Consider the following 544,247-nt stretch of genomic DNA (forward strand, 5'->3'; position numbering starts at 1 on the left):
AGCCACATAGCACAGGAGACCAGCTCGGTGCTTTGTGACCACCTAGAGGGGTGAGATAGGGAGGATTGGAGGGAGACACAAGAGGGAGGGGATATGGGGATACATGTATATGTATAGCCCATTCACTTTGCTATACAGCAGCAACTAACACAACAATGTAAAGCAATTATATGCTAGTAAAGATGTTAAAAAAAAAACTCTCATCAAAGTGGGTATAAAGGGAACATATTTCAACATAATAAAGGCTGTATATGACAAGCCCACAGCCAACATACTCAGTAGTGAAAATAGTGAAAGCTTTCCCTCTAAGATAAGGAACAAGACAAGGATGCCCATTCTCATCACTTTTATTCAATGTAATATTTGAAGTCCCCTCCAGCCCCAGCAATCAGGCAAGTAAAGGGAATAAAAAGCATCCAAATCAGAAAGGAAAAGGTAAAACTATCATTATTTGCAGATGACATGACCCTATATAGAAAAAACCCAAAGACTCCACCAGAAAACAATTAGAACTAATAAATAAATTCAATAAAGTTGCAGAATAAAAAATCAATATATAAAAATCAGTGGCATCTATACACTAATAACAAATTATCAGAAAGAGACATTAAGAAAATAATCCCACTTACCTTCGCATCAAATAGAATAAAATACCTAGCAATAAATATAATCAAAGAAGTGAAAAACCTGTACACTGAAAACTCTAAGATATTGTTGAAAGAAATATAAGAAGACAGAAAGAAATGCAAAGATATACCATGCTCATGGGATGTAAGAATAATATTGCTTAAATGTCCATATTACCCAAAGCAATCTACAGATTCAATGCAATCCCTATCAACATGCCAATGGCATATTTCACAGAACTAGAATAAATAATTCTAAAATTTACATGGAACCACAAAAGAATAATAACCAAAACAATCTTGAGAAAGAAGAACAAAGCTCAAGGTATCACACTCCCTGATCAAACTATACCACAAAGCTGTAGTAATAAAAACAGTATGGTACTGGCACAAAAACAGACACATAGATCAATGGAAAAGAACTGAGAGCCCAGATATATACCTACACATATATGGACAATTAATTTACAACAAAGGAGCAAAGAACATATTATGGAGAAAAGACAGTCTATTCAATAAATGGTGCTGGGAAAACTGGACAGCCACATGCAAAAGAATAAAATTAGACCACTAGCATACATCATATAGAAAAGTTAAAAAGGGATGAAAGGCTTGAATGTAGTACATGAAATGATAAAATTTCTAGGCAAAAAGCATAGGCAGTAACCTCACTGACATGGGTCTTAGTGATGTTTTTGTGGCTCTAATTTCAAATCAAGGACAACAAAAACAAAAATAAACAAATGGGACTATATCAAACTAAACAGCTTCTGCATAGTGAAGGAATCCATTATCAAAATGAAAAGGCAACCTACCAAATGGGAGAAGATATTTGTAAATCATATATCTGACAAGTACTAATATCCAAAATATATAAATAACTCATATAACTCAACAACAAAAAGACAAACATCTAGGTTAAAAATGGGTAGAGAATCTGAATAGACATTTGTCCAAAGAAGACATGGAGATGGCCAACAACCACATGAAAAGATGTTTAACATCACTGATTATCAGGTAAATTCAAATCAAAACCACAATAAGATATCTCTTCACACCTATTAGAATGGCTATTATCAAAAAGACAAGGAATAACAAACGTTGGAGAGGATGTGGAGAAAAGGGAACACTCATACACTGTTGGTGGGAATGTAGATTGGTTCAGCCCTGTGGGAAAAAGTATGGAGATTTTTCAAAAAATTAAGAATAGAACTACCATATGACCCAGGTATTCCACTTCTGGGTATTTATCTGAAGAATATAAAAACACTAATTTGAAAAGATATATGCACCCCTATGTTCATTGCAGCATTGTTTACAATAGACATGATATGGAAACAACCTAAGTGCCATTCACAGATAAATGGATAAAGAAGATAACAGATAATAGATAAACATATATATAAAATAAATATATATAAATATATATCTATATATGTGTGTGTGTGTTTTAATGGAATACTACTCAGCCATAAAAAGGAATGAAATCCTGCGATTTGTGACAACATGGATTGACCTTGAGGGTATTATGCTAAGTAAAATAAGGCAGACAGAGAAAGACAAATACCATATGATTTCACTCATATGTGGAATATAAAACAAACAAACAAATAAAATAAATGAAAACAAACTCATAGATGCAGAGAACCAAACAGTGGTTACCAGAGGGTAAGGGGGTTTAGGGTGGGTGAAACGCAAAAGGAGTCAACTGTGTGCTGATGGATGGTAACTAGTCTTATGGTAGTGATCACTCTGTAGTGTACACAGATGTTGAACTATAATGCTGTACACCTGAAAATTATATAATTAAAAAAATATCAGAGCCCCAGAGACCTGTGGGACTATCACCAAAAAAAAAAAAATGTAACATTTGTATCATCAGAATCCCGGAAGTTGAGAAAGCTAGGGCAGGGCTGAAAAATTACTCTAAGAAAGAACTGTTAAAAAGTTCTAAACTTTGGCAAGAAAAATAACCTATAGAATTTAGCAATATATAAAAATAATTATACACCAGGACCAAGTGGGATTTATTCCAAGGAAGCAAGGCTGTTCAATATTTGAAAATCAATCAATGTAATCTACCTTATTGACAGGCTAAAGAAGAAAAATCACATGATGGTATTAATTGGTGCAGAAAAGGCATTTGCCAAAATTTAAGACTTATTCATGATAAAAACTCTCTGGGAAATAGGAATGGTGTAGGAGAACTTCCTACACTTGATCAAGTTTTTTGTAGATGCTCTTTATCAAATTGAACATGAAAGACTGAATGTTTTCCCACTAATATCAGGAACAAGGCAGGGATGTCTGCTCTCAACACGCTTAATCAACATAGTGCTGGAAATTCTAGGCAGTCTAGTAAGGCAAGAAAAGGAAGTAAAAGGCATATAGATCTGAAAGGAAGAAGTAAGCCTGTCCCTATTTGCAGATGATATAATTATCTACATGGACAATCCCAAGGAATCAACAACAAAAAAACTCCTAGAACTAAAAAGGGACCAATAAATTCCTCATTTTGTTTAAGTGAATTTGACTTGGGTTTTTCTCATGTGTAACTCAGTCATTTATTTATTTATTTACCCATCAAATATTTATTGAATGCCTAAAATTTGCCAACAACTGTTCTAGGCAATAGTGATACGTCCGCAAACAAAACAAATGCTTACTCATAAGGGTGGTAGTAAGAGATGTAAAAAGTGAAAACAGGTTAAAGAGACAAAAATGAGGGATGCTATTTTAGAAAATGTGGTAAGGGAAGACCTCTTTGATAGGACATCTCATACAATGAGGAATTTGGTAAAGGGGATATCCCAGGGAAGAGTGTTCTAGGCAGAGGGAACTGTAAGTTCAAAGATCCCAAGGCTGGGACATGCGTATGTTGGAGGAAAAGAAAGGGGGCTGAGGTGGCTGCAGCAGAGTGAGGGAGAAGAGGAGAGGGCAGTGGGTCAGAGATGACATTGTGCCAGATCATGCAGTTTCTTGTAGTCCATGTAAGGACTTGAGTTTTCACCCGGAGTAAACTAGGAAGTGCTGAAGGATGTGAGCAGAAGAGCAACCTGATAGCATTTATGCTGAGTCCTGACCAGTTCAACAGGCCAAAAGATAAACACAGCAACTGGTTCACTGAGACCTAGAGCAACCTATACCTTAATTTCTTTCCTTTCCATTCAAAACAGCTTTATGTCTTCTTCCACCCCTTTTTCTTTCCTTCTTCTGAGAGAAAACTTCCTCAATCCCTTTACCAGACTAACCTCTGCAGCAACTTCACGGACACTTTTCCTCCAATAAATACATTACTTTCCCAGCCCCCCCCAGAAGCTTGTGGTGTATGTAAATCATTAACTATAAAAGGGATAACCTTGGGGGACTGTGTAAACTTCCAGCGTAAATTTAGCCCAGAACTTCTGCTCCTCCCTCCAGAATGTCTCCACCAATCCAGGCAAGGCACTCTGGGCATATCTTACTTCTTCCAACTGTCAGACTACTTTTCCCTCTTCTTTTGGTTACTACCAGGACCAAAGCAGATGTGAGAGTTCAAGTTTCAGGGATGCTCTCATAGGAAGCAGATCTGCCATCATCTCCAGCTGTGTCAGAATCTGTCACTTTAGCGAATATCACCTTATTTGTCTCCTATTTAAGGTTTTCTGGCTGGCACATGAACTTTTGAGCAAAGATAACAAACAAGCAAACAAAACCAACAAATCGAATGCGCTCACTGAAATCCTGGGCGGCTGGGGTGTTTCTATCAGAATTTCTCAGTTGTTGTATAATACTATCTAGTAAGTAACCAGGAGTATGTACACACAAAAGGCTATAAACATAGCAGCTGAGTTTTTTCATTTTAAGCTTTTTGTGCTATTTAATTGTTTAAAAACTATGTCCATATGTTAACTTGTTAAAATGTTTTAGAAAAAAATTCAATTGAGTCCAAGTAGCAGCTGAGTTTTTCACTGTAGTGTCTACTTAACTCCCTACCCTGCTCAGTGGCAAATAGGAATCCATCTTCTGCATCATCCAGAAAGTATACAAACTACCTCTAGGAAACTTTGAGAAACATATGCATGCAAACTCAGGGAAATAACCTGGGGGCAGCCACTTTTCTCGATTAGGTGGTCAAGCGTAGATCTAAAAACTCTGTATAGAAGTTTACGGCAGGGTCTCGTTAGGTTGGGGAGAATAGTAGGGGCTTTGTCTTGCTTTGAGGCCATATATGCCAAGCCACTGTTATTACTTGGATTACTTGATGGGGAAAGTATTTATGGAGATGTGGGGAGGCGAAAACCCCCTTGGCACTGCTGTTTAGATGGATGTAGAGGTTGCATTTCAGATGAGACCTTAAATACATTCAAAAGCCCTCTGACCAGTAGTGGTACTGTTTCTATTAGAAGAGTTTTCCATGACTCAGTATAAAAATCTGGACTCACACTGGGAAACTTGTCTCAGCTCTTTCACCTACAAAGAATATTAGAAGCCTGGAAAATGTATGTTATGAAGTGCTAAAATCACTGAAAAGACAGGAAAAGAACTTTGTTGGGGAAAAGGCAGTCTTAACAGTTTTGATGACAAGGATGTTGAGATTTTCTTTTCGGTGGAACAGAATGGTTAGGCTCGTTTTAAGCTCCAAATGACTGGTCAGTTTTCTTTTCAACGTACGTTTGAAGGATTCTGAATGCAGTGGAGAAAATAGTTTGAAATTTTCACTTTAATTGCAAAATAATGGAAATAATTCAAATGATGATTGATAGGGGACTGGCTTAAGATATTATGGTACAGCTGTTCAATGGAATGCCATGCAGCTGTTTAAAAAACAAAACAAAAAAGCAAAATGAGGACGATCTCTGTGTACTGATATGGAAAGCCCTCCAAAGTTTTATTCTTAAAAAAAAAAAATTTAATGGACGGAACAGTGTATATTTTAGGCTACATGTTATATAAAAGTGGTGGGGAAAAAAGAAACTAACAGTCATTTACTTGAATACACATAAAGAAACCCTGAAACGATACATAGAAATAATAATAGTAGTTTTCTGAGGAAGTGAGGGTGGGATGAAACTGACCAGCTGTGAGACTGGGGGTGGGAGGCAGATTTTTCACTGTGTACCTTTTATGATTTTTGAAGCATTTGAAGATATTATGCCCCAAAATTAAAAACAAAGTTACAACACTAAAATCTTAGTGGTGACTACTTAACTTCTTCTTTCCCACTGAAGTAAGTTGTTAATTCTATTAAGAAGGGAGAGAGCTGCCAAATGTGCAGGATGTAACTTGTCATCAAAGAGCAGAGAAGGGTGGTTCCTCCTACTCAACCCCCACTGCCAAACAGAATGATGCTTGAAGATTCAGGGGCTTATTTCTCTTCTAAAGAGCAGCCTCTTCTAGAGCCTAAGAGAACTGCCAAGGGATCTCTGGTTAACACTTTTCCTCCCACGGCCCTCAGATAAGAGAACAGTGACGCGTAATACTTCACTAAACCTGAACTTTTAGAAAAATCTTATCTTGGGAATGCTTCCTCTCAATTTTCCTGTATTTTAATGTTTCATATCACTCCAGTTCTGAGCTGTTATCAATATAGATTAGCACTATCCACAAGAATTTTCTGCAATGATAGAAATGTTTTGTGACTGCACTGACCTGTATATGGTAGCCACTGGCCACATGTGGCTGTTAAGCCCTTGAAATGTAGCTGGTGTGGCTGAAGAACTGATTTTTAAATAGTATTTAAATTAATCTAAATTAGCCACATATGAACAGTGCAAGTAGTCATACATTTCTGGTTAAAGCAGGAGAGGCACTTCTCAGGTCTGCTATAATTCTGAGTTATTGGGAAAAAAACAAAAACTGTGTGCAAAAGTTCTGCCTTCTGACAAAGTCATTTACTGATTCAGCAATTATTTATTAAGCACTTACTATGGGCCAAATGCTATTATAATTCCCATGAACATAACAAACAACGCCCATACCCTCAAAGACTTTACATTCTAGTGCAAAGATTAGCAAACTGTGGCCTGTGGGCTAAATCCAGTCCTCCACTTGCTTTTGTACAACCTGCGAAACAAGAATGATTTTTGCATTTTTAAATATTTGGAAAAAATCAAAAGAGGAATAACAATCCATGACACATGAAAATTACCTGAAATTCAAGTTTCAGTAGCCATAGTTAGTTTTTTTAGTAGCACAGTTAACGCCTATTTATTTATGTGTTGTCAGTGGCTGCTATCTCAACCAGAATGGAGCTGAGCTGCTGCAACAGAGGTCAAAGGGCCCACAAAGCCTAAAATATTTATTATCTGGCCCTGTACAGAGAAAGTTTGCTGACTCCTGTTCTAAGGGATAGTAATATGCTAGGCACCATGATAAGCACTTTGCATGCATTATCTCAATTAATCTTTGGGATGACTCTCTGAGGGAGGTTCTATTAGTCTCTATGTTGGTAAAATGTAAAATTGGGGCCTGAAAATGGGTATTTCTAACAAGTTTCCAGGTGAGGCTGATGCTGCTTGTTCACGGATCATAATCTATAGATCAGTGATTCTCTGCCTTGGTTGCACATTAGAATCCTCTGAGGAAATTTTTAAAAATGTGATTCCCAGGCCTTAACCCCAGAGATTCTGATTTAACTGCTTCATGTCCCAAGCATCAGTACATTTATAAAGCTTTCCTCATGACTCAAATATATAATCAGGGTTGAGAATCACTACTCTAATGAAATCCTATTGAACTGTAGTAAAGAGAAAATTCAAAGACCAACATTCTAGTTCTCTCATATCACATTAAAGCAAGTTGCTTCCCCTCTCTGGGGCCGTGTTTTCTTTGCAGGTGAAAAATGAGGAGGCTCAAATCAGATGATCTCAGAGGGCTCAATCTCACTGCCTTGTCAGGTCCTCACACAAATAGGTTGGAGAGTCAGAAGAAGTACCCAGGTCTCCCCATGCATTGGGTGCAACAAAATGATGCCCAAATGCCAGGTCCATTTAGGGTAAAATTTATGGCTGGTGTCATTATTAATTATTGTTTGGCAATTTATCAATACAGAAATGCTTCCACATAGATACTCTGCCTTACATACCATACAGTTAGAATTGCAGTTAAAAATCATGATTTAATGATTGTGAGAGTAGTGTTTCATTGTAGGAAATTTGGAAGATTACAGAAAGTATAAAAGAGAAAACCCTATAATCCCTAGAACAGTGTTTTTAAACAGCCTCATTTATGAGACCTCAGCCAAGTAAAATGCCATTGTGATCAAATGATTTCCCACAGAAGCCGGGAAGGCTGGGTGGCCCAGAGAGGCCTCCCCGACAAAAGTCCTAAAGGCTAAAGCCCTATTATTATATCTCTGGTAAAGAAACTCCAAGCCTGGACTCAAAGATAGCGTGGGCTCCTATTTGGAGTATGGGAACTGTAACCTATAAACCAGAGGATCTTTGGCAGTGCTTTCATGCATAGTTGGTACTGAGCTACCTCAGTTTCTTCATCTATGGATTATGCACTGTGAAACATTCTCCTAAACATTTCTGCACTCCTTTTGAAATCGGTAGGTGAAAGATATTAGATTAAAAGCTTAGCCCTTTGCTTTCACTGAGAGTAACTGGGTGACCCAGATCCTTACTTCTTTAGAAATGTATATGGGAGGTAATAGCCCTTAGTAGTCAGAAGAATGGGCTGGGACCAGACAGTTCTGGGTTCAAAGCCAACCAATGCCTCTATTACAGACCGAATGCTTGTACCCCCCTCCAAACCAGTTCTTATGTTGAAGCCTTAACCTCCAATGTGATGGTATTTGGGGATAGGGCCTTTGGAAGGTATTAGGTTTAGATGAGGTCATGACGGTGAGGCCCCTGATGGGATTAGTATCTCTCAAGAAGAAGAAGAGAGACCAGAGCTCTCTCTCTCTCTACCATGTGAGGACACAGAGAGAAGGCAACAATCTGCAAGCCAGGAACAGAGCTCCCACCAGATAACTGAATCAGCCAGCAGCTTGATCTAGGGCTTCCCAGCCTCCAGAACTGTGAGAAATAAATGTCTGTTGTTTAAACCACACAATCTATGTCATTTTGTTATGGCAGCCAGAGGTGACTGAGACAACCTCTTACTCATCATTTTCTCTATCTGCAAACAGACAATAATCGTATCCACTTCACAGGGTTACGCTGAAGATTTCATGATAAATTGTATGTAAGTAAAACACTGAGCACAGTGTTTGGAACATAGTGAGTTCTCAGAAAATGGTATTTTATGATGATTAACAGTAATAAAACTTAGCTGTTTGGAGACATGGCTACCTTCAAGCCAGAAACAAATGCATGTCTTTCTGCTTGTCTTTTAGATGAGTTGGTCTCTGTAGAAATCCTGAGTGCTAAAACATTCAGCAGGACTGATGCTAGCTCTTGTCACCATGCAGATATTACTTCGTGCCAAGTATTTTCAGTGCCTAGCAATTCCTTGTTCTTTGAGAGCATTGCATAAAGATTATAGAACAGTAGTCCCTCAGGATTTCTCCAACTATGAATCCATGAAGCAGGACTTTAAACTAGAGATTCCAGAGTATTTCAACTTTGCTAAAGATGTCCTAGACCAATGGACCAATATGGAAAAGGTATGGAGCAAGGGCCAGTCAGACTGCAGTTTCTTAACTGTGAGTGATTTTTCCCCCAAGGGACAGTTGACAATGTCTGGAGACAATTTTGTTGCCATGACTTGGGGGAGGGTGTGTGCTAATGGGTAGAGGCCAGGGGTGCTGCTAAATATCCTGAAATGCACAGGACATCTGGTTCAACATGTTAAGAGTTCCATGGTTGAAAAAGCCTCGGTTACAAAAATGTATGATTATAGGTTAATTTTTTAAAAAACAAAAAGGAGTAGAGTGAAAAGTGAATCCAAGAGTAAGAAATGGTAGGAAATGAGGCATAGAAAGTGCATTGAGAGAAATACAGAGGGATGCAAGAATTCTAACTTTATGGAAAGAAAAAGGCTAAATGAGAAATGATGTAAGCTGGAAGAAGTGACATGGCTCCCAACATCTAGAAACAAGGACTCCAGAGTTATTCCCAAATACTACAAGTATGTCCTAACTAATGACCTGTGAATTTTCTTCAGAGAAAATATACCACTAAGTCAGCTGAAACAGAATTTAGCTGCATAACCACCTTTAAATCTATGACTGATTTGTCTTTCCACAGGCTGGAAAGAGACCTTCCAATCCAGCCTTCTGGTGGATAAATGGAAATGGAGAAGAAGTGAGATGGGGTTTGAAGAACTGGGATCTTTTTCAAGGAAATTTGCAAATATACTTACAGAAGCCTGTGCCCTGCAAAGGGGAGATTGAGTAATTGTGATTCTGCCCAGGATCCCCGAATGGTAGTTTGCATATGTAGCCTGTCTGTAAACAGGCTAGTAGTGTTTGCGATCTGATCATATTTAAACTAAGGTGGATGAGAGATTTTCCAAAACGTATAAGTAATCATGTGACATTTATTTTGGCAAATTATTTGAGGAACTATACAAAGTATAGTATTATTCTCACGAACCTTGGAAATGTGTTGGAAACATGCCATATCTTTTGACCTAAACTATGAGTTGGGTTTTTCATAATGAAATTCCATTCACTTACCAAAAGTTTAAGTGAATGGCAATCAACAATTGAACACCTTTATACCTACTGCTTTTCTCCTCCTATAGGACCCATGGTCATCTGTAACTCAATCAGTCCCAAACTCAAGGAACCCACCCTAGTTTTTGTTTCAAACCTTTATTCGTCTCCTGGTTAATTACCATTAACCTGGTGCCCTAAGCCAGGCATCTGCTACTTCTTCCTAATCAGTTCCTACATCTTGTAAATTTGACTTCCTACATGCCTCCTCTTCTCCAATTTCATTGTCATTGCCTTACTTCATATCTTTACCATCTCCTGAGTGGATTTTCCCAAAAGAATCTCTAATTCTGGTCTTGTGTGTGTCCACACCCGACCTCAATCCAATTCATCCTCCATAGCCAGTGTTCTTTCTAGAGCACATATTTTATCCTTTTATTTTGCTGCTTGATATTATGTAATAACTCCCTGTTGCCTACCAGATAAAATCTGAACTTCCTTAGGTGTGTCATGGAAGGCTCTAGCTATCTTCCCTTTATTTTTCTCATTTCCCCACCCTCATACTCTGCTCCAACCATGTCAAATGGTTTCCTATAAAGTTTGTGATCTTTCTCATCTCCTTGATTTTGTGCACACTATTTCCTATGCTTAGAAAGCCTTTCATTCACACCTAACCACCTGGACAACTTCTATTAGACTTTAAAGTCTCAGCTCTAATGTCACCTTCTCAGCAGCCCCACCCTGATGTCCCAGTCTAGATGCTTTCTTTTTTGGGATCCCCCAAAGAAATACACATGTGTTTCTATTTTAACCTATACAGTATTGTCTGGCGATACTATTTGTTTATAAATCTGTCATTCTCATAGGACTATGAAAGCTCCTAAAACGCAATGCCTGATATATTCATCTCTATGCATCCAAAGATTGGCATACAGTAAGTCTCAGTGAAATATTTGTTGAATTAACATCATTATTATCATAATAAGTCATTATGTTAAGTAACCATTCTTAATTTATTATAATCATTGGCATTTGAGGAGAGCTATATGCTCTAATCTCATATATGTGTACATATAAATTATACACTGGAGTTGCACAGTCCACTTTTGCACAGTTTTTTTTAACAAAATGACTGCTTTCATGAATGCTGCTTAAGCTCACTGTCTTAGTAACAGACTATTTGATGGCCAGGACCAGAAATCCATTCATATTAATTCAATAATGAAGGAGAAGTATTGAACATCTACTGGAGAATCTTACCGGGGAAAAAAGTGCAGAAAGAAAAACTGGCCTCTGCAAGAGAATAGGCTATTCATCAGGCAGCTTCTGTCTCTGTCTCTTTTGCTCTGAAGCCACAGGGCCTCTTGCCTTGCCTGTGCCTTTCTCAAGCACCTGCTCCAAAAAAAAAAAAATCACCTGCTCCTTTTACCTCTTCTTTCTTGCTAACACATTGCTTCTCTTCATCTTGGTTGGTGCATGGCTTTGATTTGCCAGGCAAATGTCTCAGGCCTTAACACTGTAGGTCGCGTCCACTAATCCACTCAGTCTCTTAAAATTTAGGGCAGAATCTGATTGGCACAGCTTGGGTTAGGCCAATCAGAAGTTATCAGAGGCAGCTTCAACTGATAAAGCTTGGTTACTGGGGCTGTGGGCAGAAGGAAGGCAGATTCTCTTAGAAGAGAGAATGAGAGGGAGGCAATAAATGGTAAATCTAATATACTACTAGTGCTAGTCTTCAGGGCAGAATAAGAAATGAGCTCATAGTTGGAGTTTCCTAATAATTTTTCCCTTTTAATAAACCTTAGCTAATTTAAATATTTGCAAGTTGTTTATGTATTACATAGGGCTATATACATATGTGATAAAATGATAAAGAAAGGCAAAGGAATGGTTAACACAATATTCTGGATCATGGCTACCTGATAATTTGGGGTAGAGCACACAGAGGGCATCAAACATATTGTTAAATTCTCTTTTTTAAGCTAGATGGTAGATAATTCTTATTTTCATATTTTTTAAAGGAAATTGTAGATATACACTACATGAATTCTGTTGCACAGTTGGTATTTTTTGCAATAAAAAAAGAAAAATGTATAATTGAACAGTGTCTTAGGAGGAGTCTTAAAATGTTTGGAAATGCATTACTAAAGGGGAGAGTAGTGAGATAACTGTTACTGTGCTTTCAAAAAAGGAAAAGTACATAGTACTGAAAAGGGATAATATTAAAATATAGCATTTGAAATCAGAATTACTGGGAACTTGGAGAAATGTAAGTTCTTCAGCTCTGCCCAAGATTTACTGGATCTAAAACTAGGGTAGAGATATACAAAACCCAGAAATCTCTGTTTTAATAAGCCCTCCAGGTGATTCTGATACATGTTCAAGTTTGAGAACCACCGAGCTAGAGGAAGTGAGCCTCTATCTTACTGGGGGCCCGGAGAATGATGAGACCTTGGTAAACTGAGGCGATCTGGCCACTGGTCACTAATCGGCTTATGTTAGTGTGTGGGGAGTGGAGCTCTGCATCTTGAGGGAGGCCTCTCATTACCATGTTTATGATACAGGGTATATAAAATGATATTACCAAATTATTAATTTGCCTGAAAGGGCCAAAAGACTGGCATGAGTAGCCCCCTCTCTCCCTGTTAACAGACCTACATGAGAAGAAAAAATTTAGCCAGAAGTTTGTTTAGTGGACAAAACAAGTAACTTTCATAATTCAATTTATTGGCACTGGGGTTTGAAAGCCCAGTTCATCCACCCATCTCTTTATACCCACAATCCTTTCAAGCAATAAGTGTTTACTGGGCACCTGCTAAGTTTTAGGAGCTGCAGGGTTTAGGGTCCAGTGGGAGAGAGAGTCATGAGTCATGTAAACACATAGTGTGACAAGTGCTATAAAGGAAATAACACAGGAGCCATCAGAATGTATAAGAGCAGTATCACTATAGACTGAGAGAAGGTCGGGGGATATTTAAGCTGAAACCTGAGGGATGAGTCAGCCAGTGGGAGAAGGCATGGGTAATGGGAGCATTCTAGGCAAATGGAAAAGTTTCTACAAAGGTCCTAATGCAAGAGATAATTTGTAGATTTGAGAAAATCAAAACCGTCCAGTGTGAATGTAGGTACTGGCTAGGGGCGACCTCATCCCAGGGACGATAATAAGTGAAATCCCCTAACAGAGACTTCTCCTCTAGATAGGCTTGGATGAGTACTGTCAGGATTTGCCCTAGTAAGTCTCCTTTTTCTATGTTCTGTGGCTGCAATATCCCTTTCTGAGACCAATTCTATATTAATATATCATATATCAGGGTATGGTTTAATCTTGCTTCTCTGTGAATCATTATGTCTGTTTACACTGACTATAAATATCTCTGTTCTAATCTATTTTATGTTAAGTTTAAAGTTTAGCTCCTGGAAGGCAATCTATTTCTGTTATTTCCAAGTTCTCAGAGAGATATGCTCTATAGTCCCCAGTGCCAACAACAAACTCATATCACATTTTAGTTTTCAAACTCTTTTGTATGTATTGTAGGCCAAATCCCTTTACAACAGAACCCTCAGTATATAATTATTAAAAAATATTAATTGCCAAGAATTTGTTCCTTTAAGTAGTATTTACCACAAAAAGCTAGTATAACACCCAATCTCAGCCTACAGGTCTTGAAGAAGTTTCTATAATGTACGTGGTCCCTCTGAAATTATAATAAACGTTCACTCATTTGCTCATTTTATCTTCACAAGAGGCTTATGATTAGGAAGGGAAAGTCTCATTTTATAAACAGGGAAGGCAAAGCTTTCATAGATGGGGGAAAAGGAACATTGTCATTTGCCCAAAGGCATTCAGAAAGTCAGTGTAGAGCCCAGTGCACTCTCTAGAACTTTCTAGAAGTTTTACAAAATTTTGAAATAGGAACAGTTCTTAAAAATCAACTATACTCCAATAAAAATTTTTTAAAAGTCATCTAGGTGGGGGAAGTCAGCATCATGGCAATGTGAGATGTTTCCTTTGTTTCTCCCCTTCAATTTACAACTAGTAAAACATATATAACTCTAGAAAGGTTCCTCTGCTCAGTACACCGGGACACCAGAGAGATCCACATATCTGTACATCTGAAGGTGGGTGGAATGGCACATAGGAGGTGGAATCGAGGGAACAGTGGAGGGGGTGCCGTAATCCTGGCCCTCCAGCCCATCAGTGGATGAACACACAGCCCCAGAAGAACCCAGTGGTAGCAGGGGAGGTGGTGCACACAACTCCAGCTTCCCAGCTGAGGCAGCACATGCAGCCAAAGGGAACCAGGCAGCAGCAGCAGAAGGGCCTGCGACCCTGGCCCCACCAGCCACAGTGGTGCCCAAGACTCCAGCTGCCTTGCCCAAGGCCATAGTGCCCGCAAACCTGACAAGCCCAACAACCCCAGATGTGGCAGAGGTGCCTGCCATCCTGGTGCCCCAGGGGTGACCTGAGCGACAGCAGCAACACTGGTAGCAGCAAGGCACCAAGGACCCCAAAGGCACAAGCAGAGACAATGAGGGCTCCAGTGACACCTCTGGCAGGGGTGGTGAAGGGTGGAAAATACTGATTCGACAATACAGTCATGGGCAGGTCAGGTTAGGGAAACCAAAGACTTGTGCTATAGTGCCACCTACTGGAAAACAAAAGAAAGTCCTCTAATTACCAACCTGTTGAATCGTTAGAATGAAAGTAAACAAATCTTACCTAATAAGAAATGTGTTCACGCCTTCAAATGGGTGGGCAGAGGAACAAGTCATCAGGCACTGTGAAAAAGCACAGTGGCAAGGTATCAGGAAAGAAAGTGACAGTTCTCTAGAAACCAAACTTAAACTCACGGAAGATTGCAATCTGATAGAGAATTAAAAATAGCTGTCATACAGAGTGAAGTAAGCCAGAAAGAGAAAAAAAAAAAATACCGTATGCTAATACATATATATGGAATCTAAAAAAAAAAAAAAAATTGTCATGAAGAACCTAGGGGCAAGATGGGAAATAAAGACGCAGACCTACTAGAGAATGGACTTGAGGATACGGGGAGGGGGAAGGGTAAGCTGGGACAAAGTGAGAGAGTGGCATGGACATATATACACTACCAAACGTAAAATAGATAGCTAGCGGGAAGCAGCCGCATAGCACAGGGAGATCAGCTCGGTGCTTTGTGACCACTTAGAGGGGTGGGATAGGGAGGGTGGGAGGGAGGGAGATGCAAGAGGGAAGAGACGTGGGGACATAAGTATATGTATAACTGATTCACTTTGTTATAAAGCAGAAACTAACACACCATTGTAAAGCAATTATACTCCAATAAAGATGTTAAAAAAAAAAAGAAAAGAAAAAGAAAACTCAGAAAGTCATTTCAATGAGCTCAGGAATAAAATTAATGAGCAGAAGGAATATTTTACGAAAAGACTGAACCTCTAAAAAGGAAACAAATAGAAATTCTGGAGCCAAAGAACTCAATAAATGATATAAAGAATACAATAGAAAGCATTGGAAATAGAGCAGACCATATGGAAGAAAGAATCAGCAAGCATGAGTACAGAAATCTAGAAATGATCCAGGATGGAGAGGAGAGAAAACTAAGTTTTGTTGTTTTTTTTTTAATGAATACTTTCTAAGAGAACCATCTCATTCCATTAGGAAAGGCAACATAAGGAGATGAGAGCGAGAAGCGAACAGAGAGTTTATTTAAAGAAATAATAGTTAGAACTTCCCAAACCTGGGGAAGCAACTGTATTACAAGTCCAGGAAGCTAATTACCTCAATTACGTACAAGTCCAGGAAGTTAATTACCAGGAAGCTAATTACCTCAATGCCAAAAAACCTTAACCAAAACACATTATAGAAAACTGTCAAAAGTCAATGAAAAAGAAAGAATTTTAAAGGCAGCCAGGGAAAAAAGACAGTAACCTAAAAGGAACCCCCACTAGACTATTAGCAGATTTCTCAGCAGAAACTCTACAGGCCAGAGGAGAGTGAAATGACATACTCAAAATATTTAAAGATACAAACTGTCAGCCAAGAATACTCTATCCAGCAAAGTTATCCTTCAGATATAAAGGAGAAATAAAGGCTTTCCCAGGCAAACTAAAGCTGAGGGGATTCACCACTACACCTGCCTTACAAGAAATGTTGAGAACTTCTTGAAGATGGTGGAGTAAGTGTACATGGCACTAATCTCCCACCTGAACACATCGAAAATACATCTACATGTGGAACAATTCTCACTGAAAACTAATTGGAAACTGACAGAAGGACTCCTGTACAACCAAGGCTGTAAGAAAGACACACACACAATTGGGGAGGATGGGAAAAAAAGGGATTGGGTTGGGACCTGTACCCCTGGGAGGGAACTTAGAGGAAAAGGGAGATTGCTTGGGTAGACACCTGCCCTAGGGAGTGAGTAGGTCAAGCCACAGACTGGTCACCTCAGCCCTGGGGACCTATGTGGAGGAGACAAGACCCACTGGCTGCTCGGAGAGCCACTGGGACAGAGAGAAAGTCTGGAGAAGCTTGGATTTTCCTTGTGAGGAGCGCACAGGTGCTGGTTTGCCCGCAGGCAGGACAGAGAGAGGTCTACCCTAGTGGCTATCAGGTTTTGTGAGACCACCTCACTGCACACCCCAGCCCAAGCTGACCGGCTCCCCCTCACTCCACACCACAGCGTGGCACTACATCTAGGGCAACCATAACAGGGAAAAGACACAGTGATGGGCTGCATCTGGATGAAGCCGCAGACACCTACATATATTAATGCATATATGTGGATCTAGAAAAAAATGGTATAGATGACCTTATTTGCAAAGCAGAAATAGAGACACAGACATAGAGACCAAATGTATGGATACCAAGGGGGAAATGGGTGGGGTGGGAGGAATGGGGAGATTGGGACTGACACACATACACTATTGATAACTATGTATAAAATAGTCAACTGAGGGGAACATACTGTATAGCACAGGGAACTCCACTTAATGCACTGCGGTGTCCTAAATGGGAGGGAAATCCAAAAGGCAGAGGATATATGTATATGTATGGCAGATTCATTTTGCTGTGCAGTAGAAGCTAACACAACATTGTTAAGCAGTTATACTCCAATAAAATCTAATTTAAAAAATCAAAACAACAGTAAGACATCACTGTACACCTATTAGAATGACTATTATCAAAAAGACAAGGAATAACAAATGTTGGAGAGGATGTGGAGAAAAAGGAACCCTCATACACTGTTGGTGGTACTGTAAATTGGTGCAGTTACTATGGAAAACAGTATGGAGATTCTTCAAAAAATTTAGAACTACCATATGACCCAACTATTCCACTTCTGGGTATTTACCTGAAGAACATAAAAACACTAATTTGAAAAGATATATGATGTCTATACATTTATACAAAATAACAACTGTGAAACAGAAATGGGCATTTCATTTCTGTAAGTTTTGAACATTTTTTTTTTTTACATGAAACTTAAATATTAGTAGGTATCCTCCTCAGAGAGGCCATCCCCAGCCAACCTATCTAGAACAGCTCCTGCCCCTACCTTCACCCAAAGTGCTCATTCTTTATTTTTTTAAACAAATTTATTATCATCTGATATTGTATGTTTCCAGTCTGTCTAGAATGAGGGCAGGCACCTCTGTCCATTTGTTTTCTACAGTATCCTTAGCACTTAGAAAAGTGTCCACCACATAGTAGGCTTCAATATATTTTTTTAATGAATACAGGTATCCACTGTATTTATAATTGTTACTGAGTCCAAGCTTGCTCTGCTCACTGCAGGACAGGCCAATAAATCAGGAGATGAGGTGTTGAGGCAACTAATAGAGACTTTTTTCGGAAAGCTGGCAGATGGAGAATATGGCGGACTATGGTCCCCAAAAAACCATCTTATTGGGGTCTGGATGCCAGTTTCTTTTAAAGAACAGGGAGGGGGGTGAGGTGAGGAAGTAAAGTAAAAAGGCCATTTATCTTGCAAAACATCTCCTCCAATGGCCTGCAGTGGGGAGGGGATGTGTTAATTTCTTCCTTTCTGCAGCCATTCACAGGTGGGCAGGGTCAGAGTGTCTCTCTGTGAGCCAAACAAAGGCACTTTAGTTTAACAGTCAGGCAGGGGGGCAGGGTTCCCTGTGGCAGGCCATTATGTGTGCTTACAGCTATAGACAGTGATTATAATAACAAAAGCAACGAAAAGCAAAAGTTAAAGAAACAGATCCAACATGGAGTCAGAATTGGTTCTTCCCTGTTACATAATCATCTAGGACATCACTCCAGAGCAATACCAAAAGATTGTTTTATATTTAAAGTAAACAGTGTAATGCTTCCCAAATGATAATTTGGATAGGAAGGGGTTTAATAGGTAAGACTGATCACTGTTAATAGATTCCTTTAAAGATATTTTAGGAATTATGTATTGGCAGAACTTAATTATCTAAGGGTAATGTGCTTAAATAAAGTACTTCTTCTTGGTCATGAAATGTCAACAGTGGGTTTGTTGTAAGTGCCTTTAAATTATGGAAAGGTGTTGGCCATGGCAGGCTTACTACTTATCTCTAGGTGCAACATCTCTAAGGAATAACCTTGGAGTTAAAGCCTCATAAAAATTGCTGCATTGCTTTGTTTAGAAAGGGAAGATATTCTAAAGAACCTTGTGTTTTGGTCCTGGTTGTCTGTTTCTTGAAGGACTCCATGGGAGGGACTTGTCCTTTCCAAAATGGAAAGATGAGCCAGTGTCAAGAGTCCAGGAATGGGGCTTCCCTGGTGGTGCAGTGGTTAAGAATCCTCCTGCCAGTGCAGGGGACACGAGTTTGATCCCTGGTCCGGGAAGATCCCACATGACGTGGAGTAACTAAGCCCGTGCACCACAACTACTGAGCCTGCGCTCGAGAGCCCACAAGCCACAACTACTGAGTCTGTGTACCACAACTACTGAAGCCCAAGGCGCCTAGAGCCCGTGCTCCGCAACAAGAGGAGCCACCGCAATGAGAAGCCCACGCACTGCAACGAAGAGTAGACCCCACTCACCGCAACTACAGAAAGCCCACACGCAGCAACGGAGACCCAACACAGCCAAAAATTTAAAAATAAATAAAAAGTTTTAAATAAATAAAGAGTCCAGGAATGACCAGACATATGTTCTTCAAACTTCCTTGCCTGCTGTGTCACCAGGAAGAGGAAAAACCATTATAAACTAAATGCCTTCCACCCCTACTTGAAGGTCTGGAATTTGAGTGGTGGAATCTGGAACACAGATACAGACAGAGATAGAAATATGATTCAGATATAGATATATTCTTGAAAGTCCATTAATCCTTAGAGAAAATAATAGCTAAATTTTATTCAGTACTGTTCTAAGCTCTATATGCATTTTAACTCATTTAATCCTTAATAATCCTATAAAGAAGATAGTGTTATTATAATCCCCATTCTACAGATGCAGAACCTGAGAATCCCAGAGGTGAAGTAGTCTTGCTCAAGGCCAAGCACTAAGAGTGTCTGGCTCCAGGACACACTTTTAACCATTACACTACGCCTTACAGTGTAATTTACAGCAGGTGGGAGTAGAAGCACAGAAGAGATAAATGCCTCAACCCTTCTCTTTGGAAAGAAACCATAAAATATCCATGTATGTTTTAAGAGGCACTGAACTGAAGTGGTTAAATGTACAGCTCTGAAGTCAGGCTGCAGGGCTCAGTCCATGCACTGCCACTTGCTACTTCAGTGATCTTGGGCATATTATTTATAGGGTGGAGTAAGAATGCCACCTGCTATATCAGCAAACAAAGGATGTTGCGGCCATCAATCCATCAGCCACTGTAGCTGCCCCTGATGGTAAAGCCCTGAGGGAACTCAGGATGGGAAAGAAGAGGATCTTGGCCCTGGACAGTGGAGGTGCCTATCAAAGGAGTGATTTCAGTAAGCCCAGACTCTTGCATCTTCCCATACATAGAAAAGCGCTAAATTCATTAACTTGAGATGTCAGGTTTTCTTTAATTAACAGTAATCTTTTGATCTTCCAACTATCTGGTTTTTGTTGTAAAAACCACCCCTATATATCCTGGCTTCTCCCTTCACCCTCCGGAGCAGTCCCTCAGAGCTATCTGAGAGGCTACTCCCGGGCTTACATCCTGAGAAAGTCCTCCCAATAAAACATAATGCTCAACTTTTATGTTGTGTATTTTCTTTTTAGTTGACAATAGCTTCTGAGTTTTGTGTTTTTTGGTAGGGATTAAATGTTAAAACATGCAAAACACTTAAATAGCACCTGGCACTCAAAAGTACTAAATAAATGTTGGGTAATATTACTTTTCAATCGAAACCCTCTTCAAGCTGAATGTTATGAATGGTCTCCAGATAGAAGATAATTATCCAGGATTTAATACCCTTTCATGTTAGGTCAAAAGGGTCATAGACTTTGAGATCCCTTGAAAGGCAAAAGCATAATAATGAAAGGAAGACAGATACCTTGCCTAGAAAACCAACTAACTCACTCTGAGAAATACAGAATGTACATGAGTTATGTACACTACCCTAACATGGTGAAGGAAATCCTTTCTAAACATTTTCTTTTCTTCTCCTTTAGGGACAGCTTTAAACCAGGAACCACTCAGATGACCCAGAAAGACATCCTCTACCGACTACAATCTTCAAAAGCAAAGTGCATTAGTACTAATGATGTTTTAGCTCCAGCAGTAGATGGTGTTGCATCTAAATGTGAAAATCTGCACTCCAAGCTAATTGTGTCTCAGAGCCCCAGAGAGGGGTGGGAGAAGTGAGTAGCCATAATTGTTGTAGAACAGCTTCCCAAGAAGAAACGCAACATTGATAAGACAGTCAATCCATGACTGACCAGAAAAATGAAAATTAAAACAATAGACAAAGGGAACAACTGGTGATCATTCCTGCACTTATAGTGCAAAGCTCTGAGGCAATAAGGAGCTGGCAGTGTTTTTCATAGGTTGGGATCTCAAGGAAGCACACCCTAAGACAGAGATTAGTTGTGTAAGAAGTTTGTTGAGGAGTTATCTTGCATTAAACACCTGTGAAAGAAAGGGAAAGATGTGGGATTGTACTTCCAAAAAAGCCCTCAGCCAGCCTACTGAGATCTCTGGAGTTTGGATAGCCCTTCAAAGCTCTGCCCAGCTAAAGCAAGAGGTCCTATGCTGATCAGTAACTGGGTATGCGCTGTCCTTAGGAGGCATGACCTTGAGCAAGGCAGCTGTCTTCAGTCAAGATAGTATCTAAAGAAGGATCCCAGCACCTGGAGGGAGTATGTTTGAAATCCTGCAGCAGGATCTAGGAGGTGCATCACAGCATCAACCACAGAGCTGTTATCTCCCAGGGGAACTGATCACAGTCAATCCTTCTTTGTAGGCTGCATCATTCCCTTGCTGACAGTAACATTTCTATCAGGTTATAGTATGAAGAATATTTAATGGATGCAATTATAAAACTGAATTATACTGACGTTCAAGCCCTGCTCTGGGGTGCTTCCAGGGGTCACTTGGAAATCTCGCCAAGTATTGGTTATATTTTAGCTTTAGGGTGACAGCAAATTCCCTTTCTGGAATGAGCTTCCTACCTTTACTCAATGATTTTGGAGCATGCTGGCAACTATGGACTTGTTCCTACCTCTTCTAAAATAGTTAACATTTATTGAGTTATCAAAGGCCAAATTCTGTTCTAATAAAAATAATGCTATAATTGCACAATAGCTAACATTTATATGGCACTGATTATGTGCCAAAAACTAATCCAAGCACTTCAGATATATTAACTCATTTAAATATCACAACAACCTAGGGAGTAGGAACTGTAATTATACAGATGAATAAGGTCAAATGCTAGGATCTGGCAGAACTGGGTTTCAAACTTAGGCAGTCTGGTTTCTGAGCCCACATTCCTAACTGCTAGGTATAATGCTTCTGAGAGACTGGTACACTAAACCTGCCTTAGGTTTCAAGAGCAACCATATCTATGATAGAAGTGACAGGTACACAGCTATAGTACTAACTTTTTTTAAAGAAAAAAATTATGGAATTATAGCCTAAACATTTGGTTTATCTTTGTTAGGATTTAAAAATAGCTTTTCTGGGCTTCCCTGGTGGCGCAGTGGTTGAGAATCTGCCTGCCAATGCAGGGGACACGGGTTCGAGCCCTGGTCTGGGAAGATCCCACATGCCGCGGAGCAGCTGGCCCCATGAGCCACAATTGCTGAGCCTGCGCGTCTGGAGCCTGTGCTCCGCAACAAGAGAGGCCATGATAGTGAGAGGCCCGCGCACCGCGATGAAGAGTGACCCCCGCTTGCCACAACTAGAGAAAGCCCTCACACAGAAACGAAGACCCAACACAGCCATAAATAAATAAATAAATAAATAAAAATAGCTTTTCTGTATTTCTCATGGCTGGATGTTTCTGATTCATTCATTCTCAGCTCAATATTCCCAAATAAAATTCTGTATGCTTCTTAGACACTCAAATGTGCAGAGTTTACTTCCCCTCAGCTACCCTGATGTATGACATGTATCAAAGCCCAATTATCCTTTGGAACCAAAATTTTTTCTCTTTAACTGAGGCCCTTCCTTCCCTAGGTGGATACTTAGATCCTCTTCAGTCTTATTGTTTACTATATACAGAACTATGTAGACTCTTTTTTGGGAAACAGAAAAACCATCCTTTTGAGGGGTCAGCAAATGTTTTTTATAAAAGGGATGGATAGTAAATATATAGGCTTTGCAGGCCATGCAGTCTCTTATCATACCTACTCATCCTTGCTGTCATAGTGTAGAAAGCAGTCACAGACAATATGTAAAAGAATGGACATGGTTGTGTTCCAATAAAACTTTATCTGCAAAAACAGAAGGCAGGCCATATTTGGCCTGTGGGCTATAGTTTGATGATCCTTGCCTTATACCATTAGCCATGACTTCTATTAACATACCCATTTTTTTAAAAATCACAGTTTTCTTCACATATCCATGATTATAAGATCATAGAATCCTCTTTCTGTTGGAGGTATGATAAAATTCTTGAGTTTTTAAACTGCTTCAACTCTTCCTTATACAGTAAAAAGCTATGAAGTCAACTTGTTATAAATGGGCTATTGACAACAAAGTTTAGTTTGCTTCTGGAAAGCACCTTAAAAGATGCAGAGAGAGATGGCTTTTTTTTTTTTTAATATTTATTTATTTGGTTGCGCCGGGTCTTAGTTGCAGTGTGCTCCTTAGTTGTGGCATGTGAACTCTTAGTTGCAGCATGCATGTGGCATCTAGTTCCCTGACCAGGGACAAACCCGGGCCTCCTGCACTGGGAGCACAGGGTCTTAACCACTGTGCCACCAGGGAGGTCCTGAGAGAGATGGCTTTTACCTTGGAATTCACCCTAAGTCACTGGGGCCTGATCAATGAGATGAAGAGGTCTGAGTAAATCCTTCTCTGTGGTAACAGTCTGTGACGCTGTGTTTGGGACTCCCCTGGTGGTCCAGTGGTTAAGACTCTGCGCTTCCACTGCAGGGGGCATGGGTTCGATCCCTGGTCGGGGAACCAAGATCCCTCATGCTGTGTGGTGCAGCCAAGAAAAAATCAAAACTAAAACAAAAAATATGATGCTGTGTTTAATGTGCAGAATCATTGTAATTCTTCCTTCATAGACATGCCAGTGACAACAACACCTGTGTGAAGATAAAACACAATGAGATGATGGCCATTTTCTTCACCAGCGGAACAAGTGGATCTCCTAAAGTGACCGGACACATCCACAGCAGTTTCGGTTTAGGATTATCTATAAATGGAAGGTACTCTCACAGAACTGTAGCTTGAAGTGTCAGTGCTACAAAGGTGATGATTCCTTTATTGTTATTTTAAATTTGTTTTCATATATATATATATATAAAGTCTATTCTTTGTTTACCCAGGTTCTGGCTGGATTTGACCCCTTCGGATGTCATGTGGAATACCTCAGACACAGTCTGGGCAAAATCTGCATGGAGTAGTGTTTATTCTCCATGGATCCAGGGAGCATGTGTATTTGCACATTATTTGCCACGGTTTGAGCCAACTTCCGTCTTGCAAGTAAGGCAGAGCAGAAGAGGTCAACATTTAGAAATGCATTAGCACTGCCACTGACAGGACTGGTGAATAAAGTAACTTGCGGAAATCAGAGTAGACAACATGATTTAAAGTATTTCACGTCTGTAAAATCAATAAGCCTGAAAAGATATACAGAGCAAAGGTGTGAGTGTGTTTACGTTAGAATAAACAATGTTTTAAGTTGTGCTGTATCTACCATAGACATTTAGGCACTTACTAAAAATTGTGGTAAGACCACTTCTTCTAAATTGCAGATACTTTGCAAGTTTCCCGTCACAGTCTTCTGTTCAGCACCAACTGCAGACAGAATACTTGTGCAGAATGATAAGACCAGGTAAGAAAGGTTGGTGAATGGGCACTTAGTGGGAGGAGGAGAGAGGAAGAAGAAGAAATATTATAAAATATTTTTTAAAATATTATAAGAAATATTATAAAATATTTTTATTTTATAAAATAAAAGATCTCTCTGCCTAAAAACATAGCTCCAGGCCAGTAGGTATGGGGTTTAGCAATCTCTTCTCCCCTTCCTTCTTGCTTACATTCTGTAAATGATAATTACTATATCCAGGGCGGTTTCCCTCAAGCAAGGAGAGGAAAGGGAGGGTTCAGCCAAGTGTATAGCTCTGAGCCCAGTGGTTATGGATAAGAAGGTGTTTATCCTTTGTATGATGACTGTTACCTGAGCTGAGAAAATATATGTCACCCCTATTTAAAACCCTATCACAGCAAACAGGAAAGAAGATGAATGTCCTTTATTACTGATTCCATTTGAAAGTGTGGATTGATCACTACTTTTAAATTGACTTTATTTGATTTTTGAACAGGAAACAATTCACATGACATAAAATTCAATAGGTATATAAGAATATATTAGTGAAAGTCTTCCTCCATACCTTGTCCTCGGTCTCCGTTCTCCCTCTCCCGGAGATCTATGCATGCATAAGCCAATATGCATATGTTCTCCCCCTCTCTTTTATAATGGGAACATGATATGCACACAGTTCTGACCTTCCTTTCTTCACCTACAATATATCCTGGAACTGTGCTGTCCAATTTGGTAACCACTAGCCACATGTAGGTATTTAAATTTAAATTTTAATTAAATTAAAAATTCAGTTCCAGACTATAGCTAATAATACTGTACAGTAAATCCCCCACATACACGAATGAATTCCATTCCGAGAGCACGTTCGTAAGTCCAATTTGTTTGTAAGTCCAATGAAGTTAGCCTAGGTACCCAACTAACACAATTGGCTATATAGTACTGTACTGTAATATGTTTATAATACTTTTCACACAAATAATATATAAAAAACAAACACAAAAAATAAAGAAAACATTTTTAATCTTACAGTACAGTACCTTGAAAAGTACAGTAGTACCAGCTACATCACCACTGCTTTTACGCTTGCTTCCAGACATCCTGGGCTTGAAATAAAGATACTGTACTACTGTCCTCTATACAGTACTGCACAGTAAAGTACACAAAAGCACAACCACTTGTAGATGATGCACGCACGTGACAATGTATGCCAGACACATGAACTAACTTACTTACTTATGTGACTGGACATGCAAACACACGTTCACATCTTTGAAAGTTTCCAGTTTGAAGGTTCGTATGTAGGGGACTTACTGTGTTGCATATTTGAAGTTGCTAAGGGAGTAGATCTTAAAAGTTCTCATCACAAGAAAAAATAGTCTTGTAACCACGTAGGGTAAGAGATGTTAACTAGACTTGTGCTGATCAGTTCACCATATACAAACATCAAATCATTAACATTGTAAACCTAAAACTAATACAACATTATAAGTCAATTATACCTCAGTGAAAAACACTCAGGGCCTCAGTTGCACTAGTCATGCTTCAAGTGCTCAACAGCCACACAGGGCTAGAGGATACAATAGTGGACAGCTCAGCATAGAAATTTCTATCATAACAAAAAGTGCTATTGGACAGTACAGTCCAGGAGCTTGTTTTTTCTTAACAACTGTAGAATGTTCTATTGTATAAATACTCCACAATTTAACCAGACAATTGGTAAACCTTTCATCACTGATTTAACATATTATGTGGTACCTTCCCTAGGGATGGCATGGCTTTTCTCTGCAACAAATCACCCCCCCGCCCCCACTCCCCCACCCCAGATAAAAGGGAGAAAAAGAAAAAAAAAACAAACTGGTGTTTCGGGAGTCATTTTATGGTAGAATGGTTTGTTTATTTTGTATTGGAGAAGGGAGTTGGGGGAAAAACTAAAACACTTTGTATGAAATTTCACTAGAAATAACCCGAATTTCCATTTTTTCTCCATTTTCCTCCTAAATTTAACTCGTTATCTGTCTTCTGAGAAACTATAAGTTCAAAAGCTTAAAGCACTGTGTAAGTGCTGGGGAATCAATCAACTCTGAAGTGACTGAACAATGGAGAAACAGGACAGGTCTGGATATCCACGAAGGATATGGACAGACTGAAACGGTATACAGACTTCACTGAAAAGACAGGGCTGGACTCAATTCAGTCAGATGAATAAAAACCAGAGTGTTTATTATATCTTTGTGGTTGAGGGATAGGGAGGGAGTGGCGGGATTAGAAGAAGAGTTAAAAAAAAAAAAACTTGAGGGAAGATAGTTGCAAAAAAGCTCTGTAACAGATACAGTTTAAATAGCCATTCATTGAGGAAAGCCACTATATAATTGATCAGGGCCAGGGCATTAAAAATTTTTTTTAATTAAAAAATACTAGATCTACAAAAAGATCTCCCCTTATGTAGTGAGGAAATTTCTTAGGGCTACCTCAAAAATAGAAAATGCTGAGCTCCTTGTTACTTGAAATATTAAGTTTGCTGGACAACTCCTTGACAAGCACACTCTAAAAAGGTTTCTCTAAAGAGCTTGTAGAAATAAGAAGAAATTCTAGAGGAAATGAATGACATAATAACAAAAGTGGTTATTATGTAGGAAAGGGAGGGGTAAAATGGAGCAGATAAGGGAAAGCCTGAAAGAAATTTTTCAGTGTGTCTTTTTATAATGCTTCAATTTATGAACCATGAGAAAGTAGTACCTGGTCAAAAATTAGAATACCAAAAATAAAATAAAAACAAAAATTGACGAATTTATTAAATAGAAACAGCATAACAAGTATCATGCAAATATGAGTACAAATGTTTTCATAAATATGGATATTTTAGCAATTATAAATTTACTTAGTGTTATAACTTTATTATATTTATATTTGTTTAGTGTCTATCTCTATACTTCATGAGAGCATAGAATTTGTTTTATTTTGAGCCTGATTCGCAGTAAGTTCTGAATAAATATTTGTTGAATGAATGCATGGTGGATGAATGAATAAATTTAAGTTATTTGCAATGTTACTTTACTCTTTCTTCTTCTTAACTAGGCACTAATCTGTGGAAATTTTAAGGGAATGAAAATTAAGCCTGGCTCAATGGGAAGCCTTCTCCTGCTTTTGATGTTAAGGTTTGTACATCCCTTCCCAGGAAAATATTTAACAACCCAATCTGTTTACCACCTACCCCACTTCTACTCCCTTACATTTCTAGTTTTGGTGATGATTATGTTACTTCTATGATATCTTAACTTCCATATAAAGATGGAAATGGGTTGGAAATGTTAGTTTATTTGTCTCTTTTTTTCTCTCAAAAGCAGTTCTTCTGCCAAATAGTTCTAAGCATTTTATAAATATTAATTTCCAGAAGGAACCTATGAGAGACATCGCAATATTAGAACCGTTTTACAGAAGACGCCCAGAGATGTTAAAGACTCACCCAAGGTCACATAGCTAGTAGCTGCTAGTGCTGAGATTCAATCCCAAGGAATCTGGTTCCAGTATCCATACTCTTAACTGTGACACTACACTGCCCCTTCTGGTTAGGGAGCTCCAGACCTCCTAAAAGGGTCAAGTAGGCCAAAAGAGGCTACAGTTTACAATGGTTGCAGCGTTCTCTCTCTCTTCCTAAGCCTGCCTGGCCAGTTCCTGGCTGTCATGTAACCACTGCCATTTTCATCACTTGATCCCTAGGGGGCATACTATTATCCCATCAGCACACTTTGTACAGGGTTAGACTTGTTCTCGGATCAACCCAGCCAAAGCTAAGTATAGCCAAAGGAACTTACACTAATACATAAAAGAAAACAATAGCAACAAAAACACAAAATGGATGAGTTTACAGAGACCTTAGAATCAATCTTAACTGAGGGTTAGTTGTAGATTAGACCAATGTTTCCCAAGCTTATCTGATCATAAAGAATCACATGGGTACTTGTCAAAAATACAAATTCTCAGGCTCCTTCTCTAGAGAGCCTGATTCAATAAATTTAGGGTGGGATGCTGAAATCTGTGTTTTAAATAACACCTCAGGTAATTCTTATAATCAGGTAAGTTTGAGAAAGTTTAGATGAGATTGATTGCTGATGTCACTATTTATGGAATAAACCAGATGCTGGTTCCCTTCCCTCACTTTCACTTTGCTACGGAAACTTGTCTAAAGGTAGGATTGCCTGATGGTTTTGGTCTGGCTCTGCTATTCACTAGCTGAGTATCTTTGGTTAAGCTGTTAAAGTCTGTTTCCTTATTTGTAAAACAGGGACCAGGGTGAACTTGTCCCAGTTTGCCTGAGACTTATTTAGTTTTAGCCCTGAAAGTAGTACATCCTGAGGATACACCCCCTGCCTTAGTCACGAGCAAATCAAGATGGTTGGTAACCCTAATAATAACAGAACTGATTTCATAGGTTTCTAGTGAGGATTAATGAGGTAATATTTCTAAAGAGCATAGCAAAGTGCTTGGCACATAATAAAGTCCAAAAGATAGGCGCTGTTATTATTCACCTCTCCCTGGAATTCCTTTCCTTTGAAAAACTTTTCTAAGAGATGGTAGAGCAGCATTGGTTACATTCTGTAAAAAGACTTAAGAATAGCTCATTGGTTAATAGGCTGCCTTAGGTCAGAGAAAGAAATACTGATAATTAAGCATTATCATATCTGCATTACAAGTAATCAAAAGTTGGCATTTCACACAGATGTTTTCTCTTGATGACAATTCCCAACATGCTATCAGAGTCTCACAGGCATAGCTGTACTCACAGCCATCCCAACTGCAATGTACCACCAGTTCCCCACTCATTTAAGCCCAGTGATTTATTGGAGCAGCTATCTTTGAATGCAAAAATTGTGTGGCCAAGAGGAACAGTACATCCCCAATGAGCATCTCCACTTTCACTTATTTATCCAAATTTCTTTTTATTGTGGTAAAAGACAGATAACTTAAAATTTACCATTTTTACCATTTATAAGTACACAATTCAGTGGTATTAAATAATACCACATTAAATAATGTTGTGCAGGTGTCACCACTATCCATCTCCATAATTCTTTTCATACGGTAAAACTGAAACTCTATATCCATTGAACAATGACTCAATTCCTCTTCCCACCTGTCCCTCACAATCACCATTCTACTTTCTGCCTCTATGATTTTGACTACTCTAATTACTATGTATAAGTGGAATCATACAGTATTTGTCTTTTTGTAACTGGCTTATTACATTTAGCATAATGTCCTCAAAGTTCATCAATGTTGTAGCATGTGTCAGAATTTCCTTTAAGGTTGAATAATATTCCATTGTGTATATATATATACCACATTTTGCTTGTTCATTCGTCTATTGATGAGTGCTTGGGTTGCTTCCATATTTTAGCTATTGTGAATAATGCTGTGATGAACATGGGTATACAAATATCTCTTTGAGACCCTGCTTTTGATTCTTTTGAGTATATACCCAGAAGTGGAGTTGCTGGATTATATGGTGATTTTATTTTATTTTTAATTTTTATTGGAGTACAGTTGATTTACAACGTTGTGTTAGTTTCAGGTGTACAGCAAAGTGAATCATTTATACATATGGTAATTTTATTTTTAAGTTTTTGAGAAACTGCCATACTGTTTTTCCACATTTTACATTCCCACCAATAGTGCACAAGGGTTCTAATTCCTCCACATCTTTGCCAACACTTGTTATTTTGGTTTTTTGATAGTAGCCATACTAATAGGTGTGAGATGGCATCTCATTGTAGTTTTGCTTTGCATTTCCCTCATGCAGCCACCTTCATTTTTAACTCTTTCCCATGGGCTTTTATTATTGGGCCCCTCCCTACCTAGCTAAGAGCATCTTTAGTGACATTCTGACATCCGGGGATGTACTCTAACCAGCTGGAGATCAGATTTTTGCAACTTCAAAGATCAAAGCTCATAATTTTCATGTTTAAACATTCTAGGACCCCCTTGAACAATGAGGAATTAGATTCTCCCCAGAGAAAGAATATTTTATCTATTTTCCCATCTATTAAATAGTAGTCTGTGTTAAGTAATTAGAACTCTTAACATATCTCTTCTTGATACCTGAAACCAAATAATTCTTTAGATGACTGGGTGGGAATTTATACTTTTTTATTTGCAAGAATTTAAAAATAAGTTAACATTTAGAATGCCTTTCAAGTTTCTCGTTAGGGACATAAGCGCTTTTCCTTCTGGAAAGGGCCAGATAAATATCATACCCTTATTTTCCAACAAGCTACATCTCAGGTTTGAAGGGTGTATATAAAAGCAGAGTAGAGTTTTCATATTTAGAAACAGCTAAAAGTAAGAGCAAAATCTGGTATATGAGATGAGCAATCAATCTGAGAAATGCTTATTTGGATTTTTAGAAAATGGATTGAACTCCCTGGAGAGATTCCACAGAGAAGTATAATGATGAAAAGTATAGGATCTAGAGTGTGATTGCTGAGATTTGAATTCCAGCTCAATCATGCCCTGTGGCGCTACGTAAACTCTCTGCGCCGCAGTTTCCTCGTATACAAAATGAGCATAATAATACTCCTAACCAGATATGGCTGTTATAAGGACTAAAGAAGATAGTACATATAAAGTAGTTAGAGCATTAGCATTTATTATTTAGGATGCTAGCTACTATTAGGTACTTCAGAGAACACGAGAGGATAAGAGAGCAAGGCTTCGGATTACCCACCACTGTCTCAGCCAGAGAACATTCCCCTTTTCCTGCTTACTCATATTGGGCTTCTGAAGTAAGATTTTGTTTGTTTCACAAAGTTTGAAAACCAGTAATGAAATATTTATTTGAAAGGAAAAGACAATTAAGATATGTTGCTAAATGATAAAAGCAGGTTGCAAAACACTAATATTATAAAGTGATCCTATTTTTTTCTATGTCTATATCATCTCAAAGGATATTACCAAAATGTGATTATTGTTGGATGATAGAATTAAAGAAAAATTTTATTCTTCTTTCACATTTTGCTAACCTGCATTTTACAATATATTTTGCAGTAAGAATTTAAATAAATACATTTCTCTTAGGAATTTAAAGTATACTTAAAATTTTTCTGAAGTCTGCATTCTTAAATGGCAAAAAACAAAACAAAACATGCAAAGCAAAGATTTCAGATGTGGCATTAAATAAATACTCCCTTAAATAAATTATTCTGTTTCACTCTAAATTTTAGATGTAGATGGCAATGTTCTACCACCTGGACAAGAAGGAGATATTGGCATTCGAGTTCTACCTAACCAACCATTTCACCTTTTTACACATTATGTGGTAAGAGACTTATTAAATAACATCTCATTTTCTATTTATTTCTCAAAAGTGCTTGGTAACTATCTCTATTTGCCACAAAATACACCTAGGATAGGTATTCGGCCTTTTCTTGAGAGATTTATTGTCCTGAACAGTAATCCCTCAGACAGGGAACTGAAGAAATACCCAAATGCTTATTAGAGAAGGGCACGCTGGTCTCCCCAGGCTAGATCACTGCTCCAACCCCGTGAAGGTGAGAGGAAGGGGGCCCTAGAAAGAAGATAGCCCTCTTAATATCATTAATCCTCTCTGCTGTAAATCAGTACCCAATAATTTTCCTGAAATCTGATTAGTGGTTTCCCTTCATGTAAGGAGTGAGAGAGACAGAGAATGGTGCAGTGAGCTTAAGTAATTTTCTTTCTCCCAAGCTCCTTACTGTTTGCAAACATACTTTCATCTCTAATTACAGTATACAAATTAGAGAAAAGTTTACCTCAGTATAATCAAAGGCCCAGGTTCTAATTGTCAGTGGATTTTACATAATGTAAAAATACTTCCTTTTTCTTCCTGCTAAACTTACAGAATCAATTCTCTACTTTTGTGTAAAACGAAACCAAATACAAAACAAACACAAAAAAACCCCTCTGTTGACTCATTAGGTACTTTCTTTTAACTCTGAGTATTGACTTCTCTTTTTTCCCGCAAGTGTTTAGATATTAACCAATTAGCAAAAGACTTATTTAGCCTTCTCCTCTGAGCGCCTGCAATATTTATTTTGTGACCAATCTAAGAAAATTCTCAGGATGGCAGCATGCCTAGTCTTTGTAATTACAGTTTACCTTTCTGATTATTGGGCTGGCTCAATGCTAGACTTTCATCCCTATTTCCCATGCTTGCTCCTCTTCATTCTAAGGATTCTCAAAAACACCAAACTTTTCTTTCTCCTTAAATACTTAAAAATCCAACTGAAGAATCACATTCAAAATAATATTAATTATTAGTTTTATAGGATAATCCTACAGAAACAGCTTCAACTCTACGAGGCAATTTCTGTATCACTGGGGACGGGGCTATATGGATGATGGACATTTCTAGTTTGTTGCAAGAGTGGATGATATCATATTATCCTCTGGGTAATTTTCGTCTGTGGATATGTTTGTGTTAACAGATTGTAAGTATTCTGGAGTTAACCTTTTGCTCACCTTTACAAATTCCTGCCATATGTTTTGTTTCCCAGTTACTGAATTGGACCGTTTGAGATAAAGTGCCCTGATTGAGCATTCTGCACTTGCAGAGTTAGCTGTCATCAGCAGCTCAGACCCCATCAGAGGAGAGGTAAGAGAACTGATTCGTCTCTACCTTATAGTTTGTTGGCAGTCTAACATACTTCTAAACACTAGTTCATTGAAACAGAATTATCCAAATGATTCATTCACTATGTAAGTTAGAGACTCATTACTAAACATGCAAGTCAGATAGAAATATGCTAATCAGAGAGAACTGCTACAGAATGAGACTGAAAATACATACTATAAAGAATTTGAATCCTTTCCATGGAGTGCTGGGGCAAAGACGGTGTGAATGCCAGCAACCCAGGTTCACACCAGGATAGGGTGCCAGAAGTCAGGTAGAAGGCTCAAGTTTTTACCCAGAAGGTCTGGAAACCAACGTGGACCCTGGTGTAGCTGAGGAGGATAGGCTGGCATCAGATATCAGGAATGGGAGCAAGGTCTGAGACAGGACCTAAGTAACCAGAAGTAGGCTGGCTCAGTCAGTAAGTAGAGGGTTCAGGAAATAAACTATGAATAAGACAGGAGTCCTGAAAACTCACTTTTGTTGGGGCTGATCACGTGGTAGTTTGGGTTTAAAGGTTCCATGCCACTCTTCAGTCCCCCTTTGCCAGGCAGGACCTCCAATATTCCAGGTAATGAGAGTATGGAACAGATTCAATGATTACTGAAGTTTGTCCCTTTCCTCTGAACTCCACCAGTAGGGTTTCATGAGTCTATATATATATCTGAATCACTTTGCTGTACACCGGAAACTAACACAACATTGTAAGTCAACTACACTTCAACAAAAAAATTTTAAGAGAGAAGGATTCAAAGCTGTAACGTATAGCATGGTTCAATTTTTAAGTATAAATGTATTGGGAAAAAACAGGAATAATTTATACCACTTCGCTGGTTTTCTCTGGAGAATAGAATTGAAAATGATTTTTAATTTCTTAAAAAGTTTGTGAGGATTAAATAAGTTAACAAAGGTATAGGCCTTATAGCAACATCTGGAACATATTAAGTCATTAAAAATATTAGGTATTAGTTGCAGTTGTAGAAGCACAAGATTTTTTTTAACCTAAAATCCATAAGTGGGCTTCAAAGTTTCTCTGAAATTCTGTGCAAAAGAAATTACTACAACTAATACCTAATATTTTTAATGACTTAGTATGTTCCAGGTATTGTTATAAGCCCTATACATATGTTAATTTATTTAATCCTCACAAACTCCTTTTGCAGAGAAGGAAATTGAGGCAGAGAGAGGTGTCCTAACTTGCCTGAGATTACATGCAAAGTGTGACTTGAACCCAGGTTGTCTGACTTCAGAGTTCATGCTCTTAACCATGTTAGATTGTTCCTAAATAATTTATCATTTTCTGTAATGGTTTATAAAGACTTTTATAAAGATAAATTAGACTTTACCCAAAGTGTACAAGTCATCAATATGCAAACCAGTATTTAGACACTAGTTCTTAAAATAATTTGCCTTTGAACAATTCACTTATAGCAAGGATAATTTTTTTTATTCATAAAAATGTTGATAAGAAATAGACCAGGCATAAATACGATTAAATTCTATGAAATGTCAAAAAATGGATAGGATAAAATTATATACATGCATACACACACAACTGCTCCATGGCACATGTAATTTAGAAATTTTCAAGGTGTTTTGGTAAAGACAGAAATAAATAATTGCTCATAAAATGTTATAAAACTGCACACTGGTAAGCAATGACCAAAATTTGAAAATTTTATAACTGCAAGTCCTCACTTCTCACTAACTAGTTGTCCTGAGTGACTTAGTCTTTCAAATAATCCATTTTTGATCAACTATTTACTCCCAGACCAAGGTAGATAGGTAATGTTGCCAACTTATCTTCAAGCTAGATACATGAATCTGTGAATTCAAAAAGATTTAAGCCTCTTAAGTGCAGAATATTTAATCATAAAATTTACAGGTGACTCTCCTGGAACTATGCCCACAAGGCAGCATCATTCCATGGCAAACCCTAGGCTGGTATTCTGGATTTGGTGGTGCATACTAATTGACTCACCTAGAGTTCTGCCTCTAGGGAAGGCAGTAAATGGCAGTGCTGGCAGTGCCCCAGGAGAGAACATTTAGAATTCCAATACACTCTTGAAGGGGACTACACATGAGGAATGGCCTCTGTCTTCTCCAGTGAAGGTCCAAAATTTCTGGGCAGGATTTTCTAAAACATTTCAAGGAAGGGTGAACTTTGGGGAACAGGATTTGTGAGCATGAAGTGATGAAGTCTTCCCTGTCTTCTGCCAATTATAGAGCAAGGACCATTACCACTTTTACTCTTGTTACTGAAGGCCAGGTAAATGGTTCAGAGCAATAGCAAAGTGACTGCTGGAATCTTCATAGCCTTGCATCAACAGAAATGTCTGTGGAATAAAGAGTGAACAGTCTCACTCAGTGAACTGTTCCCTTCAATAAGGATATGGCAAACCCATGAGAATACTGTTTATTAGGGCCACACTGAGGGTGGTGACCTATGAGCTAGACTAGATCAGGCTGGGTTGTTATATAAAAGACTGTGCTTAGTGCATTACCAAGTTTCCAAAAGAAAACTTTTTCGAAGGAGATAAAAGATGAGGCAAGAAGTCAAGAACAGAGATGATCAGAAACAGGTCAGAAAGTAGAGTTTAAGATGTAGTTAGATGACAAGGTTCAAGTATAGATCATAATCAAAGCAGGGGTTCCAGAAGCTCTCGTATTAGATACAAAATCTAGGTGTGGGAGTCAACTGGCTGGCTTAAGAGCATAGAGCTGGGATCAGGCCCTAATAAACCTTTTGGCCCACCCCATCAGGTATTTAGATTAGATTCCCAAGTTAAGAGAAAGAAAAGACACACTAAAACATAAGAATATACAACTCATCTTCCTGGTGTTCAAATATTTATTTTAGGTAGTAAAGGCTTTTATTGTTCTGAACCCTGATTAGAAGTCAAACGATCAAGAACAACTGAAGAAGGAGATTCACGAGCGTGTAAAAAGAACTACAGCACCTTACAAATATCCCAGGAAGGCAGGTATTCTGATTATGAACAATATTTGCTTAGTATTCTGGAAATTTTCAGCTGTTTATCTTTTCCATTTTAATGAACATTCTCCTCAAACATGCTATACCAAATATTCCAAACTAAACTAATGACACGGATAAGAATCAGAATCTTTGAGATTAAAATGAAACCCTTAAACTAATTTGTTGGGTCATTTGGCTTACCTGACTTATAGTAAATACAGTAAGTCCCCTATATTCGAACAAGTTCTGTTTGGAGAGCATGTTCATTAAATCCAGTTTGTTCGTTAAGTCTAACAAAGTTAGCCTAGGTACCCAACTAACACGATCGGCTATATAGTACTGTACTGTAATAGGTTTATAATACATTTCACACAAATAATACATAAAACAAATACAAAAAATAAAGAAAACATTTTTAATCTTACAGTACAGTACCTTGAAAAGTACAGTAGTACAGTACAACAGCTGGCATACAGGGGCTGGCCTCGAGTGAACAGGCAAAAAGAGTTACTGACTGGAGGAGGGAGAAGAGGTAGAGTTGAAGGATTGTCAGCAATAGGAGGCAGAGGGCAAGCTGCAATTTCACTCAGGCCTGATGCTGATGGCACAGGTTCGGGTTCCTTGCTGGAACCAGATGCACGTTCGCATCTTTGAAAGTTCACAAATTGAAGGTTCGTGTGTAGGGGACTTACTGTACTAAATATCAAGAAAAATATCCTCAACAATACCCCTCTCCCTTTTTTGGTTGTTACCAAAAACCCACCCCAATGGGTGTCCTGATTCTTTCACCTAGAGTTCATAATAGAACTTTTATATAATTGACTTTGTCTAAAGATGAAAACTTCTGGGCTAATTTTCTTCCCTTGATATCTACAGGTAGAATTTATTCAAGAGCTGCCAAAGACTATTAGTGGGAAGACAAAAAGAAATGAACTGAGGAAGAAAGAATGGGAAACAATTTAAATTCATTACTTATCATGGTATCTATAAAATAAGGCTCTGTAAAACCACAAGATTATGAAAAGGTGATTTTAAAATGTGACAGTATGCTTATAAACTAATCAATTTAAAATATCTTGTGGGGCTTCCCTGGTGGCACAGTGGTTGAGAATCTGCCTGCTAATGCAGGGGACACGGGTTCGAGCCCTGGTCTGGGAAGATCCCACATGCTGCGGAGCAACTAAGCCCGTAAGCCACAATTACTGAGCCTGCGCGTCTGGAGCCTGTGCTCCGCAACGAGAGGCCGCGATAGTGAGAGGCCCGCGCACCGCGATGAAGAGTGGCCCCCGCTTGCCCCAACTAGAGAAAGCCCTCGCACATAAACGAAGACCCAACACAGCCATAAATAAATAAATAAATAAAATATCTTGTGGTTATAACATCATAGGCTGAATTCTGAAATAAAATATTGAGTAAATTCCTCTGCATTAGTGTCAATGTTCTTATAATTTGGTAACATAAATAGAATACCATCAGCTGCTGAGGAATTTTTAAACATATAGTATAGAAGCGTTTCTGAACCAAATCTCTGACCTGTTGGATTTCAAATCTTAGTTGAATAATTCTTCTGATATGTTGACATACAAATCAGAACCAATTTTCAAGGGTTGAAATAAAACTAAAGTTATAAAAGTTTTTAGAAAAACTTAAAATATTAGATTATCATAATTGAAAACAGTCTAGTGATCTTTATTGGTCACATTTTTATTCAAACAATTAAAAATAGTTTAAAATTTGTTTCAAGGTCTAACTGTAAAAGAAGGATATCATATGTTGTACACCTGAAACCAATATAATATTGCATGGCAATTATAATTCAATAAAAAGAAACAAGGATATCATATACTAGTATTGCTGCTTATTATATTTAATCTAATAAATACAGTTTACCAAGTATTTCATTTGTGGTTCTTCAAAAAAGTATGATAAATTTGGCATGGGTTAATATATGAAATATAAATAAAATAGTATAAGACATTATCAGAATACTCATAATGTGTGGGAATTCAAGGGGCAATCAGGATTCATACATGAACAGAAGACAAATTAGATAACTGGTCAATGAAATTAGAAGCCTGTGAAATTCTTTTTTCTATTTTCAGTGTGTGTGTGTGTGAGAATGTGTTGAATAGCCTCAGTGTAGCTTACAGAGCTCAGATACACTATGTCCTCACAACTTGTAGCCCTATACAAATTTTTTTTCTCTTTACTGCAGTAAAAGTCACATTGAGCTAAAAACATAGTTTACATGTAAAAAAAAGTCAATTCCTCATTGAAGGTCTGAGTCTCAATGAATTTTTAGTAGAAAAATCTACATTTCTGTCACAAATATGGCTTGTTTCTGGAGAGTTAAAAGTGAGTCCCCCTGGGGAATGAGACAGAACTATGCTGTTGGCTCTCTCCTTTTGAAGTGTTTGTTCCCATTTGAAATAACCACAACATTTTCTCTCTTCTTGGTACTTCCCAATAGGACAACAATAGAAGACTTTTCCATGGTTCGGTCCATTATTAGAAGCAACAAGTCTCTTAGATCTTCGGCCACACTTGCATAAAGGAGGTGTTATTTTCCCACCCTTCCAAGGATCTTGTACATTAACTGTAGAAGTTAAGATAGAAGGGAGAACCTTCCTGGAAGAACTTCCCCCTGGGGAGCCATTAGATGACGTAGGCTTTTCTTCATGAATAGTGAAGGTCTGTTTTTTTGCTGGTGGGAAAGGTAGGGGACTGGATGGATTCCTCTTAGCACCACCTAAATGAAGAGGATGTTTCCCCAAAACTAAAGGATGAGACATATTGGCATTAACACTGTTGAAGCTACTTGATTTACATTCAGGTAACTTAAAGTCAAAAGCATCTGAACCTGGATCTTTGGCTTCTTTTATATTATAAATAGTAGTATGTGGACTCTTATATACAATAGACTTAGAGGTATCAGATTTTTGAGGAGTTTCTTCTGTGCCTCCAAAGTTTTCTTGACTTAACATCTCAGATTTTTCTAAAACCATTAATCTTTCTCCAGAATTAAATGAAGTGTCTAAGTTTGAGTCACTAATGGGAGGCATACAATATATATTCTGCTCAGGTTGAGATGATGGCAGTAAAGCTACATCCTCCCAATCAGCCAACATAGGTAAACAATCAAGAGCAGAACTCATTTCCATATCAGAAACATTATTAACAGATGAAATGGTAGTTGAAACAAGTATCAATTCTGAACCAACTGTTGAAGACTCAGAATTGGTATTAAATGCAAGATGTTGGTTTATTTGCTTCTGCATAGGTGTATTCAAACTGGAAGACTGTAACTGCCCCAGAGAGGTCCAGGACTTAGTATTAAAAAGAGATAAACAGCTTTTGACATTCTGAAGACCTGCTTTTCCATTGCCCTTTAGTTGTAACTGATCTTGCTGTACCTTTATAGGAAAATTCACACCAACTGACTTCATTTGAACTTCCTCATAGGATTTTATTGTATTTTTAGGCTCCCCACCATATATGCTGGGATCATGAATGCTACTGTTGCAGGCTGATATTTCTTCAACTTGATCCATATTCAAATTTCTGGTGAAAATGTTAGAATTCCTCTTAGTGGGAACCTATGATTTCATAGACAAATCCAACAGCTTTAGACATTCTGCATTCATAATTTCTTTAGTACACATTGTATGACAAAAAAGAAAAATGTCATCATTGATTTATAAATGATCGCATACATGACATCTACATTTCAACTTGCCTATGATTACTTCTGGAGTTTGAAATAACAGAATAAAGAGGTAAGACACCACTAACCTTGTTCAAGGACCTTGTAATTTTCATTAAGCAACCATCCCTAATCATTTTCCAAGCAAGAAGGGCAGTATTCCTAGAATCATCCAACCCTGAGGAAACAGATATCAAACACTGAACTTAGTGGTACCAGTGTAAAGAAATATAGCAAAAAATACCACCACTTAAGCAGACATTGGAACATACTGTTGGTTTTCTGATCATCTACTAATTTTAATCATGAAAAACGGTCTTGTAGAAAGCTGTGGCAGCCTTACCAATGAAAGATTTCTCACATTTACAGAGGAGGAGGTGAAATTTTGTTAGACAGTTCGAAAATATATGACTGAGTCCTGCCCACACTGTCCTGGGAGTGCACGGAGAGCGGCTGCCCATAGGAGACCTACAAGCAGATGCCAGGCCCAGCCCCTGCGGTCCCAGGAGTGCGTGGATAACCCTCACCCCTAGGAAGGCCACAAGAAGCCACCAAACCTGCCCCTGCTGTCCTGGGAATGCGTGGAGACCACCTGCCCATACAAGACCCGAGAGCAGGCGCCAAGCCCTGCCCCCACTGTCTCGGGAGTGTGTGAATAGCAGTCACCCATAGGAGACCCATGAGCAGGTATTCATCACTGGTACTGGCCTGTAATTTTCTTTTTTTGTGGTATCTTTGTCTGGTTTTGGTATCAGGATGACGGTGGCCTCATAGAATGAGTTTGGGAGTTTTCCTTCCCCTGCAATTCTTTGGAACAGTTTCAGAAGGATAGGTGTTAGCTCTTCTCTAAATGTTTGATAGAATTTACCTATGAAACCATCTAGTCCTGGACTTTTGTTTGTTGGGAGTTTTTTAATCACAGTTTCAATTTCATTACTTGTGATTGGTCTGTTCATATTTTCTATTTCTTCCTGGTTCAGTCTTAGGAAGGTACAACTTAGAAAGTTGTACCTTCCTAAGAATTTGGCCATTTCTTACAGGTTGTCCGTTTTATCTGCATACAGTTGCTAGTCTCTTATGATCCTTTGTATTTCTGTGGTGTCAGTTGTAAGTTCTCCTTTTTCATTTCTAATTTTATTGATTTGAGTCCTCTCCCTTTTTTTCTTGATGAATCTGGCTAAACGTTTATCAATTTTGTCTATCTTCTCAGAGAACTAGCTTTTAGTTTCACTGATCTTTGCTATTGTTTTCTTCTTCTCTATTTCACTTATTTCTGCTCTGATCTTTATGATTTCTTTCCTTCTACTAAGTTCAGGTTTTGTTTGTTCTTCTTTCTCTAGTTGCTTTAGGTTCCTGAGGTAAGACTGTATTGCTATAAACTTCCCTCTTAGAACTGCTTTTGCTGCATTCCGTAGGTTTTGGATTGTTGTGCTTTTGTTTTCATTTGTCTCTAGTATCATTCTTTAACACCATACACAAAAATAAACTCAAAATAGATTAAAGACCTAAATGTGAGACTGGACACTATCAAACTGTTAGAGGAAAACATAGGCAGAATGCTCTGACATAAATCGCAGCAATATCTTTTTTGATCTGTCTCCCAGAATGATGGAAATAAAAACAAAAATAAAGAAATGGGACCTAATTAAACTCAAAAGCTTTTTCACAGCAAAGGAGACCATAAACGAAACGAAAAGGCAACCCACAGATTAGGAGAAAATGTTTGCCAACAATGTGACTGAGAAGGGATTAGTCTCCAAAATTTACAAACAGCTCATGTGGCTTAATATCAGCAAAACAAACAACCCAATCAAAAAAGGGGCAGAAGGCCTAAATAGACATTTCTCAAAAAAATATACAGATGGCTAAGAGGCACATGAAAAGATGTTCAACATCCCTAATTATTAGAGAAATGCAAATCAAAACTATGATGAGATATCACCTCACACCAGTTAGAATGGCTATCATCAAAAAATCCACAAACAATAAATGCTGGAGAGGGTGTGGAGAGAAGGGAACCCTCCTACACTGTTGGTGGGAATGTAAATTGGTGCAGCCACTGTGGAAAACAGTATGGAGGTTCCTTAAAAACCTAAAAATAGAGCTACCATATGATCGTGAAATCCCACTCCTGGCAGGTATCTGGAGAAAAACATGGTCTGAAAGGATACATGCACCCCAATGTTCAGCGTTGTTTCCAAAACATGGAAGCAACCTAAATGTCCATCGACAGAAGAATGTATAAAGAAGATGTGGTACATGTATACAATGGAATATTACTCAGCCATTAAAAAGAATGAAATAATGCCATTTGCAGCAACATAGACGGACCTAGAGATTTTCATACTGAGTGAAGTAAGTCAGACAGAGAAAGATGAATATCAAATATCACTTATATGCGGAATCTAAAAAAAAATGATACAAATGAACTTATTTACAAAACAGAAACAGACTCACAGACTTAGAGAACAAACTTATGATTGGCAGGGGTGAGTGGGGAGAGGGATAGTTAGGGAGTTTGGAATTGACATGTACACACTGCTACATTTAAAAAGGATAACCAACAAGGACCTCCTGCATAGCACAGGGAACCCTGCTCAATATTATGTAACAACCTAAATGGGAAAAGGATATGAAAGAGAATAGACACATGTATATGTATTACTGAATCACTTTGCTGTACACCTGAAACTAGCACAACATTGTTAATCAACTATACTCCAGTATAAAATAAAAAGTTAAAAAAAAAAAAACCCTATAGGGTCATCTCAATAGATGCAGAAAAAGCTTTTGACAAAATTCAACATCCATTTATAATAAAAGCTCTCCAGAAAGTGGGAATAGAGGGAAATTACCTCAACATAATAAAGGCCATATATGACAAACTCACAGCTAACATCATTCTCAATGGTGAAAAGCTGAAAGCATTCCCTCTAAGATCAGGAACAAGGCAAGGCTGTCCACTCTTGCCACTTCTATTCAACATAGTTTTGGAAGTCCTAGCCACGGCAATCAGAGAAGAAAAAGAAATAAAAGGAATCCAAATTGGAAAAGAAGAAGTAAAACTGATACTGTTTGCAGATGATGTGATACTATGCATAGAAAATTCTAAAGATGCTACCAGAAAACTACTAGAGCTCATTGATGAATTTGGTAAAGATGCAGGATACAAAATTAATGCACAGAAATCTCTTGCACTCCTATACACTAACAACAAAAGATCAGAAAGAGAAATTCAGGAAACAATCCCATTTACCATTGCATCAAAAAGAATAAAATACCTAGGAATAAACCTACCCAAGGAGACAAAAGACCTGTACTCAGAAAACTATAAGAAACTGATGAAAGAAATCAAAGACGACACAAACAAATGGAAAGATATACTGTGTTCTTGGATTGGAAGAATCAATATTGTCAAAATGACTATATTACCCAAAGCAAGCTACAGTTTCAATGCAATCCCTACCAAATTATCAATGGCATTTTTCACAGAATTAGAACAAAAATTTTAATTTGTATGGAAACACAAAGACCCTGAAGAGCCAAAGCAATCTTGAGAAAGAAAAAGGGAGCTGGAGGAATCAAGCTCCCTGACTTCAGACTATACTACAAAGCTACAGTAAGCAAAACAGTATTACACTGGCACAAAAGCAGATATATAGATCAATGGAACAGGATAGAAAGCCCAGAAATAAATTCACGCATCTATGGTCAATTAATCTATGACAAAGGAGGCAAGAATATACAATGGAGAAAAGACAGTCTCTTCAATAAGTGGTGCTGGAAAAACTGGACAGTTACATGTAAAAGAATGAAATTAGAACATTCTCTAACACCGTATACAAAAATAAACTCAAAATGGATCAAAGATCTAAATGTAAGGCTGGATACTATAAAACAGAGGAAAACCTACGCAGAACACTCTTTGACATAAATTGCAGCAATATTTTTTTTGATCTGCCTCCTAAAGTAATGAAAATAAAAACAAAAATAAACAATTGGGACCTAATTAAACTCAAAAGCTTTTGCACAGCAAAGGAAACCATAAACAAAACAAAAAGACAACCCACAGAATTGGAGAAAATATTTGCAAACAAAGCGACCTACAAGGGATTAATCTCCAAAATACACGAACAGCTCAAGCAGCTCTATGTCAAAAAAAACCCAAACAACCCAAATGAAAAATAGGCAGAAGACCAAAATAGACATTTCTCCAAAGAAGACATACAGATGGCCAAAAAGCACATGAAAAGATGTTCAACATCATTAATTATCAGAGAAATGCAAGTCAAAACTACAGTGAGGTATCATCTCACACCGGTAAGAATGGCCATCATCAAACAGTCTACAAACAATAAATGCTGGAGAAGGTGTGGAGAAGAGGGAACCCTCCTACACTGTTGGTGGGAATGTAAATTGGTACAACCACTATGGAGAACAGTATGGAGGTTTCTTAAAAAACTAAAAATAGAACTACCATATGATCCAGCAATCCCACTCCTGGGCATATATCCAGAGATAACCATAATCTGAAAAGATACATGCACCCCAATGTTCAGTGCAGCACTGTTTACAATAGCCAAGACATGGAAGCAACCTAAATGTCCATCAACAGAGGAATACATAAAGAAGACGTGGTACATATATACAGTGGAACATTACTCAGTCATAAAAAAGAATGAAATAATGCCATTTGAAACAACATGGATGGACCTAGAGATTATCATACTAAGTGAAGTATGTCAGACAGAAAAATACAAAATATCGTATGATACTGGTCATATGTGGAATCTAATTTAAAAAAAAAGATACAAATGAACTTATTTACAAAATAGAAACAGACTTACAGATATCGAAAAAACCTTATGGTTACCAAAGGGGAAACATTGGGGGGAGGTATAAATCAGGAGCTTGGGATGAACATACACACACTACTATATATAAGATAGATAACCAACAAGGACCCACTGTATAGCACAGGGAACTCTACTCAATATTCTGTGATAACCTATATGAGAAAAGTATCTAAAAAATAATGAATATATGTATATGTATATATGAATCACTTTGCTGTACACCTGAAACTAGCACAACATTGTAAATCAACTATACTCCAAAATTAAAAATAAAAAAATATATATGACCAACATTCTGTAGGGACCATGTTTTATGAGTAATCTAATAGCCTTGTTCAGTTTTTTCCCTAGTCCACTGTATTATTTGGGCATTTGTTTATAATCTCCATTTGATTTGGCTAATTCTTTTCATTCTTTTTAGCAAGTAGAAAGCCACTACATGACAGTCTTTATCTTACAATATTTTATGAAAGTGGTAATTTGAAAATCTTGGAAACAATTTGAATTGTATAGATTAGGGCTTTTTTCAGGCTGAAGGATATTCTTTGTTAATGATATCATCAAAAAATGAAGTTCAAATGAAAGATTGTATAAAGATAGAATGACTTACATAATAAAATTTTAAATTATACTAACCGAAATGTTCTCGTCCCAAGAATTCTATTCCCACCTCCTGCAGGGCACCACTTAGTCCTTTTGGTTTTCTCCTATAGAAAATCTAGTCAAATAAAAGACAATATGTCTTAAAAAATGATTACTATTTGAAAGGCTATGTATTTTTTTTTAAGTTTTTTTTTTTAAAAAATATTTATTTATTTGGCTGCGCAGGGTCTTAGTCACGGGATCTTTGTTGCAGTACGTGGGATTTTTAACTGTGGCATGTGGGATCTAGCTCCCTGACCAGGGATTGAACCTGGGCCCCCTGCATTGGGAGCGTGGAGTCTTAACCACTGGACCACCAGGGAAGTCCCTTAGGGGCTAGGTATTAACCATTTACTTCTCATAATTTTTATTCTATTAGATTTGGAATGTGCTTATTTTTGTGTTGTTCTATATATTTTAAGAAAAGTATTTATGTGAATGTTTCAAAGCAAAATATTTTGTTTGCAGAAACTCATACCCATGCGTGGGATAAAGTTTAATCATCTTTCAACAGAAAGAAAGTGAACATGCCCCCATCTTTGACCCTTACCTTGTAAGTTACTCTGAGATCAATCCAAGAATTAAGGAACACAGGTTTCAGCAACTGTTTTCTTTTACACTCATACTCCAGGCAAACCCCCAAGTCCCAGTCTGCATTAAGTATATTAAAATAGAACAAAGTCAATGATGCCAGCAGTTTTTACTTATGCTATCATTTACAAATAAAATGGTGAAAGATGATATAAAACAGAATAGCAGGACTTAGAATAATATATGAAAGCATATATTATACTATAATAGTATACTATATTTTAAATATAATATATACTACATATGGTATATATAACATACTATATAATATATAAAAGAAGAGTAAAATTTAATTGCCCTGGTAATATCTAACAATTATTCATAACTTACTATTAAGAAATTAGGTTGGTAACTAAGTTTCAAAATGATTTCTTAAAAACCCACTAAAACACACTGATACTTCAGAAAGAAGAGTAAGGTGTCACATTACAAGGTCTAGATGGAAAAGATTATTGGCTTTCAACATTCTAGAAAATATTAATGTAATTGAGAAACCAAACATCTTACAGGAACCCTTTTGGGCTATACCCCACAGACCTGCAAGCCCTGTACTTGCCCAACCTCACGACAGAATAAAGAGCCCGAATCAGTGACACAGACATCAAGGATTTAATGAACAGGGGGAACATACATGTCTGAAGCAAGGTCTTAGAGCGACACTCCACCACGTGAAGCAGATGGCAGCAGTCTTCTGCTAAGTGTTACCAGTCACAGGGGGAACTGACATCAGGTTGGCTCATGAGTTCCCAGGGAAACCAGCTGAGGAGCAAGCCCTTATGCCCCTTTGATAAGCTATCATGGTGGAGATATTCTGATCTAAAGATTAGAACAATCACTAGCTGCGGCCAGGGGCAAGTATGTATTAAGAGGGGAGGTCAGTCATGTGAGTAGGGTGTAAGTAAAGCAGGGACTGGTCAATCAGGGGATGTACACAGAACAAGAGAACAGCCATCTTGAGTGGCCTGATCATACAGACCCAAGACTATCAGTGCTATGCTATCAATGGCACAGCATTGCTATCAATGACTATTAACGGGAATGCTCTAACATGGGCATAGAAAAGGTCTACTTTAAATGGCCCATTTTTCCCTTGATGTCTACATTAGAAGTGTGAAAGTATAAAAGCAAAGGTTGTGAGTTGAATAAGGACTCTTTTTTTTCAAAGTTGTAGAAAATAGCATGCTAAGAGTTTTCACCAGTCTTTGCCTGGATTCAGGAGAACAGAGAGGAGCAGTCTAGAAAGATTCTTTAAAGTTAGGGCTTAAATTTTTAAGGCATTTAAAAAATTTAAAATATGAATAAATTTACTTTTCTTGGTTAACATCTGCTAGACACTTAGATTTCTTTTCGTGGACCAGGAAGCTAACAAGTATAATTCCTACCAGAGATAAAGAATTACACGGTGGCAACACTACTCATTTATGATTGATAGATACAACATTTTTTTTTTTTACCTGACCAAGTAACAAATGCACATAATTTTACTTCAGAGGTAGAAATATCTGAAACCCTAGTAGCAAAAATAATTTTCTTCTGTTGCTGAATCTTCTGAATCCATTTACAGAACTGAGATAAGCAAATCTTCAGAGGGACTCCTTCATCAACTTGAGCCTGAATAGAGTCATAAAATCTGAATTCAACAACAGAATTCCATAATTATTGAGCACATAAGTAGGCAGTGTGGGGGGGATATACAACAAAAAAGAAGAAATTCTAACTGGCAAAGAGTTCATCTAATGAAAAGATGTTAAAACACATGGGAGAGAAATAATATAATGGTTAGAATTCTGCAAGGTAAGAAAAATTCGGTTGATCAATCTAAATCACACAGAAATACAATAAATATATCTCGATCAACAGAAATTTGATGTCACTTAATTTCCATAATATATGGAAATTGATATACATCTTTATAACACTATTCTTTCTTTTTTTTTTTTTTTTTGGCCACACCACGTGGGATCTTAGTTCCCTGACCAGGGATCGAACCTGTGCCCTCGAGGTACAGCGTCTTAACCACTGGACTGCCAGTACAGCGTCTTAACCACTGGGAAGTCCAATTCTTTCTAATTTTCAAAGATTCCAATGGGCTTCTGGAGGGGACATTATTTCTCCTAACAGTGAATAAATCTAATTCCAAATGGCATATAGCTTTTATTTTCTTTTTGAAACTGATTTCTGAATTTTAATAGCTGCATCTCGCCTGCTTGTTTTTTGTTGGGGTGGGAGGATGAGAAGAGAAGTGAGGAAAAGAGAAGGGCATACCTGCTTTATGCCTGTTAGTTCCATGCAAAATTCAGAAAGAATTGGATGTTCCTGAGGCTGAACATAAGCATGGAACTCAGATTCAATCTCTCCAGTTGATGTGTTTAGCAATATAGCTGGAAATTCAACTACATGAAAGAAACATCAATTGACACTTGAATATACAATTGTTAAATTAATGCTGCAATCACTCTAAATTAAATATATATTACCATCATATAGCATTCATTATTAAACAATCATTGTTTTAGTAAAAGCATATTAAAATGAACAAAGCAGTGTAATGTAATGGTTAAAGTTATGCCAAAGAATAAGTCAAACTATTAAAGTTACAGGTATATCTACTTAAAACTCTTGAATATATTTCCATAATTAAATATGAAGACAATATGAAAATTGAAACATACTTCTTTTTGCAAAGGCATTATGTTTTTTTCAGTTTCTATGCAATTGAGATTTTGTATACAATCCCAAAACAATTATTTTATATGATGACACATTTAGGTATTAGGTTTTTGGGTTTTTTTGTCAAGTCAGATTTTATAGTAAATTACCAATTCATAGATCATTTTGTTTTCTTTAACTGTTAACTGTTTTATATCTATAAACTTTAAAGTAACTTATCTAGTGTTACCTTTGGCCATTCGCAGTCAAGTTCAGACTTACTTATTTCCTGGCTACGGTGGCGTTTCCCATCATTCCAACAAGTCGACTCAAAATCAATGACAATTAAGTAGTCAAACAACTGCTCTGCAAAAGATCAGAGTGTCCTTATGTTTTACCAGTGTTAAAAATGCAAGGCTACAGAAAATAAAGAAATGAAGCACACTACTTACTAGATTTGCTTCTTCCTAGATTTCCATTTGCCGGTGCAATTGACTTTCTCCTAATTAATCCAAGCTGCCTAAAAATGTAAAACAATCCAGGTATGCTCAACAAACTCATTCATACTCCTGCTTATATAAGCTAACAAACTGATGGTATAACCCTCATTATTAAAGGATTAATGTATTGTGATTGAGAGGAAATTGAACTAGACTGGTTCTTTGCACTCTTTTGACTTTAGCAGTCATTCTACCTGCATGGGCCTCAAAGTGCATATTTGTAAACTTAGACCAATTATTTGTGCTCCCCTTATTTTACAGTAATACTGAGGAACTCAAGTGATTTTAAAGATGCATTGAAAAGCTAAGTTATTTTTGCTTTTGCATTTTTCAAGCCCTTGCTATATGTACAGCACAGCTGAGAGGAGACAGGGCAGGTCCAGTCTTCTAGGAGCTTAAAATATCTGGGTAAAGAAACTAGATATCCATAGCAAACTACTGAAAGGTAATATATGATAAAGGATCCTTAAGGGCAATATGCTAAGTCCACAGAAAGGGAAGAGCTTGTTACCTGAAAACTGTGCTCCCCTCTTGGTGGCTGTCAAGCCAAAAGACACAACCAAGGCAAAGAGTGCAAGAAGGGGTTCTTCCCTGGTGGCTCAGTGGCTAAGAATCCGCCTGCCAGTGCAGGGAACACGGGTTCGAGCCCTGGTCCGGGAAGATCGCACATGCCGCGGAGCAACTAAGTCCGTGCGCCACAACTACTGAACCTGTGCTCTAGAGCCGGTGAGCCGCAACTACTGAGCCCGCGTGCCACAACTACTGAAGCCCACACGCCTAGAGCCTGTGCTCCGCAACAAAGGCAAGCCACAGCAATGAGAAGCTAGCGCACCGCAATGAAGAGTAGCCCCCGCTCGCCACAACTAGAGAAAGCCCGCGTGCAGCAACCAAGACCCAACGCAGCCAAAAATAAATGATAAAATAAATTAATTTAAAAAAAAAGAGCAGGAGAGGGAAGGATTTATTACGTGCAGCAAGGAAGTAGAACAGCGGGGATCCTTTCCAAAGCAGTGTTTCTCTCAACTGCAAAATTGGGGAAGTTTTCAGCTAAGGGTACCTGCATATTCATGAAAGATTCCAAGCTTTAGCTGATAGAAGTCAAGAGGGTCAAAAAAGGTCAACATCAACATCCCTCGGGTTCCAGCTGATCTGGTGGTTGAGCGTCTCAGGCTAATCTTTACCACTGAAACAGAACTAGGAGTCTTTTTTTTTTTTTTTTTTTGGCCACACCACGTGGCTTGCAGGATCTTAGTTACTCAACCAGGGATCGAACCCGTGCCCGCTGCAGTGGAAGCGTGAAGCCCTAACCGCTGGACCACCAGGGAATTCCCAGAACCAGTGGTCTTTACAACTAATATATTATCTTTGCCACTGTTGCTTCTCTTGCCTAACAGTCGTTTGTTTCTGCATTCTTTTGTTCCTTTAAGATCATTACTTACTGAGACCTCTTCAAGGACAAGCATTGTGTCCAGGCTTAGATTACAAAATGGCTTCGGCCAAAAATGGCTTCTGTTATGTTAAGAAAGCCACGCCTGGTTCTCTTTCTCCAGGGAACCCCTACTCTAACTGCTTACATGCTTACTGAGGTCCTAAGTGCCCTGAGACAAAACTACTGTGCTAAGTAGAGTTTAACTAGGTAGACACCTCCTGTTCTAGTTTTTTGTTTGACCTGTGATGGGGAGTTGAGAATAATGCCTAACACCTACTGACTGCTTACTACATAGTAGGCACTGAACTAAGATGGTGACCTCCTTCCATCCTCAACAACTGTACAAAGTAGTCACTTTTGCTACCTATATTTAATGGATAAGGAAACGAACTCAGCAATTTGCCAGAAAACACATATTACGTCTGTGAACCCAGGATCATCCAACTGTGAAACCCATGCTATTCACTAATGCATTATACTGCTTCTATTAATCACAAACGTGAACAGCGTGTCCAAGAATGAGGAAAAAGGCCACAATGATTCTCCCTGTGAATTAAACGGATCACGAGTAAGTGGTGGGGTGAACGGCTTGATGAGTGCGGTCCGGGCTCCCTGAGACCTCCGAACGGCCCTCCAGGGTCGTTCTTAATAGTTTCCCGATGCCTGGTATAGGCAGACTGTGGCTCAAGGGCACAGAGTCGAGAGCCTTGGTCCTTCCACGCTCGCGCAGAGGGCTGCCTGAGGCTCGAGACTGAGGTCCAGGCAGAGACCTTTCAGCCCGGGCCGGCCAGAACAGGTTGGGACGCCCGAGCTGCAGAGAACGGAGGCTGACACTGCACACTCTGACGCGAACGCCAGCGCCGGACCGGGACCGACCCCCGCGCCGCCCGGAGCCCCCTAGCGTACCGTGCAAGCCTCTTGGTCGCCATTCCCGACGCTCCTTTCTCTTCACAGCCCAACTGCCGGAAGTCGCTGTACTCCCACTTCCGGCCCATTCAAACGCCGCGCGCCGCTGAGGAGGCAGCGAAGCGGTCGGCTCCGCCCAAGGCTGAGGCAGCTGCTGGGGTTGTCGGTGCTCTCCGCCCTGCTTCTCTTCCGCGTCTTCGGGGAATCTGTGGGGTGGGGAGTGGTTTTAGCAGGGAAGCAGCTAGACAGCGCTCCCCTTCCCTCTTTTCCAACGGGCGGAGACGAGTTTGCGGTTGGGGAAGCGTATCGAATCCGGCCTCTGGCGTCGACTGTAAAGCCGTTTGGCTTGGTGCGGCGTGGTTTTCTGCGCCGTGTTAACGGGGAAGACCGTTGGCACCCTCTCTTTCCGCGGCGGGCGGGGAGCGCTTCGTAAACTGAATTAAGGAGAAGATCTGAGGAGGGTTGTAGGCTGTCGAAGCCCTTGTGCTCCCCACTCAGGAGACGGCCCGGGCCATCTGGGCGTCGTGGTTTTCTCATCTCTAACCGATCTTTCTCCACAGGCTCATGGAGCCAGAGAAGGAAAGGACCGGGAGGACCCCCAAGAAGGGCAGGAAGAGGAGGCGGGCCCCGAATAAGCCGGTCGGGGCGTCTGAGGTGATGAGAGACCGTTGGGATCTTGAGGAGAGGCAGCAGCCCGAGGCCAAGGTGAGCAACGGGGGATCCCGAATGGGCGGCCCGAGGCAGTTTGCAGCTCCCAAATGATAATACAATACCACATACCTTAGGGCTGATATTGGCGGTTTAAAACAGGTGTTGTGCCTGGCACACGGGAAGCATGTTCGTTCAACAGATATTTATTGAAGTCTTCTGTGTGCCAGGAATTGCTCTAGCTTCTGGAAGTATCCCAGTGCATAAAAGCACAAAATCCCCTGCCCTCGTGCAGTTTACATTCCCAGAGGGGAATAAGATTGATGATCATCTCTATCATTTATTGAGAGCTAAATAATGCCTTTCATCCCTTTAGTCATCAGATTTCTATTGTCTTCCTTGGCACTTGGGGTACATCAGTGAATAAACAGAGATCGCTACTACCTTTCTAGTGGAGAGAGAAAGAAGATAAACAATAGATAATGATAAATCAGTTATACAGAAGGGAATTAGTGCTATGAAAACGTTTTTTAAATGGGATTCCTTTTTCTTTTTTTTTGCCCTATCCGATTGGCAAAGCAATTTTTTAAAGGTTAACGTGGTGGAAAGTCGAAGGAAGTTGACAATCTCATCACTTTATTTTGAAACAAACTTAAAGAAAATTTGCAAGGACAGTATCAAAAACTACCCCCCAGCCAACATTTGAAAGTACTGTAGTTGCTAACAGAATGCCTCCCCCCACCCATATTTTAGTGTTTACATATTTCCTACAAACAATCTACATAACTAAAATGCAGCCATCAAAATCAGGAAATAACATGGCTATATTGCTACCATCTAATACTCAGACCCCATTCAAGTTTCTCCAGTTGTTCTAATAATGTCCTTTTTAGCAATAAGATCAAGTCTAGAATCATGTGTTACAGTTAGTTGTCATGTCTCCTTCAATCCAAACAACTGTTCAGTCTTTTCTTTGACATTTGTGACATTACTACCTTTGAAGAATCCTGGACCAGCTATTTTGTAGAAGTTAGGTTTGTTTGTTTCCTCATTAATTAGATTCAGATTATACATCTTTGGCAGGAATATCACAGAAGTGATATTCTGTTCTCTTGTATTTTATCAGGTTGTACACAAGTTTGATTTGTCCCATTACTGGTGGTGTTAACCCTGATAACTTGATTAAGAACGTGTGTGCTAAACTTCTCTAAAGTTACTCTTTTTCTCTGTTATTTTGTGGGGAGATGCTTCCTCATTAAACTTGCAGTTTATTCATTTTTTTATTAGTATGAATTTGTGGATACCTATTTTATTCATTGAGTTATAATCCATTTCTGTATTTATTTTGCTGCTCAAAATATCCCAGATTTGGCCATTAAGCTAGCTTCTGTGTCCCTTTAACATGACCCCATCATGCTTGAGCATTTCCTTATTTTTCTGGCACAAAAAGATGTTCCAGACTCTTCTGTGCTTTCCCTGCCCCAGCCCTGGAATCAGCCACTTCTTCCAGGAGACTTAGTTCTTTTTAGTGGAGAGTGACATTTAGAAATCAAGATCTGGGTGCTAGATGTGTTTATTGCTATTGGTATGTCACTAATCCCAAAAAGAGAGCTAGGAAATATCTGTGTATATGTTTATACACACATACGTATGTTTACATTTAAATATTTTTCTGTATACATATTGAAAAACTGAATTCATATCAATATCTCTACTTCCAATCCAATTCCACAGGGTTCATTCTAGTTTTCTCCCTTTTCATATTTATAACTTCCTTATATAACAGTGAGAAACCTGACTCCCATTATCTTAGTATATTTGATCAGTCCCCCATTGCTGCCATTGCCCTACACCCTCACACCTTCCTTACCCTGCTTGGGCCCTTGTCATTCTGCATCTTATACCAGGTCACTCTCCTATGTGAATGCCTTCATTGCTGCTCTGACAAGCTACTACCCTCATCCTTCTCACATGGACACCCGCACCCTTTTCAGGCTTTGAATTCGGTGACAGCCCTATTTGTCCCTGAGCATTGATGCCCTCCTTACTGTAAACAATTTCTGACATCTGATGCCAGCCTCACTGCTCTCCAGTTGCCACTGCATGGATGCCCTCCTCATACCGCTTAGGCTTTGACACTTCACATTGGGCCACTGTCCTGCATATATATCCTGGGTTCCTACCCCTAGTCCTGGGCTTTCTCCCCTATAGGATGCCCTCCTCACCCTGCTCAGGCTCTGACATCGCATGTTCGGCAACCATGATTACTCACTGCCACATAGATTCCTTATTCATACATTATCAATATCATATAGTTTTGTTTGGTAAGTATAAATTGGTATATTCTTTCAGGAGTTAGCAATATTGTCAGAATATAAGATATACATGCTTATTTTGACCAGGAATTTATCCTGAGAAAATAGGTGTACAAGGATGTCTGTACAAGGATGCTTATCATAATATTGTTCATAATTTTTTAAAACAACAACAGTGTCATCAATAGGGAATTTTTTTCAAATAAATTATAAGTTTTAAGTAAATTGAAAGAGTGGACTATTATTAAAATTGACTTTTGTTATGTTTAACAGATATGGAAAGATATTTACAGATTATTATTTTTTTTGGCCACGCTACGCAGCTTGCGGGATCTCTGTTCCCTGACCAGGGATTGAACCTGGGCCGTGGCAGTGAAAGCGCCTAGTCCTAACCACTGGACTGCTAGGGAACGCCCCAATTTTTTTCTCTCTGTCTTTTTTTTTTTCTTGGTGGCGGGAGTTGGTTACAAAACAATGTAAAGTATAATCCCTCGGGAAACATATAAAGTAGAGATGAAAAGAGTTTGGGCTTTGCAGCCTGCATTCTAGTCTTCGTTCTGCCACTTATCTGTTCCTCCATTTCTTTATCTGTAGCTTGCATTCTAGTCTTGGTTCTGCCACTTATCTGTTCATCCATTTCTTTTTTTTTATTTTATTTTTGGCTGCATTGGGTCTTCATTGCTGCGAACAGGTTTTCTTTAGTTGCGTCGAGCGGGGGCTACTCTTCGTTGTGGTGCGTGGGCTTCTCATTGCGGTGGCTTCTCTTGTTGTGGAGCATGGGCTCAGTAGTTGTGGCTCGCAGGCTCAGTAGTTGTGGTGCACGGGCTTAGTTGCTCCGTGGCACATGGGATCTTCCCGGACCAGGGCTCGAACCCATGTCCCCTGCATTGGCAGGCGGATTCTTAACCACTGTGCCACCAGGGAAGCCCCTGTTCCTCCATTTCTTTATCTGTAGCTTGCATTCTAGTCTTGGTTCTGCCACTTATCTGTTCCTCCATTTCTTTATCTGTAAAATGGGGATAACAGTAGTGCCCACTTGAGAAGACTTAAGAATTAAATGATTTAATAGATATAAAGTGCTCAGAACTATAAATGACTAATAATAAGTGTTCAACATTAGCTTTAAACAGTCACAGGGGAAAATAGCAATAATAATAATAATAATACCTGGTTTAAGTACTTATCTTAGGGTATGTCAGGCACTGGCCTCAGTACATTGCACTTACAATGTACCTCATTGGTCTTCCCAGTAATCTCATGAGGTAGGATTGTAGTTATTCTGTAAATGAAAAAACCTTAGTCTTAGAGAGCTCAAGGCACTTGTCCCTAAGCTCTTAACATCTTAAGGCACTTAAGATGGTAGAGCTTTGGGGGACTTCCCTGGTGGTCCAGTGGTTAAGAATCTGCCTTCAAGTGCAGGGACGTGGGTTTGATCCCTGGTCTGGGAACTAAGATCCCACATGCTGCGGGGCAACTAAGCCCACGCACTGCAGCTACTGAGCCTGCGCACTCTAGAGCCCGCCTGCCGCAACTAGAGAGCCTGCGTGCTGCAACTGCTGAGCCTGTGCGCCACAATGAAAGATCCCACATGCTGCAACGAAGATCCTGCATATCGCAACTAAGACCCGACACAGCCAAATAATTAAATAAAATTTAAAAAAAAAATGGTAGAGCTTGGTATTTGAACTCAGGTAGCGTGACTCCAGGGCTTGAGCTCCTAACCACTATTACTCTGCTGCCTCCCAGACCAAAATGAAAGTGGTATTACTTGTACTTGAATTGTACAAATACAGGTGACTTATTTTCACTTATTTGTTGTGTTTTATCTGTTTTACCCTTCTCTATTATCTGACTCTTTTTTAACAAGCATGAATTACTTTAATAACTATATGTAAGTACGAAGCTATTTTAAGGAGAGTCTTAAAGTCTGACTCCTTAGGTTAGACCACATTGATCATCTATGAACTGGCTCCCACTTCTCTCTTCTCTCATATCTCTATCGCTCTGCAACATGCAGTCTTGACTCCAGCCAAACCAAACTAAGTGTTTAGACACAATGTTTCCTCCTACCTGGCTGACTCATTATTTTCAAGGTTCAACTCCATTATTTTCATCTCAGTGATGCTATCTCCAAAACTCTCCAATCCCCAAGGCAGTTAGTTAGCCTCCTTTGCTCCCTTACCTTTATAGTAGCACCCACATTATATTGGAATTACCTGTTTCTGCATTTTTCCCCCTAGTAGAGTGGACTTCTTGAGAGCATGAGTCATGTTTTATTCATCTTGCTATCCCTAGCACATAACCAAGTGTCTATAATTAAGGTTCTGTATCAGTGTTTATTAAATATCCTATTAATAATGTCATATCACAGTTTGTTTTAGACCTTCATTTCTAATTAGTAAGAACCCTCCTTATGTTTAGAGTATGCGAAAATAATAGAAACTAGAATATTTAAAAATTTGCCGTGTTTTGTTGATGTTCTTTATAATCATAATTTGTTATACTCTGATTTATCTTTGCAGAAAGCCCGCTTATCTGCCGTTTTATTTGCTGGAAACCGTGAAATAACTCATGGTCAGCTATGTGAATTGCTGAAGCGTGCAGTTCTGGGCAAATTCAGTGTTCCTAAACCTAGGTATGAGAAGAACGTAAATGGTGGGTATAGACCTGAGGTTTCATATTGGTATCTAGAGGACCATGTCTGCCTGACGTTTTTTATTTGCCACACAGAATGTCCTAAATTTTTTTTTTTTACAAAGTTGCCAACAATTTAAATTGGGAATCCCTTTATATCCATATTTTTTACTTCTTCGAAAAACTCTGGCAACTGTCCCTATGGCAACAATTTGTTGAAGCTGAATAGTGGCCTCCTGTTATAGATGTACACTTCAGTGTCCCACCTGGCCTGCTTCCCTTATTTACAGTATCTGTCTGGCTGCTATAGGTATTTTGGTTTATAACCTCCAGTGGAGACCTGATTGAAATAACATGATCATATATTAAGAATCCCAATCTTTTTTCTTCTTTTACAAATCAAGGGCAAAGAGAATTTTACTATTCTGATATCCTCAATGCCATTATTAAATGTCTAATGAAAATTGCATTTCTGTATGTACCAATACACAGTGGAGAGATTTTCATATGTACACTTCCATCTGGGGGTGGAGTGGCTACGTACCTCAAAAGCCCGCTTCTGCCTTAACAGATACTGTCATTGCTCTGTCACTTTATCTGAACTGGCTTTCTGGAAGCTGGTCATGTTACTGGCTTAGGAAGGACTGTAGAGCAGATTGGGATCTTGAAGATATGCCTTTGTAAACTGAGCTTAATTAGTTCCAATTTAAAACAAATCTTAATAGGATTTTGGATTTGAATGCATTGTGTTTCACTTGGTATTATACTTGATTTGAATGGAATAAATAATTATCTCAAGAGATCTTTATTTGAATTCTGTGCAGTAATAGCTGTTCTCCATTTCCAGGCAGTCAGTGAGTGATGATAAACTCCAACATCTGTTGCTCAGTGCTTTTTTCACACTTCCCTTCTGTATGTCTGTAACTGACTTGACGGTATCAGTCTTAGCTTTGTTGGTTTGATTTTTCAACAGCGGGTGCCAGCTTTTTCACCAAAACCACCTGAACAACGTGGTGGTTTTTATACTGCAGGGAATGAGTCAGCTACACTTTTACAGGTTCTATTTGGAGTTTGGGTTTCTCCGAAAGGCATTCAGACACGTAAGTTAAGAAAACTTTGTATTCGGACCTGAGTCAGGTCCTCACACTCAGAGATTAGTGCACGTGTCTCAAATTGTGCTCCTTGGCAACCTGATTGAACAAGCAATAGAAGTTGTAGAAAGCTAAAAAGATTACGCTTGATACCTGAGATTAGATTGTTGAAATTAGATTTATCTCTGATTTTTTTCTTTGGTAATCTAGGCAAAACCCTTAATCCCAGATTGCAATCTAGTTCCCAGATTGTAGTTGATATTGTCACATTTTATTTGGGCTTTGGCATTTTCAAAAATTGTAAAATTTACATAAAATCTATATTTTTTGGCCTCTCTTGACAACATCACAAGATTAGGTTCCCTTAAAATAGTATCTGGAGCTGAATAGCAGCTGTCTTTAGAAAGGGCATGTGCTCTCCATTTTACCATAGCCTCCTCCATTCTTTTTCAGACTGTTTCATCCATTTACCCCTGAGAGCATTTGAATTGGTGAGCCCTAACCTAACCCCCTTGGGTCTCCATTTTCTTTCTTTTATTTATTTATTTATTTATTTATTTATTTATGACTGTGTTGAGTCTTCGTTTCTGTGCAAGGGCTTTCTCTAGTTGTGGCAAGTGGGGACCACTCTTCATCGCGGTGCGCGGGCCTCTCACCATCGCGGCCTCTCTTGTTGCGGAGCACAGGCTCCAGACGCGCAGGCTCAGTAATTGTGGCTCATGGGCCCCGTTGCTCCGTGGCATGTGGGATCTTCCCAGACCAGGGCTCGAACCCGTGTCCCCTGCATTAGCAGGCAGATTCTCAACCACTGCGCCACCAGGGAAGCCCCTCCATTTTCTTTTTTGCTTTCATCTATTGAACACTACCTATGTGCTAGGCCCTGTATTAATCATACTATATGCATCATCTTTAATTCTTACAATAGTCCTATAAGAGATACTTTTTTATTCCCATTTTATACATAAGGAAACTGAGTAAAGCACCCAAGTTACAGCTAGTAAGTGGAATTTACAGCTGGAATTGAAGCCCAGGTGAGCCTGAGACTTGAACTCTCAATCTCTTTGCTTTTCTGTGTCATCCACCTGGCATGTTATCCACTAAAGTAATAGATATGAAAGTGCTTTGAAAAATATAAGGAACTTTGCTTTTCTAAGTTATACATTTTTGTAATGTTTGTTTCTTTTGTATAGTGTGTAATTAGAGAAGCAAAGAAAACTTCTGGGGTAGGATAAATGTGGCTTCACTTATTTAGTCACTTTTACAATTTAAGGAAACAGTCCTCATTTTACAATGCAAACAATTAAGGTCCAGATCTTTCATAGCACTGAGCTGACAATAAAAGTCTAGGTCTGAAAGTATTTTAACTGTTTTCAAGCATTTTTGTAAAAACCTATTATGTATCTTCAGAAATTCTGCTTGCCTCCCCCATCATCTGATTTCCTAGCTGATATCATTGGGCTGCAAAAGAAACAAATAATTGGGGATCTGCCTAAAGAAATGGAAGGTATGACTATAAGTAACTTAAGCAGAAAAGCAATTTTGTGTGTGTGTGTGTGTGTGTGTGTGTTTTAAGGAAAAAATGGGTAAGTACCAAGGGGGATTAGATAGCAGGAAACATAACCAGGGTTCATGCCTCAGAAATCATTTGGTTAGGTTAGATAGCTAAGTCTGCTCCCTGGGTATCACTGACACTGGACTCAAACTGTCACTGGGTCTTTGTACCCACAAGTGTACACATGGGAAGGAAGATCTTGCCTTTGACTAATGTAGGGGATGCTCACTAATACTACTCACAGTGGGGAATAGGCAGATTTGGATGCTGGCCAGCTAAACTATAAATATCCATGATAGCAGTGTTTTTCAAACTGGGTTGTGTCCTGTTAGCAAGTTATAGCTGACCTTCTCTTTTGGGGGGAGAGGAGGTGAGTGATGGAATAGACCTTAACAGTTCATTGCACATAGTAAGGTAAGTATTGTTCAATGCTTTTTGTATGTTTGTTTAGAAATAATTAAATTATTGAATAGTTGCACTGAGGGGACATGAAAAAGTGGTGAGGAATAACTAGTGATTCCTTTCCATATCCTCCATGACTGTGTTTGCTGTTATCTTCTGTCTCAAAAGCATCTAACTTCCTACCTTTCCATTGTTCCCCTTTCCTTCTAATAGATGTCCATATCGGACCTGCAGCTTTGTTTAATTTGACCTCCCACTGTATTTTAAACATCTTTGAGTGAATCACAGAGTAGTCATTATGAGATTCAAAACTCAGGTAAAGACATTGAGTTGTAAAAGAAAAGGGTGTAATCAGAAAAAAGAAATTGATGTGATTGAAGAATATAGGTTGTTGAGGATGATTAGGGGGTGGAGATGGAATAAGAGGGCGGGTAGTGGTGAGAGATGAGGCTTAGAGGTAGGTTAAAGCTTTGTCTTACAGGCTGTAAATGCCATGCTAAGGACTTTGGATTTTATCCTGTAAGCATTGAGGAGCTAGAGGGTTACAGCTACTTCTCTGTCCTCCTAAGGATTTTGCTTCATTTTCCCAACCTAAATAAATATCGAGGTCCCCAAGATATAGTCCATACACTTTAATCTTTCTTCAGTTCTCTTTTGAAATATTCATCTGTTCTTCCCCGGTTTATCCATCACTCTTCTGTGGATAACTCCTCTGTCTTTAGGTTTGATATCCCAAACTCCAGGCCTGCATTTTCAACTGCTACCTGGATGCAGGATGCAGTATGGATGGATGTAGGATGTAGGATGTTGCTACCTGGATACTCCACTGTACCCTCAATCATAGCATATATAAAAGCATTTTTCTCATCCCTAAATAACAGACTCCCAACTTCAAATCCCCTTTTCTGTTGGTACTGTTTTTCTCTAAGCCACCAGTATTGAATTTTAGAATTACTTTTCTTTTGGCTCTCCATACCCAATCTTCACGGCTCATTCCCTTTGCTGTTAAGAATCTATTCAAATGTTACTTTATCAGAGAGACCTTCCCTGATTATAAAATATATTACATTAACCCTTTTCCTGCCCCAGCACTCCCTTTCCTCCTTTTTCTCCTTTACTTTTCTCCATAGTCCTTATCCTCACCTGCTATATTATGTATTTGTTTGTTTATTGTCCATCTTCCCAACTAGAATTTAAGTTCACCTAGAATTTAAGAGAATTTTGTTGATTTTGTTCATTGGGGAATCTACTGGCTAGAGCAATGCCAGGCATATAATAAGTACTCAGTAAATATTTTGTTGACTGAACTGAATTACTCTGTCACTATGCTCTACCAGTTTTTCCTTTTTTAAAAAAATATTTATTTATTTGTTTGCTCCGGGTCTTAGTTGCGGTTTGTGGGTTCCTTAGTTGCGGCAGGCGGGCTCCTTTAGTTGCAGCTTGGGAGCTCCTTAGTTGTGGCATGCGAACTCTTAGTTGAGGCATGCATGTGGGATCTAGTTCCCTGACCAGGGATCGAACCCAGGCCCCCTACATTGGGAGTGCAGTCTTAACCCATGCCCCCTGCATTGGGAGCCAACAGGGAAGTCCCTCTACCAGTTTTTCTTGTGTAATGTTCCTTTCTTATAACCTTTTTCCTCCCTCCACCATCTTAATCCAGACTTTTTTTGTTTTTGCCAGAATTATTGCAAAGTCATTTCTCATTTCTCTCTCTACTTCATTTTCCACATATCTTTGAGGTTGATCTTTGTTAAAGTACTGTTTGGTTATGCCATTTCCCTTCTCAGGAACTTTCTGTTGCTCCACCTTATATATGGAATGATGGACTAAAGTTCAAACTCTTGAGCCTGGCATTCACAGTGGTCTACAATTCACTTTTATCCTCCTCTTTCAACCTTGTTTCTTTCTATTTTTTAAAAAATTTATTTATTTATTTATTTTATGGCTGTGTTGGCTCTTCGTTTCTGTGCGAGGGCTTTCTCTAGTTGCGGCAGGTGGGGGCCACTCTTCATCGCGGTGCGTGGGCCTCTCACTATCGTGGCCTCTCTTGTTGCGGAGCACAGGCTCCAGACGCGCAGGCTCAAGTTGTGGCTCACAGGCCTAGTTGCTCCGCGGCATGTGGGATCTTCCCAGACCAGGGCTCAAACCTGTGTCCCCTGCATTAGCAGGCAGATTCTCAACCACTGCGCCACCAGGGAAGCCCTCAACCTTATTTCTTATACTGCTCTTCTACAAAGACCTTTTTTTCTCCCCGACTGGTCTAGTCACTACCATACCAAGTTTGCTTTGTACATTGCTATCTTACCTGGGATGCCCTCTTTCCTTACTTCTGATTCTTTGGCTCTTTTGGTTGCAAGGACCAGACACTCATTGAGGCCACCTTAAGTGAGAGAGTATTATTTGAAGGATGCATGTGGACTAGAAAGTCATCAAGAATCTAAGTGCCTCTGGTGAAGAGCTGTTCTCCATCCCTTTCATGGCATCTTAGCTTCTTTGTTTTCTGTTCTAACTGGTGTGTTCTCTTTATTTCCTAGTTCAGTTCTGGAAGCAAGCAATCTGATCAGCTTAGCTAATTACCCTTGTCCCTTTTGAGCATGTCTTGACAAGGAATATCAAGTCACTGGTCAGTTTATAGATGGCTCCCTCTTTAGCCAAGTCCCCACTCTTAATCCAATCAGTAACCAGCCCTGCCTAAAGAACCAGCACCCCTGCTGGTGCTTGAGCAAGTGGTTAGGGGTGCAGTAGATTTAGCTAGAATGGGCTATTAGGAGTGGCAGACACTGTAACGGACTGGTCTAATACACCAAATATCTGAATTCTGCCTTTTCTTTAAGACTCAGCTAATCTTTTCTTCTCTTGAACCATCTCTAACCATCTCAGCCAGTATATTCTCCCTTTCCCTTTTATAGCTTTTATTATTATAACCCATTTGAGACTTATTTTCTCTTTGTGTTCTTTATAAGTGTATGAGAGTGCAAGCTCCTTTAAAGTTGGGGCTGGGTCTTAAAAATCTTTTGATCTTCATCATGCTTACCCTATACAACATTAAAAGGACATGTCCTCTGAGGCCTCTTAAACACAGATTCTAACATATGTACGATTGTCCTTGTTTCAGGGTCTTTACCTTCTTCCAGCTCAGAAGTCAGCATCAACCTGCAGAATGACCCCATCGTTCAAAAGTATGGCTCTAAGAAAGTAAGCTTGACCAGATGCCTTCTCACAAAGGAGGAAATGAAAACATATCACTTTCCATTACAAGGTTGGTTTAGATTTAACCTGATGTTGGTAACAGTGGAAGAATATCTATCAGTTTATTTAAAAATACTACTGTTGAAAGTTCATTTTTATGGGCTGCTTTCCAAGTGATTTATTCCATCTTCTACTAAAGAGGAAATACTTTCAGTGCAATGTTTCCTAAAGTGTAGGCTGTGTACCATTATTGATTTTAGGTAGTACGTGAACATGACCTTAAATATTGTGGGAAAATTATTCCTTTTTCATTTTTCTTTCATTCCTTAGTATATTGAAAAGAAGTCAATATGTCTTTAAAACTTTAACACTTCTCTGGTACTTCTAATCCTCCTCCCAGCCACCCCACCCCCATTTTCTTTAATAAATAGGACAAGTCTAGGCTCAGAGCCTTGGTCCATTATGTAGCAAGAATTTAATAAAAATTCTTTTATTTATTACCTCTTAATCAGAGCAGTCATGTTAAAATTTATTAAAAAAAACAAAAAAACAAAAGCCCTACTGAGATATGATTAACCTACCATACAGTTCACCCATTTAAAGTATACAATTTCAATAGTTTCTAGTATGTTTAGAGTTTTTCAACCATCACCACAATCAATTTAGAACATGTTCATCACCCCAAAAGAAACCCTGTACTATCATTTACCCCCAGTGCCCTTTAGCCCTAGGCAACTACTAATTACTTTCTGTTAATAGATTTACCTATTGTGAATATAAATGGAATCATACAATATGTGGTCTTTTGTAACTGGCTTCTTTCACTTAGCATCAAATTTTCAAGGGTCATCCATGTTGTAGCATGTATCATTACTTCATTTATTTTCATTCTAATGATATTCCATGTATGGTTATACATTTTATTTATCCAGTCATCAGTTGATGACATTTGGGTTGTTTCCACTTTGGGGCTGTTATGAATAATGCTACTTTGAATATTCAGATACAAGTTTTTGTGTGGACATATGTTTTCATTTTTCTTGAGTATACACCTAGGAGTAGAACTGCTAGATCCTATGGTAACTCTATGTTTAACCTTTAAGGAACTATCAGACTGTCTTACAAAGCAGCTGCACCATTTTACATTCCCTCCAGCAATGTATAAGGGTTCCAATTTCTGCACATCCTTACCAACACTTGCTATGCTCTGCCTTTTTGATTATACCCATCCTAGTGTGTGTGAAGTAGTATCTCATTGTGGTTTTGGTTTTCATTTCTCTGATGGCTGATGATATTGAGCATCTTTTTATATGCTTATTGGCCATTTGTATATTTTTTCAGATCCTTTGTCCATTTCTTAATTGGGCTGTCTTTGGGGAGTTAATAGTTCATATATCATAGTATTACCATGAGGATTAATTGAGTTAATGTACGAAACGAGCTTAGCATGGGGCACATAGTGCTTTAAAAAGTTATTCTTTGTTATTATTGGTACTAATAATATAGATAAGGAGGGCAGCAAGTATAATGTCTCCAGGATTTGGGGGTACTCCTTTCTGGTCTAGACTGTATTTTGATTCTTTTAATTGTAATCAGTTGGAAATTTCAGGGTACTGTGACATAGAAACTGGTCAAAGCTTTTCATACTCCCCTTAGTTTCTTGTCAAATAAGATCTAGGTATTACCTTTACTGTTTCAGCCTCTGTCTGAAGGTAGGAATCTTCAATGATTCAGACACTTTTGGGCCTCTGAGCTGAATGTGCCTGGTTATTGACTTAGGGTACACAATGGAAGGGGTACCCTAAGCCTATATCTGAGCCTCTGTAGGGAATTTTCAGGCTATGATTCCAGAAAATGAGGCACGTTTCTAAAGAGAGATCTTGGAGAAATTTTAAGGGTAGAGTTGAGTACAAGAGCGCATATGGTGAATGTTAAACGTTCTGCCTACCATGAAATCCTTTTATATCTCTGCTCTGGTGGAATCTCATTCCTACTTTTTCTTGTTTTATTTAGGAAACAAAGATGCCACATGCAGTCATTTGCATACTTTATTCATCCTTCCTTAGTGCCTACATGGGAAAGGTCCAGTGACTTTGGATTTAGCCACAATTTAATTACAATTTCTAATAAGGAGGAAAAAATTGTTACTTGGTAACTGCAAGGAAGTCCAGGCCCTAGTATCTCCAATAACAGCAGCCTACATTATTCTCCCAAAATGTAAAAATGAGTAGATGGAGAAAAAATTAAGGACAGAAATTGTCTCTTATTTAATTATATATTTCAAGTGTCTAACATAGAGAAGGTGCCCCACAAATGTGGTATCTCAGTTTCCCCTGGATAAATATAGGAGTAATGTTTACCATTTCTAGTTCTAAAGGCAAATATTTTATTCCTTTTCCTCCTAGGTTTTCCTGACTGTGAAAACTTTGTGCCTACAAAATGTTGTGGTTCTGTAACCGACAACAGTCCTCTCTTTGGGCTTGACTGTGAAATGGTAAGTACTACTTTTGATTTTTCAACTGGAGTGTTGCAAACTAGGGTCTAGTTTTCTTGAGTGCGTTCAGTTCTAGTATTCAGTTTAAATAACTGAAAGTAGACCCATTTAATCACATTTTAGAAAAACTGGATCTTTGCTCCAGGATGAGAAATAAATATCACGTAAGTTTTCTAACTAGTTGATACATTTAATCTAATTTTTGAATATTACTAGAAGTTGATTGCTTCTGTCTTTTGAACAAGTGTTTTGTTGTTATTGCCTTGAAGACTTTGCCTGAATTACCATTGGTTTGGCTTAGTTTTACACATTTAAGATCAGAAGTAGGATTTTCCTGCTTAAGCTCCCCTTGTGTTTTACTTTGTCTAATTAGTAAGTCTCCTTTCAGAGGCAGTGTATCCCCTCTCACTTAGTACTCAAGTAACAGTTTCTCAACACTGAACAGAGTGGCTAAGAGCTAAGGATTTGGAGTCTGTCGTACCAGGGTGTGTATACTGGCCTTGCCTGTCACCTTGGACAAATTCCCTAATTCTCCCTCTGTGAAGCAGGGATAATATTAGAGGCTACTTCATGGGGTTATTATGAGGTGGTATATAAAATGCTTAGTATTGCATTAGATAATAGAGTGTGCTAATAAAAATTATTTTTTGTGGTACTTAGCATAATACTGGGTTGTAGTACACAGTAAATAGTACAATTATAATTGATGTTATTATTTCTGTGCCTCTGGGGCACATCCTTCCCAGAGAAATTGTACTGTGTTGGTTACTTTAAATGTAATGTTCAACAGCCTGCTTAGCTTTAATTTCATTCATATTGGATTCTCTAGTCAGCAAAAGGCTGTGCCATTGTCGCAGAGTAGATTAGATGGCAATTGATGTAGTCTTGAATAATGAGAGGAAGCAAGAGCTTCCACAGTTTAGCAGCCTATCTACATCCTGGTCTTTCAGTGCCTGACATCCAAGGGGCGAGAACTAACACGCATCTCATTGGTTGCTGAAGGAGGCTGCTGTGTTATGGATGAACTTGTTAAACCTGACAACAAGATTGTGGACTACCTCACCAGGTATTTTTCACCCTGCCTCCAGCTCTCTTATAGCTGTCAGACTAGAGTGGAATGAGACTTAACAGGAATAGCCTGTAGCTTCTGTTTGGTTAGGTATTATCTACTTATTTATTATTAAGTAAAAGGCTGGGGTGCCACAACTAGAAATTTTAATACTGAAATTGCACAATGTCGGTGTATAATGCTCTTACTTTTCTTCCTCTCTAATCTTCCTGTGACCTAAGTCACCAGAATATTATCTTCCTTGTCATAGAATCTGACAGTTGTAATTGTTATCTAGCAACTGCCAAACAGCTTTGCTCTCTGATGAGACCCCATCTGAAAAATCTGCAAATCATCTTCTGGCAGTCAAATGATTTTAGAGCTTAATCTGCCTTGACCCCAGAAACCAAAACAAAACTAAGTGTTTCCACAACAGGAATTTTTTTTTTTTTAATTTTATTTATTTATTTATTTATTTATTTATTTTGGCTGTGTTGGGTCTTTGTTTCTGTGTGAGGGCTTTCTCTAGTTGGGGCAAGCGGGAGCCACTCTTCATCGCGGTGTGCGGGCCTCTCACTGTCGCGGCCTCTCTTGTTGCGGAGCACAAGCTCCAGATGCACAGGCTCAGCAGTTGTGGCTCACGGGCCTAGTTGCTCTGCGGCATGTGGGATCTTCCCAGACCAGGGCTCGAACCCATGTCCCCTGCACTGGCAGGCAGATTCTCAACCACTGCGCCACCAGGGAAGCCCCCACAACAGAAATCTGAAGCTCAAAAATTTTTCTCTCTCTTTCCAAAGATTAGCAAGTAATTTCAGAATGTACACACTACAGTGATTAGGCAAAGAAAAGCCAGTGAAACGTTACCGTTGCTGCCCATTGTAGTTGCACCTATCAATTCATGCTTACTTAGGCACAGAGAGGCCGTGATGGTGATAAAGACTCCGCTGTTGGCAGACATGACAATTAGACAGTATTTTTAGGGAACAATCATATGTGACAAAGATGTATGTATAAGGGTATTTGTCATAGTATTGCAGAAATATGGGAATATGAATGAAAGTAGGGGGTTGGTTAGAATGTTATATTTATCTAATGGAGTACTGTAACCATTTAAAAGGATGTGCTGAAATAGATTTATTGATGTGAAAACTTGTTCATGATATATAGCACATGTTATGATCATATTATAAAGTAGCATAGGCATTATGATTGCTTTTTTTGGGGCCGTACCATGTGACTTGCGGGATCTTAGTTTCCTGGCCAGGGATTGAACCCAGGCCCATGGCAGTGAAAGCATGGAGTCCTAACCACTGGACCGCCAGGGAATTCCCATGATTACATTTTTATAAAAATGAAACATATACATGAATATATATGTATCAAAAAATAATGATAGAATATTTACTAAAGTGTAAAAAATGATCTCTGGGTGGTGGGATTATGGGCAGTTTTTAATTTCTTCTTTGTTATTTGATTTTCAACCTTGTTACACTGAGCATTTATTAATTTTTTATTAATTTTTTAAAATATTCTTTTTGAAATGACTTTCCAGGGAGGAAAGCTTATTAATATCATGGTCTGTCCATTTCTCTTTTTTTATTGAAAGTTTCTCAGGAATCACAAAGAAGATTCTTAACCCAGTGACAACCACACTCAAAGATGTACAGAGACAGTTAAAAGCACTGCTTCCTCCCGACGCTGTGTTAGTGGGCCACTCCTTAGACTTAGATCTCAGAGCACTGAAAGTGAGTATCTGATTTAGGACTTAGTTTTTCTAGCATATGTCCCTGTTTCATTAATCTCAGCTCTAAAGCCTTCTATCCCCCAACCCACCTGTTTTTTCCTTTAGCATAGGATGCTACTCATTGTATTCTCTTTCCTTCTCAGATGATACATCCATATGTTATTGATACATCATTGCTTTATGTCAGAGAGCAGGGCAGAAGATTTAAGCTCAAGTTCTTAGCCAAAGTTATTTTGGGGTAGGTTTGTTTGCATATTATAATATTGTCCTGATAGACTCTACATAAGTTAGCATATTGTATCTTATTTAATGCATATTGCAGTGTTCAGCCTCTCTCCTTTCCCTCTTAGTTTGTAAACATTATTATGAATTCTGAGATCCTAATTTCAGAGAGAAGTATGACTCAGAAATGAAAAAACTGTGGGAATACAAAAAGGAGTTGCATTCATAGCTGAAGGTTGATGGATAGAACTGGACAGAGAGGCAGAAAAGTTACCCAGAATTTCGAAACATAACGTTCCTATATTGAATGTATCCTATTATGTACAAACACATATTGTACAAAGATATTCATTATAGTATGATTTAAAATAGCCCAAAAGAATTCAGATATTCTACAGGACTAGTTAAATAAATTATGGTTATCTGCGTGACTAATACTTTGTTACTGAATATGATAGATCTTTATGTGTTAATAAGGGGACCTCTAAGATGCTACTGAGAATAAAATGGAGATGCAGAACAAGATGCGTAGATACTGAGATATTGATTGATGTAGATTAGATTTAGATATATCTATAGACATAAACATATGTATTTTTTAAGATTTTAAAAAACAAAGGATTTTTAAGTATATAATAGAAAATTTCTGGAAGGTAACTTTAAAACAACAGCTACGTCTAAAAAATGAGACAAGGGGTTGGCTGGGGAGTGGACCAGAGACTTTTTATTGAGTAGCCTTTGATGATATGCTTGCTGTAAACAAAGCCATTCCTGATCATTCTGTACCCTCAGTACCTCTCAGGTCCTGGCACTAAGTAATAAAGGAATCTTGATTGTTGTGACTCAAACCTAATTACTAGAATGCTGAAATTCTACATGTAGCCAGAATATTTGGGATGAAAGAATCTATCATTAAAAATGCTCCCAGGTATGTCAATTTTACCTTGACTTTCCAGGAAGGATATACAGTGTCCAGATAGGTTTGGTCATGATGCCACAGAAGATGCTAGAACAGCCCTTGAATTGGCTCAGTATTTCCTCAAATATGGCCCAAAGAAGGTTAGTACCTTTGCTTTCCTTAAAATTATGAGACTAGAACAGAGTCACAGACCACCATATCCTGCTGTTACCTTTCTTAACAAAAATGGCAGTGTAATTCAAGGTGAACATGTATTTGAAATTAAGACCTGTATCATGTAGTGGTTAAATATGTAGTCTCTGAAGTTGGACTTCCTTGTTTTTAAATAGGTCTGGCTATATGATATCTAGCGCAATTTCTCTGAGCAACTTTAGTTTCTAGATCTGTAAAATGGGAGCACACTTCTCTGGGATATTGGTGAGGGTAAATGAGATATTATATAGTATAAAGCTCTTAGCACAGTGCCATGAATATATTAAGCACCATAATGTGGTGTTAATCATTGTAGCTGAGGGACTTCCCTGGTGGTCCAATGGTGAAGACTCTGCACTTCCACTGCAGGGCGCACGGGTTTGATCCCTGGTTGGGGAACTAAAGATCCTGCATGCCACTTTTAATTCATTGTAGCTGATGCTAATAATTGTGATAATTATAAAAATCTAGATAGATTTTTGCTCTCTTGGGGTGTGAGTAGCATATCATTGTTTCAAAAGCAGTTCAGTGGGCCTGGATTAGAACAGCACATAAAGGAGGCATTGAAGAGGATGTAGTTTCTGACAGACTGTGTTATAACACATTCTAACCTATTAGATTGTCCCATTGTGTGATATTTTCTAACATGACCCCATTATGAAATAAATGGTAGTCCATATAGAATAATAAAAAGCCAGAATAGTTTTTTGTGTCATGGTGATAGAAAGACATTGTAAAATATCTTATGCGGCATGTGAATAATGGCCAACATTCACTGAGATCTTACGAAGTATACTATTCTAAAATGCTTTATATACATTATCTTATCCTTATAGCAACCCTGTAAGTTAACTATTGATATCATTATATATATGATCGTTCAGAGGTTTTGAAAGGTTAATAACTTATTGAGGGTCCTACAGTTAGAGGCAGAACCAGGATTCAAACCAGGGTCTGTCAGATTCTAAAGCCTGTCTTTGCTCTACATGAGGAATTAGCAAACCTTTTCTGTAAAGGCCAAATAGTAAATATTTTAGGCTCTACAGACCATACTGTCTCTATCACAGCTACTCAACTTGCTGTTGGTAGTGCAAAAGCAGCTATAACAGTATGTCAGTAAAAGGACACAGCTGTGTGCCAGTAAAACTTTATTTACAAAAAACTGACATTAGGCTGGACTTGATCCAATGACTGTAATATGCCAACCCCTGCTCTAAACCACTGCACTGAGGTTCTAAAAACTTGGTCTCAGGACCCATTTATCCTCAAAGAGCTTTTGTTTTTGTGGGTCATATCTATCAACATTTACCATATTAGAAATTACATATGAGAAAAATTATATTTACTAATTTGTTGAAAATATTTTTAAAAATCATTACATGTTAACATAAAAAATGTATTTTTATGGAAAAAAGCATTTTCAAAAAAATTAATGGGAAGACCGTCATTGTTTTACATATTTTGCAAATCTCTTTAATGTCTAGCTATTAAGCTCCTATTAAGGAGACTAGTGACTTTCTCATATCTGCTTTTACGTCTAATCTGTTGTGTTATATAGTTGGAGAAGACAGGACCTTGTAAACTTCCCCCTGACAGGGTCTCTGGAACCCCTAGGAGTTCTCAATCCACACTTTGAGAACAGTTGCATTCTATTATGCTGCCACTTGATTTCCAGGAAAAATTGCATCTCACTTGAGTAAAATCTCAGGAAATCTGAATTAAGGATGGACTTTAGTTAATAATAAGATACCAGAAAAGAATCTAAAAAAGAGTGGATATATGTATATGTATAACTGATTTGCTTTGCTGTACAGCAGAAACTAACACAACATTGTAAATCAATAATACTCCAATAAAAAATTTTAAAAAGAAAAAAAATAACATATCAATAGTGGTTCATTAATTGTGTCAAATACACCACACTAATCTAAGATAGTAATAATAGTTGAAAATGGCAGTTGGATATATGTGGGAACTCTGTACTGTCTTTGTAGTTTTTCTGCAAATCTAAAATGATTCTAAGTAAAAAAAATATCTGTATCTCTATACATCAGAACTCCCAAGTGGGCTCCCACTTTATGGAAAGAGAATAAACTAGAATACTTTTCATGATTTTGTGTTAATCCAATAAAGTCTTTTTTTCATATTGCCATGAAAGCCATTCTTTTATAATTTCCAAAAGTTGCATGTTTGCAGAGAAGTAAGTTTTAAGTGACTTTGGAATGAATGATGAGCCAAAATTGCCATTGCTTTTCACTTAGCCCTACTTGGCCCTTTCCCATATTCATGTCACAACATCAGCAGCTGGTAACAGATTGCCATTCTTGGCTAAGCAGCCAGAAACCATCTGGTAACTATTGAACCCAGCCTGGGACTGTGGCAACAGCATGGTCACTGTCTACAGAAACAGAGAACACCACTTGAGTGGGTTTTTCTTGGATTTTTGGGGGGTTTGGGTGTTTTGTTTGTTTGTTTGGTTTCTTTTTTTTTTTTTAGCCTCAAATACTTTGCAAGATATTAAATGATTTTACCACTTTATTTTCCTTCAGATTGCAGAACTAAACCTGGAGGCACTAGCTAGTCACCAAGAACTAGAAGCAGCAGGCCTAGAGCCGAAAAATACAGCAGAAGTAGTTCAGCAGCTAAACACAAGGTAATATTTTTTAGTTCTAAATAGTCGCAAAGACAAATGGAGTATCTGGTTTCTTATTTAACAACAAAACCTGGAATATTTTTTTCCTCTTTTGAGTCTATTGAGAAATGTTTACCAATTATATGAGTAACATTCTTCCATTAGAAAAACCATGGATGGAAAAATACCACCTACTGCCCTAAATAGCATCTGTTTTTCTAATTTTCTGAATCTATTGATTGGTCTTAAAATAACTCACTTTACAAAAAAAGTAAGACATTGAAATACATTGAACTAAGTGGCATTAGGGGAGATGATAGACTAGTGAGTATTTTGATTAGAAGAGTCAGCTATAGCCTTGATGTATTGCCCAGATTGGGAAAAAAACAAACAAAAAACAGACTCAGAAGAGGTTTGTCTTCATACCATAGTAAATGTATCAGATCCTTAGAATCTAGCCTAAATTTTGATAAAGAGTTTTGAGTATATTTTTTGTTTATCCGTCCTCTCCCTAAATGTAGAGCAACAATGTTCAATATGATTTCTGTAATGGTGGAAATGTTCTATATCTGTGCTGTCCAATAAGGTCCATACATGTGGACCTTATAGTACATGTGACTAGTGCAATTAAGGAACTGAATTTTTATTTTATTTAATTTTAATTTAAATAACCACACGTTGCTAATGGCTACCAGGTTAGACAGTGCAAGTATAGAGAAGTAATTCTTGGGTTAGGGAAAACTGTTGTTCCTACCTTGATCTCTTCTCCTTCTTTACAGTGTTTTAGAATGCTTGGACTCAATGGGCCAGAAGCTCCTTTTCTTGACTCGGGAGGCAGATGCTACTGAACTTTCTTCTTCCAAAAACTGTCAAACTATTAAGTGCCTTTCAAATAAAGAGGTGAGTGACCCAGTATCTCTTTGACGGTTGCATTCAGAGTAGAGGGTAATGTAACCCTTTGCAACCCATGCAAGTATCAAGCTTTTTTTCATTAGCAACCTTGGCTACCATTAGCCAGTCTGGCTTCTATCTCAAATTTTGTGTGGAGCACTTTTAGTCTCAATTACCCCATAGGAGCAGAACTGTCAGCTGCCAGTGTCTGTTTCCAGATTCCAGCAGGCCTGTGGCTTTGGCCTTGCACACCACTTTGAATTTCTGTTCTTTTTTCTGGTTCATGGAGATGTTTATCTTGGCTCTTGGCCTGACTATATCTTTTTGGTTTTCCTATATATATATATTTTTTAATATTTTACCTATCATTTTTTTAATATATTTTACCTATCATTGCTGTATGTGTATAGCAGAAGGGATGCATCAAAGCGTGAACTTATGTCATCTTGTTCAGAGGCTCTGTAATTTTTTTTAAGCATTTTATTTGGAAATAATTTCAAACTTACAGGAAACTTGCATGAATGGTGGAATATCTGTATACCTTCTATCTAGATTCATCTTCTGTTAATACTCTGCCTCATTTGCTTTATTATTTGTGTGTGTGCTGGGTTGCTCCTTCACTTTTTACACTTTCTTGCTCTCTCTTCCTATGTCTATATGACATTTCATTTTTTAGTTTCCTTTAGTCTGGAACCATTCCTCAATCTTTCTTTGTCTCTCATGACATTGGTAATTTCATTTTGGGTTTCCTCATGATTAGATTCAGGTTATGCCACAACAAGAGGCATATGTTGTCCGTCTGTCCCTCTCTTGTGTTTATTTTGATGACCTTAACAAGATGTTGTCTAGTTTCTCCGCTGTAGAGTTACTATTTTTTCCCCTTGCTTTGAATAAATAATATGTGAGGATATACTTTAAGAACAGCAAATATCCTGCTTTTCATCAAAATCCCCACCTCCTCTTATATTTAGCAAAAACTGATGATTCTTAACTGAACCAGTTTTTACTGTGAACTAGTTTTTATTGTACAATGATGGTTTTCCAACTCTATATATTTCCTCCATATTAACTAGTTGTTACTCAGTATTCTATGAGCAAGAGTCCTCCCTTTACCTTATTTGTTCATTCATTCATTCATTCTGTGTGGACTCATGGATTCCTGTTTATTTCAGTGGTTTATAATTTATGATTGTACTAAATTGTTTTGGTTTACACATTTCTCAGATTTGGTAAGCAGTAGCCCCTTCAAGCTGGCCCCTCTGTCCTTGTGACATGCACCCATAATTTTTTTTGAGCATTTTCTTCCTGCTGGCACAATAAGAAAGTCAGGTTCATCTTGGTATTAGAAACCAAGATCTGGGTGCTGGGTGTGCATATTTTTACTGGGATGTCTTTGCTTCTAGACCCTCAAAGCAGACAGAGTTAGGAAATATATGCATGTAGGTAGGATATGCGCACACACACACACAAATATGTATGTACAAACAAATACGTATTTAAGAAATCAAGTGTCTATACCAGTACCTCTAATTTCAGCCCTTGCACAGGATTCTTCGTTGCTTTTCCTCATTTCATCTTTGTATCTCCCTTTATAAGTTACTTGGATTCCTTTTTTCCTCCCCTTCAGATTAGCTCTTATGCATTTAGAATACAGTTGGGTTCATTTGTTTCAATTTGCTTTTAGTTTTATTTTTTTTTTCTCTCTTCCATCCTTGTTGATTTATTTTTTGGATCTGTAGAACATTAACATGCTTCCAAAGGCGAAACTACACAAACAAGTATACTAAAAGTAGTGTCATTCCTTCTCATATCTATTTCACCCAGTCCGCCCTCCACCTATCTCATGTAAGTAAATAACATTGTTGTTTTCTGATTTATCCTTCCTTTGTTCCATTTTTTGTAAAGAAAAGTAGATATATATACGCTTTCTTATTTCTTTTTCTTTCTTACACAGAAGACAACATACTATATAAATAAACTCTTTTGCTTTTTTCCCTTAACAAGATGTCCTGGAAATCATACCAGGACATAAGGTTCCAACTTCCCATTTTTGCATATGGATATCCAGTCTTCCCAGTCTCATTTTTTTGAAGAAACTATCCATTTCACATTGAATGTTCTTGGCACCCTTGTCAAAGATCACTTGACCATATACACAGAGCTTTATTTCTGAACTCTCTTTTGTTCCATTAGTCTATTTGTCTGTCTTTATGCCAGTACCACACTGTTTTGATTACTGTAGTTTTTAATATGTTTTGAAATCAAGAAGTTTGTGTCATCTGACTTCATTCTTTTTCAGGATTATTTTGGCTATTCAGAGTCCTTTGAGATTCCTTATGAATTTTAGGATGATTTTCTTCTTTTTCTGCAAAAAATGACATTAGGATTTTAATAGGGATTGAATTGAATCCATAGATTGCTTTGTATACTGTTGACAACAATAGTGTGTTCCAGTCCCTGAACATGGAATGTTTCCTTTTATTTGTGTCTTTTAAAATTTCTTTCAGCATTGTTTTGTAGTTTTTAGCATAGAAGTGTTTCACCTCCTTGGTTCAGTTTATTCCTAAGTATCTTATTCTTTTTTGATGCTATTGTACATGAGATTTTTTTCTTAATTTCCTTTTTTGATTGTTCATTGTTAGTATGTAGAAACACAACTGATTTTTTGTGTGTTGATTTTGAATCTTTCAAATTTGCTGAACTCATTGATTAGTCCTGACATTGCTTTTGTAGAATTGTTAGGGTTTTCTAAATGTCCTATGTGAACAGAGAGAGCTTTTCCAATTTGGATGGCTTTTGTTTCCTTTTCTTACCTAATTACTCTGGTTAGAACTCTCAATACTGTGTTGAATAGAGTGGCAGGTGCAGGCATCCTTGTTCCTGATCTTAGAGAAAGTTTTCAGTCTTTCACCTTTGAGTGTGATGTTAGCTGTGGGCTTTTCATATATGGCCTTTATTATGTTGGGGTAGTTTCCTTCTATTTCTAGTTTGTTGAGTGTTTTTATCTCGAAAGAGTGAATCTTGTCAAATGCTTTTTCTGCATCAGTTGAATGATCATGTGGTTTTGTCTTTTCATTCTGTTAATGTGGTGTATTACATGGAATTGTTTTCATACATTGAACCGTCCTTGCATTCCAGGAATAAATCTCACTTGGTCATGGTATAATACTTTTAATGTGCTGTTGAATTCAGTTTGCTGACATTTTGCTATTTAATGTAATCACTAGATTGGAAGGACTATTTCCATTTTGTTGTTTTCTGTATGTCTTACAGCTTTTTGTCCCTCCTCTCCTTTCTACTGTCTTCCTTTGAGTTTTGATTTTTTTTTTTTGGTAGAGACATGCTTTGATACCCTTCTCATTTCCTTTTGTGTATGTTCTATAGATATTTTCTTTGCAGTTATCATTGCAGTTACATAAAACATCTTAAAATTATAACATTCCATTTTAAACTGATAGCAGTTTAATTGCATACAAAAACTGTACTCCTATAAGCTCCACCCCCTCAACTTTGTTACTGATATCATAAATTGCATCTTTATATGTTATATGCCCATTAACATAGGCATATAGTTATTTTTTTCATGTTTTTGTCATTTAAGTTCTGAATAAGAATTAAAAGTGAATTTATGCACCAAAGTTACATTAATACAGGTTATTATATGTGTCCATGTATTACCTTAACTGGAAAAATTTTTCATGTTGTTGTCTAGTATCCTTTCATCTTGAAGGACTCCCTTTAGCATTTCTTATAAGAGCAGGCCTAGTGATAATAAACTTTCTCAACTTTTCTTTTCCCTGCATTTTTGAAGCATAGTTTTGCTGGATACAGTTTTCTTGGTTGATGGTTGTTTTTTGTTTTTTGTTTTCTTTTTTTGGTTGATGGTTTTTTTATCACTTTGAATATATCCTGCCACTCTCTTCTGGCCTGCAAGGTTTCTGTTAAGAAATCCACTGATAATCTTATGAAAGCTTCCTTGTATGTGATGATTTGCTTTTCTCTTGCTACTTCCAAGATTCTCTAATTTTTACTTTTAACAATTTGATTGTAATGTGTCTTTGTGTGGGTCTCTTTGGATTTATCTTTCTTGGAGTTCTTTCAGCTTATTGAATTTGTATGTTCATTTCTTTCCTCAGATATGGAGAGTTTTCAGCCATTATTTCTTCAAATAAGCTCTCTGCTCCTTTCTCTCTTCTTCTGGGACTCCTATAATTTGTAAATTGGTCCTAAAGATGGTGTCCCAACGGCTCTTAGACTCTGTTTCCTTTTCTTCATTCTGTTTTTTTTTTTTTTCTTTAACTTAATGATCTCAAAGATCTGTTTTCAAGTTTGCCTGATCAAGTCTGATGTTGAACCCCTTTAGTGAATTTTCCAACTCACTTAATGTATTTTTCAGCTGCAGAATTTGTTTGGTTCTGTTTTCTTTTTTTTTTTTAATTTAATTTTATTTATTTTTTTATACAGCAGGTTCTTATATAAGTTACCTATTTTATACATATTACTGTATATATGTCAATCCCCATCTCTCCCAATTCATCCCACCACCACATCCCCACCACCTGCTTTTCCCCCTTGGTGTCCATACGTTTGTTCTCTACACCTGTGTCTCTATTTCTGCCTTGCAAACTGCTTCATCTGTACCATTTTTCTAGATTCCACATATATGCGTTAATATATGATACTTGTTTTTCTCTTTCAGACTTACTTCACTCTGTATGACAGTCTCTAGGTCCATCCGTGTCTCTACAAATGACCCAATTTCGTTCCTTCTTATGGCTGACTAATATTCCATTGTATATATGTACCACATCTTCTTTATCCATTCGTCTGTTGATGGGCATTTAGGTTGCTTCCATGACCTGGCTATTGTAAAGAGTGCTGCAATGAACACTGGGTTGCATGTGTCTTTTTGAACTACCGTTTTCTCTGGGTATATGCCCAGTAGTGGGATTGCTGGGTCATATGGTAATTCTATTCTTAGTTCTTTAAGGAACCTCCATACTGTTCTCCATAGTGGCTGTATCAATTTACATTCCCACCGACAGTGCAGGAGGGTTCCCTTTTCTCCACACCCTTTCCAGCATTTGCTGTTTGTAGATTTTCTGATGATGCCCATTCTAACTGGTGTGAGGTGATAACCTCATTGTAGTTTTGATTTGCATTTCTCTAATAATTAGTGATGTTGAGCAGCTTTTCATGTGCCTCTTGGCCATCTGTATGTCTTCTTTGGAGAAGTGTCTATTTAGTTCTTCTGCCCATTTTTTGATTGAGTTATTTGTTTTTTTAATACTGAGCTGCATGAGCTATTTATATATTTTGGAGATTAGTCCTTTGTCCATTGATTCGTTTGCAAATATTTTCTCCTATTCTGAGGGTTGTCTTTTCATCTTGTTTCTAGTTTCCTTTGCTGTGCTAAAGCTTTTAAGTCTCATTAGGTCCCATTTGTTTATTTTTGTTTTTATTTCCATTACTCTAGGAAGTGGATCAAAAAAGATCTTGCTGTGATTTATGTCAAAGAGTGTTCTACCTATGTTTTCCTCTAAGAGTTTTATAGTGTCTGGTCTTACATTTAGGTCTTTAATCATTTTGAGTTTATTTTTGTGTATGGTATTAGGAAGTGTTCTAATTTCATTCTTTTACATGTAGCTGTCCAGTTTTCCCAGCACCACTTATTGAAGAGACTGTCTTATCTCCATTGTATATCCTTGCCTCCTTTGCCATAGGTTAGTTCACCATAGGTGCATGGGTTTATCTCTGGGCTTTCTATCCTGTTCCATTGACCTGTATTTCTGTTTTTGTGCCACTACCATATTGTCTTGATGACTGTAGCTTTGTAGTATAGTCTGAAGTCACAGAGTCTGATTCCTCCAGCTCCGTTTTTTTCCCTCAAGACTGCTTTGGCTATTCGGGATCTTTTGTGTCTCCATACAAATTTTTAGATTTTTTGTTCTAGTTCCGTAAAAAATGCCATTGGTAATTTGATAGGGATTGCATTGAATCTGTAGATTGCTTTGGGTACTATAGTCATTTTCACAATATTGATTCTTCCAATGCAAGAACATGGTATATCTCTCCATCTGTTGGTATCATCTTTAATTTCTTTCATCAGTGTCTTATAGTTTTCTGCATACAGGTCTTTTGTCTCCCTAGGTAGGTTTATTCCTAGATATTTTATCTTTTTGTTGCAGTGGTGAATGGGATTGTTTCCTTAATTTCTCTTTCTGATTTTTCGTTGTTAGTGTATAGGAATGCAGGAGATTTCTGTGCATTAATTTTGTATCCTGCAACTTTACTAAATTCATTGATTAGCTCTAGCAGTTTTCTGGTGGCATCTTTAGGATTATCTATGTAGAGTGTCATGTCCTCTGTAAACAGTGACAGTTTTACTTCTTCTTTTCCAATTTGTATTCCTTTTATTTCTTTTTCTTCTCTGATTGCTGTGGCTAGGACTTCCAAAACTATGTTGAATAATAGTGGCGAGAGTGGACATCCTTGTCTTGTTTCTGATCATAGAGGAAATGCTTTCAGTTTTTCACCATTGAGAATGATATTTGCTGTGGGTTTGTTGTATATGACCTTTATTATGTTGAGGTAGGTTCCCTCTGTGCCCACTTTCTGAAGAGTTTTTATCATAAATGGTGTTGAATTTTGTCAAAAGCTTTTTCTGCATCTATTGAGATGATCATATGGTTTTTTTTCTTCAATATGTTAATATGTTGTATCACATTGATTGAGTTGCGTATATTGAAGAATCCTTGCATCCCTGGGATAAATCCCACTTGATCATGGTGTATGATCCTTTTAATGTGTTGTTGCATTCTGTTTGCTAGTATTTTGTTGAGGATTTTTGCATCTATATTCATCAGTGATATTGGTCTGTAATTTTCTTTTTTTGTAGTATCTTTGTCTGGTTTTGGTATCAGGGTGATGGTTGGCCTCGTAGAATGAGTTTGGGAGTGTTCCTTCCTCTGCAATTCTTTGGAAAAGTTTGAGAAGGATAGGTCTTCTCTAAATATTTGATAGAATTCACCTGTGAAGTCATCTGGTCCTGGACTTTTGTTTGTTGGAAGATTTTTTTTTTAGTTTATTTATTTATTTTTGGCTGTGTTGGGTCTTTGTTTCTGTGCGAGGGCTTTCTCTAGTTGTGGCAAGCGGGGGCCACTCTTCATCGCAGTGCGCGGGCCTCTCACTGTCGCGGCCTCTCTTGTTGCAGAGCACAGGTTCCAGACGCGCAGGCTCAGTAATCGTGGCTCACAGGCCCAGTTGCTCCGTGGCATGTGGGATCTTCCCAGACCAGGGCTCGAACCTGTGTCCCCTGCATTGGCAGGCAGATTCTCAACCACTGCGCCACCAGGGAAGCCCTGTTGGAAGATTTTTAATCACAGTTTCAATTTCATTACTTGTGATTGGTCTGTTCATTTTTTCTATTTCTTCCTGGTTCAGTCTTGGAAGGTTACACATTTCTAAGAATTTGTCCATTTCTTCCAGGTTGTCCACTTTATTGGCATAGAGTTGCTTGTAGTAATCTCTTATGATGCTTTGTATTTCTGCGGTGTCCATTGTAACTTCTCCTTTTTCACTTCTAATGTTATTGATTTGAGTCATCTCCCTCTTTTTCTTGATGAGTCTGGCTAAATGTTTATCAATTTTATCTTCTCAAAGAACCAGCTTTTAGTTTTATTGATCCTTGCTATTGTTTTCTTTGTTTCTCTTTCATTTATTTCTGCTCTGATCTTTACGATTTCTTTCCCTCTACTAACTTTGGGTTTTGTTTGTTCTTCTTTCTCTAGTTCCTTTAGGTGTAAGGTTAGATTGTTTATTTGAGATTTTTCTTGTTTCTTGAGGTGGGCTTGTATTGCTATAAACTTCCCTCTTAGAACTGCTTTTGCTGCATCCCATAGGTTTTGGATCGTTGTATTTTCGTTGTCGTTTGTTTCTAGGTATTTTTTGATTTCCCCTTTGAGTTCTTCAGTGATCTCTTAGTTATTTAGTAACCTATTGTTTAGCCTCCACATGTTTGTGTTTTTTACGTTTTTTTCCCTGTAATTTATTTCTAATCTCATAGCGTTGTGGTCGGAAAAGATGCTTGATATGATTTCAATTTTCTTAAATTTACCAAGGCTTGATTTTTGACCCAAAATGTGATCTACCCTGGAGAATGTTCCATGTGTGCTTGAGAAGAAAGTGTAATCTCCTGTTTTCAGATGGAATGTCCCATAAATATCAATTAAATCTATCTGGTCTATTGTGTCATTTAAAGCTTGTGTTTCCTTATTAATCTTGTGTCTGGATGATCTGTCCATTGGTTTAAGTGAGGTGTTAAAGTCCCCCACTGTTGTTGTGTTACTGTTGATTTCCTCTTTTATAGCTGTTAGCATTTGCCTTATGTATTGAGTTGCTCCTATGTTGGGTGCATATATGTTTATAATTGTTATATCTTCTTGGATTGATCCCTTGATTATTATGTAGTGTCTTTTCTTGTCTCTTGTAACATTCTTTATTGTAAAGTCTATTTTGTCTGATACGAATATTGCTACTCCAGCTTTCTTTTGATTTCCATTTGCATGGAATATCTTTTTCCATCCCTTCACTTTCAGTCTGTATGTGTCCCTAGGTCTGACGTGGGTCTCTTGTAGACAGCATATATATGGGTCTTGTTTTTGTATCCATTCTGCAAGCCTGTGTCTTTTGGTTGGAGCATTTAATCCATTCACATGTAAGGTAATTATCGATATGTTCCTGTTACCATTTTCTTAATTATTTTGGGTTTGTTTTTGTAGGTCCTTTTCTTCTGTGTTTCCCACTTAGAGAAGTTCCTTTAGCATTTGTTGTAGAGCTGGTTTGGTTGTGCTGAATTCTTTTAGCTTTTGCTTCTCCGTCAATCTGAATGAGATCCTTGCTGGGTAGAGTAATCTTGGTTGTAGGTTCTTCCCTTTCATCACTTTAAATATATCGTGCCACTCCCTTCTGGCTTGTAGGGTTTCTGCTAAGGAATCAGCTGTTAACCTTATGGGGATTCCTTTGTATGTTATTTGTCGGTTTTCCCTTGTTGCTTTTAAGAATTTTTCTTTGTCTTTAATTTTTGTCAATTTGATTACTATGTGTCTCGGCATGTTTCTCCTTGGGTTTATCCTACCTGGGACTCTCTGCGCTTCCTGGACTTGGCTGGCTATTTCCTTTCCCATGTTAGGGAAGTTTTCAACTATAATCTCTTCAAATATTTTCTCGGTCCCTTCCCTCTCTCTTTTCCTTCTGGGACCCCTAGAATGCTAATGTTGGTGCGTTCAGTGTTGTCACAGAGGTCTCTTAGGCTGTCTTCATTTCTTTTCATTCTTTTTTCCTTTATTCTGTTCTGCGGTAGTGAATTCCACCCTTCTGTCTTCCAGGTCACTTATCCATTCTTCTGCCTCAGTTGTTCTGCTATTGATTCTAGTGTATTTTTCATTTCAATTATTGTATTGTTCATCTCTGGTTGTTTGTTCTTTAATTCTTCTAGGTGTTCGTTCTTTAATTCTTCTAGGTCTTTGTTAAACAGGTCTTGCATCTACTCGATCTTTGCCTCCATTCTTTTTCCAAGGTCCTGGATCATCTTCACTGTCATTATTCTGAATTCTTTCTGGAAGGTTGCCTATCTCCACTTCATTTAGTTGTTTTTCTGGGGTTTTATCTTGTTCCTTCATCTGGTAAAAAGTCCTCTGCCGTTTCATTTTGTCTATCTTTCTGTGAGTGTGGTTTACATTCCACAGGCTGCAGGATTGTAGTTCTTCTTGCTTCTACTCTCTGCCCTCTGGTGGATGAGGCTATCTAAGAGGCTTGTGCAGGCTTCCTGATGGGAGGGACTGGTGGTGGGTAGAGTTGGGTGTTGCTCTGGTGGGCAGAGCTCAGTAAAACTTTAATCCGCTTGTCTGCTGATGGGTAGGGCTGAGTTCCCTCCCTGTTGGTTGTTTGGCCTGAGGCAACCTAGCACTGGAACCTACAGACTCTTTGGTGGGGCTAATGGCCGACTCTTGGGAGGGCTAATGCCAAGGAGTACTTCCCAGAACTGCTGCCAGTGTCCTTGTCCCTGGGGTGAGCCACAGTCGCCCCCCTAGCCTCTGCAGGAGACCCTCTAACACTAGCATGTAGGTCTGGTTCAGTCTCCTATGGGGTCACTACTGCTCCTTTCCCCGGGTCCTGATGCACACACTACTTTGTGTGTGCCCTCCAAGAGTGGAGTCTCTGTTTCCCCCAGTCCTGTCGAAGTCCTGCAGTCAAATCCTGCCAGCCTTCAAAGTCTAATTCTGTGGGAATTCCTCCTGTTTCCAGACCCCCAGGTTGGGAAGCATGACGTGGGGCTAAGAACCTTCAGTCCCGTGGGTGGGCTTCTGTGGTATAATTGTTCTCCATTTTGTGAGTCACCCACCCAGGGGTTATCGGATTTGATTTTATTGTGATTGGGCCACTCCTACCATCTCATTGTGGCTTCTCCTTTGTCTTTGGACGAGGGTTATCTTTTTTGGTGAGTTCCAGTGTCTTCCTATCAATGATTGTTCAGCAGTTAGTTGTGATTCCGGTGCTCTTGCAAGAGGGATGAGCGTACGTCCTTCTACTCTGCCATCTTCTCAGGAAATTTTTAGAAGACATCCATTTTACAACATATGCTTGATATGTAGCTGTTTCTCACCTCCCCACTGCCACTCCAAGAGGAGAGGGCAGGCGGGCGGATTGGTGGCGCTGCACACTGGCAGCCCGTGGCCCTGCTGGCCCAGGCTCGGCCGGCCGCTCCACCCCACCGCCATTGCCTCCGCTGCCACAGTGTGTGTCTGGTTCTTTTTTATAGTTGCTGTCTCTTTAATGAAATACTCATTTTGTTCATGCATAATTCTCCTGATTTCATTAGTTGTCTGTCTATCTTTGTTCTCTTTTAGTTCTTTTTTTTTGTCAACTACCTCTCCAATTGTTAGTGCCTGGCATGGTGGAAGGGAAGACTTTCACTAATCAGCTCAGCCTGAGGTTTCAGGACCTCTCAAACATACTTTGAGGATGTGTCTTCTCTGAGCTTGTGCAGGTGCTTTTAGTTGTCTCATATTCTCTGAGCAGCTTGTCCCTGTTTCTCCTCAGAGCTTGCAATCTGTTGCTCCTCCTGACATCTGCCTTTGTAACTGCAGCTCTAATGTGCTGTGGTGATTGCATATGTTTTCAGTGGGTTCCAAACAAGGCTGCCAGTCCTATCAGTGCTCTGAGTCAGGTGGGACAGAAACTAGTCCCTCAGGCAGTGCCCAGCCTAGCCATGACATTGGCTGCATGGTCCACTCTTGTTTCTGTCCAGAGGGAAGATCCCCAGTGTGGGAAATTTCCTCTGTGTTGAGCCCTGCTGGGTCAGATAGGGCAGGTACAGATGGGTACACAAAACTACATATTTTCCTTTCCCTTTTGCTGGAATCCCTTCTGGTTGTTGTTGTGTTGTTGTTGTTTCTGGGTGCTGTAACTTCTCAACTGGTCTCTAGAATTGTTGCAAAGGTATTCTGGTCTATATAGTGTTAACTCGGTGTCTGTGGAAAACTGAGGGCCTAAAGCTTCCTTGTACTCTGTCTTGCTGATGTCATGCTCTCTCTTTTCTTTTTTTAAAGTGTTGGGGTTTTTTTTGAGAAAGATGTACTGGGAAAAATAAGAAGTTTATAATGCTCTTGGGAGGGATTGGTATTTGTTTTATTTTTTTTTCCCCCACAGGATCCTTAATTTCCCTCCTGATTTCTTTATTTCCTTCTTTTCCTTCACTGCAGTGTCTCCAGCAGGGTATTGCCTCTTCTCTATATATCTGATTCTTCCCCAGAAGCACTGCTTCTCTGAGGCTGTCAAGTCTCTTCCTTGTAGTTAAGTGCTTGAACTATCAAAGTTGTGACCTGTGTTCATTATTTTGGCATTTTGTTGTACTTTCTTTCTGGGGCTGATTTTGTTTGTTTCATCCAAGTCTTCCATGCCCCTTGATTTTTTTTTTTTTTTTCCCCCAGAGTCTCTTGCGTCTCTTCTCCCTCTCTTTATTCACAGGCTTGCAGAATTTAACTTGTTTGTTTACTTAGAGGTAATTTGAAGATTGTAGTAGCCTGCTTCTTAGTAATGCTAAAGATCTGGGTCATATGTGATTCTATTTATTCTCTTTCCTGATTATATGGTTTTTCTACAAGGCTGTGTGGTGTCACCATTTTCTTCTGGACCTTGAAGTCAGCCTCATATTGCTTTTTAATATGGGTAAAAAGACAACCATTGTTTATATTACTGTGGCTCACCTCCATGAGCCACAGTAGACTATTAGGTTCCTGCTTCATCCAGGCTGTGCTGTTTTCTGCAGGTTCTTGAGCAGGCTAGAGTGGAAATCCCCCAGTTTACCTTCAGCATCGTGCAGTTCTCTTTTGAACCCTTTCCACCCAACCTCACTGAGGAGATGAGCAAAAGAGTAAGTGAATGGGTTCTGCTAGATGATTTATTTGACCTATTATAATCTCCCCCCATTAAGGATGGTAATACATACTTCATTAAGTTTACTGTATACTTCTCTAAATTTTTTCTATATGTATTAATATATTACCATTTTCATTTTTATAAAAATGGGAATCAGACTTATATACTGTTTTGCAACTTTGTTTTTTCCTTTAACAGTGTAACTTACACATCTGTTCATAACACTGTATAATCTTATTTCCCTTGTGTTGCATAGTTTTCCATTGTATGATATACCTGTTTTCAGCATTTGCACTTTATAAATTTTTGCTATTCCAAATAATGATGCAGTGAAATCCCTGTATACAAATCCTTGTACATTTGGCAAGTGTTTGTGTTAAGAAATTCCTTGAAAGGAATTATCCCATGTTTTGACTCATGATTTCTTTAGATTTGACTTAATTCTCTTTCCACATCCACCTCCTTACTATATTCTGTTGTTTTTCTTATAGATGAGGATCAAGTGGATGGAGATGTCAACTGTCTATGCTGGGCCATTTAGCAAAACTTGTAACCTTAGAGCTCTGAAGAGGCTGTTTAAGAGTTTTGGTCCAGTCCGGTCAGTGACTCTTATTCTTGAAACCCATCAGGTAATGAGACAAGAAAACTTTTTTTTTGACCTTCTAATCTAGTGTGGGAAATTCAGATGCCTTCTAGGGGTCCTTCAAGTATTAGTGATTTGAGCTTGATTGTCACCAACTGGAATGTGAGACATGCTCTGTCTCTTGGGAACAGTGTTGCCCCATAAGAATGTGTGCCCCATATTGCCAGATCTTCTGATTTTTTTGTTTTGAGAATTGAGAAATCTGCCAATTTTCATATTGTTGGCTCCAATTTTCTTAAATATTATGTAAGCCAGACAAAAAATATGTCTAGTGGTTTAATGTAGTTTATGGGCTTCATGCTTGTGACTTCAGCTTTAAACGATAAAATGCCCTTTCAAAAACAGCAGTAGCTTCCATGTGCTGGGAAGTCTGTAGGGCTTAAATCCAAAGTAGGCTCATAGCTGGGTTAAGATACTAGAGGAGCAGGGCTTTTTTTTGTTGTTGCTGTTAGCTCTCCAATCTCTTGGAGTAAGTTTTGTTTATTAGTTTGTTATTTACATAAAAACCCTATAAAGAGTTTAATTATTTTTACTTTTTAAGAAATAATACTTGTATATGGTTTTAAAAATTCATACTTTTTAAAAGGATGTAATGAGTAAGCCTCTATCTTCATGGTCATAGCAGGAAGTCAGATAAAGACTAAAGTTACTATATGAAGCAATAACAACATTATAAGCACTATGAGACAGGAAGCCATGAAAAGAATTGAAAATAAAAACTTTTAACAGAATATCTGTAGAATGATATATAATAACTGGTAACAATGAAGGCCTCCAGGGAGAGAGGAACTAGGTGACTGGGAACAGGGGTTAGGGGAAGACTTTTCACTGTAAATTTTTTTGTACCTTTAGAATTTCGATATAGGCAACTATTAATCTGGTGCGTTAAACTATTATGTGTAATAGCTAATAATATAACTAATAACTATTAGGTTTAGTAACTATTAAAGTGAAGCAAAAATTAAAGTCTCCAAAGCGATCTAACTGCAGAATCCTAGATGTTTAAAATGTGCTTTCCCCAAATCTTTTATTGTCTTTCCTACACCTAAAAACAGAAATAAAAAGATCATCCCTGGGAACATAGACTGAGGGATGGGAAAGGGTATTCAAGGGCCTGTAACTCCTTCCTGTAAGTCGTCTTGTCTTTTTTTTTTTTTCTTTCTTTTTGTAAAGTATACATAAAATTTGCCTTTTAAACCATTTTTACGTATAGTTCAGTGTTATTAAGTACATTCTCTCTAGAACTTTTTCATCATCCCATACTGAAACTCTGTACCCTTTAAACAGTAACTCTCCAGTCCCCTTTCTCCCAGGCCTGTTAACTACTATTGTATTTCCTGTCTTATAAATTTGGCTACTCTATGTATATCATATAAGTGGAATCCTACAGTATTTGTCCTTTTGTGTCTGGCTTATTTCACTTAGCATAATGTCTTCAGGGTTCACCCATGATGTAGTATGTATCAGAATTTCATTTCTTTTCAAGGCTGAATTATATTCCATTGTATGATTATACCACATTTTGTTTATCCATTCATCCATCGATGAACATTTGGATTGTTTCCACGTTTTAGCCATTCTGAATAATGCTACTGTGAAATGAACATGGATGTACAAGTATTTGTTTGAGTCCCTGTTTTCAGTTCTTTTGGGTGATATACACAGATGTGGAATTTCTGGGTTAAATGATAATTCATTTCATTTTTTGAGGAACTGCCATACTGTTTTCTATAGCAGCTGCACCATTTTACATTCCCACCCGCAATGCCAAGGGTTCCAACTTCTCCATATTCCAGCTGACACTTGGGGGTTTTTTTTGTTTTTTGTTTTTTTTTGGTCTTTTTTTGTTGTTTGTTTGTTTTTGTTTTTGGCTGCATCCCATGTAGGATCTTAGTTCCCCGACCAGGGAACGAACCCGTGCCCCCTGCATTGGAAGCTAGGGGGTCCTAACCACTGGACTGCCAGGAATTCCTCTGACACTTGGTTTTTTTGTTGTTGTTTTTGGTTTGGGGGGCATTTTTTGTTTTGATAGTAGCCATCCTAATGGATGTGAAGTATTAATAGTATCTCGTGGTTTTGACTTGCAAGCTCCCTAATGATTAGTGATGTTGAGCATTTCTTTGTATGCTTATTGGCCATTGGTGTATCTTCTTTGGAGAAATGTCTATGCAAGTCCTTTGCCTATATTTTAATTGGGTTGATTTTTTTGTGTTGAGTTTTAGGAGTTCTCTATATATTTTAGATATGAATCCTTCAGTAGATATGTGATTTGCAAATATTTTCTCCCATTCTTTCTGCTGCCTTTTGACATTGTTGGTGGTTGTTCTTTGATACACTTTTTAATTTTGATAAAGTTTAACTTCTCATATTTTTTTTGTTGCCTGTGCCTTTGGTGTCATATTCAGGAAATCATTGCCAAATCCAATAAAATGAAGCTTTTCTATGGGAGCACTTTAATCTCCATGATGATGCTGTGGCTCAGACCATCACATAGATTTAGATACTCTGGTGTTAATCAAGTGCAATTTGAAGATGCAAATCCAGTGGAAGAACTTAACCTCCCCAAGCCTGTAGGAAAGCTGCTTGTCTAAAATTAAGCTAATAAGGCAAATAGGAATCTCTACTTGTGACTTGCAGCGGTAACTTTAGTGATTAATAATAAATGGTATGAACAGCAAGTTGGGTAGTAAAGAATTTGTTAGTGCTTTCCCCATACCACCCAGGGAGAGAAGGCTTCAATTTTAAGTGACAAGATTATTTTCTGAGAGAAACCAAGCCCTGAACCATGATGATTCCACTTAAAATTGATGGTCTGTGATCACTATCTAGCCCAGCACAGCAAGAACATCCATTCAGGTGGCTCTGGCCACTGTAGTTTAGGTGGGCCCCGTTCCTAGCCCCGTCTCTGGCAGTTTGAGCCTGGAAAGCAAAAGTAAGGAAATCTTGATTTTTCTGCAGCCACATCTCTGTATACAATACGAAATCCTGGAAGGTGCCCAGCTGGCCATAGAGTCTTTGGATGGCATCCTGGTAGAAGGTACCTGCATCAAGGTAGGGTTGCCAGAGAAAGCATAAAGTAGTATACTTCACTCAATCCTGTATTTTCAGTACTTGTATTTACTCAAGCCTGTATTTACAGCACCCTAAGACATAACAGCTTAGACAAGCACCCTCGAGAGGCTTAAGACACAAGATTTTCTGTTATGGAAAGCCTTTAGCCAAGGCCGGCATTCTTATAGTGGTGACCTAAGACATGATAGCTTTTCATTTTTGTCAAAATCAGCCTGGGCTACATCTTCCATGTACTCTTTATCACTACTTAGACCCCAAATGGTTTGTTCAGGGTGGTTTTTTTTGTGGTTGCCCTTTAGCTTTCAGGGGAATCAAATGGTATTTTGATGTTTCTTACGCAATTAAACAATTTCATTGGTGTAGAAGGCAGAGAACTGATTGCAGTTGGTGGGGGAGAGAAGGAAAGGGAAGAGAGTATTATTTACACAAAAATATTTACATTTTGTATTTATTTATCTATTACTTAAGTTTCTACCGTAGCCCTTTGGGGCAGTTATCATTAGCTTCCTTGTATAGATAAGGAAGCTGCAGAATTAAGCTACTTGCTAGTATGTAACAGGCCTGGGGTTTGAAGTGGTGACTTTTCTACCATTAATGCCATCTTTCCTTGGTTAGGTGCAGAGGCCTGTGACAGAGCTCACCCTTGATTGTGACATCCTTGTGAATGAGCTGGAACAAGATTCTGAGAACCAAGGTACTATATACCTGTCTGGAGTGAGTGAAACCTTCAAGGAACACCTGTTGCAACAGTCCAGCCTCTTCCTGGGCCTGGAAGCTGTGATCTTGCCTAAAGATCTTAAAAATGGAAAGCAGAAAAAATACTGTTTCTTGAGTAAGTCTATGCCATCGAATATAGCCTTGGGGAAGGAGATTAGAGATGGTGGTAACATGAGGTCAGAGAAAGGAAATGGTCAACAAGTAGTCCCTCCTGGGCTGGACCAGGTCAACATCTCCTGATTTTGTCCTTCTCCCTGGCTCTGGATGGGCTCCAGCTAGGATGGTGATCAGGTTTTTTGTTTTGGTTTTGGTTTTGGTTTTGGTCCTTAATAACAGGAGGGGGTATTCCTGTTTTCAGGATTCAAAACTTTTGGCAGTGCCCAGAGGGCCCTTGGCATTCTCACAGGCAAGAACTGGAAGCTGAAAGGCAGGCATGCCCTAACGCCCAGGCACCTCCATTCATGGCTCAGGGGCTTACCTCCTGAATCAAGGCCCCCAGGGCTTCGTGTCATACCTCCCCCCTCGGAGCAGGAGACCTTGCAGGTGAGTGATTAAAAGTATCCTGGGGTTAGGGGGGAAAGGTAGCTAGCTACCTTGGTTTGCTGGCTCTGGTGGTTGGCCTTCTGATGTTTATGGAAATTAGGCAGGATGGTCCTGCTCAAGTGACACTTAAGCCTTCAATCTTTTTTTTCCTGCCCTGCCACTAGTCTTACTTCACTCTCCAGTGTCTTCCAGCCCTGGACACACCTTTCTTTCTCCAAGATCTCTCATACTTTTGCCCCCTCCAAACTTGCTAAAATCAGGTTTTCCAGGTGTCTCTCCGAGGGACTTTGAGGGGTTAATACAGGAAGTTGGAGAGCTGGACAAGTCTTTAGTGATCTAGGGTTTCCTGAAGTGTAGTACATACATACACAATATGATTTTTGGTGGTCATAGATGGACCTCTTTTTTTCACTTTTATTGTTATGAACTTGTTTTTCTAACATTCATTAAAGTATGCAACCACCACATTGAACGTGTGATTTCATGGATAGTATTACTTAGACGAAGCTATGGAAGAAATTGACTCACTTTAAAGAAAACCATTAGGGAATATGCAACAGAAGGGTGAAGATAGAAGGTGAATGGTTTAAGTTTGGGAAGCCCTGCCATAGTCTAATGTCCCACACTTAGCAGATGAGAAATAGACACCAGAGCTAGTGAGTGACTTTGCCCAGGTCACAGAGATACTTAATGTCAGAGGCCAGACTAGAGCTCTCCTTAGTGATTTGGTTTCCCTAACTCAGGACCCTAAACTGACTTGGAGGTCTGGGGATGCTGGAGTGGACAGGGAGCCCTGCAGTATAGACTCTGGCTTCAGACTGAGGATTTGTACAGAGCCTTTCCTGGGAGCCTGAGGAGGAATGTTGCAGTCCCTCCAAAGGTCAGCGGTGGGTACTCTGACTGAGTGTCAACACCTGGCTTTGATTCTAGATGGTGAAGGTGGACCACCCAAAGATAGCAGCCTGGCGCTGGGGCAGGAAGATAGGAAAGCTCTACCACAGCCTGTGCCCAGGCACCCTCTGCCTCATCCTGCTGCCAGGAACTGAGAGGTAAGGACTGAAGGGTTGCCCCTTCATGATTCTGACCTCTGGACTCTCTGGACTTAAGCTTTTCCTGGAGAAAAGCCTTTTGTTGACGTCCAGGCACATAAACGAAAACTGAAATGAATCATCTCTTAACTCTCACAGTTCTAAGAGAGAGGTACTGTATCCCCATTTTACTCATATTTGCTCTTATAACTACACTTAGTGGTCCCTCAGGGAGACAGCTCATCCCAGTTTAAAGGCAGAGGTCTTAGGTCCTGCAGCCTCTCTGGAACAAGAGCCACTTGAGTAAAAATGGTCAGGAAGTTCTAGGGCAAGGCCCAGGCTTAGATGTGACTAGAACCTACCTTTCCCACATATCAGGAGTGTGTTCCTGCCTTCCCTGCCCTTGCCCCCTTTACCATTTCTGTTAACTTTTAAGAGATAGGGCCTGTTTTGCTGTTTCTAAGCCTGAGGAATACTGGAGCAGGACTCTGGGTCCAGTCCCAGCTGTATCACCCATCTCTGCTGACAAGTAGTGGCCAAGCCACTTTCCCACTGTGGATCTCAATTTCCCTTTGGTAAAATGAGGGATTTGGAGTAAATCAGTAATTTTCAAACGCTTGAAACTATAAAACCCTTTCTTTAAAAGAAAAATTGATGTTAAATCTTTACTAAGGCATAAAGATGAGCAATTCTGAAATGGATGAGTAGGTATATTCATGAATGTGTATGCTGGGAGAGGAGAGAAAGAGGGCTTTTTTTGAAAAAAGCACAGTTTGAAAATCACTGGATTGTATTATTGCTAAAGTCCCTTAAAATTCTGACATTCTAGGATTCTGTCACAGGCCCAAGGTCCCAGGTGGCAAAACATGAATGCCTCAGGCCTTGAAGCCTGGATCAGAAGTTAACTTCCTATCATAAAATTCTTCTGACATGTATTAGGGCCACTAGTGAAACAGGCTACCTGCTGGGCAGCTTGAGAGAATTACTGTCTCTGAGAAACAGAAATAAGTACTAAGTTTTACAGCAAAAAAAAAAAAAAAAATCTTAGACTGATACACTTCAAACAGGCTTATGGGTAGACTTAACAGCAAGAGGTTTAAAAGTGACCAAAAATTGCCAAAGAAAGAAAAAAGAAAGCTCTTTGTTTAAGAGCTTGGACCCTGAGAGGCAAACTTGCCTGCATAAAACTTCTCAGAGCCAGTGCATGGAGGTAGGGGTAAAATAGGGGTTTTCGTGTACCAAGTGGAATACTTAGCTTGTAGTTCCCCATTGTGTAGGTAAACTAAGCCAAGAGAGGGCCAAAGCTTTCTTCTTCCAGAAGTAGCTGGGATGTTCTCAGGGGATGAGGGCTTAGAGGAGGGAGCATTGGGTCAAGGAGCAAAAAAGGCTTAGGTTCGGACTGAGGCAGAGGTCCTAAGGCATGTTTGACAAGTCAGGAGAAAACTCTGGAAATAGCAAATCATGTAGTAACAAAACCTGCTGTTACTCCTTTGTTTTAAAAGTTGCACTCTGATTTCCATAGCCATAATGATCAAACCCAGCAGCAGGAGCGTGTATTTCCCCAGACTATAAGCTTGCTGTGTGACTGACTTCTCTGGGCCTCATCTGTGCAGCTGTCTCCATGATGCCAGCAGATAACACTTGGGAAAGGGTAAAAGTGGCTCAGGAAGAAGGAGTAGCAAGGAGAGTAGAAGGTTTCCTTGTGCTGGGAGCCTGACTCAGCTCTTAATCCTTATACTTCTGGTGACTGCTAAAATTAATACTGAAAACATTAATAATTGCTATAATCCATCAAACCCTTAATGTGTCAAGTGCTGCTAAGTGCTTTTATATGCAGTTTTGGTTAAGGTTGTTGAATCTCCATTTAACAAGATGAGAAAAAAGCTCAGATTAAGCAACTTGCCTAAGGTCACCCAGCTAGTAAGTTGAAGAAACTGAGTCTTAGTTTGAGATCATTCACCCTTAGTTGAGATGTGCCTCACATCTGTTAAGTGGCAGAGCTATGATTTGATTCTAGGCATCTGGGACTAGTCAATATTCTTTCCATTGGACCATTTTCAGCAGGCAGCTTTCCATAAGCTGTCTACCTGCCTGCCCCCTGCCCCATGGCACATACGCATATCAAAAAAAAAACCTTTTTCCTCTACCTTAGTTTATAACCATTCATTCAACCCTGTCGACAAAAACTATCTTTACTCCTCATCTGTTGCAGCACTCATGGATCGCTCTCTGGCCTAGGACTGATGGGAATAAAAGATGAAGAGGAAAGCAACAGCCCAAACAAGTGTTTGTGAGTCTGCCCACCATTTTCCATGTGCCATTTCTTAATCCCTCGTGGGCAACAGCAGAGAATTTGGTCAGGCTGCAGGCACTCCAGAGGCTGCCAGACCTCTATATAGTAGACAGTCTGGGGAAACATTGTACCAGCTTAAGGAGTCTAGTCCATTTATATGAAATGTACAAATTTTCAATAAATGCCTAAAATTCAGACATTCCTCATCTTAAGACAAGGTGAGGGGAGGAAACCAGTTTGTACTTTCTTTGTGTCAGTGGGTTTATACACAGGTATTACAGCAGGTGCTTATTTCATGTAGCGCTCCTATTAAATGGTATACCGTATATAGGTAAGGAAACCAGGAGGAGTGACTTCTCTGTGGAGAAAACCCAGGTATTACGTAGTTTGTCAAAGTGGTAACATCTGTGAAGCAAATTTCTGTAAGGCAAACTGTTTTCTATTAATGGCTTTTATAACACTGAAGGAAAAAGATAGGCTGACTGCGAATCTGGCAGGTCCACCAGAGCAAAGTTGAAGACTGACTCTTGTAGCTTTTAACCAATCCAGGAAGCCCCCTTTCAATTCAATTTTCAGGAATGCTTCCTTCCTTTTGGAGTGAGACTGCAGTGTTACCCTTTACCAACAGGTGCCTCCATCACACCAGAGCTCCCCCTTAGAAGCTTTAATTTCAGTAAAAGCCTTTGCTTTTTTTTTTTTATCAACTCTCAAATTGTCAACATTCTGTGTTGGAAAGGACATGGGCACAGGCACACACAGTTCCAAAACAGAGGTATTAGCTGCCCTCCAGAAAAGATGAATTAATCTGGCATGTAGTATGTATCATTACAAAAAATCTTGTAAATTTCTCTCTACACTGGGACCCTGCAATTCCACTTCTAGAGTAATATCCTCAAAAACATGTATGGAGGAGATGTCATGGGGTTATTCAGTGGAATTCTAGGTAGCTATTTTTAAAAATTATGTGTGTGTGCACGCACATGTGTGTGTAAATAAAATCTCTAGTGAAAGAGATCTGCAAGAAGCAGCAGTAGACCTCTGGATCCAAACTGCTAGACTCTGAATTCCAGCTTTCCTACTTTTTAGTTAGGTGAGCTTGAATTACTGTAAATTATTTATCATCTCTGTGCTTGGTACATAATAATGGTATACATCTTATAGGATTGTTGTGAAGATGAGATTGTGCATTTATAGTATATTATAGGTTGTATAAAGCATGGAGAGTTACAGGATAATCTGTATAGTTTGAGTAGAAAAAAACTATACAAAGATATGCACAGCCTTGGAACAAAACCTGGAAGGCTATATACCAAAATATGAACAGTATTTGTCTCTGGCTGGTGGGATTGGCAGATTTGATTTTACCAAATGCTCTTCTGTATATAGGCCGGTTTTTTTTTTTTTTTAAATCAGCATATATTGCTTTCATAGTTAGAAAAAAATAATTAAAATAACTCTCAAGGTTGGGCATTTGAGGCAGTGTTTAATCCTTTAAATGCAACTTCTATAAGATCTGGAAGTTGGGAACCAGGAGCCAGAACTGAAGCTCTTGATTTTGGATGAAGTTCCCCTGTAAAGAGCGAAGTTCCCCAGGTATACTGCTGACATCAGCTGCAAGGCCTTGAGAACATCTTGAAACAATGTTGGCTGGATTCTTTCCCCCTGCAGCTGAGCTCCAAAGCTGTGGGAGTTTAGCTGCTGTTTACCTCTTGAGACTCCAGTCCTGAGACACAAAGTAAGTGTCTGTCTAGGTTGGCACTTCAGCTGTGCTCCTGGGCCAGTCACTTAACCTTGTTTGAGTCCATTTCTGCAGCTGTATAAAATGAGGATGTATCTACTTTTAAGGATTATTATGAATATTTAAAGATTCAGTTTGTGGAAAATGACCAAATAGTGGGATATGTATGAATTATTTGCCCTCTCTGAGCCTGTTTCCTCATTTTGTTTTTTATTTTTTTAATTTTGGCCATGCCACTCAGCTTGCCAGTTCCCTGACCAGGGCTTGAACCCCGGCTACAGCAGTGAAAGCATGGAATCCTAACCACTAGACCACCAGGGAGCTCCCTTCAGTTTCCTCATTTTAAAGATGGCAACATTAGTACCTACTTCATAAGGTTGTTGTGAGAATTAAATTTGGGAAACCTACATTTTATTGAGGATCATCTTCCAACTGCACATTCACAGAGCAGATGAAGGTTCCCTGTGCCAAGAGCACTCCCTCTGCTCCTAGGAACAGCCAAGGCCATTCCTTTTCCTGGGTGGGTGGGGGTGGAAGTTTCCCCACAGGCCCCCAACTCTAGAACTCTACAGAGATAGGCCTGGACCATAAGGTCTCTGAGGCCCCGGTCTGCACACACTGTTCTTTCAGCTGATGCTCCCACCTTTTGGAAGGCAAAGCTGCCAACTTGGCCTCTTGCAAAACACACATTCCATTCATAAGTGCGTTTGTGCATTTTTCCTCCCACACCCTTCTAGGCAGCCAATGCAGAGCTGCCAAGACAGCTGCAGGAGCAGCTTCTCATTTGGGGGGGAAAGGCAACTTGAAGGGTTTTCACAGAACACTTGGCTTAGGCTTTGATCGTATTACTCCCCAACTTTCTGGCCTCCTCACCCATAGTGGGGTTGTTTAGTAGGACACTCAGCCGTGTCATTTTCATTGCCTTTTGCCCCCCTTTTTGTAAATTCTCTTCCCTATTATAAAGGAAATCCATTAATGGAAACTTGAAAAATCTAGAAAAGTTAAAACCATATCTAATCCCACCACTCAGTCAATGACTGCCCCTGTTTTACAATCTTCTATCATACTTTTTCCATTATTCAAAAGCAGTTTTTAATAGCTGCATAATATTCCAACATGTTGATGCGTGCCATAATTTCTAAAACAGTCCCCTATGGTTGGCACTAAGTTGTTCCCAAATGATGCTGCCAATCATATCCTTGCACATACATCTTTGGCAGATAATTATTTCTTGAGGAAAAATTCCTAGAAGTGAAATTACTGGGCTTTTTCAAAAAGTATGAATACTGAAGGATTTTTTAATTCCAGGAAAGTTTTTACCTTGTGTTTGCTAGCATCGATTTGTTTCAAATCTTTGTTAATTTGACAGATTAAAAAAGTTTTTCATTATAGGTTTAATTTCTGTTTATTTGAATACCCTTTAGATTGTCATCTGCTATTTTTTCCAGAAGGTTTTGGCCAATTGTTTTTCTTTAGAGAGTTGTCCGTATCCTTTGCTCATGTTTCTGTTGTCTTTTCCATAATGGATTTTCCATTCTGAATTTTTAAGGTCTCTTTACACATTAAGTATAGGGTCCATTTGTCAATTATTGCAAAAATGTTTCTAGTTTTTTAAGGTAGTAAGTATTAGAAGTTTGTTCTTGTCTTTCATTTTTTTCTATTTGCTTTTATGCTTAAAACATTTTGACTGATCCAGAGATCAACTTAATACTCATTGATAATATATATTACATACATATATTGTTTTTTTAATGATTTTTTACACATATACCTTATTCCTCCTGGAACTTATTTTGGCATATGTAACTTTCCCCCAAATATTTAGATTTTATCCAATTATCTATCTTTACTCAGTAAAGGAGGCTGCATTATTTATTATGTAAGTCTGTGTATACAAGAGCCTTGTGTCTATGTGTTCTTCTGTCTTGTCTTAACACTAGTACCATTTTATTTTGTAGCTCTGTATTGTAATAAACTAGCAATTTCAGCAGCACCACCCCAGATAAACATGGGCCCATAGAGTCCTCATCAGCATGGATTAAAGAACACTATGCAGAGTTAGGTGCTCTGCTGCTTCCTGCATTGCTGCCATATTCCACTACGACTTTCTTAGCACCCCTAAGGTAAGAAGAGAATCAAGGTTGGAACATTACATAGGAAGAATGTTAAACCCACATAAGAGCCTTATGGCTTTCATAAGACAGGGCATCCTTGGAAGTCATAGCAAAGGAAAGGAAGTGGGAGAGGTTAGGCTGGCTCTCTTGCCTTAACTTCCCAGGCAGACTAACTCTTTAGGACCTAGGTCAAAATCCAGAGCTAAAGAATGACTTCCAGAGCTAACCCAGCCATGTGCTTTGGCAGCTGGATTTGGGAGGAAGGAAGAGGCCAGTGCTGAGTTGACTACTGTTCTCCTCTGAACCCTCAGCGCTACCTTCAGTATACCATTCCACATACTGTTATGCTTATCTGGTGATAGTGTGAATTAATTGCTTATCCCTCATCTAGTCAAAAATTGGATTTTAGCCATACAGCACCATGACAACACTTTGAATAGCTCCATGTTCTATATAAGCACCCAAATCAGTAAACTTCACTTTATTATTCCCCACACCTCTATTTGTAAGGCCTTGGCTGGGCTCAGTAACTCAGAAGAGCCAAAAAAGACACAAGCCCAAGAGCCAACTGGGAAAATAAGTACATGTTTTGAAGGTTTACTTTTTTAAGTGAGGAAAAAGTCACCCCCTAGATTTCCTTCCAGCCTCCATCTGGTGCTGACCTTGGTAATATGAGAAGAAAAGAAAAATTCCAGTTCATTGAGGAAACCTTATAACCCTCTCCTAGCTAGAAAGAGGAGGTAGTCATGACTCCTAAGCCCTTTCCAACTGAAAAGAAAAATAAAAGCACATCTCATGCCACCACTGTACTTATTTTTAGGAGATACCTATATGAGGCTGGCTGGGAATCTTTGGGAAGGCCACTAGGGCCTGCATCAAAGGCCCTACTTGGCCTTTAAGATGGCTAGCCAATAGCTTTCCTGAGCATAAACAATAACTAGACAGACAATACAATTAAAGGAAGCTAAGATGTACCACAATTAGACTTCCGGAATGTAAGAGCCAGATGGAGCCATCAGGGATCATGGTAGTCTAAGCCCCCCATCCTCCCAATTTGGCACAGCGGGAAGTTGAGCCCCCAAGAGGGGCAGTGACTTGTGAAGGGTTGTGTGTGACCATGCCAACCTTCTTCTCTGGATTCCCTGCATTACTCACCTAACAGCCTTTTGGAAACCTTAAACTTATGTGTCTTAGGTGCTTTATAAATCACAGAAGTTCTTCTAAATCCTATCATCACTGATAGAAGTAAGTCTCTTGATTTTGCAGATAACTAAAAGGAAACGCAGAATTTAACTTGCCAAAGGTCACAGAGCAGTAGCACTTGACAGTTTTCATCTTGCCTCCTTTGCCTTAATCACTGCCAACCTAATAGATGTAGGAGCCAACCATTTAGAACAGTGTTCACTTTTTATTCTTCAAGGGAATTGACGTCAGCTGCTAAGGTAAGACTGTTTAGGTAGTGGCCCTGTGAGGACTCATTTGCTTCTTGCCTACAAGTCCTGGGACTCCAAAAGCCATTAAGCTTGGTGAGTGGGAGGTCAACAATCCATGTTTGTAGCTGGGGATCCTGTACCATCTGGATTATTTTACAGAGCACAGGATTCGCCATCCAGTATGTTGGTGGAAGAGGCTCCTGGTGGGTAAAGCTCACCCCAGAATGAAGTCACTGTATTTTTGTTTTTGTTTTTTGCAGAATTGTCAATAGTCAAGTAAACAAATTTATTAAGTCCAACAGCAGGTTACCTTCCAAGTAAAAAAGTGACAATAATGTGTGTAACAAGTTAATAAAAATATTCAAGGAGCCATTTGGAGAGTGCAACAGTGCAGAGAATAAAAATCAAAGTATTGACTTTTGTCAACAAATTTGTACAACTTCAAGAAACAAACACACTGGTCACAAACCAAGAGGAATCCACAAAGGTGGAGGGTCACCTGAGTAGTGGACTCATCACCTCAGCGGGTTAAGGCAGGGTATCTTATTTGTAGGACCAATTTATCCAAGCCCCATTTGGCCTATTGCTTCAAATTCCCCCTTTGAAACCTAGAATCATATTCATTAGTGCAACAGGTAAGAGCAATTAATAACAGACTCGGGGGCTGGGACCAGGGTCAGAGGGTAGACACTTCTGCCAGGATAAATGTGTGTTGGGAATAAAACCACAGCAGCTGCTGAATGGCTTCCTTTGGCAATATCCAAGATTTGTGTTGAAAGTTTCTACTAGGGAAGGTGGGTGGTGGAAGAGCAGGCTCAGTTTCCAAGAAGAGAAATAGGAGGATGTGATGCCCTAGCACCTGAATCAGAAGCAGAATCTGATGGTTACTCAATTTTGTCTTTCAATGAGGAAAAACACCTGCAGATCCTCACTGTAAGGCAGTGCCAGTCAAGGTGAACCTGGATATATGCTATAATTACAGCTTAGCAAAGGAGTAAACTCTGAAGGGGAAGTGGGTGGGAACCCCTCTATATGAATCAGAAAACAGACTGTGGATTAAGAGGAAGATCAATGTCATGTGTTCTCAAATGAGTCCCAATTAACACTTTAATGACTTAATAGTCCATTTAGTCCATCTTCTTTAAACAAGATACTGCTGGAGTCCCCCAAGGAAGACCCTGTCAATTACCAAGATGTTCAGGTCATCACTAACCAAACATAAGACAGATATGGCAAAGCGGGCTACTACGGCAAAACAGCAGCTTTCTTCCAGCCCTTATAATTGTGTAATTGGGTCTACCTTTGGGCTTCACTGCACTGAAGACTTTAAATGCGGCAAACCAAACACAGTCCTAAATACAGATCTTCTGTTTTGTTTTTTAAACTTATACCAGGTCCTTATCCCAGTAATTTCCTACCGTTGTTTAAATTTGGCATGGTATAGTATATGAGGCCATCGTGTGAACTGTGGAGTCCCACACCCTGCAGGCTCCAGCACTGAGGACTGAATTTTGCCACCAGTCCCTGGGAGATCCGTACTGTTTAAAAGACCAAAAATAATGTGTGGCTTAATCTTTCTTCCTTTCCAAGAAGGCTAGTTTGTGCCTTCCTTAGGGAAGTTTAATTTTGAAAACACTGCCTTGTACGTTTTCTATTGGATTTCCTTGGGCCTGAGGGCTTGGTTGAAATTTGGATCTTTACCCAGCTCTAGATTTTTTTTCTTATCAGAAGGGTAGAAATGGGATCTTGGACCCAACTCACACATGTGAGCACATCTGGCAGGGAGAACTGCTGAGACAACTAGCTGAAGCATAGCAAAGTGTCATTACAGGAGGCAGGGCTAAGAATGATACATTCAAATTTGGCAGGGATAGGGGAAGAGCAGTTCAGTGAAGCACACTTCATCTCATACAGCTTTCTAATCAATTGCTAAAGAAATACCACAGAAGCTCACACACAAAACCACTGCCAAAAATCAAGCAATTTCCCAACATATTCAGTTTGTTGTGGCCACTCTGATATTTGCCTATTTTCAAAATGGCATCCACATCCTGCCCCTCTCCACACCACCACACCACTCTGGTGTCATATTGTTAAAGTGAAGGGTGCACTGGCTTACTTGAGGGGCATGCATTGACCTGTGCAACACAATTACTGCTCACTCATTAAGCAGCAAACCTATCTCTAGGTGAAGAAGAACAGGGACCTTTTATTTCCCACAAGTGCAACTGCAAACCCTACACACACACACTACCTTGGATCCCTTTGCAGAAAACTGCTTTTCATGAGAAAGTTAAGCATTGGCCCAGGCTACTGCAGAAGCTTGAATTCCTTGCATTAAGAACTCAAACCTGGAAGGAAACTCCCTCCCTGACCATTCCCTTTTCAGGCTTCTAATTTGCATTTTTGCAACAAATAGACCATTAAATATATAACCCAAAATAATTTTTTTAATGGTTCTTTTGTTGAGGAAGCTGAAGAGCTGAATTAAAACAAAAAAACAAAAAACCACCCATCATAGCACACCTAATGCATGGAATCATGCCTTCTTACAGGCTGGGGAAAGAATCCAGTTCCTCCAGAGTCCTCAGGATATTCAGCATCTACCTCTTTTGTGCCCTTCTCTCCATACACCCTTCTGATCTGAGACAGAAAAAGCCTTACCTGGCTAGGAGCAGCCTGCCTTTACCCTTATTCAACCTCTACCCGATCCAGAATTGGGAAAAACTGGGGGTTGCACACTGACTGGATGAAAAGGCAGTCTTGTTAACACCTCAGTCTAGGTGCCCTGACTACAGTTGAGCCACAGAACCTGCTAGGACCTCTGGAAACTCTTTATACAGGGATCTTGTGTCTTAGGCTAGAACAAAGCCAGACATCTGGACTGGGACCCTCGTCAGCTTTCCAGCAGTATTGCCAACCTACTGTGGCTGACTTTAAAGTTTCCCATCCATCCCTCTAAGAAGGGGCAACTGTCAGGGTTAGGATTCAAAAAAGAAAATCTAACTTCAAATATGTTCCCTATTGTCAATACCAATTTTAGAAAAACATCGACTGCAGAAACTCCTTAAATCATTTTTGTAAATATGGGAGCCCAGAGCCATAGGCTACTAATAAAGGAACTCAAAATAAGTGATTCCTGCCCAGGCTGAGAAACATATACCTGGGAGGGAGATGGGGGTAAGTTGGGGGAGAAAACTCCAAATGTTTAATAGACAAACTCTTCATTACCTCAAGAGTGTAAATATTTTTTTATTTAAAAGATTCCCTTTTCAATCTGTTCCAAAGTGTTGGAAGCTGAACAGTACAAGTTCCTGCCACCCACCCTTCCAGTACAGTTTTATGAGGACACTTTTTTTTTTTAATGGAAAAATAACAAGAGGACCCTCTACTGAAACCAGGTAGGACCAGAGTCAGCTCCTGTGTGGCAGTTTGGCCAAAGCTGGCCTTATGGAGCGAGCACGCAGAGGAGTCTGGGGAACTGGGACTCCCTCTTGTGAGGAAAAGGCTGAGAAAATTAATCTCTTTAATGAAAATGGTCCAAATTCTGATTCAAAAGCCTCCATTATGATGTTCCCTGGCACTCTTCTTATACTATATATATTGAAGGCTCCCTTTTATAGCCAGTTTTAGCAGGCAAAGAAACAAAGAAATATAGATACATATATGTGTATATATATATATTTTATATAGGTAAAATATATACATATCTTATATATGTATATATACATATTTGGGGGTAGGAAAAGGAGAGGTGGGTCATGTAAACCTAAACAGTCATCACATTACCCCAAATGAGCCTGACATTAACAAAGAAGAAAATAAATAACCTCTGGGGGTTAAGTGACAACATGGGTGCAGCAAGAAGGGAAAGGGCACACGTTTTAACTATTAAATACATTTTTATATTTGTTTGGCAGAGTTCAAGCCAGCCCAGGCTTCTGCACTTGCCAGACAAGTAAGCTGATGATACTCAATTAAAAAAAAAAAAAAAAAAAAAAAAAATTCAAGCAGAGCTCCATACCACAGTTTTCCTTCAAGTCAGTTGGCCGGCAGGCACAGTTTTCTGACCACCAGGAACAGAAACTTTGGCTCCAAGGCAAATGAAAAAAAAAAAGTATTTCCACTTACAACGTGAAAATACAGAAAGTTCATCAAAGAAAGAAAACTATCAAAGTCTACTTCCAGCAAAACTGAGGTAGCACTGCTTTCTCTGCATTCAATGCTTAAGTGGTTCTCAGTACAATGTGTTCTAAAAAAACCGCTCACTTGACTGACAGGTGCAGCATGTTGATGGATAAACTCAACATGAAATGCAATAGGTCAAAGAAGGAATGAGCAAGAAGTGAGGAAAATAAGGGTTTCAGATAAATTAGCTTAAAAGGGGGTTGTCACCAGACTACAAATGCTCTTGGCTGGCCTTGGCTCTCCAAGAGCTTTAAATCGCCTGGGAATTAATGCAATGTGGTTAACAGTTAACACTGCTATTCAACTCTGTGTAAATCTTTTAAAATAATTATTACAACCTAAATTCAACGATGTAAACAGCACTACACACAGTACAGACCTGCCCTGAAAAACAAGAATATGCAAAACTGAGATCTGGCACTGTATCGTTTTGTAATGATAATTCAACCTAACTGTCCCATTCCCCCGCTCCCTGCTCTACACCCTCCCCTACCCCCCCCAAAAAATCTAATTTGTGCAAGAAGTGGCAGGCTTATTCTATCTGAAGGCTTCAAAAAAAAAAAAAAAAAGATACACAACATGTAGCCAGGTTCAAATATTTTGGGGGACCCTCCCCCCAAAAAAGAAATAACCAAAATAACCAAAAAGTGAAGAAAGTGCCTAAAACATGATACAGCATTTTAGAGCCCTTTCAGATACAAGGCAGAGAAAGGTGTAAAGTAGAAAATATCCGGATCTTCAGTAATTTCCAGAAAGGTCCAATTCCTTGGTTGGCTGCAGGGCAGCGGGCAGATCCTTGCTGCTGCTCCTGAGACAGAGCCACTAAGTCTGCTCCTCGGGACATAAGCCCTCGGGCCCTGAGCTGAGTGCACCTCTCCCTTCCCCTTCTCTTTTCCTTCGCTCCATTTCCCACTCCACAAAGGTATCAAAGAGACTTGGCCAGGCCTCATCTTCACTGTAGTTGCTGAGGTCAGGGCCAATCACCTGAGTGAAGTTAAGGAACATGTTCCAAGTGTCCCTGGAGATGCCCTTGATCCCCGAGGGGTTCTCTGTTAGGAAGTTTAGCCACTGGTCCAATACTGGAGGATTGTTCTGGGTAAAGACTAGTTTCCACAGGGCAATGGCTATTTCCCGATGCAGTGACCGCTGCCCTTCTTCAGAGTCCAGGCCGAACTGAAATGTAAACCGGTAGAGATCCTTGAATTTATCCTCTTGTTTGGCTTCTGTTAAGAGGCTAGGGAACCGTGCACAGATCCCATCAATGCTGTCTGCACTTATTGCTTTGCAGCCATCAAAAAACTCCTTCCTGCAACAGGAAGGAGGGGGCACAATTAATAATTGTAAACGGTATCATTTACTGAGAGGCAATATAGTATCATAATTAAGAGGGTAGCTGTGAGGCTGTCTGGATTTGAATGCCAACTCCTCCGCTAACTGTAGTCCTATTTCTTCATCTGCCAAATGGTGAGAATACTACCTTACTTCATAGGGTTCTGGTGAGGACTAAACAAGTTAATGTGTCAGCTGCTTCTAATAGTGCCTGGCACATGGTAGACAGCTGATGATGGTTCATTCATTCATCTATTCATCTTTCCAAAGCTAAACTCAAAGTCTCCTGCTCCATGCTCTGTTTCCCATTCTGCAACAGTGATTAAGCTGTAGACTCTCCTCCAAGATGGGGAGTCTCTTCCTGTTTTCCTTTTGATTCTCTAGGGGTTGTTTGTTTTTGGAATATTTTTGGTGACTGCCAAGGGAAATTTTTGGAGCCAAAGATTCTGGATGAACCTGGGTAACTCTGCCACCAGAGATCAAAGTTCTGTTATTAAAAAACAAAAATTGAGTATGTATTTTTAACATCTATATAACACTTTTAGTTTACAACATGGTCTCACATTGATCATCTTCTCGGAGATTTCTGCAACTGCTGAAGATAGAACGTCTGAGGTCTGTCGAGTAACCTACCCAGGGACTAAAAATTTTATCAAGGGATTCTCAAAGTCAATTCTTCTTACTTACTTATAACCCAGTGCTCTGGAAACCACACCTTGCAGTGACCCTGCCATGTTGTCTCCCACAAACAACCTCTACAGGGATGCATGACCATGACAATGTACACAACTACTGGTTGATAACTAGGGTCAGCTGTCCTTGTTGGCGCATAGGCTGGCTAAGGGTAATGTGCGGAGAGCTAGAAGGGGCAACTGGCTTCATGCAGTTACTGAAGCACATCCCCAGTGGCACTCACTATACTGGCACTCAATGCCTAACACATGATAGGTGTACAATAAATATCGAGTGAGGAAGTGAGTGAATTGACAAGTACAGGAGTGAAAGAAAAGATAAAAGTCAAACAGCAGTGGGGTGGGGCAGCAGCTTGGCAACATGGATTATTCCTCATTTAACTTCAGGCAAGGAGGGTTGCTGCCCAGTTGTTCAGAGGCTGAATAGCTTTAGAGAAATTGGTCAGAAAAAGAAAATAAGATTTACCCAAAACCCTATGAAGCCAACCCAGTTCTATCCTAGCTGGGCACCACTGCTCAATGGTGCTCTCTTTCCTCCTCTGATCACCTGGTGACATGAAGTATTTGTGACTAACCTGGTGAATTTGCACATGGTAGCAGCCTGGAACTTCCAAGCCAAGAGCAGCACTCGAAATTCCGTGGGGTCCACACATAGGTCATTGCAAAAGCGCTCCATGCCTTCCTCCAAAATTGCATCCTCCCGCTCATCCTTATAGCGCCTGAACAGTTCTTCCAACCTCTGCAAGGAAGACTCCTCGGCATTTGACCTGGGCTCCCTCCCAGCATCTCCTGAGGATGTTGGCAGCTGGCAGGTCTCAGTAGCAGCCTCTGCCTTCTTGGTCCCATTGACAAGGATATCCCCACCTGGCTTGCCACAGGCTGGCAGCTGTTCCTCACGGTGGCCTGCACCCCGCCTCCCGTGTGACTTGCTGCTGGGGTCACGGTCTCCATTCTTGCTACCCAGAGTTGATGAGGGATTCTTGCACTTGGTGACACACTGGCCCATGATGCTGGTGGCCTGGCCTCTAGAGTGGCCCCCTCTGGATTGGATGCCCTTGTTGCCACTGGCCCACGTGCCTCAACATGCCATCAGCCAGAGGAGCCAGCCAACCTGGAATGAAATTAGAAAGCAATCACTGCTGGACAGGGAGACAGAGTATGCAAGCTTCCCTCCAGGGACTGCACACTGGAACACCACTCTGTTTCAATGAGCTAACCATGAACCAGGGGAAATCCCCCAAGTTCATCATCACCTCCCTCGCAAGCCCATACCTTCACCTTGGAAATGCAGTGGTTAGAGCACATATGGAGAACCAATAAGGAAAATTCCTAAAATTCTTAAGGTAACATAGATCACAAAGAAGTTGATTCATGTGCAGAATGCATCAAGGAAGACTATGGTTCTGCCAGAAATATTCCAAAGGAAATTTGTCTTGCCAACTTGCCGTCACATAAGAAAGTTATTTGGACCTGTATTAACCCAGAAGGTACAAATAAAAGGTTCATCTTCTAGTCTCTAATGTCAAAATTCTCAGATGTTCTTTTTAAGTAGGATGAGTAGGAAGAAGGGGTAGCCACATCCAAAACAACTATATAGTTTCATAATGGCCTAAAGATGAGATAAAGAATTTGCAGAGTCAAGACTAACGGCAGAGTCCTAGCCAAATAACAAAGTAAAATTTGTCTTGATTTCTTCAAATTCCTTTCTGGGACCCACCCGCACAGTAGGTGAAATGCCCTTTCTCCACCCTTCCTCTATCCACCTATGGGAGCCATCCACCAAGACTGTTTGTTCTCCACGCCAAGGGTCCCAATCGCTGAGCTTCTTTTCTAACCCCCATCCCTGCCCCCAGCAAGGTGGTATGTAGAGGAAAGTCAAGTTCACACTAAATGTGAATGTCCTGTAGGGCCTGCAGGCTTAGTCTTCCAAGATAGCGTCTCCATTTGAAAAGAAGGGCTGATTTACCCAAATACAGTCTCTAAATGATAGAATAACTGCTAGATGAAAAAGAAAAGTCTGCACTGATACATAACAAACATCACAGTGGTTTATTTATTAAGTAACGAAAAAGTGGTTTTTAAAGAATTGCTAGAAATTTCTGGGCCAGGGATGAGGTGATTTCTCTGAAGACTCTATCTACTCAGACTCTTATTCTTACCTTCAACTAGTCCACTAGAAGATCCATCTAAAATTTAGTACTTATAAAAGTTTGCTACCTGCTATAATAACTGCAGCCTCTGAAATTATAATGTTGATAGAAATTTAGACCAGGAGCCAGAAGTATAGTCGGGAAAGCAGACCAAATCAATGTCAGTCCCATGCCTCTCCAGCTCTAGGGTCAGGGACCTCCACAATCCAAATTCAAAGCTCTAAGGAGACTGGCAGTGGGGCAGAAGGGTGCTTTTAATGGAAGGCTGGAGCTTTAAACTTTACCTAAAGAACTTTAGCTTCCTCCAAATAGTGCTTGGATAAATTCAGAGTTATCTTCAAAAGGAATTCTAAGGGTATGTTCTGAGCGTACAAGTTTAAAATGAAGACCAGAATCATTCCTGTAGTTACTGGAATCACACTGTATTGGGGTGTGTCCCATTGTCCACCTTCAAAGAGAATACATGACAGACGTGATTATACACGCCCTTAAAAAAAGACTCGCAGTTTCACTTAGGTTTCAAAAACACGCTGAAACCCTTAGAAGGGTTTTGGTGTGGAAAATGACAGACCCAAGTAAGTTTTTTAAAGCCTTTTTATGCTTTTAGAATATAGCTAGTAAGCCATAAGCACAACTTGTTACAATTTTAAAAGGTAAGGGGTTAATTCTTAGAAGACCAGCATACAAGGGAAGCAACTGTTGTTCAAGCTGAATTATCTCAAAACAAGCAGGACTATACCATGTGGAGGGTCTGGTTTCCAGATTTGTGTTTCTAAAGACTAAAATGCTGAAAGAAACAAAAGGCCCAAACTTACACAAATCCCACATGCTCACAGACTGGCAACTCTAATTCCCAGGCACGCTGACTCACCAGGGTTTGCTGCTCAGCTCGTGCTGCTGAGGGAAGCCCAGGTACCTGGGAGGATAAGAGGATTTCCTGGTTTCCTACTGACCCACCTATCCCAGGCTACTCACCCCTGCCCCATTGGACAGATGCTGCATTATATCAGCTTCCTCCAAATCCTGGCGCCAAGGCCTTCACATAGGGACAGAACAGATGGGCCTCCCAAGAGGCCCTAATCCATTTACCCAACCAGCCCTCCACGTGAGAGCATCTTTGATGACCTGGCACAGCAGTACCAGCTGAAACCTGAAGGCATTTTACATGCCCAGCAGATGAAAAAAAGGAGGGGGAAATCAATTTAGACAGATGATCAATCAGCAAGTGCTAGAAGGCTGGATCCCTTTCTTCCATTCTGGTCCTTTTCTTTGAAGCAAGTTGTGGTCTCAAGCCAGAAAAAAGTATTTTCAGATATGATGGTAAGTGTGGCCCCCTGATTACTCAATGAGCTCCCTTCTTTTGTGTCTCCTCTTTCTTTGGGAAAATAGTTCTGTACCCAGAGATTTCTCAGGCTCAATCATGGTGCTCAGCCGTGTGTCCCAGGGTGGCAGCACTTCAAGTGTTTTTTTTTTTTTAATAACTACATTTATTTATTTATTTATTTATTTATTTATTTATGGCTGTGTTGGGTCTTCGTTTCGTGCGAGGGCTTTCTCCAGTTGCGGCAAGCGGGGGCTTCATCGCTGTGCGGGAGGTCACTCTTCATCGCGCTGTGCGGGCCTTTCACTATCGCGGCCCCTCCCGTTGCGGGGCACAGGCTCCAGGCGCGCAGGCTCAGTAGCCGTGGCTCACGGGCCCAGTTGTCCCGCGGCATGTGGGATCCTCCCAGACCAGGGCTCGAACCCGTGTCCCCTGCATTAGCAGGCAGATTCTCAACCACTGCGCCACCAGGGAAGCCCCTCAAGTGTTTTAAAGTTGAAAGTTTCCCTGGACCCACTAGCTGTTGGCTAATAGCTAATAATAGTAGTTATCAATTACTGAGCGCTTGATACCATGCCAGGCACTATGTTAAGCACTTCATGGACAATAACACTCATATATCCTCACCACAACCCCATTTAAAGACAGGGAAGCTGAGGCACAAAGAAAATTACCGAAGATCACAAGCAGAACCTGGTATGTCTGGCTTGAGAAACCATGACCTTTCACCACTAGGCTGGACTGCTGAGCCCACCTACATCAGATCACCTCGGGAAAGCCCACCAATGGATGGGTCCCAAGCTCAGGAGTGTCACCACACCAATCACAGAGCAGCGAGTTTTACAATTAGCCACTGGAAAAAAAAAAACCATGGTCTGTGCCCTGTGCTAAGAAGGGTGTCCTAGCCACTGCCCTCTCCCAGGCAAGCATTACGACCGTGATGCAGGCAGGCAAGATGCCGTTAGGTTCAGTCTCACTAGAGGCGGGGACTAGAATTAGTCCAAAGTTCTTAAACCTGTGATGTTTCAGCCCACCAGCATGGTTAAAAGCTTCAGCTCTTAAAGTCCAACTCTGCCACCAGATGTTTGACCCTGATCAAAACCTGTATTTCTTCAACCTGCAAAATGGTATCTACTTCAAAGAGCAGTTGTAAGGATTCAGTCAGGAAACGCAGATAAAGGGTATCTGGCACACACTGTCCTCCACACAGAAAACACTTGATATGACAGCCATTATTAACAGCCGAGTAGTATCTGATTAGCCTGATGGAAGCCCCAGCTTGTCCCATCTGAACAATGGGCTCCAGGCTTTGGCTTCCCCAGGCCCAGACAGGACGCCTACCCTTGCCTTGAGTCATGCAGTTGGGTCTTGCTCAAAAACAGTCTCTTGAACTACAGCACTGACCCTGCTCAAATGCACCACTGGTCAGAAATACCTGGGGGAATCAGATCCTCCATAGGCTAAGACTTGTGAATGATGCTGAATAAAATCAAGCTGGGTATTTGCTGTGCGCTATGGATACTCTGAATTGCTGGTCACTCCCTGTCCCTAACCTGGGACAACCTTCCAGCCAGTTCCAGACTCCATTCCCTTTCCACTAGGTTCCAGCTCTGTAGATCTGCAAAAGACAGGATTTCTAACTTGCTACTTATTTATACTCATTTATACTTCCCAGTGGTCCTCCTGCCACCTCTCTGAAGTGGATAGCCTCAGCACAAGCTGGGCACCCCAGAGCCAAATTTCACTAACCGAGCATCATTATTAATGAATACCACTTTGTATTTGTTAGTACATTATAACAGCTACATATAAATGTAGCTCTATGAAATAATTACCCCCATTTCATAGGAAGAGAAATGGAGGTACACGGAGGTCAACGAGCTATCTAGGAAGGGAGAAACTGGAGCAGAGTAATTAAGAGGAAGAGCTCTGGGAGCAGACAAACCTGGATCTGAATCATGGTGATGGACCAACTTGTGACCATCAGCATGTAACTTTAATGGGACAGTTGTACCTCATCGTCTGGTGGATAGAGTAAATGAGATAACCCATGTAAAATCCTCTGCCCAATACCTGGCTCATAAAAAGTATTCAGTAAGTGTTAGCTTTTATTGCAGTTGTTATTATCACAAAGTTGGTGACAGAATCAAGCCTCCCTTCTAGAACAGTGCTCTTGTCAGCAGCCAGGCCAGGTCTCCTGGGGCAGTTCAGGTATGCTGACGCCCCAAATGCCCACAGCAGCTTTCCTGTTCTTGCAGTAAGTGATTCTGCTCTCCTGTTTCAGCTAAAGTGGCATAAATGAGTGAAATGGAGTGAGAGACAAGGAGGGGTGGGAAGAAAGGAAAGGTAGGAAGAAGAATAAAGGGGGTAAAGAAGCCACAAACCAAGAAACCTACTTCTATGCACAGCTTTGGGGGTTTACTTGAAAGACAGTAACTGCTCAGTTTATGCTGAACTAAGATCAGCCTCCAGCTTTTCTCCTTCAATCTCAGCTCTGACTTTGCCTCTCTCCCTCACTCCTTCTCTGCATCAGCTTCCAGCCTCCCTCCTCCCTGTGCCAGCCCCAGCTGCTGTTCCTGGGGATGGGCTTGGCTGCCTGCCTGGCCCCAGGCCTGGCGCTGGCACTGGCACTGCTGGGCCGAGGGCAATCCCAGAGGTCGTGGTCCCAGTGGATGCTCTGGCTCCAGAGAGCCAGAGAAGAAGAGATCAGGAAACTGTTTCTCTTAGGCAGTTCAATGAAGTGACAATCAGGCAAGTCCCTGTCTTCTAGGACTTACTATCTACCTCTGAAACAGAATCACCTCTTATGGAACAGAAGGACCATGAAGGGCTAAACCACACGAAGACAAATGGAGACAGGAAAGGAGAGCAGAGTGTGGACCAGTGTTATGGAAAGAAAGGTGGAGGGACTGATGAAGAGAAACTGGTATTTGTGGGACATGGGGCTATATGCTTCATATACATCACCTTCAAACCTCACAACAACCTAGGTTGTCAGAGCCCTTACAGATTAGGAAACTGAGGTTTCTTAACCACTTAGCAGTGGGACTAGGAAATAAAACCAGTCTGTCAAGACTCCAAAATCAACTCAATGGGAAAGTTTCACAGAGAATATGAGTCTTGTTCTGGTCCTTCAATGACTGGAAGCATAAAGTGGAAAGGAAGGAGGCAAAGGACCAATCTGCTTGGTCCAAGTTGAGACAGGATTTTAAAATGTTTATTAATAGCAATACCTTTTAAGTTACATGTGTGTATTGAGGAGACTGACATGAATTATCACATTTAACCCACTACAATTCTATGAGGAAGATAATATAACCTTCACTTTACAGAGGGGGAAACTGAACAGAGTTTAAGGGATTTGGCCTGAGGTCATACAGGAAAAGGGATTCAAATCCAGGCAGTGTGACTCTAAACTCACCATTCTACATCACTGGCCTCACTACTTACTGTTCTTTGCTATGATATATGCCAGGATATATCCTTCCCCTAAGGAGATGCTGATGGCCCAAGAAGAAAAGATACATTATCAACACCTGATTGTACTCCAGAGGTACTGAGTCAACAGGAACAGAGTAAACTCCCAGGAAGCCTTCAGTTCTGGTCTGGGATCTCCCTAAGCAATGTGTGCCCTTGAACAAGTCTCTTAACCTCTCTGAGTTTGTGTTCCCATGATTAAAATCCTTCCAAGTCTAATATTCTGGGACTACCTTCACATTTTGGTATCCAGAGAGGCTGAAGTTCTAGATTTGCAAGCCTTCTCAGGACAGGCATTTTGCCTCCACAGTGAGCAGCTCTCATACTTCTTGCCCAAGCCTGTTAGAGCCAAGGGAAAATGAGAAGTCCAAAAAGACAGAGAAACCAGAGCTACTCCAATCTGAACAAGACGTGAAAGATTACACTGTCTTTGCAGGCTTCCCTGTCCTAATCATCTTAGTTTGAACTCTGCAGGGTCAGGAATAGGCCCTGACATATGGAAAATAGAGCAAGCTGGCTCACTGTTATAGCTGGCTGGGAGCTAAAAAACAGGGGGCAAAGGCTGGCACCAAAATCCAGTGTCAGCAAGGCACTTGAGATCTACTCTGATGACTTCCTTGAGAGAAGGAACTGATCCAATCCACTCCTCCCATTCTGTTCCCATCTAGAGTCTGTTCAGAAGCAAGAAGCCACTGACGAATGTTGGTGCAATAAGCACCAAGCAATAAGAAACCCATCTTTCCAACTTCCATCCAAACAGTTTGTATAGCTCGTTGGGCGCATGATTTTACTTCTTACTATATATGCCAGACACCCAGCTGACAGGGGCTGAAGCAGCTGTACTGGCAGAAACCATCCCCCTAGGGAGTCTCAAAGCAAGACCACAAGAGCCTCTTGATCCCAACTGGCAGCTGCAGATGCTGAATGACCTGAGAAAAAGTTGGGAAATGGGTGGTGTCCATTTATAAACTACTTCCTAGAAAGTAAACTTGCAAAAATAACAAGGAGGAAAGACTGAGGGAGTACTTTAAAATGCAAAGTCTTCTGCTTACTGTCATTTGGAACTTGGGATTTACAAGAGCACCTTTGGAGATTAGGTCTTACCTAGAGCTACTTGGGAGGAAAAGCTGTTTCCTCTGCCAAAGCAAATGAGACGCGTCTACTATTTTCATGCTTTTAAAAGACTTTCTGTCCTAAAATGTACTGCAAGCAGCAAGCTAAAACAGCAGTTCCAGTTAGGGATGGGTAGGAACACAAGACTTTCTACATCAACCAATCTCAAAAGTGCGGAAAGAGGGATGGAGGAAAAGAGGGAGGGAGGAAAGGTAAAATTTTTAAAAAAGAAAATAAACCAATTGGTTATATTTCTGTAAAATAATCTTAGGTCACAGGACTAAGACCAGTCAGCTTTGTACAAAAGAATTTTTCTTTTCTTTTTAAAGGGTTCTTACATTCCTTACCTTGCATACTTCAGATATACTAAGGATATATATACAACTGAGGTCTGAGGACTGAAGTCAGTGTGGGCTGGCCAGAACAAATACTACTTGCCAAATACAACCAAGCCAACACACACGTATACTATAAAGTTTCCAAATACCAAAGAATCAAGCATTTTTGGTCTCTGGGTTCCAGAGCTGCTACATGTTTAATCCCACATGACTCAAAACAACCAAAAAAGAGCTGAATTATTCTACTGACCCACACTTGGAATATTTTTGCTGTCACTACTGATCTGGACAAGTCAGACTGTCCACTTATTTGCAAAGTACGCATCATTAACGGGCACCAGATTTCTAGGTTGGCCACTCTTTTTGTTTCTGCACCAGCTTTTTCATTAACTAACTTTCCCTGTTTAAAACCAGAGGGCTGTCTTGGATTTGTGCTCTGTGGTACCATAATAAAAATGGCATGCCTGCTATATGCTATACTCTTTATCTCTGGTTTTAGCTTGGACCTTATCTTCAGGATACAGCCTCATTAGGCCATACTGAAGGTAAAATCACTGGTTAGGCACCACTTCTCTGCTTCCAATTAGCATATGGATACCAGCCACCCTGGAGGTCTACCAGATTGTAGATAATTAGTCCTCAAACACCCAATTACCACATCAACTGTTCACTTTTCAGTCACCTGAGGAATTCAGTAGTCAATAACTGACTGAAAAATAGTTAACTGGAGTTGAGATTTGGTCTTTGCATCTAAGTAAAAGAAAGGCAAGAAAGGAAACTATGAAATGAGTCAAAAGATGAGAAAGGAACCCAATATAAAGATGATAAATGAGTGCATGCAGACGTCTTAGAGGGGCACCTGAATGACCACAAATGTACAGATGTGGTTTCTAGAGCCACATTTCTTCTAAATAGATCTCAGGTTCATCACATGGTAACTAATGTGATGTTTGCTAATTCTTTAAAAAAAAAAAAAATCCAAATTCATTAAGGCCACATTTATCAGTTTTTTCCTAGAGGCCCATGATGGAAGCTGACTGCTAATGCACAGTAGATGGGAAGAGGAAGAGGGACAGAAAAAAGATCTGTATAATAAAAGAATATCTGTTTTCAACCACATCAGTAAGCTGGTCAGAGAACTAAGGCCACTAAGACTTTCTTACCCACTGCCAAATTCAAAAGCATTACATAGTTATTCTGTAAAGTTTAGAAAATACGAAGAAGCATAAAGAGAAAAAAGTCCCCTAGTATCCCACCACCTACAATTAATATTTTGGAGTATATCCTTTCAGTGTTTTATATAAGCACATATGGATGGCACACCTAAGTAATACATGCATGTTCATACTACACACATTGAACTTTTAACAAAACTGGGTTGTATTGTACATTCTATTTTGCAAATTTTTCCATTGAATACTTTTTCATATAAATCTTCTCTCATCAAATGCTTTTAAAAGAGCAGCATTCAATGGCAGTACTGGTGTCACCACTGACACACCAGCTACTTCACATAACCCATAAACTATTTATAGCCTACTACTCAATCTGTCAAAAATTTGGTGCTGCACTGCAGAGGGGTTACAGAAAGGTTGAGACTCTCTGTTAAAACGGATTTAATAGCCAGATAGGTCTTTCATTGATAATTTGTCAATTTAAAATAAACTCTCATTGTTGGACATTTAGTTTGCTTCCAATAGCTCACTATTATAAACAATATTGGGATAATAAGCAGAATAGCAGCTAAAATTCAGCACATTTATAATTATTTCCTGAGAATAAATTCCTAGAAGTGGAACAACAGATCAAAGACTGTGCAAAAAAATATTATATATATAATATTCAATGTGAATTCAAAAAAAGTAGTGTCAACTTATATAATGGGAGTGTACTGGGAGTATCTACATCATCTTGTAATATGTGTCAACTAATTCAATTTCTTTAAAAAAAGCCAAAAAAAACACCTTACCAAAAGCACTTTAAGACATATTTAAGGAAAAATATCAAACCGCCAAAGGAGGATGGAAAACAAGAGAGAGACCATTTGCTTCATTGTAAATCACATCAAAAGACTGACAAATCCAACAATTTTGGCTCCAAGGATTTCAAGACAGTGTTGTTAAATGATGGGGGTGGGGTATGGTGTGGGGGACAGGAAGAGATTAATCATAAGGGTATGTTTCAATTATATGTACATTTCCCCAATTTATTCTTTCAAAAGAAACTGAACCTTCCCCTATGTCCCATACACACACAAAAAAGATAATGCCCATCCTAAGGTCTAATGAGGTCCCCTTATCATAGGTTTAGCGTTGGGGTAGAAGGGTCTGACCCATGGACTTGAAACTGAGTGAATCACATGCCCAGGGAGCAAGAGCCTCGTTCAAAATGGAACTGTGGCACCCTTGAGACGGTTAATAGGCTGGATTTAGACCACAGACTTATTATTTGGCTTTCTAGCTTCAGACTGGACCAAAGGATATTATCGCTTACAGCAGAGACTTGTCTGCTCCCCCAGCCTCCAGGCTCTTCATCAGGTGGCCACCAATTTTCACTAGAAGATTCCTCTCCCTCACTCTTGGTCATGTAAGTTGGGTGGGGCTCATAATGGACCATGTGACTCAAGCCCACCAAAGCATCCTATGCCCTTGGCTTCAATGATTGGGCCAGGAATATGCAGGTAACCTAAGTCAGACAAAGTGAATCTTAGCACCGAAAGCAAAGGAGGTTGGAGCTGCTTTGGTCATCTTACCAGAAAGAGCACCAGGGAAAATAATAATGCCCATCCAAGGGTCACTGTGAGAGTTAAACTGTCCCTTCTTATCAGATGGGTCTCAACTCAAATGCATGTAAGACACCAGAATAAAATCACTACCAAGAGACGAAGAGTAAATCAGTTTTGAAGGCATTATTTGCACCCAGAATCCAACTGTACCTAAGTCAGATCAAAGCCTGAACTTCACAGTTGTATGAGCCAATTAATTCTCCTTTTTCGTAAGCCAGAAGTCAGGTTTTCTGTCACAACAGAAAGAGTCCCTACCAAGATACAGCTGTCACTCAGATCTCTTCTACTCACAGAGCAAAGAAACAGAAGATCTGATACCATGGTCGAAGACCAACTTACTAGGCCACAATTTCAACCCAATATATCAAGAGACCCCTGAGCTGAACCCTAAGACCAACGATCCCAAACTCAAGCAAACTGTAAAATTCCGTTACAACTGGGTGGACCATGATGATGCTACTTAAAAGAATTTAAAAGATGGTATGACTAATGAGAAAAAGAACCTTTCCAATTGCAATTCTTACAACCTTAAGCCTCCTTCAAGCAAATATGCCACAGAGCACTTACTTACAGCTGCTTTTTTCTATTGTGTATACTTCTGTCATCTTCATGTTCCCAAGGAGGAACCTCCTTCCAGCACTCAGACACCACGTGAAAGGCTGTAAAGCAAAAGCTCTTGGAAGTCTTTTCCTATGCAATAACATGATCAATCTTCCGACTAAAATAGGTTATTTGATCTAAACCACATCCTATGAAACTGAAAGACCAGACCTGACCAGAACTTTGCTACCCTCTTGGTTTCAACGACTATTATTGAAACAATTTCTCTTTGGTTTCAAGTACTGAAGAGCCTATTTAGAAAGCATTCAGGTTTTGAAAAAGGATGACATGAAATGCCCATGTTAGTGTGTCTTTATTGGAAATACATTCCCTGCAGGTTGAAACTTGAGGCCCCAAGGTTTGAGCCTTTTTCTTCAAGTTACTTATTTCACAAATGTGACCTCATATGGCATGAGGCCAAAGGGTACATTAACATGGGTAAAGATAAGCAGATAATCAAATAAAAAATAGAGCTTTATACCTGGTGGCTGGCATCATGGTATTACAGGCTTGGCAAAGTAAGACATCTTATGATTCCAGCCCAGTTCCCACCCACTTCCCACCCATACTGATCTGACAAAATTGCCACCACCTAATGGCCAACTGCAATGCTGTCTATTAAAACTCTGCCCTGGGACTTCCCTGGTGGCGCAGTGGTTAAGAATCCGCTTGCCAATGCAGGGGACATGGGTTCGAGCCCTGGTCCAGGAAGATCCCACATGCTGCTGAGCAACTAAGCCCATGCACCATAACTACTGAGCCTGCGCTCTAGAGCCCGCGAGCCACAACTACTGAGCCCGCGCTCTGCAACAAGAGAAGCCACTGCAATGAGAAGCCCGTGTACCGCAACAAAGAGTAGCCCCCCCACTCGCCGCAGCTACAGAAAGCCCACGCTCAGCAACGAAGACACAATGCAGCCAAACATAAATAAATAAATAAATAAATAATACAAAAAAAAAAATAAATAAACTCTGCCTTAGCAGGTAGGCCCTATTTTCCAAAAAAACAATATGAGAAAATCCTAAAATAAAGCAGCAACGCCACAAGCTCTTTTTGTCACCACCTCTGAAAATCGGAAGACAGCTTTGGATCCCAAAATAAACTGTACATACGTACACACACTCATACTCTAATTTTGCGCCCCATGATTAAGGGTCCATGCATTGCAACTTTTTTGAACTGCATGAGGGTTTTACCTGCACTGCAACCACATTCATTTCCTTCACTCAAAACCAACTGCAGATACTGCAGCTCCTACAGCTGCCTTTCTGGGAAGGATAGGACATGCTTTGGATGCAGAATGACTGGGTCTGTACAGCCCAGCTCTATTCACTTCCCAGCACATACTTAGTCACCCTGCGCCTCTGTTTCTCACCTGAAAATTGGGACAAAGGGTCACTGTGAAGAATAAATGGCTCCTTCATATCAGATGCACCTCCTTTAAATGCTGAGATGCATTCCCTGTCCAACCAATCTAAAGTGCCCTCTCCCTCTGATCCAGCACACTATTTTATTTCTTCAGCACATACCACTCTCTGAAATTCTTGTTAACTTATTTATTGTCCACTCCCCCTACTAGAAGGTAACTGCCACAAGAGCAGGGATTTTATTTTATTCACCACTTTGGCTGTGCACGTAAGCTTTGTCATGTAAGCAAATGTTTTGCTAATTATCTCCTGAATAAATAATAATCACTGATATTTGTCGAGCACTTCTATACAAGGCACTAGTCTCTGCACATTTTAAATGTATTAACTCATGCTTGAATAAATGAGTATGGCATATTCAGCATTGTCCCTAGCACATAGTTCTTAACAGATGATAGCTATTCATACCAATTCTAATTATATGATGATGTTATCAAATACTCAACAGTAAAGAAGTAGAGCCCTAAGAATGTAGAGTAGAACTTAATTTTGCCACTCAAGAGCTGGTTCCTAAGGTCCAATTCCTCCTGAATGCCTTGCCTCTCAACACCCCACTACCTTCAAAGAGAAAGTAGAAAATTGTCTCATTGTTCCAATTACTCCCTATCTCATCAGTTACCATATAATGTGATACAAACACAGCTTCTCAGCAGTATAGGCTCCATCTCTCCTCACTCCACAAGCTAATTTTCACCTCAAACACAGCAAAAGCCAAAATCTGAAGCTGAAATTGGGAGATGTTCATCCTATAGTGCCTCTTTTTGACCTGTACCTTAGTCCCTGGGAAAAAATTCACATAATAATGGAAATCACTCCTGCCTCTCCTTTGAGCAAGGGTGAAAGTCCAGACAGTTTATTCAAGCCATAGCCATGCAGCACTCTAGGAAGTTCCAAGGGTTCGCCAAGCAGGTGAAGTCAGTGAAAAACCTTCTGCTGCTGGTCGGAACTGCTTCTTCTCTACCGCAATGAACAAAGAAATCACATTGAAGGTGTCTAGAGATGCAAGGGCAAAAGCCAGCAGCTTTTTTGCATACTACATAGTGAACACGAAGAACTCACAGCCAGTTTTACACTTCTTAAGCTATCTTGTTCCACTGTAGTATTTTTTAAAATTCGCTTGATGACAGATTGGCTTTTAAGTCTGAGGGATGAGGTACGTACCTTGTCAAAGAGGATAAGGGATGTGGACCATCAAGGTCCTCCATCTCTTTAGAACCACTGGAAACAACAGACTACGTTTCATGTAACGGCAAGAAAAGGACAAGACCTAAAATCCTAATCAGGGCCTTCAAAGCCAGACACACTTGCCAAGAAAGCAAAGGGCAGATCCCACTTCTGCTGGCTAGCAGGCCAGCCCACACTTTCTGCCTAGCCATGTGAAGCAGTCAGCTCTTTCTCTCCCCACCCCCAGGGCCAGTATGTGGGGTAGCGACACGAGCAACTTTTCTAGGAGAGTATTTTATAAAAATAGAGCTTCCAACCTTAGGTTTAAAACTGAAAGGAAAAATAGCCAGAATTAGAAGTTTGTTTTAACACAATACATTGAAAATTATAAGTTTAAGTGCTGGTAGTTGGGGACAGGGATCACACCACCACATGACTTCTCAGTGAGTCATTAAAAAATAGTACAGGCTTGTTTAACTAACAGTGGACGTCCACCAGTAATAGAGTTAAGAAGTCCATGTATCAGACGATGGAAAACTAAACTGACACTCCTTCTGCATTTGTTTCAGCAGTGGCAGGACTGACACAAATGAATTGCAGCAGCAATTTACAAGACAGAAACGCTAATAAACGTTTTTTGAGGCTAGTCGAAGAGGAAACGTTTGAAACCCTGAATTGACTCATTTTTCAGAAGTTAAATCAGTTTAACTGGGAAAAAAAGCCTCTAAGCTACAATAAATCACTAACTGAAACATTTCAGGATTCCTAACACCCATTCTTGATTAACATACCTTTGTGTCAAAAGCAAAAGCCAAGTGCCAGCATTTAACAGCAAGTTGCTACCCTTTCAGTTATGAGAATCAGTCTGGTAGAACTAGATGAGAACAACAAAAATTAATCTTCACGGGCTTCCCTGGTGGCGCAGTGGTTGAGAATCTGCCTGCCAATGCAGGGGACACGGGTTCAAGCCCTGGTCTGGGAAGATGCCACATGCCACGGAGCAACTAGGCCCATGAGCTACAACTACTGAGCCTGTGCGTCTGGAGCCTGTGCCCCGCAACAAGAGAGGTCGCGACAGTGAAAGGCCCGCGCACCGCGATGAGGAGTGGCCCCTGCTTGCCGCAACTAGAGAAAGCCCTCGCACAGAAACGAAGACCCAACACAGCCAAAAATAAATAAATAAATTTTTAAAAAAAAATTAATCTTCAGGCCTAGATGGATACTGTCAGGATAATAATAAAGACCTCCCCAAAGGGCTTCTGGGTACCATAAATTATATAACAAATCCACTTCTGCCAGGCAGCCAGTATTAACTCCTATGTACTCCTAAGTACTCCAGGGTACTACTCAGTGTCACCAATGGGCTTATCAAAATGAAAGCATAACTATCCACCACTGCTCCAAAAAAGACACAGCATGTTGCTCATTGTACCTCAGTTTGCTGACATCACTACTCATTATGAGAAGTCACTTAACAATCTTAAATACAACTTTGATACTTGTTTCTTCCAGGCCGGAAAAAAAAAAAAAAAAAAAAAAGAAAGGAAAATATTTCATTAACTCCTTCCCCAGTAAGCTCTTCTGACTGAATTTTTTTTATTGTCTATGATGACATTCTATTATAATAGACAATTATTTCTACTATGCATTCAAGACTTGAATGCATTGTACATTATTTATTCCTATGGAACATAAACATTCATGGCTCTCAAGCAGATAGTCAGAAATGACAAGCACAGAAAAGATGCTACTGTTTTAGTGACTGCACCTTGGATTAAAGTTCCAAGAAGGCAGGAAGTGTATATGGTAGCGTGAAAAGGGCTAACTGGCATCTAATAAACACTTTCTAAATTCAAACCATGTTCTACTCTTTCTCAAAATTAGGGATAATGCTTCTCAAGCCCACTTTTGAAAAATACGGAGTTTAAACTGCCTCTTTCAAAAAAGCATACTACAGTAGAGTCATTTTTTTGTTTAGTATGCATAAGTCTTTCAGTCACTGCAAAATGAGAGCAAGTCTTTCAGTCACTGGAAAATAAGAGCTTGAACTAGACCACTGTCTTTCCAACTTGAACTGCGACCTTCAGTAAAAAACACGTTACATCCTGACCAAATGCACATGTATATACACACACATACCACTCATTAAGCAGTATTTACTCTCACTTCAATGATGAACTCTAATTTATGCTATTTCTTTTTTTTTATTCGGTTTTTAATTGTTGGTTATAATCCACTAATTAGATATGACCCATAGTAAGAAAAGCTCAAGATCAAACTTAAAGGTTCCCTCCAATATATTTATTGTGCCAGACACAATGATAGGCATTTTATAGTCATGACAGCAGTTAATCCCTACAGCTACCCTATGAGGTTTGTACTTTTTTTAACTGAGAAATTTTAAAATATTGTATTACTTCATTTAAAATATCAATAATATACACACTGCTATATTTAAAATAGATAACCAACAAGGACCTACTGTATAGCACAGGGAACTCTGTAATAACCTAAATGGGAAAAGAATTAGAAAAAGGATACATGTATATGTATAATCACTTCGCTGTACACCTGAAATTAACACAACATTGTTAATCAACTATACTCCAATATAAAATAAAAACTGGGACTTCCCTGGCGGTCCAGTGGTTAAGACTTCACCTTCCAGTGCAGGGGGTATGGGTTTGATCCCTGGTCAGGGAGCTAAGATCCCACATGCCTCGTGGCCAAAAAACCAAAACATAAAACAGAAGCAATACTGTAACAAATTCAATAAAGACTTTAAAAATGGTCCACATGAAAAAAAAAAAAAACCTTAAAAAAATTAAATTAAATTAAAATATTAAAAAATCAAAATACACACCATGTGTTATCATATGACATATGTATGCATTTTAAGCAAGGTTATCAAAGTATGTATAGTACAAAGAATAAAATATTGAAGACTTAGGGAAAGGGGAAGTCTGTATAGGAAAAAAAATAATAGCCTCTAAAATAAATAAATAAATAAAATATCAATAATAAACCATGACATGTTAACATAAACAACATTTTTATGAAAAATAACTGTATTTCCAAAAACTTAATGAGAAGAGTGACACTGTTTTACACTTTTGCAAATGTCCCTAAGGTCTGGCTTAAAAGAAGACGGCTAATTTCCCATATATGCTTCTCCATTCAATATTCTGTGATATAACATGTCATGCAGCCTCTATAAAACTCATGGGAGAATGAAAGTATAAAGGACAAATGATGTTAGTATTATTAAGAAGAGAATTTGATCTTCCAGATCCTGTGAAAGTGTCTTGGGGATCCTCCTAAAAGAGTCTCTGGGACTGAGGCTGGTACTCTTGATATTCCTATCTTACGAAGAGGAAATAAGCTCAGAAATAAAGTACCTTACTCAAGTCCCTACACTGTAGCACAGACAGAGAAGCTCAGCCAACATTCCATCAGCTCCCCCAGTTTCCCAGCCTCTTCAGTTAGATGGGGAAATGTATCTATTTCTGGCCAAACAGCTGTAGGCAGAAATGACACAGTCAGCTGTAGACAGATGTGATACTTATTTCCAAGCCCAAGCACAGAGCTGGCATATGACATCCCAGCCATCTCTTCCCTTGCCATGGTGACCAACAGTTCAGATGGTACAGCACACGATAGTGGAACCCCTATCAGCTTGGGTCCCTGAGAGACTGTATGGAGCAGAGCACCCTTCAGCCTAAAACCCATGTGGGACATGCAAGCAATAAACTTTCATCAGATTATGCCAAACTTTGTAAATTCTAACTCCCTAATTTTACAGTTCAGCCCCCTGCCACCTTTACTGCAGTATTCTCACAGTTTACCTACTTCTGGGATTGCTCCCTCCAGTGTCTTCCACACTGCCACTGGATTGATCTTTTTAACACACATATAGCCCATGTGAATATGCCATGTCCCTAGTCAAAATTATTTAATAGCTCCCCTTCATCTACAAAATAAAATCCAAATTTAATAAGGCATACAAGGCTCTTCTGAATTTGGCCTCAATTACTGTCATTCTCCTGCTCTCATTCCACATCCCTCAGGCATACTGAAACATGTGCCATTCCCCAAGATGTCATGGCCTCTCATGCCTCTGTAGTTTTACACATACTGTTACCTGTGCTTGGAATGCTTCCTCTCTCTAGTCTTGGTCTTTTGAGCCCTGGTCAGATTTTACTTCTCACAGGACTCCTCTCCTGACTCTTCAAGTTGACCTAGACCCTCTTTGTCCCTTCACACCTTCATTTATAGCACTAACATTTTGGGCACAGGTTTCACAACATTTTCTATTTGTTGTTCTATCTGTTTTCATACCATAAGGTCCTTAAGAACAAGGTCCACAAAAGGCACTCAAGTTTACTGGAATGAAAAACTGGCAACATATAAACATATTTATTTTTCCTGAAGCACCATGCATCCAATCCTAGAGTTGGCACCTTAAGAAAAATGCAGATTACACATACTTCACTTTGAAGACAGTGATGAGAGAATCAAGTTTGGAGGCCAAGACCTAGAAGACAAGTTTTGAGTTTCAGAAGTTCTCTGTGAATGATCCACATTCCATCTGGGAAAGCTGGTTCCTTGCTCATATATGTCTAACTTGAAAACTACATAGTCTGGTTCTTCTTAGAAAATAGTTTGTATCTGTTTGGAAACCTTGAGTACCATTAAAGTGTGTTTTTAAAGGTTCTGTCCTGTTAAGCCTCTATTGTAATCTTTTGCTTAAGCAGCCTGAGTCAAAAGTACTAAATACTGGAGATGTTCAGAACTTGGTGTTGAGTGAGTCAATTTAAGCATTGTATGCAAATAGTAAAGCTTCAAATCAGAAAAAGGAGGAGCTTAGGCCAAACTGCTCAGAGGGAAGGAAAAACTGCTTCCAAATGGGGAAAAGGCTACAGGAAAAGATTTTTACCTGTTGCTTAACTTTTTATTATCTCTTTCTGCTATGCCACAGAATGGTTGTGAGCTGGAAACTTAGAAAAGCAAATGCTCTGATAAATTAAGCAATTCTGGTTCTTTGACAGGGAGGTTTAAAGTCAAGAGTTAAAGGAAGTCTTCGAGTACACCTTTTTTTTTGACTTGAAGGTTACCATGAAAGTTCAAGTTTCCAGCATCCTAAAAGGGCTTTACTTTAGAAGTGAAAAGACTCCAGATGAATTAAAAGGTTAGTCTACTATGAGAAAACCAAAGTGGTGCTGGAAACATGTAAGAATGGTCTGAAAAGGTCTTGAACTCTACCACTATGTTTGCACATCTTTCATTCTGACTCAAAATTATATTTATCTTTTTAAATGTATGGTCTTGGGCTTCCCTGGTGGCGCAGTGGTTGAGAATCTGCCTGCCAATGCAGGGGACACGGGTTCGAGCCCTGGTCTGGGAAAATCCCACATGCCGCGGAGCAACTAAGCCCATGTGCCACAACTACTGAGCCTGCGCGTCTGGAGCCTGGGCTCCACCTCAAGAGAGGCCACGATAGTGAGAGGCCCACGCACCGCGATGAAGAGTGGCTCCCGCTTGCCACAACTAGAGAAAGCCCTCGCACAGAAACGAAGACCCAACACAGCCAAAAATAAATAAATTAATTAATTAATAAAAATAAATAAATAAATAAATGTATGGTCTTGAATGCTTATACTTCTATGGAGATTATACTACCACGGAGATAATTATTTGTATGATTGGGAAAGAATAGTTTTTTACATGGCTTTCATCTTTAAAAGCCCAACTATTCAGCTGCCCTCAAGAAATCTTAACCAAGACTCATTGATCCAATGGCAATTTCCCAAGAAGAGAAGGTATTAAACAACCTCACTCTAGGTTTGCAAATCCTAGTCTATAGACCAAAGGTAAATGCCACAACCCCTGCATATCCCCTTTCAGAATATCTCCACACTCATCAGCAATTATCTATAAATAATGACTAGCCTCTGCACCAAGGGAAATGGACTCTGTCAGAAACCTGACATCTACCTTGAGTAAGGTGGGTCTTGTGAATTTGTGCAAAGGATGAATGTCATGCATGTCACGAAACAGATTTTAGTAAGAAAAGAGATTTTTAATCCTGCAAAATATAGCCCTGAGTACAGGCTTTTTCCCTTTTCCAATGTGCCAAATAACACAGGTCACTATTTCTTCTCGGGAGAGAAGATAGTATGAATGACAAAACCAAAATTTACAAAGTTTGAGAGTTTCTGGCTTGGAACATTAGATTCCACCTCAATCGGGAAACATCTGAGAGTTTCTCATCATGAAAGCATGTCGAAACTTTGTATTAAATAAATGAAGAAGGAAAAAAAATGGAGAAAAAAAATCTTGGGTTACATCACTGTCACCATTTTGTTCTTTTTTAACCTAATCTTGACTAGATAACACAGAAGGATAACAGACTTGGAACCATCTTTATAGCAATTTTTAAAAACTACAATTTGAAACATTCAACAGTTTATGACAAGGAGCTATATACCAGATGCATGGCCCTTTATGTTGAGGTAACTATAGAACAAAATCACTTGCAGAACAGAGGCTAACAACCAAATGTAGATAATGAAAGATGACAGTGTTAATATACACAGAAAATGTCAAGGGAACACAGGTAATTAAGGCTTAAAAAAAAAAAAAAGAAAGAAAAACTCAAGGAACCATGGACTACATCTGAAAGCAGCTTTCTTGGCTCCTATTATGCAATCAAGATTTCATTTTTATTCTGGGTTTTTGCTTAAAAAGAAAGTACCTCCCACAAGTTTATTTCATTTCTACCACTGCTCATTTTACTTCTCAAGACCCCCAGTACACTGAGTTATGACCAAGACGACAAAAAGTGAAATGAAATTTTAAATAAACCTTGCCTCAGAGTTTATCTTCATTTTAGGGCACACGTCACACTGCACCTTTAAAGTAGCTAACAGCAAGAAGTAACGTATAGATCGTTAGGATGCGACAGAGTCTCGGCCTTCCAGAACCTAGAACACATGCACAGGCATGCGTTCAAGAGACAGGGATGGCCTTTTCTCCCTCCCCAACAGAACAAATCGAACCCCTAACTCCTACAATGGGGAGTTCCAACAGCAAAGAGTGAAAGGAACTAAAGATCAATCCAGGTTTCGAGGAAACTCCTAAAAGTGAAAGAGGAAGCAACATTATTCATTTTTTATTATTTAAGAAAAGCCACCACCACTAATGTCTACGATAATTTAAACTCTATACAACCAACTTATGGGCATTTTCACCATGAATGCACAAATATAAATCTGTCAATTTGCTTGAGTTAGGCAAGTTTTTAAAGCCACTCAAATTTGGACCTGTCCTATTGTGTCCATCACCACAAAGTCTTCATGAAGGTGCCACATCACTGCACTAGAATTACTGAGTCTCAGAACTTATAAGCTTCAGCCATTCCTACACAACCTTTATGATCTTACATATCCATTTACCATCCCAACTACTGTTCCCCTAAGATTTTTCTTAAATCTTAAAAAAAAAATCACATCCACTTTAAATATCACCCTAAGCGACATCATCCATGAAGTCATAGGTCTAATATGCTAGTTATATTTTCATTAATACACATTAAAATATAGAATAAGCAAAAAGTATTCATCCAGCAAAAATCATCTCATGTACCATCAATAGTATAAAAAACACACCCTTGCATGCTCATTTCAGCAGCACATATACTAAGAACGTAACCAAAGCCACACTTTGGGAAACAGTGATTTAGTCCCAAATCCTTTGTCGCAGCTAAGGAAACACTCAAAGAGGGGCTATAACTTGCCCAAGTTCACACAGAACTGGTGGCAGAGTCTAGACTAGAATCTAGTACTTAGTCCAGTGGTGGTCCACTAGAATAGAATCTCCAGATGGGTAAGCTACAAGGAGAATTAGACCTGGCCTTCGGGGACTTCCCCAAGAAGTGAACCTCAAGCAGTTGGTAAGCCCTTTGCCAGTGGATCCGGGTTTTTCATTTTCTCTGAGAAGCAACACATATAACATGATACTTGCCAGCTGACTCTCAAAGATTGTCTGGACCGACTGAAATAAATCTGTTGTTTCCTTCCCAAAGTCTCATGCGGTTTTGCCCAACTCATTGAACCTCAAGGCATACTGCCAATGATAAAAATGTCTCCTGGATCAGTTTCCCATTTTTTGATCCAACAATATTCTAGCCACTGAGCCCCTGTCCCCGTTGCTAGATTCATGTATGCTCTATATGGTTTCAGGAGGAAGATTTTCCATCTCTGGGTTTTAGGCCAGCTTTGGAAACAGGCTGGAAGTTTCCATTACAGAGTTACTCCTGTATTTCCCAGATACCTAGAGCAGGTTTTATTTTCGAGTGATAGATAACTTGTGTCTACTGTGTGCCTAGCAATGTTTTATACACTGTCCCATACTCCCCATATAAGAGAAGGTAAAATGATATAGTTCCTGGCCCTTTGGGAGCTGCCAATCCCTGTCAGCTTAGCTATATATGCATGTAGCTAATAATAACTAATGTTATTAAATGTTTATCTATATGCCAGGCAATGTGCCATGTCCTGCAAATGTACTGTCTTACTGACTCCTCACAGCTACTTACTGTTATTATCCTCACTTAATACATGAAGGAAACAAGGCTTAGAGATGTTAAGTGGCTCATCCAAGGTCAAGTGGCAAGCCGATGGTAAAGTTCAAATGCAAACCCAGACTCCAGGCCGAAGCTCTTAACCAGTGCACTATGAACACCTGAATCTTTAAAGTCACACTGAAAGGAAACATGATTTCTGTGTATCTGATTTCCTATAAGTGAGCTCCTTTCTTGCATTAGGGAGCTCTAGAGGTAGTGCACCTGTTAAATTCAAGAATATATAACACATTCTAGGAGTGCCATTTCATACTGATTGAGGGAAGAGTTTGCTCCTTGTAATCTGAAGCTATGCAATTTGCACTCTCTTGACACCCGCCCCCCCAAAAACACCACCATCAAATTAACAGTAAATGCATATTGTTACTTATCATCTAAATCAACTTTAGGTAACCTTATTCCTACTTATGGGATGCAAAACTGGAGTATTAATGTGATGTAATAAAAAATATATTTGGTCTTTGTCCCCAGTTCCTACCAGAGCTCTTAAAACCCTTGGAATTTCCTTACTGATAGGCTCCTTTGTTTTTCATAAGGATCAGGGTTTGGACCACATCTGAGTTTATGCTAAGAGGTGACTCAGGGTGGGCCCTTTTGATAGTTTTAAGAGAGATGCTGGCCACACTAGAAAGACCAGGCACATGATTGGAACTTTCAGTCCCACCTCCAGCCCATAAGGAAGGGAAGGGTGGTTGAAGTTTCATCACCAAAGGCCAATGCTTTAATCAATTTTGCCTACACAAAGGAACCTCAACAGAAATTGAAACAAGGCTAGGGGAGCTTCAGGGTTGGTGAACACATTGATGTGCTGGCAGGCTGGCATGCTCAGAGGGGACACGGAAGCCCTGTGCCCCCAATTCAAATCTTGCCCTATACATCTCTTCCATTTGGCTGTTCCTGAGTTATAGCCTTTATAATGAAACTGTATTCATAAATATCATGTTTTATCAGCTCTATGAGTCATATGTTCTAGCAAATTATCAAACCTGGGGGAGGGTGGTCGTGGGAAATTTGTACTCTGCCAGGCAGAAGTGCAGGTAGGTAACTTGAGACAACCTGATACTTGGGGCTGGCACCTGAAGTGGGGCAATCTTGTGAGACTGAGTCATTAGCCTATGGGGTCTGCACAAACTCCAGGCAGTTTGCATCAGAAGTGAATTGTTGGACACTCGGTGATGTCAGAGAATTGTTGCAGGAATGACATAATTAACCTCAGAAAAAAGAGGTCCACATTACAAGCAACTTAACCGACGCTTAGAAGCCACCTCCCTACTTGATCTAATCATTAAATCTATAGCTGTCACCAATTCAGAGTAGTGTTTGCTGTTTTCAGCACTAGAAGGAAATTTGGCCTTCTGTCAGATCCACGAGTACCTGGTAGAATAAAATTTCTTTTAAATGACTAAACAATTAATTTGATCTGCTAAAGAGACCAGGGAATGTTGTAGAAATATGGAGTCAAAATGTATTTTCTTTAATTAATCATTTTAGTTGTGATTTATTTCCCATTTATTATAGTCCTCATAAGAGAATCATGAATTACCTCAATAGTTTACATGTAACTGTTCCCTTTGGATAACAGACATTGTTAAATGACAATCACCACCACCTAGTATTATGTACTTTAACTCAAACTCTAACAGACCCAGGGACCTTACATTCCCTCTTGTTTACCAACTTCTTATTTGTCAAAAGCAAAAGTCAAAAGAGAGATCTCAAAAAAGTTAGGTCAGTACTCCATAAGCAGTCAATCATGACCAACTAGTCAATCTTGAAGACCAATCTGGTCAAACTGGATACTGCATCCCTGCACTCAACCCTCCCCATCAGGAATACACTTTCCAGTCAGGGGAGAGAGTACGGTGGTCAGGGTCCTGGTCAGGGCCAATGGATTACTCAACTCCATAGGTCCCCATCCCCCTCCTTGTGAATGGTGTTCCCTGGCACTGGGCAATCTTGTGGGCCTGCTCCTTCCTGACCCACTCTTCCCCCATCAAGTGCCATTGTTAGCAATTTCCACCCTTCCCCAGCTGGACCATCAATGGGCATTTCTCTTCACCCTGTACACACAGCCCACAATATCACCACCACCACCCTGCCCCCCAAAGGCCGGCTCCCTTACACGTTCTCCTCCCCACAACGGAACCCACCTATCTAAATGTCTCTAGAAAGGTCTTTAGACTTTTCTCTTTCATAAAATGTTAGTAAACCCCCAAGCAAAATTCTCCTACCATAGACATCAGCTATAACCAACTGTTTTGAGTAAATGACTAGACAAGTGACTAGTTATTTCAAAGAAAAATTTACTAGGAGAAAAAGAACCACAGAAACATTCTTTAAAATGAACACAGAACATTCACTACACATCACTCCTCACTTTTGAATTACACTCACTTAGAATAAAGAAAATATCACCACAACTGGGGAAAATGCCTCTTTTGAGGACCTGGAACTTCTAGCATGTCCACAATCCTGCCACCTAGAACCCATGCTGCTAGGGTCCCAGCACCCTCACTGCCGTGGTATTCCTCACCTTCCCTTTCTACTTAAAGAGGAGCCACTAGGTAGTCATCAAGTAGATATAAAGTAAATGTTTAATTGAAAACAAATTTGCTTCACAGATTTTTTAGAAAAAAGAATATGGTGATTGTAGTTATTTCCACAGAGCCACTCTAAAGCTGTTCTGTCAGTGGGTATACCTGGATTTTCCTTTTCAGATTCCAGGGCAGGTCACTGGAAATGGGAATATTCAGGTCAGCGTTTTGCACAGGCATTCTGGACAGCATGCCACTAGCTTATCTTAAGAACTTAGAGTGATAAAGCCTCCACTTCTGTCTGAAAGTACTATCATCACTTTCAGAAATATTCTGAGGAGGAAAGGCCAGCTACTTACTAGTACCATTACCATCAATAACTTCACATATGTTTCAAAACTGGTTATAAGGATTTTTCTCTGAAAGAACAGTAGTGTGTGACAAAACGTTTGAGTAAAGAGCCAGTAATATAAAAGACCAAACACCAAGGATTCAATTAAACTCAAACTCTACTGAGTGCCTACAGTGACATATTTGCGGCAATGTAAATAAGAAAACAAAATTAGTGCAGACAAAGTCCTATTCTAGTCCTGTAGCTGCCAGCACCTTGCTCTGTAACTTTAAGCAAGTTTACTAACCTTTCTAGATTTCCATTTACCTACTGCTTTTTGATCTGTTTTCAGCCTCAAAACATTCTGATTGACTGAAATCTTACGGGGAAACCCAATAGAACAGAATATCAAGGTACCTTCTGCAGAGTGAAGCATGGTTGAGGGGGGGGGCAGTGAAGTGGAAGGAAGACAGCGAGATGAGGGGGCATACTCCAGAAATGACCCCTGAGAGGGCTCCGCATAGCCCACTTTGAAAAACTATCATGCCAGATATTCTAAGGTTCTTTGAGGGTCTTCTTCCTGCTTCTTCCTTAACTGGAGAAAGAATTAAATGCATTCAATATAGTAAATGCTATGACTTGAGTCTTGTTCAGAATCAAAATTACAGGTCACACACCAACCCACTTTAGGCAAACACTGCAGAATCCAAACGCTTCATCAACCAACAAGAGCTAAAAGCTATAACCAAACCCTGCGGTCTTGATATGGTGGAAGCAATCTACTACTAAAATAAGGAAAGCAAGTTTTTCCAACACACTGTCTCCTAGACTGACCAGCAGAGATTAGGGCAAAAATGAGAAGTCCTACACTATGCAGTGATCCTTGATCAGTCATCATATATCTGGTCTGGATCTCCAGGCCTCAGTGACAGAATTATTTCCAGTCCCCAGGTCCTGAGGCTGAGCCCTCCAGCAGAGCAGGGAGAACAGGAACATGGATTATGCTTCCCAGCACTATGCAACCTAAGCTTCCACGATGCAATTCAGCCTGAAACCCACCAACACAGCACGGGTCAAAGGACACTCCTGAGCAAGGACAAGCCATCGGGAAGTCAGGAGTCGTCAGCACGATGCCTACTTTTTCGTGTAATCAGGTTGGTATCAGGGCGCTGGCCATAGATGGCTTACTTTGCTACAAGGGCTAATTACCGCCTCAAGATTCCTTTACTGAGCTTCCCTATTCTGATGTATGGTATTTAAATAGTTTCATTTGCACACATCTTAAAGAAGAGGATTTGGCATTTCCCCCCTCCCATTTTCTCCTTTCTACATATCACAACTTCAAAGAATTAGAGTTTGAGCCACTTCCACTAAATTAATATGTTAAGTTCTTATTTGTAATCATTCACTAATCATTCACCTAGAAAAACAGATACAAGAACTAGTAAAACTAGATTTTAATTGAAAGACACTAACTCAATAAAACACCCTGGTCCATTGTGCAGAGAGCTTCAGAACACTGTTCCAACATTTAGGGAGAATTGATCCTGGTTCACTGGTATCAACATCTGTAAATAGACACAAAGAGGTAACTGTAAGTTATCAAGAGCTGGGGAAATAGGAGTCACCACATAATTACCATTGTTTCAATCTCAGTTATCACATCTTCATCTTAAAACAACTGGCGGCCAGTGTACAATTAACTGTCCTTACTGCAAAGATATCAAAACCGTAGCAAAATCAGACTAATTTTAAGTCATCTAATGCAATGCATAACACTCACAACTCCAAAAGTAAGTGGCATCAACTCTTCTTTCAGAAGAGTTTGTCCAAAAGCCCTGGGAGTTTAAGAAACAAATCCACTAGTACCCTAGATTAAAAGGCCAGTTCAGGGGACTTCCCTGGCGGCGCAGTGGTTAAGATGCTGCGCTCCCAATGCAGGGGGCCCGGGTTCAATTCCCTGATCAGGGAACTAGATCTCACACGCGTGCGACAACTAAGAGCTCACATGCTGCAACGAAGGAGCCCGCGTGCCACAACAAAGGAGCCCACCTGGTGCAACCAAATAAATAGATGAATATTTTTTAAATTAAATAAATAAATAAAAGGCCAGTTCAGCTCTGAGAATCTAAATTCATTTAGATTTGCGGATTCTTTCCCCAAACACAATTAGTGGCCAACGTAGGAGTCGATGGCGTCTCCCTGTATTCAAGTCCCCTCCTGCCCATCCGCCCCCTTTCACAAATTAGAAAAGAGCCACCAGTCTCCAAACTGGCTGATGAAATTTCAGCCTACAGGATACTTTCATACTCGAGTTATAATAACTATTAAAATGAAGATGAACAGTGGATAGCTTAATAACAGCATTTGAAATCCAGCATTAGGATACAGAGGCCAAAATTCTTCAACCTAGGCCAAAACCATATATATGTTATATATATATTTTTTCAATTCTCAGTTTCTTAGAGTTACTCTGCATTATAAAGGGTGGAGTCTATTGTTTGCCTGGTCCTAGCTGTTCACTTGCTTGCTAACTAAAAGACTTCCTATTTGCATTCAAGTTGGGATTCAGTAAGTCAGTACAGGCTCAACTCCATCCCCTTCATTACCCCAGGACTGCCCAGGAAACTACTCAAGTTATTTTTGATAATCCATCTACCCATGCTAGTAAATTACTAGAACCTAAAATAGGTGACAAGTCCAAAATTTCTGATTCATTTTTCCCAAACACTAAAAGGTTTTACTTAGCATTTCTGATACTAACTTTACTACAAATAGCCTCAGCAATATTTAAGTCTCTCAACTGCCTGGCTCAAAGGGCCAATTCACTCAAAGAACACACTAGTCACTGTTGTGGTGTTCAAAAGAAGAAAACAGCATATTCTTTCTGTTGGCCCACTGTGTCATGGCTCAAGAGGGCCAAGTCAAAAAGGAGTCCCGATTGGGCCTCTCAAGTGGACAATCTGGTCAAGGTGAGGCTGAAAAGCAGCTGACTACTGGAGATGAATGGCCCCAACAGAAGGCAAAAGTAGGCTACATCACTTGGTTACATGCCAGCCCAAAGATGTCAACAGAGTGGGATTATGCCCACAATGGTCATTTATCTAATGTAATCCACTGAGTGTGGATTACATTGGATAAATGTAAACTTTTAGCACCAACCTACACCTCAGCTGAGTGTTGTTAGTCATCAGGTGGATCAGACAAGAGTGGAAATATTGCAACATAAAACCCACCTCCCTACAAAAAATAACTTCAAACTTAGATCCTAATGGTCATCTTTGTAGACCAACAGGGGCATATTATTATCACTTGCCCAACCTTCAGCCCTAAATTCACAGCTGGAAGCAAAGGAGGATTCATATACTAGAACACATTTGGGGTACTCATTATGCAATTTTTAAAAGTGTATAAGGCAAAATCCTGTAAGGAAAAAGGCAATCTCTCAGTTGAACATCCCACTGAATTCTTAACACATGGCTTGAGATTCATCTGCCAGAAAAGACCCAGATGACCATTGCCTCCTCCTCTCCCACTCTCAGCAGGGTGACTTTTTTTTCCTGTAACAGTCCAAGAGTACCCTCAAAGTAGCGTGTGGTGAGACTCTAGGAAAGGCAACAGAATTAAAAAGGAACATGATTTTCTATTTCCTTCTCCTTCTTCCTCTTATTTTGCCTACCTATTCTGAGCCTGGCCTCCACCTCTCTGACCTAGACTCTTCTCACTCTCCTCTTTGCTCACTAGACTCTGCTATTACTGCCTCCCTTACTCCCCAACCTCCTCCACCTCCCCTTTCTCCCTACTCCCTGGAACTTGCCAAACTCACTCTAGCCCAGTTTCTGCACTAGCTAGTCCCTAAACCTGGAAGGCTCCTCCCATATCTTTGCATGGCTGGCTCCTTTTTATTTAAAGCTCAGCTTACGTGTCACCTCCTCAGAAAGGTCTAGACTGTATCCCAGTCAGACACTTTCTATCACAACACTCTTATTTTCTTCAGCACTTACCGAAGTCCGATTTGCTTATTTATCTGTCCCCACCCCACACTCCGAGGTAAGCTCCATGAGAGCGTGGACCTTACTGCTATGTTCACCTTTGTATGCCCACTGACCGAAATACTGGCTAGCAATTAGTAGCCGGTCAATAAATGTTTGTTAAATGAATGAATGAATTTTGGACTTTTTATTCAATGATTCCAAATCAGTTAAGGTGAGAACAGTAGTCATTTTTTTCTTTTGTTGCATTTCTGTGAAACATCTAAACATGCTGTTACTTGTACAATCAAAGCATTAAATATTCTGTTTTATCAGGCTTGAAAGCCCTGATGAGTAGGATGGAACCCGTTGTGATAATTCTTCTAGCAATATGCACATAAACTCAGTTACAGAGGAACAGGATTTACGGACACTTTCTATTCAAAGGATCCCTAAAATTTGGGCACCGTCTCTTAAAGTTCTTTAGAAAACACAGTGCCAGACTCAACAGAGGATTTCCAAAGAAAATATCAACACCAAACTAGGAATCATTACACTTCACTCTGAAATCCCTACAACAGGCTAAAGTAGCACTACTTTTTTTTATTTCCTTAAACCAACAGAACATCAACAAAGAGACCTTCTTTTCCAATCATTCTTTGCTTTCTTCAAATAATTTTTTTTTCTCAAATAATTTTTTCACAGCCGTTACTGGTTTGTATTCTTCCTTAAAACAAAACTAAGCAAATCACATTGTCTCATTTAAGACCACCTATACACAAAGAATAAGCTTAATAAATAAGATGGGAATCAGCACAAGCCAAATGTGTCACTGAAGACTTGTGTGCCAGACACGCAAATGGAGAAAAAGATAAAAGAGCTATTGTCCAGTTGGAGAAACAAAAAAGTAATATGGGGTTTTCTGTTCTCCAAAGTGCATCATGAAGTGTGGGTGGAGAGAAACACAGAAATCCAGAATTAGCCTAACATCAGATCACTTTGGAAAGAGTTGACAACATTTAAATTCCTCACACACAAAGTATTTAGAGCAAGAGACCTTGATTCCTAGGCTATGATGCCATTTAGGAATCCTTGCAAGGGCTTTGGAATTCCAGTATTCATAGGAGAAAACGCTCATCTTAATCGGGAACGACCAGGCATTGAGAGGTACTTCCAAAGACACACAGCTTGTAACTGAAGTATTACAAAGCTTGCAGTTAAGATCTGGGATGGAGGTGGAACACCAAATTCAAAAGAGGTAACCAAGATACCAAGTGCAATAAAGAAAAAACAAACAAACAACAACAACAACGAAACCCACCACGATTACCACCTAGCCACGGAGAACTAAAGTGGAAAGGACGGGTATGCAAGGGAGAGGATGGGGGGTGAGGGGGTAACGGAAAAACACAATACATTTGTCACCCTGTCCCACTTCCTATACAGGATACAGGCAAAGCTTCCAGCCCCATTACCTCAGGCACAGATGGTTATCGTTTATAGCAAAGGTGCATAGGAAGGCCTCCAGGTCTGAGCCCCTTAATTCCAGGGCTGTTAATGATTAAAGAGAAAGATGGGGGTGGGGAGGGAAATGAGGGCGGAGGGAGCTGGAGATTCACCCACCACCTCTCGCTTGGGCTCCTACCTCACGGCGCTTACAAGGGGCAGAGGACCAGAGTCTGCACTCCCTTCAGGGCAGCTCCGGCCCCCAGAACCCCAGGCCCTGGGTTGAGGGGTGCTGGCGGTAGGGAGGCAGGGACAGTAGGTAAGTTTTCTGAGCCCTGCGGCTGACACGCCACAGGCTCCCCTCACAGCCTCCTCTTCCAGCGGGACCAGTCCAGACAAGGCGCCGATTTCCACTCCTCCCCTTCCACCCCCCCTTTCTCGAAGGTACCCAACCCCCGCCCCTTCATCTCCCAATGCCTCCCCTTTTCCTCAAACCCCCCCCTCAAACTCACAGCTGCTCCAGAGGTTTCTCCAGTCAAACCCTTTCTGGAAACGACGGCGGCCCGGCGGGTCCAAAACACCTACCATCCCCGCTCGCGTTTCCAGGCTCCCTGCCGCCGCCGCCGCCGCCGCCGCCGCCGCTGCCACCGCCCCCGCCGCCGCCGCCGCCGCCGCCTCTTCTTCCACCACTGCCGCCGCCTCCTCTTCATCTGCGGCCCACCGGCGGGGGCCGCCCCGAAGCCCCGCCCTCTCCATCGCCTCCTGCATCATCACTTCCGGTAACCCCGCAAGCCGCCCGCTCCAGGACGCGGAATAGGAGAGGGGCGGGTAGGGAAAGAGGGGCAGTTTGCGTCACGACGTACGCAAAGACGTACGAAGCCGTCGCCAAGTAAGGGCAAAGACCTAGCGACGCGGAGGGAGAGCTAGGAGGAGATGGACTGGACCATATTTTTGGCTGTGATGGGGGGAGAGAGGAGAACTAAAGGGAGAAAAGGGAAATAAGGAAAGGATGAACTTAGATATATTGTTGGCTGTACGGCGGAGCGTGGTCTAGCGTTTGAAGTTTAAGGAAGGCTCGAGCCTACCCTCGACCTGGGACTGATACTCCCACAGAGGTCCGTCCGGTGGTTTGGTACGGCCTGGCCCACCGGACCTGCCAGAGCTCAGTCGGCCGCAGCTCAGCTGGGCTCCCGGCGCCGCCTCCTCCCAGCCTGCGGTAGGCTGCCGGGCTTCTGTGGGTGGGGGAAGGCTGGACTGATGCAGCGTGAGTGTAGAGAATGGAGACGCTGACTCCTGGCGCGGGAGACTGGGGGAAGGGGTTGGCTCCCCAGGGGCAGGGATGGGGGGGCGGGGTGCGACGTTGCTAGGAGACGAGCCTGTGTGACCCCTCCGCCCCCCCAGCTTCGCGAGGGCGGCTCGGTGTCACCGCCGCTGGCCTCGGCAACTTGCTAAGGGAAGCGGCTTGAGGACCAGAAAGGGGAGCCCTGGTTTGGGAACGCTGAAATGCTGGTTTGGGGCCCATCTGAGACTTCTCAATCCTTTGGATTCCCGAATGTAAATGGGAGATTAGTAGGGGCAAATCCGGGGCGAGAGGCGTCTAGCTGAGGAAGGTTGACACAGACGAGTCCCCTACACGATACTGAGATTTTCTAAGATAATGAGAACCAGCTTCTTAAATCCCTCGGTCCGCCAAAGGCGTTGCTCCATGACTTTTTTATTCGAGTCCGGGAGAAAGTTAAAAAGTAAATCAGTAAAATATCAGCAAGTGAGAAATGCCCCAAAGGTAGCAGTATCAGATGAAGTGGTAGAAGATGGGGGGAGGGCCACTCTAAATCGGATAAGTCTGTTCAGAGGAGGCCGGGTTTACAGAAGTCCGAGAAAAGAGGGAAGCTAGGGAGTGAGCTTTCTAGGTGGAGAAAAGAACCAACGGGAAGGGATCTGAGGAAGGAAATGGCGAGAAGGCCATGTGCTTGGAGTAGAAAGGAAAGAACCAGAGCCAGAGTGGTCTGTGATGGAGAAGTGGCAGGGCCTGATCAAGCATAGCCTTTTAGCTCAAGGTGAGGGTTTGGCTGTTTTTTAAATGGAGGGTTTTAAGAAGGAGTGACCAGATCTGATTTACATTTTTAGAAAATCATTCTTGGCTACTGGATAGAGAAGGGTAGACATAGTCAGACCTGCTAGGAGGCTGTTGCAGTAGGGCCAAGGGGGAGGTGACAGTAGTGTTGTATTCACGTTGGAAATGGAGAGAATTAAATTTGGAATGTACTCTGAAAGTCGAGCTTGCAGGACTTGCTGCCAAATTGGATGTGAAGTCTATGGGAAAGGAAGGAACCAAGGATGACTCCGCAGAGAAAATAGTTTGGAAGGCACTACTATTCTTTTGAACATACTAGTTTTGATAAGTCTATTAATGGTCCAAGTAAAGATGTTGAGAAGTTAAATATACAAGTCAAGGGAAAACTCAGAGAGATAATAAATGTAGCAGTTTATTCCTGGATCACCTAAGAAGAGGGTGCAGATAAAGAGGAAGGCCTCTAAACTCCTTGGGGCTCTTTACATGTAGAGATGATCCAGAGAAGGAAAAGCCAGCAGAGGAGACTCTTCACACACACAAAGCCTCCAAGATAGAAGGAGGCCCCGTAATATCCTTGAATAATGGGACCCACCCTCATAATCATTGATACTCATTCTCAAAGGCCTGGCTCAGATCTCTTTCCTCCTTTCCTCTCCCAGCTGTCAGTGCTTTTGGACTCCTGTTTAGGTGATTTGTGTTCATTATAGCAAACCTTACTTTGCTTATTAATTGTTTATATGTCTGTCTACCCTGTGAACTATTTCTTCTTTGTGCCCTGCTGGCTCCTATTTCAGAGCCTTGCCCATGGACCCAACATATAGGAACACTGTGTCCATAATGTATCAACCATGGACTTCAACAGCTTCTGACAAAGGTGCATTTGTCCCCGCTGTTGCTGCCACCTCCACCACTAGATATGGTTGATTTCATAAACTCTAGAAAGGGTATCAGAAGAATAATCAGAAGGCCTGGGTTTCAGTCTTGCATCTTTACTGACCAGCAGAATGGCCTTGAATAAGACCCTTTTCTTTGAGTTTAGGGGTTGGCCTAGATTACAGATTACAAACTGGTGAGACAGATATTGCCTGCAAACGTGGTTTGGCCCACAGATTGATTTAAATTATTTTTTAAAATTTACTTGCCAAATTTAAAAATCTGATTTTCAGCTTCATTTGAAAAATGAGACAATCTGGCAACACCAGCTTGAGGTTCCTACAGAGCAACAGTCAGCTGGAGCCAATGAGATTCTTCTCCCTTCCTCTACCAGCCTAACACCTGTGGGCATCTGATTTGCAGTTTTTTGGTCTAGAGCTCTGCTGTCCATATGTAGCCACAAGCTACATGTAGCTATTTAAATTTAAATGAAATAAAATTTAAAATGCAGTTCCTCAGATGTACTAACCATATTTCAGATGCCCAGTGCCAGTGGTTACCCTGTTGGACAGCGAAGATATAGAATATTTCCATCATTGAAGAACATTCTGTTGGTCATTGTTGGCCTGGAGAAACTCGAAGGTACTCTGGGTGCTAATCATTCTGCGCACTAAAGATGGACAGTCATTGCTCCTACTCTAAAGGAACTTTGTCTAGTAAAGAGCTCCCGTGCTTCTGCAGGTGGGGAAAGTCGCTTACTCAATAGGTGGAGGGTACTTGGAAACTCTCGTGAAGGCGGAGACCTCCTGTGCAGGGTGAGGGTTATATATCAGGTGGTTGGATCAAGGGTTAGGTGTATCTAGTGTTATATAACCAGAGCCCTTTTGTCTGTTTCTTAATCCAGTTTCTTAGGAAATTATCACAAAGAAGGGGTTTGAATGTTTTAATTTAAATGTTTTGTGTTCTCTTGACTTCCCTAGTTCCTATGAAGGGTTCAAATCCTGGGTAGTTACGAACAAATGACTGGGGTTGATCTTCAGCACTGACCAAGTTTTCACCCATTGCCAGCACATACACACAACACCCCAGACACACACCTCCTACTTCTGGTAACTTGTTCTCACTACCTCTGATTGACCCTTACCTTGTCTTTGTCTCTTAAAATATGATGATAAGGAAACAGTTGCTTCCATTTCTTTTGAATTGAGAGACTGAAACTTGGTTTCCATTTGGAGTTTCTATCCCTGAGGGGGCAAATTGCTGTACATCTCTTGGATACAAGAGCCTGATTGGAGTTCCCCTTACAAGTATAAGCTTGTGTGTGCTCCTGTGCTGATATATTTAGGATGAATATATGTGCCTTACATGATCTTGTTTGGGATAGTTTAGAAATCTTTCAGACATAAATATTTTTGGTTTTTCCCTGTCTTCTGAAGATTTCCCATGTTACGGGGCCTAACCTAATTTCTTTTCCTTTAGATAAAAATATGATATACCCTTTCCTCCCTGACCCGTATCTCTGACATACCATATTGTCAATTTCTGTGTAAAAAGATGCTGTTTCAGAGAATAGCCGTGGTATGATTAAGTACACCACACAAGCATATCCTGAGATATACGAAACAGTGTGTGGCATTACACTTCCCCTTTTGGATTCTAGTAACCAAAAACTGAATCCAGGTCAGGAAACAAGTCCATGGGGCACTTGTGTGTGGGGCAGGGAGACGGGGGCACTTGGTTTAGCTTGAAGGTTATTCAATTTAGGTAAGATGATACTGTATAGGATATGGGAATACATCAGAAAGTCGGGAGGGATAACGGATCTAGGAGAAAAGTGCACCCGAAGGATAAGCAAGGAGTAAGAGATAAAGGAAGAAAAATAGGAAGGGAAGCTTGCTCATGCCCTTGGTGTTGGCACCTGCATTGTATTTCCAGTAAGAAGTCTGCTCTGTGGTCTGAAGATAAGCGATGCCTCGGGCAGGGTTATTTACTCATACTGAAGAACAATAGCTCTTTACTGTGCAGGGATTATTAATGATCAGAGGGAAACAGCTTTAGGAAAATCCATTACTGCCACAAAGCGATAATTTCACCAGCAGGCAGCAAAGTTTAGCAGAGATAAAAGAGGCCTCACTGTTCCTCCTTTATTTCCTCCTTTTCAGGTAACATTTGCCTTTGTTAACTCCCAATGCTAAGTGATTTACATGGATTATTATGAACAATCCTTAAAACAACTCTTTGAAGAAGGTTCTGTTGTTTCCCCATTTTAAGAAACTGAGGCTCAGGAAGATTAATATCTTGCCTGATGTGGTGAAGTCAGGATTCAAACCCAGATCATTCCAGAGCCCATTAGTTCATTGTTTGTATTATATCTCCTGTCCTTTACATCTGTGGAAAAATTTTGAATGCCTAAAATCAAGGTAGTCATTCTCTATTCTGCTATCTGGGGCAAGAAAATCTGTTTGCTTTGACATTATAAGAATGCTTCAGTTCCCTGGAGGTTTTCCAAATGACAAAAGCTTTAAATTATAATTTTTTAGGTTGGTTTTGAACCCTCATCATTTGGGTGCAATGGACCTTATTCCCCCAAAGGATTGTTTTTAAGAAAAAAAATATCAGAAACTCATTTTTCTATATGTTTGATTCTAAGCTTCCTGGAAATACAGTATATCATTTCAGTCCTGTGGACAAACCCTAAGTGGCCTTAAGAGAACTTAAGAGCGAGGGTTATGTAACAGCTGTGTATACTGCCCTAGATGGAAGTGAGAAGACTGCCTCGCCAAATAACACTTAATCTTCAATTCTCACCCTGACACCCACAGTGCCACTCTTGAAGACATCACTGTGAGGGTTAATTAGTATTTTTAAATGCTCTAGGGTCTTCTGTTGTGAAACCTGATCCAAATACCACTGCATATGTCTCAGGATGAGAATGGTAATTACTGGTGATTATTCTGTGTGGGTAAATTTTTTCTTCTAACAAATGTATTTCAAGCTCCAACTCTGGGCCAGGCCTAGGAGTGTAATGGATGAGACAGGGTCCCAACCTGCTTCTCTCTTCCCCTCCCAAAACACACACAGTGGAGGAAGAAACATAAGTCAAACAGAAAATTACAATAGAGTAGAATGAACATTATGATAGGGGTATACACCAGAGCAGGGACGCTGACCCAGTGTGAAGAAGGCACCCCATGAAAAGTGATGAAAGCCAAAGGATGAGAATCAGCAGTTAAGCAAAAAAAGAATATTTCAGTTGTATGGGGTGGGGCCTTCCATTTGGCAAAAAGAAGGAGTCCCAGATCTAAGAAGATAGGGCAGCAGGACACGGGATAGGTCACCACTGGTACATGGTGAACACAAACGATGGATTTCACTGGGTGAGTTTCATTATCACCCTCCCCCAAAATCATAAAGTAGTTGGGAGAGAAATTTGACTACATTATATTCATTGGTTATGATTTTTTAAATTTACACCGAAGGACAGATCTTGAAAGAATGGAGTCTCCTTCCACCTGGGGTTTGAAAGTCAGTTAATTTCCCTTGCCTTTTCTGTCCCTTGTTTGTACTGCAACACTTTTTCTTCAGTAGAAGGCAAAGCCTCATGGGAGTGCAACATTTGGAATTTTGACATTCCTGAGACCAGAGTCATACTTCTATAAATTTCATCTGAGGAAAGGGAATTTTCATCTCTGCTCTTAAACTTCTAAGTGTTCATGCAGTGATGCTTTTTCCAAAGGTGAAAGAAACTGTTCCAAAGGTGGGGAAAAGGGTGAAGTGGATAAAGCCCCTAGTCCTGGCAAATCTTCCTATAGGCCTCCTGCAAAACTAGATCTAGACATGCCAAGTATATAGACCCTTTCACTGTATTTTCATTCTCCAGAGCAAGTGGAAGAGTGAGTGGGTGGTGCTTTTTTTTTTTTTTTCCCTAGGAAATTGATCACTGCCTGTTTGGAGTCCCCATTACTGACTCCAAAATAAAAACAGGGAAAAGCTTTCAGTCAGGGAAATAATCATTCAGCTTTTTTGGCTCTTAATCCCAGTTCTCCTGTCAGTTAGGTAGCATTAGGCAAGACTCTTCACCATCTGCAAGACTGGTAGAGTCACAGGTACTTATGATACAGTTTGAAATCCAGCATGTTTTTAAAAATGTAAATCAGACCATGATACTCTTACTTGCTTAAAACCTACCACTGTCTTCCTTTTGCTCTTAGACTGCAAATCAAACTCCTTTCCAAGGCCTACTCTCCCAGCCTGTGCTGGATTCTGTCCACCTGTGGTCCCACTTCCCCCATAGGCTCTCAACTGTATTAACACTGAGGTTGGTTCCCACCTCATAGCCTTTGTTCCTGCTGTTCTTTCTTCCTGCATCACCTTCCCCTGAACTCTTCCCATTAATAGGTTCCTGAACACCATTCAAGACTCAGCTCAAACGTCACTGACCACCCAAAATAACATAACCCCCACCTCTGCTCATTCGTATCATATTACTGTTTCATTCCTTGAGAGCACGTATAACCAAAATTATACAAAAATTTTTCTTGTATATCATCTGCCTCTGCCACTAGGATATAAGCTCTAGGAGGACAGGGGACCGTGGCTGCTTGTTTATCACTGTATGCCTAGCCTGGCACATGGGCACTGAATAAATGTTGGATGGATGGATAGATGCTTGGGAGGAAAGAGTAAGACCTGCAGGGTAGTAGCACTGTCATGAGTGCTGGTATCTCTTATGTGATGTCAGCTCCTTTGGAGCGTCAGGGACAGGGTTGCCGCAGGGAACAGAAGAGCACAGCAGTCCAGTTAAGTGCACAGCCTCCTCTGAAGGTGCTGGTGTGTAACATCATTACTGAGGAAGGACAGTTGCAGGGGAGGGGCAGATGTTATATGGAAAACCTTATAAAAGGGTAACTGCAATTCAATCAGGGTGCAAAAAGAAGGGTCTTTTGCTCTTTGTAGGAAGGGAGTAGAATTTAGTTCCCATTGTCACAACTGGCTAAGTTCTTTAAAGCAATCAGCAGACATTCAACCACATTTACTGAGATTGAGCAGCCTATTTAGTGATTAGAAGCTGGGGCTCTGACTCCACACTATCTGGTTTTGAATCCTGGCTCCACCTCTTCCTCGCCATGTGACCTTGCTCAGGTTACTTAACCTCTTTTGGCATCAGGTTCCTCCTTTGTAAAACAGGATAATGTAGTATTTACCTGATAGAACTGTGACGATTATGGGAGTTAATGTATGTGTGTAAAGTACGTAGGAAGCCTAGCACAGAGGAAGTGCAAAGTAAATGTAGCTATTACTGTTATTATTATCATTCTTATCCTTATTATTATTCCTTTAATGAGCAAAATGCAGTCCCTGCCCTCCAGGAATTCAGAGACTCTGGGAAGAAAAAGACAGTGAAACTGCAAAAGAACAATAGCTGGATGTGATAGAAGCAGAGAAAAAGGTGCTCCAGAAAAGCCTGAGAATAAACTGGTGTCTACAAGTTGAGGTGGCCAGCAGAAAACAGGCATTCTAAGTGAAATGTTCAGCAGAACAAACACCACAGCAGGGTGCCTTATAGCTACAGTTCCCAGACTCAGGTTTTTTGGGACTCCACGTCACAATTTCTGCTATTATTTACCTATGTTTTTTTGTTTTGTTTTGTTTTGTTTTTTTGGCCACACTGCGCAGCATGCCGGATCTTACCCCGACCAGGGATTGAACCCCATGCCCCCTGCAGTGGGAGCGCAGTCTTAAGCACTGGACACCAGGGAAGTCCTACCTGTGTTTTAAACCAGCTTAAAAGTTTCTGTTATGTGTTTAAAGGTAGCTCTATATCACTACAAAATAGAAATCACTTTAAATCATGTGTTTGTTGGGCTATTAAAACACATTAAGGGATCACACTAAGAAAATAAATATTTTCTTGTACATCAAAAATTACCTCCCCAACCAGTCTTTGGGACACTTGCTTTAAGGGAAACTTCTGACTATGACCTGAAGCCAAAATGTACTAGCAGCAATATTTGTCAGCCCTTTTTTAATGGTACAGGCTGCACATGGTAGGTGCTTGGTAATGAGTTTTATCCTGGCACTGTGTTTATGCATGAAATACGATTTGAAGAAAAGAGCCCAGTTTCCAGTCACAATTCCTCCCAGGCGCACTTCCTATCTCTTATCTTTCCTCATTCTGGGATTTGAGGGTTAAGGAAGTACAAAGCAGAATTTGAAGAAATATCAGTCTCAGAATAAAAGTTATAAAACTTTAACTGTAAAAATTCTTTAAGAACTGACTTCACAGGCAGTTGAGACTGAAGTTCAGTTGTGGTCCTCTAAACAATTTCATATTCCTGATGTCGACCATGGGAGAATCCCAGCAGACCCCACTGCATCAGGTCAACCCCTGATACTAGGGAAGAAGAAGGTCTGACTCGGCCTTTCATCAATAGTGAGAGATCATTGATAGTTTTAGAGGAATAAATGTTGGTTTCAAGCCATCATACCATAGGGAGGAAGACTCTCAGGGAAAAGTCACTTTTCCTAAACAAGTTGCTTCCTGGGAATAAAAATGTAAACCAAAAAGAAGAGAGCTTTTTAACATTTTTTAAATTTATATGGCTGATTTTGTTTCTAGAATCACAAGCTTTGTAACAACGACTTGCAAATAGTACATAATGGAGAACACAGCTTTAGACTGTGGAAATCTTTTGGACTGTGTTTTCCGGATCACCTGATGTTGGCGAGGAAGACATCACTTATTTCCCTTTCAGGATTAGTTTTCAAAACACTTAAACGTTAAAGGGTTTTGAAAATGGTCTTATTAAATACCAATTGTTAGTTCTGCTTGTTACCTTAAATACCATACTTGCAGGGTGTGTGTATCAGCTTATGGTATGTGATCAGTTATAGTTTGAAGCTGTGGTTCAGACAGTAGTAAAAACAAAGAAATGAAAGTCAGACTTTGGAGAAGGTTGCTGCTGTTTTAATATGCCATACTGCCTTCACTTTCCTCCTTAAGTGTCATGCAGTCAAGGAAGTTTCTTCTGTTAATGACAGGGAAGTGAAGCAGTCATTAATAGAGGTTAGTTGCAGACTCTGTTCCTCACAGGAACTGACTCATGTATTTTCATACGAAACCATGGAGTTTTAGGGAGAGCCAGAAACTCAGAAACCTGTTTCCTTACCAGGAAAAACATCATCAGTTCATCTGAGTTTTCATTACAATTAGCCACAATGCATGATGATCTCTCTTGGTTTATATGAATTCCTTTTAAGCATTTTTTCCTGTGAGGTATAATGGATATCAGAATGGATATCAGGTATGCCCTTTTAACTTCTGAATTGGGTTAAGTAGTGATTTCAAGCTTTTCATCAAATGGTTAAGCCTTGGTTCATTCCTCATTGCTTAAGAAAGGTCATCAGGGTCAGGGTAAGTAAGAGGTGCAATCATACTCAAAGGAGACATTCTCTCTAAGGTGAAGTCCTTGCAATTACTTAGAATTTCTAGATAAACACAGCTCCTTCCAGCTCCCATCTGCTTTCTTTAGCTGCCTAAATTCTCATAAGCTCAGGACCACCCTAAAGCATGCAGTCTCCATGTATTACCCCTCCCCCTTGGGTTGGAAATGGGTCTGTTCTCAAAGGGCAATGAGCAGCCTACTTCTCAACAGATGACCTGTTTGAGGAAAGCCCAGGACTCATAATGAGGTCCCAGTGCCTGGTCCTGCTACTCACTTGCTAAATCTGTCTTCCTTGTCTTCCCAGCCTGGTAATTTGTTAAAGGCAGTACAGTGTTCATTCTCCTAAATTTGACTAATCGCAATCCTCTAGTAGTGGGATTTTTTTTCATATCTTCTCTGAATTTCCTTTTTTTTAAATCGAGGTATAGTTGATTTACAATATTATATTAGTTTCAGGTGTACAACATAGTATATATATATCACATCTTCTTTATCCATTCATCTGTTGATGGACACTTAGGTTGCTTCCCTATCGTGTCTGTTGTAAATAATGCTGCTGTGAACACTGGGTGCAGTTATCTTTTTGAATTAGTGTTTTTTTCAGATATGTACCCCAGGGGTGGAATTGCTGGATCATATGGTAATTCTATTTTTAGTTTTTTGAGGAACCTCCATACTGTTTTCCATAGTAGCTGCACCAAGTTGCATTCCCACCAACAGTTCCCTTTTCTCCATCCACACCCTCGCCAACATTTGTTATTTATGTTCTTTTTGATGATAGCCATCTGACAGGTGTGAGGTGATATCTCATCATGGTTTTGATTTGCATCTCTCTGATGATTAGCAATGTTGAGCATCTTTTCATGTGACTGTTGGCCATCTCTGTGCCTTCTTTGGAAAAATGTCTATTCAGGTCTTCTGCCCATTTTTTAATCAGGTTGTTTTTTTGATGTTTAGTTGTATGAGCTGTTTATATATTTTGCATGTTAACCCCTTATTGGTCATATCATTTGCAAACATTTTCTCCGATTCAGTAGGTTGTCTTTTCATTTTGTCGATGGTTTCCTTTTCTGTGAAAAAGCTTATAAGTTTACTTAGGTCCCATTTTTTAGTTTTGCTTTTGTTTCCTTTGTCTTAGAAGACAAGTCAAAAAAAACTTGCTACGATTTATGTCAAAGAGTGTTCTGCCTATGATTTCTCCTAGGAGTGTTATGGTTTTCAGTCCTATATTTAGGTCTTTAATCCATTTTGTGTTTATTTTTATAAATGATGTGTGATGCTATTTTGATAACTGTAGCTTGCTAGTATAGTCTGAAGTCAAGGAGCATGATACCTCCAGCTCTGTTCTTTCTGAAGATGCTTTGGTTAATCAGAGTCTTTTGTGTTTCCATACGAATTTTAAAATTATTTGTTCTAGTTCTGTGAAAAATGCCACTGGTATTTTGACAGGGATTGCATTGAATCTGTAGATTGCCTTGGGTAGTATGGTCATTTTAACAATGTTAATTCTTCCAATCCAAGAACATGGTATATCTTTTCATCTGTTTGCATCCTCTTCAGTTTCTTTCATCAGTGCCTTATAGTTTTCTGAGTACAGGTCTTTTACCTCCTTGGTAGGTTTATTCTGAGATAGTTTATTCTTTTTGATATGATGCTAAATAGGATTGTTTCCTTGATTTCTCTTTCTGATAGTTTGTTGTTAGTATAGACAAGTGCAACAGATTTCTATATATTAATTTTGTATCCTGCAACGCTACTGAACTTATTGATGAGCTCTAGTAGTTTTCTGGTGGCATCTTTAGAATTTTTTATGTATGGTATCATGCCATCTGCAAACAGTGACAGTTTTACTTCTTCCTTTCCAATTTGCATTCCTTTTATTTATTTTTCTTCTCTGATTGCTATGGCTAGGACTTCCAAAACTATGTTGAATTAAAAAATTGGTGAGAGTGGGCTGCTTTCAGCTTTTCATCATTGAGTATGTTACCTGTGGGTTTGTCATATATGACCTTTATTATTTTGTGAGATGTCACCTCTATGCCCACTTTCTGGGGAGTTTTTATCATAAATGGATGTTGATTTTTTTTTTTTTTTCACTTTTTTTTTTTATTTTGACCACACCATGCAGCATGCAGGATATTAGTTCCCTGACCAGGGATCGAACCCATGCCCCCTGCAGTGGAAGCATGGAGTCTTAACCACTGGACCACCAGGGAAGTCCCAAATGGATGTTGAATTTTGTCAAAAGCTTTTTCTGCATCTATTGAGATGATCCTATGATTTTTAATTTTTAATTTGTTGACATGGTGTATCACATTGATTGATTTGCAGATATTGAAATCCCACTTAATCATGGTGTATGATCCTTTTGGTGTCTTGTTGGATTCGTTTGCTAATAATTTCTTGAGGATTCTTGCATCTACGTTCATCAGTGATATTGGCCTGTAATTATCTTCTTTTGTGATATCTTTGTCTGTTTTTGATATCAGGGTGATGCTGGCCTCATAGAATAAGTTCAAAAGTGTTCCTTCCTGTGGAATTTTTTGGAATAGTTTGAGAAGGATAGGTGTTAACTCTTCTCTAAATGTTTGGTAGATTTCACCTGTGAAGCCCTCTGGTCCTGGATTTTTGTTTGTTGGGAATATTTAAATTACTGATTCAATGTCATTACTGGTAATTGGCCTGTTCATATTTTCTTTTTCTTTTTTTTGAATTTTATTTTATTTATCTTTTTATACAGCAGGTTCTTATTAGTTATCTATTTTATACATATTAGTGTATAGATGTCAATCCCAATCTCCCAATTCATCCCAGCACCACCCCCACCCCCCTCTGCCGCTTTCCCCCCTTGGTGTTCACATTTGTTCTCTACATATGTGTCTCTATTTCTGCCTTGCAAACTGGTTCATCTGTACCATTTTTCTGGATTCCACATATATGCGTTAATATACGATATTTGTTTTTCTCTTTCTGACTTACCTCACTCAATATCACAGTCTCTAGGTCCATCCACATCTCTACAAATGACCCAATTTTGTTCCTTTTTATGGCTGAGTAATATTCCATTGTATATATGTACGACATCTTCTTTATCCATTCGTCTGTCGATGGACATTTAGGTTGCTTCCATGACCTGGCTATTGTAAATAGGGCTGCAGTGAACATTGGAGTGCATGTGTCTTTTTGAATTATGGTTTTCTCTGGGTATATGCCCAGTAGTGGGATTGTTGTGTCATATGGTAATTCTATTTTTAGTGGGGTTTTTTTGAAGAAACTACAATTATTTTTACTTAAAAATTTGAAAGTGAAATATTATATTTATTGCCTTATTTTTAAAACATCTTTATTGGAGTATAATTGCTTTACAATGTTGTGTTAGTTTCTGCTGTACAACACAGTGAATCAGCTATACGTACACATATATCCCCATATCCCCTCCCTCTTGTGTCTCCCTCCCACCCTCCCTATCCCACCCCTCTAGGTGGTCACAAAGCACCGAGCTGATCTCCCTGTGCTATGCGGCTGCTTTCCACTAGCTATTTTACATTTGGTAGTGTATATATGTCAATGCCACCCTCTCACTTCGTCCCAGCTTACCCTTCCCCCTCCCCATGTCCTCAAGTCCATTCTCTACATCTGCGTCTTTATTCCTGTCCTGCCCCTAGGTTCTTCAGAACCTTTTTTTTTTAAAATTTTTTAGATTCCATATATATGTGTTAGCATACGGTATTTGTTTTTCTCTTTCTGACTTACTTCACTCTGTATGACAGACTCTAGGTCCATCCACCTCACTACAGATAGTTCAATTTTGTTTCTTTTTATGGCTGAGTAATATTCCATTGTGTATATGTGCCATATCATCTTTATCCATTCATCTGTCAATGGACACTTAGGTTCTTCCATGTCCTGACTATTGTAAATAGTGCTGCAGTGAACATTGTGGTGCATGACTCTTTTTGAATTATGGTTTTCTCAGGGTATATGCCCAGTAGTGGGATTTCTGGGTCATATGGTAATTCTATTTTTAGTTTTCTAAGGAACCTCCATACTGTTCTCCATAGTGACTGTATCAATTTACATTCCCACCAACAGTTCAGGAGGGTTCCCTTTTCTCCACATCCTCTCCAGCATTTGTTGTTTGTAGATTTTCTGATGATGCCCATTCTAACCAGTGTGAGGTGATACCTCATTATAGTTTTGATTTGCATTTCTCTAATAATTAGTGATGTTGAGCAGCTTTTCATTTGCCTCTTGACTATCTGTATGTCTTCTTTGGAGAAATGTCTATTTAGGTCTTCTGCCCATTTTTTGATTGGGTTGTTTGTAATTTTAATATTGAGCTGCAAGAGCTGTTTATATATTTTGGAGATTAATCCTTTGCAAATATTTTCTCCCATCCTGAGGGTTGTCTTTTTGTATTGTTTATAGTTTCCTTTGCTGTGCAAAAGCTTTTAAGTTTCATTAGGTCCCATTTGTTTATTTTTGGTTTTGTTTTCATTACTCTAGGAGGTGGGTCAAAAAAGATCTTGCTGTGATTTACGTCAGAGTGTTCTGACTACGTTTTCCTCTAAGAGTTTTATAGCGTCTGGTCTTACATTTAGCTCTTTAACCCATTTTGAGTTTATTTTTGTGTGTGGTGTTAGGGACTGTTCTAATTTCATTCTTTTACATGTAGCCGTCCAGTTTTCCCAACACCACTTATTGAAGAGACTGTCTTCTCTCCATTGTATATCCTTGCCTCCTTCATCATAGATTAGTTTACCATAGGTGCGTGGGTTTATCTCTGGGCTTTCTGTCCTGTTCCTGTTCTATATTTCTGTTTTTGTGCCAGTACCATACTGTCTCGATGACTGTAGTTTTGTAGTATAGTCTGTAGTCAGGGAGTCTGATTCCTACAACTCTGTTTTTTACCCTCAAGATTCCTTTGTCTATTCAGGGTCTTTTGTGTCTCCACACAAATTTTAAGATTTTTTGTTCTAGTTCTGTAAAAAATGCCACTGGTAATTTCATACGGATTGCATTGAAATCCTAGATTGCTTTGGGTAGCATATTCATTTTCTCAATATTGATTCTTCCAATCCAAGAACCTGGTATATCTCTTCATCTGTTTGTGTCATCTTTGATTTCTTTCATCAGTGTCTTATAGTTTTCTGAGTACAGGTCTTTTGCCTCCTTAGGTAGGTTTATTCCTATGTATTTTATTCTTTTTGTTGCAATGGTGAATGGGATTGTTTTCTTAATTTCTCTTTCTGATTTTTCGTTGTTAGTGTATAGGAATGCAAGAGATTTCTGTGCATTAAGTTTGTATCCTGCAACTTTACCAAATTCATTGATTAGCTCTAGAAGTTTTCTGGTGGCATCTTTAGGATTATATATGTATAGTATCATGTCATCTGCAAACAGTGACAGTTTTACTTCTTCTTTTCCAATTTGTATTCCTTTTATTTCTTTTTCTTCTCTGATTGCCATGACTAGGACTTCCAAAACTATGTTGAATAATAGTGGCGATAGTGGACATCCTTGACTTGTTTCTGATCTTAGAGGAAATGCTTTCAGTTTTTCACCATTGAGAATGACGTTTGCTGTGGGTTTGTCGTATATGGCCTTTATTATGTTGAGATAGGTTCCCTCTGTGCCCACTTTCTGGAGACTTTTATCATGAATCGGTGTTGAATTTTGTCAAATGCTTTTTCTGCATCTATTGAGATGATCATATGGTTTTTATTCTTCAGTTTGTTAATATGGTGTATCACATTGATTGATTTGCATACATTGAAGAATCCTTGCATCCCTGGGATAAATCCCACTTGATCATGGTGTATGATCCTTTTAATGTGTTGTTGCATTCGGTTTGCTAGCATTTTGTTGAGAATTTTGCATCTATATTCATCAGTGCTATTGGTCTGTAATTTTCTTTTTTTGTAGTATCTTTGACTGGTTTTGGTCTCAGGGTGATGGTGGCCTCGTAGAGTGAATTTGGGAGTGTTCCTTCCTCTGCAATTTTTTGGAAGAGTTTGAGAAGGATGGGTGTGAGCTCTTCTCTAAATGTTTGATAAAATTCACCTGTGAAGCCATCTGGTCCTGGACTTTTGTTTGTTGGGAGATTTTTAATCACAGTTTCAATTTCATTACTTGTGATTGTTCTGTTCATATTTTCTATTTCTTCCTGGTTCAGTCTTGGAAGGTATACCTTTCTAAGAATTTGTCCATTTCTTCCAGGTTGTCCACGTTATTGGCATAGAGTTGCTTGTAGTAGTCTCTTATGATGCTTTGTATTTCTGCGGTGTCCATTGTAACTTCTCCTTTTTCATTTCTAATGTTATTGATTTGAGTCCTCTCCGTCATTTTCTTGATGAGTCTGGCTAAAGGTTTATCAATTTTGTTTTTTTTCTCAGAGAACCAGCTTTTAGTTTTATTGATCTTTGCTGTTGTTTTCTTTGTTTCTATTTCATTTATTTCTGATCTGATCTTTATGATTTCTTTCCTTCTGCTAACTTTGGGTTTTGTTTGTTTTACTTTCTCTGGTTCCTTTAGGTGTAAGGTTAGATTCTTTATTTGAGATTCTTCTTGTTTCTTGAGGTAGGATTGTATTGCTATAAACTTCCCTCCTAGAACTGCTTTTGTTGCATCCCATAAGTTTTGGATCGTTGTGTTTCATTGTCATTTGTCTCTAGGCATTGTTTTGATTTCCTCTATGATTTCTTCAGTGATCTCTTGGTTATGTAATAATGTATTGTTTAGCCTCCACGTGTTTGTGTTTTTTACGTTTTATTTCCCTGTAATTTATTTCTAATCTCATAGCGTTGTGGTCGGAAAAGATGCTTGATATGATTTCAATTTTCTTAAATTTACTGAGGCTTGATTTGTGACCCAAAATGTGATCTATCCTGGAGAATGTTCCGTGTGCACTTGAGAAGAAAGTGTAATCTCCTGTTTTTGGATGGAATGTCCTATAAATATCAATTAAATCTATCTGGTCTATTGTGTCATTTAAAGCTTGTGTTTCCATATTAATTTTCTGTCTGGATGATCTGTCCATTGGAAGTGAGGTGTTAAAGTCCCCCACTATTGTGTTACTGTCGATTTCCTCTTTTATGGCTGTTAGCATTCGCCTTATGTATTGAGGTGCTCCTATGTTGGGTGCATATATATCTGTAATTGTTATATCTTCATCTTGGATTGACCCCTTGATCATTATGTAGTGTCCTTCCTTGTCTCTTGTAAGATTCTTTATTTTAAAGTCTATTTTATCTGATATGAGTATAGCTATTCCAGCTTTCTTTTGAGTTCCATTTGCATGGAATATCTTTTTCCATCCCCTCACTTTCAGTCTGTGTGTGTCCCTAGGTCTGAAGTGGTTCACTTGTAGACAGCATACATATGGGTCTTCTTTTTGTAACCATTCAGTAAGCCTGTGTCTTTTTGTTGGAGCATTTAATCCATTCACATGTAAGGTAATTATCGATGTGTATGTTCCTATTACCACTTTCTTAATTGTTTTAGGTTTCTTTTTGTAGGTCCTTTTCTTCCCTTGTGTTTCCCACTTAGAGAAGTTCCTTTAGCATTTGTTGTAGAGCAGGTTTGGTGGTGCTGAATTCTCTTAGCTTTTGCTTGTCTGCAAAGCTTTTGATTTCTCTATTGAATCTGAATGAGATCTTTGCTGGGTAAAGTAATCTTGGTTGTATGTTCTTCCCTTTCATCACTTTAAATATATCGTGCCACTCCCTTCTGGCTTGTAGAGTTTCTGCTGGGTAATCAGCTGTTAACCTTATGGGAGTTCCCTTGTATGTTATTTGGCATTTTCCCTTGTTACTTTTAATAATTTTTCTTTGTCTTTAATTTTTGTCAATTTGATTACTATGTGTCTCGGCATGTTTCTCCTTGGGTTTATCCTGCCTGGGACTCTCTGCACTTCCTGGACTTGGGTGGCTATTTCCTTTCCCATGTTAGGGAAGTTTTCAACTATAATCTCTTCAAATATTTCCTCGGGTCCTTTCCCTCTCTCTTTTCCTTCTGGGACCTCTATAATGCTAATGTTAGTGCGTTTAATGTTGTCCCAGAGGTCTCTTAGGCTGTCTTCATTTCTTTTCATTCTTTTTTCTTTATTCTGTTCTGTGGCAGTGAATTCCACCATTCTGTCTTCCAGGTCACTTATCCATTCTTCTGCCTCAGTTGTTCTGCTGTTGATTCCTTCTAGTGTATTTTTCATTTCAGTTATTGTAATGTTCATCTCTGTTTGTTTGTTCTTTAATTCTTCTAGGTCTTTGTTAAACATTTCCTGCATCTTCTCGATCTTTGCCTCCATTCTGTTTCCGAGGTTCTGGATCATCTTCACTATCATTATTCTGAATTCTTTTTCTGGAAGGTTGCCTATCTCCACTTCATTTAGTTGTTTCTCTGGGTTTTTATCTTGTTCCTTCATCTGGTACATAGTCCTCTGCCTTTTCATTTTGTCTGTCTTTCTGTGAATGTGATTTACATCCCACAGGCTGCAGGATTGCAGATCTTCTTGCTTCTGCTGTCTGCCCTCTGGTGGATGAGGCTATCTAAGAGGCTTGTGCAAGCTTCCTGATGGGAGGGACTAGTGGTGGGTATAGCTGGGTGTTGCTCTGGTGGGCAGAGCTCAGTAAAACTTTAATCCGCTTGTCTGCTGATGGGTGGGGCTGAGTTCCCTCCCTGTTGGTTGTTTGGCCTGAGGAGACCCAGCACTGGAGCCTACAGGCTCTTTGGTGGGGCTAATGGTGGACTCTGGGAGGGTAACACCAAGGAGTACTTCCCAGAACTTCTGCTGCTAGTGTTCTTGTCCTTGGGGTGAGCCACAGCTGCCCCCCACCTCTGCAGGAGACCCTCCAACACAAGCAGGTAGGTCTGGTTCAGTCTCCTACTGGGCCACTGCTCCTTTCCCCAGGTCCTGATGCTGACACTACATTGTGTGTGCCCTCCAAGAGTGGAGTCTCTGTTTCCCCCAGTCCTGTTGAAGTCCTGCAGTCAAATCCCGGAGGGGCCACAAGATCTTCAGTCATCAGAGAGATTTTCTGTTGTACTTATTATACAGTTCTTAGGTGGACAAGGAAGTAGACCAACAATTTTGAGAAATATTTTCAACAAGGTTATGATGAACTAAAAAACAGTTTGCAACCTGACAAACTCTGGGTGGAATTGAGCCTGCAGATTCATTTTATGTTTGGTACTCGCATTTTCAAAAATAAGGAATTACTGTCTTTTTTGAAGTTTCATATTTTAAAAATCTCGACTGCCACCTATTGTTAAGCTATCAGGAAATCTGGCACCCTTAGGCCCTCAATTCTACATGACAGCAGCTGGCTGGGGCAGAGTAGCAACTGTCCCCTTTCAAGGGGGGACATCTTCTCTAGTTGGCCACTGTCCCCACCCAGCCGGTTTCCCTCATTTTGTTACCTGCCAGGCTCCAGAGGCACTTGAGTTTGCAATCCCTGCATTAAACTCAAGTTCACACTTAACTAGAAAATTCAGTTATTCAAAATGTGGCTTCTCCTGTGCACTCAGGTTAGTGATGTAATTTTACCAGAATACACACTAAAAGCATCATTCCTAAGATATTCTGGCAAAGAATATACTGGTTTAAAGAACACTAAATGTGCATTTTGGTTTTGTCATGTTCATAAAAATGGCCATCATGGCAAACAGCAAGGTTGAGCAACCTTCAACCATGGGATGATGTACAAGGCCATCTAAGAGACTGCTGGTATTCATATAACACCGTTCTGGCAATGCTAGCAAACAGATCTGTTCAGAAAGAGCAGTTATTTCTAGACTAATTAAAGAGCTTGATTTTTAAAAATGTACAGCTGCCTCCCTGCCTACTGTCAAATTGAATTTTTATGTAAATTTTTCCTCTTCTATTTTGGTGGGTCGGAAGATGACAACGGCAGCACGACAAGAAGTTCTTGGCCTCTACCGCAGAATTTTCAGGCTTGCGAGGAAATGGCAGGCTGCATCAGGGCAGATGGAAGACACCATTAAAGAAAAACAGTACATATTAAATGAAGCCAGAACACTGTTTCAGAAAAACAGAAATGTAAGTAGGTTCTAGCTGGAGATTGCAAGGAGGAGAGCAATTTCTTGTGGTGCTTGTTCATTTCTTTTCTGTTCTAAAGTTGAGAGGACTGAGCAGCACAAGTCAGAGTGACAGAGTGTGGAGCAGGAAGGGGCCAGAGGCACAGCCTAGCTGGCTTGCCCAACCACCGAAAAGCAGAGCCCAGCCCGGGCTTCTCTCTCCACTCTTTTCAGGTCTCAGTCCAGCGGGTAAGTGGCTCAGCATCTTCAGAAGACCCCATGAGCCAGGTGACCTGAGTCAGGCCAATGAGAATTTTCAGGGTAGGATAGGTTCCTCACACACTGTGCCTGTTGTCAGCCACTCCCACAGGAGGTGTGCAGTTAAATTTGTTTTTTTTTTCAATTCATAAGCTATTCAGAGCCTCCAAGTATAAACCCATTCAGAGGGAAGAGAATAGGATTAAGACAGGGTTCCCTTCATAACTTAGCTTTGAACTCAAGCCTCTTTGGCTAGCAGAGAGACTTTGCCCTTTGGGACCTCAGAATTGGGTAAAATAGTGCCTCCATTTGCTAGTTGAACCCAGACACCAGGGAGCCAAAAACCATTCCAAGAGGCTTGATTTGACAAACCATAAAGCATCTAGCTGTCAGCTCCTTAGGAAGACTGCCTGGCCCTAAGCATGGAAGGAAGCTTTCAGCTCCTGACTTTTCTTGCCTTTTTCTCATTGATCTCATGGATTCAGCACTGTCACTGTTCACTTCGTGAAACTTCCTGACAATTTACTCTCTTTACTTTTCCCTCTCTGGCCCCATCTCAGTCTCCTTTTCTACCCTGTCTTCTTCACACACATGCCTACCAGCTGGAAGTGTCCTCTGAGGTCAGCCCTCTGCACTGAGGCCCAGAGACCATGGTTCCAGATCCCATATCTTGACCTGTCATCAGCCACCTGCAGGAACTCACCACAAGCATAATAGCCTAAAGCAGAACTCATCTTTCCACAAGAACACCTCCCCTTCCCGGCTTTCCCATTTCTGTCATAGCTTCTGCCACTATTTTGTGACCCATTGCTCTCATTCTTTCATTCAACAAGTAGCTGAGTGTCTACCATGTTCCAAACACCAGACTAGACATCAGGGATATAACTGAGCAAAACCGAGACAGGGTCCCTGAAAGATGTTTCAGAGTTAGATAGAAAGAAATGTAAAATTACAATTGGGGTAGTGCTACACAAGAAACCGTCTCAATCTACAGTATCCTTCCCTTCTCATAATCCCTGAAGTCTCCCTGCTTTTTTTTTCCCCCCCAAGTGACAGGCAGCAATGGCTGCTATTTTTTTTTTAATTAATTAATTTATTTATATTTTTGGCTGTGTTGGGTCTTCGTTTCTGTGCAAGGGTTTTCTCTAGTTGCGGCAAGCGGGGGCCACTCTTCATCGCGGTGCGCGGGCCTCTCACTATCGCGGCCTCTGTTGTCGCGGAGCACAGGCTCCAGACGCGCAGGCTCAGTAATTGTGGCTCACGGGCCCAGTTGCTCCGTGGCATGTGGGACCTTCCCACACAGGGCTCGAACCCGTGTCCCCTGCATTGGCAGGCAGATTCTCAACCACTGCGCCACCAGGGAAGCCCAGTCTCCCTGCTTTTAATACCAACCTGCTTGTGAACTTTTTCTGCTCTTACCATAGACCATGCATACCACATCAGAGTGTATGTACCCCCCAAGGTCCTGAAATAGTCCTTTGAGGAATAGAAGTAAAATATTGTAAGTGCTGTTTCTATTTATTTTTATTGCTCTTTTAAAAATGTCTATTTTATATATATTTATAATGGAATTATTAATATCTTTAATAAACTTATAAATACACATATGGGGCTCAGAAATTTTTTTTTTTTTTTTTTGGCCACACTGTGTGGCACGTGGGATCTTAGTTCCCTGACCAGGGATTGAACCCAGCCACGGCAGTGAAAGTGCCAAGTCCTAACCACTGGACCACCAGGGAATTCTCAGGGCTCAGAAATTTTTTATTGAAAGAAGTAGATGATCAAAAATTTGCAGACCACTGAGCTATACCTACCCCTAATTAGTTGGTGATATTCTCTTTTTTTTTTTCTTGTTTGTTTCATTTATGTTGGTATGGTCTCCTTAACTAGATTGTCAGTTCCTTGAGCACATAGACAGTTTCTTATCCTTTTCTAGTATATCTCGTGGGCCCTGCCTTGTGGTTGTCACTAAATTAATGAGCATTTACAAATACTTTGATTCAGCTGATCTTCTCCAGGAAGTCTTCCTCCAGTTCTCTGCCCTCACCCAACCCCATGATGGCCACCTACTCTACTATATAGGAATCTATATAGCAGTCTGTAGCAGTCATTGCCCTTGTTGATTATATACCATTGTGTCAGAGTTGTTCTGCCAAGGTAATATCCTTGATAGTTGAAGGCAGGGACCACGGCCTCACAGTGTCTAGTCTGGTGCTGGGGATATCATAGTAGTATGTGCCCAGTAAACCTTTGCAGGTTCACTCACCTAACTACTGCCCAAGACCCTTTGGGTTTTCAGTTAAGGCAATAATAATCCTTCATTTGCCTCTGCTTGAATTGGCCCAATGTGGTGTGAGCCAGAGGGAGGTGTATTTGCCAGCGGTGAAGCCCGCGTGCCTAGAGCCTGTGCGCCGCAACAAGAGAAGCCCCCGCAATGAGAAGCCTGCATGCCTCAACGAAGAGTAGCCCCTGCTCGCCGCAACTAGAGAAAGCCCGCGTGCAGCAACGGAGACCCAACACAGCCAAAAATAAATAAAATAAATAAATTTATAAAAAATAAAATAAAATACATACTTGTTTTACCATGTATTAGAAAGAAAACAGTATCAGATAATTTTGCAAGTACTGTGCTTAGAGAGTCCATTTAAAGAAAAAGTTTAATATTAGTATAGGTAGTTGTGGATATGGCAGAATCGTGCAGGCAGCCTCTGAATGACTGATTTGGAGAACTCTAACCCAACTTGTTCAAATGGACAGCTGGAGCCCCAGGAGCCCTCAGCCCCCTTAACCACATCTTTATTAGGGGCTTCTTTCTTCCTAATCCCTCATGTAGACATAAGTAGTCTCCTGTAACCTCACTTGCTATAAGTGCTTAATAATAACCCAAAGGTATCTCATTAATTGGTCTAAATCCTAATGAGCAAATGAGAACATGGAAATCTACTCCCAAGGTGGACATCAGAGCAATAGCTTCTGAGAAATACAGAGGTCAGAAAGCTGAGCCTCTGTCCCAAGGGACTCAGCTGTGGTTCTTTCTGTGTGTTGCAGTTTCTGGAACTTTACTCCAAGAGGTATCATAGGACAGAATGCCCTTGGAATTTCCAAGCCACAATGGCCCCAACTTCACTGTGGGTGTCATCTGGGGCTGATGCAATCCCAGCTCTGCTTTGAGGCCCACTTACAAACTCTTAGCAGAGGCATGTGTTGACTCATTTTCCATCCTCGGAGTGAAACGGTTTCTCCCCTTCTCCTCCCTGGCTTTCTGCTTTTCAGAATGAGCTTTTCATTCCTTTACTTGAAGTTGGACTACCACAATTTAACTGTTTTGAAATTTCAAATGTCATTTCTTTTCCTCGCTAATGAGCAAGACAGTTTACAGTTCAAAATAGAAGGTGGATCATTCTCCAGTATCTTACTCGGGGTTTCTAGACAGCACTTGCTGATAATTGGGTTACTTGAAAGTAACTTGATCAACAAGGGGAGGGTATGAAGAAGCACTGTTGTTCATTGTCGGTGGGAATATAATTTATAGATTGTTCTTAGGAATGTAAATTGGTACAGCCTCTTAGACGGTAATTTGAATCTACAGGGAATATCTGTGAGAATTAAAAAAGCATGAACCCTTTAACCTAGCAGTTCTCTCTCTAGGAAATGATCTTTCAAATATATTTGCATGTGAGCCAAAAAAATTTTTAGAGGGATCCACTGTTTATAATGGCAAAAGATTGGAAATAACCTAAATGTCCATCAGTAGAAGATTGGTTAAATTATAATACAGCCTTATGTTGGAATTTTGTGCAGCTGTTAAAAAGAATGGGGCAGCTCTGTATGTGTAAATATAGAAGTAGCTTCAAGTTGTTAGTGAAAAGGCAAGGTTCAGAACTTTCATTTTTATAAGAAAAAATGCTAAGTTTACAGAGGTATACTTATATATGCATAGAATATCCCTGGAAGAACAAACAAGAAACTTCTGATAATTGTTGTCTCTGAGAAGGGGAACTGGGAGACAGGAAGAAGAGGGAGACTTTGTTTTACATTATATCCATTTGTATTATTTGAATTATTTTTACCATGTGCTTGTATTATCTACCTCAATAATTTTTAAAAGTTAAATCCACAGGAAATTTTATACTAAATTGCTTTTGATTTTTCAAATTACCAATATTTAATTTAGTGGCTAATGAACTGAAAAAAGTTTAAGAAAATGTGTACCTATACTTTATGTAGCATTGGAAAGATGCTAACAATCTCACCTATTTTTCCCTTTTAATAGCTTACAGACACAGACCTGATTAAACAGTGTATAGATGAGTGCACAGCCAGGATTGAAATTGGACTGCATTACCAGATTCCTTATCCAAGGCCAGTAAGTGTGACTCCAGTTAACATGTGGTGTGTACTTATCCTTGTCAACCCAGTTATTTCCAAGAATGTGTACCAAGAGGGCTAGTGTTTGCTGAGAAGTCTAGAGCTACTGTAGCAGGCATGTTGGAAATAAGCTACCCTTGCGTGGCCACCAGCCCATCACAACAGACTAAAATGTCAATTGAACGCCTGATTTCTCCTACTTGAACAACTTTCCCTTATATGGAAGGGAAAGCCAGCTCACATTTACATAGCTTTCTCTTCTGACTTTCACCTTTTTTATGGAAATATTTTTATTTTCCTTATTGTAAAACACAGGTTTATTGTTAATGAAAGAATAAAATTCAAATATTAAAGGAATTAATAAGGTAGAAAGTGAAAATTGTCAAAAATTCTCACCCTGTGGAAGTGACCACTATAACTGTTGAGCGGGACCACATGAAATTGCCAATATTCTACTCTTGACCTACAAAAACAGCAATTTTATATTGTATTGGCTCAGCCTAACAGTTTGGTAATATATTCTTTTAGTCTTTTTTTCTATACTCATGTACGTACATTTTCTTTACTTAAAGTACATGGGACCCTAGGCATACTGTTTATCGCCTATTTATTTTACTTCCTCTCTTTTGGATATCTTTTAAAATGGATGCATTGTATCCTATTGTAATAATATGCCATAATTTAACCAGCACCCTTTCACTAGACATTTATGTTGGTCCCAGTTTTCCACTATGCAAAGAACATCTTTGTGTATACACTTTTTTCCTCACCTTCTTTGGACTCTCATCTCACTGTGTGATCTGTGGTTTTTTCCTCCATGCAGGAAATATGGCAAAGAAGAGCACAAGCTTTGGAATCATACAGATCTGGGTTCAAATCCTGGTTCTACCACTTAATGTATACTCTTGAGCAAGTTATTTAACCTGAACCTCCATTTTCTCATCTGTGAATATTAGAATAATAATTCTCTATGAGATTATATTGAGGATTAATGTGTATAAGGACTATAAGGAATAATGAGTCAGTATAGAGTTAGCACGTAGCAGAGAGCATGGTACTTAGTAAATCTTCAGTGAATATAAGCTGCTGCAATGATTATAATTCTTAATATTTTATTATTATTATTATTATTATTCAGATTCATCTACCTCCTATGGGCCTTACCCCACTACAAGGCCGGGGACTTCGAAGCCAGGAGAAATTGAGGAAATTTTCCAAACCAGTATATCTCAAGTCTCACGATGAAGTTTCCTAACCCAGAAAAAAAAGTTTTTTTCTGAGAATGATGAGCGAACTAGGCCTTAAATGTAAACCAGACAGCAAAGCTCTTCTTGATTAGGAGCAAAAATCCAAATATCTTCTTAAAACCTTCGAAATACTGGTACTCACCCCATGATGTGTGCTCACACATCACTACAGTTTGTCAGGATCTTGCTGCCTGAGTGGACAACACTAACCCTAGAGGTCATGGACCTTAAATCCTCACTGAAGCATCATTTGGAAACAAGACTAAGGCCTGTGGGCAGAAGACTGAAGGGTGACAAAGCTCTTCAAGGGAATGCCGATCACCAGACTTGCCAGCTGATATGAAGAAATTAGCCAGTTGCTGGAAGTTCTCATGGCTACTATAAAACTATATACCACCCCTCAGAATATTTTTAGGCTTTTTTTTTCAAGTTATAGATTTGCTTAAAAGTGGGCTTTTTGTGTGTGCTTTGTTGTCTTTTGACGCTTCCAATTTCCACATAAACTCCCCTTAAAAAGCGCATCATTGGATCAATCATGGTTTTTCATTGAAATTTTATGAGACCCATCTCTGCCCCAGACATACACATACACAAAAGTTCATGTCTTAGGTAAATGCATATGTTTAGTTTACCTTAAAGCCTATAATTACTTTGGATACACTTAGGATCTGAAAGGCTCACTAGAAACTCATACTGCATTCATTATGAGAATTTTACATTAACATAATTAGGAAGTACATGAGCTAAGCTGGCTTTCAAATTATATCCAGACTGAAATGGGACAAGTAGAGATCAAAACACAAAGGACTTATACCCCTGCATGTGTGGATACAGGTGAGATTCCCCTGCATGTGTGGATACAGGTGAGTTTCCCATGGCAGTTCATTTGTACGTCAGCGTCATTCCCTCTTACCTCCAAAGGGGCTGGGTAATCACCAATAAAGAAAAATCTCTAGTGATTTTGGTCTCTCTGTACTGTTTTCCAGAATGGCCTTGTGATCCTCAAAAGCAGCAGTTGATAACTTCCTGCCCATACCTAGATTTAGGATTCACTTGTCACACAGATTCTCTAATTCAAAATATGTATATTTCAATTTCAAAACCCGTTCCTGTGAGCAGGAACATACTTTTTCATGCTCAGGATAAGTAAGTATTACAGGGTTTGGCAGTGACATGGAGAGCAAATATCATACTGTGTCAGTAGAGAGATAGCATGTACATATTTAACACAAATGCAGCTATAGGCCTTTGATGGAGAGAGAGAAATGTAAATGTGCTGGCAGGCATGTCGGCCCCTCCATGGCCATTCCGTGAGCACATACCCCAGCCTCGCTTCAATCAGGAGACATCAGTCTGCTATTCCGTCAGTCACTCTCCTATCTGATCTCATTGTGGAAGCATTTCCCTACCAAGAGGTGGTTCTGATGTTTAAAGTTAAGCATTTCTAAAGCAATATAAGGCCTGTGAACTCAAGCCAACTGCTTCATCTGGTGGTCAGTCAATGAAACACTGACCTGTTCTTGCATTGGAGGAAAAACTGGCTGTGCTGAACTGAGTGAAACATGACTTGCTGTCTCCATCATTGTCCCTTTCTAAGTAATTCAAGGTGATTTTGAATATGCAATTTTTGTTTTACGCTGTAGGGGTTAGAAACCATCCTTCCTACCCAGACTCTTCCAAAATGGAAGTCCATCTAATGCTAGCTAACCTCTAAGTACCTTCTGTGTGCCAGGAATCTTCCCTAAACGTGAATTTTATATGCCTAGCCTCCTTTGCAAAGATGCATATTCTATTACACAGAAACATAATTTCCTGCCAAACTTTCCATGAAACCTATTTGTTTATAATTTTTTCTTTTCATTTTTCTCTCCAACCCTATAAAATTTCCTTCTTTGGTCTTTTAAAGGTATCCCCTACATCCCCTCTTTCAATGAAATTTTCTTCCAATGCTGACAAGGACTGAAAACTATTTACTCAACAGCCAGATTTTTAAAGAGCAAGGACTAGCTTGGTGACAAGGTTTGTCTGATGTCATATGCTGAGGTATTTATAGGCAGGGCCTACAGCTTCTCACGGAGCTGATCTCTGGCCATCTCGGCCCCAGGGCCCAGCCTCTAATTCACCAGGACTTCTGAAGAACCTACTGCTCTCTCCTGGGGGCGGGGCGGGAGGGGGACATTAATTACCACATGGACACCAACAGAAAATGACCTTAAATTTAGGGGAATCTTTTGAACTGAGGGAAATTTTTTAAGTTACAAAAATTTAATCCGTCGTACAGGAACATTCTGTCCCTTGACCCCTGAGGAACGAAACAGTCCCTGCCTCCCTCAGCTTTTGCCGCTGAAGGTGGAGTTAGATAACTGTAAGAGAAATTCAGTTCTCTTAGCAAACTTCTCACTGCCTTACAGCTTACAATCGGACTTACCTAGCCAGTCGAAGATTCAGGGATTTGGGATCCTGACCGTCTTTCCATCTCACATGGCTTAGCAATCTATTTGGAATAATAGACAATAAGGCAGGTCCAGCTATCTATTAATTCTGATTGTCTTTCCTCTATTGGAAAAAGTTATGTTTCTTAAAGAAACAGCTTTTAAGCTACCTACTTGGAGCTGAAAGAGAGTGGCTCCACCTCACTGTCTCTTTATCAGCCCCTGGCAAGATTTGGAGAACTCCCCTTTTGCACTTAGGATTAGATGATTTGCTGATCTCAGAATTCAAAGTCCTCAATCAGAATTTGATTGGCTCCACATTCCCATGAAGAAACAAATTTTCTGGAATATGTTTATATGTGGTTCTCAGAAGCTTCATTTAAGAAAAATCAAAGACCCCAAGTCAGGACATTTCTTCTAGTGAAGAGGCAGGGAAGCCAGGCCAGACACATTAAGATTCCCAAAAAGCCTTATGTCTTTGCTCACCTATAGACTGACCAAGGGAATGCCCTAGAAGTAGCCATTTAGAGCCAAAGAGCTATAAGAGAGAGTTGGTTGAGAATATATCAAGAATTTGATTTTTATCTCCCTCAGGATTCTCTTCCAGCTGGCCCTGGGGAGAAACAGTGATAAACAAGAAATTTCTTGGACATGGTGGTTGGAACTACACATCTCTTCTAAGATTCTACATCACAATATAGCGAAGTCCTCAGCAAGGAGGCAGCGTGAAGCAGTGAAAAATGCATAGGTTCTAGAGCCAGACAGACCTTGGCTCAAAACCTGGCTTTTCAATGTGAAAGAGCTGGCTAACTGTAGGCAAGTTAGTCTCCTTGAACCTCTAGAGGGGGAGACAATCATATCCAACATAGGTACAAGCAAGATATCTAAAGGCCCAGGGACAAACCATGGCAAGCAACAAATAATGGTTCTCTCATGTCTCCTTTCTTCCTGAAATTTCTGCCCATCTGTGTAGGCTAATGGAGAAGAATTGGGGTCCCAGTTCTACCACTGGCTAGCTGTAAAATTGAGCTAGTTACTTTTCTAAGCCTCCATCTGCATCACTGAAATGGAGATAATGATAATACTGCATAAGATTGTTGTGAGAAGTAAATTTTAAATATATCAAGAGCCTTTAAAAAATAAAAGTGGCCCAAGCATCTTTCAACCTATGAGAAGCCCTAATGTTAGCCCATGTGAATAGACTAGGAGAGAAGCAATTAAAGATCAGTGACAGTTACAGCAAAATAATAGGGAAAAAAACAAAAACAAAAACAAAAACCCACCAGGGAGCTTAGCCACATGACTAAAGGTCTAGGTTGAAGAGTCCCACTGCCTGTGTTCAAATCTAGGCTCCACTATTTTAGTAGCTATCTGATTTGGAAAATATTGCTTTCTCTATATCACGATTTCTGCAGCCATAAAATAAGGATAATAACCCACTTTATAGAAATGCTCTAAAATACCTGGCTCATAGCAAGTGCTCCATTAATATAATGGTCATCATCATCATCATCATCATCCCATGTGACTATCAAGAAAGGAAAGCTAGATTTTAGTCAAGAATGAAATTCCTTTTATTTTCTGTGTTGAGACAGATGCCATCAGTTATCTAGCTGGCACAGTGAGGCTACTCCTCGGTTTATCCAGTGCTTCTGGGGCCTGTCGGTTGGGAGTTCAATGGATAGGACATAGTTGGTGGAGTGGCCTGTGGTGGAGAGGATACCTCTTCGGGCACTTGTTTTGTAGACTGGACACACATAAGTGTTCTGATGCAGAAACATTGCATTTTCCCCAGGTTTCAGCCAAATAATGGGCAATGGGTCATAGAGGATTTTGGGGAGAGACTCCCCGATCTGCATCGTTTCCCTATCCCAACGGGCACCTTCTAAGAAGAGTCCTTTTATGTAGGCCCCATCTTCTGGGTTATTCTCCATGACTGTTTCTTGTGTGGTTACCTGGAAGACAGGAAGCTGTGCGTTCCATTATCTGCCATTTTCCTAAATGAGGCAGCATTAAGAGATTGAAAAAGTACAAACTGGCTTTACTGTCTGCCTTTCCCAGGATGCATTTCCCAGGACACTGGGGCTTCTCTGATAATATTCCTGCCTGCTACATGGGCCAGGTCTGATTTCTAGTTAGCATGCTGCCCTTATATATGGCAGGCACAGAGAATGCACTAAAGTAAGAGCCAGGAGGCCACATTAACTGTTACCTAGTTTAGTGGCCTTGCACAATCTTTCCCCTTTCTGAACCTGGATCTGTAGTGAGGGGTTAGGTTCAGATGCATGCTGGTAAAACAGTTCTCTAGCAGGAGAAGAGAAACCTTGATTTGTAGTTTCTGTCAATTTCTGTGGTGTAAAGACTCCCACCATGGTCAATTTCAGCCTATCAATTGTTTAACAACCAGCTTTAACTGGTTCTGGTGAGTTAGTATGAGCCAGCTCCAGCATACAACTGTTTAGATTCAGAGGTGATAAATTTCTTCTGGTAAATGCAGAAAATGGTCTAGGTGTAGAAGAATAGGTGGGCGGAGGGGATTATGGTGAAGCAGAGAGCACGAGCTCCATTTAAAATCATTCAAATTCTAATCTTTTTGTTATTGTTAATGGAATGTTTTTCCCATTTCTATTTCGAAGTATTTATTGCTAGAATAGGAAAAGGATTTTTGTATATTTAACCAGTATCCAGTCATCTTACACATTCTATTAATTCTGATAGGTGTGTTTTTAGGATTTCTAGGTATACAATCATTTCAACATCAAAAAAAGATAGTTTTATCTCTTTTCCAGTGTTTATTCCCGTTATTTTGCTTTCTTATTGCATTAATTTTGGCTTAGCATTGTCTTCAAAGGCCAATCAAGGTAAGTTCATTTATAAACTAAATAAAGACCTAGGGCAATCAGTTTGTGACCTCCGGACTAGATGATTTCAAAGGATCTTTCTATAGAATTTAAAATTCTACAATGCTCTATAACAGTCCATCTTACTACTTTCTCTCCAAATATGGACTGGGTGATACTTGACTATTGGCCATTCCTTTGACTTTAAGCAAAGCACTACACAAGACCATTAACATCCTTCCAAACGAAGAGTCCACCATGTTGAATAAACAATGTGGAAGGTGCTTTCATTTTTCTCAGTACAACTGTGGCAGAATTTTCCTCTGGAAAGATTTCTTTTTATACACACAGAGACAAAGCCTTAGGAATCCTCTGATTCTGTTGGGAATAACTTTTGGAGCTACTTTAAGTCATGCTAAATACTTCATTTGTACCATCTCTGAAGTATTTGAGCCTTAACAGATCCAAATGTTTGGACTCAAGGAAAGGGACAGCACTGCTTTCTCTGGTTGGCCCTTTGAGTTGGTCTAACCCAAGACGCCCCTTACCTCAAACTCAAATCCGATGTGGTCAATGGGGATGGCGTATTTCCGAGCATAATTCTGAGAGACACCTGTCAAAAAAGACTGTGTAAAGTAGAATCCAGAGATCCAAAAGACCACAGGAGGCCCGTTGTCAATCCATTCCTGGAGAGCCACAGAAATAAAAATGCAAAGTCAACAACACAACAAAGATTGTTCAAAGGCAGGTAATACAACGAGTCCCATAAAGAAATAGGCTTTTTCTCATTTTTCTTGAAACAGGCAGCCCTCTCAGTTTAGCTTATATTTTCCTCCTTTGAAACGAAAGTGCAATGAAATATATCTCTACTTTAAGAAAAGCGCAGGTGCAGGCTGGTGTCAGGGATACGGGAGAGCGTGGTAGGGACTGTAGCAGTGGAGAGTGTGTGCCTTGTCTAAACTGAGCCACAGCCACTCATCTCCAGCAATAGTTGCCATGCAGGAATGCAGGTCCATCGTTTCAGGTCTTCCTGTTTTTGCAGGACAAACATCTGTATTTTGATATGTAACAATCCAGTGTTCGTATGCTAGCTCAAATTTTTAAATAACCAAGCAGCCAGACCAAATCTATCTACTACCCCATGAGCTGTGGCCCATGAGACACCAGTTTGTGACATTTATTCTGGTTCCCACTCCTGCCTCTAGAGGCTATAATCTTTTCAAGGACTTTGAAAAGTCTCCCTCCTGCCCTCAACCCTGGTAAGACTGTTTCCAGTAGGTGCTCAGTCCCGGATGCTGTGAGGCTGCCCTACTCCCTCTGCCTCTAATCCGTCATTTCAGAACATCCTCTCCACCTGAATGAGAATGCCAGGTGCACAGTTACCCTGACTCCAAGGTACCTGGAAGAAGGCCAAGCGGGCTAGCAGGTCAGCCACGTAGCCTCCCAGGGGCTTCAGTGATGGGTAGGACTTGGCCATCCACATGGCCGGCACCTTACCCACAAGCATGCTACTGAAGACATCCTCCAGCTCTGAGGACATCAAAACCTGCCCTTTAATTGCTCGGCCAAGGTCGATGAGGCTTATGCGAACCACTTTGGTCAATCTGCAAGAACAAAGGAGCAGACTCAGCCTGGCTCTCCAGTGACCTCATTCTACCCCAAGTACACTGACTCCAAGTCTCCTTTTACTTTTCCTCCCTTTAAAAAGTCAGATAATATACATTCATGATAGAAGAATTGTAAAGATGAGAAAAAATTAAATCACCCATTATCTCACCACCTAAAGATAACTTTGATGTATATCTTTCTAGCTTTTTCTATATGTAAACACAAATTATTTTTTAATGGGATCATACTATATATGTGTTTTTTGTAATTTGTTTTTCTCTCTTAGCATATAAGGAACATCTTTCCAATTCAATAGAGACCAAACTAAAATCGTCCTTTTTAATGACTGCAAGGTGTTCCATTTAATTTAACTGTTCCTCTATCGCTGAAACATATTATTTCTAGATTGTTGTCACTGTAAACAACATTACTAGGAAGATCCACCTATATTAATCACTGCGGAAATTTATAATGATATTCTTACTAAAAGTAGAATTTCTGGGTCAAAGGGTAATGCAGTTTTAAGGCTTCTGATCTATATTGCCAAAGTTGTTCTTTTTATAGACTATGAGGTGCATGCATACCTGAGAAAAGGCAGCTGAAGGGCAGCCTGAAAGATGCCAAGATCACCTGTCTCTCTCTCTGTTCTCTGTTATGAGGCCTCATCAAGTCCAGAGGGAATTCAGCTGAGAGTGCCAAAGAATCTGCTACCAGAGAGAGCTTGTCATGTCCAAAGACTTATGGAATCCCAGCCAAATGGACATGAGAATGCTCAAACGCAAGAAACGGATTCCTGGATGTGTAACCACTAAACATTTATATTAAGAGGAATTTAAGGTTCAAACGTGTTATTGGTGTATGTGCTTGGCTGAGGAGTCAAGAGCAAAACTACCCTCTGCGGGATTATGCCACAGACCTCTATTATACCTGAAACCTACTGGAAAAAGTTTTCTTTCTATTCTTGAAACTATGAGCTCTGCTAGTTTCAAGATTTTTAGTACTCAAGGAAGGAATATTTGCCCTAGAAGACACAATAATGGTTCCCCTGAATTGGAAGCTGAACTGTCATTTTGGGCTTCTCATACCACTGGGTGAATAGGCAAAAAAAAGGTAGTAGGGAAGTATGTTACAATATTGCCCAAAGTAGTTAATCCTGAGCATCACTGGAATATAAGATTGCTGTTACCCTCTTCTCTTATATTACAATGGCCAGTGGTAAAGGCTAGTGAAGGCCCCTGTAACCACCAAGAGCTCCAGTGACCTTAGCGGAGAATGAGTGGCAGAGGAGGAAAGTCATTGGCCTGGTGTCTGGATAAATGAGGACTACATCCCATCATACCAAGGTATCTGACTCAAGTAGTCAGCATCTTTGACTCACCCCCCATACTTAGCTTGGTCATCCACATGGCCAACAGCCTACTGACTCTAGGGAGTAACCCTAAGACTAAGGGAGTCAAGAAATTCTTAGTTGACATTCTTCAAGTTCACTAGTCTTTCGGCATCAGGGCTGTCCCTAAAACTGAGCAATGACCAATGAAGCAAAATGGAGACAGCAGCACTTAAGAGCATTTGGAGCAGCAAGAACCTTGACTTGGAGGCAGAAGTGATGAATTTCCTCATTTGGCCTAGATGGTGTTTGGGAACGCTTTCAGTTTTGACTATCTAGAAATCAAATCAAGGTGATCCCACTGGGCTCTATGCTCTAGTACCTGGAGGAGAAGTGAGGAGGGACTAGAATAGAAGGCTGGAGACCCTTAGCCCCATGGCCATCTTATAATAGCCCTTCCTTACCCCTGTGGTAGCGAAAATGGGATGAACTGTTCCTCACCCCTTTCTAAGTTTACCCTGATTTCACATACTGGCTAAGTGCATGGGCTCTGGAATCAGAGGGCCTGGATTCAAACTCAGTTCTGCCATTGAATGACTGTGTGACCTTGAGCAAGTTACTTAGCCCTTCTGTCTGTTTTCTTATTTGTAAAATAGTGGTAGAGGGATTACTAACTGTGCATATTTTTAAAGACTATTGTGTGGTTTGAATGCAAAGGCATGAGTGGTGCTTGGAGCCATAACTAGCACTAAAGGCTCAATAAAAGTGGCTTTAATGATTACTTTTACTATTAGCCTGTGCTTGGTATTGGTTTTAACCCCAGTTTACAGATGTCATACGAATGAACGAGAGAGAATGAATAGAAGGAAGTGATTTAACCCTGGGCCAACACATGCTGGGATGGCCCTATTTACAGCCCTTCCTACAAGGTAGGGCAAACCAACTCTTCACAGCAACCCTTATCAAGTGTCCATTCTAGTTACTGCCCATTAGATTCTACCCCTCACACTCTAACTCCCAGGATCCAAGTAAGACCGTACAGCCCACCTGTTGAATCTGATGAGTTCTTGCCTTAGGACAGTGTTCATAGATTCATCATAGACCACAGGGTACAACTTCACGACCAACTCCAAGTCAAAGTCATTGGGAAGCTTGGAGAGTAGGTCCTGGGCCAGCTCCTCAACCACTTCCTTAAAGTGTAAGCATTAGAGAGGTGAATGAGACACAAGGCCAGCGGGCTGTGGCTTTGTCCAGTTAAACCTGAAGCAGTGAGCCTTTGTCTTTTTAAACACAGTCTACAGGACCTTTCTGGGAACTCTCCTACAGAAGCCAATTCTGCCCTGAGGGGAAGGAGGATACCCATCCCACCCACCCCCACCCCCCACCCCTGCCCCCAGCCTTAGGGAGGACACCACCTCTAAGCTGAACAATGAAAGTTCTGAGCAAGGGCCTGAGGGCCAGGTGGGGAATTCCTGCTCAGCCAGCCAGGTAGATTCAGGGCAGTGCTGAACCCTGCAGAACTCCTCCAATCTTCAAGGTCACCCCTGGGAGACAATCTCCCCAGGCTCTCATAGCCAGCCCCTTAGGACCAGCTCCTGGTGCAGGTGGGACTTTGCTCTGTGCCAGTGACATGGACACCTGGGAAGGCAGTAGGCCATTCCTCAGCATTAAGAATAGCCCATAGGGGCTTCCCTGGTGGCGCAGTGGTTGAGAATCCGCCTGCCAATGCAGGGGACACGGGTTCGAGCCCTGGTCTGGGAAGATCCCACATGCCGCGGAGCAACTAGGCCCGTGAGCCACAATTGCTGAGCCTGCGCGTCTGGAGCCTGTGCTCCGCATCAACAGAGGCCGCGATAGTGAGAGGCCTGCGCACCGCGATGAAGAGTGGCCCCCACTTGCCGCAACTAGAGAAAGCCCTCGCACAGAAACGAAGACCCAACACAGCCATAAATAAATAAAATAAAATAAAAAAAAAAAAAAAAAAAAAAAGAATAGCCCATGGCAGTGAGTTTAGCCAAGTAGGGAGGGGACAGGCCTAGAGGAAGAGTAGGAAGAGGAGGAGTGGGACGTGGGTGTGGGAGAGAAACACAGCTCTGCCATCCTTTGGCTCTAGGAGGCTGGAATGTACACTTTCTTCCCTCTTCCCACTGTGAGGGGAATTTCCATCCCTAAGCTGAGACACACAAACCAGGCTGCTTTATCTTCACACATATTACCACTTATGGTACTATGAACCAAATTGAGAAACCAAATACAATCATCCCTTGGTATCCACTAGGGACTGGCTGCAAGACCAAACTCCACAGATGGTCAAGTCCCTAATAGAAAATGGTGTAGTATTTGCATATAACCTACACACATCACCCCTCCCCCCCATACTTTAAATCATTTCTAGATTACTTATAATACCTAATACAATGTAAATGCTATGTAAATAACTGTAAATACAATGTAAATGCTTTTTAATAATTGCTGAAGTGGGGTGAATGCAAGTTTTGCTTTTTGGAAATTTCTGGAATTTTTTTTTCTGAATATTTCAATCTTTGGTCGAATTCAAGGATGCAGAACCTGTGGATATGCAAGGCCAACTGTATGCAAAGTCCACAGCTGAGCAGGGTTGAACATGGAGTAGCTCAGAAGCTGGAGAAGGGAAGAGAAGGAAAGGAGAGATCAGGGTGGAGTCAGGAGATGTGGTTCTGGGCGTGGCACTGCCTCTGTGTTTCTGAATGCCTTGAAGTGGGTCACTTCTTGTAGGGTTTGTTTTGCCCTCATCTGTAGACCAAGGAGGGTGGACAGGATCAGTCCTTCACAATGTGTGGAATGATCACAAGAGACACCCAAAATGATTCCAGGTGTTTCCAGGACATGGAGCAAATAACGTTGAATCACGTGATGAGAAAGTCACTCTCTTGTCAAGTTTTGGCCACCTTTTTCTTTTCATTCCCTTCAAGGAGAAAGTCTCCGGTCAGGGCTGAGACTGCTCTGTAACCCTTGCTGATCCTCCCCTTTTCCCAAGGAGCCAGAAAGACATCAGCAGCATCTGGAAGAACCTAATGATGTTTAGCCTTTGTTTTCTTTTTGTGGCTGTCACGACATTATGGAAATGGTACTGGGTTTCCACTTATGGTCCTGATGTGCAGTTTTTTAAATAAATGTTTTTAAGCAAAAGAGATTTAGTTTTAAGTATTATGTAAATGGAATACAGATGATATGTGGATATAGCAATGAATCATGAAGGTTATACAGGAATAGCTGACATTTTAGAAACACTGGTGCTCTTCCAGCTCAGTATTTAAAGACTCTTAGCAGTAAGACCAGAGCACCCATATCCTCCCTCAGGGGTCTGCCAGGCCTCCACTTTTCTGCCTTCTTGGTCATCAGCCACAATACTGCATGCCCACTAGATGAAAAATTGCCTGGGAAGTTGAATTCAAGCCTGGTTACCTGAGGGGACTTGCCACTCCCTCCTGACTGCCTAGGGAGGGTCAGCAGCACCCCTTGAAACAGCTGGTTGGTTTCCTGGTTGTCTTTGGTGATGTCGGCATTCTCGTGCAGGCCAAACACTTCTGGGTGGGCTGTGATAGGGAGGTTCCTGAGATATTCAATATAGGACTGGAAAGGAAATCTTCAGTTGACATAAGTTCAGGTTCCTTGGGGTCCCACAGATCACCCAAGGTTTTGCCAGAGCAGACCCATGCAGGAATCACACTGTTTCGGTAGCACAGGCCATAGACACACACACGCACACACCATCAGGGCCAAGACATCCCAAGCTTTCCCTCATAGAGGTTTTGGAGGAGTGAGTATGAGTATGAAGGTAGATGGACTGAGTATCTCCCCTCCCACCTCTGCTGGCTTCCTCCCTGCTCCCCCAGCAGTCTTAGCTTTGGAGACAAAAATTGGGTTTGGATTCAGGCAGAACAGGATTTGGATCCTAGCTCCATCTTAACCCAACTGTGTAACCTTGAGCTAGTCACCTGAAAGCCCAGTTTCCTTATCTGTAAGTGGGAAAATAAATGAGGTTATGAAGGAATAAGGCTTTGGCATATTAACAGGTACTCGATGAAAGTAAGCCCTTTTCATTCTTCCTTCAGATTTCTTGTTTTCTTCTTCCTTTTATCATTCTCCCATCCAGTTTTTCTGTCCCTCTCTTTGCCACCTTCTGAACCTTTGATTTCAAGTAGCAATTTCCATCCTGTTCACTACCAAGTCTTCATCTTAAACATCCCTCCCCCTTCTCCCCAGATGGACCCCATATTTTGAAAGATCTTGTCTACCAAATGCCCAGCATTCATTAAACAGTAATAATGTCTATCTTGTAGGCTTTTGGGAAGATTTGAAATAGCTTATGGACCCGAGTCAGGAAGCCCAAGCTATCCCTGGGCCCTCCTTGGATACACTGCAACCCTAGCCACATGGAGACTGCCAAGCCCCTCTGGGGGGACAGAGGGACCTCTCCCTCCCCTGCCCCTCACCTGGTAGGAGCCATGAGGAGGGATGTAGTAAGTGTCTCCAGGAGCAAGGCAGTAATGGTCCTGCTCAATTTCCTTACAGTAGAATGTGGACAGAAGGGATAGCAGGAGCCTTCTGTCTTTGTCATCTGTCACTCGGCCTCCATAATTACATTCCCCTGGGGACAACCGACAGAAGAAGAAGTTGAGCCCATAATGAACTTGGTCATAACCTAAAATAGAGAATTCTTCCAGCCAAGGAGCTCTGCTGAGACGCAGGGTTGCTAAAACCATGCTCAGCTTGGGATGAGACCAGGCCTTTTTGGTATTATGATTGCTACAAAAATAATACATGTTCACCATATTAGAAATTAGAAAATAGTGATAAACTGAAAGAAAAGCAATACAATCACCAATAATTCCAACAAAGGTAACTGTTAACATTTAGGCATCTTCCAGACATTTGTCTGGACATTTGCGTGTATGTGTACATAAATGTGAAAGGCATTATAGAAATGTGGTTCAGGGCAAGAACTCTGGCATGAGACAGTACTGAGCTCCAATTATAGCCAGTTTCTGGGCTCCAACTTTTGCCACTTATTAGCAGTTTCTCATCTGTCTAGAAGTAGAGATAACTGCATACCTATCTTACGTCATTGTGGCTAACAATGCTTATAAAGCATTTAGTACAATGCTTAGCATATAGAAAGCATTCAATTACAGCTTTTACAAATACATATAGTTTAGAAAATTAAGATTATCCTATATATACTTCTTTGGGATATGACTCTCCTACCCCCATCCCCATCATCAACATCATTCTCTGAGACTCAGTTTTCTACACTCAGATTTCTACAAAAAGAATTAGGTAATTTTTTGAGGGGCCATCAAATCCATCTCACCAACCCAGGATGTATTTTCTAGCTGGATCAGATTCCACAGTATGTGGGTACCACCTGGTATTTGGAAGCTGGGGACAACACACTAGTCTGCAAGGAAAAGACATCTGTGTGTGTGTGTGTGTGTGTGTGTGTGTGTGTGTGTGTGTGTGTGTGTGTGTGTTGGCATGCAAGGGCTCCCCTGAAGGGTGGGCTCATTTCCAATTCCAATCATTCTAGGAAGGGGCAGGTCTACGGACATGAAACAGGAAGTATGACTCAAGTTGAGGAGGCCTCAGCCTCTCTTGGTATTGGAGGGGTCTAAATGTCTAGGAGGAGCATCCTGGTGGCTCATTAAGGAAGAAGTAAGAGACTAAGGGGAAGCTCATACCTACTGAGTAACTTGAGCCCTACAAAAACTGTTTGACCTTAAGCCAGACCATCTAGATCTCTCTCTGTTGACCTTTCAGGCCTTTAGCAAAGTTTAGTTTGAACATTATAGTTTGTCCCAGCTGTAAAGAGGTTTATGACAACACTAGAACTACAATATTAAAGGGAGAGTAGTTCCCCCCTGAAGTCAGCATGGCAGTGCTAGAGAGTAGCAAAGAGGGACTACAAGTGAAGGTAAACCTTAGGTACAGAGTCATGATTCAGGGTCCCACCTCCACTCTCTCATCAGCAAATTTTACTTCAGGGGATACCCTTATAGGCTCTGGGTTTTATGTTTATGAAGGAAGGTGCATTTCTTTACTTATATGTCTCCTCTTTGTAGCAAGAGCACAAGTTCCTAAAGGGGCCAGGATGTGCCTTATATCTCTTCTAGATTCTCCATTGGCTCTGCCACAGGGTTGGGAGTACCAGATTAAGAATGTATTTGACTTTGGCCCATCTAATTCGATAACCACTCTCCAAATAAGACCTGTCTCTTTGGTTAGTCTGTCTCTTGCGGTCAGTACAGAGCTCTAATAATCATCTCTATCTGATCTTCTTTCCTTCCAGGCACATAGGAAGGTTATAACTCCCGGGGCCTCTGGCAGTGAGGTGGGGCCAGGTGACAAGTTCTTGCACATTTAACTCCTGGCATGAGCTCTTCAGTGCTACCCTGTGGCAGTGACCACACAAGTATATGTTGAGATGGTGGCATCAAAAGTTGGTGGAGCCTTTGCCAACTGTGCCCCTGATAGATAATTACAATGAGCAGAGACCCTTGCCAATTCACACTGGACATGTAGAATGGGCAAGAAATGTCTCACACCCTTGAGATTTGGGGATTGCTTGTTATCTCAGACTAACTAGTCTATCCTGACTGGTGCAGTTGGAAAGCGACTATCCTCAAGCCAGCTGGCACAGTTGGAGCAGGTTGGTTTATGAGTTGCAGGCAGTCCAATACTAAGACATCATCCCAGGGCAATTATGCACTCATTCTGTGATCTGAAGGGGAGCCCTGGGATGTGCTTCTGTGTGGTCTGGGATAATAGGAATATGGCTCACTTCTTTTGAAAAGTTCTTTCACCTAATTAAAACCCACTGAACTTATGCTGTGTGTCATTTGGGGTTTTGTTTTAGGAGACACTGTGCTGAGTTAAGGTCTTTGTCACCTTTTACAAATGAATTTAATCACTCTAAAGCAGGATTTCTCAATCTTGGCACGATTAACATGTTGGACTGGGTAGTTCTGTGTTGTCGGGGGCTGTCCTGTGCATGGTAGGATGTTTAGCAGCGTCCTTGGCCTCTACCCCGTAGCACATCCATTTAGTTGTGACAACAAAAAATGTCTCCTCAGTTTGTCAGATGTCCCCTAGGAGACAAAATCACCCTTGGTTGAGAACCACTGCTCTAAGGCCTCGGTCTTGTCAGTTGTAAAACAGGGTCACTAAAGTGAAGCTCATAAGATTGCTGTGAAGACTGAATGATGTAGATAAAGTGCCTGCCATATGATTGGGGAAAGGATCCAGAGTGGAGGGAGGAACTTGTGTGTGACCTGGAAGATGCCCAGGTTTTTCTATTGAGCTGCATTTTGACTTTTGGCCATGGTAATCCATTCATTTAGCCCATCTATAGTTTATCTCCTACCTCTGGGATTACATGGTGTGCTTCTTGAGGGCAGTGACCAAGTCTTACATATTTACATTCTTCCATATTATGTACTAGTATATATTGGATGACTGATAAAAGATTGCTGATGAATTGCTTTAATACAAAACAGCAAGTGTCATTTTCACCTCAGGGTACCTCTGCTGGGAGTGCTCTCCTTCCTTTTTCCCACCGCCTGCCCCCGCTTTCTTCTTCCACTTGTAAAACTCCTACTTATCCCTCAAAACCATCTTGCACGCTTTCAGGAAGTTTTCCCTAATCATCCCCACCCCATGTCTGAAATTTAATCATTGTGCTATCTTATAAACGTTTCTCTTACTGAACTTATCACTGTACTGTTATTTATTTTGTTACATTGCCCTCCCTTTGTAGACTGGGCACCCCTTAAAGGGAGGGATTGATCTTGATTTTTCTGTGTGTGTTTTTTGTTTTTGTTGGTTTGTTTGTCTTACAATATCCAGCATGGTGACCAGCATCATTAAGAGCTCCATGTCTGTTGAAAGCATAAGTGAGTAAGTGAACAAATGGAGATGGAAGCAGAGGAGCAGGAAGGTGGAGCATAATCGTGGAGGTTTATGGTTGCCAAAGACTCCTTCCATAAATACCTGTCAGGTAGGTCAGAGCATCCAACGGCACCTCCTTGTAGTCATTCAGAAACATCTGGATCTGCCGCATACTAATCCTCAGGTCGGATTCGTTGAATTCATAAGGAATATTCCAACCTGCATGAGGCAGAGGTAAATTAGATGCTTCAGGGATGAGAGCTCTTAATTTCCACTCAGAGATTGAGCTGGTGGATTAAACATCATTATGGATCAAGAGCCTCTTTCAGCCCTGTGAATATCAAGCACCATGCCAACAATTAGCTTTGACATTTACTGCCAACGTGGGAGACATTCTGCCTGAGAAAACATCCATTCTAAAGTCAGTTTCCTTATGGATCTCCCCCATTTGATAAGGAAGATGTTAACATCCTGGGATTTGTGGAATGAGAGTTATTCACCCTGGCTGGAATACTGTGGTAATGCACAGAACGCCAAAAATAACACCAAAGCATTGCTAGAGAGCACTCTCTGTGATTGGGCAATAGAACTAAGTTAGCTTTGAGAATTCCCCTCCTCACACTCATGGGAGAACTAGACGGCTGGCCTTGAAGAAACTATTGCTTGTATTTTCAAGTGTTATAATGATAAATGCCCAGTGGGGCTGCACAAGTGACATAAATGCATGAAACAGGCCGGATGTAAGACAGTAGGGTATGGTAGGACCTGTGCTCAATGGAGATGTTTAATTTCCTCCTAAACATTCACATTCAAATTAAAAATATAATAAAATAACAAAAACTTGGGTTCTGGCAAAGAGAACACAACTGGGCAGTTGACTATAAGCCAAACTGTTGTATGGATGTTTGGAGGTCTGGCACGGGTGGGAGAATGGTGGTGGGAGAATGTGGTGTGTGAGATGCAGATGTAGAGGGAGTGTCCCCTTTGGCTGTCTCGGCTCTGAAACCCTCAGCTGAAGGGTCAGGTGGTCTGTGGAGCTAACTGGGGCAGGTAGAAGGAAAGAGGATGTTGTGAGAGAACCACCAACAGGACGATTTGCCTCCTTTTGTAACCCAAAAGAACGGCTAAGAATACCTTAAGGTGGGTCATTTCAAGAAAAGAATCAGACGCAGCCCACGAGTGAGAGAAAAATCATCCAACCTTAAAACCATGGTGATATGGGATCTGTATTTAGCAGATGATCTGCTCTAACAAGAATATTGAGTCACTTAAGTTAGGCCATGGATAAGTTACATTAATAAAGAAAGTTATGTTTATTTTTTCAAGGAGAAGCACAAACAGATGTCCCAGCTGTATTTCTTTCATTGTTACGCACAGGTAAAGAGAGCAACCTAAAATGTTATAAATTACCTGGTGACTGATTCCCTGGAGAGTGGCCATGATACCCAAACTAGGCAAATACACCAAAGGGAAGGGCCTCCAATCTTCTCATTATCATATTACTTCAGTAATTAGGGGACCTCTGATTCTGGAGCATCACCTCTCTTTCCCTGACATTGATATTGACCTGGTTATAGGACTGCCAGACTTGTTAAATAAAATTACAGAGACACTCAGTGAAATTTAATTTCAGATAAACAACAAACCATATTTAGTATAAATATGTCCCAAATATTGCATGGAACATACTTATACCCTATTTTACTGGCAACCCTGAGTACAAACTTGAACGCACCCCTGTATCTGTCTGTGATCTTTCCCCCAGGCAATCCAGGTATGCTGTCATCTCTCACCTAGGGGTCCAAAATTTCTCCTCTCTTGAACGACGGCATGGAAGAAGCAAAGGCCAAACAACAGCTTTTGCCACATCACTGCTTTTGTACAGCTTTGGAAGAACACGGGGTCTGAGATGGGGTCATTGAGGTAAGAGCGCAAAAGGTTGGCCCGGAGCCCTTTGGGGGGTTCATTGGTCATTTTAATCCCATTCTGGAGGATGCTGACTGGAAACTTCTCCGATGGATAGCTTGTTAACCAGAGTCTGGAAGAACAACAGACCCAATTATTTACAGCAATGCAATACATTATACTGAAAAACAGTAACAAAAAATAATAACTACCATTTATTAAGCATCACTAGATGCTGAACCACATGCTAAGAATTTAATTTATGTCCCTTCATTTACTTTAATCCTCACAGCCACCCTATGATTTATTATCCCCTTTACCAGTGAGGAAACAGAGGCATGGAGAAGTCAAGTGGGGTTTTCAAGGACACACCACTTAGAAGCAGCAGAACCGAGATGAACTCAGGGTTCCCTGACTCCAAAGGCCCTGTCCTAATCACTACACCATGTTCCTGCCCTGCTGGACTTTCTGAGCATCTATTATGGTCAAATACTACACCCGGCACTCCAGGAGTGGCCGAAATGAGCAAAGCATTGTTTCTTGCTTCTAGATACTCACAGCCTTGCTGCTAGGAGGGGAAATGGGAGCTGGGGAGGGGAGAAAAGACAAGCAAACAGAATGCCAAGGAGTTATAAAATCAAGACCGCAGGGAGGGAGGGAAATACTGGGCCGTGGGGGTCCATGGGAAGAAGAGATTTCCACGGGGTGGAGAGAGCAGAAGTCTGCAAACTACTGCCAGGGAGCCAAATCTAGCCTAAGCCTGTTTTTGTAAATAAAATATTATTGGAACATGGCCACACCTCTTCATTTACAAATTATTTATGGATGCTTTCATGCCACAACAGCAGAGCTGAATAGTTGCAACTGACAACATGTCCTGCAAAACCTAAAATATTTACTATCTGGGCCCTTACAGGAAAAGTTTGCTGACCCCTGTCATAGAGGCCAATGGCATTACAAATGGGTCTTGAGAATATGGAAGATTTCTTTTCTTAAATAATAAAAGTATATCTATGCCCATAAGAAATGGGAACATAGGTAAAAGTATTTAGAAAGGAAAAAAATACATGATTTTACTATCTACAGGTTAACATTTTGGCATATTGTCTTCCAGGATTTTATTCATTTGTTTTTCTTACTCAAGCTCAGGTTACATACACACTGTGGCATCCTGTTTTGTTTCATTTTTGTGGGTTTGTTTTTCTTTTTTGCTAGACATTAGAGAGGTTTCCAACAGGAGGATTTGGGGATGGAAGGTCATTAAAGACACAGGACACAGGCTGAGCAACTGCAAGGAGGAGAAAAGTTGGGGGTGTGGTTAAGGCCTATAGTGGGCAGCCTGCTGTGGTCCAGGCACAGGGCTCAGAGGGGAGGGAAGAGGCCATAACCTGGGGGCCTGTGGCCTGACTTCAGTCTGCAGATGGGTGATGTTTAACTCTCACCATGCAAACCAACACAATGCTGTAACATATTTTTGAAGTAGTTGCCAACTTTTAAAAATCTAGGGCTTTCTGTTAAAGTTCTAGATTCCCGTCTTTCCTTTAAAATCGTCATAAAATCTGGATACAAGAGGCCTGTATTCCTGCTTGGCAACAGCTGGTAGTAGGCAGTAACTGCTCTTCTCTACAGGGCATGTGCCTCTAGTTCACCACAGTCCCCGCCACTCTCTAGCGGTATTCAACACTGAGGCTGACTGTCCACGATGATAGCTACTGTACTGTGGAAAGTGGAAAATTTCTTGTGCCCAGTCCTCTTCACTCATTTACGTTACATTCCTCGTTGTATAGGCACTTGAGTTTGTGACTTGGGTTAAGATCATATTACAGAAGACCTTAAATGTCAACATGAATAATTTTTTCTTCATTGAGTATGTCATTGATGGTCAATGAGTCAACTCAGCATCCAAAATCAAATAGAATTCTTGAAATTAATGGATTTCCTCTCAAACTCTTACATGAATCTTATATGAGCCTTACATGAATACAATCAACTACGGCCTAATCTGGCTTTGTAAATAAACACCAAACACTTTTCTATTTTCAGGCAGACATGACTAAAATAAAAATAACCGGCAAACTTTGTTGCCTAGAGCAGGAGTTGGCAAACTTTTCCTATGAAGGATCAAAGAGTAAATGTTTTAGACTTTGCATGCCATATGGTCTCTGTCACAACTACTTGAAGCATAAAAGCAGTCGTAGACAGTATATGAGTGAGCATGGCCGTATTTCAATAAAACTTTATTTATAGACACTGAAATTTGAATTTCATGTAATTTTCACATGTCACGAAATATTATACTTCTTTCAATTTTTTTCAACCATAAAAAATGTAAAAGTTATTCTCAGATTGCAAGCTGTACATACACAGGCAGCAGACTGGATTTGGCCATAGTTTGCTGACCCCTGGCCCAGAATGAAAGAATCACTGAACATTTGAGTTAAAAGGGGCTTTGAAGTCTGTCTCATCTCATCATTCTCTAAATGCAAAAACTTAGGCCCAGTCTTGCTGGGCTTTAAAGTTCACAGAAAATAAATAGCTGTTTCCAATATTGATTAAAATTCCATGGATCTAAACAAGTATGGGATAGATCAAGTGCCTAGACTACAGGTGGATTTTTTTTGTTTTTAGGCAAATAATTTTTAAAACTCCGATTTGCTGGCATTTAATCTACCTTCCCAGGCACATCTCCTATCACCTCCCAAAAACAAATTTCTCACAGTGTATACCCAGGAATCATAGGATAACTTCTTGGTCTTTCCTTTGCTTTTACAAACGCTGCCCTTTCTGCCTGGAACGTCCTTCCTGGAAAACTCCTATTCATCTTTCGGTACTCCAGGTCTTCCCCAAATTTTCCTTCCCTTTTCCATTCTTATTCAAACAAGTACAGCAGGTATTGCATGGTATCAGCATTATTCATCTATGGTCTGCCTTCTACTAGACTGAGAGCTTCTTTAAGGGTAGAACTGTGTCTTGTTCATCTTTGCATTCCCAGCCATTAGCATGACGTCTGGAACTCGAGGTTGGGGCCCAGAGATGCAGTGGTGGGGCAGCATCTCACCTGAATCCCATATTGGTGCTCTCAGGAACAATCACCTCCTCACAAATCTTCTCCAGCGCAGGCATCCAGCTCGTGGCCAGATGACAGTTCTGTAAGACCACCCAGGTCCCATCTTTGATGGCAGTGTTAATCATTTTGGCAGCAATAGGGCCTTGGCCTTGGCCAAGGGAGATGGTCTGTGTTTTGGCACCTCCCATGCCAAGATCATCAGCAAATTTCAGCAGGCCTGAGATCAGGAAGAAAAAAGGCTTTTGAAAGAGAACAGGCTATTTAAGACCGTATTAATAATAACAACACAGAAGAAGGGGTCACATTAAAATTCTGGACTCAGAAAGAAAGCCACTGGCTTTTGTTAATTATGAAATTAGCATCTTTCTGAGGAAGCTTTAGACTTCTGGTAAGATGGTGAACGAAGATACTACTGATTCTTCTTTTGCTCTAAATAGATAGACATTCTTCATGAAAAAAAAAAAAAATAAGAGTTTGAAAGGAAGAGAAATACCCAGGTGCCAAAAATGAAGAGGGAACTCCAAACTAGAAAGGTTAGCACATAACCAAAGAACTAGGAACTGGGTTTTTCTTTTTTTTTTAATTTTTATTGGAGTATAGTTGATTTACAATGTTGTGTTAGTTTCAGGTGTACAGCAAACTGAATCAGTTATACGTATACATATACCCACTCTTTTTTAGATTATTTCCCATATAGGCCATTACAGAGTATTGAGTAAGAGTTCCCTGTGCTATACAGTAGGTCCTTATTAGTTATCTATTTTATATATAGTAGTGTGTATATGTCAATCCCAGTCTCTCAATTTATCCCTCCCCCCCTTACCCTCTGGTAACCATAAGTTTGTTTTCTACATCTGTGACTCTATTTCTGTTTTGCAAATAAGTTCATTTAGGAACTGGGTTTTTGTAAATTTATTTTACTAGGAAAACAGGTATTTGGACAGTGAAATTTCAAATAGATCTCTTTCACATCTCTTTTCCTCAGAGGCAGCCGATGTTACACCTTTTTGTGAGTCCTTCCAGAGATATTTCACGCATTTAAGTAAATGTGTATACACTATTATACTTACATGAATTGTAGAACACTATATTTGCTTTTTTCACTTAGATCTTTTCCACATCAGTACATATATAAAGGCCATATTCTTTTTCATGGTTACATAGTATTTCACCTTTGGAAAATACCATACTTTATTTAACCAGTCTAGTGGTTGGAGTTTGTCCACAGGGAATATAGCTTTGCACTTACAAGGGGTGGGACGCTAGAACTGAGACTTTTTTATAAAGTTAGGATCCTCAAACGGCTGCACTCTCATGTAAGAAGGCCAGAAATCTGCTTTGTGTTCTTTCTTTAATGATTTTTAGATGCGTTTCTTTTATGATCTTTTTTAGAGACAATATTAGTCTGCTAGGGCTGCCATAACAAACAACCAAAGATTGGGTGGCTTAAACAACAGAAATTTATTTTCTCTCAGTTCTGGAGGCTAGAAATCCAAAATCAATGTGCTGGCAGGGTTGGTTTCCTCTGCGGCTTCTCTCCCTGGCTTGTTTGTGGCCATTTTCTCATGTCATATTTTCACTGTGTCCTCACATGGTCTTCTTCCTGTCAGCGTGTCTGTGTTCTAATCTTCTCTTATAAGGACACCAGTCATATTGGATTAGCACCTACCCTAATGACCTCCCAACTAACTCTTTAAGGACCTTATCTCCAAATACAGTCACATTCTGAGGTACTGGGAATTAGGTTTTAACATACAGATTTGGGAGGGACACAATTCAGCCCATAATACCCCCATAATACTGGGGGTTAATTCTTTTGATTGTTCTATGTGCTGATTATGCCTTATAGTGATGTATTTCCTCATGTAGTTTATAATTTTTTTATTGTTGAGTTCACAATCAGCAAGTTTGTGTTATTTTGTGGGAGTCTGATATATCTTGGGTTTTAGGAGTGCCCTAACAGAACAATTTTGCATATGCAGACACTGGTGTCCCCAGCGTCTTGCCATTCTGGATCAATTTTATGGGAAATTTCTCAGCTTGAGAATCCCATACCATAGGGTACTGTAAATCTACACCCCCTCATCTGCATGTAGCATAGGCCTGGAGTTTTAATTTCACAATTTAATTTTAATTTTAAAATTAAAATTTAATTTTAATTTTAATTCTCACTGAAGAATTGTTTACTTTTTCCACCCACGCTCCAGGACATTGATAAGCTTCCACATTGCTTCTTGAGTCAGTAGCCTAAAATTCAGAGTTCTATGGAAAAAAAAAATACATGGATTTGGAACAAAACAAAACTTCTAGAAATGGAAAGCACTGTCATTGAAGATAAAAACTCAAAGCACTGTGTGACCACCTAGAGGGGTGGGATGGGGAGGGTGGGAGGGAGGGAGATGCAAGAGGGAAGAGATATGGGAACATATTGTATATGTATAACTGATTAACTTTGTTATAAAGCAGAAGCTAACACACCAAAAAAAAAAAAAACTCAAAGCACTGATTAAAAAAGCAGGTTAGATACAGCCAAAAAGAGAATTAGTGGAAAGTAAGGTCTGCAATCAATGATGCATTCAGTAGTGATGGGAACCCCAGGTCTCCAAATACCATCACCTGCTAAAGGAATTGGAGCTCCTTGGAGAAACGTTTGTTCAAGGTAAGCCTGAAATATATATGGTAGTTCTACACAGCAAGGAAGTTATCAAAAACCACTGGGGTATGTGAAAAGGATACTGACACAGAGGTGCTCCCACAGGCCAAAGACTGAATAATCTGAGCATCAAAAAGAATAATGACAGCAGTGGAGTAAAATACCACTATATTTGAAATATCCAATATGTTAAAACCAATACATTAATAATCGTACCAAAAAACCCCATCTTACTGTCTAAGTAACTTTGGAGGTTACTAGGGCACCAATTCATTATTCTGAAAGCTGGTAAATAAAGAGTATAAACCAAGCATCTTTTCTGCCTGTCCTTTTTGAAGTATATTTAGAGCAAACCAAAGAGTTGATAAAGAAAAATTCTTCTTTATAGAAGAGTTCCAGCTAATAAATGTGAAAGGAATAATAGGATTAAAATATCATCATTTTGCAGCCCCTAATTAAATAATGGATCTGGGTAATGATTTTCTAAGGCCGATAAAACCATTAGGTCAGTGGTTCCCATTGGCTGCACACTGAAATTACCTGAAAAGCTTTATAAAACACAGTGCCTGGGGGGTTCCCTGGTGGCGCAGTGGTTGAGAATCTGCCTGCCAATGCAGGGGACACGGGTTCGAGCCCTGGTCTGGGAAGATCCCACATGCCGCGGAGCAACTAGGCCCGTGAGCCACAATTACTGAGCCTGCGCGTCTGGAGCCTGTGCTCCGCAACAAGAGAGGCCGCGATAGTGAGAGGCCCGCACGCCGCGATGAAGAGTGGCCCCCACTTGCCGCAACTGGAGAAAGCCCTCGCACAGAAACGAAGACCCAACACAGCCACAAATAAATAAATAAATAAATAAACAAAACAAAAACCAAAAAAACCACAGTGCCTGGGTCTCACCTACAAAGATTTTAATTTAATTGGTTGAGGGTGAGGCCTGCACATGGAGATTTTCTTTTTTTTTTTTCTTTCTTTCAATTTTTATTTGAGACGTTCTCTTTATTTCACTCTCATTCTTGAAAGATAGATTTTATGTTTGCATATTTTGTTTTAGCACAATGATGGTATTATTCCACAAATTGCACTGTTGCTATTGAGACATTTGTTGTCAGTCTAACTGCTGTTCTTTAGAGATAATCTTATTTTTCTCACTGACTGCTTTTAATTAATTTTTTTACTGAAGTATATAGTTAATTTACAATGTTGTGCTAATTTCTGCTGTACAGCAAAGTGACTCAGTTATACACATATATACATTCTTTTTTATATTCTTTTCCATTATGGCCTATCCCAGGATATTGAATATAGTCCCCTGCACTATACAATAGGACCTTATTGTTTATCCATTCTACATAAAATAGTTTGCATCTACTAACCCCGAACTCCCAACTCATCCCTCTCCCACCCCCCACCCCCTAGGCAGCCACCAGTCTGTTCCCTATGTCTGTGAGTCTGTCTCTGTTTCATAGATAGGTTCATTTGTGCCATATTTTAGATTCCACATGTAAGTGATACCATATGGTATTTGTCTTTCCATGGAGATTTTCTTAAAGCTCCCTAGGTGATTTCAATGTGCAGCCAAGATTGAGAACCACCATATTAGGTGAAAGGCTGATGGGAAACTTTATAAAGGAGGCGGTGGAGGAGTAGCGAGCTGAATCACACTGACAATGCCTGAACCCACTGATCAATCTTAATGAAAAAAGATGACCAGACAGTATGTGCCTCCTAATATGGCACACTCTGAGGGACACAGTACCTGCAGTTTCCTGGGAAGTTATCCCAGCTGAATCTAATCAAGCCTCTAGCACAGGGGGACAGGAACAAGCTACATAACACCATTGGATTTTACAGGCCTGTCCTCTCCCAAACACAGCATCATCATTTTACAGACCATATTCTGACCTTGCCCCCATTTCTCTTCTCTACTTTTCCTGGTTTCCCCTCATTTCTCTTGTATAAGCCTGCCACAGAAAGGACATAGGGGAAGGAGAAAAGATGCTATAAAGGGGTCATGAATTGAGCTTTGACAATAACAATAATTTGGGTGTAGGAACCTGGAAAGGGTACCAGTTCATTTCAGCGCCTTCCTCTGATTGCCTTTGAGGAGAAGTGCTGGCTTTCTAACCGGGTCAGGATACATGTCAAATTCCTCAGCTTTCACAGAACTGCCAACTATGTCATTTGCATTTCTGGTATTCTTTCTTCATTCAGCAACAGAGAAAACTAAAGCTTTAAGATTCCCCAACAGAAAAGAAAATGAATCTATTTCTGTCAACAACTCACACCCTTTTATATGCACAAACACTTTCTGGAAAGATACACAAACTGTTAGTAGTGGTTACCTCTAAGAGGGTTAGGAGGAAGATGTACCTTTCACTTTACACCAGGGTTTCTCAACCCCAGTACTATTTACATTTTGGGCTGGATAATCTTTCGTTTTGGGGGACTGTCCTGGGCATTGCAGGATAGTTAGCAGTATCCTTTGCTTCTATCTCCTAGATGCCAGTAGCACCCCCTAGTTTTGATAAAAATGTTTCCCCAAATGTCCCTTGAGGGGACAAAATGGAGCCACAGTCCTATACTTTTTGCATTGTTTGATTTGATTTTATTTTTTTACTACATGCAGCATTAATTACTCAAAATATTTAAAAATTGAAAGAAAAGAAAGAAGCGTAGCTGAGAGAAGCAACAGTCTGAGAAAATGGTCTAAGACAAAGGTGATAAACTAGCAGTCACTTGGCTAAATCTAGCCCTGGCTTAACCCTCATAAAGTTTTTAAGAAAAAATCTGAATGAGATATCAAGATTTAAAAATGGATGATTTCTACCTTTCTGGTTCCTCTTGAAAAAGCAGATGATCTGGTCATCCTGAGATCACATAATCAGATGGCACAATGCACAAGAGCTGAGTAGCAGCTGCCCGCTTTAGGCAGGAAAAGAAGTCTTATGCTGCCCCAGCCCTGCCTTAGTCTGTTAACTGCTTGACCCTCAAAGCCATTTGAATTTGAGATTCCTGCTGTAAGGGACATGCTATTGTCATCCATCCATGCATTCTGGGCTTTTAATATTCCTCACACAACATTCTGCCCTTACCTGCCATTGGGTCTGCACCCGGAGACAACACGAATATCAATGGTGTGCAGCAGCTGGAATCATTGTAGGACCCCTGGAGATCAAACGTAGGGGCTTCAGTGTATACGTTTCCCATGTGTTCAGCAATGAACTTCCGAATGGCTGGAATCATTTTGTCAGGCCGCAGACATCGGAGGATCACCATCCTCTCCAAATCTTGAAGAAATTTCCAAGATCCAGGGAACATCTCCTCATGGGGCCAGGCTGAGTCATAGATGAGCTTCCATTCATTAGCATTTTGTTCCAAATGTTCCATGAGGCCTTTCAGTTTTGGCAACGCGGATGCACGAACCACTTCTGCCCACGCCTTCTCAGACAGCCATTCGGAAACTGGGTTGGGGAAGGGGTTGTCCAGGGCAACGCCTCCAGTTAGAAGAAAGTACCAAATTTCCTCGTTAATTTGCTTTTTCTCTTTCATGATGCCTATCGTCAAGAGGAGGGAGAAAAGCAGCTTGTCCTTTTCAAACAGAGAGCGGCAGACATTGTTGTAGATGCTTAGAGTGAAATGTTCAGTGATGTACTCAATTCGTAGCTCTAGTTCCTCGCTCCTCCTGCTATGGGCCAGGGAGTGCACGTAGAGGTTTATGAACCATGTCAGGGAGTACTGGTACATGGGTTCGATGTGGACCAGGTCAGAGATACAAAAGAAGATGGTGGCAGAGTGGACAGCCACTGGCTTGTAGCCCATCCGAGTCTCATCAATCTGCATTTCTGTCATTGAAGCAATTTCCTGTTTCTCAGAGATTTCTTCGGAAAGCAGTTTGGAGGAGGACAAAATTTTGATGGCAGTCTCGTCCTCAAGGATGTTGCCCTCAGAAAGGGAAAGGACCTCCAAGATCTTATCTTCAATTTCCTTTAGCTGCTTCTTGTTCTTGGCACTTTCCACAATCAACTTGTTCTTTTTCTCTTCCAGTTCTGGCTTCTCCTTGGCGGCCACGATGCCAAGGAGTTGATCTTGGAGGCCCAAGGGGGTGATCATAAAGTTGAGGAGACAGACTTTCACGGCAACTTCAGGGAGATAATGTGGGTTCCTCAAACGGGTTGTGATGTATAACTTAAAATCCCTGGAATATTCGATGATGTTTTCACCAAGCCTCATGTACTCAACCCCTTGCTGTCTGAATGTGGACTTGAGCAAGATGGGTTCAATAAAGGCATCCAGCTCTTCCCCAACATTTTCTAGTAAGACCGGGGTACCAAACTGCAGAGCGCGTTCCAGCGTCCTCACATAGTTGGTATCCGAGAACTTGATGACTGACAGCCTATTTGCTTTCTCCATATTCTTGATCCACTTATTGGCCTGCCCCTGAGGGTCAATCATTAAGGCCCAGCGCCTGGAATTGGATACAATGATGCCATTGTCAATGGAGAAGGAGTCAGTGGGCAGCCCAGCAATCTGCCAGGCACGAATTTTTACAGGGTCTCCTAATGTGTTGCTAAGACTAAAGTCACTGGAGCCAGGGATGACCTTGTCCTTACATTGGGCCAACCACCACTTTTGGCACTCAGCCCGATAATCCACGGTAAAGGCCCCCAGGTAAGCCACGGTCCCAGAGGACAACAACACATCCCCTGTCAGATTAGTATAGCGGACACCCAGCTGCCGGGCAGCTTCTGTCCATCTGTCCTTCTCTCCCCCAAGACCACTGATCAGTTTTTCTGCTCTGATCAACTTTTGGGAACAGATTTCAATGTTTTCCTCCAACATCTTTTTCTTGGTATTCATCTTTTCAAAGTCATCGTTCAGGGCCTGGAGGCGGCCTTCCACCAGCTTCAGCTCTGCTCGCTTCTGGTTCAGTTTTTGCATCTGTGTATCCAGCTTCCCCTCAGCCTCCTTTAGCCGCTCCCGTTTAGGAGCTACCACTTTGGCCACACGATCATACACCTCCATGGCCCTCACCCACTTGCACAGACCCTCACACGCAGATGACACATTTTTAATGATAGCCGGCTGGAAATCTGGGTGATCAATAAACCTTTCCCGGATCCGCTTCATGATCATTGGTGGGATGTTGTCTTTGTCATATGTCTTAAGACTCTCCAAGAATTTCAGATCTCCGAGAATCTTTCTTGATACCCCCCAGTAATCTTCTATCATTTTACCTGTTTGGGACAAAAAACAGAGATAAGACTATTATTAAGACATTCTGCCTGACACTTAGAGCCCTGCAGTGGCTACTTCTCATATTTGGCAAAGAAAAAAAAAATCCAAGGTCTTACAGAGGATTTTTAGGCAGAAGATATGTTGTATGATACCATAATGATGGATACATGTCATTGCATATTTGTCCAAACTTGTAGAATGTGTAACACCAAGAATGAATACTAATGTAAACTATGGACTTTGGATATAATGATGTGTCCATGTAGGTTCATCAGTTGTAACAAATATACCACTCTGGTGGGGGATGTTGATAATGAGGGAGGCTAGGCATGTATGGGAATAGGGGGTATATGGGAAATCTCTATATCTTCAACTCAATTTTGCTATGAACTTACAACTGTTCTGAAAAAATAAAACCTTAATTAAAAAAAAAAGCCCAAGCTTCTTATCATGGTCTGGGTGGCCCACCAACCTTATCCACCTCATCTTTGCCTTGCTCCCTGGTCTTCAGTCACAAGAACCTTCCTTCAATTCCTTGATGATCCCAAGTGCTTCGCTACCATGAGCTCTTCACCTAGGCTGTAAATGGCATCTAGATGGCTCCTGACCAGACTTCAGGCTCATTTTAAAAGCCACCTAGGGCTTCCCTGGTGGCGCAGTGGTTGAGAATCTGCCTGCCAATGCAGGGGACACAGGTTCGAGCCCTGGTCTGGGAGGATCCCGCATGCCGCGGAGCAGCTGGGCCCGTGAGCCACAATTGCTGAGCCTGCGCGTCTGGAGCCTGTGCTCCGCAGCGGGAGAGGCCGCGATAGTGAGAGGCACGCGCACCGCGATGAAGAGTGGCCCCCACTTGCCACAACTAGACAAAGCCCTCGCACAGAAACGAAGACCCAACACAGTCAAAAATAAATAAAGTAATTAATTTAAAAAAAAGCCACCTCTCGGGCTTCCCTGGTGGCGCAGTGGTTAGGAATCCGCCTGCCAATGCAGGGAACACGGGTTCGTGCCCCGGTCCGGGAAGATCCCACATGCCGCGCAGCGGCTAGGCCTGTGAGCCACAACTACTGAGCCTGCGTGTCTGGAGCCTGTGCTCCGCAACGGGAGAGGCCGCGACAGTGAGAGGCCCGCGCACCGCGATGAAGAGTGGCCCCCGCTTGCCACAACTGGAGAAAGCCCTCACACAGAAACGAAGACCCAACACAGCCAAAAATAAATAAATAAATTTATTAAAAATATATATATATTTAAAAAAAAAAAAAGCCACCTCTCTGTGGAGCATTTTCTTTCATCTCAGAGGCTAGAACATCCATTCTCTTTATAGCATTGACGGCAATCTGTGATTTTTTTTTTGGTCTAGTTTTAATTGTCTGTCTCTCCCTCAAAGCTGTAAGCTTCTGGGGAGAACAAGATAGTGGAGTAGTATGACACTGAGCTCACTTCCCTCCATGAACATATCAAAAATACATCTACACGTGGAGTAAATCTCACTGAAAACCAACTGTAGACTGGCAGAAAGACTCTTCTACAACCAAGGCTATAAACAGAGATCGGCATGGAGTTGGGTAGGAAGGGAGGAGAAGCAATCAGGTTGGGACCTGTGCCCCTAGGAGGAGACACAGAAGGGGAGGGGATATCACAGGCTTGGAGATCCTCCCTGGGAGTGAGGAGTTCAAACACATATTGGGCACCCTTGGGATCTGGCACCAGGAAGATAAATTCCTTTAGCTGATTTGAAAACCAGTGGGATTTTTAGGACAAACTGAGACTCCACTCATAAAGAGTGCACACAAGCTTGTCTACTCCCGGGAACAAGAGGAAGGAAGCAGATTGAAATTGCCTGGGGCACTGACCAGCTTCCCACCACTGCCCCAGTATGTGCCTGGCCTGCGCCAAGTGCCTGCTCCAGCTCCTCTAGCTCTGGTGTAGCTCCCCACTAGGGTGAAGGCTTCCATTGTTGAGGAGAGTGTGCACTTGTGGGGGTGGGGGTGGGGGTGGACAGAGCTGGTCCAGCCCTGGCACTGCATCTTAATGGGATGAGGGTATCCATTGCTGTAGTTCATGGAGGCAGTGGATCAGGAGCTGTCTGGAGTCTCCCAGCACACACCTAGCCCATACAGGGTGCCTGCTCTGGCTTCCCTTGCTCCAGAACTGCTCCCCTCTGGGATAAAGGTGCCATTGATGGGAGGGGGAGAACACACATTTACAGAGAATGGAACTAGCTTGGACCCAACCCGCAGGGCTTCTGCTCCAGCACCATGGGACCTGCCCTGCCCCTGACGGGGTGGTGATGACCACTGAGCATAGGAGAAGGCTCATCTCACACCTGGCTCTGGCTCTAGCCCCTCCATCTCCAGCCTCCTTCCCACCAAGGTGATAGCTGCCAGCAGACTCTGGGGAAAGATGTGACCCATGCTCACTTCAAGATTCAGCTCTTCCACCAAAGCCACTGGGCACACATAGACTGCATAGGGACACTCCCACACAAGAACACTCCTTCGAGACTGGGATAGGTAACTGTTTCATGTAATTTCATAGACACAGAGACAGTTAAACAAAATGAGAAGACAGAGGAATATGTTTGAAACAAAAGAACAAGGAAAAAACCCTAAAAAACAACTAATGAAACAGGAATAAATAATTTACCAGATAAAGAGTTCAAAGCATTAGTAATAAGAATGCTAACTGAACTTGGGAAAAGAATAAATAAGCACAGTGAAAATTTTGACAAGGAGCTAGAAAATATAAAAAAGAACCAGTCAGAGCTAAGAATACAATAACTGAAATGAAAAACACAATGGAAGGAATTAACACCAGACTAGATGATACAGAGGAACACATTAGTGATTTGGAAGATAGAATAATGAATATCACCGAATCAGAAGAGCAGAAAGAAAGACAAATAAGAAGAAAAATAGAAAGCAATGTATGAGATCTCTGGAATAACATTAAATGTGCCAACATTTGAATTATAGGGGTTCCAGAAGGAGAAGAGAGAGAGAGAAAAGGGGCAAAATGTATTGGATGAAATCATGGCTGAAAACTTCTTGAACCTCAAGAAAGAAACAGATATCCAGGTCCAGGAATCACAGAGAGTCCCAAACAAGGTGAACCCAAAGAGACCCGTGCCAAGACATATAATTAAAATGGCAAAAATTAAAAAGAGGATTCTAAAGGCAGCAAGAGAAAAACAGAGTCACATACAAGGGAACTCCCATAAAGCTATCAGCTGATTTTTCTGCTGAAACTTTGCAAGCCAGAAGGCAGTGAAATTATATATTTAAAGTGCTTAAAGGAAAAACCCTACAACCTAGGATGCTCTACCAGCAAGATTATCATTCAGAATTGAAGGAGAGATAAAGAACTTCTCAGACAAGCAAAACCTAAGAGTTCATCAATACTAGCCAAACCTAAAAGAAGTGTTAAAATGTCTTCTTTAAGTGGAAAAGAAAAGGCTATAACAAGAAGTAAGAATTTATAGGAAAGGGAAAATCCCACTAGTGAAGGCAAATATATAGAAAAGGCTGTGGATCAACCACTTAAATAAGCTAGTATGAAGATTAAAAGACAAAAATTGTTTAATCAATTATAACTACAATAAACAGTTAAGGGATAAACATGAAGATGTAAAGTATGACATCAAAAACACAAAACCTGGGGGAGGGGAGTAGAAAAATATAGCTCATTTACAATCTGTTCAAGCTTAAATGACTATCAGTTTAAGATAAGTAGATACAATTATAGGTCAACATATATGATCCCCATGGTAACCACAAATCAAAAATCTACAATAGATACACAAGAAATAGAAAGGAACATAGCATAAGACTAAAGAAAATGATCAAACCACAAGAGACTAAAAGAAGAAAAGAACTGAGAACTACAAAACAACCAGAAAAGAAGTAACAAAATGGCAATTAAGTACATACTTATCAATAATCACTTTAAATGTCAATGGACTAAATGCTCCAATCAAAAGACATAGAATGGCTGACTGGATAAAAAAACAAGACTGCTGCTTATAAGAGACTCACTTTAGAGCTAAAGACACACAGACTGAAAGTGAGGGGATGAAAAAGATATTTCACACAAATGAAAATGAAAAGAAAGTGGGGGTAGCAATACTCATATCAGACAAAATAGACTTTAAAACAAAGTCTATAACAAAAGACAAAGAAGAGCATTATATAATGATAAAGGGAGCCACATAAGAAGATATAACATTTGTTAACATATATACACCTAATATAGGAGCACACAAATATATAAAGCAAATATTAACAGACATAGGGGAGAAATTGACAATAATACAATATTAGTAAGGGACTTTAATAACACCCTACTTACATCATTAGACAGATCACCCAGACAGAAAATCAATAAAGAAACAGTGGTCTTAAATGACACATTAGGCCAATTGAACTTAACAGATATCTACAGGAAATTCCATCTAAAAACAACAGAATACACATTGTTTTCAAGTGCACATGGAATGTTCTCCAGAATAGATCACATGGTAGGCCACAAAACAGGTCTCAACAAATTTAAGGGGCTAGAAATTATATCAAGCATTCTTTCTGATCACAACAGTATGAAACTAGAAAGCAACTACAGGAAGAAAAATGGTAAAAACACAAACACGTGGAGACTAAGCAACATATTATTAAAAACCAATGGGTCAATGAAGAAATTAAAGAAGAAATCAGAAAACACCTTGAGACAAATGAAAATAAAAACACAGCTTTCCAAAACCTATGGGACAAAGCAAAAGCAGCTCTAAGAGGGAAGTTTATAGTGATACAGGCCTACCTCAAGAAACAAGAAAAATCTCAAATAAACAACCTAATCTGCCAACTAAAGGAGTTAGAAAAAGAAGAACAGTCAAAGCCTAAAGTCAGCAGAAGGAAGGAAATAATAGGGATTAGAGAAAAATAAATAAAATAGAGATAAGAAAATAGAAAAGACCAATGAAATGAAGAGCTGTTTTTTTTTTTTGAAAAGATAAACAAAAATGATAAGCCTTTAGTCAGGCTCATCACAAAAGAAGAGGACAAAAATAAATGAAATAAGAAATAAAAGAGGAGAAATAACAACAGATATCACAGAAATACAAACCATCATAAAATAATATTATGAATAATTATATGCCAACAAACAGGGCAACCTAGAAGAAATGGATAAATTCCTAGAAACATACAATCATTCAAGACTGAATCAGGAATAAACAGACAATCTGAACAGACTAATGACTAGTAGTGAAATCAAACTGGTAATCAATTAAAAAACTCCCAGCAAACAAAAGTCCAGGACTGGATGGCTTCACAGGGGAATTCTACCAAACATATAAAGAATGGTTAATACCTATCCTTCTCAAACTATTCCAAAAAACTGAAGAGGATGGAACACTCCCAAATTCACTCCATGAGGCCACCATTACCCTGATACCAAAACCAGACAAAGACACTGCAAAAAAAGAAATTTACAGGCCAATAATTCTGATGAATATAGATGCAAAAATCCTCAACAAAATATTAACAAACTGAATTCAACAATATGTAAAAAGGATCATACACCATGATCAAGTGGGATTTATTCTAAGGATGCAAGGATGGTTCAATATCCACAAATCAATCAATGTGATACATCACATTAACCAAAGGAAAGATGAAAATCACACGATCATCTCAATAGATGCAGAAAAAGCATTTGTCAAAATTCAATATTTATTCATGATTAAAAACGCTCATCCAAATTGGTGTAGAGGGAACATATCTCAAGCATAACTAAGGTCATTTATGACAAACCCACAGCTAACATCATACTCAACGGTGAAAAGCTGAAAGCTTTTCCTCTAAAATCAGGAACAAGATAAGGATGCTCACTCTGGCCACTTCTATTTAACATAGTATTGGAAGTCCTAGCCACAGCAATCGGACAAGGAAAAGAAATAAAAGGCACCCAGATTGGAAGGGAAGAAGGAAAACTGTCACTATTTCCAGATGACATGATACTATATATAGAAAACCCTAAAGTCTCCAAGAAAAATAATAATTTTAACTGATAAATTAAATTTAACCAATAAATAACTGATAAATGAATTCAATAATGTTGCAGGATACAAGATTAATATATAGAAAGCTGTTGTTTTTCTATACATTAATAATGAAAGAGAAAGCAAGAAAGTAATCTCATTAAAATCATGTCAAAAAGAATAAAATACCTAGGAATAAACTTAACCAAGGAGGTGAAAGACCTGTACTCTGAAAACTATAAAACACTGATGAAGGAAACTGAAGATGACACAAATAAATGGAAAGATATCCCACGTTCTTGGATTGGAAGAATTAACATTGTTAAAATGTCCATATTACCCAAAGGGATCTATAGATTTAATGCAAAAACCTATCAAAATACCAAAAACAGAACTAGAACAAATAATCCTAAAACATACATAGAACCACAAAAGACCCTGAATAGCCAAAGCAATCTTGAGAAAAAAGAACAAAGCTGAAGGTATCACAGTCCTTGACTTCAGACTATATTACAAGGCTACAGTAATCAAGGCTACATTATGGTGTTGATACAAAAAAAAGATACAAAGATCAATGGAACAGAATAGAGAGTCCAGAAATAAACACACTCAAGGTCATTAATCTACAACATAGGCGACAAGAATATACAACGGGGAAAAGACAACCTCTTCAATAAGTGCTGCTGGGAAAACTGGACAGCTACATGTAAAGAATGACATTAGAACATTTTCTCACACCATATACAAAAATAAGCCCAAAATGGATTAAAAACTAAATATAAGACTGGAAACCATAAAAGTCCTAGAAGGAAACATAGGCAGAACACTCTTTGACATAAATCATAGCAATATTTTTTTGGATTCATCTCCTAATGCAAAGGAAACAAAAGCAAACCTAAACAAATGGGATCTTATGAAACTCAAAAGCTTTTGCATAGCAAAGGAAACTATGGACAAAACAAAAAGACAACCTACTGAATGGGTGAAAATATTTGCAAATGATATGACTGATAAGGGGTTAATATCCAATATATATAAACAGTTCATACAACTCTATTAAAAAAAACAAACAATCCAACCAAAAAAATGGGCAGAAGACTTGAAAAGACGTTTTTCCCAAGTAGACATACAGATTGCTAACAGGCACTGAAAAGATGCTCAACATCGCTAATTATTAGAGAAATGTAAATCTAAACCACAGTGAGGTATCACGTCACACCTGTCAGAACGGTTATCATAAAACAGACCACAAATAACAAATGTTGGAGAGGATGTGGAGAAAAGGGAACCCTCAAATACACTGGTGGGAATGTAAATTGGTACAGCCACTATGGAAAACAGTATGGAGGTTCCTTAAAAGACTAAAAATTGATCCAGCAATTACACTCCTGGATATATATCTGGAAAAAACAAAAACAGTAATTCAAAAAGATACATGCACCCCCAATGTTCATGGCAGCATTACTTACAATCGCCAAGATATGGAAACAACCCAAGTGCCCATCAAGAGACGATGGGATTAAGAAGATATGGTATACATATATACAATGGAATATTACTTAGTCATAAAAATGAATGAAATACTGCCACACAGCAACGTGGATGAATCTGGAGGCTATTATGCTTAGGGAAATAAGTCCAACAGAGAAAGACAAGTACTGGTATGTTATCACTGATATGTGGAATCTAAAAAACAAAACAAACTAATGAATATAACAAAACAAACAGACTCACAGATATAGAGAACAAAGTAGTGGTTACCAGTGGGGAGAGGGGAGGGAGAGGAGCAATATAGGGGCAGGGGATTATGAGGTACAAATGACTATGAATAAAGTAAATAAGCTACAAGGATATATTGTATAACATAGGGAATATAGTCACTATTTTATTATAACTTTATTTTTTTAGATTGGCATCATTTTATTTTTTTTAACATCTTTATTGGAGTATATTTGCTTTACAATGTTGTGTTAGTTTCTGCTGTACAACACAGTGAATCAGCTATACATATACATATATCCCCATATCCCCTCCCTCTTGTGTCTCCCTCCCACACTCCCTATCCCACCCCTCTAGGTGGTCACAAAGCACCCAGCTGATCTCCCTGTGCTATGCGGCTGCTTCTCACTAGCTATCTATTTTACATTTGCTAGTGTATATATGTCAATGCCACCCTCTCACTTCGTCCCAGCTTACCCTTCCCCCTCCCCATGTCCTCAAGTCCATTCTCTACGTCTGCATCTTTATTCCTGTCCTGCCCCTAGGTTCTTCAGAATCTTTTTTTTTTTTTTTTTTAGATTCCATATATATGTGTTAGCATATGGTGTGTGTTTTTCTCTTTCTGACTTACTGCACTCTGTATGACAGACTCTAGGTCCATCCACTTCACTACAAATAACTCAATTTCATTTCCTTTTCTTGCCGAGTAATATTCCATTGTATATATTTGCCATATCTTCTTTATCCATTCATCTGTCAATGGACACTTAGGTTGCTTCCATGTCCTGGTTATTGTAAATAGTGCTGCAATGAACATTGTGGTGCATGACTCTTTTTGAATTATGGTTTTCTCAGGGTATGTGCCCAGTAGTGGGATTGCTGGGTCATATGGTAGTTCTATTTTTAGTTTTTTAAGGAACCTCCATACTGTTTTCCATAGTGGCTGTATCAATTTACATTCCCACCAACAGTGCAAGAGGGTTCCCTTTTCTCCACATCCTCTCCAGCATTTACTGTTTGTAGATTTTTTGATGGTGGCCATTCTGACTGGTGTGAGGTGATACCTCACTGTAGTTTTGATTTGCATTTCTCTAATGATTAGTGATGAGCATCCTTTCATGTGTTTGTTGGCAATCTGTATGTCTTCTTTGGAGAAATGTCTATTTAGGTCTTCTGCCCATTTTGGGATTGGGTTATTTGTTTTTTTGATATTGAGCTGCATGAGTTGCCTGTATATTTTGGAGATTAATCCTTTGTCAGCTGCTTCATTTGCAAATATTCTCTCCCATTCTGAGGGTTGTCTTTTCCTCTTGTTTATGGTTTCCTTTGCTGTGCAAAAGATTTTAAGTTTCATTAGGTCCCATTTGTTTATTTTTGTTTTTATTTCCATTTCTCTAGGAGGTGGGTCAAAAAGGATCTTGCTGTGATTTATGTCATAGAGTGTTCTGCCTAGGTTTTCCTCTAAGAGTTTTACAGTGTCTGGCCTTACATTTAGGTCTTTAATCCGTTTTGAGTTTATTTTTGTGTATGGTGTTAGAAGGTGTTCTAATTTCATTCTTTAACATGTAGCTGTCCAGTTTTCCCAGCACCACTTATTGAAGAGGCTGTCTTTTCTCCATTGTATACTCTTGCCTCCTTTATCAAACATAAAGTGACCATATGTGCATGGGTTTACCTCTGGGCTTTCTCTCCTGTTCCATTGATCTATATTTCTGTTTTTGTGCCAGTACCATACTGTCTTGATTACTGTAGCTTTGTAGTATAGTCTGAAGTCAGGGAGCCTGATTCCTCCAGCTCCGTTTTTCTTTCTCAAGATTGCTTTGGCTATTCGGGGTCTTTTGTGTTTCCATACAAATTGTGAAATTTTTTATTCTAGTTCTGTGAAAAATGCCGTTGGTAGTTTGATAGGGATTGCATTGAACCTGTAGATTGTTTTGGGTAGTATAGTCATTTTCACAATGTTGATTCTTCCAATCCAAGAACATGGTATATCTCTCCATCTGTTTGTATCAGCTTTAATTTCTTTCGTCAGTGTCTTATAGTTTTCTGCATACAGGTCTTTTGTCTCCTTAGGTAGGTTTATTCCTATAATAACTTTTTTTTTTAATTAAAAAAAAAAATTTTAGGGGCTTCCCTGGTGGCGCAGTGGTTGAGAATCTGCCTGCCAATGCAGGGGACAGGGGTTCGAGCTCTGGTCTGGGAAGATCCCACATGCCGCGGAGCAACTGGGCCCGTGAGCCACAATTACTGAGCCTGCGCGTCTGGAGCCTGTGCTCCGCAGCAAAAGAGGCCGCGATAGTGAGAGGCCTGCGCACCGTGATGAAGAGTGGCCCCCGCTTGCCACAACTGGAGAGAGCCCTCGCGGAGAAACGAAGACCCAACACAGCCAAAAATAAATACATAAATAAATAAATAAATAAATTTTTATATTTTATTTATTTATTTTTGGCTGCACTGAGTTGTTGTTGCTGCACGCAGGTTTTCTCTAGTTGTGGCGAGCGGGTGCTACTCTTCGTTGTGGTGCGTGGGCTTCTCATTGCGGTGGCCTCTTGTTGCAGAGCATGGGCTCCAGGCATGCGGGCTTCAGTAATTGTGGCACACGGGCTCAGTAGTTGTGGCTCGCAGGCTCTAGAGCGCAGGCTCAGTAGTTGTGGCGCACAGGCTTAGTTGCTCCACGGCATGTGGGATCTTCCCGGACCAGGGCTCGAACCTGTCTCCCCTGCATTGGCAGGCGGATTCTTAACCACTGTGCCACCAGGGAAGTCCCCTTATAATAACTTTAAATGGCATATAATCCAAAATAATTTTGAGTCACTATGCTGTACACTCGAAACTAACATAATAAATCAAGTATACATTTAAAAATATTTGTATGCTCCTTCTGTGTTTACTACAATCTGGCACAGTGCCTAATTATCAGTTTTCAGTATGTATTGAATGAATGTTGCCCCTTATCCCAGTCACAGGTGAAGAGGGCAACTGGATCCATGGGTATGTGTTTCGAATATTCTTTTTCAAATATGGGAGGTGGGTCGGATGGAGCGCATTAGGCCGTCCTTGTGATGAATCAGTCCTTCTAGTGAGTGAGTAAGTGAGTGAGGCTGTCTCCAGACAAAGAGTGAGGGTGGGGGAAGCAGCTTATAGACTTGCAACAAAACAGAAGGCTGTCCTTGGCCTGCCCAGAAACAAAGCAGGGCCCTTATTCACCTTAGCAGCCTTCATGCTGACTAATAAATGAGTGAGCCCCGATCCCATCCCAGGGCAGTGCTCCTTTTGTTAACGTGTTAGAAAAAAGTCAAACTCTTTGACTCAGGTAATTATAAACCCTTGCCAAGCTCAGGCTCATCAAAAAAAATTGTACTTGAGATATCATATTAGGTACAACAGGTCAAATATGTCTTATTCCTAAAGCAAGCTTAGACACCAAACAAATATTTCCCATAAAAGTTTTTGTTTGCATTCTAGGAAATGATCTGCTTTGTTTAAATTCAAGGTACCCAAAACTAATTTAATTGCTCTTTTGCTCCGTCCCAATGTACTGGCTAAATTCTGTGGGTTACATGAATAGTACACAAAATTCACTTCAATTTTAAAATAAGAAAGGTGAATGATGCATCCTGTGCCCACCATCAATGATCCAAGAAGAGAACTGATTTTTTTGTGACCTGGCCGTGCTTTGCGTATCTCAGCAGTTCTCAATCCTGGCTGCACCTTAGAATCACCTGGGAGCTTTAAGAAAAATACTAATGCTCAGGCCACACCCTAGACCAAAGGAATAAGAATGTCTAGGAGTGGGGGCAGGGGCTTTAGCATTCTTTAAGCTGCCAGGTGATCCCAGGGTGCAGCCAGATTATACCTCAGCTGCTTCCCTAGAGGAGTCTCCTGTAATGTCTGCTCCCTGCTTGTCCATCCTGATCACCTTTGCATTTCTTCATGTGGTTTTTGGCCTGAAACCAGCCAAGGAAGAGGGAATGCTAAACAATGGGAAGCAGAAGCCAGAGTCTCCCAAATGAGGGATCAGAAATTTCTAACATATCGGAAGGAATGGAGGAACAGCAGGACTGTTTGAAGGATACAAGGATTCAAAAGATAGGAGATATCCCTGGAGATGGTTTATAAAGTCCTTGTTCAATTCTAAGACACTGGTTTTACTGCAAGATCCTACATCTAATTTGGATTTTAAGAATGAATTTTCACCTATTCATGCTTCTCAGGCTTGATTATATAAGCTTTCCTCTTTCCCTCCCCTATTCCTTTCTCCCCTCTTCTAAGTTTCTGTTTCCTTGTCTTCCTCAGGCCCATCAGTTTCAGTCTTTCCCTCCCTTGCCCCTGTCTCTCTCCCTCTAATCCTTCACCAGCAGCTCATGTTCCTCCTCACCCCGTCCCCAACCCAGACCTCTCCTGTTCTCTCTGTGTGTGTCTTTGTCTCCCTGTCTCTGTCTCTCTTCTTTCTGGTCTCTTTTCTTCCCACTCACTCTCTATTTTCGTATGTCTCTGTATCTCTAGGGGTCTCTGTCTCCATTTCTCACTTTCAGCTTTTCTGTCTCTCTGCCTGTTTTTGTTTGTTTCTCTCTCCCGCCCATATCTTTCTCTCTCTGTCTCTCTGTATCTGACATTGTAAGAGTCTCTCCCTCCCTCATTCACCTCCCCACCTTTTGTCTTTCTCCCTCCTGATTTCTTTCCCTCCCAACCTCCCTCTCCCTGTTCACAGTCTCTTCGTGTCTATGTGCATGCATATGAAGGCATCTAGGTGTCCGGGTCTCTCCCCATTTATTTCTCAGTCTCTGTCTCTTTCTCTCCATCTCTCTCTCTCTGTCTGTGTCTCATTCTCTTATCGTTTTTTCCTCTGGTTATCTCTTTCCGTGTCTGTCTCTTTTTCTGTTTCTCCTTTATCTTTCTCTCTCTAGCTCTTTCTGTTTCTTTCTCTTCCTCTCACCCACACACTACTCTGTGTGCTTGCTCTCTATCAGTCCTCTTGTCTCCATGACCTTCATTTTTGTAATGATTTGTAGGCAGGGGCCTTGACTGAGCTTGGCTTCACCCAAAGATGCCTGCATTTTCCTTACTGACTGAGAGGAGAGAGGATGATGAAGAAACACAAGTGAGCGCACACGCATCCTGGTGCCTTTCTTATTTCTCCCAAGACACCACGATACTGCCTGCAGGCCTGGGGCCAGATGAGCGGGGGTGCGGGCAGCCTTCCTGCCAGGGGAGCACAGCCCATGCAGGCCACTGGGTCGGGAGGGGTGCTGGGGGGTGGTTACCGCTGCCACTGGAGTCTGGCTTCCTCTCTGGTCTCAGCCCCTTCATCACACAGATGCTCTCCATGACCAGCTTGACAGGACCTGGTGGGTTCTGCATCGACTTCACCAGTGAGATGTCTGCTGGGTTCAGGGTGTCCAGTGCAGCAAGTGCAGCCTCCAGGGCCGGCATCGCCTCTGCCAGATCCCCTTCACATTCGTTCTGCAGGCGGCACAGAGACAGAAGGGGTGAGTGCCTGGTGCCCGGCACACTGGGGGTGAAGCAAGCTCTGCTCCTGGGGGAAGCAGCAGAAGTGAGAAGAGGTGCCTCCCGCCCCAGTGTCCTTCCAGGACACTGCTCCCTCCCGGAGGTTCGCATGGCGAGGGTGGCTCTCACAGGCAGCAGGGAAGCATGCATGCATTTGGGAGCTGTGGTTTGGATGCCTTGGACATTTGAGAATTTACCGGTTTTGCGATCTTAAAAAAATCAAGCTTTTGGTTTTTAACGAATTCCCAAGAGGTATATGCAGTGAGTGACCTCATACCCATTGATCAAGGATGGGTTGAGAAGATGAAGTAAAGAATGAAGCCTAGGGGTGAGTGACAGATGGGCAGGGGATTAGGGCAAGTTTGGGGAAGAATAAGGCATGAGGGGTGGGAGAATGTCAGAGATGGGGTGAGGGTCTGGGATGCACTGTAGCTCAGAGATGGGGTAGGGGTGGAGCTGGGGATAGGGTGGAGTTTAAGGCAAGACTTTAAGGAGGAGGAATGGGGATAGAGATTAGAGCTGGGTAGTGAGTTCTGGGAAAAGGAGACCATATATGTTTTGTCCATTATTTCTTTGTTTGAAAACAAAGCTAATATAATGGAATATTATTCAGCCATAAAAAGAAATGAAGTAACAATTCATGCAACAACACAGATAAACCTTGAGAACATTATGCTAAGTGAAAGCAGCCAGATAGATACAAAATGCCACCTGCTCTATGATTCCATTCACATGAAATGTGCGTAAAAGGAAAATCCACAGAGGCAGAAGGTAGGTTAGTGGTTGCCAGGGGCTGAGGAGAGGGAGGAATGGCTAGTGACTGCCAATGGGTACAGGTTTCTTTCTGGGTAATGAAAATGTTCTAGAAGTAGATAGTGGTGATTGTTGTACAACTTTGTGAATATACTAAAACCTCTGAATTGCATGATTTAAAAAGGTGAATATTAATGGTATGTGAATTATATCTCAATTTTTTTTAAAAAAGGGAAGATTAACATTATAAGATTTCAGAATTTTATAGATTACAGTTGGCCCTCTGTACCTGTAGATTTGGAACCACGGATCCAGAGGGCAGACTGCAGGGGCTTGAGCATCTGCGGATTTTGGTATCTGTGGGGTCGGGGGCCGGGGGGGTGGGGAGGGCTGGACCCAATCCCCTGCAAATACAACTGCATTTAGCAGTTCAATTACCAAATCCTCCTCCAACAACAACAATGAAACGAGGACTCGAGAGGTAAAATGAGTTAGCCAATGTCACAAAGCTGGTTAGTCAATGAGCCAAGCTCCAACCCTGGGCCCCTGGCTCCCCACTCAGTGAATTTTCTGTTAGTCTCCCAGCGCAGGGACTGATCACACAGCCATGACTGAAGTGAAACTTCACAAGAGAATGTTAAAAGCAGCATGTGTCAAAGCCTATGTCCTGCACATTTATTGTGATAAGCAAACAAAATAAAGGAGGTTCCACCTTCTTACATACAGGTGTGTGCACATGTGTATATATACACGCGTGTGTATATCACGGATTCTTTAGGTTTTCTGCTTTTCCTATAAACTTATAGCAAGGTTTTATTTGGCTTCCTTATATTAACCCCCACCCCCAGATGAGCCACGTTAGATATCCCCAGTATCAAAATGGAACATCCTGCTTTGGATGGTAAGAATGGCTCAGTTCCAGGGGCAACTCAGTTTGCCCCTTCTTCAGCCCTAGGATATGTGCCAGAGTGCAAGACAAGGGGAAGGACCAGAGCTGACCCCTGCTGCTTCTCATGTCCAGCTTCAGAAAGGGTTTGGTGGCAGAGGAGACTACGGGTATTGGCTCAGCTACATCTTCGGATTCTCAGTAGATTTCAACCCTCCCAGGTGCCCCTGGTGTCCTATTATTGATAGTTCTGTGTCCCTTTCTTATAATGTGCCAGACAACTAGTGGTCCGCATTCACATTATGCCTCCCAGTGGCCCGGTAGCTCTGCTTCTTTCCTAAGGGTAAGGCCTGGATTCTAGCAAGTTTGTTTGTTAAGTGACTCAAAAGGCCTCTAATTGTAACATTATCTCTAGCAGTGATTCTCAACCCTGACTCTGCATCAGAGTCACTGAGGAGCATTTAGGGCATCCTCATGGTCAGGCTCCACACCCAGGGATTCTGATTCATTCAGTCTGGGTGGGGTCTGGGCATTTGCATTTTTAAAACTCCAAAGCTCTGTTGAGAGATTCCAGCTGATACTCTGGAAACACTGAAAACAAGGCAGGAAGGAACAGACTTCAATGCCCAATAGCGGAATGGCTACTTGATAGGTGAAGCACCTACTTAAAATGGTCATTAAAATGATTATATGACATTTTGGAAAAACATTTGTGATAAGCTGTTAAGGAAATTAAAAAGCATAAAGCAAATCACAATTATGCTATGATTGCAATAACAAAACTATCCACGTGTATAGACAGGAACTAGAGGAAAACTTGGAAAATTGGAAAGGTGTTAAAGTTGAGCTCTTAAAAATTCTTTTGTATGTGTTATGACACCATTTGTTTCTATGATAAAAAAAATTATAATTAAAAATGACCTCTGTGGGGACTTCTCTGGTGATCCAGTCGTTGAGAATCCGCCTTACAATGCAGGGGGTGCAGGTTCGATCCCTGGTCGGGAAGCTAAGATCTCACATGCCGCAGGGTGGGGCAACTAAGCCTGCACGCCGCAACTACTGAGCTCGCCAGCCACAACTAGAGAGAAGTGCGTGAGTCCGCACACTCTGGAGCCCACATGCCGCACAATGAAGATCCTGCGTGTGGGCCGCAACTAGGACCTGACACAGGCCCCCCCCCAAAAAAACACCCCAAAAAGTAAAATAAAAATGACCTCTGTGGCTTAGCAGTGCACAGAGCAGCAGGGCTGTTTGAGGCATGTGAAGCACAGTGCTTGCGGATGAAATGTAATCAACTCTGCAGTACTCCTGACATCATTTATTATCCTTGTTACAGGGGAAAGAAATGATCCATTAGCTTAAAAAGAATCGACCAATGTAAGCAAACCATTTTATTTGGAAGCAAGCTCTTGTTTGAAGAATGGTCAGAAGAATTTTCTAACTGCTAAGTGGAGACACAGGGACAAGCATCTTCAGCTAAGTGCCAAGAGCCTTGGAGTCTGATCCTACCAACTAGCTCTGCGGCTCTGCAAAGTCAATTTACCACTGAACCTCAGTGTTGTTGACGTCTAGACATTGACGGCTATCATTAGTAAGTCCAAAGTCATTGTGATAATGGAACCGTATACTTGAAAGTGCTTCGGTAAGTATATAACATGAACATTAATCAGATTTTCTTCTAATATCTGAATATAGGTGAAGCCCTTCCCAGGACTGTTCTTCTTTGGTATAAGAATTACCTTCAAATGGGGTCCTCTAGATTCAACAATCTGTCATTTGACAAATATGTACTCCACAGCTATGACATGCCAGCCACATTTGAGCAAAACCGTGATTGAGGTGAAGGAGATAGCCAGAGGGAACAGCCAGTGCAAGGGCCCTGGGATGGGAACATGCCTTGTGTTTGTTTGGGGAATAGCTAGGAGGCTGGTGTGGCCAGAAGAGTCAGTGAGGGGAAGGTAATAAGAGATAAGGTTAGATCTTGTTGGGGCTTATAGGACTTGACTCTGAGTGAGATGGAGAGTATTTGTAAAACAATAATGCTTCCTGGAGAGAGCCAGGTGTCATTTACTAGCTATGTGATGCTGGGAAAGCATCCTTTCAAGCCTCACTTTTTTCCTCTGCAAGATGGGCATGACCATGCACATTCTGCAAGCCTTTGTTAGGCTCTAGTGAGATAATAGATGAACCCTGAAAATGCTGGTTCCCTTTCTTCTCTCTCAGCAGTTTATACCTTGATTCCTTGAGCAGTGGCGGCAGCAGCATTGGCTTCTTCTTCATCGGCTTGCACCAGAAGTTTCTTGGCATCGGCTTCTCGCGTCTCCCCTTCAATTTTCACCATCATCTTAGCGGTCTCCTCAGAGGTCTGAATGAGTTGGGGTTGGAGGGCAGTCAGTTCTACTTGCATGACGGCCACCTAGCAAGGAGAGGAAGGTGGGAGGGGTGCAGGGTCACCTATGTCAATGCCGAAAATGGCATGGCTGGCAAAAGTTGAAACGATGCTCTAACCTATGACACACGCAGAAAATACTAATGATTTTAATGGTACTGGGTACATATTTGTTGGCTGGAGTTTCTCTCTTTGATCTTTCAATATTTCGTTACTGAGTTCATGCTATGTGTTGTCGTTACCAAGCTCTGTGGCAGGCACTATACATATAACAGTAAACAAAAAATTTTTTTAAAGATACAACACAAAAAAAGATATTCCTCCTGCATTGAGCCTACACTCTAGTGTTGGGGGCAGCGAAAGACAGAACAAAAGTAAGTTAGGGGGAAAAAAAACCCCTACATTTTTTAAGGCTGTGAAGGAATCATACATGGCTGAGAGAGCTGGGATAGAAGGAACTTTCAAGGCCATTTTTCCCCAACAGTCTGATGCTCTCTAGAAAATTCCTGCCAAGTAGTTTTCTGGCCACTGTTTGAACACTCCTAATGGTGGGGAGCTCGCCACCTCTCAGGGGAGCTGGGCCATTTTTCAGGCAGCTGAACACATTAGATTTCGTGATAAGGAGCTGGAATTTACCCCCAGGCAGTTTTTCCCCACTGGTCCTGATTCTGCCTTCTAAGGCAGCTCAGATGCTTATCTGAAGAGAGTTTCATGACCTTGAACCCACTGTCCACAGAAAGCCCACATGAGAGAAGAAGCATAGCATGCTGGCCTGGTTAGGAACACAGACTCTGCAGTCATGCAGATCTAAGTTTCAGTTTTGGCCTCACAACTTGCATCAGCTACTCACGAAGCTGTGTGATCATGGGCAAGTTGCCTGGCATCTCTGGGTCCTTGGTCTCTTTGTGTGTAATGTGGTGATAACAGTACTTTCCTCATATACAGCACCAGGCACGTGGTAGGGCTTCAGTAATGTTAACTGGCACCACAGTCTCTTTACTGGTCTAGACTGTCTCAGGTCATTTTGCTGCTCAACACAGTTTGCTCACCCTTGTCTGGATAGACTCCAATTTTCAACATCTCTCTAAAAGCTAAGGACCCTGAATTGGACCCAGCAACTGCAGGAGCAGAGCAACAGAGGCACCTCTGATGTTCTTTCCCATCCCTGTGCTGCATGTTGGTGGGTCTGCTGTACTCAGTGACAGGTCAACCTACTGCAAACCATTCAGTTGCCTGAGTTCTTTTTTTGTTTTTTTTTTAACGTTTTTATTGGAGTATAAATGCTTTACGATGGTGTGTTAGTTTCTGCTTTATAACGAAGTGAATCAGTTATACATATACATATTATCCCTTCCTTAGTTCTTTACTGGTGCTGAAAATCCACATCTTAATATGGTTTTGTCAAGTGGCTCAAGCACAAGTCAATTACTAATTTATATGCCAGGCATTTTGCTAAGGGTTACACTTGTGTCAGCTCATTTAATCTTCATAATAGCCCTATGAAGTGAAGACTGTTATTATCACTTCTTTTTATAGAAGAGGAAACTAAGGCCCTAAGAGGTGAAATAACATCTTCACGGTTCTATAGCTGATAAGTTATAAAGCTGGAATTTGAGTCCAGGCCCTGCTCTTAACCACTGCCTTACTCTGCCCAGTTCCCCACGAGAGTATCCAGGGCTGGGGCAAGGGTGAGGTGAGTAAGGCACTTGCCTTGGGCACAAAATTTAAGGGGGCTCCAAAAAACTCAGTATTCAAGATAAATAGTATTTTACTGTAATGTTGTAAAAAGTTAAAATTAGTTCAAAAAGATCCATGATGAACAAAACATCAAAATCTTAAAGACAGACAGGGCTGGGTTTAGGCCAAGCAAGTGAGGTGAGTTCTGCGAGCACAGGGTCAGAGGCTGTCTTTATTTTATTTGGTGTTCTCTTGACTTCTGCACCTGAACAAGTGCTTTACTGCATCCAATTAGTCTTGGACCTCTTTGTCCCTGTACTATTTTGGCAGCGCTCACCTGTGAAGCGGCAAATTCAAGTTTCTGCAGGCCTGTCAGGTAGCGGTTCCTCATCATATCCACCTCTTGCCTCTTCCTATTCAGGAGCGTCTTGAAGGTTAGGATCAATTCGAGGTAGGAGGTGGGGGTAACGTAGTTGTGCCTGTGAAGTGTGTTGTAATAATCAAGCGACAGCTTTTTCACACTCTCCTGGAAGTACTTGCACATGGAGATGACCCTGCCGAGGACACAAAGGTGGTTAGGCAGGCCCAACTTGCTCCAGAGAGATCCAGTACAGCCTTGGTTCACAGATGTGAGGATGTGAGAAAGCCACTCACTATGGCCCACTAGAATCCCAAGTTCTCTGAAGCATGTCAACAGAGCCTCGAGAATGACTGGGGAAGTATATATTCTTACTAGAATGATCTTTGATTAGGTAATTTCTATCTTTAATCACTTTTGTGACTCACCAGGGCTTAAGCAGGAGTTCTTAACCTTTGTCAGTCTGGTGAAGCCTCTGGACTTTGCAGAATAATGTTTTAAAATGCATAAAATAATATATAGAGGGTTGCAAAGGAAACCAATTATGTTGAAAGCGTTTTCAAAATATTTTAAAAACCAAATTTATGATATAGTAATACGTGTGCTTTTATTTATGCATGAAATCAGGGATCAGCAGACTTTTCCTGGTAAGGACCAGATAGTAAATATTTCAGGCTTTGTGGAACGACTTCCCTGGTGGTCCAGTCGTAAAGAATCCACCTTCCAATGCAGGGGACGTGGGTTTGATCCCTGGTCAGGGAACTAAGATCCCACATGCCGTGGGGCAACTAAGCCCGCACCACAACTACTGAGCTCACGCGCCTCAACTAGAGAGCCCGTGTGCCGCAAACTACAGAGCCCATGTGCTCTGGAACCGCTTGCCAAAACTACAGAGCCCACGCACCCTGGAGCCTGCGCACCACAACTAGAGAGAGAAAACCCGCACGCCACAACTAGAGAGAAGCCTGTGCGCCATGACAAAGAGCCCGTGCGCTGCAACGAAAGATCCTGCATGCCTCAACCAAGATCCCATGTGCCGCAACTAAGACCCGACGCAGCCAAAAATTAAAAAAAAAAAAAAATTTAGCCCTTGTGAGCCACATGGTCTCAAGAGCAACTATTCAACTCTGCCACTGTAGTGTGCATGGCTGTTTCCCAATAAAACATTATTTACGAAAATAGGCTGTGAACTAGACTTGGCCCATGGATCATCATTTGCCGACTGTGGCATTAAATAGTAAGATTGGACAGCAGGTCTAACAACTACCATCATTTTGAAGGAAATGATATATTTGGGGCATCTGTAATGACTGAATTATTAGATAGATATTAGAATTATTAGATAGAAAATAACTGTGATTCCTACTGGTAACAAAGTCACACAATCCTACTGGGGTTTACTGCCTACATTCATCATCGAAAGAAATGCAAAGTATCAGGTAGATGTCAGTGAAAATGAAGATGTACTTTTTCCCCACTCACATTCACCGTCCCTCTGAATTCTGTTCATGAGCCTATGGACCCAGGTTAAGGGTCTTCTGGCCTAGAGAACAAAGTTCAAAGTTCTTAAAAGCCATGAATATTCTGACCGCTACCTATTTCTTCACTTTCTATTCATTCATTTAATAAGCAGTAATTGAACCTACTATGTACCAGGCACTTGCTAGGCACTAAGCCTACAGAAGTATACAAGAAGGTGATATGACCCCTGCCTTCATGGGACACCTAGAGTGGTCAACAGTCTTAACCCTTCTCTTACTGTAGCCAAAATTCAGTGCTTTTGTTTGTTTGTTTGTATATCTGTGCTTTATACAAAAAAAGAGTAAGTTATTTTCATAACAAAAAACCCTCACAAGAGGGCTTCCCTGGTGGTGCAGTGGTTGAGAATCTGCCTGCTAATGCGGGGGACACGGGTTCGAGCCCTGGTCTGGGAGGATCCCGCATGCCGCGGAGCGACTGGGCCCGTGAGCCACAGCTGCTGGGCCTGCGCGTCTGGAGCCTGTGCTCCGCAGCAAGAGAGGCCGCGATGGTGAGAGGCCCGCGCACCGCGATGAAGGGTGGCCCCCGCTTGCCGCAGCTGGAGGGGGCCCTCGCGCGGAAATGAAGACCCAACACAGCCAAAAATAAATAATAAATAAATAAATTAAAAAAAAAAAAAAAAAAAAAAAAAAAAAAAAAAAAAAAACCCTCACAAGAACCAGTTTTCGGGCTTCCCTGGTGGCGCAGTGGTTGAGAATCTGCCTGCCAATGCAGGGGACACGGGTTCGAGCCCTGGTCTGGGAAGATCCCACATGCCGCGGAGCGACTGGACCCGTGAGCCACAATTACTGAGCCTGCGCGTCTGGAGCCTGTGCCCCGCAACAAGAGAGGCCGCGATAGTGAGAGGCCCGCGCACCGCGATGAAGAGTGGCCCCCGCTTGCCACAACTAGAGAAAGCCCTCGCACAGAAACGAAGACCCAACACAGCCATAAATAAATAAACAAATAAATAAATAAAATTAAAAGCAGAAATAATAACATATTAGTATCATTAATTAAAAAAAAAAAAAAAAAGAACCAGTTTTCATCCCCTTGGCAGCAATATCACCCCTCTTGAGAATGCATGCTCTAAGACTATTGAAATAGCTATAGTATTATATCCAGGTTCTCATAGCTATGACAACAGTGCATCTCTAGGACAATTCTGAACAATGAAATGTTATTCTTTTTCAGCAAAGGTGTTTTATTAAATATCTAAATGTGATTTAAAAGTATAAGACATTTTCTATACATAAAATGATAAGTTTTGAAACAGCAACAAGAATAGAGCCAATATCTAGATTTTCATTTGAAATATTTGGCTGCTGTACTAAAATGCAGCTAACACTTACTCTATCCGAATATTGTCATCGAGCTCCACATCTTCTAGAAATGTGTTGGCTACCAATTCCAGGGCATCTGTGGGCCAAGACTGGAACCAGTCAATTGTGCAGCAATTGATCAGGGAAGGGAACATCCGCAGGCGGTTCCGGAAGGTGTCCCCAATCGGACTCATGGCTAATGAAAAGTAGACTTTGTTAGTTCTCTTTCTCCAAGTCAACGAGGCTGAAAGGGACAGGCAGGTCTTTCCAAGGATTCTGGTGGGGTAAGGGAGCAGTCATGTTTCCTATTGGCACTCCAGGGTGTGATTGGGAACAGTCAGGATGAGTGCCTGGGAAGCACAGGGGAATCATGGGATATTTTCAGGAAACTTTGTGATGGGAATTCAGTTTATTACAATACCTTCTGGCTCGTCTCCAGTATCCACACTGTCCCTTCCAGATCCTTAAGGTCACATAGCCAGAGTGGTTTGAGCCCTTTGACCCACGTGCTCTGTTTGTTCTGACTCACAGACATAAGGGAGCTGTGGGGCCATCAGCTTGTTTCTGACCTCATCCCCATCCAACCACAAAGGTCGGATTCTATGCCCCAAATTCCGTTCACTGTTTATTTAGACCCAGTGTGGTGGGAGGAAGCATAATGCACAGGTTAAAGTGTGAGGAGGTCAGCGTGGTTGAAAAAGAGAGAAGGGGAAACTTGGTTGGAGATGAGAGTGGAGAGGATGCAGGGGACAGTCTGGCAGGTGGCCTTATAAGACTATAGGTTAGGAATTTTGGTCTTTATCTGAATAGAAAGCAATTTAGGTGTTTTAATTTGTGTATGTGTGTAAATATATAATGATCACATTTGCAATACATGAAAAAAAAATCCCCATCCTGACTCAGTGGAACATAAAGGTCTGGAATGGAGAGAGTGGACATAGAACAGTTAGAAGGCTGTAGAGGTGAGGTCTGAGTGAGACGATAGAGGCTTAGCTAATATGAAGGTGGCAGAGACAGAGATAAATGGGTAGATATACGAGAGAGAAGGCAAAAATTGACAGGACATGGTAACAAGAGAGAAGTATTAAACACGATCCCTAAGTTTCTGGATAGATTGGAGATATCGTTCATAGAGAGAAGAACTCCAGGTGCTGTTCTGTGAGGTTGCCGGGTAATGTACTAAAAGGAAGGAGAGGGTTCAGAGGAGAATTCAGAGAACTGAGGAGAGTGGAACAGGTTTAAAACAGTTGTTCAGGAGAATCGAAGTTTCCACAGGAATTCTAGGCACTGACCCGTGGGCGAGTGAGTGCCTTGGCTGGATCATTCCTGACACCACTGTAAGAGGAACGGGCTTACGGCACAGGAGATCCTGAAATACCCAGAGGAAAAGGGCAAACTGAATTTGCTTCTTCTTACCAAGGACAATGTGAAGGTTGTTTTTCACTCTGTCAATAAAGAAGTTATACATAGAAAGAGGAGTGGCTTCGATCTTCTCGCTTTCTGTCCTTGCTGCCATTTGCATCTTCTCCACAAGGTCAGCCTTCTCGTCAGCGGGGAAGATGTTGGGCACGTCTCCCGTGTTCAGAAGCATGTTGATGTCCTCAATGAATGACTCGTCCTTGATCTGGTTATCGGTGAGGAGGAACACAGTACTCTTGGAGGCCACACCGACCTGTAGCATGACCTTCTTCAGGTCCTCTCGCCAGTCATTGCCTGAGTAGCTCTTAGTGATCTCGATCTGGTACAGCTCATATGAGTTCATGAATGTGGACAGTTTGCTGGCACTTTGCCGCCCACTGCCCCCAATGCCCACCAGGAGCAAGTGGCCTTTGTCCTGCTTCAGGACCCTGCATATCCTGGAGATGTGCTCAATGGTGAACCTGAACATGACCAAGGACATGGGGGCCTTGCTGATGTTGTTGAACTCTTCCAGGTAATACTCCATGACCACTGTGAGCTGTTTTAAGTCAGTGATCTCATCATAGATTTTTTGGTCACTTTCTGGCTTGAAGAAATCTCCAAAGAAGAGGCTACGGATATTATCATCAACTATCTTTCCAGTGGGTGACAGGTGGATGAGGACCTGTGGGAAAGGTAAGTCTCAGTTAGGCATTCAGCCAGTAGCCCCAGCCACCATGGTACTGGGAGGTGTAGAGGGAGGGAGTAGGGGATGTATTTGTTTCCTCTGAGCATTCTCCAAAGTCATGGTTCATCAACAGTTTTTTTTTTTTTTCTTTAAACAAAATATGTGGATCTCGTGGTTGTAAAGACTATGATGAAAGGACATTTGAGAAAAGAGTGTGAAAGCAAGGGTCAATCTGTTTGCTAAGTGATTAAAACATTGGTGGTCAGATTGTAAGACCCTAAGAGGAGGTAGTCGAAAGATGGCATCATTTTTAATGTACTTGCTCCTTCACCAAATAGAAGTGCAGGCATTTCCCTGGTCCCCACTCTGTACCTAGAGTAGAAATGTTTTAGATGCCTCTTCTTCCTGATATTAGAAACTGGCAGTGCTTCTGCACTTGGCCTCTGGATGCAACATGAAACACTTGCAATTTTTTCTATGGAGAAATCGTAGCTTCTTAAGAATAGAGGTAGAACTAGATGATGCAAATACACAGGCTTAAAACTTTTCTTATATCAAAATAGAAAAGAGAAAATATTTACAAATGGGAAACCATGACAATCTTTCACTCGGGCTTTACCAGGGCATCAATCAAACCATGAAAATTCATGGTGTATTTATTTCTCAACTCACAAATTAACTGACCTTGAAAATGCATTTTACATTAGTCATAAACAATAACATCATATCATAAACCATAAGTTTGAATGTATCCAAACTTATATGTTACCAGGGAAGTGAAGTGAAATTGGGCCAACTATTATATCACCAAATCGAGTGACTAGTTGGCTCAATACACTGTTTCTTGAGATTCAGAAAGTGGAGCTGTAAGTCTCTAGTAGGAAGACAATCTGAAATCTGAGACTAGCATGATCAAATATTTGGGGCAATTTCTGAGGCCAAATGATCACAGGGTCTGGCTTACCTTTTCCACAGACTGCTTGAAGCAATTGGAGGTGGTTTCCCTCACCGTGTTGAAAAAGACCTGTCTGTCCTCATGATCAATCAGACGGTCATAGAAGACCCGGTAAACCTCATGGATCCAAAGCCGGATAAATTTTTCTACATCCTGAAAATCCAGTTAATTATTTGAATAAATGGCAGGTGGTGACTGAGGTGGTAGTTCTCAAATAGTTTCTAAATCCTGGGGTCGATATGGGGCTTTAATGAGATAATGCTTACAAAATACTTAGCACAATGCTTAGCATAGATTAAATGCTTGATAGAAGCTAGATATTACTCTTATCATTGTATATTCCATGCAGCCAAGGATATCACTGAATGAACTTGATAACAGAAATGATAGCAGCTGACCTGCAGGTGGGTGTGAGGGCAGAGCAATACCCCTTGGATCACCCGTGAGAAGTCCCGCAGGTTAAAGACATAGTGTGACTTGGAGGGAGTTGGCAAGAAATTCTCCACTGCAGCTTTATAAATTGTCATCGTAGCTTGTACCAGCATCTTTCCATACCTTGGGAGGAAGGAGAAGGCAGACCAGTTAAAGAGGGGCCAGAACTGAGGACCCCAGGCCAATAACACAGGAACCTCTTACCTTAAGAACATCACATCAAACCCTTTTCCAAAGTGCCAGTCAGCGATTGAACTGAAAATCTTGGTTAAAATGTCATCCTCAAAGGCACTGATGGAAATGATATTCAGATGGCGAGTGAATCGTCCTGGAAAACATGCACAGGTGTGAGTGTGCATATATTCTCACACTTACCTCCTGGGCCTAGAGATCCTGAGATATAGAAGAGTTTTCCCTCTGCCTTAATGTTCTAGAGCTGTGCTGTCCAATATGGCAGCCTTATGAAAATTAAATAACATTAAAATTTATTTCCTCAGTCCCACTAGCCACATTTCAACTTCTCAAGAATAACATGTGACTAGTGGCTGTTGTATTGCACAGCACAGATACAGAGTGTCTCCATGACTGCAGAAGTTCTGGTAATAGAGCTAGTCCAGTGCTCAAGGTTGTTAAAAGGTGAAGGCAATATATGATCATTGTAAAATAATCAAACAATTCAGAAATACTTTTATAGAAAGTATCCGTTACCTCCCACACACGAAATCCATTCTCTCTCCCCTCCCCACTGTTAGTCTGACATTCTTACATCTCTATATCTGTATCTATGTACTCAATGTTAGATATCCATATATTTATAGTTATACTATGTATCAGCTTTATTGAGATGTAATTCACATACTATACAATTCATCCATTTAAAGTACACAATTCAATGATTTTTTAGTATTTTAGTTGTGCAACCATTACCACAGTCAATAGCAGAACATTTACATCACCCCAAAAAGAAATCCTTTACCCACTAGCAGTCACTCCCCATTTCCCTGCAGCCCTTGGCAACTAACAATCTATTTTTTGTCTCTATAGATTTGCCTGCATATCTTTTTTTAAAAGTATTTTTCTATATAAAGTAAAGCACAGATATAGAAAACCACACAAATGTATAGTTTAGTGAATCACTATAAAGTTAACATCCTTATATCTACCATCCATGTCAGGAAATACAACTTTGCCAGCCCTCCGTAGAAGCCCCTCCATATATCCCATCCCAATCACAGACCTCTCCATTTCTCCCTCCAAAGGTTGCCACTATCCTGACTTTTAAAGTAATTGCTATCTTGCATCTTTATTAACCACGTGTTCATTTCTAGATACCAGAGTTTAATCCCACTAATTTAAAAAAATTGATATGTCTTTTAAGTCTCTTTTAATCTATAGGTTCCCCCCTCCAACCCTTTCTTTTATCTTCTGTCTACTGAATAGCTGGACTGTTTGATCTGTAGAAGTTTCCACAGTCAGGATTTTGTTGATTGCATATTCATGGTGTAGTTTATTTGGTTCCTCTGCCCTTCGTATTTCCTACCAATTTGCAGCTGTATCCAGAGACTTAATCAGATTCAGGTTCCATCTCTTTGGCCAGACCATAGGTGGTGGTGTAGTCCTTCATCAGAGGGCACATGATGTTGTCTCTCCCTCTGCAATGTTGGTAGCTACTGATTCTCAATGGCTAGATCCATTAATTCACTGAAGTTTGCAAAATGGTGATATTCTGATTCTATCATTTCTCTTTCATTTACTATATAGTTTATTAAAATATTAGGAATATTTTTAGAAAGGGACACTTCCCTTCATCTACTATTTGCTTATACAGTGGTATACTTCATATAAGAAAGTCAAAATAAATGCTTGCTTCTTTCCATTTATTTATCAGTTTTCAAGATAATGAACTGGTTTTTTATCATCCTCTGAAGATGACCAGCTATGATTGTTATTACTGATTCATAGATTTAAATATCTTTTGATAAATTTCAATCCATTTAAATTACTATCATTGTTGAAGCTCAAATTTCCCCATATTTGCCAGTTAGAGCCTCCTTATGTTGTTAACTGAATGCTTTTGACATGACTCTGTAGTCTTTGAAAGCTTTCTCATGATTGGATATATGAAAACGTTACAGGCATATATGAAGACGTTACAGGCATATCTTGTATATTTCCTGCCCCAGACATGTAATAAGCCATTTCTCCAAGAAGCCTAGTTTATTTTAGTAGGAAACTGGATTTCAAGACCACAGTCTGGGTGCTACAAATTCTTATTGTTAATGAGTTGGTTATTACTTTTTAGACCTGGAACATGAGTCAGTACTGATATTTCAAATTTAGGACTCCAGAGCTTTTTCTTAACTTCTTCTATATTACATCTTGACTTCCTTTTCTCCACACTGAGTCCTGGTTCTCAAGGACACAAGGGACAGTAGAAATAGAAAATGCTATAGTTACTCATTCATATAATCCCACTTTATACATACAACACACTCAGAATAAGAATATACGACCGCCACCAATTACAATAACTGAAGAGTTTAAAACTTCTTGTATGTGCTATCCTCATCCCACTCCATTTTCAACTGTTCAATATCTACATCATCAAATCATATAGGCTTTATATGTTATAATCTCTCCCATGTAGTCTTAGTTCAACAAATAACCACATTAAGTAATGCTCACTACCAGTTGTTATATTGATCTCTTTATAGCTATTTTGATCATGTGAAACTCATTTTCTAATAGATTTCTGAGAAAGGGCTTAGGGAAATAAGTCTCTGAGTTCTTGCATGTTGATAATAGTTTTTACTTTATACTTGAAGGTCAGCTTTGCTGGCAATAAAAGCCTTGACTCTCATTGTATTCCCTCAAGTATCATAAATATGTTATTCCGTTTTCTCTGGCATAAAGATTGCAGTTGAGGGCTTCCCTGGTGGCACAGTGGTTGAGAGTCTGCCTGCCAATGCAGGGGATACGGGTTCGAGCCCTGGTCTGGGAAGATCCCACATGCCGCGGAGCAACTAGGCCCGTGAGCCACAACTACTGAGCCTGTGCCCCTGGAGCCTGTGCCCCGCAACAAGAGAGGCCATGACAGTGAGAGGCCCGTGCACCGCGATGAAGAGTGGCCCCCACTTGCCGCAACTGGAGAAAGCCCTCGCATAGAAATGAAGACCCAACACAGCCAAAAATAAATAAATAATAAAAATAAATTAAAAAAAAAAAAAAGATTGCAGTTGAAAATTCTTAAGATGATCTAATTTTCTTTTTCTTTAAAGTCCAGTGATTTTACTAGTTTTGGTAATGATCATTTTTGAGTCTGTATTCTTAGGTACACAATGTACTTTTTCAACATGTAATTTTCAAAAATACTTTTTTGGGGGGAGCATTTTATTGGATTATAGCTTTTATTATTAGTTCTGTTTTCTTCTTTGAAGAAACTTCCGTTTTCTTCTTTAGACACTCCTGTTAGTTGTGTGTTGGATTTTCTCTACCTAACTTTAGTATTTGTTACTTTCTCTCAAATCTTTTAGTTCCTTTCTTCATTTCTTGAAAAAAATTTTATTGTGATAAAATATACATAACATAAAATTTACCATTTTAGCCATTTTTTAAGTGTACGGTTTAGTGGCATCAAGCACATTCACATTGTTGTGTGAACATCACCACCACCTATCTCCAGAATCTTTTCATCTTCTGCAACTGAAACTCATTAAGCACTAACTTCCCATTTCCCTCTCCCTAGCCTCTGGTAACAACCATTCTACTTTTTGTCTCTGTGAACCTGAGTACCTCATATAAGTGGAATCATACAATATTTGTCCTTTTGTAACTGGCTTATTTCACTAAAATAATGTCTTTAAGGTTCATCCATGTTGTAGTATGTCTTTATATTTTTCCTGATTGAAAAATTCCTTCTAATTTTTTATTTCTTAAGGCATTACTGATTGTATTTATTCTATTTTTGCTCCTTTTAGTTTTGGCTTCATTTCTAAGGTAACTTTTTTTCCCTAATTCTTGAGTTCCATCATTCATTTCTAAGTTTTTCTAATTCTGATTTATGTCATTCTTTCCTGTCTTGTATTATCTCATCAATGTCTTTCAGATTATTTTGAAGTAATAGATTAAAGTTTTTAAAGTATGTCTTTCTGTTGTGCTTTTGAAGTAGGGTTGTTTTTCTCTATTCTCTTCCTTCCTACATTAATTTTTATGAAACATGACCTCAATACTTTTCTTTGCTCATTTTTATATATGCAATTAGAGAAGGCTTCACTCAGATGGCTTTTCTAACTCCACAAAGTTTCCTTTTCTGTTGATTTCTTAAGTGTTCAAAAATATAGTGACTTGCTTTCTGAACTTTCCTGCCTCTGTTCCTCTCTCTCACTCTCATTTTGACCTTCTCTTTCTTTTGTTTCTAGTAATCTTAACTTGCTCAATTCTGATTCAACTCCAGTTTCTCTTCAGTGTAGGGTCTCGCCTTGTATGGGAGACCTGGGTGGTTAGTTTCAAGAAATCACAACTGGCTATAATGCTCTAGTCCCTCAGAGCTCACTGCAGGTTCATTGTGCTTACTTGTTATTTGAGAAGGTAAAAGTCCTGCCAACTCCAGCTCCTGTTCTCAAATTGGCTGCCATGCTTATCAGTGAATACCTGTTTGCTACTTTTGGGTTCAACCATTCTCAGGTCTGTTAGATGTCTCAATACTTCCCTCTGCTTTCTCCTGCACAGATGCAGATAACATGTGGGTCTTGTAGCTGCCAGTGGTTTGTTCCCACCAATTATACTTTAGAATATGTGGGGAATACTCTACCAACTAGTTTTGTTGTAAATGTTGTTTATAGGTTTTTGGTTTTGCTACCTAGTTGCTCTGTTTATGGGAATTTGGGAAGAGCCAAAAATGATGATTCTGGCACAGTTGCTGCCATTTTTCCCAAAACTCTTTTCAATATATATATATGGCATTTTTTTTAAAAAAAGAAAAACCTACATATGTCAATACATAAGTATAGTGGAATATATATATATATATATAATACTTACGTACTGACATATGTATTTTCCTTTTTTAAAAAAAATGCCAGAAATAATATTTTACACATTGATCTGGAACCATCTACAGTTGTGTGAACTTGAGAAATTCACTTACTATTTTGATGATAAGGATACTAATAGTACTTATGTTTGTTAATGTTACCTAAACCCAGATCAGTCTTCTGCCAAGCCATACTCTCAACCACCATACTATATTGCCTTGAGCTTCAGGTTTCCCATCTCAGCCCTGAAAGCTGGCAGCTGGTCTGGCAAGTATCAGCTAGGCTGTTAGTTCTCCACTGAACACAATTTCATTAAATATCAACATCAGATGAGGTCACTCCCTAGCTATGATGGAACAAGATAGAAACAAGTTTGCTCTGAAACCATGAAAACTACCCCCCTAGCTAGTATGAGTGACTCTACTTCTTTACCAAGCAGAGAAAAAATTAAGATACCCACTCATCAAATTGTCCCCACTTCCTGAGATTACCCAATCCCAAACAGAGTCCCTGGTTCCTTAAGCCTTTCCTCACATCACCCAGCACAAGCCCATTTAACTCTCTTTCACCAGGCACTCCTACTCTCATGGTTCTCCATGCTGTGCAGACACCCTTTCTGCAGCAAATTAATAAACCCAATTTCACTTGACTACAGATGTGTTCCTGGCAGACTTTGGGCACTGGTCTTTATTATAGGATCTTTTCAAATATCATATTATGTGACATAGCCTGAAAACTGTCAATTGCTGCACAAATGTTAGTAATTACTCTTTCCATGATATGTACTGGAAAAACAGATATTCCCTTTTGAATAGATTTCCACCCCCTGCCAGTTTTATTGAGATATAATTGACATATAACATATATAAGCTGAAGGTTTACAACATGATGATTTGATGCATATAGATATTGCAAAATGATTGCCACAATAAGGTTAAGTAACAATTCCATTGTTGCTGTTGTTGTTAACTAGAGTCACCATGCTATACATTAGATTCCCAAAACTTATTCAACTTATAACTAGAAATTTGTACCCTTTGACCAACATCTCCCCATTTCCCCCATCCCCTAACTCCTGGCAACCACCATTCTACTCCTGTTTCTATGAGTTTGGCTTTTTTAGATTCCACATGTAAGTGATATTATATAGCATTTGTTTTTCTCTGTCTGACTTATTTCACTTAGCATAATGTTCTCAAGGTCCATCCATGTTGTCACAAAGGGTAGGATTTCATTCTTTTTTATGGCTGAATAATATCCCATTGTGTGTGTGTGTGTATACATCTTCTTTACCCATTCATCCATCGATGGACCCTTTGGTTGTCTCCATGACTTGACTATTGCGAATAATGTTGCAATGAACATGGGAGTGCAGATATTTCTTCAAGATAGTGATTTCATTTCCTTCAGATATACCCAGAAGTGGCATTGCTGGATCATATGGTAGTGCTATTTTTAATTTTTTGAGGAACCTCCTACTGTTTTTCATAGTGGCTGCACCAATTTACATTCCCACCAACAGTGTACAAGGGCACTTCTTATCTCTTGACTTTTTGTTAATAGCCATTCTATCAGGTGTGAGGTGATATCTCACTGTGATTCTGATTTTCATTTCTCTAATAATTAGCAATATTGAACATCTTTTCATGTGCCTGTTAGCCATTTGTATGTCTTCTTTAGAAAAATGTCTATTCGAATTCTCTATCCATTTTCAAATCAGACTGTTTGTTGTTTTGCTATTGAGTTGTATGAATTCCTTACATAGTTTGTATATTAACTCCTTATCAGAGAGATGGTTTGCAAATATTTTCTCCTATTGAATGACTAGGTCTTAGAGAAAAGTAATATACCAAGTTCCTCTCCCTCTCACTAGTGAGAGAAGTGTTGAATTTATAGACGCTAAGTGCCTGAGATCCTGTTATATTCAAACCCAAGGCAAAGGTACCCCTGGATTCTATACTTGAAGTGGAAGGTGATGGGTTTGTGTACCCAAGTAAAATCACCCTGCTTATCTTCCTTATTTTACAAATGAGAAAGACAAATGCCACAGGGGAGAGCAAGGTCACAGAATCTTAAGTCTGGAAATGGCATTAAGATTCTTAACCAAGGATGTATCTCAGAATAAAAGTATGAAAATCTGTAGACCTAGATGGATCAAGTTGCACCTGAAGCAAAATATATTCCTGAAGTGTTAGATGACAGGGGAAAAAATCTTATTTACTTGTTTGTTTATTATCATTATGATTTTGCTTAGGCCACTTGGATTAGGTGTTCTATCTCTGGCAATCCAAAGAATTATAAGAAACACAACAGGTGAATCTGTCACGCACCCTTAGTTGAGAACCTCTGATCTAGCCTCCCTCCTGGAACACATTCTGTCCACACTGAACTCCCCTCTTCATGGGACTCTCTGTTCCTCTAAGCCCTAGCCAAACACTCCTCAAATCCTCTTTTCATCTTCCCATCCTATTTCATACAACTACCAACATGAAATATTCAAATGTCACTCCTTGAAGCTAACTCAAGTGTCTCTGGCTACAGCCTAAACACACCTTTCTCCACCTTCCATCAGGACGAGTGCCCTGCACCAACCCTCCATTCATGAAGGTGGTCTGGCTCTGCAGGGGGTGGGTGAAGAGTAATGAACTCTCTCCTTCACATACCAGTAATGTCATTTCTTCCTCCACCAGGGGGGCCCATGGCTGTCACAAGCAGCACATCAACGATGTCCAGCTTGTTTGTGTCTTTCTTGTCAAACCAGTAACCGTGGTCAATCCATTGCCTCAGGAGCTCAATGGGGGGCTGGGCCCCATACACCTCTTTGGCTGGCATGTTGAGGTCATCTGGGGAAAGAAGCCATGGCCACAGATTGTAAGTCTATGGGATCCTTTGCTCTCACAGGAGGTAGCAGATGATTATCCCTCCATGGGAGAGTCCGTGCCCAGTTGTTACATCCTCACTCTAGGCAGGGCTCAGCCAGTGGACATTCTCACCATAATGGAAGAGTTTTTCCTGGGTTCTGGGCTCTCCTGCTTTATTGACAGATTGGCATTAACAAACAGACATTTAACTTTTTCCCATATTTCCTCCAGGGTAGGGATTGATTTTCTAAAATAGCATATTGCTCAGTCCTGGCACATAGAAGGCACTAAATAAACTCCAATGAACATTGATTAAATGCCCAGTTTTGTGTCATGTAAGATTTTAGGAGTTTTATACATATTATCTCATCTAATCAAAATAATGACTTTATAAGGAAGAGAGCATTACCTTTATGTTAGAGGTGAGGAACTGAAGGTCATGGAATAATATGCTTAGGGTCACAACATGCTTAGGGTTAAAAAGTGAGATTTGGACCTAGGTCTGTTTGGCTGCAAAGCTTAATCTGTTTTTGGATATACCATAAAAATGGGAAGGGATAAAAGACTGGATGAAAGGAGAAAGGGGGAAAAGAAAGGGAAACGAAATAGGATCCCTGCCTTTAAGGAGCTGTTGCTAATTGGCAAGGATATAAATACATGCAACATTTACTATCAATACATGAATTTTAAAGACAGGACATGAGATAACCCAGAAGGGCAGGGCATTACTATTACTAAATGAGAATTTTATGAGTCAGCAGTAAGAGAGTGGAAAAGATAATGTATTTGGCACCAAGAAACCTGGTTTTGGCTCGTGGTTCCAGAATTTTCTAGATGTTTGACCCTGAACAGGGAATTTAACCTCTGGAGCCTCAATTAACTGACTAGTAAAGTGATAATGGTGGCTAATAAACTGATGGGGCTGTGAGGCTCAAACAAAATAAATGAGGAAGTGCTTTGTAAACATAAAATCCTGGGAAAATTCAATGTGCTTACTTCACAAATATTTATTTAGCAACTATTAGATTTCTTCATATACTGATAACATATTTATCTGGCACATAATGGAATAGGAGCTCATGACAAAGTGTGAGTTGCTTCTGGAGATGCAAGAGGGCAAACACCACAATCCCCTTCTGGACCTAACTGCTTCTCACTACAAAGTAACTTTGCCTGATCCACGGGCTCAACTTCATTCCAGGAGAAACTGGGATCCTCCCTCAGGCAAAAAGGCCTGGACCTTGCCTCTCTTACTGAAAATTTGGCTTATAGTACATGGTTAACAAATACTTGGTAATGAATGAAGGAAAGGACAGGAAACAAAAAATGAAAGAAGGAAGAGAGGGAGGGAAGGAAGAGAAGAAGGGATGGAAAGATGGAAGGAAGGAAGGAAGGAAAATAGGAGGGGAGGGAAGGAATGCTTAATTATATTAACCAGAAATATTTTATCTCCCAGAGAGAGTAAAAGGACTATACAGTGGCCCTACAAGGGGAGATTCTGTTTGGCTGCAGCTTAGAGTAAAAGAATTTGGTGTGTCCAGATCCAGGCCAATGCCTTACCCACAAATACCACTGCTTTCTTCCCTATGGGAGGCCCAAAAAGGCCCTTCCGCCGTCGATCCAGCTTGGACATGATGATATCCTGGGTCTGACTGGCTGAAGTTCTGGCAGAGAAATTGATGCAGTTGGGCAGATAAGTATTTTTGGGAAGGCGGAAAAGGAAGTTGTTGGTGATGACTGATTTGCCAGTGCCCGTGGGTCCTACGAACAGCATTGGAATCTCATGGTCCAGGTAGGTTTTCAAGAAGAAGGACTGCCGGGCTGTTTCCATTGTGGGGATGATGAGTTCTGAGACCTGTGCCACAAAGACATGGTGAGTCTTGGTACTGAGCCCAGGAGATTGGGTCTTGGAATTCAGGAGACTTGGGTTCTATCCTTACTATCCATTCAGCTCCATCTCTTATTTATCTTTATGATTTTGAGTATTTTACCTCTCCAGGGGCCTTAGTTTCTTGATCTGTAAAACGGGGATAATAATGGCACCTAGTTCACTGAGCTGCTTTGAGGATTAAATTAAATCTTGCACGTAAATATGGGCATTTTAGAGGTGAGGAAAGTCTGTTTTAGAGATGAGGAAACTGAGATCCAGAGCTCACTTACACACCAAGTAAGTGGAAATGCAAGGATTTTAATTCCAGCTTGTCTGATTCCAAGGTTTATATTCTTAACCACTGAAATGTCATATTATAAACACCAATTACAGTAAGGATGGGTCTATAGCTACTGCCGTCTGAGACCATTGCTCTGAACCAACCTGTCTGCCTTGCCCCAGGAAAGATCCGCCTCCCATACGCCACCTATACTGCTTGTTCAAGAAGGGTTAGGTGTGACCCTTGACCCCCATTCCCTGTGCTTGTTCCTCATTTGCTTTTCCTAATGCTCAGATTCTTGGTTGTTCCTATTAACTCCTTTTCCAATATGGAAATTGCAATACTATTCCTGGTATTCAGGCTCCAATTGGGCTCTAAGGGCTTGGTCTTGAGCTCCTGGAATCCCTATTACTTATATGTCTACTACTTATATGTCTAGACTAGATGGGGCTAGTGAACATGGAGCCACTGTGTTGGGTAACTCTAGGGAGCACCATCCACACTATGGTTTATGTAAATGGTGTCCCTAAAGCAAAACTAGACCATAATGCAAGTGGCACCAACAGGGACTGTGCAACATGGTGGCCTGGGGAAATTGGTAGACAAAGTCTTGGCTTCTTTTGATAAATAATTTGATCAAAGTAAAAGGAGCAGATAGAACAAAGGAATTGAAGTGGTGAGGAAGAGAATTAACAGGTGTTGAGCTATGGATGTTTTGCCTCTGTTATTCCCTGCAGCTTTCCCAATAACCCTCTGAGGCAGGTATATTATTAGCTCACTTTTTCAGATGAAAAAATTGAGACTGGAGGATGGCTGGCTAACTTGTCCAAAGCCACATAGCCAGTAAGTGATACTGAATGCAGAACCAGGTACCAAGACTAGGAATTTAAAGCAGGTTTTGTTTCATAGATTTTTATTTTCAGGGGCTAGAACAATTTTTTGACAAAGGAAAAATTCCCAGCAGAACTAAAATATTTTCTGCATTGGACTTTTATTTGTATGAATCCAGCAAGATTTCAAACTCCTGGAGCTCAGGTGATGAAGCTCTTTAAGGAGAATGAAAGTTTAGGGCCTCAGTGCTGTGGGGTTCTTTACAAGACTCAGCCTCCAGAGTGTGTCCTGAACTCAACACACATTCATTCCTGCTTATTGCACCCTTTTCACAAGCAGCTGTGCTCCTATCTGGTGTCTGACTTTGTCATCAATATTTCCACTTTCCCATCCACCTCCTACTACTCTATCTGGGGCCTGAACAATCTACAATCACCCCCAGAAAGATAAATTATGTCCACTAGATAATTGCAAATAGAGGCATGAAATTCCACATCTGGAAAAAATTTTCCACAAAGAAATGAGCAGGAGTTGTAGGTGAATTGTCTGCTAACCAGAAAATCTATTAATCGGCACCTATTTTTCTGAGAATTCTGATTAAAGAAATCTTTCTCTGGGGATTTTAAAGAAAAGGCAAGGATCTTTTTGGCTGAGATATCTGAGAGGTGGACTGATGACCATCTGGCATTATAGACAGTGATAATAATCAGAGTAGCAACAGCATAATCTAGCACACAGTGTGTGCCACAAATTCATGTATAATGTCTTCAATCTTTGCAGCCATCCTTTAGGTATTTTTTTCTGCTATTGTGTAGTTGAGTAAATTGAGGCAGAGAGAGTGAAGGCTGAGTAAGGAATCTGGGACTCTCTGATTCTAAAGTCCATGTTTTGAAGGCTCAATCCAGCTCATGTTTGAACCTTTTTCTAAAGTAAGTTCTTAAAAATGCTAACAGAGGGCTTCCCTGGTGGCGCAGTGGTTGAGAATCTGCCTGCCAATGCAGGGGACATGGGTTCAAGTCCTGGTCTGGGAAGATCCCACATGCCGCGGAGCGGCTGGGCCCGTGAGCCACAATTACTGAGCCTGCGCGTCTGGAGCCTGTGCTCTGCAACAACAGAGGCCGCGATAATGAGAGGCCCGCGCACCGCGCTGAAGAGTGGCCCCCACTTGCCGAAACTGGGGAAAGCCCTCGCACAGAAACGAAGACCCAACACAGCCATAAATAAATAAATAAATAAAATTAAAAAAAAAAAAAAAAAAAAAAATGCTAACAGAGACCTGCTGTTAACCTCTCCACTTTGCTGAATATCAGGTCATTACCAAAGTTCCATGGCCAATAACTCTCTTTTACCTTTGCATCTGCTGGGATATTTTCCTCCTCTTTGGTGATATACTCTGTCCATGTGTACCAGTGTCCACCACCTTGCTTGAGGAAATAAAAATCATAGACGCTTCCTGGAGCCAAAGAAATAGAATAGGTTATTAGTACATCAGGGGTTTACATTTCATATTTGAGGTATTTAACTACCTCAGCCATAGGCATCTGAAATGTATAACTACCAGTACTGGCATAGTTGTGTAACGGTATAACCTGGAACAACACCTTTTAAAGAGCAATAACTTTATTATATGTATAAAAATAATAGGTGCTAATTATACAAATAATTATTCTTAATAATATAAAGAGGAAGTATTGAAAAGAACAAAAAAGGAAGAAAACAAATCGCTCCAAATCTCACATCTAGAGATAACTTTTGATGGCAATCTTTCCAGTCCTCTCTCGAGGCACACAAACATATTAAAGATGGAAGTATAGGTAGATGAAAGAAAGGATTTTATTAGAATAGGATCATTTGATATTATATATCATACACTATGTATATATATATGATTTATATTAATACAACATAAAATATAATAATATATATTTTTATATATTATACTATTAAAAATAAAAACATTAAATCTAATTTTACTTAAATTAGAAGAAAAGGAGACTAAAATGAAACTGAAGGACCTGCTGAACTTCAGATAATCATTATTCACTACAAGAGATATTGGTTCCTAAAAGTGGTTTCTTTTTTTTTAAATTTAATTGAGGTATAATTGACAAATAACATTATATTAGTTTCAGGTATAAAATATAATGATTCAATATTTATATATACAGTGAACTGATCACATTATAAAATTATATTAATAAAGATTGTATATATAATATATAATGCATATAATGTCAAACGATTCTATTCTTATAAAATCCGTCACCATACATAGAATTTTTTTCTTGTGAGGAAAACTTTTTTTTAATTGAAGTACAGTTGATTTACAAAGTTGTGTTAGTTTCAGATGTACAGCAAAGTGATTCAGTTACACATATATACGTATATATGTATTATTTTTCAGATTCTTTTCCATTATAGGTTATTATAAGATATTGAATATAGTTCCCTGTGCTATACAGAAGGCCCTTGTTGATTATCTATTTTATATATAGCAGTATGTATATATTTTTTTTTTTTTTTTTTTTTTATATTTTTTAATAAATTTATTTATTTATTTTTGGCTGCATTGGGTCTTCGTTGCCATGTGCAGGCTTTCTCTAGTTGTGGTGAGCGGGGCCTACTCTTCATTGTGGTGAGCAGCCTTCTCATTACGGTGGCTTCTCTTGTTGCAGACCATGGGCTTGAGGCACACAGGCTTCAGCAGCTGTGGCACATGGGCTCAGTAGTTGTGAATCGCGGGCTCTAGAGCACAGGCTCAGTAGTTGTGGCGCAAGGGCTTAGTCGTTGCGTGGCTTGTGGGATCTTCTGGGACCAGGGCTGGAACCTGTGTCCCCTGCATTGGCAAGTGGATTCTTAACCACTGCGCCACCAGGGAAGTCCAGTAGTGTGTATATGTTAATCCCAAACTCCCAATTTATCACTCCCCCTCCTTTCCCCTTTGGTAACCATAAGTTTGTTTTCTATGTCTGTGAGTCTATTTCTGTTTTACAAATAAGTTCATTTGTATCATTTTTTTAAGAGTCCACAAACTAGTGATATCATATGATATTTCACTTTCTCTGTCTGACTTCACTTCATATGATAGTGTCTAGGTCCATCCATGCTGCCATAAATGGTGTTATTTCACTCTTTTTTCTGGCTGAGTAATATTCCGTTGTATATATATGCACCACATTTTCTTTATCCATTCCTCTGTTAATGGACATTTAGGTTGCTTCCATGTCTTAGCTATTGTAAATAGTGCTGCTATGAATACTGGGGTGCATGTATCTTTTCAAATTATATTTTCTCCAGGTGTATGCCCAGGAGTGGGATTGTTGGATCATATGGTAACTCTATTTTTAGTGTTTTGAGGACCCTCCATACTGTTCCCCATAGTGCCTGCACCAATTTACATCCCCACCAACAGTGTAGGAGAGTTACTTTTTCTCCACACTCTCTCCAGCACTTATTATTTGTACACTTTTTGGTGATGGCCATTCTGACTGGTGTGAAGCGATAACTCATTGTAGTTTTGGTTTCCATTTCTCTAATAATTAGCGATACTGAGCATCTTTTCATATGCCTCTTGGCTATCTGTATGTCTTCTTTGGAAAAATGTCTATTTAGGCCTTCTGTCCAGTTTTTTGACTGGGTTGTTTGTTTTTTTGATATTAAGCTGTATGAGCTGTTTGTATAGTTTGGAAATTAATCCCTTGTCAGTTGCATTGTTTGCAAATATCTTCTCCCATTCTGTAGGTTGTCTTTTTGTTTTGTTTATGGTTTCCTTTGCTGTGCAAAAGCTCTTAAATTCAATTAGGTCCCATTTGTTTAGCTTTGCTTTTATTTCCATTACTCTAGGAGATGAATCCAAAAAAATATTGCTGCGATTCATGTCAAAGAGTGTTCTGCTTATGTTTTCTTCTAGGAGTTATATAGTATCTAGTCTTACATTTAGGTCTTTAATGCATTTTGAGTTTATTTTTGTGTATGGTGTTAGGGAGTGTTCTAATTTCATTCTTTTACATGTAGTTGTCCAGTTTTCCCAGCACCATTTATTGAAGAGATTGTGTTTTCTCCATTACATAGTCTTGCTTCTTTTGTCATAGATTAATTGACCATAAGTGTATGGGTTTATTTCTGGGCCTTCTGTCCTCTTCCATTGATCTATGTGTCTGCTATTCTGCCAGTACCATACCTTTTTGATTACTGTAGCTTTGTAGTATAGTCTGAAGTCAGGGAGCATGATACCTCCAGCTCCATTCTTCTTTGTCAGGATTGCTTTGGCAATTCTGGGTCTTCTATGGTTCCATATAAAATTTAGGATTATTTGTTCTAGTTCTGTGAAAAATGCCATTGATAATTTGATAAGGATTGCATTGAATCTGTAGATTGCCTTGGGTAGCATGGTCATTTTAACAATATTGATTCTTCCAATCCAAGAACATTATATATCTTTCCATCTGTTTGTCCATCTGTCTTCAATTTCTTTCATCAGTGTCTTACAGTTTTCAGAGTATGGGTATTTTGCCTCCTTAGGTAGGTTTATTCCTAGGTATTCTATTCTTTTTGATGCAATGGTAAATGGGATTGTTTCCTTAATTTCTCTTTCTGATATTTCATTGTTAGTGTATAGAAATGCAACAGAGTTCTCTATATTAATTTTGTATCCTTCAACTTTACCAAATTTTTTGATGATCTCTAGTCATTTTCTGGTAGCGTCTTTAGGATTTTCTATGTATAGTGTCATGTCATCTTTTAACTGTGACAGTTTTACTTCCTTTTCAATTTGGATTCCTTTTACTTATTTATTTTTCTTCTCTGATTGCTGTGGCTAGGACTTCCAAAACTATGTTGAATAAAAGTGGAAAGAGTGGGCATCTTTGTCTTGTTCCTGATCTTAGAGGAAATGATTTCAGCTTTTCACCATTGAGTATGATGTTAGCTGTGGGTATGTCATATATGGCCTTTATTATGTTGAGGCTTGTCCCCTCTACATCCACTTTCTGGAGAGTTTTTAATCATAAATGGATATTGATTTTATCAGAAGCTTTTTCTGCATCTATTGAGATGATCATATGTTTTTTATTCTTCAGTTTAATGTGGTGTTCCACATTGATTGATTTGTGGAAATAGATAAATCCCACTTGATCATGGTGTATAATCCTTTTAATATATTGTTGGATTCGGTTTGCTAGTATTTTGTTGTGGTGTTTTTGCATCTATGTTCCAAAACAGATCTATTTGAGTCCAAAGTCTATGGTCTTTCTGCTTCCCCAAACTGAGGTTGGAGACCATGAAAGTAATGCCAAGTCCTCTGCTTATGTGATTTTCTCCTGTACTGTTCAGCAGCTCTGTAGTATGAGTGGAAAGAAAAAAAGGGGTGGGGTATTGATCCAAGATAGAGGTTTTGCCAGGTGTGTTTGGCAGGAGGACAAGGGAAGAAGGGAGCAGAGGTGCTGATGAGAGAGAAAGGTGGAGGAGGTGGGCCTTGGGGGCCAAGCTGGAGGGGAGGCCTGGAGGGGCTGGTAGGTAGGGAGACAGCAGAAAGGTTGGGGGGGAGGCAGAAGCCAGTTGTAGCAGAGCTGGAGAGTTGCAGGGCTACAAGGTTGTTTGTGAGAAGTCAGGATGCTTGAACTTGGATTCTGAGTTGCCTTCCCACTCCACCAATTCTTCCAAACTACAATCATAGTACCCATCTGGAACCACTCCCTACCTTCCCCACAAAAGTGACACAAAGTTCCTATGATCCTTTTTCCCAGTGAAGTCCCTGCCTCTGTAATTGGTGGGTGTCTTTTTCTTTTTTTCACTTTAAGATGAGGAGTGGGAATAAGAAGGGTGTCAGGGAAGGACCTGGCCTCCCATCCAACTGTTCCTTACTGACTCACTGTGGGGCCCTGGGTGAATGACTCCCTTCTCAATTTCCTCATCTAGAGAATGCCATGAGAAGTTTATGAGATACTGTTTGCAAAGCCTGCAGAATGAAATAAGATTTAAAAAAAAATAAGAGAAAAACCTTCTGAAGTGGACATGGAGAATTACCCAGGCCCCGGCAAGACAAATGCTAGGCCATGTGATTCACAGCAGCAGCGGGCATGACAGGGCCTGCCCCATTGCCCAGCCAGCCAAGCTGTAAGCACAAGTGACTTGCTTCTCTCTCCACAGGACTCACCTATAACTGGCTCAAAGAGGGCAGGCTTGGTGGTTGTAGGGTGTATGTGTGTGTGAGTGAGAGAGAGTCTTGAGCTTCAGTTAAAGGGATGAAACATTTCAGTCCATCAGTTCAAACATTTCAGTTCATCAAACATTTCAGTTCATCAGTTTTTTCTGTGATGAAAACTTTTAATATTTACCCTTTTAGCAAGATGCTTCTTAATTTAAAAATATTTTTTAAGCCATTAGGGCTTAAAGTCATTATAATTTTAAAAATAATTTAATCCAACTTTGTTATTATATTTTAACTTTTTACTGTGAAAAAATTTAAAAATACACAAAAATAAGGAGAATAGTATAATAAACTGCCATGTACCCATTATCTAGCTTCAATAATCTTCAACATTTTGCAACTCTTGTCTCATTCATTTCCCCAGCACCAACCACCACCATATTCATTTTCCTTCCCTCCTCATGTCCTCCCTCCCTTTTGTTTTCTTTCTTTGTCTGGAGTATTTTGAAGTAAATCCTGATATCACATTTCATTTGTAAATACATGTTACTCGATGTTAGACCAGTTTCATTGATTCCTTTATGAACTATGATGTGATTAACTCTCACTCTTCCTTCTCCTCTCCTTTGGTTCCTTGTATTGTTCTTGATGATATAACTTTTACTTTTTCAGGGATTATAACACTGACGTTTTGTTCTGCAACTATAATTCTCCCATTCCTTAGTCTTAGGTCTCTATTTAAATAGGTTCAACACTCAAACTCAGGGCTTTTAACACAGACTATTTAAGAGTTTTTTTTTTTTTAATTTGACATGTACACTCTGCTATGTTTATTTATTTATTTTTATATTTTATTTTGGCTGCGCCAGGACTTAGTTGCAGCACGTGGTATCTTCGTTGCGGCATGCAGGATCTTTAGTTGCAGCACGTAGGCTTCTTATTTTCGGCATGCAGGCTTCTCAGTTGCAGCATGCATGTGGGATCTGGTTCCCCGACCAGGGATCAAACCCGGGCCCCCTGCATTGGGATTGTGGGGTCTTACCCACAGGACCAGCAGGGCAGTCCCCAAGAGTTCTTTATCTTGATTGATTTGTTAGTTGGCTGATTTCATTTTGTATTTCCAAGAAGGGACTTATCAGGGCTCTGTTCTCTCAGATCTTGCATGTTTGACAATGTCTGCCTTTTGTATTTGAACCGTGACTTGGCTGAGAGTAGTATTCTTATGTCACATTTTCTTTCCCTCAGAATGTTGCAGATCATTGTTCCAGTGTGTTTTCTTGCATTCTAGGTTGCTGTGTAGAAGTCTGAGGCCCATCAGATATTTCCACTTTAATTGATTTTTCTTTCCTATACAGATGCATGATGGAATCTCTTTTATCCTGGAAGTCCAATAATTTAATCATATTATTTCTTTTGGTCAATTATTCTGTATCAGTTTTTCTTGGAATATAGCATACTCTTAAAATTTACAGAAGCAGTTCTTCATTTTAGGAAAAAGTTCTGCATTTATATCTTAGTATATACTGTCTACACTATTTATTGGGTTACCTACTAAAGGAATTAGCACTGTTTGGTCTCCATATCAATCATATTCTTCATAATTGCTCTTAGACTTTGTCTTCTGTAGCAAGTGTAGTTATCTGAAACCTTTCCTTTTAGCCATTTGTTAGCTGTCTAGACTTGTATGCTTTATTCCTTGCTGGTTCTAATTTATTAGATCATTAATAGCATTGTTTAGCTCTCAATTTGTTTCTTTGGTTTCTCAACCCCTCTTTTTCTCTGATTCTGTGGTTTTATCACCTCATCTACAAACTTTTAAATGACAGATTTATTAAGATATAATTCACACATGATATAATTCACCCATTTCAATTGTACAATTCAATCGTTTACTAAAAATACATGTATGTATGAATATACTAATATTCACAGAGTTGTACAGTCATTACCATAATCAATTTTAGAACATTTCATTGCACCAAAAAGAAACCTCATACCTCTTAGCTGTCACCTCCCAAATCCTCTTCTCATCCCTCATCTCCCCGCTTGCCCACAACACTAGGCAACCACTAATGTACTTTCTGTCTCTATAGATTTGCTATTCTGGACATTTCATATAATTGAAGTCATCCAATAGATGTTCTTTTGTGACTGGCTTCTTTTACTCATCATAATGTTTTTAAGGTTTATCCACGTTGTATCATGTATTATTACTTCATTTCTTTTTATTGTTGAACAATGTTTAATTGTATGGATATACTATATTTTATTTATTCATTCATCAGTTGATGGACATTTGGATTGTTTCCACTTTTTGGTCATTATGAATTATGCTGTTATGAACATTTGTGTACAAGTCTTTGTGTGGACATCTGTTTTTATTTCTCTTGGGCATATATCTAGGAGTGGAATTGCTTGGTCATATGGTAACTCTATGTTTAACTTTCTTTTGTTTGTTTAACTTTTGAGGAACTGCGAAATGCTGTTTTCCAAAGCTGCTGTACTATTTTACATTTCCATTATAACATGTGAGGGTTCCAATTTTCCCACATTCTCACCAACACTTGTTGTTTTCCATCTTTTTTATTATTCTCATTGTAGTTGTGAGTTGGTATCTCGTGTTTTTGATGTGCATTTTCCTGATGGCTAATAATGCTAGTAATGTTGAGTTCTTGTCGTGTGCTTATTGGTCCTTTATATATCTTCTTTGGAGAAATGTCTATTCAGTTACTTGGCCCATATAAAAATTGTGTTATTTATCTTTTTATTATTGAATTATAATACTTCTTTATACATTCTATATACAAGTCCCTTATCAGATATATGATTTGTAAAAAAATTTCACCCATTCTGTGAGTTGTCTTTTTACTTTCTTGATGTTGTCCTATGAAGCACAAAAGTTTTTAATTTTGATGAAGTTCAGTTTAACTATTTTTTGTTTTGTTGCTTGTGCTTTTGGTGTCCTAAGACATTGTTGCCTAGTCCAAGGTCATGAACATTTGCACCTATGTTTTCTTCTAAGCTTTCATAATTTTAACTCTTGAATTTAGATCTTTGATCCATTTTGAGTTAATTTTTGACTATGGTGTAAAGTAGAGGCCCAAATTCATTATTTTACATGTATATATTCATTTATTCCAGCACCATGTGTTGAAAGGATTATTCTTTTTCCATAAAATTATCTTGGTACCCTTGTCAAAAATCAAGTCACTATAAATATGAGGGGCTTATTTCTGGACTCTCAATTCTATTCCATTGATCTATATATCTATCCCTTTGCCAGTAGCACATTGTTCATCTATAAATTTTAAAAATTAAATTTATATTATTACTAAGTTCTTGCAACACAAATATTTTATGTTTCTTAGGTCATGTTTTTCTTTTAGATTCTCATTCTCTGTCTCTGTCTCTTTCTTTCTGATGTTCTTATTCTGATATAATCAGGTAATTTCTTGACATTTTCCCCACCATTATCTAGGGTGAGTTTATTTCCCTCACTTTCTTGGCCACAGTTCAAGGACTGGTGTGTGGATTTGTCTGGATTTCTTTTCTGTAGCCTGAGGGTACAGGGGTTGGGAAAAGGAAATACTCAGTTGCCCTTGCCAGGAAACCTGGGTTTTGCACTCTCTTTCTAAAATTTGGCCAATTTTCCAGAACCATGGGTCCATCCCCCTCCCACCCCAGTTAGAGACATGATTCACTCCTGAAAAATTCAGCTCACATCCCCCACCCAGCATGGAGCTCTGGAAGATGCAAACCCTGGTAGTTTCTCCCACTCCTAATAAGGTCCTACCAAATTATGGAGGGGTTTCATGTTCAAAGGTTTCTCTTAGACATTTTTTTTGCAGCTGTCCTGTCACCACTGCCGTCTGCTTTTTCCACACTGGTGATTACCAGTGAGAACTCTCAGAATTTTGTCAACTCATCCCCTTTCCTCTCAGCATCACTTTTAGAAGGACAATGGGGTTGTGGGTTCTGGGTTGAGAGATACAACATGCAGGATCTTTTGTTTCTCTCCTTATCCTCTACCTCTCAATGTTTAAAGAATCAGGCTGTAACTGGGAAATTTTTAGGCTTAAACTGTTGTTATTGTTCATATCATTATGTATTATAGGAGAGAGTTTCTATTATCCTACGTCACTGTGCAGCTCTACCTAGAAGTCAATCTGGTATAACACTTTTAGAAAGCAATCTGGCACTATGCTTACAGAGCTACAAAAATGTCTCTACTCCAAGTCAGAAATCACATTCTGGGAATTTATCATAAGGAAATAATTCATAATGAAAATAATCTCTATACATGAGTATACAGCACCATCTGTGATAACAAAAATTTGAAAATAATTTACATGTCCCACATTAGAAGACCAGTCAAAATTATGTCTTATAAAATGAATGGAATATTTTGCAGTCATTAAAATGATAATTACATTATTTACAAAACAGAAATAGATGCACAGACATAGAAAACAAACTTGTGGTTACCAAAGGGGAAAGGAGGGGGGAGGGATAAATTAAGAATTTGGGATTAACAGATACCACTATATCTAAAATAGGTAAACAACAAGGACCTACTGTATAGCACAGGGAACTATATTCAATATCTTGTAAAAACCTGTAATGGAAAAGAATCTGAAAAAGAACAGCCATATGCATATATATGTGTGTTTATATAAATATATTTATATATATATAAAACTGAATCACTTTGCTGTACACCTGAAGCATTGTAAATCAACTATACTTCAATAAAAAAAAAAGAACTAGGGGCAATGATGTAGATGCACATTCTAGAGAGATGAAGTGACCTTAAGAAGAGAATTCACATTATCTAGAACTAAGAGGAAGATACTGAGATATATACCCAATTAATACTTAAGTAAAATAGAAAACTAAAAAATGAAGTTTTAAAATAAATTATCTATTAAATACTTTAAAATGATAGCTACAAAATCTAAGTATTAATATAGAAAAATGCATTCAAGAAACAATGACAGGGCTTCCCTGGTGGCGCAGTGGTTGAGAATCTGCCTGCCAATGCAGGGGATACAGGTTCGAGCCCTGGTCTGGGAGGATCCCATATGCCGCGGAGCGGCTGGGCCCGTGAGCCACAATTGCTGAGCCTGCGCGTCTGGAGCCTGTGCTCCGCAACGGGAGAGGCCGCGATGGTGAGAGGCCCACGCACCGCGATGAAGAGTGGCCCCCGCTTGCCGCAACTAGAGAAAGCCCTCACACAGAAACGAAGACCCAACACAGCCATAAAAATAAATAAATAAATAAACCCAAAAGTTAAAAAAAAAAAAAAGAAACAATGACAGATAAAATAGAAGAATAAAAAATGGAATATATGCCATTATGGCAACTATATAAAGAGATGAAAGCAGATGGACAAGATAGAGAAAGATATTTTGAAAAGTGAAATACTTGTGATAGTGTGGTATGAACAAAAATATTTTTGATCATTTTTATTTAATAGAATTAAATTGTTTTTATAATACAAAAAGAGATAGAAAAAGCATGATTCAGAAAAGCATTTATCCCCTTCTCTTGCTGATGTTATTAGCTAGAGTTAATCTGTGGCTTGATACAGGAACATTTCGGCCAAAGAGAAAAGGTCCAACTGAGTAAAAGTGGATTTACTGCTCAGTGATCTTGGCCAAGGTTACCATCTGCATATCTGTAAAATGCGCCTGATTTTATATAAAGCTTAGAGAATCCCTCTGGAAGGTGAATGAGGTATATGTGTCAGACATTTAGCATAGCTGTGGGCACACAGAAAGGCACTTGAGAACATTTAGCTCTAGGTCTGTTTGGTCCTCATCAGAGTAGTGCTCCTGTTCGCTCTGCACTGTGATTTTAACTCAAACTCTGATGCAAGTGCAGGGGTGGAATGGGGAGAATAGTAGTAGAAATCCAGGAAGACAAATTAGTTCTATCACCTCTGACCATCCCTTGCCCCAGCTGTTTTCCTCGCCTTCACTTGGGAGAACAAGATAAACTTCAACAGAGAGGTGAGTGGGTTTTCAAAAGACACACAATGGGGGACTTCCCTGGCAGTTCAGTGGTTAAGACTTCACCTTCAAATGCAGGGGGTATGGGTTCGATCCCTGGTCAGGGAGCTAAGATCCCACATGCCTCATGGCCAAAAAACCAAAACATAAAACAGAAGCAATATTGTAACAAATTCAATACAGACTTTAAAAAAATTGAAAAACAAACAAACAAAAAAAACCCAAAAGAATAAAGGGAAATTTAGCACTTCTGGACAAATAAAGATCAATGTTAGATGATGTTAACCCAACTTTGAGGGAATTCCCCAAAGGACTGCTGGCTTTCCTTAGTGTGCATTCCCCAATACAGTTCCTTCAGCACTTATTTGAGAGATCCATGTGTCCCAAGGCTCCTAGATCATGAAAAGCCCAGAAAACAACATCCCATGAGGTCAGAGAAGGCCTCCCTGGAGCTCTCACCATGAGAGTTTTAAACCCCGTGGAAAGGCTAGAAAGACATTTTAAGCTTTTTAAGATGGTAATAAGAAAGTAAAATCAAAGCCAGATCAAGAGGCCACATACTACATGATTCCATGCATTTGAAATGTCCAGAAAAGGCAAATCTATAGAGAGCAGATGAATGGTTGCCTGGGGCTGAGGATGGGAACAGGGATTCATTGAAAATGGGCATGAAGGATCTTACTGGGGTGATCAATGTTCTAAATTTGTTCTAATGTTCCTATATTCTAAAATTGGATTAGACAGTTGCACAACTAGGCAAATTTGCTAAAAACCACTGATTTGCTCACTTAAATGAGTGAATTTTATGATATGTAAATTATACCTCAATAAAGCTGTTATATTAGAAAGAATTCACCCTTGGCAATTAAAACAAATCTTTGGATTCAAATGGGTTCTGTCTAGGAGCTTTGTAATTTCCTATTGTACAATACTTAGGAAGGCACAAGAGAAAGGAGTGGAATAATGTCACTGAAAACAAAGACTAAAAGAAGCTAGGCAGAATCTCCTCTAACTAAATAGTAGATGAGCTGGACTGAGAAATTTTACCTCAAGAGACTGCATGAGAGAGAGCAACAGGCCCACTGGGTATACTCCTAGTCCCCCCTCCCCCCACCCCCGGATACAGAGATGCAGAGATGCAGGTGACATCCCAGATAGAAAATTAGCCAGCTGTTGCTTTGCCCTGCCAGGTACTACTCTGGGAGAACTGGAAGAACTGTCTCATTTTTTTCTCATCCTTGCCTTGCCAGGCCATCTTTCTACAGCTGATAGGGGTGGCAGGGTCCCAGACCACGATGAGGAAGGAGATAGTCGTGGCACTTTAAATTCAGTGAGGTATGGTCTTCCAAAGTAAAGAACCACAGTCGCTCCTCAGTTCAAAAATGTCCTTTTTTAGAATGTTCACAGATGAAACAAATAAAAAGGCTGCTTCCAACAGATGGCATTAGTTGATCACATGTGGTCTTTGGATCTTGGCCATCCCATTGTTCCTGACTCTAGAGTTTACAGCATTTGGTGTTTTTTTAAGGGGGTTTATGAATACCATTTACCCTGATCATGTCCAAAAGTAGTGGAGAGTTTTGAAAACCAGTAAAAAGAGAGATGTATGATTACCATGGAGACAAAAGTAAAGCTTAACTTTCAATGGATATGTTCACATCGGTCACTTGTAAGGTGTCGTTTTGCTCTTACAAACAGCTTTTTCAGAACCAAACCTACTTTTAAGTAGAGTAGTTGTTGCAAAAGAAGGTATATGAAGAAACTAGTCTGCAGTACACGCTGGAAATTATGGGGTCTTTTTAATACTGCATCAGTTGCATAGGACATGGAGGAAGGAGACGAGCCCATTACAGTAGGCAGGAGATGCTGTAGGGAACTTGGAAGCTGTGCACATAATAATTAGCTGCTCAGCTACAGAAGGAAAGGAAAGATGTTGTCACAAAGTGAACCAAGAATGGGGTCAAGGGTACTTCATGTACCAATTTGCTGACACAGAGCATGAAGAGATTGATCTTGAAGCATGGGGAAGCAGACAACAACACATGGAACCTGTGAAAAAATGTTGCAATGTAAAGGAATATAATATGGAGATTAAACTTGAAGAGTATACCTCTGAACCTTGTTTACTGCAGGACTCACAACCAAATTTCAGAAAACTGTTTGATATCCTAAATAGGGTGCAAAAAGACATAATTTTTCCACGAAATGGAACAGAAAACCATAAGGAGAAAACAGGCTTAGATGAAAAGGCAAAATGAGATTAAAAAAGGGAGATGAATGAGCTAACAGAGATGATGAGGAGGAGGAGGACAGCAGTAAAAGTTGCTAATATTTATTTAACACTTTCTGCGTACCACGCTTTATTCTAAATGCTTTTACATGTGTTAACCTGTTTAATTCTTACAAGAACACCATGAATGCATAATATTATCATTGCCCTCATTTCATAATTGAGGAAACTGAGCGGCGTTAAGGAACTTGCTCAAAGTCACCCAACCAGTAAATACTGGAGCCAGGATTCAAGCTCTGACAATTTGACTTCATGGCCTGTGCTTTTAATCATACACTAAGAAAGGATAGTGAGGAAACAAAAGACACATAGCAGAATTAAAATCACTTAAGGCAGTAAAAGCATAATTGAAGTTGTGGGTGAATCATATTAAAATGAAAAATCGGTATTAAAAAAGGCAAAAATACAAAAATAAGGAAAGAGGAGATGATAGATATGGAAGCCAGAGACTAAAACTTTCCCTTGATGACTGAAAGGACTCATCATGTTCTAGGAAAAATAAACAAAAGAATACCTACATCTAGACATAGTCTGTTAAAAATAAAACTATGATAGAACATTACAAAAAAGAACATCAACAGGCCAATAAGAACCTGTGAAAAGGGCTTCCCTGGTGGCACAGTGGTTAAAATCCACCTGCCAATGCAGGGGACACGGGTTCAAGCCCTGGTCTGGGAAGATCCCACATGCTGTGGAACAACTAAGCCCATGCACCACAACTACTGAGCCTGCGCTCTAGAGCCTGCAAGCCAAAACTACTGGAGCCCACGTGCCACAACTACTGGAGCCCACGTGCCTAGAGCCCGTGCTCCGCAACAAGAGAAGCCATCGCAATGAGAAGCCTGCGCACCTCAATGAAGAGTAGTCCCCGCTCGCCACAACTAGAGAAAGCCCATGCGCAGCAACGAAGACCCAACACAGCCAAAAATAAATAAATTAGTTAATTAAATCTATTAAAAAAAAAGAACCTGTGAAAAACAACCACTATAGATATATAAAAGTCAATCTCACTCTAATTAAAAAGAGAAGAAATTTAAATTAGATACTATTTTCAAACTTCAAACATGAACAGAACATCAATATACCTGAGGCAAAACTGACGGAACTACAAGGAGAAACAGAAAAATCCACTATTACAGTTGGAGACTTCAATACCCCCCTATCAGTAATTGACAGGTAGCTGGCAGAAAATGATTAAGGATATAGTTAAACTAAGCAGTATCATCATCAGTCAACTGGAACTGATTGACATCTATAGATTACTTCATCTAACAAGAGCAGAATATACTCTTTTCAAGCTCACATGGACCATTAACCAAGATAGACCATATTCTGGGCCATAAAACACATCTTAAAAATTTTTAATGAATAGAAATCACACAGTGTATACTCTCAGACTAAAATGCAGTTAAACTAGAAAGAACTCTGTACTATCTGCTCAATTTTTCTGTAAACCAAAACTGCTCTAAAACTAAAGTCTATTAAACATTTTTTAACAAGAGAAGAAATGTGGGGATTGGCAAGATGGCAGAATAGAAAGAGTTCACCTCTCACGAGCACACCCAAATCACAACTATCTGCAGAACAACTATCTTTGAAAAAGACTGAAACCTACAAGAAAAGATCTTCTACAACTAAAGACATAAGGAAGGGACCACAGTAAGACAGGTAGGAGGGATGGACTGGCAATATAATCAAGTCCCATACCTGTGGGGTGAGGGTGACCCAGAAACTGGAGAATAATTATAGTGCAGAGGTTCTCCCACAGGAGCGAGAGTTCAGAGCCCCAAATCGGGCTCCCCAGCCTGGGACGACCCCCCACCCCCAGAGTATTTGGCTTTGAAGGTCAGTGGGGCTTAATTTTGGGAGTCCCAAAGGACTGGGGGAAATAGAGGCTTCACTCTTTTTCTTTTTTTTTTTGGCTGTGTTGGGTCTTCGTTTCTGTGCGAGGGCTTTCTCTAGTTGCGGCAAGTGGGGGCCACTCTTCATCGCGGTGCGCGGGCCTCTCACTATCGCGGCCTCTCTTGTTGCAGAGCACAGGCTCCAGACGCACAGGCTCAGTAGTTGTGGCTCACGGGCCTAGTTGCTCCGCGGCATGTGGGATCTTCCCAGACCAGGGCTCAAACCCGTGTTCCCTGCATTGGCAGGCAGATTCTCAACCACTGCACCACCCCGGAAGCCCGAGGCTTCACTCTTAAAGGGCACACACACAATATCCCATGCACTGGGACTCAGGGAAAAAGCAGTAATTTGATAGGAGCCTGGGCCAGACCTACCTGCTGGTCTTGGAGAGTCTTGCAGAGAGGCCAGCGGGTGGGGGGACAGTGCAGCAGTGGCTTACCTTGGGGACGTAGACACTGGCAGCAGCCATATTTGGGAGCTTTGTACCATGTAGACAATGCTGCTGTCAGCAACCATAGTGGGATTCTACCTCTAGCTCATTAGCACAAGACCTGGCCCCACCCAATAGACTGTAGGCACCAGTGCTGGGATGCCTCAGGCCACAACTAACTGGGTGGAGACACAGCTCCACCCATCAGCAGACAGGCTTCCTAAAGACTTCCTGAGCTCATGGCCCCTCTAGACATGCCTCTAGACACAGCCCTGCCCACCAGAGGGTCAAGACCCAGCTCTACCCACCAGTGGACAGGCACTGGCCTGGCCCTCCAGGAAACCTGCACTAGCCTCAAGACCAGCCTCACCCATCAGGAGGCAAACACCAGATGCAAGAAAACCACAATCTCACAGACCCTGTCTTCCCACAGCAGGCCAGATCCTACCCTGGGACCAGCTGGGCCCTGGTCCTGCCCAGTGGCAGGCCAACACAAGCTTCGGGACAGCATGGACCTCACAGCTAACTGTCAGGAACTGCCCTGCCCCAGCAGGGATCTGACACCAGCTCTGGGATCCCTGGGCTCTACAGCCAGACTCCAAGACCTGGCTCTGCCTGACAGTAGTCCAGAACTAACCCTAGAACCTGGCTTCACCCACCAGTGGGGGGGATCAACAGCCCCAGAGTCTTCTGGACCTTGACTCCATGCACCAGTGAGCCAGCACTAGCCCCAGGGACCCTGCAATCAGTGCCTTGTGACCAGGCCCTGCTAACCAGCAGCCAGCAGCATCTGCACAAGGCAGGGCCTGGCAACCTACTGGGCTAGGGACCAACCAAGTGTACCAGACTGCCCACACAGCCCACCATAACTGAAGTACCCAAGCAACACTCTTAGAGGGAATCCCTAGAGCACACAGTTTGGATGACAACAGGGGAGTGCACTGCTGGGACACATAGGATATCTCCTAAGGAAGGCTACTTCTCCAAGTCGAGAAATGTGACTAACCTACCACATACATAAAAATACAAATAGCAACTCAGACAAAATGAGGCAGGAGAGGAACATGTTCCAGATGAAGGAACAAGATAAAACCCCAGAAGAAAACTAAGTGACGTGGAGATAGGCAATCTACCTAAGAAAGAGTTCAGATAATGATTGTAAAGATGATGAAAGAACTTGGGAGAAGAATGGATGCACAGAGTGAGAAGTTAGAAGTTTTTAACAAAGAGTTAGAATATATAAAGAACAACCAAAGAGAGATGAAGAATATAATAAATGAAATGAAAAAATACGTGAGAAGGAATCAAGAGTAGACTAAATGATACAGAGGAACGGATCAGTGAGCTGGAAGACAAAGTAGTGGAAATCACTATTGCTGAACAGAAAAAAGAAAAAAGAATGAAAAGAAATGAGAACAGTTTAAGAGACCTCTGGGACACTATTTAGAACACTAATATTCACATTATAGGGGTCCCAGAAAGAGAAGAGAAAGAGTGAAAGGGGCTGAGAACATACTTGAAAACATAATAGCTGAAAAACTTCCCTAACATGGGAAAGGACACAGTCACCAAGTCCAGGAGGTGCAGAGAGTCCCATACAGGATGAACCCAATGAGGAACACACCAAGACACACTGTAATAAAAATGACAAAAATTAAAGGTAAAGAGAGAATATTAAAAGCAGTGAGGGAAAAGCAACAAATAACATACAAGGGAACTCCCATAAGTCTATCAGCTGATTTTTCAGCAGAAACTCTGCAGGCCAGAAGGGAGTGGCACAATATATTTAAAGTGATGAAAGGTAAACACCTACAACCAAAAATACTCTACCTGGCAAGGCTCTCATTCAGATTTGATGGAGCGATCAAAAGCTTTACAGACAAGCAAAAGCTAAAAAAGTTCAGCACCACCAAATGAGCTTTATACCAAATGTTAAAGGAACTTCTCTAGGCAAAAAGGAAAGGCCACAACTAGAAACAAGAAAATTACAAAATGAAAAAGGTCACTAGTAAAGGCAAACCTACAGTAAAGGTAGGAAATCATCCACACACAAAGCTAGTAGGGAGGTTAAAAGTCAAAAGTAGTAAAATTATCTATACCCACAATAAGCAGTTATGAGATACAGAAAACAATTAGATGTAAAAATATGATATCAAAAATAGTAATTGGGAGGGGAGGAGAGTACAAATGCAGGGTTTTAAAAATGCATTTGAAATGAAGAGATCAGCAACTTATACACACACACACCAATACACACACATATACAGACTGCCATATAAAATCCTCATGGTAACCACCACAAACCAAAAATCTAAAATAGACATACACACAAAAAAGAAAAAGGAATCCGAACATAACACTAAAGATAGTCATCAAATCTTAAGAGAAGAGAAAAAAAGAAGAAAAAGAATAAAATGGCAATATGAACATAAATATCAATAATTACCTTAAATGTAAATGGATTAAATGCTCCAACCAAAAGACATAGAGTGGCTGAATGGATACAAAAACAAGACCTGTATATATGCTGCCTACCAGAGACTCACTTCAGATATAGAGACACACACAGACTGATAGTGAAGGGATGCAAAGAGGTATTCTGTGCAAATGGAAATCAAAAGTAGCAATACTTATATCAGACAAAATAGACTTTATTTTATTTTATTTTATTTTTTTTAAACATCTTTATTGAAGTATAATTGCTTCACAATGGTGTGTTAGTTTCTGCTTTATAACAAAGTGAATCAGCTACACATATACACACGTTCCCATATCTCCTCCCTCCCGTATCTCCCTCCCTCCCACCCTCCCCATCCCACCCCCCCAGGCAGTCACATAGCACCGAGCTGATCTCCCTGTGCTCAAAATGGACTTTAAAATAAAGTCTGTTACAAGAGACAAAGAAGGATACTATATAATCATCAAGGGATCAATCCAAGAAGCAGATATAACAATTGCAAACATATACGCACCCAACACAGGAGCACCTCAATATAGGAGGCAGATATTAACAGACATAAAAGGAGAAATTGACAGTAACACAATAATAGTGGGGGGGGGCCTTTAACACCCCACTTACATCAACAGACAGATCATCCAGACAGAAAATTAATAAGGAAACACTGGTCTTAAATGACACCTTAGATCACACGGACTTAATTGATATACATAGAGCATTCCATCTGAAAGCAGCAGAATATACATAATTTCAAGTGCACATGGAACATTCTCCAGGACAGATCACATGCTAGGCCACAAAAAAGCCTCAGTAAATTTAAGAAAATTTAAATCATATCAAGTATCTTTTCCGACCACAGAACTATGAGACTAGAAATCAACTATAAGAAAAAAACTGCAAAAATCACAAATATGTGGAGGCTAAACAACCAATGGATTACTGAAGAAATCAAAGAGGAAATAAAAAAATACCTAGACACAAATGAAAATGAAAACACAATGATCCGAAACCTATGGGATACAGCAAGAGCAGTTCTAAGAGGGAAATTTATAGCAATACAATCTTACTTCAGGAAACAAGAAAAATCTCAAATGAGCAACCTAACCTTACAACTAAAGGAACTAGAAAAAGAAGAATAAATGAACCCAAAGTTAGTAGAAGGAGAGAAATCATAAAGATCAGAGGAGAAATAAATGAAATAGAGACTAAAAAACAATAGAAAAATTCAATGAAATGAAAAGCTGGTTCTTTGAAAAGATAAACAAAATTGATAAACCTGTAGCCAGACTCATCAAGAAAAAAAGGGAGAGGGCCCAAATCAATAAAATCAGAAATGAAAAAGGGGAAATAACAACCGACACTACAGAAATACAAATGATCATAAGAAACTACTATGAACAGCTATATGCCAATAAAATGAACAACCCAGAAGAAATGGACAAATTCTTGGGAAGGGACAATCTCCCAAGACTGGACCTTGAGGAAATAGAAAATATGAACAGACTAATTGCCAGTAATAAAGTTGAATCAGTAATTTAAAAACTCCCAACAAACAAAAGTCCAGGACCAGAGGGCTTCACAGGTGAATTCTACCAAACATTTAGAGGAGAGTTAACACCTACCTTCTCAAACTATTCCAAAAAATTGCAGAGGCAGGAACACTTCTGAACACATTCTATGAGGCCTGCATCACCCTGATACCAAAACCAAAGTTATCACAAAAAAAGAAAATTACAGGCCAATATCACTGATGAACATAGATGCAAAAATCCTCAACAAAATATTAGCAAACCAAATCGAACAATACATTAAAAGCATCATACACTATGATCAAGTGGGATTTATCCCAGGGATGCAAGGATTTTTTCAATATCCACAAATCAATGTGAAACACCACATTAACAAATTGAAGAATAAAAACCACATGATCATCTCAGTAGATGAAAAAAAGCTTTTGACAAAATACAACATCCATTTATGATTAATAATCTCCACAAAGTGGGTATAGAGGAAACATACCTCAACATAATAAAGGCCATATATGATAAGTCCACAGCTAACATCATACTCAATGATGAAAAGCTGAAAAAAACTACTACTACTTCATCACCAAAAACTATGACAGTTCATCAATGAATTCGGTAAAGCTGCAGGATACAAAATTAATATACAGAAATTGGTTACACTTCTATACACTGTAAACAAACTATCAGAAAGAGAATTTAAGGAAAGAATTCCATTTACCATCGCATCAGAAAGAATAAAATATCTAGGAATAAATCTAAATAAGGAGGTAAGAGACCTATAATTGGAAAACTATGAGACACTGATGAAAAACTGAAGACAACACAAACAGATGGAAAGATATACTGTGTTCATGGATTGGAAGAATTAATATTGTTAAAATGACCATACTACCCAAGGTAATCTACAGATTTAATGCAAACCCTATCAAAATATCAAAGGCATTTTTCACAGAACTAGAACAAATAATTGTAAAAGTTGTATGTAAACACAAAAGACCCCCTAATAACCAAAACAATATTTTTTGGGTTTGTCTCCTAAGGCAAAGGAAACAAAAGCAAAACTAAACAAATGGGACCTAATGAAACTTAAAAGCTTTTGCATATCAAAGGAAACCATGGACAAAATGATAAAGACAACCTACTGAATGGGAGAAAATATTTGCAAATGATATGACCGATAAGGGGTTATAAACAGGTAATACAACTCAACATCAATAAAACAAACAACCAGATTAAAAAATGGGCAGAGGAACTGAATAGACTTTTTTTTAAAAGAGGAAATACAGATGGCCAACAGGCACATGAAAAGATGCTTAACATCGTTAATCATCAGAGAAATGCAAATCCAAACCACAGTGAGGTATCGCCTCACACCTGTCAGAATGACCATCATCAAAAAGAACACAAATATCTAATGTTGGCGAGGATGTGGAGAAAAGGGAACCCTTGTACACTGTTGGTGGGTGTCTAATGGTGCAGCCACTGTGTAAAACAGTATGGAGGTTGCTCAAAAAACTAAAAATAGAACTATCATATGACCCAGCAATTCCACTCCTGGTTATATATCTGAAAAAAACAAAATCACTAATTCAAAAAGATACATGTACCCCAATGTTCATTGCAGCACTATTTACAATAGCCAGGACATGGAAGCAACCTAAATGTCCATCGACAGATGAATGGATAAAAAAGATGCGGTATATACAATGGAATATTACTCAGCCATAAGGAGAACGAAATTGAGTCATTTGTAGTGATGTGGATGGACCTAGAGTCTGTTATACAGAGAGAAGTAAGTCAGAAAGAGAAAAACAAATACTGTATATTAATGCACATATATGGAATCTAGAAAAATGGTACTGATGAACCTAGTGGCAGGGCAGGAATAGAGACGCAGACATAGAGAACAGCCTTGTGGACACAGCGGGGGAAGGGGAGGCTGGGATGAATTGAGAGAGTAGCATTGACATATATACACTGCCATTGTAAAACAGATAGCTAGTGGGAAGCTGCTGTATAGCACAGGGAGATCAGCTCAGTGCTTTGTGACAACCTAGAGGGATAGGATGGAGAGGGTGGGAGGGAGGCTCAAGAGGGAGGGGATATATGTATACACATAGCTGATTCACTCTGTTGTACAGCAGAAACTAACACAACATTGTAAAGCAATTATAATCCAATAAAGATGTTAAAAAAAAGATACACGCACCCAATATTCATAGCAGCATTATTTGCAATAGCCAAGATATGGAAGCAACCTAAGTGTCCATCCACAGATGAATGGATAAAAATGTGCTATACATACACAATGGAATACTACTCAGCCACAAAAAGAATGAAATTTTGCCATTTGCAGCAACATGGATGGACTTGGAGGGCATTATGCTAAGTGAAATAAGCCAGACAGAGAAAGACAGTACTATATGATGTCACTTACATGTGGAATCTAAAAAATACAACCTAGTGAATAAAAAAAGAAGCAGACTCACAGATATAGAGAATTAGTGCTTACAAGAGGGGTGAGGGAATAGGGGAGGGGCAACATTGGGGTAGGGGGCTCAGAGGTACAAACTTCTAGGTATAAAATAAGCTACAAGGATATACTGTACAACATGGGGACTATAGCAAATATTTTATAATAACTATATATGGAGTGGAACCTTTAAAAATTGTGAATCACTATATTGTATACCTGTAACATATAATATTATACATCAACTATACTTAAATAAAAAATATAATAAAAAATTTAAAAAGAGAAAAAAGCTAAAATGAGATACCACTTTCACATTCTTAATTGCTCAAGATTTAAAAAAAAAAATGGAAATAGTGTTGGTGAGGACACAAGGGAAATTTAGCAATCAAAAGCTTTAAAATTTTATTGACTGTTGACTCAGTAATTCTATTTCTAGGGAATTATCCTAAGGAAGTTATCATGAATTAAGCAAATGGGTAGCCACCAGAATGTTGTTCACCAAAACACTGTTAACGATAGCAAAAACTAGAACATAAGTACAGAATGATCCCATATGTGTAAAAATAAATCTGTAGGCACATACGTGAATAGGGAAATGTCTAAAAGGATGGTCATTAACATGTTAATATTTGTTTTCTTTTTTAAAAAATTATAACTTTTTTATTATATGATACATTCATATTTTTTCTTAAAAAATTAATAATGAACTTTACACCCATCATGATGGCTATTATAAAAAACAAAAGAAAACATAATATGAGGCTGTGGAGAAATTGAAATGCTTGTGCATTGTTGGCAGGAAGGTACAATGGTGCAATCAGTATGGAAAACATTACGGCAGTTCCTCAAAAAATTAAACATAGAATTACCGTATGATCCCAAAATTCCATTTTTGGGCATATACCCAAAAGAACGGAAAGTAAGAAACTCAAACAAATATTTGTACACTTGTGTTCATAGCACCATTATCACAGTAGCCAAAAGGTGGAAGCAACCTAAGTTTCCATGACAAATGAATGGATAAACACAATGTGGTATATCCATATACAGAAATACTATTCAGCCTTTAAAAGGAAGGAAATTCTGACACATGCCACAGCATGGATGAACTTTGAAGACATTATGTTAAGCGAAATAAACTAGTCAAAAAAGGACAAATAGTATATGATTTTACCTGTATGATTTTACTTATATTCTAGAGTAGTCAAATTTATAGAGACAAAGTTGAATAGTTGTTGCTAGGGGCTAAGGGAAGGAGGAAATGGGGAGTTATTGTTTAATAAGTATGGAGTTTCAGGCTTCCCTGGTGGCGCAGTGGTTGAGAATCTGCCTGCCGATGCAGGGGACGCGGGCTCGAACCCTGGTCTGGGAAGATCCCACATGGCGCGGAGCAACTAGGCCCGGGAGCCACAACTACTGAGCCTGAGCGTCTGGAGCCTGTGCTCTGCAACAAGAGAGGCCGCGATAGTGAGAGGCCCGCGCACCACGATGAAGAGTGGCCCCCACTCGCTGCAACTGGAGAAAGCCCTCACAGAGAAATGAAGACCCAACACAGCCAAAAATTAAAAAAAAAAATAAATAAATAATAAATAAATAAATTAAAAAAATAATAATAAGTATGGAGTTTCCATTTGAAAAGATGAAAAATTCTGGGGATGGATGGTGGTGATAGTTGCACAACAATGTGAATGTATTTAACACCACTGAACTGTACACCTGAAAATAGTTAAAATGGTAAATTTTATGATATGTATATTTTACCACAATAAAAGATAAACAAAGAAAATCTTCTGAATTAAAAAAACAGAGGAAAAAAAAAAAAGAATGGATGTACTACCATCTAACAAGGGGATTTGTACAGGGCCTCCATGCAGTTCATCTGACAGATAACCATGTATCACATATTTGAAGTGTGCCAGGTGTGCTGGGGAAAGTGTGTGTTTAGGGGGACAACGGCAACTACTTGCTCATTCATTTTTTTTATTATTATGTAAAGTTTCAAACATAAAGAAACACTGAAAACCCTGTACAGTGAACATCTGTATACCCATCTCCTAGATTTTACCATTAGTTTTTCACTTGTTTTATCACATACCTGTTCATCCCTCTATCCATCAAGGCATCTTATTTTTTGACACATTTCAAAGAAAATATATACACTTCCTCATAAATACTTTGGCATGTATATCACTAACTGTTCAATATTTATGTTTTTTCATTTGCTAAAAAATTTGCATACAATGAAATGCACAAGTCTTGTTTTCATTCACTGAGTTTTGAGAATTGCATGTATTTGTATAACCCAAATCTCTCTCAACATATACAACATTACCATCACCCCAGGGAGTTCCCTCATGGGTCCATCATATACTTTTTTATAATTAAGAAAATGTAAAACTATTTGGAATGTATATATAGTATGATCCCATTTTTGCTATAGAAATACAGAAAAAAACTGGAAGAAAAAATATATAAAGTGATTATTTCTGGATAGTGGGATTACCATTGATATTTATTTTCTTCTATTCCTTTCTCTGTATTTTCTAAATGTGATGTAATGTATTACTTGGGTGGTAAGAAAAAAAGCAGTAAAAGCTACTTAAAAGAAAACAAACATCTTTCAATCTTTTTATGAATGATGTCACACATAGAAGAATATTAATACATCATTAATCATTCTGAAGATAATGTATGTAGCAAAATTATAAATATTTTAATATAATATTAGATTACAATGAAAAAATTAAAGGAAATGTTAATACCATAATCACCATGATATGGCGTGTATACACATAGAACAGGACTAGAAGGGTGTAAGAAAAAAAAGTGGCTATATTTCTCATGCTGTTCCCTGGGGCCTGTTAGAGTGATGAGATTATGGGTAATTAAAAAAAAAGTTATATCGACTTTTTCTAAATTAAAAATTAGTAGTTAAAATAACCCATAAGACCCTGACTTCAGGGTCACCCATCTCTACATACACGGGCCAGCTCTGAAGAAGTGAACCCTCTCAGGCAAGCTACAAAATCTTTGCTGGCTTTTGTAAAGGCCTCACATGGGCCACACATTTTGGTTGGGTTTGGAACATATGTTCCAAACCACTATAGTAAGACAAAACAAACAGGTACTAAGTTACCTCTTTCTGGAAAGATGTTGTTTTTGGTGAGTTTGACGCTTTTGGGTCTTGGGTTGTTATCATCCATACCCATGATGAGGTTGCGGAAAAACAGATCAAATTTCTTTCTGCTGTCTGCGTTGATGGTGCCGGCCACGGTCCACACCAAGGCAAAAAGGAATAGACCTTGCAGCCAGAGGAAGATCTGTTGGCTTGTCAGGCTTTCAAATAATTCACTTTCCTTCTCTTCTATTTCCCTGATTTCATCTAAAAGCAAGAAAAGGAATCTCAGGAAAAGCTGCAGAGTGCAAGAGATATGAATTGGGCAGTTTTGTCTGTGAGGGGCCTGGGAAGAGGATCGATACTGGTTGAGTGGCATCACCTGCCAGATCCTTTATCCACATACATTAAAAAAAAATTTTTTTTTTTATTGTGGTAAGATATGCATAACATATAAATTACCATCCTGGGGCTTCCCTGGTGGCGCAGTGGTTGAGAATCTGCCTGCCAATGCAGGGGACACGGGTTCGAGCCCTGGTCTGGGAAGATCCCACATGCCGCAGAGCAACTGGGCCCGTGAGCCACAATTACTGAGCCTGTGCGTCTGGAGCCTGTGCTCCGCAACAAGAAAGGCCACGATAGTGAGAGGCCCGTGCACCGCGATGAAGAGTGGCCCCCACTTGCCGCAACTGGAGAGAGCCCTCGCACAGAAACGAAGACCCAACACAGTCATAAATAAATAAATAAATAAAATTAAAACAAAACAAAACAAAACTTTGAAAAAAAAAATTACCATCTTAACCATTTTAAAGTTCAGTGGTATTAAATACATTCATGTTGTTGTGCAACCATCACCACTATTCATATCCAGAGCTATTTTCATCTTAAAAAGCTGAAACTCTGTATCCATGAAACATTAATTCATTACCCTCTCTCCAACGGCCTGGCAAACAGCATTCTACTTTCTGTCTTTATAAATTTGACTAACCTAGATATGTCTTCGAGGTGAAATCATATAGTCTTTTTCTGACTGGCTTATTTCTCTTAGCATAATGTCCTCAAGGTTCATCCATGTTGCAGCATGTATCAGAATTTCTTTCTTTTTTTAATTTTGGCCGCACCATGCGGCTTGTGGGATCTCTGTTCCTCAACCAGGGATTGAACCCAGGCCACGGCAGTGAAAGCGCCAAATACTAACCACTAGACCACTAGGGAACTCCCCAGAATTTCCTTCCTTTTTTAAGGCTGAATAATATTTCACCCACCAAATGTATATACTAGATTTATTTATCCATTCATTAGTTGATGGACACTTGGGTTGCTTCCACCTTTGGCTACTGTGAATAATGCTGCTATGAACATGCGTGTACAAATATCTGTTTATGTCCCTGCTTTCAATTCCTTTGTATATATACCAGAAGTAGAAGTGCTAAGTCATCTGGTAATTCTATTTTTAATTCTGAGGATCTGACAAACTATTTTCCATAGCAACTGTACCATTTTACATTTCCATCAACAGTGCACAAGGGTTCCAATTTCTCTACATCCTCATCAACACTTGTTCTTTTGGTTGTTGATGCTGTTGATCTTGTTGTTTGGATAGTATCCATCCTAATAGGTATGAGGTGGTATCTCATTGTGGTTTTGATTTGCATTTTCCTAATAATTAGAGATGTTGAGCATCTTTTCATGTGGTTATTAAACCATTTGTGTATCTTCTTTGGAGAAATGTCTATTTAAGTCCTTTGCCTATTATTTATCATATTATTTGTTTTTGTGTTGTTAAATTTTAGAAGTTCTCTATATATTCTGGGTATTCATCCTTTACATATATATGATTTGTAAATATTTTCTCCCACTTGTGGGTTGCCTTTTTATTCTGTTGCTAGAGTCTTTTGATGTACAAAAGTTTTCAATTTTCATGCAATGTATTTGTCTTTTTTTCCTTTTGTTGCCTGTGACTTTGGTGTCATATCCAAGAAATCATTGCCAAATAGCTTTCCACCTTATGTCTTCTAGAAAGTTTATAGGTTTAGTTCTTATGTTTAGGTCTTTCATCTGTTTTGAGTTAATCTTTTTAGATGGTATTAAGGGTCCAACTTCATTCTTTTGTAGTGGATATCCAGGTTTCCTGACACCATTTGTTGAAAAGACTGTCCTTGCCCCATTGAAATGTCTTGGCATCCTTGTGGAAAATCATTTGACAATACATGTAAGGGTTTATATCTAGACTTTCTGTTCCACTCCATTGGTTCATACATCTGTCTTTATGAGTACTGCACTGTTTTGATTATTTTAGCTTTGCATTAACTTTTGAAATCAGAAAGTGTTCTTTGTTCTCCAACTTTCTGTTTCTTTTTCAAGATTGTTTTGGCTATTCAGGGTCTTTGAAATTCCATATGAATTTTAGGATGGATTTTTATATTTCTGCAAAAAATGTAATCGGGATTTTAATAGAAATTGCACTGAATAATTTGATTATTTTGGGTACTATTGACATCTTAATAATACTTAGTCTTCCAATACATGAACTTGGAATGCCTTTCTATTAAAGTGTTCTATAATTTCTTTCAGCAATGTTTTGTAGTTTTCATTGTAGAAGTCTATCACCTTCTTGGTTAAGTTAATTCCTATGTATTTTATTCTTTGTTAGGCTACTGTAAGTGGCATTGTTTTCTTAATTTAGATTTCGAATTGCTCATTGTCAGTGTACAGAAATGCAACAGAAATACACTGATTTTGTGTGTTGATTTTGTATCCTGTCACTTTGCTGAATTTGTTTATAACAGTTTTTGTGTGTGTGTGTGAAATCTTTAGGATTTACTATGTATTAGATCATATAATCTGCAAACAGAGATAATTTTACTTCTTCCTTTCTAATGTGGATATATATTTTTATTTCTTTTTCTTGCCTAATTACTCTGGCTAGTACTTCCAATACTATGTTGAACAGAAGTGGTGAAAGCAAGCATCCTTTCCCTGTTCTTGATCTTAGCTGAAAAGCTTTAAGTCTTTCACCATTGAGTATAATGTTCACTGTGGGTTTTTCATATATGGCTTTTATTATGTTGAGGTAGTATCCTTCTATTCTTACTTTGTTCAGTGTTTATCATGATTTCATGAATTTTGTCAAATGATTCTCTGCATTAATTGAGATAATGTGTTTTTTTTCCCTTCGTTCTGTTAATTACATTGTATTACATGTATCACACATTGATCAATTTTCATACATTGAACCATCCTTGCACTACAGAAATAAATCTTAGTTGGTCACAGTGTATAATCCTTTTAATATGCTGCTTAATTTGGTTTTCTGGTATTTTGGGGGGAATTTTTGCATTAATCTTCATAAGGGATATTGGTCTGTAATTTTCTTGTAGTGTCTTTGTCTGGCTTTGGTGTCAGGGTAATGCTGGCCTCATAGAATGAGTGAGGAAGTGTTCTCTTTTAAACATTTTGTTAAAGTTTGAGAAGGATTGATATTAGTTCTCTAAATGCTGGTTGAATTCACCAGTGAAGCCATCAGATCCAGGACTTTTCTTTGTTGGGAGCTTTTTGATAACTGACCAAAACTAGTCACTGGTCTATTCAGATTTCTTCATGATGCAGTCTTGGTAGGTTTTGTGTCTTGGTAGGTATTTGTCCATTTCATTTAAGTAATCCAATTTTTTGGCATAAAATTGTTCACAGTATTCTCTTATAATCCTTTTTATTTCTGTACAATGAGTAGTAATGTCCCCATTTTCATATCTGATTTTAGTAATCTGAGGATAAAGACATGCTGAAGGGACACAGGAACCAACCTGAAGGTGCTCCCAATGGCAAAAACCATTTGAACAGCAAAATAAGTAATTATAGCATTGGATTATAATCCATAGAATAAAATAAATATCCATGAGTCCATACTTTGATCAATAAATAATTAAATAAGTAAATAAATATGGAAGAACAGTTTTTCTTTACAGAAGAATTCTAATTTGTAAAAGGAATATAAATATAAATAGAAAATTTACATTACGAAATGCCACCATAATTATTGTTATAGGCAAGATCTACCAATGAATGTTAAAATCAGTGCATGAAAGTTTGAGGAGAAATAGGATATCTGCATAGTTTCAAATTATCTTCCCCAATGTACTTATTGATAACAAAGGAAAAAATAGTAACATTAACAGTGGAGAAATATAACTATGAACAAAGTTAATTTTGACCAGAGCCTTCACCAGTAATAAGATAGATCAATATCATGTACCCACTGATGATGCACTGAGGATACAGCATCACTTCTGTGGTATTCTCACTAAAAATGCAAACCTTGATTTTTGTTTATCTTTTTAAAGAACCAGCTCTTAGTTTCACTGATCTTTTCTATTGGTTTTTTGTTTGTTTGTTTGTCTCTATTTCATTTCTTTCTACTCTGAACTTTAAGATTTCTTTCCTTCTGCTAACTTTGTGTTTTGTTATTCTTTTCCTAGTTTCTTTGGGTATAAGGTTAGGTCGTTTATTTGAGATTCTTCTTGTTGGCTCAGGTTTGTATCACTGTACACTTCCCTCTTATAACTGCTTTTGCTGTGTCCCACAGATTTTGGATTGTTGTTTGTTTTCATTTGTCTCCAGGTATTTTGTGATTTCCTCTTTGATTTATTCAGTTATCCATTGGTTGTTTAATAGCATATTGTTTAGCCTCTTTGTACTTTTTGCAGTTTTTTCTTGTACCTGATTTCTAGTCTCATAGCATTGTGGTTGGAAGAGATGTTTGATATGATTTCAATTTTCTTAAATTTACCAAGGCTTGTTTGTGGCCTAGCATGTTATCTATCCTGGAGAATGTTTTGTATGCACTTGAAAATAATGTGTATTCTGCTGCTTTTGGATGGAATGTTCTATACATGTCTATTGGGTCCATCTAGCCTAATGTCATTTAAGGCCAGTCATCTAAATCTTTAGCCAGATTCATCAAGAAAGAAAGAGAGAAAGCCCAAATCAATAAAGTCAAAAATGAAAAAGGAGAACTTATAATCAACACCACAGAAATACAAAGTAATTGCAGAGATTACTATGAACAACTAAACACCAATAAAATGGACAACCTAGAAAAAAATGGACAAATTCTTAGACAGGTACAAGACTGAACCACGAAGAAAAAGAAAATATGAACAGACCAATTACCAGTAATAAAATTGCATAAGTAATTTAAAAACTCCCAACAAATGAAAGTCCAGGACCAGAGGGCTTCACAGGTGAATTCTACCAAACATTTAGGGAAGAGTTAAAACCTACCTTCTCAAACTATTCTGAAAAAATGCAGAGGCAGGAACACTTTCCAACTCATTCTATGAGGCCAGCATTACCCTGATACCAAAACCAGACAAAGATATCACAAAAAAAGAAAATTACAGGCCAATATCACTGATGAATACAGATGCAAAAACCCTCAACAAAATATTAGCAAACTGAATTGAACAATACATTAAAAAGATCATACACCATGATTAAGTGGGATTTATCCCAGGGGTGCAAAGATTTTTCGATATCACAAATCAATCAGTGTGATACATCACATTAACAAATTGAAGAATAAAAACCATATGATCATCTCAATAGATGCAAAAAAGCTTTTGATAAAATATATACAATATCCATTTATGATTAAAAAAAATCTCCAAAAAGTGGGTATAGAGGAAACATACCTCAACATAATAAAGGCCATATATGATAAGCCCACAGCAAATATCATACTCAATGGTGAAAAGCTGAAAGCATTTCCTATAAGATCAGGAACAAGACAAAGGTGCCCATTCTCAGCACTTTTATTCACCATAGTATTGAAAGTCCTAGCCACAGCAATCAGACATGAAAAAGAAATAAAAGGAATCCAAATTGGAAAGGAGATGTAAAACTGTCAGTGCTTGCAGATGACATGATACTATATATAGAAAATCCTAAAGACATCACCAAAAAACTACTACAGTTCACCAGTAAATTCAGTAAAATTGCAGGATTCAGTAAAATTAATATGCAGAAATTGGTTGCACTTCTATACACTGAAAACAAACTATTATAAAGAGAAATTAAGGAAAGAATCCCATTTAACGTTGCATCAAGAAGAATAAAATATCTAGGAATAAATCTAAATAAGGAAGTAAGAGACCTATATTCGGAAACTACGAGACACTGATGAAAAACTGAAAACGACACAAACAGATGGAAAGATATACTGTGTTCATGGATTGGAAGAATTAATATTATTAAAATGACCATGCTACCCAAGGTAATCTACAGATTCAATGCAATCCTTATCAAAATATCAAAGGCATTTTTCACAGAACTAGAACAAATAATTCTAAAAGTTGTATGTAAACACATAAGACCCCCTAATAGCCAAAGCAATCTTAAGAAAGAAGAACAGAGCTGGAGGCATCATGCTCCCAGACTTCAGACTATACTACAAAGCTACAGTAATCAAGACAGTATGGTGCTGGTACAAAAACAGAAATATAGATCAATGGAACAGAATAGGGAGCCCAGAAATAAACCCATACACTTATGGTCAATTAATCTATGACAAAGGAGGCAAGAATATACAATGGAGAAAGGACAGTCTCTTCAGTAAGTGGTGCTGGGACAATAGGATGGCTATATGTAAAAGAATAAAATCAGAAGATTTTCTCACACCATACATAAAAAATAAACTCAAAATGGATTAAAGACCTAAATGTAAGACCATAAACCATAAAACTCCTAGAAGCAAACATAGGCAGAACACTCTTTGACATAAATCGTAGCAATATTTTTTTGATTTGTCTCCTAAGGCAAAGGAAACAAAATCAAAACTAAACAAGTGGGACCTAATGAAACTTAAAAGTTATTGCATATCAAAGGAAACCATGGACAAAATGATAAGACAACCTACTGAATCAGAGAAAGTATTTGCAAATGATATGACTGATAAGGGGTTAATATCTAAAATACATAAGCAGGTCATATAAATCAACAACAAAAAAACAAAAAACCTGATTAAAAATGGGCAGAAGATCTGAATAGACATTTTTCCAAAGAAGAGATACAGATGGCCAACAGGCACATGAAAAGATGTTCAACATCTTTAATCATCAGAGAAATGCAAATGAAAACCATAATGAGGTATCACCTCACACCTGTCAGAATAGTTATCATCAAAAAGACCACAAATATCTAATGTTGCTGAGGATGTGGAGAAAAAGGAACCCTCGTACACTGTTGGCAGGTATGTATATTGGTGCAGCCACTGTGGAAAACAGTATGGAGGTTCCTCAGAAAACTAAAAATAGAGTTGTCATATGATCCAGCAATCCCACTCCTGGGCACATATCTGAAAAAACAAAAACACTAATTCAAAAAGATACATGCACCCAACATTCATAGCAGCATTATTTACAATAGGCAAGATATGGAAGCAACTTAAGTGTCCATCCACAGATGAATCATTAAAGAAGATGGATGACTCAGCCATAAAAATGAATGAAATTTTGCCATTTGCAAGAACATGGATGGGCTTGGAGGTTATTATGCTTAGTAAAATAAGTCAGACAGAAAAAGACAAATATTGCATGTTATCACTTATACGTGGAATCGAAAAAGTACAACACACTAGTGAATATAACAAAAAAGAAATGGACTTACAGATATAGAAAACAAACTAGTAGTTACCAGCGGGAAGAGGGACAGGGGAGGGGCAAGACAATGTTTGGTGATTAAGAAGTACCAACTACTATGCATGTAACAAATAAGTTACAAGGATATATTGTACAACACAGGGAATATAGCCAGTATTTTATAATAACTTTAATGGAATATAATCTTTAAAAATTGTGAATCACTGCATTTTACACCTGAAACATAAAATATTGTAAATCAACTATACCTCAATTTTTTTAAAAAGCACAATCTCAATCTAATTATGAGAAAATATGAGGCAAACTTAAATTGAGAAGCATTCTATAACATAACTGGCCAGTCTTCATCAAGTGAAAAGGTTATGAAATATAAGGAAAGACTGAAGAACTGTCATAGCTTGTAGGCGACCAAAGAGATAACAACAATTAAATACAATGTGGCATCTTGAATTGGATCCTGGATCAGAAGAAGAACATTTGTGGAAAAATGTGAAATTCAAATAAAGTGTAGTTAACAGTATAGTATCAATGTTAATTTCCTTATTATGATAATTGTACCTTCATTATATAAGATGTTAACATTAAAGAAATCTCAGTAAAGGGTATATGTGACTCTACATTCTTTTAGCAATTTTTCTTTAAGTCTAAAATTATTTCAAAATAAAAGGCTAAAAATGTATTCAGTGTTCCTTATCTCAAGTCTTTGTTAATCACAGCTACCATGTTCTTGCATTTTAACATTGACAGAGTAAAAAGTTAGAGCCCCAAAATCAAATATGTGTGCATTCAAATCCAGTCCCCCATTTTTAGTAGTTGTGTGTATTTGAGCACTCCTGAGGGATTCATAGCTATAGATTCAGGAAGGCAAGAGATGAGGTTACTCAGGACTGTGGACAATAAGTTCACTTCTCATGATGGTGCTTTCTTTCCTGGAGGAGATACTACACAAGGATAGTAAAAGGAGCTTGGGGAAGTATGCAAAATTTACAAATAAAAATACAAACATATGATATTGTATGAATTAGTGTGCTTTTAAAAATATTGCCTGTAATTTTAATTTTAGAAAATCAAATAATATTTAGCTAGAGAAAGTCTCCACTCAACAGTTTCCCGTGTTACTTTTTTTTTTAATCTACATCTATAATGCCTTTAGAAGAAATGGGTTGAGAAAATATGTTCATGTAGCAGAAGCTGTAAGAAGATTCACCTTCAGTTTGAATTATGTATTATCTTGAGAAAGAAATGGCATCCAATAAAAGTTCTCCAAATTAACACATCTTTTGTTATTTCCAATAGAATCTTGTAAAATTTGATTTATGTGAAATGGTTATAGAGAACTTCTCCAGGACATTTAAACCAATGGTTCTCCATGTCCCGGAGAAGTTCCCTAGTTCTGGAGACTAATGTGATCAGTTTTTTTTATAGTGTATCTATGTGTTTTATGAATTCAGATTTTTGTAATCTAAGTTTTCTTAACATGGAAAAACTTCCTATCTTATTCTTTTCAGAATCTTTTTTTTCTGATATACATTTACATATGTCATCTAAATTCATTTTCCTCTGGGATATCCCTGTTAGGTAAAGAAGAACAGGAATTATTATTCCCACTGTGTGGATGAGGAATCTAATACTGAAGAAGAATGGGCTAATTTGCACAAGAATACCCAGGATCAAGCCAAAATATATGGACTCTTTCCACCAAATTCTACTATCTACACTCAAAAGACTTGCTGGTTCTAGAGCAAAATGCTGGTTTCATTGTAACTCATGGAGGGAATAATAGGGGTGGGAGCAGAAGAAATGGCCAAGGCACACCATACGCTCATCTGGCTTAGGAACTGTAGGGCAGTACTTACCTAGCAGAGAGGAGTACAGTCTCATCATTGAGAAGGCAAGGTGGATGGGAGATGTTTGGACCACAAATTTACACTGAAGGTGAATAAATTCCAGGCAGGGCTGGACAAGCCACATGAACATGTCATTGATCTAAGAGTAGAAAGTGAGATTTGACATTATTAAAAAGTGTGTTTAAGACCAAGAGCTTGGTACACCTCGAGGAGGCTGGAAATGTTGGTAAGACTGCTGATTACTTTTGAGTCTAGGTGTACTGAGGAAAGTCCACAGGCACCAAGACAGATGCCCCCAGCTTCCTATTTAATGGACTGTGCAGCCCACTGGCCATTCCCCACCCCTCCCATTCCACTAAGCTGAATACTCAAGAGAAGCTTGGAGCCACTATGGGTCAGCTACAGGATGCATGAAATAGTTTTAGGTCCCAGCCACTGTATCTGCCTTTGTTTCTATAAAAAAAAATGTTAGGAATTCCAAACAACTGATTTGCAAATGACTGACTGGCATTTATAAGGCAGGTCTCCTGTAGAAAGTGGCCACAGGGAATTTTAGGCTCATTTTCAGTAATTCACTGTATGTATGTATGTATGTACATACTTATTGGTGGGTATGTTAATTGTTGTCTCTTGGCTCTGCTCCCCACCCAATTTAAAACAGATAACTAATGAGAACCTACTGTATAGCACAGGGAGCTCTACTCAGTGCTCTGTGGTGACATAAATGGGAAGGAAATCCAAAAAAGATGGCATATATGTATATGTATGGATGATTCACTTTGCTATACAGCAGAATAGCAAACACAGCAGACACTGACACAGCAGTGTAGAGCAACTATACTCTAATAAAAAATATATTAAAAAATTACTTGACTCACTTTCTCCTCTTAGTGTTTTTTTCATCTTTGTTATACTTTGTGACTTTCACTGTAAGTTACCTTATTTTTTTGTAAGTAGGCTGGTCATCACTAAATAAATATACTCATACTGATTATATATGGATATGTGTGCATATATGAATGTACAGATGTCTTTATATGTATATATGACTATACATGAGTACATAGATATGTGGTTTTCAGTCAGCAAAATTTATTGTGCATCTACTAAATGCAGTGTGGTAGGTGCTAAGGATAAATGATGAACAAGATAGACAAGGTCCCTGTCCTCGTGGTTTACAGTCTGAGGGGAAGGGAAGACAAACAAAAAATAAATAAACAAGCAAGGAAATGGACTAAGTATTTACAAATCATGAATGTACTAGCAGGAAACAAATAAAGGTATTACAATGGGAAATAACAGGTAGGGTTTAATAGGGTGGTCAGGGAAGACTTCTTGGAGAAGGAGGCCTTTATGCTGAGACCTGGATGACAAAAGTTAATCATCCCTTACGAGAATAAATGGGGCAAGATTTCCAGAAAGAGGAATAAAAAGTGCAAAAGCTTTGAGGTAGTAAAACCTGGGGTTTTCTAGGAATGGAAACAAGACCCAAGGGCTGGAAGATAATGAGCTGAGGCTGAGAAGAGGGTAGGTGAGGTTGAAGAGGCAGGCTGGGTGGGATCACAGTCTCAGAGGCTCTGATAAGAAGTTAGACTGTACTAAGGACACTGGGAAGTTTCTGAAGGCTTCTGTGCACGTGTAGATTGGTTTCTGACTGTGCATGTGGATATGTGTCTATGTAAATAAACATGCTATATATATATTGTACATGTATGTAAATGTGACAGGAGAGGGGCTGTCCTACACAGTTCCCCAGACTGTTTCCACAGTGGGAAGAGAATCCACCTCAGATCCTTCTTGGCTTCTTCAGTGGGAAACTTTCCTAGGGAATCCTGTTAATGCAGGGAAAGACAAGAAACACCATAAGAACTGGTTCTCCCTTCCTACTTCCCTTGTCTGAGTGTGTGCTAATGTAACCTGAACATTCACATCTCTTTTAGGAAGGGAAGAAGAAAATGGACACTCTTAGTAGCTGCACTAAGAGAATTTCTAACTGGTTCTGGCTCCCTAAATATAGAAGGTATGGAGTCTAGGTTACAGGGATGGGAAGTGGCAGTGAAGAGAGGAACACAGGTCTTCCTAACCTGGTCCATCTTTAGAGCAACTTCCAGAGGCATTTCCGCTAGTAGGCAATGGGGAAAGGGGTGACATTCCAGTCATCAAATAGAACGTTTCTCAAGCACCAGAATTCTCCACTGGGGAGTCAAGAAGTAATGCAGAAGGTGGAAGAGAAAGGAGAAATTGACTGCATCACCCCATGCCCACCACATGGAGAAGAAAGTCAGAAAAATGGCAGGTAGCCAGGAAGCAAGATAATTAGGGACAGTCAGGGAGTCTCCTGCTCCTTCTTGCCTTCTGTAATTATGAACGTGAAAATGATCCTAGAAGACCTTTGAGATGAGGAGTAGGGAGACAGGGAGGGACAGGAAGGAAAGGGACCAGAGGATCTCACCAATTCCTTGTGTTCCTCGGTGAGACTGGAAGGCAGGGTGTCCATGTATGAATCCTTCAGGGGCTTCCAGCCTAGCTGATGGGGCTCCATGTAGATCATCCCACACCTGGCAAGCACAAACAGAGGACCAGCCTGGTCCACATCTGGCTCCCAAGCACGTAGGGGTGAAGTAAATGTAGGAGGTCATGGTGAGGTAAGAGGCTGGAGCTTGGGTCGGGGCATAGACCCTCACCAGCTCCAAGCCAAAGGAAAGATGCACAGATTTTGCCAGGAAAGGGTGGAGACCAGTGCTAAGAGTTGGGTCTTGAGAATCAGAGACCTGGATTCAAATCCCAGCCCCAGACTTTACTAATTGAGTGACCTTGGGCAAATTTCTTTACTGTCTCTGAACTTCCGTGTCCTTGTCTGTAAATTGAGGAATATAAAAAATATGTAGTTCATAAGGCTGATGTAATGGTTAAATGAAAGGCCTAGCACACAGAAAACTCTTAATCAATGAAAGCTACTATTATCATTACCATAATGTTAGTACATTACCATGCACTGACATGTAACATTTTATTTAGCACTTTTTTTCCCCATTCTGTTATATCTAGGCACTCTCTCCTTTGTTACTAACACTGGCTACCATTTATTGAACACCTACTGCGTGTCAGCCACTATGCTAAGTCTTAATGGCCTTCATCTCTAAATATTCTGCTTTATGGTATACATTTTAGACATGAGGAGACTGTAGCTCAGAGAGGTTAAGTGACTCGGAAGAGGTCACACAGCTAGCAAGTGGTGTGGCCAGGGTGGAAGCCCGAGTTGGTCTAACTTGCCATATGCTCTTTCCATTCCCTTACATTGCCTTTGGGAATGTGGGCTGATTTTATTTTATTTTATTTTTTAGGGACTGAAGTTACATTATTGGATTAATTCTTATCCTTGGCACACTCATCATTAGCCCATGCATGGCCTTTCTTAGTTAATTGTTTTCAATAATGTACTAAGTGCCCATGAACCCAATACCCAGGCAGAAGCTAGGGTCTTGACAATAACCTTCATCTAACCATATAGTCTCCCTTATCCTATGCCCCTGGCTTTCCCCACCTGAGGTTATACAGTATCTTGAATCTCATGCTCACCTGTGCTTTGATTTCTTTCCTTCTTATAGAGTTTTATAGCATATATATATATATATATATACATATATATATATATATATTTACATGTTTTTAATAATTTAAAAAGGGACACTATGCTGTATGTAATATTACAGGCTTTCATACATAACATTGTTAAGATCTTATCTTTAATTTTACTAAGATTTATCTTATATAGTTGCTTGTCAGTACAGTTCATTTATTTTGAATGACATACAAATACTACGACTTCTGATCTTATTATACTTTTTAATTCACTCCTGTTAATGGGCATTTGGGTCGTTTCTAAGTGTTTGTTATTGTAAATTATGCTACTCTGAAAATTCTGGTACATGTCTCCTATTGTACATGGGCAAAAGTTTCTTTTGGGTATATATCAATACTTACAAGCAGAATTGCTGGGTCTTGAGGCATAAGAAAGATCAACTTTAGGAGATGATATCGATCTCTTTTCCAAAGTGACTGCCTGATTTTAGATCCCTACCAGCACTGTGGATTGAGGACTAACTTTATGACAAATCTGACAACAAGTAATGTAGGTGATCTGCTAGAGTTTAATCACATTTATGGATTTTTAGAGCTTTCCCTCCTGCTTAGGGTTAGTGAGGCCTCACATTCCCTCAGGGGGTCCATGCAAGCTGACTGACCTGCTCACAGTGGCGGGGGAGGCCTGCTCCAGGTCAGCTGGCTCGAAGATCAGACTCATCTTGGAGCTCATCTGGATAATCTCTCCACTCATTAAACAAAGCTGAAAGTACAAAGCAGAGGGGTGGAGGGCAGCAAACGAATTAAATTGCATCTGCAAGTGAAAGGCATCAGTGGGGACAGAGATGGTTTGAATTCATTCAACAAATACTTCTTGAGCACCTATTCTGTGCCAGGCACTATGCTAGTTGTGTAGAATAAAACAGACAAAAATTCCTGTCCTCTTGAGGTTTGCATTCTGCTCGGAGGAGACAGATGATAAGCAAAATATATAGAATATACAGTGATGCAAGTGCTTTGGAGAAAAATAAAGTCGAAGAGGGGCTGGAGAATGCTGTGTGTGGTGAGCTGTAATATTAAATAGGGAGGTCAGAGAACCACTGACTTGCAGCCTTAGATGAAGAATCCAGAAATTATCGGACTACAGCAAGTTTCATGGTTCCTTCCTCAGTGGAAGGAATTTAATAGCACACCCCCATGCAGTTTTATTTGCTCAAGTTTCCCACAAAGACTCCTTTTGGAATCCCTCATGGACTGGCCCAGGGTTAGAATGACAAGAATATCTCCACATCCTTTTTTGGAATGGAAGGAAAGACGATCACCAGTCCTAGTGTTTAGCAGGCATATCCCTGCAGAAAGTAGTACAAATACACAGGACAGCCTCTGAGTATATATACCAAGTCCGTGGTGCTGCTTCTCATTTGCCAACATGGGTTAAAGTGAGATGTTTAAGTCATAAGATGGCCTGAGGCCTTGGTCTCTCAGGGGAAAAGAGGAAACTCCATTGTTCCTGCTTCTCATCCTAAACTGTGGTTTAAAAAGTTTCTGATATATTATCTGACCCACATCAAACACATCTGGAACAGGTCATTACGTGTAACCCTAGGAAGGTCACAGCTGTTATGGGACTGATACCATTAACAGTGTCATCTCTGAAAATCAAGAAAAGTGAAATAGACCCATACCTGTGACAGTAGTTTGATTTCATTCAGAGCTGTGAAGAGCCATCAGGAAATTCACTGATTATGACTCTTTATACTTCTGATCTCAAGACCAACCAATACATGTGTACAATTAGTTTATATAACATAGCCCATATCATGTAATAAAACTTACTTCTTTTTTTATATGCTATATAATCAAAATTATGAACATGATATTATTAGTGTATGTATATAATTTGGATAATTAGGCCTTCCATTGTTGAGCATGACTCACTCTTAGTCTTGTGAAATTTAAATGCAGAAGGAAAATATATTTTGATTTGATAATGATGTATAGTCAGTGTAAGAACTCTTCCTTGAAATGGTGATAAACATTATTTTATTTTATTTCAACAGTTATATAGCACTTGCTACATGCCAGGCAATATTATAATCAGTTTGCAAATATTAATTTATCTAATCTTCCTAACAACATTATGACATAGATACTGTTATTCTCATTTTACAGATGATGTAATTGAGGCATAGAGAGACTAAATAGCTTGCCTGAGGTTACATGACTGCTAAGTGGTTCAGGACAGCATCTGAACCCAGGCTGTCTGGCTCCAGAGTCTAAGCTCTTTAGCCACTACATTTACTGTGGCAGAATGTATTTTCCAAAGACTGCTGCAACAATATCTCCTATTCCACGTACACTTTTGCAATGTGACCTCGCCCACCTGCATCAAGAGGTAGAGTCTATTTCTCCACCCCCTTGAATCTGGGCAGGCTCTGTGACTTCTTTGATTAATAGAATTCAGAGAAAGTGATGCTGTGCCAGTTCCAAGCATAGCTCTTAATTTCCTGAAAACTCACTTCCTGCCTCTTGGAAATTAACCGTCATCTAAGAAGTGCCACTACTCCAAGACCACCAAATGATAAGCCCAAGCCATGTGGAGAGGCCTGGAGGATAAGATGCTTTTTGAGAGAAAGGCAGAGAGACAGAGAGACAGAGACACAGAGGGAGTTACACAGAGATAGACAAGACGAGGAAGAATGAGCCCGCAGACATTGAGTGAAGAAGCTACCATGGATGTGGCTCCTCTAGCCCTAGCTGCCCCAGCTGACATCATGAGGATTAGCTGAACCCACCTGAGCCCTTCTTAAATTTATAATCCACAGTATCAAGAGCAAAATTAAGCCACGAAGTATTACGGTAGTTTGCTATACAGCAATGGATAACCAAAACACATCTCATATATCAGGCACTATATATGGACTATCTTATTTAATTATCAACACCCTTATTTATTACTACCTTTTTACACAAGAAGAAACTGGTTCAGAGAAGTTATGTGACTTGCCCAATATAACAGCTCAATTGTAGAGCTAGTAGGCCAATTTGATGCCAGCACCAAGGCTTTTAACCACTATACAGCAGTGTCTCTAAACACACATAACTTACCCACTACAAGTACAAACAAAAGCATAATTCATGAATTGATAACTGTTACTTTCTTGTGGGGCATTTATTCTTAGTGTAATAAATGTATATATTATATAGTTTTTTTTAACATTTTTATTGGAGTATAATTGCTTTACAATGGTGTGTTAGTTTCTGCTTTATAACAAAGTGAATCAGTTATACATATACATATATCCCCATATCTCTTCCCTCTTGCATCTCCCTCCCTCGCCCCCTCCCTATCCCACCCTTCTAGGTGGTCACAAAGCATGGAGCTGATCTCCCTGTGCTATGCGACTGCTTCCCACTAGCTATCTATTTTACATTTGGTAGTGTATATATGTCCATATATACACTACCACTCTCCCACTTTGTCCCAGCTTACCCTTCCCCCTCCCCATGTCCTCAAGTCCATTCTCTAATAGGTCTGCATCTTTATTCCCATCTTGCCCCTAGGTTCCTCATGACCATTTTTTTTTTTTTTTTTATATTCCATATATATGTGTTAGCATACGGCATTTGTTTTTCTCTTTCAGAGTTACTTCACTCTGTATGACAGACTCTAGGTCCATCCACCTCACTACAAATAACTCAATTTCGTTTCTTTTTATGGTTGAGTAATATTCCATTGTTATATAGTTTTGATCAATCACTAACTTCAGTAAAAGAGTTTATTCCACATCCATGTAAAAGTGATATCAGACAGGTACCTTTTTATTGTCATCCAGAACAGTATTCATATTTTCAATCCAAACAGCATCCACTGGCCCATCAAATATAATCCACTTGCGGTCATCAGACGAAGTAGATGCTTGCTCCCGGAAAGCATTGGCAAGAACACCATCTGTCCACTCATGGCTCACTTGGTCAAAGCACCCATACAGCTGCCCCATGGTGATAGCCTTGGGGTTAATGATCTTATACTCCACAGCAAATTCCTCCATCTGGTTGGCTGGGCAAGAAGGTCCAACACAAGTTACAAAAGTTCTGGTGACACCAGAACATTAGGACAAGAAATAACGCCATCTAAAAGACCAAACAACTTTTATCAATATGCCATCCAAGGATAGTCCTTAAAATTTGTACTCAGTCCGTATAAAAATTGGGATAACTGGATAGGCAAAGCCTTAAGTTGTTAGGTTATTACAGCTATTAGTTTCTCACCATATTGTTTTCTGAGGCTCATTTCAAACAAGTCAAATGTGCCAGTCAGATCTAAAGAAGTCTGCCTGGGCCTAAAAGAACTCAGGCAGTAAAGGAGAGAGATGCCATATAATCAGGTCTCTTTATGTACCTGACTCTTTATGTACCTGGCTACCCTAGAACCTCGGCTTTGACTTGAGATGAGGAAACAGCTGACAGGTAAAAGATTCTGGAAAATGATGGTTATTTTCCTTTTGTCTATCTGAAGGGCTAGCTTAGCCCTGAAACCTCTTCTTTAGCTGCCCAATAAGTGTCCCCTGAGAAATGGAGCACCAGGACCCAACCAGAATACACAGGCTGATGGATGGCACATTGTATGTATTTAATAACAGAAAATAACCACACTTTTACATGATCCTTCAAAGTAAGGAAAAACTGGAGTGCCTGAGCCATGAACTAAATAAAGAATCATTTCTGCAGAATTCTGAGGCAAAGACAATGGCGTAACCTCCTTTCTCTTCATTTAGTTTCCTAAATTATATTCAATGCCAAAATTATTACTTAAGTTTGAAATGCCCAAGTTATTAAGGCCAAGTTAGTGCCCAAAACAAAAAACTCAAAAATTCTACAGTAACTCAATCAGCAGTAATTCAATGTTATTAGAAAAAAATATTAAAATGAAGCATACTGGAAGGGATCGTGTAAACACAGGCACAGCAAGGCACCGCTTTTCAAAACCACAGCCTTGTGTTTTATAAAAGAAAAAAACCTCAAAACTCTTTCTCTGGCAATAAACATGGCTTTTATTTGTTGAGCTAGGTTATTTACCTGCATAATCTCATTTAATTATCACAACAATCCCATTTTACAGCTGGGAAAACAGAGGCAAAGAGAGGTTTAGTTATTTGCCCAAGGTCTGGGTTTCATTCAAAAGTCTGAGGTCTTATCTTTTACATTAAATTGAAGGAAGGAAAGAAGGAAAGGAGGGAGGGAAGGAGGGAGGCAGGGTGGATGGGAGGGGGGGAGAATGGGAAGGAGAAAAAAGGAAAGGGGAAGGAAAGAAAGAGAGGGAAAGAAGGGATGGAAAGAAAAATAAGGAAAAGAAAAAAAACCATGCAATGATCTGCTTTTAGAACACTTTTGTTTAGGCAAGTGGCATGAGTTTTCCTCTCATTGGGAAACCTTTGGAGAAGCCACTGTTCAGCATTTGAGAAAATTCCTCCAGCTTTAATGATGCACATAAAATCACCCGTTAGAAGCTCTCCCCCTCTCTATTCTCTGCCTGCAGACCTCTGTGTGCCTTGTTCTATTCCTGGCTCTAATGTCACAAATCAGGGATGGTAAAGTTAACAGCCTGGCATCATCCCTGTGGAGCCAGTCAACTGAGTGGGGACTCCTGTCCTCCCTGGAAGCCAGGGATATGAGTTTTACCTTCGTGTAAGTCACCCAGAGCTGCAGCCAACACTTTATAAGCACAGGTCTTGCCACCCATGGGGTCTCCGACAATCATATAGCCATGTCTTACCAGCATCATCTCGTAGATCTGGGAGGAGACATCATATAAGAAGTTAATCATTGCAAACCTCCCAGAACTGCAATTAGTCAGAAGTCTACAAGGAACAAGGACTGCAGTCCTTTATCTGTCATCTATTGTTTAAATATCTTTTGGATGAATAACTATATGTGTGCATCTCAGATTATTTAAGGGATGGGAAATACTATTTGCTCTGCACCTATCTATGTGCTAAGCAGCAAGTGACTTACCTAAGTTATTTCATTTAATCCACTCAGGTATCATTAACTACTTTTAAATGGTGGGAACACTGAGCCCAAGTGAGGCTAACTAACTTGCCCAAGCTCATCAGTGGTGGAACCAGGATTTGATCACAGGGCTCTCTGACTTCAGTGTCACTAATCTTTTCATTGCACCATTTCTACTTGCTTTTAAAGAGGAAAAGGAAACAATGGTCATTTTAGCCAACTGCATTTCTATTGGAAATTTCCTTTCTCAAGGCTTAAATGCTATTCTGACTTGATTGGAACTCTCAATAGATTAAAATGTATTTTCTGAGCCAGGGGTGATGCTGTAAAATATAAATGAACCTCCATGTAATTTTAGCCCCTACCCTTGAGAATCAACAGCTAAGTGGAAGCTCATTTTTTGAATTTTCTCATTGTTTTGTCTGTGACAAGTAGTCCATGACAGTTGAAATGCAAATGCTTTGGTCATTTATATTAATGTGAAATGTTTTCTCTCTCCTTTTAAACTGTGAGTCTCTCAGCAAAAGGGAATATATGAAGCTTTTTATTTTAAGGATTGTTTGCATTATTTTTCACATTGGAAGTGAGTTATACAGAGGGTGTAAATTAGGACAATGGGGGTGGTACAGGTACTGACAAAAGTGAGTTAGCAAATATTTGTTAAACACCTATTATGTGCCAGATACTGTTCTAAGTTCTACAGACAGAGATGACAAAACAACAAAATCCCCAACCACCAAGTAAGGTCTACATTCAAGAAGATTGCAAAGACATTTCAGATTGAATAAAGATAAATGGAGTTGACTGTGCATTAGAAAAAAGAGAGAAAGGCACTTATGATTCAATAGCCTCTCACCTTCCCCCTCACATAACTTTAAATGGATTATCAAGGTATCAATATACAAAAGGGAAGGTAGCTCCATATATTTTGCTTTTGAAAATTGGTACTAAACTATATAAAAGTTCATCTGTAGGTCTGCAAATTACTTTGAAATACATAAAAAAGTAAGATAAGTTGATGGATGGACGGATGGATAGATAAGTGGTAAAGCAAGTATTATAAAATGTTAATTATAAAATCTGGGTGGTGGGTACATGGGTATTCTCAGTAAAATTCTTTCAATTTTTCTGCATGTTTAAATTTTTTATTATAAAATATTGGAAATAAAAGCTCATGCCTAGTTTAAAAAATTCCATCTATAAAATCCCAACAAATAGATTGGGATTCAATATCGAGTTAAATGAATTGTGTCAAGACTAGCACATTTGATGAATAGTAGGGAAAAATCTTTTATTCTTAATGACATAGTAGGAAAAAATTCTTATTCCTAAAAATTTTTATTCTGATCTCAGAATCTGGAGACCTGGGTCCTACCTTGACCTTTAATTCTAAATAACAATATGATTTTGGGAAATGATGATATTTCTGATGTTTGTGGAGATGGTGAGGTTGATTTTGATATAGTCATCAGGCACTATATCTAGCACTTTATGTACTTCTTGTCTCAAAATTACTCTGTGGGGAAGGTTTTACTCCCTCCATTTTACAGATGAAGAAACTAGGGCTCAGAATGGTGAACTAACTTGCCTAAAATCTCACAGCAAAAAACTGATGGGGGTGAGATTTGAAACTCAGTTTATATGAATCCAAATCTGTTCCCTCTCTGGATGCCAGTGTTCTTAAGGAGCCAGGAGCAGATGGCATTTAAGGTCCCTTGTAGTTCTGTCCTGTGATTCTGTAGAAAAAGTGCATTTGGGGCTTATTTTATTCAACTTATGACTTTAAGTCAGTTTTACATAGAAAGTGATCCTAGGGAAGGATCCCTGAAATTAGTGTGAAGTTTCACTAAGGTTCTCCAGGGTCAAGACTGTAGAAACACTTCTTTCACCTATTGATAACAGCACCCTGATTTTCCCTGAGGAACCACCACTTCATGGTTCAGTCCACATGACTTGGTGGCTCTGACTCCACCTCCACTTCTGGCAGAGGTGGGGTGGTTATGGTCTACTTCTTGTCTCTGTAATTGGTTCAGGGATGGTCACATGACTTTATGAGCACCATTCAAAGCTAATCCTGAGACTTTTGCTGAGGACACTCCAGGAATGATGCTCTTTTTCCTTCTGGGCTTGAACATGGGACAATCTAAGTGTGAGGCTACTGGGGGCCCAACTGAAAATGAATTTTTCATGCAGAGAGAGGCAGAATCCAGAAATGAGGACAGGCAGATTCCTGATGACATTATCTAAAAACCTGTATCCCACTATGCCTGAAACCAACATATTTCTGGACTTTCCAAGTTAGGTAAGTGAGTAAATTCCCTTTTGTTGACTAAGACAGTTTGAATTGGATTTCTGTCACTGGGAACCAAAAAAGTTGGTTTTTGACTAATTCAAAGCCCAATGCCCTGAAAGGTTCTGTTTCATCCCCAAATGATGAAAAAGAAACCTCAGGGAAGATGGTCATAGGAAAAATATTGGATTTTAAAAGTCAACTCCTGGAAATGAAAACTGAAGGCACAACAGATTGTTGAGTGTCTTCATCTGTAATCAGGCATCTCCAATTGCTGTCAGCTCAGTTCCAATCTACCATAGTTCTTTCTAATTCCTGACCTCAGCAAACAGTAAACAGGTACATTCCCACATGGGTACAAGGACTCAACCTGGATAATTTTTCCAATAAACCAAGGTACTGGCTGGAGTTTCATCTTTTTGATGTTCTCATTCAGCACTTCCATAAAAACTTCATAGTCTGGCTTTGGAAGAACAACTCCAGGAAACAAATCTGATATAATTCCCTGTTAACAAAAATTCAAGCTGTGAAAAAGATGAATTATCAGATACATAACCTCAACATTTTTCTAAAATGAGATCTACAGGTAGCAGGAATCCTTGGAAAATTCCAAACGTCATTTTTCCTGTACCAAAACTTATCTACAATTACAAATTCCAACAATATCTGTTAAACATGATTTTCCTTCCCCAAAATTTTAAAAGTCAGCAAATATTTAATAAGTCTGTGCTGTCTTTCAGTCATTATACTAGCAATGAACAAGACAGTCATGATTTCTGTCTTAAAGAGCTTACAGCCTAGTAAGGAAGATAGGCATTAAAATAATTCCAAAAGAAAACTAATTACATTTGATATAAACAATTACTCACACTCAACAGCAAATATCCTAACAGTGAAACTATTTTTATTAAAATCAGGAATTAGGGATATTGCTATTACCATTATTATTTAACATTTGGGGGAGGGTATCTGGCAAGAGGTATGCTGGCTAGAGAATGGAGGGGGTGTCAGGAGATGGAAGAGGTGCCGAAAAAATTTTTCATCTTTGGATGTCGCGTCTCAGTGCTTAGCCAAGGTCCCAAACCACTACATACCTGAAATAGAGGGACATCTTGAGCCAAGAACTTGGCCAGGTTGACATCAAGCAAGGCCCGGAGCAGCAGGACACTCTCATTCTCCTCTGGATACTTCAGCTTCAGGTTGCCAGCGGCAGTGAGCACAGACTTGACAGCACGCATGCCATAGTCATAGTGATGCTGGGAGGAAAGTTGCTCTGAACACAGGCGGTAGGTTGCAACAATCTTCTGGGCAAGACTGGGAGGGCAAAGACATGTCTGCAGACCCTCTAGAGAGGACCATGTCCTGCTCAGCAGACATTCCCAACATGCTTGTGTCCTGTCCCTTCAGAAGCCAGGCCTGCCCACGAACTTGATGGAGAAACCCTATCATTTGAAGGCCTCTTCACAGCGTTACCACAATGAGCTAAGGAAGCACTGTAACTCTCTTTCAAAGGCAGGATGAAAAACAGCAAGCACATACATATGTATAACATATACTGTACAAGAAGTTATATGTGTTTATACTTTTATCTGTATATATGAATGTATGTGTACACCACACACCCACACACACACAAACACACACTTGGGAAGATTACATCAAACGATTAACAATGTTAATGCCTAAAGAGTAGGACTAAGGGTCACAAAGGGGACACTCATTTTTGCATTTCTGTAACATTACAATTTTTTTCAATATCCATGTTTTACTTTTTTAATGTAAGAAAACCAATTCAAAATTTAATATACTCAGCACACAACACATGTATGCACATGTGCACTGCCATATCTTATTTTTCCTGGGCACACGGCGGGGACCACACTTCCTAGCCTCCCACACAGTTACGGGTGGCCACATCACTGAGGCCTAGCCAGTGGCATATGAATGAAAGGGAAGTACGCCACTTTGAGGGCTGGCCCATAAAAACCTCCTCCATAAGATCCTCTATGCTCATGTGTTGTAGCTGTGAGATGTAAGTAACCTGGGTCCCTGGGGAAGAACTCCTCTGATCACAAACACCCATTTTAGATGTCTAGGGAGTGAAAAATAAATTTTTGCTATGCTAAGCCATTGGAATTTGGAGGTCAGGTTTACCCTAACTAATGTACTTATGCACATTCCCCTTGCAGGGCTCCTCTCTAACAAGACTGATTTACTTTAAAAGCAAAGACTGTGTTGCTCATCAGCACCTAGCACAGGGCTGGGCATAAGGTAGGTGGTTTGCCAATTGAATAAATAAATGAATTGAACAGGCAAATCAATGTAACCCAAGTCTCCTATAGAAAAAATAAACCTCTTATGACTGAGGCAGCCACTTAGCCTAGGAAGGATGGCACATTCTGTTGAGAACATCTGCAGCCCCTCGCATTAACAGCAAGGACCTCCAGGCCACAAAGACACTGTGGGCCTTGTGGAGATAACTGCAGTAACAAAAAATCAATTGATTATGGGCAAGACAATGTAAAAAGACAAATGTAAAATTTGGAATAGATCAATAAAAGCCATTTTACAATAAATATTCACAACTCTGGGTGCATGTGATAAAGACACTGATGCTTGTGTATGTCTACGTCTTAGAAAACTGGGTAATACTTGAATGAGAGATAACCAAGTTGATTTGAGTAAATAAATATTATATTGATAACAATGTTAATTCTAAATTATATTAATTTTTCCTCTTCAATCTTGGAATAACTTCATGTTTTTCAGTCTCGCCTTAAGTCATTTAGGAGTGTGTGTGTGTGTGTGTTAGAGTGAAGGGTAGAGAAGAGATGAGCAATTCTTCCTTAGAAGAAGTCCAGGTGTATACAAATAGAGTGGAGGCCCTTTCTTGGTAATCTGAGCCATTTCCTAGTCAGGGATGGGGTCAGGACCAAGACCAGGGCTATGTGCTTTCAGATCAACTTGTGAGTAAAAGCAGTTTCTCAAGTTTCTCTCTTTTTTTTCCAATGGAAAATTTACCTTGAATCCACCCCACAAAAAGCCACTCTGTCACTCTTTCTTTAGAACCCACTAGAAAGCCAATATAACATACCTTCTGGAGTCTAGAAACCCCATAGAGTAGAGGGAGATTTCTCCAATGAGGGCATAATCTGGCACCATCATGGCCACTGTCCGAAACAAGGCCTGGAAAAGAAACAGCACATTCAGAACCTAAATACATAAGGTGAAAATGGGGGAAGGTACATCTACAGAGGCAAAGAGAAGTAACATGATCATTCAGACCACCCAGTGACAATCAAGGAAAGGAGGGCCGGAGGACAAATCAGTGTAGAAGGATTGTCTTTACTGGACAGATCCACTGCTCCATGAACCTCCCCACTAGCCTTGTCCAGGTACATGTGTCACATTGGGTCCCTCAGTGGTTGCGTGGAAGGCCTTAGGTGCTGGTATCCTAGCAACACCTCATCCTCCTATGCCAAATGAGCATCATTCAACTATTGGAGCTTTCCGGTGTTCAATGTAGACAGTAGAAGTCATTCAGGGATGCAGGATAATTATGTATCAGAAGAATCCTGAAGTCAGACAAATCTTGATTTGAGTCCTCGTTCTGCTACCTACTAACTGTGGGTAAGTTATGTAACCCCTCTAGACCTCAGGTCTTTCAACTCAAAATGTACTAACAACTGTGCCCTCTTCATAGCTATCATGAGAACAAATGATATTATGTAAGTGAAGTGCTTAAAAAGGTGTGTGGCACATAGTGAGGGCTCAATAAACATCAGCTATTGTTTCTAATATCTTAGGTCTTAGAGGAGAAGTGAATTGCCCAAGTCATGCAGTTAGAGGTAGAGCCAGGACTAGAATCCAGGCTTCCTGACACCAACTCTGGGTACCTTCTACTATGCCACACTGTCTCATGAAAGTTGTTTGTGCAGATCTAACATGGTTGTTGGCTGGGAGCGGTACAGGGGGGAGTTACATCAACTAGGCACTCTAAAATGAGAAATGTGGGTCCAAATTCTACTTTGCTGTCCCCTGGCCTATGCTGACCTAGAGAGGAAGAGTCACCCTTAGGGATCTCTTTGACTTCTTTTCCATTCCCAGGGAGGAGGAGGAGTGGCTTGTCTGAATTAGATTCCAGAGAACTAATCAGAATGCGCTTCTAGCAGATGGAGCATCATGTACTAAAGTCAGTGAATGTGGGTTTTGTCCAGGTCTCTCTTACGTCTTTCAGGCAAGGGAATGGAGCAATAACTTGAAAGGAAATCCATAAAGAAGCAGGCCTAGAATTTTCCCTCTGGTTGCTCTTTTCATGCAGTTGGGGTGCTAGGTGCTCTTCCCACAGGTGAAGACCCATTCATCTTGCACTTTGTGTTTTTTCCTTCCATGAGAGCAGCATGCTAAGGTCATCTAGTGCCTGTTCCCTTAAGATGGCCTGGTTGGAATTCTGTCTCTCCCCCTTCAGAGGCACTTTCCTTCTCCCACTAGCAGCAGGGCCAATGCTTATTGCCACAGCTGTAGCCCAGGCCAGCTCAGCAGTAGGTACCAGGGACATATAAGCTCTCTTGTTATCTCTCTAGCTGGTTGGAACAGCCTGATTTGGTGTGGACACCGCTTAGGCCTAACCAGATTAGCTCCATGTGCTCTAGTCTTGGTCTACCAGCGTTCTCTGTGTTGAACTTTGATGCTCTCTTATAAGCAGATCTGTTTTATTTGGCCTACAGTGATTTTTTTTTTTTTTTTTTGCATTGAGCCAGGATCTAAAAATAAGATTTCATGTAAAAATCCAAATTTCTGGCTTTTCCTGAAAAATGAGAAGACCTGACAAGTCCTGCTGGGCAACAGCAGGCTGGGGCTAAGTAGGGGCTGCTGCCTCTAGATGGGGCATTTGTCAGAGTCCCTACCAGGCCCAGCTGGCTTTTCTCATTTATATTAACTGTCTGACCCCTGCAGACAACAGAAATAGTGACACTTATTCCAGTGTTCATTGTTTCCTCTTTGCCATTGGTTATTATGTATATATTTCCTCCCATCTCATGAGACCTAGTTGGGGAGACGGTTGAGTTCTGAAGCCAAGTAACGTCTTTACTTCTCACAGCTGAAAAATGTCAACTGGTCCTATTATTTGGCTTCTCTGTGAGACCCTCGGATACTTCCAAAGGTTTCTATACCATAAAGTACACCCAGTAGTTACACACTCAGTATTTACCTTGAGGTTATCTGGCAGCTCAGCCCTGCCAGCATACCCAGGGTTCATGGTGATGAAGACAGCACAGGTTGGGTTCAGAGAGAGCTCAGTGCCTTCAAAGATGAACATCTTTAGCTTCCGGATAATGGCTTGTTGAATGCTGAGAATCTGCTGAGCTACCACAGACAGCACTTCTACCTGGAGTGAGAATGGCTCGTTGATTTGGGCTCCTGCTTCTGACAGCCACCAACCCCACTATGCCAAAGTACCCTTCACTTAGCAAAGAAAGAACCCCATCACCTGAGAATAAGACCTTCACATTCAAAATCAGGAGCATGATTTAGGGTTTGGGTAAAGGAAAGGAAAATTGGTGTGTATATGCATGCATACATGTGCATACGTGTGTGCGTGTAAGTAGTTTCCATAGTATCTTATCTTTGTTTTACCTTTGTTCCAGCACCTAGCATAATGCTTCACCCATAGTATATGTTTATTGGTTCAAGTTGCATGTTTACATTTCCTAATCTCAATTCCCTACCCAAATAGAATTAACCACCCCCTCTTTTGTGATGACTCCTTTGTACCACTGCTATAGACTTCTCTCATATTCTATTTGTATCGTTTAATTTGTATTTCCCTTTGCTAGACTATAACAGTCTAGAGGGCAAAACCATTTTTTGCTCATCTTTGTATCATGAACACGTGCAGAGTATCCGACATAGAGTAGCTGCTCAATAAATTTTTTTTTTTTAAAGAGGTTCAGCATGTTTTTTTTAAAAAATTAATTAATTAATTAATTACTTTTGGCTGTGTTGGGTCTTCATTTCTGTGCGAGGGCTTTCTCAAGTTGCGGCAAGTGGGGGCCACTCTTCATCGTGGTGCGCGGGCCTCTCACTATCGCAGCCTCTCTTGTTGCGGAGCACAGGCTCCAGACGCGCAGGCTCAGTAGTTGTGGCTCACGGGCCTAGTTGCTCCGTGGCATGTGGGATCTTCCCAGACCAGGGCTCGAACCCGTGTCCCCTGCATTGGCAGGCAGATTCTCAACCACTGCGCCAGCAGGGAAGCCCTCAATAAATTTTTGAATGAGCGAGTGAGGGAATCAATTTGGTGAGAATGTTTATGTGTATAAAATATGCATTTTGTCTCCTTGGGGCTGTTTTTGTTTGGTTCACTGAGTACTTACTCTGTGCAACGGGCCTTAGAGGAGACATAAGTGACATAAGTCCCTGTCACTGAGGAACTGAGAGCCCAGAAAAAAGTCCCTGCCTGTCCAAACCCTCCATTCAGTAGCCCAGTAGCAGAGTTACCTCAATCCTGTTGAATTCATCAAAGCAGGCCCATGCTCCAGCCTGGGCCAGCCCTTTGAAGAACTTCCCCATGGCTTTGTAATCTAGACCATCTGAGCAGTTGAAGACCACACACTAGAAAGAGGGAGGATGTGGGCACCATTCAGGATGGGTTTCCTCCCATCTGAATCACCCTGCACCATGAAACAGAGGTGGGGCTCCCCTCTTCCTGCTCCACTGGAGGAGGTGGAGCCCCACTCTGCCTGTTACTCTGAACCATCTTGAACTTCATGCCAATTCCCCTGGACAGGGGTCCAGAGAGGGATGGGAAAAAGAGTGTGCGGATGGACAGCATTTCCCTACCTGCTTGGCCAAAGCTCTGGCTAGATCTTTGGTGGTTTCTGTCTTGCCTGTCCCAGCTGGACCCTCTGGGGCTCCCCCAAGGTTCAGCTTCAATGCCCCCATCAGTGTCCTAAGGAGAAGAGAATAAGAACTCAGTGCCAAGTCCTAAGGCACAGGAAAGAAACTTGCTTTTGGTTTATTTTGTTTTGACTCAGACAAGTAATTAAATATTTTTCCCTGATTATATGAGCAATACATCATCATTGCAAAAAGTTCTATTTCACTCAGTGTTGTAACCTCGGCGCCTGGTACATGGGTGACACCTATAAGCATTTGTTTGAATGAATGATTGAATGGATAAATGAATATATACTTACTAAATGAATCAAATAAAAGTAAAAAATCCTCATAAACTCCACATTCCAAAGATCACCAGTGCCAATGGAATGATGAAAAATAAATATATTTCTCCCACTAGGTTATGAACTCTTGAGTTCAGGACCCATATTTGATTCAGTTCCATATGGTAGGCACAAGATAAATGCTAGAAATGAATGATGTGTTAACTGTGGTTCCACAGCCCCTTGTATGAGCCTCTATAATTTCAGTTAACACACTTTCTTGTTATCACCTGAGGGTGTGTCTCTCCCCCACCCCATTAGGTTGAGGGTTCCTGGAGGTCATACATCATGCACAGGAAAGTTCAAGAAATGGTTGTTGAATAATGAGTGGAATAGATAAATGAATGAAGAACAGAAATCATAGAACATAGAAAACAAGTGACTGAGGACTCTGAAATAAAAAAAATACTCAAGTACTATTTTTATAATTAAAAAAATTCCACTCTAAGGAATGTAAAAAATCAAAGAAAACTCTAAACATCACAAAATTGACAAGTTCACAAAGTCCAGATTTCTAAAGTTATAAATTCCAAGCAAAGTAGCAAAGCACTTTGCTGAGCACAGAATGGCCATACCTCTTCATCAGACTGGGTGGCAGAGCTCAGAGACTCCTTGCCTGGGTCCTTTGCCTGGCCCCTTTTCTATCTCTGGCCATAGGATCTCCAGGCACCATCTTGATTCCTGCCACTGGAGACCTTTCTACTTAAGCACTGTGCCATTTTCAAGGAGAGGCATCAATGTGCTAATTGTTGGTTTGAACACAATAATTTGCATTAGGACTCCTACTGGGTTCTCATTTCTGGCCTAAGGCCCAGTGTCAGTGCCCATCTGTGGGACCATGGTGACGAAGGGAAAAATTGTAAAATCTGAGAAACTAAAATATAGACGGTAATGGTAACAAACTCAAGATGCTCTAACCTTCTTCCCCAGGTTTTCCTTTTGGAATTCTCTATTCACCCTTCAGGTCTGGGGGAGCCCCAGAGTTTACCTGTAGCAGCGGTCAGTGAGGGGCGTAATCACCAGCCGGGGGGAGTTTCCCAGGTACTCATAGCCGTATAAGGCTTCTGTAGTGATCATCTGCACCTGTACATCCTTGGTATCCCAGTAGTAGCGCAGTTGGGAGATCCACTGGAAATCATTCAGATCACAGACACTGTCTTCAGATAGCTTGGCGACCACATCACGAGCTGTGGGGACACAGACGTGGAAACACACACTCGCGGAGCCATCAGCATCCTCCCGTCTTCGTGGATTCCTCAGAAAGGTTTGACTGAGGATGTCATCAAGGCCACCCCTCACTATCGCGACAATTTTAGGCTCAACTATCCTCCTCGCCCATCCCCAAACTTCAAGCAACATCTGTATTTATGCACTATATAAATTTATAGTATTAGCTACTGTTATCATTCCCAAACTCTTGGGAGGCTGAACCAGAGGGGTTTGCAATATGTAGTTACCCCAAATGCTATCTTATCCCCAGTGTGACCCTTTTGGCCCTGTTCCAGGCCTCTAGATATCCCAGGAGAACACGATCTGCCTTGCCTGATATAGTTAGCAAGGGTAGGGGTCCCAAGAATCCTTGTTAGATGTATTCTTTCCATGAAGGGGGTTGTCTGAGAAACTAACTAGGAGATACATTTCTAGGTTTTCTCCTTTCTGTCATGGGATTGTGAGGCTAATTTAATTTTCTCACAGTGATGGGAGCCCTGAAGTTGATGAGTGGACATAAGTTTATGAGAATCATTCGTTATTTTTTAGGTAACTCACAGGGCAAGTGCTATTGTGATCTCAGAACTAGTAGAACAGCTTGAAATCAGGATCTCAGAAATATAACTTTGCAAAGGGACACTTCTGTAAGTCTACTGCCTCTCTGTGAGAGAAATCTTTATTACAGTAAAATCCAAAACCCTACAGAGAAGAGTCCTTGCAGAAGATTACACCAGCAGCTCTTCCATTCACCCCAAGGAATTTAATTCCACGCCAGATTCCTGGGAGAACCCAGAGAGTGGTGGCAGGAGCAGGGTATGTGTGAGAGATCCAAGGGGAAGGTGAATCTCAAGGCACTGGGTTGGGGATACCTTCCCTATGCAGTGTATGTTCGTGTGTTTGTGCATGAATGTGTGTGTGTGTGCGTGTGTGTAAACCCAACCACTCTGAGGTATCCTGGGCAGTAACCATGCTTGCACTTATTACTCCTACCAGTTAAATATGTAGCCAGATGAAGATCACATTCTCCCTTCTCGCCTCCGGATTTTATGCTAGTCTATCCAAATGAAATCAGATTGAAATGAGCATCAGGGATTGAAATGAGCATCAGGGAGTTCCCTGATGGCCTAGTGGTTAGGATTCCAGGCTTTCACTGCCGTGGCCCAGGTTCAATCCCTGGTCAGGGAACTGAGGTCCCACAAGCCGTGCGGCCGAAAAAGAAATGAGCATCAGCCGCACAGAGAGTAAGATGCATGAACTACCAGTAGGAAGCTGGGTGTGTAAGCAAAAGAGACACTGTTCCCAGGCAACCAGTTTGGTCCAGCCCTAGTTTCCTTGGTGATGATGGCGTGAGGGTGTGGGGGTGGTTTGCTCTATATAAAGACCCTGGTTCTTCTTCCTCCTTTCCTCCTTCTCTCCTTCTCTCTCTCTCTCTCTCTTTTTTAGGAAGAGCTGGAAGGCATCCTCTCTTACCCCTTCCCTCCCTGCATCACTGCCCATTTCCAGTCTCTGGGTTTGGAATCAGACATAAGTTCAAATTACAAAAGCGTCTCTGCTACTTACTAGCTGTGTGCCTCTCAGCAAGTTATTTGCCTCTACAAACCTCAGGCTCTTAATCTGTGAAATGTGTATAAAAATAAGACAATGTATGTCAAGCACTTAGCACAAAGCTTGGCACCAAGTAAGTATTCAAAAATGTTCATTAAGATCAGTACAAGGAAATCGATTCGAGTTGGTAAATCTCAGAAAGGTTGGGGATGGGAGGGGAAAACATAAGATGGAGATACACAGAAGCATTGACTCCTCTCCTTACCCCCTCACTTACTTTCAGTTGGAGAAGTCTCTTCCTAATGAGAAAAGGGACCTGAGTCATTCCATCCAGAAGGGAGAGAGGCAAGCCTGGCAGCCCTTACTGGACAGTCAGTAATGCGAGGGAAACCTCCTTGCTTACCGTGGACATCAATGACTGTGAGGGCCCCAAGGGTGAGTCGAGCCCCACTGCTCAGCTTTCCTCGCACCAGCTGGACAATCTGTGCCATCTGATCATTGCTCTTTTTCAGAAAATCCTAGCAGGGGAGTAAGATGGAACAATGGGTTAAACTGGATTCTCTTCTGGTAATCCCTTTTCTGGAATGACACCATCCACCACCCCATGGTCCAAACCAGACTCCTGGATGTCATCCCTCAAGCTCCCTTTCCCTCACCCCCAGTCATTAACATTGAGACAAATTTCAAATGCATTACGCTAACTGAAAGAATTCAGATTTGAAAGCCTAGATACTATATGATTTCATTTTTATAATATTGTGGAAAAGACAAAACTATAGGGACAGAAAACAGAATGGTAGTTGCCAGAGGCTGAGAATAGGGGAAAGGGTTGACTACAAAGGGTATGAGGAAAATTTTAGGGTGTTTGGAACTGTTTTATGTCTTGACTGTGATGGTGATTACACAAATGTATGTGCTTGTCAAAATTCAGAAATGCACACTAAAAAGGGTGAATTTTACTATATATAAATTAGGTAGTAGGGCTTCCCTGGTGGTGCAGTGGTTGAGAATCCGCCTGCCAATGCAGGGGACACGGGTTTGAGCTCTGGTCTGGGAAGATCCCACATGCCGCGGAGCAACTGGGCCCGTGAGCCACAACTACTGAGCCTGCGCGTCTGGAGCCTGTGCTCTGCAACAAGAGAGGCTGCGATAGTGAGAGGCCCGTGCACCGCGATGAAGAGTGGCCCCCGCTTGCAGCAACTAGAGAAAGCCCTCGCACAGAAACGAAGACCCAACACAACCAAAAATAAATAAATAAATAAATAAATTTAAAAAAGAAAAGATGACTACTATCTTAAAAAAAAAAAAAATTAGGTAGTAAACCAGAATTAACAAAAATACCTGAAACTCAGATTAAAGTAGACAAAGGAGATATGAAAACTAAATGCATGTAAACATGTAATCCTGGATTGGATCCTGAACCAGGATGAGTATAAAAGGTTTCTAGAATAGATAATAATATTGTATCAGTGTTGATTTCCTGATTCGGATCATTGTACTGTGGTTATGTAAGATGTTAATATGTGGGGAATCTGGATGAAGAGTGTATGGGAATTCTTTGTATTATTTTTGCAACGTTATCTGCAGGTCTGACATTATTTCAAAATAAAGAGTTAAACAATAAAAATGAATTAAAAATGGGACTTCCCTGGTGGTGCAGTGGTTAAGAATCCGCCTGCCAATGCAGGGTACACAGGTTCGAGCCCTGGTCTGGGAAGATCCCACATGCCATGGAGCAACTAAGCTTGTGCGCCACAACTACTGAGCCTGCGCTCTAGAGCCCACGAGCCACAACTACTGAGCCCACAGGCCTAGAGCCCGTGCTCCGCAATAAGAGAAGCCACCACAATAAGTCCCTGCACTGCAATGAAGAGTAGCCCCCGCTCACCGCAACTAGAGAACGCCCGCACGCAGCAACGAAGACCCAACGCAGCCAAAAATAAATAAATAAATAAATAAAAACTGAAAAAAAAAAAAGAATTAAAAATAAGTGAGACCACCCTAGGCTCATCTCATTTTCCCCACTTTCTTGTTATGGTCTTCTTTGGCAAATGATTTTAACGCTCTGAGTCTCAGTCTCCTGATCTGTCAAATCCCGATAATTATAGCTATTCTTCAAGTGGTTTTGAGGATTAAATAAAATAGTGTATGTAAAGCACTTGGCACAATGTCTGGTGTGAATAAAGCACCCAGTAAATAGTGGTGGTTGTTATTGTTATTAATTATAATATCCATAGCACATAGCAAAAAAAAAAAAAAAAAAAAAAAGCCTTTTTGATGTGTCCCCATCACCCTTGGTGTGTCTATAAAGCCGTTGGTGATGGAACTGCCCCCTGCATCTCTCTTAACCACATGCATTCCACAGCAATTCTGGACCAAACTGCCTTCAGTTGCTGGAATGCACAGTACTTTTCATCGTCGGACTTTTGCACATTCTGGTCTCTCTCTCCTCTCTCTCTCGGGAGTGCTCTTTCTCCTGTTCTTTGTGTGGCTACTCCCTATTCATATTTTATGTCTCCTCTTAGACACTGTTTTTCTGGGAAATCTTCCCCTCTCTTACTTTTCTCCTTCCTTCCCATGCTTTCTGGATCCCTGTACTTTCAGTATCATAGTTCTATAAAAGAGCCTTTTTATCTCCCCCCACTAGACTGTAAATCCATGAGGACAGGGACCATGACTGTCTCATTCACCTCTAATTCCCTTTGCCTAGCAGCAAAGTCCCAGTTGCAAAGTCAAACAAATATTTGTTAAATGAACAATGGGTAGATGGATGGATGGATAGCAATTCTGTACCAACACCTTTAGGATGCCAAGGCACATCATTCAGCATTCATTGTACTCCAGGGCTTGAGTGTGTAATGGGAAGCACTCTCCTCTTTTACAGGTAGGAAAACTGGGGCACAGAGATACAGTCACAAAAGTCAGAATTTTTTAGTGTTTCTGAGGTTTGAAATGATGTACGTGAAAGCAGTTTGCACGTGTAAAGTGCAACACATCTTTTAGGAATTATCAACAAGAAATCTGTAAAAAGTGAAACTTGGTCAAATACTAATGTTCTAATTTTAATGTATAAAGCAAAATATAGTAAATTAAAATATATTCTAGCCACAGACAATCATATTGTATATAGGGGAATAACAGGAATTCTGATGAGATAATCATGGGAAATTATACCATGGTAAAAACGCTGGGAATGGAGTTACCATGTATTCAGTCAAAAAATATTTATTGAGCAACTACTATGTGCTTGACACTGCAATAACCCCCTGAGATATAATAGTGAGCGAAGAAGACATGCCCCCTGGTCTGTGGGGTTTATAGCCTAGGATCTAAGTACTGAATAATTTACTAGCATCTCATTTAACCCTTCACAGTAGTAAGGTGTGGTGCTACAATTCCTTCCATTTTATAGACAAGGAGACTGAGGTTCAGGTTACGTAACTTGACCATGGTCACATATCTAACAGGTGGAGGTGTCAGAATTTGAACTCAAATCCATCCAGGTCTTGAACTCTCAAGTACAGGCATCAGTGGCAGAGTTAGCTGGAAATATGTGTGTCTGGATCTGAAGATAAGCAGGACCTGAGCATTCTTGGTCTCAAGAGAAAGCTGAAGGAAAAGCTGGAGGTGGGTTAGTGTTGGACTGGAGGTGGTAAGAAGGGATATGGTGGAGGAAGAGGAGAGGAAAACAGGACCAGGTGGCTTCTTGGCCCAGGAAGAAGATGAGCAGTCTCTGTTGGTAGAAATTCTGCCAGGTTGACACTTGGAAGCAAAGGCTGATGAAACTTAGGATACTGCGGCCTAGAATTTCCATCTGGGAAGAAATGTGAGAGTTCTTATACAGAACTCCAGGACAGCCCTAATTCCCAAATCTCTGTCCTGAAGAGAACCCTGCCTTCTGTGACACCATGGGGCTGTTTATTTTTTTGTTTAGAAAAATGGCTACTCCAATTATATGTCATTCAAATCATAATCAAGCTCAAATCTCCTCTACGAGCTTCATGACAGGCTCACTTACCGGTAGGGTCTTTTCAACCAGGGCTTGGGAAACCTCCTGGGTCCAAAAGATGGAGGAGACACAGATAACCACCTGGCCAGGCCACTGCAAGACCCAGTGATTACGAGGGACCTGGGAAAGTGCAGTGGGGCACATTGTAGGGTCAGTTCATCTTGTGTGATTTAAACTGACTTCCTAAAAACATCCACCACCATCTTACCCCCTCAACAAAAAGAAAATTCATCCCCAACCTCAGGGGCTACAAGGCTTGACATTTCTGGGATTACTGATTTATGTCTTCCTCCCTGAATTTTATGAAAAAGAAAAGGATCATCACCAACAATTTCATTAACTCTGTCGCCTATAAGTTGTCACTTGCCATCTACCTCTACAAGGATTAAGTTATGACCTGCTGCAGCTGCTGACCTTCAACACCCCCTGCAAGGAGTTCAGGGTGGAGATCAGGAATGAGGCACTCTGTGCTCTGGGAAAAACTGGCATAACAGGTCTTCAGATAATTAGATATTTTCAGGAAACCATTTTATGGGCCTAATTCTTGTATCTCCTCATATCTAGAAAAGCATTAAAACCCTTCATGGTGACATCTGCTCCTCGTGGCTAGCAGCAACCTTCACGAGACTAGAAGAAAACTTCTGCAAAAAATATGTGACGATTGCATGTACTCCCCCTTCACCAAAATCATATATATACTGACCTTCCTCCCTACTTCTTTGGAGCATTTTCTGAGAGATATCTGAAATGCTGTCTCCCAGTCTATAGTCCTCATTTTGCCCCAAATAAAACTTAACTCACAACTCTCATGTTGTGCATTTTTTTTTCAGTCAACAACTCCTTTCTTTCTTTTTTCTCTTTAATGCTCCCATCCAGGGATTTTACATAGTTATAATCAAGGTGTTGTTCAGAAAGTATTTATATAACTACTCCTTTTGATAGCTACATAACATTGCAGTACTGCCCCACGATTTTCTTAGCCATGACCGCCCTAACTTTTTTTTAACTATAGATAGGGAAATTATAGCCTGAGGCCCAAATATGGCCATATCTGTTTTTGTAAATAAAGTTATATTGTAATACAGCCATGCCCACTGTTGAACCCATCATCCAAGGCTGCTTTTGTATTAGAAAGGCAAGGATAAATAGTTGTGCCTGGTGTATATTGCCTGCAGAGCTGAAAACATTTACTATCTGGTCCTTTACAGAAAAAGTTTGCTGTGTCTGGCTACAGATGCAATTGCGTGAAATAACTTCATACAGGTAGCCGTTTTTCTTTAACCTAATTTTTGATTTGTAATATGTCATGGGACAAAGGACGGGTCTTTCATTTACAAGGCAAATACTACTGAGAGGGGCAGCAGGCTCAGTCCTTGGTACTTTGGTGGGAAGGTGTTAATTGAATACCCCTTTTTTTGATGGAAAAAGTCCTGGGGATAGGGGTGGGGGCCCCAAAGTGAGAAGCACCTAAAGTAGAGGAGACCAAATATCTAGTCTGACAACATTAACCTTGTGAGGAGCTGGCTAAAGAGTAATTGCAACAGGTTCTTTTCCCTTAGGCCTTCTGTTATACAGGTCACCTAAAGCTTTGGGAGCTTAATGAGTTGTGCCCTTCAGGGCATGTGTAATGTTAATAAAAGCCTGGGGGAGGGGATGCTTAATTGGGAAGGGGCTCTAAATAAACCACTTGCCATCAATTATTTTCACAGAAAGGCCTGGCCCACAGCAAACAAAGGGTTCTGGCTCACAGGCTATGCTAGTGTCAGCTGCTTCTAACTGCAAACGTTTTATATTCAGAAATATATACATTGCCCCAGGATTTACAGGGAAAGGAGAAAGAGGCACAGAGGGGTCAAGTGTTACTCAGCAGGAGAGGGGTGGGTTTTAGCAGAAGACAGGCTTCCATTTAACCTTGTCCCCAAAGTTCTTGTTGGTGTACCAACACCCTGGCATGTGTACCCCAATTTTCATTTACCTGGACATACGCTTCAATCCCAAGTCTAATAACTTCCTGCATACTGGCAAGCATCATCTGTTCCACCTGCTGGAGCCATCTTTCCACCATGCCCTGTGGGTTGAGACAGACAGAGAGGCAGTGACAGTTAGCCAAGCCTGGAGGGAGGGACCATGGGCAGAAGCCAGCTTTCTCTCTGGACAGGGCTGGAGGGAGGCCAAAGGTTTGCACACCTTCAAGCCAGTATTCTTTAACTATTGGTTTTACACTTATTTACTGTATTCTAAGAAGTGTATGTCTCAAAAAAGGGGCAATAGGGAGTTTTTAACATGCACTTCTTTCATATCATATTCTGGAAGACAACTGTAAATAACGTTATTTATGTCTCTCTCAGGAGACAAATGACAGATTTACACTTCAGTTTGAGAAATAAAATATTGCCTCTGCCATATCAGTAATCAAAAGATGCTGCAGCCATCAGTGACTGCAGCCACCACCTCCCAAAGGGAGCTGGTGAGCCCTGGGGGAACTCAGGGTGAGAAAACACAGGATACTGGCCCCAGATAGCTGACGTGCATATCAAAAAAATGATTTCAATGAGCCTAGACTTTTGCATTTTCCCATCCATAGAAAAGCACTAAATTCCTTAACTTGAGGTATCTGGTTTTCTTAAATTAACAATAATCTTTTGAAGTTCAGACTACCTGCCCTTTGTGGCAAAACTCCTATATATCTCCCCTCCTTGCCTCCTCCAAGCAGTTTTCTCAGGGTTACTTGAGATGCTGCCTCTCCAGCTTGAAGTCCTAAGAATGTCCGCTGAATAAAACACAACTCTTAATGTTTAGGTTGTGCATTTTTAATTAGTCGACAAGTTCATAAAATAAATTGCTCATTTCTAATTGAACAGTTCTAATTCTCGCATTATTCCAGTGGTCCCCAAACTTGGCTGTGCACTGAATCATCTGGAGATCTTTAAAAATTATGGATGCCTGACTCCCACTCCCAGACATTCTGATTTAATTGGTATGAGATGCAAGCAGGGCATTTGGATTTTTTTAAAGCTCTGCAGGTAATTTGAATGTGCAGCATATTATTCAGTGTTAGAATTTCAGGAAACTGTACCTGCTGATCTCAGGTGCTTGTGAGCTAGCTGGTGTCTGGTTTTAAGGTATGATCCCTGGTTGTTGCAACTTAAATGCGTGGGTGGCAAAAAACAGCAAGGCAAGAGTGCTTGTCTATTTCTACGCTGGGGTGCTGTCATGTTCAGCAAGAGTGGAAGTAACTTACATTTTACTCATTTGATAAGGGCACATGTATGAAAAATCTGAGTTAAATGGCATTAATTCCATGAAATATTGTTGACCTTTAAAAACACCTGCCCCATCTGACCAGATCTCTTTAAACTGGGCTCTGCTCATGGGGATTTAAACAGCATTAGTTGTTTGGATCTGATTCCTGCTGCTGCCTCCACATCAAGTTTGGTTGAAATCCTTCCGCAAGTTTAGGATGCCATGGGAATTGCAGTATAATCTCCATCTTAGAGATGAGCAAGCAGACTCAGAAAGATTAGTTCCCCAAAGGCACCCCGTCATTAAGTTGTGTAATCTAAGTGTTCCACACCCAGGCAGTCTGGAACCAGAGTCCAAATGCTTAACCAACATACAATCTGCCTCTCTGTTTCGCTCTGTTATGACGATAAGAACCAAAAATGGGTAAGTGGAGTTACTTTGGCTTGAGCTGGGGAGATTTTCTGTTTGAATGGAACAATTTCTTTTTCTGAGCTGATCATGCCCACAATCTCCAGACTGTCTGTAAACTCCAGCTTGGCAATTCCTTCAAAGCACTTCTTCAAGTGTGGTTGAACTCGGAGGGGGTCCTTTGTCTCTGACAAGATCTCCAGCAGCTCATCATTTGATAGGAAGAAGAACCTATTGCAAAGCAAAGGAAGATGGCTACTGGAATCTCTTCTAAGAGCTTCTTTTTCCAACAAGGTGATACCCCCCAACAGGTAGATGACACTCCCGTGAACGCCAGCTACTTCTAGAGTCTTATCTAAGGCCCACTCCTCTTCACCATTTTTCATCTAGGGCATAGAGGGTGGAGATGGTTTTGACTTAGCAAAAGAAAGGAAGAAAGCTGGTATATGTGGATTTTATATGGCTGGGAGAGAGCGGTTGCTACCAGGTGAAAGAAACCTGGATAGAGCAGTGGTTCTTAACCTTGGCTGCACTTTAGAATCATCTGCAGAGCTTATAAAAAAATTTCCAATGCCAAGGTTCCACTTCCCAGAGATTATAATATAACTGATCTGGGATTGGGTCTGGGAATTTGTATTTTTAAAAATCCCAGGCGATTCTAATGTGCAGTCAGTGTTGAGAACTGCTGGGTAGGAGGAGAAAAGACTTCCCTTTCTTTCCTTATCTCCAGAAAAATGTTACAGGTGGGAAGTAAGAAGTGCATGTTAATAATGAGCCTATTCATGTGCAGAGGGCTTTATCATGTTTTATATTAGAGGTAATAAGATAGCTTCATTCTCTTGCTTATACCCTAAGCAACAACAAACCTTCAGAAAATGTTCAAGGGACGAACCTCTACTGTAACCACTAGGTTTTAAGTTCCATAATGGAGGGATCATATGATGATGGTTTTCACTGTATTTGGTGGATTACAAAAAGACCACAATATTTGCAGCTTCTCTCTTTAAGAGGTGGAGTTTGTTTTCACATCTCTTGAACCTTGGCTGGGTCTGTGTCCTGCTTTGGCCAATAGACTGTGGCAAACATGAATTTGTACTAGTTCCAAGCTTAAACATCAAGAGGCCTTGAAGCTTCCACTCTTGCTGCTCTTGGGAACCCTACAACCACCACCATGTGAATAAACCCAGGCTAGCCTTCTGGAGGATAAAAGACATGTGGCCCAATTATCCTCACTGCCCTGGCCAACAGGAAGCTAACCACCAGACAAGTGACTGAGGCCATTGACTGCCAGTTGACTGTAGTCACTTGAGTGAGCCCTGATGAGACCAGAAGAACTACCCAGCTGAGCTCAGCCCAATCTTCCAACCCACAGAATTGTGAGCTAAGTAAAATAGCTGTTATTTTAAGCTTCTAAGTTTTGGGGTGGCTTGTTATGCAGCAAAGCAAATTAATACACTATAACTGCAGCATTGAATGGGTAGGAATAGCTCAATAATTATTTGTTGGCTGGTTGACTAACCAATATCTAATGAGGATGTCAATTTCTCCCACTCCCAAGTGAAATTCAAATAGCTGACCTCTAATGGATTCATCATGTAAGATAATGAATAAGGCCAATGGCCGTAAGAGTAATAATTAATATATCTGTATAATTTAAAACTAAAATCATTACTTAGCACTGTATTTTCAAGCTAAAATTAATTTAAAATATGTGACTATCAATAACATTTTCAAAGTGTTTGTTGAGACTGTTTAATTTTATTCCATAAAAATGTACAAAGAAATATTGAGATACTTTGTGTATGTGTTTAATTAACTTATGGAGAAAATGAAGCTCAGATAATTTAAATAACTGAGTGTCTTATGCAGACTACCTGAATTTGAATTCTAGCTTGTTCTTTTACCAGTCTTGTGCTTTTTGGCAAGTTACTGTTTCTTTTCTCATTCGTAAAATGGGGGTAAAAATAATGTTAGCAACCTCATAGGATTATTGTAAGGGTTAAATCAGATAATTCATGTAAGCACTTAAAGTGGTGACCTGGCATATGGTAAATGCTGTATGGGTGTTGGCTATTATTCATATTTTTATTAGGAATAACAGTAGTGGGTATAGGACTAGAAGCCCAAATTTCAGAGGTCTCCTCTTACTAAGTTTTGTGCTTCCATATCGAGGTTCTTTCCACTATTTGTGCTATATTTGTGTTGTCCAACACTGAAGCAATTAGCCAAATGTGACTATTTACATTTAAAAAATTAATATTAAATAGGTTAAAAATTTGCTTTCTAAGTTACACTAGCCACATTTCAAGCACTGGATAGCCACGTGTGGCTAAGGACTCAACTGAGGTCTGTTTAACTCCAAAGTCCAGGCTCTTGAGTACTATACCCCTCTAATTGGGTATTTGACCATGCTGGTTCCATTGGTGTCCATTCAACCTCACTCTAAATAGTGACCATGAAGACACGCCTTACCCCTGAGAGCTGTCTTTTGGGGAATGGAAAACCTAGAAAGAATATGGAATAGATGAGTAGAAGCTAACTCTCAGTATGAAAAAATGTAATTCTACCTATATATGTGTCAAGAGGGCAACTTCAAGCAAGAGAACGATACTGGATACCTGGGGAAAAATAGTCTCTTCTTCTCCAAGTAATCATTCAGCCCCTTCTGGATGTCCTCCAACAGAAGGTTGGCTTCTTGAAGCCTCTCAGCCATCCGTGGTTGGTCTGCTGCTATCAGAACCCTGGTATCTTTTACCTAGGTTCCATAAAAAAAGGTGATAATCATCATGGGGTTCCCAGATTCTGAGACTAGTTATTGTAATGAGTGTGCGACCAGCCCATCAACTAATGACCCTCCTACCCTAATCATCTCCTAATCCCACAAGGTTGACTGCTCATATAACATGACCCTCTTCCTCTGGCCATGGTTGACTGGGCTGGGGTTGGGCACCTGAAACCAACAAAGCCAATTATATTTTAACTTCTGGGATTGTGGAATTCAGACCACGACATTCTATACTAGTCTGTGCTGGCCCCTTGAACATTTGTTAAACAACTGAGTAACTGAATACAGAGAATTATCTGAATTCTAAAATTATTCTCGATCTATAAAAGCTTTATTGCATTATCGTGTAACAAATAAAATCTTATACCTCGTTAGGAATGAGAGCTAAATTATCCAAACTGCTAATAGTTACCTCTACAAAGGTGGGATCTCAAAAGGCATCTACTTTTTATATTTCCTATTTCCATGTTTGAATTTTTAATAACAAATAACTTTTGAAATTAGAAAAATTTTATAAAGATATTGAATTTGCAAAAATCCAGTTTACTAATAGGTTTCAAGGGACATGGCTGCATTGCACAATGAGGAACATCTGTACGGCATCCCACATTCCTGATGGTGAGATGTGCTAGGTAGTAAAAACTCACGGCTTGGGACATGAGTGATTTCCAGTAACTATCAATGATGGCAAATTTCCTGCCCTCTTCTGGCATCTGGGCTATGATGTCCTCTGAACTGAAGATTGGTTCCAGGTATAGCCAGGTGGCTTGGCATTTTAACCAGGCATCCAAAATTTCCTGCACGCGAACTAGCTTTTCTTCCCAGTTCTGCAAATTTAGCATTTCATATCTGAGTCATTAACATGCCACTCTGCATCACAGACCCACCGACAAATTGACGCATTCACTCATTCACTTGTTCCACAAATACGTATTGAGTGCCTGCTATGTCCTGGTCACTCTTCTAGGCAAAGTGGATACAGCAATGAGAGAAAAAAATGAGTCCTTGCCCTCATAGAGTTCTTTTCCTAGTGGAATAATCATAATAATAACAATAACAACAACAGTAATATTTATAAGGCTTACTCTGTGACAAGTGATGGTCTGAGTGCTTTATGTATGTGAAACCAATTTAATCCAACAGATTTATGAGGGAGATATTATTACAAAGCTCACTTCACAGGTGCAGAAACTGACATACAACTAATTCAAGTAACTTGTCCAAGGTCATACAACTGATAAGGGGCAGAGTCAGAATTTGAACCCAGGCAGTCTGGCTCAAGTTTGTGTCCTTAGCCTATCCCACTTCTACAAACAAAGAGCAAAAGAGGCCAAACCTCGTGTTATTTACATTCTAGCTTACTATAGCCCATAAGATACTTTCCAAATGTATTTTTGTTTGGTGCATTCAAATAGTCTCATCTTCTCTTTCAGCAGACTGTCGCAAAAGCTGTCTGGCAGACTGTTATAGAGGCTTACTTGGATGGTTATTGCTTTCAGTCTTTTGTTTTTGTTTTTTTTTTCTAATCAAGAGAAAGTGAGTTTCTTTGTTAATTGGACTTAAAAACCTTCTTCCGGGACTTCCCTGGTGGTCCAGTGGTTAAGACTCCGCTCTTCCGCTGCAGGGGGCACGGGCTGGATCCTTGGTCAGGGACCTAAGATCCCTCATGCCACACAGCCAGAAAAAAAAACAAAAAAAAAACCCTTCTTGCTCCTCCAAGAAACCCGGAGCTAACGGGCCATCACAAAACATTCAACCTCATTTCCTCTTACCCGGCATTCTGCTTCTATTGGTTTGACAAATGGAGAGCCACACATGGTCTGGGTCTTTATCACGTGATCATCAAGTAGCAGTTGAATGTCATCAACTGCACACAAGATGCTTGTATCCTGTGAATAAAAATGACCACCCCGTCAAAATTGCAAGACCTCTCCCCCACAGATTTTTATGCTGATCCTCAAAGTCCTCACAGCTCAGATCTCCACCCTTGTGGGACACTGTCTTGTAGGAAGTGGAAGTTTCTATTTTCTTCCTTGAAAATATTCTTAAAGACTTTTTTACCTCCTTTGCAGAAATCAAACACGGTCCAAGCCTAGACCTGCAACTAGCATCTGTTTAGAAGAGGAAGAGTTCTGTCCCCTTCCGTGTTCCTGCTTTTCTGTTCACTTGTTTTCCCGGCTCTCCCTCAGGTAGAATCAACTGCTAATCTGGTTAGGTCTAGACCTTTGGTTCCCAAACCGTGTGCCCCAGGGCACTGCAGCAAACTCACAGCAAATAACTGTGGTTATTTTAAAACAAAATACAAATGTTTTTCTTTTAATTTATACGCACTTTTTCCCAGACCTTTGTTCAGTTGATGGGACACAAATACTTAAGTTGTTTGAACCCAATTACTTCATAAACAAAGCTGTTAAGTATTTCTTTTGGACTAGGGAAGGGAACCATTTAAAAAGTACTCGATACCAACAGCACTGTGAACCAAGAAAGTTTGGGAACCTCTGACTAAATAATTATTTGGCCATATTTTACTGGTAGTTAGGGTTACTGTGCCTTAAAGGTTAGCCCCTGTAGATGGACTTTTCCTCCTGGGCCATGTGGCAAGAAAGCTGATAAGGGTCTGTCCCTTTGTGGTAGGTCTGGTCTTTCTTGCTCTGTTTTCACTTCTTTCAAACCTACATCTGGGTGGTTAATTTGGAGTGAGGATATATTCTCTCATCCAACTTTTACCAGCAGCTCTGCACTGAGGGGTGTCCAGCTATTAATGAAGTGGTACCTCGATTCCCATTTTGCTGTTGACCCTTGTCTATAGCTACTTCAGTCAAAAACTCTGAAGACTGGCCAGATGTAACTGAGCTGTTATCAGGTTCCCCAACTTAACTCTTCATCTCAGCCCCACAGCCTCTAGCAGTATCTAATCCAATCAGATCCTGTAACACCAAGTTGCTGGGACACATGGTCACCTGGTCTTGCTGGGAGAGGCCCCCAGTTCTCCTCCCTCCCACTGGCTTGTCTACAGTTCTTAGTCAAGTGAAATCAAGGCATCAAGACAAAAAGGAAAAGAAGTCACAAAAGGATAACATGCAGCCTGGGGGAGGGAGGAGTATGGGAGCCTTTAGGGTTTTAGTTCTCAATCCACACTGCACTTTAGAAAAGCCAGGGGTGCCTTAAAAATACAGATGCTCAGGCCAGAGTGATATTGTGATTTATAATAAGAAACATATTTGGTCTTTGTTGCCGGCACAGCTCCTAAAACCCTTGGAATTTCCTAAGGGATGAGAGCAATAAAGGCATCTTTTATTTTGTTATTGAGGTGGCTTTTTGGACCACACCTAAGGTTGGGGGCTGGTTGCCAGGAGAGCCAACCCTGTGATTAGAGGGTTGAAACTTTTATTTCTACCATCCTGACCTCCTGGGAGGGGAACAGGGATAGAGACTGAGTTCAATCACCAGTGGCCAATGATTTAATCAATTATGCCAAAGTAATGAAGCCTCTATAAAAACACAAAAGGAGAGGGTTCAGAGAGCTTCTGAGCTGGTGAACACGTAGAGATTTGGGGAGAGTGGCATGCTCAGAGAGAGCATGGAAGCCTCACACCACTTCCCCATAGGCATTCCATCTGGTTGTTCCTGGGTCCTATATCCTTTTATAACAATCCAGTGATCTAGTAAGTAAACTGCTTCTCTGAGTTCTAACAAATTAATTGAACCCAAGGAGGGTGTCGTTGGGACCTCCAATCTATAGCTGGTCGGTCAGAAGCACAGGTGATACCCTGGGCTTGAGACTGGCATCTGAATGGGGGAGTGAGGGGGTTTGCAGTCTTGTAGGACTGAACCCTTACCCTGTGGGATCTGATGCCATCTCCAGGTAGATAGTGTCAGAGTTGAGTGGAATTGGAAGGCACCCAGCTGGTGTCAGAGAATTGCATGGTGGTGTGGGAACTCCAGCCACCCACCCCAAACACACACACATTGGAACTGAGTGACCAGAAGTGTACCAGGGTTGAAATGCACTGGTTTAAGAGCTGACGGCCTGCAGTATGTGAGTTTCTGCCTGTTGCCTCCATGATTTACAGCTCACCCAAGCAGCAAGTCCTACCCATGGCCCATCCCAAGAGCAAGCCAGACCCCGGAGATGGCTGAGCAAACCCTTCAGGTTTACGCACCTCCACAGGCACTCTGTGAACTTGTATGTTTTCTACAAGTGCCAGTGACAAGAAAGTCTACAGCTTGCTCTTCAAAATGTGGTCCAGAGACCACAGCTTCAGTATTATCTGGGAGCTTGCTGGAACTGCAGAACCTCAGGCCCCAGCCAAAACCTGTTGAATCAGAACCTGCACTTTAGAAAGATTCTCAGGTGATTCCCGCACTTAATATAATAACACTGGAGAAGTGCTAAGTATTGTCTACCTCAGGTACACTTCTGAGGGACCTGGGGTGCCCTCCTGGGGAGATGCTAATTCAGGAGGCTTGCTCAGCTCCTTTCCAACAGAAAGCTTGTTGCTCTGAATCAAAAGGCCTTTCTCATTTGAAAATGCATCCCTCCATGGTGTCTGGGAGGAAGGCTGACTGGCACAGGAAGGCGGACAGGAGGAAACAATCTGATACAACGGCATAGTGATTATAGACAACAATACTGTATTAAAAACTTCAACGCTGCTAAGAGACTAGACCTTAATTATCCTACCACAAAAAAGGAAGGATAATTATGTGAGGTGATAGAGGTGTTAGCTAGGGTGGTAATCATACTGCAATACGTAAAAGTATTACATCAACACACTGTACACTGTAAACTTACACAATGTTATATGTCAATTATATCTCAATAAAAAATTCGAAAACAGATTAGTTAGAGATCCTTCTTCTTTGAGTTCTGTTGCGGTTCTGAAACGAATCCCTTCAGAAATTTACTACAGAATAAATGGGCTGCTCTCAGGGGGCCAAACAGTTGGACTGAGACTCACCGTGTCCCTGTACTTCACGAAGTTGAACGTCATGTTAACCCAGTCTAACTTCATTTTCTCCAAGTTTTTCTCCAGAGAGTATTCCTTACTGGCAGCTGCACCAATGGGCTCCAGTCTAAAGAGAGAACACAGCGACAGTAACATCAACGGAGGAGGCCTCAAAACACATCAAAGGAGGAATTTCAGCTCAGCCATTAGAGAAATTTAAAAAGCCTTTAATTTTACTAAAATGTTTACCATCCTACTCTAATATTTACCAGCTATCTCCAGTGTTTTGCAGGGTTTCTTTACACTTGGCACTAGTGACTTTTTGGGCTGTGTTATGCGCTGAATTGTATCCCTCCAAAAATCATATGTTGAAGTCTTAACCAGCAGTACCTCAGAATATGAGGTGCCCTATTTGGACGTAGGGTCTTTAAAGAGGTAGTTAAGTTAAAATGAGGTCATTAGTGTGGGTCCTAATCCAATATAACTGGTGTCCTTATAAGAAGAGGAGATTAAGACACAGATACGCACAGAGGGAAGACCATGTGAGGACACAGGGAGAAGGTACCCATCTGCAAGTCAAGGAGAGAGGCCTCAGAAGAAATCAACCCCCTGAAAACCTTGACCTTGGACTTCCAACCTCCAGAATTGTGAGAAAATAAGTTTCTGTTGCTTAAGCCTACGGTATTTGTTATAGCAGCCCTAGAAAACTAATACAGGTTGGATAATTCTTTGGTGTGGGGGGCTGTCCTGTGCACTGCAGGATGCATAGCAGCATCCTTGGCCTCTACCCACTCGATGCCAGTGGCTGACTCCCCCAGTCCCCACCTCTTGCCAGTCGTGCCAACCAAAAATGTCTCCAGATGTTGCCAAGTGTCCCCTGGGGGTGGATACCCCCAGTTGAGAACAACTGTTTTAAGGCCATTAAAACAAGACTTCCTTTTCCCCTTTTCATTTACTCCTTATTATTCCTATTTACTTCAGAATTATTATTGACTTCTTATTCAGGTCTTAGACCTTCTGTTAATTTATATGATGGCTTTTTTCCCACTCCCTGTCCCTACCTTTTAAAAAAACACCTGCTATTTTCCTGATGCACTGGGTCCATCCATCTACAGCCCCTCTGTTCTATAGAAAGGGGGAGGGAGGGAGAGAAGGGGAAGATGAATTCCTTTCTTGTTTCCACAGGAGAGCTGGGTACTAAATGCAGGTGTGGTTAAAAAATTGGGAAGCAAAGGTTTTGGAGGGAAAAGGAGGGATTATTCTCTCTGCCTCAGCACTGTCTTTCATTGTATCCTCGACCATCTGGTCTTTACTTACACGTCAGGAAACTGAAGCCCAGAGGAAGCAAGTGACAGGTCCAAAGCCACACACACAGCTGGGGAGTGCCAGAACCAGTTCCTCTGACTCCTAATCTGGTGTTTCTTCCTCCCCTACTATGTGCCTTCTCCTCTCTGTCAGAGGAGCAAAAGAATTGCTCACATGTGGTCAGCCAAACAGTGCAACTAAGTAGAGCTGAAAACCCTTATCTAGCCTCATGTAGGGAGGTAGAAGAGGCACGGATAATGCCAGACAATGACTGATCAACACCTCAGCAGCATGGTCTTCATTCTAAATGTGGCCTTCTTGGGAGACAACCAAACTGAGCGTGCATATAGAGAATAATAAAGGCAGGTGCCAATCCAGATGAGTATGAGACAAACAGGCTGGCGGTGTGGCCATGACCAAGTCACTTGACAGGCTTTCAGTCCCCATCTGCTTATATCAAGCATTGTTGGTAAAATTAAATAAGATAAAATGCTTGTAATGTGCCTTACGACTTATAATTATGCAAATAATTGCACAGAGGAGGAATTAATGAGGTTGGGAGTCCATGAAGTATATCGAGTTGACCTTATCCAAATGTACTCAAGATGCTCACTAACGGTGAGCTGTGATAAAACTGCCTTAACTATGGGATAGTGGGATACAAGGAACATCACACTTCACCAATAGGTAGTAGCTGAGAACTTAGACGTTAAATCAGTTCAGGTTACATGCCTTATCTTATAATCCTCACAATAACTCCAATCACCTAGCTACTATTATTATTTCCATTTTACAGATAAGGAGACGGGGCAGATAGAGGTAAACAACTTGGCCAAGGCATCACCACTTCTAGATTTGTCACAGCTGAGCACGTTGGCATGAAGCATGGCAGTGTGCTGTGTATCTGCTCAGTCTCTGTCTCCTTTGATGGGTTTATCTTTTCAGGCAGTAAAGGGTAATGGTTAAGGCTCTGAAGTCAGCTAGCCTGGGCTCGGGTCTTGGTTCTTGTGACCTTTGGATATTTGCTTAATCTCTCTAATCAATTTATTCTCTCATCTGTAAAATGTGAATAAAATTAGCTAGAATATTAGGGTGTTGTGATGGATAAGTTGGTTAATTCATATAAAATGCTCAGTGCAGCAAAAGTGTTCTAGAGCTGGTATTTCTTGGGAACATCTTATTGGGGAAATTGAGGCCCTTTAATAAAATAACATAAACCTGGTACAAATGCATGTGTCTTGTATGATATCACTTATATGTGGAATTTTTAAAAATGGTACAAATGAACTTACTAACAAAACAGAAATAGAGTCACAGATGTAGAAAACAACCTTATGGTTACCAGGGGGGAAAGGGGGAGGGATAAATTGGGATATTGGGATTGACATATACACACTACTATATATAAAATAGATAACTAATAAGGACCTACTGTATAGCACAGGAAACTTTACTCAATATTCTGTAATGGCCTATACAGAATCTAAAAAATTGTGGATACATGTATATGTATAACTGATTCACTTTGCTGTACAGCAGAAAGTAACACAACATTGTAAATCAGCTATACTCCAATAAAAATTTAAAAAAATAAAATAAAAGCCTGTGTCTGTAGGCCTGCTCCTTAAAGAGGGACAGGAGTGGTGGTATTGGGGGTCATCAGAGTATTCAGGTAGCAGACAGATTTGGGGGCCCGGAAGGACCTTAGATTAGGTGCTTGCTCTGCCCCAGTATAAAGGAAGGGCTTTCAAACTCTAGCAGGCATCATTATTGCCTAGGGCAGCGCTGTCTATTCGAAATATAACCTGAGCCGCATATGTCATTTCAAAGTTTCTGGCAGCCAATTTAACACAAGTAAAAAGAAACTATTTTACTTAACTCAATAAATCCAAAATATTATCATTTCAACATACAATCAATATTTAAAATAATTAGATATTTTGCTTTTTTTCCCCCCTTAATAAGTCTTTGAAATCCAGCCTATATTTTACACATTCAGCACATCAAATTCAGAATAGCTACATTTCAAAGGCTGAGTAGCCACACGTGGCTAGTGGCTCCTGCACTGGATAGCGCTGATATGGAGGATTTGTTTAAACCCAGATTTCAGCTTTCAATCCCCCGAATTTCTGATTCAGCAGATCGGGGTAGGGCCTGAGAATGTGCATTTCTAACACGTTCCCAGGTGATGCGGATGCCTCTGGTCTGGGGTCACAGTCTGAGAACCTCATGTGTTGAGTGAGAACCAAACCCAGTTGCCTAACAGGGTCTCTAGTCTTAGCAACACATCTCCCCACGCATCACCCTGAAGGAAGTGTGGAAAAACAAACAGGGTCCTGAGAATCTCTGGTCCTAAAAACAGCAGTTCAAATAGTTCAAATTCTCACATATGAACTCCAGCGGCATTTGGAGAAGGAGAGAAAGCAAGTGAAGAGATCTCTCATTTGACCATATTTCATAAAATTTTAGAGCTCAGAGAGCCACTCCTCTTTGTTGCTGTTGTTTGTTTAAAGAGGAAGAAACTGAGGCCCAGAAAGGTGAAATGGTTTTGCCCAAAGTCACTGAGAGCTGGGCTTGGAGCTCAGGTTCAGAGAACTATTATAAAAAATTTCTTTTTGAAATAAAATCTCTGACTCAATTTTCTAGTCATAATCTGACATCAACTCTGCAGCTGGAAATGAAAAGCTTCACCCAGCAGCTAGTCAGCTTGAAGTAGAGTTTACTCTAAACCAGAATGAGAAAAAGCAGCCTGCTATGAGGCATTCAGTCCATACAACAGTGAGAAGTTATAGATACTTTTGACGAAAAAACTTTTCTGAAGGGAGAAGCCTTATTTTCAATGAATTTGCCCAAATCCAAATTCCATGCATATTTGAGAGGCAAGTCGTTTCAGTGGGCTTTATTCATAGCCGACAATCTCACTATATCTGCAAAGAGAAAAAACAAGTGTGTATTGTCCAAGGTAGTGTTGTCCAGTAGACTTTCTGTGATGATTGAAATGTTCTCTATCTGTGCTGTCTTGTGCAGGAGCCACCAGTCACATTCAGCTGTTGAGCACTGGAAAGTGGCTAGTGTGACTGAGGAACTGATTTTCAAATTTTATTAATTTTACTTAATTTATATTTAAATAGCTACGTATTAGCTAGTGGCTACTGAATTGGAACAGCGCAAGGGTCTAAGGTTTTGGGTGGTGGCCTAGGGCCCCACCCTGCGTTGTGTCTGGTTTGCTGGGGGTTGTTCTCCCACCAGGAACTTGGCATATAATGCAAACTTGTGGGGCACGTTACAGGCTCACAACCAGGTCTGGTTGTTTTTGTGCTCCCAGGGTTGATGAGTGCAAAACCTGGTCCATGACAGAAGCTGCTTAGCATTGCTGAATAAAAGGAGGAAGTCACGAGTAAATGGGACAGGCAGATTCCCAAATCCTGTGATCTGAGGATGTTGGGAAGGAGGAAGGCTCCCCCACCAAAACCTCCTTTCCAACCCAGTGTGGCTAACTTGTTGGAAATGTTCGCACCTGTGCCCATTCCTTTGTGTAAATATTACCCCAACCTTATCTTTTAAGTGCAAATATCCCTGTGAAGGTCTTTGATGAAGTCTCTGATGGCTTTGCACATTTTTCTCAGGGACTGAGAGATCCGCGCCAGTACGAGGGTTATGTGTGCTCAAGAAGAGCACAGGGGTTAACTGGATGAGGCTCTGTAAAAAAACCTCACCTACTGCCCAGTTTTTTCTCTGTCCAGCTCCAGCAGGACTAAAGAATGTCAGAGCAGGAAGAGACATGAAAGTCACATCATGTTCTGTCTTATTCAGCCCTGTGGTCCCTGGGGCCTGATATGCAGTAGGCTATCATAAGCACTTGTGGAGTGAAAGCATGAGTGAACCAGCTAATTCAAACAGATTCCAATCTGGTTCTGGAGGTCACCTGGAGGACCACCGAGGTAATGGAAATAATAAAATAATTAACATTTATTGAGGGCTTATTACGTGGTAGGCTGGTTTTAAGAGCTTTATATACTTATTTCATTCTCCCAACATGGTGAGGAAGTACTGGGTATATTATTACTCCCATTTTACATACAAGGAAACTAAGACAAAGAAATGAAGTTTATGATCATCTAGCTAATAGACCATAATAGCCATTGCAGAATTGGGACTTGCATCTGATTCTGACTCCAAAGCTCTCATCCATCATATGCTAGTGTTTCCTGCAGGTCTTCTATGTATAATTGTGCATATTATATACTGCATAACTCTAGAAAGTACAATTCCCACTGTAGTGCACAAAAATAGCATTCCCTAGAGCATAACTACACAATTATTCCTGGTGGCCCAGGGCTCTCATTTATTCTCTAATACCTGCAAGTATGGCTTAGAACAACACAGTAGCTATCTCTAGGATTAAATGACATAACTGTGTAAAGCACTTGACATAGTAAATACTTGGCCTATGGAAGGACTCAGAGATCTGTAGTTTTATTTTTTAAATTGCTTTTGTTAATTATAGAGATTAACAGGCATCTGGTTTTCTAATTCTAAGAAACTGAAGTTATGCTGTCCAATATGTAGCCACTAACCCCTTGTAGCTACTGAGAACTTGAAATGCATCTAGTCCATATCAAAATGTGCTGTAGGTAAAAGCACACCGTATTTCGAAGACTTAGTATGAAAACTGTAATGTAAAAGATCACATTAACATTTTTATACTGATTACTTATTGAACTGATAATGATTTAGATATGTTTGGTTAAATCTCTTCATACAATTTATTTCACCTTGTTTATACTTTAAAAAATGTGGCTACTAGAAACTTTAAAATTATACATATGTTCATAGTATATTTCCACTGGGCAGCAGTGTCCTAGAAGGCCAGCTTTGGTACATATCAGTGCAGTGTTACCTTGTTCCATCCTGTTTTAAAGCACAGTAGCAATAAAGTCTATGTCTCAAATACGGAGACTAGCCTTTCCTGCTTAAGTTCTGGGAAATAGTCAGAAATCTCAATACAACCACCTCATGACCCCAGAAGATCCATCTTGTAGCCTTGAGAGCCACAGGTGGTTTAGCCTACAGAGCCCCCTGCCAGAGCCAACTCTGTGCACAGGGATCTCCTGAGTTAGGCATTAGAACTGAGAATGCTTCCCCAAGCCTGGGGCTATCACTGGGCTGGCTTGTTGTGTGACCTACAGGCAGAAATGGGCTCTGAGTGGGGGCAACCCTGAGGGTATCTTGTGGCCTTTGTCCTTTCTGTGCTTATCTTCAACTGTTTAGCCCATTGAGATCCCACTGTAGGTGCTCTTTACTCAGGAGCCACCTTACCTCTGGCCTATAGTAAGTGGAATATAGTATATTTCATTCTTATCTATAGCTCACTGCCCCCTACTGTCCACTCCCTCTCTCTGACCTGATATTTCTTGCCCTCTTTTCACACATCAAGGCTGAGTCAAAAAGACCTAGATTCCAATTCTCTTCCCCACCCCTCACTGGCCACGTGACAATTTATTGTCCCTACTTCAAAGGGTTGTTGGGAGGATGAAATGAGAGAATCCGCATAAAGTATATAACAGTACCCAGTACAAAGTTGGTACTCAATACACTTTAGTTATTATTGTTATTATTATTTTAATTCCAGGGAATTTTTTACCCCAATCTGTCCATCTAAGTGGCCTATAAATGAGAATTATTAATGTCTAGGAATGGTTGGGATTTTTAAAGTGCCCATGTGTGAGAATACTGTCATCACAGGGGGGAGCACCAGATGGAGGGGATGGCTTTCTGAGCACCCCTAGAGCACCGTCTAAATGCCATTGATGAGGGCACTTTCTATAATGTCATCTCATGGAGAGACCTAGCACTGCTGGAGGGCACCTGTCTACCTAACTCTCTAAACGGTCAAAGCTCTAGTCAGGCTAGATCCGCAGGGAGAGGCACCCTATGAGTACCAAGCGAGGGCAGCTGCCGCTGTGCAGATCCCTCTGCTGGGGCAGCTCAAGACCCAAAGTCTACCAGATGACCTTTGCTCTGCCTTCTTTACATCTTTGCTTAAGTCTTGAATTTCAAGGCTTTCTGGAAAATTGAAAGCAGCTCCTCTCTACGGAAAAAATCTTGAATCTCTCACATATCAAGATCTCCGTTGTCCCAGGGAGATCAAAATACTCCTAATGGTTATGCTCTCAGACTCAGTCCTTCTAGAGACAATGTCCTCAGTCTTGTGCATGGTTCCTGGAGAGGGAATTTCAGGCCCAGTCAGAGAGGAATTTGCCTACGGAGAGCCAGTCTCTTCTTCACCTCCACACAGAGCAATTCCCTGGTAGAAGATGTTTCAAGGCCATTGCTAGCTCTTGAATGTGACAATTATTTTAGAAACACAGTGAGTTTTCTTTCTTCTGTTTAGTATTCATACTACATTTATCACCCTCACACTTGGTTGCTTATAAAAATCCCATCATTTTTAGGGAGAATATTTATTATTCTCATTTATAGACTCAAAGGGCTGAAAAAAGAGTGCAAAATTACTTCTGAACATAGCCTGCTGGTTGAGGAAGCTGAAGTAGGAATCATCTGGCATTGTTAGGAGCCCCCAGGGATAAATGTGACTTTCTCTTTTGTGTAGCCTAGGATAAGGAACAAATCCAGGCCCCTCCCATTGTAATTCAACACCCTAATCACCTTTTAGGATGCTGAACAGCCATTTGCTTAGGAAAGCAGATTAGGAGAGCCTTTGTGGCCACTGGCTGGAAAAATACTCAACCACCAGCAATGGGGTCCCCAAAGAAAAGGATCGGCCTGTTTATGTGGAGAGGCAGGAAGTTATTCCCTTTCTTCAAAAGGCTATCACCCCCTTTACTACTCTCTTGGCCTCAAGTAGATTCTCCTTTTAGAAAGAAGAAGCTTGACCCATTAATGGTCCCTGCCTTCCAAAGGGCTACCAGGACCAGGGATGCGCTGGCCTGACTGGGGCGGGGGGCAGTGACAGGGACCTGCTGCCAGTGCCGGTCTTTCATCCCTGGGTTGCAGGAAATGCTGAGGATAGGGATGTGCTGCTTGAATTTATCAATCTTGATTTTCACATTCTCTGCTAAGCGCCTGGGTGCAGGCAAGTCAGCTAAGGTCTTGGTCAATTTATATATCGTCCTCCACATATTCCCTATTTCCTCCATGATTTCCTCAGCATTCAGTGAAAAGAGGGGTCCTGAAATAGAAAAGATGGGGTGAGGGAAAGGTCAGATCACCAAGTAGTGTTAGTCACATGTACCTTTAATTCCCTGAATTTAGAATTGTGTCTATGGTATGGATATTGGAACAAGCACAGGCTTTAGAGTTGGGTCTGAAACCTCTACTTAGCCACTGAAGCCTTGGGGATACTGACTGAACTTTTCTAAGCCTCAGCAGTCTCACCTGTGACACAGGGGTAATACTGGATACCTTGGAGGGTGACTGTAAAAATTACATGAGGTAAGTAAAGTGGCTAACATATTGCCTGGCATACAATGCAAGAGTAGTTAGGGAACCAATTGTTAGCATAAGTTATAGATGCTATTATAGAAGTATCAAAACGTGCTTCACAAATGCTGTGAAATATTAACAACTGGGGAATGTGGATGAATAGGGACATAGGAGTTAACTGTACAGTTCTGACAGCTTTTATGTAAGTTTGAAATTATTTAAAAATAGATTATCTTTAAAACAGAAAATGACACCTCATTTATAAAAAAAAAAAAAACTTCACCAAAACATTCATTCTCTTCTCCTCCTTTTCTTTTACAGGTATCTTTTAGCATTTGGGTTTTCACATTCAGCCTTTCCATGCTGCTGCTTCCTTCCCCTTTGTTATTTCAAATTAGTATTAACTCTTGCATTATGATGTTGCTAATTAACTCAAAAACACTTTTCTTTCAGGGCTGCCAAGACTAAAAATAGATTCATTCATATAGCTTCATTAATTAATAACATGCTTTATCAACCTAACATTTTTTGTTAAGTAATAAAATATTAAAATTTTTTAAAAAGAAGAAAAGAAATATGTATGACTTCCATACAATATATAAAAAGAATAATACACCATGTCCACGTGGGGTTTATTGGAGGAATGCAAGGTTGATTTAATATTTGAAAATCAAGCAATGTAATATACCATATTAACAGTCGAAAGAAGGAAAATCACATAATGTAAATTGATGCAGCAAAAGCATTTGACAAAATCCAATATCCATTCATGATAAAAATCTATAAACAAACTAGGAATACAAGAGAACTTCCTCAATCTGATAAAGGGCACCCTATAAAAACCTACACTAACATTACATTTTTGTATATATTAAATACGTACAGCTTTTTATATGTTAATCATACAAAAAAAGTGGTTTAAAAAAATAAAAACTTGTTTAAAAAAATAAAAGCAAAAACCCCATTATACTTAATGGTGAAAGATGGAATACTTTCTCCATAAGATCAGAAACAAGGCAAGGATTTTTATTCTCATAACTCAATTAACAGAAAGACAGCTGGAAAAATCCAAAAATACTTGGAAATTAAGCTACATACTTCTTAATAACACATGAGTCAAAGAAGAAATATCAAGAGAAATTTAAAAACATTTTGAGCTAAATGAAAATAAAAATTAACATCAAAAGCTGTGGGATGTCACAGCCAATATAATACTCAATGGTGAAAAGCTGAAAGCATTCCTGCTAAAATCCAGAAGAAGACAAAGATGCCCACTCTCATCACTTCTATTCAGCATAGTATTGGAAGTCCTAGGCACAGGAATCAGACAAGAAAAAGAAATAAAAGGTATCCAGATTGGAAGGAAAGAGGTAAAATTGTCATTATATGCAGATGACATGATACTTTATATAGAAAACCCTGAGGATTCCACTCAAAAACTACTAGAACTGATAAACGAATTCAGCAAGGTAGCAGGGTACAAGATTAACATACAGAAATTGGTTGCATTTCTTTACACTAACAATGAAATATCAGGATGGGAATGTAAAAAAAAAATCCTTTTTAAAATCGCATCCAAAAAAATAAAATACCGTAAGTCCCCTACATACGAACCTTCAAGTTGCGAACTTTCAAAGATGAGAATGTGCATTCACATGTCCAATCACGTAAGTTAGTTCATGTGTCTGGCATATACTGTCACGTGTGTGCATCTTCTACAACTGGTTGTGCTTTTGTGTACTTTACTGTACAGTACTGTATAGAGTACAGCAGTACAGTATCACTGGATCATTTTTTAAAGTGGGTAGATAGAATTGAATCCAGCAAGGAACCAGAACCTGTGCCATCAACGTCAGGCATGAGTGAAATTGCGGCTTGCCCACCATCTCCTATTGCTGATGATCCTTCAGCTCTACCATCTCCCACCTCCTCTCCCTCCTCTAGTCAGTAACTCTTCTTGCCTGTTCACTCGATGTCAGCCACTGTATGCCAGCTGTTTTACTGTACTACTGTACTTTTCAAGGTACTGTACTGTAAGATTAAAAATGTTTTCTTTGTTTTTTGTGTTTGTTTGTTATGTATTATTTGTGTGAAAAGTATTATAAACCTATTACAGTATAGTACTATATAGCCGATTGTGTTAGTTGGGTACTTAGGCTAACTTTGTTGGACTTATGAACAAATTGGATTTATGAACATGCTCTCAGAACGCAGCTTGTTCGTATGCAGGGGACTTACTGTACGTAGGAATAAACCTGAGAAAGGAGGTAAGAGACTGAGAACTATAAAACATTAATAAAGGAAACTGAAGATGATCCAAAGAAATGGAAAGATATCCCATGCTCTTAGACAGGAAGAATTAATACTGTTAAAATGGCCATACTACCCAAAGCAATCTATAGATTTAACGTGATCCCTATCAAATTACCCATGACTTTTTTCACAGAACTAGAACAAATAATCCTGAAATTTATATAGAACCATAAAAGACCCAGAATTGCCAAAGCAATCCTGAGGAAAAGAACAAAGCAAGAGGCATAACCCTCCCAGACGTCAGACAATACTACAAAGCTGCAGTAATGAAAACAGCGTGATTATTGGCACAGAAACAGACATATGGAATGGAACAGAATAGACAGCCCAGAAATAAACCCGCATACCTACAGTCAATTAATCTTCAACAAAGGAGGCAAGAATATACAATGGCAAAAAAGACAGTCACTTCAGCAAGTGGTGTTGGAAAAGTTGGACGACCACATGTAAATCAATGAAGTTAGAACACACCCTGACACCATACACAAAAATAAACTCAAAATGGATTAAAGGCTTAATATAAGACATGACACCATAAAACTCCTAGAAGAGAACATAGGCAAAACATTCTCTGACAGAAATCATACCAATGTTTTCTTAGGTCAGTCTCCCAAGGCAATAGAAATAAAAGCAAAAATAAACAATGGGACCTAATCAAACTTACAAGCTTTTGTATAGCAAGGGAAACCATAAACAAAATGAATGACTGACAAGGGCTTAATTTCCAAAACATACAAACAGCTCATACAACTCAAAAACAAAAAACCAAACAACCCAATCAAAAAATGGGCAGAAGCACTAAATAGATATTTCTCCAAAGAAGACATACAGATGGCCAAAAAGCACATGAAAAGATGCTCAATATAGCTAATTATTAGAGGACTGCAAATCAAAACTACGATGAGGTACCACCTCACTGATCAGAATGGCCATCATTAAAAAATCTACAAATAATAAATGCTGGAGAAAAGGGAACCCACCTACATTGTTGGTGGGAATGTAAACTGGGGCAGCCACTATGGAAAACAGTAAGGAGACTCCTCAAAAAACTTAAAATAGAGTTGTCATATGATCCAGCAATCCCATTCCTGGGCATATATCCAGACAAAACTATAATTCAAAAAGATACATGCAAGGCTTCCCTGGTAGCGCAGTGGTTAAGAATCCACCTGCCGATGCAGGGGACACAGGTTCTACCCCTGGTCCGGGAAGATTCCACATGCTGCAGAGCAACTAAGCCTGTGCACCACAACTACTGAGCCTGCACGCTAGAGGCCACGAGCCACAACTACTGAGCCCATGTGACACAACTACTGAAGCCCGCGTGCCTAGAGCCCATGCTCCGCAACAACAGAAACCACCACAATGAGAAGCCCGCGCACCGCAACGAAGAGTAACCCCTGCTTGCTGCAACTAGAGAAAGCCCGTGCACAGCAACGAAGACCCAAAGCAGCCAAATTAATTAATTAATTAATTAATTAATTAATTTTAAAAAAGATACATGCACCCCCCCTGTTCATAGCAGCAGTATTCACAATAGCCAAGACATGGAAACAACCTAAATGTCCATCAACAGATGAATGGGTAAAGAAGAGGTGGTACATATACACAATGCAATATTACTCAGCCATAAAAAAGAATGAAATAATGTAATTTGCAGCAGTATGGATGGACCTAGAGATTTTCATAGTAAATGAAGTAAGTCAGAAAGAGAAAGACAAATACCCCATGATATCACTTATATGTAGAATCTAAAATATGACACAAATGAACTTATCTACAAAACAGAAACAGACTCACAGACATAGAGAACAGACTTGTGGTCACCATGGGGGAGGGTGGTGAGGGAGGGATGGACTGGGAGTTTGGGATTAACAGATGCAAACTATTATACATAGAATAGATAAACAACAAGGTCCTACTGTATAGCACAGGGAACTATATTCAATATCCTGTAATAAACCATAATGGAAAAGAATATGAAAAAGAATGTTATATATAACTGAATCACTTTGCTGTACAGCAGAAATTAACATAACATTGTAAATCATCTATACACCAATAAAATAAATTTTTAAAAAGTTGTGGGATACAAGGAAAGAAGTATTTAGAGGAAAATTTATAGCATTGAATATATATATTAGAAAAAACCTAAAATCAATAATCTATGCTTCCACTTTAGGAAACTATTAAAAAAGAGCATATTAAATCCAAAGTGAGGGCTTCCCTGGTAGCGCAGTGGTTAAGAATCCGCCTGCCAGTGCAGGGGACAAGGGTTCGAGTCCTGGTCCGGGAAGATCCCACATGCTGCGGAGCAACTAAGCCCATGCGCCACAACTACTGAGCCTGCACTCTAGAGCCCGTGAGCCACAACTACCGAGCCCGCGTGCCACAACTACTAAAGCCCGCACACCTAGAGCCTGTGCTCCGCAACAAGAGAAGCCACCACAATGAGAAGCCTGTGCACCACAACGGAAGAGTAGTCCCCACTCGCCGCAATTAGAGAAAGCCTGCGCACAGCAACGAAGACCCAACGCAGCCAAAAATAAATAAATAAATAAATTTATTTTTAAAAAATAAATCCAAAGTAAGCAGAAGAAAAGAAATAATAAAATGAAAACCTGGTTCTTTTAAAAGATCAATAAAATTGATAAATAGCTAGCTAGGTTAACAAAGAAAAAAGAAAAGACACAAATTACTGACATCAGAAATGAAAGAGGAGACATCATTGCACATCTCATGCACATTAAAAGGATAATAAAAGAAGACCATGAAATACTCTATGATCACAAATTTGATAACCTAGATTAAACAGACCAATTCCTTGAAAGATACAATTTGCCAAAATTCACACAAGGAGAAACAAACAATCTGAATTGGCCTATATTTATTTAGAAATTGAATCAATAATTAATAACTTTCCAAAACAGAAAGCATCAGGCCCAGATGATGGTGAATTCTGCCAAACATTTAAGAAAGGAAAAATACCAATTTTTGTACAATCTCTTCCAGGAGACAGAAGCAGAAATACTTCCTAACTCATTCTATGAGGCCAGTACTATCCTAATACCAAAACCAGACAAAGACATTACAAGAAAAGGAAACTAAAGACCAATACCTCTCATGAACATAGATGCAAGAATCCTCAACAAAATGTTAGCAAATTGTATCCACCTATATATATATTATACATTAACATATATATAAAATTATACACCGCAATCAATTGGGACTTATTCCTCGCATGTAAAGTTGTTTCAATGTTTGAAAATCAATTAATATAATTCATCACATCAACAGGCAATTGAAGAAAAATCACATGATCACATCAATAGATTCAGAAAAAGCATCTGAAAAAAATCCAATAGCCATTCATAATAAAAACTCTCAGCAAATAAGGGATAGAGGAGAAATTCCTCAACTTGATAAAGAACATCTACAAAAACCTACAGCTAATATCATACTTAATGGTAAGAAACTAGAATCTTTCCTGCTAAGATCAGGAACACAGCAAGAATGTTCCCTCTCACCACTCCATTTTCAACAGCATTTTGTGGTAGTCCTAGATAATGCAATATGACAAGAATAGGAAATGAAAGGTATACAGACTGGGAAAGAAGACAAAAAACTTTGTTTGCAGATGACATGATCACCTACATAGAAAATATGAAAGAACCAACAGCAAAAAGAAACCTCCTGAAACTAATTCACAATTATAGCAAGGTTGCAGTATACATGGTTAATACACAAAAGTTAATTGCTTTCCTATATATTATTAATGAACAGTGGATTTGAAATTAAAAACATATCCATTTACATTAGCACCCCCAAAATTGAAATACTTAGGTGTAAATCTAACAAAATATGTACAATGTCTATATAAGGAAAACTATAAAACTCTAATGAAAGAAATCAAAGAAGAAAATAAATGGAGAAAAATTTAATGTTCATGGATAAGAAGATTCAATATTGTCAAGATGTCAGTTTTTTCCAACTTGATCTACAGATTCAACACAGTCCCAATCAAAATCCCAACAAATTTTTTTTAGATACTGACAAACTGATTCTAAAGTTTATATGGAGACATTAAAGACCCAGAATAGCCAATATAATATTAAAGGAGAAGCATAAAGTTGGGGGACTGACATTATCCAGCTTCAAGACTTACCACATAGTTACAATAATCAAATGTGGTACTGGCAAAAGAATAGACATATAGGTCAATGGAACAGAATAGAGAGCCCAGAAATAAGATCCACAATAGCCGACTGATCTTTCACAAAGAAGCAAAGGCAATACAATGGAGAAATGAAACTTTCCAACAAATAGTTTTAGAACAACTGGATATCTACATGCAAAAAAATGAATGTAGAGGGACTTCCCTGGTGTCGCAGTGGTTGAGAATCTGCCTGCCAATGCAGGGGACACGGGTTCGATCCCTGGTCTGGGAGGATCCCACATGCCATGGAGCAACAAAGCCCGTGTGCCACAACTACTGAGCCTGTGCTCTAGGGCCCGCATGCTGCACCTACTGAGCCTGCGCACCACAACTACTGAAGCCCACGTGCCTAGAGTCTGTGTTCCACAACAAGAGAAGCCACCGCAATGAGAAGCCCACACACTGCAATGAAGAGAAGCCCCCACTCACCACATCTAGAGAAAGCCCACATGCAGCAACGAAGACCCAATGCAGCCAAAAAAAAAAATGAATGTAGATGGAGACTGTACATCCTTGACAAAAATTAATCAAAAATTAATCAAAATGGATCATGGACTTAAATGTAAAATGCAAAACTATAAAACTTCTAGAAGATAACATAGCAGAAAAATCTAGATGACCTTGGGTTTGGTGATAAATTTTTAGATACAATGCTAAAGGCATGATCTATGAAAGAAATGACAAACTAGACTTTATTAAAATTAAAAACTTCTGCTTTGTGAAAGACACTGTCAAAAGACTGAAAAGACAGGCCAAAGACTAGTAGAAAAAATTGCAAAAGACATATCTGATAGAGGATTGCTGTCCAAAATATATAAAGAACTCTTAAAACTCAACAGTAAGAAAACAAACTTAATTTAAAAATGGGCAAACCCCCTCCCCCAACCCCAACTGTTTTAATATACACTAGCAATGACCAATTAGAAACTGAGGGGCTTCCCTGGTGGCGCAGTGGTTGAGAATCTGCCTGCCAATGCAGGGGACACGGGTTCGAGCCCTGGTCTGGGAAGATCCCACATGCCACGGAGCAACTGGGCCCGTGAGCCACAATTACTGAGCCTGCGCGTCTGGAGCCTGTGCTCCGCAACAAGAGAGGCCGCGATGGTGAGAGGCCCGCGCACCGCGATGAAGAGTGGTCCCCACTTGCCGCAACTAGAGAAAGCCCTCGCACAGAAACGAAGACTCAACACAGTCATAAATAAATAAATTAATTAAAAAAAAAAAAAAGTAAAAGTAGAAACTGAAATTTAAAAACATATAGCTCTATAAAAAGAAATACATATAAATTTAACAAAACACATATAGGATCTGTACGCTAAAACCTACAAAACACTGACAAAAAGAAGTCAAAGAAGAGCAAAATAATTAGATGTACAATGTCCATGGATTGGATGATTCAATTAAAGATGTCAGTTCTCTCCAAACTGATTTAACACATTTCCAATCAAAATTCCAGCAGGTTTCTTATATATATAAATAAGCTGATTCACAAATTTTATGTAAAAGATATAAAGACAAAGGCACTGTAATAGTCATAATAAAATTTGAAAAAGAGATTGAAGTTATATGACAGTCTCAAAAAGACAAAACTATAGTAACAATGAAGAGATCAATAGTTGCCAGGTGTAGGGAGAGTGTGATTATGAAGGGGTAGTACAGGGAAGTTTATTGAAGTCATGGAACTGTTCCATTTTCTGATTGTGGTGAATCAATACATATGTTAAAATTCAGAGAACTGTATGTCAAAAATATCATTTTTACTGTATATGAATTTAAAAAATAAAATATAAAAAATTTAAAATACATTGTCTCTTTCCAACAAAAAAACTTGCTAAATTATAAATACTTCCTTAACACCAGAACTATTTGGTGCCTCAACCAACAAAAAGCATCATGTTTAAAGGTGACACTCTGGGGACTTCCCTGGCGGTCCAGTGGTTAAGACTTTGCCTTCCAATGCAGGGGGTGAGGATTCGATCCCTCGTAGGGGAGATAAGATCCCACATGCCTCGGGGCCAAAAAACCAAAACATAAAACAGAAGCAATATTGTAACAAATTCAAAAGAGACTTTAAAAATGGTTCACATCAAAAAAATCCAAAATAAATAAATAAATAAAGGTGACACTCTGGAAGAATTCCTATTAAAATCAGGAATAAGACAAAGGTGCCATTATTAACTACTGTTTAATTTGGAGGTGCTAGTCAACACAGAAAAGTGAATTTTAAAAGGGGTGTGAAAGTGATAAATAAGGTAAAATATCCTAAATGTATAGATATGATCGAGTACTTCAAAAAATAAAAAGCATCAACAAAAATATTATTCAAAACGGAAAATTATTTAAATAAGGTGGCTTAGTAATAGAGAAAAAGTGGGAGAGCAAATGAATAGCCTTTTATAAAGTAAGGAATTCAACTGACCAATTTTTTTTCTTTTTTTTTTTGGCTGCACGCCATGCAGGATCTTAGTTCCCCAGCCAGGGATGGAACCCGTGCCCCACTCCCTGCAGTGGAAGTGCAGACTCTTAACCACTGGACCGCCAGGGAAGTCCCAGGAATGCTTTTTAATAATGAAAAAGCATACTTAAAAGTTGTGAAAAAGAAAATACCACTTTAAACATCAAATGAGCAAAAAAAGTTCTTAAAGCTATTACTTCCCAAGTTTATTGAGGGTATGAGGAATGGGCCCTCAAATACTGCTAGAAGAATAATAAATTAAAACATGTAACTTTTCTGGAAGGCAATACCAATAACAAAAGCATTTTCTAAAATCCTAATAATTTTTATTACATCCCTTTGATCTAGCCATTTCACTTTTGGTAAATTATCCTAAGAAAATGATCATTATTGTATACTGAAAATTGGCAACAAAGATGTTCATCACAGTTGTTCTTATAATATCGAAGCACTGGACTTCCCTGGTGGCGCAGTGGTTAAGAATCCACCTGCCAATGCAGGGGACATGGGTTCGAGCCCTGATCCGGGGAGATTCCACATGCTGTGGAACAATTAAGCCTGTACACCACAACTACTGAGCCTGCACTCTAGAGCCCGCGAGCCACAACTACTGAGCCCGTGCGCCACAACTACTGAAGCCCGCGTGCCTAGAGCCCGTGCTCTGCAACAAGAGAAGCCACCACAATGAGAAGCCCACGCACTGCAACAAAGAGTAGCCCCCGCTCGCCACAACTAGAGAAAAGCCCGCACGGAACAACAAAGACTCAATGCAGCCAAAAATAAATAAATAAATTAATTAATTTTTAAAAATATTGAAGCACTGGAAATAAGCTAAAGGCTCAACCCTGGAGGTCTCAGATTTTGTCCTCTGCTCCTAAATACTCTCCCCAGGTGATGTCATTGATGGTTTTTAATTGTACTCTTACATATCAATTATTCCCCAATATAAATCCCACCCCCACTATAACTTCAATCCAGACTGATATACTGAACTAATTAATATTCCCATTTGGATGTTTGCAGACACCTAACTCAGTGTATTCAAGCTGATGGTTTTTTCCCAACAAACCTGTCATTTCTCTTATTCAGTGATGGCATTATCCACCAGACTTCCTGAGCTAATAATCTGGAATTCACCCTAGGTGCTTGCCTCTCCCTCTCTGCCCCCTGCCCCATATCAGATCAATCATTAAGTCCTGTTGACTCTACCGCCTCAACCTCTCTCTAGTGTCCAGGATCTATAGTAAAAGAGGTAGTTTACAGATATCTATGGCACTCTGGCCTTTCTTGCATCAGCGTAATAGGGGAACTGCCATCTTATTCTCCCACCACCTGCCTCTCTGAGTCACTACCCAACCCGTGGCTGTGGGTGGCTGCCTATTCTATTTTACCCTAGCAATAGATCTGGTGCTTTGATCCCCACCTTCCATCATTATCACATCAGAAAAATTTAACTATGGTTGCCTTAATCCAGAATATGAGAATATGATAAAAAGTATAGCCAGAATCTGAGGTCCCAATCTTATTTCAGAACTGGCTGGATTGAATCTGCTACCCCATCGCTATCCTGCCCCAGCAGAGTGAGAATGCGGTATACCATTCATCCATTCCTCCGACTTGATGCTAAACTCGTAGGCTGTCACCCACAGCTGCTCGTAAGGCACTTTGTTGGTCATCACGGTTTGTAGAAGAGGGAAGGTACTCTTCTCCTTTTCCAACAGCTCCTCCTCCTTATTGATCAACTGCAGGGCAAAAGGGGATGCTGTTTATTGGGTGGGTGGTTCTCCTGAACCCTAGAAGCCACCATGGCAAGTTCCCCAGTGCTTTGAAAACCAAGTTGAGGAAGATGCGTGTTCATCTGGAGAGTAAGACAGGAAAATAAGGCATGAACTCAAGCAAGAATGTCCCTGTGCTACCTCTGAGGGCCATAGCAGCTGAGATCTAGCTGGGGGAAACTTTATGATAATTTGCCACTTGCTCCATCACCTTGGCTCCAACTGTATCATATCCATATCCCCATTTTCCCAATTTTCATATATACTTTAGTTAAAGTACATATGAAACTGTTAACACAATGTTGCCTTCTTGTGCTGAATTGCCTCAAAGGTAAGAACTTTAATGATTAAAGAACTTACTAGTGAACTTCAGGGCAAGTTACTTAGCTTCTCCAAGACTTAGTTCTCCCATTTTAAATAGGGATAAGTGAAGATACAGTACCTACCACAAAGGTTTATTATGGATATTAAGTGATATATCACATATGAAGTCCTTTGCACATTGTGCACATAATACATGCTCAACACATGTGAGCAATTATTCCATTATAATTCTTCTTTGTGTACTCAGTGACTAACCAAAAAGCTGGTATAATGTAGGGGTGTGGAAAAAGGTAGTTGAAAGCACCAATGAAAGAACTGGTCAATCAACTAATACTATCCACCTGACAGGTGATGTTAGGAAAACACAAAACCAAGGGCCAGAACCAGCAGAGCAGTACAGTCATAAGTCCCCATCCCAAGACCCCAAACCTCAAATTCCACCAGCGCTTGATCTAGATTCTTTGAAAGCTCATTAAGCTTTTCAACATTGTTCTTCATTTCTTCTGTAGTCATCACTTCACGTTTCCTAAAACCTTCCAGTTCCTTGTTGTAGCCCTCAAGTTTTGCCTCAAATTCTGAGCATCTGAAAGTAAAGACAGCCCAATCACATTTGGACTTTCCATTTATCAGCATTGCTCACCCAATTCAAGCCTAGGGAGAATTTGATCTTCTGATACAATGTATGTAAAACTTATAAATATATGTTATTATATATAACTTGTAATCCCACCTCCCAGAGACAGCTGCTTTGAACCTATGGTGGTTAAATATTTCCAGATGTTTCTCATAGAGGTAAATATATATTAAAAATATATATTATAGTACATATGCTATATAATATATACATGTATAAAATTTATGTATATACATATTATTCATTTATCCATTAGGCATTTATTATTAAGTGCCTAATATCAAGAACTGTTCTAGGCATCAGGAATGTATTTGTGAAGTACACTATGAAGCTCCCTACCCTCATGGAGCTTGTATTTTAGTTTGGGGAAACCCAGACAGTAAACATATATGAATGAATGAATGAATGGATGAATGGACAGACAGATGGATGGATGGATAAATCCATACATAGATAAAAATGAAATAAGATATTTCTGATAGTGATAAATGTTCTGAAGAAAATAGAACAGGGCAGAGTGCCTAGTGGATGCAAGTGAAGGGCTAATTTAGCTAGAGTGATCAGGGAAGACTTTTCCAGAGATTTATCTACTTCATCCATATTATCAACAAAGCAGTTCTCAAATTTACTTCTCCCTTTTCCTAACGAGGTAAATTAACACAGTGTTAAGTGGACAGGTTCTAGAGCTGGACAGGTTAGGTTCAAATCCCTACATTGCAACACAGTAGCTATGTGACCTTGGTCAAGTCCTTTAACCTCTGTATGCCTCAGCTAAAGAAAACAGGGATGTATGATAAAGTACCTACTTTAGTATTTAATAAGCTAACATATACAAAATGCTCAGAATTAAGCCTGGTACATAATAATCACTATAAAAATGTTTAGTCTCATTCACTAGAATTTAAACTCTATCAATGCAGTTTTAACCTCCTTATTGCCTTTTTGTATCTCCAGCACTTAGAAGAGTGTCTGGCATAAAACAATCAATACTCATTGAATGAATAAGGGGATTTGCCATTCAGAACAGCTATAGTAACATACCATAAATTTGGCTATTATCTTAAGAACACTTAATTCTGTTATGGCAGTTTTTATGTTCTTTTTTTCTTAAAAGTAATTTAAGAGAGTTAATTTTCAATGGTTTGATTTGGGTTTTATTTCTAATTGCACTGTGTGGTAAGCAGCCTCTGGTAAGGTCCCCAAAGAGCCACACCTCCTGGTACTTCATATCCTTCTGTAACTGTCTCCTTTTGAGTTGGGATAGACCTAGTAACTCACTTCTAACAAAGAATATGGCAAAAGTGATGGGATGTTACTCCCAAGATTAGGTTACAAAAAGACTGTGACTTTCTCTCTGTCTCTCTCCCTCTCTCTCTTTCTCTCTCTCTGAAGGAAGCCAGCTGCCATGTTATGAGCTACTCTATGGAGAGGTCCATATAGCAAGGAATAGAGGGAAGTTTCTGGCCAACAGAATATGAGGAGCTGAATCCTACTAACAATCATGTGAGTGAGCCTGGATGTAGATCCTCACCCAGCTGAGCCCTAAGATGAGACTGCAGCCTTGGCTGACATTCTGACTGCAACTTCATAAGAGACCTTGAGCCAGAGGTATACTGCTAAGCTGCACCTAGATTTCTGACCCACAGAAACTGTGAGATAATGAATGTTTGATGTTTTAAGTTGCTATTTTTCAGAATGATTTGTCATGCAGAAATAGATAACTAATACACACTATTATAACAGATTATGGCCAATATCGTTTCTGCTTCTTTAAATATTTTTTCTTGGGAAGGGGTTCCTAAAATATGGTCAATTTTTGTAAATGTTCTAAGGACATTTTTTAAAATAAATTTATTTATTTATTTATTTATTTTTGGCTGTGTTGGGTCTTCGTTGCCGCGTGCGGGCTTTCTCTAGTTATGGCGAGCAGGGGCTACTCTTCGTTGCAGTGTGCAGGCTTCTCATTGCAGTGGCTTCTCTTGTTGCAAAGCATGGGTTCTAGCATGCGGGCTTCAGTAGTTGTGGCACACGGGCTCAGTAGTTGTGGCTTGCAGGCTGTAGAGTGCAGGCTCAGTAGCTGTGGTGCACAAGCTTAGTTGTTCCACAGCATGTGGGATATCCCCGGACCAGGGATCGAACCCGTGTTCCTGCATTGGCAGGCAGAGTCTTAACCACTGCGCCACCAGGGAGGTCCCCTAAGGACATTTTTTTTTAATTAATTAATTTATTTATTTATTTTTGGCAGTGTTGGGTCTTCGTTTCTGTGCAAGGGCTTTCTCTAGTTGCGGCGAGCGGGGGCCACTCTTCATCGCGGTGCGTGGGCCTCTCACTGTCGCGGCCTCTCTTGTTGCGGAGCACAGGCTCCAGACGCGCAGGCTCAGTAGTTGTGGCTCACGGGCCTATTTGCTCCGCAGCATGTGGGATCTTCCCAGACCACGGCTCGAACCCGTGTTCCCTGCATTGGCAGGCAGATTCTCAACCACTGCGCCACCATGGAAGCCCCCTAAGGGCATTTAAGAATAGTTTTTTCCATTGTAGAGTAGAAGGTTTGATACATATCCAACAAATTAAGGTTCTTAATTATTTACTTCCATTACCTCCTTATTCAAGTTTCACTTCATTTATTTTTAATTAATTATTTGATATAAAAGGGTTGATGACTGCTTTAACATTATTTCACCCACCTAAGTAACCATGTTTGAATCACTAATGTTTTTGCCTTGACTTTGACTCTATCTGATATTAATATGGCTGACTCCGTTTTCTTTTTCCTCATATTTGCATGCAGTACTCTTGCTCACAGACAAACTTAAATTTTCTTTGCTACCTATTTGCACAGGAGATCAGGGACAAAGATTAGTAACAGGATTTAAATCAGTTATTAAAATTTTATAGGAAATACAGAGGACAGAGGAACATATTAAATGACACCACAGAGGTGCAATCAGGAAAGTCTAGATCTGGGGACAAAAGACTTGGTTTCTTTGATAAATAAATTACAAGGAAAAAACCAAAGGAGATGGAGGGGGGACCTACAGATAAAAGGAAATCTAAGAGACATGTAAACCAATTGTAATGCTGTAGACATTTTTGAATTCTGATTCAAGTAAACAAAACATAAAAAGAAAAAATTAATTAGATCATTTTGGTACCCAGATTAAAAACCATCAGTGACTTTCTACCATACTTAATAAGGAACCCAAACTCATTACCATGACTTCAAGGATGTGCTCCTCTAACTCTTCAGCCTCCTTTTATAGCTACTCTCCTTCTTAGGCAAAGGTATTCCCATGGTGGAGCCATTGCTCACACTATGCTCGATGCCTGGACAGGACCCCCTCCTACTCTCTCCCTCCCCACATCTTCCCTTAATGGGATCCTTCTCATCCTTCAAGTCTTATTTACATGAGCCCTTCCCTGACTTGCCCATTGAATGCAATCACTGTGCTCTGTTTCCCTGTTCTTTTCCTTCATAGAACTTCTGTATTTATCTGCTTTATCTTCCATCTCCCATGCCCCTTTTGTTCTCTGTATCCTCAGAGAAGAGGAATGGAGACAGGAGCCCAAGAGGAAACTGGGCAAGGTGGCCACTGCCACCCTCTCCTTCCCCTGATTGTTTTTCACCAAAGTCTTAAGGATTCAGAGATAGAGAACGTAAGTGCTATGAAAGACAGCCTGCTTCTTCTCAGATTTTTGTTTTGTAATAATCTCTGATTTCAGACTCTGGTAGGTATTAATTTTAGAGAATATCCTTACTGGAAAAAAGTCTCATTCATTCACTCATTCATTCACTCATCAAAAGAGTAAGCACCTGCTATTTGCAAGGCATTGTGCTCTATCTGGATCCCAGAACACAATCTGGGTACTCCCCCTAAGGCACCTTTCTTTCTTCCCAGAAGGTGCACTCTTATGGCAAAGAGCAGCTCACATTCCTGAGATGTCCGTCATGTATATTCCAGATCACTTCCAGGCCCGTGGAACCTAGCACTGAGTGGAACAAAATGAGGGGAAAGCTGATTCTCCTGTTATCTACACAATTAGGTGCTGCTGGGTGCCTTTTCACATCGTTAAGATTCTTCTTGAGGCTCCAAACACAGACGCACACACAAAGATAAATCTCTGATAAAAGCACTCTTGAATTCTTCCCAGAGGGAAATAGTATACAAACTCAGTGATTATTGTAAAATATTATGATTATTATTGTTTTAAATTTCTTTTTTTTAATTTTATTGAAGTATAGTTGACTGACAATATTATTGATATATTGGTCTCAGGTGTATAACACAGTGATTTGATATTTTTATAGATTATACACCATACAAAGTTATTATAAAATATTGACTCTATTCCTTGTGCTGTGCATTACATCCCTGTAACATAACTGACAGTTTGTACTGTTTATAACTGACAGTTTGTACTATTTTAAATTTTTTATAATTGCTTAGCACATTACAGTTTCTAAAGTGCTTTCATGTCCATAATATATACATATATAAATGTATGTCATTAGTAAATAGTAGATACTCAGGAAAGTCAGTTAAGTAAATTGAGTTCTATATGTGGGACCACCTGGAGTCTATGGGAGAATAATGCAAGAATTTTAAAATGGTGGATTGGTCAGAATTCTGGCAGGAAATAGAATTCACTCTGATGTTCAAAGAAAGAGACTTTAATTAAGGGACTACTTACAGAGGTGAGATGTGGGTAGGGTTAAAGGAACAAAGAGGGGAGAGTGAAGCACCCAGAGACTAGCCTCAGAGGGAAGCCATTATGATCCCTAGGGCTGAGGGGACAATGAGAACTGGAACCACGGAGGAGCAAGAACTGTCATCCAGGAGGGAGGCAGCTACCGGCCAGAGCCCCAGGAACAAGCAGGGAGGGAGAGGGGAAGAAGCCCAGCAGTCCCTCTCTAACCTCCTGAGTGCTCTCCACTGGCCTGGCCCTGTCTGGATCCAATAGACACGGGAGCCAGAGGCTACAGACTGCAGGTATCAGCCAACCAGGCATGGAGTGGACAGAGGAAAGGTGGAAAAGAAACTGGGAGAGGGAGTGGGGACAGCAAGTGGAGAAAAATAAGCATTGAAGCCAAAAAATTATCGTGGGCTGGAAAAATAAGGTCAAGTCTCTTAGAGAGGGAATGGGATTGTTTCCACAGAAGATGAATGAATAAATGAATATTGTTAAGCCCTCCTCAAAGGTTTTTCTCAGGATTTATGCAATAATGATGGACAGCAAGTTTAAGACTTCACCAAAGAGAGGGCTGAGCCCAGGGCTGCAGGCATCCCCTAGAGCTGCTCCTCTGTTGAGCTCTGTGGTTGAGAGCTCAGGGACCAGTTGATGGGGTCAAGCTAGAGTTGCCCCTCCAAGAAGAAGCTTGGCACTCTCCTCTCATCATAAATGACACTTGTTCCCATTTCTTCAGGAGACACCCCTCACTCCTCTTAACTTCAACAGTTACTGTAAATGGTCTTAGAGTAATGTTCTAGAAGTACACTCACAAGGTAGTGGTTTGGAAGTTAAGAAGCATTTTCTCCCCAAAGAAGTCATTGTTTAAGTGCAAAAGAAGCTGACCACTCTTGAATGCCTGTCATGTGCTGGACACCACCTAGGCACCACTTCAGACCATTTCATTTCATCCTTCAATACAATGACACCTCTCATAAAATGAGATGATCTGAGATTGGTTCTACTATCCCATTTTCCAGATGAGGACACTGAGGCTCAAAAAGATGAAGAAATTTGCTCCTGTTCATCTAACTTACAAAATGGTTCTGCTTCTTGGTGAGGCATCAAAACTCAGTTCCATGGGGGAGGCTGTGTGTAAGGGGTGAGGGGGTATAGGGGGATCCTATACTTTGTGCTCAATTTTTTTGTGAACCTAAAACTGTTCTAAAAATAAAAATCTATTAATTAAAAGAAATCAATTCTACTCATTGGGCTAAATTCTGGGTTCTGGGGACAGTAGCCATTTAGGTAGAGGAAGGAGAAGGCTGTAGCAAGAAACAGATACTCGCACACACACATCTTTTGTTGTTGTTGTTGTTTTTCTGGGCAACAGAACTAAGTCATATTTTGAAGGTAGCAACTAAGTGGGTTTATCCTTCAGCCCAAATTCCCATTCTGTGTAGAAATCCCTGCTTTCATCTACCCTTTTCCTTTCTCCTGAGTATTTGCAGGGATTATGGAACCTAAAGTTGGGTAGTGGGAGTTTCACGTGTGATGGGGATGGTAACTGGTATGAATCTGCAGTTCCTAAACAAAGTGTTACAAGCTGGGATGTGTGTGTGTGTGTGCGCACGCACATGCACACAGGTGTGTCTTTATCATGTACGTGGTACTTGGTCCACTTCACTTGATATTGTCTGACTTTTTCAGTGTGCAATATTTTCTTTGTCACTGCATTAAAATATTTATTTAGCAGTCAAACACACTTATGTGTCTAGAATAGAGCATAGCACATAGTAAAAATCCATAATAAATACTCAATGAATAAATGATTACAGGCACATTAGCACTGAATGAGACCAGCTGCAAAACAGGTAGTTTCTCAGCCTCCAACCATGCCTTTATTATCCTATCTTGATATCTCACATATCTGTAGTCTCCAATGCAAGGCTGACAATTTTGCTATTATTATTGTGAGGCTATTATTACATGTTACTATTTTTGTGTTTTTCTCTCTGCACCACTAAATTCCAATTGTTCAAGGCAGGGAGAGAAGGCATTGGCCGGCGTCACTAGAGTGAAGCAGGCTTAAAGAGAACATACTTCAATGGGAAACAAAAGGAAATTCCTTCTCCACCAATTGTCTTGAGACTTCACCCATGCACTGCTGGGTGGGGTGGCTCTAGACAGAACCAGGAACGTGTAGCATGTTATGAAGCTGGGTATCATTTCTAAATGATATCAAATATCAAATATCAATATCAAAACAACCTCAGACTTTCCCTGTACCTTTTAATGAGGTCCATCTCTGCCTGATCCCTCTTGCTAAGGAGAAGGTTTCGGCTGTTTTCAAAGATATCTTCAATCTGGTCTGGCCAGAGGAACAGAGTACTGTTCAGTTTGATATCCTCTTCTGCAAAACACACACAGTCTGTTCTAGGACAATGCTCAGCATAGGTCAACTCGCAGGGAATTAATTCAGCAGAACAAGAGGTCAAGAAGTGAGTATGGGGGTGGCAATTAATGAATGGGCCCATTATTGATGAATGATAGCCAACATTTATTGAACACTTTCCACAGCCCAGGCTAGAAGGTAGACGGTATTATCATTCTCGTTTTTACAGATGGGAAACAAAGTTAAGCCAAGTGGTCAAGGTCACACCAGTTAGAGACAGCAGAGCAGATTTCAAACCCAGGTCTAAGTCTAACCAACTCCAAAGCCTATGTTCTAACCACTGTGCTTCATTATCTTCCCAGGCTAGGTCTGAGTAAAAACCTAGGTTGAAGTTCAGTACTATCCTTTAAACTATTTCACCTCATCTGAGTATCAGTCTCCTTTTTGGTTAAAGGTCAGTGATAATATCAATGCCAGATGCCCTACCCATCTTATGGCCCTGGTCAGTTAAAATGCCCTGGGTTCCCTCTGTACCCTTGGGAATTTAGGAGGCAGAGACCACAGTGAGAGAGTCCAGTGTGTGTTCACATGGTCAAGAGCACAGCTCATGAATGTGCAGGTGGATGGTTATGGTGGACCACTTTTCACTCCCAGTCCCTGTCTCTACCTTCCATAACCATTCCCCCTAAACATTGTGAACACCAGGTAAGTCACAGGTATTTCCAGATGGAAAAAGGCTCTGAAACTTGGCTTGTAGAGGGCATATTAGTTTTTCCTTCAGAACCTGGTCCTTACAAAGTTAGGTCCTTACTGAGTCCTAACTTGGCTCAATAAACCTTGAAGGGGCCCTGATCATTTCCTTCTTTTTAATATATGCAGGAGCATGAAGGAAAGTGTCCTGGCCTCCTCAAAGGTGGGATTGTATTTAGATTATAGACGAATGCAACCTACCCACTTATAAAAGGACTCTGCACTTGAAAGTGACTTTTCCAGAAACACCAGGCACAAGATGCAAAGACAGGCATCTAAGAACAAGTCAAGTTCCTAGATATTTCTTCTTTTTGTCTAACAGTAAGATTCTCTTTGATTCAAATTCCGGTGGATAAGAGTGTGGAATTAGTGCCTCTACTATATGGACACACTTGAAAAGTAGCTCTCCCGATACTGATATTTAGTGGTAGAATTGCTAACTCTCCTTCCCCTGGCTCCTTATCCCTAAAAATATAAATATACACATACAGTTGCATGTACACACATGACATTGGACTTACGGGGCAAGTCTGCATAGTCCATCAGGAACTCTAGCCGTTCAGCTGCATCTCTAAGTTGCCGCCTCAGTTTGAACACGGTGACATCGCTGGATTTCTTTAAGAATTGAATGAGGAATACTAGCTCCCCAGTGTTGACAGGAATCTCACTGACTTTGTCTGCAACCATGCTGTACTGATTACAGATGCTACAGGGAAAGAAACAGCCATCATCATTATCTAAAAATAGCTTTCTTATAAGACCCACTATACTAAACAAACATGGTTCCTATTTGGAGACTAGAACAATGTTTTCCAACTTTTCTCTACCTGAAAATTCTTGATGGATGATATTCACATACATACCATATTTTAGAAATAATAACAGTAGAAATGATAATAATATATGACATGTACTAGGCCCTTTACTATGTGCCATGCCCCATTCTAATCACTGAATGAACACTAACTCATTTAATCTTCACGAAAATTCCAAGAGTTAGGAACTATTATTATCAACATTTTATAATGGAAGAAAGGGAGGCTGAGTAACTTTATCCAAAGCAACATAATGTGTAGATGTCAGAGCCAGGATTTGAACTAGTTTAATTCATTCCAAAGCTTATACTCTTAACAGATATACCACGGGTAAAATACAGATTTAGACCAAAACAATAACGAATATCACCACTACCAACAGCAGCAACTCCTCAATTTTATGTTGAAGTAGAACACTAAATTAATTTGTAATCACTCCTCTTAACAGTACACCAGCAAGTTTATCCTCATGTGCTGCAGGTAATTCCTGGTGGCACAGAGAAATTTACATTCAACTACTGGGACCACTAGATCTAACTGCCCACTTATCCTAAAACACAAGACTGTGAAAAAATATGTTATTATAGGGATAATTTGAATATGCTCTAATTTATACAAAAGCTAATGAATGACAGTCTTCAGCATTTTAACTACAATTAGGAACAAATTATTTGCAGTACATCCATGCCTAGCAGCCCTCAAGAAATGTTAGCAATAATAGCTATAATAGTTTTTGTTATTATTAATTGATCATTACATGTTGATGGCCATACACTATAGATAGATAAAAACCACTCCTCTCAATGTTTTCAGTCCTTGATATTCCTTCTTAATGTGTGGAGACCCCTCCACAATTGAGCTAATTGTATCAAACTGATGAGAAAATGATTAAAACATCTTTACAGATGATGCTGGGATTTTAGAAATGAATTTTTATACAATTCAGAAACTTGCTATACAGAAAACTTATCTATTGTGCTACATGAATTCATAGTATTCTCCACTTTTGGACTCAGAGCTGGATTATATTTCCCAGCCTCCTCTGTATTTTTACTTGAGTATTTTACCAGTCAGTTTGGACTACCATAACAAAACATTACAGACTGGGTGGTTTAAACAACAAAAATGTATTTTCTCATAGTTCTAGAGGCTGGGAAATCCAAGGTCAAGGTACTGACCTATTTAGTCCCTAGTGAAGGCTCTCTTCCTGACTTGCAGATAGCCGCCTTTTCGCTGTGTCCTCACATGGTGGAGAGGAAAGGAGCTCTGTCTGTTTCTCTTCTTGTAAGGGCACCGACCCTAATGGATTAGGGCCTCATCCTTTTACCTTCTTTAGTCTTATTATCTCCTTATAGGCCCTGTCTCCAAATACAGTCACATAGGGCATTAGTGCTTTGCTATAGACTGAATGTTTGTGTATTCCCAAAATTTGTATGTTGAAACTTAATCCCTAATGTAACAGTATTTTTTTAAATTTTTTATCTTTATTGGAGTATAATTGCTTTACAATGTTGTGTTAGTTTCTGCTGTACAACAACAAAGTGAATCAGCTACATGTATACATATATCCCCATATCCCCTCCGTCTTGAGCCTCTCTCTCACCCTCCCTGTCTCACCCCTTTAGGTCGTCACAAAGCATCGAGCTGATCTCCCTGTGCTATGCAACAGCTTCCCACTAGCCATCCATTTTACATTTGGTAGTGTATATATGTCAATGCTACTCTCTCACTTTGTCCCAGCTTCCCCTTCCCCCCTGTGTCCTCAAGCCTGTAACAGTTATTTTGAGGTGGCCTTTGGGAGATAATTAGGTCATGAGGGCTATGCTCTCATGAATGGGATTAGTGTTTTTATAAAAGAGACCCCAGAGACTCCTCACCCATTCTTCCATGTGAGGATACAATGAGAAGATGGTGGTCTGTGAACAAGGAAGCAGGCTCTCAACAAACAACAAATCTGCTAGAGCCTTGATTTTGGACTTCCCAGCCACCAGAACTGTTAGAAATAGATTTCTATTGTTTATAAGCTACTCAGCCAATGGTAGTCGGTTATAGCAGCCTGAATGGACTAAGACAGGCTTCAACATATGAATCTGGGGGAGACACAATTCAGTCCATAGTAGGTATGGTCATGTGATTGAGTTCCAGTCAGTGGGAAGTAGGAAGCAGTGATAAGTATCACTTTCAGGTACAGCACATGAAACTGTCCTTGCATATTCCTCCATGCTCTTTCTTCCTGCCAACAGTCTAGGATATCAACACTTAGAATGACCTTGAAGGCTATATGTTAAAGATGTAAAGTCACCATCTCCTTGAGTCTCTGAATGCACACAATATGTCTCCCCGCCAATCTGGAGCTATCCCGAGCAAGAATAAACTATTATTTTCAATCATGACATCTTGGTTCTCCTTGTTGCAGCATGTAGCCTGGTCTAATATAGGTAGATGCTCTCAGTGTGATAGACTCCCTCTGATAAGGATCCATTCTTCTTCCCTTTTGTATGAGAAAGCATAGAGTAAATATCATGTGGCTAACCTATTAGCTTCTTGCAAGGGCCCAGAAGAGTGGTAGCAGACCCACTGCGAAATAAAGGAAAAATATATATTGGTCTCTGCCCCTGGTTCCTAGCACAGAGCCCATGAAACCTCTGTAATTTCATGGATAATAAGAGTATCTTTTCTTCTAGTGAGGTGACTCAGGGTGGGCTCCTAGATGGCTCCTGGATGAGGAGTGGGTCACTGGAAACACTGAGCCATGATTAGAAGCTTGGAGCAAATTAATCAAACCCAAGAAGGGGGTCATTGGAACCTTCAATCTATAGCTGGTTGATCAGAGGCAAGGTGACAACCTGGACTTGTGACTGGCGTCTGAAGTAATGGGGGGGGCATTTTTATAGGACTGAGCCCTTAACCTGTGCAAGCTGATGCTATCTCTGGGTAGACAGTGTCAGAATTAAGTTGAATTGTAGGGCACCTAGCTGGTATTACAGAATTGCGTGGTGTGGAGAAAATCCTCCACACATTTGGTGATCAACAGTGACAAGAATGAAGTGTTCTATATGAAAGTAAAGGCGGGGGGGAGTCAAGATGGCAGAGTAGGAGGACACGGAGTTCATGTGTCCTCACCACTAGGGCACCTACCAGGTGCTGGTGGGGGACCTTGGACACCTAAGGGGACAGGAGGAACCCACAAGCGACTGGGTAGGACGTGGGGGGGAGGGAGGGGGAAGGAGAAGTGGAGGCTGGTCAGGACAGGCACCCCTGAGGGGTGGCTGGGGGAGGGGAGGGGCTCCCATGCCTGGAGGGACACACCCACAGCGAGGGGATCAGTGCGGATGGGGAGAGACCCTCTGGGTATCAGAGGATCAGAAGGGAACACAGCCAGCATTTCCCCTGCCCACTTGGGCCCGGGGAGCCTGCTGAGGTCCAGGGCCCGATCCTCTGCCCTCTGAGGCCCCTTCCTGCTATGTGGGCCCTGGGGGCGTGGGAGGAAGGGAGGGGGGAGGAAAAGTAGAGCATAGACAGGGTCAGTGCCCCTAATGGGAAGCTGGGGGAGGGGAGGGGTTCCCACACTCACTTGGGAGGGGCCCATCCAAGGTGAGATCAGCCAGCAGGAAGGGAGAGAGACACTCGGGGGATAGGAGGATCAGAAGGAAACGGGCCAGTATTTCCCCTGCCCACTCTGGCCCCAGGGGGCCTGCTGAGGTCCGAGGCCTGATCCTCAGCACTCCAAGGCCTCCTCTGGCTGCACTGAGCCTAGGCACTACCCCCCCCACCCCCTGCCTTTTACCTCTGCTCTGGTCCTGAGCCTAGGCCCTGCCCCCGCCTAAGCCCCAGCTGGACCTAAGGTCCCCCACCTCTACACAGCCAAGGCCTTTTCCAGTTTTTTGTTTTGTTTTGTTTTGCTGTTGTGGTTGTTTTACCTTGCTTTTTTTTTTTTTTACAATTGTTCATTACAACTTTATTTACAAAAGCTAGAAACTTTTTGATGATCCACACTCCAATGTCCTTTAGCATGGATTTTCAGGAATAAATTCACATAAAAGTCAGTTCAGATTTCCATTTAAATATTGGAACAATATAAAATGTGGCTTTCAACATGCCACTGTCAACAATACCATCCTTAGGGTAAAAATCTTACATTCTATTAAAAACACAGAAGGTTATATATAAGAAATGTTATTTCTAATTCTGCCCACTCCATTTTCTACCAATTCCACCTAAATTTTTTTGTTGTTGTTGAATTTTATTTTATTTATTTAACACAGCAAATTCTTATTAGTTATCTATTTTATACATATTAGTGTATATATGTCAATCCCATATTTTCTATTTCTTCCTGGTTCAGTCTCGGAAGGTTGTGTTTTTCTAAGAATTTTTCCATTTCTTCCAAGGTGTCCATTTTATTGGCATATAATTGCTTGTAGTAATCTCTCATGATCCTTTGTATTTCTGCAGTGTCAAGTTGTTACTTCTCCTTTTTCATTTCTAATTCTATTGATTTGAGTCTTCTCCCTTTTTTTCTTGATGAGTCTGGCTAGTGGTTTATCAATTTTGTTTATCTTCTCAAAGAACCAGCTTTTAGTTTTACTGATCTTTGCTATTGTTTTCTTTGTTTCTCTTTCATTTATTTCTGCTCTGATCTTTATGGTTTCCTCTGAACTGCTTTTGCTGCATCCTATAAGTTGTGAGTCGTCGTGTTTTCATTGTCATTTGTTTCTAGGTATTTTTTGATTTCCCCCTTGATTTCTTCAGTGATCGCTTGGTTATTTAGTAACATATTGTTTAGCCTCCATGTGTTTGTGTTTTTAATGTTTTTTGCCCTGTAATTCATTTCTAATCTCACAGCATTGTAGTCGGAAAAGATGCTTGATATGATTTCAATTTTCTTAAATTTACCGAGGCTTGATTTGTGACCCAAGATGTGATCTATCCTGGAGAATGTTCTGTGTGCACTTGAGAAGAAAGTGTAGTCTGCTGTTTCCAGATGGAATGTCCTATAAATATCAATTAAATCTATCTGGTCTATTGTGTCATTTAAAGCTTGTGTTTCCTTATTAATTTTCTGTCTGGATGATCTGTCCATTGGTGTAAGTGAGGTGTTAAAATCCCCCACTATTACTGTGTCACTGTCAGTTTCCTCTTTTATAGCTGTTAGCATTTGCCTTATGTATTGAGGTGCTCCTATGTTGGGTGCAAATATGATTGTTATATCTTCTTCTTGGATTGATCCCTTGATCATTATGTAGTATCCTTCCTTGTCTCTTGTAATAGTCTTTATTTTAAAGTCTATTTTATCTGATATGAGTATTGTTACTCCAGCTTTCTTTTGATTTCCCTTTGCATGGAATATCTTTTTCCATCCCCTCACTTTCAGTCTGTATGAGTCCCTAGGTCTGAAGTGGGTCTCTTGTAGACAGCATATATATGGCTCTTGTTTTTGTATACATTCAGCGAGCCTCTGTCTTTTGGTTGGAGCATTTAATCCACTCACATTTAAGGTAATTATCGATATGTATGTTCCTATTACCATTTTCTGAATTGTTTTGGGTTTGTTTTTGTAGGTCATTCTCTTCTCTTGTGTTTCCCACTTAGAGAAGTTCCTTTAGCATTTGTTGTAGAGCTGGTTTGGTGGTGCTGAATTCTCTTAGCTTTTGCTTGTCTATAAAGCTTTTGATTTCTCTGTTAAATCTGGATGAGATCCTTACCGGGTAGAGTAATCTTGGTTGTATGTTCTTCCCTTTCATCACTTTAAATATATTGTGCCACTGCCTTCTGGCTTTAGAGTTTCTGCTAAGAAATCAGATGTTAACCTTATGGGAGTTCTCTTGTATATTATTTGTCATTTTTCCCTTGTTGCTTTTAATAATTTTTCTTTGTCTTTAATTTTTGTCAACTTGATTACTATGTGTCTCAGCGTGTGTCTCCTTGGGTTTATCCCTCTTGGGACTCTCTGTGCTTCCTGGACTTGAGTGGCTATTTCCTTTCCCACGTTAAGGAACTTTTCGACCATAATCTCTTCAAATATTTTCTCAGGTCCTTTCTCTCTCTCTTCTCCTTCTGGGACCCCTATAATGTGAATGTGGGTGCATTTAATGTTGTCCCAGAGGTCTCTTAGGCTGTTTTCATTGCTTTTCATTCCTTTTTCTTTATTTTGTTCCACAGCAGTGAATTCCACCATTCTGTCTTCCAGGTCACGTATCCGTTCTTCTGCCTCAGTTATTCTGCTATTGATTCCTTCTACTGTATTTTTCATTTCAGTTATTATATGGCTCATCTCTGTTTGTTTCTTCTTTAATTCTTCTAGGTGTTTGTTCTTTAATTCTTCTAGGTCTTTGTTAAACAGGTCTTGCATCTACTCGATCTTTGCCTCCATTCTTTTTCCAAGGTCCTGGATCATCTTCACTATCATTATTCTGAATTCTTTTTCTGGAAGGTTGCCTGTCTATCTCCACTTCATTTAGTTGTTTTTCTCGGGTTTTATCTTGTTCCTTCATCTGGTAAAAAGTCCTCTGCCTTTTCACTTTGTCTATCTTTCTGTGAATGTGGTTTTCGTTCCACAGGCTGCAGGACTGTAGTTCTTCTTGCTTCTGCTGTCTGCCCTCTGGTAGATGAGGCTATCTAAGAGGCTTCTGCAAGCTTCCTGACGGGAGGGACTGGTGGTGGGTAGAGCTGGGTGTTGCTCTGGTGGGCAGAGCTCAGTAAAACTTTAATTGGCTTGTCTGCTGATGGGTGGGGCTGAGTTTCCTCCTTGTTGGTTGTTTGGTCTGAGGCAACCAGCACTGGAGCCTACAGGCTCTTGGTGGGGTTAATGGCGGACTCCAGGAGGGCTCACACTAAGGAGTACTTCCCAGAACTTCTGCTGCCAGTGTCCTTGTCCCTGTGGTGAGCCATAGCCACCCCCCGCCTCTGCAGAAGACCCTCCAACACTAGCAGGTAGGTCTGGTTCAATCTCCTATGGGGTCACTGCTCCTTCCCCCTGGGTCTTGATGCACACACTACTTTGTGTGTGCCCTCGAAGAGTGGAGTCTCTGTTTCCCCCAATCCTGTCAAAGTCCTGCAATCAAATCCCACTAGCCTTCAACATCTGATTCTTGGGAATTCCTCCTCCCATTGCTGGACCCTCAGGTTGGGTAGCCTGATGCTGGGCTCAGAACCTTCACTCCAGTGGGTGGACTTCTGTCGTATAACTGTTCTCTAGTTTGTGAGTCACCCACCCAGCGGTTATAGGATTTGATTTTATTGTGATTGCGCACCTCCTGCCATCTCATGGCAGCTTCTGCTTTGTCTTTGGATGTGGGGTATCTTTTTTGGTGAGTCCCAGAGTCTTCCTGTTGATGATTGTTCAGCAGTGAGTTGTGATTCTGGTGCTCTCACAAGAGGGAGTGAGCGCACATCCTTCTACTCTGCCACCTTGAACCCTGTTTTACCTTCTTGTTGTTTCATTTATATTTTTATTTTTTCTAATAGATTTTTAAATTTTTCTAACTTTATTTTCTTTTTTATTCTTTGTTATTGTTCTTCCTTGTTTTTTCTTTTTTCCTGTGCCACACAGCTTGCAGGGTCTTGGCTCCCAGGCCGAGGGTCGGGCCTGAGCTCCTGTGGTGGGAGTGCCAAGTCCAAACTGCTCGACTGATAGAGAACCTCAGACCCCAGGGAATATTCATCAGAGTGAGGTCTCCCAGAGGTCCTCATCTCGGCACCAAGACCCGGCTCCACCCAACTATCTGGAAACTCCAGTGCTGGACGTCTCAGGCCAAACAACTAGTAAGACAGGAACACAGACCCACACATTGAAAAAACATGAGATGACAAAAAAAATATCTTACAGATGAAGGAGCAAGGTAAAAACCTAAAAGTCCAAAAAAATGAAGCGGAAATAAGCAACCTACCTGAAAAAGAATTCAGAGTAATGATAGTAAAGATAATCCAAAATTTTGGAAATAGAATGGAAGCACGGATTGAGAAAATACAAGAAATGTTTAACAAAGACCTAGAAGAACTAAAGAACAAACAAACAGTGATGAACAACACAATAATTGAAATTAAAAATACTCTAGGGCTTCCCTGGTGGCACAGTGGTTGAGAATCTGCCTGCCAATGCAGGGGACACGGGTTCGTGCCCTGGTCTGGGAAGATCCCACATGCCGCGGAGCAACTAAGCCCGTGAGCCACAACTACTGAGCCTGCGCGTCTGGAGCCTGTGCTCCGCAACAAGAGAGGCCGTGACAGTGAGAGTCCCGCGCACCGCGATGAAGAGTGGCCCCCGCTTGCCGCAACCGGAGAAAGCCCTCGCACAGAAATGAAGACCCAACACAGCCAAAAAAAAAAAAAAAAAAAAAAAAAAAAATACTCTAGAGGGAATCAATAGCAGAATAACTGAGGCAGAAGAATGGATAAGTGAGCTTGAAGGTAGAATGGTGGAAATAACTGCCAAGGAGCAGAATTAAGAAAAAAGAATGAAAAGAATTGAGGACAGTCTCAGAGACCTTTGGGACAACATTTAATAACGCACCAACATTCAAATTAAAGGGGTCCCAGAAGCAGAAGAGAAAGAGAAACCGTCTGAAAAAATATTTGAAGAGATTATAGTCGAAAAGTTCCCTAACATGCGAAGGGAAATAGCCACCCAAGTCCAGGAAGTGCAAAGAGTCCCATACAGGATAAACCCTAGGAGAAACATAGCAAGACATATTAATCAAACTAACAAAAAATAAATTCAAGGAAAAAATATTAAAAGCAGCAAGGAAAAAGCAAAAAATAGCATACAAGGGAATCCCCATAAGGTTATCAGCTGATTTTTCAGCTGAAACTCTGCAGGCCAGAAGGGAGTGGCAGGGTATATTTAAAGTGATGAAAGGGAAAAACCTACAACAAAGATTACACCAATCCACAAGGATCTCATTTAGATTTGACAGAGAAATCAGAAGTTTAACAGACAGGAAAAAGTTAAGAGAATTCAGCACCACCAAACCAGCTTTACAACAAATGCTAAAGGAACTTCTCTAGGTGGGAAACACAAGAGAAGAAAAAGATCCACAAAAACAAATGCAAAACAATTCAGAAAATGGTAATAGGAACATACATATCGATAATTACTTTGAATGTAAATGGATTAAATGCTCCAAGCAAAAGACAGAGGGTCGCTGAATGTATACAAAAACAAGACCCATATATATGCTGTCTACAAGAGACCCACTTCAGACCTAGGGACACATACAGACTGAAAGTGAGGGGATGAAAAAAGATATTCCATGCAAATGGAAATCAAAAGAAAGCTGGAGTAGCAATAGTCATATCAGATAAAATGAAGACTGTTACAAGAGATAAGGAAGGACACTACATAATGATCAAGGGATCAATCCAAGAAGATATAACAATCATAAATATTTATGCACCTAACATAGGAGCACCTAAATACATAAGGTAAATGCTAACATCCATAAAAGGCGAAATCGACAGTAACACAAATATAGTGGGGGACTTTAAAACCCCACTTACACCAAGGGACAGATCATCCAGACAGAAAATAAATAAGGAAACAAGTTTTAAATGACACAATAGACCAGATAGATTTAATTGATATTTATAGGACATTCCACCCAAAAGCAGAAGAATGCACATTCTTCTCAAGTGCACACGGAACATTCTCCAAGGTAGATCATATCTTGGGTCACAAATCAAGCCTCGGTAAATTTAAGAAAATTGAAATCGTATCAAGCATCTTTTCTGACCACAACGCTATCAGATTTGAAATCAACTAAAGGAAAAAAACTGTAAAAAACACAAACACATGGAGGCTAAACAGTGCACTGCTAAATAACCAAGAGGTCATTGAAGAAATCAAAGTCGAAATAAATAATACATAGGAACAAATGACAATGAAAACACAGTGACCCAAAACTTATGGGATGCAGCAAAAGTAGTTCTAAGAAGGAAGTTTATAGCAAATCAATCTCACCTCAAGAAACAAGAAACATCTCAAATAAACAATCTAAACTTACACCTAAAGCAACTAGAGAAAAAAGAACAAAGAAAACCCAAAGTTAGTAGAAGGAAAGAAATCATAAAGATCAGAGCAGAAATAAATGAAAAGAAATGAAGAAAACAATAGCAAAGATCAATGAAACTAAAAGCTGGTTCTTTGAGAACATAAACAAAATTAATAAATCTTTAGCCAGACTTATCAATAAAAAAAGGGAGAGGACTCAAATCATTAAAATTAGAAATGAAAAAGGGGAAATTACAACTGACAATGCAGAAATACAAAGGATCATAAGAGACAACTACAAGCAACTCTATGCCAATAAAATGGACAACCTGGAAGAAATGGACAAATTCTTGGAAAGATACAACCTTCCAAGACTGAACCAGGAAGAAATAGAAAATATGAACAGACCAATCACAAGTAATGAAATTGAAACTGTGATTAAAAATCTTCCAACAAACAGAAGTCCAAGACCAGATGGCTTCACAGGTGAATTCTATCAAACATTTAGAGAAGAGCTCACACCCATCCTTCTCAAACTCTTCCAAAAAAATTGCAGAGGAAGGAACACACCCAAACTTGTTTTACAAGACCACCATCACCCTGATACCAGAACCAGACAAATATACTACAAAAAAAGAAAATTACAGACCAATATCACTGATGAATATAGATGCAAAAGTCCTCAACAAAATACTAGCAAACCAAATGCAACAATATATTAAAAGGATCATACACCATGATCAAGTGGGAATTGTTCCAGGAATGCAAGGATTCTTCAATATATGCAAATCAATCAATGTGATACACCATATTAACAAATTGAAGAATAAAAACCATATGAGCATCTCAATAGATGCAGAAAAAGCTTTTGACAAAATTCAACACCGATTTATGATAAAAACTCTCCAGAAAGTGGGCATAGAGGGAACCTACCTCAACATAATGAAGGTCATATACGACAAACCCACAGCAAATGTTATTCTCAATGGTGAAAAACTGAACGTATTTCCCCTAAGATAAGGAACAAGACAAGGATGTCCACTCTCATCACTATTATTCAACATAGTTTTGGAAGTCTTAGCCACGGCATCCAGAGAACAAAAAGAAATAAAAGGAATACAGATTGGAAAAGAAGAAGTAAAACTGTCACTGTTTGCAGATGACATGATACTATACATAGAAAATCCTAAAGATGCCACCTGAGAACTATTAAAGCTAATCAATGAATTTGGTAAAGTTGCAGGATACAAAATTTATGGACAGAAATCTCTTGCATTCCTATACACTAACAACAAAAGATCAGAAAGAGAAATTAAGGAAACAATCCCATTTACCACTGCATCAAAAAGAATAAAATACCTAGGAATAAACCTACTTAAGGAAGCAAAAGACCTGTACACCGAAAACTATAAAACACTGATGAAAGAAATCAAAGATGACACAAACAGATGGAGAGATATACCATGTTCTTGGATTGGAAGAATTAATATTGTGAAAATGACTATATTACCCAAAGCAATCTACAGACTCAATGCAATCCTTATCAAATTACCAATGGCATTTTTCACAGAATTAGAACAAAAAATCTTACAATTTGTATGGAAACACAAAAGACCCCAAATAGCCAAAGCAATTTTGAGAAAGAAAAACAGAGCTGGAGGAATCAGGCTCCCTGACTTTGGACTATACTACAAAGCTACAGTAATCAAGCCAATATGGTACTGGCACAAAAACAGAAATATAGATCAATGCAAAAGAATAGAAAGCCCAGAGATAAACCCACACACCTATGGTCAACTAATCTATGACAAAGGAGACAAGGATATACAATGGACAAAAGACAGCCTCTTCAATAAGTGGTGCTGGGAAAACTGGACAGCTACATGTAAAAGAATGAAATTAGAACACTCACTAATACCATACACAAAAATAAATTCAAAATGGGTTAAAGACCTAAATGTAAGACTGGACACTATAAAACTCTTAGAGGAAAACATGAGAGGAACACTCTGACATAAATTACAGCAAGATCTTTTTTGACCCACCTCCTAGAGTAATGAAAATAAAAACAAAAATAAACAAATGGGACCTAATGAAACTTAAAAGCTTTTGCTCAGCAAAGGAAACCATAATCAAGATGAAAAGACAATCCTTAGAATAGGAGAAAATATTTGCAATTGAAGCAATGGTCAAAGGATTAATCTCCAAAATATACAAACAGTTCATTTAGCTCAATATCAAAAAAACAAACAACCCAATCAAAAAATGGTTGGAAGACCTAAATAGACATTTCTCCAAAGAAGACATACAGATGGCCCAGAGGCACATGAAAAGCTGCTCAACATCACTAATTATTAGAGAAATGCAAATCAAAACTACAATGAGGTATCACCTCACACCAGTTAGAATGGCCATCATCAAAAAATCTACAAACAGTAAATGCTGGAGAGGGTGTGGAGAAAAGGGAACCCTCTTGCACTGTTGGTGGGAATGTTAACTGATAAAGTCACTGTGGAGAACAGTATGCAGGTTCCTTAAAAAACTAAAAATAGAATTACCATATGACCCAGCAATCCCACTACTGGGCATATACCCAGAGAAAAGCATAATTCAGAAAGACACATGTACCCCAATGTTCATTGCAGCACTATTTACAATAGCCAGGTCATGGAAGCAACCTAAATGTCCATTGACAGATAAATGGATAATGAAGATGTGGTACATATATACAATGGAATATTACTCAGGCATAAAAAGCAATGAAATTGGGTCATTTGTAGAGATATGAATGGACTTAGAGTCTGTCATACAGAGTCAAGTAAGTCAGAAAGAGAAAGACAAATATCATATATTAACGCATGTATGTGAAATCTAGAAAAATAGTACAGATGCACCTATTTCCACGGCAGGAATAGAGATGCAGATGTAGAGCACGGACATGTGGACACAGGCGGGGAAGGGCAGGGTGGGATGAATTGGGAGATTAGGTTTGACATAAATATACTACCATGTGTAAAACAGATAGCTAGTGGGAACCTGCAGTATAGCATGGGGAGCTCAGCTCAGTACTCTGTGATGACCTAGATGGGTGGGATGGGGGCGATGGGAGGGAGGTCCAAGAGGGAGGGGATATATGTATACATACAGGCAATTCAATTTTTTGTACAGCAGAAACTAACACAACATCGTAAAGCAATTATACTCCAATAAAAAAATATATAGGAGACACACAGAAAAGACACAGTAGAGAAGAACTGGATTTTCCCTACTCAGGAGGTAGACTGAATTGAGTTTTTCCTTTATCCCCATTAACTACTAGACCCTCTAAAAAGTCCTGAATATGGGTTGACGATATTAACAATTGGACCAACATAACATCTTAGCAATATCTAGGGATAAACTAAGGACAAGAAATACTTTCTTGTACACGTACTTATAATATCATTTAAAATATAAAGGTCCAGGGGTCCTGTAAGCACAGGGCCGTTCTCTTTCTGGTGTAGGGGATGGCATAAGGGAGACCAATACATTTTGCATCAATCTATGGCCTCTCTCTACCTTGTTGTCACTGTTTGGACAAGATTTCCTACCCTGAAGGAAACAAACAGCCAGACCAGAGGGATAATTTCTTATATCTCTAACTCAGGGCCTTGTGTTTCTGGTCAATATTTCAGGTCATTGTTCTAGCAGCTTTAGACCTTGTACCTGTAGTGGAAATGGATTGCATGCCCACTTTCTTACTAATGCACTCCAAGGTGCCCCCTGCCTATATGACCAGAGCACCCCTTTCTAGGGCACACCTAATCACTGGAAACAGGAAGGTACTCCACTCAGCAATTACAGGACAATGAAGTAGCAAGGGTTCAGAAGACTCAAACTCACCTAATCAGGCAAGTTAGTTTTTCTCTCTTCATTCAGTAGGGTGTCTTATATCTGTTTTACCTACCTCATGGGGTGGTTGAGAAGACCAAATGAGTCAGAATCACTGTCTTTAAGGTAGAAAGACACTTCAGAACTCAATCACTAACCTGGAGTTTCTGGGTCCTTAGAAATCCCCAGGTTTGTAATGGGACCCTAACTTTCACTTATATTAAAAAGGCCAAAAGAAATTGTACATTTATTTTGATGAGAAAGAAAGCACTGACCAACCAAGGCACTATGTTGCTTTGATTTGACAGGAACAAATGTTTAAGGAAAAAAATTGCTTGATGCTCAAACTTTCCAAAGGAAAGTGTCCTAGTAGTCTGAAGGCTGAAAACATTTTACTGCCCTAGTCCCAAATGTTTATTCTATAGGCAAAGGAACTGAAGATCCAAGAGGTGAAGCCAGGGGACACAAGCTAGCAAACAGAAGGTCTTGGATTCAAAACCAAGTCTTCTGGCTCCCAAACCAGGAATCCCACCATTTCGTTACCCAGTGAGAAAGCTGAGTGCAGTGGTGGAGAGCATTAATTTGGAGTCAAAATGAACTAGGTTAAGCCCTGGATATGCCACTTGCTGACCTTTTGGAGTCTCAGTTTCTTCATCAACATAATGCAGAGAATAATGAACAACTTCTTGGGGTTGGTGTAAAGACCTGATTAGATCTTGAATGTTCAGAACACTTACACAGTGCTTGGACTACAACATGTGCTGGAAAAATGGTAGCTATTATCATAATTAATTTCCTGATGAGTTTCTGATATGCAGTTTGTAAACCTTAAAAGAGCTATAAAATGCTAAACTTATATTTATCTACATGTATATGAATAATATAATATATAACAATTTAATAGTGGTTATTAGTACTAAATCATTTTAGTCTATAGTTTAAAGCTCTCTGAGGAAGAGAGCTAAAATAACACGGGCTAACCATTTTGTAACATTCAAATAGAAACAGAGTAGCAGATAGTTGCTGTCCCAGCCTCTTAGCCTCATTCTCTTTTCTGTTACCCACAGCCTAAGCCTTCTTGGGGTACCCCATCCTTCTCTTTCTTGGTTCTCATGGTTTAGAGATGAGAACACTACCCGAATCTAAACCATACTCTTGGCTATGGTGTTTGCCTTGCTGTTGCCCAAACAACCCAAATCAGGCCAGTGCCACACCAGCCAGTGTCACAGTGTTGGAAAAAAGGGAAACCATTTTTTCCCCTGTGGATGGAAACCTGGGAGGATGTAAGTCTGGAACTGCTGGGGCCCACAAACTGGAGAGAATCTGTCAAGAGATCGGAGCTGACATGGAGGACAGCCAAGTAGAGGGAGGAAGATTGCATTCTAATTGTAGTGTTGAGGGCCTGAAGCTAGCAACTCCTAAACTTTCCAACATGTGAGCCCCAAATTCCTTTTTTTACATTAGCCAGTCTGGCCTCCTATCCCTTACAACCAAAAACGTCTTTAATAAATACTCATCAGTAAAATGAAGGCACAATATAGAGTTTAACATTGAATGACAGAATCCCCAGACCCAGACAGTAGACGTCTGTATAGAAGAGATTTTTAAGGGCTGCCTGTAATCACCCTGTGTCTTCAAATGTGTGCTAGATGGCCAGTGAGAGAGCCTGTGACCTCAGACAGTCAAGTAATTTCTCTCTGAAGTTGCCTGCAAGAAAGCAAAGGCTGAAGGATCAGAGATGAACTGCCTCAGGATGCCTTCCACCTTCCTACTCCAAGTCCCAGGTAGTTTTCTCCTTACTGTTCACCTTCTAGCCTGAACCTGATTCCCTGCAACTGTCACTTCGGGCAGAAACAACCTGAACTGGAAGTTCAATCTGGTCATTGCTGGAAGGTGCAAGCTCTGTCCACTTTTCCATTCTCCCATTCGTGCCAATTATCATTGCTATTTCTCTGCATGCAACAATAATACCTGGTGTTGGTGTCCCGGTTTACATCCACTTGGAATTGAATCAGATGGTCTTTAAGATTTTGGGCTCGCTCACAGATATCATAATTTAGGCTCATGGTGTCAAGGCAGAACATGGCCAAAGGCACGGTATTGTGCATGGATGCAATTTCATTTCTCCGCTTTTTTATGCTATTGATCCTCTGTAGAAGAGAGTAGATTCAGTAGCTTAATTTGCCTCTAGCCTCTATGCATTTGCCCCCAGCCTCATCCCCAGCCAATATAGTACAATGTTGAGCATAGTATATACACTAATGAAACACACTGACTACTCAATGGATTGTCTGTAGCACATGTAACTAAGATACGAAATGTCAAGTGGCATCTCCTACCATCACAAAATCCTCAATTTCATGATTTTCTTTCAGGAACGCAGTGATGTTTTGCTCTGCCGTGTTATCCAATAAGTCATCATACTTCTTGTATACATTTAAGTATCTTCCATATTGAAGAGCATAAAAATCAAACATACAAATACAGGTCACCAAATCAGATTAGTCAGAGTGGCAAATGAAGAGATAATATCATAAAAACTAGCCCAAATCACGAAAGAGAAATATAACATGGCAAAATAGAGTGAACTGGGAATTCAGAACTTTAGCTTCAAATTCCAATTTTGCCACTTCCTACCTGCATGAACTTAGACAAGATATTTCTCTTTTTCAAAGATCAGTGTCCTTAATTTTAAGTGGAAATGATAATAGCTCACTGGATTGTTGTAAAGATGTAATAATATATATTTAAAGCAATTAATACTATGCCTAACGTACAGTAAATGTGCAATAAACATTACTTCCTATCCCTCCTTCCAGTTCTAAAATTCTACATCTAAATTTTAAGATGAAAATTTGTAACTAATGAACCTAAAGTCTATTGAATAGAATTAAGTTTCCCTCTGTCTGCTGTCAGATGATGCAGAAATGGCTGGACAGATTTCCCCCAAATTGGAGGATGTTTGGGGGATGCTCTGACTTAAAATAAGTTTGAATTAAAATAAAGATGATATGGAGTAAACAGAATTAACTTTGTGGGGCCCAGGGGTATACTTCCAAGAGTTGGCGAACACTTCAGAGACTCTGAAACTGAGATACAAGGAGAAGCCCATGGAACTGTCAGTCTACAAAAACAAACTATACCTGTAAGAATCAACAACAGGGAAAACAGAGGTTTCAAGTAGATGACACCAGATTAAATTCACGAGGGCAGAGCTTCCAAATCTGAGGCGGTGGTTTTCAGAATAGATTAGCAGCAGTTCTCAACTGGGGGTGATTTTGCCCCCAGGGGACATTTGGCCATGTCTGAAGACATTTTTGGTTGTCAAAACTGGGGAGGGTCCTACTAACAGGTAGAAGTCGGGGATGCTGCTAAACATCCTACCATACCCAGGACAGCCCCTCATAATGCAGAATTTTCTGGTCCAGTCTTCTTGCTTCCCTTCCTCTTTTGTTCTCTTCTTTTGTGATTTGATGACTATCTTTAGGGTTGTGTTTGGATTGCTTTTTCTTTTTTGCATCTATTGTACATTTTTGGTTTGCAGTTACCATGAGGTTTTGACATAGCAGTCTATATACATATATATATATATATATATATATATATATATATATATATATATATATATATACACACACACACACATATATACATATACACATACAAGATTGTTTTAAGTTGCTGGTCTCTTAATTTCAAATGTATTTCCAATATCTTGCACTTGTAGTCTCCTCTTCTCACGCTTGCTGGTTTTGACATATTTGTGACATCATATTTTTGTGTGGATGATTTCCTACCTTTATTGTATGTTTGCCTTTACCAGTGAGCTTTCCCTTTCGTAATTTTCTTGTTTCTGGTTGTGGGCTTTTCTTTTCCACCTAGAGAAGTTCCTTTAGTATTTGTTGTAAAGCTGATTTGGTGGTGCTGAATTCTCTTAGCTTTTGCTTGTCTGTAAAGCTTTTGACTTCTCTGTCGAGTCTCAACAAGAGCCTTGCCGGGTAGAGTATTCTTGGTTGTAGGTTTTTCCTTTTCAACACTTTAAATATATAATGCCACTCACTTCTGGCCTGCAGAGTTTCTGCTGAAAAATCAGCTGATAACTGTATGGGGTTCCCTTGTATGTTATTTGTTGCTTTTCCCTTGTTGCTTTTAGTATTTTCTCTTTGTTTTTAATTTTTGTCGATTTGATTAATACGTGTCTCGGTGTGTTTCTCCTTGGGTTTGTCCTGTATGGGACTCTCTGCACTTCCTGGACTTGAGTGAGTGTTTCCTTTCCCATGTTAGGGAAGTTTTCAGCTATTATCTCTTCAAATATTTTCCCAGGCCCTTTTTCTCTCTCTTCTCCTTCTGGGACTCCTACAATGCAAATATTGGTGCATTTAATGTTGTTCCAGAGGTCTCTGAGACTGTCCTCATTTCTTTTCATTCTTTCTTCTTTATTCTGTTCCACAGCAGTGATTTCCACCAATTGATCTGTCTTCCAGCTCACTTATTCATTCTTCTGCCCATTTATTCTGCCATTGATTCCTTCTACTGTATTTTTCATTTCAGTTATTCTATTGTTCATCTCTGTTTGTTTGTTCTTTAAATCTTCTAGCTCTTTGTTAAAGATTTCTTGTATCTTCTCAGTCTGTACCTCCATTCTGTTTCTGAGACCTTGGGTCATCTTCACTATCATTACTCTGAATTCTTTTTCAGGTAGATTGCTTATTTCTACTTCACTTAGTTGTTCTTCTGGGGTTTTATCTTCTTCCTTTGTCTGGAACATAGTCCTCTGCCATCTCATTTTGTCTAACTTTCTGTGTTTGTGGTCTCTGTTCTGCAGGCTGCAGGACTGTAGTTCCTCTTGCTTCTGGTGTCTGCCCCATGGTAAGTCAGGTTGGTCCAGGGGCTTGTGCAGGCTTCCTGGTGGGAGGAACTGGTGCCTGCCCACTGGTTAAAATGCATGAATTTCTAAATGCCAGAACCTGTCTGGCGCCACGGCTTTCATACAATAGAGGTGAACCTGTTATTTGAATTCTGGCTCTCCTATCTATTTGCTGGAAAGTTATGGTTTCCTTATCTGCAAATAGGGATAAATAGTAATACCGATGTAAGTAAACATTGGCTACTCTTATTCTTTCAGGTATGTGGGAACAGGGATCGTTTATTTGATGACAGTTAGGAACTCTAAACCAATGCCAATGGCTAAGTTACAACTAAACCAACTTACTTGTAGGGGCCAACTTGATTTTTCTGAAATACCTCGAAAGTTTGATCCACAAAGTCAGAAACCAGTTTTTCATCAGCATTAACAGTTCCAAGAATCAGATTATATCCTTTCAACTCTGGGAACAGAATAGATTCCACCTAAAGAGGAGAAACCACTTTTATTTTTTTTTAAAGATTTATTTTTTGATGTGGACCATTTGTAAAGTCTTTATTGAATTTGTTACAATATTGCTTCTGTTTTATGTTTTTTGGTTTTTTGGCCACGAGGCATGTGGGAATCTTAGCTCCCTGACCAGGGATCGAACTCACACCCCCTGCATTGGAAGGCAAAGTCTTAACCACTGGACTGCCAGGGAAGTCCTGAAACCACGTTTAAATGTCACAAGACATCCACAAGACACAAGAAGGAAGATGACACCAAAATGTAAAGTCTCCTGCAATGCACTCATTTCCAGGGACATCGGCTGCATTTCAACTCTATTTCTTCTCGGATGGTGCTGGAAATCACCCCACTGTTCCCTTTACCTCTATTCTCTCTCCTCTTCCTCTTGTTAGATTACTCATCTTTCAAATTCTTGCTCCTTTCAAGTCTCATGTCCTTAGAGAGTCCCCCCCCGGGCCCCCAGTGGATGTTAGGTTTTCCTGCTTAAAGTTCACATTCTAAATTTATCCCACTTGGCACTCATCGTAATTGTAATTAAATGAATGTGTAATGAGCTGTTCTAGGTTTGTCCTGGGATATAAATGCCATGAGGGTCTGGATTGTATCTGACTTTCTCCACTATTGTGAAGGGCCTAACAAGAGCTTGGCACATAGTAAGTGCACATAAACATTGTGCGAGTGAATAAATACTACAGTGGTACCCCTCTCCCCCACCAAACACTTTCCTCTCTAATGAAAAGCTACTAGAGGCATGGGTTCCAATTCAAACTCTGCTGCTAGCTGACTATGTGACCTTAGGTAAGCTACCTTCTCTGGACTTTAGTTTTCTCATCTGAAGAAAGGGAGAGATGTACTAGATTCTTCTCTCAGTTCAGGAAAAAAAGCTATGTCTTTATGATCTGAGGCACAAAAAGTATTTTTCCTGAGAATTCAACTCTCCAACTTCTTAATGGCACATGTGTATCTCTGAGAATGTTCTCAGTTGCATGACTCATGCAAGCTGCAAGTCCTTGTTGGGGACCCATTGCCTTCCACTGCTCTCTCTACTAAGAAAGATTTTAGTGATCTGTATAAGAAAGGACTCTTCAGAGGGCTTTACTGAGTTATGAGTTACATGCAGCTGATGAAAATGCATCGATTTAGAAAGGGGGAAAGGCAAGTACAACTGATCTTTGTCTTCCCTCTTTGGACAATCCAAAGGTTTTTAAACCAGTGGAGAAGCAACTTCTTTGCTGTAGCCATACTGTAGGCAGTGTTTGAAACCAGGATATGAGTGAAATGGCTTAGGGCAGCACAACTGGAGCATTCAGGCCTTGCAACAGATCATAGGTGGGCAGGATAAGGGATTATCTCTTGGGAAAAGTATTCAATCGAAAGAAGATTTTAAATGTGGCTGGTTCTCACTATGGAGAACAGTATGGAGGTTCCTTAAAAACTAAAAATATAGCTACCATATGATCCAGTGATCTCACTCCTGGGCATATATCCAGAGAAAAGTCTAATTCAAAAAGATACATGCACCCCAATGTTCATAGCAGCACGATTTATAATAGCCAAGACATGGAAGCAACGTAAATGTCCACTGACAGATGAATGTGGCCTATACACACACACACACACACACACACACACACACACACACAATGGAATATTGCTCAGCCATAAAAAAGAATGAAATAATGCCAGCTGCAGGAACATGAATGGATCCAGAGATTATTATACTAAGTAAAGTAAATCAGAAAGAGAAAGACAAATACCATATGATATCACTTATATGTGGAATCTACAATATGACACAAATGAACTTATTTACGAAATATAAACAGGCTCACAGATGTAGAAAACAAACTTATGGTTACCAAAGGGGAATGGAGAGGGAGGGATAAATTTGGAATTTGGGATTAACAGATACACACTACTATATACAAAACAGATAAACAACAAGGACCCACTGTATAGCACAGGGAACTATATTCAATATCTTGTAATACCCTATAACGGAGAAGAATCTGAAAAAGAATACATACACATATATGTATAACTGAATCATTTTGCTGTACACCTAAAACATTGTAAATCAACTATCCTTCAATTAAAATTTTTTAAAAATACACCTTTAAAAAAATGTGGCTGCTTCTCCTATGCCCCACAGAGCAGTCTGTAAAACCGAGCCAAGAACAATAGTGCTCTTTCCAGGTAATTATTGTTACTATCTGCTTATCTCCATGGCTCTCTGATCCCAGACTTCTTGGTTTTGTCATTACCTTCAGTGCTTTCTCCTGTATACTTCTCCAACTTTGGCATTTCCCTGGCACTTTGAGTTAGACTATTCTCCCATCAGGAGGGAGACTGACCCAAGCAACCCCATTCCATAGGGGGAATATACAATTATATATATAATTTAATATATATATATATTTATATATATTTATATATATATAATGTGTTTTATATATCTATATAATGATTATGAAAGTAATGCATCGACTGCTAATGCTGTTTTAAATTCTGCTTATTGCATTTTCAATTTTATAAAATCCTTCCCTTATCTCATCCAGCTTCCTTTTATTTATGTCTCTCATTCACCTCTTTTCATTTCAGTCAGTATTACAGATCCATGTTTTTCTCAGTTTTTTGCTAAGGCAAATATTTTCTACTTTTTACTTTGGTTTCCTTTAGTAACTTTCTCACAAATATGCTTTCCTTTTGCACCTTGAGTACTACTTTCAAACATCTCATGCTGACGTTTTTTCCAACTTTTAAAATTCATCTTTAACCATAAATAAGGCAGGACTGATAGGGGATGGGGTACTGTCTATCTGTTGCTGTTCTTAGGTATTCTTCTTAGATATTCAACCTGAGGGACTATTCTTTTAAAATGTCACTACCCAGATCAGAGATAATACAGTGTGACGGGTTCAGAGAGGCAGACTGTGCTATGGGCATCTCTAGATGGAGAATTCACATCCTGGGCTGCTTTTTCTCATAGTCTAGTACAGTCATCAGCATTTACTTGGGTCTAGCTTTCAAACCGGGTACAAACTATGACCTATGACTATGTCTTCTTGGCATTACAACCCACTAAATCTACTACCAGCCCCTGCCAGGCTGTTAGCAGCAGCAGCCACATAAGCCCTGGGCTCTCCCAGCCCAGCTGCTCGCAAACATTGCTAATCAACAGCAGTGAAGGGGAACTTGAGTGGTATGTACTTTAACTGTCTCCAAGCCCCACACTTATCCTTCCAAATTACAGGGTCTTCTCTTTCATTTCCTTCCTAGGGATACTGATTGTAGGAGAGCTGCCCACGTTTCTTCCCCCTCTGAACATCCAGTTTTCCTGTTAGTCTGACTTGGTTGGCTTCAAAACCCCCAATTTAGAGTTCTCTGGTGAAATCAACTGGAACATGTGGCTTCACATGCTTCCCTACAAAGTCCAACTCTAATCATGAGCTCTTAGAACCCTCTAAGCACAGGACTGCAAAGAGAAGAGTGCTTAAGAGCATCCAAGCATCATACATAATGCATGGGGAGGGAGGGAGAGCGAGGGATGGGGAGGGGAGAAACACCCTGCAAGTCCCTTCCCTATGCGGGGCTGGACACTGGCCCTCTTGCCACACCAACCACCCAGAGGGGGACAGAAGATGGAATGCCAAAGAGTCACACTCATGTGGGTGATCCTGCCCAGTTCTAGAAGTCTGCTAATAACTGTCTGTAATCTGATAAGTAATGTCACCCTGGAAAGGAAACTTGGAAAAGGGCTTGGGCCAGGAAGGGAAGCTTTAATCTCTCCCCTAGAAGCCTACAGTGAGTTAAACAGACAAATAAACAAATGGAAATTCAAGAACTAAATTAGATATAGTCTTATGAAAATTCTTGGCAAAGTACATGGCAATTGATCCATCATGAATTATTAACCCAAGATGGATATGGCTTGGGACACATCTGCCCTTTTGAGGTTGGCATCATGTGGGGAACTCTACTTTCTCACAAAGTAACTCTTAGTGTCCTTGTTAACGGGATGTGTGGACATTTCTTTAAGGCCCAAATCCTCTTTCTGGGAGTCAAGTGGGTGTACTCAGGATATATCTCCCAAAGTATCAATAAAACCCTACCTTGCACAAGCAGCCATTTTAAACATATTTTATTCAATATGTGAATAAAAATACAAATGAATAATTAAGTGAATACTGTACCTTGGGAATCCCCCTAGAGTTCTTAATAATTTCCAAGAAAGAGTTGTGTATTAATTCCCAGCAGTCATCAAAGGATGGATTAAAGGCAATAATGGGCTCATTGACTTCAAGCTTGATCATAATCAGCTGAGGTTTAAAGAACTCCATCTCTTGGTAGGGCTCCTCGAAATCATTCCCATCCTTCAGGAGAAATAAGATATGGAAATTATTACAAAATGGAACCTTCTAGAATCAAGGGAGTGAATCTTACCCATTTATAGGACTACCTGGGCACCAGAAAAGGAAATGAAAGGTACCATGCACTGTTCATATTTTAAATAAGGGCAAAGTATGGCTTAGCCCACCTGAGTTCACCCTCTCCCCCTTCTTCGAAGCTTTGATTCAGTACGTTTACTTTGCTTGGAAATTCCTTTGTCGGTATTTCCGAATCCTCCCCATCCTTTAAAATTCAGCTCAAAATCCCCTCCCCTGGGAAGCCTCCCTGCTCCCCAGCAAGAAATAATCTTCCACTTCTGAACTTCCATATTTCCACTTCCTTATGGTATTTTATCTTTCTCTCGAGAGATTTACATGCACATCTTCTCTACACTAAACTTAAGGGCAGGATCTGTCTCTGATCCATCTATGTCCTCCAAAATATCATTTAGTACATCGTAGGTGCTCAATAAAAATTTGTTGACTGAATCCAAAAGTATAAATAGTTTATCTGTATACCTCACACGAAGTTGCTAATTAGCATATAGTATATTTTAGACACTCAAAATGTCAACCTTCCTGCAGTAGAAATATTGGTGTGGAGATATTTCTGATTCCCAACACAGGTTAGTAACACAAAATACCTTTCATAAACTACAGTGCCTAATGAAATTGGCATGGGGCAGCTGTAAAGTACTTGTCCAAGTAACTGATTCTAGAGATTTCTAGATTGGTTTAAGGATTATTGATAACCATTAGTTGAATGCCTACTAGGTACCAAATACCCATAAATTTCTTTCTTTAAGATATATGAAGATATCAGTTTTCCCACTGTGTGGAATTTTAGAGTGAGACTTGTTCCCACATCTGAGTTTCTTCTGCTTAGCCAGTGGATGATTACAATGACATATACAGATTAGCCCACTGTAGAGTGCTAACAGTACAGTCTAAATTCAACAGCATTGGTTCTACATTCTTTTGAGCAAAAGGGCAATTGTTCATTTTTACTCTATTTGTAAAAATGCTTAGAACTTAACCTTTTCTAACAGGCAATTTTAAATTTTATAGCTCTTTTTAAGATAAAATGGCACATGGGCTTCCCTGGTGGCGCAGTGGTTGAGAATCTGCCTGCTAGTGCAGGGAACACGGGTTCGAGCCCTGGTCTGGGAGGATCCCACATGCCGCGGAGCGGCTGGGCTCGTGAGCCACAATTACTGAGCCTGCGTGTCTGGAGCCTGTGCTCCGCAACAAGAGAGGCCGCGATAGTGAGAGGCCCGCGCACAGCGATGAAGAGTGGCCCCCACTTGCCACAACTAGAGAAAGCCCTCGCACAGAAACAAAGACCCAACATAGCCATAAAAATTAAAAATAAATAAATAAATAAAAAAAAAAAAAAAAAAAAAAAAAAGATAAAATGGCACATAATATAAAATCCAAAAGAATATTCCTTGACCTCCCAGGTTATCTAAATTTAAGGGATGCTTTGAAAACCAGGACTTAGTGTTTTAGTTTTTATCTAGACTTCACTGAAGTAGTTTCATGAAAGAAGTTATTAGGTCAATAAAGCCTTTTGTTTTTAGAGGTACCCTTTCAAAGACTGAAGAACAAAAGCCAATATCTGCAATGCACACACACAACACTCCCTAAATGTCAAGCCAAAAATTGATAACAAAACATTTTCAACCCCTTCTTTTAATAGAGAGGATGAAAAAGTGACCACTCCCTCTACTGTAGGAGGTATGCATTCCATTTTATTCAATCTTTCTTTAAATTGTCTTAATTTCTCTAGTTCTATAGATTTTTACCAATATAGTAGGAGGTAATTATCTCAGGAAAGGTCTCTGTGTGTTTAAATAAATCATTTTTATAAACTAATAATCACCTGATACGTGTTCAAATCAAGAACTTTACTTTTTGGCTTGGCTTACAGCTGAGGACCTTACATGACTGAATCCTGAGTCTATCTCAGTTGATTCCACTCCAAAGGGTCTACTGCTGGTCCCCTACATACCTTGTGTATCAAGAAAAAGGAAACGAGGTCCTTCAGGGACTTAATGACCAGCTCCCTGAGCTGGAGTGACATGAAGGATGCAACAGAAGCAAAATATTCCTCAATGCGACGAGAGGAGTCATAGTCACTCTTGGGAGCAAAAAGGACCCACTGTTCCTTCTGGGAGACAAAAAGCTGGGCACAGGTGGGGATCCATCTGTAAAGAAAGCAGGGCGTCTAACTAAGAATCTCTTCCAAGCTCCAAGAAGTCCTCTCAGCCACTCCCCACTCTCCACAACAAGGCAGATGGCTCCTTTCCCATTAAGCAGCTTTGCAAATTGGTACTTTCATATCCCTGGCCACTTCACCTGCCAACATCCCTTTCTGGGGAAGACAGTAATAAGATTTGGATTGAGAGACTATTCTCCCATTAGCAATACCCAAATGAACAGTCCTGCTGAAAGATGAAAGTGTCTATAGTTTCTTCATTATATTCAGAGATTGGGGTAAAGGGGTATAAGGAACTGGAATGTTCTCTCCAACTTCTCTCCCTGGCAGATGTCTGTTTTCTGATTGAGACTTTATAGGGGGAAAGAGAAAGAGGAGAAAAGGAAGAAAACTTGGGAGGAGAAACTCCAGTGTGGCAGTGGCTGCTCAGAAGTTGAGAGCAGAAATTAGAAAACCAAAAGAAGAAATGGATGCCTCACTGTCCCTTTCATCCTACTTCCCCCAATTTCTAATTCCCAATGGGAACCACTGGCATTTGCATCCTATCATGTCTCTTTTCTGACTGCTAGAAAAGTACTACTCTAACAATCAGAGAAGTACTGGTAATAGTCATAGTTGTAGAGGTAATAATTATATTTAGTAGCTACTATGTGCCAGCTATTGTATAAACATTTTCTCTGATAATAAAAACCCGTTGGTAGGTATTATCACCATCATCTCACATAAGGGAATTTCTCTGGCTCTGGACACAGTCCTGCATGCATTTGCAAAGGAAAAAAGAATTAAGTGACTAAAAACTCCCATCCTTGGAACCCTGCAGGTGTTTATCTGGGCCACCTGAACACAAGTCATTTAAATGCATTGTCCTGTAACCCAGCAAGGCCTACAGGATTTCAGAGGGAGGGAATGGAAGTGGTACTCTCATCAAGGAATGGTAATGAGAGAGTTTCAAAAAGGCAGAGGAAGACTAGGAGTGAGGGTCAAAGATCAGTGTACATGAGGAGGCACAGAGGCTGTCGGGGATGGGAACATGGGAGGAAGAGAACAGAGGAAGATGTCAGTCAGAAGTCAGCAAAATCTGTGCAGCCCCCAGGTTGGATACGTTTTCACTTCACAGAGTTTTTGATCTTTATGATACTGTGATACAGCCCCATTCTGAGGCCAGATACTGACTTGTTGAGAAGAATTTGGCGTGCTTCCATGCAGTGTTTCTGGATGACATCCTGATATTCGTGAGGCTGCAGAGGTAATTTTCCCGCCAGTAATTCTGCTGTTCGAACAAACCTGAGGTCTTTAAATCTGCGGAAAGAGAGGGAAAAACTTCCTAAGCTAAGTAGATGCTTAATAACAAACTTTGTATGACGGGTTCAAAGGAAATATATTTTCATTTTTCAATGAGAGGAGATATAAACAGATTAAAACGAATTATATCTGAAAAATCTGGGAGTCTGAGGAGGGAGTGGATAGTTCACAAGAACTCTTGCAAGGAGTAGCTAAACTCAGCAGGTATTACTGAGCCTTCCTATGTGTCCTGCTCCGGGTAACCCATCTGGGGAGTGGGATTTTGACACTGACCTGGAATTTGGCTGGCTGGGAACTGGGATATCAAATGGACAAATCAAAGCTCTTCCCAACAGTGAAGACACAGAGGACAGGGCAAGCAAAGCACCACCTTCATGATCAAGTGGGTTCTACTCAATCCTCAATGTGGCCCCTGGGTGAGCTACTCAAAACAACTTGGAGGTCCACTTTGGTCTGAACCCAAAAAACCCTATAGACCTGCCCCCGACAGCTGACAGGCTCACCGAGACACCCACAGCATCCCTGGCACAGTACCTTACACAGTGCAGGTACTCAATAAATATTTGTTAAATGAACACATGAATTTTTTCTTCCTGCCCTCTCTGATGATAATCTAACCTTCTCCTATTTCTCTCAGATTAATGAAGGTTCTGCCCTTTACCACACTCCCCAAGGCCTTTTTTTAGCTTACAGGGCCACCATTTCTCTTCCTGACACCTATTCATTCATTTATTAATCAGTCTTTTAAATCATCAGTGCCTACAACTTCCCAAACTAGATCTTTGCTCACTTTCTTAGCTTGCCTCAGTTCTCGCTTCTCATTTTCATCATCCACTATAATGACCCATTAGGCACTTTCCCTCATCCTTCTAAAATCCCACAGTCTACATTTCTATTCCTTTTTGGTGGAGGTGGTGAACTTAGTCTTCATCTTGTCTGGCCAGTCACAAAGCACTGCTAGGGGAGAACAGAATTCGAGGACCTCACTCTCCACACACTTTGATATCCAACTCTAGCATGGTCCTGGTCACAACCTGATAATTATGTTCCCCATCTTTAGTTCAATCCTAACAAACTTCCCACATTGGCCAGAAAAATCTACTCTTTCTTCAGATCACGACCCTCATTCTGGCCCTTAAACCCCTCAGCCTTCACTGATCACTAGGTGACCTCTTAAAATGTTTAAAGCTAAATACTGCAGGTCATATAAGAACATTTTTCTGTAGCATTTTCTTAACAAATCTTTCTCCTTGATGATGTTTTGGTTCAGCTGACCAAAACCTAAATGATTTTGGTTCACTTTTGTGCCTCTGTTGCCTATATAATCTTCTTCAGGGAACCATGAAAAGCAAGTGATAAGAATCCTTCTTATAGTAGAAGCTATATGTTCAATAATTTGTCATCTTCACTATATGATCAAATTAAATTCACGTGTACATCCTCTTGGTACTGAACTTCTGGCAATTTTACCAGCCCTGTGACTGACTTTCTTGTTAATTTCTAGGTTAATTTATTTTTTGAGGCCATAAACATGCTTGTAGTTAAAGCAGTATCTTCATTTATTGAACAACTACGGTATGCCAGGCACTGTTCTAAGCACTTCACCCAACAACCCCATGAGGGAAGTATTGTTATAATTCTCATTTTGCATATAAAGAAACAGGGGTCCAGAAAGATTAACTTCCCTAAACCACACAGTTCATCAGGGACAGAGCAAGAACCAGAACCTAGGCTGTCTAGTTTCAGAGCCCACTCTATAAGTTATTACTCTTCTATAAGTTATTATTATATACTTCTGCCTCATTAAAAAATTACTTTTTCCTCCCAATGTCCTTACTAGCACCTCCAATGCCTTAGAAAACTGAATTCAGTTCAAAGAGGGAATGTGCTTATTTCTTATCATTGGTGGGCTCTGTCCTAGGTTGACCCCACCTGCAATTCCTTTTTAAAATATAGGTAAAACTAAGAATGTGAAAAACAAGTAAGTTATCCAAGTAACAAGGCTCTCCAAAGACTAAACACATTCACAGCTATAGATCCTCCCCAAACAAAATATTTGAGTTACTGATGAAGTTCACCCAATCAAAATTACGTAAACATATCGGCCTCTAATTTTTCTAATAAAAAACCCAGATGGTGGCAGCTCATCATTCATTAGCCTGCCTTTGGTGAACTCTGGTGGCCTCATTCTCCCACCAGGGTTCACACCCCTTCTTGAGGGGTTCATAAAAGAAATCAGTCTTTCTTCCCAGTGCAACTGATGAATGGATAAACAAAATGTGGTATAGCCATAAAATGGAATATTATTCAGCCATAGAAAGGAATGAAGTACTGATACATGCTTCAATATGGATGAATCTTGAAAACATGATGCTAAGTGAAAGCAGCCAGACATGAAAGGCCACATACTGTATGATCCCACTTATATGAAATATCCAAAATAGGCAAATCCATGGAGACAGAAAGTAGATTAATATTGCCAGGGGCTGAGTGGAAGGGAGAAGAGAGGGTGACTGCTAATGGGTACAGGGTTTCTTTTAGGGACAATGAAAATATTCCCAATATTTTCAGGAAAGTTGCACAAATCTGTGCGTATACTCAAAATTACTGTATTGTACACTACAAAAGAGTGAATTTTAAAGTATGTGAATAACAATTTAGAAAAATGAAAAGAGAAAAAAAAGGGACTCCTGCCTCCTCTGGACTTCTACCAATACCTGTGGCAAATTTAGTCACTGATGAATATAACTGAGACTACTGTTTGCCAACCCTGTACTGGCCCTGAGTTACATAAAGGAATAACCTCAAAAAAAACTAAAAATAGAGTTGCCTTATGATCTAGCAATCCCACTCCTGGGCATATATCCAGACAAAACTATAATTTGAAAAGATATATGCACCCCTATGTTCACAGCAGCACTATTTACAATAGGCAAGACATGGAAACAAGCTAAATGTCCATCGACAGATGAATGGATAAAGAAGACGTGGTATACACACACACACACAAGGGAATATTACTCAGCCATAAAAAAGAATGAAATAATGCCTTTTGCAGCAACATGGATGGAACTAGAGATTATCATACTAAGTGAAGTAAGTCAGACAAAGGCAAATATCATATGATATCACTTATATGTAGAATCTAAAATATGACACAAATGAACTTATCTATGAAACAGAAACAGACTCATAGACAGAACAGACTTGTGGTTGCCAAGGGGGAGGGAGAGTGGGAGAGGGACAGAGTGGGAGTTTGGGGTAAGTGGATGCAAACTATTATATATAGAATGCATGAACAACAAGGTCCTCCTATATAGCACAGGGAACTATGTTAGATAACCTGTAATAAACCATAATGGAAAAGAATATGAAAAAGAATATATACATGTATGACCGAATTGCTTTGCCATACAGTAGAAATTAACACAACATTGTAGATCAACTATACTTCAATAAAATAAATTAAAAAAAAGAATTTGGAAAGGAAAAAAACAAAAAGACTCAAGCCCCCATACATTTCATAGGCTAGAGAGAGTCAAAGTCGTAAACATACAATTATAATTCAGTGTGATACATTTCATAATGGAGGTCTAATTAACACCTACTGGATATTTATATCAGGCACTATTCTAAGTACTTTGCATGTATTAAATTATTTATCCCTCCTACCAACCCTATGAAGTAGGAAGTCTTATTATCCCAAATTTAGAGATAAGGATGTTACCTATGAAGCAGCACAGTTAGAAGTGGACCTGAGCAGGCTGGCTCCACGTGAGTGCTCTTAACCAGTGTGCTCCAGTGCCTACGGACAGGCACTGGGTGCTGTGAAGGCACAAAGGAGGGCCACTTAGCCCTGCATGGAGAGTTGTCACTTGCTGTTCATACGCACTTTGGGTCTAGGATGTTTGTCATTTTACTTCAAGGGCAAGGCTACTCCCACACAAGATGATCTCTTATGTGTGGAAGCAATAAAGAAAGGGAAGAAAAGGGACAGGAAGCACTTCTCACTCTGTAAACCACAGCTGTTTCAGGCTGAGCATCATGGGGTTCACTGTGTGCAGATGGTCCTCGTTCCACTTCTTGGCACTCCTGTAGGCACTGTGCCAGGGCACAGGGGCCCGGATCACTCTTTGAGGAAACGCTCGGGGGATGCTCTCGATGAAGAGTCTTTTCCTCTCCATTGGATCCATGAGGATGTAATCAACTATAACCAACAGGGCAAACACTTGTTATTAAGCAGGGGCCTTGAGCACTCTGTGCTCTTAGCGTCAACACTTTAAAGGTAAATGTGCCTCTGTCCATTTACACTTGGAAATGCTCCCTCATTTACAAGGTCAGTGGTAACCCCCTGGGTATAACTAAATTGGGTAGGTTCCACTCTGTTGGTATGTGAGATATTTCAGGGAAACAGGAATATAACTTTACAGTCTGGAGTACTTAGAATCTGGAGCTGAGTCCTGGTAGGATATCTAGCATCATGCATGAGTGAATTAGTATTTGCTGATACCTCATTACTCATTAACTGATTTCTCACACCAAAATAGTTACATAAAAAATAAACACATTAGATGACACCAGATACCTATGAATGGAAATTTAGAGGCCAAATATTTCACATGCTAAGGATTGGCAAAAGCTTCACAGAGGAAGTACCATTTAAGCTGGGTCATAAAGAATGAGTAGGATTTTGTTTGAAGGATAAGAAGTGCAGTTCCATGACTTTTGTATAATATACTCAAGGTGCTGTGAGTCATTCTGTGGCAGAAATAACAGGTACAAGTGGTAGAGTTCAAGGTGATAAGACTGGAGAAGTAGGTTGAGGCTGAAATTTGAAGGGCTTTACATGTTTATCCTTATAAGTTTGGTTCTAGCCTATAGCAGACAAGGAGCCATTACACTGACACCATTAGAAGGTTAATTAAGAAATTAAAAATAGGGCTTCCCCGGTGGCGCAGTGGTTGAGAATCTGCCTGCCAATGCAGGGGACATGGGTTCGAGCCCTGGTCTGGGAAGACCCCACATGCCGCGGAGCAACTAGGCCCGTGAGCCACAACTACTGAGCCTGCGCGTCTGGGGCCTGTGCTCCACAACAAGAGAGGCTGCGATAGTGAGAGGCCCGCGCACGGCGATGAAGAGTGGCCCCCACTTGCCGCAACTAGAGAAAGCCCTCGCACAGAAGCGAAGACCCAACACAGCCAAAAATAAATAAATTAATTAATTAAAAAAAAAAGAAATTAAAAATAACTAGACAACTTGGTAAGTATAGCTGTGTTCCAGATAAAATGGGAAGGTGGGGAACTAATATGATCACCTCTGCCCTTTGATGTGTTTCTCACATGATTCACCATCATCAAACATTTCCCAATGACCTAGTGTGTGCACAAGACATGGGGCTAAATATGAAGGGGAGGGAGGATTGATGATACATCCGCTAATGTCTAATAAGAGAGCTGAGACCCGTAAGAAAGACAATGCCAGTGTTAAATAACCGTAGAGAAACAGTGGCACGGGAGACGTTCCAAAGTGGGATGAGTTGAAAGTAGAAACAAGAAGTGCTATGAATGCAGAGGATGGATTCATCACTGAGGGTTGCAGAGATCAAAATACTTGAGGGAAGAGGCAGGTCTTGAACTAGATTTTAAATGTGAGTAGGCCCCTACTTCTTAGTGTTGCTACTTACAGTAAGTAGCACCTGAGTAGCACCTGCATCACCTGGGAGCTTGTTAGAAGTGCAGAATCTTGGGCCTCTCCCAAACTCTACTGAATCAGAATCTGCACTTTAACAAGATCTTTAGGTTACGTAGATGCGCATTAACGTGTGGTAAGTACTGGTGTGGACATGAGTGATGGTGGCGGGGAGCGTTTGAATGAAAAATTAAACAATGTTTTTGGCATTTTCAGAGCAACCAGGGTGAAGGGCTGACAGTGAGAGGAAAGAAGGTGCCCTCCACATAGGAACCCCTGTCCCATTTATGCCCAGCCTTACCAATGCTTTTCATGAGGCTACTGTAATAGTCATTTTCCTTCTCCTCCACAAGGACAGTCATCAGGGGTTCCAGGAAGGGACTTGTCAGCAGTGTGTTAGAAATCAGCTTTGAAATCCGAACCATCACTTCATCCTCCTCAGGGGCAATCATGTCTTTTTGGACTCCATTGGTCAAATAGTAATAATATCTCTTCCATAAGCAAACCACCAACAAGAAAATGATCATAATCAATTGGCTAACTGTGCCCACTTGCCCCACCCGTCAGCCACCAAGGGACCCTGTTCATACAGCACCTATCTCCATCCTTCACTCGCTCCTGGGCCTGTGACTTCACACTCATTGCAATAAATCGTTGGTGAGTATTCCCCATGACTCTGGAGGAGTCAAACAAAGCCAGAGATATCTCAGCGTGGTATAAGGAAGGACTTGTCAAATGCCATGCAGATAGGAACAGTGGAAGGAGGACTGAGGCCAGGGATGGAGGTGGCATTATCTGGTGAGCTTTAAGAAGAGGAATGACAAGCTCCTCCAGTGGACTCAAATACCCTCCTCAACAACACTGCTCCTATACAAAGAGAGCACTGGATCCTGTGGCTTGTAGCTGTCCCTGGGGAAAAACCCCCAGGTCTCAGTGAGACTGGGGGGTTAGTTCTTCTAATCCAACCATGGGACTTTTGAGTTTAGAAAAGCCACACAAACACAGGAACTGAACAAAAATGCCCAGTGGGACCTGGTGACGTTAGGAAGTCTGGTTTATTTAGGGCTTGCCTCTAAGCTGCTAGATGGCTGAGTGGCTCTGGAAATGAATAATTTCAGATGGATAAGAAGCACAAAGTAGAGGGAAGGGTTTGAAATCAGATTTGACCTTCAGTGCCAATTGTCTGTGGTCAGAAGAGGCTGAGCTTACATCTCTTCAACCTTAATACAGGACAAACTTCCAAACTTCCCTCACTGTAAGAACTGCCTGGGGTGAGGAGAGAGGCTCCTGTTAAAATGCAGATTCATAGGCCCCCTGCTAGGGCATTTGGGATTTGTTAAAAAGCACCCCCGGTGATTCTTATTTTCAGGCAAGTTTGAGAAATGCTGTGTAGCTCCTAAGAGCACAGAGATGTCAGTATCAGCCAGACCTGGTCTAAGTTCTAGTTTTGCCTCTTACTGACCATATAGCCTTGAGCAAGTTACTTAGTCAGTCCCCACCCCAATTTCCACAACTGGACAATAGGAATAATCATAGTCCCCAGGTCTTGAATGGGGTCAAGCATCTAGAGGGTTTAGCTAATAGCACATGCTCAGTCACTATGGGTTTTTATTATTAATCATTTTACTATACACTATAAATTCGCAAGCTATTTGTTCTTTTAAGATAGGGGTTGGAAGCTCAAAAGTCTACCTGGCACCAAGCAGGTAATGTTAATAACTGAAAGTTGGCTGTACATAAGAAAATAATAAGGAATTGTGGAGACCGACAAACCAGAGAATGTATTTCTCATCTAAAGGAAGTGGCTACTGTTCAGCTTCAAATATTTTAATTTTTTCAAGAGAGGTTAGAAATCTAGCTTATGTGAGATTTCCTTTATTTTCAAAACACATCTATAGGCCAAATTCAGCTTATGGTAGGGTTGCCAGATAAAATACAGGATGCACTGGGATATACTTATACTAAAAAATTATTCATTGTTTATCTGAAATTCAAATTTAACTGGTATCTTGTTTTTTGTTTTATTTTTGTTTTTCAAAATCTGGCAACCCCAGCCTATGGGTCACCATTCTGCAACCTACATTCTAAGAGAACCCAAAGGCACCGATTTCTAAGACTTACTAGAGCAGAGAATTCAGGCACGCACACCTTCATTCAGTAGTCTGTCATGGGGTCTGGACTTCAGTATTTTTAAAACATTCCTTAGGTGACTCTGCTGTTTTTCTCCAGTTTAGAATCACTGAGATGCCAAGAGTAATACTTAGCAAACTGAGAGAAATGAGGCAATAAGAATGTACCTCCAAGTCTGATTCAGTTGGTTTGGTTTCTTGACTTTCTATTTCCATCTCCTGCTGTAACATCACATCAATCTGTTCTTCTGGACTCATTGGTCTGCTTCCTGGGAGAGTCAAAGATGTCACCACCTCCGTCCTCATAGGTAAGGAGGTTGAGGTGTTGCAGGCCAACCTCGTCCTGAAAAGTAGACACAGCTCAGTCCTTCGTTCCATGGAACACCTCATAGGTTTGTTAGCATTGGTTTTGCTTAATTGGCTAATTTATTTTTATTTAGAGCCTCAAAAAATTGGATTAAGAGGATTGTTGGGAAAAAAACATGAGTAACTAGGTATCCAGGAATGTTTTAAAGTCAAGAAGCAGAGCATGGCTTTCAAGAGACCACAGCCTTCTTCGGTTCAGCCCAGTGTCCTGCAATCCCCTGTGCCCATAGGGACACCTTACCCAGTGAGATCCTCTTTGTCTTTGGGGGAGAACTTCATTTTCTTCTTGTTAGGCTCTGATGAGCTTTTATTTGCTAGAACAGTAGAGAAGAAAGACATCAGTGATGGGCAGTGGCCTTGGGCAGTCCTCTGTCCACAGGGATGCAAGTCTCAGGGTAGTGCAGGAGAACACTAAGGGGGGTGGACTTGGTGTGGTGGGATGACGCAGGTGATGTGGGCCCTGTACCACTAATTACCTGTGTGACCCTGAAGAAGTGACCATCACTCCAAGCCTCAGCTTCCCCAACTGTGAAATGGGGATGAGCATACCTTCTGTTATCCCATACATTGGACAAGTATTAATAATTGCTCAAGTCACTCCCCAATCCTATATGCTCTATTTTCTAAACATCAGGTGTATTACTGCTTAATATTTTTCTTTAAATAGATTCAGACTTTTAAACCTAATATATTTATTTTAAAGGAAATATTATATGATTATCACAAGTAGAAAAACCAGTATCATTTGCAATAAATATAATTATTGCAAATAGAAAAACCAATGTCATTTGTAATAAATAGAAGGTATTGCAATAAATATCATTTGTGATAAATAAATTCAACAAATAATATAAAACTCTATTAAACTTTAACTGGATACTTGCTTAAAATTCTAGCCTAAGGAAACTAAAATGTCATAGAGACATGTTAAAGACATACTAATATGAAATTGACATTTTGAGGGAATCAGAGGATTGAAGACTCTTGCTTAAGATGTATTTTGAGTTCATACTTTAATTTCCTCAACCTACTCCAAATATAACAATAATAGAAAAAATATTCTTTAAAATTAAAAAGACAGTGCATTGTTCGAAAAGATGCTCTTCTGGGTGGACTAAAAATAAACACATTGTGAACTAAAAGTCTTAAACTTGGCTTCTGGAGCCAGAAGCAGGCAAAAGTAGTTAGGTGTTTGATACCTGGGGGAATAACAGAACCCAAAACACACCATGATTGTGGGGACTGCAGGTAGGCTCACAGCATGAAGCCAGGGCTGCCCTACCCACGGAAACGACAGCAACACTGTCATGCAGATAAAGCACTTGTTATCCTCAATTCACATGGTGGCCACAGATAGCAAAGAAAGGCTGGTAATACCTAGGCCAAGCCTAACATTGCCTCAGGGACCAGATCTACAATCCCCAAACATCACCTTAGGATGGGAGTCCTAAGCCACCAATATAAGATCTGGTACTAATTTGGGGTCCAAGATGCCAGATGAAGGCATAAAGGGAAAAAGGCAAGATTTTAAAAGGTATGTCAAAAGAGTACACTGTTTGAGTACATTTATATGTGAGAACAACCAAAACTAACCTACAGTGACAGAAATCAGAAAGTGGTTACCCTGGGGCGGGATGGTGTTGGGTAGAGGAAGGAACTGATGGGAAAAGAGCACAAGGGAACTTTCTCTAGTGATGGAAATACACTATATCTTATTTGGGTGGTGGCTATATGGTGTAAACAATTGTCAAAACGTATTGAACGGAACACTTTAGATCTGTGCGTTTTATTGTATGTGAATTATACTTCAACCAATGGGGAATGCATGTAGCAAGAAAGGGAAAAACTCTCAATATAAGTCTGCAAACTAAAATCCCATAACACATGAGAAAAACCAATACTAAGAAAGATAGCAAATAAACTCAACAATTGAGGGACATATTTACAAAATGGAAATAATACAGCAATACTAATAATTCTCTAAAATAAATGTTTAAGATCCTCCAAGTGATTGATATTGGAAGGGCTATGTCCATGAGAAGAGAATAATAAATTGGCAAGGGTGGTACTCATAAATAGAACCAATTAGGAAATCTGAAAATAAAAAGATACTGTCATTAAAACAAAAACCATTCATTAGACACGTTAAACTCAAGACTGAACACAGTTGAAGAGCAAATTAGTGAGCTGGAAGATATATTTGAGGAATTCACCGAGACACAGCAGAGAGCATAAAGAAAAACATGATAATGAGTTTGAGACAGCAGGCAGATTGAAAGTCTCCAACACATCTCTAACAAAAACTACTAAAGGATATCCTTAAGCAGAAAGAGGTGTACCCAGTGGGACTAAACAAATTAATACATATAAAGTATTGTGGTAAGCAGCTTCCAAGACGGTCCCCAAGGATCCTCACTTCTTGGAATCATGCCCTTGTGTAATCCTCTTAAGTGTGGGCGGGACCTAGCAACTCACTTCTAACAAAGAGAAAATGGCAAAAGTGATAGGATGTCACTTCCAAAATTAAGTTCCAAAAAGACGGTGGTTTCTATCTTGCTGGCTCTCTTCTCTCTCTTGCTCTCTCCCTCGTTCCCTCTAAGGGAAGCCAGAAGTCATATTGTGAACTGCACTATGGATAGGCCCATATGGTAAGAAACTGATGTTTATGGCCAACAGGCAGTGGAGGATGTGAGTGAGATTGGAAGAGGATCCTTCCCTAGTTGCCTTTCGATGACTGTGGCCCTGGCTGACACCTTGATTGTACACTTGTGAGAGATTCTGAGCCAGTTAAGCCATGCCCAGATTCCTGACAGAAACTGTAAGATAACAAATGGTAGTTGTTTTAAACTATTAAGTTTGGGGGTAATTTGTTATGCAGCAATCAACAAGAAGCACATGGAGCACTGCTTGGTGTATGGTAAATGCCATGCTAGCCATTACAATCATTCCCATTTTCAGAGACAAGGAGACTGAGGCTCCATGAGGTTAACCAAAGTTAGCTGCGGCAAAAGGTGGAGCCAGGACTAAAACCCAGGATTAGAAATCTCACTCCAAAGCCCTATTCTGGGGCTTCCCTGGTGGCGCAGTGGTTGAGAATCTGCCTGCTAATGCAGGGGACACGGGTTCGAGCCCTGGTCTGGGAAGATCCCACATGCCGCGGAGCAACTAGGCCCGTGAGCCACAATTACTGAGCCTGCACGTCTGGAGCCTGTGCTCCGCAACAAGAGAGGCCACGATAGTGAGAGGCCCGTGCACCGCGATGAAGAGTGGCCCCCGCTTGCCGCAACTAGATAAAGCCCTAGCACAGAAACGAAGACCCAACATAGCAATCAATCAATCAATAAATCTTTAAAAAAAAAAAAACAAAAAACCACATGGGCTTCTCCAGCTCTGGAGGAGGATTAAAAAAAAAAAGCCCTATTCTGAGTGGGTATGGCACAGAGCCAGAAATACCTAATGGCAGCCCCTGAACAATCTTCTCCCTGGGGACATTGATGGTGACGGGCTGGTAGACCTTCAGTAGGTCCTTCAGTTTCAGGTCCTGGGCCATCAAGGAGTAGTTGTTGGCAATGGAGTCGCTGGGTCCACAGTGGTGGAGCTGCTCTTTGAAGGGTGCAGCCAGGGTCCATGATGTGCGTTGCATCAAGGGTGGGTAAAAGCTGTGCGACATGACTGTCTACAAGGGAAGAAATGCAGAGTGACACATGATGGGGGACATCACTCAGGGGGCCTGGGCTCCTTAGGGCCAGGCTCCACTCACACTGAGACTCATGGCATCCCACATGCCTTACATGGTGGCTCTACCTTCTGCACACTGAGTGCAAATACTTTCGGAATGGACACCAAATGTACTTCTCTGACCATTGTGAGCATGATTTCTGATGACAAGGATAACAGCTTGCTTTCAATATTCAGTAAATTTGTGATCAGATAATTTACATCTACTGTCTTTATTGCTATGGACGTGGCTATAAGGTAGAAATAACTGTTCTCATTTTACAGCTGAATATGGAGAAGTTCAGAGAGTTTAAATAATGCAGCAGGTAAGTGAGAAGGCCAGATTCTAACTCACCTTTGTGTTACTGCATAGCTCTTTCTCCCACGGTGCTGTAGCCTCTTCCAGCGGCAAAAATGACCAAGGTTTCTAATGCCACTTGTCAAGTCTGACTGTTTGCCCCCAAACTAGTACCAGCAGGAGAGTAGCAGCCAGGTGAACATACCTGATAGAGTTCAGATGGTTCCTCGTTAGCAGAAGCAGGCAGAGGGGGCAACTCCGGCCGCATCTGGGAGTGGCTCATGTGATGTATCGAGTCACTTTTGTGGATCTGTAGGAAACAGACACAAAGCCACTCTTCAGGAATTAGGAAAGATTTCCAAGCTTCTGAGGTTGATAAGGAGTAAAAAGGTCCTCAGGAAAGGTTTTAGGCACAAAGTTCTGCCATACAGCACCCTTCTCACCCCTATCCACTGTGTAGGTTTCATTTCTTAATTGTTAATGTCTCTCCTCTAGCATCTCCTCCTTGGCTACACTTCAGTGAGCAAATTCAGATATTTTTTTTTCCCCTGGGAAGAGCCCAAATCTGAGGGCACCTCCAGGTACCCTACCCTGGGTTGTAATTAAAGGGGTTGACTTTAAAACATTGACTCTTGCATTTCACATTGGCAAAATTCCAAATAGAAATTTGCTCATGCAGTGGCATAAGTAACTCTGTCCTTCCTGTGAAAAGAAAAAGTATCATTTAAAGAGTGTGGGCATGTAGGTCCACCATTCCATTCAGTGAGTGTATACTTGAGAGTGAGCCTCAGATAGAGGTGAACCTGTGGCTCCCATGGCCACTCTCAGTTCCCGGTGCCTTTTCACCTCAGAGCTGAAGGTGATTTCAGTGTTGAGCAATGTTGTGTGTGTTTCTGTCCTACACCCAGCCACTATAAGCAAGACAACCACTTCATCTGGGGCTGTGATGGAGGAAAACTTCTGGGCTGGACTTACTGAGAGGTGTTGCTATACAGCACTTTAAACATGGTTTAATGGATCTGCAATTACAATTTTGGCTCTTTGTGATTTTTCACCTTAGGCAATGACTGTGTAAGATGAGACATTATTGGACAGATTTGATTTATTTGGGTCAGCAAATTAAGTCATGCAGGGTAATTGGCAGAAGGTAGAGAGGCAGGGGGTATATGAATCAGATATTAGCCATCCCATGCCCCAACCAATCCCTCACTGATGACTCAACCTCATAAAATAATAACATTAACAACAATAACATCTGCCATCATTCTAAATATTATGCGCCAGGCACTTATGAGATTTTTTATACCCATGTTCTAGCTGAAACTAAGGCTCACAGAGGATAGGTAACACATACTAGCCACACAGAGGTGCTTTCATTTTTTTAAAGATTTTTATAAAGATTTTTTTTTTGATGTGGACCATTTTTAAAGTCTTTATTGAATTTGTTACAATATTGCTTCTGTTTTATGTTTTGGTTTTTTGGCCATGAGGCATGAGATCTTAGCTCCCCGACCAGGGATTGAACCCACACCCCCTGTATTGGAAGGCGAAGTCTTAACCACTGGAACGCCAGGGAAGTCCCCAGAGGTGCTTTTAAATACACATGACTCAGCATCCCAACACACTGGAAGTGGCAAGTATCACTTATATGGCAAATTACTTTGGGAATGTGTTGATCTTAAAATTAAACAAAAACATGCAAACTCTTAAACAAAAAGGCATACTGAGCCTGGGAGTTTTAAAAACATAATAGGTTCACTGATCTAATGGCCTAATTCAGTGGTTTTCAAAAATTTCAGACCCACTAACAGAACTTTATTAAACATGGGGATGCTCAGGCTCCACCTTAAACAAGATGACCCTGTTGCTTTCAGCTTAGCACTGTGCCTGTCTCTCTGCTCTTGACCTCAATTTCAAGGATCTAAGAATCGATGAATCATCTCCAAGAGCCTTCTCTTTCACTACTGAAATTAATATCAGATCTGCACTGATGAGGTAAACAAAATGAAAAAACTCAGCATCAACTTGAAAGGAAGCTGGTCATCCAAAATGGGTACTATACCATCCAAGGTAGATTTTGGCAGCAGTATTTTCAGGGAAATGAAGTCATTCATGGTTTCCTTCAGGATCCCAGATGTGACTGGGACATATACTGACATATACTGATTGATAAGTTAGGGCTGTCTGCATTTTGTCTTTGCAAGCAAGAAGGTTTTGTGGTCAGTGGAAATCTTTCCCTTGGCCTAGCTTTTAAATCTGTTTCAAATAAAAATATTCATTAAAAGAACAACAAGCAAACACCACAAATTTCAGACATCTTGAGTAAGTTACAGTTGAGGAGACTCTTTTGCAGTTGAGGAGAATATTAACATTATTCAGGAGGTGGCTTAGCGTTCATGCTTCTGCTTATGGTTGGGGTAAACCTGATTTCAGCCCTGACATATACTGGGAAGTTACTCTTCCCAGCAAAACAGGCAGAATAGAGCCCTAGTGGACATAACTGGCTCTACTCCAATTTCTGTCCATGCTGTACAGTTTCCAGCCCGTGTCCAGGGTAGAGCATGTGATACAGGTCTGGTCAGTCAGAATACTCTCTCCTCCTAGACACTGTGATTGGTTCAGGGATAGGTGTGTAACCCAAGCTGGGCTAATCACAATCATTCCTGACACTTTTGATAGTGCTATTGAAAAAGAGGTACTCTCAACAGCCATCTTTGCCTTATGTGAAAAAAGTCTTCCTTAGATTAAAGCCAACATAAAAGAAAGCAAAGCACCAGAAGGACAAAGACAGACTCCCAGTTACATCAACTGGACCCCAGGATCCAATTTGGACTTCTCAATTACTTGAGCCCATAGATTCTTTTTTGGGTTTGAGCCAGACTGAATTATATGTGAGTCCCTCCATACTGAGAGATGGTCATCCAAGAGATAGACACAGAGGCAGCTGAGTCATCAATATAAAGAGAAAAGCCATTCTTGGGATGATAAAGAAAGAAAACATTTTGCAAGAAAGCAAACTAGGCACTTTGCTGGTGGCACAGTGGTTAAGAATCCGCCTGCCAATGCAGGGGACATGGGTTCGAGCCCTGGTCCGGGAAGATCCCACATGCTGCAGAGCAACTCAGCCCGCGCGCCGCAACTACTGAGCCTGTGCTCTAGAGCCTGCAAGCCACAACTACCGAAGGCCGTGTGCCTAGAGCCCATGCTCCGCAACAAGAGAAGCCACCACAATGAGAACCACACGCACCTAAACGAAGAGTAGCCCCCGCTCACTGCAATTAGACAAAGCCTGCATGCAGCAACAGAGACCCAACGCAGCCAAAAATAAATAAATAAAATAAAATAAATAAATTTATATAAGAAAAAGAAAGCAAACTAACATTGAGCATTTTGCAGAGCACAATGGAGAGAAGCAGAACCGCTGAAGAACAAATTAAACTTTAAGCTAGTTCATGGGCACAGACTAAGACTTAAACACACAGAGCCATTAAACCATGATAGCAGAAAACAGCTCAGTTCATGGGACAGGGACACATGGGACACATACAAGATTAGCAGATCTAGGAATCAATTCATAAAACAAAGAGAGTTTTCTTGAACCCACCTGGTTAAGAATCCTCTGTGGCACCTTCAAGGTGAAAGAGATGGAGATTTTTTTAAGAACTACCTGGCTACCCAAAACAGTTTGTTAAAAATATTAATGCGTAAGTGTTCTCTCTGGTAAATTGCAGAGCGTTTCCATTTCAGGGGGTGGGCTCAGTAATTATCAACAAATCCACTTTAATTTTACAAAGTTTTGATTTAAAATGCTCCTCTGTAGTGTAAAATGCTCCATACACTTCAATGTATGGCAACTTAGTGGATCTTGGCTTCTCCACCAAGATTCTGGCACCTAGATTGGGTAGAACTGTTACCTTCAGGTGCTTATTTCTGACTACATGTGATGTTTGCAAGTCCTTCACAGAAGCAGTTTCCAAATGCTCACTTAAGGACCTGCAACAGCAGAGTCACTAGAGTCTTAGCTAAAAATATAGACTGCAGGGCTCCACTCCAGACCTTTGAGATCAGAATCTTTGGGAGTGAGGCCAAGTCTCTATATTTTCAAGATATTCCCCAGTATATTCTTATGTACCTCCAGTGCTGGGAACTGTTGGATGGAACATATGGTCTAATGGCCTTGAAAAGGAAGGGAAAGAAAGGTGTCTATTCCTGAAATTTTCTCAGCAAAACTTGAAGATGTCCAAAAGCCTAATTCAGAACAAAGCATAATTCAAGGACATTATGTGATTAACATATACGCCTGGTCAAGGAGATCTAACATGGCAATTGGTTTATGACTGAAACATCCCCTTCCCACCCACTCCCAATTTTTCCCTACATGTTGAAAATACTACAGGTATGAAAAAAGAAATACACCTGAAAATTCATACCTACCTTCTGAGATGAGCAATCCATGTCACTCATGTTGTCCATTCTAATTGGACCTATAAAAATACAAAAAAAGGAACAAAGAGCTCTCAGTTTCTTCCTCTACTATCAGTGGCTCTGAAATTCCTTATAGCATAATGGGGATGACACAGATTATGGAACTTTCCAGATGTTCTGAAAGCTCTGTTCACAGGGTTGCCTCTCCAAGGTCATGGACTTCAGCCCCCTGAGGAGTTTCCAGGTAGAAGAGGAAAGAAAGGGAAGCTAGAGAATGAAGAAGCAGCCTTGGGGCTCTGCTGGGCTCTGTGCTGCGGCTTCCTGTGATGGCCGCTCTTCCCTTCCACTGAGCAGCACCTCCCTTGGAACTTTTCCAGGAATACACCGAGTTCACTGTAGAGGAAAAACTGAAGCAGAGTTACATACTAACACAGAGAAGAGGGAGGAAGCACCCCACCAAACAATCCCCCTGGCAGCCTGAACTCTTCTCTCTCCTCCTCTCCGGTTATTCTTAACACTGGAGGAGCTTGTACCCAGGTCCTGGGGCCAGTCACAAGGCTTCAGTGTCTGTTGCTAGGAAGGAGGGGCCTCTGTTGTGCCTAGATACAAGACTGGTCTTGACTCAGCTCTGTGTCCAGGTCTCTCCCTTTGCTGTAGGCCAACTGTCCAGCAGGAAGTTTCGGTGACAGGAGGGAAGGTGGGAAGGTGTTTAGCAATGATCCAGGAGGTGAATGGCAACAAGAGGTTGTGCCTTTGGAGGGGCCTAAATGTACACAGAGTGGTGGTTAAATTCTTGGGCCCTAGAGTCAGACAGGTCTGGGTTCAGACCCTGCCCTTCCCATTTAATTAGCTATGTGGCTTGAGCAAATTGCTTAATCTCTCCAAGTGTCCTTTACAATGTAAAATGCCAACAATGTGACAACCTACCTCATAGGTGGGCTTGAGAGTTTAATGAGATAATACCTGTAAAGCAACCTGCACATAGTAGAAGGATGACCAACTTGTCCCAGTTTCCTGGGACTTTCTGGGTTTTAATACTGCAAGTCCTGCACCCTGAGAACTCCCTCAGTCCTGGGCAAACTGAGACAGCTTGGTCACTCAACACAGTAGGCACTCTGTAAGTGTGGCTAACATCATTCTCATGATAAACACAGGAACACATGCACACGTATGCTCACACACACAAGATACAATTAGCTGCTGGCCAGACATTCAAAACACACGTTAAGTGGTCACTTTCAAAATTTTCTCAAAATCAAGTTAGACTTACTGAGCTCTTTTTGGGAGACAGGCTTCTATATATATATATGTATGTTTTGTCATTCAATTTTTCCCCAAATTCCATGATGTTGATATTTTATGATTGACAAAACCAAAACTGAGAAAGAAACATAATTTTCCTAAATTGCCAGGACTTGTAAGTAGTGCTGATACAATTTGAACCCTGTCCTTATGACTCCAGAGTCCAGTGTTCTTTCCATAAAGTACCTGCCCATAAAACAAACATTTCTGAGATCTTACGATGAGCATTACATAGTACCAAGTACTTCCATTTCTCCTTTTTCTTACTTTTCCCTCAAAGTTTGGCTTTCCATACCTTCAGAATAACCTTGAGGCTCCTCATTCCTTACATTTGCACTCTCTACCATAAGGTATATATACAGTTTCAAATAGTGTTTGGAATAAATGAGCCAGTGACAGGGTTTGAGACTTCAGATGGAAATGGGGTTATTACCAGGCCTCCTATAATAGGATATGAAACCCCATGTCCCACAAAAAAACCAGCAACTGTAACCCAACAAAGTAAAGAACTTTAGAAGGGGCCTGGTAGGGTGTCCATGAGCCCCATGACCTTGTGGGTGAGTAGGAGACACACCTCCCTTTGAAATTTTGTGCTTTAAGTCTACCTGTGTCCAAAAACGTCAAAGCAATAAATACAGCTTTCATTTACTGATGTATATTAGCTGCTGGCACTGTGGTAAGCACTTAATGAGCATCATCTTTCCAAATCTGCTCAACAATGGAGAAGATGAATACAACTATCCCAAGTTTTATGACTGAGGAAACTGAGAAACAGGGAGGTTAAGTAATTTGCCCATAGTCACTCAGCTAGGTCAGCAGCAAAGTTAGAACTTGACCTGATTATGGAATCTGCTCCATGGCTTTAACCAAAAGCCTACATGTAGTCTGAAGAAAGATAGAAAATAAATAAAATATCTGCCAAAGAGAATGAAAATTCCATCATCTCCCCTCTGCCCCAGGCCGCCTCACTGGCACCAGAATTGCTTGCTGACTTAATCTTCTGTTCAGCAATTTCCAAGTGAGGATGCAGGCCTCAAATCCCTTAATCAACTTCAAGTACATAGGGTTGCCAGATAAAACACAGGATGCCCAGACATACTTACACTAAAAAGTTATCTGTTGCTCACCTGAAATTCAAATTGAACTGGTTGTCCTGTATTTTTATTTGCTAAATCTGGCAATATGGGGAGAAGAGGTCAGCTAGGTTCTAGGTTATCCCCATCTCTGTGGTGTTAACAGCTTAGAGTCTCAATCTGTTGCTGGAAATTTTCACACATTTCTAATTCAGAGCCCAGTGTTTCTGGCAGATCTCTTCTGAGGCTTGAAACAGTTGCTTATCCAGGGACTTATTTTATTGACCCATCCAATGGTCAGCAAGAGCCAAGTCCTTGTGCTACTGAGAGATGCTAAGATTCCCACCGTTGGGTAATATATATAGTGTGGTAGAGAAGGCAGCCAACACACAAGGAAAAGCAAAATCTGGCTGGCCCTACAAAAATTCAAGTGGAAGGAACTAGAAGATTCACAGAGGTTCCCCTAGATGGCACCCTTGAACAAAATTTCCAGTGAAGGCCTCAATTCAGCTTCCCAAAGCAACACCCACCAGGGAAGGAGGGTTGCAGTTTTGTCCTAGAGAAAAAAACCCTCCAAACCCAAACAATAACCAACCCTTTCCTGGATGGGGCACCCATCACACTGCAGCTGAACAAAAGGCATGAAACCGGACAGGATTGCCTGAAACGTAAAAATTTAGGGACACTTTTCCGTCCATGTCCTCCTATCTTCACCATTAGCTCCCCCCTTCTTGGCTCTTGTGGAGTTAGAGCAGGATCCCTTAGCTTATTATTATTATCCCCAAGCTTATTTCTCTATCTACCAGCCTGATTATTTCTAGAAATATTAGTTGGTAGAAGTAATACATCATTGGTGGGTGGGCAAAATCAGTGAAAGAAGTCAAAATAAAACTGTATCGCATATTTGAAAGTTGCTAAGAGAGCAAATCTTAAAAGTTCTCGTCACAAGAAAAAAAATTCTGTCACTGTGTATGGTGACAGATGTTAACTAGGCTTATTGTGGTGATTATTTTGCAATATACACAAACATCAAATCATTACGTTGTACAGCTGAAGCTAATATAATGTTATATGTTAACTGTACTGCAATATAAAAATAAACAAAAAAAAAAAAACCCAAGTAACCATGATAAGACACAGAAAAAAACAAAGCACAATACGTTAAATATTTTTGAGCTCCTCCTATGTTCCCGATAGGTGCTAAGTTCTTTACAGCCATTATTGCACCAGTCCTCACTACAACCCTGTGATTGCTTTTCTCTTTCCTAAAGAGTTATTTTTCAGGTGGCTATGGACACAAGTCACAGAGGAGAGATAGATCAACAAAGGTCCCTGGATGGAAAGGGCATGAGAACTGTGCAGCAGCAGGCCAATTCTCAAGTCTATCCCTCTCTCCATTTTATACATAAAGCTGAAGCTCAGCGAGGTTAACACATCCACACAGTTAAGAGTCTTGACCTGGGATCAGAGTCCAGGACTGTTGGACCTCAGTTCACGGTCTTTACAAGTATGTTCTATGGCAGTTGTTCTCAACCTAGACAACTGTGCCCCCCCAGGCGACATGTGCCAATGCTTGGGGACATTTTTGGTTGTCTGCAGGGAAGGAAAGGACTGCTGGCGTCTAGCGGTTGGACGCCAGGGACGCTGCTAAACATCCTACAATACACAGGACAGCCCGCTCAACACGGAATTTTCCTGCCCAAAATGTCAATAGCGCTGCCACTTGAGAAACCCTGCTGTATGGGCTGGATTTCAGGCCAAGGAACATGTGTTCTGGCTCTGACTTGAAACTGCAGGATTTGGGATTAGACTTTTTCATTTATAAAATGGAGATACTAATCGAACCGATCTTTAGGGATCTCACTGGCTCAGGATATTTGCGTTTGAGAAATAATGGTTAAAACCTTCCAGTCAAGGTCGTACCTCATCACTTGTCTGTCCTGAGCTCCACAGATGCTTCCAGAAGAGCTGGTTCAGGGTATTTAGGCAGGGGAAGCCCTGAGACCCCGGGAAAACCCGTTCTCAGCTGCCAGTCTACCTGTCTCAGAGATGGCCTGGGCGCCCTCGCTCCAAGCCAAGAGTGTAGGAAGGGCAACTCTCTCTGAGGCTCGGTTTCCTCACGTGCTCCTCACTCGTGGCTTGTCCGGCAGGCTCCACAAAGCTGAGGGAGACAGCGTCCTTTGCGAGAGCTGCAGGCGGGGAGAGCCAAGCGAAGGGGAGGGGAGGCACGGGGAGGGACGGCGCGGGGCCGCGCGGCGGAGGAAGACCGCTGGCGGGGGTGGAGTGAGGCCGCAGGCTCCGGCTCCAGAGCCGCCGCTTGGGCGTGTCTCCTCCAGCTGCCCGCACACTCAGCTGGGCCTGCAGCGCGGCCGCCGGGACCAGGTGAGAGCTGGCAGCTTGGGCTCAGGGGACCCGGCTGCCTGGACCCCCTCCTCGCCGAGCGGGACAAATTTTGTTGGAGGGCGGGGGAGGGGGGTCGGTTGAGAGGTTAGTCGGTGTCCCACGCCCGAAGCCTTCAGCCCGACGTTTGGTAATAAGGGGAGTCTCATCCCTCAGAGCCCCTGCGAGACCCCTATACACACACACAGCCCCCTACACCTACTACTACATTTGGTAAAAGGGTTGCCATCCCCATCCCATCCCGGACCCTTCCCCTTCTTGGGAAACCTGGTTGGGAAGTCTCCAAACTCCCTCTTTAGGATTAATGAAAATGGGTGCCCTCCTCCCTCCCGGGTTCCTCTTCTCTACGGAGGGCCCCTCCCCCCTCACTGCGGAGAGGGGAACTCCAGGTACCACAGGTGGGATTCTCCTCCCCAAATTAACGACGGTGTACTCGACTCCCCGCCCCCGAGCTCCCATTTCTCAGCCTCGGTGCCCCCTCGGGCGCAGAGCCCCCTCTGTACCTGCACCAGGCCCCTTTTCCCCTCTCCTTGGATCCCAAGAAACGGGCCGCCTGTCCCCTCTCGCGTCTAGGAAGGCTGAGAGAGTGGAACCAGATGGGGAGGGGGAGGTCTGGATAGGCCCGAGGCGCCCGGCGGTTCCCGGCCTCCAGCCGGAGATGCGACCCCTCCCCCGCCCGGCTGGAATGCTCAGGGTTTCCGTTTGTCCCGGGAGGGGCGGTAGTGGAAGAGCCGGGGGCTTTTGGAGGTGGGGGGGCGTGGAAGGGGAAGGGCGGGTTGGCTCGTGTTCTCCTGGCTCAGCCCGGAAGGCGCGGAGGAGGCAGAAGGCGGGGAACTGTGCGCTGCGTCGGGTTAAGGGGTTGCCGTCTTCCCTCCTCCCGAGACCTCTCAGTGCCTGGGGAGGCCCCTCCGAGGAGTGAGTGACTAGGGGGTCTGGGGATTGGTGGCCCGGTGTTTGCATTCCACGGATGTGGCCGCTGGCATTTTACCCACGCTGGCCCCTATGGGACTCCCCAAACCGGCCCGGGTGGCGCTTGGGTTTCCAAGGCCCTGGGAGACCAGTAAGGGGAGCTGGGCTTGTTTCTGACCCTTGCAGATTGGAGATGAGGGGAATTGAGTGCTGGGAACATCGCAAATTCAAATATATGCCAGCTGTAGCTTCAGAGACAGTATGGGAATGGGGAGTTTAGTCCTGCCCTGTTCAGGGGATTCCTGTTTCACAAAGGGATTGTAGCAGAGACTCTCTAGCTGGGGAGATTAAAATGTGCTTTAATTTGGTGCGAGACCCTATAGACATTAGGAGATACCCCTTCCCATCTCACATAATTAGCATGGGGGACGTTCCCTGTGGTAAATAAATGTGAGCATCTCTCAGTTAATTTTGTCCACTGTGACAGAATCTTTTAGGCGTTTGTGCTATAGGTCAGGAGATCAGTTGTAAGGGAGAAATGGAAAAGATATCTGTGTCCAGCCCTACAGTGTTGTTCTGGGAAATATAAAATAACAATATATTTGTTTATATGAAAATAAAAAAGGGTTTAAAAGATAGATATCTAACTTAACAAAAAGCTTTTATTAAAAATAAATAATTATGTGAGATTGGGACAGTCCTGGAAATTCCAAGCTGTTGAGTCACAGGGTATAATTGTGGCAAAGTCTGTCCCTCAGGTGCCTCTCTTGTTATGGAGCTGAGACTTACAAGTAAATAGAGAATAATTTATGGCACAATGTAATTGGAAGCCAGCCTGTTTAGTGTATTGGCCACTGCCACTTGTTTGAGAAAGGTTTTCTGGCCAAAAAAAAAAGGCAATAGGACTTGAAATAGTGTATTCAGCTTCCTTAATTTCTTCCACATTCTTTTCACAGTTTTGTCAGGCTAAAAAAATAAACATAAGCTCTCAGAGACAATACCATTAACATTTTGTTGTATGTCCATCTAGATCTTTTATTTTACTATGGATATATACATAAAATACATAAATACATATATGTATTTTATATTATGGATATATGCATAAAATATGTAACAATATATAGTATTCTATAATTTTTTCACATCATAGATGTATTTTTATTTCACTAAATAAATATCAACATCATTTTAATGGCTATACAATACTCCATTGTATGAATTTATCATTATTTAACCTATTTCCTATTAGTAGACAGCTTCTTTCCACTGTTTTACTATTTATTATGTATTAGAAACAGGGGTACGCTGCACATCCTTTTGGCATGTTTTGATATAACTGATTATTTCCTTCAAGTTCCTGCAAAATAAATTGTTGGATCAAGGTGTGTGCAGTTTGAAATTTTGATAGATATTGCCAAGTTACCCTCCATCTGCATGCCCACCATCAGTGTGTGAGGATAGTAGAATCTCTTGTTGGTTCAGTTGGGTGAAGACCACTAATGGTTTAAGATACTTTTCATTTCCTCCAGTGACAGCAAGAGACAAGGTGACATGAGAGATTTGACTGTGCCCTGCACTGAAGAGCTTACTGGTAGAATTAATCCCTAAAGAGACCTGAAGTGGGTTTCAGGATGGTGAAAGAAGAGCCCCCGAGTACTTCAAAGGACTTGCAGGACCTGCAGAGGAGGGTGTCTTTGCTGATAGCGTCTGTCCAGAGTAACTCAAAGGTCAGTTTCCAATCAGAGCATATAATGGAAGATCCCAAAATAATACTAGCTTAAACACCATACAAAGTTATTTCTCTCTCAAGTAGAAGAAATTTGGAGGTAGGTCAGGAATCTTTCTAACTCACCACCTTGTCATGTCTGAGTTGTGACCTTCAAACTCACTGTCCAAGATGACTGCTAGAGTATCAGCCATTGTATCCATATTCTAGGCAATAAGATGTGGGGAGAGAAAGACTTGCATACCACCTCCAATTTAAGGAGACTTCCTGGAAGTCATACACACACAAAGCTTCCAGTTGCATCTCATAGACCAAAATTTAGTCTTACGATCATCCCTTGTAGCAAATGCAATTCTTTAGCTGGAAATAGAGGCAACTCTTAGTCTTTGCCACAGATACCATCCTTTTTTTTGTTTTGCTGTTAATTTTGAGCTGTTACCCTGAAAATGAGAGGCTAACGTCTACTTTGAGCCCAGTGTTCCACTAGATATCCAGTGTTCAATAGAAATACGACATAAGCCACATACGTAATTTAAAATTATCTAGTAGCCGCATTTAAAAAGTAAAAAGAAGCAGGTGAAATTAATTTTAATAGTGTATTTTATTGAACCTATCTAAAATATATTTCAACATGTAATCATTATAAAAAATATTAATGAAAAAAGTTATTGAGATGTTTTACATTCTTTTTTGTACTAAGTCTTTGAAATCCAGTGTGTATTTTACACTTAACAGCACATTTCCATTTGAACTAGCCATCTTACAAGTGCTCAGTAGCCATTCAATGGCAATGGGACTTGAGATAGTATATTCTGCTTTCTTGAACTTTTATCTTTATTGCTTTCTTCTGTGTGCCCTTCAGCATTTTTTCAGGGAAAAAATAACAGCTCTCAGAGATAATATTATTAACATTTTGCTCTATGTTCTTCTAGACTTTTTTTCTATGCAATATACCCATAAAATACATATGTATATGTAACAAAGTGAACTGGTTGGTGATCTGTTTTTTGTATTGGACACCACTAGGATCTATTTGAGGAGCCAGACCTTTGCAGTCTAGAGCAATATACTCTTTAGAGATCCTTTCTGAACTCATCCCCAAATGCCTCTGGCACTCTTTGTGGATTTAGCAAGATATTTTTAGGTTGGACAAGCAGCTTTCTAGCCAGCAGGCTGAGACTCTTGTTACTAAAAGTTAGCTCCGTGAGAAAGGTCCTCATTCTCATCTACATGTTCAGTTGATTCTCGTTAAATAATTTGTGTTAGTTCTGTTCTGTTCTAGTTGAGTCACCTCAAACACTGAATTAGCACGTACTGAACAATTGCTCAGACGGGAAGTACAGGATTAGGTTCTGGCAGACTTCTGGTGGCAACATTTTCATCAACCAATCAAACCATAACCTGTTTTGTGTGTCTTTTTGTTTAAAGGCACCTTTATTCTGTAGATATTATTGATTCATTAACATTGAACTCCAGGCCAACAGCCTGTACTATACAGGCAGCTATAACTCTTGCCTGAACGAAGTTTATCTAATACACGTACGATATTTTCTCTATAAGGCACGTCACAGCCTTCTTATACTTAGGAACACTAGACAGTACTGCTACACATTTTAAATGGCAAAATCACCAACAGAAAACATAAAAATGCAGAAAAAGGTGGCACTAAATAAACCATGAAAAGTACAGTTGTATAGAGAGCTGAAACAAGAAGGCAGAGTGTTACCTAGTTTGACCTCAGCTGGGAACATGTGCATCAGGTGGCTCACATTTTTCACTGCCTTGTGCACGTCCATGAAAGCAACTCAAAGTGTTGATTCTGGGGTTACAGATCAATTTTAGTGGGTAGGCAAATTCACAAATATGGAATCTGCAAATAATAGGGATTGACTGTACATTAATTAACCTTGGTTGAGCACTTATTATATGCAAAGCACTGTGCTACGCACTTGGCATATCTTAACTTAGTTAATATTCATGTCTACCTTCTAAGGTAGGCATTTCAAAGCATGTGAACTCTGACTTCTTGACATTTCTTCATTTTTTCACCTTAGATCCTCAGCCATGGTCATTGGAATAGATTTAGACTAGATAACTTCCAGGGCAGTTGACTCCCAGAATGATGTGACAGATCATCAGTTGGCTAAGTCCTGATGTTCTTCAGATAGTCCTGAGGTAGTTTCTTTTAAATTTTTAAATTATATTAATTGAATTAATTATATTAATTGTGTTTACTGAATAGAGTAGTATTGGCAGTAAAGGAAAGGAAATCACCTGTAAACCCATCACTAACAAATCCAGTGGTGGTATTATCATTATTGTTGTTGTTGTTGTTGTTATTAGGCCCCTTTAGTATGTAATTTTTAGATCTAGTGGTTTTAATTGTGGCAGATGTAGTTCTATATTTTTATTTTTGCTTGATATTGTATATTGTTGTTTTTCCATATTAAAGCATAGGTCTTCTGAACAATTGCTTTTCTTGGTGGTAGAACCTTCCCTCAGATTGACATACCATAATTTACATAGTCATCCCCTTGCTTCTATGATATTTAGATGATTTCTTTCCCCCAAGTAATTTATAACCTTTTCTCAGAGTTAATAAACCCTTTGAGTTCCAGATAAGAATAGATGGCTTCCAGATGGAGTGTTTGTGAAACAGCTCCGTCATCTCTTCTAGGAAACCTCTGGAATGTCAAGTCTTAATTATCTTACTTTTAGACTGACAGAGTCAGAAACCTGTCCCAAATAGCTTAAACAAACAAACAAACAGTGGGACCTGCCAGGGCTTTTGGGAAATGTAAGGCTATCATAGAAGCCAAGGCAGGAAATAAGCAGGGTGGAGCCTCAGGAGGGGTTAGAACCAGGGTCTGGCAGGTCACTGGGGTCAGAGATAACTCTCAGTGCCCTCTCTTGAGACATATTGTTCCTCATCGTAACCCTTCCTTGTGTATCAGCTTCATTCTCCTCTCTTTGCAGCCTGGCTTCCTTTGCTCTTCCATTCACATGGGCAGACATGATCGCCCAGGATGGTACCTTCAACTCCCCATGTCTCCTCCAGCTCCCAGCTGAAATCCTCTATGGGACCTGGTCTTGGGAGTGCTTGATTCCTAGGAGCAAGAATCTGCTTGACCAAGTCACCTGTGGCCAGGAAGGTGGCAGTTGGGCTGGGGCTTTTCATTTCACTGGTATAAACATGGCTTCAGGGGCCTACCCCTGCTGTGAGAAGGGGCAGTTTTCAGAGAGGAGGGAAGAGAGATGGAGCATGGGCTGGGCAGATGCCCTCCCAGTGGTATCTCCTTGTGTGGATTACCTAGGACAAAATAGTTTTGCTCTCATGCTGGCCCTTTCCTTCCACAAAGGATGTTTTTGAATTACCTCCTTGGCACCTGTATTCTAATCCTGAATCACAAGGACCAAAATCTTGGAGAAACTGTCACACAGCACCTTGGACTTGTCATTACCAGTGGTTTTAAATAATGCTCACCCCTCTGCCCTCCACCCCTCTGGTAGCAAAGACAGTGGATACTGATTATCTTTTGCATTCTAACACCAGGGAATTAACCTCTCTTCTGAATAGTTCCAGGTGGAGCCTTCATGTCCTTAAACACTGGCCATGTTGTCCCTATTTTGGAACCTCCCATACTCATGTGTGCATTTTAAAATAAATCACCTGTGTTTGACCTTGGGCAAGTTGCTTGGGCTCATTGACTCTCCATCTCATCTTCTCTAAAATAAGCAATGCCAGGCTCATAGCTTTGTTGTGAGGATGATCTCAGATGTCGTTTGAGAAGGCCTTAGCACAGAGTCTGGAACATAATGGTGCCAGTCTGTCCCAGCCTGGCATTCCTGGGTTATTTAGCACCACACCATGCCTGTAAAATCTAGGTTGGATAACCTGTGTCTGCTTCCAGAATAGCGATGGAAAATGTTGCTGAATAATAAGCTCTCCCACTTTCCATCCTTCCATTGTGTCACCCTCTGTTGCCTGGGAGAATGAAAAGTTAATTGCTATAGTCTAATTCCCGGATTTAAATAATGTTAAATTTTGCCTTGTTATCTACCTCGTAGCATTGTAGAGAGAAAAAAATAAGGAAGTTTATTGAAAGCTCTTAAAATAGTGCTTGGCACTTGAGTGTTTAATGAATGTTCTCTATTATTATTAGGCATAACTGAATCATATCTTCCTCTTCTGAGACAGACTGGTCCGAGCAGGGCCATCCTCCCTAGGGGAAGACAATTGCTGGGCTTAATTGTCTGCATCTTAAATTGGTCTCTCTGCATATCTGAATAACTTTCTATTTTTTCATTGTAGGGCCCAGATTTAGAAGAGGCTAAGAAAAAATTAGATTTCTTAAGGACTACAAGTAGTCCCTTCCTGCTTTTCTCCTCTTGGTTCCCCATGCCAAACTGTCTCCTGGTCCTGTTGAATTTTCTTTTGTCGTTCCACTTTCATACTGCATCTCCTCCTCCTCGTCCCTCCCTGCCATCAGCCTAGTTTTGGCCATCATTATCTCTTGCTGTCTTCCCTGCAAATCTTCCTCATTGCCTCTTGCTCAGGACCGCCAGGTTCATCTTTTTAAAATTATTCCTTTGATTGCATCACAGTCCTGCTCAAATGCCAACAGTTTGCTTCTTGTTTTTTTTCTAGGTAAAATTTGAGTGAGCGCTTTTCAACAGAAATATTATGTGAACCACATATATAGTTTTAAGTTTTCTAGGAGCCATATTAAAAAACATAAAAAGAAACATGTAAAATTAATTTTAATAATATATTTTATATAACCCAATATATCCAAAACAATATAATTTCAACATGTAATCAATATTAAAAAATCATTGATGAGATATTTTACATTCTTTTTTTAATACACTCAGTGCACATCTCAATTCACATGCTGATTTTCCATTGGAAATACTTGGTCTCTATTCAGATTTCATAAAATGGATAAGTGAAAAACTTATTTGAAACATACCCACCTTATTTGAAATGTAAGTAAAATTTTTTCAATGACTGAATCAAACATCAGTTTTTAAATTTAAATTAGATTAAAAATCCAATTCATCGGTCACGCTAGCCACATTTCAAGTGCTCAGTGGCCACATGTGGCTTCTGTGCCGGACAGTCTGGGCATAAAGTCATAAGCCTGGCATTCTGGTGTTCCAGCCTCATCTGCTCCCCCGCCACTGTGGTTACTGGGTCTCTTGATTTTAAGGATCAGAGAGAGCAGTTCAGTCTGTCAGATGACCCCTGGAGGTTTACTAAGGATACACGTGGATTAGATCTGGAAAGCAATCAAGACCTGAGACAGCTCGAAGGACCATCCAGCCCCACTCCCGTGGCCCCTCTGCCTCTCTCTCACCTTCAGCCGCCCTAACGGGAAGATCTCACTGGGTTCTGATCCTAGAGTATCCAAGCTGGGTATTTCCAGCTCAGAGGTGATTCCTGGCACGGTCACCTCTGGCGAGAGAAGCTGAACAGCCAAGTCTTAGATAACTTTTGTCAGAAGGGAGTAGCTGGAGGCAGTGTAGTCAGTAGGCGTTATGCCATTTTGGGGCCGGAAGTGAAGTTTGTCAATGCTGAAGCCCCAGGACTGAGAACGGTGGCTTTGTGAAGCGGCCTTTTCTAGTTAAGCAGAGTGAGTCCTGTGCTTTGTCACCATCAACTTGAGCTCCAAAATCCTCCTGCCTTCCAGCTTGCCCCCAATTTCCTCCATTTGAATCACTTGGGTGAACAACCCTTTCTAGGAGAACGTGTGTTTTGGTTAGTGGCACCCACCATCACTGAAGCTTAAATTACATCTTCAGTTCACCTGCTGGCCTACATGGCCCTAAGGAATGAGACACAGGAAGGACCAGTTTTGATGGGGAAAAGTTCTGGAATGATGGAAGCTTTCAAGGGAACGGGAACTAGCATGCCAGCACTGAGGATAGAGATGGCGTGGACCCTAAGCAGACGGGGAAGCCCATCCTTGTGAGGATGCCTAGGGCCAGCTCTGTATTAAAGCAGCCCCGCCCCACCCTCCAGTGAGCCAGCTCCAGAACCCTTTTGCCTGGTGGAGGAAGATAACCTACTTACTAACACAGCATAAGCTTGCAGTAGTCATCAGGCTGTGGCCTGACTGTGGTATCCAGGTTCATGACATAAAAACATTTTCTCCTGATGAAGTGGCAGCCACTGCAAACATGAGACATCTGAAGTGAAAAGATTTAGCTTTGAATGCCTAGATTTTGCCACTTGGAAGCCGTGTGACTCTAGGTGAGTCATTTCGTCCCACTGTTTCTCAAACTTTAATGTGTGTACAAATCACCTGGTGATCTCATTAAAAAACAGAATCTTGATTTGGCAGGTCTGGGTCAGGGCCCAAGATACTGCATTTCTAACAAGCTCCCAGGTGATGCCAAGTAGCTAGGACTTAACCTCTCTGTGCCTCAGTGGCCTCAGCTGTGAAGTAAGCAGCCAATTGTACATATATTACATCAGCGCACACATATGCTGAGGATGCCTTCTGAGAGGGTGTGTGTGAAGCAGCAGAGCCGTGCCTGGGTCTTTCCTCCTTTCACAAGACTTGAGGTTGGGTGGGGCCCTCAAACTTGCCCCCTGTCCACAGCTGCCTTAAGTTGTTGCTGGGGCAACTCATGTCTTGGGAGGATTATTATTGTTGACTTCTTACCTATGGGCCTTCCAACTTTATAACCTTGGCTTATACTTCCTATAGCTCAGGTGAATTCATCAGCCTGGGGTTCAGACATGACATTCAGTCGTTCTCGTCTCCTTTGCCCACAGGTGGTTGCCTTTATGAAGTCTCCAGTGGGCCAGTACCTGGACAGGCATCCTTTTCTGACCCTCACCTTGCTGGTGTTTGCTGCTGTGTCAGCCGTTCCTGTTGGCGTCTTCCTGCTCCTCGTGGTGCTTACCTCCCTGGCTGCTTTTGTGGGAGTCATATTACTAGAAGGTATCCTACTCAGTTACTCTCCCTCTTGGAAAATGACTCACTTGGGATGACAGTATTTATTGGGCATCTGCCACTCTTGTCAAAGGTTCCTGTTCTAGTCAAAATCACATCGACCAAGGCAGGTTGTCAGAGTAGTTAAAACATGGGCTCTGGAGTCTATTAGAATCCCACCTCCCCCAGTGTGATTTTGGACACATTATTTACCCTCTCTGAGCCTCACATTCCTCATAGGTAAAATAGGGATATAATAATACTATCTCAGAGGGTTGTGAGGATTGAAACTTACAGTTCCATAAAGTACTTAGCACAATCCTTGGCACAGAGTAGCTTCTCCATGAATGCTAACTATTGTCATTAAACAGAGAAGCCATTCACTCCACAGACAGTCATTGAGCACCTGTTGCATGCCAGGTGCCTTGCTATGTACTGAGGTTCCCCCTTCTCCACCTTTCCTCCTGAAGTCCCACTGCCAATTGTCAGCTTCTCCCTGAGTTGCTAAGTTAAAATTACTAAGAAAGTAAATCTGATTGGCTCAGTTTGCCTTTTCAAATCAGATCACAATCCACAAAGAGATGGTTGCCATCTGCTCAGGTGATCACCTCTGGCTCATTCTATGGCTTCCCAGAGCTAAGAGCACCCAGGGTTGCTTCCCTACCAAAGGGATTGTGGACAAGGCAGTTTACACTTGAAGAAGAAGGCAGGCACGGTAGGTGGATGAGCCAAATACAGTATGGCAGAGTGGTTGTTCAGTAGATATTGATGGATAGATGGGCGAAAGATGAATGAATATTAAAACAAAGGTAAATTTAGAAAGGAATAAGAGAGCCACTACCTTTTTGTGGTATCATACAAAGCTTTACAGGAGAGAGCACTTTAAAGATGTATAACAACTTTGTCTCAGAGTAGACAAGGAAGGGCTTTCTAGATAGGAGGAACAGCATGTGCAAAGCTGTTCCACTTTAGAGCGGTGGTTCTGCAACTTGAGTCTGCATAAATCTTACTTGCTTTTTGAACATGTGGACTTTCATGTATCGTCCAGAGATTGTTGTTTAGTAGGTCTGGAGTGGGGTCCAGAAATGCAAATTTTCAACAAGATTCCCTAATGCATCTGATTCTGATACAGGTGGTCGTTATCCATCCTTTGAAAAATACTGATCTAAGATTTTGTAAATCTTTATGAAAAGGCAGCACATCTGTTTACATTCTCTACTTTCCTTCCTTTCCAGAGTCCATCCCTGAAACTGTCACTGTGGAGTACTGGGTGGGCTATTTGACAACTCATGAGGCGAGGGAAAGGATGTCTGCCATGCAGCATTTGCCATGTTATTGGTTCTACATTGGAAAGAGGAAGTTTGTTATGAGGAAGGCAAGAGAAAGTGTGCTGGGCAGACAGAAACTGCCACAGTGAGTCACATGTATGATAGTCATTTAATTGTCATGTCAACACTTAGAGGTAGTTATTATTATATTCTTTTTACAGGTGAGTTAAACTAAAGCTCCAAGCGGCCCAAAGTCTCACCATAAGTGACTTAACTAGGATCAAACTCAGGCGTGTCAGCTATGAAAATCCATCCTCTTTCCATGGTACCTTTTATTATTTTTCTCCCATAGACCCCATGTTATAAAAATGTATTTTCCCTGCACTTATTAGATGGTAATTCATTAATATTCCCATTAAAAACTTATTTAATGGTGGGTAAAATGACCATTCAGACCTATGGTTACTGTGTGATAGTTGCCAGGCTGGGTTGTAAAGGATGTAATCAAAAGTTATGTTTAGATTTTACTTTATTTAGCCTGCGTAGCCTTTATTTCCATAGGTTGTAGGTAAGTGTAAATTACAGTATTTGTTAGACAGTTTGAAACACTGGTTGTGATTTACCACCCCCATTACTGTCTTGGCTAACTCCTTCTAGAGGATTCCATTGGGAGCCCATCCATGACCTTGAGAATGAGGGAGTTTCAAATTCAAACACCCATGGGCAAGACAGGTAACAAAAGTGAGCAGAGCGGTCCAAGAATAATACAGTTGGAAGCAGTGGGGCCTGGAGGAAACTGGAAGGCCAGCAGTTGTTGCCATGCAGTGATTCTCACTTGGGTATTGAGCTTGCCTCCTTTTTAAGCGATACCAGATCGCTAAGTCTGGATTTTTGTGGAAAACCTCCTCACTTAAAACATCTGAGTTAACTGTTGTTTTAAACACAGTGGTACAGGGTCTGGTGTTTTCATTCTGTTTTAGATGAGTGATTCTTTTGACTTGCTTTCCTCTAGGACTGGTCATCGCTGTGGGCGGCTTCTCACTGCTTTGTGTCCTCTGTGGCTTGGGCTTCATGTCACTCATCATGTCAGGGACAATCATAGTGTCCTACATGGTAGTCTCCAGCCTCGTCAACTACTGGATTTCTCCCAGGTAAATACGTGTCAGTGCAATAATTTAATCTTTACTATTTGGGGAGATTTTCACAAGTAACACCCTAACCCTGGTCACATCATACTCAGTCTCCCGAGATAGGAGGTGCCTAGCCTCTTCACGTCTCTACTTAAAAAGAGGTAAGGTTTTCTTCTCAGTTTTGTTTTGTTTTTTTAATTATCAGGTAGGAATGCTTTGGTGGCAAGTAATGAAAAACCTAAGTAGATACTAGCTTAAATAGGGATTTATTTTTATTGCATAACAAAAAGCTGGAGATAGCCCAGTCGTGGCACAGCCTCTCTAGTGTCATCAAGGTACCAGGCACCTTCTGCCTTTCTGTGTTGCCATCCTTACCCCACTGGCTTGTCACCTCATGGCCACAAGAAAGCTGCTGCTGGCTACACCAACTTCATTCAAGGCAGGATGAAGAGAGGAAAAAAAATGAGTCCTCCCTCACCAATTGAGTCTGACCTTTTTTGTCAAGTAAATGAAATGTTTCCCAGGACCTACCCGCTTTCTTATCCCAACCAACCTCATTGGCTGGAATTTTGGCAGGTAGCCCCCGTAAGCTGGAAGGGAGGCTGGGAAATGGAGTATAAACCCACAAGGAGAAGGGCCTTGGGAATGTGTGTTGGTCAGCCAATCTCTGGTGTGTGCCATAGCTCCCCCGCTTGGGGTATAAGTGTTATTAGCAAGGCTACTTGAAATTCAAAGAGAATCCATAGAGCCAGTTAAGTTAATATCAATAGTGCTACCTCCTCTCTCACTTACCTCTGAAACCTACCATCACTGGGATGAAAAAAGACAGACCTATTTCTCTCCCTGCCCCATCTCCCTTCTTTTAAAGATGTAAAGAAATGGTCAATTAATTAGAATTTGAATCCCAGCTATGCCATTTTTTACCTGTGTGATCTTGAACAAGCTGTTCAACATCTCTGTTCTCAGTTTTCTTTCATTGGTAAAATAGGGCTACTCCTTGCTCTGCCTCTCTCACTGGATTGTCATGAGTACACAAACAATAATTTGGAGAAAATGCAGTATCCAAATTAGAATGGGAAAAAGGATCATAACCCCTGCCCCTAACTCAGGCATTTTAACCTCTCGGGCTCCCAGTTTCCTCATCTGTGAAGTCAGTGTAGCCCAAAATCTGGTGTGGTTGCAAGAAGCAACCAAAACTAAACCAACAAAGAACGTCATTCATTCCGCCATGTATACTCTCAACATTGCTCTTTAAAGAGGCCTTAGAGCTGATCATTTCCTCTTGTTGCCAAACAGACTGTGGATACAACACAACTCCAATTGCGACTGTTAGCTGGCCATGAAGTCTACACACTTAGAGGGGCTCTACCAGGAATGACCAGCTGAATGGAACCAAAGCTTTTTTTCAAGCACCTCTGGAAAGCTGTTGGATCATCCTTGCCCCTTGGGATTATGGCTCAGAAGGGACTGGGTAGTCAAGCTGTTCCTGGAGGTGTCCTCTAGCTTTTTCACTTATTTGTAGGATCCTGCAGTGGACAGTTTTGAGGATCTTGTTGCTCTTGGTCAGTTCCATCAGCTGACCGACCCTCACATGGAGAATCAGCAGAGAATCTCAATGGCTTGGCGGCTCCTCGCGCCTCTCACCTCCTCCTCTCCAGAGATGCACACCTGACCTTGGCAGAATTCCGAGCCTCTACAGGCCAGTGACTTGACCCCGAAGGCTCAGATCTTGTTTCCGAGGCCCCAGTTTGGGGCAGCCACAGGTGGTTTTTCCTTTTTCTTTCTTCCTTTTTTTTAAAAAATGAGAGCTGCTTATTTCTTCACTCATTTGAAAAAAGAGGTGGGGGGAAGAATCCAAAACAGAACAAGCTCTTCTGCCTTATTAGCCTTTTATCAGAAAGACAAACAACATTTGGGAATAATAGCCTCTCAGACAAAGTTAGAAAATAGAGTCCAAACTTAACCTTACGGCCAAGAGCATTTTTTTCTAAGTCTAAAGGTATGGTTTCCACTGTTGAGTATTGTTAAGTGATGTTACTCTTTAAAATATTTGCACTTGATAACTTTTTTATTGTTTTAAGGACTTGTCTTGTTAAGCCATTTCTTCAAAAAGTCCCATGAAAATGATAAAGGACTACAAAAATTTTTTAAATTCTATGGGATATCTACTTGGTTTATTTCCTGTGGTATTTTATTAAATATTTATTGAGATGAGCTTTTTTTCTTCACTCTATTTCAAAATACCCCCTTTCTAGACATCAGACCCATTTTTTCCTTCTGTGTCAATTTCATGGCAGATCCTGGGTAATAAGGCTTTTTTAGTTGCTAGTGATAGACACTCAGCTCAAAATGGCTTTAAAAAGTGGGGGCAGAGGTGGAGGGATTCGTTTCACTGAACTAAAAAGCCAAGAGGTAGGTCTTTAGGCACTGCTGGATCCAGGGGCTCAAGTGGTGTCATTAGGCATCTCTCTCCCTTCATCTCTCAGCGCTGCTTTTCTCAGTGTGAGCTGAGTTTTAGGCAGGCCCTCCCCATGTGGAGGTCCCAGCAGCTCTAATTTTACATCAGCCTTATAGTTAGCACTCCCTATTGGACAAGGAAGCTGTTCTTTTCCAGTAGTACATTTAGATTTTTGGCTCCGATTAGACAGACTTGGGTCATGTGAGCAACCCCAAACCAAACACCGTGGCCAGGGGAGATGGAATATGCTGACAGGTCAGGGCTGGGACATGTGTGCATTCTGGAACCAGGGGAGGGGGTGGGTCAGCCCCACTAGTTCTGCATAGGTGGGAGTGCTAGAGTATGTAGAGATGGGAGGACAATCCGATCCCAAAGGAGTATCGCAGGGAAAGGAAATGTATGCCGGGCAGACAGAAGCAAATACTTGCTCTTTGATTCAGGAGGGCATAAAGGCCTTAATCTGGTACTCAAACTTTTCTGTATCCCATGACAGTCAGCCACACCTGTCACTAAAGGGGCCTTCAACTCTATTAGAGAACAAGAACTGCCTTTTCCTGCCAATACATGGGGGTATTAATATTAAGTTACTATTTACTGAATGTTTCTTTCTGACCTGCAAGTGTCTGCTATTAGCTGTCTAAGCTAAATACCCTGCTGGGTTCTGAGGCTTCAGAAAAGAAGAATGAAGAGGGCCCTGGCCTCCTGAAGTTTACTTTCTAATGCAGGAGTCAGCTAACAAGTGTATTAGTTATCTATTGTTGCGTAACGGTTTACAAAGAGCACTTTTGTCATCCTACATTTTCGGTGTGTTAGGAGTACGGGCCTGGCTTAGCTGAGTCCTTTGCAAGAGTACAACAGCAGCGCTGCCACGTTGCTTCTCCTTTGAGGCTCGCCTGCGAAAGATCCACATCCGAGCTCACATGGTCATTGGCAACATCCATTTCTTTGTAGGCTTTGGGGCTGAGGCCCTCAGCCCCTGTCATATGGCAGCTCACAGCCTGACAGCTTGCTTCTTCAAAACCACCAAGGGAGAACGTCTCTTAGCAAGATGGACATCACATTCTTATAACACTTAATCATGTATGCATAATCACATATATCCCGTCACTCTCACCACATTCTGTAGGTTAGAAGCAGTCAGGTCCCACTCACACGAAGAGGAGGGATCACACAAGGGAATGCATACCACAGTTGGGGATCATGGGCGCCACCTTAGATTCTACCCGCTACAACAAGTACACAAAATATTAGATTATTATGATAAGTGCATTGAAGAAAGTAGAAGGGGCAGGCCATGTCAGCCACAGCAGTCTTTTCTTTGAACCACGTAATGAGAAGTTGCCACTGTGCTAAGAGCTGGGGGGGCAGGTATTCCTAGCAGAGGGCACAGCAAAACAAAGGCCCCAAGACTGGCAGGAGCTGAATGTGTTTAAGGAAAAGAAATATCAGTGTGACTGGGCTTGGTGAGTAAAGGGTAAATGGAGGAGAGATAGGAGCCCATCAGGCAGGACCTCGTAGGGAAAGAAATTTACAGCAAAAAGCAAAGGGAAGATGTTGAAGAATTTTACACTTTGCATTAAGAGGGCCATAATTAGACTTAGATTTTTAAAGGTCACTTGTGGCCAATGGATTGGGAGTCAGAGGTCCAGTTAGGAGGTCTGTGGAGGTCCAGAGCAGAGGATGGTGTGGCTTACACTAGAGTGGAAGTAATGGAGACCCTCCCCATTTGGAGAGCTAGCAGCAGTTGGTGGTGGATTGTATGTGGGTAGTGAAGGAAAGGGAGACACAAGGATGGCACATAAATTTTTAATTTGAGCCAGTGGGTAGTCAGTGACACTATTTTCTGATATGGGTGCTGTGTGAATAGTCAAAATCTGCTTTGCTCATATTGAGTCAGATATGCCTTTTTGACACCAAGAGGATGTGACAAATGAACAGTGGCTTAGAGAGTAGGTATGGGCTGGGGATACAAGATTTAGGAGTATTTTCAGTACTGAGAGCTTTACACAGCCTTCTTACGGAATGCTCTCCTGAGAGAAGCCAAGAGATCATTTTAAAACATATTTCTGATCACATAAACAGCCTTGCTTCAAACTCTGCAGAGTGCAAGTTGCCTTCCCACTGCACTTAAAAGTGCTAACTAACTCCTTCCCATCACAAGCTGCACCTGCCAGCTTCTCATTTTTCATATTCCCTTAGCCTCTGGATTTTAGAGGTGAATGAAACTCAGGTTCAGAGCAGAAATGATTCACCAATTCTGCCAAGAAACGTGGCATCTAAATCAAAGCTTTGCAATTCAGGCTGTCTGTCACACTGCCTGGAGCCTGAGGCCTTTGCCGATCGAACGAAGTAAAATACAGAACCCAGCACAGCGCCTGCCACAGAATAGGCCCATAAACAATAGTTGTCAAAGTGCACGGTGCACCATCATTTGAAACTGAGTGGAACAGTTGTAAGGTTAACCATGGGGAAGGTAGTCAATAATATTGAATTAGCTTTGTATGGTGACATGGTAACTAGACTTATTGTGATGACCATTTCGTAATGTACAAACACATTGACTCACTGATGTACACCTGAAACTAACATTGTGTGTCAATTATACTTAAGTAAAAAAACGGTATTGTTGGCCTTTTAGGCACAGTGCAATGCGTTCCTTATTTGGAAAGGTAATTAAAAGCACAAAACTGACTTTATACAGTCGGAATGTTAATTTATCAGTATAACTATAGGTGTTTGTTTTTGCCATGAGTCGGGTGCTATCTTAAGCCCTCTACACTTCAATACACGTTTTCAGTCAGTTCTCACTACCAGTCATTTTAGAGATGAGGAAGCTGAAAGACTGAGATGCTAAATTGTTTAAGGGCACATAGAAGCAGAAGTGGGACTCCAGCCCAGTTCGCCTGACTGAAGAGCCCACCCCTTGTAACCAGTGTGCTGTTAAATGTTAATGCCTCCACCTGCCTTTAAGGCCTGGGATGTGGACCCATGCCCTAATAGGCATTGTCTGCAACAGTTCCTATAACCTTTGCTGCTGTGTCGAATAACTTCGGGGATCCCTGTTTTCATAAACTAGAACGTGAACCGTTGGTTCCCCCTAGAGTTGTGCACATAGAAGTACTGTTTCAACCGCTGCCTCTGCATGGTTTCTACTGTCTGCTCCACATAGAACAGGAGATTCAGCCCGGATGTTGTGACACCCCAGCAAGGTATGGTCAGGTGTGAGTTGTCACAAGGTTGAGGATGACTAACAGTACTTCACTTATATTCTGCTGTGCTTCCTCGAGCAGGAGATAAAAGGTGGAACTAGAGAGAGGGGGTGGAATTTGAGAATAACCTGCTTTCTCTTACCTATTCCACGGCATCCCCCCAAAACACCTGTGTGTGTACAGGCACACACATACCCCGAGTGATTAAATATGTGTGTGCACACACACATACCTGAGTAATTAAGCATGTGTGCAAATACACACACAAACCCTGAGTGGTTGGTAAGAGTTCTGATAATTACAGATTATTGAAGTGCTTTCTTTGCCTTCTTGGGGGCAAGATAGGAGGTGGGGATTACATCCAAATCTGGCATGCCTCTTGGATATGTCTTTATGGTGAATATTATCCGTCACCTGTGTGGAAGTTGAAAATGAATGATGTTGGAGCATCCCACTCCACACCTCCTGTTTCCAAACATTTCCACCTTCCACGATCCAGCTCAAGGCTCATCCCTCACTGAAGTCATGTCTCACTTAGGTACACTGTCTCTACACTTACAGCCCTCATGGACCAGGCATGGTAAGCAAATGACAACCTCTCTGGGCATTGGTTTCCTCAGTCTGTAACGAGAATGCCGCCCAACCTGTCACTGGGAACTGAGGCAAGTGATCGCTAAATTATAAAAGTGCTACAAAACACTAGACGCTTAAACCCTTGCTTGACTAGATTGTCTCTTGTTTGCCACTATTCCCTTATATTTGTCCTTTCTCCCACCTGCCCTACCTGCCCCCTCTCTTCTTGTGCTCTGGGAATGGAAACTGTCTGTATCTTTCCCTTTGGGTAGCCCAGAAACTTAAATGTAGAAACACCTGCACAATATTTTGCATTGACTAGAAAGACTGAGGAAACTGAACCTAGAGGAGTTATCCATCGGGGGTGACGTTTCCCACCGCCACCCTGGGACATTTGGCAGTGTCTGGAGGCATTTTTGATTGTCATGACTGTGTGTGTTTGGGGGAGATGCTGCTGGCATTTAGTGGGTCAAGGTCATGGATGCTGCTCAACATTCTTCAATGCACAGGACAGACCTTTACAACAAAGAACTAAGGGGCCCAAACACCAGTGCCAAGGTTGAGAATCCCTGATCTAGACAAATAATGAGAATTTAGAGCATTAGACCACACAACAGCAGAGCTGGGCTTGAGACAGGCTGGGACCTGGGGTCCTTTGCTGCAGTGTTGCAGTGCTTGCACCTGGATACACCTCTCCTCAAGCAACAAAATACAAAGAAACTGTATGGGACTAAAAATAACTGTGTGATAATTTGGGGCAAATTCTGGACAAAAGATACAAAGAGACCAAAAAAACCCAACTGCCAATTTTGAAGAGCCTGGAGCAAAAACTGGGTGTGGGGAGCAAAAGCACGGTACCGAGCATGCCCCCTGCACCCAACACCACCTAAGGGGTGGGCAAACCACCTAAGCCACGCCTCCGGCTTGACCCCTGGACACACCCCTACCCTCACCCCATGTAAGGAATAAGCTCGACCCCCTCAGGGAGCGCGCAAGCAAGGGAAGCTGTTGTTTGTTCTTGCTCCCCTCTGCTGCAGCAGGGTCCCCAGCAAAGCCTTGCCTGAGTTTCTTGTCTGGCCTCTAGTCAATTTCTATCGACTGGGGAAGGCTAAGAACCCTGGTCGGTATCAGGCTGAGGCAGGGCTGGAGTTGGCCAGGTCTGCACCAGAGCAGCTGGTTACACTAGCGGCTTCAGGGACACATACACCTTCACGTTTGTGAAATATGTCAGGTTGTCAAAGACCTTTCACATATGTTATCATCTTTGACCTTTCATAAGAGTCCTGAGAGGTCCTCCTCTTCTCATTTCCATGCCTGACTAGTCAACTGGCAGCAGAAGAAACTGGGCGAACAAGCAAGTCATTTTCTGAAGGTCTCAGAGATAGTTAGTGATTAAGCCAGGGACCCACCATCACCTGGCCCACTCAGGTGCTCTTCCTCTGCTCCCTGCTTTTTGTTAAAGCAGAAGTGGCAAGGGTGAGACATCAGGAAGGTAGACTACTCGGTAATTGGGAATCAGAGAGCCATCTGAGCTAGAGAGGGCATGGGCCCCTCTGCTCGGGCAGTAGACATTGATCGGCTTCCCAAAACTGCAGAGGAGACTCAAGCCCCATAATAGTAGTCCTATGGCCCTATTTAGGAGCTTCAAGCGCCATTTGAAAACCTTAAAGAACCAGCAGAGGGAAATGGAACAGAAGTGTTTCCTAAAGAAAATGTTTCCTAAAGCCAGTAGAGGGCACTCACATCAGGTGATCTGAAGGTGGCTCAACTGAGAGCTGGAAGAAGCTTTAGACTGTGCTTGTTAAACGTTAATGTGCATGTGTACAAGGGGTTAAAAGGCAGATTCTGAGTCTGTAGGTCTGGAGCAGGACCTGAGCTTCTACATGGCTCACCAGCTCCTGGCAAAGCTGTTACTGAACTAGTTTTGTTTGCCCGACCAGCGCTGAGACGCTGAGGTTTACAGCAGAGAAAGGGTTTATTCACAAGGCAGCCAAGCGAGGAGACAGGAGAATAGGTCTCAGGTCCTGCCTCCTCAAAGGCAAGAGGCTTGGGATATTTGTGGGTGGAGAGTATAGGGTGGTCGAAGGTCCAGGGGAAGGTGATTGGAGACAGGAAAAAGGCGAGGTACTCAATGATCTGCACAAGCATATCTGAGTTACATGCTTCTTCATGGGACACATGCTTAGAAAATGGTGGCACTAGCATGATCTGAGGGTGGAGTTTTTGGCCCTCTGACGTCAAAAAGTCACCCATCAGACACTTGTGCAGGCCCAGCTGAATGGTTGGTGGTCTCAACCGGTTTGAACTGGGTAAGACTAGCTCCATGTTCCTTAAAAACAACTTAAGCAAACATTACTCTCAGAGGTGCTTTCTATAAGGGGCTGTTAAAGGAGTCTTGATATATATTGTCCAAGCTACGTGAAGTTTGGAGGGTATGCAATTTGCAAGACAAAGTAAGCTTGGTCAGTGAAGGCAGTTTATAGGATATTATTTATTAAGCACATTATAGTTTAAGGGAATCTAACTGATGACTGCCCTCGGTTTCAGAGCCTTCCACTGATCACACCCTGAGTGGCAAGGTAATAGATGCTCTCTCCAATCCTCTCCTTCTACAGCTGGTACACCTGAGGCCCAGAGAGGAAGTGCACACTGTAAGTCTGCAGTGCCAGGGATAGAACCCATGTCCCCTGCATCCAGTTCTTGCTTTATGACATCTTCCCTGCTCCTTTGACCCTGGAACAGAATTAAGGCAGGAGGATTCATCTCTAAGTAAGGGTGAGAAGTAAGTGACTATACTGTTTGCTTTGAATCAAGCTTCTTTGTATTGCATTTTTGGTCAAATCACTTCCCTCACAGAAGCATCAGTGGGAGTTCAAAGATGAACAGAATCAGACTCTGGACCTCTTGAGCCTTGAGGGAGCCAAAGCAAAATAAATTTGTTAACAAAAGGTTTTCTTATTTTTTTGGTTTATACAAATTTGGCTGTTAACCCAAAGCAAAGCTTACATGTAACTTGGTGTGTTCTTATGGATGCAAATTATAGTCATAAACTTTATTCTAAAAATAAGGGTTCCTTAAGCCTGAATGATTTGGAATGCTTTTACCTACAGGAAACAAAGTGCCTTCCTTAAAAAATAAGAACTCTTAGCATCTCACTAAACATGAAATCCAGATACAAGTGGTTCTAGGGTTGATTTAGGAAACACAGTGAAGTAATCAGGGATCTAGGCTTTCTGTGTTATTACTCCACCATTCTCAGAGAGCATCTTTAGATATGTTTAAATATGTTTCCTCATGGTCACAAGAAAGCTGGCACAGCTCAAGGAATTCACACAACCACAGCCAAAGACAGGGAGAAAAGGGGCTAGCCTTATATACCTTTTTTTTGAAATGAGGAAAAAGACAGAAAACCCCCTCCCAGTTTCTCTCTTAAATCTCATTGAACAGAACAGTATCATGTACCTACCACTACACAAATATCTGCAAGGGGAATTGAGGCTTTATCTTGGTTATTTAGCCCAATCAGGATACTAGGGGCACGCTATATCATTCCTGAACAAAGTCAAGTGTCGACTGAAAAAAAATGCACAAGGCGGAAGTTGAGAATTATGTTTTATTCAAGGACATTAGTGAGGACTTTAGCTCAGAAACAGCCTTTCAGATAGCTCTGAGGAACTGCTGCAAAGAGGTTGGGGAAGAGTCTGGACGTATAGGAGATTTGCTGAAAACAAACAAACGTCGTCAAACATCAAAAGATTGCTAATCACAAGAAACAGACATCTCAAGTTAATGATTTTAGTGCTTTTCTATGTATGTGTAGATGCAAGAGTCTGGGCTCTTTGAAATTATTCCTTTGATATGCGTCTTAACTATCTAGGGCCAATATTTTTTTTTCCATCCTGAATTCCCCCCAGGGCGTACCTTGGGGGCCGCTGCAGTGGCTGAGGGCTTGATGGCAGGCAACATTCTTTGTCCACACAGCCTTTGCGTTTGTCTAGCGCAGTGATTCTTATCCAGGGTACATGTCAGAATCGTCTGAGGAGCTTGTGTTCGTTTCCTCTCCCTGCTGTAACAAATTACCACAAGCTTAGTGGCTTAAAAATAACACAGATTTACTGTCCTGCAAATCTGGAGGTCTCTTACAGTTTCACTGGGCTGACGTCAAGGTGTCCGTGGGGCTGTTTCCTTCTTGAGGCTCTGGGGGAAATGTTTCCTTGACTTTTTCAGCTCCTCGTGTCCGCCTGTGTTCCTTGGCTGGAGCCCTTTCCTCCATCTTCAAAGTGCATCAGTCTCTATCTCCATCATCATATGGCCTTCTCCTCTCTGTAGGTGAATCTCATTCTGTCTCCCTTGTATAAGGATGCTTGTGATTACATTCAGGCCCACCTGGATAATCCAGATAATTTCTCGGTCCAGGACCCTTAGATTAATCATGTGTGCAAAGTCCCTTTTGCCATGAAAGGTAACAGTCACAGGTTCCTGGGATGAGGACCTAGATATTTTGGGGCCATTATTCAGCCTCCCACAGAGCCTAAACATGCTTAGACCCCACTCCTTAAAGATTCTAGTTCAGTAGGTGACGTCAGGGCATCTATATTTTACAAAATATGTGCATGATCAAGAACCTCTCATCTGTCACAGAATTTTATTCAACCTTCAGTTACTGTTTATAGTATTATGAGGTTTCATCTAGGTGGCTCCAATGCAAATACACTAATATGTTGACTATCTCATTGAACCCTTGCATGCTTCCAAAGTAGGTTTTATTCACATTTTCCAGATGTGGAAATAGGCTTGGAAATTGTTCCATCTGCCCAAGGTCACACAGTAAGGAAGACAGATCCAGAACCCAAGCCCAGCTCTTGTTCTAGAGCTGTACACGTTCCATAAAACAGCTTGAAGCAGCAGAACAGGGCAGGGAAGAGAAGTTCAGCATTAAAGGGGGCTTCCCAAGGCACACAAGTCTGCTCCCAGCCCCTGTAAACTGCACCAACAGAACTGTCCAGTAGAATATTAGAATCTCAAATGCCTTTCGTCTACCTCCTGCCACCTGAGTTACAATTACAGCCAATCCCTACCTGGTGAGGGAGATTGCAAACACAGGTTTGGATGAAGGAGCAGCTTCTTGGGATTTGAGCTCCCTCTCTGCCCACACAGCTCCTCTCTGCTTATTAGGCTGCCACCCCCCATCTACAGTAGGATAGGTACCTTCAGAAGATGAGAACACGACTTTAAACAACTGCTCATTATATTTGTTCTAGGATACCATGGCAACTAGTGTTCATTCCAGCAGCTGCTCCACAGCCAGCTTGGCTTTCCTCTCTCAAATTTCTGCCTCAACATTTGCAAACACATCAGAACCAACCTGCCGTGCAGCAGCCTTGTGGCCCAGGTCACTGTGATCCTGGCTTGTGACTCTACACAAATAGACCAGATTGGGGATGAGAGGCTCCACCTCTATAACCAAGATACTCTGATACCTTAGACAAGCTTGCTAGGGCTCAAGTTGCTCATCTGTAAAATGTGCATTTCTAGCAAAGTGTTTTTCAACTTGTGGGTAATGACTCATTAGAGGGTATATTAGTTTTCTGTTTCTGCCGTAACAAATTAATACAAACTAAATGGTTTGAAACAAGTTATTTTATATCTCTGGAATTCACAAGTCCAAAATGGGGCAGCAGAGCTGTGTTCTTCTGGAGGCTCTAGGGGAGAATCCATTTCTTTGCCATTACCAGCTATTAAAGGCTGCCCACATTCCTTGGCTTGTGGACAATATCACTCTGACTTCTGCTTCCACTGGGACATCTTTTCTGACTCTCCTGTCTGTTTCATAGGGAGCCCTATAATTGGGCCCACTTGGATAATCTTCCCATGTCAAGACCTTTAACCACATCTGCAAAGTCCATTTGGGGCCATGACTAGGGAACAATATTCAGTTTTTGGTGATTAGGATGTGGACATGTTGGGGGTGGTCATTATTCAGCCTACCACATGAGATCAGGGAGCCATGTAAGTGGCCAACAGTTTTCTAAATGCTGTTTTAAGAAGTGCATGCAGCAATGCAATATTTCTGATTCTAATATGTAACACTAATATGACGTAGTCACAGAAAAAGTTTGAATCCAAGACCATTTGTTTTATCAGCGACAGATTAATGCCTTATTCTCTTATAAAGAAATGTCTAAAGAATAGCCTTGATGAGAACTTGACATTTTAGCCCTTATTACTATAGGAAGACCAGACCTTTTATACAATATGAATGCAGTTGTTTCCTTCCCCATACCAGGGCTGAGTTTTACCACATAACTCTTAAAAGGATTTAGAATCAAAGGTTGTGTTGAAGAAAAGGCAGAAGGATTCATTATTAAAGACCTACAGTATCATAAGATGACCAAGTATATATAATATTCTTTCAAGGTTTTGAAAAACCCAGGAGTATGACAACTCACAATTGAGGGGTGAAGTCCAAACACTAAAGATGTTCATATTTTGATTCACCTCCACCATGTACAGAGATTTAGAAGCTTTACAACTTTTTTCATAGCAAAAGTTCTTGTTTAGATCCAGACTTTTTCTAGTTGAAGTATACAAGTTAATGTCTATATTAGATATCTTGAATGTGGTCTGTTAGAGCTACAGTGTGAGGCAGACTAGTCATTTTGACATAATTACAGCCTAGTTAAGATGGGGCACCCTCGGGAAGAAGATGGAGCAGCCTCAGGAGGAGGTAATAATTGAGTGCTAGGTAGTGGGAAAGCAGCTCTCCAGGCTCAGCTAAGAGGCTCGTGACCAGCTGTGTAGCCTTAACGAGGCCAGGATTGTTGTAATTGCACTTACTAAAGCTAGAATCTTTTATTATTCCTTTCCCTCCCCCAAAGGAGATTGCTGGCCTTTAATTGGAATGGGAGTACACGGGAGAATAAATCCCTTAAGTTCTCAGGGAAAGTTTTCTACTCACTGGAAAGACTAATTTGAATTAGGAAATATTACTTAAGTATGATACTAGATTACTTCCTTGGGAATACCTGGCTTCCCTTCCTCTGTAGAGAAGGGAAGTTATGCCAAGGATTAGGGGTGACTTCTTGCCCTCCTCATCTTGTATATATGAATGGAGGGGGTAAAAGACATTAAAGTCACCTAAATGCCCCCCTAGAGGTGGGCTGTCACCAAGCCCCATTAGTCATTGAATTCTCTGGCATTGCCAGTTTTGGGGATGGAGTTCAGAAAAAGCTGAGTGACAGGAAGCACTTAAGTCAGCAATATCCTTATTCATGTCCACACAGAACAAGGCCTGCCCAGAGGACTGTGGAAAGGTACTATATTCTCTAAAGAAGAATGATTGCAAGAAACAGTCCTCGAATTCCATCTAAACTTAATAAGTAAGAAGCAAGAGTCTTACGTTGACCACTTTATTTGAAAATCCAACTAGTGACTTAGCATTATGGTTCTTTTCTTGCGCAGGTAGCTGATGAGGCTTAGAGTTGCCACAATGCCTGCTGAGGCAACCACAGCAACCATAGTTTTAAAAGCAACATATCCAGCAGTCTCATGCCCTTTAGAGTCCACAGCGTCTGGAAAGGAAGCAGACATTCAAGTCTTAAGATCATTAAAACGAAGTGTAAGTTGAAGCTGAAGTTTTACACATTAAAACTCCCCAGAGAAGGAAGTGAAATTAAGCTTCAAAGAGCTCATTTGGGAAGCTTGCAACAGGGTATAGTCTTATCCCTCAAGCCAACCTCCTCCTCGCCCTACTCCACTCCCACAGCTGTTCCCACTTCCTACTTGCTTTCACTCAGATCAGATGGGCTGACGCCTGGAAAGAACCTTACAGTCCCAGCTCATTGTTTAACATTCTGGCACTAACAGATATGATTAGTTGTCCCAAGTGCATGATTTCTTGCAGCTTATTAGCTAGGGATTTAAGAGAGCTTAATTTCAAGTTCTAGGCCTAAAATTAAGACTATCTGGGCTGAAGATGTAAAATATTAACAGTAACATAATCCAGTAAAGACTTAAGTTTGATAGTAGCAAGCACATGTCTTCTGACCTATTAGTCCTGTTTTTTTTTTTTTTTTAGAAACATAGTCTGAAGTTCTTGTATAGTAGGCCAAAATTTGAGGACCAAGATTTGAGGATTCTAATGTGGCATTAGTGACAAAACTGGAATCCTTTAGTTACTAACAGTGAGAGGTCTCTGTACAGATATAAGATGGCTAAAACAAGTAAAAAAGGTTACAGAACAGTAGGTAGAATATATGATTCCACTTGTGTTAAATGGGGATTTTTGGAGGGGCACACAAGAGACTTAACAGAACCTATTGCTGGGAAGAGACTCCTTCTCTTCTTGTCTAATCAGGAGCATGTGTTATCTATGCATAGTTAAATTTGACACAAAACCCAAGAACTTGAGTCCAAGAAGTACCCAAGGCTTTAAATCCATACCTCTGAGTGAAGAGCTGTCTGACAACAGGAGGATGGGACCCGGGAGACTCACTATCATTTTTTCTTCCTCAGTGGCTCCTGTGGCTGGAAACAGATAGTTTGACCTCTGGGATAATGAGTAGTGGTGAGAAGTGTGCTGAGGGATTACCCAGAGCAGCTCCCCATGGAGCCCCTGCTCTAGGTGGTTTTGCCTGCCTTCACAGGAGAGGGCATACACCTTACTGTAAAAGGAGGATGAACTATCAAAGAACATCAGAAGACAAAGTTCAGAGTCTACCTAGACTCAGGAAGAGTAACTTTAAAGTCTGTAGAAGATCAGGCTACAGCTCATGTGCAAAAAAACTTGTCCATAGGACTGATGGAGAACCTGTCTATCTCAGACTCAGGTTTCTTGTGCTCTTGGGACTAGGTAAAGAACAAGGCACTCATTCTTAAATTCTGAAAGGTTGAGGCTTGCTGTAAACTCACATTAATGAGGACTTGAAATTTTTACCTCGCCTGCTTCTGGATGACACAGGGCAAGTCACAGAACACAGAGGGAAGTCAGGAGAGAGTTGATTGCAGATTAACGCACTGCAGTGGAAGTAGACCTGGAGATGGAACAAGAGTTGAGTAAAACTGATGTCTCACATTCGACCTGTCCCAGGTGACTTGTTAATCACTTACCAAGTGAGAGAACCCTTGGGCCCCTGACACAAAGGCAAAGGTCTTCACATCAAACCTCTGATAGTGATTAGGATAGGTCACGGAGGAGCCAACCGGATGGAAGGTGGTTCTGTGGTTGTCCAGGTTGTATTCACAGCTGGAAGGTACATTTCAGGGAGGGACATCAGCTGAATTCACCCCAGAGTCTAACTCAGCATTTGCTCAAATTCAGTCACACATAACACCTTCTACCTGTACCTTTTTTCTATCTTTTTTTTTTAATATACCTCTGATTTGGCCTATCCAACAATATTCATGAAGTTATAAGTTGTTCATGCTAGTTTTTCTTCTACTACGTGTTAATACAATTTCAGTACCAATTTGTTTGCCAGCTAAATTCATCAAGAATTATGTAATTCTTCAGATGACACTGGCTTAATTCTTATTAGTCTGAGTATCTATTTTGTCCCAGGCGGTTAGTATATGTTGCTGAAAAAACAAGGTGGAGAACTCCTGCCATTTTATATCTTAGATGCTAGCAGAGTATAGTAGCTATAAGTTAGTATGTTAGGTAGCATGTAAGTACTAACAAAAGAAGAGTTAGACCAGGGTGAGGGTGCAGGAGGGTCAGGGTAGGCTTCAAGGAGAAGTGGACACTCGAGCAAGCCTTTAATGGGGTGAAGGAATGAGCTGCATGAACGTGCTGGCTACCATGATCGTGGAGGAGTGCACCTGGAGGATACAAGCTTAACAGATTACAACAGATTCAAAGAAAGATAAGGTGCAGTTCTATCTAGGTGCCAGCAGAGCCAAGAGGACAAACACCAACATACAAGTGGGTAGTCACAACTTCAGAGCATTGTGATATTCAGATCTAGAGTCAGATGGGCATTCCTGTTCTACCATTTACTAAATATTACTTTGGGCTAGTTATTTAAGTAGCAAGCTTGGGTTTCTTTATGAAGTGAGGTGGCTAGTGTCTCTCAGAGTGATGAGGTTCAAATAATGCGTCTGGAGTACATAGCGCCATGTTTGGCATATGGTAGGTATTCAGTAAATGGATAGGAACTAGAAATCTCTTCTCGCTCCAGATATTGGCATATTAAAGCCAGATTTCCTTGGGAAGGATCTTATACTTTTAGATTCAAGGGTAGTAGGAAAGCATGAGTCACCTTATTAGACCAAGGACTGGTTGCTAAGAAACAAGAACAAAAATCAGGGCCTTTGATATAGTGCTCCTCTCAAGCCCAAGAGCATTTTATTCTTTTTACTGGTAGTTTGATTAGCTGGGCTACCTTCTATGGAGAATACATACCCATCCACGACAATATTCCACTGAGGGAGAGAGGCTGGGTCCATGGTGGATGTTGCCCAGCAGTGATCTAAGACCAGCTTGATGTTGGGGTCGGTCCTGTTTATGACTCTCACTTCTAGGTAAATCGGTTGGCGGAGGTATCTCACCACAGGGTACTCCTTGTCCCCATATGGTTGCAGGTAGGAGTTATCTGAAATGGAGGAGAAGCCCCTCTGGTACTCAAGTAGTTGATGGTCACAACAGAAGCTTAAACATCGCTACTACTCTAGTCTGGTGGCATCAAAGTTCATTTTAGGGAAGAGTTCCCTGAAAGTATTTAAGCAGATTTTTTAGGTTGTAATGTCTCACCTGGGTAGGTTTGCAGGGTCAAGGCAAGTGGACCCGGCTTCACTGAGGCCATTGGAGGAGGAAGGCTTTCAACACTGGTATTTATTAGCATGTTACTGCTGCTGTAATAGCACCTCACCGTCATTCTGTAAGAGTGGGTGGGTGAAGTTGTTAAGAATTTTAGATTAGAAGACTGCTTGAGTTTAAGCTGGGGCTTAAAAAGTCAAGTAGCAATTGCGTTCACACCTGAACTCACTATCTCTGGAAACTGTGCTCGGAGGAAGATCTGCCCAGAAAGCATGGATTTCATTTTCATAGATGACTTTGTCATTCTTGAACTTAGAGTAAGGTGAGAGAAAGTGGTTAATTAGGCATCTCAAAAGTAAGTCTTAACCTCTTGCTATGGGGCCAGTACTAACCTTATGTCTTGTTCCACATCCATTCAGGGGTATGTGAAACCGCACCAGCCCCTGAGATGGAGCTTTAAAGATTGGCTGGCAGGATGAGTCTCCCACCCTGAGGGTATCCAAGTTGAGAGCCGGTTTTGTTTGATGGCTGTAGACCTCAACGTCCATAAACCCATCCTGAGTACACAGCTCCCCTGAAACTAGATAGTGGTGAGAGTTTAAAAAAAAAAAAAATCTGTCTGCCATGTGACTATTGTCATCTACTAATTTGAAGTGTGATGGAAGTTTGAATTTTCATCAGGAGGCAACAGAATTTGTCTTAAGTCTTTGTTTGGGAAAATACCTTGATAAGCAGCTTGAGTTACAAGGGGAGACCCTGAAGGTGCCAAGACAAGAGTGAGGCTGCTCTGTATGAGCAGAAGGATTTTTCATCCAAAGGAAGAGGCAACAGGAGACGTGGGAAGAAGCACCAGGTGAGGTAAGAGACCCATGATAAAAACCTGATGAGGCTTAGAGTGCAGTGCCTTGTGTCATAATGTCCCTTCTTTCAAGGCTCACAAATCTTGGTGGTTTAAGGGGAAGTTGAAGAAGCAACTAATTTTTCCTATTTGGCTTGACCTGATACAGGTCAGCGAATAATAGGAGCAAAGAGGCAGAAGCAATACTACACAAGAGGAGACACCTACTTCCATATTCTTTGAGGAATTTTCAGAAGTTTGGGGAAATACTTGTAGTCCCTGTAGTTTCAGGTTTGAAGCAATCTTATTTAGATGATAGGCTTAGGCTCCTAACATGAAGTATATCCAGGTTACTTAAAAACATGAAACAGTTGTGAAACCTACCTGTATGTGTATTTTAGAAGTGTTATCTTCCTTACATCCCTATCACAGCAGCTTAGACTGACATTTCTGGTCTGACCAGCCTTTCATTTCCTCAAAGTATAAGCAATGCAGAGTCTGAACTTCTATACACTTTCCCACATGCCAGAGCTAAGAGAGAAAGAATGTAGGAAACCGTTTAAGAAAAATGGTCTTTACCGATAGAAACTGTCGACTCACAGAGACACTCTGGATAAATCACCATGGATACCATCTCCAGTTGAATGTAAAAGGTCAGCTTGAGTGACGATAAGTAGAACTGATAGGGTAGGCATTTTTCAGAGAACTGAAATGAAAGAATGTCAGTTAGCAGCCACAGCCTGCTGGGACCCAGAGCAGTCAGAGGAGGTAGGAAGTAAGTACACTGAAACCTTCAAAGCACACTCCAGACTTATTATGGTTTCCCTTTAAGCCAGAACAAGAGACCCTATCACTTCTCCAGATCAGGATCCTTCCCTAGGAAGGAAATTTATTTCTTTAAGCTCATGCCCTCAAGTACCCAGTACTGTATGCTCTTTGTACTAGACACTGGAATTTGATCTGTTAATTCAACCTCTAAAGAGCTGCCAATCCAGGAGTTATAAAATGTTATTGCAAAGTACACACCAACATAAAATTATTCTTTGGTGTCCCTGGCAATTGCCTCAGTCAAGACTGGCCTCAGTGAGGACAGCTGGGGACACTTGTTTGGCTCAAGCTGTCCTGTTTTAATAGGGCATGAGAGGTTCATCATTAGAAGCTTGATAGCAGTTTGTACTATTCAGTGAACTAAGAAACTTAGGAAAACTTCCATTGCAGTTAAAGAGGCTTGGTATTTGAGAGTAAATTTCAGTTACTTGAGAATTCACTTATGCAAGGTGTTCAAATGAGGCCTTCCAAATATTGAATTTTTTACACTGGCAATTAGAATTTATGGACAAGTCAGCAGCTGTATCAGGGTAGCCTGAAAGGCTATGCTTCAAGCCAGGCTTCCATAAAGCTCAGTGATTGATAATGGAACGTACTCTTGTTTTGAGGAGAGTTTTGCTGAAATGCAACCTCAAGCCATTTGTTGTTTCCATATCAACCCCACTGTTGTGCAGCTGGCTCACAGCAATGTTCCTATTTTCAAAGCTCATGGATTTCAACTTCCCAGGAAACTCTGGTATGGTGAGAGTCATGTGTGTAGCATTACAAGTCACAGGATCTAGAAGGAATGACAGAATGATCAGTTTTGATTAAGCCCCTAGAACAATGTCTTCCACAACTGGAACTGCCCCTTCCTAGGCACTTACCTGACACACAAATGAGTCGTGATGATAAGACGATCGTCTGCCCAGGAGATACATGCGTAAGCTTCAGAGGCACCATGTAGAGGTGGCTGTTACCTTGCTGAGGAGAGGCATTTTCAAAGACATTGGTTTACCTGAATTACTTGAATTTCTAACCAACGCTGGAATAGTCAGGGCAAACATACTCAACTATTGGGCACTGTCTTGGCGCAAGTAGAGTTCAGGCATTTTGTCCCAATTGTTCTGCAGGTGCTCTAGTTTTAAAATCTTGTACTTCATAACATCTGGCAAAGTAGTGTCTACTGATATGACCTGTAGCTGATCATTTCTAAGCAGATATGAGCTCTTGTTTTATGACTATCTTATGGTATCAGCATTCAGAGAGAATGTTTATAAGATTCAGCATATACTCAGTGTATAACAGGACTGTTAACATGGCTGACATTTGAGCACGTAGGTGCCGAGACCTGTTCTAAGTATTTTGGCCCATTAACTGATTTAATGTAGTGTCATGATTGTTGGTCCCCAAAGTACCGGTACCTACTGTAAACACAATACAGGGCAATGATAAAACAGAACACCTTAATTCGTAAAAGAATTTAGTAGTACCCTAGCTCCATATTATGTAGTTAATTTAGATCTATGGGGGAAGAGGGAGAACAGATTGAAGTAAGGACCATATCTATTTTGTTAACCATTGTATCTCACCATTTTATCTTTAGTACTTAGTACAGTGCTTGGTACGTAGTAAGCATTAAGATACCTGTTGAACGAGTTGTATTCTCAATTTGAGGACATGGTTGAGATCATGCTTGGATTTAGATATGTTGGTTTGTGCCTGGATTGTGGTACAAAAAGATTCACACCTACCGAGTAGTGAGTCACTCCAGTGGCATGGAATGACACTTGGACGCTTATCTTCTGGTTGTCAATCAGGAGATTATAGCCTTGTGTCATAGCCTCCTGAAGGGTCAGAGTTTGGGCTCTTTCACCATCACCAACTGCAAAGGTCCATCCCATCTGAGGTTTGGGATCCTAAAGTCAAAAGTTTCATTTAGAGGGCTGGTGCTCACCTTAACCCCAAGACTATTGTCTATTTAATATTTTAACCAGGATTGAAGTTATGTCACCTTTAATATAGAACTAAAGGTTACTTAGGCTTGTAATTTAAAAAATAACTTTCATACCGCACTTTCGTCAGCCATACCAGGAAAAAAGTGAAAGGTAAACTGGAAGACAAAAAAGATGATGTGAGGCTTTGATTTGGAGATTTCTGAAATCATGTTACCTGAGAGTATGTGGAAAACACCCAGAGCAACTGCTGTGTGATTCTTACACCACGATGCCTAGTTGTGGGATGTAGTAGAAGCACAGGACCAGTCATGAATCCTAGCAGTGCCCTTAGACATCATTTCCTCTTTGAGCTTTTGATACCAAAAGGCAATTGGAAGACCTAAGCTCCCTTCCAGTTATAAGCTGAGACACTAAGTCCTTAAATGTACAACTTTTTACTATGTCCATAGAAATCAAATACTCTGTCAAGCCATGCAGTTCCATCATTGTTAATAAAGTATGATTATTTTTGTCCACTGTTGATGTTAGCCGTTAGACTATAAAGTCCACGAGTTTGTGATTGGTCTGTTTTGCTCATTTGCTATATCCTAGTATCTGGCGTAGGGCCTGGCACATGATAAGTATCCAGTTTGTCAAGCTACCAACTGAATCCTTTTTATTGCTAGACATGATGTGCTGAGTGCTGTATCTACCTTCTCAGTCAATTCTTAAAGCCATCCTATGAGGTACTGTTGTCCCCCACTTCAGACTTAGAAACAAAGTCTCAGTGTGGTTAAGAAATCAATCCAAAGCTACACAGCAAGTCAGTAGTGAAATACAGATTGCAATCCTGATCTTGTTCTGAAGCCCAGCTCTGTCTAGACGGCAATTCCCCCGCAGTAGCTGGGTGAGAAGCAGTCAGCCTGCTTCACTCACAGACATGAAATCCTTCAAGCAGACTGTGGATCCCGAATGCTGCTCATGGCTTTCTGCTTGCATAACTGGACAGCTGATGTCATACATGAAAGCCTCTGGTCTTAAAGCAGCATTGTCGTCCATGAGTCTGATGGTCATCTGATGCTGGCCAAGCTGTATGAAAATGGCATAGTAAGGACAGAGTGCTAGTACCTCAGTGAGAAAGGGGATTCCAGAATACCATCTGACCCAGCTGATTGGTAAAACCCTTAACATTGGCAAAACCCTTAAATTATCAGTACCACGGGTTCTAGAAGGTCCCTCATTCCTGTACCAGGAGATTCTATAGCCTCTTTAGATACCCCAGGAAAGACTCCTACATTCATTGGCAGAGAATAGTTCCTTGAGTTTCAGGGCTCAGAGTTCAGTTTTTATTTTCTTTTTACATTCACCCTATATCTGAGTATCAAGGTCCTGTTTGGTTTGGGGCCTGTACCAAGAGATTCAAATACACTTATTGAGCACCTATGTAGCAGCCATTGTGCTGGGTGCTGGACGGAGCCATCTTTGCTATTTCCCCTGGCCCAAGGAACTCACAGTCTAAAGCAGGAGTCAGCCAACAATTTTCTGTTAAGTGTTAGTAAATATATAGACTTTGTAGGCCACGTACGAGTGCTAACATGTTTTAAAAACTCTTTAAAAAACAAAAAACATTCTTAGCTCGAGGACCATCACACACACAGATCATGGGCTGGATGTGGCCACCCACAGGTGATACTCTGTAGACTCTGGTCTAAAGGAATGCAACCCTAAGCTCCCTAAAGTTGGGAAAGGCCATTTCAGAAGGGAAAGTTTTAATTACTGGAGATCTTCACTATAGAATCAGATGAAGTAGACTGTTAAACTTGCAGACTTCTAGGATGCACCCCAGACCTATTAAGTCATCAACTAAATGAACTAATTCTGTACTTTCCAAGTTCCCTAAGTGATTGTTTGCACACTAAAACTTGAAAATGACTTAGGTTGCTTTTACTGCTCCTAATAACCCTGATGGGGCAGTACTGTTGCTTAACAGTAGAAAATCCTACTGTTCAGCTTCTGCTGGCCTTCCAACACATGTTTTCACAGCCTAGAGGTACCAGCACTCTATTTGCCAGCCCCAAAATAGCCTCCCCTTTTCCATGGGGGTTATAGATCAAAATAGCTCATGTTTGATCATTTGTTGTGTCTAGATGCTATGCCAAGTCCTTCGTCTGTATTATGTCATTAATCTTTAGACACCTTATGGAGAGATATCATAATCCATTTTCCAATGGGCAAGTAGAGGCTTAGAAAGATTAGCTAACTTACCCCAAATCACATCTAGATAGTGGCAGAGCCAGAAATCAAGCCCAAATCCTCAACTCCAGGGTCTCTTAACCTCAGCGTTGGCATTTGGGTTCTAATGTGTCTGTTACTGAGGGCTCCTCTGGGCAATGGAGGCTATTTAGCAATATCCTTGGCTTGTACCCACTAGATGGCCAGTAGCTGCCCTTTCCCGCCCCGCCCCTCAACCACCTGTGATAACCAAAACTGTCTGCAAACATTACAGGATGTTCTCTGGGATGACAAAAGAAATCACCCTGATTGAGAACTACTGCTCTACTCCAAAGCCTTAACTCCTAGGTTACTACTTCCCAAATCCTCCAACAATTACTTACTACTCTTTTGGTACAGGTTTCATATGGGGCCTTCAGGGTGAGCTTTTCTGGGTCCAGAACATAAGTGCAGTTCAGCATTTCAAGACCAAGGGGATCTACAGAAGCAAGAGTAATTTAGACAGGAGATGGCCAAGAAGTACATTTCAGTGACGTTGAGTCAGCCAGAGGTACATAGCCAAGACTGCCAATCCATTTCTAAGGTACTTCAAATCACTTCACTTTTTATTTTCCCACCTGAGTGGTATAACCCAAGCTCTGGGAGATGCTGAGATTTGAAGATAGATGTTTCCTAGGGGATTCTGAGATAAGACAGATTTCCAAAGAAAGACAGGGTCTTCCACTCTTGGAGGCATCATGCAACTCAAGGCCCCTGTGTCATCATGGGTTTTGGGTGCCAGTTGCTCCAGGGTTTGTGTGCTCTGCTCACCAGAAAATGGAGATGGCCTTGAGCCAAGGGCTTCTACTAAGTAAGACTAAGATGAGATAATACACATTACTTACCCACCACAGATGCGTGCTGTATCTTGTTGGCAAGAATGCTTTGAAACTGCACTATCATTCTATTTTCATAGCAAGTGACAGTACCTGAAGAGCAAAGGAAACACATGGGGCATCTTTGAACACAGGAGGCATGATTCCTACAGAAGTGTATTGAGGGAACTCTCCTCTCCAACAGGCAACAGGGAAGATGCCAGTTGGGAGAGGCAAAGCTTGCCCACCATCCTTGAGGAGCTTACAGATTGGTGGGAAAGATATAACTACAATGCAAGATACCAAGAACTGTAGGGAAGGTATCAGTTAGGTGCCTAGGGCTTTCTGAAGTACTCCAGGAGAAGCCTGGATTTGGGTTAACACGCATGCATGCAGGAACCAGGCTGGAACCCTGATGGAGATGGGGATGGTAGGTCTGTGAAGAACTGGAGAAAAGTTTTGTCTAAGATTTTTCAATCTGAAGTTTAAAAAATGCCCCAAGTAAGCCCAAGGACACACTTTTTAAAGACTAACCAATCTGCCTATAACCTGACACTGTGCATCCTCTGGCTCAGATGAAAATTTTGAAAAACTCATTACAAGTGGAATGGCTCTGATTTTGTCTGTTATGTTGACGCTTTCCTTAAGCATGAGCATTTGTTTGAAGACGACTGCTCCCAAAGATGGGGGCTTAGTGTGTGGTTTGCTACTCTTTGGATGCCGTAAAGCTTGAGGCAGTGAAGAACTAGAAGGTAGTACAGGTGTTTTTGCACGCTCTCCCATTTAGCTGGTAGAGCAAGGTCTAGGTAAGCAATGGAAAAACTGTAGTGACTTGATCAAGGTAATAAAGGGAATGAGTGGAGATTGTCTAACCCATGTTTGTGTTTCCTGGCCATCTAGGCACCCTAGGTGCAATCTGTTCAAGAGGTGCTTAAGAGCACTTCCCTCACCCAAGAGGCCTACCTGGGAAGGAAGGATCCACCAACTGATTAACACGTATTGAGTTCACCGAAGTCAAAAGGGCGAAGAATAGAGGAAATGACCTGTAGGTGCTGGAGGGCATGGGGGAGAGTTAAAGAGGGACGAACTTCAACAGACAAGGCCATTATGTCCTCTCCCTTCTGCCCCCAGTTACCTCCAGTCTGCAGTGAACCAGCTTGAGGGTCTCCCACTGTCTCCTCTCTGCCTGCACGCCATGACCGAAGACACCACCAAATCAGCCAGCAGAGGGGTGTGCTGCTCTGTGCTTTTATAGCAGGAAGCAGGACATGATCCCGCCCTCTCCACACTGGAGACACCTGAATCTTCTCCAGCCCTCCCAGCTGAGAGGAAGGGATTTGGGAAGGGAGAGCCTTTCTGGAAGGCCTGAAATAAGCAGAGTTCTGCGCTTTCTGACACTTGCCTTGCTGTTCCACCAGCTGCTCTGCGGGCCAGCCATGAAACCAGAGTTCCTTGAAACTGGCTCCAGGTGAATGAATTGGTGCTTTTTTTCTGTAACACTGGGAAAAATTAGGAGCTTTTGGACAAAATCTTTACAACTCAAATGTACAGTGAAAGAATGTGGTGGGATTTTTTTGAGGAAAGAACATCTCTTGTTCACACTATCTTTAAGTAAACCTTTCCTTTAAGTTACTCCTGGTCTCCTGGCTATTGTGGACACCATCCTGGCAATGTGCATGAAGAAGTACCTTTAAAAAAAATGGATGAAGCATTATTTTCCCCCAAGTATAGATTTTAAGCTTACTTCAAAAAATGTCGACAATTACAGAAGGATATAGAGAAAAGGAAAAAGTCATCCAAATTTTACCACTGCTAATACTTAAGTATGTAACTCTATGGTCTTTTTCTGCAAACACCACACACACTTAAAAAACAACCTGAGATTGAAGTATAAATTATGTTTGTAACCTGCTTTTACTACTTTATATGTCATGTACATTTTCCATATCAAATATAAAGATCTACATTACCATTTTTAGGGTTGCATAGTATTGAATGTCTAGATAAATCAGTGCTTAACTGTTCCCTAATGATGGACATTAATATAGTTTCCTATTTTTCATCATTATAAACAATAATCTGATGGACATTCTTGTACATTTCCCTGGTTAACTCTCAGGATAAATTCCTGGAAGTAGAAATTCTGGGTCAAAGGGAATAGTGATCTAAATAAGAATGTCACTGTGTAGCAACTGGGAGTTTACAGGTGGAGAAACTGAGGAAAAGCAACTTGCCCAAGATGGGTGTCAGGGCCAGGGCCAGACTGAGATACCTAGATGTCTGCAGTCCATGTTCCATAACAGGTGATAATGCTCAAATTCTGTGCAAGTAGTGGGGTGGCACTTGAAATATTTATTTATGTGTTGTTTTTTATGTCTTTATTTATGTCTTTATGATGTAACTTGAGGAGTAATCTTCATTCCCTGTTATAGGTGTCTGAAATATTGCTGCTTAGAGTAGTGGTTTCCCCAACTTCCTTGATCAAAACGATCGCATGAGGCTCTTGTTAACATCACAGATTCCTGGGCCCCACCCAAAAGCTGCTGAATCAGCCTCTCTAGGGGAGGGGCCTGGGGTACTGTATGTTTAACAAGCCAGGTGAGTCTTATGATCAGGAAAATTTGGGAAATACCTGGAGGGAGGTAGGCAAGAAACTGAATGATTGCCAGTGATTAACTAACTTCTCTATGGGAATCAGTTGATTATATACCAGTGGAATGGGGGAGAGGGAGCAAACTCCAGGATAAGCAGGATTTTGAGGATAGAGATGGTGAAAGGATTTAGATTCTGAGCAGAAGCATGATAGCAATAATTACTCCTAAGCATATTTTCCAAAAAGTGGGACCTTTTCTACAACTGTGAAGGTAATTTGTTACCACGATGGTTAAGACTATGATAAGAAGACCATTGGAGAGATTAGAAGACCATTCCAACCATTAGAGGATGGAATGCAGGAGCAAGATTCGGAGAGACCTATTAAGAAGGTGGTCAGAGAGGTAACAGATTAATGCGTTGCTCCTCCTTCCCAGGCCCCACCCACAGGCTTGCTTCCCCCAATACTGTACCATTTTTCCAGAGTGTGAGGTCTTGCCTTGGAAAAGGCAGCTCTGGTCAGAGCCCTAAACTGGGGGCTCTGGGAGACTAAGGGGCAGCACAAAGGCCCTGAGCAGGAGGCATGGAGGGAAGGAGGACCACTGTGAGAGCTGGTGAGGGTGGTGAGTGCACCAGAGATTAGTTTCACTTGCCTTGCCTGACCCAACCAATGCTGTGCTTGGGACAGTCACTGAACAACTAGCTCCAGGCCCCTAAGAATCAATTCTGCATGAGGGCACAAGGATACAAATGTGTTCAGTGTAGCCAGCTTTGAGAATGAGGAAGACATGGCTCTCTACAATAAGATGGTGTCTCATATCACTAGTTAGGAAAACTAAAACCTTTACAAAAATAATAGATCCTTAATATTTTACTAAATAATCAGTAGGATCTCTTTCAGATGTATTTCTGTTTTCCACATTCTTTTCAATGAGACTTTTTAACTGTGTTTATAACTACAGTGTGTTCACTCTCCTCTTCTCTGAATGCCCTGGTCTCTGCTTGACTTATGAGGCCTTTTCTCACCTGTTGCTAATCACCAGGCATTTCTTTTTTTTTTTTTTTATTAATTAATCAATTTATTTATTTATTTATTTATGGCTGTGTTTGGTCTTCGTTTCTGTGCGAGAGCTTTCTCTAGTTGCGGTGAGTGGGGGCCACTCTTCATCGCGGTGCGTGGGCCTCTCACTATCGCAGCCTCTCTTGTTGCGGAGCACAGGCTCCAGACGCACAGGCTCAGTAATTGTGGCTCATGGGCCTAGTTGCTCCGCGGCATGTGGGATCTTCCCAGACCAGGGCTCGAACCCGTGTCCCCTGCATTGGCAGGCAGACTCTCAACCACTGCGCCACCAGGGAAGCCCCTCACCAGGCATTTCTTGAAGAGAGTTTTAGGTTGTAATGCATAACAACAATGCAATATTTTTGCTGCCTTTGGGCAGGTGCCCTCCTTACTTTCTTAAATGCAGTTCTTTTAAACAATAGTTCATAATTCTTAATTTCCAATCCTGTTGCCTTACTTTCCACAACAATTGTAAAAGTATTAATTGAAGATAACCTAACTGTTATCATCAGGAGATGGTTAGATAAACTCTGGAATACTGTTCAGATACTAAAATAAATCTATGGATTCAACTGGATCTATAAATGCTGATATTAAAGACATCCACAATAAATTGGAGTATTAGAGCTGTATGGTTAGTATGTTGTCATATTTTACTTAAAAAAAGAAAAATAAGAAACCTGTGTATTTTCTATCCATTTATGTGTCCACGTGTGGGTATAGAAATGTGTGTTTGCATTTATATGCCGGGGAGCCGACACGTTACCTGAGGGAGGAGACAGTGCCGGCATCCAGGCAGTCCACACCAATCCAGCTGTGCTGGACATCCACAACCGTCATCTGTTCTGATTTGTTCGTGCTCTTGCTGTTATAAATATATGTGATGCATCATTCCCAGAATAGGAATAGGGAGATGGGAGACTCATACTTTTTTTTTTTTTTGACATCTTTATTGGAGTATAATTGCTTTACAATGGTGTGTTAGTTTCTGCTGTGTAACAAAGTGAATCAGCTATACATATACATATATCCCTATATCCCCTCCCTCTTGCATCTCCCTCCCACCCTCCCTATCCCACCCCTCTAGGTGGTCACAAAGCACCCAGCTGATCTCCCTGTGCTATGTGGCTGCTTCCCACTAGCTATTTTACATTTGGTATCATACTTTTTTTTTAAACTTCATTCACTTCTGTATTGATTGAATTATCTTGGTGATAAGTAACCAATTAAAGTAATTTAAAAGTGATAACAGTAAATCTGATTTGTATGTAAGTGATCTATAGAAGCTATAGAATGAAAGGCCGATGAATTCAAGCTTCATGGTATAAAGGTATATTGCCCAAGTGAGTAGATTTGGTTCATGAGGCTTTCAAAGTCCAACTCCCCAATATAAAATGAGGAAATTAAGCCTAAGAGGTTCTGTGACTTGCCCAAGGTCATACAGAAAGTTAGTAGCAGAGCTCTAGGGAGAAACCAGATCTTCTGATATCTACTCCCAGGCTCATTCTATTTCATTATGATTTTCTGTGTGTGTGTGCTTGTGTGTGTATGAGGGGGTGTTTTAAAACTCTATGCTTCTCTTGCAGTTCACTTAGCTTTAAAAGTACCAGATGGCATTAATTAGAATTTAGCAGTATTAGATAAATAAGAAATACAGAACCTTCTATCAGTTAGGCTAACATAGCTTAAAATAGCTTTCAAATATCAAATATGAATTTAACTTGGAAAAATAAGATAGACTATGTTAATACGAATGTTCTTGAACATCATATAGTAGTTCCTTTAACTATACAATGTAACTATACAATGTGAATGTCATTTTCCGCCTTTGGATCTTTAGACAGATCAAAATTGAATGAGCCTTGTAACGGTGATGGATTCAGAAAGAAATAGGACAAGGGCATAAAAGGCTTCATGGATCTGTTCATGTAAAAATAGGGCAGCTTAGATAAATGAATGACAGAGAAGGCTCAGAAGTTCTAAATAAAAGCTCATTTACATACAGATATTAACACAGATTACTCTATAGGTAGTAGCTAGGGTAATGGTTACCATAGAAATAAAGAAAATGCAATACAGCGTAGTCCTTTTAGTTGATAGAATATGAAATGTTAAAGTTCCTAAGGTGATATGGTAGATTAATTGTAAAGGTGCCAATCTGCCCCCCTCCCTGGACTCCCATCCTTAGCAGCATAGTTTGCAGTTAGCCTGGTCCTCCTCACTCCTCCCCCCCCACCCCCGCTGAATCTTTGTAACTTGCTTTGGCCAACAGAATGTGGTGGAAGTGGTGGTATGCCTGTCCTGAGACTAGGTCTCTTGAGGCCTGTACACATATGCACTGTCTCTTAGCATTCTGCATTCACTGTGACAACAAACCCAGGGTATCCTGCCGGATGATAAACAGTCACAAGGAGCAGAGACAGGTCATCTAGGCTGAGGCCATCCTAGAGCAACTAGTTCCCAGCCGATCTGCCAGTTGACTGCTGATGAATGAGCGAGCCAAGCCAAGGTCAGCTGAGCACAGAGGAATTGACCAGTTGACTGTAGACTTGTGAGCTAAATCAATGCTTATTCTTTTAAGCCACTTAATTTTGGGTGTTTGTTAAGCAGCATGACTGGGGCAATACTTGTCTGTGACTATTATTTAGAATTCCTGTTTCAAAATGAGCCCAATTTTACATTATGAAACTGTGGGTATTCTCCGAGGGAGCATTTACCGAGCAACTATAAAACTGTGAAGTCTCAAAAGAAGCAACACACACATTTGTCCAAGTGCAGACAAAGACTGTCTTTAAGGGGTTTGCTTTCTGATGGGAGAGACCAAATGACTACTTATGTAACAAATAAAACCTAAGCATAAATAAGTAAACTTAAATACACACAGGTATATTCTTTTCTGTCTGGTATCCTTTTCTCTTCTTTTGGTAGGAACTCTCTTTCCCATTAGATATAGTCTTGGTGAGACTTTCAGTCAAGCTGCCTCCATCACCTTTTGGACAAATGGTAGGCACATGACTAAAGCTAATCAAACAAGGTCTATGGAATTTCAGTCTTGGTCAGGGTAACCCAGGTTGAAACTCAGCCCATTTCCTGAAGGGTTGTCTCTTATTCAAGTAACCCCTAATTCTGTTAAATCTCCCTTCACTAAATCTCTGTAATCCACCCCTTTCACTTTGGGTTTCCCTGCGGGTTTTATAAATCCATGCCTTTATAATTTGCATTTCACACAGAGTACTGAGAAAGAGTAGGTGGTCCTCAGAAACCCTGTGATTTGATGAGTCTCTGCAGGAAAGAGGGAAGGGAATTTTTGTTCAGGTCCATTGTGTATAGGTCCTGTGCTGGACACCGATGTATAAACCTTCAAGGTCGGAATAAGAAAAGGAAATTAAGGCTCCTCACGGTGAATTTCCCCCAAGTTGATAGCTACTAAGTAGAAAGCTGTTATGGAATGAATTTGTCCTCCTCAAAATGTTTTTATATTTTATTAAAGTATAGTTGATTTAAATGTTGTGTTAATTTCTGCTGTACAGCAAAGTGATTCAGTTATACATATGTATATATATTCTTTTTCATATTCTTTTCCATTACTGTTTATCACAAGATATTGAATATAGTTCCCTGTGCTATACAGTAGGACCTTGTTGTTTATCCATCCTATAAATACTAGTTTGCATCTGCTAAGCCCGAACTCCCAATCCTTCCCTCCCCGAACCACCTTCCCCCTTGACAACCACATAGAGAAAGTCTGTTCTCTATGTCTGTGATTCTGCTTCTGTTTCATAGATATGTTTATTTGTGTCATTTTTAGATTCCACATATAGGTGATATCATATGGAATTTGTCTTTCTCTTTTTGACTTACTTTGCTTAATATGATAATCTAATCTAGTCCATCCATGTTGCTGCAAATGGCATTATTTCATTCCTTTTTATGGCTGAGTAATATTCCATTGTATATATGTACCACACTTATTTTTTTTTATAAATTTATTTATTTATTTGTTTATTTTTGGCTGCATTTGGTCTTTGTTGCTGCGTGAGGACTTTCTCTAGTTGTGGCGAGCAGGGACTACTCTTTGTTGCGGTGGCTTCTCCTGTTGCGAAGCATGGGCTCTAGGTGCGCAGGTGTCAGTAGTTGTGGCTCGCAGGCTCTAGAGTGCTGGCTCAGTAGTTGTGGCACACGGGCTTAGTTGCTCTGCGGCATGTGGGATCTTCCCGGACCAGGGCTTGAACCCGTGTCCCCTGCATTGGCAGGTGGATTCTTAACCACTGAGCCACCAGGGAAGTCCCTGTACCACATCTTCTTTATCCATTCTTCTGCTGATAGACATTTAGGTTGCTTCCATGTCTTGGCTATTGTAAATAGTGCTGCAATGAACATTGGGGTGCATGTATCTTTTCGAATTACGGTTTTCTCTGGATATATGCCCAGGAGTGGGATTTCTGGATCATATGTTCATCAGTGATATTGGCCTATAGTTTTCTTTTTTTTTGCAGTATCTTTGTCTGGTTTTGGTTTCAGGATAATTATGGCCACATAGAATGAGTATGGGAGTGTTCCTTCCGCTGCAATTTTTTTGAAACAGTTTCAGAAGAATAGGTGTTAACTCTTCTCTAAATGTTTGATAGAATTCGCCTGTGAAGCCATCTGGTCCTGGACTTTTGTTTGTTGGAAGTTTTTTAATCACCATTTCAATTTTAGTACTTGTGATTGGTCTGTTTATATTTTCTATTTCTTCCTGGTTTAGTCTTGGAAGATTGTACCTTTCTAAGAATTTGTCCATTTCTTCCAGGTTGTCCATTTTATTGGCATATAGTTGCTTATAGTAGTCTCTTATGATTATTTGTATTTCTGTGTCCATTGTAACTTATCCTTTTTCACTTTTAATTTTATTAATTTGAGCCCTCTCCCTTTTTTTCTTGATGAGTCTGGCTAAAGGTTTATCTATTTTGTTTATCTTCTCAAAGAACCAGGTTTTAGTTTCGTTGATCTTTGCTATTGTTTTCTTTGTTTCTGTTTCATTTATTTCTGCTCTGATCTTTATGATTTCTTTCCTTCTACTAACTTTGGATTTTGTTTGTTCTTCTTTTTCTAGTTGCTTTAGGTGTAAGGTTAGATTGTTTATTTGAGATTTTTCTTGTTTCTTGTGGTGGGATTGTATTGCTATATACTTCCTTCTTAGAACTGCTTTTGCTGCATCCCACAGGTTTTGGGTTGTCGTGTTTTCATTGTCAGTTGTTTCTAGGTATTTTTTGATTTCCACTTTGATTTCTTCAGTGGTCCATTGGTTATTTAGTAGCATATTTATTTAGCCTCCATGTGTTTGTGTTTTTTACAGATTTTTTTTTTTTTTCTGTAATTGATTTCTAATCTCATAGTGTTGTAGTCAGAAAAGATGCTTGGTACGATTTCAATTTTCTTAAATTTACCAAGGCTTTATTTATAACCCAAGATGTGATCTATCCTGGAGAATGTTCTGTGCTCACTTGAGAAGAAAGTGTATTCTGCTGCTTTTGGATGGAATGTCCTATAAATATCAATTAAGTCTATCTGATTTAAGGTGTCATTTAAGGCTTGTGTTTCCGTATTTATTTTCTGTCTGGATTATCGGTCCATTGGTGTAAGTGGGGTGTTAAAATCCTCCACTATAATTATGTTACTGTTGATTTCCCCTTTTATGGCTGTTAGCATTTGCCTTATGTATTGAGGTGCTCCTATGTTGGGTGCATAGATATTTACAATTGTTATATCTTCTTCCTGGGTTTATCCCCTGATCATTATGTAGTGTCCTTCCTTGTCTCTTGTAACAGGCTTTATTTTAAAGTCTATTTTATCTGATATGAGTATTGCTACTCCAGCTTTCTTTTGATTTCCATTTGCAGGGAATATCTTTTTCCATCCCCTTGCTTTCACTCTGTATGTGTCCCTAGGTCTGAAGTGGGTCTCTTGTAGACAGCATACATACGGGTCTTGTTTTTGTATCCATTCAGCAAGTCTATATTTTTTGGTTGGAGCATTTAATCCATTTACATCAAGATGGCGGAGTAGAAGGATTTGGATCTCACCTGCTCCCACAAATACATCTACAAATGGAACAGCTCTCACAGAACACCTACTGAACACGAGCAGAAGACCTCAAATACCTGAAAGGACAAGAAAGATCTCCATGTAACCAGGTAGGATGAGAGGAAAAAAAAAAAGAGGAAGTGAGATGGGACCTGTGGCCTCGGGAGGGAGCTGAAAAAGAAGAAACGTTCCCGCACACTGTGGGAAGCTACTTCACTGGCAGGGAGACCAGCTGTGACAGAAAGTGAGCTTCAGAGGCTCAGAGGAGAGCACCACAACTGGTTGGTGGCAGGCAGAACAGAGAGAGACTTACACAGACATTTGTGCCACCACCCTGCTCATCGTAGCCTGAGACATGAGTCCGCTGTTACGGGTGGGGCTAGGCGCCAAAACTCGGGGTTTAGAGGACAGACCCGGGGAGAGGAGTGCTGTTGGCTGCATGGAGACAGCCTGAAGGAGCTGGAGCGTGGTACAGCCGCAAAGGGGATTGTTTGTGAAAGAAACCCGGGCCACCATAGAAGTGAAGCGCCATTGTTAAGTGGCCCACAAAGGGAGGGGTGGTGCTGCCTTGGTAGCTTTTTTCTCCGTGCACCACTCCCTGCCTACAGGGGCTCAGGGAGAGCGCATCCCAGCCACCACCTCAGCGGGCTCTTATGCCCCAGACGCCGTCTCAGCAGGCTTCTGTGCCCCAGCTGCCACCTCGGGGCCTCCCACCTCGGTGGTCTCCCATGCCCCAGCTGCTGCCTCGGTAGGCTCTGGGAGCAGATGCCACCAGGTTGCCCACACAGGTTGCAGAGACAGGGCTGAAACCACAGCTGAGTCCCAGGGCCTGTGCGGCTTAGGCGGCAAGGCTGAAATCTCTCCCCCTGGCTGCACAAGCCACGGATTTACACCTCCACTGCCGGCTTTGTAAATTCAGCGCCTGCAGGACATCTGAGTGGACAACGGGTGCTCCTGTGGCTGGGATGGTCCTGGCTTAGCAGCTGTGGGCTTTGTGGGCACATGCACATGGGGCCTGGGCTGGGCCAGGGTATGAGCTGGCTCCATAGCGCTCATAGCGGGTCCAGGTGCATGCCTACTGCAGTCCTCGGACCTGACTTCAGTGGATCTGCACTGGTTACCTTGTAAAAACAATACCTGATAGATACCAGGGCCAGTTGCTGGCATTCCCAAGGATGAGACATGGCCAAGGCAGTGCCAACAACACTGTACTTTGTGAGCCTGCACAACGGGTGACAGGTGACACAACAGAGCACATTCACTGGTGAACGTCGGTGGTGGAGGAATACTCAGCGGCTCCTCTCCCAGTGGGAGAGCTCCAATCCCACCTACCCCACACGACAGCTCGGAAACACAGCTCAGAAATGGATCTGGGGGCTTCTGTTCCAACAGCTAGGGAACAGACCCGGCCCATGCCAACCACATAGCAGAGAGGAGGCCCCGCTCAACGTCCAGTGCAGGCTCTGGTCACCACAACACTAGTCACACCTCCTATCAAGGGGATAATGGCCAGCATACACTGAGGAAAGAGGTGACAGCCAGCCACACTAAAAACAGCCCTCGCGCCAAAAAATATTAAATCCACGCAAGCTACACAAGGACGCTCCCACATAAAAATAGCCCTCCAAAACCACAGTATATAATTGTTTCTCCTAAACTCATAGAGCAAGAGACATAAGTAAAATGAAGAAGCAGAGCAACCACTCCTAATGAAAAGATCAAGAGAATTTCCCTGAAAGAACAAACAATGTGTAATAGTCCTCTTCATTCTAATAGACACTGAGTTTGAAAAAAGAGATAATGAAAATACTGAAGGAATTGTGAATGACTATTGATAGAAATGCTGATTACTATAAAAAGGAACTAGAAATTATAAAAAGAAACCAAGAAAAATTAGAGAACTCATTTGCCAAGATGAAAGCTGAGCTAAAGGCAATGAATAGCAGAATGAAACATGCAGAAGAATGGATAAATGATCTGGAAGATAGAATAATGGAAATCACCCAATCAGAACAGCAGATAGAAAGCCAAATGAAACAAAAAAATGAAGGCAATATAGGAGACCTATGGAATAACATAAAGTGTGCCAATCTACACATAATAGGGATCCCAGAAGGAGAAGAAAGAGAAAAGGGACTGAAAATGTATTTGAAGAAATTATGACTGATAACTTCCCAAACCTAACAAAGGAAACAGATATCCAGGTACAGGAAGCATAGAGTGTTAATATACTTGAATAACAGGGTAACCACAAATCAAAAACATACAGTAGATTCACAAAAACCAAAAAGAAGAGAACATAAGCATAATACAAAAGAAAATCATCAAACAACAAAAGGGAAAACAGAAGGAAAAGGAAAGAGATAAGAAATATAAAATCAATAGGAAAACAACATTTAAAATGGCAATAAATATTTATCTATCAATGATTACCTTAAATGTTAATGGACTAAGTGCTCCAATCAAAAGACACAGAGTGGCATATTGGATAAAAAACAAGAGCTTATAATATGCTGTTACAAGAGACCCACTTTAGGGCAAAGGATACACATCGATTGAAAGTAAGGGGATGGAAAAAGATATTTCATGCAAATGGAAATGACAAGAAAGTGGGAGTTACAATACCCCTCAAAATTAATGTTGAAGCCTCCCCCCCCAAAAAACCAAGGTACCTCAGAATGTGATTGTGTTAGGAGCTAGGGTCTTTACAGAGGTGATTAACTTAAAATGAGGTCATTAGGGTAGGCCCTAATGCAATATGACTGGTGTCCTTATAAGAAGAAGGAATTTGGGCATAGACATATACAGAGGGAAGACAATGTGAAGACACAGGGGGAAGATGGCCTTTTACAAGGCAAGGACAGAGGCCTGGAACAAATCTTTCCCTCATCACCCTCGGAAGAAACCAATTCTGCCAAAACTTTGATCTCAGACTTCTAGCTTGCAGAACTCTAAGAAAAAAGAAATCTGATGTTTAAGCCACCCACTTTGAGGTACTATTTATGGCAGCCTTACAAAACCAATATAAACTCCCAGATTGAAATACAGCTCTGTGTGACTATAAAATATATACTCTTTTTACTGTGTTGTAAGGTATAGGATGATTAAAAACCCCAGGACCAAGCAGTTGTTCTTATTATCAAAAAGAAAAATGCAGAGGAAAGAAAACAATGTTTAAGAAAATGCAGGGTCTAGTTTCTGACTTAAGAATCTATGTTCTTAACCATTCTGTACTCTGGCTTTATTTCAGTGCAATGCTTGACATTCACATTTTCCTGTCTTCTCAGTCCAACTATCAGCTTTGAGAAAGTTGAATGGTTTTGATGGTATTTGATAATCTGCTTAACGGTGCTATACCACACCTCCCTTGTGGTAAATTCTGCCATCTTGAAACAAAATGGCCACTGATGGAGGTTTCCCAGTGATCATTGTTCCTGAAGTTTTTATAGGACTTAAGCTTTGTGTGAGGATTTAGGTCATATGATTATGTTGATTGAGGTCTTCAATTCATAAAACCATAATTAATTAGGAAGGGGAAAAGACATAAGATAAAAGGAAATTTGTCCAGCTAACAAAGCCAGTTAATTCAAGTGTGGAATTTAAATTCATAGCCCCTGCTTAGACTATCTAATATTCACATTTTAAAGAATTTGTTTTTGGAAACCTTTATAAAACTCTCCACTGTTAAAATGTACTGCCATCTGGGGTTTAGCATTTATAAAATGTGCAGTTAAGAGATGCCAAGAGATTCCTCATGCAAACCAGATGGTACAATAACAGCTCTATTTTTCTGGCAGAAAAAAATAGGACTTTGAGTGTCTTGAAACTTATGTGAATAAATTAAGCCCAGTCAATACCTCAGGGACATTACAATTTGAATACTCAACTTATCCACCTAAATATTTTCATAAATGTTTTCATTTGGAGAAGAAAAAACAAAAGGGAAGACAATGGTTCTTTTGATTGCTTCATGTTTGTGTTTAAACAATGTTTCTAAGGAAAACAACACCAGTGATCTTCAGTGTGGGAAAGAAAGTTTCTGTATTTTAAGAGTTATATATGAGTTTAAATGACAAGCAGGATTGTTGAAATCTCTTTTGAATAGAAAAAGTCCACATCAAATAGGTTGAACAGTTTTATTACAGTGATAAAGAGGAAAAAATACACATGTAAGTGACATTTCTTAATAATCCATATGAAAATGTCTTTACCTCAACAGATATATTTCTCATAAACCCATTCAGCACATGCAGTAGTGTGTTAACGATGCTTGGTTCTGCTCTTGCCTGATTCCTCTAAGTTTTCTGGGTAACAATAGGGCTTTTGTAATCCCCTTTATTTTCATTTACTTTCTGCTATTGTTTTTATTTTCAATAGAATTCATAATAAGATACTCATTAGATGAAGTAATCTTGTTAAAAGCAAATGTTCTCCTTGGATATTTTCTTTTTCCTTATTACATAAAAATGTGCTTCCCTACCATACAAGTGAATTTCCTCTGTAATTAGATGTGAGTAGCTTTGAAGAATAAATAATGTCTGCTTTTGAAAGCCAGATCTCTTGCGGTGCAGGGGGCAATCCCATTAATAAAAATATAGGTTGCACAAGCTGTTGAATTTCTTTCCCAAATAGCAGTGAATGGTTTTTGAGAACAAGGGAGAAGTTTGTTTTCCACTTTGCTGGCTTTGGTTTTTCGTGGGGTAGACTGGAATTATCAACTACCACTAGTCTTTGTCCCTTCTTTTCCTCTCCCTAACCAAGGGAACATACAGGATTCTGTTTTATAGATAGGTCAAAGCCCTGGATAAATCCTCCATCCAAGGGCTACTTGACCAGGATTGCATTCATGGTATATGGGACTCCTGTTCAGACCACTCAGCTATCAGGTAGCTGCTATTAAAGCAGGAAGAGGTCGCAGAATTATAAACACAACAATGAAGAGTTGAAAATGGCATTGCTCTATGGGAAAGAGGAGACCCACTGGCGAGAGAATCTCTCCAAATGCTGTCCCTGGAAGCTCGTTAACCCTGTTTTCCTATGAGTCTTTGGCAAAAAGAAGTGGTGTCTAGGCAGAAGGGCTTTCAGAGTTACATTCTTGGGGATCCTGGTAATAGGTTGAGTTTCTAGAGTTTTAGAAAAACAAAGGAGGAAATAGAGTCTACCCCTCTGAACCTAAGTAGCAACCAGAACAACACAGAAGACACTTGCAGGATGTTTCTCTAAAGCTATACTAATATTGCAGGAGTGTAGTGAGTTGAGGGCAACAGGGTTGGTTCCAATAGGATGGTTGATGAGGGCCTTAACTTGCTAGCTAATAGAACAATACAAGGGAGGGTCATCACCACTTAAATCTAATCCTCAAAGTCTCTGTGTGTATGGCAGGTCTTCTCTGACCTTCCAAGAGTCCAGCAGCATACTGTTGGAACAGACTCAAATACATATTTCCATAAGAAAAAAACAGTCAAAAGTCACAATTGCCCCACAATTATCCAACCCCTCATAAGGAATTAGTGTCTAAATTATATGTAAATCTGTGTTAGTTATTTTCATTAATCTCTGCCCTTACCATCTTCTACCAATTTTGCTTTCTTTGGGCTTTGGGGAATAAGGAAGTAGACCACTTATTGAGCTATAGCACTCTCTCTCTGTCCCCTAAGCCACAATCACACTACTTCCAGTTTGTAATACCATGCTTTATAGTCTGTAAGGAATTTTTTTTTATCTCATTTCACCCTTATTCCTGTAAGCTTAGGTGATGATGGTAGGATCATGAGCAATTTCCTCCAATTTTATCCACAAGGAAATAGAGACTCAAATAGATAGAATAACTTGTCCCAGACCATATGGACTCTAGGCCTTCTAGCTCCAAGTTCAACCCTCTTTCTCAACCTCATCTTGAAGGGATGAAGTAAGGAGGATCTTCAAATTCATAAAGATTTGTTTCTGCTTTCCCTCTCCCTCCCCATCCATTCTTCTCTCAAGGAAAAGTTTTCCCTAGGAAATGCCAGAGGATGCCAATATCTTCACCATAAAAAAAAAAAAAAGCTCAGTTTTTTAACATTTCATAGGAGAGTTTAAGTCCAAGTTGTAAGTACTACTGGAGTTGAGAAACTCTTCCTTCTCCTCTTTGTCTTCCACTTCCAATTCTTATTCCCTTCCTCTATAATTGCTCTGTCCTCCTTTTCCTTTGCTTCTACCCTAATCCTTATCATTCTGCTCTTCTCATCATTGGTATCATTATCATTAATATCACCATCATCATCTTTATCTGGCAGCAGACTCCTTGTTTGATTGGCACTTAGCGTTCTATTACTGTAAAATAGAATACTGTATAATAGAACAGAGTGTTCTGTTCTATTAATCCATCTTTGAGAAGTCCTTTCTCAGGTTACATAAGATTTTCTATTTAGAGTACATTAGTGAATGCAATTGTGTCTAAATTAAAGTGGCTCATGCAAAAATGATAGAGCAACAGTGTTACATTGTTCACAAAGTGTCCACAATCATGTTTGGATATTTCACTTTCTCTAGGCTAAAAATATTCCTTTTTTTTTTTTAACAAACAAATAATGCTGCCTTCCAGGTTTTGCTTCTACAGCTTCCACTGTTGTTCTCATAGAAACCAAAAAAAAGAACACACATTGACCTTTAGAGCTAATTATTGTGAGGAATTTGCAGTGAATTTGCCCACTATTTCAGAGTGGGCAGATAATTTATCTTGGACTAAAGACTTGGACAAAAAGAGATAAGAGGAATAAACAGTCACAGACTTCAAATATATACCTTCCTCACATCAATTACATGGACTATTATCCAAACATATTAAATATTTTGTAACAATATGGGAAATATTTATGACGTATTAAAGAGAAGAAAAATTACAATGCAAAATGGTAAGTATTTGATGATGAACACGATGTAAAAGTCATATCACAAGAGAGCATGTAAACAGTTAATCAGTTGTATAAGGATGATGGTTTCTAATTTTATTGCAGTGTCTTCAGAGAACATGATCTACATGAAACCTATTATTTGATGTTTGTTGAGGCCTGCACTGGTTCTATTAGGTGGGCAATTTTTATAAATATTCTCATGTGCTTGAAAAGAACATGCATTTTCTATTGAGTGCAGTGTTTTATATAGGATTGTTAGATAAAGCTTTTTAATTGTGTTCAATTTTTTTATACCTTTCCTAATCTTTAGTCTGATTGATATATAACATTAAGGAGTTGTGTTAAAATCTCCAACTATGATTGCAGATTTGTTCCTTCTCATTAAATTCTACTACTGTTTGTTTTCTCTATTTTGAGGTTATGCTATTAGGTACATACAAGTTTAGGAGTATCATATTTTCTTGATGAATTGTTCCTTTTATCATTATGTATTATCTCTCTTTATCCCTGGTAATATTTTTGGCTTAAACTATTTTTTTGTCTGATATAAATATAGCTGTACCAATTTGTTGTTAGCATTTGCTTGATATAACTTTTCCATTTTTTACTTTCAATTTTTTTTGCAATTTTATATTTTAGATGTCTGTTGTAAATAAGACAGGCCTGAGTCTTCTAACTGGTGAATTTGGTCTGTTTACATTTATTTTGATTGCAGATAAATTTGGACCATATTTTTGGTCTTATATTGTGCTCTTTATTTACACTAATTTTTCTATGCTTTTCCTTCTTTCCATAAGGTGGAAGTTTAAGTTAAGGATTTGAGATCTTCTTTTCTAACACAGGCATTAAAAACTGCAAATTTCCCACCTAAGCTTTGTTTTAACTGCATCCTGTAAATTTTACAATGTTTGCTTTCATTTTCATTAAGTTCAAAATATATCTGATAAAGAATTTGTATCTAGAATATATAAAGAACTCTTATAACTCAATAATAAGACAACGTAATGAAAAAATGAGTAAAGAATTTATAAAAAGATGTAAGAATGGTTAATAAGCACATAAAAAACATGCTCAACATTGTTATTCATTAGGGAAATGAAAATTTAAACCACAATCATACCACATCACACCCACTAGGATGGCTGAAAATGAAAAGACAGATAACAAATGCTGCAAGGATATGGAGAAATTTGAAGCCTCATACATTGCTGATGGGAATGAAAATCGTACAGTCACTTTGGAAAACAGTTTGGCAATTTCTTAAAAAGTTAAATACAAATTGTCATGTAATTCAGCAATTCCATTCCTCGGTATATACCCAAGAGACATGAAAATATATGTCCACACAAAGACTTGTATGTTCATAGCAGCATTATTCATAAAAACAAAATGTGGAAACAATTCAAATGTCCATAAACTGTTGAATGAATAAAGAAAATGTGGTATATTAGTATAGTAGAAACTATTCAGAAATAAAAAGGAAGGAAATACTGTTACATGCTATAAAATGGATGAACCTTAAAAAATTATTTTAAGCTGAAAAAAAGCTAGACACAAAAGACTATACATTGTATGATTCCATTTATATGAAATGCCTACAAACAGCAAATCTGTAGAGACAGAAAGCAGATTAGTGGTTTCCTGGGGCTGGGAGTGGGAATGAGGATTGACTACAAATTAGCATGAGGGATATTTGGGGGGTTATGGATATGTTATAAAATTGGATTATGGTTGTTAACAAACAGAAGTTGGGCCTGCTCACCCTCAGTGCAGCAAAGCCAATCTACTGAAAAGACAGCATTTATTGCAGGGTGCCAAGCAAGAAGAATGGGCAGCTTCTGCTCAAAAGACCCAAACTCACCAATGGCTTTCAGGGAAAGGTTTTTAAACACAGTGTGAGGGAGATGGTCACAGGGTGTGTGATCAGCTCATCCACAATTCTCTTATTGGTTGATGGTGAGGTAACAGGGTGATATTTTGGGAATCTCAATCATCAACCTTCTGGTTCTAACTGGTCTGGGGTCATTGTGCTGGTGGTCAGCATGCAGTTAACTTTTTTCACCTGGTGAGGGTTTTAGTATCTGCAAAACAACTCAAGGATATGGTTCAGGATATTATCTATAGTCCTCGAGAAGGAACTAAAGGCCCTTGACTTTGTTTTATGGCTAAACTGTTATTATTTTGTTTTGCTTGATGGTTTTTCCTTTGTTTCTGTCTTTTCTCCCTTCTCTGATTAAAGTTGCTCTTTAGAACTTGGGGAAGGCCTAGGAGGCTACAGCTTTTCTATAAACAAGAGGTGGGGGACTAGGTGAGGAGGGGGTCTGTCCCTGGGAAGGCCCCACAGGGTCCTGCTTGGTGTCATGGTGATACTTACAGAACTCTAAATTTAGTAATGATCATTGAATTGTACACTTAAAATGGGTGAATTTCATAGTTTGTGAATTATACCTCAATACAGCACTTTAAAAAATCGACCTCTCCAGGGAACTAGACTAGTTCTGAGTGGTTTTGAAATTATTTTCTACATTCTGTGCCTAGATGACCAATATTACATTCAGGACTTGTTAAAGGACAGAAAAAAAAACAGTGCCTCAAAACATTCAAGATGAACGCAGCAGTCCTCGGTATTCAATGTCATGGCCATTCCAGAAAGAAAAGGTCTAAGTTCAGTGCTGTGAACCTTTCTGGCTGCCTTCCATTGGAGGGAGGTTGGAATGAGCTTTGCCCTGGGCTGACACTCTTCCTTGTCACTGATTAACAAGCTTCGTAGGAAGGCTGCTTCACTGACATCCTGCTTTGCCTGAAGAGTGATATTTGGCAAAGCTTCGGTGAGCAGAAAAAATGTCCACTCGCTACCACCAAGCTGCTAGTGATAGCTACCTGGAACTTCTGAAAGAGGCTACCAAGAGAGATCTGAATCTTTCTGATGAAGATGGCATGACTCCCACACTCCTGGCAGCCTACCACGGGAACTTGGAAGCCCTAGAAATAATCTGCAGCAGAGGGTAATTTCAACCTGATGGTTTTGATTGGAAACTGTTTATGGTAGGATTTTGCAGACAGCAGCAAGAGGCAGGGAAAAAGTGAAAGTACTTTGCTTTCTTTCTAGTCTGTGTAAAAAATTGTCTTTTTAGAGAAAAGGAGAAAATTTCCCAGAGATGCTCTCTTTTCACTCTGAGAACTGGCACCATGTGTTGGCTGATCCTTTATGAGCCACACACACAGAGATCCTGAACTCTAAGGCACTATTATTTGCCTTGGGGGAAGATATTTTAATTCTGTGTCTTTTTTTTTTTAAAGAATTTTATAATTTAAATTTATTTATTTAATTATGGCTGTGTTGGGTCTTCGTTTCTGTGCGAGGGCTTTCTCTAGTTGCGGCAAGAGGGGGCCACTCTTCATCGCGGTGCGCGGGCCTCTCACCATGGCGGCCTCTCTTGTTGCGGAGCACAGGCTCCAGATACGCAGGCTCAGTAGTTGTGGCTCACGGGCCTAGTTGCTCCGCGACATGTGGGATCTTCCCAGACCAGGGCTCGAACCCGTGTCCCCTGCATTGGCAGGCAGATTCTCAACCACTGCGCCACCAGGGAAGCCCTAATTCTGTGTCTTTAAAAATCTTTTCCATGACATGCAAGTTCTTGGCTTTTTAAAAAGAGATTACTGATCTACTTGGTTTTAAGATGTCAGCCTTGATTGGAACAAATGATGTGTTTTTATTTTTTCATCTATGCCATTAAAATCTCACAGCCTTTTAAAAAAATATTTAATCCTAGTGCAAGCTCATGATTCTTAGATGAAATTTCTGGCTTTATAAGCCATGAAAGGGACCTTCAGCCTGTCTTAACTTTATTACCTCTCTGGCTGTTAGATACATACATGTATACATACTCTCCCTGCAAATTCTGAAGCAGAAATTAGCTAGCAGTTGTCTTCTGCTTGTTACTGGAGGGGCTAGGCAGTGTTGGCAACTATAACCCAAGAAGGCTAAAGAAAGAAAAAAAGAAAATGTGAGTAAAGGAGACAAGTGAATTTATTTCAATCCAATACATATTTATTTATACATATTTATACATATAGTTTTTGTTTACAAAATTTGCTCAGGCTGTTGTACAGTGGTCAGAGAAAATGTTCTGGGGCTGGTTTAACAGTTGAGATGAGGAATAAACTGGACTAGGATAGTGGCAGTGGGAATTGAGAGATGTGGATGGATTTGAGTGGCAATTCTGATGTAGAATTGGTTATGATTGACTGGATGCTGGGGGGTGGAAGAAAAAGGAGGATCAAGGCCCCAGATTCTGGCTTTGACAGCTTGTGGTTGTTGGCACCCTTTACTGAAGTGAGGGGCACTTTAGGAAGTTATAGGAACCAAAGCTGGAGAGAGTTCCTGAGTTGAAAACTGAATGAGGAAGTAAGTAGAGTTGATGTACTCCATTCCTTTTGTTTAACTTCCATTTCCCAGACACTGCCCTGTACCCCAACCCCTTTAGTCAGCCTTCTCCAGATGTAACACTGCATCATCTCTCCTCCTCTCTCAAACTTTCTCCACCTACTCAAAGTATACCAGCTCTGCAGGAAGTGCAGATGTCAGTTACTTCACAACCAGTGAAAGCCCTTGTACTTTTGAGGTCCAATTTAAATGAGAATGCCTAGACGTTCTCTTTCTCTCTCTCTCTCCCCTTTGTATGCCTGAAACATTTTCTTATACAAATTGTTCTACTGGTCTTCATTTATCACAAAAGTAACATAAGCTAAGCCCAGAAAATTAAACCATATATATGCACACAAATTATAAAGAATAAAATGTCCCATAATGCCATATACATAGTGTGTATATGTATAGTGTATATAAATATATGTGCATATATGTATATATATTATGTATAAATAAATATGCATGTATATTTGTACACACACATGAAATAGTATACTAAGTAGACATTTTTTTGTGGTATGCAGTTTTTTTTTTTTTACTCCTCAATACATCATGAACATTTTTTTCCATGTCAGTGTATATTCTTTTCTTTTCTTTTTTTTAATTTTATTTATTTATTTTATTTATGGCTGTGTTGGGTCTTCGTTTCTGTGCGAGGGCTTTCTCTAGTTGTGGCAAGCGGGGGCCACTCTTCATTGCGGTGCGCGGGCCTCTCACTATCGTGGCCTCTCTTGTTGCGGAGCACAGGCTCCAGACGCGCAGGCTCAGTAATTGTGGCTCATGGGCCCAGTTGCTCCACGACATGTGGGATCTTCCCAGACCAGGGCTCGAACCCCTGTCCCCTGCATTGGCAGGCAGACTCTCAACCACTGCGCCACCAGGGAAGCCCAATGTATATTCTTTTACAATTTAATTTTCAGGGACTTCTTAGTATTCTAGTTAATAAATATATAAATACATTTCTAAGTCAATCTCTCTTTCAGACAAATAACTTGTTTCCCATAGTTTAAACAGTACTGTGATGATTATCCTTGTACGTAAATCTTTGCTCACATTTTCTTGAGAACAAATTCTACAAAGTGAAATTTCTGGATCAATTGGCATGTACACAATTTAAAGACTTTTTTGGTGTCTATTGACAAATTGCCCTTCAGAAGGTGAGCACCCATTTTTGTCGTTATTATAGGTCCAGAATGATATATCAATGTGCCTTTAATGTTCTTTTCTTTGGTTACTGGTGAGGTTGAAAATTTTTTTATATTTAGTGGCCATAATAGTTCCACTTTTGTGAACTATGTATTTATAACCCTGTCCCACTTATATATTGGGGTCTTCAACATTTCTCATTGATTTATTAAAAAATGCTTTTAAAGTTAGAATATCAGTCTTTTGTCATTATATTTCCAAATATTTTCACAATTCATAATTCATATTTTTGACAGTGATATTTACTATAAATGAAAATATATTTAAGTATATATTTTATATACTTAAGTCTGTCAATTTACTATATAATTCCAACTTTGAGGTCCTGCCTAAATACTGACAGATATTTTCTTTAGTACTTATTTTAGTTTTAGTTTTTATTTTAAATAATTCATATATCATTTCTTTGATTTAAGATTTGGGGTTATGATCTGACTATGCCTTCTCCAAGTGGTTAGTCATTTGTCCCTAAACATTTTGTTATATAGTCCACCCTTTACCTATTTATTTGACATGGTAATTTCTCTCAGTGTAATGTCAAAATCCAGTCCATTGATTTATATTTATTAAAAACTGATTATGGGCATCAACATTTTAACCCTGATTTTTCTAGTCCTTCCTTCTCAACTCTTATCTTCTGGATCAATTCTAGTACATCCCAGATTTTGTTTCCTTCTCTCCAGAAGCATTTAAGATCTGTTAAGTTGGCCTGGTGTAGTCTTATAAAAATGTCTTGTAAGGGTTTTCATAGGTCACCTCCCATTTTCACCATAGCCAATCTTTAGGCGCTTGTGTGAAAACAAATTGCCCATTAAATTTAAGGGGGCTAAAAAGGGAAACCAATCAAAAATTGAATCAATTATTGAGGTCTATTGCAGTCTGATGATTTTAGTGTTTTCCTGCCGCTACCTGATTGAACCATGGATCATGTGACAACCATTAATATCCAAACTCTGGCTTTGTTAAAACCTGTTTTTCTTTCTTTTTTAATTTTAAAGATGGAAAGCAACAATTACATGTATTATCCTACACTGGGAAGATGGCCTCAATAACACAAAATTTCATTTTGCCTTTAAAATGTGCATGACTTTTTTTTTTTTAGTTTTTTTTTTTCATTTTCTAAAATGTAATGTTTTCTTCCTTAATGATTCTCAAAGGAATACAAACTTTTTGTAACATTTCATGTCATATTAGAAAATATACTTAATAAAGTAAAAATCACATGAATTCTCTCAGTCATTAACATTTGGGTGTATATCATTTCAGACGTTTCCCTTTGAGAACATGCACTTAAATGTACGTATGTTCAGCCCTTAAAAAGGCAATCACATTATACAAACTGTTCTGGAATCTTCTTCTAATTATTTAATAATACCTCATGGACCATTTGCACTTAAAAGTAGAGATGCATGCCATTATTTTTAATGGCTACATGGTATTCTGTTTTATGGTTTCATCATAATTTATTTAATCAATTGCTTGTTCATGACATTTACTTTGAATCCAGTTTTTGTATAATTTGGAATGAACATCCTTGATCATTTATCTTTGCACAAGGGTCTGATATTTCCTCAGGATAAATTCCTTAAGGCAGAATTATTGATTCAAAAGGGTGCCATGTTTTACAGGCTTTTGGCACATATTGTGCCGGGAAATTTGAACCACTTTATGCTTCCTCCAGCATTGTTCATTTCCTCGCACTCCTGCCAAAATTGAGTGGTAGTATTCTTTTTATTTGTTGCCTATCTGATAGGCAAATAGATGGTGGTACATTGTTTTCACTTGCATTTATTTGATTACTAGTGAGTCTAGATATTCCTTCCTATGTAGAAAAACATTTCTTGAAAGAGGGATTTTTTTTCTGAGAACAACTCCAAAATAATCAAATCAACTTCAAAAGGAGAAACTGAAATGGGACAGATTCTCAGAGTAATTTAATATAAGCAAATTGCCTATTTTGTGACAATAATTGCAATCCAGCTTTAAAAATTATTGCCCAAATGTACTAATCTACAAAAGAGCAAGGGCAAAATATGATTACTTAAAATCTTTTCATTGAGTTTATCTTTGGGGAAAAAAAGGATAGGAAAAAAGTCAAATCAAAATGTTATGAATTTAGATTAAGGAAACAATATATTGAATAACATCAGTGTTGGACTCAGATCATCAAATGAGTTTGTGACTATCTGGACAGGTATGTGTAATGGTTCTATCAAGAAATGTGAAGGATATCAGGGATTGAAAGACAAAGACTGATTTTAGAAGGACCCCCAACTTGTCAATAGTAAACATTTTGATTTAAGTTGTACATCAATTTGGCAAGTTGTCTGTAAACAGAATTTATTTCAAGTGGAAATAGCTTAAATGCACCAGGGAAACTCATGAATCAGCTTACTGACAGTTTCATCTTTAAATATGGAATTTTGTGTTTCTTAAGAGAAGAACAGTCTTTGGAGTCACCTCAGGTTTTCTTCATGTTCTTCCTATCTTGAAGGATCATTTAAGATCCCTCAGGATGGGAAAATTCCACTATTTTATGACCTGAAGCATGTAGATTTAACCCAAACTTTTTAATACCTCTAACATCCTTACCACAGTTCAGTCCTCTCAGTACTTTCTCTTTTAACTTACCCAATCTAATTTCAGGCAAATTTAATCCATATGTTTATGTTTACAGTAATGTCTTAGATGTTTTACAATCCCTCTTTTATGTCTTTTGAGTGTGGTGTTTGGTTAAAATAAATAAGAAGTGAAACTCCATCTTTGGGGGTGAGGTACTGTGTTCCCCTAAGATATACAACTATTTTAAGGTTGAAAGAGGTTTCCTTTGATCCAAGACAATTAAATCAGGAAAAAGGCTGTGCAACAGAACTGTGTTATTTAATATATTTGCTTTCCTTAGATTCAATTTTATTTTCTTTCCTTCCTCTTTGAACTTATTTCCCTTCCCCTATCTCTGGTCACACTGAAGTATACTCCTGGTGCCACAAATATGTAACATCACCTATATGTGCATCTGCTTACATGTTCTCTCTGCTCAGAAGGAAGTTGCCAACTGCCAGCTTATGGCTGGATCTAGCCCACAAATATGTTTTATTTGGACTTCACTGTATTTTTCTCTTAAATTTGAGCCAACATTTAAAAATCAAAAAGCTTCACATGAAATTCTGGATTTCTGGCTTTATTTGGAACATGGAAACTCTGGCAATATTGTGTCTGCTTTTATTCAAGGTAGCAATCAGCCACAGGTGATCAATGTCTATTCTTTTAGATGGAACTTGCACTTAATTATGACTTTGTTGAAAGAACAAACCTGGCCCCATTAGGTTACTTACATTACATTCTTGGCTTCTTTAGGTTGAGTTTGAGACATCTGCTATGATACATGGATGATATAAAGGACAAAAGACACAAAGGACAAAAGACACAGGTTTTGCCCTCTGAGACATATTATCTAGTTGGGGGGCAGGGCATATTTGACAAATTAAGACTATAAGTGTTAAAAAGCCACAAGAGTCATCACAGTGCTGCAGGAATTTACTAGATGGGTGTGAGAAAAAAATAAATGTATGAAATTAAGGATTTTGAGTTTAGAGACAAGGGAAATGGTAACAGGTAAAGTTTATTGAGTATTCATTATGTACCAAGCACATTTCTAATGCTATATGTATGTTGACTGATTCACGTAATAGTTCTACGAGTAGGTAATATTATCCTAAATTTATAGATGAGGACACTGAGTCCTAGAAAAGTTGAACTTGAGGCCTCACAGTGGATAAAAGGGGAAAGCTGAGGTGAGTTAACATAAGACCATATTGTGTTGGAGACCAGCAGACTTGGAGGCAGGCCTGATCCAAGGTCTATTGCCCGTGTACTGCTGGGAAAATCAATTACGTGCTTGGAGTCTTATTTTACCCCTCTGATCATTATTCTTTTCTTCCTTCTCTAAGAGAAAGATTGTGCTTGGTGGTGGTGGTGGGGGCAGAGAATGTGTAAGTGCTTTGTAACCAAAAAGCATGAAGAAGCCAAGGATTCCCATGGAGGAATTACAAATCTGATTCACCAAATTATAGGACACTGGTTGGGTCACCTTAACTAGTATAGCTCTCAGCCTGCAGTGAGCCTAACCTGGGGATCTTGTTAAACTTCAGTTTCTGATTCAGGAAGTCTGGGATGCGGTCCAAGATTCTGCAGTTCTAACAACTTGCAGGTGATGTTACTGGTGGGATGTTACCGCTGCTGCTGGTCCAGGGACCAAACTTTAAGTGGCAAGAAATAGAAGGGCCACAGTGCATTAACATGCCAGTCGCAAGGGCATGGACCTTCTCTCCTGTTTCCACCTGCTACTTACCAGGAATGTTAAGAGGCCTTCTCAGGCTCTCTCTCCTGCCATCCCATGGGGCCAGCCCGGCCAAAGTTTACTGAGATCCTGATTTTGGAGTCTAGACTAGGGCAAAGGAAGATGCCCTTTTGTACCTGTATTATCAGAGCTCTCAACAGTGGCTTGGGGTCAGAGCCATAGTTAACAATAAGTTATTACTTTACTTTTCATTTGTGCCTGTTTGTAACTCAAGGCCTCACAGGAGAAGGGCAAGGGGTGGGGGTTAGAGCCTGGGGCAGGATTCCAGTAGATATTCATTCCTCAAATCTTTTTTATCTACCATGTACCCGATTCTGTGTCAGGCATGGGGTCCCTGGCCATAATGCTATCTAATAATGCCCCCGATTCTACCTTAAACCATTGCAGAACTACTCATAATTATGTGGAAATAAACTGAGGAATCAATAGACCCTTTGTACAAATATTAGTTGTATTAGACACTGTTTGCTTCCTGCCCAGTATCCATTCCTCTCTTCTTTCTTGCTGATGGGGAACCAGTTTTGTTCAGTTTTCATTTCCCTACCTGTGACTCAGAGGAGGGTAGCAGTGCTGTACTGGAACTGGAACTGAGCAAGTGGGCTCGTTGCCCACTGTGCAATGGAAAGACCAAGGCAATGGTCTTTTGCAGAGAGAAAAGTCTTTATTGCAGGGTGGAAAACAAGAAGACAAGAGGCACTGCTTTAGATCTGGCTCCTTGACTGGCATTTGAATGGAGTATTTATCTTGGAAATAGGGAACAAGAGGGGGAGGGTGCTCAGAAATGATTGATGGAAAGTAAGTGTAAGTTTCAACGTAAGTTTCGAGAGTTCAAGGGTTCCTTGCACAGGCCAGACAGCCCTTCATGCCTCTTCATGGGTTGCATGTGCAATTTCAGAGGTGGAGAAGTCCAATACATAACATGCAGTGGATTTTCAGCCTGTGACATTCAAAGTGTGCTATCAGTCATTCTCGTCCCTCAACGCGCCTGTGTGATGCTCATGCTCAGTTGGAGGGGCTGTCAGCAAGCTGTTTGCATATCTGTGGTTTCCCTGATACTCTGCGAAACAAGCTTGGTGTTCTCCATGTTACGATTTTTGTTTCTATCTTGTTTCTACCTTAGGGACCAAGATCCTTTAAGGTACAAGGTATAGTTTCAGAACCAGCTCTTACCAGCTCAGGAGAGATGACTGCTAAATTTTAGGAAGTTTGAATCAGATAAACAATCCATTATTAAAAATAAAATTATATAAACTTAAAATTTAATAAATTATATTAAAAAGGTAATACTCAAAACTTACTACTTTCTAATTATTTTACCACATTTTACTGTTATCTTTGCTCTTAAGATTACGCACATCTATTAAATATCTATGTGGTGGGAATAATTTATAATCAGTTGACTGTGCATCTCTTCCAAATTCTGTGTCCAGTAATGTCACATTAGGAGCTTGAAATGTGCTATGGTGGTGTATTTACACCACAGAAATTGGTGCATGCTATATAAATCAGAGCTTGATTTTTTTCCTGGGTGAGCTGGTTGTTAACATTTACCAGCACACCATGGGGTAATCCTATACAGGGGAAAAATCTAATTGATTTAAGATAAACAAGGTAGCTCTATTTCCTTTCCCTTAGGCACGTGGCCCAATTCTGGCCAATGAGACAAGAAAGTTGCTCATGTTGGGAGTTTCTTAGAAAGCTTTTCTTGCTTCTAACAAGGAGATACAGGGTAGATATGGGCTTTTTCTGTTTCTGGCCATGTGATGTCTGGATGTGACATATGCGGACTTTCAGAAGTTATCTTGTAACAGTGTCCAGGCAGGATTAACATGCATTTTGTTCTTTTAGTTTTTATTTTTTAGACCTCATGTTCAGAGAAAACAATTAGCATGTATTTTTTATATTTTCTCTTCTAGAGGGGATCCTGATAGATGTGACATCTGGGGAAATACTCCCTTACATTGCGCAGCCTCCAATGGTCATGCCCACTGTGTCTCATTTCTGATCAACTTCGGTGCCAACATCTTTGCCCTGGACAACGATTTCCAGTCTCCACTGGATGCTGCTGCCAGCAGAGAGCAGAATGAATGTGTTGGTCTCTTGGATAAGGCTGCCACTGCCCAGAACATCATGAACCCCAAGAAGGTCACCAGGCTGAAGGAGCAGGCTCAGAAGAATGCCAGGAGGCAGATCAAAGAGTGTGAGAGGCTCCAGGAGAAGCACCAAAATAAGATGGCCCGCACCTACAACAAGGAGGAATCTGGGACTCTTTCTTCTTCCAAGGGCACTTTCTCCAGGTCATCCCTTTCAAATGCTTCTGCTTCCAACACATTCGGGTCACTGTCTAAGGGCATTAAAGACACCTTTAAAATAAAGTTCAAGAAGAACAAAGACACAGCAGAGCCGTTAGGGAAGGAGAGAACAAGTGGGCAGAAGAATGTGATGGAAGTGTTCAGAGAGGAGCAGGAGGAGGAGGAGGAGGAGGAAGATCGCTTCTCAGGGGACTTCAGAGAGAAGCTCCAGTTCTCAGTAAAGGGGGACAGCTGGGTGCAACACGAATCCATTCTCAACCGTCCAGGTCTAGGAAATGTTGTTTTTAGAAGGAACAGAATATTGAGCCCTGAAGACATCTCAGACAGCAAGAGGGAGTTGGGGTTTAAAATGCCCAGTGAATTGCTTCAGAGACAAGGAGGAGCTGAGGCTGATGAAGAGGGAGCGGAAAACAACCGTGAAGATGATCTGCCTTGGGATGAGGATGAAGTGGAATGGGAGGAAGATGTGAGTGATGCTACTCCCCTGGAAGTGTTCTTGCAGTCCCACTACCTGGAAGAATTCCTTCCCATTTTCATGAGAGAGCAGATTGATCTGGAAGCTCTGCTGCTTTGCTCTGATGAGGACCTTCAGAGCATACACATGCAGCTGGGTCCCAGGAAGAAAGTCCTTAATGCCATAAACAGAAGGAAGCAGGTGCTACAACAGCCTGGCCAGTTGGTTGACACCAGCCTCTGATGGAGTGTTGGGTCAACTGGGTGAGTCTGCAGCAGTGGGGTGGTGCTGTGGCCCACTGGAAACATTTCAGGCATTACCCACTCTCTACCCAATACCAGACTACTGGGTTTCTAGGGTTTTGGAGGTGTCCATCAAAGAGGCCCAAATTCTACTCTGAGAAATACTCTATACCTCTCCACATAAACCACTAATGAGAAACTCAAGGAGACCTGGGAATAAGAAAATGGCATCTCTCTTCAATTATCTTTTTGATATTTTTGAATACAGAAAGGATGAAATGGATGACAGAGAAGGGAAAAAACTTTCTTCACTTTCCTAACTCTGGACTCAAAATTATAATCTCTCGTCACATTAGCTGCTGCTTAATTTCTCATCCTCATAGTCTAGGGATTCTAACTCCAGTTCTGTCCTTAGCTCTATGACTTTACCTCTTGGTGGAGACTAAAGTTCCTCCATTGGCCTGTGGCGTGATGCCCAACTTAAATGTGTCTAACCCTTCAACAGATGTTTACATGTTTACAAGTAATAGAAATGGGTCTATAGTACTCCTGCCTGGGAACAGAGAGAGGATGGCACGTAGAGAGAGAGAAGAAAGAAACAGAATGTATGGTACCTGTATGGACTGAATTTTGTCCCTCCAAAATTCTTATGTTGAAACCGTAATCCCTAATGTGACTGTATTTGAAGATAAGACCTTTATTAAAGAGCTGATTAAGGTTAAATGAGGTCATAAAGGTGAGGCCCTAATTCCATATGACTGTTGTCCTTTGAAGAGGTAGAGACACTGGAGATGTGCACACACACAGAATAGGCTATGTGAAGACACAGCAAGAAGGCAGCCATCTGAAAGCCAAGGAGGAAAGCCTCAGGAGAAATCAAACCTTCTACCACCTTGATCTTGGACTTCCAGCCTCCAGAGCTATAAGAAAATAAATTTCTGTTGTTTAAGCCACCCAGTCTGTGGTATTTTGTTAACGGCAGCCCTAGCAGACTAAAACAGTGCTTAAGCAAGAGAGTCAGGGAGGAGAGAAAGAAGGATACAGAAAAGAACTCTGGCTTGTTAGATGATTTTTCCTAAAGGTAAGTACCTCCTAAAACTTAAAAAAAAAGGAAAAAGAAATCTAGGTTCTTTGTAGGGAAAATTCAATTGTAGAAGTAAATTTTACATTTTATGCTTATGACATACATATCTTTCATTTACTGTTGTCTATCACCATTTCTGCACGTCTGAATACATGTAGGTTCTACAATATAAATTGTCAACACTAATACTGCTGCTGATGTTATTTAAATGGAAATCCCAAATTTAAGTTGAAACCCTACTTGAATAGCTAAGCTTCACTGGATTTTTATAGCCAGCCTCGCATTAAATGGAATTTACCACTGATTATGTGTATAATATAGAAAAAGCTTCAGCATGCTTCCTGATTCACAGCTGTCTGTGTTACTTTAAGAGGCACCATGGAGGATACAGATGCTTAAATCTGATGAACAATTGGCACATTCTTCCTCAATGAATGGATCGAAAATGTTGTCAGTCATTGAATAAATATGTTACACTAGGGGATGATTATGTTTACAAATACTGCATTTCATTGTTCTGGAATAAACTGCAGTTGTACATGAAAGCAGTAGTCACATAGAAGGCACTCAGAAAAGGTTTGTAGTGTCTCAGTCTTGCTCTATTAGTATGTCCTTATTGTAGATGCCAGGATCCTCTCTCCAAGTATCCCCCAGAATCTGCCTGATGAGACACTCATTGCTAGGATACAGGAGAAGTATAAGCCACTAGGAAAGTACTACTGTTAACAAAAAGGATGCTTTCCAGCAGTGCTTTGTACATCATTGTCAGAGGTAAAAATAATATAGAAAGCCTGACAATGTATTCTAGCAAATGAGAGGTGGCATAAAGAATTTTGAGCTGGCAACCAGCATTGCTACTTGGAAGATGATTGATAGAATAGTAAATGGAAAGGAACTCTTAGGGAAAATAAGAAAAGACAGGCCAGCAAAAATGTTACTCGAATTCAGCATTATAGGATTTAGTCCTGCTTCATGGGATTTGATTATTTCTAGTTGGAATTTGTCCATGTTGCCCTACTGGAGGGGTAGCAATTTGCTCAGAAATATGGGAAGGGGATGTTTGCCCAGCAGGACTGGAAGTTCTCACCAGGACCATCCATCCCATTGGACTTTATGTCAGTTCTGTGATGAGATAAAGGGATATGAATTTGAAGAACACCTCAAGCGAGTGTGTGTTCTGTGGTTTTTAAAACCTCACATAAAACTTCCTTAACATTGCTGGATTAAAAAGGAGAGAGCAAACATAATCCCTTTATATAATAACAGTGAATAACATAAAACACAGTGAGGCCAGAATGGGTTGTTAGAAGGTGTTTTGGTTTTTTTTTCCAATAGTTGCATTTTATTTTTATTAAGGTATCCCAGCTTATAGACTCCGTAGGCTCATCCACCATTCTCTGAATAACTCCTGTTCCATTTAAAGGGTAAATACTATATCGATGATTATTGCAAAGACTGGCTTAAAGTGTATGAACCAAACAGAATTACCTTTGGTCTTACATATCAAGGAGCAAAGGAGGCAAATTAAACGGTTCCAGCTCCTGGGAATTCTCCTATGCCCACTTCCCTAGCAGAAAAGCTAGGTTCTGCCCTACTACAATGTAAGGTCCTTTAGGACAGGGAATTTGCTCTGTCCTGTATTCACTGATATATTCCTTGTACCAAGTGCCAATCCATCACACAGCAGGTATTCAATAAATATTGCTGAACAACAGAATGTGATGCCTAGGCTGAAGGCGGGATGCAGATTACTCTGGTCTGTTGATTCCTATGATTCTGACCGACTTCAGTGGTTCACATGGCATTTGAGGTGGGTGGGCAATGTGAAATGGAAAAGAGTAACTTTGAAAGGCAAAAAACTTCTTATTGCAAAACTACTCTCGATCCATTTCCTGCCCTAACTCTAATATAGTTGGAGAGAGTCATCTGTGCTCTTTGGTGTGAGGACTATTTCTTTTCTGTTAGCAGCCTAGCATGAGTTATTGTAGGGACTCTTATGAATGAAAGAAGAAATCTATGAATAAATTAAGGTGCTTTTGATAATCTCATCGTCACACACCCTTCTCTACACATCCTTAGAGTTGTGACCATTAAGATCCCCAGAAAGACTCCATAGTCACTTGAGGTGTGCAGAGCAGATCACGTGGGTATTTTGTTCTAGCACAAAGGCTAGACAGTCTGGCAAACACGGTAAACTTTTGGGTAAGCTACCTACAGCACAAAGAGGACCTGCCAGGAGGAATTTGGGTAAGAAAACAAAGAAAATAATATGCTTCTCTTTGCTGCTGACTTACAACCAGCCTAGGGATTGGAGAGGGAGTATTTGAATGGGTCTTTGACAGGACACGGACAACACAGCTCTGCTAGTGACCCAGGGGACCTGAGGAAAGCATTGCTGCACCTCAGTTTTCCCACCTGTAAGTTGAAGAGGTTGGACTGGATAATTCCTAATGGCCCTTCAACACTGATACTGTAGTGCACACCTGTAGATTTTGCCTACCCAATATACAGTCCTCCCCCTTTTTGGTAAGAGACCCCTTTCCTTTTGTTAGCTGATGTGGTCAGATGGGCTGATTGCACTGCTGACTTCAAGGGGGGTCATGTGACCCAGGCCTGGATAATAGGGGAATTAGATCCCCCTGGATGATGCAGTGGTTCAGGGATAAGCATATGGGCCTGACCTGGCCAAAGAGCATATTCCATTTCCTTTAGCCACTATGTTATGGATATGGGCATAGGCCCTAGATGGTCCGGTGTGTCTCCATTCTGAGACTTTTAACTGTTAAGGAAGAGAATGTCTATTTCTGCCAAGGTTGCTGAAGAGGACAGACTATGATTCAAGAGCTGCTGGCACCCATCCTGCCACTATCAGGGGAGAGCTTACTTGATAATGCAGTCAACACCGAAGAAAACAGAGCCAAGGAACAGAGAGAGCAAGACTGGGTCCTGATGACACTTGGACCCCCTGGATACATACAGCTATAGTTGAAACCAGTTACCTGTGTACTTCTTAATCATAAGAGCCAATGAATTCCATTCTTCACTCATTCATTCAACTTAAGGTAGTTTGAGTTGTGGTCTCTACCGATTGTGACTGAAGGAGTTCTGACCAATAGAGAAGCTCTGCTGTTCCTTGAAATTTCAATTATAAGAAGCCAGAAACAAAAGGCTACATAATATATGATTCCATTTATACGAATGTCCAGAAAAGGCAAATCCATAACAATAGAAAGTAGATTAGTGGTTGCCAGGGGCTGAGAAGAAGGGGGAATGGGGAATGACTGCTAATGGCTACTGGGTTTCTTTTTGGAGTGATGAAAATGCTGTGAAATTAGACAGTGGTGATGGTTGCACAACCCTGTGAATATACTAAAAAACATTGAATTATATACTTTAAACTGGTGGATTTTATGATATGTAAATTGTATCTCAATTAATAAAATAGAAAAAATTTAACTATAGCCATCAGAGCTCCTGCAGGGAGTGAATGGGAGCCCTTGATCCCCTCACTTTCCTTGCTGTGAGGGATAGAAGTTACCAAAGCAAGAACTGCAGAATTGGAAAAAGCTTTATTTCAAGGAATTACAAAAGGCAGTGAAATACAGGGGAAAGGGAGTGCTAGTATAATCTGGCATAGCAGAGAATGGCCACTTAGTTTTGCTTTCTAACTACAAACACAAAAGGGGATCTCATTATTTAAGCTAAGACAGGATAAGCACAAAACTATAGATCACTGGGTACTGGGCTCCCTCATTTAATCTAGAGATTATGAGACAACTAGTTTAATACCCCTTGAGCTGTAGCATCCATTCAACACAAAGTTCCTTCGTTTTATTTACCAGATGACCAGGAATCGTACACAAGTTTGGCTGCAACCATGTCTTCCACCGCCATTCCTGGAATGGACAGAAATCTGGTTCACCTTTTGTCAGAGCAACTTTTCCTCAAACAGCCCAGGTCCCAGAACTGGCAGTCCCCTGATACAGTGTCCATCAGGGTAACAAGGACTGACGCCCAGAGGTGAGTTCAGGCTTGAAGTATTGGCAAAGGGCAGAACAAGGCAAGCAATGCCCACCAAAGAAATTTTACGTATCCTTCAGAGGTGAGTTCAGGGGTCAGAAAACTTTCTGTAAAGGGCCAGATGGTAAATATTTCAGGCTTTGCAGGCCAATTACTCAACTCTGCCATTGGAGTGCAACGGCAGCCATAGACAACAGGGACACAGATGAGCTTGACTGTTCTCCAAGAAAAGTTTCTTTATGGACACTCTAGTTTGAATTTCTTAAATTTTCACGTCACGAAATATTCTTGTTTCCCCAATCATTTGAAAATGTAAAAACCATTTCACTTGTGGGCTGTACAAAAACAGGTGGTAGGTTGGGTTTAGCCCGTGGTCTGCAGTTTGTTGGAACCCCTGATCTAGTCCAAACCCTGAATCCTTCAGCAATGTCCCCTTTGTCTTATAGTTTTGGGCACATACCTTAACCTTGAATGGGCATACGTTCTTAAAGGCCAGGGGCCGGTTTTTATTAATTTTTGTAGCTACCACTGCACCCAGTATGGAGCTTGATACATAGCAGGTATTTAATATGCACCTGCTAGATGAACAGATGTGCCGATAAACCAGTCCCCAGAAGTGAGAAACTAAAAATTGCTCAGAAGTATAGAGCAGGGCTATGCGGTGCTGTGTCTCCTGAAGGGAGCCGGCTGACCTCTGATCTGCTAGGAACAATGAGACTTTCAGACCCAGCTAGATCATTGTGATGTCTTTGAACCAGGCTCTAGATAAAGCTTATACTGTGTTTGCCTGTCTTTCTGTGCATGGGAGATTTAAAAAAAATATTTAACAGATGGCAAGGCATGGATACTGACTGATTGGCATGGGTGCTGGGTGGTCAGGGTACTCTTAATACTCTGCCAGGCATTAAAGCTTTGGTTGCTTAATCATTAAAAAGTATGTAAGGTCTGGTGAGGCTGAGGGGCTCAGGGCAGCAAATATTTACCAACCATTTTGAGAGTATTTCAATATTTTAGGTGTAGGAGCTGAATATTAGCTTTGTTACCATGTGTGTCCATTTCCTTAAATCTGGTGGGGTGGGAGAGCTGGGCTGAGGGGCAAACCAGCCACTGGGAGCCCCTTCTTTGTTGGGCTTCTGCCTGTGCTAACTCAGGTAGTAATGGGGCTCCCCACTGAAGACCTTCTTAAATCAGCAAGCAGAAAGGTAGGGAAGGAGGGGAAAAAAAGGTCTCAGGCTGTACTTCCTGTCTGGGTCTCTGTCAGGTTGGGGCTCCCTGCTATTTCTCTTAAGCTCCCTGTTTTTAAACATCTTTTTCTCCTGCCCTCCCACCTCTGAAGGATATCTTCTTCCGAGTGTCATTGTCTTAATGCTGACACTTGCTATGTGCACATTGTTTTGTACACACATCTCACTTAATTCTCACAAAAACTCCAGGGAACAGGTGGTGAGAAAACTGTGGCTCAGAGAGGTGAGGTCACCTGCCCAAGGACGCGTGTCCAGGGAGTGGCAGAGAAGGGAATCCAACCCAGGACTGCCCAGTTCCAGAGTTCATGGGCTTCACCACTATGCCGATGTAAATAATTGACCTGAGTAACAGGCTTCACGATGCTTCAGCTGTGGGGCCTGCTGACTCATTCCTCTTCCCACCAGTGGGTAAACCTACCTTGTGCTCTGGTTAAGTTTGTGCCTTGGGAGCAATGGCTCTTACCCAAAGACTTGAACACCGTAGTCTTCTCACAGTGGGCTGGTTTCACTCCCTTTACCACTTCTCCCAGCTCAGCGAAGATCTTGGCCTGTCAAATGAACACACACTGACCCAGGCCATGGGGCTAATGTCTGCTCAGGGCCAGCTTCTGAAGCCAGGACAGGGTGTCCCTGAACTGGATAAGGGATAAACTAGATAAAAACACCTTTTGTAAACTGGATGATGTCAGGAAGGATGCCTCCCCCTTAAACCTTTTTTCTGGGGGATGGGGGGGGGTGGGGGGTACCATCTGCCTCTGTGATACTGTGATTGCAGAGATACAAATCTGTAGCCAGGGGAATGTCCTGCCAGGACACTGTCAGTGAGGAAATAGGCCTGTTCTTATCTGAACACTCATTTTGGCAGCCCCCTTCTTGCTTCTATGCCCTGATTACAAAAAAAAAAAAAGGCCAGAAAGTGGCCAACCTTAGTCCTAATTTGTTGGCCACATTGGGAAAGTTTCCGGGCTGTAACAGTCTCCTATCTTCCAATCCTACTGCTTTATAGGACAGCCCAGTCCAACAGAAAAGTCCATCAAGCTGCTCTCTTCAGGCAAAGGGGACAGGAAAACACGTCACCACATAATGGCCACATTATTCTGGACAGGGATTAGAAAAGGTTGAGAGATGTTTGGGAGTTGTCATCCCACAAAGAGGTAAGGGTTACCGAGGTCTGAAGCAGGCCAGACAGAAGGGGGTGTTAATGAAACCCTGGGATCCAGGTGAGGCCAGCCAGGCAACAGCCCACCAGAAAGGAGGCTCACCCCTGACAAGAGGACATCTCCAGACTCTTTCAGGGCGGCCTCCTGGGAATCCACATACAGCACAGCCTGTGTCATGAGCTCATCATCCAGCTCTCTCCAGTCTGGTCTGCTGGCGCCGATGGCTAAGAGACAGCAAAACAGACCCTGAGCCTAGAAATGGTCACAAGGGATACCAAACACTCCAGAGAATGAAAGGGGTGGGGAAAAGGAGGTGACAGAAGACACATGGGAACAGATGTGGAATGCCTCATTTCCCCAGGCCAACTCCCTCCCAATCAACAAGACTGAATTCACTAATAAGAATGATACCCGAGCATTTTTTCCTTTCCATTTCATATCCATTCTCATTACTAAAAAAAGATTTCGAGGCAACTTAGCATTCATTTACTGTGTGCCTACTTTCTGTGGGATGTTTCACACATACTATTTATAGTCCTCACAAGCACACTTCACATCTGATTCCCATTTAAAAAGCACACAAAACTGAGGCTCAAAGAAATGGTGCATGCCAAGGTTACGTATCTAATAAGTGCATCTATAGCTCTGAGACAGTACGTGCCTTTCATGCTTCTCCCACTTATCAGGAACAGAGACTTCCTTACAAAACCCCTAAAACAGAGACATCACTTGGAGCTTACTCAGACCCCACACTCCTCTATCTTCTGTCTGTCTGCTTGCTCTTCAGTCATTCCCATTCCTCACCCCCAACCACTTCTCTCTTAATTCACGAGAAAAGAGCCCAGTGTTAGGGTCAGAGAGAAGCCCCAATAAAGAGGAAACTGGCTGCACCCTGGCACCAAGGTTTCACATCCTCTGCAGAGCCCAGAACCATAATGATGAATCCAAGGAATCATGACTCCTGGCACTGGGACACAGGAATACGCAGAGGCTGCAACCAAATGCCTGCAGGGCCAGGAAGGTAATGAAAATGAGCAGAACTGGTCAGAGGAAGTGGATTGGAAATGGTGGAGACTGAGGTACAGAGAAGAAAGCAGACCCTTCTAAAGGGGACAGTTATTGTTCAGCTCAAGCTAACTGTTGCCATGTGAGAATGCAGGGCCACTGTTAGAAGGCCTCCCCTACCCCTGCTCCTTTTTTAAAAGAGAAGCAGGAAATCTATTTGCATGTGTTAGTTCTTGATTTTCAGAACACTCTATGGTCTGAAAAAAACACATCTGCTGGCTGGATCCGGCCCATGCCAGCCAGGCTTTGGAAACTGCTATAAAGCTTTATACAAATATAAGGCAGCATTTACAAGCCTTCTCTCACTGCCATCCAGTTTTTTCCACTTGTTCCCTCTCCTGCTGTTCTCCCTCACTCTAATTTTCAAAGAGAGTGATGTAAAAATGTCCATCTTGAAGGCTGTTTGTGTGAGAAGTTCTATAGAACAGAAGCACCAACTAATGAAGCTCATAAATAAATCATAAGCTGGTGGGAAAAACCCTAGCTTCTCAAGCCATCTCTTCTGATTGCACTTGTTCCCCCCAATCTGGAGCAGGGTGAATTCTCAAAGGGCTGCGTAAGGCCACTCAGGCTGATGGGGATGGTCCGGGTAGCAAAGGGAGGGGCTTGACTTGGGCTGGGCCTTGGCCTTCCTGCAGTGGGGCGAGAATGGGTGAGGGTCAGACGCTGGCTGTTGGGCTGCAGGGATAGGATGAGGGACGTGCAGGGGAGGTTGGAATTGGGTATATCTTTAGCCAAGCTGTAAAGGAAGTAAAATCTGTTGTTGGTGTTTCCCTGTTGACTGCACTTATAACATACTTAAGTATATTTAATGCCTCTGTGAATACATAAACCAATTTCGTCTTTAGGCTAGGGAAAGATACGAGATGGCTTGACTCAAAATCAAGTCAGCCCTTCCTGGAGAGAGACTCAAAGTGTGAGAGGGATCCAACATGAGGGAGAGTCTCTGTTGTTGGCTTTGAAGGTGGAGCGTCCACATGAAAAGGAATGTGGACAGCCTCTAGGAGCTGAGAGCAGCCCCAAGGAAAAGGGCACTTTCGTCCTACAACACAAGGAACCTGCCATGACCATGTGGGCTGGGAAGAAGACTCCGGGTTCTGGATGAGATTGCCGCCTGAACAACACCTTGATTTCATCCTTGTGTGAGCAGAGGACTTAGCTAACCCATGCCCAGACTCCTAACCACAGAAACTGAGATAATAAATATGTGCTGTTTTAAGCTGGAAAAAAAAAAGAAAAAGCTGAAAAAATATTAAGTCAGTCTTGCTGAAGATTCAGCTCTTGTCCATTTCACCAAGAACTGGTTTCTCTTGATTCCCTAAGTCCTTCCAGAAATGGTCTTACTGTTCGAGTCTGGCTTTATGAACAGTAAGACCTACCCCCTGGACCCACATTCATAATACCAGTCCCACACAGGCTGAGACCCTCAATTTGCTATAGCCCATTCCTCAATCATACCACATTTTGTTTCCTTTACAGAACTTATCTTCAGCTGGAACTATCTAGCTCATCTATTTGTTTACTTGTTTGTTGTCTATCTCCCTTCTCTGGAATGTAAGCAGCGGGAAAGCAGTGATCTTGATTGCTGGTTTACTGTGGCATCCTCAGTATCTAGAACAGTGCCTGACACATGGTAGGGATTCAATACATATTTGTGAATGAACACATAATCATGATTCTTGGCCCTTGCACGTGTGTGCAGACATTTTAGATTTTGAGTTCACATTATGTGCTTGTCACTAAAACATGGGGCACTGATACCATGTTTAAATTCTTGAGTCTTCAATTGCTTGCTCATCAGAATCCAGTCTTCTTATTGAAAGATAACATAGGGTATCATTTAAGATCTTGGGCTCTGAGGGTGTATTACCTCAGTTCAAATCCCAGCTTTGCCTCTAAGAACCTCTGACTTTGGGCAAGTTTCTTAATCTTTCCATGCCTTGGTTTACCTACCTGTAAAATGGGGGTCATGATAATAATAGCTCCTACTTCATATGGTTGTTGTGAGGATTCAGTGATATAGTACATACAAAGAATTTAGAACAGCACCTGCAATAGTAAGTATTCAATATAGACCAGATCTTGTTATAACCCCCAGGGCCATTTGAGGATCTTCAGAGGCCCCGGGAACTCTTATGTTTAGAGTCCCAACCATCCTATCCCACATATTAAAAAGCATCCACATGTCACATTAAATGTCTTTTGTGTTGTAATTTTAAAAAATTTGTTTTTGTAATTCCAAGTGTTGTTAAATAACAAGTGAGTCACTTGGCTTTTGTAATTTAAATTTCATGACATTTAAGAACTGAGCTATAATTGATCATTTGCTATAATGATACACTTTATAAAACTTTAATTAAATTTATTAGTTTCAGGTTCGTGATTTTTGTTTCATATTTTGGAGTGAGTATCGTTTTTTTCAGGACTCAAATGTTTCTGAGGCCATTAAAAAGCTCAAGCATTTTGCATGAGTAAAACAGCTCTGCAGATGCAGCCCCCTTGGTCCAGCCAAGGGAGAGTCTGGCCACCCAAGGCTCATGGAGCCACTCTGCTTACCATTGATGTGAGCCCCGGGCTTCACCCATTCACCAAACAAAATGGGCTCTGTTGCCATGGTGACTGTGGTGATCACATCTGCCCCTGTCACAGCCTCCTGAACCGATGAACAGACCCGTACCTCTCCTTGCACTGTGTTCGCAAACTTCTCTGCATTTTCTTTGGTGCGGTTCCATATCCTCACCTTCATTGGGGGTAACAAGAGGGACATTGGTGCCATGATTATTTGGCTGTTTATGTTTCATTAAGCCCAGGGGTGCAAGGAAAAGTTGAACCACTCTGGGGTTAGGGCTGTAGTTATTTAAATCATTCTGTATGGTGAATGTACATTTGTCTGGGCCAGATATTTGAAAATGACCTTTCTCTATCCCATTCCCCTTTCAAGAAGGGGGGAGGTTTTTCACTTCTAGCTTGGGACACACAGCCTCAGTAGCTTAATAGCTACTATATAGCTTAATGATTAGCAGAGCAAGTTCTGGAGCTAGACAGGCTTAGAATCAATCCTTGCTCTGTCACTTACTGTTTCTGAAGTATATTTAACTTCATTCAGCCTAAGTTTTCATGTCTGTAAAATGCAAATGATACAGGCAAAGTCAGTATCAAACTCACATTTTATGTTTGGGAGTCTGTAAAGGAGTCATAACAGGTATGAGGTTCACAAACAGGATGTGCAGGGCTGTGCTTGGAATAGCTTGACCTCTGAAGGATATGAAGGGAATTAAAATTTGGAAGGGTTTCAAGAGTGAATGGTGCAGCAGAGTAGAAGGCCAAGAGTAATAGCTACAATGAGATTCCTGGGAAGCACTGGGGGGGAGAGGGTGGGTCATTGGCATCACCAGGAGGTGGGGACTTGCTAGCTTGCTTAACAGATTTTGATGTCTGTGGTGGCATCTGTCAGCCTTCAACTGAAAATAAGGCCTAAAGAATCTCTCATAAGGAAATATAATAAATATGGAAATAAATGTTATGTCTGAGTAAGTTCATTAACTAAGGTGAAAAACAATACAGTATGCCCATTTATAAGAGAATGGTTAACTATACCACCTTTCTTGATAGAAAAATATGAAATACTATACAAAAATTAAGTAATCTGGAAAAGTGATGGTGTTACAACATTCAGTGAAAATACAGTATATACAACTGTGTATATCTAACATGATTAAAACTTTAAGAGGTTAATATTCAAAATATACAAAGAAACTATAAAATTTAATATTAAAAAATAAGCAACCTAATTTAAAAATGGGCAGAGGACCTGAATAAATATTTTTCCAAAGAAGACATACAAATGGGCAACAGACACATGAAAAGATGCTCAACGTCATTGGAACATAGGGAAATGCAAATCAAAACCACAATAAGATATCACCTCCATTTCCCTCAGCATGACAACTATCAGAATACAATAACAAGTGTTGGCAAGGATGTGGAGAAAAGGGAAATTGAGTTCACTGTTGGTGGGAATGGAAATTGGTGTAGTCACTATGGAAAACAGTATGGATGTTCCTCAAAAAACTAAGACTAGAACTACCATGAGAATTGCAGGACAAGATGGCAGAGTAGAAGGACCTGAGCTCACCTGCTCTCATGAAAACACCAAAATCACAACTAACTGCTGAACAACCAACAACAAAAAAGACTGGAACCTACCAAAAAACATATTCTACTTCCAAAGACAAACAGGAAGCCATAGCAAGAAGGTAGGAGGGGTGCATTCACGATACAATCAAATCCCATACCCGCTGGGTGGGTGATCCAAAACTGCAAAATAATTATACTGCAGAGATTCTCCCACAGGAGTGAGAGTTCTAAGCCCCATGTCAGGCTGCCCAGTCTGGGGTCTGACATCGGGAGAAGGAGCCCTCAGAGAATTTGGCCGAAAGTGAGGGGATAGAAAAATATATTCCATGCAAACGGAAATCAAAAGAAAGCTGGAGTAGCAATACTCATATCAAACAAAATAGACTTTAAAATAAAGTCAGTTACAAGAGACAAAGAAGGACACTACACAAGGATCAAGGGATCAATCCAAGAAGAAGATATAACAATTGTAAATATTTATGCACCCAACATAGGAGCACCTCAATACATAAGGCAAACGCTAACAGCCATAAAAGGGGAAATCGACAGTAACACAATAATAGTGGGGGACTTTAACACCTTACTTACACCAATGGACAGATCATCCAGACAGAAAATCAATAAGGAAACACAAGCCTTAAATGACACATTAGACCAGACGCACTTAATTTATATCTATAGAGCATTCCACCTGAAAGCAGCAGAATACACATTCTTCTCAAGTGCACATGGAACATTCTCAAGGACAGACCACATGCTGAGCAACAAAGCAAGCCTAGGTAAATTTAAGAAATTAAAATCATTTCAGGCATTTTTTCCTACCACAATGCTATGAGATTAGAAACCAACAAGGAAAAGAACTGTAAAAAACATAAACACGTGGAGGCTAAACAATATGCTACTAAACAAACACTGGATCACTACTGAAATCAAACAGGAAGTCAAAAAATACCTAGAGACAAATAAAAACAAAAACACGATGATCCAAAACCTATGGGATGCAGCAAAAGCAGTTCTAAGAGGGAAGTTTATAGCAATACAATCTTACCTCAAGAAACAAGAAAAATCTCAAATAAACAACCTAACCTTACACCTAAAGCAACCGAAGAAAAAAGACCAAATAAAATCCAAAGTTAGTAAAAGGAAAGAAATCGTAAAGATCAGAGCAGCAATACATGAAATAGAGTAGAAGAAAACAATAGAAAAGATCAATGAAACTAAAAGCTGGTTCTTTGAAAAGATAAACAAAATTCATAAACCTTTAGCCAGATTCATCAAGAAAAAAAGGGACAGGGCTCAAAGCAATAAAATTAGAAATGAAAAATGAGAAGTTACAACAGACACCACAGAAATACAAAGGATCATAAGAGACTGCTACAAGCAACTATATGCCAGTAAAATGGACAACCTAGGAGAAGTGGACAAATTTCCCAAAACTGAATCTGGAAGAAACAGAAAATATGAACAGACCAACCACAAGCCCTGAAATTGAAACAGTGATTAAAAAATCCCAACAAACAAAAAGTCCAGAACCTTATGGCTTCACAGGCAAATTCTATCAAACATTTAGAGAAGAGTTAACACCTATCCCTCTGAAAATATTCCAAAGAATTGCAGAGGAAGGAACACTAACAAACTTATTCTATGAGGCTACCATCACCCCAATATCAAAACCAGACAAAAATACCACAAAAAAAGAAAATTACAGGCCAATATCACTGATGAACATAGATACAAAAATCCTCAACAAAATACTAGCAAACTGAATCCACCAATACATTAAGGGTCATACACCATGATCAAGTGGGATTCATTCCTGGGATGCAAGGATTTTCAATATTTGCAAATCAATCAGTGTGATACACCACATTAACTAATTGAAGAGTGAAAATCATATGATCATCTCAATACATGCAGAAAAATCTTTTGACAAAATTCAACACCAATTTATGATAAAAACTCTCCAGAAAGTGAGCATAGAGGGACCATACCTCAACATAATAAAGGCCATATATGACAAACCACAGCTAACAGCATACTCAACAGTGAAAAGCTGAAAGCATTTCCTCTAAGAACAGGAACAAGACAAAGGTGTCCACTCTCACCACCTTTATTCAACATAGTTTTGGAAGTCCTAGACACAGCAATCAGAGAAGAAAAAGAAATAAAAGGAATCCAAATTGGAAAAGAAGAAGTAAAACTGTCACTATTTGCAGATGACAGGACACTATACATAAAAAATTCTAAAGATGCTACAAGAAAACTACTAGAGCTCATCAATGAATTTGGTAAAGTTGCAGGATACAAAATTAACACACAGAAAGCTGTTGCATTTCTATACACTAACAACTAAAGATCAGAAAGAGAAATTAAGGAAACAATCCCATTCACCATTGCAACAGAAAGAATAAAATACGTAGGAATAAACCTACCTAAAGAGGTAAAAGACCTGTACTCCAAAAACTATGACACTGATGAAAGAAATCAAAGATGACACAAACAGATGGAAAGATTACCATGTTCTTGGCTTGGAAGAATCAATATTGTCAAAATGACTATACTACCCAAGGTAATCTACAAATTACCAATGGCATTTTTCACAGAACTAGAACAAAAAATTTTTTAATTTGTATGGAAACACCAAAGACCCTGAATAGCCAAAGCAATCCTGAGAAAGAAAAACAGTGCTGGCTCCCTGACTTCTGACTATACTACAAAGCTACAGTAATCAAAATACCATGGTATTGGCACAAAAACAGACACACAGATCAATGTAACAGGATAGACAGCCCAAAAATAAATGCACAGACCTATGGTCAATTAATCTCTGACAAAGGAGGCAAGAATATATAATGGAGAAAAGACAGTCTCTTCAATAAGTGGTGCTGGGAAAACTGGGCAGCTGCATGTAAAAAAATGAAATTAGAACATTCTCTAGCACCACACACAAAAATAAACTCAAAATGGATAAAGACCTAAATTTAAGACCAGATACTATAAAACTCTTAGAGGAAAACATAGGCAGAAAACTTTTTGATATAAATCACAGCAATAACTTTTGGATCCACTTCCTAGAGTAATGAAAATAAAAACAAAAATAAACAAATGGTACCTAATTAAACTTAAAAGCTTTTGCACATGAAAGTAAACCATAAACAAAACGAAATGACAACCCACAGAATGGGAGAAAATATTTGCAAACGAAGTGACCAGCATGGGATTAATCTCCAAAATATACAAGCAGCTCATGCAGCTCAATATCAAAAACACAAACAACCCAATTAAAAAATGGGCAGAAGATCGAAATAGACATTTCCCCAGGAAGACATACAGATGGCCAAAAAGCACACGAAAAGATGCTCAACATCGCTAATTATTAGAGAAATGTAAATCAAAAGTACCATGAGGTATCACCTCACACCGGTCAGAATGGCCATCATCAAAAAGTCCACAAACAACAAATGCTGGAGAGGGTGTGGAGAAAAGGGAACCCTCTTCCCTGGTGGGAATGTAAATTGATAAGCCACTATGGAAAACAGTAGGGAGGTTCCTTAAAAAACTCAAAATAGAGCTACCATATGACCCAGCAATCCCACTACTGGGCACATACCCTGAGAAAACCATAATTCAAAAAGAGACATGTACCACAATGTTCATTGAAGCACTGTGTCCTGGCTATTAATTTACAATAGCCAGGACATGGAAGCAACCTCAGTGTCCATCAACAGATGAATGGATAAAGAAGATGTGGCACACATATACAATGGAATATTACTTGGCAATAAAAAGAAATGAAATTGAGTTATTTGTAGTGAGGTGGATGGACCTAGAGTCTGTCATACAGAGTGAAGTAAGTCAAAAAGAGAAAAACAAATGCTTTATGCTAATGCATATATATGGAATCAAAAAAAAAAAAAAGGTTCTGAAGAACCTAGGGGCAGGACAGGAATAAAGACACAGACGTAGAGAATGGACTTGAGGACACAGGGAGGGGGAAGGGTAAGCTGGGACAAAGTGAAAGAGCAACATTGACATATATACACTACCAAATGTAAAAGAGATAGCTAGTGGGAAGCACCTGCATAGCACAGGGAGATCAGCTCGGTGCTTTGTGACCACCTAGAGGGGTGGGATAGGGAGGGTGAGAAGGAGGGGCAAGAGGGAGGGGATATGGGGATATATGTATACGTATAGCTGATTCACTGTGTTATACAGCAGAACTAACACAACATTGTAAAATAAATAAATAAATAGCCTCCAATAAAGATGTTAAAAAAATAAATATACCCCAATAAAGATGTTAAATAAATAAATAAATAAACCACTTGTGGTGACTTCCAGAGGGGGGAGGGTTGGGGAATGGGTAAAATAGGTGAAGGGGATTAAGATGTACAGACTTCCAGTTTCAAAATAATTAAGTCATGGGGATATAATGTGCAGCATGGAGAATATAGTCAATAATATTGTAATAACTTTGTATGGTGACAGATGGTAACTAGACTTATCATGGTGACCATTTCGAAATGTATATAAATATCGAATCACTATGATATACACCTGAAATTAATAAGATATCGTACGTCAATTATACTTTAATAAAAAAAGCAGAGAAAAACCATACAACTATGTTACAAAAAGCGAACGAGAGAGACTGGAAATGTTAACTACTTGTCTCTGAAAACAGATAAAAGGGAATTTTTCTTTTGTTTTCTTCATTACAGTCTTCGTTTCTCAAAGCAGAGGTATTATTTTTATCATAAGAAATCATACTTTAAATCTGCCCCACCCCTCTCACACACATAGAAAAAAATAAACTAAAAGTAGCATCAAATGTATCAAAAATAATAGGAAGTGTGAGAAAGCCAGAATGGGGAAAAGTGGACTAACATCTAGGCTGCAGAAGGGGTATGCTGTAGCCTCCTGCTCTCTAGGCCTCATTCCCAGTTCCTGGATCCCTAAGCCTGAATACTTAAGGACCCCAGACTCTCCTAAGAGAAACAATAGAAAGGGGCCAAAAGAACACCTGAATGTATGTAATGGATATGACACAATCCTTTAAGTAACCGAGTAGGCTCTCTGCGCCCTGCGGCATACCCTGCAAACTGAGAAACTGGAGGAGGTGATTCAGGCCTTTCTCCCAACTCTTCACGTCCAGTGGGACTTCTGGGCAAGTCGTTAAAAGAATGGTCTAGGGACTTCCCTGGTGGCACAGTGGTTAAGAATCTGCCTGCCAATGCAGGGGACACAGGTTCGATCCCTGGTCTGGGAAGATCCCACATACCACAGAGCAACTAAGCCTGTGCGCCACAACTGCTGAAGCCCGCACACCTAGAGCCTGTGCTCTGCAACAAGAGAAGCCACCACAATGAGAAGCCCGTGCACCACAGCAAAGACCCAACGCAGACAAAAATAAATAAATAAATAAATGTATTAAAAAAAAAAAAAAAAAAAAAAGAATGGTCTAGATGGTGGGACTCGCAACCTGACAATTTCAGCATAACCCACACTGTAACAAAGGAGTACAGAGAAAGGTCACTGCTGCTTCCTCCCAGCTTCCTCCACAACCCTCCCTGGACCTACCTCCTTAAAGGAGAACTGCTCTGTGAAGACCTCATAATGGCTATAAGCCTGGACGCCAGCTCCAAGGATACACAACACTTCACTGCTGGGGGGTTTCAAAAACTATTTGAGAGAAATGAGATAGAAAAGGTCAAGGGAGACTCTAGTAGCCAGGAGAAGATCAAATACAGTTTGAGAATCAGGTGAACTTCAAGACCTCTCAGGCAATCAAGGAGATGTCATTGTGTATTTCCGTTTCCACTCTGCAGAGTGGGGAGGGAGGGAAGGAGCCTTCATTGGGTACCTAACATATGCCAGTGCTTAAGCCTCATGATCTCATTTAGTCCAGACAATTGACCCTATGAGCTAGATACTCCCATTGTTATCCTCCTCTTACAGATAAAGAAATTGAGGTCCAGAGAGGTTAAGTAACTTGCTCAGGGACCTATGACTATTGAATGGCACAGTGGGGCTCTAAAACCACATCTTTCATTCTCCAAAGCCCACATGTTTTCTGCTGTGTTACCCCAGGGGCATGATAAGCCACACCTACTTCTCAGAGCTGTTAGTTGCTTCTGGAATCCATGAATCCTTGCGAGCTTAGGTTCTCAGCTATATTTGCTGTGCCCACTCTCTGTTGATCCTGACTCAGCCTCTGTCTTCCTTTAAAGAGGAATGTAGAGATGGCATTTGTGGCACCTGCTAAGGGTGTATGTGTGTCTTTATTTGCGAGTGAGGTTCTCTGATCAACTCTCCAGTAAAGTCTTTCTGACCACCCTGATAGATTTCACCACTTCACAGCACTTGTTTGTTTACAAATTTATTTTCCTGTACTGGTACGTAAGGCCCGTGAAAACAGAGTCTTATTTGCACAGAATTGGCACATATCTACCATTACCTATAAGAAATAGAGCAGGGTTTCTTGACCTCAGCACTACTGATATTTGGGCTGGATAATTCTTTGTTGGCAGGTGGGTGGGCTGTCTTGTGCATTATAGGATGTTTAGCTGCATCCCTGGTCTCTGTCCATTAGCACCCCCTATGTCCTCAGTTGTGACAACCAAAACTGTCTCCAGACATTGCTGTCTCTGGGGCAGCTGGCCAAATTGTTTTCAGTTAAGAACAACCAGCATTGAGGAATGACACCACTTGCTCCTCAAACCATCCATATTAAATAAGACCATCTTCTGCCTTTCCTCTATTTCATTTAATACAAGTTGAGCTCCTTGCATCTGCTCTTTCTTACAATGCTAATTATTGAGATTCTAGAGTGCAACCTTAAAAATGAGAGTATTCTTAATTATTCATCACTTGCAAAAAGGAGTCTCAAATATTGGCAGGTGATTAGAGATGATGTCTCCTGTAGCTGCAGAAGGAGGGATACCATTTTGTGCCATCAACTATAGTTCAAAGAACCTTGATTTGAAAAGTTTTCAAAATGACAATATCCACAAGACTAGTAATCTTATGCTCCTGTCCAATAAGGAGAATTATGTAATTTTTCCTTAACTACATTTTTTTTTCTGTTCTCAGTTAATATGAATCTATTCTTGGAAGTACACGTGGGCTTCAGAAATTGTTGCAGTATCCTGTAAAGTATCCTTTAACCTATGATAGAAGAATTAACCTGGTTGATCATCAGAATCAACCAGATACCATAAAAACCGAAACACCTAGTTTCTTAGGCCCTACCCTCAGCGATTTCAATTCAGTGGTTTTGGGAATCTGAATTAAAAAAAAAAAACTCCCCAGATGCTGCTGCTGCTGCGTAGCCTGGGTTGGAAACTACTGATCTGGGACAAGAAGACCCACAGCTACCTGGGTTGTCTGACTACAGGAAACCCTAGACTCCGTTTCCTTCTGCACAAAATGAGGCCAGTAATACTTGCTCTGCCTTCCTCCCAGAAATCCAAAAATAAAGCAAGACAATGGTTTGGAAATTATTTTGGAAAAGATCAAAGTCCTTTTCAAATGTAGGGCAGTATTGTTAGAGTCCCACTGTTCCTAAGTTACCAGGGAACATACCTCAGAGTCCCTTGATCATTTCAATCTGAATTGGGTCTGGATATAATTTTTCGAAGCCAGCTCATCAAGCTGCACACTGTAGTCTACTCCCTTCCTATATAATTACCAGATTTATCCCAACAGTCTTCCCTCCCCATCATGTGTTTAGAAGACCTTAACACACAATTTGAACACCTGGTCTTTGCTCCTCCAACCCTCCGACAGACCCCACATTTCCTTTATGTTTAGGCCTCATACACCAGCATTCCCAGACCTTTAATGTGAAAGATTCCAGCCTTTAACTGTTCCTACAGATACCCCGTCTTCTTAACCCTAGCCTCTGAAAATACTGTTCTTCCTGTAGGACGCCCTTGCACTGCTTAGAAACGTCATCACCTCTATCACTTGCTTTTCCTTCTGCCTGGAGAGCTTCTCCCCTCTTCCTGTTTCACTCACTCACTTCTTTTTCGGTCTTTACTCAAATATCACCTTCCCAGTGAGGTCTTTCCTCGATAACTTAAAATATCACCCCTTCCCAATACTCTCAATTCTGCTTTATTTTCATCCTTCTAGCTGGTGGCGGGGGTGGGAGTGTTATTTTTTTAAAGCAAGTCCTAGCCTATTAGTAAACTCAAAAGGGGTTTGTTGTTGGTTAATTATTTTTTAGCAAATCATACTATGTATTTTACTTTTTATTTTATTTATTGTCTCACCTCCCCTCTGCATGTAACTCTCCGTTTCGTGCACTGCCACATCTCTGACATTTAGAACAGTGCCTGATATGTGGTAGGATCTCAGTCAGTACTTGCTGAATGGATACATTTGTGTGGCTTGTATCTGTTTATCTCCCCCTCTGCTTCTTGTGCAGTACTGACTCTGGCCTATGGGGCAACCACACTGATTTGCCAGGAGCAGTGTGGTAGAGGGAAAAGAAAGCAGTCCTGCGAGTCAGAGAGGTCAAGTTTTAAATTCTTGCTCTGCCACTTGTTAGCTGTGTGACCCTGATCAACTCACACAACCTCTCTGAGCCATATTCCTTATACCTGGCAAATGGAGATAATCATATCTACTTTGCAAGGTTGGTGTGAAGATCAGGAATAGCACATGTGAGGTACCTGGAATCTTGGGCTCATTAAATGGTAGCCAATCATTTGGTGAATCACTGTGCTCAGCTGACATCCCATATTTGGCATATGAAGTTCCAGCTATGTCCAGAGAAGATCAAAATGAGTTCCTCACTTCTACCTTAGACATTCAAACTTGAGACACTCAATCCCACCCACCAGCTCAGCACAGCCAGGCACTAATCTCACCTTGGTGGCGATGGCAGACACGGCAGCTGTTCTCTTTGCAGTTATGACATTTCCATCCATGACCTTGGAGGAAAGGAGAGACAGTGAACAAGGGGCACCACTATCCACCACTTACGCAGAGAGAAGATGCTCTAAAAGAGTTAGCCCTAGGAAGCATCATAATATTCTATAAAGGGAATGTTTTGCCTGGATCCAATTCCTCCACTTATAAGAAATGCAACTTTGAAAAAATATCTTAATCTTTAAGCATCGGTTTCCTACCTGTAAAAACAAAGATAATGGCAACCATTCAGAGGGTTTTTGTGAAGATTAAATGCACTGGCATACATGAAAACATCTAGCATATGGCGAGCCCTCAAGAATTGCCCATTTGCTAAAAAAAAAAAAAAAAAAAAGAATTGCCCATTTGCTTTACTTGCCCTGGGATTCTCAAAATATCAAATTAAGGAGAAACTTCAGGAATAAGAGTAAGTCACCTGACACCTATGCAAGGGCCCTGAAACTCTATCTCAGTGGCTCTCAACTCCTCCTGCACATGTGGGGAGGTTTGTGAAGATACAGATGCCCAGACATGACCCTTAGGTTGACTGAATCTGAACACTAGGGATGGGACCCAGACATCGTTGTTTTTAAAAGCTCCCCAGGTGATTCTGAATTACACCTGGCTAGTAATAACTACCATCCTTTGCACTGTTCTCTGTTTATATTAATCATCTCAATTGGTCCTCACCAAGTAGTATCAGTATTCTCATTTTATGGACAAGGAAGTGAATTGCTTGGCTACTGATCGGATTCAGGAAGAATCTCAGGCCTTGTCATTTAGTTCCAAAGCCTGAGGTGGTCCCAATTTCCTGGGGAAGCACTGTTGGTAGGTAGTATGGATGCCATTTCCATTGGATGAGCAGAGACTGGGAAGAGCTAAATACTCTTTTCAGGAGAGTAATGAATGGCCAGCTTCCTTGGGGAACCAGAAATTCTGAGAAGGAGAGTCTAAGGATCCAGGGGTGGTTTGGGTAGAATTAAGGAGTCTGTCCCTGATGAGGACTCAACTGGCTGGCCTCAGAGCCAGGCTGGAGGGCACAGAGCACTTTCACTAACCAGTTGTGTGACCTCAAGCAAAGTGACTCTAATACTCTGAGCCTCAGGAATCTCAAAAGAAAGTGGGTGGGGAGGTGAGGGTGTAGTAAAAACTCCCACAGAGGAGTGTTGTCAGAATTGAAGGAGATCAATTTCTCCTGCCTGGCACATGACAAGTGCTCAGTAAGCAGCAGTGAGAAAGGCAGTAGAGCATAGTCTTAAGACAGTATAGGCCTTGGACTTACACAGAGTAGGTCTGAAGTCCATCCATGCCACTATTAGCTATGTAAATTTTGGTAAGTTTGGCATAGTTGCTCTATGACTCAGTTTTCTCATCTGCAAAATGGAGGTAATAAATTTACTTACCTCACAGAGTGGTTCTAAGTATTAAGAGAATTAACACATACAAAGTAGAACAGTGCCTGACACACACAAAATGCTTAATAAATATGGACTACTACTATTTTTTGATATTATCATTAAATGTTAAAACAGGTCATTGTGTACCCCTTAGAAAAAAACTACCAGGTATTAGAGAGCACCCCTACTCTGTAACTAACGCAACTCCACATTGCAGAGATTCACTAAATAAACGTTTCCTTGGCTACTGGGTTTGTGCAAGCTGTATATTTGGAGTAACCGCTATAGGACAAGAACATTACAAGAATGACGAGATTATTACTTCCACACTGTCACACACTTAAAGCAGCAGTGGGCTCTGGTGCTGGATTACGCATCCTTAGGCAGTCCTGGAATCAGATACACAGTCACAGATAACCTTCACTGTCACTGGCATCCAGTCCTCAGAGAGGGTCATGTGTGGTCACATTCAAAACTCCCCCTGGTCAACAGAGAACTAACTTCTGAGCCTAGCTCTGTGCACAGGGGCCCTGACCCACCCCTGGGCAGGGAGTTGCTCACCGCCAGAAGGGAGCCATCGCTCGGCTGGAAGAGAAGCACAGTGGCCTGATGGGAGGGGACAGTGGAGGTGGTGCTGTGGCCCTCATAGAAGGTGACCAACTTGGTGGTCAGGGCGTCCTCTGCTGCACTGTAGGCGGGCATGACCCCCAGGAAACTACAAGAAGAGAGGGAGCAGCTTCAACCCCTTCCGGTCAATGCTGAGGTACCCTATCAAGTCCCCATGTCCCTTCCTTTCTCTTGCCTCGCTCAGTGCCCTACTGGTCTTCTCCCTCGCCCCCCCCCCCCATCCCTCTGCCATTCCCTCTGTCAGTATGCTGAGTATGTTCAAGAGTCCGGCTCTGGATGAGAAAAATCACCCCAGTTCTGCCACTTACTAGCTGCGTGGCCTTGGGTAATTCACTTCACCTCTTTGAGTCTCGGTTTTCCCATCAGTAAATGCTGCATCAATACCTACCTATATATGGAGTGTGTTGAATTAAACAAGGTAATTCCTGTAAAGCGCCCACTTGACACCGTGGGTTGCACAAATCAGGTGGGAGCTGTTATTAGCAGTGGTTAGGTAAGCCCTCCTTTCCTTCCTCCCGCTGCTTCCCTTCTCACCCCTCCTCTTCCTCCTGTCCAGTTTCTCCAGCCCCTGGCCCGGCCTTCCTCACTCACCCCCTGTGCTTGGCCACGGGCACCACGGTGCGCACCGGCTGCATGACCCCTCCGTCGGGGCCGCTGGAGAAGTTGGCCAGAGCCGCCTCCAGAGGCGGGATGAGTAGGCTGGAGCTGCGGAGGTGGTCCTGCACATCTGCCGCGCTCAGGAACGCTGGCACAGAGCTCATGTCGCCGCCGGCCTTCTACCTCCGCGAGCTCACGGGGATCCGCGCTTCCAGCGCTGCGCCCTATGCGAGAGCGCCCAGGGCGCGCTGCCGCCTACAGGTCACCGCCCAGCTCCGGGGGCGGAGCAAAGCCGGTTTCCTCCAACCCCTATCCGCAGGGGTGGGCGAGCTGGGTCCCCTCCAGGCACAGGTTCCCCAAGATTGGAGTTGAGGCGGCTGGCTGGTTGGGAGTTGGTATTCTTGGGTCCACTTTGTCGATTCCTGTAGTTAGCTGTAGTCACATTCCTTGCAAAACATGTTAGTTTGGCGCCCTACCTTCCTCCCTCCCCACCAACTCCACTATTTGCTGTCTACGTCCTGCTGCCTGGGAAAGAGGAGACAGAGGAGATGGAGGCAAGCAATGATGGGCTCCCTTATTTCTTAAATTATTGCCTGCTTTTTAGGAGCTCTTAGATGAAAGGAGATAGAAGATTATTAAAAAACATTTTCCTTTCAATTCTGTCCCCATCTGGAGCCTCTTATCCCAACCTCCCTCCCACCCCTACCCCATCCCCACCCCCAGATCCCAGGCTGTTGACCGCTTCGAGTGCACAGTATTCTCCTGGGCTAATTAATTGAACTAACCTTCACATTTAGAAAAGGGGGAAGTTCCCAGGACAAGATATAATGGCCTTAGTCACAAATCGCCAAATGCATAAGATGTCATGTCAGCAGAGGAGTTGGGATCTGCCCTTGAAGTGAGACTCCAGAACTCTACCCCTAGCCATTAGGCTACATTGGCAGAGAGGGTGGAAGAGGGCATTTCGGGCCAGGTTAAACCCAGGGGTGGAAGGAATGTTGTCTCCTCCTTGAGAACAGTGTCTTGCCAGACAGAGTTGGATCGGAACCAGGGACTGATATCTAGGAGCACCAAGACATAAAACTGGGATGCTTCTTGAAGTCAAGCAGCTAAGAAGGGTGATTCTTTGGAAGGGAATTACATGGTTAAAGAGATTAAACATTTAGACAGAAGGGTCTTGTACCAATGCACAGGGTGAAACAAATGAGCAAGGGTGTAGCCTGGGAGACAGGTCAGGAGACTCCAGTGCATAAGTTGTGCTCCCCTGATATTTTCACTGGGAGCTACATAGGGCACTTCTTAGGAAATGGTCACATCATAATGAAAGACAGTGTAGTAAGTGTCAAAATATGTACCAATGAAATAATAAATCGCATGTAATGTACTTAGCACAGTGCTTGGCACAGAGTAGCCACATAATAAATGAAAACCTCTTATATCATCAAAACACAGAGAAGATGTGGTGGTGGTTGGAAAAGCTTATTTCAATTACACAAATTTGTTTCTTCAGTTCACCATCCTTAGAAGTGCAGGCCCAGGGCTGCTGGGATTGCGAAGTGTTTACGGCTCATTATTTGTGTTGTTATAATTATTATGATGTAACGTTTATTGTGTTTAAAAAATGACAGAGGAATAAAGAAAATAGCAGTGTGTCTCATTATTCTTGAGGAAAAAAAAGCAAAACCAAATAAATACTCACCAACTAAAAGAGAAATGAAATAGGAAAGCCAGATGGTTTTTTGTTTGTTTGTTTCCATTGTGTATTTAAAAATTGAGCCCTGGTCAAGTAGAAAGCTTTTGTATTTGTTTCTAGCAAATCCTGTAGGAACAGGATTAGTCTGTAAATCACCTCAAATCGTGTTCCTTATAAAGCTTTGCGTACCATCACCCAGGCCCTCACTAAAGTAGCGCTGGGAAAATTGGTCTTAATTGAATTAATTCTGTTGGGACTGAAGACCCAGGGAACTAACTGGTCCCAAGTATCCAGAGCCTTTCCAAAATGAAAGTTATGCAATATGCAATATCTGGTTAGGGTCAGGAGTTGTACAACCTGGGCAGGTAGAAGGGAATTCTTAGGTGATCACATACGCTAGGAGTCCAACTGCCAGGTTCTGTTGAAGCTCTAATACCTCCTTGAGATCTCTTTTATTATTTACTTTAAATATATTGTGTTAAAATTTTTACTACTCTTTTTAGCTTCACTAGGAGCAAAATTAGCCTGCTATTGTAGTTTAATATGCTATTTCAATCATTTTGAATTTGCATCAAAACAAATGCATGATTATTCAAAAGACAGTAGGTCTGTGAGTCACCTCAAATCATCTTCCTCATACGGCTTTGGGTGAGATCACCCAGGTCCTCAGCAAAGTTTTAGCTGCCAAACATGGTGGTCTGGTTTTAGCTCAAGGGTCTGGAAAGAAGTCATCATAAAAGGGGAGGGCAGCCTTCTTCCTCCTTCCCAGCCTGGTGGTAGCAGCAGTGGTTCTGGGGAGGCTGGTTGGAATTCCAGGGGAGCAGCACAGGTCTGGTGGCCAACTGTAGAGCAATGATCTAGAATATAGGTTAGAAGCTGTTTTGCAGTGTGGACTGACAGCAGGTTAACCAGTGTACAACAAACACTGGCCCAAATGCTCCAGAGGGAAGGGGGTTGCTGGTGCCACACCACTTGGCTGGGCTATGGAGTTAGCATACTTTTGTATAACATGTAAATAAATACCTTTCTAGGCTTAGTTTACAAGGAGCTTCCATGGAAATTATCGTATTTTTTTTTTAACTCATTGATGTGATACATTGTATGAGCAGATATCCTAACATCTCAATTTGTTTCTAAGGTTTTTATTGGAGTACTAATGCTTTGCAGATGAAATCCCCACCAAGTCATTTCCAGGTAGAGGATTAGGAACTTTGTACTTTGTGATTCCCAAGTAAGGGCTCTGTGGTCAGCCAATTTGGATTTGAATCCTAGTTCTGCCACTGTACATGCTGGATGACCTTAAACAAGAGATTTAACCACTCTGATCCTGTTTCCTGCACTGTAAAATCAGATAGTATTAGTAATATTAGAACCAACCTCCCAGAGTTGTGGTGAGGCATAAATGAAATCATTTTGTGAAGTGTTTAGCTGGTAGGTGTTTAATAAGTATTATATTATATAAGTATTATTGATGCTTTTTAGTTTATATTATTAAAATAATGAAACTACTATTAGCAGTAATGACTTAGTAGAAAGAATATTAATAAACTTATTAGTAATGTAGGGGCCAGTAACCAGGATGCTGGTGTAACTCTTCCTTCCCTGCCCTCCAGTGAGACCTTGTGCTGGGACACACCTAGAGGGTTTACAGGCCCTTGTGCCTGCACCTCTGGAAGTTCCTTGCTAAGCCTCCACAGACTCTGGGGAGAAGGTGGCCACTTGCACTTCCCTACCCTTCCCTACTGCCACTACCACACTGAAGCTGACAGTGGGGCAGGGCTGTCACTAGGGTGAGCCAAGCACAGTGACTGAAGTACTCACTTCCAGTGCAAAATTTAGGGACATACTCAGAACTCAAGATACTCAGTACTGAAGATTAAAAAAAAATTTTTTAATGTAATATTGCAAAAAAAAACACTAAAAAAATTCCATGATAACCAAACTACCAAAATTTTAAATAATGCTAGGATCAGGATTACTGATTTTTCCTTTTGTTTTAGCCTCCCATATAGCACCTCATGGTACTTTTAAGTTTTTTATTTTGAAAAAATTTTTAAATGTCATATTAAAGTATTTATCTTGCTTATTGAGTTGGTTTCCCCTTAAACAGGCAGGCAAGGCATCCTGGTTACTGGTCCCTACATTACTAATAAGTTTATTAATATTCTTTCTATTAAGTCATTACTACTAATAGTAGTTTCATTATTTTAATAATGCCAAGGCAAGTGTCTCACTCCTCTCACTCCTAGTCTCTGTCTTCGGGAAGTGGGGGACTGTGTGGTGGGCCAGGAGGAGCAAGTGGTAAAATACTGGGGAAACCTGAGACAGGTGGGTTGAGCGAGCCAGGAGCTGGCAGGTTGTCAGGAAGGTAGGGGCTCCAGGGTCCTTGGGCGGGAAAGGGGCCGAGGCAGCGCTTGCTGGGTCCTCCCGCCCGCCTGGTACGGGGTAGGACCTCGCCTTTGAGGGGTCCGCGCGGGGCAGAGACTGCAAACCTGTACGCGGGGCCGCCGGCGGGGCGCTCGGGGAAAGCGTTGGAAAGAGGTACCGCTCTAGGTCGACTGGCGCCCCTCAACGGCAGGGCGGAGGCAGTTACCAAGGCCTCGGCCGTGACTGTACGGACCTCCTCGCCCTTCCTCCTCCTCCCTAAGCCCTCCTAATCGGGATGCTCCGCCTACCCCCCGTCCGCCTTCCAGCCAAAGAGCGTGCTTCCTCCCCTCCCCCCCGCCCCTCCCCCCCGCCCCAACGCCCTACAAACACGCAAAAACCCACTAGGGACTTAGAGTTAATTTTTAACTGTTTTTATTTTTTATTTTGGTTGTAACAGTGATTAGAAGGAAGGTTTTGGGAGGTTCAGTCAGCTTTAATTTTAATTTGACTTCAGACAAATGAGTTGACCTCTGAATCTCAGCTATTATGTAGGAATATCATTTTACCCATCCCATAGGATTTTTCTTTTTTAAAAAAATTGAGGTAAAATTCACCATTTTAAAGTATTAGAATTCAGTGGCTTTTATTACATTCACAATGCTGTGAAACTGTCACCACTCATTCCAGAACATTTTAATCTTCCCTAAAATAAACCCTGTACTCATGAGCAGTCATTCCTCATTCCCCGTATTTCCACCCACTGGCAACCACAAATCGGCTTTCTGTCTGTATGGATTTGCCAATTCTGGGCATTTCTTATATGGATGGAAATAATCAATAAGCCAATTAGAGCCAAATTGAGGATGATCGCCCGGGAGACGGTCTCTCAGATAACTCTGAGGAACTGCTCCAGAGAAGCATGATTTTCCGCATAGTTTTATATCTCATCAGAACAAAGAACACCAAACAAGTCAGGAATACATTCCTTCAAGATTTCACAAAAACAAAAAAAACAGATCAGCATGTATACAATGAGTCAGTATGGCCTTGGCACCTGGGAAGGGAGTCTTATCATCGAAGAAGTATGCAGCACTGACATCCCAGGAAGGGAGGCATTTAATCTTTATTTTTAAAAAGGCCATTCTTTACTTCAGGTACCCTTTACTTTAATGATTAAAGCAGATGTACAATGTATGTTTGATAGGCTACAGACTGTTTTAGCTAGCATAAAATTCAAGTTAAATCCTGTATAAGCTAGAATGACTGCCTCATAACTCAATATGTGAAAATTTCTTCCATCACATTTATATATAGAATCATTATAATATATGGTCTTTTGTGTTTGGCTTCTTCCACTTAGCATATTTTCAAGATTCATGAGTGTTGCGTCATGTATTACATTTTGGATAATACCACATTTTGTTCATCCATTCTCATGGACTTTCGGGTTGTTTCCACTTTTTGGGTATTATGAATAATGCTACTGTGTACAAGTTTTTGTGTTGACATATGCTTTCCATTCCTAGAAACCTAGGAATGGAATTGCAAGGTCATATTGTTACCAAGCCCAAGCTCCTTCTGCTCATCGCACGACAGGCCAATAAATCGGGAGAGGAGTTGTTGGAACAAGGAATAACGATTTTAATGGGAAAGCTAGCAGACCGAGAATACGGCAGACTACCGTTTCAAAAATCCACCTTACCGAAGTCTGAATGCGGGCTCCTTTTATACACCAGAGGGGGAGGGGGCGGGGCCACTGTGGCACCGACCAATGGCTGAGCGGGGCTGCTACAGCTCGCGCCTGCCTCGCAGCTCTCACACCCAGAGTAGAAAGGTGCTACCCCAGAAAGCGGCCAGGTCTGGAGAAGTACCAGGTTGCTCCAGCAACGTCGTCCTCCAGGTCCAGGTGAAGCGAGGCGCAGAAGCCGCTGAGACCCCGGTGGCCACGTGGAGGCGGTTGACACACCCTTTCCTGGGATCGCTGTCTGAGGCGGCGGGCCCCCTGGGCTCAACCCGCGTCTGGCCTCACCGGTCAGTTCATGACTGATGAGGTGGACCGGGAGCAGGTGTCCGCAGAGCGGAGCTCCCGCCTGCCTGCCCGCTTGCGCAGTGGGTGGCCGGCAGGTGCGGGGCCAGGCCGGTGGGCAAGGCCCAGCCGGAGCGCGGAGCGGAGCGGCGGAGCAGCCCCTGCCCCAACCGCGCAGCCGCCGGCGCCAGGGAGGGAGGAGGAAAGGGCCCGTCGCAGTTTGGGTTCGGGCTGGGGAGGCCGCTATTACAATATGGTAATTATATGATTAACTTTTTGAGGAATGGCCAAACTTTTCCACAGCTGCTATATACCACGTTACATTCCCACTAGCCATGTGTGAGGGTTCCAGTTTTCTACATTCTTGCCAACACTTACTTTCTGTTTAAAAAATTAAAATGTTTTAAAAATTATAGCCCTCTTAGTGGGTAAGTGGTTTCTCATTGTGGTTTTGGTTTAAATTTCCCTAACAGCTATGTTGAGCACCTTTTCATGTGCTTGTTGGCTATTTGTATAATTTCTTTGGAGAAATGTCTATAGATCCTTTTGCCCTTTATTTTATTGGTTTGTCATTTTGTTGTAAGAGTTCTTTGTTCGTTCATAACGTGAAATCCTTATCAGATATATGATTTGAAAATATGTTTTCCATTCTATGACTTGTCTTTTCACATTTTTGTCCTTTGATGCTCAAAAGTTTTGATTTTGATGAAGCCCAATTAATGTATATTTTCTTTTGGTGTCATATCTAAGAATGCATTGCTGAATCCAGGTTATGAAGATTTACCTATGTTTTCTTCTACGAGTTTATTGTTTTAGCTCTTACTTTTGGCTGTTTGATCCTTTTTTTTTTTTTTTAATTTATTAATTTATTTATTTTTGGCTGTGTTGGGTCTTCGTTTCTGTGCGAGGGCTTTCTCTAGTTGCGGTGAGCGGGGGCCACTCTTCATCGCGGTGCGCAGGCCTCTCACTATAGCGGCCTCTCTTGTTGCGGAGCACAGGCTCCAGACGCGCAGGCTCAGTAATTGTGGCTCACGGGCCTAGTTGAGCCGTGGCATGTGGGATCTTCCCAGACCAGGGCTCGAACCCGTGTCCCCTGCATTGGCAGGCAGATTCTCAACCACTGCGCCACCAGGGAAGCCCTGTTTGATCCATTTTTAATTAATTTTTGTATATATTGTGAGGTAAGAGTCCAACTTTATTCTTTTGCATGTGCCTGTTACCAGGCCCTCTCCAGATTCTTGGACAGCAATACCATAGAAATGAATTTCACTACCACAAGGCTCTTAGGTAAGCAAAGCTTTTTATTAAAAGGATAGTTTGTGCACAGCGGAGAAGGCAGAAAAGAGTGCCAACTCCCCAAGGACTTTCAGGGAACAGGTTTTAAAGGGAGTGTGAGGGAGGGGGCAGCAGGTGCCCGATCAGCTTGTGCTCGATTCTCGGATTGGTTGGCATCAAGATGAAGTTTCAAGCATCATCAACCTTCAACTGGTGTGGGGGTCTATGCACTTGCGGTCAGCAGTTTTCATCTGGTGGGGATCTGCCTCCTGCAAAAACAACTTGGGAATGTCTGTCAGGCCTTTATATCTTTCAGGGAACTGGAAGGCTTTAGGCACTTTGTTTTAAGGGATCTGTGAAGCCTGCTTGCACAAGGTTGTTCCCCGGGTCCTTTTCAAAAATGGCTGTACTCTTGTCTTCCAGTCTCACGCCTATTTAGTTGTTTAAGCACTGTTTGTTCAAAATACTGTTATTTATTGTTGAAAATCAATTGACCGTAGATGTATGGGCTTATTTCTGGATTCTCAATTCTATTTCATTAGATTAAGATATATCTATGCTTATGCCAGTACCATACTGCTTTGATTACTGTCACTTTTGTAGAAAGTATTGAAATCAGGAAGTGTGAGACCTCAAACTTTGTTCTTCTTTTTAAAGAAATTTTTGGCTATCCAGGGTTCCTTGCAATTCTATATGAATTTTAGGATCAGTGTATTCATTTCTGCAAAAAAGGCAGTTGGGAATTGACTGACTCTGTAGATCAATTTGGGGAGTTACTGCCATGTTTTACTGAGGTATAATTGACAAATAAAATTGTACTATATTTAAAGTGTACAACATGATGATTTGATATATGTATACCTTGTGAAAGAATTCCCACATTCAAGTTCATTAGCATATCAATCACCTCCCAAAGTTGCCCCCTCTCCTTTTTTGGTAAGAACACTTACAATTTACTCTCTTAGCAAATTGCAATTATACAATACAGTATTATCAACTATAGTCACCATGTTTTACATTAGATTCTCAGAACTTATTCATCTTATAGCTGAAAGTTTGTACTTTTTTGCCAACCTCTCTCCATCTCCCTCACCCCTTAGCCATGGCAACCTAGAGATTACATTTAATCTATAGATGACTTTGGGCAGTAGGAGCATTTTAACAATAACTCTTCTGATCCATGAACATGGGATAGCTTTCCATTTATTTGTGTATTCAATTTCTTTCATTAATGTCTTGTTTTCAGTGAATAGATCTTTCACTTCTTTAAATTTACTCAAGTATTTTATTATTTTTTATGCTTTTGTGAATGGGATTGTTTTTTGTCTCCTTGTTGAACCTATCGTTTTGTTCTTGTATTGTCTTCCTGATTTCATTAAATTGTTTATGTGTTCTCTTGAGCTCTCTGAGCATCTTTTGAATAATTATTTTGAATTCTTTGCCAGGCAATTAAATTATCTCCACTTGTTTGGGGTCAGTTACTGGAAGTTTGCTATGTTCCTTTGGTGGTGTCATGTTTCCCCAATTCTTTGTGACCCTGGTAGTCTTGTGTAGGTGTCTGCACAACTGAAAAAATAGTCAACTCTTCCAGACTTTATGGACTGACTCTGGTAATGAAAGACCTTCTGTGGGTGGGAGCATGCTGGAGTCTGTTGTGACTCTGTATCTCGTGGCACAGACTGCCAAGTGCAGGGGCATGTGGCAGCTCTGGGTCCAGGGTGGGGGGTGGGGGCATGATGTCTCTCTGGGTCAGGCCACAGGGGTCCACAGCACTGACAACTGTGTGGTCCTTGGTGAGCATAGTGGGGTATCTGCAATGGCTACAAGGGCTATTGGGGTCCCTGTGGTGCCTCCAGGTCCAGAGGCTACATACAAGGGCAGGCAGCAGTGGCATGGAGCTGGTGGTGGTGTGTACATACCACCAACTGGTGCCTAAGTAATGGCAGAGGCTGGTTGCGGATACACACACAGTGGTAGGGGCTGGGGCCAGGGCCAGGAACAAGGGCCAGGGCCACGTGAAGGTACACAGGCAGCTTCAGAGGCCCTGGATGTTGGTGTACATTCTGTGCCTGCAGGATCTCACATCAGACATGCACAGCAATGGAGGCTTAATGGGGATCTAGCTGGCTGGGTGCAGGTGCACAGTTTGTGGGGACAGCTGCAGTTGAGCCTAGTAGTGCAGGCCAGTGACAGGAGATAAGGCCAGAGCTGAGCCCTCAGGCAGCTGTGGGGGCCCCAGCTGTCAGTGTGCAATTCCATGGCTGCAGGATATTGCCACAGGTATGCACACTGCCTTAGAGGCTGGTGATGGGAATCTACTATTATTGTATTGCTGTCTACTTCTCCCTTCAGTTCTTTAAATATTTGCTTTATATAGGTGCTCTGAGGTAGGGTACATAAATATTTATAAATGTTATATCTTCTTAGTTAATTGATCCCTTTATCATTATATACACTTTTTCTTTTTGAATTTTGTTTTATTTTTTTTATACACCAGGTTCTTATTAGCTATCTATTTTATACTTATTAGTGTATATATGTCAATCCCAATCTCCCAATTCATCCCACCACCACCCCTCCCCTGCTTTCCCCCCTTGGTGTCCATACGTTTGTTATCTACATCTGTGTCTCTATTTCTGCCTTGCAAACCGGTTCATCTGTACCATTTTTCTAGATTCCACATATACGCATTAATATACTTCCTCCCAGAGGAAGTAGCATTTAACTTAAGACCTAAAGCCTTGAGAGTTTTTCAGGCAAAGAGTGAGGGAAGAGAGCTCCAGGCTGAGGGAACAGCATGTGCAAAGGCTTGGAGAAGCAAAGGAGCCAGGCAGATCTGAGGAATGGAGAGGCCAGTGTGGTTGGAACTCAGAGGTGGAGTGGGGGGGAGGGTGTGGTGCAAGACAAGGCTGGCGAGGTCCACAGGGGCAGACCAGCAGGGCCTTCCCAGCCATGTTAAGGGCAAGTTAACAATTCTGGGCACAGCTTGGCCTCCAACACCATCCCATGCCACCTTTCATCTGCTCTTTTGGGTCAAGCCCCCTGACCCCAGAACTGCTCTCTACCCGTGACTTTCCCTCCAGTCAAGAATTTTCTCAACCATTGCAAGTGTCTCTTGTCATCGCTTCCTAAGAAGTTCAATTCCTGGGGGACCAAATTCTGGCTCTCCCAGGAAGCATTTGGCAAGGTCCCAGGTACCATCAGGTAGTCCATGTTATCTTGGAATATTTACTAAGTGGATGAGTGAGTGTTATTATCCCCATTTTATAGATAACGAAACTGAGGTTTGGAGAGATAAAGCACACACAGTTATCTCTACCGTCTTTTTAACACCTCATTTCTCCCCAGTATTCCCCAGAATTTGGGAAGCTACACGGTCTGGCTGTTAGGATTCTATGACTCTGATTCTATGACATGTCAGAGAGGATGCTAAGGTTTAGGGAAACATGGAGATTTCAGGGTTCTAAAATTCCACAGTTCTAAGCCTTAGCACTCCAATAAACCAGGTTCCTAATGTGTGCTAGCTAGTCCAAGCCTGGAGAGGCAGGCACCACCCATGAGCCCTTTTCCACCCGGACTCCTGGGTCCCACCTCGTAGACCAGCCAAAGGATGCGATCTGGGCACCCCCTGATGGCCAGGAGAGGATGGGAAGGAACGGGATAGTCGGGAGCCTTACACCCGAGGGCAATGTTCTGGGGCAGAGGCCGGAGTTGAGAGAAGGCGGGGAGTTCCAGGTCCCGCCGCAGAGCAGACTTCCTGCTTGGCAGACAGCCCGAGTGAGCTACAGTGGGGGACCCCGGGAGCCACGGGGTGCACGCACGATGCCTTCCTGGATGCGCTGGAGAACCTGACTGCAGACGAGTTCAAGAAGTTCAAGATGAAGCTGCTTTCAGTGCCGCTGCGCGAAGGCTATGCACGCATCCCACGGGGGACGCTGCTGCCCATGGATGCTGTGGACCTCACCGACAAGCTCGTCAGCTACTATCTGGAGGCGTACGGTGCCAACCTCACGGCGCTCGTGCTTCGCGACGTGGGCATGCAGGAGGTGGCGGAGCAGCTGCAGGAGACCTTGGGCAAGGGGGAGCTCACCTCCTCCACACTCCGCGCAGAGGTCCAGACCAGTATGCCCTCATCTGCACCCTCCTCCCAACCCGAACGTTTGCCTCTCCCCGCGCTTTCGCTTCCTGTTCCTCCTACCCTTTAATAAAAGCTTCTCCTGCTGGGGAGGCTTGGTACTGACCTTGGCTCCCGGACCAAGAGATCCCTGATCCCAGAAAGACTTGGAGACACCACTTAACATTTTCTTACAGGCCATGGAACCGTGCCAACCGAGATCAAGGCCCCTCGCCAGACAGCAGCCAAGCCAAGTAAAACCTTCAACACCCAACCTCACCTACCTGGGCACCTCACCAGTCTCGCCCCACTGCACCCCTGCACAGCCTAAATCTGTTGTCCCAAGGCCAAGAGCACCCAGAGAGCGCAAAGCTAGGCCAACCCTCCCCACCCACCTACTCACACACCTCCAGGGCCCGAGCCTGGTTGGGAGGAGAAAGGGAGACAAAGTTAAACTCATCCCACTATATGTAGAGTCCCGGTGGCATGCCTGCCTTGAGCCCCACTCCTTAGGGTTGCATTCAGGGCAATTTCTAAAGAAAGCCTAGTGTTCAAGAGGGACAGGCTCCAGCACCCACCCTGGTCCCAGCTCATCCCCTCTCCCCACTCCTGCCCCAGCACTGCAACTTGTGGACCAGCATCGGGCGGCCCTCATTGCGCGGGTCACAGACGTGGATGGGGTGCTGGACGCCCTGTACGGGAAGGTCCTGACAGAGAAGCAGTACCAGGCAGTGTGGGCGGAGCGCACCAATCCTACCAAGATGAGGACGCTCTTCAGCTTTGCTCCAGCCTGGAACCTGACCTGCAAGGATCTGCTCCTCCAGGCCCTGAGGGACACCCAGCCCTACCTGGTGGTCGACCTGGAGCAGAGCTGAGGCATCTTCCCCAGTAGCAGTCCCACAGACAACCCCTGGCTGTTCCAGCCATCTTACCTGGAGTCTCTGATTTTTTTTTTATACACAATATATGAAAAACCAGCTTGTACTTGGTGTGTTTTCCTACTTCCAGCCTGGAAGCACATGCAGAGCTGAGCTACATATCCAAGCTCCGCAGAAGCTCAGGTGAAGCTCTAGTCTCCGCCTGTTCCTGGGGCAGCAGGCTCCCCAGACACTTCATCCTTCCTGCCTCAGTCACCATGGAATAGTCCCTCACCATTTTGTGGCTCCTTCAATGCCACCCCAGAGGGTCTGCCCTTGAGACCTGTGAATACAAGTTAGCCTTGTGGCCAAGGTCTAAAAATTAAAATAGAGGTATGTACAAAGGGCCTGGAACTGTGGGGGGCCAGACTTGACAGATGCATTTAGAAACAGACTCGTCTACCAAGCTTCTCAATCTCTCACTTTTTCATAGGAAAAAAAATTGCAAAATGAGAGCAGTTTTCAGGGGAAGTGACAAGAGTATCATCTAAACAGGACAGAAGTGCACAAACCACCAAGTACTCCTAGGGGTCCTTCTGGCACTGACACCAGCAGGCATCACTGCTCCCCTCTACGCCTTCCCACCCACTGCAAGAGGGGTTATAGGTTACAATTTGCCCAGAAAACATGCCAACCACAAAAGCAAAACTTTAGGAAATGAGTTCTAGTAGCTGTTCCTTCTCTTGATGGAATTGTGCCAACAAAAGAAAATACGGATATTTATTTCCAGAAAACAGCACTTAAGGAGCCTTTCCAGAGGCTGTTAGGGAACCAGGATCCTAGGGCCACATCCTGAGTACATTTTGCACCCAAATTCTTTCTGGCTTAGAAGGGGTGGATGCAAAGCAACAGGCAGGCCCCAAGGAGGCCAGTTACCCTATCCTTAGGAGTCAGATCATCAGACTCAGGGATCCAGGTATGAGGGTGCAAGGTGTACCATTCACAATGATACACCAGTGCAGAATGAACAAAGCTGTATGAAGGCTTCACTTGGAATACCCTCCCTAAACACAAGAATTAGCAAATGCAGTTTTTACTCCCCGCCTCCCTCCACACACACACACAGTCTGTGTAACATTTCCCTATTCTGATGACCAGATCACCAGAGCAACAGGAGAAAACAAGTAATTTGCCGTAGGAGGAAGCTACCAAGAAGCTAAGCTAATGACCAGTGTCAAGGCTACACAGTCACATGGGACTGCTCCTAATGCCATTTAGGACTCCAGTAGGAAAGCTGAGCTTCCCCCAAATTGGGAACCGGCCCCAGTACTCAGGATCCCCTGGGCTTATCTTCTTTAGTCAGCCACCCCATAACATAAATGCTGATGCTCCCCATTTCACCCTCAGCCCTTTTCCACCAAGTCTTCTTAAATCTTATAAACCAGGCCTTATTCAATCCCTGAGATGTGTTTGTTCACTTATGTTCTGCAAGGACCTTACCATTTCCCAAACTGAAGTTGTCTTCCTTTTACTACCCCTGTATCTCGACATATGGCAACAGCAGCAGCCTAACCAGAAAACAAGAAATCCTAGCCTGTTCCATAAGGCCCAGATTTAGTCAGTCTTCCAGCTTATATCCAAACACCTTCCTTTTCAACTTCACTGCCCCCATCTGGCTTATGCCTTCATGTCTTACCCACAACAGGCCTCCTGATCTCCCTGCTTCTGGTCAACCACCTTCAAGGGCCTGAGTGATCAAAACTGATGATGGAAATGGACTCCCTTCTAACACTAGGACACCTAAGCCCCTCTTCCAGCCTGATCCTGAATGATCCATCCAACCTCTCCTATCTTCCTTTTCACATACCCCCGGATCCCAACACTACTTACACCCCATGCCCTAGCACACATTGGTCCCTTAACTCTGGACACCTTGAAACCCATCTGTCCTAGCATGCCCACAGGTGGCCTTCCTCTGGTCTCCAGTGGCACTTTCACCTACTGTCCCTGTGGGAGAGCAAACCATATTGTCATGTCTATTTTCACACAAGACTCTCCCATTAGAGTAAGCCCCATAAAAAGACATATTTTCAACCTCTGTACAGTGCCTTGCATGTGAAAAATAATAAACAGCAGTTACTGTGTATGTCTAGTGCCTGACAGAGGATTTTTTCAAAAACTTCACAGGAACCCAGTGCTTCTGAGATGGTGCCATAACTAATACTTCCCTGCACAGCAGATGCTCAAACAGAGCAGCTACAAAAACCAGGGCAGGCCTGAGGCAAAAGGTATGGTTCTAAGAAACAGCTCCCCTAAGTTGAAAGACTTCTTGGGGGCTTTATTTTTCCTTTTTATTGGAGGGGGAGGAAGGGCAAGGCTCAGAGTTCTACCAGCCACAGCACACTGGTTAAGGACACACTTCTGCAGCCAAAGGACAGATTCAAATCCCTGCTCTACCCCACTCACCAGTTATGAGACTTAAGGCCAGTTTGTACCTCAGCATCCCCATCTATAAAGTAGGGATAACAGGACATAGCTCCTCACCTAACAGCAACTGGCCCACAGCGAGCACACATTAGTGTCAACAGTGATCTCCAGGATGTTTTCGTTCCTAGCTGCTCAATGGCTTAGGCTCCTCAGTGGCCCTCAATCTGAAACAATCAACATTTTCTGCCCAAACCTCTAAGCATCACAAGACTGAAAAATGAACAAGCAGATCAATACCCAATGTTCACTGGGCCTGTGCTAATTAGAACAAAAACCCATATGCAAGACCCAGCCTTCTGTGAGTGACCTTTTTCTTAGCTCCTGGCTCAAACTGTCTACATAGAAAGTTTTATACAAAATCAGTTACCCCTTCACAGAGAAGGTGGGGGGAATGAGCAGAAAAGGAGTCTCTGCAGAACTTTAGAGCATGGCTCTAGAAGTGTGCTGCTGAAACAGCAGCATCAACGTCACCAGAGAGCTTGTGCCCCACCAAGACCTACACACGGAATTGGAACCCACCTGCTAGCCATACTGCCAAGTGATTCAGGTACGTATTCAACTTAGACACACAACGCTACAGGGAGGATTTGGCTCTGCCACCTCAGTTAGACTGCGACAGGTTTGCATAAGCCTTCTTACATAGGGATTTGCCTTGCTTTTCACTCAGGGAAAGAGTACACAGGATGGGCCTGCTTCCCCTCAAATTCTGGGAAAAAATAAAATAAAACAAACAAAAAACAGCCGTCAGGCTAGATCTAACAGACAGGTTCTTACCGTGAGCAGGCTGCTGTGAGGCCCTAAGGATCCTGCAGAAACAGCTACAGGGAATCAGCGCAATTGTGCAACACTGCCACCCTGAGGTGCGTGTGCAAGATGCTACCTAGAAAGCCTGGCTCCTGCTCCCTTCAGTTTCTTCTTCCCATACCCACCCCACCCCACCCTCCTTGGCATTCTCTACCTGGAATTGCCTAAGCTTGGTTCCCTGCTACACACAAGGAACCCCCAATCTTCGACCCTGTAGGCCAAGCTCCCTTCCTGTCTCCAATCCCCACACTGGTGGCTCTCAATCGTCCTTCCTGTTAAAGGAGCCCTTCTTGCTAGCACTATAACCCCAAGGTTTAAGGCTAAGGCCACAATCCAAGAAGCTGAGAGAGCACAATCCATCCACAGAGCACTATTCCCAGACCCAAACTCCTGAAATCCATCTGTTCCTGCCTCAAGCATATTAGGAATTTTAGTATGGCTGCGCAGGTCCCGGGCCTGAGCCCCACGTCCGCCAAAGCCTCTGAGGGTCCCGCAGTCCCAATGGACCCGAGCACCAGCCCACCCGTCCAAGCCTCTGTGGTGGCCCATGGGCCGCCCCTGACAAAGCCTCCTCTGGCCGCATGGGTCCAGGCGGGCCAAGTCCCACCACCCTCCAAAGCCTCCTCTGACTGTCCCGGCCCCTGTGGACACACCTGTGGAAGCCTGCGCCCACCTGGCCTGCACGAGCATGTGTGCTCCAGGCCAGCTTCAGGAGCAGATGCTGGTGAAAGGAACACATGCAGAGGTGGGGTTGACACAGCAGGTCCAGAGACCTACCTAGAGGTCTCGGAGGGCCTCCTGGGGAGGCGGGGATTGGATGTAGCTCACTGTAGGGGCAAGGACACTGATAGCAGAGGCACCAGGGAATTTTTCATTTTTTCAATTTTATTTTATTTTTTGCTGTTGTCCTCTTTTGTTTTGTCATTGTTTCATTTTTATTTTTTTCTAATATACTTCTTATTTTTCTTATTTTATTTTTTATTCTGTTATTGTTCTGCTCTTTTTCATTTGTTGTCTGTTTTTTTTGTTTTCTTGGTGGTGGTGGTTTGTTTTTTGATATTTTTGTGTTGTTTTCTTTTGTTATTTTTTTGCTTTGTTTTTATTTTTTTTGTTTTTGTCATTTTAGTGTTTGTCTTTTCTCTTGGCTTTTCTTTTAGTTTGTTTTTTAATTTTTATTGTTTGTTTTCTGTTTCGTTTCGTTTCTATTATTGGTTATGGTCTGGGGGCCCTCTTGTTTGTTTGGGTGTTTTGTTTTTTGCTATCCATGTTGTTTTGTTGTTGGTGGTTTGTTTTTTGTTTGCTTGGATTTGTTTTTGTTATTTGTCTCAGGTTTTGTCTGTTTTCTTTTTTTTGTTTGTGTGTTTGTTTTTGTTTGGTTGGTTTTGTTTTTATTATTTGCCTTGGGCTTTGTCTATTTTAGGGTTTTTCTGTTTGTTTGTTTGTTTTTTGCCACGCCATGTTGCTTGCAGGGTCTTGGTTCCCAGGCCGGGGGTCAGGCCTAAGCCCCTGTGGTGGGAGCACCAAGTCTGAGCCACTGGACTACCAGAGAACTTCAGGCCCCAGGAAATATTAATTGGTGTGAGCTCTCCCAGAGGTCCTCATCTCGGCACCAAGATCCAGCTCCACCCAACTGCCTGCAAGCTCCAGTGCTGGACGCCTCGGATCAAACAACCAGCAAGACAGAAACACAGCCCCACCCATCAACAAAAACGAGACGACAGAGAAACGTGTTACAGATGAAGGAGCAACGTAAAAACCTATTAGACCAAATAAATGAAGAGGAAATAGGCAATCTACCTGAAAAAGAATTCAGAGTGATGATGGTAAAGATGATCCACAATCTCGGAAATAGAATGGAGGCATGGATTGAGAAAATATAAGAAATGTTTAACAAGGACATAGAACTAAAGAACAAACAAATGGGGATGAACAACACAATAACTGAAATGAAAAATACACTAGAAGTAATCAATAGCGGAATAACTGAGGCAGAAGAATGAATAAGTGAGCTGGAGGATAGAATGGTGGAAATAACTGCTGAGGAACAGAATAAAGAAAAAAGAATGAAAAGAAATGAGGACTGTTTCAGAGACCTCTGGGAAACAGTAAATGCATGAACTTTCGAACTATAGGGGTCCCAGAAGAAGAATAGAAAGAGAAAGGGTCTGAGAAAATATTTGAAGAGATTATAGTCAAAAACGGCCCTAACATGGGAAAGGAAATAGCCACCCAAGTTCAGGAAGCACAGAGAGTCCCATACAGGATAAACCCCAGGAGAAACACACCAAGATACATATTAATCAAACTAACAAAAATTAAAGTCAAAGAAAAAATATTAAAAGCAGCAAGGGAAAAGCAACAAATGACATACAAGGGAATCCCGATAAGGTTATCAGCTGATTTTTCGGCAGAAACTCTGCAGGCCAGAAGGGAGTGGCAGGATAGATTTAAAGTGTTGAAAGGGAAAAATCTACAACCAAGATTACTCTACCCGGCAAGGATCTCATTCAGATTCGATGAAGAAATCAAAAGCTTTACCGACAAGCAAAAGTTAAGAGAATTCAGCACCACCAAACCAGCTGTACAACAAATGCTAAAGGAACTTCTCCAGGCAGGAAATACAAGAGAAGAAAAAGACCTACAAAAACAAACCCAAAACAGTTAAGAAAATGGTAACAGGAACATATGTATCAATAATTCCCTTAACTGTAAATGGATTAAACAATCCAACCAAAGACACAGACTGGCTGAATGTATACAAAAACAAGACCCATATGTACGCTGTCTACAAGAGACCCACTTCAAACCTAGGGACACATACAAACTGAAAGTAAGGGAATGGAAAAAGATATCCCATGCAAATGGAAATCAAAAGAAAGCTGGAGTACCAATACTCATATAGGACAAAACAGATTTCAAAATAAAGACTATTACAAGAGACAAGGAAGGACACTACATAATGATCAAGGGATCAATCCAAGAAGAAGATATGACAATTGTAAATATCTATGCACCCAACATAGGAGCACTTCAATACGTAAGGCAAATGCTAACAGCCATAAAAGGGGATATCTACAGTAACACAATAATAGTAGGGGACTTTAACACCCCACTTTCATCAATGGACTGATCATCCAAACAGAAAATAAATAAGGAAACACAAGCTTTTTTTTTTTAAATTTAACTTTATTTATTTTTGGCTGCGTTGGGTCTTCGTTGCTGCCTGCGTGCTTTCTCTAGTTGGAGCGAGTGGGGTCACTCTTCCGTGCAGTGCGCAGGTGTCTCATTGCAGTGGCTTCTCTTGTTGCAGAGCACAGGCTCTAAGGCGCGTGGGCTTCGGTAGTTGTGGCACATAGGTTCTACAGTGCAGGCTCAGTAGTTGTGGCGCACAGGCTTAGTTGCTCCGTGGCATGTGGGATCTTCCCGGACCAAGGCTCGAACCTGTGTCCCCTGCATTGGCAGGCAGATTCTTAACCACTGTGCCACCAGGGAAGCCCCAGGAAACACAAGCTTTAAATGACACATTAGACCAGATGGACTTAATCAATATTTATAGGACATTCCATCCAAAAACAACAGAATAAAAGTTCTTCTCAAGTGCACACAGAACATTCTCCAGGATAGATCACATCTTGGGTCACAAATCAAGCCTCAGTAAATTTAAGAAAATTGAAATCATATCAGGCATCTTTTCTGACCACAGCGCTATTAGACTAGATATCAATTACAGGAAAAAAACTGTAAAAAATACAAACACATGGAGGCTAAACAATATGCTACTAAAGAACCAAGGGATCACTGAAGAAATCAAAAATGAAATCAAAATACACCTAGAAACAAATGACAATGAAAACACGACGACCCAAAACCTATGGGATGCAGCAAAAGCAGTTCTAAGAGGGAAGTTTATAGCAATACAATCGTACCTCAAGAAACAAGAAAAATCTCAAATAAACAACCTAACCTTACACCTAAAGCAATTAGAGAGAGAAGAACAACAGCAACAAAAAACCAAGGTTAGCAGAAGGAAAGAAATCATAAAGATCAGATCAGAAATAAATAAAAAAGAAATGAACGACACAATAGCAAAGATCAATAAAACTAAAAGCTGGTTCTTTGAGAAGATGAACAAAATTGATAAACCATTAACCAGACTCATCATGAAAAAAAAGGGAGAAGACTCAAATCCATAAAATTACAAATGGGGGACTTCCCTGGTGGCACAGTGGTTAAGAATCCACCTGCCAACACAGGGTACATGAGTTGAATCCCTGGTCTGGGAAGATCCCACATGCTGTGGAGCAACTAAGCCCGTGAGCCACAACTACTGAGCCCACGTGCCACAACCACTGAAGCCTGTGTGCCTAGAGCCCATGCTCTGCAACAAGAGAATGGTTTCTCTTGCAATGCAGAAGCCGTGCACCATAACAAAGAGTAGCCCCTGCACACTGCAACTAGCGAAAGCCTGTGCGCAGCAACAAAGACCCAATGCAGCCAAAAATAAATAAATAAAATAAACAAATAAATTTATTAAAAAAAGAAGAAAAATGTTACAAGAGACAAGGAAGTACACTACATAATGATCAAGGGATCAATCCCAGAAGAAGATATAAAAATTATAAATACATATGCACCCAACATAGGAGCACCTCAATACATAAGGCAAATGCTATAAAACAGCAATAAAACAGCTATAAAAGAGGAAATCGACAGTAACACAATAATAGTGGGGGACTTTAACACCTCACTTACTCCAATGGACAGATCATCCAGACAGAAAATTAATAATGAAACACAAGCTTTAAATGACACAAGAGACCAGATGGACTTAACCAATATTTATAGGACATTCCATCCAAAAATAACAGAATAGAATTTCTTCTCAAGTGCACACATAACATTCTCCAGGATAGATCACATCTTGGGTCACAAATCAAGCTTCAGTAAATTTAAGAAAACTGAAATCATATCAAGTGTCTTTTCCAACCACAAATCTATGAGACTAGAAATCAATTATAGGGAAGAAAAAGTAAAAAACACAAACACATGGAGGCTAACCAATATGTTACTAAATAACCAAGAGATCAATCAAGAAATCAAAGAGGAAACCAGAAAATACCTAGAGACAAATGACAATGAAAACACGACAATCCAAAACCTATAGGATGCAGCAAAAGCAGTTCTAAGAGGGAAGTTTATAGCAATGCCTCAAGAAAAAAGAAAAATCTCAAATAAACAATCTAACCTTACACCTAAAGCAACTAGAGAAAGAAGAACAAACAAAACCCAAAGTTAGTACAAGGAAGGAAATCATAAAGATCAGAGCAGAAATAAATGAAATAGAAACAAAGAAAACAACAGCAAAGATCAATAAAACTAAAAGCTGGTTCTTTGAGAAGAAAAACAAAATTGATAAACCTTTAGCCACACTCATCAAGAAAGAGGGAGAGGACTCAAATCAACAAAATGAGAAATGAAAAAGGAGAAGTTACAACAGACACTGCAGAATACAAAGCATCCTAAGACACTACTACAAGCAACTCTATGCCAATAAAATGGACAACCTGGAAGAAATGGACAAATTCTTAGAAAGGTATAACCTTCCAAGACTGAACCAGGAAGAAATAGAAAATATGAACAGACCAATCACAAGTAATAAAATTGAAACTGTGATTAAAAATCTTCCAACAGGGCTTCCCTGGTGGCGCAGTGGTTGAGAATCTGCCTGCCAATGCAGGCGACACGGGTTCGAGCCCTGGTCTGGGAAGATCCCACATGCCACGGAGCAACTGGGCCCGTGAGCCACAATTACTGAGCCTGCGCGTCTGGAGCCTGTGCTCCGCAACAAGAGAGGCCGCGATAGTGAGAGGCCTGCGCACCGCGATGAAGAGTGGTCCCCACTTGCCACAACTAGAGAAAGCCCTCGCACAGAAACGAAGACCCAACACAGCCATAAATAAATAAATAAAAAATAAATAAATAAATAAATAAAAATTAAAAAAAAAAAAAAAAAAATCTTCCAACAAACGAAAGTCCAGGACCAGATGGCTTCACAGGTGAATTCTATCATTTAGAGAAGAGCTAACAGCCATCCTTCTCAAACTCTTCTAAAAAACTGCGGAGGAAGGAACACTCCCAAACTCATTCTACAAGGCCACCATCACCCTGATACCAAAACCAGACAGAGATACTACAAAAGAAGAAAATTACAGACCAATATCACTGATGAATATAGATGCAAAAATCCTCAACAAAATACTATCAAACAGAATCCAACAACACATTAAAAGGATCATACACCATGATCAAGTGGGATTTATCCCAGGGGTGCAAGGATTCTTCAATATATGCGAATCAATCAATGTGACACACCATATTAACAAACTGAATAATAAAAACCATACGATCATCTCATAGATGCAGAAAAAGCTTTTGACAAAATTCAACACCCATTTATGATAAAAACTCTCCAGAAAGTGGGCAGAGGGAACCTACCTCAACATAATAAAGGCCATATACGACAAGCCCACAGCAAACATCATTCTCAAAGGTGAAAAACTGAAAGCATTTCCACTAAGATCAGGAACAAGAGAAGGATGTCCACTCTCACCACTGTTATTCAACAGTTTTGGAAGTCCTAGCCACGGCAATCAGAGAAGAAAAAGAAACAAAAGGAATACAAATTGGTAAAGAAGAAGGACAACTGTCACTTTTTGTAGATGACATGATACTATACATAGAGAATCCTAAAGATGTCACCAGAAAACTGCTAGAGCTAATGAATGAATTTAGTAAAGTTGCAGGATACAAAATTAATGAACAGAAATCTCTTGCAGTCCTATACACTAATGATGAAAAATCTGAAAGAGAAATTAAGGAAACACTCCCATTCACCACTGCAACAAAAAGAATAAAATACCTAGGAATAAACTTACCTAAGGAGGTAAAGGACCTGTACTCAGGAAACTATAAGACACTGATGAAAGAAATCAAAGATGACACAAACAGATGGAGAGATATACCATGTTCTTGGATTGGAAAAATCAATATTGTGAAAATGACTATACTACCCAAAGCAATCTACAGATTCAATGCAATCCCTATCAAATTACCAATGGCATTTTTAACAGAACTGGAACAAAAAATCTTAAAATTTGTATGGAGACACAAAAGACCCTGAATAGCAAAGGCAATCTTGAGGGAAAAAAACGGAGCTGGAGGAATCAGACTCCCTCACTTCAGACTATACTACAAAGCTACAGCAATCAAGACAATATGGTCCTGACAAAAAACAGAAATATAGATCAATGGAACAGGATAGAAAGCCCAGAGGTAAACCCACGCACCTATGGTCAACTAATCTATGACAAAGGAGGCAAGGATATACAATGGAGAAAAGACAGTCTCTTCAATAAGTGGTGCTGGGAAAACTGGACAGCTACATGTAAAAGAATGAAATTAGAACACTCCCTAACACCATACACAAAAATAAACTCAAAATGGATTAGAGACCTAAATGTAAGACCAGACACTATAAAACTGTTAGAGAAAAACATAGGTAGAACACTCTTTGACATAAATCACAGCAAGATCTTTTTTGACCCACCTCCTAGAGTAATGGAAATAAAAACAAAAATAAACAAATGGGACCTAATGAAACTTAAAAGCTTTTGCACAGCAAAGGAAACTATAAACAAGACGAAAAGACAAACCTCACAATGGGAGAAAATATTTGCAAACGAATGAACGGACAAAGGATTAATCTCCAAAATATATAAATAGCTCATGCAGCTCAATGTTAAAAACACAAACAACCCAATCAAAAAATGGGCAGAAGACCTAAATAGACATCTCTCCAAAGAAGACATACAGATGGCAAAGAGGCACATGAAAAGGTGCTCAACATCACTAATTATTAGAGAAATGCAAATCAAGACTACATGAGGTATCACCTCACACAGGTTAGAATGGGCATCATCAGAAAATCTATAAACAACAAATGCTGGAGAGGGTGTGGAGAAAAGGGAACCCTCTTGTACTGTTGGTGGGAATGTAAATTGATACAGCCACTATGGAGAACAGTACGGAGGTTCCTTAAAAAACTAAAACTAGAATTACCATATGATCCAGCAATCCTACTACAGGGCATAACCCAGAGAAAACCATAATTCAAAAAGACACATACACCCCAATGTTCACTGCAGCACTATTTACAATAACCAGGTCATGGAAGCAACCTAAATTCCCATCGACAGACGAATGGATAAAGAAGTTGTGGTACATATATACAATGGAATATTACTCAGCCATAAAAAGGAACGAAATTGGGTGATTTATAGAGATGTGGATGGACCTAGAGACTGTCATACAGAGTGAAGTAAGTCAGAAAGAGAAAAACAAATATCATATAATAACACACATATGTGGAATCTAGAAAAATGGTACAGATGAACCGGTTTGCAAGGCAGAAATAGAGACACAGATGTAGAGAACAAACGTATGGACACCAAGGGGGGAAAGTGGGGGAGAGTGGTGGGATTAAAAAATTTTAAAAAGTACTGGAGACAGAGATTTGTATGCCATGTTAATCAATTTGAACTTTATCCTGAAAAACATGGGAAATCATTGAAAAAGTTTAAGCAGGTGGGTGACTTGATCAGCAAAATGTTTCTCAAACTTCACTCATTATAACACCTTCATGATTTTTGCCTTATCTTCATATCACCTGTAGTTAATTTACTTAATGTTGTTTAAACCAACCTTTTATTCTTCTACAAACGTATGTCAAGAGGAAACTCATTACCACTATTGCTTGCCATAATAAACATTCAAAATAAATACATAACTATTAAAGTAGAACAATGTTCATTTATGTACCAACTTTAAATCATCTCCTGCACCACTATGTAACTCTACCACAGTTTTGTGCCAGATTCTTAAAGTCTGTTTGTTTTAATATATTTTGGCCGCACCACCCATGGCTTGCGGGATCTCTGTTCCTGACCAAGGACTGAACCCATGACAGCGCCGAATCTTAACCGCTAGGCCACCAGGGAACTCCTGCCGGATTCTTAATGACCGGGTCTTAGATGTCACCTGGAATCTCCTGTTAGAGAACCACTTGTAAGTGTGAAGAAATTCAGACACAGGCCGAGGGCATAAATTTTGTCTATGCTCTGTAACGCCTACAACCAGCCCTTATGAAATTTTAATGTGCATACGAATCACCTCGGGACCTTGTAAAACTCAGATTTTGATCCATTATGTAATCTGAAGATTCTGCATTTCTAACAAACCCCTAAATGACATTAATGTTGGTTTCCCAACCACGCAACGTTGCAAGGTACGAGATTATACGTCCCTGAAGGGGAGGGACCGTGCCTTAATCTTTAGTATAGTGTCTGGCACAGGCAACTTATTAGCTAGCACTCGTTGAAGACAGCACAGAATTTTCTTCCCACAAAAGCAGTCACGTGACTCTCCATATGCAGGCTTCAGATCATAAGTCTCTCTCACATACACACCACTGCTATTCAAAACATTTTAATTTTTCTAAGACAAAACTATATTTCAGTTTTTATTTTCTACGTAATCTCTGCCTAGAATATAAACTCCATGAGACCAGAGACCTTAGTCGTAAGTATTTCCTAGGTTTCGGTCTCGCCTATGTGTGTCCCCGGCCTGGTCTGGGAGTTAGAGCGGCGAATTCATTGGACAAGGGCTCTGTTCCTATGGAGCTAATGAGCTAGTGAGGACCTCACCAAGCAAGAGGCGATCACACCCGGCTTCAAAGCCTATGTCTCTGCAGAAGGGCAGATAGGGAGAAGTCTCCTAAAGCCGCCGGCTTCCACGGTGCAGGAAGTCTTCAAGTTCAGAAGGCTGGAGCCCAGAGACCGCGGGTGGAATCCGGCGAACCGGGGCTCTTTCATTGGACAGCCCGGATCGGAAGAATCCAAAGGGGAGGGGGGGGGGTGCGATGGGCTGTCGCAGACGTAGTCAGAAGAGGATTACAGAGCGGATATCCGGGTCAGAAAGAGAACCCCAAAAGCGGTAACTTAAATTATCTTCTGAAAACTGCGTTACGAAATTATGCGTCTCCCTATCCTGCGTCTTGGAGGAGTTGGACTGTTCCAACCTCCTCCGAGGAGCAGTAGAGTGCGGTCGGTCGTATAGAGAGTACCCTCACGTAGGAGGCGTGGGAAAGAGTGTCGCGGGGCAGTCTGGGCCGCTCCCGCCGTCGGCCGCCATCTTGCTTTACTCTAAGGAGGCCGTGACCGCGGGTCAGAGCAATCTTGAGCCATGAAGCTAATAGCCAGAGCCGGATCCCTCTCGGTGAGCACAGCTGGCGGGCTTGGGGGAGGGTGGGGAAGCAGATTGTCAGCAAGGTCATACGGACTGGAGGTGCCTGGTTTGGGGTCCCGGGGCCTTGGGTTTTGTTCTGCCCTTCAGGTGAATCCTGCCGGCCAAGTGGGCTGCAGGCTGGGTGGATCGGGCGTTGGAAGGCCAGCTCGTGCTCTGAGCAGAGGAGACTTAATGCTGGAAAACCTGAAGAGAGGGGGAGGGCTTAAGAGCGGAGGTGCAGCGACTCGGGTGGAGACACCTTTGAAGGTCACTGGTGCACTTGGCGTGCAGAAGGAGGCCGGCGTAGACCTAGTCCCCCATCCCTAACCTATCAACTGCGGCCTCTGCTTCTTGGCATATCACGGAGCATCAGCTTCCCCAACGGTTAAGTGGACTTATGAGTGAAATCATAAGGAAGAAATGAGCTAATGCCTTTATAGCTTTTTTCACTGTGTCTGGAACTTGATTGTTACTGTGGTGTCCTGGCTGTATAAAGTGTGCTTTTCTTGATCTCTTGTTAGAATTTATCCAGGAGCGTTTCTTGGCGTGCCTTCTAGAGCTTTTTAAGGCTCCTCCTTCAAGCCCGAGTGAAACACAGCTCTCGCTTGGGGAAAACTCCTCTAGGGTCAGTGTTATATCATTGTGAACCGGTGGTTGTCAAGGGGGCACAGTCTCAGTCTCTGAGATTAAAAAAGTTCAGCGAGGCCGATTTTGCCCCCCAGGGGACAGTTGGCAATGTATCTAGAGACATTTTTGGTTGTAACAGCCTGGGGGGGAGTGCTACTGCTGAACATCCTACGGTGTACAAAGCCACCCACAACAAAGAATTTTCCAGCCCAAAGTGCCAAGAGTACCTGGGTTACTGAGAAACCTAGTAACCTGCTAGAAGGAGGTGCAGAAGACTGGGGAATGGAGTTTCCCTGTGCTTAATGTTTAAATAGATAAAATATGAATTATACAAATGGCTGTAATTTAGGCTGGAATTCTCTTACCCTTCTTAGCACCCCTAGACTAACCAGTGATTAATAACCCTTGGAGAGAAGCCCGGTTAGACTGGCAAAAGGCCCCAAAAGGTCTTCCTCCATTGCATCCATCCCCACCTTCCAGTAGAAAAAAAGAACTCAAAGATAACAGAGTTGAAGAGGACCAATGTAAACAAATTGCAATAAGCTTGAAAGCAATTGTTGTTTCTACTTATAACACTTATTTTACATAAGAATAAATTTATACATCTTTTGTTATTTAAACAAAATAGTAGTTGTATGGACAATTACTGGGATAATTCTTTCAACAGATTTGAATGGGACAAATTATAGGAAGTACCTAACCAACAAAGTATCACTGTTCAGGCACATTTGAGAGGAGAGCACCAAAATGTACCTTAGCAATGGAACTATGGATTATTTGAACTGCTGTGCCCATGTATCTTAAATTTTTTACTTTCTGGAAAATGAAAAGCTAGAATCAATAGTAGGGTTAACTATACCACACCCAGGAAATGAAATTGATGATGATAAAGCAAAGCTAATTGGAATTTATAATTTGAAAGCACTAACAGCAAATGAAAACTAGGAACTAGCTTATCGATAGTATAGCACTGATGCTGAATGCACAACAAACAGCTGTCCTGGACAACACGGAGTAGAGGCATTGCAGCCTCTGAGGGGGGTCCTTGGGAAACTCTAGCAGCATGTTCATTTGATCCTGGGAGTACCAACTCAACATCTCTACTAGTAACCTTAAGATCCTTAGACATAATCAAAATGCATTCTGTGGCATTGTATATCATTTGCCAAAAAAAAACTGAATAAAGTTATGCATTTTGGATCCATTATCTGACATTTAAGAGGAGCCCTTTACCCTTCCAGTGGCTGCATATTATATATACTGAGAATCTACTATGGATGAAGCTATTGTTAATCTCAGGGTATATTAGTCAAAGAAGATAAAACCTTTGGTTGTGTAGTCTTAATGTAGCACAGAAGAGAGTGAAGATACTATGGGAAATATTGGGGGCTGGAGGACATTTTCTTTGATATACTTTGTCTTTTTTAAAGATTACTAAACTGATTAAGGAAATGAAGTCATATTGGAAAATAGACTAAAAAGATGAGACTCTTTGGGCAGATAAGGGAAGCAATAATGCTGAAATCTATAAAAGGGTATGAATGTGGCTATTCCACACTTTTTCCAAAAATTCCGAAGCATTAGAGCTAGAAAGGACCACTTGAAGTTTTAATAAGGTAGTTAAAAGGTAAAAGAAAATACAGTAATTCTTTACATAGTACGAAATGAACATGTTCAACTCAGTATTCCTTCAGGCTTTACAAATCACAAATAACTAGAGATTTAAGAGTGGCATGGGTAAACTGGTGGGTAGTAATTTCATAGTAAAGTTAATCAGCTAAATCCTCCCATGGAGTTCTTTTACCACTGAACACCCTCTATTGCTTGGGCCCACTTGGATACAATGCACTATTCTTTTGAGAAATGTGGTAACCTGTCTTTTTTGTGTTTAGAGATTTTATTCCCTCAAAGTTGCTCCCAAAGCTAAAGCCACAACTGCCCCTGCAGGAGCGCCTCCACATCCTCAGGACCTTGAGGTTAGTCCCACTGAGTTGCTCACTGGACACATATGTGCCTTACTGTCCTTGGTAATATAAAGACATTAATCACATCCCTACTTTATTTTAAATACAGTTTACCAAATTACCAAATGGTTTAGTGATTGCTTCTCTCGAAAACTATGCTCCTGCATCAAGAATTGGTTTGTTCATTAGAGCAGGCAGCAGATATGAGGACTCCAACAATTTAGGAACCTCTCATTTGCTTCGTCTTGCATCCAGTTTGGTAAGCATCTTTACTACCTCAATATGTTTAGAAATCTGTGGCACCTTGGTCCTACAGAAAAGAAAAACTAAAAGCAACATCCCTATATTAGTTTCCTGGAGCTGCCATAACAAATTACTGCAAACAGGGTGGCTTAAACAACAGGAATTTATCCTCTCACAGTTCTAGAAGCTAGAAGTCAAAGTCAGGGTGTCAGTAGAGCCGTGCTCCCTCTAAAGGCTCTAGGAAGAATCTTGCCTTGTCTCTCCTAGCTTCTGGTGGTTGCCAGCAATCCTTGGCATTCCTTGGCTTGCAGCTGCATCATTCCAGTATCTGCCCCTGTTCTCACATGGCCCTCTCTGTGTCTAAATATCCCTCTTATTGAATTTTTCCAGTCATATTAGATTTAGGGCCCACTCTAATCCAGCATGACCTCATTTTAAATGTTTATGTCTGCAAAGGCTATTTCCAAATAAGGTCACATTTGCAGGTTCTGGGTGGACATGAATTTGGGGGACACTTTCAACCTAGTACAGTCCCCTAATGTATCATGAAAAACCACAGGATATTTACCATAGAGAAGCATTAAATTAGTGTCCATCCAAATGTTAGTGCTAGAGCATAAGAAATCAGTAAAAAACAAAATTTTTAATTTTAAAAAAGAAGTGCCAGAAACGGAAAGAAAATTACTCTTTCTCATATGCAGATCTCTTTCAGAATAAATGGATGAATCCAGTAAGCTTGTATTTGATAATGGAACTTTTACCTAAACGTACTTTATATAAAAATCTATACTTGTGCTTTTTGGTCAACTTTGTTTTATAATTCTTAAACTAAAAAGGATTCACTATTCGGTTAGCGTTCCTTTTGAATTTAATGAGAATTAGACTTTAGATTTTGACATAAAGTGATGTTTGGCAAGCTTAGCATTAAAAAACTACTAAAAACAATTGTTTTTTCATTTCTAAGACTACAAAAGGAGCTTCATCTTTCAAGATAACCCGTGGAATTGAAGCAGTTGGTGGCAAATTAAGGTTTGTTAAAAATAAGTAATCGGAAATAGTGAAAACACCAGAAGATAATCAATTGTAAAGGAACTTCTCTCTGTTATCAAGGTGGTTAACAATTTCTTAAGGCACAAGAAGGAAAAGCCTGATGAATTTGACTGCATAAAATGTAAAACATCTTTATGCAAGTAACTAGGAATAGATATTTGCAACATATGTAACATGGAGAGGATTATTTGGAAAAATAAAAAACTACAAATTAGGAAAAAACAACCAAAGAGTAAATGGACAGGCAGAGGAGAGGAACAGGCTGTTCCCAGAAGAGGAAGCCAGAAACAATGATCTTTACTTATAATCAACAGTGTGATACCATTTTATACTGCTGGTGGGAATATAAATTGATACATCTACATAGGAAAGAATCAAGGAATATCTATTAATATTGAAAATGAGCATATTCTACAACCTAACAGTTTTTAATCCACATGCACAAAGGGATTCTTTATCGTTACTGAGACCGGAAACAATCTAAATGCCTATCTTTAAAGAGATGGATAAGTGAAGTATGATGTAGTAATATGCTGGGACTACTACACAGCAGTTAAGGAATGAACTCAATCTGTTTCAACATAGCAGACTTAAAAACAAAATGTTTTGTGGAAAAACAAGTTTCAAGATTTTTTTAAGGTATGAGGTTTTTAACAAAATAATATGTAATGCCTATGATTATGTTTGTCTCTAGAGTGGGAGAAAGTGTAAGAGTTAGCCTGGGAATGGTACAAAGAGATCTGCAACTTTAAAGTTGCCCTTTTTTTTTAAGTTGTGGTAAAATATACTTAATGTAAAATTTACCATCTTTTATTGTATAGTTCTATGGCAATAAGTGTCATTAAGCAACCATCACCACCACCCATGTCCAGAATGTTTTCATCTTCCCCAACTGAAACTCTGTAGCTATTAAACACTAACTCCCCATTCCCCTCTTCCCCCCGGCCCCAGGCAACCACCATTCTGTGTTCTCTTTCTATGATTTTGACTACTCTAGGTACCTCGTATCAGTGGAATCATACAGTATTTGTTGTCCTTTCATGACTGACTGACTTCACTTAGCAAAATGTCTTCAAGGTTTATCCATGTGTAACACGTCAGGATTTTCTTCCTTTTTTTTAAGGTTGAAATATCTGTGGTTTTCTTAAGATTTTTAAAAATATTTTTTAAATTTAGTTGAGTGTATTTTTGTTATACTATTATTTATACTTTATGTACTTCAAAATAATTTTTTCCAAAAGAATTGGTTGATTTAACGAAGATATAAGGGAAAGCTTGTTCTTCTGATTTAGATAATTCACTGTAATTTATTTTTGACTCAGTGTGATTTCAACAAGGGAAAACATGGCTTATACTGTGGAATGCCTGCGGGATGATGTGTAAGTACCTTTGTGTGTTTAGAACATCTGCTTTTAAAGAAATACTAAGTTGCTCAGTTGTAGTCTTTTTTAATGTGGCATTATGACCTCAGATGTTGGTTTCGGATTATTAGTTACAAACTGCCTAAAGTTTAATAATGAGAGCAATACAGTTATGTAGAATGGATGTTGGTTTTAAATTTTTGACTGGTAACTCTTATCTTCATGTCTTCTGTAGTGATATTCTAATGGAGTTCCTGCTCAACGTCACCACAGCACCAGAATTTCGTCGCTGGGAGGTAGCTGCCCTTCAGCCTCAGCTAAGGATTGACAAAGCTGTGGCTTTTCAGAATCCACAGACTCGTAAGTACACTTTCAGATTATATTCCGTTGTTTCTAAGATACTGGGTTTTTAAGAAGATCAATTTGTAGAAGAATAAAATTGCTATTGAAATTCTTTTTCTCCTTGGGTTTGAAAATACCCTCTCCAAAAATTTGTCCACTTTTTAAAACATATTGTTCATTTCTAAACATTTGTATTGTTATTATTCATCTTTGATAGCAAGTAAATTGACTATAGAATCCTAGGCCTTTTGCCTGTGTCCTCCCCCTCCCCCTCCCCCCATCTCCCCACCCATCCACCCTACCGCCCACCCCACCCCACCCCACCCCACCCCACCCCTGGTGTTTTTTCAGTGGTTGTTTTGCTTACACTAAATCTGGCAGCAGTTTATTGTTTCTGCTGCTATTATTGTTTAGCCAACTCACTTCTATTGTGTCTTTCCAAAGTAATCAACTTAATTTAAAAAAAAAACTTTTTTGTATTCATATTTGTGTTTATGTAATGTTTAGTTATTTAATCTTGACAAGCACATCTGGCAAAACAAATCTTTAAAAAAAAGCACCACTGATTCTCAGAAGTCATAGCACTTCTGGTAGGAGCGGAAGTGTGCAGGTAGACCACTGAGGTGTAAGCAGGTGACCAGCTGCAGGGGCTCAGAATGGGATGGACTTCTCAGATGCAGGCCTGTCAAGAGAGGGTCTCCTGTCAAGTGTCTGGAACATAATGAGTGCTTGGTTCCTGTTAGCTCATATTATTTCATGGAGATAACTTTGTTACTCCAGACCTCTACCAAAGAAATAGATAGAATGGTAAAATTGTACAAAAGATGATTTCAGTGTCCAGAGTAGCTTTCTTCCCCACTGGTAGCAGTGAGGCTCCAGCCCTTATCCTTTCTGCCTGGACAGTTATTGTAGTCTCCTGGCTTGTGTCTCTGCCCCCAGGTGTACATCTTCCATCAGTGGCAATGTACATCTTAGGTTGCCATTACAGTGATCCTTCTGACATGAAAATCCAGTGAAAATCCTTTAAAGGCAAACTCTTTAACTTAGCATATATGGTAACTCTAATGATCTGGCCCCTGCCTCCCTCCCTTGTTTCTTGCTCTCTTTCCCTCCTAGCTGCAATTCCCCTTTGAATCAGACTGTTGTCATACTTTATGCCTTTGTCTGTGTCCTCTGCCTCTCTGCCTGAAATGCTGTTCCCAGATCATTCCCCTGGGAAACACCTACTCATTCTATAAGACTCATCCCAAATTTTACTTTTATTACTCCTTTCCAATTCTCACTGCCCTTCCCTAGTGTCCCCGCTGCACTTTTGATATACTACTAACATCACACCCATAATACTTTATTTTACAGTTTTTCCCTCTCAACATTTTGAGGGCACACATGTGTCTTACTGGTCTCTGTATTTCCAGCACAGTGCCTGGCATGGAGGGACGCCCAAATAATAAGCAAATAAAAGAGACATACCTCAAGCAAAGGCACTGAACCAGGAAAGTAGGAACAGTGCCAGGGAGGTGTACAATGTGGCAGTAGCATTTGACCCCTGTAAGCTAGTAATATGACCTAACACTGATACTTTCATATCTCCTCTTACCCTGACGACTCCCTTGTTACCTCGAGAGGGAATCTAGAAGTAAGCAAAATTCAGATTAGATGACTTAATCAAGGTCACACGACAAATCAGTGGCAGAACTGTAATTAGATTCAGACTTAAGACTCTAAAACCCGTATATGGTTTCCAGATGATACCAGGTCGATTAAAGTTAGAGAAGAGTTTAGGTGGACTCTGACATTTAGAAGCTGCTATCATAGAAACTCTTATTTTTCTCAGCACATTCGAGTGGCAGAATTTTAACAGTTCCTAGAGGTTAAATGAAAGTATATTTTCAGTCCTCTTAATACTTGAATTCAATGACCAAAGTTGTATAGTTTAATTGCTTTCTAGGCTCTAAACGTCGTGTTGTCTTTATTTAAATCACACTTCTGTAACTGCTTCTTTACTTATTTTACAGACGTCATTGAAAATTTGCATGCTGCAGCTTACCGAAATGCCTTGGCTAATTCCTTATATTGTCCTGATTATAGGATTGGAAAAGTGACACCAGACGAGGTACTGATAAAACACATTACATTGTTTTTTAATTTTTTAATATAATTTTATTTTTTTATACAGCAGGATCTTATTAGTCATCAATTTTATACACATCAGTGTATACATGTCAATCCCATTCGCCCAATTCAGCACACCACCACCCCCACCCCCCAGCGGCTTTATCCCCTTGGTGTCCATACGTTTGTTCTCTACATCTGTGTCTCAATTTCTGCCCTGCAAACTGGTTCATCTGTACCATTTTTCTAGGTTCCACATATATGCATTAATATGCGATATTTGTTTTTCTCTTTCTGACTTACTTCACTCTGTATGACAGTCTCTAGATCCATCCACGTCTCAACAAATGACCCAATTTCATTCCTTTTTATGGCTGAGTAATATTCCATTGTATATATGTACCACAACTTCTTTATCCATTCTTCTGTCGATGGGCATTTAGGTTGCTTCCATGACCTGGCTACTGTAAATAGTGCTGCAATGAACATTGGGGTGCATGTGTCTTTTTGAATTGTGGTTTTCTCTGGGTATATGTCCAGTAGTGGGACTGCTGGATCATATGGTAATTCTGTTTTTAGTTTTTTAAGGATCCTGCATACTATTCTGCATAGTGGCTGTATCAGTTTACATTCCCACCAACAGTGCAAGAGGGTTCCCTGTTCTCCACACCCTCTCTAGCATTTGTTGTTTATAGATTTTCTGATGATGCCCATTCTAACTGGTGTGAGATGATACCTCATTGTAGTTTTGATTTGCATTTCTCTAATAATTAGTGATGTTGAGCATCTTTTCATGTGCTTCTTGGCCATCTGTATGTCTTCTTTGGAGAAATGTCTATTTAGGTCTTCTGCCCATTTTTGGATTGGGTTGTTGTTTGTTTTTTTAATGTTGAGCTGCATAAGCTGTTTATATATTTTGGAGATTAATCCTTTGTCCGTTCATTCGTTTGCAAATATTTTCTCCCATTCTGAGGGTTGTCTTTTCGTCTTGTTTATGGTTTCCTTTGCTGTGCAAAAGCTTTTAAGTTTCATTAGGTCCCATTTGTTTATTTTTGTTTTTATTTCCATTACTCTAGGAGGTGGATCAAATAAGATCTTGCTGTGATTTATGTCAAAGAGTGTTCTTCCTATGTTTTCCTCTAAGAGCTTTATAGTGTCCGGTCTTACATTTAGGTCTGTAATCCATTTTGAGTTTATTTTTGTGTATGGTGTTAGGGAGTGTTCTAATTTCATTCTTTTACATGTAGCTGTCCAGTTTTCCCAGCACCACTTATTGAAGAGACTGTCTTTTCTCCATTGTATATCCTTGCCTCCTTTGTCATAGATTAGTTGACCATAGGTGCATGGGTTTACCTCTGGGCTTTCTATCCTGTTCCATTGATCTATATTTCTGTTTTTTGTCAGGACCATATTGTCTTGATTGCTGTAGCTTTGTAGTATAGTCTGAAGTGAGGGAGTCTGATTCCTCCAGCTCCGTTTTTTTCCCTCAAGATTGCCTTTGCTATTCAGGGTCTTTTGTGTCTCCATTCAAATTTAAGATTTTTTGTTCTAGTTCTGTAAAAAATGCCATTGGTGATTTGATAGGGATTGCATTGAATCTGTAGATTGCTTTGGGTAGTATAGTCATTTTCACAATATTGATTCTTCCAATCCAGAAACATGGTATATCTCTCCATCTGTTTGTGTCATCTTTGATTTCTTTCATCAGTGCCTTATAGTTTTCTGAGTACAGGTCTTTTACCTCCTTAAGTAGGTTTATTCCTAGGTATTTTATTCTTTTTGTTGCAATGGTGAATGGGAGTGTTTCCTTAATTTCTCTTTCAGATTTTTCATCATTAGTGTATAGGACTGCAAGAGATTTCTGTGCATTAATTTTGTGTCCTGCAACTTTACTAAATTCATTCATTCGCTCTAGCAGTTTTCTGGAGGCATCTTTAGGATTCTCTATGTATAGTATCATGTCATCTACAGAAAGTGACGGTTGTACTTCTTCTTTACCAATTTGTATTCCTTTTTTTCTTTTTCTTCTCTGATTGCCATGGCTAGGACTTCCAAAACTGTTGAATAATAGTGGCGAGAGTGGACATCCTTGTCTTGTTCCTGATCTTAGAGGAAATGCTTTCAGTTTTTCACCATTGAGAATGATGTTTGCTGTGGGTTTGTCATATATGGCCTTTATTACGTTGAGGTAGGTTCCCTCTATGCCCCCTTTCTGGAGAGTTTTTATCATAAATGGGTGTTGAATTTTGTCAAAAGCTTTTTCTGCATCTGTTGAGATGATCATATGGTTTTTATTATTCATTTTGTTAATATGGTGTATCACATTGATTGATTTGCGTATATTGAAGAATCCTTGCACCCCTGGGATAAATCCCACTTGATCATGGTGTATGATCCTTTTAATGTGTTGTTGGATTCTGTTTGCTAGTATTTTGTTGAGGTTTTTTGCATCTATATTCATCAGTGATACTGGTCTGTAATTTTCTTTTTTTGTAGTATCTTTGTCTGGTTTTGGTATCAGGGTGATGATGGCCTTGTAGAATGAGTTTGGGAGTGTTCCTTCCTCTGCAATTTTTTGGAAGAGTTTGAGAAGGATGGGTGTTAACTCTTCTCTAAATGTTTGATAGTATTCACCTGTGAAGCCATCTGGTCTTGGACTTTTGTTTGTTGGAAGATTTTTAATCACAGTTTCAATTTCATTACTTGTGATTGGTCTGTTCATATTTTCTATTTCTTCCTGGTTCAGTCTTGGAAGGTTATACCTTTCTAAGAATTTGTCCATTTCTTCCAGGTTGTCCATTTTATTGGCATAGAGTTGCTTGTAGTAGTGTCTTAGGATGCTTTGTATTTTTGCTGTGTCTGTTGTAACTTCTTCTTTTTCATTTCTAATTTATTGATTTGAGTCCTCTCCCTCTTTTTCTTGATGAGTCTGGCTAATGGTTTATCAATTTTGTTTATCTTCTCAGAGAACCAGCTTTTAGTTTTATTGATCTTTGCTATTGTTTTCTTTGTTTCTGTTTCATTTATTTCTGCTCTGATCTTTATGGTTTCTTTCTGCTAACTTTGGGTTTTGTTTGTTCTTCTTTCTCTAGTTCTTTTAGGTGTAAGGTTAGATTGTTTATTTGAGATTTTTCTTGTTTCTTGAGGTGCTTGTATAGCTATAAACTTCTCTCTTAGAACTGCTTTTGCTGCATCCCATAGGTTTTGGATTGTCGTGTTTTCATTGTCATTTGTCTCTAGGTATTTTTTGATTTCCTCTTTGATTTCTTCAGTGATCTCTTGGTTATTTTGTTTAACCTCCATGTGTTTGTGTTTTTTACGTTTTTTCCCCTGTAATTCATTTCTAATCTCATAGCGTTGTGGTCAGAAAAGATGCTTGATATGATTTCAATTTTCTTAAATTTACTGAAGCTTGATTTATGACCCAAGATGTGATCTATCCTGGAGAATGTTCCGTGTGCACTTGAGAAGAAAGTGTAATCTGCTGTTTTTGGATGGAATGTCCTATAAATATCAATTAAATCTGTCTGCTCTATTGTGTCATTTAAAGCTTCTGTTTCCTTTTTTATTTGCATTTTGGATGATCTGTCCATTGGTGTAAGTGAGGTGTTAAAGTCCTCCACTATTATTGTGTTACTATTGATTTCCTCTTTTACAGCTGTTAGCAGTTGCCTTATGTATTCGAGGTGCTCCTATGTTGGGTGCATATATATTTATAATTGTTTTATCTTCTTCTTCGATTGATCCCTTGATCATTATGTAGTGTCCTTCCTTGGCTCCTGTAACATTCTTTATTTTAAAGTCTATTTTATCTGATATGAGTATTGCTACTCCAGCTTTCTTTTGATTTCCATTTGCATGGAATATCTTTTTGCATCCCCTCACTTTCAGTCTGTATGTGTCCCTAGGTCTGATGTGGGTCTCTTGTAGACAGCATATATATGGGTCTTGTTTTTGTATCCATTCATAGAGCCTGTGTCTTTTGGTTGGAGCATTTAATCCATTCACGTTTAAGGTAATTATCGATATGTATGTTCCTATGACCATTTTCTTAATTGTTTTGGATTTGTTTTTGCAGGTCCTTTTCTTCTCTTGTGTTTCCCACTTAGAGAAGTTCCTTTAGCATTTATAGTAGAGCTGGTTTGGTGGTGCTGAATTCTCTTAGCTTTTGCTTGTCTGTAAAGCTTTTGATTTCTCCATCGAATCTGAATGAGATCCTTGCTGGGTAGAATAATCTTGGTTGTAGGTTCTTCCCTTTCATCACTTTAAGTATATCATGCCACTCCCTTCTGGCTTGTAGAGTTTGTGCTGAGAAATCAGCTGTTAACCTTATGGGAGTTCCCTTGTATGTTGTCATTTTTCCCTTGCTGCTTTCAATAATTTTTCTTTGTCTTTAATTTTTGCCAGTTTGATTACTATGTGTCTCGGTGTGTTTCTCCTTGGGTTTATCCTGTATGGGACTCGCTGCACTTCCTTGACTTGGGTAGCTATTTCCTTTCCCATGTTAGGGAAGTTTTCAACTATAATCTCTTCAAATATTTTCTTTGGTCCTTTCTCTCTCTCTTCTCCTTCTGGGACCTCTATAGTGCGAATATTGTTGCGTTTAATGTTGTCCCAGAGGTCTCTTAGGCTGTCTTCATTTCTTTTCATTCTTTTTTCTTTATTCTGTTCTGCAGCAGTGAATTCCACCATTCTGTCTTCCAGGCCACTTATCCGTTCTTCTGCCTCAGTTATTCTGCTATTGATTCCTTCTAGTGTAGTTTTCATTTCAGGTATTGTATTGCTCATCTCTGTTCTTTAATTCTTCTAGGTCTTTGTTAAACATTTCTTGCATCTTCTCGATCTTTGCCTCCATTCTTTTTTTTTTTTTTTCTTATACAGTCTGTTGCTCTTATCCTGATTTCCCCAGTTTTTTTTTTTAAGTATTTGTTTATTTATTTATTTATGGCTGTGTTGGGTGTTCGTTTCTGTGCCCTGGCTTTCTCTAGTTGTGGCAAGCGGGGGCCACTCTTCATCGCGGTGCGCGGGCCTCTCACTATTGTGGCCTCTCTTGTTGCGGAGCACAGGCTCCAGACACGCAGGCTCAGTAATTGTGGCTCATGGGCCCAGTTGCCCCGCAGCATGTGGGATCCTCCCAGACCAGGGCTCGAACCCGTGTCCCCTGCATTGGCAGGCAGACTCTCAACCACTGCGCCACCAGGGAAGCCCTGCCTCCATTCTTTTTCCGAGGTCCTTGATCATCTTCACTACCATTATTCTGAATTCTTTTTCTGGAAGGTTGCCTGTCTGCACTTCATTTAGTTGTTTTTCTGGGGTTTTATCTTGTTCCTTCATCTGGTACATAGCCCTCTGCATTTTCATCTTGTCTATCTTTCTGTGAATGTGGTTTTTGTTCCACAGGTTGCAGGATTGTAGTTCTTCTTGCTTGTGCTGTCTGCCCTCTGGTGGATGAGGCTTTCTAAGAGGCTTGTGCAGGTTTCCTGATGGGAGGGACTGGTGGTGGGTAGAGCTGACTGTTGCTCTGGTGGGCAGAGCTCAGTAAAACTTTAATCCGCTTGTCTGCTGATGGGTGGGGCTGGGTTCCCTCCCTGTTGGTTGTTTGGCCTGAGGGAACCCAACACTGGAGCCTACCTTGGCTCTTTGGTGGGGCTAATGCAGACTCTGGGATGGCTCACACCAAGGTGTACTTCGCAGAACTTCTGCTGCCAGTGTCCTTGTCCCCACTGTGAGCCACAGCCACACCCTGCCTCTGCAGGAGACCCTCCAACACTAGGATGTAGGTCTGGTTCAGTCTCCCCTGGGGTCACTGCTCCTTCCCCTGGGTCCCAGTGCGCACACTACTTTGTGTATGCCCTCCAAGAGTGGAGTCTCTGTTTCCCCCAGTCCTGTCGAAGTCCTGCAGTCAAATCCCACTAGGCTTCAAAGTCTGATTCTCTAGGAATTCCTCCTCCCGTTGCCGGACCTCTAGGTTGGGAAGCCTGACATGGGGCTCAGAACCTTCACTCCAGTGGGTGGACTTCCATGGTATAAGTGTCCTCCAGTCTATGAGTAACCCATCCAGCAGTTATGGGATTAGACTTTGCTGTGATTGTGCCCCTCCTACCATCTCATTGTGGCTTCTCCTTTGTCTTTGGATGTTGGGTATCTTTTTTGGTGAGTTCCAGTGTCTTCCTGTTGATGATTGTCCAGCAGCTAGTTGTGATTCTGGTGTTCTCACAAGAGGGAGTGAGAGCACGTCCTTCTACTCCACCATCTTGGTTCAGGCTCCAACACATTACATTTTTTTTTTTTTTTAGCAGTTTTTTTTTTTTTTTAATTTTTGGCTGCGTTGGGTCTTCATTTCTGTGCGAGAGCTTTCTCTAGTTGCGGCAAGTGGGGGCCACTCTTCATCGCGGTGCGTGGGCCTCTCACTATCGTGGCCTTTCTTGTTGCGGAGCACAGGCTCCAGACGCGCAGGCTCAGTAATTTGTGGCTCACGGGCTTAGTTACTCCGTGGCATGTGGGATCTTCCCAGACCAGGGCTTGAACCCGTGTCCCCTGCACTGGCAGGCAGATTCTCAACCACTGCGCCACCAGGGAAGCCCCAACAACACATTACATTTTAAAATGTGCTTATTTTCACATTAAATTGAATGTTCATCTACCACTTCAGTTTCGTTTGCTAGTTTTTCATATCTTCTAATTTAAGAAATTCTCTAGCTTGCTTTTTTTCCATCAGCTTGCTTTTTTTTTTTTGGCCACGCCATGCAGCTTGTGGGGTCCTAGTTCCCCTACCAGTGATTGAACCGGTACCCCCTGCAGTGGAAGAGCAGAGTTCTAACCATTGGACCACCAGGGAATTTCCCATCCATCAGCTTGCTTTTTAACTAAAATTCCATCTGAACGATTTTTGTGTATCTTTCAGCTAAAAAATGTTTTTATTACAAAATGGACATGTTCCTTACAGAAATTTCAGAAAATAAAGGGGGAAAAAAGATATCTCACACACCTAAAGGCACTCATTGTTAGCACCTAGGTGTATTTTTCTTCTAGACCCTTTTCTATGTATATCTATCTTTTAAACAGTGTGTGTTTAAATACCATAATCTTGTGACTAAAAGTCTTCCTTTAACCACTCCGAATACATAGACAAGAATGAACCCCACTTTCTTGCCTCCCATTCTGTCATCAGCTTGCTCACCAGCTCATTTACCTTCTCCAGCACACCTGCCTCACTTTGCTGGCAGTACAAATTTGTCACATGTCACAGCCATGTATATATCATAGAACTTTGTTTCCAAAATGTGAAACATTGAGCATTAAATTTGCAAGTGTAGATATGTGTATATAATCTTAATTTCCTACTCCTACCACTCACCCACCCCCAAAAAAACTTTTTACCAAGAGACATTAAGAGAAAAACTGGAAATTATCAACACTTTCAAAGTATATATGACTCAGAAATTAGGCTTTTATTCTCATTTCTGGTTATCCACTACAGAAAACTGAATTTTGTATCCCTTTCCTCTTTTGACTTATCTCGTGGTTAAGAAAACTATCCAGTTATCAGTTTAATGCCTACCATTCATATGGTACTGTTAAAAAAAATTATAACTGATATCATCCAACTTGGAACAGCCAACATTTTTCATAAAACTGGCCTCTAGTAAGTTTTTGAAGTTTTTCAGAAATCAGATTCACTCTTGTGAAGATATATTGTTGAAGATATATTATTGAGGTAGCTAAAAGGACGCACATAACAAAACATTTACCTACAAGGATGTCTATTGTGGCATTGTATGTAATTGTGAAAAATTAGAAGAAACAAATTAAATATCCAACATTAGAGAACTAGTTAAATAATATATTAAATATCTGTAGAATGGAACACTATTCAACCATTTCAAAAATATTAATTGCTAATGAAATTTTCATAGCTTATTGTCAAGTAAAGGAAAGGTAATTTATGAATAGGATGTACCAAGGGGTCCCATTTTTTAAAAAATAAGGTGTGTGCATCGTAGACAAATACCAAGATGTTAACCATGGTTATCTCAAAGTTATTAGCATTTTTTAAATGTATCCCTAGGCTAAATGAAATTCTAAAGAAATGGTTGCTAGAATAATTTGAGCAAAGGCAGCATTCAATAGAAAAACATCAACATTCAAAAAAAAGAATATGACTTTCCCAGGTGGCTCCATAGATGGAGACACCATTCATTTTAGGGCACAAATTCTGATAAATTGAATAAAAGTTTAGTTTTATTACCTTAGCTTCACAGTTCTCAACATTAGCCAAGGAGCCTTTTTAGCCAATACCCACCCCTCATGAATTTTTAATGCCATGGATATACTGTATATCTGTTTATGTACTGTATGTATATTTGTAGTTTATATATAAAGGAATAAGGTTTTTTTCTTAATCTCAAGAACTAATTTTTACTCCCTTGGGAGCAGTAGTGTGCCTGTTTAGAATGCATGTTTTAGCCCTACTTTTTTTTTTTTTTTTTTTAAGATTTATTGATTGATTGATTGATTGCTATGTTGGGTCTTCGTTTCTGTGCTAGGGCTTTCTCTAGTTGCGGCAAGTGGGGGCCACTCTTCATCGCAGTGCACGGGCCTCTCACCATCATGACCTCTCTTGTTGCAGAGCACAGGCTCCAGACGCGCAGGCTCAGTAGTTGTGGCTCACGGGCCCAGTTGCTCCGCGGCATGTGGGATCTTCCCAGACCAGGGCTCGAACCCGTGTCCCCTGCATTGGCAGGCAGATTCTCAACCACTGCGCCACCAGGGAAGCCCTAGTCCTACTTTTGTATATTAGGTCTAAAGTGATAGTATAAACCAGTGATTGTCAAATCTCACTGATCCTCAGATCACCTGGGTGGTTGATTAGATGGGTGGGTGGTTTGTTTTATTTATTTATTTATTTTTTGCTGCGTTGGGTCTTTGTTGCTGCATACGGGCTTTCTCTAGTTGCGGCGAGCGGTGGGCTACTCTTCGCTGCGGTGCGTAGGCTTCTCATTGCGGTGGCTTCTCTTGTTGCCGAGCACGGGCTCTAGGTGCGTGGGCTTCAGTAGTTGTGGCTCGCGGGCTCAGTAGTTGTGGCTCACGGGCTCTATAGAGTGCAGGCTCAGTAGTTGTGGCGCACAAGCTTAGCTGCTCCGCGGCATGTGGTATCTTCCCGGACCGGGGCTCGAACCCTTGTCCCCTGCATTGGCAGGCGGATTCTTAACCACTGCGCCACCAGGGAAGTCCCCGGGTGGTTTGTTTTAAATAAAGATTCCAAGATTTCACATTGAATCTACTATATCAGTCTATACAGTGGGCCCAGGAATAGGATAGGGTGGGGAGACATTGACAGTGTTTTTGTTTTTTAAGCTCCCCATATAATTCTGTAATCAACCAGGTTGGAAACCCTGGTAAAGACAGTAACCTCAGAGCAAAAAAACCTTCAAAGATGTGCAAGAGGGGTATAGTGATATAACTCTATTAGCCCTACTATAGAATGTTAATAACAGTGCTTTATTACTACCTATATAAAGACAAAAGAAACCTGATGTACTACTTAAATCACATTATAATAAAAATCATAAACTTAGTCCCATATCTTCAAGTTCAAGCCAATGTGTGCTCTAATTTTTAATTCTGTTTTTTTTTCCATTAACAGCTTCATTGAGATGTAATTCACATACCATACAGTTCACCCATTTAAAATGCACAATTCAGTGGTTTTTATTATATTCACAGAGTTACATAACTATCACCACATTAAGTTCTAGTTCTTTTTAAGCAATGGTTTTTAAAAGCTCAGTTTAATTCAGTACTAAGTAGTCCCTTATAGTTCATTACGGCAGCTTTTAAGCGTGAGTATTTATCTTCTGCTGAACTGCAGTTTCACGTTTTTATAGCTTTTTATATTTATACCAATATAACCTAATAAATGTTTTTACTTCCTCAGTTACATGACTATGTACAGAATCATTTTACAAGTGCAAGAATGGCTTTGATTGGACTTGGTAAGTTGGGAATTGCCTGCATGTCAGTTTGCTTCTTTTAAGAGTGGTTTTTTTAAGTCACAGACATAGAAAACAGACTTTTGGTTGCCAGCGGGGAGGGGGACAGGGGAGGGTTGGATTGGGAGTTTGGGAATAGCAGATATAAACTGTTATATATAGAATGGATAAACAACAAGATCCTATTGTATAGCACAGGAAACTATATTCAATATCCTGTAATAAACCATAATGGAAAAGAATATTTATAACTGAATCACTTTGCTGTATACCAGAAACTAACACAACATTGTAAATCTTCAGTTACAAAAAAAGAAGTATGACTTGGCAGATAGTGAAACATGTGACTAACTTATTCAATGAGGAGGTAGAATTATCCTTGAAGCTCTGTAAAATCAGGTACTATCATATGTAACTGACTATGTATATATACATCTTTTATAGTTATATATAGATCGATATCTAGATAATTTACAGTTCCATGGTTCTTGGCTCCCAGAGAAAGTGGTAGATAGTCAGAAAATTCACTGAGGCTGCTGACTTTTCCTTTATAATTTGGTGTGGTAGGGGATGGGACACCTTTCCAGTGCATTGTAATTCTGTCACTATATAGGTAACCAGCCTCAATTTATAATATACTCACTTGGGTATTTTCTTAAATTCTGATTATACAATTCTCCATTATGTTGTTCTGTCTCATTCTAGAAAGTGGTTAATTGAAAAAAGAGAAACTCTAAGATGTGCTACTATTAAATGTTGCACTCATAGTTATGAATAAAAGTATTGTTTCACTGTCTCAATGTGAGTCATTAAAAAAAAAAAGAGTAGTCCTTTAAGCTATAATTATGTGAACACAGGATTGAACAAAATTTCAGAACTCATCCTCTGTTTATGTCAGAAAGTCAGTATGTGATAGGATTTTAATAGCTAGTCTTTCATGGAAACAACCTAAATGTCCATTGACAGATGAATGGATAAAGAAGATGTGGTACATATATACAATAGAATATTACTCAGCCATTAAAAAGAATGAAATAATGCCATTTGCAGCAACATGGATGTACGTAGAGATTATCATACTAAGCGAAGTAAGTCAGAAAGAGAAAGACAAATAACCATATATCACTTATACATAGAATCTAAAATACGACACAAATGAACATATCTATGAAATAGAAACAGACTCACATATAGAGAACAGACTTATGGTTGCCAAGGGGGAGGGGGATGGGGGAGGGAAGGATTGGGAGTTTGGGATTAGTAGGTGCAAACTATTATATGTAGAATGGATAAACAACAAGGTCCCACTGTATAGCACAGAGAACTATATTCAATATCCTGTGATAAACCATAATGGAAAAGAATATGAAAAGAATATATATATGTATAACTGAGTCACTTTATAGCGGAAATTAACACAACATTGTAAATCAACTATACGTCAATAAAATTAAAAAAAAATAAAACTTCCCCAACACAGCTTTATAGCATATAAATAAATCCTCCCCAACTCTGAAAAAAAAAAATAGCTAGTCTTTTTTATTTTTAAGCAGAATCCAGCATTTAACTTTTTAAAGCACTGGCTTTCAAATTCATTACAGTATTTGCAAAAGCTATGACAAAGGGCAGATTTCTCTAAGCAAAGAGCTTTTACAAAGAGCTTTTGTTTTTGTTTTGCTTCGTTTTAAGTACAATTTAGTAGAAAAATAGACAAAGGGCATGAACAACCAATTCGTGGGGAAAGTGTGTGTGTGTGTGTGTGTGTGTGTGTTTGTGTGTGTGTGTGTATGGCCAATTATTGTAAAAGATATAATAACTAAAAAATTTTTAATCTGTGAAATTGACAAAAATTAAAAGATTGACACTGCCCAGTATTAACCATGGTATGGAGAAATAGGCACTCTCAAAAATTATTGGTGGGAGTGTAAAATGGTACATTTTTGGAGGTCTTTTTTTTTTTTTTGGCTGCGTTGGGTCTTTGTTGCTGCACGCGGGCTTTCTCTAGTTGTGAGTGGGGGCTACTCTTCGTTGTGGTGCGCAGGCTTCTCATTACAGTGGCTTCTCTTGTTGCGGAGCACGGGCTCTAGGCGTGCGGGCTTCAGTAGTTGAAGCACGTAGCCTCAGTAGTTGTGGCTCACGGGCTCTAGAGCACAGCCTCAGTAGTTGTGGCGCACGGGCTTAGTAGTTGTTGCTCCACAGCATGTAGGATCTTCCCGGACCAGGGATTGAACCCGTGTCCCCTGCATCAGCAGGTGGATTCTTAACCACTGTGCTACCAGGGAAGTCCCTGGAGGTCTGTTTTAATATATTAAAATTGTAATTGTTTATTCTCTTAGGCCCAGCATTTACGTTTAAGAATTTACCCTGCAGAAACATTTGATCAAGTTTACAAAATAGTTGCATGAGAATATTATTTGCAGTATTGGGTTTTTGTTCATTTGTTTTATAAATAACAGCTTAATTGAGGTATAATTCACATGCCATAAAATTCACCTGTTTAAAGTGTACAGTTTGTGGTTTTTAGTGTACTCACAGAGTTGTGCAACTATTGTCACTATCTAATTTCAGAACATTTTCACCATCCCCAAAAGAAACCCCATACTCATTAGCAGTCACTCCTCGTTCCACCTCCTCCTTGCCTCTGGCAACCATTAATCTCCTTTCTGTCTGTATAGAGCTGACTGTTCTGGACATTTCATATAAAGGGAATTATACAATAATAGCCTTTGTAACTGGCTTCTTTCACTTAGTCACTTAGCATAATGTTTTCAAAGTCCATCCATATTGTAGCATGTACCAATGTTCCATTCCCTTTTCTGGCTGAAAAATATATTTCATTACCACATTTTGTTATTCATTCATTAGCTGGACATTTGGGTTGTTCCTGAATGTTTTGGCTTTTATGAATATAAACATTCATATATAAGTTTTTAAACAAAACATCTTTTTCATTCTTTTGGGTGTATACCTAGGAGTAGAATTGCCAGGATAGGGTATCTCTCTGTTTAACCATTTGAAGAACTGCCAGACTGTTGTCCAAAGCAGTGGAACCATTTTACGTTCCATCAGCAGTGCACAAGGGTTCCAATTTCTCCACATTCTTATCAACACTTACTATCTGTCTTTGATTATGGCCATCCTAATGGGTGTGAAGTAGTGTCTCATTGTGGTTTTGATATGTATTTCCATAGTGAATGATAACATTGAACGTATTTTTTTGTGCTTTTTGGCCGTCTATATATCTTATTTGGAGAAATGCTTATTCAAGTCCCTTGCCCATTTTTTAATTGGGTTGGTTTTTTTTTTTAATTGTTGAGTTATAAGAGTTCTTTATATATTCTGGATACTAATCCTTACCAGATTTTTTCCCATTTTGTGGATTATCTTTTCACTCTTTTGAAAATGTCTTTTGATGCACATTGCCATATTGTTTTAATAGCCAACTATTAGAAGCATACTCATGTCCCTCAAGAAGAGATTGATTAAATAAATGATGGTATATCCATATAATAAAATTCTTTATAACCATTAAATGTTTGGTGTAGTCCATTCACTTAGATGTAAATTACAAAAGACAAGTTAGAAACAATATCAATAGAATGACACCATTTTAAAAATAAAAAGGATAATATTAATATTTGCATAGAAAAAGTTCTAGATGAATATATAGTAAAGCTGTAAATGCATATTTCTGGAAGAGTGGCATTATGGGAGGCTGTTATTTTCTTTACTGTTTATTTTTGTAATATTTGAATTGTATAATGATGTATTTTTAAAATCGTGTTTTACAATTGTGTTTTAGAAATTCTGGTTCTAGTTTTTGTTTCTTTTGAAATAGGTGTGAGTCATCCTGTTCTAAAGCAAGTTGCTGAACAGTTTCTCAACATGAGGGGTGGGCTTGGTTTATCTGGTGCAAAGACCAAGTACCGTGGAGGTAAGCGTTTTGTTCCATTAAGGTTAATTTACCAGGGTGCCACCTCTCCCCCCAGTAGCATATTGGAGTATAATAGGCCTGATTATTTACTACCAAATAGTATCAATGTGGAAAGAAAGAATTAGATTGCTTGAGTGTTATGTATTAAACATGTTTGTGTATGTGTTGGGGGAAGGGCAGGATAGCAAGGAGAGCACCAGGCCAGGGAAAAGCTTAATCTTAATGGGTTAATACTGTGTTGTAGAGAATATTGAAGAATAAAACCAAAAGCCACTTTCTTCGCTCTTGCCTTACCTGGCCCCAGGTGAAATTCGAGAACAGAATGGAGACAGTCTCGTCCATGCTGCTCTTGTAGCAGAAAGTGCTGCTGCAGGAAGTGCAGAAGCAAATGCGTTTAGTGTTCTCCAGCATGTCCTCGGTGCTGGACCACATGTTAAGAGGGGCAGCAATGCCACCAGCTCTCTATACCAAGCTGTTGCCAAGGGAATTCACCAGCCATTTGATGTGAGTCTGAACAGTTGCTATCTCTCCTTTTGTTTTCACAGGCTTAGTGTTTACAATGTAGTCCTGATACTTGCTCTTAATGTTAATCTGCTTTTAAAATTTAAGATGAGGGGCTTCTCTGGTGGTCCAGTGGTTAAGACTCTGTGCGCTTCCACCGCAGGCGGCACGAGTTCTATCCCTGGTCAGGGAACTAAGATCCCGCATGCCACGTGGTGTGGCCAAAAGAAAAAAAAATTAAGATGAACACAAAGAAAATCTTTGTAAAACTGAAGAGACAGCCAGGCTTAATTTTAGTACCTTAGTGGGTCTATCAAAAACTTACTGTTATTCTAATATAAAAAGAAGAATTGAATGCTTAAAAAGTCAGAAATTCACACTTCAGTTCCCTTTAGAATAAAGTTTTAGATAGTAAACATTCCCCTAGATTCTAATTAGTCTTTTTTTCTGATTTCCTCTGTCCCCTTCTATTCTTGTGGCTACTTCCTGAATTTCACTGCTCTTCATGTTTTCCAACCAAGTGTACAAGATATACAGCAAGAAATTACTTACAGACCTGCTCCTCCAGCTTGAGATTAAGTTAAAAGAGAAAAATGACATTTAACCATAACCAAAGTTATGTTGCCTTAGAAGACACCTTTTTATGACAGTGAGGAAAGTGCTAAAGCTTTCAAAATAATGATACTCAAATCAAGAGAATGTAAAATGTCACCGGCAAAATATTTAATGAGTGACGATAGTTTGCCCAATGTAATGCCCCGTGTGACCTTCAATGATATCTTTAAAAAGTAACAAATGAAAAAAAAAAAAAAAACAAATGTACTAAATTGTAGGATTAAGTATCGTTCATAATTTCAGCAATAGTACATGGCACAGGTAGGTTTATGCCTCAGTAAGTCTTTGGCCATTTGACACTTAATGGTGAAAATTAAAATTAAAATCAGTCATCTTCTCTTTTTATTCCTCTGTTTAATACTTTAGTGGTAGTGTCAGACTTTTTTTTTTTTTAGCAGAGGAGCCTTTTTCATCAGTGCCATTTCCCAGCTGCAATGCCCAACACAAAAGTTTTTGCTTTTAAAGAAGTTTAGAAGGCTTACTTGACAGTGAAACCCTTGGAATCTTCTGTACAGAGCCTTAGAGTTCCCTGGAGCACAGTTTGAAAACCATTATCTTATTTTTTTTTTTTAAGTTTATTTATTTTGGCTGCACCAGGTCCTAGTTGTGGCACGTGGGATCTTCATTGCGGCATGTTTAGTTGTAGCATGCGGGATCTTTTAGTTGCAGCATGCGGGCTTCTTAGTTGCAGCGTGTGGGCTTCTTAGTTGCGGCATGCACATGGGATCTAGTTCCCCGACCAGGGATCGAACCCAGGCCCCCTGCAGCTCAGAGTCTTACCCACTGGACCACCGGGGAACTCCCGAAAACCATTATCTTAAATTAGTCCTAGTCCTAAATTAGATTTTCTCCAGATTTTCTTTCTCCTGGTTCATGGTCTACTCTGTTTTCTTTTCTTCATGCTTTACTCTTCACCATTGAATGTTAATGATGCTTTGGGTAGTTGGAGTTTAATCTAATCCAGTGACATAATTTAATAGAAATTCCTGGGACTTCCCTGGTGGCGCAGTGGTTAAGAATCCGCCTGCCAATGCAGGGGACACTGGTTCAAGCCCTGGTCTGGGAAGATCCCACATGCCGCGGAGCAACTAGGCCCACATGCCACAACTACTGAGCCCGCACTCTAGAGCCTGTGAGCCACAACTACTGAGCCCACACACCACAACCACCGAAGCCTGCGCACCTAGAGCCCGTGCTCTGCAACAAGAGAAGCCACCGCAATTAGAAGCCCAGGCACCGCAAGGAAGAGCAGCCCCCGCTCTCCGCAACTAGAGGAAACCCGCACGCAGCAATGAAGACCCAATGCAGCCAAAATTAAATAAATAAATAAATAAATTTAAAAGATAAATCCACAAAAAAAAAAAAAAAATTAATAGAAATTACTACTTCAGAATTTGGCCAGAAATTTGGAGGATGACTAGTTAGTCTCAGAATTAAAGTTCAGGTGATTGAAGTGCATATCTTTGTATGCTTCATATGGGCCGAACCAATGGTTTTCAAACTTCATCTGGAACACTAGTTTAAAATTCGGAATCCCAGACTGCATCTTTAGTGATCTGAGTGAGTAGATCTGTTGTGGGAACCTGAAAGTCTACATTTTTAATAACAAATCAAGTGATCCTTATGTAAACGGTCCACATAAACACTGAAAAGCACTTTACTAGGGTGTCATGTCCACCTTAAGGAACTTAACACTCTACTCAGACTACAGACAGAAATACCCTGTTTTCCAGAGGCTAAATTTCTTGCTCCCTTGGACATCTGAATAATAGATACTAAGCAGAAATTTGTTTCCTAACCCTTTAACTTTAGTCTATAGGAGAAGTGAAAGCGAATTGGTGAAAAGGAAGTCACCACCAACAGCAGAGGGAAGAAAGCAGGTTTGTCTAATGCCAAAGCCCATGATTTATACCACTCAGCTGTACTGAATATACAGTAGTAATGTTCACAAGTTAATGTTTGCATTAACTTTTAATCATCAAAAGGTTAGAAAATACCAAGGAAAGTGAGCCGTCGTTTTAGAAAGAGTTAAATGAGAAAAGTTAAAACATTACAGTTGTGAAAGAGGTAACCTGTATATAGAACACCTCAGTCCTTAATAGAACCATTTAAGTGAAATAGTAATCCATGTCTTTGCTTCTACTGTGAAGGAATACGTTTTTGTCTAGACAGCCTTAGGGAAATTGTGCCCTGTTTTACCTGGTAGAATGACATACAGTAAAGTTTCATTATATTTTCAGGTTTCCGCTTTTAATGCCAGTTACTCAGATTCTGGACTCTTTGGGATTTACACTATCTCGCAGGCTGCAGCTGCTGGAGATGTAAGTTGCAAACTCATCAATTCTCACAAGATTTTTTCCCCCATTAACATATTTTTAGTAAGAACATGGAATGTTTGAATGCCTTGATTTATCAGAGTTCTGTATAGTGTAATATCATTAAAGTGTTATCTACTGTGGAGGAAAGTTAAAAATGAAGCATCATATACTGATGCTTCCAGAAAAGAGGGAGGAAATGTTTCCTTGGTATTTTCGTTCTGTGTGGACATGTGGCATTGAGTTGTCTCTGGGATATCTAAATGGAGAACTCAGTTGAGGTCAAGGCCAAGATGTATACTGGGAGTCCTCATTATAAAGAGTGTGTTGAAGTCAGGGTTACATGTGAAAGGTTGGAGGAGAAGAAAACTGAAGGTCGAGCTAAGGAAAATGGCCAAAAAAGACAGAAAGAAAAAGAAGAGAAACTGGCATGTTTGGAGGCCAGGAAAGAGAGAATGGTTAACACTGTTTCAATCTACTTTGGATTAACATCCCTTTAGTTACCACAGAGAGGTCTGGTAGTTTTAGCAAACTAGGATAATATTGGTGATACTATCAGTTTTTATCAGAGTATTGGAAGTGAACTAAAATTTATAATATTAAGGAATGAATGGGAAGAAAGAAATACAAAGTTGGTGCAGGCAGGTGGAGCTTAGACTTGCAAGGAGGTGGGTGGTAGTTTTAGGAGAGTTTCCACTGAGAGATTAAGTAGGAAGAGACATTCACACTGAAAGGAAAGAAAATTGGAGCGAATATAGGAGATAAATTATAGATGGATCAAGTCTGAAAAAGCAAGAGCAAGCAGGATCCAAAGTACAATCGGACATTTTAGCCTTGGACACAAAGGCTAATGGGAGAAGAGGATGTCGGGAAGATGAGGAAGTACATCCCTGGTGAGGTAGGAGGCTAAGTCATGTTTTGAGAATAAGAGAAGGGAGGAGAGTTTAAAGAAAGTATCGAGGTTTAGGACAGATGAGTGGCTAGGTGCACACAGAATGAGCATAACAGCAGTACAGATGTCTCCTTGAGATAAGTGACCACAAATTCATAGTACAGTCAGACGTCTAGCCTAATGCAGAAATGGAGGAGGCAGGCAGTAGGGTTGATCCCAGGCTGGAATCCTGCAAAGTAGGCAGGTCAGAAGTATGAAAAGATGGCAGGAAGTTGGAAACACTGGCAAGAGTGATTGAAGAGATGATTCATGGATTTAGGCTAAAGAAGTGAAGCCAGGGGGACCTGATAGATTGAAAGTGGACAAATCAAGGAACTAGAGATGTTGATAAAATGGAAGATAAGGATAGCATGATTAAAGACTTAGGCCAGAGGTCTTGGAATTGAGGATTTCAGAGGTAGGTCAGATCTAGGTTATGTGCAGGTCTGGGGTATGGCTATGGAAATGGGTAGCTCACCTGGAGGGGAAATGAAGGTCCTAGAGTTTAGGTGATTAGGAAGAACAGTAAGTAGCAGACCCAGAATGGTGCCAGGGTTGGGATGGAGAAAATCACGGGCCAGGTTTATTATTAATTTATTTATTCAACATATATTTACCAAGTACCCACCCACATCACTAGAACTTGATTCCTTCATGACTCTAGCACTCCAGGTATGGACAGGCTTTAACGATTGGCTGTGTATGGATTACTACTTTTTTCTTAGTGAATAGTAAGAGATAGCAGTATTAATTACATGATACTTTGAGAGTCTTGAGAAATTTTTGAGGTGCTTGTTCTTTGTAGGCAATTATAAATCCCTGAGTTTTCTTTTCCTAAACCCTACTGCTATCCTCTGCCCTCTGCCACTTAACGTTTGTTAAGAAACTTGGCCACTTGGATATTGTACAAACAGCTGCTTTATGAAACATTGGAAGAGTAAGCAGCACGTAGTGACTTAAGAATTCCAAATGGACACTATACTGTTTCTCTGGAACTAACCTTCCATCTTTTGTTTTTGCCTCAGTAGAGGAGCATTTGAATGCTGCAGCAGACTTTGGCACTGATCAAAGATGACCAGCTTTTACTTGTCTATCCTAGGTTATCAAGGCTGCCTATAACCAGGTAAAAACAGTTGCTCAAGGAAACCTTTCTAATACAGATGTCCAAGTTGCCAAGTAAGTTTCAATATTAATGTTTCATGTTTCAATTATTTGAAAGTTGTATTTTTTCTAGTTACAACACTATTGTAATAAATACACAAAAGGATTGAAAGGTACAGAAAAGTATTTAAAAGGAAAGGGAAATATACTCCTACCCCCTAGAGATATAATTGTTAACATTTTGATTATTTTCTTGACCATTTTTAAACATAATTGTTAATATTGTATATATACTTGTTAATAAATAATACTTATTAGTGTTTATTGTAGAAATTGAAAATTACAAACACAAAGAAAGACAAAAATTATTTTTCATTCCCTACCAATGATTCTTCTCTTTTTTTAACATTATAATGCTGTTTGCATTTATTCCATTTATTTTTATTACTAAAAATTTGTCATAAACAATTTTAATTGGTGTGTCAAAATATACTTGTTGGACATTTTCAACAAGTTGGCAGTTGGAAATTATAAACTATAAAGGATATCTTTGGGTTTTAAAACATTTTTGTATTTCATATTACTTTCTTGGTATAGATTAGCAACTGGGCCAAGAGTTATAAACATTATAATGAAAGGCTGTGCATTAAAATATATGTTTGTGTTTATGTAATATTTTTATTTTTATATTTTGGAGTCACAATGTTGAAAGGTTTTACCAGTTGATACGCACATCGTCAGTATATATGAGAGTGCCTATTCTACCATAACCATTGGCAACTTTTTCCTCTTTACTGATTTGATAGACCAAAAAATATATCTGATTAAAAGATTGCAATATCTGTCTCCTATTTGGTGATTTTTAAATTCCCACTGTCCTCATTGAAAGTGCTAACAACCTCTTAACTCAGTAGCTCTGGGAGTTTCTCTAAAAGAGACAGACTTTGGACAGAGTTGGAAATCAGCTTGCGTTTTCATACAGGAGTTTAAAACATTTAAATTTGACTCCATCCATTTAGGACAATTCAGAATGTGAATCCTAAAACTCCAGAGGTCTTCATGATCGTTCAGTATTGCCCACAAGGAAATATGACAGGGTGAATTACAACCCAGGAGGGAACAATCTTTTACCATTTCTGTTCTCATTAGTATTATTACTTTTGTTATACTGAACACACTAAGAAGTGCATCTCTCAAAGAAGTGCAACACAATTTATTAAATATTGTATACATGGAACCAAGGATCGATAGGATGGAGCTCTGCATGATTGCATCAGAAACAAACCTTATAATAAATTGAAACAATGGATAAGCTTAGGAGAAATCTGTTTCAAATCTAATTTATTTAAGAAAATGTGTTTTCTTAATAAGTGTAGCACAGTTCTTACCAGGTACAGCAACATTTAGAAAATGGAATTTTGGTTATTAATGTCAAAATATATTTATTTTCTGCCATTTTGATGGAGTTGATACTTTTTTTGTAAGGTTCTTAGTCCTCCTATAGTGAAAGAGAGAAAGTAAGGTGTCATTGCTGAAGGGACAAACTAATAATCACTTGGTAAAGTTTATTGCAGGTAAAATCTTTTTTCAGTTAAGTGGACAGTGTGGTAAAATTGCTACATTAAATTGTAATTATGTTTAAATGGAAGTCTTGCTACAGAGTGCCAAGGAGATTAGTTTGAGCTAAATAACTCAAGTGCCTTATTGAACATCAATTTCTTTCTGGGATAATTATGAATTGGATTTTGTTTTATTTCAAATTGATGTTTTTGTACCCATATTTAAGCTACAGGGACTTATAAGACCTATACTGTCCTTCCCCACTTGCCCTACCCTCAGTGAGACAAATCCCAGCACACAAATGGGCTGGGGGTGGGGTTAAGGGAAGTTATATTATCAGCACACAGCATTCTGCTAAAGGGACAGTGAGAAGAGCCCACATAGGGATGTTCTTTAACAGAGACGCCTAAAACCATGACCAAAAATGTATCTAAAATAGTTGGTGAATTGAAGAAATAGAATGGAGACCTTTAGCACTGTAAGATTTCAAAGCTGTTAGTTTGCGTATTTACCCGAACATGTTTAAGGGTTTGGGAACATACTTTGCCTTGCTCTATAAAACTGGCGTCTGCCTTAGTTACACACCTTTTATTGGACAGGAACAAGCTGAAAGCTGGGTACCTAATGTCAGTGGAGTCTTCTGAGGGTTTCCTGGATGAAGTTGGGTCCCAGGCTCTAGTTGCTGGTTCATATGTGCCGCCATCCACAGTCCTTCAGCAGATTGACTCGGTAGCTGACGCTGATGTCATAAATGTAAGCAAATGAAAATTTATTTAACATCAAATAACTTGTCCTTAATGATCCAGTTTCAGAAGGAATGCGTAAGCTTCCTTGGGCTGTATATTCTGTTCTCGTGGTGTTTGGTGCCTATGTACCTGGTGTGGAGGCAGAAGGGCTCATCCCCATATCTGCAGATAGCTTCCTTGTCAACTCAGGGTGATGTATCTTCCTCATGCAACTAAATTACCATTAGGTTAAACCATTTTAAATTCTTAAAGGTCAAGAAGAGTCAAATATTGGCAGTTTCATACGATTCAACCTAATTGTTGAGTTTGGTATTTTCCTCCTCACTCCTAAGAAATAAACTCTCTATCCTGCCAATCTTTCATGATCTACCATCTCAAGATTTTCTTTAGTCTTCTCAACCTAAGACCTTCTCCTGCCCCTGCTCTTATTTTTTTTTATTTTCACATATATTGTTTCCTATAAAATTGAGTTGTTTTGAGGGCAAGGACTATGTCTTATACCTCTTTGTATTCCCTGCTATGCCTAACAAGTACGTGAACTACAGAATGAACCCAAAATCAGTCCTTTCTCTATTAAAAATGCCAACTCCCCTTCCATGGTCAAGGTCTTAACCATCTTCTCACCAAGGGGTCTCCCCTTGGGGATAGAAAAAAAGAAGCAGGCTATTTTAAGATAGCAACCCTGACTTGATTTCACTTGGCCCATAAGTTCATCATTACATACTCTTCCAAATGGCTGTCCTCATCTTATATACCACACTATCATGTGAGTCCAACCCAGCTGCCTGCAACACTGTCTCTTTATTAAAAAAGCTGACCTGGGCTTCCCTGGTGGCGCAGTGGTTGAGAATCTGCCTGCCAATGCAGGGGACACGGGTTCGAGCCCTGGTCTGGGAAGATCCCACATGCCGCGGAGCAACTAGGCCCGTGAGCCACAACTACTGAGCCTGCGCGTCTGGAGCCTGTGCTCCACAACAAGAGAGGCCGCGACAGTGAGAGGCCCCGCGCACTGCAATGAAGAGTGGCCCCCGCTTGCCGCAACTAAAGAAAGCCCTCGCACAGAAACGAAGACCCAACACAGCCATAAAAAAAAAAAAAAAAAAAAAAAGCTGACCTGAGATAATGTGGGACTGCTCCTCGTGGTATTGCACTTAACCTAAACAACCAGCCTTTGGACTCAAAGTAGCGGCATAAAGAATACTAGGATATAAAGTGTAACTTCTAAGTTAACAATCAGTGTATTTTTATTGACTCAGACTATTTGCCATTGCAATACCAAAGCAGGGAAGTACAGCTCTGCTCAAGGAGACTCTGCCCTATTTTGCAACGTCAGAAGGGTTTTCCTTTTCCCTCTTTAACAGCTACGCTCATATTTAGAGCACCACACTTGCTCAGTCACACATAGGATGAAATACTCAAAGGAACAGAAGTTTATCTACTTGCTTATTTCTGTTAACTTTCTGTCTTGTTTTGTTTGTTTACTTAAAGGCTGCAAAGAAGTTTGTTTCTGGCCGGAAGTCAATGGCAGCAAGTGGAAATTTGGGGCATACACCTTTCGTTGATGAGTTGTAGTACTGAAACACATATTGCAGGAAAGAGCTGAACCTTTTCTCAACCCAGAGCAGCAAGTATATGAAAGTGAGAAGTCTCTAACATTTATCTTTTTTTCCAATGAGATGAAATATCATAAAGCATAAATGCAGGTAATTGTTCCCAGCTGACCTAAAGTCAATAAAACATTCTGTTTAAATGTTTTTCTTGTGTTTTTCCTAATCAGCTAATCAACAAGTATTTGTTATATGCTGAGTTTTTGTTTTAGATGCTTTAAAGGAGAACAGGAATATAATAATAAAGTACAGAAGCATGAGAAACTATTAAAAATTAAGGCTAAGTGGCTATCAGAGTAACTATTTCCAGATTATTATTGGTGGCTTTTTAAGATAAACGCAGTTAAAAGTCTGTCTTCTTGGGTAAGAATAATTAAATGGTCTGGGTTTTACCCCCTTTTTTGCCTTTTTTGCAAAAGAGTTATTTGTGAAAAATATAAATTCCCTGCCAGTCATATCCTGTATTCGCACTGCTTCATTTTATGTTTATCTTCACTGTGGCAGAATTTTGTGGTTTTTTTTTCCTCATCTTCTCCCTCATCTGTTTCTATCCTATCTCTTTCAAGTAATTAACTATCAACCCAACATTCAAAGTAACAGTAGGGGGACTTCCCTGATGGTCCAGTGGTTAAGAATCCACCTTCCAATGCAGGGGACACGGGTTCGATCCCTGGTTGGGGAACTAAGATTCCACATGCTGCGGGGCAACTAAGCCCGAGTGCTCTAGGGCCCATGCGCCACAACTAGAGAGCCCTTGTGCCGCAACTACTGAGCCTGCACACCACAACGAAAGATGCCGCATGCCGCTACTAAGATCCCACATGCCAGAACTAAGACCCAGTGCAGCCAAATAAATAAATAAATATTTTTTAAAAAAGTAAAAGTGGGGCTGAAAAGGGGGAAAAAACTAATGTGAACAACTAGGCAAAAATCTCATTTCTTTTAAGTAGGGCACTTGAAGTTTACAAACGAGAAACTAAATAAAGTAAAATGTGATACTTACCTTAAAGAGTAAAATTCTCTACTGTGTTTACACATTCTGGTATTGGGTTCCTCTGCTGCATTTTCTAAAATATGAGACATTCTTCTCAGAAAGGAAGGTCTTAAGGATCTGAATAATTGTGAGGCCTGTGAAACCCCAAGGAAGTCTTTGGATATCACATTGAAGAAGGTCTCTAAAGGCTTTACAACACACTCCTGAAAGAGAAATGTTAAGTCTGCACATATTCCTGTAAGTATAGCAAACGTATACATGGCAGTGCACAAAAAATGGGTGTTTTCAAGACAAATGCTCCTGTGGTCACAGATTTGCAAACTGCTGCCTAACCAACTTTTGATACAGGTTCACTCTTGCCCTTTTCAACATGGGCATAGTCTTCGAGCCAAAATGCATCTGAGGTAGAGGAGGCCGAGGAGGAGGAGGAGCTTTCATTGTCTTGCTTCACCATTGTCCAGTATGGAGAAGGGGCTCTCACTTCTTTCTTGTGGTCTCTGTGAATTATCACGTCACAGTTAATGTCTTTTCCTACACTAATAGTACAGTTCTTCTTTTTATATCCATGCCATTCTGTGGAGATAGACATTGGTCTCCTTGCAGGGTAATGGCCAGTGGACCGTGGATATTTATAGTACTTAAGTCTTTTATCTAAAACTGCATCTTCATCGTCATCACTGCTTGTGAAAGAGTCATCTTTTGCCTCCTCAGTTTTCTTTGTTGTGCTGAAATGAAAAGAATAGTGAATGAAATGGATTCTTAATGTCTGAACATTCATTATCACCTAAGAGATGTCTTACAACCTGCTTTGGTTCGTAAAAGAAAGAATACAATTTAGCTTTAACACTACCTTTCTGTGTTATTGAAAATTTTCTCTTTAAAATTACCTTTAGGGAATTCCCTGGCAGTCCAGTGGTTAGGGCTCTAGCTTTCACTGCCGAGGGCACAGGTTCAATCCCTGGTAGGGGAACTAAGATCCCACGAGCTGCGAGATGTGGCCAAAAGAAAAATTACCTTTAAATTTGTTTCCATTCCTAAATGGAAATCAAATTCTGCCCTAAATTATTTCACATTACTTTTAAAAGCTTTGCCAGACTTAAGCCAGACTATTGACCAGAATATTAGCAGGCCTTAATGGTGGGTTAATTTCACTTCACACAGAATGACAGGTCAATGTGGCCATCTCCTCCACAGAATTCAGTTTTCATGGGTCACATGGGGTCAGCAATAACAGAATATTACTGATTTCCAAGGGGGCATCCAGAAATAATGGCCCTCAAAGATCTTCAACATGCTAATCTGAGTTTTTTTTTCCTCCCCTGAGCATCATTCTTTGCTTCTCATTTGGGTTTACATATGTGGATCTGTAGAACACCCTTCTATCCAGATGTCTCATCATTCACTATTCCACCTCGCTGTTGCCATCCAAAAACTTGTACAGACTTTTTTTTTTGTAATTTGCCAACAACAGGTTTCTTGAACTTTTCTCATGTCTGCAGCACGTGCACCTGCTATTATTTTCCTGAACAAATACTGTCTGTTACCTGCTACCCCTCATTCTGGTGCTGGATTTGCCAGCAGATCCAAAACCAGACCTTTGTAGTTATGAACCTCGGTTACTTTCTCTGTTACTTTCTGTCCTGCTAATAGGAAATAGATTTCTTCCCTACCCCAGTCCCTCCAAGCTATCAGACTTACTGGTGTTTTCACTAACATCCTTGGAGGCCTGCCTGTTTTATTTGCTCCTAAGCTTTTGAAGCTTTTCCTAAAGTTTCTCTCTTCTGGAAATGACATTTGGTATGGAGTCAATTTTACTAAGGGCCGCTAGTCTTAATTGTACTATTTTCTTTTAATCCTTGATTTAGTGCTGTGCAAGGAGATTCAGATCTCAGGACTAGAACAGTTTGCCTTCAGAGTGCAAAGGACATCCTTTGTAATTGTATTAGATAATCATCAAGGACAGGCGGCAGAGCCAGGTTCTTATTGAACTGCATTAGATAGTAACGCCACAAGCCAGCAGAGGTCAGGGTTAGCTGGAAACAGTTTTTATACGACTAGGCCTGCCCAGAGCATCCTGTGGAGTATTCTCTCCGTTGTGCACACAGTGCTCTTTGCTCCTGAAGGAAGTCATACCAAATAAGCCTTTTCCTTCCACTTCTGCTCCTTCCCCGCCCCCTTCCACATAAGATGCTAAAATGCCTTAGCTATAAGCACTTTGCTTAATTAAGAAAGGGATTCAGAACATGACTGATATTGTTCCTAAGTTTGTGGATTTTAGCCTCATACTTAAGTTGTGCTGTTCTGTGTTTGCTTTTGAATGGTCAATCTGCCATCCTTAGATTTTTAATATTCTGAACTCTGTGCTTAGAACGTAGTTGTTCTATAAGCAAATGGTTAAGAGCTCAGGTTCGGGAGCTGAACTCCCCAATACAAGGTCCACCAGCTACATGTGGCTGCTAAATTTAAACTGGTTAAACTTGAATAAAATTTAAAATTCCTCCGTTACAAATCTTCACATTTCAGGGGTTAGTAGCCACCTGTGGCTAGTGGCTACCACATGGGATAACGCAGATACAGAACATTTCCACTATCACAGAAAGTTCTTATTGGACATTGCTGCTCTGGAGACAGACATATACCACTTAGCCCTGTGGCCTCTGGCAAGTTTATACACTACATTGGCTTCAGTTTTCTTATCTGTAAAACGAGGATAAATAAAAAGAATTGGCATGAGGATTAAATGGTATAATGCTTGTAAAGCAGTGCCCACCACATAGTAAGCAGTTATCACTATTATCATTAATGATTTTTAATCAAATCAGGATTGGTTTAGTTACTGGGAATTTTTTCCCCAATCTGTACCTCATCTGAAGGGGACAACTGCCCAGCTCTAGTCCACTGTCACCATGTGGGAATGCAAGCCCATCTTCTAGTTTCTTCAGGAGAAACCAGAGATAAAGACTCTTTGCATGAAATCTTAGATTTGTAAATTTAGCGATTCAAATATTTTTTCATTAAAAATTTTTTTGAAATACACAGAAAAATGCAAAAAAGTTGAATGAAAAAAATTATAAATACCTTGGTAGCTACTACCCAGGTCAAGAAATAGCGTATTACTGCCCCCTGGAAAAGCACCCCCTATGTATCCTCCTTTCTCTCTACAGTGTTTAAAACACTGAGGAAGACAAGCAAAGCACATCTGCTAGCCATATCAGTTCCTAGGGCCACAAGTTGGACTCTAAAGTAATGTCTATGGAATATGGGCCATTTTTTAGTCTTTAGTAAAGTCCCTAGCCATATTTCTTTGAGCCCATCCCAATAAGCAAAGGTGCACAGCTGTAGCAACTAGTGGTCAGGAATCTGGTCAGAATTAATAAGGACCACTCTTGCATCAGAGCACTGAATTTGTCAGTTAAAGAAAAGGGAGATGGAGAAATCAAGCACAACCCGTAAATTTCTGACTTGTTTGACTATGTGAGTGTTCTTCCACTAGGACGGTGGCAAGCTGGCTTTTGATTTTAGGCGTAATGAGTTTGAGGGGTTTATGATACATACAAATGCAGATATCAAGTGGGTGTTTATACAAGTTTGGAGATAATACAATTTGAAAATTATTAATTTATGGATACTAATAGAAACCACAGAAATCAAGGAGTTTTTTTTTTAACATCTTTATTGGAGTATAATTGCTTTACAATGGTGTGTTAGTTTCTGCTTTATAACAAAGTGAATCACCTATACATATACATATATCCCCATATCTCCTTCCTCTTGCGTCTCCCTTCCATCCTCCCTATCCCACCCCTCTAGGTGGTCACAAAGCACCGAGCTGATCTCCCTGTGCCATGCGGCTGCTTCCCACTAGCTATCTGTTTTACATTTGGTAGTGTATATATGTCCATGCGACTCTCTCACTTCATTCCAGCTTACCCTTCCCCCTCCCCGTGTCCTCAAGTCCATTCTCTACATCTGCATCTTTATTCCTGTCCTGCCCCTAGGTTCTTCAGAACCATTTTTTTTTTAGATTCCATATATATGTGTTAGCATACAGTATTTGTTTTTCTCTTTCTGACTTATTCACTCTGTATGACAGTCTCTAGGTCCAGCCACCTCACTACAAATAACTCAATTTTGTTTCTTTTTATGGCTGAGTAATATTCCATTGTATACATGTGCCACATCTTCTCTATCCATTCATCTGTTGATGGACACTTAGGTTGCTTCCATGTCCTGGCTATTGTAAATAGAGCTGCAATGAACATTGTGGTACATGTCTCTTTTTGAATTATGGTTTTCTCAGGGTATATGCCCAGTAGTGGGATTGCTGGGTCATATGGTAGTTCTATTTTTAGAAAAATCAAGAAGTTTGCTTAGGAGATTGAGAGAAGAAAGCCAAAGATTAAACCTTGAGGAACTCCAAGGTTGGGTAAAAGGAGATCAAGAGGAAGTGACTAGAGGAAATAGGAAAATCATGGGAGTATGGTATCCCAGAAGTCTGGGGAAAATGATGTTTCAACCAGAGTTGAGTGTACAGTGTCTAATGCTGCTCAGAAGCCAAGCAAAATAAAGACTGAGAAGAGTCCACTGAAATCAGCAGTATGAAGGTTGTAAGTGACCCTGGGAAAAAGGACTCTCAGCCAAGGCCTGCACTGAGGGGGGGAAATGGTGTCTCCTGAGGAAATGGCAAAGTCTAATACAGCTCTTTCAATGGGTTTGGAGTCAAGGGACAGGGCAGTGGCCGGAAGGGAAAGGAGAGGAGAGTGGAATTAGGTGGGGTTTGCTAAGATGGTAGAGGTTTTAAAGGGGCTTAAATGTTATTGGGAAGGATCCAGAGAGAGAAGTTGAATATGCCGGAGACAAATGAGGAAATGGGATTCACAGCACATGTTTAAGGGCTAACTTTGGAAAAGGCGGAGTCACGCATGTAGGTTTGGAGGTGGAGTTGCCATTGGATAGTTTGGTCTTTTTTTAAACTCCATGTCCAAGGCTCTTGCCTTTATCATTCTGCCTCATATTAGGTCCTACAGATTGTACTTTCCAAAAGGACTTAGAAACCCACTAAATTGTGGCAGTGTCATCAATCCCTCCTACATGGTCCAACTGATAGTTCTCACATTAAACTAAGACTCTACTTCCTAGACCCTGGGGAACTCTGTAGTATAACAAAGATTCCTAAACTTAACTACTTACCGTGTAATTGGGAATTTGGTCTCAGGGATTAAATCATATATTTCTTGCCATTCTTGGGGTATGTCAATAAAATCTCGGTAAACCTTGATTTGTAGCACTGTTCCTATGGTGATATGTTGCAAAAGCTTTAAAAATTCTCGAAGAGTATATCCTAACACATTGGCATAGCCAACACTAATCAAAACATCACCTGAAAAAGGAAAAAAATCAGTAAAATTAAGATAATGGTTTAAAAGGATCATACCATTTCTGGCTTTATTGTGCGATGTTTTTCTTTCTTTTTTTGGGGGGGGGGTGAGGTATTTCATTTTATGGGTTCATATTGTTGGTTCATTTTGAACCAAAGCCAGGCTTCAGCCTTTATTTAATAAAAATGACCCTTTCCGTGACATAAGTATCCTTTGAATAATGAAGAATACATGCAAGATGTTTCTTAATAGTCAGTGTGGTGGTAGATATTGTAGCATGTTTTTACAACATTTCTAAAGTCCTTGGTTTGACAGAGGCTAAAAACCATTTATAATCTGAATCATCCTTTAGGATTCTAAAAATGTGTTTTCTTCAAGTAAAATAAATGGCTATTACTATTAAAGAAAAAACCACTTACACTAAGTGAATAAATGACCTACTTTCTATTATACCTGCCTGGCCATTTCCAATGCCCTCCACAGTAAGCAGACCATATTAAACATCAAGCCTTTCAGTTTAATGTTTGCCCTTACATAGTATTGGTTGAGCAAGTAATTCTACATGCAACACTGGACAATTAGCATGCTTTAATTAAGTTTAAGCTATGTATACAGAGAGTATGTCAGCTCAAAGGGATTAGACAGCTAGGTCCCCTACCGTAGCACAGTGCTGAACAGGCAGGGAAGGGTGATGGCCAACCATGGAGCTCCTGAGCCCCCAGCAGATAGGAAGAGAACCACATCTTGACAGCAAGCCCCTGGACCTCCAAACTGGATGTTAAAAAGACCAGTTATTCACTTGTACCCAGCAGCTAGGGTGTGAACATGTAAACTAGGTCCAGTTATTTGTCAGTCTCCCTGGGTCACTGAACCTAGAGCAGGAGATGCAGAGAGGTGACAGGAGCACCCAGTTTCCATGGCCCTTTGTTCTCTCACCATTTTCCAAACCTGGTCCTCCAGGCTTTCTGGCAATTCTGTCAGACTCATTGTTCTAAATCCAATGCCTTAACAGAACTTTTCTATTGCTTGCATTGAAGACCTCTGACTACTACAAGGGCATTCAGCAAGAGAGGAAGGAATACAGGGAAATTGCTTTTTAAGGACAGACAGATACATTGGGTAAAATCTTAGTCATCAGCTCTTACTAGTACTAAAATCCTGCCAAATGGTCATGGATACTTTATAGCTAACATCGGATAAAGTGACCCCAGTGAGTCCCAAAGGATATGTTCACCTCTCTGTGCATGGGAAGCTAGAGACCCCTCAATCAACCTGAAAGACAGCTGAAGCCTAACCTCAGAGGAGAAAAGAGTCAAGATGAAGTACATTCTCTGATACTACTCCCCACTGTGCTATAATTGGGAATTATGCCGATCCCAAAGGAAGCCTCCAAGGAATGCCAGGGACAAATTTCCATAGTGCTAGATCCTATCAGAAACAAAAGTTCACAGTATTAAAGAAAATGAATACTTAGAAGGGTGAAGTAAACCTTCTACTTTGGTCTTTAAAAATAGCTGGGGCTAACTTCAGAATGAAACAGGGCTTCTCCCGGCGACCTGCAGATTGTGCGATCTAAAACTTTTCACCCCATGGAGGTTAATTAAAATGGAGGTGGGGGAGGAAGAAGACCTCACTGGATGAGCTTACTTGCCTAATCTTAAAAGGAGTGTTTATGGCTTGTCATTCTGCTTAATTATGTTGTTAAAGGGTGACTTTTATCAAGAGGGCAGACAATAAACAGCTTAATTCCCTGACTGTCCTGGCTGTAAACCAGACATATCATTGTGTGAATGTGAGTACTCTGGCAATAGACATTAACATTGCCTTTCATAAAGAAACACCAATTTGGTATTTATGAATATCAACATTATACATTTTCTTTCTGTTTTAATGGGCTATAGGAACCACATTATATAAACTGTCTCGATTACCTATATTTAATCAACTTTGCAGCAGCCAAGCCACTACCATCTCTACAAACTAGGCTGTAAATTCCATAAGCTCTGTGTGGTTAGAGACCATGTATGTCTGGCTCATCATTATACCACAGTGCCTACCTAGCAGGATGCTTACACAGAGCAGGCATTCAGGAAATGCCTATTGAATGAATGTGGCCTAGTAAGGGTGGTGACCAGTACATGACTTGTATTTACCTTCAAAGCTATATTAATTTCTTAAGACTCTGGATATCAGAGTTTGCTAAAGCTATACTGGCCAAAAGGATTTTAAAGTTTAGCCAGAATAAACTAATCAGGAAATCGAGATGAAGCCCTATTATGAAACACCAAAAAGAGAGAAATTCAAAGCACATGAATGAGAAATAATGGGGCTGGGAGGTAATGGGGTCAAAAAAACATCAGGTTTCTAAGACCGTCACCTCTCAAAATTTCATAATCATTGTCAAAAGGACTGAGTTACAGAGTCTTTGAAACCTAGACCTTGAAGAGAAGTGGCTGACTTGTCATGAAGAGATTTGGGGCCCTGGACTTACTCTCTATTGAAATCTCTTTTCTAGTCAAAGGTATGGGCTTTCTAAGCAGATACGGTTTCAAGTCTCAGCTCTGACCACCCACTTAGCTCTGTATTGAACAAATTACTTCATCTCTCTAAGGCTCTATGTTTTGTTATCTACCTTCCAGGAGTGTTGCAGAGATTAAATGAGATAATAGATGTGGAAACACCTTGCAAAATGCCTAGGACAAATACTCACTTGCTATTCATTTATCAAGCACAGACATAATAAATGTGCCAGTGCTGTAGGTAAGTCGTGGATTTAAAAGGTGAATTCAAGACTGCCTCTGACCTCCAGGAGCCCACTAACTGTAGCCCCACCAGGAGATTCTGTTTCATGTGCATGAAAGCATACTCCTGTCCCACTCTAGTGAGTGTGCACTCTGGTTATCAACGAGCATCTGTCCCCTGACCCCAGAGAAGCTAAGGAGAACAAGCAGAAAAGGCCCATGGGACCTGGCCTAGAGTTCTTTTGGTCTGGAAAGTCCAGAACTCTCTTTCTGTCAGTTTGTTCCCCAGCACCATTTTCTATGTGGAGAAAATGCTTTGGATTTTAAGGTGAGGTAAACTTTTGTAATAGCATCATTGGTCTACTTAATTCTTTAATCCACTGCTTCTAACCCTAGCTGCAATTAGAATCACCTGAGGAGCTTTTAAACCATGAACTGCCCTATCCCCAAAGCCAAACCAATTGAATCAGAACCTCTGGGGACATGGGGCCAAGGCATTTTTGTTTTAAAAGGTCTCCAGGTGATTCTAATAGGTAACCAGAGTTGCAAACCAGTGGTTTAATCCACTGGGGGCTCCTGTACCACAATCATTTTTGGTTAACAACAACAACAAAAAAGATACCAGTCTAAAGAATCTCTAAGTAAGAACAGCCTAAGAGAAATGATTGCCAGCATTTCCATAGCACTGTAGTTCTCAAAGCATTTTCATAAAGATTATCTCATCAAATCCTAGCAACTCCTGACAAAGGTGGTATTATCCCAATTTAGAGATGAGGTGACTAAGGCCAGGAAAGTTAAGGGGCTTTGTCCAAGGTCACAGAACTAGAAAGTGGCAGAGCCTGGGCCTGAATTCAGGCCAGCTCCCACTGAATGGTCTTTCCTTCCCACCACCTTACCATCCCATTGTGCGTCCCTGACTCCTGAGCACAGCACCAGGCCCAGAGTAGGCGCTGGGAAAATGTCTTGAATTGGATGGAAAATTCATTCACCCAAAGCCAAGAGAAGCAGGGCAGTACTGACAAAGAGTGTAACAGAGAGGGTTCAAATCCCCACTCCTTGGTGTGACAAGGTACAAGTTACTAAATATCTGATTCCTTCTCTGTAAGGTGGTTTAATGTAGAATCTAATCAAGGAATTTGGTAAGGTTACAGGATACAAAATTAATGCACAGAAATCTCTGGCATTCCTGTACACCAACAATGAAAAATCAGAAAGAGAAATTAAGGAAACACTCCCATTTACCACTGCAACAAAAAGAATAAAATACCTAGGAATAAACCTACCTAAGGAGGCAAAAGACCTGTACTCAGAAAACTATAAGACAATCATGAAACAAATCAAAGATGACATAAACAGATGGAGAAATATACCATGTTCTTGGATTGGAAGAATCAATATTGTGAAAATAACTATACTACCCAAAGCAATCTACAGATTCAATGCAATCCCTATCAAACTACCAATGGCGTTCTTCACAGAATTAGAACCAAAAATTTTACAATTCGTATGGAAACACAAAAGACCCCGAACAGCCAAAGCAATCTTGAGAAAGAAAAACGGAGTTGGAGGAATCAGACTCCCTGACTTCAAACTATACCGCAAAGCTACAGTAATCAAGACAGTATGGTACTGGCACAAAAACAGAAATCTAGATCAATGGTACAAGATAGAATGCCCAGAGATAAACCCATGCACATATGGGCACCTAATTTATGACAAAGAGGGCAAGAATATACAATGGAGAAAAGACAGCCTCTTCAATAAGTGGTGCTGGGGAAACTGGACAGCTACATGTAAAAGAATAAAATTAGAACACTACCTAACACCATACACAAAAATAAACTCCAAATGGATTAAAGACTTAAATGTAAGACCAGACACTATAAAACTCTTAGAGGAAAACATAGGAAAAACACTCTTTGACATAAACCACAGCAAGATCTTTTTTGACCCACCTCCTAGAGTAATGGCAATAAAAACAAAAATAAACAAATGGGACTTAATTAAAAGCTTTTGCACAGCAAAGGAAACCATAAGCAAGGCAAAAAGACAACCCTCAGAATGGGAGAAAATATTTGCAACTGAAACAACAGACAAAGGATTAATCTCCAAAATATACAAACAGCTCATGGAGCTCAATAGCAAAGAAACAAACAATCCAGTTAAAAAATGGGCAGAAGACCTAAATAGACATTTCACCAAGGAAGACATACAGATGGCCAAGAGGCACATGAAAAGATGCTCAACATCACTAATCATTAGAGAAATGCAAATCAAAACTACGATGAGGTATCACCTCATGCCGGTCAGAATGGCCATTATCAAAAAATCTAGAAACAATAAATGCTGGAAAGGGTGTGGTGAAAAGGGAAGCCCCTTGCACTGTTGGTGGGAATGTAAATTGATACAACCACTATGGAAAACAGTATGGAGGTTCCTTAGAAAACTAAAAAGAGAACTACCATATGACCCAGCAATCCCACTACGGGGCATATACCCTGAGAAAACCATAATTCAAGAAGAGACATGTACCACAATGTTCATTGCAGCACTATTTACAATAGCCAGGACATGGAACCAGCCTAAATGTCCATCGACAGATGAATGCATAAAGAAGATGTGGCACATATATGCGGTGGAGTATTACTCAGCCATAAAAAGAAACAAAACTGAGTTATTTGCAGTGAGGTGGATGGACCTAGAGTCTGTCATACAGAGTGAAGTAAGTCAGAAAGAGAAAAACAAATACCATATGCTAACGCATATATATAGAATCTAAAAAAAAAAAAATGGTACTGATGAACCTAGTTGCAGGGCAGGAATAAAGAGATAGACATAGAAAATGGACTTGAGGACATGGGGTGGGAGGGCGAAGCTGAGGGGAAGTGAGAGTAGCATCGACATATATACACTACCGAATGTAAAATAGTTGGCTGGTGGGAAGCAGCAGCATAGCACGGGGAGACCGGCTCATTGCTTTGCAATGACCTAGAGGGGTGGGAAAGGGAAGATGGGAGGGAGGCTCAAGAGAGAGTGGATATGGGGACATGTGTGTGCATATGGCTGATTCACTTTGCTGTGCAACAGAAACGAACACAGTATTGTGAAGCAATTATACTCTAATAAAGGTCTATTAAAGAATTTAAAAAAAAATTTTTTTAATGTAGAATCTACCTCAGGGATTGCCAGGAAGGTGAAATAAGATCATGCTTCTAAATGTTAATGATGATTAATACTGCCTACAAAAGAAGAAAGCTTTATCCACAGAGAGCCATAAACGCTGGAGTGACGCTGTGCCTGTATATGAATCCCACCTGCTAGATGGGGGTGAACCTCGACAAGGAACTCAGTCTCACTGAGCCTCAGTTTCCTCACCTGTAAAAGGGGAATGATAATAGTTCCTACCTAGAGGGTTATTGTAAGAATTCAATGAATAAAAACGCCCAACAGCGAAGGTTATACAAGTAATACCAACTGGCCTGCCCATTGAAAGCTCTCAAACAATGTCATCATTATCATTGTTACAGTGAAACCTGAGTCTCCCTGAAGGCAGACGGGAGGGAGAAAGAGGTGGAGTGTTTGGGAGGCATGGGGAAAGCACAGTCACCTGGCTGGAGTTTTCCATCCCTGGCTGCAGAGCCCTTCTTAATGAGGTGCGTGATCTGAAGGTAGGGCCCATGCTGGATGATGACCAGGCCTAATCCCAGGCTGCCCACAGTGAGTTTGGTCTGCTGAGTTTTGCTCAAGTTGTGTACAGACGGCTTGACCTTGAGGCCGATTTGTTTTTCTTCTAAAAAAGGAGAGATTTGTTTTAGTCCTTCACCTAGACATCAGCATGACAGTAGTAACTGGGGTTCTAAAGCCAGACCCTTGGGACAGTTACTCAACCTCTCTCTTCCTTAGTTTCCTCATCAGTAAAGTGATGATAATAAAAATGCCCACTCAGAGGGTTGTTAGGAAAATTAAAGGAGACAGTTAAAGGGCTTTTGCACAGTGCCTAGCACATTGTGAATATTTAATTAATGTTAGTTATTATTATCCATTCACTTAACAAATAGTTATTGATACGGGCAGTGTGCTAGGAATCGTAAGTGTTTCTTGCCCTCATGGATCTTCCAGCCTAGTGGCTGAGACAAATATCAATGAATCATGTAAACATATTTTGAACAACAAACTGCGACACATGCTATGAAGGAAAAGTTCAGAGAGCTCTTAGGGTGACCAACAGGAGGCTAACGTCTCCTGTGAGGAAGGTGGGTCAAGGCTTCACAGAGGAGGTAAAATCTGAATTGAGATCGAAAAGACCAACAGGAAAGCTTTAAGCGAAGTAGGATGGGAGAGAGCAAATTAGATCAAGATTCTGAGACAGGAAAGAACATAAAGGAGACCAGTAGGGGGCAGGCAGGAGGAGCAAAGGCAGAGCAGACAGACTGCTTGGCAGGTCTACCTCACTGGAAAAGCTTAGAAGCAATTTCAGCAGGACAAGCTAAGGTCTGCATTCAGAGAAACACACAAACAAAAACCTCTGGCTGTTATATGGATTGTGGGGTCCAGAGTGGAAGTGAGAAACGAAAGGGTTACTGCGTTCACCCAGAGCATGTCACCCAAGCAATGTCAGTGGAAATGGACAGTAGAAAAAAAGCATTTGGGAGGAAAATCCAGGAAAAATGGGTAGGGAGGCGTTGAAGTATGTTTTCTACAAAACTAAACCTCACAAGAAAAGTTTCGAAGATGGAGGAGTGATTTAAAACAACAAGTTATTTTCCCAAGAGGAAGCTTCTGAGAAGACTCATTTTCAGCCTACAGGAAGCTTCTGGGGAAACTTGTTTTCAGCACACTCTTCCAGCATTTCACACACGCAACTTTTCCTTAAGGAGAAGTGACAAACTGCTACCTTGCCAAACCTTTGCCAAATCCATGTGACTGTGGTGTCTGGGGGGGCCCAGGAGTCCCCCCCACTGCTGGGGAAGGGGCTTCCCATGCTCCCACATCTCCAGCTGCAGGGAGCTGGGCGGTTTCATGGCCCTTTCAACTCCAAGCAACTGTCCTTGCCTATCTCCAACCTCACCCTCCCCCAAACCACAGATGCTCTCTGTCTGGAAAATAAAGTAACCTAGTATAAAGAAGGTACCATCTTCAAGACTTTTCAGGATTACAGGTCATCCCCTCCTCGAGCCTCTGGCTCCTGAGCAAACAGAGAACTGGCATCATAGACAGGGTCTGAGTTCCAACCTCAGCTTGCAAATTAAAGTGCTCATGATATAATCTACTATGAAGCCCAGTCTCAAAAGACAGCAGCGTTAAGTGAAAGAAGCCAGATTCAAAAGACTCCATATCATAGGATTCCATTTTTGTGACATTCTCCATGGAAAAGGCAAAACTACAGAAAACAGATCAGGAGTGTCAGGAGCTGGGGTGGTGAAAGGCGTTGGCAGCAACGGGGCTTCATCACAAGGTAATTTTGGGGGTGGTGAGACCTCCACATCTTGATTGTGGTGGTGGTTAAACGTGGGTACAAAACTCACAAAGCTGTACACTAAAAAGGGGGAGGGGGGACTCTTCCTGTATGTAAATTTTAGTTTGGTAAACAAATGATGGTGAGAGGCCCAAGAGTGTGACTTTCCCATTTTACAGAGGAGGAAAAGTGAAGAAGTCTTGGTCCCCAGGACATCACCCAGTTACCTTTAACGCTTTTGTGGACGGCCTTCTTCATGGCCCCGGGACGGCAGGCCGATCAGGAGAGTCTCCCGGAACCGAAGCTGGAGTCAGTCCAACTCCCAACTGTTTCGAACCCTCCGGGAACCGGCGCACTGCGGGCCGACCGCGAGCGGCGAGGAGAACTCGGGCTGACCCCCAGGGGACGCTGCGACAACGCCGCCCGGACGTTGCGCTGCAGTGCGGTCACCACAAGGTCCCCAGTGGACCCTGGAAAATGCAGTATGTGAAAATTTGGGTGCAGAAAAACAAAACTACGGACTAGCACAGTGCCTGGCTCACAGTGGGTTCCTCACCGATTCTTTTTTTTTTTTTAAGAATCTATGATTCCCAGGTGCTGGTCCAGGACCACACTTTGAGAACCACTAGATTTTTTTTGTTGTTGTTGTTTGTTTGTTTGTGTTGGGTCTTTGTTTCTGTGCGAGGGCTTTCTCTAGTTGCGGCGACCGGGGGCCACTCTTCATCGCGGTGCGCGGGCCTCTCACTATCCGGCCTCTCCCGTTGCGGAGCACAGGCTCCAGACGCGCAGGCTCAGTAGTTGTGGCTCACGGGCCTAGTTGCTCCGCGGCATGTGGGATCTTCCCAGACCAGGGCTCGAACCCGTGTTCCATACACTGGCAGGCAGATTCTCAACCACTGCGCCACCAGGGAAGCCCCCTCACCCATTCTTGGGAAACTGAAATGGAGACGGTGGAGGAAGCCCAGAGGCGGGTGTCTCAAAGATGTGAATGGGCTACGGAGGAAGATCATAGCTAGTTCATACAAGAGCACAGATGCCCTGCTGCGCTCCCGATAATGGTGTTTTCAAATACTGTTATATCAACCGCGCCAACTGCTTTGGAACTGCACTTTTTTCACGGATGTTTTGAATAAGAAAAGGCCAAGGGTGGCCTGAAAAAAATGAGTCACGATTAGGAGAGGAATTAATTCTTCCTTCTTTTTTTTCCAAAATAATACTTCCTCCCCCAGACACGTTTACTCATAGAGCAAATATTTACTGGAAGCCCGCTCTGTGGTTTTTGCTGATGCTGGGGACACAACAGTAGACAAAACAAGTAAGGGCTCTATCCTCTTGGAACTTAGATTTAAAAAGCAGATGGAGTGGACAATTTTAGGAAAGTATAAAGTATCAAAAATAAATTCTAGAAGAAATAGAAAACAATGTAATGTAGTAGGTCCTATTGTCATCCCCACTCTGATGAAACCGAAAGGCAAAGCCTCTTGCGTTCGTGCCTTTAGCAAATAGTAAACAAGCACCTATTAGTGTGCATAGATTTCCATGGTAAACTGGGAGGTCCCAGCTTATTCAGCTGTTTCTGTGGCTCTACCCAGACAGTAAACCAGGGCAGATTTCCGGTTGGATAAATCTTGTGTTGTAGTGGCTGAGACAGAGGAAATGCAAAGAGTCATCCCATTCCCTGTTACTCTCAGCCTCAAGGCATCTCCTGCAGGTAGCGCCTTGTGATAGATCGCCTGTTTCCTCCTCCAGTCTGGCAAGGCTTCTGTCCAGACACCAAATTAATTCTATTATAAAATGCATCCTTTTCCTCCATTTTCCTATCGGTAGAGAATGGTGAGAGTTTGAAGGAATAAAGCACATCAGCATTTAAGGTCCTGTGAGGGGAGCATATCAGTGCCTGGGGCACAGGGTCCATCCACCTTCCCTCCATCCCAGACTGAAAACTCTTTATTGTGAATGCCAAGATCAGACTGATTGGTGGAGCTGAAGTATACAAACCGTTATGGATGCTGTGCTGCCCAGATTCCCCCTTCAGGACTGAAGGACCTATTCCTTTCCCTCCACCCCAACCCTGCCACTAGCTGAAGAGAGCCCCTTGCCCAAGATCACACCTACCCAGGGCAGCTAGCTTCCAGTGACTGAGCAATGCAGGGTACAAAACCTGGCTCCCTCAGCCCAACTTGAACAACTCTAGAGGGACATCCCAGCTTCAGAGCTCCCTAAAGGATCTGCTGAGGTCCTCCTATGGCTGCACTGCAACCCGACTTCTCCCTCTGCCAGATCCTGCTTCCTTCTCTCCCTCCACAGATGTGGGTCCCAAGAGCACTCCTCAATAAATGTCCTGCAACTCAAGAGTATTTCCTAGAGAACCCAACCTGCAACAGCTTGGTGCCAGGGACAACAGGAAAGAGTAGATGCTAAGATGGGATTTTGGAGCTGGACCCGCTGCCCACGTAATAATGAGGACCCCATCCCCAGTAGAGGAGAAGGATACGTAGCCTTCAGCACAGGGAAGCACTAAGATTGTTCAGTTTTCCACCGGTAGTAGAATGGAATGATGTGGCACCCACATGATCCACCTGGGTGTCTCTTAGTTCTCCTTTGGCCTATTTTACAGTAAATGGACAAAAACAGTAGCCACAGCCTGAGAAGTATATGGCAACCAGTGGCTCAGCCCCCTCAGGGATGGAGGTCTGGGCCACCCCACCATAAGCCACCTAGAGGTGCTAGCAGAGGGTGACAGGAATCTAGGATGGATAGGAGAGGAGGGTATGTTATGTCAGTTACACCTTAAGGTGAGCTACAGCAGCAGCAGCAGCAAGAGCTATACTTTGTCCCACTAACTTTCCTCTTATAAGTTTCCCACAGGAAAAGATGTCCACCAGGGTCCTAAAGGTGCTGTTTCAGAACTGAAAAAGAAGCAAGTGGATCTGTGCAGCACAATGGGCGCACTGTTGCAAATGCTGCACTGTCATGCCTAGTCCCCTTTCAGGACAGGAGAACCTAGGCCCCAGCTCTTGGGGAGGTTGTAGGTTGACTGCTCTCAGCTGTCAGCTCTCTCAAGGAATTGTCCTTGGCTGGAGAGCCGCCTTACCCAAGGTCATGCCCCATGACTGACATCCAATGACTGGTCCATGCAGAGATACAAAGGCTCGGTTGGCCCCTTAACTCCAACTCAGAACATCTCAGAACAGCCATCCCAGCTTCAGAGCTCCCTCTGGGCTCTGCCAAAGCCTCCTGTGACTGCACCACAGTCAAACTGCTCCCTCTGTCCAATCCTGCTTCCTTCCCTTCCCCCACAGGAATCGATCCTAAGAGCACACCCTAATAAACTTCCTGCACAGTAGACAATAATCTCTTATCTCCAAGTCAGCTCCAACAGAACCCAATCCATGAGACTAAATGAGACTTGAGCTCAAGGCACAAACTATTAACCTCTGGATTCAGCTCTTTTGTTTCGTCTAGTCCCAGAAACCCCAGGTGAACACATGTGGTGCATCCACATTCTTGGCCTGGATGGTAAACTTAACCTCCAGGGAGGTAGTGTGTTCTCTATCCTGTCAGGTCAAAGATCCTCCTTAAAGAGAAGAGTGATTGCACACTCCCCTCCACAGCTTTCCCTGAGGT

The 544,247-nt window shown here is 40.6% G+C and overlaps 13 protein-coding genes across 43 annotated transcripts; 7 read left to right on the forward strand and 6 right to left on the reverse strand.

Moving 5' to 3' along the window:
* The first annotated feature begins 9,003 nt into the window (after positions 1–9,003).
* ACSM3 (acyl-CoA synthetase medium chain family member 3) lies at positions 9,004–37,345 on the forward strand. Its single transcript, XM_036826775.1, is given in 18 exon segments — positions 9,004–9,222; positions 9,806–9,869; positions 9,872–10,022; positions 20,817–20,999; positions 23,877–24,020; positions 24,141–24,297; positions 24,570–24,649; positions 26,665–26,791; positions 27,716–27,761; positions 27,764–27,795; positions 29,030–29,036; positions 31,858–31,952; positions 32,941–32,995; positions 32,998–33,064; positions 33,169–33,192; positions 33,194–33,266; positions 36,145–36,268; positions 37,142–37,345. Coding segments are annotated over 18 exon segments (1,731 nt in total). The 3' UTR covers positions 37,225–37,345.
* Positions 37,346–37,955: 610 nt separating this feature from the next.
* ERI2 (ERI1 exoribonuclease family member 2) lies at positions 37,956–51,865 on the reverse strand. Of its 4 annotated transcripts, none has more exons than XM_036824721.1 (9): positions 51,538–51,865; positions 49,155–49,222; positions 48,985–49,068; positions 48,319–48,446; positions 47,508–47,664; positions 46,013–46,113; positions 45,457–45,538; positions 40,054–40,142; positions 37,956–39,857 (listed from the first exon to the last, which is right to left on the reverse strand). In XM_036824721.1, exons 1-9 carry the CDS (start codon positions 51,624–51,626, stop codon positions 38,523–38,525), a joined length of 2,133 nt encoding a protein of 710 aa, XP_036680616.1. In that variant the 5' UTR covers positions 51,627–51,865; the 3' UTR covers positions 37,956–38,522. The 4 variants fall into 4 exon arrangements, with proteins under 4 accessions (XP_036680616.1, XP_036680619.1, XP_036680617.1 ...); XM_036824724.1 differs by having other exon boundaries at positions 48,985–49,063; positions 51,538–51,560; XM_036824722.1 differs by having other exon boundaries at positions 48,953–49,063; positions 51,538–51,560.
* Positions 51,657–95,555, forward strand: REXO5 (RNA exonuclease 5). Of its 9 annotated transcripts, none has more exons than XM_036824713.1 (20): positions 51,657–51,699; positions 52,098–52,242; positions 57,023–57,135; positions 58,108–58,234; positions 59,633–59,729; positions 63,295–63,438; positions 65,774–65,862; positions 66,813–66,928; positions 68,517–68,655; positions 68,798–68,892; positions 69,833–69,935; positions 72,537–72,640; positions 73,399–73,519; positions 85,839–85,943; positions 86,440–86,577; positions 89,550–89,642; positions 90,279–90,495; positions 90,739–90,923; positions 91,854–91,972; positions 94,164–94,442. In XM_036824713.1, exons 2-20 carry the CDS (start codon positions 52,102–52,104, stop codon positions 94,243–94,245), a joined length of 2,328 nt encoding a protein of 775 aa, XP_036680608.1. In that variant the 5' UTR covers positions 51,657–51,699; positions 52,098–52,101; the 3' UTR covers positions 94,246–94,442. The 9 variants fall into 9 exon arrangements, with proteins under 9 accessions (XP_036680608.1, XP_036680607.1, XP_036680610.1 ...); XM_036824712.1 differs by having other exon boundaries at positions 51,669–51,750; XM_036824715.1 differs by having other exon boundaries at positions 51,677–51,696.
* An 8,670-nt stretch (positions 95,556–104,225) lies between these two features.
* Positions 104,226–137,674, reverse strand: DCUN1D3 (defective in cullin neddylation 1 domain containing 3). Of its 8 annotated transcripts, XM_036826608.1 has the most exons (5): positions 137,549–137,659; positions 133,096–133,187; positions 132,037–132,214; positions 106,314–106,849; positions 104,226–105,023 (listed from the first exon to the last, which is right to left on the reverse strand). In XM_036826608.1, the coding sequence occupies exons 4-5, from the start codon at positions 106,742–106,744 to the stop codon at positions 104,540–104,542; spliced, it is 915 nt and encodes a 304-aa protein (XP_036682503.1). In that variant the 5' UTR covers positions 106,745–106,849; positions 132,037–132,214; positions 133,096–133,187; positions 137,549–137,659; the 3' UTR covers positions 104,226–104,539. The 8 variants fall into 8 exon arrangements, with proteins under 8 accessions (XP_036682503.1, XP_036682504.1, XP_036682502.1 ...); XM_036826609.1 differs by lacking the exon at positions 132,037–132,214 and having other exon boundaries at positions 137,622–137,663; XM_036826607.1 differs by lacking the exon at positions 132,037–132,214.
* A 65-nt stretch (positions 137,675–137,739) lies between these two features.
* Positions 137,740–163,453, forward strand: LYRM1 (LYR motif containing 1). Of its 8 annotated transcripts, XM_036826617.1 has the most exons (6): positions 137,950–138,252; positions 139,770–139,797; positions 140,523–140,625; positions 157,327–157,485; positions 161,995–162,087; positions 163,228–163,453. In XM_036826617.1, the coding sequence occupies exons 4-6, from the start codon at positions 157,327–157,329 to the stop codon at positions 163,342–163,344; spliced, it is 369 nt and encodes a 122-aa protein (XP_036682512.1). In that variant the 5' UTR covers positions 137,950–138,252; positions 139,770–139,797; positions 140,523–140,625; the 3' UTR covers positions 163,345–163,453. The 8 variants fall into 8 exon arrangements, with proteins under 8 accessions (XP_036682515.1, XP_036682513.1, XP_036682514.1 ...); XM_036826618.1 differs by lacking the exons at positions 137,950–138,252; positions 139,770–139,797 and adding an exon at positions 137,907–137,925; XM_036826616.1 differs by lacking the exon at positions 139,770–139,797 and having other exon boundaries at positions 137,950–138,300.
* Positions 163,454–167,369: 3,916 nt separating this feature from the next.
* On the reverse strand, positions 167,370–379,180 carry DNAH3 (dynein axonemal heavy chain 3). Its single transcript, XM_036824136.1, is given in 65 exon segments — positions 167,370–167,723; positions 169,157–169,294; positions 170,008–170,212; positions 172,591–172,733; positions 174,988–175,155; positions 176,019–176,173; positions 179,572–179,688; positions 181,263–181,507; positions 184,433–184,658; positions 190,187–192,328; positions 205,341–205,539; positions 209,457–209,639; positions 211,627–211,843; positions 214,518–214,683; positions 215,904–216,570; positions 217,538–217,681; positions 217,927–218,083; positions 218,165–218,288; positions 225,657–225,836; positions 227,415–227,709; positions 230,185–230,288; positions 255,213–255,458; positions 264,703–264,832; positions 267,146–267,251; positions 268,938–269,038; positions 272,094–272,335; positions 273,958–274,069; positions 276,948–277,082; positions 277,672–277,891; positions 279,672–279,763; positions 281,790–281,966; positions 283,076–283,189; positions 283,418–283,526; positions 284,786–284,984; positions 286,955–287,069; positions 290,570–290,680; positions 292,536–292,628; positions 294,241–294,442; positions 296,830–296,966; positions 297,644–297,823; positions 298,769–298,885; positions 301,958–302,072; positions 304,821–304,853; positions 306,119–306,152; positions 306,155–306,171; positions 306,803–306,807; positions 310,231–310,442; positions 321,281–321,425; positions 322,212–322,365; positions 329,371–329,494; positions 330,748–330,932; positions 346,871–347,049; positions 347,239–347,344; positions 350,112–350,248; positions 354,467–354,646; positions 356,673–356,868; positions 358,053–358,178; positions 362,193–362,388; positions 364,171–364,360; positions 366,167–366,341; positions 366,606–366,678; positions 369,818–370,040; positions 370,585–370,689; positions 374,814–374,863; positions 379,103–379,180. Coding segments are annotated over 64 exon segments (12,216 nt in total). The 5' UTR covers positions 374,853–374,863; positions 379,103–379,180.
* Positions 379,181–379,434: 254 nt separating this feature from the next.
* Positions 379,435–396,713, forward strand: TMEM159 (transmembrane protein 159). Of its 4 annotated transcripts, none has more exons than XR_005016628.1 (6): positions 379,435–379,561; positions 382,021–382,218; positions 389,002–389,170; positions 390,397–390,574; positions 390,651–390,754; positions 391,442–391,563. XR_005016628.1 is itself a non-coding variant. In XM_036827298.1 (5 exons), exons 2-5 carry the CDS (start codon positions 382,123–382,125, stop codon positions 392,890–392,892), a joined length of 441 nt encoding a protein of 146 aa, XP_036683193.1. In that variant the 5' UTR covers positions 379,444–379,561; positions 382,021–382,122; the 3' UTR covers positions 392,893–396,713. The 4 variants fall into 4 exon arrangements, 1 of the variants encoding a protein (XP_036683193.1); XR_005016629.1 differs by lacking the exon at positions 379,435–379,561 and adding an exon at positions 380,409–380,494; XR_005016630.1 differs by lacking the exon at positions 390,397–390,574 and having other exon boundaries at positions 379,439–379,561.
* An 8,500-nt stretch (positions 396,714–405,213) lies between these two features.
* ZP2 (zona pellucida glycoprotein 2) lies at positions 405,214–417,000 on the reverse strand. The gene is made up of 18 exons (XM_036826293.1): positions 416,359–417,000; positions 416,187–416,275; positions 415,254–415,337; positions 414,753–414,847; positions 413,074–413,226; positions 412,272–412,313; positions 411,955–412,119; positions 411,088–411,184; positions 410,818–410,999; positions 409,973–410,099; positions 408,948–409,135; positions 408,775–408,866; positions 408,550–408,674; positions 408,202–408,391; positions 406,908–407,043; positions 406,735–406,831; positions 406,242–406,325; positions 405,214–405,370 (listed from the first exon to the last, which is right to left on the reverse strand). Exons 1-18 carry the CDS (start codon positions 416,418–416,420, stop codon positions 405,225–405,227), a joined length of 2,154 nt encoding a protein of 717 aa, XP_036682188.1. The 5' UTR covers positions 416,421–417,000; the 3' UTR covers positions 405,214–405,224.
* Positions 417,001–434,617: 17,617 nt separating this feature from the next.
* On the forward strand, positions 434,618–445,579 carry ANKS4B (ankyrin repeat and sterile alpha motif domain containing 4B). The gene is made up of 2 exons (XM_036826884.1): positions 434,618–434,839; positions 443,749–445,579. The coding sequence occupies exons 1-2, from the start codon at positions 434,676–434,678 to the stop codon at positions 444,839–444,841; spliced, it is 1,257 nt and encodes a 418-aa protein (XP_036682779.1). The 5' UTR covers positions 434,618–434,675; the 3' UTR covers positions 444,842–445,579.
* Positions 445,580–449,471: 3,892 nt separating this feature from the next.
* CRYM (crystallin mu) lies at positions 449,472–469,400 on the reverse strand. Of its 2 annotated transcripts, XM_036826885.1 has the most exons (8): positions 469,082–469,388; positions 468,425–468,578; positions 466,427–466,489; positions 463,131–463,232; positions 455,970–456,153; positions 452,451–452,572; positions 451,652–451,736; positions 449,472–449,820 (listed from the first exon to the last, which is right to left on the reverse strand). In XM_036826885.1, the coding sequence occupies exons 1-8, from the start codon at positions 469,249–469,251 to the stop codon at positions 449,756–449,758; spliced, it is 945 nt and encodes a 314-aa protein (XP_036682780.1). In that variant the 5' UTR covers positions 469,252–469,388; the 3' UTR covers positions 449,472–449,755. The 2 variants fall into 2 exon arrangements, with proteins under 2 accessions (XP_036682780.1, XP_036682781.1); XM_036826886.1 differs by lacking the exon at positions 463,131–463,232 and having other exon boundaries at positions 469,082–469,400.
* A 5,518-nt stretch (positions 469,401–474,918) lies between these two features.
* On the forward strand, positions 474,919–481,442 carry LOC118881652 (apoptosis-associated speck-like protein containing a CARD). Its single transcript, XM_036826776.1, has 5 exons — positions 474,919–475,164; positions 476,397–476,460; positions 480,088–480,522; positions 480,760–480,816; positions 481,181–481,442. The coding sequence occupies exons 1-5, from the start codon at positions 474,919–474,921 to the stop codon at positions 481,435–481,437; spliced, it is 1,059 nt and encodes a 352-aa protein (XP_036682671.1). The 3' UTR covers positions 481,438–481,442.
* Positions 481,443–494,896: 13,454 nt separating this feature from the next.
* LOC118881386 (cytochrome b-c1 complex subunit 2, mitochondrial) lies at positions 494,897–526,199 on the forward strand. The gene is made up of 14 exons (XM_036826258.1): positions 494,897–495,042; positions 497,571–497,654; positions 497,752–497,901; positions 498,850–498,914; positions 500,258–500,314; positions 500,532–500,656; positions 502,654–502,751; positions 512,688–512,745; positions 516,581–516,676; positions 516,981–517,180; positions 520,033–520,113; positions 522,138–522,214; positions 524,299–524,452; positions 525,934–526,199. Exons 1-14 carry the CDS (start codon positions 495,010–495,012, stop codon positions 526,015–526,017), a joined length of 1,362 nt encoding a protein of 453 aa, XP_036682153.1. The 5' UTR covers positions 494,897–495,009; the 3' UTR covers positions 526,018–526,199.
* A 784-nt stretch (positions 526,200–526,983) lies between these two features.
* Positions 526,984–540,878, reverse strand: PDZD9 (PDZ domain containing 9). Of its 2 annotated transcripts, XM_036827002.1 has the most exons (4): positions 540,848–540,878; positions 538,773–538,952; positions 532,237–532,426; positions 526,984–527,771 (listed from the first exon to the last, which is right to left on the reverse strand). In XM_036827002.1, the coding sequence occupies exons 1-4, from the start codon at positions 540,876–540,878 to the stop codon at positions 527,375–527,377; spliced, it is 798 nt and encodes a 265-aa protein (XP_036682897.1). In that variant the 3' UTR covers positions 526,984–527,374. The 2 variants fall into 2 exon arrangements, with proteins under 2 accessions (XP_036682897.1, XP_036682898.1); XM_036827003.1 differs by lacking the exon at positions 538,773–538,952.
* Positions 540,879–544,247: the final 3,369 nt, after the last annotated feature.

The sequence above is a fragment of the Balaenoptera musculus genome, chromosome 15, assembly GCF_009873245.2.
Source record: "Balaenoptera musculus isolate JJ_BM4_2016_0621 chromosome 15, mBalMus1.pri.v3, whole genome shotgun sequence".
NCBI lineage: Eukaryota > Metazoa > Chordata > Mammalia > Artiodactyla > Balaenopteridae > Balaenoptera > Balaenoptera musculus.

Excerpts from the sequence above, each read along its gene's own strand:
- PDZD9 (XM_036827002.1), bottom strand. The coding sequence starts at position 540,878 with ATGAAGAAGGCCGTCCACAAAAGCGTTAAAG. Across the intron at positions 538,953-540,847 it reads CGTCCACAAAAGCGTTAAAG|AAAAACAAATCGGCCTCAAG; the intron begins GTAACTGGGTGA and ends CTTTTTTAGAAG. Across the intron at positions 527,772-532,236 it reads ACCAAATTCCCAATTACACG|CACAACAAAGAAAACTGAGG; the intron begins GTAAGTAGTTAA and ends TTTTCATTTCAG.
- LOC118881652 (XM_036826776.1), top strand. The coding sequence starts at position 474,919 with ATGGCTGAGCGGGGCTGCTACAGCTCGCGCCTGCCTCGCAGCTCTCAC. Across the intron at positions 480,523-480,759 it reads GCAGCTGCAGGAGACCTTGG|GCCATGGAACCGTGCCAACC; the intron begins GCAAGGGGGAGC and ends ATTTTCTTACAG. Across the intron at positions 480,817-481,180 it reads CCAGACAGCAGCCAAGCCAA|CACTGCAACTTGTGGACCAG; the intron begins GTAAAACCTTCA and ends CTCCTGCCCCAG.
- TMEM159 (XM_036827298.1), top strand. The coding sequence starts at position 382,123 with ATGGTGAAAGAAGAGCCCCCGAGTACTTCAAAGGACTTGCAGGACCTG. Across the intron at positions 382,219-389,001 it reads CTGTCCAGAGTAACTCAAAG|GTGGTTGCCTTTATGAAGTC; the intron begins GTCAGTTTCCAA and ends CTTTGCCCACAG. Across the intron at positions 389,171-391,441 it reads GGGAGTCATATTACTAGAAG|GACTGGTCATCGCTGTGGGC; the intron begins GTATCCTACTCA and ends GCTTTCCTCTAG.
- LOC118881386 (XM_036826258.1), top strand. The coding sequence starts at position 495,010 with ATGAAGCTAATAGCCAGAGCCGGATCCCTCTCG. Across the intron at positions 502,752-512,687 it reads GAAAAGTGACACCAGACGAG|TTACATGACTATGTACAGAA; the intron begins GTACTGATAAAA and ends TTACTTCCTCAG. Across the intron at positions 524,453-525,933 it reads CTGACGCTGATGTCATAAAT|GCTGCAAAGAAGTTTGTTTC; the intron begins GTAAGCAAATGA and ends GTTTACTTAAAG.
- REXO5 (XM_036824713.1), top strand. The coding sequence starts at position 52,102 with ATGGAGCCAGAGAAGGAAAGGACCGGGAGGACCCCCAAGAAGGGCAGG. Across the intron at positions 57,136-58,107 it reads TTCAGTGTTCCTAAACCTAG|CGGGTGCCAGCTTTTTCACC; the intron begins GTATGAGAAGAA and ends ATTTTTCAACAG. Across the intron at positions 91,973-94,163 it reads CTGCTGCCAGGAACTGAGAG|CACTCATGGATCGCTCTCTG; the intron begins GTAAGGACTGAA and ends CATCTGTTGCAG.
- LYRM1 (XM_036826620.1), top strand. The coding sequence starts at position 157,327 with ATGACAACGGCAGCACGACAAGAAGTTCTTGGCCTCTACCGCAGAATT. Across the intron at positions 157,486-161,994 it reads TGTTTCAGAAAAACAGAAAT|CTTACAGACACAGACCTGAT; the intron begins GTAAGTAGGTTC and ends CCCTTTTAATAG. Across the intron at positions 162,088-163,227 it reads AGATTCCTTATCCAAGGCCA|ATTCATCTACCTCCTATGGG; the intron begins GTAAGTGTGACT and ends ATTATTATTCAG.
- ANKS4B (XM_036826884.1), top strand. The coding sequence starts at position 434,676 with ATGTCCACTCGCTACCACCAAGCTGCTAGTGATAGCTACCTGGAACTT. Across the intron at positions 434,840-443,748 it reads GAAATAATCTGCAGCAGAGG|AGGGGATCCTGATAGATGTG; the intron begins GTAATTTCAACC and ends TTTCTCTTCTAG.
- CRYM (XM_036826885.1), bottom strand. The coding sequence starts at position 469,251 with ATGAGCTCTGTGCCAGCGTTCCTGAGCGCGGCAGATGTGCAGGACCAC. Across the intron at positions 466,490-468,424 it reads GCGATGGCTCCCTTCTGGCG|GTCATGGATGGAAATGTCAT; the intron begins GTGAGCAACTCC and ends CTTTCCTCCAAG. Across the intron at positions 449,821-451,651 it reads TACGGTGTTCAAGTCTTTGG|GAATGGCGGTGGAAGACATG; the intron begins GTAAGAGCCATT and ends TGTCCATTCCAG.
- DCUN1D3 (XM_036826606.1), bottom strand. The coding sequence starts at position 106,744 with ATGGGCCAGTGTGTCACCAAGTGCAAGAATCCCTCATCAACTCTGGGT. Across the intron at positions 105,024-106,313 it reads ACCATGTGCAAATTCACCAG|GAAGGAGTTTTTTGATGGCT; the intron begins GTTAGTCACAAA and ends TTCCTGTTGCAG.
- ZP2 (XM_036826293.1), bottom strand. The coding sequence starts at position 416,420 with ATGGCGTGCAGGCAGAGAGGAGACAGTGGGAGACCCTCAAGCTGGTTC. Across the intron at positions 412,120-412,271 it reads GTATGGCTGACGAAAGTGCG|GATCCCAAACCTCAGATGGG; the intron begins GTATGAAAGTTA and ends TTTTGACTTTAG. Across the intron at positions 405,371-406,241 it reads AGACAGCTCTTCACTCAGAG|ACGCTGTGGACTCTAAAGGG; the intron begins GTATGGATTTAA and ends CTTCCTTTCCAG.
- ERI2 (XM_036824721.1), bottom strand. The coding sequence starts at position 51,626 with ATGGGCCGGAAGTGGGAGTACAGCGACTTCCGGCAGTTGGGCTGTGAA. Across the intron at positions 48,447-48,984 it reads CCACCGTAGCCAGGAAATAA|TTGAATTTCCAGCTATATTG; the intron begins GTAAGTCTGAAC and ends TCTTTCATGTAG. Across the intron at positions 40,143-45,456 it reads CTTGGGACGAGAACATTTCG|GGTTGGATGATTCTAGGAAT; the intron begins GTTAGTATAATT and ends CTGTTTCCTCAG.